Source organism: Diabrotica undecimpunctata, chromosome 8, assembly GCF_040954645.1.
Source record: "Diabrotica undecimpunctata isolate CICGRU chromosome 8, icDiaUnde3, whole genome shotgun sequence".
NCBI lineage: Eukaryota > Metazoa > Arthropoda > Insecta > Coleoptera > Chrysomelidae > Diabrotica > Diabrotica undecimpunctata.
Window position 1 is genome coordinate 71,519,254 of NC_092810.1, and position 450,406 is coordinate 71,969,659.

Genomic DNA, 450,406 nt, shown 5'->3' on the forward strand with positions numbered 1-450,406 from the left:
TGTTCTATTCTTTCTTTTATTACTGAGGAAAAGATTAGTGCAATTAAAGACATTACACTGATCTCGTTATAGTTATTTGGTGACCTTTTGTCACCTTTTTTGAAAATGAAGAATATATATGATAGATTCCACTCCTCTGGAATCTCTTTTCCTTCTTCGATTTTATTGAATTGTACTCGTATGAATGATACGATCCTTACTCCTTCATATTTCAGCAATTAAATTTTTATGTTCCCTGGTCCTGGTGCTTTGTTGTTATTGGCTTATGTTATATCTTCCTCTCTGATTTTGGCTTCCTCTGTTATTGTTGTCACAAGATCTTGTGAGATATACTCCGGTCTATTATCCTGCACTAATGCAGTGTATTACTTTGTTCACTCCTTTAATGTAATTATTTGTATATTTTACTTCGTTTATTACTTCTGATGTTTTTTGTTTTTTTTTTTTCATGTTTCCGTTAATCTGTTATACCCTATCGTAACTGTCCATGTCTCTGCACATTATCTACTAGTTCGTAGCTCTGCACGTTCTTCTCGAGTCTTACCTTTGCTTCACTTGTTGTCTGAGGGTTACATATTCTTCTCGTTTTCTTGGGGTTATGTCGTTTAGCCATTCATAAAACGTATTTTTTTCTTTAAATCATCTCTTTTAGATCGTTAATATATTTCTCCAAATATTTATTCTTGTGTTGTTCAATATCTATCACTTCGTTTGCCGCTTTGTTTATTATTTCCTTTAGGTGTTGTTGCATTTCTGTTGGGGTCCATTCTTCATTCATCTGTAGCATATTCTGTAGTTATAGTGTTTGAATACTAAATTGTTGTACAAGTTCTACTTTATGCCCCACATTTTCGATTTTTTGCATCTCCTCATCTCTCCGGATATTGTATTTTTGTCGTCTTCTCGTGTATATAAATTTCCCTAGTACTAATCGGTAGTAACCACTAAAAGCCATTCGAAACCACTAAAAAATCTTCCTGAGACTCTCCAGTAATAATAGTTGCTGCTGAAGTTATATGAAGTAAAAGAAAAATATCAATAAGCACAGTTTTGTATACACTTGGGTCGAAAATAGAAAAGAAAATTATGATTATTAATTCAACTGTTTTGCTCTCGGAACCTAAACGATATAATTTTTTAAACTATGTACTTTATTAATCTGGCGCTCTTATAGGGCATAAGGAATGCGAGACGAAGAAGAAATTGCTTTATTAATTTTTGTGTTCACACTTAATGTAGAAATTATAATAAAATGTTAAAATGAACCTAAACCTCAGAATAGTTGCCATTCTATATGGAGCGTCAAATGAAGTAGTTATGAACCTGACAATAGATTTTGTTTTTTTTTTATTTTTCAATCTTCCTTTTTTATCATATTTTCTCTTTATAAAGTTTGATGCATATTATATACCTGTCTAAAATTTTTATTTGTCTCCAACTATTATCTTCCTTTTGCACGTTATCTTAGTTATATATTTTTTTGTAATATATAATATCTCCTCTTCTCTTCTCCATGCTCTATATTACAATATAGTGGGTATAATAGTTTTAAGTGTAAAGTAAATACTTCTCTTCAATATTTTTCAGTTCCGACTATTAAAATATAAATACACTAAATTGATTTATTTTGAAAATATTAAACCAAAATAAATGAATATTTTTTAGTGCGATTTTGGATGCCTTTCTTTTACAAGAAGCTAAAACCACCAAGGTCTATCGAGTTGCATTCATATCGGAAGCCTCAAAAATAATATTTTCTTACAGTTTTTTATATAATTGCAATAAGTAAATAATTCTAATCTGTTACTGCTTTAACTGATTTTGATCTGTTTTTATAGATATATTAAATATTGAAGATTAACTGTTATTTTAACATTTTACATTACATTTTTGCCCTAAATTGTTTCTTAACTGTTAATAATTGATTTCGAGATAAAAATATGAGTTGCCTAATTTTTATAGAGTCAGTGATAATAAATTTTACATAGCTGGCTGGCTTAATTAAAAACTTTTTATATTCCTTCATCCAACTTATGGCATCTCATATATACAAATTTGGATCCAATATTCTAATCAAAAAGTAAAATTATAATTATTTTTTAATCAAATTTGAGACGTGGTAATCAACTTAATTATCATGATACAATTATACTAATGACCAACTTTCGAGAACAACAGATCTAATACACAAATTATTGCATGGGGAACATAACTAGGAAAACCCAAGCGATGAAAATCACAAAAAAGGTTGTATGATGAACTTAAAAAGACTGCGGGGCTAAATGGGATAGAAAAGCACAAGATAGAAACAAGAGGGTAGTCGTAAAGGAGGAGTACACTTTTTCAAAAGTAAGAATGGCTTTAAAAATCCGACAATTGGCACGCTCACTTGATACGCAGCAAAATTACCGGAAATATTTTAATGGGGCAAGTAAACGACCTTTAAACTAGGTATCAAAATCACGTATAGCAGCCGAGCACCGATGTGTCCCAACTCCTTCTCTCCGAGTACTTTCCCCGTCTACTTTCTGCGCCGTCGAGCAAAATTTCGAAAGTCATTCCTGGTCTTGACGAATTGTATGATTAATTCTGGATGCACGATAAAACATGGTTGGAAGATGTAATTCAATTGAATTCAATCGTAGCGACGACACAAGAACATGTGAACCAAAAATAGCAATAGCTCAGGAAAACTCGCAAGCTTAGAAATTTCAAACACCTCAATTTAAAAAATTATCAAGATGAATAATGGTGTATAAAAAAATTATTTTTTTGTTCAATCCGCATATGTTCACCAAAGAAAAGGAAGCAGCTAGGGTAAATTACTGTCTTACAACTTAGATTGCTTCACACAGATACTTAACATGTACAATTTTCTGATGATCAAGAAGGCACTGCGTGATGACAGTTTATAGTCTTCAGACGCTGCAATTGTTTTAAAAAGGTTCTGAAACTGTTTTCTTGTGAGATGTTTAAGTTAAGTATAATTTTATATGGTATTAAAATGACAATTGATTGTAATGAGAATCACATGTTACATGTGTTTTGACGTTTCGATTTTCAATGCGGAAATGTTTTTCAAAAAATTCTAAAATACAAATTATTTCCACAGGTTGGGATCATTCATAATTTTTATTTCAGAATTTTTTAAAATGATTGCTGTGAATTGCAGAATGATTAAAATATTTACTATATTATGGCAGCTCTACAGTGAGCAACATAAAGGTTGGAATAAAGTCGTTAAACGATTGATTTAGCCATTGGGCACAAACTCAAGACAAAAACTCAGCTAGGTCGACTTTATTTTTTAGTTGCGCATTTTTTGGTGAACTCCTATTTTTGTTGACGTCATTAATTTTCGAGTTATGACGTCATTATCGGTTTTTTAACAGTAACCTTATTTTAACATAATTATCGAAAAAAACGCATCTTTTTGTATGCGAATGTCATATTTTTTCTTATGTCAGTTATGTCGTATAACATTTCCACTAAACACGTATACTGGAATACATAAACACGTATTATCTAATTTTCGTTCCGCCGCTGCCTGTAAATAGTTTGTTAAAATTACTTTTTATCGGTTTAAATATTGTAGTAGATGAAAACATATCTCATTAAGACTAAATCGCACTAATTCGACTTCAAAATAATAGTTACCGCATTACGCACAACATGTACGTGAATACCTAAATATTATTTTTCCTAATAATATTAATTGGCAGACGAGGATTTTTAAAGTGGCCATATAGATCTCCTGATTTGTCCCCACTAATTTTTTTCTGATGGGGGTACCTGAAGTCTAAAGTTTACGTTAACAGACCATAGTATTGATAAACTTAAAGAGAGAATTAGGGCCGAAATTTATTTAATTAATGCTGATACCCGTAATAATGTTTTGCAAGAGTTTCAACATCGTCGTGAGTATTGTTTCTTTTCTCAAATATACGATTATGTGACAAAAGCGACATAAGAAATACTGTGTGTTTTACTGTGTAAAAGATGCGCTTTTTTGATAATAGTGTCCAAATAAGGTATTACCATTAAAAACATGATAATAACGTCATAACTTAAACTGTGATGACATCATCAAAAATATAAGTTGAGCAAAAAATGCGCAACTGAAAAGTAAAATCGACCTATCTGAGCTTTTTTTTACCCAATGGCTAAATCAAGCATTTAACTAATTCATTTCAACCTTTACATGCTCACTATATAATATGCAAATATAAAAGGTGCCATTTGTATGAGTTGATGAATATAAAAGACGAATAAAAGTAAAATTATATAATCTAAAAAACAATGAAACCGTCAGAACAAGATCTCGGTTACTTCGCATTGTACCAATTACACAAAATGATTAGATAACGTTTACTTAGTTAGCTTTGGATTAATATAGTAAAGCGGGTGTGTTTGTAAATATGAATCCGGTAAAATTTTTTACAATTATTATTAAACAATTATTATTTGATGATGAGAACAAAACAAACTTACATCAAATGGAACGAACATAGGTCGTTACACGGTAAAGGAACAAAAAGTATATTAATTTTTAAACAATAAAATCAATCATGTCTGACTATTAGTAGCTTTACCTTATAATGTCTATAATATCTCTTCTCAGTTATGTGCGTGGGTGTGTGTGTGTGTGTGTGTGTGTGTGTGTGTGTGTGTGTGTGTGTGTGTGTAGAGGAGAGGGATGGCCTTAGACATAGTCTATTAGCCACAGAATTCATTTTTATTCATACACATATAGGTACATGTTATAAGGTTAAATATCGATTTTAGCTTCTTTAACGTAATTTATTTTTGCATCTAAAACGAGTTTATTATGGCTTGATAACAGGGAACCGATGTTGAGAGGAAAAGGAGTGTTGTATTCTATTAGAGAATTATATAGTCTAGAGAAAGCCGTATCTTTTGGCTATGATTCAATTTTAAGCATGTTACTGTTGAAGTATATCTTTTTATATAATCAAAAGTTATGTCCGGTATTCTATTTGGAACATGTGGGTAAAGCTGGAAATAAATATTTTTCAATGTCTTGCTAAAATTATTGTAAGATTCTGACCATCGGACTTTAATAGCTTTTTTAGTTTAGTAGTTAAGTCGGTATAAGAAAAAATTTCTATTCTCAGTTATGCGAAAAATCATACTTTACAAATTACAGATTGTCTCACACTCTCCGGAACTGTGAGCGTACTGGTTTTTAAATGATGATCATCCAGTCTCAAATATCCACTGCTGAATATAAGTATCCTTCCACTTTTTGTGACCCCATCTGAGCTTTGTATGCCGCTCTCATTAAAGTATTAATTATTATCTTATAAGTCGTGGGTTAATCGTATTAGTGGTTCTTTGATTTTTCGTTTATTTTTATCGTTCCTTTATTATTATCAAATGATAATCATCCAGTCTTAAACATCCACTGCTGAATATAAGTATCCTTCTCTTTTTTGTGACCCCATCTATGGCAAGCTTTGTTTGCCGCGCTTATTAAAGTATTAAATATTATCTTATAAGTCGTGGGTTCATCGTATTGGTGGTTCTTTGATTTTTCGTTTATTCTTATATACTATTCCCACTGCAGCCCCTTTGTCTACCAACTATTCATTAACTCATTATCGCTACGTGTCCTACCCACTTTTATTTTAGAATTGGCAATCCTTTTAATTGCTAATTTTATTAACTAATAGTTTTTATTCATTTTTAAACTTCTATTAGTTATTCCCAGCAAATATTTTTCCCCTGTCTCTTGCTTTAGTGGCTGAAGTTTTGTTAGGGTGAGTGTTTCTTATCCATCCGCCAGTGCTGATAGAATGTATTGATCATACACTTTTTTTCCTCGGATTACACTCGGAATATCCGAGTTTTCTTAACCTTAGACATGATTGAATTGAAATATTGTTAATTATTATTTTAATTAACTGATATTTACTGTACATTTATCTAGCGTAAATAACAACGTCTGTAGATAAATCCAAGAAATAAATAGAACTTGATGCGTTTATAATGGGTGATTGATTTAGAGGTGTCTTTTAAAAAGAAAAAACAATGAAAAAATGAATTTTATTTAAAAATCTTTTTTATCATAAAAAAGACTCTTCTTCTTCTTTTTATGTAGACCTGACCAAGACTTGTCGTTCCATCGTTTTCGTGGTCTTCCTACTGATCGTCTTCCTATTGGGGAAGTCTCTTGGCGTCTTTACTACTCTATTTGTTGTCATTCGGTTTATTTAATCATGTTTTTGCCACGTATGTCATTATTGGTCTGATGACTGCTTTGTACAATCTGCTTTTCATTTCTTTCCCGATATTTTTATTTCTCCATATTGTTTTATTCAGGCTGTTTCCTCTATTCACTTGATCTTTCACTTCCGTTTCGAGCTTTCCGTAGCTAGATAATGTAATGCCTAGATATTTAAACTCCATCACTTGTTCTATTATCTGGCCTTCCAGCTCCAATTTACATCTTAGTAAATTTGCTGTTGTAATTGTGCATTTTGTCTTTGTTGGGGAAATTAAGATGTTAAATTTTCTGGCTGTTATATTAAATCGGTATTGAATAAGCAATGGAAATACAATATCTAGGAATTACACTGTCTAGCTATGGAGACTTGGACAAAGAGGTGAGAGATCAAGTACAAAAAGCAAATAGACTGGCAGGATGCCTTAATAACACTACATGGCGAAACAGAGACATTAACACTGAGATAAAGTCAAGAATTTATAAAGCCAGTGTAAGACCAATAATGACATATGCCTCAGAAACAAGATCCGACACAGCCACAATGCAAAGGCTACTAGAAACGGCAGAGATGAGAGTACTGAGAAGAATTACAGGAAATACGCGGGGATATCGAAAGAGAAGAGAAAAAATTAGAAGAAAATGTAACGTACAGTGTATAAATAAATGAATAAAAAATAGAAAAAATGAGTGGAATAACCACATAAGCAAAATGGAGGAGACCTATGTCGTCAAAATACCAACAGATAAGTCACCAATCGGCAGAAGAAGTATCGGACGACCGCAAAAAAGATGGAGTGACAACTCTCCATAGAGGTATTAATCCGCCAATGAACAAGCAGAATTGATTTTAAAGATAAAGAAGATGAAATAGTTCGTTATCATGGCGCGATAACGGTCCCTATTCACAGTAACATTCTGGCCGGCCTGTTTTAAAGAAATTAGGACCGACGATTCCACCGGCCCATAAACCATACCAAACAGATTTTTGCTCTTGCTATCTCCTCAAATGTGGGCATTTTGTTTATTCACGTACACGTTACGTTAAAAATGGGCCTTATCAGAAAACAATTTTTTTTCAAAAACAGTGGATTTTCTGAAACCTTATCAACAGCTCATCGACTGAAGCAGTGACGACTCGGAAGGTCGGTCGGCTTTAGATCTTGCACTTATTGAACTTTGTATACTTTTACACCAAGATCTCAACATCAAACTTGCCAAGCTGTTGAGAACTGCGACAAATCAATTCTTCATTATTTTCGCGTACATTCTTAGCTACTGCCGCTATATTTTCTTAGGTACATGCTAAATGTAGTCTATTTGGTCGCGTTTATCCAATAATGGAAATTGGATTTCAAACTTAGTGATGGTATAGCGAATTGAAAATGTTCGGTAGGTCGATTATGTGGACAATAAGTTGCTCCAAGCGCACGAAACACATTCTTCGTAGAAGCACGAAACACATTCATCGAGTTGAAATTTTAGAATTGATGAAAACTTAAAGAGGATCATCATCGCATCAACTGAAATTAATAGTAAAATATTGAGTGATAGTATATTTTACTATTATGGTATACGAACTATAATCGTACATTGCGAACAGTAAAATTATCGTATAAAACGAGAATTATCGTACACCTGGCAACGCAGGACGTTATTTTAAACAATCAAATTCTATCGGAAATATTCGGGTTTCAATCGAGAGACTATAAATAGAGATAAAAAGAGAAAATATAATTTTGATCTCTCTCTTTTAAGCAAAAATATAATATTTTTTTTCTCTTTGAAATAAAGTAAAAAATTCAGTTCTACCCTGAAGTGCAGTAGTTTACCAAAGCAAAGAAGCAAAGCAGCGAAGCAAAGAAATGCCTTATTTTGAATAAAATGTAAATAAACAGCTTAATTATGAACAAAATAATCAACAAAGTTATATAATTGTCTTTAAGTGAACTCTATCTTAAGTAAGCCATTATATGTTTAATTTAATTGTACCACGATTACATAATCTATGAGCCAAATATCAATATTTATTTTCCAGTAGATACTGGTTTGTGGTCCACTCTGACCAAACTATACATAAATCATCTTCAAAAAATCACCTTTACATATCAGGTTTTATGGCAATATGTATAAAATATAAGGTCTTTCACATCTTTGTTTATCATAAGAACCTAATTTTCATTACTTTTGAGGCAAGCGGTATTACATATAAAACCATGTACAGTGTAAATATCAAAATAAATAAATAAAACTTGCATAATTAAATTTACAAATTGAGTGATAGTATTAGGAATATAAAACAATAATAAATGATAAAGTAGATTAGTTTTATAAAAAAAAATGAGTGCAACTCGAGAAACTGGTCCAGTACGTAGATTAACATACAGAGTGAACTTCAGATATTTTGATATTTAAATATAACATGTCACGAAAATGAAAAAGTAAAAAAAAGTCTTAGTTTTTATACGAGAAATCTATCTGATATAAATTTTTCTTAGTAAGAACTAGTTTTAGAAAATTAAAATGCGCCTACATTTTTTTGCGTCATAATCATAAGAAATAAAAGCTCCCACACACAAGCACGCTCAAACGATATAAACATGTAGATAAAATAGAACAATCCAGACCATTCTTCACATATGATTGTATAACAACAAAACGATTAATAAAAAAATAGTGTATTCCGGTTCTAGGTTTACTGAACGTTTTTTATGTATTTGGGTTTATTATAATACCTTTATATTGCTATTCTTACATGCACTATTCTATTTTTACTATTGGCTTTGGCATACCTTGCCAATTATTTAAAATTGTATTACACACTGTGGGGTTAAATATACTTATAGGGTTGAAACCCAGACAACCTTCATGCCAAAGAAGAATCCTAAGACCATTAACTACTGAGGCTCTTGAATTACGATATAGTTTGTGTCTCTATGTCTACCAGCATTCTGCTGTGTACTTTCTAATTTAACTAATTTATTGTCTTTTATTTTGCATTTCTGTATGCGTATTTCTGGAAGCCCAATGTATTTTCACTTTTTGCAAAAATAGTTTTTCTGTTTGTAGTAGATTGCATTGTATTGTAATATATTGCATTGTTTTAAAATAGGTGTTGAGTTTTAAGCATGAGCGATTTAAAAATCATTATAGTTGAAAATCACCAATACTTAAGGATTTTCGTTCTTAAAACGAAACATAAAATACGTTTTGCAAACTTGTTCTAAATTTCTTTTTACAGTTGTTTAAAATTATCTTGAACTATAGAATTTATTTTTTCGGGTTAAATAAAAAGATAAAATATAAAGATAACAAAATGATCAGTATATTACTAAGGAAAAATATATCAAGTAATTTCTAAATATTAGGGTCCTCCTTTTTTCAAATTTCGTGACACAAAAACAAATAGATACAAAAAAATTAGATATAACGAAAATAGTTCGTTCACCTTATGTTGGTACTGGGACCTGATACATTACTACGTAAAACATTAATACTGAATCAAATAGAAAACTGCTTGAAATTATTTTGCAACCGATGTTCCATTCCACACAAAAAACTGTCCAATACTTGAAGCGGATGATCACAAACGACAAAAGTAAGTAAAATAATTAATAGCAATAAATTTCAATTATGGTCAGTCTTATAAGCTGACACAAAAATCTGAAAATAAAATGAAAAACAAACACCATAATTATTTTGTATCTCATAGTTATTATTGATTAAACTGTTCTATTAGCCTTTTTAGACTATTTTTATACCCAACATTGGATAGAAGGCACTAAATAGTGTAAAGATTTGCAACTAATACATGTATTCGTTGTGTAAACTAAACCTACGTTTCTTTTCAGGTCTGCTTCAAGTACTGGACAGTTCAATCTTCCTGGAAACTATAAGACTGCCAGTGAAGAATATATCAATATATCAGAATAAGAACACAACACAAAACAACTTAAAGACGCTTTATGTAATAAGTGTGTTGGTATGAGCTTAACATTATCAGATTTACATAGTGCCTCGCCTTACAAGTAAAAAGTGCATTCGGTAAAGAAAAACTTTACGATTAAAAAAATGATCTTAGTTCTAGTCTGATGCTACTAGTTTTTTATCTTTTGTTCTACAATACTCGCATGGCGTAACTTTTGTACCCCTTGTATAGCATTTAGTTAAAAAATGTGATCGGTGTGGCGAAAAACTGTTAAACATTTTAAAAACTATTAAATTTTAATTTAAGTTTAGGTAATTACTCTTACACTTGCTTTAAAAGCTATTCTTTTTAAAATAGCAAATATTTTAACCTATGAATACGATAAATGCTAAAATGGAGAATAATCTTATGGACTTCAAACTCTAAATTTCAGTTTAAATAAGATATGATTGAAATTATTCTTTATTTTTTATAGGAATACTACATAAAAACATAATCAATTATAGAATTAGCATTGAGAGCATTGTTATCAGACTATTTTCTTACATATTGTATTTATAACTTTATTATTGGAAATTAATCGCAATTTTAAAATTGTAAGTTTTAACGGCTTCATATCTGGAGTTCAAAGCATCAAAACGAAAATATAGACAAATTTTAAATTCGGGTTAGATTTCAATCAAGTGCATAACAGGCCTTGTAGGCCTAAGGCAAACAGTTGCATTTAAAATATTTCGTTCTTTTTTTGACGATACTTCTCCATGTATTTTTGTCTTCTGCTTCTCTTCTCCAGTACCAGTCATCTACATCCTGTAAGTCACTCTTAACCTTTTCTGTCCATCTTGCTTTCTGTCTTCCTCTCCCTGTGGGCCTCATATGTAAGACCATATTTGGCATTCTTTTCACTGGAATTTTTTGTGGCGACCCTATTCTTTGTTCTCTCTATCCTTTCTCTATCCTTCCTCACTCCTTATCCGCTCCTTTTGGATTGCTACTTTTGGTTTTACTACTGCTCAATATATTCTTTTCTGGATAAAAACTAAGGCTTTAATAGACTTTTCAGACATCTATATTGCCTGTTACCTCTTGCCAGAATTGCGGTTATCTCGTTCTTATTGATATACTATATCATCTGTTTTTATCTTCAACTTCTCTCCTCCTCCTCCTCCTCCAAATTGGCTCCTTTCCATAATAATGTATTTTAATTTTTTCATATTAATTTTTTACCCCATACTTCCTTGCTTTCTCTATAGTTCTCGCAAAGCATCAGATCTCCTTTTTTATGAATTGGAAAATTACGTGCATCAGACCATTCCATTAGCATCTTCCCTTTTTCCCAAATACATCCAATTAATTTAGCATGTTTTCCATTCATTAGCAGTATTCCTTCGATTTATCTCGTATATGTACTCCTGCTCTCATAACTTTTTTTCTTTCCTGTTTCGTAGTTTTTCTTCGATATCTTCATTTTTGTTTTTTTTCATTGCCTTTTTAACGTTCTGAATCTTTTTTTAAACCTCCTTCATTTTTCTTTCTAGTTCTGTTCATTGGGTTTATTAGCAACTAGTCTTTTTGCAACTCCTGTTGCTCATATTTTCTTCTGTTGTCATATCTTGGAACGCTTTTTCTTGATGTCTAAGCTGGTTTTTTTTTCCCTCTGCTGCAATCTTAATTCTTAGCAAAATGTGATCAGAGCCACAGTCTGTCCCTCTTGTGCTCTTTACTTTTGTAATGATCTGTTAATGGTTTTATTCGATCAGGACATGGTCTATCTGGTTCGTAGTTTTACCATCGGGAGTCAAACATATTTCTTTGTAGATCTTCTTTCTCTGTAACTACGTGCTTTTAATTACTAAGCTATTTTTTAATTCAAACCCTATCAACCTTTACCAATTTCCAATATTTTATTCATACACACGGTTTGTTCCAGCAACTGTGTTTATACATAGGTTCTTTATTATTTTTGCATCACAATCCTCCAGAAATATCGTTATGTCATCTTTTGATATTTTCTCTTCTATTACTAATTCATAAAATATGTATTTGTCTTCATCATCCTTCTCTTCGGTCGCATGTATATTTAAAAGGCTTCTGTTTCTCTTTCTTCCTCTAATTCTTAAAAGGCATATTCTGTTATTTTATAGATTTAAAATTTATAATCTTCTCCCTTAGCTGCTGTACAACGGAGATTCCAGTTCCCAATTTCCTATTTTTTCCTCCACTTTCAAAAAACGTTTATTCGTACATGGTTTATTTCATATATCCCATTTGCTGCTTGTTAAGTATCTTGCAGAGTCATTAATTCAATATTGTACTTTTCATCTGTATTCTCACTCTGTCACAGTTACTTAATCGTTTTTCTGTATTTATTTCCATTGACTTTGCAACGGTCATTTTCATTTTCTCTCAGTTTATTTTATTCAATAGTTTTTTTTACTTTTCTGATAGTACAGTAGACTCCCTCTATAACGAGAACTAAAATGGCAGACTAATTACCTCGTTACAAGCCGATCTCATTATATCAAACAACAATAATACTGTGCATCATATGAATATGTAGTTTTCTAAAACATTAACTTCCTATAGTAAAGCCATTCGGAGCAATATAAGATGCTAAATATTGTTTAAATGGTGTTTTAAAAAAAAAGTTGTTTACTTTTATTGTCAATGAAATATATTAAAACAAAAAATCTGTATTCTGTAAATTTGTATAAAGCGAATTTCCAAGGATAACAATATAACATAAACTATTGCTTCTGCAATTGGAAGAAGTCTGTCATTTTTGGCTGCTTTAAATTGTCCAGTATTCTATCTATCATATTTTCTAAAGATGTGAAACAGTTGTATGCTTCGTCATTTTCGTTTTGTCTTTGGATAAAGTTTATTACAACGTTTACAACACTTTCCACATCTTGTCTATTAGGACCTTATTATTAGGTGCGAATGGTCAACCCCCCTACAATGACACTTGTGAATTATAAATTGTAAAATTTCCGAAGAAGTTTATTGCGGACGGCAGTTAAAAAAGGTATTTATTTATAGCCACGGCCGGGCCAAAAACGTAAAAAAACACGTTTTTTGATCTTATTTTCTCTCGTTATAACCAAAAAACCTTGTAATAACCGTGTTCGTTATAGAGGGAGTATACTGTATTATATCTTTGTTTCAAATCCATGTCTCCTCTAAATCTATATTTTGCCGAAACCAATTTTAACTAATTTCTCATTTCTGCTTTCTTCGTATGCTCTCTGTCCTATTGCCTTTATGTATTTATTTCTGTCAATGTCATTCTTACTTAGCTAATGGTTAATAAAAATGTTTTCGTTTCTGATTTCCTTTAATTTTTCCATTACTCTTTGCTTATTCTCATCGTTTTTTAATTCATCACGCATTAGTTGCAACAATTTTTATCCCTGTTTACTACTATATTATTCTCTCTGTTTGGTTTATCAAGCACCATTTGGCTTTTGCCTAATTTCTTTGTTCTTCTTCAGTGTTTTTTTGTAATACTCCTTCTTTACATTGTTTTTACTCACTTCTTAAGTCTTGTAATTCCCTTTCTACTTCTTTAATATCACCTTTTGCATCTTCGGGCTTTAAACGTAACATATCTTTTAATTTATCTGCGCACTCAATTTTAATGATGTTCTAGACTTTTTTACTTCTAGGAAAAAATTCCACTTCAACTTCAACTAGTATTAATTGAAGTTATGTCAATTCTGTTATTTTGTACTCTTTTCCTTTGGCTTCCTTAACAACTTTTTGGAGATGGGGCAAGGTCGTGGTTTTTAGTTCTTTTTTCACCATACCACTGAGGTTCTATGATAATATCACTTTCATGATATTTTTAGAAATACATTTTTTACAATTTTCACGTATTTACGGGTTACGAATAAGTTATAATCAATCGATATTTCCTTACTTTGCGCCACGTTGCCCGTTTTGAATTTCTAATAATAAAGTTATAAACAGAGCATAGACAGGAAATGTAAAACAATGTAACAAAACTACGAAAAAATACTCACAGCGATTGAAGTACACAAAGACGATAAAAATAATTTTTTTAACAATTTTTTAAAAAGCATAGATTTTACAGAAATTATGAGAAAACCAGATGAATCAACCTGATACTAAGGCGTTTGTCTAGTACAGATGATATGTACATGTACAATTAATACACAAATAATATTTCACAATCATGATCATCATCATTCTCTTTGCATTTATCCCTATGCCGGGTCGGCTTCCCTAATTACATTTCTTCTAAGTTTCTATCTTATGGAAGTATATTATATTCTATGATAGAAAAATAAGACCAATATTCTTTATAAAATTTGGTCAATAAATTCCAGACTAAATTTAATTTAGAAAATATGAGAATCGAAGATTCCAAAAAGGTATTGTTTTAAATTATTATATACCTATCTTATTTATTTTGTTTGTCTTTTTTTTATAAAAAAAATGGATATAAGCCGTAGCAAAATTAAAAGGTGGGTGAACATTAGCCTAAAGGCGATAGCAATAAAATATCAAATAAGAAGGAAATATTCTGTCTCCTCACCGGAAACTGAATATTAATGGATTCCCGAAGTAAAAATTGTCATTCATCAAATTTGTCGATGTAGGGCATGTTTTCAGCATCAAGGAATGTAGATCTTTTAGTTAAAAAAAGGTTTGTTATATTTGCGAGTGTAAGATGGTAACACTTCTTTATGAAAAATTTTTGCATTGGGATTTCTTCTCGTATCTTATCTTATTTATAGTATATTATTGTTGGTACCGTGTCCACAATAAAGAATAATAGATAAGTCAGTCCTCAGCTACTTTCTTGCTGTTTACCCTCGAAAATAGTGGTTGATGTAACGACCAAATCAATTGCAGTGACTATTGACCTTTTATCAAGTACTTTAAAAGTATTTCAAAAACTATAATTTAGTTAATCCATTTTATAATGCAAATGATTACGTTCTGCAATGCTTGAGAAATTTCAGAAAATATACAACTTCAAAAGTCTGTATGTGTCGGTACCAACTCACTGTAATTTTTGAATATTGGCCTTCTACTAATCGCGAAATATATTTCTAGGATAATAATTAAAAACGATAATCTATATCTCATTCCATTAAATCTACCGACCTTTTTGACTTTGGTGATATACTTACACAGAATTTTAAATTTCTGGACGAAGTGTCAACAAATCTAATAAAAGGGAAGGATGTTCACCAGTATTACCAAAAACTATTTAAAGTATTTAAAATTAATTAGCTTCAGTGGTGAGTAATAATACTCAAGTTTTATCACTGGGCTAATAGCAAACCATGAAATGAAGTTTTTTATCGTACGACTCAATGTGAAAAAACCACGAACCATCTTATCTTCTATAGTTCTTTAGAATAGCAACCCAATTTGCTTTAAAGATGTTATTTTAAAATAAATAAAATAAAATAAAGATATCATGGCAAATATTTTTAAATGAAACTAAATAAAACTCCTTCTTCTTCTTCTTAGCCTTCTGTCGTCCATGTTTGGACATAGGCCTCTCCCAACTCCTTCCATAGGTCTCTATCCTGAGCAACAAACATTGTTCCGGCTATTCTTTTAATGTCATCAACCCATCTCATCTGTGGACTTCCTCTTGGTCGTTTACTTTCGTAAGGTCTCCAATGTTGTATTGTAGTATTCCAACGTTGGTCTTTTTGGCTAGTCTTTATGTCCTCGATTTTTGTTTTGGATCTTACCCAGTCGTTCCTCTTTTTATCTGACAGTCGTATAGGGTTAGGGTATATTGGTTAGGGTCCAGGTTTGACATCCATATGTCATGATGGGAAGGATGCATTGGTTGAACACTTTGCTCCTCAAGTATTGGGGTATTTTGCGGTTCTTAAGTATCCAACTAAGTTTTTCAAATCCTGCTCATGCTAGTCTTGCTCTTCTAGTAATTTCCGAACTTTGGTTCTCGTTGTCAAGTTTCAGGATTTGGCCTAGGTAGATATATTCCTGGATTTGTCCTATCTCACTGTCATTTATAATTATACGTCTGAGGTCATCTGTGTTTGTCATTATTTTTGTTTTTTTCATATTCATTTTTAGGCCAAAGTATTGGGAGCTGGCTGCTAGTTTCCCCATCATAATTTGCAGTTCCTCGAATGTGCTCGCTATAATCACTATATCGTCAGCGAATCTGAGGTGGTTTAACTTGTTGCCATTAATGTTAATGCCATAGGTTGACCAATTTGTAGTTTTGAAGACGTCTTCTATAGTTAGGTTGAAAAGCTGTGGCGAGATTACGTCTCCTTGTCTCACGCCTCTCTTAATGGGCATGGGATTTGTATTTTCGTCTAGTTGTACTATCAGTGTTGCATTTTCATATATATTATGTATTAGTTGCCTATATCTCGAATCTATTCTACAATTATTAATAGCTTGTTCTATGGTCCACATCTCGATACTATCAAACGCCTTTTCATAGTCGACGAAGGCAAGAAATACGGATAGTTGGTATTAATTTGCCTTCTCTATCAATGTTCTCATTGTTAGCAGATGGTCTGATGTACTATATCCTTTGCGGAAGCCAGCCTGTTCAACCAATTGGTAATTGTCCCTTTTGTAGGTTAACCGGTTGTTAATAATTCTCATAAATAGTTTGTATAATTGACTGAGCAACGATATAGGTCTATAATTCTGTAGATCACATTTGTCCTCTTGTTTGTGTAAGAATATTACTAGACTCTCCTTCCAGTCTTAAGGGATCTTGCTACTATGGAGACATCTATTAAATAGCTCTGTCAGTACAGATATTGTTAATGTCTTGCTTGTTTTCAAGAGCTCGGCAATTATACCGTCGTGTCCTGGAGCTTTATTATTTTTTAGCTGTTTTAAAGCTCCTTCTATTTTGAATCCCTTTATATTTGGTGGTACTTCTGATTCCTCGTTTTTTATTTTTCTTTTGACGTTCTCCTTTGTTGTTTCATTAGGCTGGCCTTGCCTACAAGGATATGTAGAAGTCTTCGACAATATTTGTTATTTTATATTTGTCCTTCTCTTCCTTATTGTTGGCGTCTTTAATTTTGATGATTTTTTAAACTCCCAGTGTGGGTCTTAGAGATTTTAAGCCTCTGTTGTTTTCAATGACTCGCTCTAAGTTCTCGTTCCATTTTTGTATGTCGCGTTTTAGTTCTTTCCTAATTGTTTTATTAAGTTCTCTGTATTCTTGAGTATAGCGTTTGTTTTGCGATAGTAGTTGTCTTCTTTCCGTCATTAGCTGTTTAGTTTCATTGCTTATTTTGTCTTCTTTAGTCCTTGTTTTCTTTGCGACCTGTAGTCCTGCTGCGAGAAGGTTTTTATTTATGTTTTTACTAATCTCGTCAATTTGATCTTGATTATGTGAAGAATCAGATTCGAACTTATCCGCTAAGACCTCTCGGAATTGTTCTTCATTTGTTCTTAGTTTAAAGGCATCTATCCTCTCTATCCTCGTTGTTTTTTTTTTAATTCTTTTTCTCTCTTCTTTCATGTTAATATTTATTTTTGCTCTAACTATACGATGGTCACTACCCGTTGTAACGTTGTTTATTGTTGTGACGTCTTCAAATATTCCTTTGTTGTTTGAGAGAAAATAGTCTATTTCATTTTTGGTAGTTCCGTTAGGTGCGACCCATGTCCATTTTCTGTTAGGTTTCTTTTTGTAGAAGGTATTCATAACATACATGTTTTCTTGTTTTAGGAATTCCATGAGTTTTTCGTCTCTTGTGTTTCTTGTGCCGAATCCAAAATTTCCAATCTTGCTTTCAGAGTCTTCAATCTTACTTCCAATTTTGGCGTTAAAGTCTCCCATTATTATTATTTTGGATTCTTTGTTGTTGTCTATAGCTTTTTTAAGGACTTCGTGAAAAGAATTTATTTCCTCATCGGTTGCTTTTTCAGTTGGAGCATAAACTTGCACGATCTTTTATTTTAGTTTTTGGACTTAGTTTTAAGACCATGTATGTAACCCTGTCTGATATGCTGTCAATTATTTGAATTTGAGATTTTCTCTTCTTGTTGATTAAGAAACCTACTCCACCGTATGTGTAGTCTTCCCTGCCTTTATAATAGAGTATGTTGCCTGAATGTAAGTCCACATATCCTTCACCTCTTCTTTTAACTTCTGACAGTCCATTATGTCCCAATTCAAGTTCCCCAATTCCTCTTCTAGTTCGTAGAGTTTTTCATCTTTTGCCATGGAGCGGATGTTGTATGTTGCTATATGGAGTTGTTTGTTCTTCTTTTTCAATGTCGACTTGCCCCCCCAGAATCCGGAGGGCAGACTGTTGTTACGGTGTGGGACTGTGGAATAGAATTCCTACCCACCTGGGGTACCTTCCATGTTTCTGTTGACATCGACATGTTTGGTTTTGGAGGTTTTGGCCATAACCCACCACGCTGGTCAGTCGGGTTGGTGGGGTAGAAGAATGTGTCGTGTCCACCATTGTAACCGAGGTTAGCAGCCTACTTAGTTCAGCCAACACCCCTCGGAAAAGATGGGTCGGCACCACTCATTCTTAATGGAATTACATTTCCTTAATTCCGGGTGTTACAGTTATACCGCTGATACTCGGTCGTCAGAGCCTCGTTTGTGATAACAGGGTTCATCAACGTGTAGGTGAGGTTGACATTTGAGTAGGAGAGGCTATTTGAGACGCATCACTACCCCAATAAATAAAACTTAAATTCTGAAATTGTATGAGCATATTTTATAAATAAATGTCTCCATTTTATCTTCTTGGATGTTGTACAGAAGATTATTAATATTTTGAAATAAAACCGTTATCTATATAACAGTAATAATAGTTTTAAAATGTTTCGAGTTTTTGGCAATATACCCTTAGTGCTAATATTTAAAAAATGATATATAAGACCCAAAATGATAACTGTCAAGTTAAAATTCATAATATTTCAGTACGCTTTTCGTGCCTAGAATTTCCGAGAATATCGGAAATCTTGACTTATTCAAATACCTACATAAATCCTAAACTATTTGAGTTAAATATACATGTAATATTAAACGGTATGCAATCATTTGAATCCAAACGTGTAGCGCAAATGTATATATTATTTGATGGCACAAAATTTGAATAGACATACTTTAATAAACAAAGTGGACCAATAAATAATTTTCATTGAGAAAATTAACAATTGTTATAGTTAAATTTTGCATCCAAAACATTTAGTCTAATCTTTCTTGCATTGAAAATAATATATTTAAGTAGTGCAAAAGATTAAAAAATCAAGTTATTTTTACTAACAATGAACTAACACAAATATCCTCATGATTTATCACGGAGGGAGCGAAACTTATTTACAATTTGCTTCGCAAGTTTTAGGAAGCGCAGTGGTAAAAATTTGAATTCGGTTTCGCCAGGTAGAAATCGTTTGATTTCTCTTTTTGTTTTTAGATGGCGTAGTAACGTCCGTAAATAGTTATTTTGATAACTATTGTCTAGGACGGGAAAGATTTTTGTTTTGGTTCAGAGTAGTGGCTATACCGCTCTGAGGAGACCTAAAGAGGTCGAAATACGTATAAGCGGCTGTCGTTGCCCTGTATCAAAACAAAAATCTAATACCGTCAATATGTTTTATTACTTTACTTCGGTTGGAGTACCAGAAACTGAATTCACTACGAATTTTGACCATGATGAACGGCATGTGGAATGCAATTTTAGATTCCCTTGCCGAGTAATTCATCAAGCTGTTTGCTTCGCAAGTTTTAGGAAGCGCAGTGGTAAAAATTTGAATTCGGTTTCGCCAGGTAGAAATCGTTTGATTTCTCTTTTTATTTACAATTATTTATTTCAAAACTAAAAGTATGCAGTAGAAATCAGACAAATACTTCACTAAGGATATTGCTATTTAATATCATTATAGATGATGTATTAAAGGAATTGCGCAAAGGAAAAGATATAAAATGGGGATGCGATATATACTGTGTTACACAAGACGATCTTCAAGAGCCCTTAAATGGCTTAAAGAAGAAAGGTTAGCTAAATATGGTAATCCCAACTGAAAAATAAAATGTATGACCACTTCTAAAAATTTGATAGCATATAAATTGGAAGTTGTAAAAGTAATAGAACAAACAATAAATTTTAATTATCTGGGGAGAGATATATCAATCAAAAGCAACACAGAGAATGAAATAAGATGCCAAGTTACGAAGGCTATTAAACTTACATTGTACACCATTATGATTTGCTGGTATGCTGCACAATCAAGGCCTGACGTACGCAGAACAAAACAAGTAATGGAAACAACACAGATAAAAATACTAAGAAGAATAATCTGCAAAATTTTTTATGATCGGGAAAGAAGAGAAAACATTAGAAGCCAATGCAAAACAGATCAATATATTTGGTTAATGTACGATTATCATTAACCAATATTTTAAGTGCTCTATTTTCTCTATACATTGAGTATACACTAAAAGTATCAAGTACGAATAGAATTGAAGCACTGTCAATGTGGATTTATAGATGGATGCTGAAGATACCTTAAACAGCAAGAAAAACTAATGAGGAATTACTAGGGACGGTCAACAAGAGAATTGCTGAAGTATGTCTAATACCGGAAAATGTCTTATCTGAAGTAAGGGCAAATCGATATACAATACTACAACTGATCCTTAAAGGCAAAATAGAAGGCCGTAGAGGTGTAGGAAGAAGACAGGTTTCTTGGTTAAAAAACATTCGTGAATGGACTCGGATATCAAATGCAGGACGATTATTCCATGTGGCAGAAGATCGAGAAGTCTTATCTAGGGCATATAGTGAGGGGAAATTGATACAGAATACTACAACTGATCCTTAAAGGTAAAATATAAGACCGTAAAGTTGTAGGAAGAAAACAGGTTTCTTGGTTAGGATATCAAATATAGGACAGTTATTCCATGTGGCAGAAGATCGAGAAGCCTTCGCAATGGTGATCGCCAACGTCGGATAATTCTGATATGATAAAATTGCGCAAAACAGAATAGTAAGAACATCTCGATATAAATCGCCAATAACACGAAGAAGCATTGGGGGTTTAAAAAAACGCCAGTGTGACTGTGAAGTTACCCAAGAATGAACAAATATTTTACCCATTAAAAGAATGAAAAATATGAAGAACTCGAAGCTAAAGCTCGAAGAAATAGTTTTTACGTCAGGTAATAAGCGCCTCATTATTTACCTCCCAAATATTTGCGTTAATTTATGTTTTTTGTCTTCCAACATTAGTCTAACAGTCACGTAATGTGAAATTAACATCTTTGAAATTTTAGAATGTTATACTAAAAAGAGCAGTGTTATGTCACCAAAAATCTTGTCTCTCTATAAAAATTAATTATGATAAGAGCAACAGATAGTCGCTGTGTAAAATTGTATTTTTTGTTTTGTAAAAAACTTTCTATATTTTTTAAATATCCACTATGACATATTGTTTAAAACTATAAATGTTCTTTTTTTTAATATCTGTTGGACTTTACTCGTTATACTCATTTCTCTATTTGATTCATTCATTATTCAGAGTAGTTTACTTATGTCCTTGTGCCTGCATTTACTGTTTTATTTTTGTTTTCAACCCTTTATCATTTGTTACTGACTATATTTATGAGATGTTCTTCGATGTTACTTCCGTATCATTGGATTATTTTTCTAGTTCTTTTAATATCCCTTTCAAATTCGCGTACCATACGATTAAAGTTTATATGTTTTTGTATATTTTACCGTGATATTATTAAAGTAGCCCTCACAAATTAACTAATTAAATGGTGCTTTTTAACATTTACTTGATAATATATCAAAATTAATGCCCATATTACAGCAAATTTACTGTTTTTGATTATGTGTTGATTATTTTTTCCAAATAATACTTGTTAAGCTTAACCGGGTCTAGTTTGCTCCTTGCATTTTAAGTACGTTAAGTCCCATTCTTATCGTTTAAATGCTTACTCCATGACTGTTATAAATAGTTTTGACGACAAAGTATCTCCCCCTGCTACACCCCTCTCCAAATTTTTATCTTCTCTGTCATGCAATCATGCATTTTTTGAAATCAGTATCCAGCAACATAAAATGATGATTTTTAAACGCTGCGCGTTGATTTGTAATAAAATTAATTTTATGACGTTTTTGTTTCCTATATAAAGCTGCCAGTTGTAAACATACATGCATACATCCTCAAGAAAAGTATAAAAAACCTAAATTGTTTCCAAATATAATTTTCAGTATTGTGAGGTTGTGACTTCAACGTATATTTAAATTAAATAATCTACATGGAATCACTTGATGTGCATACCGTTGAATTTACTAGTAAATACAAAATTTAAAAAACATTTTTAGCAGTAATCTAACTGACCAAATGTGTCGAATTTTTAAGCTTCCCGAATTTTTTTTTTCGCGACCCACGCGACCCATTTATTGTATAATTGTTATTATGACAAAGGCTATTTCATGTTAACAAACGTGTACAAGATTGTATATATCTAAAATATTTAATAAAGTGTACTGTTAGTAAAATATGCTTTTATTTTTTTTCCCTTACATGACACATTACCCACGTGCGGTTATTAGCGTGTATGGAATGTGTTATAAACTTAGAACTTAACAACAGAATATTACTCCAGTCGTCAGAAACGAAAATTCCACTAACCTCTAAAAATCATGCGAACAAGCTGAATTTAGCTGAGTATATTAATTTTGGGACCCCAAAAAGATGCAAAAAAGTTTACCACTTTTACCCCCAGCTTCCCCCTAAAACCCCCCTCCTAGGGGGTACAAACGCAAAAAAATCGATTTACCAAAAATTTGTACGCCGTAAGCAAAAAATGTCTTAAATAAAAAATGTATCTGAGATAATTTTAAATAAAAATGTTCAGTATCACTTTTTGTGTAGAATGAACCGTTCTCTCAGAACCGTTCTCTGCGATATCTTTTGATCCAAGTGTCCTATCGACAAAAATCAAGATGCGTTTTAGAGGTAAAGAGTTTAGCTTTTGTAAATATGCAATTTTTGTGTTTTGTCTCAAGTAAACTTAGATTTTATAAAGGTGTTAAATAAATAAACGTGGTGCGATTTTTGTCATTGTTTATGATTTTCATGATATCAATACAACCCCTCTTTTTATTGACTGGCCGCTATAAAATTTCGATTACTAGAGTCTAACCTTCAAAACCTATAGCATGAAATTTTAGTTTTGAGTTTTGGCAACAAATTTGACGCATTTGAAATATGCTTAAAAAGCGCTGGATTTAAACTTTTACACAACAAACGATCTAAAACGTTTAAATTTTTTTTTTTTTTTTTTTCAATAAAACTAGTACCTTTTTCAAAAGAACCAAACTTCTGCTATTAACTACATCTAAAACCGTCTTCTTGGAGGCATTTCCCGTGACGTGCGATCGTTTGAAGTGTAAAACATTAAATTCTGCGTTTTTTATTCATGTTTCAAATGCCTTATATTTGTTGCCATAACTTACTAAAATTGAAATTTTATGTCATAGATTTTAAAAACTAATCTCTTAAAATGGAAATTTTACTACGACTGGTCAATGAAAGTAATCAATTTTATTTCTATATCAACTTTATAAAAATTGAGTTTATTAGCAGCAAAATAAAATAAAACTGCACTCTTTAACATTAAAACGCATCTTGATTTTTGTTCATAGGACACTTGGATCAAAAGATATCGAATTTAATTAGTAAATTTCTCCATTTCTGGACTTCATTTTTATTTCATCCCCTTCTTCCATCAAATAAAAGCAACCCTGGGATCAAGTCCAAAAGTGAAATAGAGGATAAGTGGAACCTAAATCCAAATTTTCAAGCAAATCCGTCGTGACGAGGAAAATTACACTGCAAAACGGTCATTTACTAGCGTATTACCCAAGTTTATCGGTAAAATACAATACATTCACACAACGCGTTTTTAACTTTTGCAAAAACAAAGAAAAGAATAATTAGAATTTAATGTGCTTACTCGTCAACCGCTCTGATAAGACTCTCTATGTTTTTATTGATAAATCATGATTGGTGCATTGTACCGGGTGACTAAAGAATAACCGAGTTGTATACCCACCGCTAGATGACGGAATTAAATAAAAATAAACAAAAAATTAAAAACAAAATTTTACAAGGTTTATCAAATCCTTCCTATTGGCCATAAATGATCGAACTATATTAGTCATCTCTCTTGGGCTAACATACACACACTTCATTTTTTATACTTACCATACCATACTTTAAAATAATTCCTGTAGGTATATTAAAACATTTATAATAAATAGCCTGAGATACGATATAAGATCGATCCGCACTGATATGTTTAATGGATAAAAATTATTTAATATATGTAATTTAGTATGTTAAAAGTTATAAAAAACAAGGTGTGTCCGATATAATTTTGTCCTGACTATAATTATTAATTATTAATTAAAAAATAACTTTTTTGTATAAATATACGAAGACGGTTGCGTTTCGATTTAATTATTCCCAGCATCGCTCTGAATGGCTTGATTAAGCTTGGGTATACAATTTACTTTAATTGCTATCGACACATTTAACTACACATTTAACTTTTTTGTATAAATTAAAAAAATCGGCCCGGGCAGATATTATTTTAGAGTTTGTGGATCATTCGAAACAAAATGGTCTTAAGTTGTATCGTTTTTAAGTTATAAACAATTTAAAACTGAAAATAGAAGAATGATGTCGATTTTCAAGGTTTAAAACATATTTAAAAAATATCATTTTTGAAATTACAAAGTACCTAAATTCAAGATAAAACCTTATTCAATCAGTTTTTGATAAATATTTGGACTTATTTCATTTTTAAACATTGTTTTTTAGTTGTTAATGCAGCCCGATCGCCCTTCCCGATAAGGATTAACAAATAAAAAAATATATTTTAGAACATAACATGGCAAAATTTTTTATCAGAACCTGATAGAAGAAGATTTAAACTTGAATTTATTTACTTGACGATTACAAAAATAATATTTTTTACTTGTCTTTTTGAGCCTTAAAAATCGTCAGTTGTCGTTTTTTTAGTATTAAATTGTTTACAACTCGAAAACAATCAACATAATAGAAAAATTACAAAAGGCGTTTTCCTGTTTCGAATGATCCAAAAAATCTAAAATAATATCTGCCCGGGTCCAATTTTTTTTTACAAATAAAACAAAGTCATTTTTTAATTATTAATTAATTATAGTCAACACACAAAATTATAACGGGCACCCCTTCTTTTTTATAATTTTTAATATACTAAATTACACATCAAATAATTTTATCAATATTCATTAAACAGATCGATGCAGGTCGACCTCATATTGGATCCTCTACTATAAGAGTAAATTTTGAAAATGCTCATTTTGTTTTATTTTAGTTGGAAAAAGTATAATAATTACATATATTAAAAATGTCTCATACGGAGTCTGCGGATGAAAATAAACAATGAAAATGGGCAACTGTTACAGTAAAAAATGGTTAATACATATAAATGTGAATTACAAGATAATCCTACTTTAGCGTTAACGGACATTCAACAAAAGGTTGCAGATAAAGTTGGAATTTGTTTGAAAAGTGTCTTCAATGTCATTAAAGAGTATAAAAGTACCCATACATTATTTGCACCTAAAACAAATCAAAATCGTTCAAAATCAATAGATGCTGTAGATGATTTTGATAAGTGAGCTATAAGAAGAAAGGTTCATCATTATTTCTTCCATAATGAAGTTCCTACAATTGACAAAGTCCTAAGAAATGTAAATAATGATAATAATTTACCAAATTTTAAGAGAACCATGTTTTACAAACTCTTACGAAAATTAAATTTTAAATTTCAAAAGCGTGAAAGAAACAGTTTGCTACTCGACTGAAATCAAATTGTGCTAAGGCGAAAAGATTATCTGCAAAAGATAAGACAATATAGAGCTGAAAATAGACAATTTATTACTTGGACGAAATATGGATAAATGCTATCTGTAAAAAAACAAAAGTTTGGGTGGATACGTCTGTGACTTCTGCAACACATGCATTTTAGGATAGGCTGACGACAGACTTAAAAATTTCCTCAGATAATTCAAATTAAAATAAACTTTGAATTTTTTTATTATTATCTTTAATATCACTTTTAGTAAAATATAAAAGATTGATAATCTGTCACATCGGAAGTGAGAATGGTTTTGTTCCGGATGCACTGTGGGCTTTTGAATCCAGCTGTTCAATCACAGATTAACCCCTTAATTTGTAATCTCACATTATTCTTAACTTCTTAATCTATTATAGTTTCACCGTGTATAAGTGACATTGTAAAACCATATCGTATAATATTTTAATAATTAGTTCATTTACCTACAACTAAATAAATTGCCGAATAATATATTTTCTAATTGAACTTCCTAAATGTCGCAATTAAGGCGTAGATTAAATTGTATTGTAAGCAAAGTTTGTTGGTATGGTATGATAGGAAGCAATAACCTCTGTGCTGAGGTATGAATTATTTGTGAGATTATAAATTAGGAATTTGAGCTCATGTGAGCGCAGTCTACTACAGTCAATCATTAGTAGTTACCTAACGAACATCATATTGTATAATTACCAGTAGCTGTCAATAAATCAACACTTCTACTCCACAACTTCAACCTTTTATTATACCTATCATCGTCGATCGACAAGAAGCGGACAAAGGGGCAATTACAAACCGATTCGAACCTCAAAACTACGTTCGAAACTTTCCACAGCAAAATTGGAGACTACCATGAAGAGATGGATGAGAAATTATTTGAAAGTTTGCTCCAAAATATTTTACCAACACTGGAAAAAATGCCTTAACTTTCACATTGAAGAAACGCTGGTAAGAGTGCAAACTTTTGAAATCGTTAAACAACATAAAGGCGAATATAATAAGTACATAGTAGATGAACTGGTAAGAAGCACAAATAGAACGGTGTTAAGGTTGCCACCGTACCACTGTGAGCCCGATCTAATAGAGCTTGTATGGGCACAAGTCAAGAATTATGTTGCTTTAATAACACAAAATTTAAATTTGCTGACATTAAAAATTTATTCCATGAAGCTATATCTGCTGTATCCATGAAAAAATGGAAAAACTGCGTCAGACATGTAAAAGAAAAAGTAAAGACAAAAATGTGGGAGTTGGACAATTAATTGAAGCCCAAATTGAGCCTCTCATTATTAACATTAATGATGACAGCAATACATCAGAATCTGAAACTTAATAACGTGAATACGGTAATTTTGTAAACTTTTTTTCCTGCATATATACTTTTTTAATAATCCACAAGGAAACAAAGTTCCTGTATTTGGCTGTATACCATATATTAAAAAATTTTGAATAAAATCCTTTATAAAAAGGTATATAAAAAACCCAGTTGGGCTATGTTGCATTGACAAAACGTTTTCGGAATAAATATTCCATCATCAGTGTCAAGTTAATACATGGATGTAGCCACTAAATATGTGGGTAAAAACCCTTTAAAAATTATTAAATAAGATTTGATTTACATTATGTCTAATTTACAGTTAAGATGTTAAAGTTACCGTTGGATTGGTAACATGGCGACATATGACTCTACATTAGTTGCGAGTCCTGAGACGGTATGTCTACGAGGACTTTGTCAAAGCAACAGTTGCTTTGACAAAGTCCTCGTAGACATACCGTCTCAGGACTCGCAACTAATGTAGAGTCATATGTCGCCATGTTACCAATCCAACGGTAACTTTAACATCTTAACTGTAAATTAGACATAATGTAAATCAAATCTTATTTAATAATTTTTAAAGGGTTTTTACCCACATATTTAGTGGCTACATCCATGTATTAACTTGACACTGATGATGGAATATTTATTCCGAAAACGTTTTGTCAATGCAACATAGCCCAACTGGGTTTTTTATATACCTTTTTATAAAGGATTTTATTCAAAATATACTTTTTTATTTTGTAGTTAATAGCTTTCGATCTTGTAAATCATTTTTATATTTAAAAAATTGGTGTACTATAATCTGTATCTATTAAAGTTTGTCTGTTTTATATTGTATCTTTAATTTACTACTCCGACCCTGAACAAACGCGTGTTTCCAGCGTGCATTTGTTTACATCGTCCGTAGCAAGTTGAATTTACTCTAGAGAGAAGTGACATGTTAGTGGCAAAATGAGCTGGAAAAGGAGGAACAGAAAGAAACGTGAAGATGAAGAGCTGCTTGGAAAGATCAATTTAATAAGGAAGACACCGAGTAAGAAAAGTGAGGGTAATGATAAAAAAGATGAAGTGAAATGTCGATAGCAACTAAAGTAAACTGTATACCCAGGCTTAATCAAGCCATTCAGAGCGTTACTGGGAATATTTATATTCCACTATGGATCAACAATTTACCCATATAAATTACTATCATTTTGTACTCATTTCGTAGAGTAAGGACGATAACAAAATAAATATATGTAGATGTATATATACAAGAAATACAGGATATTCGTGACTGTCGATATAAACAAAACCACCAGTTTATTAGGGCTGCAGTCAGAAGGTTGGCCGAGGTGTTATAGAAACACTCTTTTGACTTTTTGTCAAGCTTTCGGAATTGTTTTATTCCTTTTTCAGGACACTGTAATATAGATAAAAAAATGTGTAAATGTTTACAAAATATCACAATTTGTTAGTGCAACATACTAGTCGTTGAGATTATTTAAAATAAACTTTGACACTCAACATTAATAACACATATATAAAATATAATAATGGACAATGCCTTCTAAAAATTTTTGGTCAGGATAGTAAAACTTAGTGCATCTCATGACATCTTTTGATAGTTTGTTTTAACTCTAATACATAGAGAACAGAAAAAAACAATGTGATTAAAATGTAATTAGTTGTTCTTGATATTGTATTTATTTTCAAGAGACAAGAGGCCCATATTGGGTAGATTTTTATTTTTAATTATTAAACTATTAAACCTGTCTTAATGGTATGCAACCAGTTATGCATACAAGAATATGTATAGGTAGAATATTTATTTTATTTTTGATGTTTTTCAAGTATATAACAATAAATGTTGCTCAATTTATCTATATCAGATTTTTTTATTTATGCACGATGTACTAGATTTTATGTAACACATTTCCAAGAAAACACGTTTTGCATGGTTTTTTTCTTTTGCCAAAATACAGGAATCCTCGAAGTTGAACTGATGTTTCCGAGTTATTGCATGTTCTGCGAGTGCACATGAATTTATTTTGTTTGTTTTTATGTCACTACGATGTGAAATCACCCTATTGTGAAAATTACGAGATGATTCTCCAATGTATACGTTGTTGTAATTGGCGCACGGTATAGAATAAACATTCGATGACTCCTGTATTGTGAAAGGATCTTTTGTCTTTGTGTATGACTTCGATACCGTTTTCACATTCCTCGTTGTAATTTTTAAGCCATTAACATTTTTGAAAATATTCGTTAGCTTAGGTGTCAGAACTGGAATGTAGGGTAAGGAACCATAAGTTATTTTAGATGGTATTACTGGTGACATTGACAAACAACACAAGAGAAGAGATTTCTTCTATGGAAAGCAAAGTTTCTGCTAACATCTCTTTGGAAATCTCTAAAGTCACTTCTGAGATGTCTGCTCTCGACGATAGAATATCGTCGTTAAAAAACCAAGTTGCTGCCGATATGTTGGCCTTCGAAGAAAAGATATGGAAAGAGATGGAAAGGAAGATGAAGGAAACAGGGACAGCAGAGAGAGGAAACCGATTACAGTAGAGACAAAAGAAGACGAGACGAAACGTAAGTTGGAAATACGGCCGAAATTTGAAGGAAGTGGAGGTTCTGTTGATGAACATAAACTTGACCAGCTCGTTAATATGATGAAAAGTATTACATACAAGAAAACGAAGACCATAAGATGCTGGAATTGTGGCGAAATAGGACGGGTACGAAGTTCATGTAAGTACTCTACAAAGTTTATGTATGTAAGCAATACCTCTACGGAAGGAAGATTCTAATCCGAACCGACCATGCCGCCCTTAAATGGTTGATGCAGTTTAAGAATCCAGAGGGTCAGATAGCCAGATGGGTCGAACGACTCCAAGAATACGATTTTAAGATTGAGCACCGGGCCGGAGTTAGCTACAGAAACGCTGATTCTCTTTCCAGAAGGCCATGCCCAGCAGAGTGTTCCCACTACAACAAAACGGAATCCAAGGAAGCAGCAGTGATAAGAACAACGATGGTCAACGACGACTTGACACCTACCAATATAAGGGACGAACAAGAGAGAGATCCAGTTGTACAGAAAATTCGAAAATGGAAAGAGGAAAACCGTCGACCACCTTGGCAAGAAATATCAAACCTACTATGCTCAGTAGTAAAGATGTATTGGGCCCAGTGGGACTCCTGGAAGATGGCTTGTTTAAACGAGTACTGGAAAATGATGACGGTTCAGAGAAAAAGGGACAGTTGGTGATCCCAAAGAGCAGAATAGCCGCAGTACTTTGTCAGTTACACGACAGTCCATCAGGAGGGCATTTCGGTGTAAAGAAAACCATTCAGCGAACTCGGGAACGGTTTTATTGGATGAACAGCTCCGACGACGTAAAGGACTGGTGTAAGAAATGTACTATTTGTGCTATGAGTAACGGGCCTCACCGAAAAAGAAGAGCTCCTATGAGACAATATAATGTTGGAAGCGCATTTGAAAGAATAGCTTTGAACATCGCTGGGCCATTTCCAGAAAGTGAAAATGGAGGCAAGTTGAACATGTTGGTAGTAATGGATTACTTCACTAAGTGGGTCGAGATTTACGCACTTCCAGACCAGAAGGTCGCCACCGTTGCAGATAAGTTGATCCAAGAATATATCAGCCGATTTGGAGTGCCTTTGGAGATCCATAGTGACCAAAGCAGGAACTTCGAAAGCGATCTATTCCAAGGAATATGTGATAGACTAGGCATGAAGAAAACAAGAACTACCGCGTATCATGCGCAATCGGATGGTATGGTAAAACGAATGAATAGGACAGTTGGCAAGTATTTGACAAAGATGGTGTCCGATCATCAGCGAGACTGGGGCCAATATCTTCCGTTCTTCACAATGGCCTACAGATCTGCTGTTAACGAATCAACAGGCCAGACACCAGCCAGAGTCCTATTCAGACGCGAGATGCGACTACCTTGTGATTTAGAGTTTGGGTGTCGACCTGGAGAAGATGTAGCAGGTGAAGATTATGTGATTGAATTACGAAGAAGAATGGACGATATACACGAGTTGGTCCGTTCCCATCTTCAGATCGCTAGCAACCGAATGAAGAAATAGTATACGATACACAAGCCGAAAAGGGTTGCTTTAAGAAGAACGACAAAGTCTGGCTCTATAACCCCAAAAAGCGAAAAGGTTGTTCTCCCAAGTTGCAGCAGTTTTGGGAAAGTCCATACCTCATTATGGAGAAGATCAACGTTGTCATCTACCGAATAAGCAAGATTCCGAGGGGAAAGCCGATGATAGTACACTATAACCGGCTGGCGTCTTTCGAAGATGACCACGACGTAGATGAAGAAGTGGAAGTAAACCAAGTCCAAGATGTGTCTAACCTCACGTTTGAGGAATTCATGGGGGCCTATGGAGGTCCCGGTAAAGCAAGACATGGTGTTACCACTGAAGAAAAGCAAGATCTACTCGCGCTTCCCGATAACTACTCGCTGGCCCTTACCATCCCGGCCAGTATCAAAGGTTGGCACCCGTATTTCGAAGGAAGTTCGGTCGAGTGGCAGAACTTCAATACCAAGTGCCAGCTCCCGGGAAAGCCTTGAAACTCCAAGATGCATCACGTTACCTTTTCTACCTGGTAACAAAAGACACTGCCCGTGACCAACCTACCTACCGAGATGTATGGGAAGACTTACTTCAATTGAGAGAGCACGTACTAGAGTCCGACGTGCAAAAGTTAGCCATGCCAAAGTTAGAGTGCAGCCAATTAGATTGGAGGGATATCCGAAGTATGGTGGAGGAGATCTTTAAAGACACCGAAGTCCAGGTGTTAGTCTGTTGCATTCCGCATAGTTACTGGTGCGGAGAGAAAACCGTCCCTTGTCATTGTTATACAACTGGAAGTTGTAAAAGAGGTTCCAGTTGCCGATATCAGCATACCGTTCCAGTTCCAGTCCCGACAAGGTTCCAGGAGTCTTTTAAGAGGGAGGCAATGTTAGGATAAATATTATGACGCATAAAACTGTAAACATATTAACCCATTCGTCTTTTCTAGATCATAAATATACCTGCCGGCAGAAATTTCTAGATCCAGGGGTCCCCCTCCGATATAAACAAACCTGCTTTTGATGGAATTCCTTCAAAGGAAGGTCATTATATTATATATATATATATATATATATATATATATATATATATATATATATATATATATATATATATATATATATATATATATGGGACATTTTGTTTAAAGGGACAGTTAGTTTTTGAACATCGCGTCGAGTGTTTAAAATGTAACGCACATATTGTAATAAATGTAGATAAATTATATAATTATTAGTGTGAAATAAATTAGTTATATTGTACAAATAAAGACTTTAAATAAACTTGTAAGTGTTATAAGTGTAGAACCTTTGATAATAAATAAAGACAATAAATTAGATTAATAAAAATATAACAGTATCCTTATTTCATTATCTCTCAAGTCTTCGGTTGTGCATTCTTTCTCTTTAGAGCTATCTTTGCAGCTGTTATTCTGTGCAGTGTGTTTCCCACGATCTATTGTCAATTTTAACCACTGGTCTGCATTTTCTTTTTTGTGCTTTTACATATCCAAATACTATTGTCTTCTAAGCCCTTTAACAACCCCTTAATCTACAGCCTTTTTTTGTTTTTACATTGTAACATTGGTTAGCTATTATCTTTTTTTTTTTCTTCTTTGTATTCTTTTCGACAATGTTCTTTAAATATTATTTTATTGTATCATTATTTATATACACTTTGTGATGCTTTATTTTAGATGATTTTGTGATTTTCAAGCTTGTTCTGTAGTTTGACCAGTTTGACCATGTTTTTTCTGCCAGTTTAATTGCTTCTTCTATTTAAAGATTGATGTTCATTTCTTTCTCCATGAAGTTTCCTACAGCTTGTTTCAGTACTTTCTATCCTTTGTATCTATTGCCATTATATTATTACATTATTGGCTTGTCGTTTCTTTTCTAGTCTTTCCAAGCGTAATTTCGTATTGTTTATTATTATGTAAATAAAAATCGAAGACTTTGAGATGGGGATATGCTGGAGGATATTAAAGATATCTTATGTTGACTATGTCACCATTCACAAGTCCTACGGCCTATGAGAAAAGAAAAGAGTTGCTTAACTTAGTGAAATAACGTGAGCTTCAGTACTTCGGCCACTTTGAAGAAAACTTTAAACGAGTTCTATAACTCGTCATGCAAGACAAAGTTTTTGGGGAAATGGGATCGGGACGCCATCGTATTTCTGGCTGAAAAACCTTCGACAATGGTTTTTAATGATCTCCGCTAAACTATTTCGAAGAGTTGTTTAAAAAACCGTGACTGCCTTTATGGTAGCCATTATCAGGACTAGATAAAGCACTGGAAAAGAAGAAGAAGTGGAAAAATTTCTTATCTAGTTTTTTTCGGGTTGTTTAAGATACCATCACTTTTATTTCCCATATCGTGTACCATGTCGTGTAACATGAATATCCAGCAGTGTGTCCGTCTTCATGTTTACCAGTCTTCTGTGAGGAGATTTTGTTAACGATTTTTTTCCTGATAGCTCATTTGTGTACATTAAATACTCTAGTGAAGTTTTTCAAATGACCGGGAAGATTTTCTTTGCTTCTCGCAAAAGTGTAAACAAATTACAAATATTGTTCACCATTTGTTGCCGTTCTTGGTCGCCCACTTATAAAATGAGTTTTGTTGAACCTAATCCATTAAAACATAGTCTTATTAATGACAACAACTAATATTAGCGTAAAAGTATATTTAGACTTTTATACATTAAGAATAAAGTTAAGACAATCAGGTTCTGACAGTTGCAGTTTTTAACTTAATATATTATGAATAGTGGAAACAATATAGAGACTGGTGTATATATTGTATGGCACAAACAATAATTTGTTCCACTGTGTGAATGTATTAGGTAAAAGTAAGTAAGTTTAAGGATTTTTTTATGTTTTTAACAGTCAACGTTCTATATTAGGTATTGATAAATAATTAAATTTCGAATTATACTAGCAATATTGTGTTGGTAAATTATCGTCACACTTTATAAATTTTCAAGTGTGTGTTTTTGAAGATCATTTATAATTGTACATTATATTCTATCTTAATAACCCTATATGTACAGTAGGTACTTACCTGTATATTATCTGTGTCAAGGACAGCACTGCAATCCATATTGGAACCACCAATAATAATCTAAAAAAAGTATTTCCAAATGGGTATATGTAAATATAATAAAGTCTAAAAATCCAAAATTTTAATTCTAAAATAGCAAAAATAAATTACAAGGACAGATAATTTACTATTTTGTAGAGAATTATCAGATATATTGTTCAAAAAAAATATATTTTTATGTACTAACGGGTCGACGTTGGATGTTTTCTCCAATGATGGATGTACCTTTATCTTCTACTTGAGATTGTTCAAGTTTGGACAAAGCTACAGCAATATCAGCAGCAACTTTTGCATTATTTTTGATTAATGCAATATCTAGAAGTTATTAAAGAAAATATTTATATTATTAACCAACTTTTACAACAAAATAATAAAATTTATATGTATATTAGATTTATATGGATATTTATATATCTTCTTCTTGTTCTTCTTTTTTATATAGACATGACTCTGTCTGTTTTTCAATGTGCCCCCAATTAGTTGTCGTTCCATCGTTTAAGTGGTCTTCCTACTGATCGTCTTCCTATTGGGGAACCGTCTCTTGCCGTCTTTACTACTCTATTTGTTGTCATTCAGCTTAGGTATATGATCGTTCCATTCTACTTTTCTATTTCTTACCCAGTTCTTGATGTTCTTTAGCTTGCATCTACGTCATATATCTGTACTTCTAGCTCTGTCCCATAGTGTCTTATCATCAACTTTTCTAAGTATTTTTATCTCTGTTATTTCTAACATCCTTTTTGTCGGCTCTGTGTCAGGTTTTGTTTCTGCCGCGTATGTCACTGTCACTGTTTTGACTGTTGTGAATTCTGCCTTTCGTTTCTTTCTCGATATTTTTATTTCACCATATTGTTTTATTCAGGCAGCCTGCGGCTCTGTTTGCTCTATTTACTTAATCTTCCACTTCAGTTTCGAGCTTTCCGTAGCTATATAATGTGATGCCTAGATATTTAAATTCCACAACTTGTTCTATTATATGACCTTCCAGCTCCAATTTACATCTTCGTAAATTTGCTGTTTTTTTGGGGAAATTAACATGTTCAATTTTCTGACGGATATATTAAATTGGTGCAGCATACGTTGTAAATCATCTTCACTTTGAGAGAGTAGTATTGCATCGTCTGTATAACAGATTTTTTTAAGTTGTTTTTCTCCCATTTGGTATCATTTTAGTTCTTACTTTTTTTATTATTTCATCCATAATCAGGTTGAACAATAGACGACTCGGCGAATTTTCCTGTCTCATTCCATTACCAGTTTCAATAGAGTCGGTTAATTCTTCTTCTATTTTTATTTTATTGTATTGTTTTGGTAGGTTTTTTCGATCGTTTTGATTATTCCTAGAGGTATCTTTCTTGCGTACAGTAAGTGGATAACGTCTTTTATTTTAACCTGGTTAAATGGCTTCTTAAGGTCCACTAAACATAGGTATGCCGGTTTGTTGAATTCTAATGATTTCTCTTGCACTTGCATCATTATAAATACAGCGCCGGTGCATGATCTTCCCGACCTAAAACCTTGTTGTTCTTCTGCTAGTGTTATAATTTCATTCAGTTTATTTGTTATTACATTGGTGTTAATTTTAGTGTTGTGTTTAATAAATATGTATATATATATATATATATATATATATATATATATATATATATATATATATATATATATATATATATATATATATATATATATATATATATATATATATATATATATATATATATATGTTCGGAAAGATTTCCGCGGTTAGTACAATTAAACTTAGAGCTAAGATTAATATTATTATAATAATTAATATTAAACTCACCAGTCTTCCGGGTTGAACCGCGTCGATATCCATTTTGCCGAGCTTTCGACATCCTCTCTGATGTCTTCTTCAGGGCTTCCGAGGTCTCAGTCTCCCGAGCCCCCAGACACTACTACACTCACTAGTCACTTCTAGTTCACTCACTAGTTCACTACTACGACTGGGACCAGGGGACGGTTCATTTATACCGTCGATGGTGACGTGGCCTAGGTGGGGGTTAGGGTGGGGATTGGCGCGAGAGTTGGCGCGAACATTTCCGACAGTGGGATTTTGATTCGAAGATGGAGGGGGCGATATTTTGTTTATGAGAGGTCTCCATGTAGAAGGTAACCGTATGGCGTCATCTCTTTTATTAAGGGAATTTGGTCTTTTTTCTATTTCTATGGCTTCTCGGATAATTCTTGGTTTATAAAAGCGGATGGGGGCTATGGTTCTGGAGTTTTCGAAATCAATTTTGTGACCTGTATGAAGATGGTGTTGACCGAGAGCTGAAATTGAATCGGAATTGCGAACAGAAATGGAATGTTCATAAATCCTATTTTGAATTCTACGATTTGTTTGGCCTATATAGGATCGGGGACAGTCTGCACAAGGAATTTCATAAACTCCGTGCTGTTCGTTTGGAATATTGTCTTTGATTGATCGAACAAGAGATGAAAGTTTTTGTTGGGGGGTAAATATTGTTTTTATTCCTCTTGGTTTAAGAATTTTGTCGATTTTGTCAGTGACACCTTTGATGTAAGGAAGAAACGCTTTCGTATGATAAGGGTCTGGGTCTTTGGATTGAGATTGAGTGGGAGATTGATGTCTGTGGATGCTCCTATTGATGTGATTTTCGCGGTAGCCATTTTGGATGAGGGCTTGTTTTAAACAAGAAAGCTCAGCGGATCTACTTGCATCATCGGAAAGGCGTATTGATCTGGATACAAGAGTATTAATGACTGAATTAATTTGTGAAGGTGCGTGGTGAGAGTTGGCATGCAAGTAACGATTGGTATGTGTGGGTTTTCGATAGACAGAGTAATGAAAACCTTGGGATTGGTGTTTCTTTATGAAAACATCGAGAAACGGTAGGGATGAATCAGTTTCTACCTCCATCGTGAACTGGATACTAGGATGTATACCATTCAGATGGGTTTGGAAAGACACCAAAGCATCCCTGCCATGGGGCCAAATGACGAATGTATCGTCAACATATCGTAGCCAACATGTGGGTTTGAGCATTGATGTGGATAGTGCTCGGGTCTCGAAGTCTTCCATAAAGATATTGGCAATCACTGGAGATAGAGGGGAGCCCATTGGGGCACCATTTATTTGTCTGTAGAATTGATTTTGGAAGATGAAATAGGTGTTGGACATACAATGTTTAATGAGAGATAAGTGGTCTTGTTGGATACTGTACTTAGTTTTCAGAATGTTTAGAGTTTCATCTATAGGAATGTTTGTAAAAAGTGAGACAATATCGAAACTTACTAGAATGTCTGACGGTGATATAGGGTATTGTTTAAGAAGTTCGATGAAATGAAAAGAGTTTTTGACGAAGGATGAAGCATTTTCGGCGAAAGGTTGTAGAGTTTTGGCCAAATACTTGGCCAATGGTTGTGTAGGGCAGTTGTATGCACTGACAATGGGACGTAGAGGAATATCGGGTTTGTGAATTTTGGGGAGGCCATATATTCGAGGTGTTCTTGAAGACTTTTCACGAGGAATTAGAGATTTTTTGATGTCAACAGGAAGAGAGGTTTTATTGATAATGGCTTTTGTTGTTTTCTCCAGATAGGTTGTTGGATTATTAAGAATTGGTTTGTAGTCTGGAGTGTTAACGAGATTTGAAAGTTTATTGATGTAAGAAGAAGTGTTTAGGATGACGGTGGCGTTTCCTTTATCGGCGGGAAGAATGACTAGATCTGGATTTGACCGAAGTTCTTTCAGGGCTTTTTTCTCGGATTGGCTAATGTTCTGAGCAGGAGGCTTTGAGTTTCTAAGAACTCTAGAGATGTCTTGTCTGGTTATTTCAGCATCTTCGGAAGATAAACTGGAGATGGCTTCTTCAGTTTGACAGATGATTGTCTCAATTGGAATGTGACTTGGAGTAACAGAGTAATTGAAACCTTTTGCTAAAGCTTGAGTGGCAATGGCAGAAATAGGGGTATCAGAAAAGTTATGAACCACTGTGACTTTTGTGTAACTTTTCTATGTAACTTTTCTGATACCCCTATTTCTGCCATTGCCACTCAAGCTTTAGCAAAAGGTTTCAATTACTCTGTTACTCCAAGTCACATTCCAATTGAGACAATCATCTGTCAAACTGAAGAAGCCATCTCCAGTTTATCTTCCGAAGATGCTGAAATAACCAGACAAGACATCTCTAGAGTTCTTAGAAACTCAAAGCCTCCTGCTCAGAACATTAGCCAATCCGAGAAAAAAGCCCTGAAAGAACTTCGGTCAAATCCAGATCTAGTCATTCTTCCCGCCGATAAAGGAAACGCCACCGTCATCCTAAACACTTCTTCTTACATCAATAAACTTTCAAATCTCGTTAACACTCCAGACTACAAACCAATTCTTAATAATCCAACAACCTATCTGGAGAAAACAACAAAAGCCATTATCAATAAAACCTCTCTTCCTGTTGACATCAAAAAATCTCTAATTCCTCGTGAAAAGTCTTCAAGAACACCTCGAATATATGGCCTCCCCAAAATTCACAAACCCGATATTCCTCTACGTCCCATTGTCAGTGCATACAACTGCCCTACACAACCATTGGCCAAGTATTTGGCCAAAACTCTACAACCTTTCGCCGAAAATGCTTCATCCTTCGTCAAAAACTCTTTTCATTTCATCGAACTTCTTAAACAATACCCTATATCACCGTCAGACATTCTAGTAAGTTTCGATATTGTCTCACTTTTTACAAACATTCCTATAGATGAAACTCTAAACATTCTGAAAACTAAGTACAGTATCCAACAAGACCACTTATCTCTCATTAAACATTGTATGTCCAACACCTATTTCATCTTCCAAAATCAATTCTACAGACAAATAAATGGTGCCCCAATGGGCTCCCCTCTATCTCCAGTGATTGCCAATATCTTTATGGAAGACTTCGAGACCCGAGCACTATCCACATCAATGCTCAAACCCACATGTTGGCTACGATATGTTGACGATACATTCGTCATTTGGCCCCATGGCAGGGATGCTTTGGTGTCTTTCCAAACCCATCTGAATGGTATACATCCTAGTATCCAGTTCACGATGGAGGTAGAAACTGATTCATCCCTACCGTTTCTCGATGTTTTCATAAAGAAACACCAATCCCAAGGTTTTCATTACTCTGTCTATCGAAAACCCACACATACCAATCGTTACTTGCATGCCAACTCTCACCACGCACCTTCACAAATTAATTCAGTCATTAATACTCTTGTATCCAGATCAATACGCCTTTCCGATGATGCAAGTAGATCCGCTGAGCTTTCTTGTTTAAAACAAGCCCTCATCCAAAATGGCTACCGCGAAAATCACATCAATAGGAGCATCCACAGACATCAATCTCCCACTCAATCTCAATCCAAAGACCCAGACCCTTATCATACGAAAGCGTTTCTTCCTTACATCAAAGGTGTCACTGACAAAATCGACAAAATTCTTAAACCAAGAGGAATAAAAACAATATTTACCCCCCAACAAAAACTTTCATCTCTTGTTCGATCAATCAAAGACAATATTCCAAACGAACAGCACGGAGTTTATGAAATTCCTTGTGCAGACTGTCCCCGATCCTATATAGGCCAAACAAATCGTAGAATTCAAAATAGGATTTATGAACATTCCATTTCTGTTCGCAATTCCGATTCAATTTCAGCTCTCGGTCAACACCATCTTCATACAGGTCACAAAATTGATTTCGAAAACTCCAGAACCATAGCCCCCATCCGCTTTTATAAACCAAGAATTATCCGAGAAGCCATAGAAATAGAAAAAAGACCAAATTCCCTTAATAAAAGAGATGACGCCATACGGTTACCTTCTACATGGAGACCTCTCATAAACAAAATATCGCCCCCTCCATCTTCGAATCAAAATCCCACTGTCGGAAATGTTCGCGCCAACTCTCGCGCCAATCCCCACCCTAACCCCCACCTAGGCCACGTCACCATCGACGGTATAAATGAACCGTCCCCTGGTCCCAGTCGTAGTAGTGAACTAGTGAGTGAACTAGAAGTGACTAGTGAGTGTAGTAGTGTCTGGGGGCTCGGGAGACTGAGACCTCGGAAGCCCTGAAGAAGACATCAGAGAGGATGTCGAAAGCTCGGCAAAATGGATATCGACGCGGTTCAACCCGGAAGACTGGTGAGTTTAATATTAATTATTATAATAATATTAATCTTAGCTCTAAGTTTAATATATATATATATATATATATATATATATATATATATATATATATATATATTTGATATGATCCGAAAATGTATATAAAGAAAAATTAATAGAGAAAAAGAAGAAGACACAAAAATTTGTAAAATCATGTTATAGTTATGTCATATTTAGATATACGGTTTGATTTTATTGTGTTGTGAAGTTTTATTGATTTGTGAAGAAAATAGACTTTTTCAATTGTAGATTTACGGTAAATTTCGGACTTTTCAAATTAGAATAGGTATTTAAGATTAGTTTAAGTAAATAAAATGTTATACTAAAATATCAAATCTACCTGCATTTTTTCAAGGATTAATTTCGGTTATCACGAAACAAGTCATTAAGGGTATTAGTAGAAAGTAGAAAGTCTTTGTCCATATTTTTGTACACAATTATGGGAATTGGAAAGTGTTGGCGTTTGGAGAATTGAGTTGAGGATGGTGATTGGTTCAACAGAAAATTATGGAAGGGATTGAGAGACGAGAATGATTTTTTGAGCAGAAAATGTGAGCATCCGCTGTTGGACTGGAAATGAGGAAAGATCAAATCGACTCGACAGGTGTGTGTTTTGTTTTAAACTTTGAAAGAAAAGTATAGATTTTGTGAAAATAGTAGTGTCAGTAAGTTTTGAAAGCTGATTTGCCGGATGAAAAGGGTGCAGAATTTGTAAGTACAATAAAATTATTATTCCCGGAGAGATTCGTAGTTAAGCGGATAGGGGCAATCCAAAAAGGAGATAGAAACGTGAGTCTGGACTTTCTTTTGATCGATGACTGTTTTTATAAGCAGAACCAGGTAAGGAGTTTTTCGATAGAGAGTGAATTAAAGTGAATCATTTTCATGAAGTGCAGAGAAAAATTTACTAAGACGAGACAATAGATGGGACTAAGTTTCCTGTTGTAATTTTATATGTGAAAGCTATATGATTTGAGAACATTTATTTGTAAGAGATTTCAATAGTTGTATAAACAGGTTTAAAAAGGTTTATTTTACTATTATATATTAATTGTATTGCACAAATTTGAGTTTGTTTTTATTTGCTCCTTTTAGGGGAGCACGGAAGGAGCCTCCACGCAAGTGATATTATAAGAACAAAATGTCACTGGCGCTCCCCGGTAACGCCCCTCGGGCTGCCAATCCTTCCACCACTGGATCCGAACAAAGTAACGAGAATCAACGGCTCTTCTCAGAGCCTACACTGACAATGATGACCATAAACATTGGGGGTATTACTTGTAACAAACAGGAAATTTTGTCTGAACTGTGTAAAATCCACAAGTGTGATATATTATGTATACAAGAGACTCACCGTGACATATCAGCACATAGACCTAGCATTGAGGGAATGCAGCTTATCATTGAACATCCAAGTGCAAAACATGAAAGCGCCATCTTCGTAAGAAGAGATATTGATGTAACATCAGCTGAAAAAAGATGCTACAACGACATTGAAATTCTGACCGTAGAAATAGGAGCCTGCACAGTGACATCTGTGTATAAACCACCCCCGAGAGACTTTGTTTTCTCCCCTCCAAAAAATTTCGCTTCTCAAAAAACCAGATTCATTCTGGGTGATTTTAATAGTCATAATGTTCATTGGGGCTACGCTTCAACTGATAAAAATGGAGATCTTGTGGAATCGTGGGCTGAACAAAACAACCTGGCACTTCTACATGACCCAAAACTGCCCTATTCGTTCCAGAGCAAAATATGGAAGAAAGGTTACAACCCTGATCTCACCTTCATCAGCATATCTTTAGAGGACCGTTGCGTTAGGAAGGTATATAAGCCTATACCGAAGACGCAACATAGGCCCGTGGGAATAACCGTTTACAGCGCTATAAAAGCTTCCAAAATCTCGTTCAAACGAAGGTTTAATTTCAAAAAAGCGAACTGGGCAAAATTTGCTGATAAATTGGAAACACAAGTGAAAAATATAATCCCGATCCCCAAAAACTATGACGCGTTCATCAAACTTGTAAAACGAATCTCATGTAAACACATACCCAGAGGATGTCAACAACATTACATATCTGGTCTGAACGATGAAGCAAAAGACATTATGACAAAGTACACCGAAGAATATAGTAAAGACCCATTTAGCGAAGTTACGGCAGAGATAGGGGAGAGACTGCAGCAAGCACTAAGTGCCTCCAGACAACAACGGTGGAGCGAGACTTTAAGTAAAATGGATATGACGCACAGTAGTAAGCAGGCTTGGAATATGATCAAAAAACTTAATGGTGATCCCACAGAGATGAAAGAGCTATGTGCAATAACGCCAAATCAGATAGCCCACCAACTGCTTCTGAATGGCAAAACGTTGTAAAACGCCAAAGATTATAAGAACTCAAGACCAGTAAACAACTCTCTTGCGAAACGCATTTACCATCGAAAAGCTCAAAAATGGTATTGACTGTATGAACAATGGAAAATCACCTGGAGTGGACGAAATCCTAAGAGAGCAGATAAAACACCTCGGGCAAAAAGCGAGACAATGGGTGCTCGATCTATTTAACATCTGTCGCTCTACCTACCAGATTCCAAAACTGTGGCGTAAATCAAAAGTAGTAGCCCTTCTGAAACCTGGGAAAGACCCTGAACTATCGAGTAGCTACCGTCCGATATCCCTGCTATACCATTTGTATAAATTGTATGAACGCCTCATTTTAAACCGCATCCAGGAAAAATTAGATGCAAAACTAATCCCACAATAAGCAGGCTTCAGACCAGGTAAATCATGCACAGGCCAAGTGCTGAACCTAACAGAATACATAGAGGAGAGATTTGAGCAGAAAGAGATAGTGGAAGTAGCCTTGATAGACCTCACAGCGGCCTATGATACGATAAACCTCAGAACCCTGCTAACTAAGATCTATAACATTGTGCTTGACTACGACCTGGTAAATATCATTAGATCACTGTTGTGTAATAGACGTTTCTACGTTTTGCTAAATGGAAAGAAGAGCAGATGGAGAACCCAAAAAAGTGGCCTACCTCAAGGATGCGTTCTGGCGCCGTCCTTATTTAACATCTACACCAACGACCAACCAATGCACCCTCAGACTGAGAGTTTTGTCTACGCTGATGACCTTGGTATAGCCGTAAAGGGAAAAACACTCAGACAAGTAGAGTCGACAATGGAAGAGGCTTTAAACATAATGTCAACTTACTACAAACAAAACTCATTAAAGCCAAACCCTACTAAAACCCAAGTATGTGCATTCCATCTGTTGTGAATTTATTAATTGTTATGTCTTTAATTTATAATGTCTTTACTAATTTATTATCTTGTTCCTACTTTAATTTATTAAAAGGCACGATAATTTATATAAGTTTATTTATCACTACATATACAATAATTTATTAGTAGGCGAGCGTAACAATAATATCACGAGCGCGAATCTTCTTTATTAACTGTCCCTTCCAAATAAAGTTCCGTTATTATATACCAGTGCCGCTATCTCGAATAGTCTAAAACCTTCGATGGCGAAACGGTAAAGGCAAACTGGATTTCCCTCGCATCGCTTCTGGAAGGTCGCTCAGGTAAATCGAGGCCTCTCGTAAACTCTACAACATATTAGATTAAAAACATGTTTTAAAGGTTAAAACTATGACTCATATTTTTACGTAACATTGCCCCCCTCTCAAAAGATGGTTCCTCCTGGAACCTTGTTGGGACTAGAACTGGAACGGTATGCTGGTATCGGCAACTGGACCCTCTTTTACAACTTCCAGTTGTATAAAAATGACAAGGGACGGTTTTCTCTCCGCACCAGTAACTATGCGGATTGCAACAGACTAACACCTGGACTTCGGTTTCTTTAAAGATCTCCTCCACCATATTTCGGATAACCCTCCAATCTAATTGGCGGCACTCCAACTTTGGCATGGCTAACTTTTGCACGTCGGACTCTAGTACGTGCCCTCTCAATTGAAGTAAGGCTTCCCATACATCTCGGTAGGTAGGTTGGTCACGGGCAGTGTCTTTTGTTACCAGGTAGAAAAGGTAACGTGATGCATCTTGGAGTTTCAAGGTTTTACCGGGAGCTGGCACTTGGCATTGAAGTTCTGCAACTCGACCAAACTTCCTTCGAAAGACGGATGCCAACCCTGGTGCGTCTTTGATACTGGCCGGGATGGTAAGGGCCAGCGAGTAGTCATCGGGGAGCTCGAGTAGATCTTGCTTTTCTTCAGTGGTAACACCATGTCTCGCTTTACCGGTACCTCCATAGGCACCCATGAATTCCTCAAACGTGAGGTCAAACACATCTTGGACTTGGTTTACTTCCACTTCTTCATCTACGTCGTGGTCACCTTCGAAAGATGCCAACCGGTTATGGTGTACTATCATCGGCTTTCCCCTCGGAATCTTGCTTATTCGGTAGATGACATCGTTGATCTTCTACATGATGAGGTATGGACCTTCCCAAAACTGCTGCAATTTGGGAGAACAACCTTTTCGCTTCTTGGGATTATACAGCCATACTTTGTCGTTCTTCTTAAAGCAACCCTTTTCGGCTTGTGTATCGTACCGTTTCTTCATTCGGTCGCTAGCGATCTGAAGGTGGGAACGGACCAACTCATGTACATCGTCCATTCTTCTTCGTAATTCGATCACATAATCTTCACCTGCTACATCTTCTCCAGGTCGACACCCAAATTCTAGATCACAAGGTAGTCGCATTTCGCGTCCGAATAGGACTCTGGCTGGTGTCTGGCCCGTTGATTCGTTAACAGCAGATCTGTAGGCCATTGTAAAGAACGGAAGGTATTGGTCCCAGTCTCGCTGATGATCGGACACCATCTTTGTCAAATACTTGCCAACTGTCCTATTCATTCGTTCTACCATACCATCCGATTGCGGATGATACGCGGTAGTTCTTGTTTTCTTCATGCCTAGTCTATCACATATTCCTTGGAATAGATCACTTTCGAAGTTCCTGCCTTGGTCACTATGGATCTCCAAAGGCACTCCAAATCGGCTGATATATTCTTGGATCAACTTATCTGCAACGGTGGCGGCCTTCTGGTCTGGAAGTGCGTAAATCTCGACCCACTTAGTGAAGTAATCCATTACTACCAACATGTACTTGCCCCCATTTTCACTTTCTGGAAATGGCCCTGCAATGTCCAAAGCTATTCTTTCAAACGGGCTTCCAACATTATATTGTCTCATAGGAGCTCTCCTTTTCCGGTGAGGCCCGTTACTCGTAGCACAAATAGTACATTTCTTACACCAGTCTTTTACGTCGTCGGAACTGTTCATCCAATAAAACCGTTCCCGAATTCGCTGAAGGGTTTTCCTTACACCAAAATGCCCTCCCGATGGACTGTCGTGTAACTGACGAAGTACTTCGGCTATTCTGCTCTTTGGGATCACCAACTGTCTTCTCTTCTCTGAACCGTCATCATTTTCCAGGACTCGTTTAAGCAAGCCATCTTCGATGATAAATGAGTCCCACTGGGCCCAATACGTCTTAACTACTGAGCATAGGTTTGATATTTCCTGCCAAGGTGGTCGACGGTTTTCCCCTTTCCATTTTCGGATTTTCTGTATAACTGGATCTCTCTCTTGTTCTTCCCTTATCTTAGTAGGCGTCCAGTCGTCGTTGACAATCGTCGTTCTTAGCACTGCTGCTTCCTTGGATTCCGTTTTGTTGCAGTGGGGACACTCTGCTGGGCATGGCCGTCTGGAAAGAGAATCAGCGTTTCTGTGGCTAACTCCGGCTCGGTGCTCAATCTTAAAATCGTATTCTTGGAGTCGTTCGATCCACCTGGCTATCTGACCCTCTGGATTCTTAAACTGCATCAACCACTTAAGGGCGGCATGGTCGGTTCGGATTAAAAACTTCCTTCCATAGAGGTATTGATAGAAGTGCTCTACTGATTTCACTACTGCCAGAAGTTCTCTTCTCGTGACGCAATAATTCCGCTCAGGTTTTGAAAGAACTTTACTAAAATATCCGAGGACTCGTTCCTGTCCTCCTTGAATCTGAGACAGCACTCCTCCAATTCCCACATTACTTGCATCTGTATCTAAGATGAACTCTCCTTCTGGCAGTGGATACCCTAAAATTGGTGCTGTTATTAAATGCTTTTTCAACGTTTCAAAGGCATTTTGGCAGTCTATATCCCAGCGGTATTCTCTTGCTTCCTCTGTAAGTCGCGTTAATGGCTTAGCGATATCTGCAAACTTCTTAATAAACCTCCGGTAGTAAGTACATAGTCCAAGAAAACTTCTCACTTGATGTTTGTCAGTTGGTTTTGGCCATTCCTTAATGGAATCGATTTTTCCCTTATCCACGGCCACTCCTTCTTTACTGACTATATGACCCAGATAATTGACTTTACCTTGAAATAGCTGGCACTTCTTGGGGTTTAGCATCAATTGGGCAGCTTTAAGTCGATTAAAAACGTTTTCTAAATTCCTCAAATGATCTTCGAATGTCTCCCCCAAGACGATTATGTCATCTAAATAAACCAGGCATGTTTTCCAAGATAACCCTCTCAACACATTTTCCATAAGCCTCTCAAATGTCGCAGGAGCATTACAAAGACCAAATGGCATAACGTTGAATTGCCACAATCCAGATCCTGTGGTGAAGGCTGTCTTTTCTTTATCGACTGGGTCCATTTCTACCTGCCAGTATCCAGACTTCAAATCTAAAGTAGAAAACAATTTACTTCCAGCCAATGTGTCCAATGTGTCATCGATCCGAGGCAGAGGATAACTATCTTTCTTGGTAACGTTGTTCAGCAAACGGTAATCCACACAGAACCTCGTCGTTCCGTCTTTCTTCTTAACCAGGACCACCGGAGAGACCCATGGACTCGTAGAAGGTTCTATCACCCCGTCTTTCTTCATTTCCTGAACAATCGTTTCAGCTTCCTCTCTCTTCGCCTGTGGTAATCGTCGAGCTGTTTGACGAATTGGCTTAGCATTACCAGTATCAATTTTATGCTTAACAACGGTAGTTCTTCCCGTCTTTCCTCCTTTCGGTACGAAAATATCACGATACTGCCGAAGAAATTCCCTTAATTTCCTTTTCTCCATCTGATTTAGAGACTGTCCTGCAACTGCAACCATTTGGTCGAATTTGTCGTTGGAATTATCAGATGTTGTCGCCTGACGAATTATGGATGTCACAGGTACACAAGTTCCTACTTTTGTCTCTTTCTTTATGGTCACTGGGTAGTCGTTGACATTGATAAGTCTCACAGGAATTTCTTTAGCCGAAGTCACCAATTCCTTTCCAATTATGATTCCACGGCCAACCTCATCGTCGTGGTTCCAAGGCTCCATCATAACAGGTCTCCCTTCGTCTACAATTCCCTGTAGTCGCGCTACTATGATCGTTTCGCTTCTCGCAGGCACGACTGTATCTTCTGTAATGGCTGCTTGCACAGTGTTGTCATTATGTGGATGGAGAAATACCTCCTCGTTGCCAACTTTGATTACCTTATTCTTAAAATCCAATTGGAATCCATGCATATTCATTACGTCCATTCCTAATATAACATCCTCTTCGATGTCAGCAACTATAACAGTATGGACAAACTTTTCTGCCCCAATTCCCAATTGTACCTGGATTTCTCCATGAATGTTGGCATTTTCACCTGTAGCGGTCCGAAGTCGTAACCTCGTTGGTAACAGTTTCTTTCGGCTGTTTATAACTGTCGGGCGTATAATGGTTCTGGTCGCTCCGGTATCCACCAACAACGTATGCTTTTTACCATTTATGTCTCCATCTACATATACACTATCTTCACGACATTTCAAAGAAGCTATTAGTATAAGAGGGTCTTTGGAAGAGTTCCGGGTCGAAGCTGCCCCCCTAAGGTTGACTCGTTCTGGTTTTCCTGATGGTGAGTTTCTTGATTTTATGGTCTTCTTTTTCTTGCATGTCATGCTTTTCATCAAATTAAAGAGCTGGTCAAGTTTATCTTCGTCTCCTTCCTCTTTTACAGTCCTAACTTTACTGTACCCGCCAGAGGCCTGCGTAGCTGACTCGTATTCGAGGGCGGCGGATAGGACATCAACCAGCGTCTTGTGACGAGCTAATCGCAGTGTTCTCTGCATTTCATGATCACGAAGACCATCAATAAACGTTTGAACGGCCAATTTTTCCATCATGTCTTCGGGAGCTGTTGGATAAGCATATCGTACTAATCTGGCAATATCTACCTCATATTCTTGAAGAGCCTCATCTTTCTTCTGTCTACGATTTTTAAGCTGTGACTGATATACATGCTCCAAATGTTCGTGGCCATATCGCATATTTAACCTCTTCTTCAGTTGTTCGAAATCATCGGTCTCCTCTACGGCTATGGTCTGAAGCACATCTAAGGCATCTCCTCGAAGAGCGATAGTCAGGTTTACAGCCTTTTCTTTTTCAGACCATCCATTCGCTCTTGCGGCTGATTCGAACTGTTTCATGTAGTTGTTCCATGATGATTTTCCGTCGAAAGTTGGGACTTTAACATGAATAGAACCTCCACTTCCTTCAAATTTCGGCCGTGTCTCCAACTTACATTTCGTCTCGTCTTCTTTTATCTCCACTGTAATCGGATTGTTACCTCTCTCTGCTGTCCCTGTTTCCTCCATCTTCTTTTCCATCTCTTTCCATATCTTTTCTTCGAAGGCTAACATATCGGCAGCAACTTGGTTTTTTAATGAAGATATTCTATCGTCCAGGGCAGACATCTCAGAAGTGACTTTAGAGATTTCCGAAGAGATGTTAGCAGAGACTTTGCTTTCCAGCGAAGAAATCTCGTTAGAAACTTTGTCTTCCAACGAAGCGATGTCGCCGGAAACTTTGGCTACATCACCAGAAACCTTGGCTACATCAGAAGAAACTTTCGAAATATCGTCAGAAACTTTGTTCTCTAATGATGCGATGTCACCAGAAACTTTGGCTACATCAGAAGAAACTTTCGAAATCGACGAGAGGACAGCATCTTCAAATATATAAGTCTCTGGATCTAGTCCTTCTTCTAGCAAAGCGTTCTTTAGTCGTTGGACTAACTCAGCCTTTTTTCCGGTAGAAGCTAATTCTCTGTCTTCGAGATGTCTTCTTAAATTAGTCACTGTCAGCTCATAAATCGTAGCCATTTTCACAATTTATTTTATATTCACTTGTATTATTATTATAAGTCTAATTTATGTTCGATCTCACTCTGACACCATTTGTTGTGAATTTATTAATTGTTATGTCTTTAATTTATAATGTCTTTACTAATTTATTATCTTGTTCCTACTTTAATTTATTAAAAGGCACGATAATTTATATAAGTTTATTTATCACTACATATACAATAATTTATTAGTAGGCGAGCGTAACAATAATATCACGAGCGCGAATCTTCTTTATTAACTGTCCCTTCCAAATAAAGTTCCGTTATTATATACCAGTGCCGCTATCTCGAATAGTCTAAAACCTTCGATGGCGAAACGGTAAAGGCAAACTGGATTTCCCTCGCATCGCTTCTGGAAGGTCGCTCAGGTAAATCGAGGCCTCTCGTAAACTCTACAACATATTAGATTAAAAACATGTTTTAAAGGTTAAAACTATGACTCATATTTTTACGTAACACATCTCAACAACCAACTGGCGCATGTAAAGCTGAATGTTTCTTGGGAGGGACAACGCTTGAAACATACTGATAGGCCCAAATATCTTGGTGTAGTACTAGACCAGTCACTAACGTATAAATTCCACTGTCAGAGCACAAGACAAAAGGTTCTACGAGAAACAACCTTCTCCGGAAACTTGTAGGGAGCAAGTGGGGTGCAAACCCCCAGATCTTGAAGACAACAGCTGAGGCCTTATGTTTCTCAACAGGGGAATATGCTTGTCCCGTCTGGAGTAGATCTAGACACGCCCAACAAGTCACCACGGCGTTAAATGAAACATGCAGAATAATTACCGCTTGTATGAAGCCCCCCGCTTAAAAATAAATTATATTTATTTTTCAATAAATATAAAATGTTTTGTTAAAAAACAATTTCTATATACGATGTCAGGATACAATTAATTGAGTGCTTACAAACTGTTGTCACTGATCACTGAATTTAATCTTTTACTTTTTAAAAAAAATTCACTTTCTACTTTTCAACTTTTATGGATGCCAAAAAAAGCTTTTGTTTAACGTAGACTGGAACTTTTAATTTTTTTTTCTAAGTCACCAACTGCTCCTATCTGCTATCTCGAACACACTGGTGTTTTTCCATTTCCAAAATTTCTCCTCTGATGCAGCCCCCTTCTCGCAATAAACATTCCTTCCTTTTTATTGGTCAACACAAATATCCTTTAAAAGTCTTTAAATTTCCCGTCGTAATCACTTTACCTGTTCCTAGGAAATTCTACCCTCCGATTTCTAAATATTTATTTTGCCTCGATCTTAATCTCTGCTAACAATCTCCACAAAACGTCCATGCATTGACTACCCACTTTCACTCACAAATCGTTCTTAGAATAATAGAGATTTAAATTGTTTATACAATATATTTAATACTGGGCAATTCCAATCTGTACATAATTTTTTTCGATAAAACCGACAAATAGGTATTTTACATAATTGAATGCAACAAACAAATATTTGAAAAAATATTACTTCACCGTTTTACAAATTGACAAATTTTATGTACACAAATTATTATACAGTTAGATATTTAGATTTCCCTTCTTCTTCTTCTCTGCCTTTATTTATCTACAATAATATATATATATATATATATATATATATATATATATATATATATATATATATATATATATATATACATACAGGGTGAGTCACAACCAACGAGACGGGAGATTACAGCGAAACGGTAAAAGATTTTAAAAAAATTTTAAATGTATAGTATGTAGGTTGATAAAGGCTTCATTTTAAAATTATTCTAAAATATACAGAGTGTCACAATAAAGCGCGACGTTTCAAAATTATATTTTTCTTATGGAATACCTTGTATTTTATTGGACTTTCTAATTGTTTGCAAAAAATAAGGTATAGTTTCATTAGACTTTCCTATACCTATGTACAGGGTGTTCTAAAGTATGTTGAATTTTCTTGAAATGTAAAATTTAAACGAGGACTTATTCTTAATTTATTTAGGCAATTCTAATAAAATTACTCATACATCTAAATAGCTAGATATTGGTCGAATATATTTCATGATTAATTATTAAACATTTATTTACAGGGTGTTCAAAATTGGTAGTTTCATTATTGAATACTTCAATGTGTAATATAAGGCTAATTTTAAACAGAACACCCTGTATATTAATGAATAATTAAATTTAAAAAATTTTTGTCTTTCGAATGATATACGGATGTCCTATAACTAGGACTGATAGTTTTGCCGTAATTTAAAATTTTGTTAAACGGAAATCGATTTCAAATATGTATAATTGTTACTTTCGATTTTTAAACCCATCATATAAAATTTAAAAAAAAATTAATGCGTTTTTTACTGTAATTTTATTGTAGTTATGAAATGTATTTTTTAACACCTAACCCTATGCATATGACATTGTTTAACATCTTTATATGAGTTTACAATCATTAGAACTGAAGAAGTGCAGAAATACTGTTCGAAACGTTTTCTATTAAAAGATTGAAATAGTTTTTTCATAGTTTTTTTCTCCTTGACCGATATCCTCATTTACGGTGAGATTTAAATCTCGCCCACATTGTGTATATACATACATATATATATATATATATATATATATATATATATATATATATATATATATATATATATATATATATATATATATATATATATATATATATATATATATATATATATATGAAAATTACTAAGTTCTCGGGAAGAACCGCGTTGAGAATTTAAAACTCGACGTTTCGGCACCCATTTTGGAGCCATTATCAAGAGTGATACGGTTCGGTTCGAGTTCGGGGTCTGAATCTGCCTACTCCCCTCACTCGAGACGTACCAGTATCGTGTTCTATATTGCAAGAACTGTCTCTCGGCAGTGAGGTCTCAATCTGCCTACTCCTCAGTGTCGAGTGACAACCGGCTTACCCTGTGTGGCTGCTTTTATACTCGCTGTATGCGCGGGAACGGTATGCGCTGACGTGGTCTGAACTGACGTGGCCTGAGCGGTGTGGGCGGGAGGTCGCTGAAGCAGGGATCGCCATGTTACCGGCAATCGTTTCGCGTCATCGCGCGTGTTCAAGCTGTTAGGCCGTTTTTCGATTTCGATAGCTTCACGGATGATTCTCGCTTTTAATGAGCGGATGGGAGCGATGGTTTTTGCTTTTTCGAAATCTATTTTATGGCCTGTCTGAATATGATGTTGGGCTAGGGCTGAAGTGGTGTCGGAATGTTTGACTGATAGAGAATGTTCGTAAATACGGTTATGGATTCGTCGGTTTGTCTGTCCTACGTATGTACGTGGGCAACTGGAACAAGGTATCTCGTAGACACCATGGTCTTCATTGGGGATTTGGTCTTTTACGGATCTGACGAGATTGGACAATTTTAAGGTACACCTATTTTGGGATACGGAGAGTCCATATTTGATATTTGCAATGTTGCCAGATTTGCCGGTTCTCTTATATTATTAGTAACTTTGGTTTTTCAAATTCATCACCCTATATATTAAGTCATTATTGGAATCTCCTATTCAATAGGAGTTCAACCATATCTAACATTTATGATTTTATGTGGTCTGAAAGGTCTTAAATACACAAAACAGTGCAAAATATGTAGATTTTAATAAATTTAAATATTTAAATATAGAATGCTGTGATTTTGACATTTGTTCACCATTTACATTATTAACTAAAACTGACAGTAGTTGTGTTTCGAAAAATTCTGCAAGATAAATTGCTTCTCTAAAATGGCTCTTAACGAAAAATAACAAATTACTATTCTAATGATGAGAGGGTACGGTGACAGAAAAAGATCTTATTGTGAAGTAGCCAACTTGTTCAATAATACTTTTCCAAACCATTCTCCTATTTATAAGACGACGATACAAAAAACTGTAAAGCGATTTGAGGAATCTTTAGAAGTAAACGATAGATACCTATCAGGTAGACCGAAAAGAGTTGAATGACAACAAAACTTTAGATATAATGCAAAGTTTTGTTGAAGATCCACATACATCCTCGCGCAGGGTTGCACAAGTACATGATATAGGTCGTTCTTCAGTCTTACGTGTATTACGTAAGAATAAATTTAAACCATACAAAATTAACTTATTGCAAGGATTAAGTGAAGATGAATTCGATCGTAGATTGGAGTTTACTGAGTTAATGATGGATAAAATTGAAAATTTCGTTAACAGAATATGTTTTTCCGATGAAGCAATCTTTACACTGAGTGGAAGTGTAAATCGACACAATTTGAGGCACTCGAGTGACGTAAATTCACACTGGATGCGTGAAAACCATACTCAAAGAAACAAAAATTAAATCTATGGTCAGGTATAGTAAGTACTCAGTTAATTGGGTTTTATCGAAGGAAATTTAACGTCAGATAGTTACGAAATGTTACTTACAAATGAAATTGTACCTACACTGAGAAATTTGTTTGGGGCCAATTTTAATCAGATATGGTTTCAACAAGATGGAGCTCCAGCTCATTTCGATGTAAATGTTCGGCGTTATTTAGATGAGATATTTCCCGGACGATGGATTGGTAGACGAGGTGGAATTGAATTGCCTCCACGTTCACCTGATTTCAATCCTAAAGATTATTTTTATTGGGAATACTTGAAAAATTTAGTTTACAAAACTAAACCAGCAAGTATTACAGAGCTAAGGCAACAAATTATCGATGAACCTTGAATAATTTCTAGACAATAATGGAGAAATATGGTAGACGCATTCTACCATCGATTAGGATACTGTTAATTCACAAATGGAGCACATTTTGAACACTTGATAAAGTAACCATTATGTTAAAAAATGTTGTAATCTATCCATTGTTACGTTTTAATGTAGTTGAAAAGAGTTAGTATTAAAAAATGTATTGAAACAATTAGGCGTTGCCAGACTTTTGTTTTATGTATTTAAGACCTTCCAGACTACATAAAATCATAGGTGTTACATATGGTTAAACTCGTATTGAATAGGAGATTCCAATAATGACTGAATATACAGGGTGATGAATTTGAAAAACCAAAGTTACCAATAATATAAGAGAAACGGCTAATCTGGCAACATTGAAAATATCAAATATGGAATCTCTGTATTACAAAATAGGTGTACCTCAATTTTGTATAATTATAACTAGCACTTTACGAGATAATTGGCCGTTTCCAGACTTTTGGGCTACTCTGTATATATATATATATATATATATATATATATATATATATATATATATATATATATATACAGAGTGGCCTAATATGTATATATATATATATATATACTGAAAAGCGATAAACGCTTGTAATCAACGCTGATCAAATAGAATACAAAACTCAAATATTTGGGTGTCCAGCGGAAGATAGGTTAAAGATCTAACGTTCTATCGTTTTAAGTTGGCAGTAACGAATTCACAACCAATTCTTTTGTTTCTGATAAGAATATTTATAACCTAAATTTTATTTTGTGACTAAGTACATGTTCTGTAATTATTTTAACATAATTTTATTTAAATGTTTATGTATATGTGTTTTAAAGTGTTTTAAATATGTGTTTGTTAAAGAACGTTTTTTAAAAACAATTTTGGATAGTTTTCGCCATCATTTGTAGGGGTCAAATGAGTAGCTCATTTCATTTGATAACCATCACGACAACTAACCTCAATTAGTGTAAGTGCAAAATAATTATTTTTCTGTACTTTGTACTAATTTTGTTTATTTTAGCACCCTGATGATGCAAATAAAGATTTGCGAAAGCTTGGTAGACTAAAAAGAGTACTTCTTTGTCCTATCTTCCGCTGCACACCCAAATATTTGAGTTTTGTATATATATATATATATATATATATATATATATATATATATATATATATATATATATATATATATATATAATATATATATATATATTAGAGAGAGAGAGAGAGTGATAGCGGGTGGATAATTCTCTGCGAACCCGGCAGGAGATCGATCTACTTCAGGAATACCACACCTGCTCACGTAAGCTCATGGATTTCCTCATCGGGGAAAGGATCCCAGCCTCCTATCCCCGGAGAAACCATGTCTAAACCCAAAGCATTCTTATTTCCACCCTTTCCTCCCCCTACTTCCAAACCAACTCGCCAACACGCACTAACCAAGCGTGGCGTTTTAATAGCTTAAAACCCCAAAAGTTATTTTCCATGAAAGACGAAACTACTGAACGGTCCTCAGTCTCCGGCGGCTTTAACACCCTTAACCAAGGAAGCGGTTGGAACAGGTTTGGAGTAGAGGGTGTTAAAAATCACCGGAAAAAATCAGGCTACTACAAGGAGCGACAAATTCATATTACTTCATACAATGTCAGAACTCTTATATTAGATCAGAAGATAATGAAACTGAAGAAAGAGCTGAAAAACATAAAATGGAACATCATTGGCCTTAATGAAATAAGACGAAGTGGAGAAGCCCAAATTACTCTTGAATCTGGACACGTATTTCATTTTAGAGGTGAAGAAGAAAAGTAGGATTTATTATACATAGAAAGCACACACAAAATATAGTTGAAATTATCAGCATAAGCCACAGGATTGTATATCCCATCTTCAAACTAAATGCAAGATATAACCTTAAGGTAATCCAGATATAAGCTCCAACGACTACCCACTCGGATGAAGAAATTAAAAAATTTTATGAGGAGCTAGAAACAAAGTTACATGCCACACCAGCATATTACACAATAATAATGGGCGACTTTAATGCGAAAATGGGGTTTAAACAAGATTATGTAAAAGTAGCAATGGGTAAGTATGGCTATGGCGAAAGAAATTTACGAGAGTAAAGATTGCTGAACTTCTTACACCAGAAAAATTTATTCATGATGAACTCTTTTTTCGATAAAAAGTCTCAGCGTAAATGGACATAGATCAGCCCAGACGGCAATGTCAAAAATTAAATAGATTATATTAAAACAAACAGAAGAGAAATAATCAAAGACATCAAAATACTCAACAAATTTTCAATAGGAAGCTACTATTAATTGAGCTACATAAAACGGCACTTTTAGAAATGAAAAATAACAAATCCCCTGGCGATGACGGAGTAGTGATCGAAGCGATCAAACTAGATAGAAATAAAATTATCCAGGCTTTGGCCAAGCTTTTCATCGAATGCATCTACCAAGGAAAAACTCCTTCTCGATGGAACAATGCAGTCATTATTTTTTTTGCACAAGCAAGGAGACATAACAGATTTGAAAAAACTAATGTCGTATCAATTTGCTTTTACACATATATAAACTTTTCACAAAAATAATCAAAAAACGACTGGACGCTTAATAGACTTCTATCAGCCTAGAGAACAAGCTGGATTTAGATCGGGATACAGCACTTACAACCACTTACTAGGGATAAAGAACCTTATAGAGAAGTCTGCAGAACACAACAAACCATCGGCACTGATATTTGTCGACTACGAGAAAACATTCGATACCATAAGCCATCAGAAAATGTTAAACGCATTGACAGAATGTCGAATAGACCATCGCTACACTAACATAATCAAATATATCTACCAAAATGCCACATCTAGCGTAGGACTATCTGAACGAGAAACAAATAAATTCTGTATACAACGAGAAGTACGGCAACGAGTCTCTCCAAAGCTCTTCACGACGCTTTTAGAATAAAATTGTAAGAAGGCACATCTGAACGAGCATGGTATCAACATAAATGGAGACAAGCTCAGTCATTTGAGATTTGCAGATGACATCGTCCTTATAGCCGATCGTATGGATGATGCAATATTATGTTTAAAAAATTATATCACGCTTCCTAGGAGGTCAAACTAAAGATTAATAAGAACAAGACGCAAATAATGACTAATCTGGTGCTAAATCGAAATATTGCTGTTGATGGAAGGGATATTGTGCAGACTATATCGCAAAAGTACTTAGAACATGAAATTCGGTTGGACAGAGATAACCAGACATGTGAGCTCCCATGTCGTATAGGATTTTCCTGGGCAGTGTTTGGTAAATTAAACTGTGTATTTAAATCGGATCTACTCATATGCCTCAAAAGGAAAATCTTTGACCAATGTGTGTTACCTGTACTTACTTATGAATCAGAAACATTAACACTCACAAAAAAGGTATTTAATAAGATTAGCGTGACTCAGAGGGCTATGGAGCGCCAGATGTTGGGTGTTTCTCTGAGAGACCGAATCCCAAACGAAGAAATACGTTGTAGAATAAAAACAACAGAAGCCATCGAAAAAATCGCATCATTAAAATAGAATTGGACAGGACACGTCGCTAGATTATCGGACAACCGATGGACAAAACAGTGGAGACCAAGACAAAAAGCAGTACGGAGCAGAGGGCGCCCACCAACTAGATGGACCGACGACCTGAAGCGGGTTAGCAATAACTGGATGCAAGCTGCACAAGACAGAGATAGATGGAAAGAGCTGAGAGAGACCTATGTCCACTGCTGAACAGGACACGTCGTCAGATTATCGGACAACCGATGGACAAAACGTATTTTAGAATGGAGAACAAGAAAGTTTTTTTATACAAATCAATTTTAACCTGTAACTAAAAATTTTTTTATTAACTTAGCTTTGTGTTAAGACAAGTGTCATTATTATTTTAATTTATTTTTCTATTATTCTCTACGGATTATGTAAAAGCGAATGGTGACGAGATTTACATTTAACACAAGAAAATTTTGACGGACAATTGGAGACTTGATGCTTTGAAGAAAAACAATTTAAACATAAATTATTTTCCTTCGCTAATTTAAATCTTGATTCAAATGGTAGCCCTAAAAAATGTCAAATGGCATCCATACAATATTTAATTAAATGTGGGCGTTTATTATAAAACAAAACAATCTATGTAATACTTATTCTGTTCTTACAAATGAAACGATTAAGTCGGTTTTTGAAATGAAAAATTACTTTTAGAATTCTGGGATCTATCATTTTTAATAAGAGACTTACTACGTTGGCGTAAAAATTTTTTATTAAATCAAATGAATCTATGATCTCCTGTGATAACTTTAACATAGCTAAATAAATTAAAATATGATTGTCTAAATTAGGAAGATTTAATCGTTTTAATGAAGAGACAAATCTCAAATATCAAATACAAATATCAAATTTTTCCAAAACGAAACAAATATCAAATTTTTCCAAAACGATTTTAAACTGGATGCACTGTTAGATTGCAAATCGCGAAAATTAACAATTCAATCCATATAGAGGTTTAACAAGTATTTTTTATCGTTATAGCTTTCAACGAGCATATTCCAAATAATATCATAATTATCAGGAATGGGTTTTATTGAGCTACAACTTTTCAAGGCTTTCACGATGCAACTTATCTCATTTAGTCCAGTCATCAGAGAGTTGGCCCCTAAAAATTATACGAACAAGCTGAATGCCGAGAATATTAACATTGAGACCTTAAAAAAGATGCAAAAAAGTTTACCACCTTTACCCCCGGGCTTCCCCCTGTGGATAAAATCGCAAAAAAATCGATTTACCAAGAATCTGTACGCCGTATAAAAAATGTAGCTGAATGAACCGTTCTCTCAGAAACATCGCTTTAAGCGACCGTCGTTCATGTTCAATAAAATTTGTATCAGCTTGACAGTAAAAATTCGATATATTTTGATCCAATTGTCCTATCGACAAAAATGAACATGCGTTTTAAAGGTAGAGAGTGTAGCTTTTGTATTCAAGTTTTGTATTTTGCCACAAATAAACTGAGTTTTTATAAATGTGTTAAATATATAAACGCGGCACGATTTTTGTCATTTTTTAAGATTCTCGTGAGATCAATAAAGTTGATCACTTTCATTGACCAGTTGCAGTAAAATTTCCATTTTTAGAGATAAATCTTTAAAATCTATGATATGAAATTTTAATTTTGAGTTGTGCCAACACATATGAGGCAATTGAAATATGAATAAATAAACGCAGAATTTATTGTTTTACATTTAAAACGTCTCAAATGGCTCTAAGAAGACGGTTGTAGGTGTAGTTTATAACAGAAGTTTGGTTCTTTTAAAAAACGTACTAGCTTTATTGTAAAAAAAGTTTTAAACGTTTTAGATATTGTTTATTATATGAAAGTGTAAATCTAGCGTTTTTTAAGCATATTTCAAATGCGTCACATTTGTTGCCAAAACTCAAAACTAAAATTTTATGATATAGGTTTTGAAGGTTAGGGACTAGTAATTAAAACTTAATAGTGGACAGTCAATAAAAGGGATGTGTGTGTGCTGTTGGTTTCTTCTGACTGTGGACTTAATCCATTAGCCGAACTAAAAATAAAAGGGATAGATTGTACTGATCTCATGAGAATCATAAAAAATGGCAAAAATGGTTTACTTATTTACCACCTTTATAAAATTTAAGTGTACTTACGGTAAAATACAAAAATTGCAAACGTAAGCTAAACTCTCTAACTTTAAAACGCATTTTAATTTTTGTCGATAGGACACTTGGATCAAAAGATATTTAATTTTTACTGTCGAGCTGATACAAATTTTATTGAACATTAATTTCGCGCACGTAACTGACATTCAAAATCGACGGTGACTTCAAGTGTTTTTTTCTGAAAGAACGGTTCATTCTACACAAAAAGTGCTAATAAACATTTTTGTTTAAAATTATCTCAGTTACATTTTTATTAAAAACATTTCTTTCTACGGTGTACAGATTCTTGGTAAATCGATTTTTTTGCGTTTTTACCCCTCTACAAGGGGAGTTGTGTGGAGAAGCCCGGGGATAAAAGTAGTAAACTTTCTTACATCTTGTTTGGGGCACCAAAATTAATATTCTCGGCAAAATTCAGCTTGTTCGTATGATTTTTAGAGGTTGAGTGGCATTCTCGTCTCTGACGACTGGAGTAATTTGAGATATTTAAATTGTTTGAAATTTTCATAGGGGCCACAGGGATATATCTTCACCATTAAATTTAACTAATTCAAATTTAGTCATTTTAATCTTAGAATTATTATTATTGGGATTATTGTTTGAAACAACAGGTTTGTTTATTAATAAAGAAGCTATTATAAATATTCAATATTTGAATACATAATATCAAACGTATCTAACTGCATATTGTAAATAACCTCAGCATCTGGATCCATATCTTGTTTTTAAACAACAATATCTTGAACAACTTCCTCATATTCCGATAAAGTTTTTTCAAAGGTACTATACCTTACTGCAAAGTTACGAAGTTTTGCTGCATTTTCTGAATCCTTTTCTAAGGCCGACCCTGCATCATAACATAATTGAGCTCTGCGAAACATATTTTCCCTTCTAGTGCGCAATCTTTCTAATTTTAATTCATTTTGACTTTTAGGCATATTGTTTAACGATAAACGTTGAAATTCTTTCAAAAAATAATCAATGACGCATAAATAAAATGGAACAAAAACCAAAATATCCCAAGAATGGTAGTTAAGTATATATTTTTCTAAATAATCACTAAAATTATATTGAAATAAATACGAAATTTTAGGCGATGCGTACACAAAGCAAATGCAAAAACGAAATTCTAGCCATGTCGTTTAAAGAACCAGTTTTTTCCTATACGCGACAAAAAAGAGCACAACGATTTGATTAGATTTTAATATACCGATTACAATTATTACTTTAAATAAATTAATCAAATACGAATAATGATTGAACTTGAATCGGCAATATAACAACGAAATATATAATTCAAAACAATCGCGGCAACGAATGACCCAAAAATATGGTGTGGCAAATGCTCGTTTTATAAACAAATTTTCAAAAGGGGCTGTAATTATATGTAAAAATCTTACCTTGTTAACTGGTAGGCTTGAATTCCAAAAATCTTCAGTTATAAAGGTAAGGAAGGACGGAAAAATGGGTAATTTATTTTAAAATAACTGAACCGACGTTTTTATTGGTTTTGACTAATTTTACCTACACGAGGTGTATTACTTTCGACTGCATCGAAACAACTACCACTACACACTGTTATCAGCACTTTTAATTTTTGACTCTAATTGTGGCAAAAAATCTTGGGAATTTTGTCAAAGTAAATAATAATATAACGTGTGCTTAAAATAAAAATAATACAAGGAGGCCAAAACAATGAGTAATAGTGAAAGAGGTTAGTAGTAAATTTATATTTTTTCTTGATAATTTATTATTGTACATAAATTGGCGGTAAATAATGAAAAAGGTTATTAACATAATTTTACGTTTTTTTAAGATCAACGTCCGTTGTTAACTCGTAGGCGCGAATTCCAAAATTTCTTAAGTTATAAAGGTAAAAAAGAAAGGAAAAATGGGTACTTTATTTTAAAATAAGTGAACCGGCGTTTTTATTGATTTTGACTAATTTTACCTATACAAGGTGTATTACTTTCGACTATTTCGAAACAGCTATACTGTTATCAATAGTAACAGTATGTTAATATTGTGTATGAGTAATAGTGAAAGAGGTTAGTAGTAAATTTATATTTTTTCTTGATAATATTATTGTACATAAATTGACGGTAACTAATGAAAAAGGTTATTAACATAATTTTACATATTTTTTAAATATCAACGTCCACTGATCACTGAACTACTAAAATTGGTTGACGAATCCGATTCAGATCAAGAAGTGTTTATTGCATCTGATAATGAAAGCTATGGCCCACAATCAGAAGAATTTATTATATAACAGACAAACGAGTACGACTCAGAAGATAACATAAAGAATGAACCTCAGTCTTCAGGCAATATTTTGATATTCAGGGGTGGAACTGAATGAAGTAGTGATCCATTGTTAACAAACAAAACCTCGTAATACCTTACTACAAAAAGGTGGACCTGCAGTTACTAGCAATTTATTTACACCTAAACAAATATTGAGAGTGTGACAGTGGGACAGAATATTGAGAAGTGAAGACATTAGAAGAAAATGTCACGTACAGTGTATAAATGAATGGACACAAAATAGAAAAAAAGAATGGAATAACCATACAAGCAGAATTAAGGAGACCCGTGACGTCAAAATACCAAGGGATAAGTCACCAATCAGCAGAAGAAGTATCGGACGACCTCGCAAAAGGTGGAGTGACAACCTTCCATAGAGGTATTAATCCGCCAATGAACATGCAGAATTGCTTATAAAGAGGAAGAAGAAGAAGAAGAAGAAGAAACAAATATCCAAGTTAATTATGAGCCCAGAAATTTGTGACAAAATTTTGAGTGAAATAAAAAAAAAGTCAAAGTAGTATGTGAGGCTTTTAACAAAGAATGCGCAAAGATTACCAAAACAAAAAAAATTTTAGCCATTTACTGAATGTGAGCTTAGCGCATTTTTTGGTATCCTAATCGTTGCTAGTGTTCATAGAAACAACAACGAAAACTTGTGTAAGATGTGGAGTATGGATTCTCTTCTCTGAAAATACTCGCGAATAATGCATAAAAAAAAAGTAAGGCTGCACTCATACGAGATATCTGGACAATGCTAAATAAAATTTGTGACAAAGCTACAGCCATCCCAATGCATAACCATCGACAACAATTGTTTCCATTTAGAAACCGTACAAATTTTACCCAATACATATATACCTTCCAAATCCGATAAATATGGGATCAAGCTATTTTGGGTGAAGCAACAAACGCTTACCCCGTACAAGCTCAAATTCATATTAGAAAAACAGTAGATGGTTCCCGACAAGTTAACGTTGGTGAACGAACAGTTTTGAATCTGCTCACGTTTTATAAAGGTTCTGGGTGAACTGTTATCGCAGGCAACTTTTTAACAAGTTTTTGAACTCTCTAAAATCTTGAATTGATAGCATATGACGTTAGTGGGCAGTTAATAGTAGGTTAGAAAAAATAATCTATGAAGTTACACCTTGATATTTTTTCTTCGGCTCCTAAACTAAAGGGAATTATCTAATAAGCAGATGACCAGATTAACCACTTTTAAGATTCTCAATATTTTCAAAACTTTGTCATTAAGTGTTTTTATATTATTTCTGTAACTATTCTCGTTTTAAGTACGTAATACTCCAGTTGCTAATCATTTGTATACAAATTTTAAGAAAAAAATCAGCGCATATCCTAATAAACTAGACATGCATTGTTGTTTTTAAGTATATGTGTTACTCAGAAACCACATAGTGTGGCTTATTTGCTGTTTTGTTACGTTACCAAATTTAAAAAGTTTAATATCATGAATCGCTACTGTTAAAAACCCATTTAAAAAGGATACTGCTTTGAAGAGATTTTCCTTCCGTGATTTTGGCAATATGTGATAATAAAAACGGTGTTATAAGTTTGCCTTGTATATTGTTAAGTTTAGCTTCATGAAGAGCCTCCTCAATAACTTTATTGATTACATCTGAGTCAAAAGCAAATTCTTCAGGAATTGGAACTCCGAAGAGCATACCTGAAATAAAAAAAATATATAATATATTCTGGATTTGTATATATCGTGATGTAATAAAACTTGTATTATTAAAAATATACACAATAATCACAAGATAAATGTAGGGGATGAATATCAAGTAATGTTTTAGACAAGTATAAATATTTATCATTAAAATGCCACAATTTTTGATGCCAGGATCGAAAGCGATTAATAGATCAATTTGATTTTTTCAGTGCTGAAAAATTCCCTGTTGTCGGTATACGTCAATGAGCTGATATAATATATTGGTTTGATTAGTTATGAAAGCATCTATTAAAATGATACACTTTGAATTTTAATGAAAGAAATGATAGTAAATAGAACACCAATAAAAATATGGTTTTAAATAATAACTAAAATCAGAATTATAAGCGTTTTCCTTTCTTCCCTTTTTTGCATAATATATTTAGACGCTGAACCTCTCGTCATCATCCTGACAGAATCTGCAATTCGCGCTTTCTGTCCTGTCAGTCCGACTTTGTTCATGTGCCCCCAGAGGTGGCAGTGTCCTGTTCGGAATCCTACGATAAATCGCAGATCATTCCTATTCCTATCTAGTAGGTCCATCGTTTTTTATCTCCATAAAAACGATCACCATAAGTAGGGGTTATTTCTGTAAAAATTAAAAAAAATATTTACAGTCATTTTGATAGAAAAAAATATGTAAAACATATATACTCCAGTCGTCAGAGACGAAAATGCCACTGAACCTCTAAAAATCATACTAACAAGCTGAATTTGCCGAGCATGTTAATTTTGGAACCCCAAAAAAGATGCAAAAAAGTTTACCACTTTTATCCTCGGGCTTCCCCCTGCAGGGGGTAAAAACCCAAAAAAATCAATTTACCAAGAATCTGTACACCGTAGAAAAAAATGTTTTCAATAAAAAACGTAGCTGACATAATTTTGAACAAAAATGTTTATAAGCATTTTTGTGTCGTATAAACCGTTCTCCTAGAAACAACGTTTGAAGCGACCGTCAATTTTGCATGTCAGGTACGCGCGCGAAATCGATGTTCAATAAAATTTTTATCAGCTCGACGGTAAAAATTCGATATCTTTTGATTCAAGTGACCTATTAACAAAAATCAAGATGCGTTCTGAAGGTAAAGAATTCAGCTATCGTATGCAGTTTTTGTATTTTATCGTAAATAAACTCAGATTTTATAAAGGTGTTAAATAAATAAACGTGGCGCGATTTCTGCAATTTTTTAAGATTCTCACGAGATCAATACAATCTACCCCTTTCATTGACTGGTCACTATGAAATTTCGATAACTAAAGCCTAACCTTTAAAACCTATAGCATTAAATTGTAGTTTTGAGTTTTGGCAACATGTGAGGTATTTGAAATATGCTTAAAAAACACTGGATTTAAACTTTCACATAACAAACGATCTAAAACAGTTAAAACTTTTTTTCAATTATACTAGTACGTTTTTCAAAAGTACAAAACTTCTTAATGAACTACACCCGTCTTCTAAAACCGTCTTCTTATTCATATTCTGCGTTTTTTATTCATATTCCAAATGCCTCATATTTGTTACCTCAACTCAAAATTGAAATGTGATGTCATAGGTTTAAAAGATTGATCTCTAAAAATGTAAATTTTCCTACAACTGGTCAATGAAGGTGATCAATTTTATTAATCACACGAGAATCGTAAAAAATGGCAAAAATCGCGTCACGTCAATTTATTTAACACCTTTATAAAAACTGAGTTTGTTCTTGGCAAAATACAAAAACTGTATAAAAAAGCTGCACTCTTTGCCTTTAAAACGCATCTTGATTTTTGTTGATAGGACATTTGGATCAAAAGAATTTTTACCGTCGAGCTGATACAAATTTTATGATTATGATTGATTTCGCACAAGTAACTGGCATGCAGTATAAAATTATCTCAGCTACATTTTTTATTTGAAACATTTTTTTCTACGGTGTACAGATGCTTGATAAATCGATTTTTTTGTGTTTTCGCCCCTGCTGGGGGTTTTAGGGGTAAGCCAGGGGGTAAAAGTGTTAAACTTTTTTGCATCTTTTTTGGAGCCCCAAAATTAATATTCTCTACAAAATTCAGCTTGTTCGTATGATTTTTAGGGGTCAACTCCCTGACGACTGGACCATTAGTCCAGTTATTAACACGTGAAACGGTTTGAACCTAGAATTAGAATCAACTGCATTGAGTGGTTACTACAATTAAAGAACACTTACCAGATTTAGTATTTATATCTCTGTTGCTTTTAATGATTCTGGCAGCTTCGTCTGCATTCTGGACAGAGTAAGGAACTTTTATACCACTGTCCCTTGCATAAAAAGCTGGAAAATCATTGGGTGATCCAAAAGTTGCTACAAAAACTCCTTGGGTTTCCAAAACTTCTAATGTTTTTGGTATGTCTAAAATTGATTTAACTCCACTAGAAATAACAGCTACACTGGATCTGCCAAGTTCGATTAAATCTGCTGAAATATCAAATGTATTTTCTGCATCTCTATGAACGCCACCAATACCTAAAAGAGGAAAAAGAAGTTCAATTTTTTTTTCTTTTTTTTTTATTTTTTTTATTTCTTTTTTTTTTTAATTAAAAACTGAAAATATAATAACACTAATCAAATATAAAAATATAAGTTACATTCATTTAGGATACTTATAAGCATAATAAATAAAATTATTTATAACAAATTTAGTTTACGCGTAGCAGAAATTCAAAGTAAAAATGAAATATTAGTAGTGAGAATATTAACTTTAACTTTTAAAGTTCATGCCTTTTGGTCAATGCTAAAAGTCAATACATTAACGAAAGAAAAAATGAAAATATAGCGAGGTATCTGGAAAAAAATAGACGGGTTCAAAAAATGAGAAATAATTAAAATAGGATATCAAAAGTTAATTCGGAAGTGTATGGAGATGGAATAAAAATAAGGAAAAAGATTTTAAAAACTAGAAATTCATGAAAGGTAATCTTTTTCCGAATTAAACAAGGATGGAAAATGCAAAAGTAATGGAAATAATAACATTAATGAGAAAAAATATTAGTTTTAAGAACAACAGTGTTGTCATCACTAATGCTATCAATCAGAAACATTATAATAATTATTCAAAAAAGGAGATGAACAATAATAATGATTTGGAGATAGGAAAACATTTCTGAGATTGTATTACTGATGACAATACTAAATCAATGATGACAATACTGATCAAATATTGAAATAGATCCATTTTTATATTCGTCTATTTTTTAACTATACACTGCTTACGTCTTCGCACCGTTGGGTCATGTATTCTTGGATTTGCATACAAATAACTTTGTATTTTTATACAAGTACCTGTTTGAAATTGTTTTAAAATTTAAAGAAAATGAAAAATTGACGGATCTTCCGAATAGAAACTGGCATTAAATTTAGCTTGGAAAGATTTACATGCATTTGTGCTGCTTTCTATACTATTGCTGGGTTCAACCCATAAACAAGGCGGAAATACAGCATCTTCGGAAATATAATTATTATTCACTAAATAGTCAGCAAACAATTGCAGACGTTCGTTTTCGAGTTGTTCTTCCGAAAAATCGAAAACAATACAGTCAAAGAATGGTCCAAATATATAACGTAGCCATTTTTAAGTTTCACTGTTTTCGCTCCTGTAATCAGAAACGAGGCCAAATTTTAATTTTGCGGAACCATGCTTGCACCAAATGAAACCTGCAGCCTACTATTTTGAAATGTGAGAACACTGTTCTTATGACATTGTAAATAGCTATTTCAAAGTCGGTCACAATAATTTATCGGTTCAGATTTAATCCCAAACTTAATCATTTAATTTGCAAAAGTTTAAAAAGATTTTTGTAAGAACATTCTTTGTTATTTCGCAGTAAACAAAAAACAAGTGGAATATAACATCTATTTTCCACTATAATATGCAGTGTGAACATCTGCAAGAAATGATGTGGACAGTAATTGAATGTACCATCGATAAATAATTTGCTACTTTTGCAAAGAAGGGTAACCATTTTTTTTTTATTTCAAATTGCATGTCTCGGCTGCTGTGGCCATTGACACGAGGAACTGTATTACAGAAAACAATAAATTAAGTCACATTGATTCAATAAATTTCAATACAGATGATATCAAAAAAAGAAAATAAAAAACTAGCGGATGATTACAAAATTGTAATATAGATAGATGATACAATTACAACAGGAGATATAATTTACAGTTTTTAAGGAACTCTATCACATTATATATTGTTTTTAGATTTTAAGATATCACATAAACTTCCGTGGATACCATGTTTGATCCGTGCTGCTGCGTACTGGTTACATTCCACAAGTATATGGTGTACACTTAGACGGGAGTTGCAATATTGGCAGTTTGGAGGTTCTTCAGGAACCATCAGATATCCGTGGGTTAGCCGGGTGTGCCCAATTCTGAGCCTTCTAATGATGATCTTCGATTTTCTTTCCGTAGTAACAATTCTAGGTCCTAAAATGTTTGGTTGGATGGACTTTAGTTGGGTAGTGCACCTGTTCCATTGATTTTGCCACATTGAGGTAGATAACTTTTTAATTTCAATTATTATATCTTTAAACATTTGGACTTTTTCATCTGTAAGGTCAAAGCGACGTGCTTCATTTGCTGCGTGGTCAACATTTGCTCATTTCCTTTAATACCAACATGTGAAGGATTCCATATTATCGAAACCGAAGTGTTTGATTTAGCAAGTGCTGTACATCTTTCGTGGATCTATTAAATAAAGAATTTGATGTGTAGATTTTTCTAATCGAATTTATGGATGATAATGAATCTGTGCAGATTGCTAAGTTTTTGGTACCCTGCATTGGAACCTCTAGAGTTTTAAGTATAGCGTAGAGTTCTGCTGTGAATATACTGGTCATCTTGGGTAGTCTATACATTCATTATCATCACGTAGCGCTACAACCCTGGGTGGGTCTTGGCTGACTGTACAACTTTTTTCCAATTTGTTCGGTCTTCCATCAACCTAGGGTCAAATGAAATGTTCATTTTCCGGAGATCTGCTTGGATGTTATCTCTCCATCGCATTCTGGGACGTCCGAGTGGTCTTTTGCCTGTGGGAATCTCTTCCCATACCAGTTTTACCAGGCTATTGTTATGCAGTCTGTGCACGTGGCCTGCCCATCTTAGTCGCTGTGATTTAATTTCTTGGACAATATCGGCGTCATTGTAGAGTGCTTTTAATTCGATATTGGTTCTGATCTTATACTGGTTTGTGGTGATGTCATGGCGAGGTCTATACATTGCTAGTCTGTTATTTGTGGAAGTAACAGCACATCCGACACTTTCTTCGTCTTTAGATGCATCTGTGAATATTATGTTATCAAACTTGCCTCTATTAATTATGTCGTTAAAGGTTTGTTTCATGAGTATCGTGGAGGTTTCCATTTTCTTATATCTGCACAAATTTACGTAAAAGTCAGGTAATATTTTTAGCCAAGGTGGAGTATTGGGCTGAATAATGGGGGTGGTAAGATTTAGGTCAATATTTTCTAAGAGTGGCAATAGAAACTGTAGTGATGAATTGGCAGTAGCTCTACTGTGTGCTCCTGTTAATTGAAAATTTTTAATAAGTTGGAAAGATATATTATTTGGGTTTGCAGAAACCTTAGCAAAATGTGAGTTTAGTAGACGTTGTCTTCTAATATTTAGAGGGGGTTCACACGATTCGACATATATGCTTTCTGTAGGGCTAGATCTGAAGGCTCCAAGGCATATTCTTAATGAAGTGTTTTGAATTGTATCTAGTGATTTTAAATAAGTTTTAGGGGCAGACATATATAATATTGATCCGTAGTCTAACTTAGATCTTATTAGGGCTCTGTATAAACCTAATAGGACTTCTTCTTTGGCTCCCCATTGTCGATTGGCTAGTGATTTTAAGAGATTTATATTTTTTAAAGCACTGGCTTTAGTTTTTTCTATATGTCTCTTCCATGTTAATTTTTTGTCGAAAATTACCCCTAAAAATTTGTGATTTTCAACTACTTGTAGTGGATGCTCTTTTAATTTTATGAGCGGAAGAGTTTGTTTATATTTTTTGCTAAAGTTAATCACTTTAGACTTTGTAGGCGAGAAGCTGAAACCAATTTTGTTAGACCAGTGAGAGATGTTATCAATAGTATTTTGCAAAAGAGTGCTAGTGGAGCTTGTTATTTTACCCTAACAGTAAATAACTAGATCATCCGCATAGCTATTATGTTTGACAGGGGGTTATACTAAGGAACTAAGGTCGTTAAGAAGCAGTAAAAATAAGGTTGTGCTGAGGACTGATCCTTGAGTTACTCCTGTCTCCAGGATATATGAAGGAGACATTTTACCATTTGCAGAGACTTTGAAACTTCTGTTAGTTAAAAAATTCTCAACAAATAGATATACGTTTAGAGATAAATTAGACTCTTTAAGTTTTTCTAGAATTGCCGGTCTTGACGCTGTGTCAAAAGCACTTTCTATATCGAGTGAGACAGTTATAAGGTTGTTTCTATTAGAGAATGCTTCTATGATATCGGATTGAACAGTGATAAGATTATCCATCATGCAACGATTTGGACGAAATCCTGATTGAGCGGTATTGATAATATTATGTTTTTCAAGATACCAAAGTAAGCGTTTGTTGACAATTTTTTCCTGGAGTTTGCAAAGTGTGCACGGTAATGAGATGGGTCTAAATGACATAGTTGTATTGGCAGAAGTATCATTTTTCTTGAGTGGAATTGTTATAGCTTGTCGCCAAAGTGTTGGAAATTGGTTACCTAGCCATATTTTGTAGAATTCTAGTAACTTTATTAGGGTATCTTCATCTAGATGTTTCGGCTTCTAGAGTTGTTATTAAGTGGAATTCTTGGTAAAATATCTGTAGAAATAAATATAGAGCTCCCGCCACTAGCTCGTGCGTGTGATGTTCGTATAAAGTGGTAGCCAACGTAATTTTTAAGGTATGGATTATGGTTTTTAGAGAAATTTGTTTCTTGCAAACAAATGAAATCGGGTAAAGTATCAGCAACAAGCAGTTGGAGATTTTCTAGATGGGGGTAAAACCTATCACAATTTCACTGGATTAAATTAAATGAAAAGAATATTAAAAGGGGGGATTTTTCAGTGCTGCGACCTTTGGGATCGATCGGAAAGGCACTCATCATCAGTTAGTTCGCTTGATGAGATTGAGTCTGATAAACTTGTGGCTTCAGAGGATTCTAGTTGTAGTTGTTTTTTGATCTTTTTAGTTAAACGGGTAAATCGGTTTTTTAAGGATCTATCTGAAAGATTTGGATATATAGTATGCAGGTTTAAAAGTAGACTTTTTACATCATCCGTGAGCTTTTTCGCTTCCGAATAAGGATCAGAATGTCCAAAACTATTTTCAAGGAAGAAAAAGAAATTGTCTATGGGTATTTTAAAGGTTTGTGGATTCTGTTTGTATGCTTCTTGGATTGTTCTCTTGGTGGTTTCGGTTGATACTAATTATGTTGGAGTATCAGGTTTGTGCTTTTTTTTAGCTTTGGGATCTTTTTTTTGGGGGGAAGCTGATATATGGGGAGGCATATCTAACAATGTTTGAGCTTCTTTCTCAGGAATTTCAGGGATTGTTAGTTCACTAGGAGTTTCTATTTCAGAGTGTCCTCGTTTTTGAGATATTTGTGTTATGGTAATTTGGTCTGATTGTATAGTTTCAGTGTTGGAGTCTTTATTTTCGATTTGTGGGTCTTTGGCATTTTGTGTAGAGGGAGATGAAACTTTTACGGATGAGTTGGGGCTTGTTGGTATATATTCGATTGGGATTGTATTGACTGTGATCAAATTTTCGGCACCCGCAGTATAAATTTAAGCTTTACAGGAGCGAATCGCAGATTTCTAACGCACTTCACCACTTTTTAACTCTACGTCTTATAAATTTCTGAGATTCTACTATTAATACAGGTTTTCCACGTTCACTAAAACTTTTAGAGCATTGCATAATGTTTTGCTTGCAAGTAGTTATTATTAAATGAAAGGGAAAAAAATTTAGACTTTCTTAAACTCGAGTTGGTTTTCCCAGAAATTACAAACCCCCGCTCGGGGACCAGTTGAGTGGTGTCAATAAAGTAACATAATTAGCATCGGCAGAAATTAAGGGTAGGATTATCTTATAATTATAAAGAAAAGGATTAAAAGAAACAAACAAACTAAAAACTAGAATGGACCAAATAGTACCAATACAGCCGAAAGGACTGTGAACATAAAACCCTGAATAATGGATACCAAAACGAGAGAGAAATTAGAATCACACCAAGTAACGAATATGGTGCAGAAATAAATACAAAGGAATTGAAAGCAGCTTTAGTTAATATTAAAATTATAAAAGCAGGTTGTGCGGATAATATATGTACCCAGAAATGGTGAAATGCATAGGAAAAAAGAACAAGCATGGATGCTAAACAATACCTAAAGCATGGGAACAAAACCTTATAATTTCAATACATAAATAGGGAGAAAAAAAACCGTAAAAGATACAACCGAATAGACCACCTTATTATCTATAAGAATACACAAACTAGTACTGCTTGTCACAAAAAATGTAATTTTTGCTGCAATAAATGTAATATAGCGCTAGATCCAAAACACAATGTTTTTATAAATATCAAGTAAAATAGATATATAAGATTTTTTACGTTAATTGTTATAATAACTGGAAATCAAAATCTTTAACTTTTTGTGCACTTTTAATTTTTGTTAATCATAGCCATTGATTATGATACCGAACTTTTAAAAGGACACTCTTTTTTGAAAAAAAGTACCCAACCCTATCTGGGTTAAGATATACCCACCAACCACCAAATTTATACTAGCACATAATATAGAAGAAAATATGTCTTACCTCCAGTAGCAAATATGGGAATATTTACTTTATTGGCAACGATCAAAGTTCCTGAAACTGTGGTACCACCGTTTTTCTTATTACTCATGACATAAGCCAAATCTCTTCTCGAAGTTTTTATGGGTTGACTTGATTTTGTATCACCTAGTTTATTTATATCTTTTTCCGATAGTCCAACTTTTATCTTTCCATTTACTATTGCTATTGTTGCAGGTACGGCACCCTAAACAATTGAAAATTATTTAGTTTATTATACAGTGATGAGTGCCTTAAGAACCGGCAAAATAACGCAAAAGATAGAAAACATAATACGTTGTGAAATAAAAAGAGATGAAAGTAGTAGAGGTGGGAAATTATCGATAAAAACCTCTAATTTACATTACATTACATTAGGACTATCGATAGTTTCCCACCTTTAGACGTTAGCTTATGAGCTAGTTGACTTCAGTCATAATATTACAAGTATGACGTCGAACATTAACATTTTTTAAATTTCGCATAAAGTAAAAACTGATTGAAGGCAATAAAGCAAATGTAAGTAAACAGTTTAATTAGTAGTAATTTGATAAATACAGAATAACAAGCTATGATAATTCTGTATTGAGAAGATTGTATGCGACGTCTCAAATCACAGTTTATTATTGATCAATACTTTAATTTTGGATAAAAACATACTCGTACTTCTGTTTTTACTTACATTACGTGATACGTATTACTATGACTGAAGTCAACCAGCTCATAAGCTAACGTCTAAAGGTGGGAAATTTTCGATAGATCTAATGTAATGTAAAGTAAATTATAGGTTTATATCGATAATTTCTCACCTCTACTACTTGCATCTCTTTTTATTTCACAACGTATTATGTTTTCTATCTTTTGCGTTATTTTGCCGGTTCTTAAGGCACTCATCCCTGTATATACTAAGATTTTTCAAGAAATTAATTATACAGGAAAAAAAAATTCTGTATTTAGATGGCATATGCAAAAAGATATAGGTTATATAGGTATAATATTACAAACATACAAAAGTGTAGTCCAAAAGACTGCGTATTGGATTATTATATACATGGTATTGGTGTTCTTCATATATATTTTCCAGGCTCTGTTACTACGTTTAGAGAAAAGTCACATTTCGATTTATAAGATTTATTGTACCCCTCCTTCCTTGTCATGTATGATGATTCTTCATCTTCGTCTAGCCTGTGCGTTCTATTTAAAAGATCCTTACATTCTATAAACAACAACGTTACAAGAAGTCATAAATTAATTTTCACCAAAATGAAGGGCCGAAAAGATTTATAAACAATCTGTGAAAAAAATAAATAATATAATGTAGACTAGGATTTGTACGTCCTCCCCGATCTTCCCATTTTTTAACAACTAGTCTTTTGTCTTCCTTAGACGGGTCTTGATAATTGCTTTATCATCCTCGTTCTCGGAGAAACGGGTGAGGACCTTGGGGCGCTTGGACATATTCTGTATCTGTAGAGTAGGGAGGGCGAGTTAAGTTTCACAGCACTTAGGCCACAATTGACCCATTGTGCATCCTCCCAGGGAGCTGTCACCCTTAGCTCATTGTCCATCCTGCCAATTCTAGGAAGGTGGACAAGTCACCAGGAGACATCTCTCTTATGTGGGCAGGTGTTGGCCAGGACTCGCCGAACGCGTACTCTCGTATTAACGATAACTCTGGGCATTCACATAGGACATGCTCTACAGTTTCGTCTTCTCGTTCACACTTCCTACATAGAGGTGTGTCTGCTAGCCCCAGTGTATGGAGGTGTTTGCTTAGTTGACAATGACCAGTTAAAAAACCAACTGCCAAACGTAGGTTTTTCCTGGTCATTCCCAAGTACTTCTTAGATGTTGACTCTTCAAGGTTACTTAGTGTTACCCTGGCAAGTTTACATCCTTTCCCTTCTTCCCATCTTTTTACGGTTTGAGTATGGGAGTGACATTTGACAATTTCCGCGATTGTTGTAGTTGACCAACCAAAAAGATCCCCAGGTCCTAAGAGTCTTAGGCCTGCCGCCTTCCTAGCTAATTGGTCAGCAATGCGGTTGCCTTTATTCCTATTGTGTCCTTTAACCCACCTCAGGATGATGGTATTACCATCCGAAGCTTGGGTTAGTGACTTGTGACACTCCATTACTAAACCTGATGTGACACGTGGTCTATTCAAGGTTAGTAGCGCTTGTCTGCTATCTGTGCAGATGATTATAGTTTTACCTGCTATACCTTTTTGGGTTATCTCTTTTGCGGCTATGGAGATACCAGTCAGTTCTGTCTGAACTACGCTGGCATTTTTGCCCATACCCCACTTTATTCTTAGGTTCAGTGATCTGGAGTATATCCCGCATCCTGAGCCTTCTTTCATTTTGGAGCCATCGGTGTATATGCAATAGGCATTTGCCACGTTTGTCTCCATGTACTGTCCTGTTTCAATTTTGTAGGGTTTGTTGAAGACAAACTTTGGTTCAATTGAGTCGCAGCCTGCCTGTAGAAGTGGTAACGCATCCAACTCTTCTCGCCAGAAACGAGTTCTCAATTGTCCCATTCCTACATCAAGGTTTGCACCAGCTGAGCGCAGTCGCATCATTGTCACTAGCGCCACCTCTTTGACATATATATCTAGAGGCGTGATGCCAATGATCAACTCCATTGCAGCAGTTGGTGTTGTTTTGGACATATTATTGGAATCGACTACATTTAAGTCTACTTCCTCCCACTAATCCTCCATAGTCCTTATCATCACAATAGTCCTTTTTTTTATATTTTCGTTAGCAAACGTTACGAACACGATCCCTGCGTTAACCCATATTTTATGGAACTGTAGTAGTTGATTTTTACTTCCGATAGGAGCCGCATCTACTGATTGTTCCAGTTTGTTAATGATTAGGTCTTCTTGAGCCTGATCTAGTTAATTATCAGAATGATGTCTGTGTGCCATCGCCATCCTGAATACTTTTGTAATATTGTTATATGATCTAGTATGCTCGTTAGAGCTTCTTTTTTTCAGAGACTCTTAGTTGCGGGGGGTAATGGTATTCTCACGAGATCTCTTTTTACCAGCGGGTTTTGCCGATGCCCTCGCTTTAGTTTTATGTGGATTTGTATGGCATATGGCATGCTTGGGCATATTATTGGGATCGACTACATTTAAGTCTACTTCCTCCCACTAGTGCTTTATAGACCTTACCATCTCGTTAGCACAGTTTTTAAACAGGGTCCCTGCTCTAAACTATGTTTTATGTAACTATAGTAGTTGATTTTTACCTCCGATGGGAGCCGCATCTACTGCTTGTTTCAGTTTGTTAATGATCCGACCTGCTTGAGCCTGATCTAATTAAGTATCAGAATGGTTTCTGTGTGCCACCGCCATCCTGAATACTTTTGTGATATTGCTATATGACCTAGTCTGCCCGTTAAAGTTCCTTGGTTTTTTAGTGACTCTTTGTTGCAGGGGGTAATGGTATTCTCCCGAGATCCTTTTTTACCCTCGGGTTTTGCCGGTATACAGCTTTGGCTTTATGTGGATTTGCTGTGCTCCATATCGCAGCAGTCATTTTTGCCTCTCCCATCATCCTCTTTTTTTGGGCTCCAGAGAGGTGTATTGTGATACCTGGCTCAGAATCTATTCCCTCGGAACATCTTCTAGCTAATCAAGTGGCACTGAGACAGAATACGCGACGGTGGTCCCTTCTCTGATCATTCTTGATGTGTTTGTATTCTAAGCTCGGAAGAGTTACCTATTTCAGGACACATCTCGTTTTTCTTTTAGCATTTGCTTTTAAACGTTTGTTCCCACGTATTGAAACGAAATATTATCGGGTACGGCAGTGTGCCCTTACCGTGCTAAGGCCTTTATCACCCAGAGTTGCTAGCTCTCTGGGGTATCGTTTAAGGCAACATTTTCTCCCTATATCATGAATCTCTTGGGCACGATAGTGTTACACATCGGGACTAAAGAGCGCTGTAGTTGCAGTATAGACCGTAGGCAGTATGCACGTGTTTTTTTGTGTATGTGTATTCGTGTGTTTATGTATCTGTGTCATGTTTAATTAAAGTAATGACATAGCTGCCGTTACTATACCATATTCTCAGTTCATCCACGGGCTTATTTGGTTATACCTTATTTACACCTGTCCTATTTATACATAGGTCGTTCCCTATAAACCATTGGGACGCGCCGTGTTGTGTTGAGAACATCTCCATGTTCCCCAAGAACACATCGTCGTTGTAAAATCAAACCAGCGTAAGTGCAAAGAATGGGTTTTTGAGATATTGGCATCAAAAAATTGTCTATTTTCCTGTCAAACCGCCATAAAATTTGATTAAAAAAGTCCGTCAAATGGCATTGGGCCAGTTTAAATAATGTTGGAGTCACCACTTTGCTTAGGCAGATCTATGATAAACTTTAAAATGAAACGTTACGCGTCATTTAAGTAAAACTGAATTCTTTTACATTCTAGAACTGAATTATTGGCAGATAATCCGCTTTGTACTTAATATTTATTAATATTACTGCGGTGTCATTTAAAACAAACTGGCATATAAGTAAAAAAGGGCTTTTCTATTAAATTGTCTACCAGAAAATAATTTGACTGTCAACTAAAACAGAATTAGGTATCGATAATTATTCAGTTTGAATGATTTTAAAACAGCATTTTAATCGATGTTTTAGAAGATATGCCGGTTTATTTTACACTAGTGTAGTAGTATAGATGGCCTTTTGGAATGTCATCCTGGTGCATAAGTCGTGGACTAATACGCACCCTAATGCCCATCGCCCCGCCTTAAAACTTCTTTCAATTTTACTATTGGCCGAGAGATCTGAAAATGCCATACAGAAACATATAAATATGCGACATTTTCAATTTACAATAGTGACTTTCCCAATCCACAATACACTAACACAACCACTTTGCTCTACGCAGATGATACAGCTCTCGTAACAACATCACGAGACGTGGACTCAGTACTTAGGTTAGCTCAAAATCACCGTAACCTGGTCGACAGGTGGTGTGGGAGATGGAGAGTAACACCTAACCCAAATAAAATGATTCCTTTAGACACCCTAGTCTCAGCCAATTCATCACACCCATCATATCCGAAAGACACAACCATAGACTTTGGGGGGGGGGCTACAATCCGCGACCGGATCGAGTACCTCGGTGTGCTGTTTACACAAACACTAAACTGGAGGACCGATCTGGACATAGCCTGTAACAAAGCTAGGAGAAGGCTCGGTCTACTCAATGCTCTTTGTGGTAAATTCGGAAGAACACATCCACGATCACTCATACATACATATTAAACATTTATTAGGCCGGTCATCGAGTATAGATTCAACATCTATATGACGATGCGCGGCCATCTCACACAAAAACTGCTGGCACTGGAAAAGAGAATCCGGCGTAGAGTGAACAACAAACGCCGCGACTACCCTTCCGCCCATATCCAGCCCATCGATGAGAGGCTCTCCTCTCTGAGCAGGAGTTACACAATCAAAACCATCTGAGGCCAAAACTTCAGAGCCCACAACTTACTAAAAACTACCTGCTCATCCATCGGCAATGTATTCAGAAGAAAACCTAAACCTAAAACCCCTTTCCGTACCACAAAACTACTGGCCCTTGCCAGTAATGAGCTCCCTGCTGAATACTATCGTCGCAATAACTATTAAATGCTCACTTCGAGCTTGCTTAGACAGGGGGGGATCGGTTTTCTGTGGTTTCCCGATCCCATTGCACAATGATACCTGTCTGTAGCAGAGGATACAGCCACAGCTGCCCTCGCGCGAATCGCTATTCAACACATTTACTATTTATCAAATAGTATTCATATAAATTCACATATTCACAAATATTTTAGCACAATAACTTCTGAAAAGGACCGTTAACCAGAACCCCTTTCGCCGCTGATTATCCAGTACGCTCCTCCAACGACAAATCCAAGAAGCAAACCACCAGTAGAACCCACAAAGCCAGCGAAAGAAAAAACACCACCCAAACAAAACAACCACGTCCTGAAGAGGTGAAAAACCTATAACAGGACACCAAAACGCCAGACAACGAAATCCCAGAAAACGAACAACGATACAATGAGTCGCTCTCGGACTCCTGGTCTCGGATCCCAAATAGGGTCACCTGTACCCTGGGAGTCTGATGTCGGGGCTCTGCTCCGGTTCTACGAACGTTAGACTCTGTGGCTGGACCTTGTCCACATGCTACTCCTGTGTTTTATTTATTTCCTGTGTGAGAAATATTACCTATCAACTAAAGATGGAAGATACGCAGAGGGTTCTTCGAATAGACTGGTCGAAGACCCGTCCCTTACATCCCATATGGTAATAGAAAAATACGCCAATTAATTTTATTTTTATTCTAATACATACGCATAGATAAACATAAACAACATGATTGTATTGATAAATTGTTTATTTTGCATAGGGTAAAGTTTTAAACCCGATTTTATTACTGCAGTAAAGATTTTGTTCGCAAGCATTCAATAACATTATGTATCAAAGTAGAGTAAACCATAAACAACAAAATTTAAAGGAATGGGGAAAATTTTTGTCTCCAATTTTTTTAAACACCTTTGACCTCTTTTCTTTTTTTTTTCATAATTTTATCCATACAAATATGAAAGTGTAAAATAAACGGTAGTAAGCGATAAAAAATAATATTGGAAAATCTTTGGAACGCTCTGGTGAAAAATGTCTCTTTTGCATTTATGCCCGTTTTATTTCACAGCGAAAACATGGATATAGCACGTCTGCAAGTATTTGGATAATAATTTACAAATTATGATTTGTATATGTAGTGATATTTGCCCGTTAGAAATTTGCTAAATAAGTAACCACCTACTGTATTGGTCTGAATATCTGTAGTTTATAGTATTAATCAGATTTAGAATAATCGTTGAAAAATAATGGCAAACACCTTAAAAATTTACAAAAAAATTAAAAATGAAAAAACGTCTCGGAAATAAATCCGAATTGAACCGAATATGTCCTGTAGCAACCTGAATTTTCTACAATAAGTCTTTCTCAGTTTCGACGACGGTTTCATGTACTAAAGATTTCATGTAGCTATCCAGATAAAACGTCATAAAAAATGTCTAGTTCCTGCAGATGCCTTATTACCTAGCATTTAATAGAACCATATCCAGAAATTTAATTCATTAAGTAATCTTCAACCATCACATACGCAGTTACTCCGAACGTAACTCTTATTTTTATTTGATTAAACAATATAATTGTGGAAAATTTATATTTTCACGATACGTTTGTAAGTACCAGATTGAAAATTACATACATACTGCAAGATCTCTGAGTCCTATTACTTAAAAACTGACTAATTTGTAAGGATATCCTATTGGGTAATATAGCCTACTTCTAATGAGCAGATCTCATAGTTCAGAAGTCTCAAAGATATCTCATAGTCTCATAGTCTCAAGAAAGACCTTTCAGAAATTTTATTAAATACTGTTTCTTTCAGATGCACTCTCTTTATTGTCCATTGCTTTCAGCAGTTTTTCTTATAGCTAATAAATTTCTGCTTTCCACGATACAATTTACATACCAGTATAAAAATTACATATCAAAAGATCTCTGGATCCAATTACTTGAAAACTGACAAATCGGTAAGGATTACCTATTAGCCTTCTAATAGGTAGAATAGCCTTCTTCTAATGTATATGGCTCACAGTTCTAGTATTTAAAGATGGTCTTTGAGAAATGTTATTAAATACTGTCTCTTTCAGATGCACACCCTTTATGGTCCGTTGCTTTCCATCATTTTTGTTATAGTTAAAGCCATGAAATAAAGGTTTAATTAATTCGACGAATGTTACAGACTTGGACCACTATTACTGAGCATTATGGCTGTGAGTTTTTCTGCTGTATGGTGTATGGATGGTTAGTTAATTGTTAATATGAGATAGAGAACTAGCGAGTATAAATAAATTAAGTGAATTAATTTGGTAATATCAAGTAATTTAGTTAATAATAGTAATTTAGTAATAATCAAGTAATAAAAATATACACAAAGAAATAAAAATACACAAAGAAAAAAGTTTTTTTCTTTTTTTCGGATACTTCCTAGGCGGATTATACGCTTATATCCACGCTTATATTTACTGAATAAATAATTAAGGAAATTTATAGAATACGTTTAGCTATACTTAATTCGGATTTAGGTGTGGCTTGGGTACGAGGGAAGCCTTGTTCAGTATCTAAGTTCTGATCCAGAGATGCAGAGTTGAAGTCTTTTATAGGTCTTGTGCTACCTTGGTCGAAAAGGGTGGGCCAAAGTTTAGGCGCAGCATAAAAACTCCGTTATGGAGTTACAGGGCTAAGAGATTGCTTGGCTACTACTATGTTAAACCAATATCAAACTTCAGTTTTAACGTGATTTCGAGTTGAAAATGTCTTTTCATAATCTATGAATATGATAACCAATGGTATATATTTATCTAAAATTTATTTATTTATTTAAGTAGTTATTATATTACAAATATAAGCTCTCTTGATTCATATTTTCATTTAAAGCTTGTATATATGTGGCAAAATATTAATAGGTCTAAATCAGTCAATATAGTAATAACGAATATAGACGCATATAGAAGCACACTTTAGTCGGTCACAAACTATTATTCTAAAATATGAAAGAGTGGCGCAATAAATGCCGCTTTAGATATTTTCTAATGTAAATGTCGCGTAGTTGTGTGCACAGAATGTTTAGCCTAAAACTTTTATATATTATATATATATTTATTTTTATATTTTATAAAATTATAAAATAACATAATAAAGTTTATGCAGTCACCATCTACAGGAGTATTTTCGTTGTAAATTCGTTGATGATAGTAGAGTCGTTTTTGTGCAGTATACAATCACAAAAGTACAAATAGTACAAAAAATTATAATAGTATATATTGTAAATAAAAAGGATGTAAACAACGAAAAGCTAAAAAATAATCATTTGTTATAATTTTAGAAACGCCCCGGTACGGTATAAAATATTGACCAGTCCTCGTACAAATTTAAAATTTTACCTGTTTGCGTATAACCTCCTCCACTTGCAACGCGCACTCAACATTTTGAGGATAAGGCATTCCATGTGTTATAATCGTCGATTCTAGAGCTACCACAGGAAGCCTATTAGTAAAAGCATTTTTCAATTCTTCACTTAACTGAATACAGCTCTGTGAAACTGTACGATTCGCGAAAACCCCGCACGTCCGGTTGATAAAAAAACTTGATCGACGTAAAAACATTTTGGATGTAGGTAGGTAAATTAACACACGCGACGAAAAAGTTATTCTATAATTTTGACAATTTATCAAATAATGAGAGTGATGAAATCTTGTTTGGATTGATAAGGGAAAAAAAATTAAATCAAAGCGGCGTGCTTCGAAACTTTACGAAGGGAAGCGAGAAACCATTGACAGATGTCTTAACTTTATCGGGCAAATAACTTTGTATAAAATATTTCATCTATGCTTTTTACAGGGACGGAATCAACCTAGATTCACAATAAAATATCTAGATGACATTAATAATTTTAAATATTATTTATCATAAAAAAGACCTTTAACAACAAAAGTAGTCTTGTTCAGCAAAAAAACTTAGAAACTCGGATTTGGGAAGAAATAACTTATATTTTAAAAACAGATAATATAATTTAAAAAATTACTGTTTTGTTCACCGAAATTGTTTTTTTAGGTTGCTTCTGTAGTTGCATAACCTTTACTAAAACATGTAGTTAGGGACACCCAAATTCCGAGCTCATAAAAATGATAGCTTGCGTTGTTCATACTATTAAATATTGGTTTATTTTGTGTGAATTAATGAAAAGAACTTGTAATGAAAAGATATTTGTGGTTACCTATTATTAAAATTTTGTATCTTCAGACGATCGTAAGAGCCACACAGAAGATATTGAAAATGTATGGAGCGTAAAAGTGTACTAAAAAGAAACCTATATTTATTTATTTAAATACATAATTGTATTATCTCGAATGTAGAAACAAACTTATCTTAATACCGTAATTTTAAATGTTTTGAAAATATTTCTAACAAATTACTATCAAAGTATACTAAAAAGCGTGTGCAACTCTTAGAATTAATATATTTTTAAATATATTTCCATTAGATTGCTGTTAAGATACTGATACATACTCCACCAACTTAGGTTAAGTAAAAGATAAGTAATGTTGAAAAAATTTTTTATTTTATTTTTTGGTTTATATAAAAATACATTGCAAAATATGTTGTACATATGTTCTATATGTTCTTATTTTATAAGAATTAGTATTACATTTTTGGTTTGTGTGTTTTTTTTTTCAATTATGTGTGTTGTAGAATTTTAATTTTGTTTGTGTGTAGTATATTTTTCGATATTGTAGGAAGTTCTAGAAAACACAGATGCATTTAATGTTGACATCCTTTCACTGTTTTTTCTCAGCTTTTGATATAAAGGTACAGGTAATAAGAAATAAATTAGATGAAGAGCCATGGATGAATTTATAAATCGCTGGAACATTAATTAGACTGGTGAACATTACAATTCTTTAAGTCTGAAAAGTAAAAAATGTAGGGTGAACGCTTATAAACTTTTGAAACACATGTCGGAATATCTTAGGGAGAATCATATCTTCTTTTTAAGATGTTTTTAAGATAGTCTTGGAGAAAGCGGTACAAGATGACAATTTTCATAACTGGAGAACCATTTTTAATAAATGTTCGCAAAGTATGGCCTACGCAGACGATTTGAACTTAATTTTCACTCTACAACATACAAGTTATAAGATTCTAGCTTTATAGTAGCTAATACATTCACGTATTTAAGATCTCTAAACAATGGGACCTCTATCATAAAAGAAATCAATCCAAAAAAAGAAATATATATCCGTAAACTAATTTTTCGAAACCAAATTCAGATTTATGCTTTAATCTGTGCCTTCTAAGAATTGCAAGGCAAAACAGACGTTGATAAAGATGTTATTAGAGGCATGGGGAATCTAAAATTGCATTCCACAACATAATATCTCCTCAACTAAGCAAAAATTCTTAGCGAATTGGTTTCTAGTACTCATAAAGAGTATACCGGAATAAAAGGAAAAAGACAGTTAAGATTTTATTTCACGTATAGTGCGTCTGTATATCCGCTTATACGTATTTCACCCTAATAGGGATCATCAGAGACGGATATCCCCAGACGCTCTGAACGTGAAAATAAATCTTATTAGTTAGTTATCACTGAAGGTTTTTTCTAGAATACCATTTACCAGCCGTGTGTGAGTAGATAACTGATATTCCAGTTAAACATGGCAATTGTAGCTTTGGAAACTGCTGCACGAAAGATTTCTGTGGGTGAGCGGTCAAACCATCTCCTCAGGTGTCTTTCAACCACGAGTTATCATGTCTTCCAACTGATCTTTTGTCCTGCACTTTACCTTCCAATATGATTTGGAGTAATTTGCATTCCACATGCCGTTTATCACGGTAAAAATTCTTAGTGAATTGAATTTAATGTCCAGTTATACCGTCTTTCTGTATAATAATATTTGTTGGCATCTGTAAAAATGGTATCTGGAAAACTAGGTATGAAATTTCTAGAACCCAGAACAAAGAGAATTAATCTTGATCCAGATTTTTCTTGCAATATTTTAACTACAACCTAAAAATCTTTCTTTCTCGAGGCCAAGAAACTGGAAAGAAATTATTGTGTCGTTACACTTCGTATTTTATTTACCTACACATTACCTATCTCTAAGTAGATACAAAATCAAACGAAAACCATTAGTTAGATTTATTTCTCTCTAGTGACAAATAGTTTAAAAACAGGAGATTGAATATTTAAATCTACTTTGGTATTATATTTAACAAATCACACCAAATAATACCTATTTATTAGTTTATTTTGGATAGTTTTGGATAGATAATTTTCAAAAGTGTTATAAAACAAAATTACTTCACGCATAAGTATGCCTATAGTTTACTTTCATATAGTTTCTAAATTTCCAAAACAGTGACAAACGTTTTTAATCTGTATTCAAAATTTAATAGTTTTTATGAAGTCCGACAGGTCTACGAAATCCGTTTTCTATTATTTCAACTGGTTGGGAATGTAAAGAAATCATTTGTATTTATATAATTCCTTCAGTTCAGAGAGGGTCATAAACAATATAAAATTTATTTTATTTTTCTTTTTGCAGTAAAATTCAGTCGTATATAAAATCAGAAGACACCAATAAAGAAATGAATAGAAGATTCTGAAGAATTAACAGCTATCTTAGTAGGAAATAACGGAATTAACTAAATAAGTTAATTAGTTAAAATAAGACAATATGAAGATACATAATAATTAAAAATTATCGCGTCGTAAATACCGGCATTATTGTGCCCACGTGCCCTTTAGCTGCCAGCCACAAAATGTAAAGAAAGAATCTGCCACGATTTAAATATCTGTTCTGTGAACACAACACATTACAGATGGCTGACAGCGCGGGAAAAAGTGTATTTTCTTAACCTCTGAAAATAAATATTTTTTTATATTAAACATAATAATGGAAGATTTAAGCGAAGATTTAATAGTGGATGATATCGAAAGCGCTTCCAATACATCTGATGATCAAGTACAAATTACACCAGCAGAAGTAATAGAATTAATGGAAGAAGCTTGGGTCAATGAAAAATTTGCACCAGAAATTCTTCCCCATAGATCCGAAATTGTAGATATTATTTTAGATCAGATTACAACTATGGAAGAGAATATACAAAAACTTAGTAGCACGGATTTTACCAAAAGTGTTTATCAATTGGAAGTAGATAGGCTTAGATTTTTAATTTCTAGTTATTTGCGAACCAGACTGGAAAAAATTGAAGCCTATGTAATTCACATTCTAAATGAAGAATCTAAAAGGGTTGATAAGGGGGACGAATTGTATTTAAGTGAACAAGAGCTTAAATTTGCCAAAGATTACTCTCATAGTAAGTTTTTGTAATTTTATTTTGTATACTTTGTTTTAAATCTGAGTTGTATAATATTTCATCCTGCTCACCCCCATTAGTGGTTGAACTTAGGAGGCTGTGTTTATTTGTATGTATTGTTTATCTATTTTGTTGTTGGATGTATGTAAGTACTATTAACTAATAAATTGTATTTTTTCCATGTATTCAATTTCATATTTTAAAGTAATCTAGTGTATTTATAAAATCAAAATATTTAAGCAATCAGAAGGGCTGTAGATCTACCTAGCAATTATCTTTTTTACAGATATACTGTTTAGTAAAAAATAATATAAATAAATAATATTAAAACATGTAACTTGACAAAATATCAGTACCTAAACTGTTGATATAAATATTTAAGCTGTGTTGAAATATGTTAAACAAATGGAAGAATTTTCTTTATATTACTTGACTGCCAAATTTGAGAGTTAAATTTGTTTTATATTCTATTTATTGACATTCTTCCATGTGCAAAGGCAGTGAGATAAAAGGGAACAAAAAGAGTGCAGTGTACTATTTAGTGTGCAGCATTTGATGTAGAGTAGTTTTTAATTTGCACAAATTTTTACATGTAATTGAGCAAATAATGTCATATATAGAATAAATACATAAAATAAAAAAAAAACAAATAGGTAAAATCTGTTTTCACGTCTAAATAAGATTAAAAAACAGAGTAGGTATAGTATTTATAAAGTCAGTTGAAACATTTCACTCCGACGAGATTTATAAGGGCAGTTCAATATTACATTTACCAGTAATCAAGTTAAAGTATAAATAACATGCGTCAATATTTCAAACGTATTTGAACAATCCCCGTACTTCGTAGGAAAGAGATAGAAGACAGAAAGAATGAAAGATACATCCCATCAAATAAATATTGGACATTGATATGTTATTCAAAATCACCAATATTTAACAAACTACTTGGAGGTTCACTTTCAGCCGACGGCGATGGTGTATAGATAAGAAACGCTGTTGATTCATGCCAGTGCTGTACAGCTAAAATATTTATTATTTTACGAAGTAACTGTTTAAAATCATTATACTGTCAATATGGCCTATTGCTTATATATAAATTATTTTTGTTGCTAAATATGACATGTTAAAAACTTTTTTATACACTTATGTACTTTACGACAGTTTTAAATAAATTAAAATTGTCCTTATTCTGTTCTTCATTAATCTAAATTTGAATATAAAAATAAATGATGCGCCCATGTCTGGTAATATGATATTATTCTTTTAATGTTTGTCCGCAACCAGTTTTTTGGGTGTTTCAACTGACTTTATTTTAGTTATTAACAATCAAACAATAATAAATCTAAAATATTGTAACAAGACCAGAGGGCACTATTGAATTTAAATTTAAACAGAAATGGAGATAGATCATTACTATTCTAATAAATAAAAATAAGATTATGAAAACCTGTTTTTGTAACTTTGTTATTAACTAAACATTTATTCACTATTGTTAATGCACTATCCAATAAAACACCCAAAGCTCTAATTCCTATAAATTATTTGTACAAAATGAAATGTATGCCAAAGAAATATATGAACATTTATTTGGATTTAAGCTCAAGCTATTTTGTTTTGCCATAAGCAAACATTTAAATCATGTTGCAAGAGCTGGGACTATCTAAATTATTATATTTACAATGAAAAATCTTAAGGTCATCTTCTTAAAGGGTCATCTCCCTATGGAAGCTGGCAATCATAATGGCTGTTTTCATTTTTGAACTTGCTGCTCTAAAAAATTGATCTGAATTGATACCAATCACATAGATTCTTCAACTCTGAGTCTGCCTTTGACCAACAGATCTTCTTCCTTAAAATCATCAGCAAACAGTAAATGTGTTATTTTTTATTCCATTACCAATATCATTTATAAACAGATAAAAAGCAGAAGACTTCAATAAGAGCTCTTTAGAACACCTGAACAACAGTGGATTTCTTTGAAAATACAATTATTAATATGACCTTGCAGTGGTTGACCTAACAAAAAACTTTCGAACTTTTTAAGAATTTAAACATGTAAACCTAATGCGTGAGGTTTGTAAACCAAGAGACCATGGGGAATATTGTTAATATCTTCGAGAAATCTGTGCAAACACTATCTACCTGTACCTTTTTCTTGAAAGCAATTAACAGAAATGGATTGTACAGGAGATTAGGCACTGTTGATTTTACACTGGAAAAACCATGCTGTTCATCCATATAATAATATTTTTACATATTTAGATAATTTTTACTGAGACGAATGTATCAATAAGTTTAGTTTTATTAACACAGTTCTTAATAAGTGCCTCCAGTATTCCATCAGATCCTGAAGAATATTTAGTTGTTTAAATTCATTATCTCCTCAAATACTATGTACCTGAAAAATATGTGCCAAAAAGCTAAACCACTACCTTGCAGTCCTGTGCTACTGAATCCTCCTGAGACATTACACAGGATAAGTACCTGATCTTTGTGTACCATTATTATACCTCCAACAAGAGTTAGGATCAATTGTAAGGTTAGCTTGAATATTATTTGAATAATTTCTATAGCATATTACCTGTAATGATTTACATATTTCCCTTAAATCTCGGAATTCCTCATATGAGTTGCCAAACATACTACTATTTATGTGTAATTTTTTTCTAAACTATAAGTTCAATGAGTCGACATGAAAACCAAACAGAAAAATTTAATGTTTTAAATTGCTGGCAATAAACATGTCAATGTTTGTTGTTAGTACACATTACATTTAAAAAAAAAACATACATTATAAAATTGATTTTTTTTAAATCATATAAGACATCATACTGAAGAAACAATTTCAATTACCTACTGGTAATACTATACTGTATGATGAGCCGAAGTATTCAATAGAATATCAGTTAAAATTGACACAACTGGATCAAAATGCAAACAGAAAAGTAAATCCATGTATTTATTATTAAAAAAAAATGCCAAAAAATTTTGTTTTCCTTGAAGTTATATGACTGGGCCCTTTAAGGCTCATTTGCCAATACACTGATTTTACTCATTTATTTTACAATTTCATTTTATCAATTTCCTATACTTAATATTCCTTATCCTATTTATCCTACTTTTTTTTATTATTATTATTATCTAGATTAAGCCGTAAGGCTCACACTCCCTTTAAGGGAAAAATTCACTCATCCCAGATACCTATCAAAAAGATTGCGCTCTGGTGGGCTCTTTACATTTTGTCAAGCCCTAGGTGACTTGGTATGCTGGAGTATCTCACAAAAATTTTAGTACACATCTGGATGTCAAGAGGAGTTTAGCTTTCTGCATGGCCTTGTAGAGATGTTCATTTAGACCCAGTTGATTTATGTTCTCTAAGAGGTTTTTGGGAATAATACCAGTAGTAGATAGAATAATAGGTACTGTCTAGATACTGTCCATTATCCATTGTCTCCTAATTTGTATTTGCAGATCTCTGTACTTGGCGATCTTTTCGTTGTATTTAACACTCAAATTATTGTTGTTAGGTATCGCCACATCAATAAGTGTTGTTTGCCTAGTAAGTTTATTAACTAGTATGAGATCGGGTCTATTATGTGCCACTGGTTGGTCTGTGAGCACAGTGCGGTCCTAGTATAGTCCCAGCTGTCATTTTCAAGCATTCTATCAGGGATGTATTGGTAATAAGGAAGATGGTCAATTTGGAGAAGTCCCAGTTTGTCAGCTAGTTTTTGGTGGATAATTTTCCTACTGAGTCATGACATTCTTTATAGTTAGTTCCTACAAACATCTGGCAGCCCCTGGTAAGATGTTGGATGGTTTCTTGGGCTTGGCATCCATATCAGCATTTGTCATGTTGGAATTGAGGATCTTTAACAATATATTTCAGGTAATTTTAGTTGGAGTAACCTGATCCTGAATGACAAGTAGAAAGCTCTCAGTCTCTGGAAATATCTTTCCTGATGCAGAGGTCAACCATTACCAATGCAGAGGTTTAGTCCTCCAGGTGTGCATTTTTTCTTTCTTAGTCAGGTGGTTTATGCACATTTCTTGTTCAGTCAGTTTAAGTAGAGTTGTATCATCTATTAGTTCCTTAATTTCTTTTGGGTAGCTCATGCCCTTCAGTCTCACTTAATAACAGGTATACTATTCAATGCAGCATTCTGGATAGCACTGGCATTTGGTTCTTCATCCAATTATTTCGTTTTTTTTTTAGAGCTACTTATGGATTGATTTCATCCTCCAGTAGTTGATTAAAATAATTCTAATCTGTGTGTTTATTAATTAGAATTGGGTTTTGATCTTTCATAATAATTTTGTCACTAATTGTCAGATAGATTGGATAATAGTCTGAATTATATATAAAATTTTATTTTGATTCACTTGCATAATTTTTTAATTTATAGAGTTGTGTACATGTTTATTAATTTTTTTTATTTATTTTAAGCAATGAAACAGTACTTCGAAAAATTGATAAAGTGTTACCCAGGTAATCAATCTGATGCATGGTCAGATAAAATTATTGAACCAAACTTAAATAGTTTTGTGTTTTTAAAATCGAAAAACAGAGTGGAAGGAATTTCAATTGAAGAAAATAATCCAGAGAGTGATCTAGTTGACTTTAATAGTGGATCTCAAATGATCATTTCATACAGTAGTATATCTGAATTAGTGAAAAAAGGCGAAGTTCATTTAATATGATAAAATTTTTATATTAGGTATGTTTAAAACAGTTATGTTTGTATTTTAAGCTTATTTTGTATAATATATGTATATAATTTAATACTTAATTAGTGCTTGAATTAATTGTATACTTTAAGATAGAAAATTACAAATCTGAGGAAATATGAGATGATTGGTCACTTGATGTTAAAAATATGGTATTATTAATAAATTTTAATATTGTTCTGAATTATTTTCTTGTGGCATTTTAAAGTAATTACTATTTGAATGGAAATAAGCCACAATTAAAGGTTAAAGTAAGTTTATTGACATTTGAATTTCTAATTCTTTAAGCCACAATTAAAGGTTTAATTGTGGCTTATTCCCATTTAAATAGTAATTAATAAATAATTTATCATAAGATATGGTAGATTTGATAGAAACAACAAGAAAGCCTATCAACCATGTTTTTTATTCGCTCTGAAAATGATCTATACTAGACTGGTAGAAGCCAGTCTATTAGTTTATTATTCATCTTACAATAATCATGTATCCTTGGAGGTCAATAAATCTGCTATATATATATATATATATATATATATATATATATATATATATATATATATATATATATATATATATATATAAGCTTTCTGCTAATATCTGATAGATCTTTTATTTGGCTGTGGTATACCAACTGCTTTTGTATCGATGTCACTTAGAGCCCTCTCATAGCAACATTAAGTTGTGTCTATAGGCTGTTGTACCTGTCTCATGCTGTGATGTACTGATTAAGGTTATCTTTATATTTTTATTTGTAAAATCTTAAGAGTCACTCATTTCTGACTCCTCTTCTGTTTCATCTCTTTTTGCTTCACGTTCCTTTTTGTCCAACAATTGCACCTCAAGATTGGGGAGTGACGTAGTTATAGTGCAAACTTACATATAATGCGCCAATTATAGTATTGCTATCTGGTAACTTGCTTATTGAATATGATATAATGATAGTTGAGCCGCTAGCTGGTCTTAGTTGATGTATAAGATTCATTTAGCTTATTAGTTCAAATTATAAAGTTCAAACAAATCACTCGTGTTTTTATTTCTCTCTGCAAGCACTTAAACATAACATTCGGAAAAAATGCTATTTTCGTTCTCGAGGGTGCTTTAAAGTCCATCAACGAGAGGAATCCAGCATAGAGTTGTCCAGGCCGATGAGGTTGGGTCTGGCACTATTTCATTAATCTAATATTATAATAATCCATTCACATAATTTAATTCCATTTCTAGCTATCTTCTATTTAGTTCTATTTCCATTTATTTATTTCAATTTCAAGTTGCATGTTTATTATTATTATTATCTTCTTTCCAAGTTGTATTCGAGGTAAAATGTAAGTAAACATTCTCACAATAAGAATGCCGGCATTAAGCCATCGTCTACTACTTCTTCTTAGGTAAAGGAAGGGTAGATGGTAATAAAACACAGTATTTATCACAGACACGAATACGTCCAGCAAAAGCAGCCTATTCTCGTGCTACAAGCCATAACGAGAAAGAAATGAAAGCAAAGTTACGTGAAGTATCACTTGCTACAACAGCAGGAAGGAGCTCTATAGGGCATAAAGCTTTATGGTGGAGAGTGCCTGGCCAGGCAGCGGGTTGGCTGAGTACTGGAGCTGAAGAGAGCGATTGTCTGCAGGTGTCGTATATTTATCTATTTTGAAAACGATATATCGACACTTTCAATACAACCGCCAATAGCAAATTTAAATATTAACGAGAGGTGGGACAATGCGCATTAGATCCAATCTAATGACATATGGCGAGAAAACACGCAAGATCCAATAAATACGCCGGTTAATACGTATCGCTTGAACGAGGTGTATCGCTAAAACTACTGAGGATTTCTGGAACTATCGTTCACTGAAACAATGGAGATAAAGATAGTCCAACCAAAATCACATGAAGTATTAGGTAGATATCTTCCCGCAGTGTATGTTGTGCGATTCTTGAGATATTTCTTACAAAATGACAGTACCGTGTGATGATTCCTTATTTAACATTTATTTTGTTCGTGTTATTGAGAGCCGCCCGTTTATTTGACATAATTTGCATGAATATAGCAAAAATAATAAAACCGAGAAGGCGTAGATGGAGATCGCTAAAGAAGTAAACGATATAGGTAAGAAAAAATCGTACCTTATAATATTTTTAAAAAGCAGAAAAAAATCAATCATATTTCCATCCATTTATCCATAAAATCCATTATAAGTATTACTTACATAAAATTTATGCATATTTCCATTGAATTGGTATTAATCCTTGTGGCAGTAAAAAGTAGGTAGCTAGAGATTTTCTCGTAGTTTCATTGCCAATGTCGTTATGCGTTATCCACCTTGTAGTTCATTAACTTGTAAATTGAGATTGTAATATTCGAACTCCATTGGAGTGGATAATTTATTATATCTATATCTGGAATAAGTATTGTATAAAATTTATGCATATTTCCATTGAATAGGTATGGATTCTTGTGGCAGTAAAAAGTAGGTAGCTAGAGATTTTCTCGTAGTTTCGTTGTCGATGTCGTTTTGCGATATCCATCTCGATGTTCATTAATTTGTAAATTGAAATTGTAATATTCGAATTGCATTGAAGTGGATAATTTTCCTTCTCGTGATCGTATAAAATTATCTGAAATACAAGCAGCCTTCACAATTTTCTTAACAGTTTCTTCATTACAACAAATTGGCCTTTCGAATATACGAAATTTTGACAGTAAGATTTCAAACGCACATTCAATACTCTTTCTTCTCCGTGAAAGTCTACAGTTGAAAATGCGTCTTGTAGAGTTCAAAATTCTTTGAGGATATGGCCTCATAAGATATGGTAATAAAGAAAATGCTTCTTATCCACGTATATACAAAGAAAAAGCCTCCAGTAAAATTTGCTGGTAAATGCGAGGGTTCAGAAATTTCGATTTTTTGTTTTTGTAACATTTTTCCAATATCAGATGATTTAAATTCTGCTTCATCACTATTTTTTCCTAAATCACTTACATGACGCCCAAACACGCTATTTGCATCAGCAGTTGCCATTAACACCAGCGACAAAAATCCTTTGTAATTTAAATTACTAGAGCCACTATTAGAAAAGTTTTTCACACGATTGCTGCGATGCAATTTGGAAAATTCCACAATTCGTTGTATCAATGAGCGTTGCGTTTCCATAACTCTCTAGTTGGAATTTGCATAAATAGAGGTTGCAAACTACTCCATATTGCATAGGTTGTTTCTTTCACTATTCATCAAATAGTAGTCTCTCCTGGATAGATTTTAAATCCAAGACTTTTAGAACTATCATCTGTTACCAAATATCTGAAAAAGAAGAATTGTATTAACTTTCTAATTTTGTATAAAAGTTTAATGATAGATTAATTATATGTCTTTTGCAACCATGCATTTTACCGCAGTTTTTATAAATCTTTTTTTATTTTTCAATACCCAATTGCCGCGATCGCTGGAGGAACATCCGAACAGCGTTTCTGCGGTCACCTAGCAGCTCTGGGAAAAACTTAAAAAATATATATTCAGTGCTTGGAGTTCCTTCCCCCTTACACTAAAAGTAAAATTAAATGGACAATCTGGAAACACTAATTGATTATAGTCAGTCTTTGGATGATGTAAATAGTCAAATCGCAGAACTTTCTGAAGGTAATGAAATGAAACGGACACATCGAATAATCTTTTTTCTTCGTCTTTTATGAGGTTGGTGGTCCAAATGTTCGAAACATTCCTCGGTCCTAGAAGGTGGGCACAACCACCTTCCAGTCTCGGTTATGCAGGATTCGTCCAGCGTAGACACGATGATATCCGCGACCCCACGCAGCTGTTGTTCGGACACCATCGCCATCAATGCCAAAGATCTGTTACAAAAAAATCCCCTCAGCGGTAAATTATCGGCCCTGATTGGGACGCAACATCGGCACGGCATTGACCCGATCTCTCATTCACGCACAATTCTCACGCATTCTCGCAATTTCTCACTACGACTGAATTCTTCTCTCCTGCTCCTGGTCACCCTGCCTCCTTTCGGGCCGCCCTTCTTGTTCCTTTCTCTCCAATGTTCTCCTCACATATCTCTGAACTGCTCTCCACCGATCTGACGACCTTGTCGACCACTAGTTCCGTGACCCTACTTCCTAGCTCTATCTCTCAAGCACTCTCCTCTCATAAATCCATCTATCGCATACCAATAGAGTGCGTGAGACAGTGTTCGGTATTTAACAGTACAGGCATTTGTCATTTTCTATATATATACAAGGATTTTCACAGTTTTCACTGTATTCTTTCAAGTTGTTGTTGTTGTTGTTTGTTTTTTGACATACAGGGCCTAATATAATTGAGTTATAAGTCAATTTTTACATCTGTCTATACTACAATAGTTTTATTTCATTCATTGAATAACATTCTCACATATCAAACATATTAATTCCTATACTTTTCAAGAACCCAACTGTCCACCTGTGTCTAGTTTCCATTTTCCAGGTACCAGATGTTATTAAAACATAAAGGGCCTTATATTAGAATCTTTTCATCACACCACTTGACACTGTATAGTTGGTTGCCTAACTTTAATCACATAATTTTCTCACCATAACTCTATCTTACATACATAATTTACAACAATAACATTGATGGTTGATACTGTTATAATTTTATTGTATTTCAATTTTTCACAATTTTTAAATAACGTTGGCTTTTGTCTTAAATAGACATATATAGTTACACTGACTGCTCTGTCACAACTTCCGTCATAACCTGCCAAGATTGTCATTTTAATCAGTTGCTTTATTGAAGTCCTCGTAGACATACCGTCTCAGGACTTGCAACTTATTGCAGAGTCATATGTCACCATGTTACCAATCCAACGGTAACTTTACCATCTAAATTGTAAAACAGACATAATGTAAACTAAATTTCAATTAGCAATTTTTAAAGGGTTTTTAACCCCATATTTAGTGGCTACATCCATGTATTAATTTGTAAGTATTAACCACATTTTACACTAACCTTAGTCAAAACTTTAATTATTTCAATTCTTTTTAATTAAGTGGTTAAATACTTTTAGGGTACTGATGATGGAATACTTATTCCGAAAACGTTTTGCCAATTTAACATAGCCCAACTGGGTTTTTTATATACCTTTTTATAAAGGATTTTATTCAAAATTTTTAATATATGGTATGCAGTCAAACACAGGAACTTAGTTTCCTTGTGGATTGTATTCTTTCACTCAACCGTTTTCTCCAATTTTTCCTGTTTAGCCAGTCCCCTTCCTGTAGGTTTCTTCTACTCATTGCTTCGTCCACTTCATCTCTGAAAGATCTTCGGGGTCTGCCTCTCTTTCTTCTTCCTATCGGGCTCCACTCTGTTATTCTATTTATCCACCGATTTTGGTCTGCTCTTCTGACATGTCCGTACCAGGTTAACCTCTTCTGTTCGATGTAGTCTATTATGTCGGAGTTCATTCCCATTCTCCTCTTAATCTCCATGTTATTTATTCTATCTCTTCTTGTTACTCTGCAGCTTCTCCTTAGGAATTCCATCTCTGTTGCTCTTATTTTGTTTTTGGTTTTCTTATTTATTGTCCAATTTTCACACCCATAAGTGAGGATACTTCTTGTCATGGTATTATATATTTTTTTCTTTGTTTTCATGCTGATGTTCTTATCCCATAGTACCGGGTTCAATTTTCGTATGCAGTCTCTTGTTTGTCCTAGTCTATTTTTTATATCTTCCTCCGTTGTTCCTTTGTTTGATATTATGAAACCTAAATACTTATACTTGTCTGTTCCTTTGATTTGTTTACCTTCGTCTATTTCCAGCTGTTTTATTTCTGTATTCTCCGTTGTTAGGTATTAAGTTTTCTTTAGGTTTATTTCCATCCCATTCTTTGTATATTCCTGCTCCAGTTTTCTCATCATAAAACTGAGGTCATCCTCGTCTTGTGCGATCACTATTTGGTCGTCGGCAAAACTTAGCGTATATAGATATTCGTTCCTTACTTGTATACCCATTCCTTCGCACTTTCTTTTCCATGGTTTCAGGATTTGTCATTTTTGAACAAAAAAATGTCTTGTCATTTTTTGATGAAAAAAAAATGAAAAAATGAAAATTTGTCATTTTCTGCCTTTCCAAATCTGTAAAGGTATACCTGAAGCAATCATGTACTGTGAGCATCTGCGTCAGGAAGTAATCCAAACGCCGATGCACAGTCCATCCATCTTCTCAGATGAGGAGTCAGTGACTTCATCCTATGCGCCATCCTTCTCATCTCGTTCCATTCCTCTTGCCACACCATTATGGACCTCTCCCTTTCTTCTTTTTTTAAACGTTCTGTTGCTATGTCTTAATTTCTTTTCTTGTATATTCATCCTCTTTGCTTCACTAGCACGTGCATCGGAATACATCCGGTGATAACTCCTATTTCCTCGCCAGAGACTGTTCTGCATGCACATGCCACCCTCAATAGACTCTTCCATCTGTTCCGGTGAGCTGCTTTCTGTAAAACTGCCTTTGTTAAAACTGCACTACTCCAGACAGTAGAGGACGATCGATTGCACAACAGAATGAAGAGCCTTCCTCCTCTCAGTCTTGGATTCTCCGATGTTGGGCGTGATCTCAACCAACGCGGCGGATCTCACCGCAACTCTTTAAGTCACCGCTTTTACGTGTTCCTTCCACCTTCCGTTTTGACTCAGAGTCACACCTAAATACTTCACGCATTTCTTTGGTTCCACTCTTTTCCTGTACATTCGAATGTTACCCTGGGTGATAGCCCACCCCGACTCTTCAATCATTATCTATTTGCCTTCTTAGAAGCCTCTCGTATAATTTGCCTAAGCACGACAGAAGGTAAACAGATCGATACTTGTCTTCTTCCTTTGGAAGTAGCACGAGCTTCGAGATCTTCCAATTAACCCGAAATCGCTGAGTTTCAAGCAGTGCATTCATGTGTTCCGAAAACCACGTTGGCTCCATACTGCCAATGCGTTTCACCGCTTCTGGTGATATTCCAACGCTTCGTTGATTTCGTCTACGGTAAAAGAAACAGATCGCTCAGCTTCGGCGTCCCACTGCATTCCATGTCAATGGCCGGGTGGAAGCAGCTCTCGGGCAATCTCAAGCTGGCCTAAACCTTCCTGGCCAGTGGCATCTCATACAGACAGTGCAGCTTGAACTGGTTCATTATGATTTTGCACCCTGGCCCCAAACGTCCTCATCCAACTTGTCACACATTTCTCTCCACTGCCTCTCCTCGGCTCTGATCTTCCTGTTCAGTTCCCTCTTTCGCGCATTTTATACTATATCCATTCTGCTAGCTTCGGTTACTTCTCCTCTGCCTCTTGCCCTCATTGCCTATCTTCTGATGGCAATGCATTCCTTCACTCTTATTGGCGATCTCTTCGCACTTCTGTCTCCACCTCTGCTTCTCTAATTTTTCTCGCCACATTCTGTGTGGCACAGGTGACATCGATATATGAACGCGAATTTCCCCTCGCGAACGTTGGTTTCCGAACATCATTTAAGTCCAGAGTTCCTATCCATTCCATAAGCATTTGTCCACGAACGTCCGTTCTGGGAGAACCCCACTCCGCCGCTTTGGTGCTGAAGTCCCCCAGCACTACACACTCTTCCCAATAATCTTACCTCATTCATAATTCCATCAGACTGATTTACATTTCCCTAGTAAGATCTGTTCTTGAGTATTGCTCAGTCGTTTGGTCACCCACTTATGAAGTCCATATAGCCAAGCTTGAAAAAGTCCAAAATAAATTCATTAGGTACTTAACTTTTAAATTACACAAACCTTTAAGCGACCATTCCTACTCAGAAATTAGAAATACATTAAACCTTCCTAGGCTATCTTCCAGACGGATGTATGCTGATGTTTTGTTTCTTCATAAACTACTGAATTCAAAAATTAATTGCAATGATCTACTGTCTCTAATCGACTTTAATGTTCCCTCTAGAGTTACTAGAACATCTCATAATTTTGCAATTAAATTTCATCGCTCTAACTTTGGTAGGCATTCTCCACTGAGTAGAATCATTCTAAATGGAAATAGAATAGACTTTGATTTGTTGCTGTGCGCTTCGGAAAATGTCTGTAGAATGTGTTTAAAAAAAAAAATTTTGTAATTTTATGTGATTTGTATTTGCTATGTGCTTTATATAGTTTTAGTATTTGTTTTTTTTTTCTATATGGCTGCATCGCCAATTCTTTTCATACATATTTGCTATATCTTTGTAATTATTGTATCACTAGATAATACTTGTAATACGTTGTGTATATATTGAATTGGGTGGTATCCCGTTAATAAATAAATAAATAAATAAATAAATAATCTCATCCAGTCTACTTTCATAATTCTCTGCTGTACAATTCGGTGAAATGTAGGAGCATACCACATTTACTCCCTCCACGCGTACCGTCAAAAATCCCTATCAATACCATATACCTTCAGCCTTCTAGTAAGAATCTGCACTCCTACCACGCCCGACGTATCCACGAACCATTCTCTACTGCACACTAACTTGTGTTTTGGCTCCGCCGCTGTCAGGATATTAATTTCTTTTTCGGTTGCGGAGACCATAGCGAGGTCGTGAGCTATCCTAGTCGTCCTCACATTTGTTTGCAGCACTCTTAAAACACGTTCTCTTTCACGCTTATTCACCATTTTGTCGCTGTAACCTCCTACCTTTCTTCCACCTTCACCTCTCGCTCTTCTGATAATTTCCATGAATTTGAGACACCAAGTGGACGTAGATATATGGCCTTCCTCGTCACAATTGAAGCACTTTGCAGTGTTATTTGGCTCTCCATCTCGCACTTCCAGCACCCCCTTTTGCTTCACTCTCGCACTCTCTTGCTATGTGACCATGTGCTTGGCATCTATAGCATAGTGTCACCTTCACCGTGACTTGTTTGTACCTCTGGTCCTTGTAGATGAAATAGGTATTGTTTAAGTAATGCCTCGTCAAGTTTGGTGTATCCTGTGGTATTGGATATTTTCTACGTATAATTTCTAATGATTCTTCTACTGAACACTTATTAGTGAGCTTTGATGTAATCTCAGTATTCACCAGTGTCCCAAAGTCGAAGGAGGACCGATGGGTTCACCACTGTCACCCGTAATAGCCAACCTTTTTATGCAAGATATGAAATCGAAATCAATAGAAACAGCAGAGCATAAACCCAAACTATGGCTTAGGTATGTTGACGACACATTTATTATCTGGACGCATGGAGAAGAGAAACTTAATGAATTCCTAAAGCACATTAATAATATCCATCCAAAAATACAGTTTATCGTGGAACGGGAGAATAATAAAAAAACTTCCATTCCTAGATGTGCTAATTATTACAAAAAAAAAGACGGAAGCATAGGACATACAGTATACCGAAAACCAACCCATACTGACAGGTATTTACACGCAGACTCACACCATCATCCTGCACAATTAAATTCGGTAATAAAAACCTTAATAACAAGATCGGAGAAACTGGCAGATGAGGACCATAAGAACGAAGAAATGTACAAAGTCAAAACAGCTCTAAGAAAAAATGGCTTCTCCATGACTATATATATATATATATATATATATATATATATATATATATATATATATATATATATATATATATATATATATATATATATATATATATATGTTATATGAGAAAATATTAACCTTGAACTAGCTTAAGTTCGCCGACTTCAGATTTCATCATCCCATTCCCATAGAAACCGCTGAGCACGCATTAGAACTTTGTACGAACCGTTGGCCAATATTCATGGGAACAGCAATTCAGCACTTCATACCAAACATATAAATTACCATTCTCAGATGCCGGAACCACTCTTAGCTGCAACTTCGACCAGTCCAGTTATTGTAGTCATTTTAAATTAATTTAATTTTGTACTATTATTTAATATTTAATTTGTAACAAATAAAGTTCTTTTTTTAAAAAGTCAAATACGTGATTAGTGATCTAACAATTGGCGCAAAGTCAGTAGGATCCGGTTAACGTTGCTAGAACACGTGTATACTCACTGGCAGCGGCGGATTCTCATCCCTTAACGGAACAAAGAATCTACGGAAGTCCTCACTCCTGTGACCTACGGAAGGAACACCTAGTGAAGCCCCTGGTAGCCGAGCAGAGAGAACAAGACAACCCTTAAAGAAGGAAGCATCTCCGAACAACCTCACTCCTGTAATCTACGGAAGGAACACCTAGTGAAGCCCCTGGTAGCTGAGCAGAGAGAACAAGGCGTCCCGATGTTCTTCTTTATGTAAGTGGATTTTGAATCATCTCGTTAATAATTTTGTTATAATAATTTACGAAATTGACTATACTGCAAGTCAATTAATCAAGATACATAAAAGAAAATACAAGTTGATTATCTAATATTTGAAATTATTGATATTTCTTTACATACTATTTTATACTGATATTTTATTGACATATTTTTTTTACTTGCTATATTTTGGTATATTTTTCTTGATATATTTTTATTTGGTACATTTTTGTTGATATATTATTTGATATTTTTATATTGATACATTTTGCCCTTTATATACCACCACATTTTTTTTCTCCCTAATATACTGATATATTTTATATTTCTCCATACTTCTATTTTTCATTTTCGTTTAAAAATATCTCGAAAAATGCCTGAGACACGTTCCCAGACTCAACAAGAAATCGAACCATACAAGCTTTCGGAAATATTTTCTATTATCCCAGAATTTGAAGGCGATCCGATTTCTCTTTCTACATTTTTAGATGCGTGCGACTGTGCTTTTAAAATGGCCACAGGCGATCAGCGCGTTCTATTAACGATTCACGTAAAAAATAAACTCAAAGGTAAAGCTGCACAGCTTATTAATTCTAGAAAACCAATTTCTTATACAGAAATAAAACAATTACTAAATCTACATTTCGGAGACAGTAGAGACCTGACCTCCTTAATACAAGACTTACAAAGACTAAGACAACTATCTAACGAATCTCCTCTAACTTTCTTTAACCGTTTACAAGTTCTGAATGCAAAAATGCACGCCTCGATCCAAGTAGCAAATTTATCCCCAGATCAAAAAACTGCCCAATGTGACTTAATCGATACCATGGCCCTAAACACACTTTTAACCGGTTTAGAACCTCGTCTAGGACAAATTATTAGGGCTAGTAATCCAAAAGATCTCATTGAAGCAAGCAATCGTATTAGACGCGAACTTCAATTGTCATATTTTGAAGAACAAAAATCTAATTCTAGATCAACTATTCCTAAACCCTCTCAACCAATGAGAAGACCCTCATCTCAGTTTACAAAATGTACAAATTGTGGCCGCATTGGTCATCTAAATAGTGAATGCCGCTCTTCACGTTTCGTACAGCCAAACCAAACTTTTTCTAGGCCACACGGTTACCAAAACCAATATAATAATGGACCTAACAACTATCAAAACAATCAGAACCCTAATAGGAATCAATATTCGTCCAATAATCCAAATTTCAACCAACAGAGACCTTCCTTTTCATCTCAAAATCAAAATCGTCCATCTGTTATTCAAAGAAACCCAAACTTCCAAAGAGCACATGTTTTAAACGAATACCCTGATGAAATGACGACTAACTATTATACAGACGAATACTATACAGATAATTATTATAATACCGATAATTATGAAAACTATGAAACAGATTATTATACAGAAAATAATCCACAAACTGATAACTTTTACGAAACCAATAACACACAAAATTATCAGGATTTTCTTTCACTTCAGAATCAAAATCATCCTCCCAATCATACGAACCCCTCAACGGATATTACGAATATCCAAGAACAAATCCAAGCACTCAACTTGGACAACTTTCATCCGAATCTCAATTTTCCCGAACAGACATTCATGTAACCCCATTTCATACAATGAGTTCCAAAAATTTATATTACATTAACGATGCTACCAACACTTTTAAACTTTTAATCGACACAGGTGCTGGAATCACTGTTTTCAAAGAAAACACAGCACGCAATTATCATAATAGATTTCCTGAAAACGTTACTATTCAAGGTATAACCGATCAAAAATTGTTAATAACAGAATCTGTCCTGATTCCTTTCACTGACAATAATCCTCACAAAGTCTTTATTTTCAATTTAGACATTGATTTCGATGGCATAATAGGCCTAGACTTTCTAGATCATTATGAATGCGTAATAGATCTTAAATCCCGACAGTTGCATACAAATTTTAAAACTGTCACCCTTCACAAAGTAGGACACGAGACAAACACACCTCCTAAAGACAAAACACCGACACACCCCACAGAAATAAGACAAAACGAACCTAAAATACAAATTAAATCAGATTCTAAACAGGAATCAAATTTAAAATATCAAAACCCTATAAATGAAAAATATACTATCGTAAACAATCGAGATCAAGACAAAAATCTTGAAAGACCAGAGAGAAAACGAATAAAAGGAAAAAACAGAATTACCATTGACAGCCGGACCGAACAAATATGCAGACTAAAATGCAACTTATCAAATACAGATGCCATATTATCAGCTCAAGAAATAGAAAAAGTTAGATTACCTCATGCATTAGTCCATGTAGATGAAAATGGAGAATTCTTAACTTCCGTACTAAATGCTAATGCTATGCCGAAGACAATCGAATTTTCAGACATTTCAATCGAACCTTTCAAAAATTCGGAGACAATCCTATCCTACAACGGAAATGATTTTGAAGAACCCGTAGTAGATAGAACACGAATAATTAAAGAACAACTAAGAATTGATCATCTAAATTGCGAAGAACAAGAACTAATTCTAGATATATGTACTGAATACGCAGATATATTTTATGTCGAAGGCGACAAACTGACCTTCACAAACGAAATCAAGCACAAAATCGAAACAAACAACGCTAAACCTATCTTCACTAAATCCTATAGATATCCTCAAATACATAAGGAAGAGGTAAAGACGCAAATTAATAAAATGTTAGAAGAAGGAATAATCCAGAAAAGTGTCTCGCCCTGGTCGAGTCCAGTCTGGGTCGTACCGAAGAAATTAGATGCGTCAGGAAAACAAAAATGGCGAGTTGTTATTGATTATCGAAAACTCAACGAACTCACAGTACAAGACCGTTATCCTCTACCACAAATATCAGAACTATTGGACCAACTAGGAAGATGCCAATACTTCACAACACTAGATTTAGCGTCTGGATTTCACCAGATTGAAATCGAGCCACAAGACATCCAGAAAACGGCCTTTTCCGTCGAAAATGGACATTACGAATTTGTTCGCATGCCATTCGGACTAATGAATGCTCCATCTACTTTCCAAAGAGTAATGGACAACATCCTCTTAGGAATACAAAACGAAAGATGCTTAGTGTATATGGATGACATAATTATCTACTCACCCACTATTCATGATCACATGTCACGACTAACAGAAGTTTTTAAAAGGTTACGAAAAGCAAATTTAAAAATACAGCCAGACAAGTGCGAATTTTTAAGAAAAGAAGTAGCATATTTAGGCCACCTTGTAACAGAAAATGGTGTAAAAACAAATCCAGTTAAAATATCTTGCATCAAAAACTTCCCGGAACCAAAGAACACCAAAGAAATAAAATCATTCTTAGGCTTAGCCGGTTACTATAGAAGATTTATTCCAAATTTTGCCAAAATTTCTAAACCACTTACGAAACTACTTCAGAAAGACGTACCTTTTATTTTTAATTCTGATTGCAAAGAAGCCTTTAACGAACTCAAAAATATTTTAACTTCAGATCCAATACTTATATATCCCAATTTTGAGGAACCATTTTTACTAACAACTGACGCTAGTGCATTCGCGATTGGAGCTGTTCTATCGCAAGGCCCTATTGGAAAAGATTTACCCATAGCTTATGCCTCCAGAACATTATGCGGTGCCGAAACAAAATATTCGACTATAGAGAGAGAACTATTAGCTATCGTATGGGCAGTCAAACATTTTAGACCATATCTTTTTGGCCGAAAATTCACCCTGATTACCGATCATCGACCCCTTACATGGCTTTTCTCGATAAAAGATCCCGGAAGCCGATTAGCGCGTTGGCGCCTAAAACTCGAAGAATACAATTATAAAATAGAACATCGCGCAGGAAAAATAAACAGAAATGCAGATGCCCTCTCAAGGATAAAGATTAACCATTTCAAGGATTGTGCAAACTTTCAATCAAAAATCTCATTACATGCATCGAATGAAGACGACACGGAAACTCAAGAAAACGAAGACGACGATGAAGAAAATATAGAAAAAATGTCCGAAGAACTTGACAAGTTTATCGAACTGTATAGAACAAAGTCAATAATCGATTATTCTAAAATTGAAACATCGAATACGGACTTATTAGACAAATCCAACAAAAATATTGTTACATTTTTTTGGCAAAATAAACTTGAAGAACTCCACGAGAACATAATAAATGACATATTCGAAGAAAACATGGAATATAGTAACCGAAGAATTAATATTGTACACAGCAAAACTGTAAAAGATCGAAAATATTTTATTATACCATTACCGTTTGATCCCGAACGAGTAATATCACATTTGTTTCTTGTACTTTTTGCAAATAAAGAACAATTCGATGAATCAAAAATATATTGTGTCGAAAATAATCTCGAACTACCTATCCTAGAAATATTTTCTTATATTTTTGCTGACAAAGAATTAAAATTAAGAATCTGTCAAAATATAATTAAAACAGCCAGCGAAGACGAAATCCCTCAAATTTTAGATCATTACCATTGTGGTAAAAACAACTTACATCAAGGAATAAACGAAACTGTCAGAAGAATAAAGCAGAAATACAATTGGAAGAATTTAACAAAAGATGTAGAGAAATTTGTAAAATCATGTGAAATTTGCCAAAAAGTTAAGATTTGCAGGAAAAACTTAAGTGGACCACTAGTCATAACAGAAACTCCAAAAGCACCATTCGAAAGAATAAATATGGACATATTCGAATACCCTACTAGGAACTACGCTTTAACTATTCGTGACGAATTGACAAAATTCACGCAAGCCTATCCTTTGGAAGACAAAAAGGCAGTAACAGTAGTCAAGACACTCCTACTCTTTTTTCAACACTATGGAACACCACTAAGAATTCATTGTGACTGCGGTCGAGAATTCGAGAATGCTATAATCAAAGATCTATGCGAATTATACGACATTAAACTAACATTTTCTAGCGTTAACCATCCACAATCTAATGGATCTATAGAAAGGTTTTATGCCACACTCTCAGAAATGATTAGAGCAAATCAAGCCGAGAACCCAAACGATCATCCCTTTACTATACTTCCTTATGCAATAATATGCTATAACAACACAAAGAATAAGACCCACGGTTTCACACCATATGAACTTATATTTGGGCACACTGCAGGCCGACCACCAGAAACTCTATACAATCAAAAAACACTAATGAGTAAATATATTCGAGACTTGAATAACCGCATGGAATATTTTTACAAAGTAGCCAGAGCAAAAACAGAAAGACAGAAAGAAAAGGCGAAAGTAAGATTTGACGAGAATATTTCAGAACGAAGACCTGATTTTAAAATTGGTGACAAAGTTTACGTAAAAGAATCACAAATTAAATCAAAATCGGATAATCTTTTTAATGGACCTTTCGAAATTCAAGAAGTTTTTACAAATTCCGCAATTATCCTTAACCCCAAAACTAACCAAACCTCTAAAGTAAATTTTGACAGACTCAAACCTTATTTTGAATAATTTTCCTTACAGATTCTATGGACTCCTTCCTATCGTCCAATCCCAAATTCTCCTCACTCCAATTAATAACACAATTGGAATATTTTTTCATGAAAAAGGAACTATACGAATATCTAATGACAAATGGACTTTACTTGTTTACAAAGAATTATTACCTATCAAAACTACAATATCCAATAATGACAGAATTTTGGAAAACCTGTTAGAAAAATTTATTAACGTGGATACACCGAGAAAACTTGCCTTTCAAGCCGAAGTACAGACACATGTTAGTCTGCTAAAACAAATCTCAAACTCCGTTAATTTAAAATATAAAGAAATAACCTCTGACACAGTACCTTATAATAAACGCCTAAAACGCGGTTTAGTAAATGGTATTGGAACAATCTGGAAATCTATTACTGGAAATTTAGACGCCTCTGATGGCGAATACTTTAATAAATGTATAAATAAGATAAATTCCGATGAAACTCAAATTGAAAATCTCCTAAAAAATCAAATATCTGTTACCACTTCAGTTATAAGAACTTTCAACACTACAATTCAAAAATTGCAAATAGACGAAGAAACTTTTAACAAAGACTTAAAAACTATCGAGACTACACTTCTGGACATTAATAATGACATATCCTTTTACCAAGCACAATTACAAATACTAGATTTATGTGAGTCCTTAATGGAAAGCTACGTATTTTTAGAAAATTATTTAAATGATATACTAAATTCTATAACATTCTCTCGCCTGCAAATTCTACATAGTTCTATTATTTCACCCATAGACTTAATGGACGCATTAAAAGAAATCTCACAGTCATTACAAAATAACGTATTGCCTCTACCCACTTATATGTCAAATATAGCTCAGTATATTGACATAATAAAACTGCAAGCTTATCAGCTTGATTCAAAAATTGTTTTCGTTCTCGAAATTCCGTTAGTTGATCCCGAAATATTCACCTTGTATCAATTATATTCAATACCAATATTAGATAATCAAACTGGTTTTCATCATATACTTTCAACTGTTCATAAATACATAGCGCGAGATGATGATTCAATTTCATATGTCTTACCCATGGACACCGAAAAATGCAAACAAATCAGTCAAAACCAAAGAATGTGTACAGACATTCTTCCGTATCCCATAGACACAGATGCTATATGTGAAGCCCAGCTTTTGAAACCTCTCAGCAACTTACCAAAAACTTGCCAGATGTCCATGCTCTTGGCACAAGGTTACAATGTACAAGAAATTGACCGAAATTTATGGTTACTAACCATTTCCGATCCATTACCAGTAACAATCAAATGTGCAAGAAAAGACGTCACTACACAAATAATCAAAACAAATTCAATCTTAAGATTAATTCCCGAATGTATTGCATTCATCGGCAGTACCAGAATTCATGCTAGAGACCAAATTGAGAAATATACAAATATCACGTATAGAAGTCACCCAGTTAACGTACCCTACAGATGCTGTGACCATTTTGAGACAAAGAGTCACCTATCAAAATTGAAACCACTTAAACTCAGTAAGATCAACGTAGATGACTTAAATATTGCACAACACAAATTGGACCAATATTCAGAAGAACTGGACCATATTATGAGCCAATCATTCATTGAGGAACATCTACCCTTATTCACTATATCAACCTTATTCCTGATTATTATCCTAGTTATCTTATACCTTTTCTGCAAATACCGAACCAAAATATTCCCAAAAATTGCAATCTCCTTGTCCCAGGATCAGCGTCCAACTTCAATACCACGCAGAAATTCCATTAGACAGAAACTTCAGGGCTTAGCCTCCTTCAGAAGAAGACCCAATGTCCAACAAGAAAGCGAAGCAGAAACACCAATTACTCTGTAAAAGTCAAAGCAATGGCATTGACTTTTCACTAATAAGGGGAGCTGTTATATGAGAAAATATTAACCTTGAACTAGCTTAAGTTCGCCGACTTCAGATTTCATCATCCCATTCCCATAGAAACCGCTGAGCACGCATTAGAACTTTGTACGAACCGTTGGCCAATATTCATGGGAACAGCAATTCAGCACTTCATACCAAACATATAAATTACCATTCTCAGATGCCGGAACCACTCTTAGCTGCAACTTCGACCAGTCCAGTTATTGTAGTCATTTTAAATTAATTTAATTTTGTACTATTATTTAATATTTAATTTGTAACAAATAAAGTTCTTTTTTTAAAAAGTCAAATACGTGATTAGTGATCTAACATATATATATATATATATATATATATATATATATATATATATATATATATATATATATATATATATATATGTGACCTAACCACCGGACTCTCTGTGCTTTGACAATTAGGGGTTTTCCATACATCTCCAATACCTCTTTATTTGTTCTTATTCGCCAGTTTCCCTACGCCGTCCTAATACTACCAAAAATCTTACGCAACACCTTCTTTTCCCATATCACGATTTTCATTTCATCTTTCTTATTCGTAGACCAGGTCTCACAGGCATACACTGCCACTGGTCAAATGACTGTTTTATATATTCGAATTTTTGCTGCCCTACATACATTTTTTGCTTTTAGAATATTGTTGAGTCCATTGCTCTACTTCCTTTTAATAGTCTCTTTTCTATTTGTTTATCTTTACCAATCTTTTTCTTCTAGTCCCGTCTCCACCAATGAAGGTTGGCTATAACCATTGCAAATTCTTCTCTATCTTCTGCTTTTCTTAAGAGCGTCTGTGTGGTTAACCCGGTCCAGTCGCAAATGTTTTTCAGCCAGCAACAATCTGCTGCAACAAATCGTACTTATCATTTCTAAGTATGTACCCCAAATATGCTGTCATTCGCCTTTTAATGGTGGTCAAAAGTTCTCTGTCTCTTCCCATTCTATGCAACACCATTTCGTTCGTAATATGATCGGTCCATGGTATCTTCAAAATTCTCCTAAAAAAACACATCTCCAAAGCTTCCAGTTTTCTCATTAAGTCAACATTAACAGTCCAGGCTTCGACACCAAAAAGAAGAATAGAGTGGATATAACATTTTATCATCCGATATCGGATTTGCAGATTGAGCCTTTGGTTACTCAAAAATTTCCTCATCTTCAAAAAGGCTGCTATTGATTCCTCTATTCTTGAGCGAATTTCTGATTTCGGATTCAGATCTTCCGTGGTCCAGACTCCATCAGAAGTAGGTATTTCATTTTGTCCACTTGCTCAATATCTTCATTTTTTATCTGGATGCTTGTAATGACTTTGGCCCTCTTACTGATAACCATGGTTTTTGTTTTCTTTATGTTTATTGTTAAACCAAACTGTTCCCTAGTATCACAAATTGTGTTTAGTAACGTCTGCAGGTATGTCTCACTTTCAGCGATAATGACTGTGTCGTCAGCATAACGGATGTTATTTATATTTTCATCATTTATCTTGATTCCTTTTGTACAGTTTTCAAGTGCTTGCGTAAATAACTCTTCGGAATATATATTAAATAGTAATGGTGATGGACGATGTAATAGATTATGTATTAGTTAGACAATGATACAGGAACGCAATTATATCCGCAAAAACCTATCCAAGTGCCGACATAGGATAAGATCACAACCCAGTAGTGACCAAAATTAGGCTCAAAATGAAAATAATAAAACGAAGAACAACAAGGCAACGCCTGGCAGATGAAATCAACAACGGATTAATGAATGTTAAAGAACAAATTCTACCAAATACTGAGTCGGATAAAAAATGGTTATTAATAAAGACAGAAATAGATAAAAGTCAAAAAGAAATTCTAATACCAACCAGATATAAAAAGAAGCAATGGATGACGAAAGAAATTTTAGATTTAATGTAAGAAAGACGTCAATATAAAAACAAAGATAATCAGATGTACAAAAAAGTGAATAAACAAATAAAATACAGAATTAAGAAAGCGAAAGAACAATGGTTAAAAGAACAATGCGCAGAAATAGAAGAATACCAGAAAAGACATGATAGTTTTAACACCCATAAAAAATTAAAGAATTATAACTCACAACAATAGAACAAGAAAACCGGGAATACTGAAAGATGCAAATGGGAAACTTGTGTTGAATACTAACGACAAATTAAAGAGATGGACAGAATACATCAATGAACTGTTCAAAGACAATAGAACAGAACAGATGGAGATAGTAGTAGAAGACCATATGGTTTTAAAGATATTAAAAGAGGAAATTAAAATGGCATTAAAAAACAGTAAAAATGGTAAATCAGTAGGTCCAGATCAAATCCCTATAGAAACCTTAAAATGCATAAATGATGAAACCTTAGACATTATAGTAGACTTATTTAACTCAGTATACAAAACAGGACACATACCGAAACAATGGTTACTCTCCACCTTTTGTGCTATCCCTAAAAATACAAACGCTAAATATTGCAGTGAATACAGAACAATATCACTAATAAGTCACATTCTCAAATTATTTGTGAAAATAATACAGGGTCGTATAAATAAATAAAATAATAAATAAAAAACTGGAAGAAGGAATAGATGATATTCAGTTTGGGTTCAGAAACGCACTAGGAACGAGAGAAGCGTTATTTGCTTTTAATGTGTTAGCTCAAAGATGCATGAATATGAATGTTGATGTGCATGTTTGTTACGTTGATTTTGAAAAAGCATTTGACAAAGTAAGACATGAAAAATTAGCCCAAATACTAAAGACAAAAAACATAGACTTACGAATAATAACAAACCTCTACTGGAATCAAAGAGCACAAATCGTAATAGATAACAAACCCAGTCCAGAAATTGAAATCAGGAGAGGAGTTAGGCAGGGATGTATTATGTCACCATTACTATTTAATGTTTATAGTGAAGCCATTTTTGAAGAAGCGTTACTATCTCAAAGTGAAGGAATAATAATTAACGGAAGATCTATTAACAACATAAGATATGCAGATGACACCGTGATTATGGCAAGCTCTGCTGAACAACTCCAATTACTGCTAAACAAAACAAACAGTTTCTGTGAAAACTATGGACTAAAAATGAATATAAAAAAGACAAAATACATGATTAGAACAAAGAAAACAAGTATACCAACAAACATACATTTGGGAAATGTACCGATAGAAAGGGTTGATAAATACAAATACCTAGGAACCTGGATTTCAGACAATAATGATCAAACAACCGAAATAAGAGCCAGGAGAGAAATAGCAAGAAATGCGTTTGTAAAAATGAAAACAATTCTCTGCAACAAAGACCTTAGATTAGAACTGAGAGTAAGAGCACTGAGATGCTACGTGTTTTCGATACTGCAATATGGACTTGAAAGCTGGACATTAAAGCAAGAACACATAAATAAGTTACAGTCCTTTGAAATGTGGTGTTACAGGAGGATGCTTAGAATAGCATGGACACAGAAGAAAACTAACACGGAAGTATTGCGAGAAATGGGCAAAGAATGCGAAATAATAAACACAATAAAAATAAGAAAATTACAATATCTGGGACACGTAATGAGGGGACAGCGATATAAACTGCTAAGGCTGATAATACAGGGAAAGATAAGAGGAGGAAGGAGTATAGGAAGAAGGAGAGTGTCATGGTTGAAGAATTTAAGGGACTGGTTTAAATGCAGTTCTATAGAACTCTTCAGAGCAGCAGTAGATAGAGTACAGATAGTGATGATGATATCCAACCTCCGATCAGGAGTCGGTACTTAAAGAAGAAGAAGTAATGGTGAAAGTACACAGCCCTGTTTCACTCGTCTACTTATCTGTTGCGCATCCGTGCTATTTACATCTAATGTTACCACAGCCTGTTGGTTCCAATAGAGATTTCTCACTATGTTAATATCATTTTTGTCGAGTCCTTTTCTCTTTAGACATTCCATGAGAATGTTATGTCTAACTTTGTCTAAAGCTTTCTCATAGTCTATAAACACAACGAAAAGATCTTTTTGTTGGTATCGACATTTTTGGGCAAAAGTTATGAAACTATACAGAGCTTCCACTGTTCCGAAGCCGTTACGAAAGCCAAACTGTCTATTACTCATACCCGCTTCACACTTTCTAAATATTCTTGCATGTATAATCTTTAAAAATGTTTTTAATAAGTGTGACATTAAGCTGATTAATTTATAGTCATTTCTTTACCAATACTGCAGTTATTTACGGATATAATGGTTACAACCATTTACATGACAATGGTGTATCCAACTACCGGATAACGGTTATGGATAAGAAATGATGGTGGCCCTTACTTAAAAATGTTTTGGATAATATGATCATCAATTCGTGGAAAATATATATAATATAGCAAATGATGATAAAATGTCGCAAGTCGACTTTAGATCTTATCTAGCTTTGCGACTTTTGAAATTCGAAAATACCAGAGAATCTCAAGCGTCTCCAGTGAATGTACCAAATGCACAGATCATCTAGATCACGTTATGTCTAAGCGAGAAGGGCGTAGACATTGCAGAGTATGTCGCAATAATATATACGTGCCAAACATGTAAAGTTTATTTGCACGCGAATTTTTTTTCGCAATACCATTGTCAACAGATTTAGTCAGTTTAGTTTATTCCGAGTATACGCTACAAAAATACCCTTGGAGCTTGAGAAGGCCGCACCCAGACTAATCACGGATGTTCTTGTTGTATCTCTGTAAAATGGGAAAAGTGGATATTGGCTAAGCTATATCTCAGCTGCCTTATAATGAAATTTGCACTTGTTAGTCAGCCTTGCATAAACACAAACTGATTTTTGTATTATAACGATGATGATAAACTGGAATCTCTATAACTTTCCATTTGATCCCCATTTCTTAGATATTGATAATAATATTTTCTCTTTCCAGTCTCTTGACATAATATGTTGTTCATACGAATGTACAGGTATGTCCTTTCTGATTTAAAAACTTACCTATCAATATTAATATTAAGGTATACCCAAATCGAAGGCAATTAAAACGTAAGATAGTAAAAAAAAGATTTTATAATTGATTTTAAGAAACAGGTCAGTTCGACCGAAACAACATACAGGACATACCAATTACCACTGCACAGCAGGATGATCAAACTGATCCAAGTTATAGAAAATTATGACGTAAGCACTTGGAAATCTTTAAGTGCTGGAATTAGTCAATGATCGGTTATCAGAATTTTGCACAAAGACAATGTTTACACATTTGAAAATTTTGTTTCAAAGAGATTAACTTTCAGCAGACGCTTAGTTTATAAGTAGCGAAATAGGAAACACATATCTTATGATTTTAAAAGAAATGATTACCTTCATACTTACGTGGTGATTGAAATATATATTGAAATGTTTTAATTCACGATTTTAATCGATATTTTTTGGAATATTTTTCATTCGAACTGGAAAGAAAAACATGGTTAATGGAATATGGTGCTTCTCCGTTTTTCGACTATACAGAACTATCTATATGAAATTTTCATTCGTTGTTGGATTTTTTGTTCTAATAAAATAAAGTGGCCACGACAAAGCCCCGAGATTAATCCCCTTTTTGCAATTTACTATTTTTGATGGGAATAAGCCACAATTTAAGTTTAAAATAAGTTTTTTTTGACGTTTTGATTTCTACTTCGGAAATCGTCCTCAAAATAAAAAACATTAATAAATTATTCAAATTTTGTTTTTTGTTACTTAGTGAAAAATTGTTCTAATAATTTAATTTTATTTGACTCATTCATATTGACAATTCAGACACATATTATATAAATTTTAAACTAGATGACTTTAAAATAATATGGACAATATTGTTACGTTGCGTTCTTGGGACGACTTTATTGGAAGATAGTTTATTCGATTAGAATCAAAGAACCGAGGAGGTTTCTTTCAGGGCTATATTTGAATCTTTCCATTGAACCCTATGTTCATTTTCCCATGCGTGTTTAGATATTTGAGATCTATCAAATTCTTTTTTATTTTACCTAAATAAATAAAAATTTTCGCATTCACAAGGTTTGTTATAAATACAATTTTTTGTTCTTCCTTGTTTATTGTTAGGTTTGTGTTTTGTTTAGTTTTAGATAAAATAGATCTCAATGTATTTGTTGTTTTAAATGTTGAATTTATTGTATGGTATTGTTATTTTCTCGTATTATTTCTTGTGAATTTTGTAGAATCCCGTTCTAATTAGTTCTGTTCCATTCGGTCTATTCTTGGAAATTCCTTATTTATAAACGACAAAGGATAATCATTTTTTAGTAAAACAGATGTTAACAAATGTTTCTCCCCCAATAACGAATTTTCGTTAGAACAAGTAATTTTGGCTCTATAGTACATTTAGTGATTCCCTTTTTAATATTAATGTAATTTGATTTGTAATTTAGGTATCGATTGGTGTGTGCTGGTTTTCTATACACCTGAGTCTCATATCCAGTATCCTTCTTCGACATCCAGGAGATACAGAAAAGGTCCTTTTCCATGGCAAATGTTATTGTCTCTTCTTTATCGTTTATATTATTCATTCAATAAGAATAATAATCCACTTTTGGTGTACATAAAATGTATGGTGTATTGTACATATTATCTATAAATGCACAAGACGAATTCTGGTATAGAATTTACAATGCAGTTAATTCAATTATCACAAGAAATAGCAATGGAGAAATGATTACGGAAAAGAATAAAATAAAATTAACAAGATATGAACAAAGAAGAATACCTACAAATTTTACCCTTAGAAGTAAAGCATACCATACACAATTCCAGTTGAATTGTTAAAAGTCTTAGATGATTGTAATATAGAGATTCACCGGAATTCTTAACCACATATATGAAGAAGGCAACATCCCGGAGGAATGGTTTAAATCAATAGTTATACCTCTACCAAAAATTAACAATCTCAGAGCATGTAATGCCTATAGATAAATAAGTCTTATGTGCCACCTTTTAAAAAATCTACTAAAAATTGTTCTAAGAGACATTATTTGCAATAAGCAGTCTTTTTGCAGAAGTGTCGGGAGTATAACAAGAGTGCTTATGTATGCTTCATGGACTTTCGAATGGCCTTTGACTGAGTACAGCATATAAAATTAATAGACGAACTAAAAAACATCAATTTAGACAAAAGACACTGAAATCATAAAGGCTATATATTGAAACCAGAAAATAATAGTGAATGTTTACAGAGATAGAATCAAATAATATACCGATTGCGAGAGGGATCAGGTAAGGATGTGCTTGTCTTAACGTATGGCTGAAAGTATGGAAGAGCTACAAACTCTACTAGATGCAGCAAATAGCGAATGCATCGAAATGGAACTTGACATTAACATTGATAAGATCAAGTATATGATAAAATCGAAGGGTCCTACAAATAATTAACAACTAAATCTGGGGAGAGCAAAATTTCATTTTCCGTGTAAAAAAATTTCAACTTAAATATTTATTCTCCAAGGACCCAGTGATATTTTTATGATGATTTTTTAATTTCGTCAGAGATTTCGTCAAATTAACCTTTAAAAACCGTGTTACCTTTATTCATATCATGTTTTAGATATCACAATAATAATGAAAAATATAGTGAAGTAATGGATTGGTAAGCTGAATCACATAGAAAAAAAAATCACTTTAATTTAAGTACGTACATTTATTATATTTATAAAAATATTCAACATCTTTCTTTTATAAATACATATAGCCATCAGAAATGCTATTTAATAAAAATACAAATTAAAAATGAAGTACAAAAATATTGATTTTTAAAATCGGAATGGGCACTGGCAATCAACTTAAATCACCTAACATGTTTTATTATTATTCTAATCTACGGAAATTTAGATACTAATTATTATTAGAAAATTATTTTTGTTAAAATTTTAATATCAAGTAAATACTTTTTTATAACGTAGTGGACGGTAATTAAACTTATTAGTTGCAAGCTCTATATATAGTGAGAACATAGCAGCACATGTATAAGGCACAACTATAAGGACGTACATGAATATTCAACGCTATTAATAGTTACATCTCATTGAACCCTGAAATATCTTGCAGAAAGCAGATGGCTGTAATAATATATTCAAACATTATCTATGCTACCTACAAATCTCTTTACGCTTAAGATGATAGCGAATGCCCGTATTATAGTAAAAGAATCTAAGTACGTCATAGAAAATAATATACGATAATTGTCGTCGATAAAGTAAAAAGTCACAAATTGTAAAATATTAATTTAAAGCAAAAACATCCAGAAACATTGTTGTCTTCTAGCATTATATATATATATATATATATATATATATATATATATATATATATATATATATATATATATATATATATATATATATATATATATATATACATCCTACTATCATTTTCGCATCGATACATTATGCTTTTACCATCAATTTAGCATCGTCTTGCAAAGTAGCATCTGTATATCGACGCTACTTTACAAGACCTTAATAACTTTTTTCCTGTACCTGTTACAAGAATTTTAACCATCTCATTGATTAGAGTTTTGATACCGTGTTGGTATTTTAAAATATCTGCTTTCTCTCTTTATCCCTTACTGAGTTATATAAGTTTATTCCAGAAAATGTTTGAGTCTAAAATGATGGTACAGTGAAAATATTATATATATTTAGTTCAGGGTTTTACCGTTTACTCGCTGCCATTATATACATGAAAATGTATATCCCACTTTCATTATCAATCATTTTAGCATCAGAAATTTGGCATCGCTGTTGAATATAATATTACCCACAACGAAATAGTAAATTTAAGAATATATATATATTTTTTTTTCACCCACAAATCATTCTGGCATCATGTTTAGTTAAAAGTAACGGGTTATTATATATTGCAACTACCTATTGTATCTTCGCTCCAATTGGTCCAGTCGCGACGTACAGCCCCTCAAATGATAGGATTTAACCAATAAAATACAATAAGACAGAAAAATCAAATATAGCAGCATGTCAAAAAGGCTTTAATTATATATCTTCGTTTCTATAAGTCCAATCGTGACGTACAGTATCTCAAATGACAGGATTTAACCAACTGAAAACAATGAAATAAAAAAATTAAATACAGCAACATGTCAAAAGGGCCGTAGTCACGTATCTTCGGTTCTATTAGTCCAATCGTGACGTATAGTACCTCTAATGATAGGATTTAACATAAAGAATACAATGGGATAGAAATATCAAATGCAGAGCAATGTCAAAAGGGCCTTAGTTGTGTATCTTTAGTTCTATTAGTCCAATCATGACGTGCAGTACCTCAAATGAAAGGATTTAACAAATAAAATACAATGAGGTATAGGAATTAAATGGAGTAGCATGTCAAAATGGCCGTAGTTATGTATCTTCGGTCCTACTAGTCCAATCGTGACGTACGATACCTCAAATGATACCACTTAACCAATAGAATACAATGACATAGAAATCAAATACAGCATCACGTCAAAAGGGCCTTAGTTACGTATCTTCGTTTTTAGTGGCCCAATCATAACGTACAGTACCGCAAATGACAAGATTTAACCAATCGAATACAATAAGATAGAAATGTAAAATACATCAGCTTGTCAAAAGGGCCTTAGTTATGTATCTGCGGTCTTATTAGTAAAATCGTGACGTTTCGTACCTCAAATAATAGAATTTAACTAATAGAATACTATGAGATATAAAACTTAAATAGAGTAGCCTGGCAAAAGGCTTTTGACAAAATCTGACATAACAAAATGCTAGAAATATTGGAAACAGCGGGATTGATCGATAAAGATCTACGAATAATTACAAATCTATACTGGCATCAAGTGGCAATAATAAAGGTTGAACAAGAACTGTCGGATGAAATAAATATAAAAAGAATAGTGAGACAAGGCTGTATATTGTCGCCTTTACTTTTTAACTTATATTCGGAGGAAATATTTAAGGAAGCCTTAATGGAGACAACCGAAGACAAACATAATTATATACAGGATGACGGAATAAAAGTTGGAGATGCCACACTGGACAGAGTAGAGAAACTCGTGTATCTCGGCAGTAATATCAATGAGAGCTAGGATCCAACCGCAGAAATTAAAAGCCGACTAGACAAGCCCGAGCTGCCTTTGTAAAAATAAGAAACGTACTTTGCAGTCACGATCTTAGTATTGACCTTAGAGTTCGAGTGACATTTGCTACATCTTTCCTGTCCTGCTGTATGGAGTGGAAGCGTGGACTCTAACTGAGGCTATACAGTTATATTATATTATAGGGCTGTGGGTATACAGACGACTACTGAAAATAAGCTGGGTCGACAGAGTTAGAAATGAGGAGGTCCTTAGACGGCTGAACCAAACTACACAACTGGTTAATATAATAAAGAAACGCAAGCTGGAATACTTAGGTCATATTATGAGACACCCTGAAAAATATAATCTTTTACATCTGATCATTCAGGGAAAGATCCAAGGTAATCGTGGTCCTGGTAGAAGAAGAACATCATGGCTGAAAAATCTAAGGCATTGGATGAAAAATCAACTACATCGTTATTTAGAGCTGCTGTCAATAAAGTCACGATGGCAAATATGGTAGCCAACATGATATCCAACGATCGATAACGGTCATGGAACTAGAAGACGAAGAAGTCTGGCAAAAGGGCTTTAGTTATGTATCTTCGATCCTATTTGTCCAATTGTGACGTACAGTACCTCAAATGGTACCATTTAACCAATAGAGTACTACGACGTAGAAATCAAATACATCAACACGTCAAAACGACCTTAGGTATATATCTTTGCTCCTATATATGTTATGTCAAAAGAAGCCTTAGTTGCGTATATCCGGTCCTATAGGTCTAATCATGACATGAAGCCTAAAATGATAGGATTTAACCGAGATAATACGATGGTAGAGAGAAATTAAACATGGCGGCATCTAATAACACCTTAAACTGGCAGCAATAAAACGAATTAACGCACAGAGATGTGTGGAATATATTACGTGACAGGATTTAGCGAATACCATACAATTACGTCATACATCTCTTTGCATACGTCCACTTTTAGTTAACTACTTAGTATCTATTCAGTACTTTGCTTTACGGTGTTGAGGCATGGACTCTTAAACAGAAGAATGTTAAAAATCTTGAAAGCTTTGAGATGTGGTGCTACCGCCGTATACTAAAAATAAGTTGGGTGGATATAATTACAAATGAAGAGGTATTAGAAGTTATTCACCGGTCACCGCCTTTTCTGTAAATGAAGTGAATATTGTTTTCCATTTAATATTTTTTCCTGCTGGTATTTGGTCTAAGCTTACTTCTTTTCCCCATTCAAGCTGTTTCATAGCTAATTCTACTTCCTCTTTATAGTGCCCTGTTCACCTGTTTTGGTAATTTCGGACTATTTCATCTCTTATAACATAAAACAGTTGTTTCAGATATCTTTATCGCGTTTCCTTTTTTTATGGATGAATATTCTGCCGTTTTCATCTTCTACTATTTCATATGGAGCTACACGATTAACAATTCCAAATCAAGAAAACATAAATAACACTTCGAATTATATTATACAACTAATAGTCCAAAAATGAAGAGCAAGAGGTAGATGGCCAAGAAGCCGAAATCTTAATGACGAACACAAATATAATCGACTAATCAGACAATTAAGATCAGCGCTACATGATGAAGGCATTGCCACATTTGAACACTACATTAGTACATTGTCTAAAGAAGATCATTAAGTATGAATAGTAACAAAAACACTTAAAGAGACCTGAACAACACAACTCACCATTTAAGAAAGATGACGTTAGTTGAGGAAGATCAGACCAGGAAAAAATGTCAACATTTTCAGAATACCACATAATAATAGTCAAGCAATAGAACACTGAAAACTTTTATTTTTAACTGTACGCCCATGAATGACTTACCATTTTTTAAATAACAATATTGCACTTGTTTATTGTATATTTTTCATCTTTCAAGATAATTCTTATAGGGATATATGTATTTATAACATACGGTCTTATGGTCTTATTACGGCTTTAAGATTATTCGACCCAAATGTATCTTGTACCGCACTGCTAATTGAGAATTATGTTTGTAATGCGATAAGAGTTCCGGATATACGAGACACCAGTGACTCATGCCGCACTGATAAAAATCCGACAGGAATCTGTATTTCTATAAAAAAAAATATGTAGATTAATTTGTTTTGTGTATCAATTTAGTTTAGTTTGAACAAGACTTGCAGTAAAAGATTTTTCTAAATATAGAATGTAAACCATATTCCCAATGCTTTGTGAAAGAGAACCAGTTTATAATATACCGGACGACGAAGGACTTCAACATCTAATTAATAGGATTACCACAATGTGTGATGAATATGGCCTTAAGCTAAACACCGCAGAGACAAAGGTGATGGTCGTCAGTAAAACGCCAACACAACCGGAAGTGGTAACAGCTTATGGTGAACAACTGGAGAGAACTAACAGTATCACTTACCTTGGTTGTAATCTAAATGAGAACTGGGACATGAGCATACGGATAGAGAAGGCCAGAGCTGCATTCTTTAAGATGAAGAATCTGTTATGTGGAAACAATATTACTTTAAGTCTGAAAATTTGATTAGTGAGATGTTATGTGTTCCCTACTCTTTTGTATGGTGTCGAAGGTTGGACTTTGACGGATACGCTTCTCAAGAAACTGGAAGCCTTTGAAATCTGGGAACCGTACGAATAAGTTGGGTGGATAGAGTTCGTAACGAAGTTGTTTTGCATCGGATGGGAAAAGTTACGGAAGTCGTCAAAACAGTTAAAAATCGCAAACTTGAATATTTTGGCCATGTTATGCGCCACCCTTCTTCTTAAAGTTCCATCTCCTATCGGAGGTTGGATATCATAACGGCTATGGTTACTTTGTTAGCTGCTGCTCTGAAAAGTTGTAGTAAACTACAGTTAAACCATTCTCTAAGGTTCTTCAGCCAGGAGATGCGTCTTCTTCCTATGCTTCTTCTCCCTTGGATCCTTCCTTGCATAATAATTCTCATCAGCTCATATTTTTCTCCTCTGGTTATGTGACCCAAATATTCTAGTTTTCTTCTTTTTATGCTGTTCATAATTTCTAACTCCTTATTTAGACGTCGTAGTACCTCAGCATTGGTAATCCTTTGAACCCACTGAATTTTTAATATTCTTCTGTAACACCACATTTCGAACGCTTCTATTTTCCTTATGTGTTGTTTCTTCAATGTCCAAGCTTCCATTCCGTATAGTAAGACAGAAAATATGTAACATCTTAGTGCCCTCAATCTGAGATGCAACTGAAGGTCTCTGTTGGTAAGCATTGTCTTCATTTTCACAAATGCTTGCCTTGCATTTTCAATTCGGACTTTGATTTCTCTGCTTTGGTCATTTTTGTCATCAACCCAGGTTTCCCAGAGAGATATAATATACTCCATTTAATAATACAAGGCAAGGTAGACGGAAGAAGAGGGCCAGGTCGAAGAAGAACGTCATGGCTTAGAAACCTGAGAGATTGGCTTAACAGATCCTCTGCATCTCTTTTCCGAGCTGCCGTCAACAAAATTACTATAGCCAATTTGATAGCCAACGCTCGATAATCGAGCTCGGCACATGTAGAAGAAAAAAAGGACGACGTAATAACACCTTATTTTAGAATATTGGTCGATGAATTGAAATCATTGTTCAAGAAACGAATTATTCATGTGCAGATGTTTTACTATAAAAACATGTAGAACCAAAATCTCGATTAAAAAAGTTGCAACCAGTTACTCAGGATGGAACTTAACCCCATTATTGATTTTACAAGTGATAACATGGGTCGACAAGAAACCAGTTTTATTCCTTACATCATTTAAACATAATAGTTGTATCTTGGTTTAATCAAATGAAAAGAAAAATTATACACAAGTACTAAAACCACAAACTATTCTCGATTATAACTTGGTGAAAAAGAGTGTTGATTTTAGTGATCAAGTGGCTTCTTATCAAAGCCCAATACGCAAAATTCTGAAGTGGTACCGAAAAGTGGCAGTGAAATTAATATTTAATACCTGATTTAATACCACAGTAGTCAATGCTTAGTTGCTAAATAACAGAAAACGTAAAAAAGTGACAACCTATCCTTGAGTTCAGACTGGAGTTCGCGAAGGCATTTGCAAATAAAGAAATGTTGTAACCTTTACGACAAGTTACATCCAAAAATACCATCTCAGGCAAAGCGATGTAGATAATACAAAGAGAAGAAAGTGTACAAGATGTTACAAATTTTTAAGAAGAAGCATGATTAGTAGAAAGGCCGATAGAAAAGTTAAAAAAGTTAAAACATACTCTGAAGAATGTGATGGCAAAACTGCAATATGTCTAGTGTGCTTTATTGAATCACATTAAAAAACAATTTTACTTATACAGGAACTATTATTAAGTAAAAACGTATTGTGCCTCAAGTGGCCTTATAATATTGGATAAGTTGATAGTTTCTAGTAGAACGTTTTTATTGTTAATTACCTCCGTAAAAGTGAGTTATAGTATTTATAAAAAAATGGATGTAAATAATATACCTTCGACATCTAAAAAAGCTAGATTTGAACATAAACGTAGATTGACCACTGCTGAATTACAATCATTGTTAGAAGCATCAGGCGAGGACGATGTAGATTAAACGAATGGTGGAAGTGACCCTGATTGACTCTGATGAAATATTTGCACAAAGTCGTTCAGAAAAATCGAGGATTGCGTTTTGGAAAGAGACAACACAAACAGAATTTAAGACTTTTCTCGGGCTTATGTTTCATATGGGTACAATTAAGATGAACCGTCTGAATGACTACTGAAAAAGTATGGGTAACTTCTATAATAGTGTTGACTTGACTAGACAATTGATCATAGCCCATATTAAGAAATAACCGAATAGACAATCCTCACTTGTCAAAGAAACTAAAAAAACGTGAAGTGGTCTAAAAACTAAAAAGTCCCCTATTTAAACTGGTTTTTAATAAAAAATTTAATAATATGTTAAAGTTTTTTTAATATACCCTAAAACTGAAAGCGCAAAGAATCGATTGCAAGTTACAAAATACTTGTAATCATACTGTTTGGACAAGTACAGTTGTTTAAATAATCGGTTTCTGTGATAAACAAATTGAATAAATTGTAAAATATTTTTTGATCTGCTTGATATTTAGCACACTTTAATAACTCATCAATTGCAATAATTTCAAGTAGCTATATTACCTGTCGTTAGGCAAAAAACAAAGTTATTAACATTTATAATTTACTACAAACATAATATCTTACAGTTTACGGTTTTTTCGTTTTTTCTTATCTCAATTATTTATGTATTTAAATTTGGTATTTGTCTACATAAAAAACTTTTTATGGTTTACAACATTTATTTGAATTGTTTTTCTTTAGAATGTATACAAAACGTTTTATAAGCAAACAATTATTTTCTTTTTGCCTTTTAAGATTGTTTAAAAAAACAAAGCAAAATCAACTTTAGTCAACTCAGTCTTCACGAATTTTTCGTCGGCTACCCCTCATACTATTTAGAATTTATATTTCTGTATAAGATTTTTTTAAACTATTCGTGAACTACTTTCTTATGGCATGGTCAAAGTCAAATATTATTTTTCTATGTGATTAAGCCACAATTATTGGTCGATATTGAGATGAAAATTACATTTTTAATTAACTAATATTTAACGATATGTTTTCCAATATTTAACCTTGTTTATTGTACAAATTATGTAAGAATGTGTATACACATTTTGTACAAAAAACGTTTTTTGAGAACGATTTCCTGAATGGAAATCAAAATGTCAAACATTAAATAATTAAAAATGTAATTCTCATCACAATCACAACCAATATTTTTGACTTAATCCCATAAAAACCTAATATTTATCTTAAACTATTCACTGATAGCTTCGATAAAACAGGTTGGAAATTTAAATATGTAAAATATTCCCACAACTCTCTGGGAAAAAATATCTAAATAAATATAACAACTGAACATTGATATAAAAAAACCTGTTAGTTGACCCCAGCCGGCTGAAATCAGCCGGCTGGCAGGTAGATTCACAATGTCTTTATTATTTGAACTTGACCGACCGACCAAACCGATCGATATTTTTATGTTTTCAAATATAATTTTAAGTATTAATACTGGCAACATCTATTGGCTTTAAAATGATACCAAATACAATAATTTTACTTCCCGAGGTTACAATGATGGTTTGATGTAAAAAATTTAATATATAAAAAAATCGGATTATTGAAAACCCGACAACGGTGCCAAGCCTACAAAGGTGCTCTAAACGAACATACACGACTTATAAATAGGAAATAATAGCATTTCTTGGTGATGCTAAACTACTGCAACGTGAAAAGAGCTCTAAATGATAGCGGGATGTATATATATATATATATATATATATATATATATATATATATATATATATATATATATATATATATATATATATATATATATTACGGTTGCCTTCCATCGACATATCTATTTTTTTTGTGTTTTCCTATTTTGCGAGACATGCAATTATATTTTACTTTTATTTTTCCACTCGCATTAACCTTATAATGTATATATATATATATATATATATATATATATATATATATATATATATATATATATATATATATACAGGGTCTTCCAAATTTTGACAGTTGGTAGCAGCCATATTGTTGAATCTACTTTGTCAAATTGGCTGTTATTTACTCAGTCTCTCTGTCTGTTTTGCCAAATTACCATGGATGGATATAGCGTACAATAATACGTGCAAATGCTAAAATTGGTTTTCTGAAATCGGTCAAGAGTATCCAATTCTCAGCCCAATTTCTGATCGCAAAATACGCAATTCCTTAAATCTAGTATAACCAATACCTAAACGTCGACGAAACGCAAGATCTGCCGAAAATATCTCTGCTATCAATTCTAAATCACGATTCCTTTATAGATCTCCTAGATGATTACCAACCTGTTTTGCCCCGAATTTGACATTGATTAAGATAACTTATTTTCAAATTAAAAAAGATTATTGTCAGTGTATATGTAACAATTTAGCAGCTAAATTAAAAAAAAAACACGTATTTATTATCATAATTTAATCACATTAAATTTTTTTGTGTTAACGTTATTTTACATTTTTATTAATTTACAAGAAATGCGAAGAAAATGTCGGTGAAATGCAATTTGGATTCCGCAATTCCATGGGGATACTTGAAGCACTTTTCACCTTACAAGTCCTACTTGCAGAGATGCCGCGATGTCAGTTGTGATGTCTATATTTGTTTTATTGACTAAGCCAAGGCATTTGATCGTTGTGGGCACCAGATGGTCGCCGCCCATCAATGAGTAGGATTGGATGAGAAGGACATTCGGATCATCATGAATTTATACTGGAACCAGCGTGCTCAAGTCAAGGTCGAAGACCAGCTGACTGACCAAGTGAAGATCATGCGAGGTGTAAGGCAAGGCTGTGTGCTCTCGTCGACTCTTTTCAATATATACTCTGAGGAAATTCTTACTGAAGCCCTCACAAACCTAGAGATGGCAATCCGAGTGAACGGTGAATAAATCAATAATATCCGCTACGCCGATGACACTATATTACTAGCAACCAGCCTAAATAATTTACAAGCCTTATTAGACCGAGTGAGAATTGTGCAACCAAAAAGTCTTAATAATAAGTACAAAACTGATATATTAAAATTCAACCAGCCTAAATAATTTACAAGCCTTATTAGACCGAGTGAGAAATGTGAGCGTAACATACGGACTAGACCTTAATATTAAGAAAACTAAATTCATGGTTGTCAGCTGTGCAAATTTAGATCCCGGGACACGAATGGTAGCTAGCGAAGAGGTCCAGAGAGTCGACAGATTCAGTTACCTCAGAACTTCCTCAACTCACAATGGGACTACGCTCAAGAGATTAGATCCAGAATTGAAATAACACGGTCTACATTTATCAAGTTGAGATCATTGCTGTGCTGCAGTGATCTCAGTTTGGGAACCAAGATGCGGATAGTAAGATGCTACATTCTTCCAGTGTTACTATATGGAGTTGGAGCCTGGACACTGACGCAAGCCACTGAAAAGCGGATTGAAGCCTTCGAGACGTGAATCTACAGGAGGCTACTAAAAATATCGTATGTGGACCATGTCACCAACGTTGAGATCCTACAGCGCATGACAAAAGAAAAAGAAGTGCTTAATTTAGTGAAACAACGTAAGCTTTAGTACCTCGGCCACGTGATGCGGAACGAACAAAAATATCGAATTATTCCACTTGTTATGCCTGGTAAAGTATTTGGCAGGAGAGGACCGGGACGCCGTCGTATCTCGTGGTTGAAAAACCTCCGACAATGGTTTGGGATGACTCAATGAGTTTGGGAAAATGATAATTTAACTTATGGAAAATATATTACACAATGAGGATATTTGTGGACATGGCCCGTTAGAGCTTTTTCCATAAAAGCTAAAAAGCATCCGAATTATTAAGGGTAGTCGCAGAATCGTTCAAAAATTTAGGTGCACAAAAAACATACTGAGTGTCACAACTGGTTATAATAAAAATTACATTTCATATTTGTAACATTTCCACTTCTACTCCGGAAATAGTTTTCAAAAAAATTTTAAAACCCATGCTGCTACATGGATTCTCCTTGCAGCAAACTATCGAATCATAGAAAGACTATATAGACATATAAACTAGACATAATACAACCTTTAGTCCACAGTATAACAATATTTATAAAAAATTCACAACACTTCTGGCAAAAAGTAGTAGAAGTAGATTACAATCCCAACAACAGGGTAGTCAGTTAAGATATCACCAGCCTTTTCACCAATGTGCCATGAGATCGCCTACTCTGGCCAAAACCAAACCAAACAACACACAAAAGAGAACGAGAGATTAAAGAACAGCATCTATAAAATACCCTGTGAATGCAACAATTTTTACGTGGGACAAACTGCAAGACTTGTTTTTCTAACTAAGTGTTAGAACAACAATCACGAAATATACATAAAAACAGAGTATGCAAACATGCTTGGCATAATGAGCACAGAGTACAATGGAAAGAAAAACAGAAAAATCAAAGAAGCATCTCTCATCTTACTTAATGAAGAAAAATATGTAGCAAACCCATCAGAAGAATGCAGCAGGATCTGGTTGCCAATACTAAAAGAAGGAGTCAGCAACAAGAATATACCAACATTAATGGATTAAAAGGTCAGAGCCACATCATCTATACATGAACAAAACAATACATAAACACAATACACAACAAATCGGAATTTAATATCGTCCCCAAGGTAAAACAGCTTAAACTATGGCAACAATACACAACAAACAGGTGTATAACATCCTCTTTTTTTAATTTTTTTTACAACGACTTCCGGAGTGGAAGTCCAAACGTCAAAAACAAATATAAAATGTAATTTTCTTTATGATCAGTTATGGCTTCATCCCATAAAAAAATAACCTTTTACTTAAAAAGACATACCACATAAGATATACCACAAGAAAAAAATTTCAGAACTGCATAGTTGTCTTATTACAATTTCCCAAAAAAATATATCTATTAATTTAAATTGCATGGTTCAGAAAATAGTTGATGTCGGCTTTGGACGATCACTGTATATTTGTATCATCTCAAATTAACAAATAAGATTTACAGTCAAGTTACACAGGTTTTTGTACATAAAAACGTAAAAACCTGCCCAAGAGTGTTTAAATAAAAAATTAAAATGTTTCACTTTCTACGAGGCACTTAATCTGTTACTTATGCGGCTGTATCATTAAATTAAGTACTTAGTATAGTTCGTTTCATAATCTCTTTAGAAATTCTGCCGCGTTTGACACTAACCACGGTATTATATTTCTAAATACCTTAGATTTAATCTAAATCTCTTTAAATCCACAATGATAGGTATACTTGTACCTTGGCATGTTTTAAAACTATAAGCACATTAAATAAAGAGAATTTATAATTATTTTAACTATAATCAACAAGACATTAACAACAAGATACACATAAAGCTTTGTGCAACCAAAAAGTCTTAATAATAAGTACAAAACTGATATATTAAAATTCAACAATTTTGCCCGCCCACGGGTATAATCAATAAAATACATTCATATTCCGGAATTTCTTATTTAAAGTAAACTAAGTAACTCTTTAATTCACAAGCAATTCATTTTAGGCAAATTATTCACTTTTATAATTTTTATCGAATTAAAGTAGTAAAGTATATATATATATATATATATATATATATATATATATATATATATATATATATATATATATATATATATATATATATATATATATATATATGGGTGGTAATTCTCCGCTAAATGGAATATCTCTGTCCCAAGCTAATTTTATTTAATAAATGTTAATATGTTTAAGTTTTTTGTAACCTCACAGTATATTTAGTAATTTAATAATGGGATAATTAAATACATGAACCTCAAACATCTCAAAACATAGTCCCCCGGTACCTCCATTTTCCAGAATTACAAATCTTGTTAAGTATTTATTTTTTTTTGTCGTTATTAAAAGAATAAAAAATATCTAAATACATAAAAAAACTGGTAAGCATCTTTAGACATCACCATTATATTGTTAAAATAAAATAATCAAAATATCTATGTGCAAATGCAATCCTCAAATGATTCAAACAATCCCCTGTTAAAATTTGAAAACAGTGCGGGGTCAAATTTTGTTTTGGTGTGAGACATTTAGATCGTGAAACGAACGCAATCGGTGAGAAGTGTGTTCTATCGTGGAACTAAGCGAGCAACTGTTATTTTGTTTAGTGCTACTAGTGGCGTCTGCTGGTGAACCCTACGTCTCAGCCATTAGTGAAAACAGTCCCCTGGTAAGCTTTTTTTTCACTATTTTAAGAGTTTTAATAACGACAATTTGTTAAAAATAATTGATTATCTAGTATGTAGCCACAGCTGTTTCTTTAATCTGATATTTTAAAATAATTTTGTTTTATTAAGCATTCATGTGAAAGTAACGGTCCCCTGGCCAATAATGCCTTACCTTTTTATAGCACAGGTGACTGGACTTATTTTTACATGAATACTTCTTTTTCTTCTTTTGGTGCCTATTCGTTTTGAATATTGGCGATCATTCTGGCTGTAATTATTTTATTAGCTGATGCTTTAAATAGATTAGTTGTTGTGGAGAACTATTTCTTTTTTAACTTTGATATTCTTCTTTTCTCAATTCTTTGCTTTCCGAATACTTTGCCTTGAAGGATTATTTTCCGTAATCTGTATTAAGTGACGTTTCTGATTATGTGTCCGAGATATTCTATCTAAAACTTTCTCCTTTTAATCTTCATCTAAAATTATTTAAACATATCAGATTAAACAAACAACTGGTGCTATATACTATACTTCATTTCACAAAGGAATGTGCAATTTCCGTTTGAAAACCAGTATTTAATAGGCTTCATAGTAATAAGGGTTTTAAAGAGTCTCCTAGATAATAGTTGAGCTTCTAATGGTTTTTGCACAGCAACTGTAAAAGTTACATATGAAGAAGTATAACTTTTTTTGATTTTTAGCAAATTATATATATATATATATATATATATATATATATATATAATTTTTTATATACATAATATATATACATAATATGACAAAATGAGTTTTTTAAGCGAAAAAAAAAATATTTTATCGACAGTTTCGCAACAATCAGTTTACTTTTTCAATCTTAAAAACTTTGTCAGTGTGTAATAATTTTGAAAATTTTTTTTAAAAGTAATGGAAATAATATATCTTGCTATATTTTCAAATTACTGAATAGCTAAAAGATTAATTATATATTCTTCATCCGTGGAGGTGCCTTCAGCAGTCACGTTAATAATTAATGGTTCCACGAAGATGTCTAATGTGTTGTCCAAGTCTCACATTTTTTGTTCTTCTTTTATCACATGTTGAATGCATTTGTTCCAGTTTAAGGCAGTGACATTGTGTTAAGCGTGTTTAAAAAATTCTTTAACGTCTGCAAGTTAGTAAGTGGTGTTATTTCTTGCCACGTCTCCTTTTTCTTGGACCCAAATCAACTCTATAAAATTTAATTCACAGTGATAAGGCGGCAATCTGAGTACTGCAATTTTAAGTTTTTTGGCCATTTCGTCTACGACATGCATTCTTGATACGTTTGAAGGTATGTGTTGCCTAGCGATTTGTAAAAGTTCCTATTTTAGGAGCTATATATCATATACAAGTGATATATTTTTATTATATAAACACTGTCTAATATTCTCTTTCTTCTACGCTGTTGTAAGAAAATGTTCGGTTTGCCGTGAATGATATTTGGCATTGTCCATAACGATAATTGAACCTTCTGGTATAAATGTCAGCATTTGTTCAAAATATTTTTCAAACACATCGGTGTTCATATCATCGTGGTAGTCGCCCGTTTTTTTCGATTCAAATAGACCCTTCTTTAAGAAAATAATCAGAACTCTCAATGTGGGTAATTATAAGCCTTCTCCCTTTGCTGTTGCTAGGCAACACATACCTTCACATGCATCAAGAATGCATGTCGTAGACGAAATGGCCAAAAAACTTTACATTACAGTACTCAGATCGCTGCCTTATCACTGTGAATGAAATCCTATAGAGTTGATTTGGACCCAAATAAAAGAGGACGTGGCAAGAAATAACACCACTTACAAACTTACAGACGTTAAAGAACTTTAAACACGCTTTATACAATGTCACTGCCTTAAACTGGAACAAATGCATTCAACATTTGATAAAAGAAGAAAAAATGTGGGACTTGGACAACACATTAGACATCTTGATGGAACCATTCATTATTAACGTGATTGCTGAAGACACCTCCACGGATGAAGAATAAGTCAACGAAGATTATGCATAACGTAATACTTCTTATATAATTAATCTTTTAACTATTTAGTATTATTTGAAATTATTATTATAGCAATATGTATTATTTCCATTACTTTTAATAAAAATTTTCAAAATTATTACAATTATGTACAAAATAAAATTATTACACATTGACAAAGTTTTTAATCTTGAAAAAGTAAACCGATTGTTGCAAAACTGTCGATAAAATAATTATTTTTTTTTGCTTAAAAAACTAACATTTGTATTACTCAAATAGTAAATTACATTTTTCAATTAATTATATACAAATATATAAAATTTGCTAAAAATCAAAAAAAGTGATACTTCTTCATATGTAACTTTTACAAATACTGTGAAACCCATTTGCCCGCCCATGTACGTTTTACACTTAAACCATTGTAAGCTCAATAATATTGTCTAGGTGACTCTTTAAAACCCTTATTACTATGAAGCCTATTAAATACTGGTTTTCAAACGGAAATTGCACAATCCTTTACTGCACGGATATCTGAAATGAAGAATAGATAATCAATTATTTTAAACAAATTTTCGTTATTAAAACTTTGAAAAAAGTTTAAAAAAAACTTTATCAGTGGACTGTTTACACTAACGGCTGAGAAGCGGGGTTCACTAGCAGACACTAAACAAAATAGCGGTTGCCTACATAGCTCCACAACAAATTTCTGATCTCAGTTTTGACTAAATATTGCAAAAGTTATCACGTAGCACTATGGATATTAAGAAGATTTATCTTTAAAAGGGAGAAAATTATATTATTATTTTCCCACAGCTTTACCGGTTTTTGAGAAAAAAGTTAATTTTAAGCTATTTCCTGAAGTACAATATTAAAACTGATTTTTTTGTAAGGCATCGTATAATTAATATTAATTACTTTAATTACTTGAATATTGAATAGTACCAATTTTTCAAAATATTATGTCAACATAAAATATCGGTTGTGATAATTAATTAGCGGAAATAATGTTTTTGTTTTTTATATTTTATTATGATTGACTTAAGTGTGATAAAATTAAAGTCTAAAAATACTGTCAAATTAAACTTAACAAAAATGATTGTTTTTGTCCATAAAAATTTTCGCCTGGATTGCTACAACAGTCCCCTCTCACAGGTTTGCATAAAATTGTCCATATCTCAAAATCCAAAAAGGAAAATGTGTGGGCCCGTTAAAGATATACAGGGTGAGTCACCACTAACGAGACGGAAGATTACAGAGAAACGGTAAAAGATTTTAAAATTTATAGTTTGAAGGTTGATAAAGGCTACATTTTAAAATTATATTGAAATATATGGTCCAAATAAAGTACGGCGTATCAAAGTTATATTTTTTCTTATGGGACACCCTATATTTGATTGAATTTTCTAATTATCGGCAAAAAATAAGGTATAGTTTCATAAAACTTCCCTATACCTATGTACAGAGTGTTCTTAGTTATCTGGAATATTCTTAAAATGTAAAGCTTTAAACGAAGACTCATTCCTAACTTATTTAAGAAATTCTAACAAAATTGGTTATACCTCTAAATAGTTGTACATTGGTTGAATGTATTTCATGATTAATTATTAAACATTTATTTACAGGGTGTTCAAAATTTGCAGTTTTATTATTGGATTATTCAATGTGTAATATAAGGCTTATTTTAAATGGAACACCCTGTATATTAATGAATTATTATATTAAAACAATTTTCCACTTTCGAATGGTATATGGATGTCCTATAACTAGAAGTAATAGATTTTGCGTAATTTAAAATTTTCTTTTCGATTTCAAAATATTTATAGTTGTTGTAGTTTATTGTAGTTGTAGTTTATGTATTTATAAATGTAGTTGTAAATAAATGTGTATATTTTATACTTTTACTTGCTGATACACAACGAATCAGAAAGAGTTTTAATAAAACAAATAATACAAAATGAACATAAACAATACAAAATAAACCACAACTTACTACATTATAAGCAAAAAAATGTTTTTTAAAGAAGACTCATTCTCGGCTTATTTAAGCAATTATAACAAATTTTCTCTTACAACGAAATAGTTGGGTAATGTTTAAATTTATTCCATTATTGATTATTAAACATTTATTTACAGGGTGTTAAAAACTTAGTTTCAATTTTGGATTATTCAATATCTAATATGAGGCTTATTTAAATGGATTTAAATTACGCTATCCATGAAAGAGTCGACATGGTACTTTGCATTGGAGAATGTTTGGAAAATTGTCTCTTAGCTTCTAAAGTTTCTGGTCAAAAGTATCCTCATAGAAGACACCCCCAGAAGAAAGTTTTTGAGAGATTGCTTAATAGATTCCGTGCTACTGGTAATGTTCCAATGTTCCATACAAAAAGGTAAATAAAAATAAATCAGTTATTGGTGACAATGTTAACGAACTTAATGTCCTGCTTTCTGTTACGAAAAACCCAAATATTAGTACAAGAAAAATATCGGGTGAATTAGAAATTAGTCAAACTAGTATATGTAGAATAGTTAAGACCAACCACTTTCATCCGTATCACATTCAACTTCACCAGCATTTGACAGAACAAGATTATGGTAACCGTTTAAATTTTTTTATGGACTTTAGATAAAGTTGGAGAAGATCCTGATTTTTTTAAAAATGTATTATTTACAGACGAATCGACTTTTCATAATAATGGTCTAGTAAATAGACATAATTTTCATTATTATGACACAGAAAATAAGCATGTATTTCGTACTGTTGATCGCCAACACCGATGGAGTGTTAACGTTTGGGGCAGCATTATGAGCGAGTACGTTATCGGCCTGTATTTTTTTGACGGACATCTCAATGGGACAAATTTCTTAAATTTTTTAAACTAAGATTTTTGTACACTGTTTGAGAACCTTCCACTTAGCCTACGAACAAAAATGTGGCTCCAGTTGGACAGAGCTCCTGCTCATTTCTCACGTGATACAGAACTACCTTAACAGAAAATTTACAAACAGATGGATAGGTAGAGGTGGTTCATATAATTGGCCGCCTAGGTCACCAGGACTAACCAAGATGGATTTTTTTAAATGGGGTTATATTAAAAATATTGTATATGTTACACCTCCTACTACTAGAGATGACATGAAATTAAGAATTACAAACGCGTTTGCTTCAATAACTCCTGTTGTATTGCACAAGATAGCAAGCGATTTGAACATCTGTTACATACCTGAACATTTTTTACTTATGGTAAGTTTTGGATTATTTTGTATTATTTATGTTCATTATTCATTTTGTATTATTTTATATTATTTGTTTTATTAAAATTCTTTCTGTTTCGTTATGTATTTAATTGTTTTCAAAAAAAGAGTATATGCTCGTAAGCACGTAAGAAGTTATAGGTACATCTATTATTATGACTTAAAAGAAATAAATATATTTTAAAGTTTTATTTTTATTTAAATATTAAACATATTTTAATACTTAAAACAATACAAAAAATTAAAGATAACGTTAATATCTACGTCATTTTTGAAAACTGTAACCTCTGTGCAGTTGCCTTTCACTTGATGAATCGTAGAAAATCTAAAAAACATCAGATTTTCAACAATTTTTTTTTATTTTTTTTTTTTTCATCATATTTTAATACTTAATTATCCAATTCCCAACGAATATAAATTCAGACATAAAAATTTTAATTTATTTACAAAAAATATATGTATTTACACCTACACTGGTTTCGTTTATAACAATATGTCAATATGATGGGTTTAAAAATTGAAAGTAACAATTATAAATATTTGAAATCGATTTCCGTTTAACAAAATTTTAAATTACGGCAAAACTATCAGTCCTAGTTATAGGACATCCGTATATCATTCGAAAGAGAAAATTTTTTTAATTTAATAATTCATTAATATACAGGGTGCTCCATTTAAAATAAGCCTTATATTACACATTGAATAATCCAATAATGAATCATGAAATACATTCGACCAATATCCAGCTATTTAGATGTATGAGTAATTTTATTCGACATATCCCAGAACACTCTGTACATAGGTATAGGGAAGTCTTATGGAACTATACCTTACTTTTGCAGACAATTAGAAAATCCAATAAAATACAGGGTGTTCCATAAGAAAAAATATAACTTTGAAACGCCGCGCTTTATTGTGACACCGTTTACCGTTTCGCTGTAATCTTCCGTCTCGTTAGTGGTGACTCACCCTGTGTATTTAATTTACTATTGCCCTTCATTTTATTAATAAACATTCTAAACATTTAATAAAATTGGCTGAGGGTCAGTTTTGTATAGAACATTTCCAAATAGACAAACACCCTTGTATTCAAGCGGGAACCTTGGCTGGTATTTTTAGATTTTTGTAGGTTACTTGGATATCCATGGTTTAATTGAATATGCTTTTAATTTCAAGTTACATCTCTGCAAACTCTTTCGTACTTTGGGTATAGAAAATTTTGTATAATTCGTCAGTAATAAAGGTTTAATTGAAGTATTATAATAATAACGACATATCATATATTAACTCAACATTTTTTTTCATTAATTTAATACAACTGCACTATTATAAAATAAATAAGTTAGGTAAATAAAATAGTAATTTGGTTTACGTTGACATTCTTGTCTCACGTTTAAAATAAAAACATTTTAAGTACCTATTAGTTTTAAATCAATAAACAAAAACAGTATGTACATAGTAATAAATTGACAACATTTAAAAATAATCAGTACAAGGTTTAAGTTTAAGACCATAAAATTCATTTTACATTATTTACGGGAATTTGTTCTGGAATAATCATCCGAATGTGATGTACATTAAATGAGTAATAAGTTATGCTATTAACTTAACTAAACGTAACAATGGTTTAAATTTTTGTAATACTTCCAATCTTTACGGAAAGAACAACTTTACAAAACACTGTTCAACTTCTATTGTCATTTTTCAATGATAACTAGAACACAAAATTTTAATTATTTATTCATCTTTTTTTTCTTCAACTAATTTTATTTCTAATTTTCCGCCGTGCTTCTTATTATAGTCTCCTTCTGCCACTGCCTTCAACATCTCTTCCATAGCTGGTCCTGTCTCTTTAAGCATTCTACTGAAATAACCGTTGGGGTTTTGGAGAAGTGTGTAAGGATGATCAAACTCTACTGCTTCTCCCGCATCCATTACCAACACGCGGTCTGAATCCATAACAGTATTAAGTCGATGTGCGATGGTAAGTACCGTACAGTCTTTAAACCTCTCGCGGATTGTTTTCTGAATTAGGGCATCAGTGCTGCAACATAAATAATTATTAAAAGCTAATCCTTTAAGAAATATGTTATAAAGTGAACTTATAATAATATATTGACAGGGGACATACACATGTTCAAGATACAGCAGAATTAATTTCTTTCCTTAGGTTACAAAACATGATAACCATATAAGAGGGAAATCATTATAGCATATTATTAAGCAAAGAATCCAAGAACAAGGGAAAACTGTATTAACAGTGGCAAGAAACTAGAAAGGAAGAGAAAGAAGAAGAGGCATATACAAAGCTATATGATCAATTAACATTCAACACGAAAATAATAAAATACTAACTCACGAAAAGGAACACCAAAAAGCGATGGAAAAGTACTTTAGACAGTTTATTAAATGAAGATTTTATCAGAAAATTTCAAAACATAAAGAAGGGCAAAGCAGCTGGACCAGATAATATTTCTGGGGATTTGTGGACAGCTTTAGGAGAGACAGGTACAAGTCGGCTAACAGATTTGTTTAATAGAATTATGGAAGTGGAAGAAATGTCAGCCGAATCAGTATAATTAGTGACCGTTTACAAAACCAAGGAAAATATTCAACAATGCACAAACTACAGAGCCATAAAGTTATTTATTCACTCCATGAAAATATGGGAGAGTATAATTGGTGAAGGATACGCGAAAATACCGAAATAACCGATAATCAGTTTGGTTTTACGCAAGACAGATCAATAACAGATACAACTTTCATTATAATTCAGCTGGATATGGACACACACAGGAATAAAAAACTCATGGTATTCATTGATCCTGAGAAAGCATATGATAAGAGTTCCTCGGGAGATTATGTGGTATGCGCTCAATAAAAAAGGAGCATAATTTTGCATTTGGATTAACGTATTTTTATTTTTTGGAAAAATGCCTGTTTATCTTTTTACCACTGCACCTTCCATAATTAGGTCATTACTCCACCTCTTTCAAGTACTGCCTACGCTTCGTTGTCTTACTGGTGAGTTATCCCGAATGATTGTCATCACTGTTCCATATATTTATTCCATTTTTTTTTTCATTTTTTCTTTTAATTTCCCATCTTCAACCTTGCATATATGTTTTTTTTTTTGTTTAGGAGTGTCTCTCCAGCTATTCTACTAACCATTAACATTTCTGTTGTTTCCAGTAGTCTGTTGGTTTTTTATGTTTCTGGTCTAGTTTCTGCATTATATGTCATGATAGAACCTAGGGAAGGGCTTGGATTGCCGTATACCATAGTTTAAAAAACTTACAAGGAAGTAAAAACTTCCTTAGTAAAATGGTATAAAATTTTTATTAAAACTTTAAAATTATCCAAAATTATCGATACACCCGCCTAGTGTCTTTAATACTTTCAATGTTAGTTACTCAAATTATGTAATTTAAGGATCATTTGACCTCATTATGTGGTTAGTTCCAATTACTTTATAGACGTAGGTATTAACCACATTTTCAATTAGACAGTCAAAATGTTACCCTTTGTTTTCAACAACCAAGTGATTATACTTATTTGTAGGTTTTTTACTGATGATCACCTGATAGGATCGAAAACTTTCTGAAATTTTATAAGTCCATTTTGGATAATTTTAAAATTTTAATAAAAATTTTATACCATTTTACAAAGGAAGTTTTTACTTCATTGTAAGCTTATTTTTTGCTATATTTTTGCTACCTCTTTACACTATTTTTACACATCTTAAATAATAATTAGCTTAAGGTCGCCTAAATAAAAACAATGTAATTGGTAATAGAAAACCTTGGTAAGTCAGAGTCATTATTCTTTCATTGCTTTGTGTTGATCCCATTTGTGTTGGGAGAAATATATAACTTCCTAGATTGATATATGAATATTAATTTAATCAGCTCTATATTGTTATTCTTTTGATAAATCGTAGCACATGATAAATGAAATTCTAAATGAGATAAAAACTAGAAAGATGGAATACTTGGGGCACATTGTGAGAGGTGAAAAGTACGAACTTTTAAGAAATATCATGCAGGGCAAAATTAAGGGCAAAAGAAGTGTGGGAAGAAGAAAAATATCGTGGCTTCGTAATCTACGTGAATGGTTCGGGTGTAGTTCGATTGAACTTTTTAGGCGTGCTGCTAACAAAGTCGCAGTGGCCATGATGATTTCCAATCTCCGCTAGGAGTGGCACGAGAAGAAGAAGAAGAAGCACATGTACTTCCTGGCCTGTAATTGTATTTAAAAAAGAAGAAGTGTGAATTATAATGTTTCTCTGGAAATTGATATCTGTTTAATGACATTTATCATTTTCATTATTATCACTGTTTTTCTGTCCATTCCAATACTGTCTGCCAGATTAGGATTTTTAAGTTGATTTATGATTCTTATCTGAAATAGCAGTTTATACTCCTTTCTATGATATTGTTGACAGGAAAGTACTCCTGATATTTTCACGTGAAGCGGCTTGTTTTATGATCGTTTTAGCCATGAATTATGAAAATATCCATCGGCAGATTAATAAAATATATTAATCAAAACATACCTACATACCAGTTTTTAAAGTTTTTTGAAATATGTTTACAGTAAAATAAAAAGCCGGTATGTACACACACATACTCACTACGATAAAAGAAAAATTTCACATCTGTACTCCTAGATGTCAAAAAGTTTGATAAAGTAGATATATTCGTCTCTTCTATTGCTGAAATAATGTATAGTAATCAAACAGTGGTGTGTTATGCTTGACCCAATAAAATATATTACATAAATTTCATACCAAAAGCCTTGGTGGTTGCGGGCAGGATCTCGTAAGAGATTTTGATCTGAAATCCATCTGATGGAAATTTTAAAATTTGCTCTCTATATATATTATATAGTGAAAGATAACAGAAGATCACGTCTACGTCAACCAAACCCCAGTAAAAAGAGTGATGCACTACAACTACCTCGGCACCATAATAAATTAATAATGGACCTACAAGCAGGAGATAAAAGCGCGAATCGGAAAAGCTAGATCCACCTTCAACCAGATGGAGCCACAACTTTCTTCAAGAGCCACAACCTCTCTCGCGGTAGAAAAGTAAGAATGATGTAGTGCTACGTATTTTTATGGTCTTGAAACGTGGACTTTGAATGAAGGTATGTGCAGAAGATTGGAAACATTTGAATTGTGGCTATATCGGAGAATACTTAAGATCCCGTGGACAGAGGTCCAGGAAGAAAATCACTGTTAAAGAACCTCAGAGCCTGGTTCAACACAGCATCTGTGCAGCTTTGCCGCGATGCTGTAGATAAGATAAAGATTGCCACGATGATCGCCAACGTTCGTTACGGATAGGCAGATCAAAGAAGAATATTGTATAGTGCATAAGTAAGTGCATAAGTACATTAGAATTAACTACAAATGTATAATTCAATCTATTTTGCTCCTAAGGAGTCGCTCAGTTAAAAACACTTATAATGTTAGCCAATGCTTTCTGATATAAAAGTAATAAATCTCTGCACCACAACTAAAGTACATATTTTTGCAGATATCAAAATTTGTAGAATTGCTTGCTAATATACCATTCAAACGACAAAAACAGACAGCTAATAATTGTATCTGATGAATTTTTCACATGGCTGACATAAGTATATATTAACCAATTAACTTTTTTGAAATGGTCTACATATATAGGTGTGGAAAAGGAAATTTATGAATTGATAGTTTCTCTTATATGGTTGAAACACCTGAAATTATTCATTTGTCAATTTTGTATGAAGCACACTGTAAATTTACAGAAAAAAATATAGATATTCTAACCAAGTATCTTATTTAATGGACGTGCAGCTTTCTGAGTAATAAGTTAATGCTTTTCTAGTTCATTTAGGGTATCCGTGAAATTTTCGCATTGTAGTTTAAATAATAAATAACAATTTAGTGTGGAGTCATAGCGGAAAATCATAATTCGAGTTGCTGTGAAAGTAAATGTTGGTATTACGTTGGAACTTTTTCCACATAAAAATTTAATAAGAATAAAATAGTTTCCAATGGGATATTAGCCATTTGAAATTGGAACTTAACGTTTGAGTAGAATTTTTCAAAACTTCTATTAAGAAAATTAATTAAAAAAGGGTATTCGGCACAGAGAAAAAGCAAAATATCGAATCTCATTTCCATAAACGTGCAAAAGTGAAACCGAGCTACAGTATTCAATTCCAGAATAAATATAAGCCGAATGACAATAAATAGAGTAGTGAAGACAGCATGAAAGGGTTCCCCAATAGGAAGACGGTCAGTAGGAAGACCACAAAAACGATGGAACGACAACTTAATGGAGGCACATTGAAAAACAGACAGGGTCATGTCTACATAAAAAAAAGAAGAATTCCAGAATACATAGCCAATTTGAAAAACATCTTAATTAATAATATATATTGTTATCTGGTTTATGTTGTGTATTCTGAAATTATTCATTCCTGACGTTTCGTCTTCAATTGCGGTCAGTTATAGAGGTGATCTCGTGGTTCTTCTGAACCAGTGAAAAGGGGCTGAGGGAAAGGATATGATATGATAAACGTATACAAAAATGCATTGTTGGAGTGTGAATTTTTGTTCATACTCATATGTGAGATATTGTCAACAAATTGTAAGTTATATAAAACTTGATTAAGACTTAAATACTAAATTTATTTGTTTACTATTTACTACAAGTATTTCGAGGTTACAAACTTTTTTATAATTAAAATATCAAGTAAGAAATGCCATTATGTAGATACCTACTCAGCTAAAACATTTAATTTTCACAGCCTACTTTCAATAGGATTTTTTTCCATATTCCGGTGTAAAAATTGGGATACTAACTCATCTTCGGCTTTTAAAGTGATAGAAGAGAGTTAAATATAAAATAAACATTTACTGAAATTTTATGATTACCGTATGATTTAATTCAAAGACATAATTATTGTAATGTCGATATTGTTATAAACAAGGAAATTTGTTGCAATTTAATAACGAATATAAAAATTTAAAACTAAAGCAACTCACCCTGGGTCTACATTGGCAGTAGCTTCATCCATAACAAGAACCTTATTGTTTCGAACTATAGCTCTTGCAAGACAAAGGAGTTGTCTCTGACCTGCACTGAAGTTTGACCCTCCTTCGCTGACAGTTTGATTTAAATCAGTAATGACATGTTTTAGTTCAACCTAAAGAACACACAAAGTTGGATGATTTTTTTTATTAAATTTTCGGCAAATTAAAATAAAACATGGATATTTAATTTTACTTATATTATTTTTTACCTATATGACCAGAATACAAATTCAAAAGTCTGAGTAACATCTATATTAGTTGGTATTATAATTTGCACGATATTTATATCATCCGAATAGATAAATAGCGATGAGTGAGTGACTCTCAAATATGATATACAAAGTTTTAATCTACTTCTTTTGCCTGTTTTTATTTACAGGATCGAAAGTTTGACACAATATTCACATAAACTACGAAAACAGTTTCTCAACAGAAAGATAAAGAACAATACAACATTAAATTTTACCGCTAGAGGCGGAATATCAGATAACTATTAAAGAAACTCAAACGTATAAGGCAGCAATATCCACAACAATGTTAAACAATTAAGCAAACATTTATATTCATTAATAATAAGAGAGAAATAAAAACAAGTTGGAGAGGCGACAATATTTTCATCATCATGATCACTTACATGATAACTCGTTATGATCCAAAGTCTTCTTCAGAACAATCCTCCATTCGCCCTGTCTCTGGCGATAATAGATTTTAAATCACTTTTTAAAACTCTTCCTCTGGTTGGTTGTCCCATCGGCCTCTTCGGTCAATTTTTTTTCTGGCTGTCGCACCTTTCTCTCGCCTGATTACATGCCCTATCCATCTAAGGCGTGCTACCTTTATGACTTTTACAACGTCGGTCTAAATTGTCAATTATTATTCTTTTAACTGCTTGACCTAGTACAACACATATTTGGTCCTTTGGTCTATTTAGTCCCATTTTCAATGCAGACTCCTTTAACCACCGAAATAAGTCATATACGGCTTTGAAATCCACGAATATGTGGTAGGTGTTGACGCTGACCTCTAGAGTTTTTCAAGAATCTGTCTCACTAAGATTTGTACCGTTATGGTTTTATTGGTTCGGAAGCCGTACTCATATCCCCCCACTATTCGTTCGGCGTAGGGAAGCTTTTATACAATACGTTGGACAGTACTTTACATACTATATTGAGTAAACTGATGCCTCTATAATTATCAGGTACCATCATGTCTGCCTTTCTGTGAAGTGGATACAGTAGGTATACCCATTTTCCAGAATATTAAGTATTAGTACAATTTTTTTATCTAAATAATGAGCTCAAAATGTTCACTCGGAAGTCGTAAATTTTTTTCACCGGAAAATATGGTTAAGCAATAGGACTAATTTTTCATGTTAATGAAGATTTCTTTTTAAAATGTTCAATAAAAGCTAGCTTCAAAACGTGTCTTCATTGAACAACAGGGATCACATAAAAATCGAAATTTTGTATTTTTTTATGTCGATCCTCTTATATTCTCTTGCAAACTTAACCTAACCCTAACAGCATAAATATGCGCGTTGACGCTAAACGACTGCCGGCAACATGGCGACCGTTGCTTCATCGACCCCCGCCCAGACACATCCCGCTCAGACCGTTTCGGCACATACCGTTCCCGCGCGTACTGAGAGTATAAAACCAGCTACAGAGGATAAGACCCGTCGTCACTCGACACTGAGGAGTAGGCAGATTGAGACCTCGTTGCCGTTTGACGGTTCTTCTATTTCTACAGAACAAGATACTGGTACGTCCCGAGTGAAGGGAGTAGGCAGATTGAGACCCCGAACTCGAACAAAACAATATCCCTCTTGATATTGGCTCCAAAATGGAAACGTAGAGTTTTAAATTCTCAACGCGGTTCTTCCCGAGAACTTAGTAATTTTCATACAATTGAGACGATAAAGCCACATTTCGAAAGCCTCAATTTTCTTGCAGGTAGCGTCTGTGAAAGTCCACGGCTCAACTCTCTACAACGTATAGGAAAGATATAACATCGTAGTAACCTGATTTTTATGGGTACTGATAAATCATGACATTTGAATAGCTTAGCCATTTTTTGAAATGCAGATCTTGCTTTCTCTATCCTACATTTGATTTTTAGGGAATGGTCCCAATTTTCATTGACGTTCGTACCAAGGTAGGTAGATGTTTTTACTTTTTCTATTGGTTGACCATTCACACTGATTCTTCCAATTTGCTGTTCCTTCTTTAATCATCATACACTCTGTTTTCTTAATGTTTAGTGAAAGTCCACATCTTTGACTTATTTCTGTGATTCTACTCATTAACTCCTGGAGGGCTTCATAACTGTCAGCGAATACCTCAGTGTCATTCGCTTATCTGATGTTATTGATACATTCTCCATTGATAGTATACATCCCTGTCGGATAGCAGGGGTGATAGTATACATCCCTGTCGTATACCTCGCTTGATTTTGATATCATCGGATTCTCCTGTCTCTTTACGGATAGACGATGTTTGATTCCAGTAAAGATTGCTAATAATTCTTAGATCACAGGTGTTTATTCCAATATTTGTTAATATTTCCATCAGCTTGTCGTGCTTTACTGTATCGAACGCTTTATGGTAATCAATGAAGCATGTATAAATATCGCAATTCACATCTCTACATCGTTGAAATAGCACTTGTGTGCTAAAGAGAGTCTCTCTCGTACCCATTGCGTTCCGAAAACCAAACTGTGTACGGCTGATTTTTTCTTCGCATAGTCTATATAGTTGATGGATTCGACCGTTACTTGATGGAAATTCATTTTATGTAACAATAAAACACTGTAAACTTTGTTTTCAAAACTTCCACAAAATTTATTTTAAATTCTTATCACTACAGCGGTTTCGGCTGATTGCCTTTCTCAAGTGATCTGTTTTTGGCATGGGTTTACACTTTATAGTCTCTAATGAAATAGGTTGAGGAGGGGAGACCTGTTTGTCTCAAGCTGGTCATTCAGAATTATATCTGTGTTTTTTAATTTGTTGATTTCCATAGATTCTAACAAAGATAGCTTAAGGAATATATTTTGAATGTGGAGAATATTAATGACGAATTTAAAATTCTCCACATTCAAAATAAAGGCCTTAAGCTATCTTTGTTAGAATCTATGGAAATCAACAAATTAAAAAACACAGATATAATTCTAAATGACCAGCTTGAGACAAACAGTTCTCCCCTCCTCAACCTATTTCATTAGAGACTATAAAGTGTAAACCCATGCCAAAAACAGATCACTTGAGAAAGGCAATCAGCCGAAACCGCTGTAGTGATAAGAATTTAAAATAAATTTTGTGGAAGTTTTGAAAACAAAGTTTTCAGTGTTTTATTGTTACATAGTCTATATAGGTATCCCTTGATGTATGATTTTTAAAAATAACTTTAAAATGTGCTCATTAAGTTGATGGTCCAGAAATCATTGCAAGATACGGATTTTGTTTTATTTGGTAGCGCAATAAACGATGACTTGCAAACGAAAAATGAGGCGCCGACTCTTCTACATTAGTACATATCTATAACGCCCTGGTACGTTGAAAACTTGACTACGGCTCAATCGTTTACAACTCTTCCAAAAAAAGTACTTAAAAAATACATGTAATTCAAAATACAGGCCTTCGAATTTCCTTAGGAGCACACCACAGAAGTCTAATACAAATCCTAAACTGAGAGACTGGAGAGGTCCCACTCACATTTAGAAGACAATATCTAAGTCTTTCTAATGCCACGGCAGTATAATTTAATTAAGATAATCAAGTTATACACAATGTATTCGCTAACCGCATTAGAAGTTGTTTTCAAATTTTAAATCGAACTGATCTACCTTTTTATTACCACATACAAACCTACTTGTTAAAAATAGGTATCCATTTTTCAGATACCTACGATATTTCCTCAATCCAAACCCCTCCTCCTTGGACAATTCGCCTTTCCTCTACTGACACCAGCTTATTGCGCCGAAACAAATCAGAAACGCCAGCAAGTCAAATTAATTAATAATTTCTTAAACACTGATGCCTCCAAAAACTAAAACGAAACTGGGGCAGCAATCTACTCATCAGATTACACAGTAGCTTACAAATTACTTTCATATACAACAACGTTCAACTGTTTACCATACTAAAAGCGCTAGTTCTGATAGTTGACAAAAATAAAAAGAGAAATATCATTATTACAGATTCTTTCAGCTCAATAATGGCATTAAACAACTCTACTGTGATCATCCACTACTACTTCTCATTAAAAAGGAACTAAACATGCAGAAAATATGAATATTGAAGTTTATTTATTTTATTGAATAATTTTATCTGGGTACCGTCACATACTGGAATCGAAGGTAACGAGGTTGTAGACACAATATCAAAAAATGCGCCTACTAACCAAATGTAGAAGAGAATATGAAATCCCTACACATCGACCTAAAAGCATATTTTAAAGAAAAGACAACTATAATATGGAAGAAAACATGGAAGAACTCACCAACCAAGCTGTACAAAGTTGATATCAACCATCATAAAATTCCAAAATTAAAAAATAGAAGAGAACAAGTAACCTTCACTCGCCTGATTATTCATACTCGATTAACATATGACTACCTACTAAAACGTGCTGTGACATGTGTAAAAGTATCTTAACGGTAAAACATTGTTTATTGCAGTGTCCCACATACGAAGTGCAACTAAAATGTGTAACATACCACCAACATTAAATAGTGCTCTCGAAAAAAACAGTAATACAAAAAATATTTTCGATTTTTTCACAAACACTGCTAGCATTTATCAAAAATATAGTATTCTACTCTGTATAGATTTAGGGCATTTTCTAATTATATATTATTATTGTTAATATTCTATTATTAAGGATAGGTTCAAACGAACATATTTCTACTCCAATAAATGTGGATGTAGCTAGAGATCAATAAATTAATCTGAAAAGACGAATGATCTCAAGACAACGCAATGTGCGAAGAACGGAAAGAATGGTAGGCTTGGGTGAGCAAAGAAAGTGATAAAATGTGGGGATCAAAACTTGTCCCAATTGAAAGAATCGGTGTAGAACAGAAACCATAATTCAAAATTATAGGAAAATCATATTCAATCAAGAAAAATAAAATAGTTTGTTCAATTTTTCAAAACTTATCTTTCGAAAACGGCAACCGATATATTGTCTGAAACGTGAAACTACAGTAGTTCCAATTTAACAATTTAATTTCTGAATTGAAATTAATTACAAAATTAATAATTAATGAATTTCCATTATACATTAATTATAAAAGTAAAATCCAACAAAAAATAGCTAATAAATTTGATTTCTTATATAATCAAATGAAATATTCCTCAAATAAATTCAGTTATTTGAGGATGATAAGAATGATGAAAAGGATTACTTTGTTTTATTTGAAATATAACAAAACAAGCCACCATTATTAATTTAAGGAATTGTATTTAGAAAAAGCTGAAATCTTGGAAAATAATTAATTTAATAATTTGTTGTTAAATCCTAAAGAGTTTTCCAAAAAACGAGATGAACTATGATAATAGTTTCAGAACAACGGCTTTTATTGCTCTTCATTTTCTAGAGAAGTTTTCCATTTACTCAATCTTGAGCTAGATGCTCGTAGTAGATGCAAAGAACATTAGTTTAAGTACAAAAAATATTACGCGTTAGTACTGTTGTTTTTTGGCTAAAAAGATAAATAAAATTTTAAACTATGGGTTTTATTATTCATTTATTTTTATAACTTACGTTTTCTATTGCTTTCCAAAGTATTTCATCGCTATATTTTTCAAATGGATCCAAATTGTATCTAACTGATTCCGAAAATAAAATAGGTTCTTGAGGAATTATAGATACATTCAGCCTTAAATCTTTTAGGCCTATATCTGCCGTGTTTAGATTATCTATGGAAATCGTTCCCTCGATTGGGGCTAACCTGAACAACGATGCGATCAATGTTGATTTTCCTGCTCCTGTTCTCCCCACTATACCAACCTAAACATGTTTTAAAAACATTTTTATTAGTTGCAGAATACTACAAAAGGAGATAATTAATTTTTAATATTTCAGACGATTTACAGTTGTGACAGATAAGGAACATAAAAAATAATTTGACAAATAATTCCTAGAATTTTCTTTAAAAACGAAAGATCAACAATAAATACGACAGGGACTAAAATAATGTTTTCAGTGTATCAACATTAGCAAAATGAGTAAATGTATTTAAAATAAAATTAAAAATGAGAAAGGCAAAATTTTTGACTTTAATATCGAGTTTTGGTACGATACGTGAATATAGATAAAATTTAAAATGCTATTTCACGTAAATTTTGACACGTACTAAGTATTGTTAAATTAAAATTTTATTTAAATAAAATATGTAATTTTGTGTATCATCAGCAGCGAAACATTTAGTTTAAAAATATATAGTAGATGATTTTTACCTTTTCTCCAGAATTTACTTCAATATTCAAATTCTTTAAAGCAGGAGGTACATCAAGGGAATATCTAAGGAAAGTATTTTTAAAAACAATTTTTCCTTTCTCTGGCCAATCTCTAGGTGGTTTGGTTAAAGATTCGAACGGTCCTTCCTTTTCTAACTTTGTATATTGCAGTACTCTTTCTACGCTTATCATATTGCTAATAGCCTCCGCAGTTTGTCGCACTCCGTATTGTAACATTCCGGTTAAAATTAAGCTTTGGGATAAAACCAAACCTACATTTCCTCCCGCAGTACTATCTAAAATAGATCGTAAGCTCTCAGATGATTGTTTATAAAATAAAAAGCGAACTACATGTATAACGATAAGACAAATGGCAATCAAATCAGATTGCTACTGAGTTAAAAATAAATATTTTTCATCAACACTTGTTTACACAATTGTCTCTTTAATTTTTCGTAAACAAACTCTACTATGATAAATGGGAGATTTTTATTTATTTACGTCATCCCTCCAATACAACAAAATAAGAACGATAAATTAAGGTAAAGGGTTAGGTACTACAATAAGATAAATATATAAAAATAAATTAGGATCACACAAGGTTCTACAAAAAAGTGTAAAGAGGTTCTGAAACTGTTTTCTTGTGAGAAAATTAAAAGTTTTATTTTATATGGGTGTTAAACCACAATTGCTCGTAATAAGAATTACATTTTACATTTGTTTTAAAGTTTTCAAAAAAAATTTAAAATAAAATGATTAATGACATAACATGTAAATTTTAAAAATTGGCGCCGGGTGGAAATACCATACACATAATACAAATAGTCGTGAGTGCTACAATACAGTCACGTTCCCCAGTGCGACAGAGTAAACTGACGCAAAGCAGTCCCTGCATCTCTTTCGAATTTGTCAGGTTTATCGACCACGTGAACTAAATGATCAATGAGAAGGTCACGTGGTCGATAAACCCGGCCCATTAGAAAGAGATGCTTTGCGTCAGTTTTCTCTGTCGCACTGGGGGACCCAAGAAAGAAAATTAGTCATTAATGTTTAGTCTCATTACAATCAATTGTGGTTTAATTTCATATAAAATAATATTTAAATGATGAAAGTGTATAAAAAACAAAACACATCAAATATATTAAGACAAAAATCAATATAGTCTCACAATAAAACTTTTAAAAAAATAATGCAGTAAACTAGTCGAATTAGTTCTCAAGTTACTAAAAGGAATTCCAATAATATCACAATCTAAACTGTTTGTCAGTCTGGAAAGTCGCGATAGAGGGCAGTTGTATTTATGTATAATTATTTGGGTGAAAGAGATATTGAAGAGTATCAGTGTTACGTGCTATTATATAAGGTACTTTAAATTCTATATGTTTCCTTATTAATGATGGATGTATGTCACCAGAAATAAGATTGATTAATGTAAAAAGTTCACACTGAGGTGTGAATATTAAGATAACTGGGCAATCTAAGGTAAGTCCATTATTCTTTAGAAAATATTGGTTTGTAACCAGTGTATCTTAAAAACTCATTTGTAACGCTTCAAGATTTCGAATATGTATTTGATAGGATGGTAACTATATAAGAGAAGCATACCTAATTAAGGACTGATTTGACTAAACTGGTAAATATCAATCGACCAGTGGAGACAGAAGTCCCTAGAATTACGTAAATAAAACCCAATCTACATATTGCTCTAGGTACCAGTGTGGTTATGTGAGGATTAAAAGACATTTTAACATCAAAAAGTAATTCAGTCACCTCATTAACTCTAGACGGAGTAACAAGTAGATAAATATAACAGTGATAAAATGTTTTCTCCTTAAAGTTATACATTGGGATTTATTAATATTTAACGACATATTAGGTCGTGACCAATCTTACAAAGTTTTTTTTTGAGATCAGTACAATACTATTGATTTCACGATAACTCTTTAAATAAACTGCAAAAAAAATGCTTTGCGGAATTTAAATTGATCAGAAAGAGGAAATATATAAGAGTCTATAAGAGGAAAACCTGCAAATCCTTTCCCATATAAATGAGAATGTCTTGTTCGTAGACCAATAAATTGCTTGTTGTAAATTGTTGAACTATAAAGCCTTCTTGGTTAGTTGGAGAAATACTTTTAGACTGCCATATCAAATATCGAATTAATAATTTTGGATAAACTTATAATGGAAGGGAAAGTGGAAGGAAGCAGAGGTCCAGGAAGAAGAAAATGCTCCTGGTTGAAGAATGTAAGAGACTGGACAGGCATGGACACACACTCGATACTAAGAACAGCTCAAGATAGAGAGCAATTTGCTGTAGTTATAGCCAACCTTCAGTAATGGAGAAGGCACCTTAAGAAGAAGACAAAATACTAATTGATCTTAATATTAGAACGCTCACTATTTTTTTAAATACGTAGGCACAACAAAGCTGGACAACCGTCGTCCTCTATGTGTGTCGTGCTTGTTTTCAAGCGTTTGGCTATCGTCGTATTATCAAGCCGATGAAGTGTTTCTCGGTCGGCAGCTGGATGAAATAATTCTTCGACCGTTCGACCTGTCCATTGTCTAACGTTACGCAGCCAGGACAGTTGTTTTCTTCCGATTCTTCGATTTTACCCTGAATGATCAACCGTAGTTAGCGATATTTAGGTCTCTCATTATATGGCCGAAGTCTTGGACCTCTCTGATTTTTATGATTTTTTTTTATTTTACATCAATGTTTCCATTATTACAATCTAGTCTATACGACCAATAAGCCAATATTTTAATTCTAGCCTAACTTAACTAACAGAATCTATTAATACCAAGTTACACTCTTTAGCGTTCTTAGTTTTACTATCTTAGTTTAGTACACCACTTGTACACTTTACACCGCACTTTTTCGCACTTTAGTCATCCACTCTGTCAAATCAAATGGATTTGTTCGTTTAAGTTGTCTAATCACTTTAGTATTGTCTAAGAGTTAACAAACCTCTGAATTTAGTTGCCGATGAAGCATTTTTTCATGATACTTAGCTTGTTTTTTTATTACCTCACTGACGGTATCTACATTTAAGTCTATGGAGGTTATCGTTACGAACATGCCAGAGGGCATCGACTAGAACTCGAAGTACCTCGGAACCTTTTTAGGACAATTACATTGCTTGCACTGGTACATAATCCCCATAACTGGATACACATACATACACTCCACACACACACACACACACGCGCGCGCGCACACCGATTTGAGAACTTGTTGATAGATCGGGAGCTTATTATATACTAATATATAATTATATACTAAAGGTCGAATATCGACCCAATAACCAATATATTTTTTTGTATTTCAACTTGATATATATATATATACAGGAAATACTGGATATTATTGACTGTCGATATAAACAAACAACACAGTTTATTAGAGCTGCAGTCAGAAAGTTTGGCCGGGATGTTACAGAAACACTCTTTTGACTTTTGGTCTAGCTTTCGGAATTGTTTTATTCCTTCTTCAAGACACTGTAATTAGAAGAATGTGTAAATATTTACAATATATCACAAATTGTCAGTGCAACTTACTAGTCACAGTAGTTACAGAGATTATTTATATAAAGCTATGACACTCAACATTAATAACACACATATAAAATATAACCTATAAAATAATGAACAAAATACATTTTAAAATTTAGTTAATGATAGTAAAACTTCGTTTGTGACATCTTTTAATGGTGCGTTTTAACTGATCCATAGAGAACAGAAAGAAAAAACAAAAATAGTATGATTAAAATGTAATTAAATGTTCTTCATGTTTTATTAATGGAAGTAGCATATTAAACCTGTCTTGATGGTATGCAACATGTTTTGCATGCAGGTGTATTATGGTGTGTATGTGTAAAAGTAAATCTTTATTTTATTTTTGATGTTTTGTCAGTAAATAACAATAAATGTTGCTCAGTTTATCTATGTCAGACTTTTTATTTATACAAGACGTATTGGATTTTATGAAACACATTTCCAAGAAAACACGTTTTGAATAGTTTTTTTCCTTTGCCAAAATAGAGGAATCCTCGAAATTAAATTCATGTTTTAACGTTAATGCATGTTCTGTCAGCGCACATGCATTTTTTTTTTGTTTTTATGTCGCTGCGATGTGAGATCACTCTACTGTGAACATTACGAGATGATTCTCCGATAGACACGTTTTTACAATTGGCACACAGTATAGAATAAACAACATTCGATGACTCCTGTATTGTGAAAGGATCCTTTGTCTTTGTGTACAACTTCGATACCGTTTTCACATTCTTAGTTTCAATTTTAAAGCCACTAACATTTTTGAAAATGTTCATTAGCTTGGGTGTCAGAACTGGAATATAGGGTAGCCAACCATACGTTATTTTAGATTGTGGTAGCTCTGATGTGTCGTGTGTTAATGTCAGTGTCAGTTGTCGGAACTCATTATTATGAAAATTTTGGTTGTCAGAAAATTACAAAGGAGAAGGAGAACCAAAAATGAGTTTATTCAAAAGCCCTGTGGGATAGGAGTTCTCTTGTAGTATAGATCTCAACTTTTTTAGTCCCTTGTCCCTGAGGTCGATGTGTGATAAGTTGATAACCCTAGTTTTAAGGGCCACAACCAAATTTGTTTTCATCTTAGATGGATGTTGAGAATAAAAGTTTATGAAACGGTTACTAAAACAAGGTTTACGATACCACTCCGTCCTTAGCATGCCATCACTGCCACGATGTATAAGCATGTCTAAAAAAGGAATCATATTATCAGCCTCTCTCTCAACAGTAAACTTTAAGTGTTCACACTGGGCGTTAAAGGTGTTTAAAACATCAGTTACTTTGTTTTTAGGGACCGATAAGGTCAAATCATCTACATATCGTTTGATAAAAGGTATGTGAAAAGGTATCTTTTCTTTACACGTTCTTATAAATTCATCCAAAACAAAGTTACATAGTATGGGGGATATTTTGCTGTCCATTGGAGTGCCAAAGATTTGTTTAAAAAAATTACCATTGAACAAAAAGATGTTAGAGTCAAAAATTAATGTTAAAATTCTTATGAAATCATCTAAACTGATCTTGGTATGCGGAGAGATGCTGTTCTAGTGATTGTTGATGCTGTTGAGAATAGCATCTAGTGGTAGGTTTGTAAATAGTGACACAACATCTAAACTAATCAATATATAATTATTCGGAACTTTAACATTATTACTGAAGTTACTAAACGTGAAAGAATCTCTAATATAGAATTCATTGGATTCGTTGTAGGAAATTGTGAGGATATCTGTAAGGTGTTTAGCGAGTTTACTATTAGGAGCATCAATGGAAGAGACAATAGGCCTCATTGAAAGAGTGGGAGAAAATCTTTTTTTCTTCAAGTGATCTTTCGATCACGTCCGTGATCCGGTGGACTTGATCGATTGTAGAGAGCTGATTTCGGAATCCGAATTGGTGATCGGGGTTGTCTTTCTTCGATAATGGTTTCAGCCTCTTGAGCAAGAGCTTTTTGAACAGTTTTGACATAATCGGTAGCAACGATATTGGCCGATACGACGTCATTTCATATGGCGGTTTGTTCGGTTTTGGGATTATGATTATCTCAACTACCTTCCATAGTTGTGGAACATAATTAAAACGAGACGATGTGTTAATTAGATTGTTAAGTTTAACCAGGACCTTTCTAGGTGTGGTTAAAGAAATAACCACATCATCTTGTCAAACAACTTTAGGGGGAGATTCATCTATGTCTACTATATATGGTTGGAAAACACTTTCGAGAGTTTGCAAAAACTAATGCTTTTTGTTCGTTGTTTTTCGCCCAACCTCCTTGTTTATTTCTTATAGGATGCGTTTGCATAATTGGTCTCTTTAAATTCTTGATGATTTTCCATAGCTAGTATTCAGTACTAGAATCATTGGTCAAATATATCAGGTCAAATTCGCTAATGGATTCATTCTTAAGTTACCTAATGTCTCCCTTTAGTTGTGAGGAAAGTTGATTTACTTTTGTTCTGTCTTGTGGTGCTCTGGTTAGGTACCAATTTTTTTGTTGATCTTCTTTTTCAAATATTGTTCTGAACCTATTTTATTGTGGCATTTTAAATTAATTACTATTTAAATGGGAATAAGCCACAATTAAAGGTTAAAATACGTTTATTGACGTTTCAATTTCCACTTCGGAAATCGTTCTCAAAATACAAACCTTAGTAAATTAAACAAATTATGTTTTTTTCTACTATATCTATATCTACTATAAACAAAGTTTTGGACTAGCAGTGGGCTCTAGTTTATCTCCATTATTAGCGCCGATATATTTATGGAAGATTTTGAAACAAATATTATTTCTAAACAAAATTTAGAACCCTCAGTATGGTGGAGATATGTAGATGATGTATTCTCAATATGGCCTCATGGATCAGAGTTGTTGGACACATTCCTAAATGATATAAACGATAAAGAAGAGACAATAACCATGGAAAAGGAATATAATAACACATTACCTTTTCTGGATGTTTTAATCTCTAAGAACGATACTGGATACGAAACTCAGGTGTATAGAAAACCAACACACACCAACAGATATTTAAATTTCAAATCAAATCACAATATTAATATTAAAAAGGGAATTATTAAATCATTATCCGATAGAGCCAAAATTACTTGTTCTAACGAAAATTCGTTCTTGGAGGAAAAACATTTGTTAACATCTGTTTTATTAAAAAATGATTATCCTTTATCGTTTATAAATAAGGAATTTTCAACAATCGATCGAATAGAACAAAACAACATAGAACGAGATCCTACAGCATATGCAAGGAATAATACGAGGAAAATAACAATATAATAATAATAGTCTCCCGTTTTATACCGCTGTCGCGGCTTTGGGAGTATAGCAGGGTAGTCTGCTATATCTAGGGCCTACGGTATACAAGGAAGGTAACATGGCCAGTGCTACGCTTCAACCGTCTATTATTACCCCTGGTTTTACCCAAGGTACTCATTTTTATTCAGGCTGAGTCGACCTGGGGCCTATAGACATTTTTTAAAATGTCTAGATGTTCTTGCCGGCGGTGGGATTCGAACCCCGGACCACCGGCTTGCGAGTCAAGCATCCTACCGCTTGCGCTACGCAGGCCCTGCGTAGTTCGAAAATAACAATACCATACATAAAAGGATTATCGGAAAAGCTTAAAGGGATAGGAAATAAATTCAACATTTCAACAACATTCAAAACAACAAACACGTTGAGATCTATTTTGTCCAAAACCAAACATAACAATGAACAAGAAAGGACAAAGAATTGCATTTATTAAATACCTTGTGAATGCGATCAGTTTTATTTAGGTGAAACATCAAGACCATTAAATGTTAGAATAAGTGAACATCAATCCTATATTAAAAATAGAGAATTTGATAGATCTCAAATATGTAAACATAGATCAGTATCCCATGTAGAATCATGGGATAATGAACATAGGGTTCAATGGAATGATTCAAATATAGTCCTAAAAGAAACGGATGGTAAAAAGAGAAAAATCAAAGAAGCGGCTCTAATTATGCTAAATGAGACCAATTGTGTCGCGAATTCCTCGGCAGAATGTAGTAGGATCTGATTACCCATATTGAAAGAGGAAGTTATTAAAAGGAAAATACCAGTATTGATAAGTCAGTAACATATAGAGAATACATCATTTATGTTTTTTAAATAACAAAATGAAGAATGTCATAGAATGTCATAGAATGTCATGGCTGCGCAACCTGAGAGATTGGTACGGGTGTACATCAAATGAACTTTTCAGAGCAGCCGTCTCAAAAGTCCGAATAGCTATGATGATTGCCGACCTCCGCCGCGGAGATGGCACTTGAAGAAGAAGAAATAACAAACACATAAAATCGGAATTTGGTGTTTATTGAAGGTAAACTAAATGCACGATCAAATACTTACCATGTCGGGATAGTATTAAGAGGTTTTTTCCTGGTTTTTCCCTCATAATTTACTATGGAATCACTAACAGGAGAATTTTACTGTCATCATGGCATGTATTTGTCTTTTTAAAGACGAATTACATGTTATGATCTTTTCTGACGGATATTCTCAAGTTAAAGTTGATTTCATGTAATCGAATGAACTATCTTATAAGTAAAGTCGTCCCAGGAACGCAACTCAACAATATTGGCAATATCATTTAAAAGTCGTCTACTTTAAAATGTATAATATATGTCTGAATTGTCAATATAAATGAGTCAGATAAAATTAAATTATTAGAAGAATTTTTCACTAAGTAACAAAACATAATTTGTTTAATTTACTAATGTTTGCATTTTGAGAACGATTTCCGAAGTGGAAATTGAAACGTCAATATCTTTTAACCTTTAATTGTGGCTTATTCCCATTTAAATAGTAATTCTTTTTCAAAGACTAATTCCAAGATTTCCCTAGGGTAGTTTTTGCCTTTTAATCTTCTTAGTAGTTTAGGGGTATTTTCCCAGGCCGCTTGTTGAATGCCACTGCCAAATCAATTCTTTCTTCGAGTGTAACTTATAGCTACTATACGTATGATCCGAGTTGACTTCTAAGTTCTCTTCTATTTGTATATAGTTGCTCGATACGTTTTTAATGATGTAAAAGTATATTAAATCAGGAATTTTCATAGGGTCTATGGTCCAATACGTAGGTTTTTCTGTTGAGATTGCTTCACACTTATTCTCATTTATCGCTTTGGTAATTCTTGACCCTTTGTTGTTATGAGTCTTGAACCCCATTGTGTGTGTTTCGCGTTACAATCTTCTCCCATGATAAACCGATCACCCGCGAATTCAAAAAGTGTAGTATATCTTACAGCTTTGATATTGTGTTTTGAGGACTATATAGACCAATAACTGCCAGGTCATAGTTCTTGGTCCTAAAGTTGACCACCGTTGCCTGAATATCTTCAGCTTCAAATTTGACTTTTTCGTTATGTTGAAGATTTTCTCTGCTTATAACCGCACTACCTCCACTTGCACTATTTTTAGGATGTATGCTGTGGTAAAGTTTGTATCCCTTAAATAAATAAATAAATATATAATAATAATAATAATAAATATCCCCAATAAATGATTGTTTAGTGAGGTGTGTTGCAGATATTTATCACCGTCATTTTTGTTTAAATTCATGATTAGTTTCAATTCTTGTTGTCCTTGCAATAATCCATTGATATTCCAACGCATTATTTTAAGACCGCTGGCCATTTATATTTTCATTTTTGAGATGGCTCCTTTATTGCTATATTCTAGAGCAGTCAATTCTTTTAAATTTAGATTCTGAGCATGCGACGGTAACAACACCACAACTGGGCAACCACGGACAGAGAATTTTTTCGCAATAGTAAAAAGTAAGTATAATGATTTTAAGAGAGTAAAAAATACAGCTTTTAAAAAATAAAGTGAGATTATATCTGGTCAAGAAGTGAGTTTATCCGGAAGTGTCCTAATACCTTCAAAAACTCGACGAAATTAAACTTTATGGCACTAATGCGTATTGAATGGACATGTATTAAGTTCAGTGAAATCAGCGAAAATCAGAATCAGCAGTTAGGAGGAGCACACTAAAACTTTTGCACAGACCCATCTGGCGAGCCAAGTTACTCGATCATAATCGTAAATATCAGTTTTCTAAATTTTGGCGTTACTTATGGTAAACAACATTGGCATATTGAAAATACATTGCGTAGTTTAGCATTAACAAATAATTTTCAAAACAATTTCGTGACATAAAAATGAAAATCACTCGTGAACATTTTCGTGCGATAATTTTAAACGATTTTTAAGTTGGTCTAACTAAACAACAATGCGTTGATCGACTTCATCTTGGTTTTCTTTGAATGCCGTGAAGGCCGTCCGGCCACAGATGTTGTCCCAAAAATTTTGACACTGCGCGCGTCAAGATTGAGCATAGGTATGAGTCAATTACAAACATTTTTGTGTGACCATTTAGCAGTGAGAAAGATGTACAGTCGTTGGATTCCCCATAATCTGACTGCTGTCTATAATGATGCACGTGTCGATTAGTGCCGTGCAACAATTAATTCTATTCAACGGGGCAACTCAAATTTGATATCGTAACATCGTGACTGGTGATGAGACGTGAATATACAGCTATCAGCCCGAAACTAAAAACATTAAATTAAATATATGGTATTTGGAATTAATAACATTTGGTGTTTGGAAGTGTTCAGACTTTATTTACAACACGGCGACTTCCTTGGGGTAGTTACTATAATTTGTGTTTTATCAGTTTTTCGTATATCTTAACTCTAATGGATGCTAAGAATGAATTGAGTACTGCATTTTAGAATATTTACTGTATTCGAACTCACTTTCAATATTCAACTGAAAACATTTATTTATAACCGGGAAAAAATATTATTAAACAGTTAAAATTTAACTTACCGCTACTGAAAATTAAGAATTGATAGGTAAGTAGTGCCAAAAACATCGTACTGATAATATCCAAATAAAGTCCAAATGCTGTACTACTAACAAGAAAACAGACATATGTACCAGTGTGCTGATCTTGCAAAACGTCAAACTCTTTTATGACCATTTGTTCAGAATTTGAAGCTCTTATAGTTGATATTCCTTGTAAAGTAGCAGAAACATGTGAAAAAACTGGAGCTTTGGCTAAAATCATAAATATGTATAACTAATCGATTACTTATTATTTAAATCTGTTTATCGAACATGCTGGTGTGCATTTAGCGAGAACTAATTCTAATACAAATACTATTCAGACTATAATTATTTTAAAAAATAAAAAAAAAACTATATTGTGGGTGGTATCTACTAATAAAACAAAACTGAAAATATAGTTTAAGGCCAATCGAAAAAAAAAAGTAAGACAAAAGTTGCATAACTAAACCTTATGATAAATGTTTTGATAAGTTGTCTAGTTTGTGGAACATCCTTGTATGTTGGAGATTGCTTGATTGGCCTCTTCGACTATTTCTGGTGAGTTGTTATTAAGCATTACATTACTAATGTTAATTTTACAGCCTTCTATTCTGTTCCTACAAGACATAGCCACCTTATTGGAGTAATTTAAATAACCATCAGTACAATATATTATTATATTGCTATACTTTAAGTATTCGCTTAAAAAATCAATGGCTTACAGATGTACAAACCCAATGGGCAAGTTTTTAGTTCTTAAAGCTAGAAATGCCTCAGAGTGTTTATCAATACGGGGATGAATTGGTCCACTACCATCAAATTTACGATCTCAACTTAAAATACGGCAGTTAGAAATGGAGCTCAAATTATTAATAGTAAGAACAATGTTCTACCATCAACAAGAAGGATACAACAATCTAGTTGTACTATACATGAAATCAGTTACCCGATCGTCTGTTTCCATCTTGACGTGGTAATGTGATTGAAGTTAGGCAGCTTGCTAAAACCCAATAGGTTAAGGCGTACTTTATCGCACCCAATCCTGTATGGCAGTTTAGTGTCTAAAAACACATAACTGTCAATGTCTGCCTGTGTGTCTTAATTTCGTTACCTTTTATTATCTGGAATTCATCTGTTGTACACCGATCGTACTGTAGCCCATTATAGATATTCCATTAACCTACAAGTACTCGAGACTTCGGACGACCTTCTATATATAAGCTCTCCACTAACAAGAGATACTTTTTATTCGGCCCTGTGTATCCAATGTCCTTGTATCAGGATAAGCTGAACCTTCTTATGGTAAGTAAGTTTGTCGAAGCTGAAGGATTACCTGTAGGACACTAATTGTGGTTGTAACTGTACCATCGTAACATGTATCACTTCTCTGCTAGTTCCCTTTATATTTTTATTTGTAGACTCAGCACTGAATGAAGTCCTCTTTTCTTTGATCTTTCTCGTCTGGACTATTTGTTTCTATTTTGGTATCCATGGTGTTTCCACAAGTTAGGACGAAATGCTTTTAAGCACGACAGTGCACCCATACTCGTGGCACTAGAATGGACTAAACGAATAAGAATAAAAAACTGAAGACTCTAAGAAGATCCCACAACTAATGAAACCCCTTCAAAAATAATGCACATCAGACTAAAAGCTGCTAGTCTCATCGACATCGGGACAGAAACCAAAATTAGAGAAAGATTTGAGAATCAAAGAAAAGAACTCAAAGAAAACAAGGTGTTTTTTAGGTGAGGTTAGGTTTGTAAGGTATTTTTTACGAAGTTTACTTGAGGTAGTAAAAATTACAAAACTGCTCCAATGAGAATCAACACAACGTTAATCCCCAAGAGCTATTTGGACAAAATGGTGTCCGATAGAGAAATAAAAATGGCGTCCGTTCATAAAAAAACTTTTATTTAAAAAATCTTTTATAAAAGGTATATATACTATAAAAATGCCCTTTCGGGTTACATCACCAAAACATTTTCTGACTAATAAGTCCATCATCAGCGCAATTACCTAAAATTTGTAGTTTTAAATAGATTTACATCATGGCAACGCAAGACTGCCAGGGGGTTTCCAACCCACGAGAAGGTATCTCTATGGGTCCTCAGTTACAACTGATTAAATTGACTGCGTTATTCACACAATCCTTCTTAAAAATGTCATTTTAATCATTATAATAATAGTTAATATTGAGGACCCAACTTCTCTTGAGTTGGCAGCCCCCTGGAGGTCTTGCGTTGCCATGATGTAAATCTGTTTAAAACTACATAATTTAAATTTAACAATAAATATGTATTAATTAACAAAGTTAACATCATTTAAAGAGTTTCTACCCTCATATCTAATGGTTTTCCTCATGTATACCTGGTAAGTGTCAACCACGTGTTCTTTAACCTTGATCAAAATTTCATATTTATGTTTGCTTTATTTAAAGTGTTGTCACTTATTTTAGGTAACTGACAGACTTATTAGTCCGAACACGTTCTGTGATGTAACCCTAAAGGACAATTTTATATTATGCATATCTTTTATTAAGGATTTTTTATTCCATAAAAAATGCTACAATAAAACTTATCGGCGAAGTTTCATGTGCTCCTCGATATCAAGAATGTCCATTGAACGATTCCACTCTAATATCCGCTGAGGAAGAATCGTTTAAAACGGATTTTCTAGACGAAAAAACGGAGTGGAAACCTGTTAAACGCTTCTTAGTAAATAAAATAAAAGGTTCTGGATGAAAATAGAAGTGGAGCGCTGGCAATTATGGGCTCCAAGCCATCCGCTGATGGGGGACTATGCGTGAGTTTTGAACAAATTGTGCTGGAAGCTATATTACCAGCTCTATCATGCTAGTTTTATGTAGTTGGATGTAGACAAATATATACAAGCTGGGACACTAATGAACCAAAGCCTATGGTTAAAACTTCCACACAGAAAATAGGTTATATGCTTACTACTGTTAACAGAACGGTAGACGTTTGATGTATGATATTTAACCGAACCGAACACAGTAGAGAGAAAAGGTATCAAGTTCTAATTTTACATTTTATACCATATTTTATATTAACGAATATTATTTTAAAAAATTAAGAACCATAAATTATTATAACTAAAAATACTTTATTTTTGACGTTATTTTTGACAATGACGCTTCAAATGAGTAAGAATAATTATCATGAACATAATATTGTTAAGATAAAATTTTGTCTAATCTTTAACTATATTACTCTAATAGTCGATTGGCAGATGTGGTGACCACTTAGATGTCACCTCTTTGAATCTCACTTTTTTTGAGTTGTCTTACGAAGACTAACCTCTACATGTTTTAAAATAATATACTATGTTTATCTTACAATAAATATTATCGCCACTCAAGGCGATGTTCCAAATAAAAGTCCTCATTACTGTACGTATCCTCCAGTTTTACTAATAAGTGGCTTCCCAGTATCCTGTGCGTATTATCAGTTCAAAATTTAGCTATTTGCATACTTTACTTAAACTAATTATGCTATACTTATAGAATACTAATATACTATATTGCTATACTAATGCTTATACAAATACAAAGTGAAATAACACAGTGCATAACTAGTAGACACATTACAAATTCAACTATGAACGCCTGAGTTGCGAAAAGTAGCAGTTAATGTATCCTTTTCTTCTAAGTAACAGCTGACGTTTAATTTTCCTAGAAGTTTTTGATTCCAAAGCAGCACATAAAAACGATTACACAAGAGAATTTTTGAGAGATTATGATAATCATATATTATAATTACATTGAAACAGTTTTAGAGTTTTTATTATAGACTGCCTATATATAATAAGTTAAAAAAACACGTACCTACTCCTTCCCATCTTTTAATGGATTGGGCACTAGCTAAATAAACATTACGGCAATAATAGAACAAAATCCCAATCAGTATAGTAGGAATAATCATCAAAGGGGTTACTATAAAAACCAAAACTAAAACGCCTACTAAAACTGTGAATATTTGAATTGTGTCAATACCAGTCTTTGGTAACATTTCATCTATTGCTCCCATATCTTTTGAAAATCTGTTCAATATACGACCTAAAATATAAACAAATTGACGATTATAAAAAATATGTACCAAAATATTTAATTTATAATGAATGGTAGAATTCAATTCAATGATGTGAATTGTATGTTATATTTATAGGTAAAATAAACATAATCTTCAACAGTTTCTATTCTAAAAAAGTTATTTAATAATGTTTCAACAAGAATTACTAGGGCTCGATATCTCGAAAAGAGTCCCACCAGAGCGCAATCCTTTTGATACAGTAGGTCTGGGCCGAGTGAATTTTCCCCTTAGATGGAGGGTGAGCCATACGACCATTGATTATAAACCACCCACTAGATAGCTCACCTCATGGTAACCGAAAGACGTATCAACAACTAGATGGCGCTATTCGAAAACCGTATCGAGATAAAATACGTTTCGTAAATAATAAAATAATTTTCTCATTCTCCCTCTGACTTGCGAGGAGGTAGGAGTAGTGTCAAGGCCGAACTTACCCTATAGGTGTATTATCTGTGATAAGTGTTGTGAGAAGTTATAGCGGAATTTTATAAAAAAAAAAGGACTCACATTTTAGATCGAATGGCCTTTGTAACGCATAAGTGTGTTTACGCGGGATGTTTTGAAAGAAACGATGAAACAAATAATAATATATCTTTCTTTAAATTTCCCCTGAAAGACGTAGAGCGCACAAAAATTTGGCAAAAAAACTGCGGGAATATTGATATTATATCGATGGATATCAGTGAACTGAAACAGAAGGTAATTTGCCAGCATCATTTTGAAGTGGAACATATTTACCAAAGTGGCCAAAGAAAGTTATTAAGGAAAAATGCTGTTCCTCTAAAATTTACACAGACAGCAACTAATTTAGGTGAGTACTCAACTTTAGAAATATTTTTATGTTTGCCTAATGCCCTTTGTCAATGAGAATAATACTATTAAAATATATTTTATATAAAATCAGTTGATATTGAGTGATTTATATATTTTTTATGCAATTAAATCAAAAGAGATTTTTTTAAATATGAATGCATTGTTAGTATCACTCCAGAAATAATGGAGATGATTGTTTTGCTTTAATTAAAATTACACATACATTTCAATGATTACCTATTTTAGATGATACCCGACCAGTATGCTCTACATACGTTTATTGCAGTACGAAACGTAAAAGATCTACAAGTGGCGATTGTATGGTTAGGACAACTTCATCGCCTAAGAGATCAAGTAGTAGTCTCAGTGCTATTTTCAGTTTTGATTAATTTGCTCACAAAACTTGAAACTGAGTTGACGGAGAAGGTAAAAAAATTGGAGTATTAAGTAAATGCTTTAAAGAAGAAGTGCCGTCAGAAGAATAGTCAGCGTTGTAGAAGAACAACAAAAAACAGAAAATCGGCAACCAAATTCATGTTACAGATACTGTTAGAAAATAAAAGCAAATACGTGCACACTTTTGTTAATATGCAGTTTTTACACAAAACTCGTTCACAATGGAGTCATAATGAAACGGATTTAGCTCTGACCATTTATTATAAGTCTCCTAGTTGTTACAAATTTTTAATTAGATCTCTTAACTTTGAACTACCTTCAGTAAAAACAATTCAAACTTGGTTGCGTGTCATAAAATTAAGAAGTGGTTTAAACACTTCCTTGATTGACAAGTTGAAGAAAAAAGCAGAGACAATGGATGAGTGGGAAAAAATTTGTGTGTTAATGTTTGATGAAATTTCTTTGAAAAAACAATTGGAGTACAATAAATTAGATGACATTATAGAAGGGTTTCAAGATATAGGTGCTTTAGGAAGAACAAACAAACTTGCCAACACAGGTCTGGTTTTCATGATGCGCGGCTTGCTACATAACTGGAAGTTGATTTGTTATTTTGTTACAGGTGGTCCAATACATAGCGACAACTTAAAAAACATTGTAGTTGAAGTTGTTTCAAAATTACAAAATATTTGGTATATACCAAAAGTGTTAGTGTGTGATCAAGCATCTAATAATAGAGCTTTATTTAAGCTGTTAGGCGCATGTAAGGATCAGCCCGCAATAGAAATAGGAAATCAGAGGATTTTCACTATGTTTGATACACCCCACTTATTAAAAAGTATAAGAAATAATTTTCTTAACAAAAAGTTGACGTTTTTTGCCGATTCTAAACAAATATCGTGGCAAGATATTGAATACACATACAACATCGATAGAACCAATGTGAGAGCACGATGCATGGTGAAAATAACAGACGTTCATATAAACCCTAATAATTTTCAAAAAATGCGTGTAAAATTAGCACCACAAATTTTTTCCAACTCAGTTGCCTCAGCAATATCAACAGCTATAGCTGTAGGGCAGTTACACACCAAAACGACTCCTCATACTGCCGAATTTTTGAAAATTATAAATAATATTTTTGATGGTCTTAACAGCAAATATTGTAGTGATAGTAATCCAAACAGAAAGCCAATGTCAACTTTAAGCAAGTCAACTGAAAACTTAAAAGCAGGTTTAGAATATTTTAAAAAATTAAAGTTTTTGAAAATCAGAAAGAGAGAAATAATATTCACTGTCTACACGGCTTTCAGTGGACAATTTAGTCAGTTTTATGTTTGTGGGAGGAACTTCAAAAATATAATGTGTCATATCTTTTTTAACATCCTTTCTGAACCAAGATCCTCTAGAAATTTTTTTCTCTATTGTGCTCAATAGGGGTGGTTACAATCCAACACCTAGTGTTAGTCAGTTAAGAACTGCCATTAAGCATAACACAAATATTAAACTAAAAATTGTTTTAGACAATGGAAATTGTGAAATAGCACAAACTGATAATTTAGATTTAACCCACGAAAACCCAAACAGTTCATGTAGAAAAATCTTTGGACAAGCAAAAGGAAAATAATGACAACCAAATTTTAAGCACGACAAATTCCAGCAAATCTAGCGTAACAAATTAAGAAACGGGTGCTGTTACCTATGTCGCTGGTTATATTTACTAGAAGATTATAAAAATTTGAATTGTATTAAATGCCAGAAAGATTTGCTAAAAGACAATAAAATTCTATTACAGAAACACGAATTAATGTTACTTTTCAGAGATTATAGCACAAACGAAGAAATAAAGTTTCTTCAGAAACCATCAGATTTGTTTGTTACTATTACTACAATATTGTTAGAAAAGTTTCACAAGGCTTTTAATTTATTTAAAGTAGATAATGCAGTTTTTGAAAAAATTGAAATCTATGTGACTAGCATATTTTATTAACTAATTGGCTTGAAAGCTGTGAAGACCATAAAAGAAAAATTATAAAATTCTTGGTAAAAATCAAACTTTTAAAAACTTATCAATGGTATAACGTTAATGAAAGCAAACAAAAAACTAAAAGAGAAAAGATTCACAGAAAATTACTTATTTTCGATAAAAGTAAAGGTAAACAAACTTCAAAATGCAAAACTTCGACAAATAAACAGCAAAAAATTCAACAGACTGACAGCCACAAAAGTAAACAAACCAGAAACATCACAAATTGTACTTAAGGCTGTTTTATCGGTGCACCAAAACCTAGGGACAATGTTTTCTCTGTTATTTACCGACAAAATGTCTCGAAATTTGGACACGTTATTCGAAATTATGTTGCCTTTAAACTGATGGTTTTACTTTTTTTATTTTTTTGAAACTTCTGTTGAAAAATTGGAATATACTGTTTAACGTTCTATTATAACCAAACTTTTTACGCCCATCACTCGAAAGAGTTTTTTTTCTGTAATCGTTGATTTTTGTTTCACCTTTCTGTGTCCAGTAATAGTCGAGAAAAGCGTGTTCCAATTTTACAGAAAATTGCTAAAAAATACTGAAATCTAATAGTGAAACGTGTTACTCATCATTGGGCTTAGTTTCATCGTTATCGCCTTCGTGACGTCAAATCTCATGAACGTACGGTCAGTTAGTTCGTGTTAAAACTAATTTGAATGGAGAATAATGTATTTGTTGTCATTAAAATACCCGTCGCCCGGCGGCACTGAGTAAAGATGGTCTCGCGTAAGCAGTGTAGAAAAGTAAGTGATACGCCCATTTCAAATCGCAGTGTACTTGAACTGCTAAAACAGCCTTAAAATAAATATGAAAACGTCTTTTTTCTACCTATATCTTTGATACGATAATGCGATACGATGATACGATATGATTTGATAGGTATAGAAAATAATTAACGAAACTTAGACCAGTTAAAGTTTTTTCTAATGTTAATGTCATATAGAATGATTCATTTTAGAAAGCTAAAGTGCGCGTTTTGAATCACCTTGTATATTGAAATATTTTATCCACAACATTTTGAAGTTTCATCAAAAAAGACTATACTAAAATATGTACTAAACAAAATGTTTGCAATTTTAGTATTTATAAAGATACATTTTGCCAAATCGGTCACTGTTTCGTAATAAAATTGATCGTATCGCGTAAAATACTCGGTGTAAGGAAGCATATACTCGGTTCGCTATTCCCAGTCCGAACAATATTAATAGTAAACAAACTAAATAGTAAATAAAATAGAATTGATGGGTTTAGTATACACTTCCACTATTTAGAATAATTCTTCTTTTTTTAAAGAAACAAGTCTACAATAGTAGGATACTTGAGATATTAATACTGAGAAGTAGGAATTGTTGTGTTGTAGGTTTCCGACAATGAATCTGTCAAAATATGCCCGAGCTAAGCGAATGAAGTATACCATATTGTAAGTATTCTCAAGAGCTGTTCGTTCAGGCTCTTTTATTTAAAACAAGTTAATTTTAGTCAACTTTCGGTATAACCGAAACTGGTAGGAGACTATAAATATTTAAGAAGTTATTTAATAGCGGCCGGTTTATTGTAGGGGTATATACATTGTTACCGGGGTTTAAAAGATTTGTTTCATAATTGTCTATTTCCGGAGAATATTATAAACAATAAATATAAACAATAAAAATAAACAACCTCTACCTAATCAGGGCTTATTTACACCGATAACAATTTACCTTACTTTAAAATTGTATTTTCACATTCGCGTTAAAAACATTAAATTTAAAAACTATAAAGCATAGTATAAACTAAGAAATACTGTTACCTGAAGGATTTGTATCAAAGAATCTCATAGGAGCTTGAAGAATATTACTGAACATTTTATTATGTAAAGCTCTTGAAGATGACATACATACTATAAAGTACAAGAAAGACCTCAGGGTTAATAAAATCATACTGGAAAACATCAAAATGGTATAAATGATTATATATGTTTTCTGATCAAAAGTTTCTTCAGCTTCTATTCTAACTGTAGTAGTGTCGATCGCAGAAGATATGGTTGGTAGAGATTCCATGACAGAAATATTTGTGGGTAAGGTCGGTAGTGTTGATAACACCGGAGCTGCAGAAGTCAATAAGGGTAACAGGGTATTTACTGCGTTTGTCAAATTATTTGAATTTACTTCACTAATATTTTCAACATTTTTGGCCAACATATCAGCGTAGTGTTTTCCCTCGATATTGGTCCTACAAAAAAATCGTTATTAGTGATACATTTAAGTAAAGAGCATTATTGCATACACAGTGATTTTTTAAAATGAAAAGCTCAGTTAAACCCTTCCTGTAATATTTCATATCACAGATCATCTAATTCAACACATAAAAAGTATTACCAGTGCGTCAGCCACAAGTCAGTTATATTGGTAAAAGCTTGGGCAAAAATGAATGCTGTCGCTGTTACTGTCAGAAAGAAAACACCTGCACCAGATCGGAAATATTCAACAAATGTTGACAATGGGACAGTGCCTTGTTCAACTTCCTCTTCTCTCTCGTTGGATTTATCTTCAGGCTCCTCGGAAACCTAAAACATTTATAATAAATATAGTCAACAAGATTAAGTTAAGAACACCTAGGGCATTCGATTTGAAGAATAGGATGGTCAGAAAGATATAATATATTTTGAGAAAATATTTTATACACTTGCAAAAAGGTAAAAAATGTACAAAACCAAACAAGATGACTCAATTCACTAGCGAATTTCTAATTCAAAGATGCAGATAACTTTGGATTTTACACTACTGCAGTAGTACTAACTATTAACTTAGTATCCACTAGACTTACTCAACAAAGTGAATACGCCAGCCTGATGAGCTATCGAGACGAGAAAAACAGTAAAATATAAAATATTTAAACACAAGAAATTAAAAAAAAAAACAAGATAAAGATATTTTTTTATTTAATAGAGTTTGGTATAATAATTTTTTAAATGGTATGTTTACAACCAGCCATTTCATCATTTTTTGTTGTCTTTATCACATCTGTGCAATTTCAGTAATGCATGTTGCGTGATATTATTTTTTCTTTTTTTATGATTTATTTATCAAAGCTAAAAAAGGCAATATTTTTAACAAAATCCAAAAAGGAATAAAACATAAAATATAAAGTTTGGTACTTTATATTTCAGGAACTTCGTCGCGTTCACACTCTGTACAAATGGTGATTGTATGTTCTTTACAAATTGCTCTGAAACACTTGGCGCATTTTGACGCTGTTTTTCGATTTTTTTTTTCTTGGGGCAATAGGAGCATTTTGGCCTTGCACCTGCTTGATTTTCCTCAGGAATATCTCGTTTCTGTGTCAAAGGAAGATTCAGATATTTTTTAATTTGCAAAGTTAGGAGAAATGGCAAGTTTTGGGCCGCTCTTTTTTGCATATGTGGGGTAATGAGTTGTCTGGCTAAAATTTTCAGATACTCACGTCTTGGTTGGCAGGAATCTAATACATTTGTCCTAAATATAATGTTTCCATTAATTCCAGCGATGTTTAGCATAGTAAAAAAAACAGTCAATGGCAACCTACATGTGATTCTTGCCACTGAATAAAGACTTCAGTTGGTCCACTGAATCTACTCCCGATTTTGATTGTAAAAAGTAACTACTGCTGGTTTGCAAGCTTCACCACTTTCCTCGTCAATTTCGTCATATTCATGGAGGGTTGACAAAAGCAGGATATTCTTATTTTTTTTTTGGCGTACGAAACTAATAAACATTCACGACCAAAAGCAAATAACCTGCTACGAATTGGCCTTTTTTTAGTTGCAACAAATATTTCAGGAATTTCACGTTTGTTTTTTCTAATTGTCCCAATTAAAGTTATTTTTTTCTTTTTTAATTCTTCGGCCAAAGGAACTGACGTGAACCAGTTATCACAGGTTAAATTTCGTCCTGAATTCATAATGGGTTCACACAATCGTTTCACCACACTGGCTGGACTGTTGTCAATACAAAATGGACCATCAGGCTGCTTTCCTGCGTAAATCTCCATTTTCACAGTATAAAATACACGACTCTCAGCCAAGGCAAATATTTTTATCCCGTATTTGTTCGGTTTACTCGGGATATATTACCTGACGCTGCACCTTCCACGGAAACCCTCCAGCATTTCGTCAATAGTACAGTTCTCACCAGGCGTGTAGCAGGCTTGGCATCTTTCTATAAATTTCTCAAATATATTTCTTATTGGAGCTAGCTTATCAATTAATTTGCGTTCAGCTCTTGTGTGAATATTATCAAAACGTAGTGCTCAAAGCAACAAATAGAAACGTTTCAGGGGCATTACCATTTTGAATAACTCTGGTGTTGTAGAATCGTTGCTCCATAGGTCATTTAGGTTGGTGTGTCGGGATTTCAAAACTCCTGCCATGTACAACAATCCAAACACTGCATTTATTTCGTCACAGTCAGTATCTAAAACATCTCGTTCGCGTATATAGTTGCCTCTAATTTTCTCTAGGTACAAATTTGTGCACGTCACAATTTCTTCAATGATATCATCTGTTATGAGCAGGTTCCAACTTTCATATGGAGTTTTTAGCAATAATATTGTGCTGTCGAATACGGCTAGTTTTTCGCTCACGGTGAACTTTCCAAATGGTTTTTTTGTCTCTGCCGATATATTTGGGACCATCTTCAGACCAAAACGTTGAAATAGAATTTGTCGTATCATCGGCCGAAAACTCTGAGTCTGTCTCATGATTAGAACTGACTTCTACTGAATCTATGTCGCTTTCTTCATCGTCCAAATTTTGCTCTTGCGTCTGTTCAAGTAACAAATCCTCTTGCTCCAATTCTTCATATATTTTTAAAAGTCTGGCCTCTTCTTTAGGATCCATTACACAATAATATTCTAAAGTTATATGATTTAAAACACAAAGTCAATAAAAAAACCCAACAAAAATTGCTCTGTAGATTTCCAAAATCGTCACGTCGTTAGTCGCGGGTGAGCTAATCGCTCATTTCTCGACATCTGCGTTTAATCAATACTTGGAACAGACTGACGGTTGCTCGATCACTATTCTGCGTAAAACATTCTATACACAATAGTAGTAGGAAGGATTACATGAGCGCAGTTGCCACTGTGAGTAAAATTGTGAAAAATGTTAAGAAAAAAGTAAAATGGTGAGCGTTGCGCTCACCATGCGACCAACGCACTCTCTTTTTACTGCATGCATCTCCCTAGATCTTACCGATTACCCTGAACTATCGATCCTAGATATCTAAAACTATTTTTTTACACCAATTCATCAGATATATTTTCACAAGCTTATGATTTAAATTTTGCTAATTTTTCTAACTTCGCTCCTTTTTTGGTAAATAACTTTGCTTATACTTTTGAACATCTTTGTCAAACTTGCATTCTTGCTACTTCACTATCATTTTATTTTTTCTTAAACTTTCTTTAATAAAATGTTTCTTGTAAAATTAAATAACCGATTTGTCTAAAGAAGCTAACTAAGTTGGAAATTTTCATGAAATGGAAATTTAATATTGGTTAGTTCTTGAAATAGAATTAGGATAAACTGCATATTTAGATCTACATAAAGGATAGATAGTAAGGTAACTGGAAAGCGACCATGGTTGAGTTTTAGATGAGTCCATGTGATATCTGTGCTCTATTGTAATTATAAGTGAGATGTGAAATATATTTTGGAAGTGTATAATAAATATCAAAATAGTGATTTATATTAGATTTTTTAACACCGTTAAGTAATTATTTATGTTAAAAATTAGGGCCTTCCGGAAATAATTTAGTGGGAGGTCTCTAACAGCTTTTAGTACTTACTTATTCTGAATCTGAAATTATTGCTATATTCGTGCATACGTTCGATACCCACAATTTTGATGACTTTTCTATTGCAAAGAAGTGGACAATAAAAATGGAACAATAATTTGGGAGTCTGTATATTTCTATATAATTTATGTTTGAAACAAAAAAGTGGAACCCGTACTTCGATCCGCCTTTAACCCATCTGTATAGATTTTAGTTAAGTTAATTCTAAGGTTATTAAGTATGGATTCAATGCTGTCATTTAAACAATTAGATTCCAAATATTGAGAGAATACGATGGTTGGTTTATTAATTAAAACTTCCAAATTATGTGTGAGTAGTGGTATTTCATTTTGTGGACCAAAGTCGGCTTGATATAAATTTGTATCAATAATAGCATCTGTCAAAAAGGGTAATTTTTCTTTTCCACTAGGAATTGGTCAAATTTTATATGAAAAGTTAATTTTTGACATGACGTCCCTATTGAAAAATCTACATTTTAATTAATTTTTATTTCGGTTGTTTCTAAGAACTTGCTTCTAAAACTATGTGTTCTTGACGATCGTGAGACAATCGGTTTATATTGTTTGTAGAACCATATAGAGTACACTGACAATCCAAAATATATAATCTTTATTTAACATATTTAATGTGAATAGCCAAAAGGAATTTTTTATCTATAATTATACCTAAATATTTGTATTCGTCGACTATAGGAATAGTATATTTACCTAAAAGAGAATGGGAGTGCAATCAGACATAATCGACTATATAGAGGAGAAGAGACTATCCTGGTACGGCCACGTCAGAAGAGCGGACAGAGGACGCTGGATAAACAAAATCACAGAATGGAGCCCGATTGGAAGAAGAAAGAGAGGAAGACCCCGAAGGTCATTCAGAGATGAAATCGACGAGGCTATGGAGAAAAGAACCCTGCGAGATGGAGACTGGAATGACAGGGAAAATTGGAGAAAACGGTTGAGTGAAGGAAGACAGTGAAAACTGTGGAAATCCTTAGTAGTAGTAGTAGTAGTATATTTACCTAAAAGGCACACCACAGCTGTTTTATCTCGTAAAATACTAAAACCCAAGTTTTGTAAGTTGTCAAAAGAACGTCTCAACTCAATCAGGCATCGTTCATAGGTATCATGGGTAATAAATGCATACATTGAATGCGCGTATTGAATAATTTACTCGTTATTGTTCATCAAATCATGAAAATCTGCAGTGTTTAAATTGAAAAGTTGTAACGTTCCTACACATGTTAAAAACCTTATTTTTATTCTTTCTCTCATACATAACGAAAACGGAAAATAATCCGGTATATTTTTGGCTATCTTCCACCTTTCACACACACTCATTGAAAAATCCCATAAGAAGTCACACGAGGATCTGGAAGATATAATCATTTGTTGGAGTTTGGTTTTCTGTCACTAGCATTTGGTTTACTTATTTATCCAAAAATTGATTTGGTTGAGAATTCCTCCAGTGCCGCCCATACCAAAGGCCCTTAAAGTTGATTTAAGTAATCGAATGAACTATCTTCCAAAGTCGTCCTTGGAACGCAACTCAAAAGTATTGACAATATCGTTTTAAAGTCATCTACTTTAAAATGTATAATATAATATGAATCAGATAAAATTAAATTATTAGAAGAATTTTTACTTACCAAGTAACAAAAACAAAATGTGTTTAATTTATTAATATTTTTTAAGAACGATTTCCGCAGTTGAAATCGAAACGTCAAATAAACTTATTTTAAAGCAAAATTGTGGCATATTCCCAATCAAAAGAGTAAATTAAGGTGAAACTATTTTATTCTGTAGAAGGTATTACAATACAGAAACAAAAAAAAAGAAAGATAGACTAAGACTATTACAGATTGGAAGCTATTGACATATAAATAAAAACGCGGGAGACTACAGATGAGGTGGGTGGATAACCTGAAACACCACGCTGTTTCGAGGTGAATGTGCATGGCTCGAGATAAGGGAAGATAAGAGAGGGAAGGGGACGCCTATGTCCAATATTGGACATAACTTGATTACTGGAACATCTCAACAACGTAGTTTACCTTTACGTTAAAAAGTATTATGTTTCTACTGGAAAGTTAACATATTTAGATTTATAATAGAGAGAATTTTATTATCGTGAAAATTATTTACGACTATCTATTAACCAATTTTTCTAGTTTCGATTCAGAATTTATTATCTTCCTTTTCATTCTTTTGACCTCCGCCACTGGAATTATAGTGTTAATTACTTGTTTTGGACAGCCCTGTGTAAAAAAGGCGTTCTAATTCATGTTAAATCAAATCAACACAATAAATATCGATAGTATCATTTGGAACTGTTGTAAATAGAAACCAATTCAAATAAGAAAGATCAACATGTTCGAAGTACATACACTTATATTCGCTCCGTGCGTGACCATGGTAGGGGCACTTTGAAACGATGCCAGCGTGCGTAGCGGCGAAATATGACAAAATTGGACCTTTACGCATAAATTTTATCAAAAATGTGTGCAAATACATATTGCGTATTTAATTGTGCTAATAGTAGCAAAAATAGTAAGTGTAGTTTTTATAGGTTCCCAAAGATTACATATAAATTAGAGAAAAGTAAATATCACATAACTTCATTTTTATGCAATTGAAATAGGAAAAATTTAAATAATTTACCTTAAATGATATTTTATTAGGCTTCAAGCTAACTGCAGAGTGCCTGATGACTTTAGCTTTTATATCATAACTTTTACTATTACTGTTTTTAAATATATGCTCTTTCACGTGAAAAACTTGATTCACCAGTACTAGATTTTTCCCTTTCTTTTCCGTTTATGGTTGAAAAGATATATTATGATGAATTTTGAGAAACCCAGTTTTTAATATTACATTTATTTTGTACATAAACTGAAAAAATATAATTAAAAAGTTAATTATTAATAATTGTCAATTTCGCATGTATTTAACAATGTCAAACATATGTCATATGTTTAACCTGAAAATTGGTAGGTCCACAACTGTCAGATGAAGGCGGTAGGTGTCGCGTCAGTCACGCACGGAGCGAATAGTGAGAACCACAATCAATTGATCGATATTTATTTTCAATGACAGAGATCTGTTTTCTTTAATTTCCGTTGAATCCCCTCCCCCTTTGCTTCATTATTTTTATTACCTGTATGTAAATTAGAATATTAATAAAGGATGCAGTGTAATAGGACCACCCGCGGCATCTGCAATGCATATTATACAATGCAAATTATACAATAACTTATCTCCAATAAGAAAACTATGAACTATTAGCATTAAATTTAAACAAATTACTCTTCAAAAAACAAAACAACTCGGTAAGTACTTCTGTGAAAGAAATAAGTAGAAAACGATACTATGCCCCACCGACTTATCGACAAAACTGCTTTCCCACATATTTACAATTTTTCAAATTTCTTTTTTATTGGCCTATAGACTCACTAAATATTTGCTTGCAATCTGTACACTAATTTATATATTCTTCGTTTGTCTTAAAGTAATCTATTTGGGACTGACCTTGTCCACTTTTATATATAATAAGTTTTTCGCTCTTTTGCGAAATGTGTTAATATGCCCATATTTCTAGTTCCAAAATGCTCATGTATGGCCTTATATTCTCTTTTTTATTGACCGACATATGCACTAAAATCACCTACCATTATTCATCTTTCCGCTGTCGGAGTATCTCTAAATTGATAAAAAGCTTTTCTTTATTTTTTCCCGTCTGATTTAAGGAGCAAACACAGACTACGAGACTACACTCAAAATTTCTTTATGAAAGTACAAATCTCATTGAAATTAACGTAGTATTATAGTACGTACAGATAGTTTAAGTGATATTGAATAAGTAACGTGTACTGAATCACTTTTGTTTTCTACATAATTTATTTTGGCCAGAAATTAGTCCTCTTGTCTTAAAATAAATGTGTATAATTATTCTCAAAACAGAAATATGTATTTTGTTTTTAATAGTTTTAAGTTAATATCATGTTTTATACTCTTAAGACAATTATTATGCATTGTAACTCTTTTGGTGACCTAAATTACAAAGCCCTTAGCTCAAAATAAAATATCTTATATAAATCAAAAATAAATAATGCGCTTATATTCTCCATCAGATACATAATACTAACAGAATATTAGAGATTATTCCCTTAGTGGAATCTGTATTCCAGGCAGAAATAGAATAAAATAGAAATGTTAACGATTCGACCAGTACTGTATATTTCTACACGCGACCCTTCTGCTCTTTTAGACTCGTCTGTGTATCAGCTTGTCTGTTTACTTCGCCCCATCCCTCTCGTGGACAGATATCCACCTGGCCTCGGAAAGTTAGTTTAAGCCTGTATTTGGGTACCATATGGTCATGTCATTATCCATACGGATACCATACGGATTATCCATTCTCACCTCCCCTCTCACAACGATGTGCGGAGGAGGAAGATTTACTAGAGCCTACCTAGCTGCTATTGGTGTGTCCCTGGGAGCCCCTATAACTCCATGATAAATAAGTCTTTGCACTTTGCATAATTTTAGAATGGCAGTTTTTTGCTATACCTTTGGTTATCACACCACTTATGTATAAGTTATTGTAATGTGAGAAGTACGTTTACATAAAAATAACTCAGTAAGAACTAAACATCTAAAAAGTCCCATTTACAAATTACTTGTAGAGATTGATTACCTTTTGCCCCCATCGACGAAAAGTTAAGATTATTGAAAATGTGTATGTTGAAAGTTCGTAAAATGTTGCATATGGCTTAGGCCATCAAAACATTTACAAAATTATACAAACAATTGAGTTTATTTTAAAATATCAAGCTCACATTTTAAGAGTCCTTTTTTATTGTAACACAATTATGTCATTTTTTTTTAAATCCTTTAGTATTACGAGAAATAGTTTTATAATGCTTGTAATGAAGAAATATCATTTGCAACTTACCGTTAATGATGTATTAGATTGATAATGGTCTAAACGAAGTGATTTCTCACTTACGGCGCTTTCTGATCTTTCTAGTTTTGATCGCTCTTTTTTAACTTCTTTTTCATTTTCTTCTGGTTCAGGTTCTTGTTGTAAAACATTAAGTTCATCCTGAGACAGCGCACTGAAATTTGCAGCTTTTTCGATTCTGCCCTAAAAGTAAATAAGAAAATATTAAGTCCGAAAAATCAGAAAACGAATAACACAAGCCAGAAAAACAATAGGCTGATTAAAACAAATATGGTGGAGCTCTGATATTGGAAACAACGAAAATGTATCATCTATGAAACCTTTTTTATCAAAAAGAATATAAGTTATGAAACAGAAGCGTGTAGAATTACGGAAATAACAGAAGAAACCTCAGACGACAGAGCTGGATGAGTTTATACGATCTTTGAGAATCCCAAAAGGACCGAATTATGGGATTGGGAGGCCCAATAATAATAGTGGGTACCATCAAACTGTAGGATACAAAGAAGATCTAAGAAATACACAAAATCATGGAATCTTTTCTATACTTTCTTTTTTTTATTGCCAAATCGAGTGTTTTATTGTGCATTCTGTAGTGTTCTCATTATCTGTTTGTGCTTTGTACAGCATGTATAGCAGTATAGCATGCTTTTTACAGTGTCGTAACAGTACAACCCATTGCTTAGAAACTCGGTAACAATGATTTTAAAACTATTTTAATTACAAGTTTGAATTATATACATCCTATTTCATAATTTACGGAGTGAAAATTACAGTTGGGAACTGTTTATTTAAAAGTTTTGTAAAATGTAAACAAATCTAAAACGTACACATTGTAAAAAAATTGTGTGTTCATTAATTCCACATTTTGAAAAAGAGCGTATAATGAAGAACACTAAGGCCAGCAACTGCTATGACGTAAGTGAGTTAAACAAGAATGCAGTTATGTTTAGAAATATAAAATATTGTGTTACAGAGTATTGCAGCAGCCCTAACCTTAAATATTTCTACTATTAGCACAATTTCTTGAGTTGACAAGAATACAGAACTTAAAGACAACAAAAAAATGTTTACGGCAAAAGAAAGAACTATGGTATATTATATGTAAATCGATATAAATACTACAAAATTTGTTGTAATTTCTAGATCTATAAACGAAAAATCTTAAATCATAATTAGTTGTAATAAAAATTACATTTTATTTTGTTTTTGCGTTTGAATTTGCTTAGTACCGCGGGACTTGGGATCGCCAACAGCCTCTACACAGAAGAAATGGAGATAAGGAAAGACGTAAGGACAAGGTTGTATTCTCTTCCCACTACTGTTCAACATGTATGTATACTCCGACAAGAATTTGAAGACGATGACACATACATTTGTAGCTGCTGATAATGGTTAAATTTGAGAAGTGTCAGTAGCGTACTGTCGTGCACAGTGAACGTGAGTGAATTTTGATACATTACAGCGGAAAGTTTTCACTGCAAACTCGTAGATTATTATTGACTATTATTATTGTTAGAATATTATTATTGTTAACAACTACCTATATTTCGTTATTTCGAGGTGAGTAAATTAAACAGCTGTGAAATTTAAATCTATTGATTTGCCGTATTTGTCTTAAATGAAATCATGAAATGACAAGTAAACACATTAAACGCATTGTAAGATTTAAAACAAAACGATTAAGACTTGGATTTGTAATAAAAAAATCAAGAATTAATTATTATATTGTAATGAAGTAAAACCATTAATACTTAGATTTTTAATCGAAAAAGTCAATAATTATTGTATTATCAATAATTAATTTCAATAATTAATTTTAAAATCAAGAAAATTTCGAGAAGTGTATGGAACATGGTTCAGCCAATAATGTTATAAGGGGCCCGGATACTGTTAAAAACTTTTATCACTTGATTTAAGTTAAGATAAGAAATATTGTTCATTATGGCTTTTCAATTTTTGTTTCCTGGGTAATAAAGCAACACTATAATAAAAATACTATAATTGACATTTCATTTACATTGTTAAACACAGAAGTTAAAACATAATAAATAAAACTTTGCAATATTAATCAAAGTATATTTTCGTCTTTATAGAATAAAAATGGATGCAGCTGTTGGCGCAGGTACCACAAAATCTCATCGACACAAACCTCTCTCAAAAGCTGAGAAACAAATCGTGTGGAAAGTGTATGATGGACTTAAAAAAATACATTCTACAACGGATGCTGTAGATCGCTGTTCCTTTTTAACAGGGGTGTCAGCCTCGACAGTGGAACGGATTGTGCGTGAAGTTAAAGTTACAGCAACTTTAAGTGCGCCAAAAACTCGCCAGCGTGGACGAAAACCTCTAGATCTAGATGAAACACAACTGAATTTAATCAGGAGGACTGTACATACATTCTTTTTAGAAAATAAGCCCCCAACGATCAAAACAGTTAGGACCAAGTTACTGGAAAACAATATGATTCCTCAAATGAGCGCCGAAACGCTAAGAAAAGTTCTACACAAGTTAAATTTTCGTTACATGAAACGATCTCGAAAATCAATTTTAATAGATAAAGAGGAAATAGTAGCATGGCGACGAAGATATTTGCGCTCTATCAGAGATTATCGTCTTTCCAAAAGAAAAATTTATTATCTTGATGAAACTTGGATTAATGCCGGTCATACAGTTTCCAAAATTTGGCATGATACGACTGTAACAACTCCTCGTCAAGCATTTATAGAAGGCTTATCAACAGGATTACGAGCACCATCAGGCAAAGGTCAGCGTCTTATTGTAGCTCATATCGGTAGTGATACAGGTTTTCTGCAAAATAGTGCTCTCATTTTTGTATCAAAGAAAACAGGCGACTATCATGAGGACATGGACGCCACATGCTTTGAAAAATGGTTCGAAAACGTTCTTCAGCGTATTGAACCTAATTCAGTGGTAGTATTAGACAATGCATCCTATCATAGCCGACTTGTTGAACGAATTCCTAATATGAGTGACAGAAAAGTAGTTTTACAAAATTGGTTAAAAGAAAAATCCATTCCATACAGCGAGGATATGGTTAAAATGGAGCTAATGAATATTATTAGACAACATCGTAGTACATATCGTCAGTATGCTGTGGATACAATGGCTAGACTTCATGGCATTACCGTCTTAAGACTACCACCTTATCATTGTGAACTAAACCCAATAGAATTAATTTGGGCACAAATGAAAGGATATGTAGCTCGAGAAAATGTCACTTTTAAAATTATTGATGTCCAGCGCCTCTTGCAAGCCAGTTTGGACAATATACATTCAACTGATTGGAACAATGCGATAAGCCATGTTATTAAAGTAGAAGACGATATGTGGAGATTGGACGGCATGGTGGATACTGTTATTGAGCCTGTGACAATACAATTAGGATCAAATGATTCAGACAGTTCAACAGACAGTTCTGCAGAATCAATGGAGTAAAATAATTTGGAAAATTATGAGGTAGATATTTTCTTCTTCTTTTTGTGTAAATATGACTATCTGTTTTTTCAATGTGCCTCCAGTAAGTTGTCATTCCATTGTTCTCGTGATCTTTACACTGATCTACATTCAACTGATTGGAACAATGCGATAAGCCATGTTATTAAAGTAGAAGACGATATGTGGAGATTGGACGGCATGGTGGATACTGTTATTGAGCCTGTGACAATACAATTAGGATCAAATGATTCAGACAGTTCAACAGACAGTTCTGCAGAATCAATGGAGTAAAATAATTTGGAAAATTATGAGGTAGATATTTTCTTCTTCTTTTTGTGTAAATATGACTATCTGTTTTTTCAATGTGCCTCCAGTAAGTTGTCATTCCATTGTTCTCGTGATCTTTACACTGATCCTCTTCAAATTGGAGGACCGCCTCTCGCCGTGCTTACTACTCTATTTGTTGTCATTCGGCTTATGTAGCCATTCCATTATACCTGTTTTTTACGCAGTTATTAATGCCGCCCACCTTGTCTTGTCATCGTTTTTTCAAAGGGTTGTCATCTCTGCTATTTCTAACATTTTTTTGTCCTTTTTGTATCAGGTCGTGTTTCTGCCGCGGATTTATTGGTCTGATGACTGTTTTGTAAATTCTACGTTTCCTTTCTTTTCCGATATTTTTATTTCTCCATATTGTTTCATTTAGGCAACCTGCGGCTCTGTTTGCTTTATTCACTTGATCCTCCACTTCCGTTTCGAGCTTTCCATAGCTAGATAGGTGAGGTACATATGTGCTTTTAAAATTAATTGAAACAGTCACATTTACCAGTGTTGTGAAAAAATTGATTACTCTTATAATAAAACAATCTCATTTAAATTCATCTCAGTCAGAAACAGACTCTGAATGAATATTGCATTGTGGATTAGGCCTATTGGGGACACCACGTACAAATAAAACGCACCGAAAACTTTACCCCATGGGTGGTGTGGAAACAAGTTAATTGGAGCGGTTATAACTCCACCTCTTAAGATTATTAAAAATTTGGTTCAGTTGTGATTAGTTTATTGTATATTAGCTTATTTATATCATCATAAATTGAATAGTTTATAGAAACACTAAAGATTTTATTGCATAAATTCATGAAACAAAATAAAATACCTGAAAGTTAAAACCTATTTATTTTAAGATTTTATTTCAGTTAATTGATACGCAACAAATCAATTACTTAAAATTAACACGCATTCTGTAATTGACACTACAATTGGCTAACTTACTTTTTAATGTCACTCGTTAATAAGCAGAGCCCTTAGAACATTCTCAAGCGATTAAAATCGGTTTTTAAGTCTGGTAAACCACATATATAAACTGTACCTAGTACACTAGTTTGACCAAAATAGTTTTTCCAATTCAAAACAATTTTATTTAGAACAATATTATTTAAGATTTACAAATTCTAAAATCTTAATACCTCAGTACAGAGCCTTTACGATTAAAAATCATAACATAAATACGTATAAATACAAACGTTTTTATTAACAATTGTTATATTTGTTATTTGGCAATAAATTATCTAAACATTTTATTAAAAAAAACGTAACTGTTTTTATTTTATTCAATAAATTCTCAAATAAATTCAAATTTTAATACAAGACTTTAAGCACGCTTTCATGAAACGCCACTGATAAGGAGTGAATAATTACGAATTCGGATTATTTGTGGTGACCAAATATTATTTGCTAAAACGTATCGTGAATGCATTTGTTGTTACAGCTGGCTCACTGTAAAAGACCGCATATCATCGAGTAAAATGTACGGAGATCAATAAAAATGTTGTGAACTGATATTGTGTTGATTTTCTTATTAGTAAACGGCGTATTTGATTTAGACCTCGTACAATTCGGCTGTCATATTAAATGTATTAGTCACCTTTTTGAATATCTTGTAGGACTATATCTTATAGAAAAGATATTTCAGTTTGCAACTTCAGATACATGATCATCAGCAGAGATCCCCATATGGAATTTCAATTAAATATAAATAATAGATCTATTAAACGGGTTGAATGATTTCAATACCTTGGTGCAAAAACGCCTACGTTAAAATTGACAAATACCTCCATCGCCGTGAAGTTACTTTAACTCTTAGCATCCAGATCTTGAAATGCTACATATGGCCTATGCTGATGTACGGACGTAAGACCTGTTCACTTAAAGTCAGATCTCTGAATCGTGTGGATGCTTTCGAAATGTGGTGTCTCACAAGGCTGCTTAGAATTCCATGGGTGGACCATGTAAGAAATAATGAGGTCCTAAGAAGAGCTAATGTCTAAAGATAATTGTTAGATCTCATTAAGCAACGAAAGATTTCACACTTGTGCCATATTCTACGAAATAACAAATATAATCCCTAAATGTCATCTTAATGGGTATAATTGAAGGTCGAAAGGGCTCTGGGCGAAAGTAACATTCATGGTTCATAAGAAAATCGTTCGGTCTACCTGATGTCAGTGCGATAAGAAGATAAGAAGAGCGGAAGAAATATCTCTGTACACTAGACAACCAGGATGAACGTTTACACGCTACATAGCGTACGGCACCCAAAGAAAAAAGATTGGATTTCCATTTCGGAAATGGTTTTCAAAACATTCTGAAAATGATTTTTAAACTATAAATGTATCTGATTGGCGGGAGTTGTTTAATTATATAATGATTTTTACAAACAAGACTTCGAATCAGTCATTGTCTCTTAAGTATCTTCATTATTTGCAAATTCATGGCAGAATTTGAAACAGATGTATACACATAGGACCAGTAACCCATAATAAGGTGGAGATACGAGTATATAGATCATGTGTTTTTCATATAATCTCATGTTCTCGAAATATTAAACATAATTTAATAAACATCAATTATAAAGAAGAATTGATCAAATTTACCATGAAAAAGGAAAACAAAAAATCATTTCTGGATGTGTTCATCACAAAGCATGATATTTAAATTATCATTTAAATCACAACATAAACATTAAAAAGGGAGTCATCAAATCATTGGTAGAACCCCAAGCCCTTAATTCAACGAACATGTCCTTTTGAATGAGAAAAGATACTAACATCGATTTTAATAAAAAATGATTATTCTTTGTCATTTATAAATAATAAATAGTTCAAGATCGAAGTAAGAAAACAATAAAACATCCGAAAAGATCCTGAAACACTCACAAGAAGGGAATGGAAGAGAAGAGTAATACCATATTGTTCTGAAGCTATTTTCTTTTGGCATTTTAATATTTACAATTTTTAATGAGATTTATCAACAATTTTAGTTTAAAATACGTTAATTTTGACATTTCGACCTCCGCTTCGAAAATTGTTCTCAAAATACAAACGAATTAAATAAGTTTAACTTTCGAAGTGGAAATCGAAACGTCAAAATAAAATTATAATCCGACGTCAAAATGGGATGACATGCAACGGTTTTATAAGAAATAACTTCTATATTACCGCATTTAAAATTATCTCACAAAATGGTGTACGTCTGTAATATTACGTTAATTGAAACACGGTCAGTTACGCATAAATTTATTACTTTAGAAAGTTTTATGGTTCAGAAAATATGTAGGATGTGGAAGAATTTAAAAGCTTAAACATAATTATACACTGTATAAAATAAAGCCATAAATGTTTACTTACATTGTTTAATATAACAATAATATCAGCTTTCTTCATATACTGAAGCTGATGAGTCACTAAAATTCTCGTCTTATTTTTTAAATATTTCACTATACATTCATCAAATAGATGTCTTCCTACTTTTGTATCCACTGCAGAGAGTGGATCGTCAAATAAATAAATATCAGCTTCTGAATATACGGCTCTTGCCAAGTTAACTCTAGCTTTCTGACCTCCACTTAATGCTGCACCGCGTTCGCCTACTAAAGTTTTATCACCATGTGGTAGCTCCTTCAGGTCTCTTTCAAGTGAACAAACACGAATAACATCTTGATATCTAAAATACATTATCTAAATTTAGTAAAAGTAAAAAATATATTTAAGAAGATTAAGGATGCAACTTTATTTATACGAGTAGTTAATCCTGTCGAATCCGGTTTTCATGAAAATAACTAATAAAATATCGAAAAAATACAGAAAATAATACGCAAAACATTAAACAAAAGCAGCTGTCGAAAACACGTATGAACAAAGAAACAGATGCAATTTTCATTATAAGTCAGCTGATGGAAAACTACGGGAATAAAGAAACAAACGCTCAAATGGTATTCATTGTTCTTGAGAAAACATGTGATAGAGTTCCTCCAGAGGTTCTGTGGTGGGTGCTCAATAAGATTAGAGTTCCCGGTGAGTATGTGAACATTGTGAGAGACATGTATGAGGGAGTAACCACTAGTGTTACAGGTGTGGTTGACACTGAATAATTTTATGTAAACGTAGGATTGCTCCAGAAGTCAGCATAGGAATAAGGTTTAAAACTTGGTACAACCAAAACAAAGTATTTTTTGAATGGACATACATATGCAGATGAAGTTACCATTACAGATAAAATGATAATTTTGGATGGTGAAACGATTCTGAAATTTTAAGTATCTAGGATGGGTATTACAGAGTAATGGGGAAATGTATATAGAAGCCTGCGGTAAAGTTAGGTCGGCATCGATGAATTGGAAGGAAGTGAATGGTGTGTTATGCGACAGAAAGATTCCAATGATGGAAAGGAAAATTCTATAAGACTGTCATTAAACCAGCTATTAATAAGCTATGATGTACGGAAAGAGTTTTGGGTAGTTAAGGTTGCACCCATTGATTCCAAATTAAGAAAACATAGATTAAGATGGTTCGAGCACATTCAATCTGCGAGATCTGCAATCGACCTGCTGGTTCCTGGAAGGAATAGGAAAGGAAGACCCAATAAATCTGGGGAAGGAGCTTAGACAGCACATGTCGGAAAAGAGGACTGATATTGGTATGACCCAACATATGGATAAAGTTAAAGAGAATGATGAGGATAGATGTCATTATCTGGTATTAAGAAAAAATTTTAGAAAATTAAAAAACCGGTATATCTACGCTTTATAGACTTAAATATTACGTTGGACCTCTCACCATAGACGATGGATAACATTTGATATGAAAGAGAAAGATACCAATTGTTAATACTATACCAACCAACAGTAATATTTACTACAATCTAAATAAGTACAAGCAGAGATAAATTTAAAAACTTATTACTGATTTAAGTTAATATGGAAATATACAAAATGAACGATATAAGGTTATAAATATTAAGGAATGTAGGAGAATAGCACTAATTGATACTAAAAGATTAGATCATAAGCGGGAGTAAGTTAAACGTAAAGACTAGAAATACTTAAAGAACTGCTAATATTCGAGTTCTGGAAAAAGTAGAAGATGAATAAAATACTTGCAAAGGAGGTTCAAGTTAATTTAACCATAAATAGAAAGATGATAAGAAAACGAAAATATCATTATAATGATGGGTAACACTTGTATGCAAAATGATATAGTAAAATGTAAAATATTTACTAAACTGTATAAAGTATACCTCTTTTTATCGTAAGGTCTACCGAACAAAATATTCTCCCGTACATTAGAAACAAATAACCATGGTTCTTGACTAGCATATGCAACATTTCCGAAAACATTCACCTTTCCGTTCGTAGGCGATAATTCTTTGAGCAAAAGGTGTAATGTACTACTTTTTCCAGCTCCTACATTTCCAACAACGCAACAAAGGGTACCTGGTGTTAAGTGTAAGTTTAGATCTACTAATGTAGGTACTATTGGATTCTCTGACCAGCTTGCTGTGGCATTGAACAACTCTATTTCGCCTGGTTTCCCTGCTAGTGTACCTTTTTCTCCAAGTTTTTTCTTCGGTGCAGTCTCTTCCAGAAGAAGGAATTCTTCTATTCTAAAAATAAAAATTAGTTATAATAATAAAATTATCACTTATTATCCCTGTCCATAATCGCTTTTTACGAAAGAAAATTACAAATTCTAGAACTCATTTTGTAGCATTTTTAAATTCTTTGGTATATATTGAAATCCCCTCGGACGTATTAAAACACCAAATTATTTTCAATTCCTCTTTGCGTCACCGAGTTGATATAAACCATTTTAGAGTTTTTTTTATATTTTACAGATGTGTATTTCCTCGGTATTTTTTCATCAAAGCCGCTTTTAGGATATTCTGCGTTTCAAATAAACATCCATTTAGATCGCTGAGAAGGTTTTGCCGGAAAGATAATTGCGACACTCTCGCTGAGGCGTTGTCAAGAGTGGTTGACTTCAGCGTTAGTCCAAATTTTACGTCAAATTTGGAATGTTTCTTGTTTTTCGCCCCTTTTCATGGAAAATATGTGGTGTATTGTGGCAGTTAATGGTTCAGTAACAGTTTTAAGTGAGGTTTTGAAAGATATCCACATGTTCCAGTTTCCTGTTTTTTAAAACGCCCAGTTTAAAGTTTGTATCTAGTGGCCTAATTTCAACCTCAAATGTGTATGTCCCTAAGAAGCCGTTTCAAAATACTTTTCATAGTATGGAGATGAATTTGTTCGTGTGGCAGAAAGTGTAAGCCCAGTTCTACCCCCAGAAATTCCAGTGAAGTTTAGTTCCACCTCCAGAAATTTTAGTGAAATCAAGGTAATTTTTAAGTGTTTAAATTTTAAAGGAAAAATAAGAATAAACATTTTTCTATTAATAATTGCTTTCATAAGAGTTTGTAAAGATAATTTTTTATTTGTAATAATTTATTTCTGCTACAAATTATAGCCCAGTAACAACAGTAAGTTTTGTAGAATCTTCAACTCCTAGAGTTTGTAAACGGATATGACATAGTAAGTGTTTCTCTTTGTTATTTTTGTATTTACTTTTGTGACTATTAATATAGTATTTTTGTATTGTTTATTTTTGTAACTGTTTGTGATGAGACAACAATAAATGTTTAATTTTTTTTCCTAAACCATTTTGTTTATTTCTCTTAACTAACTCTCTAACCTCTTTTTTGAGTTTCATTTAAAAAGATTTCAATTTATTTCAATAGTTACAACTAGTTGTAATCGTTATAATTTGGCACCTCGAAGCGGCGTCCTTATTTAAATAGCTAGAGGTCTTTCTTATTGTTTTGTTTGTCCATTTGTCCAGAAAAATTCATGTAAGTACCCCTTTGTTTCATTTTTGTAGTTGCCCCAATCCAACCCCCTTGCCATTCACTTATCCACGACCCAGCTACTCCAAATAAACCCTGAGAGCCGTTCGTATAAGTTTCGTTTATTTTGCTTGCCCTATCTCTAACCCCAATAATTTCTGTTCCCAATTTTGACCCCCTATTATAATACCCTATGTGGTATGCAAAATATTTCGTTACAATTTTATGTCGATTTGCCGAAAAACACCTCATTGAAAAATGTTTGTTAAGGGAGCTAGATCTTTAAAGAGGACGCCCTAACATCGGTTTAATTTATATATCTTCCAAATGGTTGTCTTTTAAGTCATTCTGTATATTTATTCACTAGAATTTACCCAATCATTTGGCATAAATACGTTATTAAATTGCAGTCATAAGCAAAACAAAATAAAAAAAAAAGAAATGTATACATAACCCAATTCGATTAGCAACAAAGAAAGAGCAAGAAATATACGAGGAAACAATGGAAAGAGAACTAAAAAAGATACAAATAGAAGAGCAAACTGAGAACAAATGGGAAAACATAAAGCAAATAATGAACAAAGCAGCAAAAGAATGTAACAAACAAGAGAATAAAAATAGGAAAGACTGGTTCGACATAGAGTGCCAAAAAGAAATAGAAATAAGAAAATCATTAAGGTTGGAAATGATCACGAAAGAAACAACAGAGACAAAGAATAGATATAGGGAGCAAAGACAAAAAGTAAAGAGAGTGCTGAGAGAAAAGAAGAGAAAACACATAGAAAATAAGCTAAAAGAAATAGAAGAGAATTACAGAAATAAAAAAATAAAAAACCTATATCAAGATGCTAGAAATGAAAAAAAAGGTTTCCAACAAAAACCCATATTCGTCAAAAACAAGGCAGGAGATAATATAAGCGGGGAAACAGAAATTGCCGAAAGATGGAAAGAGTATTTTGATGAATTACTAAATGGCAATAATAAGTCAAACCAAAGAGAATGCGTGGAAACAGAAGCAAGAATCGAACACTTAGAAGACATAGAAGATAATTCACCCAGCAAAGAACAAATCGAGGAAATCATAAAAAATCTGAAAAACAACAAATCCCCTGGAAGCGATAACATAACAGCAGAGATGATGAAATATGGTGGAAAACTGCTAAATAATTGGATATACAAGATCATAAAGGAGATATGGATAAAAGAACGAATACCCGAAGATTGGAAGGAAGCCATTATTTGCCCATTACACAAAAAAGGAGACAAAACAGAATGCAGTAATTACAGAGGAGTAGCGTTACTAAATACCGTATATAAAATCCTATCAAAATCCATAAAAGATAAGCTAGAAAAAGAAGTTGAAAATATAATAGGCGAATACCAGTGCGGATTTAGACGAGGGAGAAGCACAACGGACCAAGTATTCATAATCAGAGAATTACAAGCAGAAAGCTATGAACACAACTTACCAACGATAGCGCTATTCATCGACTTCCAGCAAGCATACGATAGAATAAAAAGGAAGGAATTAAAAGAGACCCTTGAGGAACTGGGAGTTAGCAGAAAGTTGCGTAACATGATACATCTTACTTTAGAGAATACAGAAAACAGAGTCAAAGTAAACAATCATGTATCGGACAAATTTATAGTAAACGAAGGATTAAGGCAGGGCGATCCTTTGTCATCATTACTCTTCAATTTATGCCTAGAAAAAATAATGCGAGAAGCGAAAATCAATAGAGATGGACTCCTATATCATAAAAGACACCAAGTTTTGGCATTTGCGGATGATATAGTGTTGCTGGCAAGAGGAAAAAAAGAGCTACAGGAGATAGTACAGAGAATAGTAAAAGCAGCAAAGAAAATGGGACTTTACATAAATGAAACTAAAACAAAATGTATGCAGTGGACAGATGATCAGTTCAAGGATGGACAAAAGTTTAAAGTAGAAGTAGAAGAAAGATTATCATACGAATTCGAAATGGTAGAAAGATTTACATACCTAGGTACAATAATATCACGCAAACCTAACATTAAAGAAGAAATACAAGCTAGAATAATGGCAGGCAATAGAAGTGTACATGCTCTTAGTGGAATGTTGAAAAGCAAGTTTTTATCAAGAAAGGCAAAAATACAGTTATACAAAACAACTATACAACCAATAGTAACGTACTGCAGTGAGACATGGACAATGACAAAAAATGAACAAAATTTACTGGAGATATGGGAAAGGAAAATCCTGAGGAAGATATATGGAGGAATAATAAGGGACGGTTTATGGATAAGAAGATCAAATGATGAGTTAAAGAAATTATATAATCAACCTAACATAATAGGAGTCATAAAGGCACAGAGACTAAGATGGCGAGGTCACCTAGAAAGGATGCCGAACACGAGGACTTCAAAAAGGGTAATGAACTACACTATAACTTTAAAAAAGAGAAAAGGAAGACCAAAAAATAGATGGAATCAGGAGGTAGAAAAAGATATGGAAGAAATTGGACTACAAGGCCAGAAAAGAAAAATGAATAACAAGAAGGAATGGAGAAAAATCACATATCGAGCCAGAGAAGATCTCAGTACATAAAGAAAAGCGAAAATGAAGAAAGAACAAACTTTTTAAGCCATGGGCCTCTAAGGCCTTTAGTGCTATTGTATATATATATATATATATATATATATATATATATATATATATATATATATATATATATATATATATATATATATATATATATATATTTTTGTAACTGTTTGTGATGAGACAACAATAAATGTTTAATTTTTTTTCCTAAACCATTTTGTTTATTTCTCTTAACTAACTCTCTAACCTCTTTTTTGAGTTTCATTTAAAAAGATTTCAATTTATTTCAATAGTTACAACTAGTTGTAATCGTTATAATTTGGCACCTCGAAGCGGCGTCCTTATTTAAATAGCTAGAGGTCTTTCTTATTGTTTTGTTTGTCCATTTGTCCAGAAAAATTCATGTAAGTACCCCTTTGTTTCATTTTTGTAGTTGCCCCAATCCAACCCCCTTGCCATTCACTTATCCACGACCCAGCTACTCCAAATAAACCCTGAGAGCCGTTCGTATAAGTTTCGTTTATTTTGCTTGCCCTATCTCTAACCCCAATAATTTCTGTTCCCAATTTTGACCCCCTATTATAATACCCTATGTGGTATGCAAAATATTTCGTTACAACTTTATGTCGATTTGCCGAAAAACACCTCATTGAAAAATGTTTGTTAAGGGAGCTAGATCTTTAAAGAGGACGCCCTAACATCGGTTTAATTTATATATCTTCCAAATGGTTGTCTTTTAAGTCATTCTGTATATTTATTCACTAGAATTTACCCAATCGTTTGGCATAAATACGTTATTAAATTGCAGTCATAAGCGGGTAGCTTAGGGGGGATATTGCGATATTGGCATTTTTATTCACAACTTTTTGTCGTAAAAATTTTAACATTTGACATTTTTATATGAGGTGATTTACTTACGACATAAAATGAGTTCCAGAATTAGTTTTATTTTGTGAAGAGACTTTGTACCCGACATCCGGTATATTATCAATTAACTTGAATTTGTTAATTGACCAAAATACATATCTACTATGTAAAGTACTCAACTAATATAAATCCAATTTATTTGTTACTTAATATCACTCGCAGTTTTGTCTGTTAATACAATTAAATTTTGTGTAATTAATTATAAAAATTTTCCCACAATAGTCAGCTCAATTAATATCTCGCACTTTACAACCATGTTTTACCTGATATCGTACTAGAAGCAGATGCCATATTAACGAGAAAGTCAATTGTCTTTAAAGAAACATCAGTTTTAAATAACGTTTTAAAATTCTGTAATTCTGAATATATTTGGTATTGTTTGTTTCTATTTAAAGTATATTACACTAGTTAGTGAATGACAAAAAGGTTTTGTATTAACCACTCTTATACGGAGGGAAATATTTATCATTCCGTCTCACCTAGCAGTCTATCGGACGAGCTAAAAATACCGAAACAAGTGTCATAGAATGGCTGGTTTGACGTGATCTGAATATTCCTTCTCGTATAATTATTATTTACACATAATTTTATACTTTATTTAAAGTAGAAAGTTGCGAATTATTTCTATATGACGGTGTTCTTAAATATTTTATGAAAAATATCAGGCGCCATCTAGTGTTCTCTGGATTAGAAAAACAGAAAATGTCAATGTAATAGGTTTGCTTCTATTTAAACTAGAATATTTGATATTCCTTTAAATATCGTAGATTTTTCTTAATGTCGTGCTAATCATATTTCTACTTTTACAATAAAGTTTAATAGACAACGAAATAATTCCACAGAATACAATCTATAATTTTTGATAAATTTTTTGTGCAAAATTTTCACGGAATTTTTTAATATCTATCCAATATGGATAAACTAAGGTTAAAAGATAATTAACACAAGCACGTTCCCCCATTGCTACAAAGAAAACTGACGCAAAGCAGTCCCTGCGTATCTTTCTAATGGACCGGGTTTATCGACCACGTGACTTTTTCATTGGTCATTTAGGTCACCATGTGGTCGATAAAACCGGTAAGTTAGAAAGAGAGTAGAAAGTGCAGTCCAAAATGCGCACTGGAGATGGACCACAGCAAAAGATATAAAACGCCATAAATCATCAGAGGGAACCGAGTTCGAACCGGAGAACTGATCTGGTAAGAACTACAACCCCAGTTTGAGTATTGAACAAAGGCCAAGCGTCCTGGAAGTTTAAGACGGAGTACTGAACTAGAAAGAACTCCTAACCCAGGTGTTTAAGTATCGATCAAAGGCCACCAACCGTCCTTCCCGCCTGTATTAGTATTAATTACTCTTAAATAAATCTTATAAAATAATCTTCAATTGGTCACCGACACTGACCGAGGTATATAAATAAACATACGCTGGCATTGAGAAGTCACAGGTATTTAGATATATAGGTGTATATATTTAATTAAAGATTAGTGTGTATTAAGCGTTGAATCACGCTAATAGCAAATAGTTTTGTTATTGTTTACATATTGTCAGGTTAATACTCGAAAGTATAAACACTTAATATAGGGAATTTAAAAATTTATTCATTTAACTAAGGACCAAAAGGCACGTCGATTGCAACAGCCGTCATCTAAATAAAATTTTACATACCTTTTAATCGATACTTTGGCTTCAGCATATGTAGATAAGGCTCTTGGGAAGAACATAGCAAAAATCAATTGAACAGTGTTTACAAGTTGAGCCATTGAAAATACAATATCCCCTGATATTCTTCCTTCCATTAGTACAAATGTTATTACCACAATAAATAACGCAAAACGTTCTGTAAAAACAGACATTGACGATAGCATACCATGAATGTAAGATGATTTTGTGATACTATCGATTTCCAACCTAAAATAAAAATGGTATGAGAATATCAATTCAAACTTACACTTACACTTAGAAATCAATCGTTCTTATTTTGACAAGAATTTATTATCTGAAAAATGATATATGTGCAAAATTTTACCTCTCTTTTTTGGACATTATTGATTCAAGTGAAGTGTCAGAGATAAAAAGTTTTCAAGATCTCAAGAAACCATTAAGTTTCTAAAACGATTTCAATAGTCGTGACTTCAAATCGACTAGATAAAATATTCTAGATCAATCATTTCACATGCCTCATCACTTCTTGTTCCGTCTAGTGTCCAAGTAGGTCCATTATCTCATTTCTATTATAAATGGCCTTTGTTATACGTATCATGGATTGAAAATAATGTCTATATTGATCTTATCGACAAAATATTTTTTATAAACTGACTGTACCGCCCTAATAGTCCAGTGGCAAAGCGTTTACCATAAAAACGAACATCATGAGTTCGAACATCAACAGACACAACTTTTTTATATTAAAAGAAATTATCGTCTTCGATGGATCAGTACACGCTCAATTCTGCGGAGTTGTTCGGTTATATAATCTACTCTTTGTAAAGATAATAATATAAAAAAACCCAAATTTGAATAGTAATTAAGGCAAAATTACAAAAACTTAACACACTATCCCTCTTTGTACCAAAAATAAAGCGACATTAATTCACTAAAATAACATGAATCATTCACGTGATTTTTACAAGCAACAATATACCTACTACTGTTTATAGAAACATTTAACTTTGATTTGGTAAACTTTCTTGAAAAATACGATCAGGAATGATATCGATTGCACAATAGTGTCAAAAGATGATAAAAAATTAAGAAACTACGTAAAAATACATAAACCTGTCCTTAATCTATTGTTTAGGGTATGAAGATACTATAAAAACAATATTATATAATAATATACAGATTTAATATAAACTATTATTACACATACCTCCTAGCTAGTTCTACAACTTTCTCAAAAGGTTTTTCCCAAGCATACATTTTAATTACTTGAATTCCTGACGTTATTTCACTCATAAGTTTAATTCTTGTGTCTGTCCTAACAGCAATTTTTCCTCGTAATTGTCCTTGCAGTCTTGACAGGTAACCTATAAAACATGATAGTTAGCAATCGTATATAACAATAACTTTGTATTTCCAAAGAATTCAAAGCTATTATCCTAATTAATCAGTCAGGGTTAGGTTTTATATAAATTTCATAACGTTTAATTTCACCATTAAAGCATTGGCATTTTACCATTAAAGCATATATTTCAAATAATCATCATCTATATTCCCTTTGCCTTGATCGCTATGATAGGTTGACTTTCCTAAGTACATTAACTATTAACTAAGTTACTTGGGCCATGCCAATATTAATCCCGTTCACAAATATATTATGCCCAGGCGTCTCCATTCTTCATTCAAGTCTTTTTTCTATTCTACTGCTTCCACGAACTTGTAACTCAGCAATTATTCGTATTAGATAGGTAAGTAACAGAAAACATAACCTAATTTTAATGTTGTGCATTTTATTAAAATAAGGTGGTTCTTCAGTTCTTTTAAGAAAACTATTAGTAAAAAGTATGTCGCGTGCAAAGCTGTTAGTTGATATGGTTATTAGCCAACATGAAAATTCGGCGATTTTAGTAAATATACAACAAACAGTATTACACACTAAAGTGAGGATTTTAAAAAATCAGTGGGAAGTGATATAAGAGGATTGAAAAGGTGTTTAGTTGATGCCAAATTAAAGAAATAAATTCAAGTTCAGTTCAAATAAGTTCTGGAACAACTGGTCATTCTGAAGAATTAGTGTCATATTTGGGTAGTGATAATTCGGATGTAGATGAAAATTATATTCCTTCGGACACTTTATCTGACACAAGTGACAATGAGAGGCCAGGTAAATATCAAGCAATTAAATCTAAAAAGTGTAAAATAACAGCTACTACCAGTAATAATATGTGTGACAAAGTAAGTAATGATAATTTTACAAATAAAAGTGATGACGGCAAAGGCCAAATAAATAATAAGTCTAATGTTCAACCTAAAAAACCAAAATATAACAAAGTAAAAATGAAAGAAAAGAAGATGTTAGGAGAAGAACATATTACAAGAAAAGGTATAAAAAAAACCTGTAAACGTATTTCAAGCGCTTACTACATGCTGTCGCAATAAATGTCACGAGAAATTCTCCCTAGTTGAACAAAAAGAAATTTTTTATAATTTTCTTAAAAAAAGTGCAAGACAAAGACCAAGTAATTTCTGAAAGAATGAAGATATAGTCAAAGAAGACAGAAAGAAAATATAAAGGAGAACGCGGAAATAATAAAAACAGACAAATTGTGGTTTCATAGTATAATACATATAACAACAAAACATTAAAACTTTGCAGAGAAATGTCCCAGAACCTACATAGGTAGTATCACAACAAGAAAAATTGATATTTTGATAAAAAAGAAATAACTACAGTAAAACCTCCCTTGACCGAAACCTTTTTAACCGAACCATCGTTTAACCGAAACGGCTAACATTTTCAATAATTTCGTCAATAATAAGTAAATTTTTATCGTAAAACGTAACAATTCCATTAATTTCCCTCACCGATTGCTGCCTATGTGTGTTAAGAAATCAAAAAAACCAAGAGCTCTAAAAGATATTTCCGAAAAAGCACTTCCAGTTTTTTATAGAAGCCAAAAAAGCTCATGGATGTCGACCACTTTATTTTCAGAATGGTTCGAAAACGAATTCGTCCCAAGTGTAAAATCCTTTTTTAAATCAAAAAACCTTCCCGTTAACGAATTGATGCTTGTTGACAATGCGCCAACTCACCCCCAAAATATACAAAATAGTGACATTTGTCAGATTTTTGCCACCGAATGTCACGAGCTTAATTCAGCCGTTAGACCAGGGAGTAATAGAGACATTCAAGAGACATTATAGTATTTTTTAATACCAATACTTTGACCAAGAATTCTGAAAAACACAATGTTATTTTTAACCGAAATTCTTGTTATCCGAAACGGCCTCCGCCCCAATTATTTCAGTTAACAGAGGTTTTACTGTATCACCCACAAGTTTTATAGAACCTAATGGATCTGGAAAGCGCCAACCACATAACGCTCCACCAGGTGAAAAACTCGAAGTTATAAAACATACAGAATCTTTCCCAAAATATGAGAGCCTCTCGAAGAGTCACAAGTCGACTATATCTAGCTCTCAACCTAAATATTAAACTCATGTATGATCTTTATGCATTAAACAGAACAATGTCTGTATCATATTATTTTTATGCTGAGATTTTTAAAGAACTTGGATATAAGTTTTAAAATATCTTGACAGCTTAGTCGATATATAGATAAGTTGTTCTGTATTCAGATTCTTGCCCCGGGTAAAATAAAAATAACATTGCTGCAGAAGTACTATCTTTATTTGTTTATAGATCAACAACCACAAATGAAATATATGTATTCGGATTCTTGCCCCGGGTAAATAAAAATACCATTTTTGCAGGTGCACTATCTTTATTTGTTTATAGATCAACAACCACAAATGAAATAAAACACAAGTTTCTGAAAGCGGGTCATACCAGAATGGAATGTGATGCCAACCATGCCAGAATTGAGCGTGCCAAAAAATCATCACAAATTGAAATAAGGATACCTCATGACTGGTACCAAGTTGTTAGAACTGTCCCTGGTACGAAGAAATTTCAAGTTATCGAAATGCATAGGAAAGATTTTCTAGCGCATTCAAAAATTTTCCAAAATATCTATGTAAAGCGTGATAAAGGTGTTAATAATGAAAATGTGAAATGACATGATATAAAAGTTCTACGTTTTGGTAAAGAGTTGGGGTTATAGACATTAAATATTTACATAAGGGTCTTGACGTTTCTAAGCTTAATATTAAACGCAGAGGACATCAGATGGATCCTACATTAGAACCTGTTTCTAGTGGACCTAAACCCATAAAACACCAAAAAAAGGAAGACTTGCTTTTCCTGCTGCAATATCTTGATTCAGTGTACCATCCATTTTACCACGAACTTAAGACTGGTGAGAATGTAAATGATGGAATTTAATACACTGCTTTTTCATGTAGATTGATAACAGTGAATGAGAAACAGTGCGCAGGATACCAAATCGGTTTTTATGCAGTAAAAACATGCATATGTAAAAACCAGTCTGGTGCACATGGGGCTAAAGTATTCAATGACGCCAGAGCCTTCAAATGCTGTATCAAAATGTCATATAGTGTCTTATTTATTATCTTTTATGGGAACAACTTCAGTTCAGATATTGTCAATACTTTTGAGGTGTGTTCCTGGAACGACTTTATTGGAGGATAGTTCATCGATTAAATGAAATCACGAGGAAAAACCAGGAAAATAACTCATGATCCCTGTAGTGAATGAAGGGATGGCTCATCACTAGGATCATAATGCTCTCACTAGGTATGCTTCTAAATAATCGTCGTACGATTCTTAGACCATTATTATGAATTGTATAGAGGTATTTTAAAATAGACTGGCAGAGGACTAAGCGATGCACCCATAATCCTGGTCAACGATTTGTAAACTAAAAATATTATATCTTGGTCAGAACCTTATTTCTTGTTTGACAATATTTTTTAAAATATTTAATCTCTTATGGCAAGTTAAATGTTAATTGCTTTATATGTTCTTTCCATATTAGTTCACTGTTGGTCATATGGTACCCAGACCAGCCTAAAGTACTTTTCCAAGGGGACATCTGCCCACGAGTGGAAAGGAACAGAGCAAACACTTGACCCAGACAAAAATTTTACCTGGTACACAGACGTGTCTAAAACTGTAGAAGAATCGGTTGCAGGAATATTCAGTAATGGTTGGAATTTAACCATTTCTATTTTTTCAAAGATTTTTACAATATTGCAGTGTGCAAGAGAAATTAATATAAGGACTTTCGAAATGAAGTGAATCAATATATGCACAGCTAGCTAAACACTTATGGGGGCTCTTATAACTAAGGTGGAGTCTAGACTAGTGTGTTAATACCGAGAGGAACTCGACAGATTGGTAGAACATAACAGTGTTACACGACAATGAAAGAGCTAATGAACTTGCCAGAAGAGCACCAGTCACAAAATCGACGGAATAAAAGCGCAACCGGAAAAAGCCTGGATCCTGGCAAACATATCTCTCACTGGGGAAACAGACTCCGTTAAACACATGGCAAAATTAATATTGGGCGTCATGGGAGTGTTTAACGGAGACTTAAACTGCAGACTCTGTAGCAGAGGACCAGAATCAGTCAACCATATTCTGCATGACTGCATATTATTAGATCGTATGCGGCAAACTCTTTTCGAAGACTATCAAGTAACTACAAAAACATATATTATCCATCCTCTAGTCCTGTACGAGCTAGTACAGGATTCCAGAATCCTGGAATTGGTCTCATAAGAGACTGGAAGATGTACAATAAGCCATCTGTTACGATATATAAGACTTGTAAGCATATGAAAGCTTTTAGATATTAAGTGTTTGCCGCTTAAATGTGAAGCTGGTGTTCTGTGTCTCTCTTTAATTTTGACCCCCTGGAGGGAGTGTAGTGGTCGTCGTGAATCGTGATTGTCCGTCTCCAAAGATTTCTGTTTCTGGTAATTTCTTTTAACTCATATGCATTGGTCTTTTGCATATGTCAAGTTGATCGATCCACCTTATTGGAGATCTTCCTCTCGTGATCTTCGGTCTTTTAGGATAATAAGTTTTTCCATGTTTTGGTGCCTGTTCTCCTAACATGTCCAAAGTATTTTAATCGTTGGAGATGGACTTTACTGGATAGCTGTTTGCTGACTTTTAGCTCATTTAAAATTGAAATATTTGTCTTGTGGTCGGTCTACGAATTCCGTGGAACGACCACAGGTGTTCTGTGTACGATATTGAAAACAGTCGTTTATATAATATTTAAAAAATATTTTAAATGTAAATTTTATCAATACTTACTTTGAAGAGGAAGTGCTTCCAGTATAACCGCACCCATTCCTGTAAGCGCAGCTACAAGATTGCACGTTCTGTACATAATGTAAAAAGATATCGCACTATTAATGGGCATTACCCAAATGTAATGTAGGAACACCGCAGCGTAATCAAACCTCTGTAAGTCGTTGGATAAAAGATTGACTAGTTGTCCCGCTGCTGTTTTACCAAGTGATGTGTGATTTAATTTTAACAGCTAAAAAATATTCACTGATCAATATCGCTACAATTTATACTGTGTCGAATTGAAAATGCATTTTCCAATAAACATCAAATTTTTTTTAAATATTATATATATATATATATATATATATATATATATATATATATATATATATATGTATATATATATATAATATATATATATATATAATATATATATCTATATAATATATATATATATATATATATATATAATATATATAATATATATATATATATATATATATATATATATATATATATATATATATATATATATATATATATATATATATATATATATATATATATATATATATATATATATATATAGATAGAAAAGAAATTTAATCTTTGCAGATAAGTTAAATAGTAAACTCTTAAATATTGGGGAAATCTGCAAGAAAGACTCTAATGAGTATCAATTGTTTCGCCGAACGTTTTCGCCAAAGAGAAATAATTTGGCTTCTTCAGGGCTGAAAGAGAATAAATTATAATTAGCTACCATATATTATCTATTAAAAACATTATTGATCTTCCCGTAACTTAGAATTGTAGAGTTAGAATGTTAAAAAACTTAGCTAGTAACAACATAGTGGTGTTTTTTATTACTATGTGCAAAAAAAAGTTTTTTTTAACGTTGGAAATGTATGGTAGCTTTGAACTTAAAACGCAAAGGTTTTCCCAAGGTTAATCGAAAAACCCAGTATAACTACATTTAAAAGGAGGTAATTCTTTGAATTGTCGGCAATATTCGCGTGGCGTAATTCTTTCTCGCAATTCCCCAAGTGACGCAGGTTGAGTTTAGTAAACAACTGACTTGAGGTAACCCCATAGAAAAAAGTCAAGTGGCGGTAAATCTGGTGACCTCGGTGGCCACTCAATAGGACCTCTCCTTCCAATCCATTTGTTCAGATAATTAGTATCCAACAGCTGTTCGTAAATAACACTGGTTCTGGGAGGCAAATATGAAAATGATCTCCACGCATTCAGGTATACTGTAAAACATCGTGACAACTACAGCTGAATGACAGTACCGATCGTACAAATGATGAAAACTACTGACATTTAAAATTCTCAAATAAACCCAAAAAACAATTATTTTCAACTTGTTTTGCAAAAACGGCAAATTAAGTTTTTATCTAACAAAAAAAAAATTCCGACAGGCACTTATCATGAAAAATAATAGTCCGGGAGATAGCATTACAAATACAATACAAATCCAAAGGTCATAGTAAGTCGGATGATATTGACACCCTGTATAATTATTAAACAATTATTATACAGGGTCATCAACAAAATCAACAAAAACCTCATTAAATTTTTCATTTAAACCAAAGTTTCACAATTATTGCTTCACCCTGTATAATTATTATTTATACCATTGGGTTAGCATTTTTTATAGTCTTTTCAATGATGTATTACAAGTAGGGGTTTGCAATTTAAATAAACTTTTGTGGTTGTGGTGGGTGGGGCCTAGGGGGTTGATGTGGGTGAATTTTCTTTCATGTCATTTGAGTTTCTCCTTACTATCCTAAAAACAGTTTCAAGCATTTTTTGATTTCAGCTTTTGTTCGTGAGATATAGCCCATTGTAAGTTTTAAAATTGACACACTGTATATATATATATATATATATATATATATATATATATATATATATATATATATATACATATATAAAAAAAATGTGCACTCGTAAGTGAATGGGATGTTATCGGTCTGGAGATAAAAAAGACAAGAGTTGTGCTACTTTATCTATTTATTGAAGACGTTTCGCCTATTGTTCAATAAGCATCATCAGTTCATCTAAAAGAGTGTTATTAGCGATACATCTAATATGAAAAAACAATTAAGTAAATGATCTTACCTTTAAAAGATCTGTAGCATTACAATGTTGTTATTGCAAAGAAACATCATTAATATAATAAATATAACAGCAAAAAATATAGAAACACAGAACGCTGGAAGATTCCCAATTTAACTAATTTGTTTTAAATTTCACTTTTGAAAACAATGATTGATTAAATCTATCAAAAAATATAATTGTCAATTTTGAATTGTTATATAAACAACGGCACGGCTAGGGTTCTTGATATATATATATATATATATATATATATATATATATATATATATATATATATATATATATATATATATGTATATATATATATATATATACATATATATATATATATATATATATATATATATATACATATATATATATATATATATATATACATATATATATATATATATATACATATATATATATATATACATATATATATATATATATATATATACATATATATATATATATATATATATATATATATATATATATATATATATATATATATATATATTGTTATGATATTTAAATCGAGAAAAATATTGGTTTGTTTAAAAATATTTCAAAGTTCAAAAACATTAAAATAATTCAGATAAGTAGGATAATATCCAACAAACATTTCGAAGAAGGAAAGTTATTAAATTCTTGGATTATCTGTACTAAACAAAATGTAAGCTATACATAAATTATTTCTTTGTTATACTTGAGTGACCCGCATGAGTTTAAGTGAAAGCCAAAGACAATTGAACGGGATTTTTCAAAATACATTAATGCAGTGATTAAAGACAATAGAAGGGATTATAGAAAGAGGTTTTTGTTAGTTTTTAAGAATTATAGAAAAATATTATTTGTAAATAAGTTTTAGGGAATTTATAATTATAGGTAAAAATTTGTTTGTTATCGAAATGAAAAAATGGGGGAATTGTGACGAGTTTTGTTTGCCGGAGATTGAAAAAGGTGGGATAAGTATGTAGGAAAAAGTTTAGCGAGATTGAGGAGAGAGAAGAGAGGATGAGTTGGTTTTCCAAGTCTGTAAGACGAACAGTGATTGTTCTCTGGTGGTTCCCAAGAAGTAGCAAGCAGTAGTGTTGAATGTTAGTGAGTTTTTGTGGAGTTAGTGTATCTGACAGCAGCTGAAGCAGCAAAATATTGTAAGTCATATTTTCCTACTTATATTCCAAGAGTCACTGTTCAGGCCAACGAGAGATTCAGTTTATCGTAAAGAGAAGATATTCCAAGAGTCATTTTTCACTCGGGCCAACGAGAGATTCAGTTTATCGAGAGGAGAAAGGCTATCATAATTTGAATGATTGTTGCTTTTGAAGGAGATCATTAAGGACGATATACTTGCAACAATCTGTTGTAAGATTGCTGATTATATAGGGAGCGGTTGGGAGGAGATAATACAGTCTACAAGGAACAAGGATTTGGACCACTCATCATCATAGAGAGATATTTTTGTTTTCTGCAGTTTTTTCTTTTATTGATAACACAATTTTTTACACGTAATTTAGAAAGGATATAAATATTTTGATTAGGAGAGTTAGAATAGTTTGGGATTTTGAGATTTCAATTAATATTGTTTGTACCATTAATTTTGATTGTTCAAGTACGGAGAACAAAATTTTGAGAATCCTTATATGAGATTTGTTTATTGAAAACTTTTGAGTGTGAATTATTTCATTATTTTTATTTCAATATATAGTGTTAGATCATATGTGTTTTTTATTATTCCGGTATTCTCTGGACCTTACCTTTCACATGTAATAGCATAGATATTGAAGCACGAATTTAACCCTGAGATAAAAGAATTAAAAATTGTGATAGAGTCATAATCATATCATTTAAATAATTTTAATTAATCAAAAAAATTAATTAGCTAATTATTGCTTGGCGCACCAAGACTTTAAATATCACAATAACTGGCTTCCAAAACGTGGGGCTTGAAAATATCGCAGCTTTACATTTGAAGGAAGGGAAAGAGATCTGGAATAAGTACAGGTGATCCAGAGATAAAAACATATAACATTGAGGGAATTTGAATTTGAAAGTATTTTGACAATTTTTCCAGGGAATATAAATTTGATTTATTGATTGATCGTAGTTAGTGGATATTTACTGCTATTGAATTATTTGATTTTATTTTCTTTACCAATCGTACATTTGATATTTATTTTGAATTATTTGAATTTTACTGTTTGCATATTTGATATTTGTCGTGAAAATTTAATACATTTGGGGAGAAATATTGTCGTGTTCTGAAACATATAGAGTGTTGTAAAATTTCACATTTGGCGGGGACAAAAACAGTAACGAAAAGAAACAACATGTCGACCACAAGGAGTCAAAGCAAAATGCAAGAAAGGAAGGAGAATAACAGAGAAGAGGAAACAATTGTTGAAGAAGGATCGGATAATGAAGGAAATGTTACAATAGTTGAGGAGAAAAAAGAATTATCAGGAATAGATAAAATATTACAAATAATGCAACTCCAGTCACAAAAAATGGATAGAAATCAACAAGAAACAAAACAAACAATTAAAGGATGTGTTGAGGGGATAAAGAAAGAACTGATACAACAGATAGAAGAAATAACCATAAAGAATGCAAAACAAGAGACAGAGATAAAAGATATCCAAAATACGATGAAGGAAATAAAGATTGTCCAGAAAAAGGAATTAGGACAGTTAGAAGAAAAATTTGAAATGGCGCTACAAGAAGACAGGAAGGAAGTAGAAAGAAGATTAAAGCAAAATGAAAAACAAATGGCAGAAATTGAACTAAGAGGGGTAGAGAGAAAAGAAGTTATCATCCATGGAACAAGCGAGGCGAAAATACAATTTGGCGGGGATATTCGGAAAACACACCCAGTACCGTTTGTTAAAAATTTGAAAACCAAATTACAACATATTAGATATTTTGACGATTGCAAAGAAACAATTAGAGACCATTTGAAAGAAGGAGCAGCGTTATGGTATGAAAGCAAGGAAGATGAGTTTGAAAATTGGACAGATTTTGAAAAAAAATTTCTCAACTATTTCTGGGGGAAAAATAAACAGAGAGAAATCAACCAAGAGCTACAGAATGGAAAATATCACGAAAAAATGGGAATATCTGAAGAAAGATATGCTTTGCAGATATATAACAATTCAAAATATCTAGAATACAAATATTCTACCGAACAGCTGGTAGAAATGATCAGCAGACATTTTGAGGAAACGTTGGAAGATCACGTGATTTTGAGAAACTATCAAGATATTGATAGTTTGTGCCAATTCCTTCAATTAAAAGAAGCGAAAAGAAAAGAAATGAGAAATAGAAGACAACATGACCAATATAATGGACCGAAAAGAAGGTATTCATCAAATTATGATCAGAGAAACCGACATCCCAGATCAACAAACGAATATAGGCCGAGAAATTACAATAATTACAATAGACAACAAAATTACGATAACCGGAATGATACACAAAATAGAACAAATGAAAATCACAACAGGAATAGAGATGCACAAAATCCTCCGAATAGGAATACGAACGAACAAAGGGACGATAGAAATAATCAGAGATTCCAACGACAAAACAGAAGAGAGATGAATCATGTGGCAATAGAAAAGGAGGAAGAAGAAGTATTCAATGAATCCAGACAGGATTTTCAATAAGGCATCCACTAAACAAAAGTAAAAAACTCTCCGGTATATTTTGTCACCCGAGAGAGTTTATACAGTTGGCGGGAAACGAAAAACAAAATTCTAATTCCAGTCTAATTTTTTTAGATACATTTATAAAACATAAAGCGATTAAAATTCTGATTGATTCTGGATCGGAAATTTCGTTAATCAATAAAAAACTAGTAAAAGAATTAAATATGGACAGATTTGTGTATAAGATTCCGAGGGTTGCTTTAGTGGGTGCAAATAATAAAAAATTGACGACAGTAAACGAAGGTTTAGGAGTACGGATCAGAGTGGGAGACCAATTCTATATTATGCAATGTGTGGTGATCGAAGATCTAAATCATGATATGATAGCGGGAATTGATGAATTGAGTGAAAAACATATCACCATCAATTTTTCGGAAAATCAACTGGAAATCAGAGCAGAACCAGACAACATAGAAGAAGAAAAGGAAACAGATAGGAGAAAATTTTCTGAAAGGATAAATGGACAAGAAAAACATAAAGAAATCAATATGACGGTAGAGGATAAATCGAAAGCTCAAGAAAAAAATCAATCCGAAGAGGAAAAGAGAATAAAAAAAAGAAGAAGAGTTCGAAAAGAAAGCAGGAAAAAAAGGAAGTTATAAGCAGAAAAATGGAAGGAGCCGAAACATGGTGCTCGGAATACCAGATAGAAATTAAAGATAAAGAAAAAATAGAAGAAGAAATAACGGAAGAGGACAGAGAAGAAATGGCAATTATGGACGAGAATCCAGAATTTTGTGAAGAAGTAATACGGACAGTGAACACATGTGAACAAACTGAGGATGAAAGAAAAATAATATGTGGAGAAAACATGGAGAAGGAAATAGAGAAGATTTTAGAAAATTATGGAGATCTTATTAATGAAGAAAGCCGAGTGGCTAAAAATTATGAACATTCTTTTAAAGTTAAAAACTTAGAAAATTTTAAATCGAAAACATATCCAATCCCGTATAAATACAGGCAAAGCGTCGGACAGGAAATTGAAAATATTCAAAAAAAATCAAAGACAAGGTGATCGAAAGATGTGACTCTCCATATATCAACCCGATAGTATGCGTAAAAAAATCAAATGGTGATTTGCGATTATGTTTAGATGCAAGAAACATTAATTCGCACACAATCGCGCAATACGAAGCGCCTTTGAACATAGAAGCCATTTTTGGACGAATCACAGGATCACACATTTTCTCCAAAATCGATTTGAAACACAGTTTTTGGTTAATACCTTTGGCAGAAAAGTGTCGAAATTATACCGCTTTTTCTCTCGACGGAGTGGTGTACCGATTTAGGGTAGTACCATTTGGACTACAAAGTGCATGCGCTGCTTTGGTTCGCGCATTACACACAATTTTAAATAGGCATGGAGAATTTGTTGTACATTACATAGATGATTTATTAATTTTCTCACCGGATATAACAAGCCATCTACGACATATTCATACTGTTCTCGAAGAACTTGATCAAGCCGGATTAAAATTAAATATTCAAAAGTGTCAGTTTTTCCAAAAAGAGGTATTGTATTTAGGATTCAAATTAGACACAAAAGGGATTAGTCTTGCAGAAGATAGAATTGAAGTCATAAACAACTACCCTAGGCCAACCAATTTAAAAACTTTGCGGGGATTTTTAGGAATGGTAAACTATTTCAAAAAGCTGATACCAGACCTCAGTACAAAAGAAATACCGCTAATAGCATTACTTAAGAAAAATGTCAGATGGAAATGGGGAACGGAACAAGAAATCGCTTTCAAAAATTTAAAAGGAGCGTTTTCCACAGCTGTAAGAGTGCACTACCCAAGATATGAGCAACCTTTCATTCTCAGGACCGATGCTTCCATAAAAAAATTTGCAGGGGTGTTATCACAGATACAAGACGATATAGAGGTGCCAATATGTTTTGTTTCCCGTGTAACCAAAACGTACGAGAGAAAATACAGCGTTACTGAATTAGAGTTTGCCAGTGTGTTATTTTGTGTAAACAAATTACGTTTTTACCTACTTGGGGCAAGATTCACCATTGAAACGGACCACGCAGCGTTGATACACATAATGAAAAATAGGTTGGTAAATAATAGAATTCATAGGGGCATTCTTTTACTCCAAGAATATGATTTTGAATTTAAATATATCAAAGGAACGGACAATATTTTGGCTGATGCGTTGACGAGAGATGAACAATTCCGCAAAGAGGATCACAAAACTCTCCACGTAGGCATGAACATAATGAGAGAAGAAGCAGGCTTATTTTCGTTGGCCAAAATCAGGGAAAATCAGGAAGAATTGAATGAAAGAGAAAAGCAAAGGGCTGAACAAGAAAATAACCTATATTTTAAGAGGGTCGATGGTAAAGAACTCTATGTAATCACGGAGCAAATGGCAAAAGAAGTTTTTTTAAAGTTACACTGTGACAACGGACATATTGGAAGTAGAAAGGTGTGGCTTATGTTCAGGGAGAACTACATTTGTCGACAGGACTATACAATAGCCAAAGAGGTGACTCGAAATTGTGTGACATGCCAAAAGTGTAAAAGTAGGAACTTTAAAAATGAAAACGTCACAAAAAACGTCGTAGCTCGGAAGAAACTGGATATTGTTGCTATTGATATGTTGAGCGATTTGATACCAACAACTCAAAGGAATAAACACATATTAGTTATGGTGGATCTTTTCTCAAAATATGTTAAATTATACGCATGCAGAACCACAAAAGGAATTGAAATACTTAGGAAGATAGACAATTTTATAGAAACGGTGGGAAGACCAGACAATATTTTATTGGACAATGCGACATATTTTAGGAACGAACGTTTTAAAAGGGAATTAAGAGAGAGGGGCATCGATACAAAATTTATAAGCATCCGTCATCCACAGAGCAACCCATCGGAGCGTTTTATACAAGAAGTCACAAAATTTCTACGAATTGCCGCGGAAGAACATCATCGACATTGGGACAGAAAAGTGTTTGAGATCGAGACCTATTTGAATTGTGCTCCAAATACGGTTACCAAAGAGACCCCTTTATATATAATGAAAGGAACAATGCCTACAAGACCGTGGGAAGACACCGCCCCCAGATAATACGAAGAAGTGATCGAGTTGGTTCAAAGAAGATTGAGACGAAGTGGAGAGAAATATCTCCAAAGACAAGAGAGAACCCGAAGAAGAAGGCCGATCAAATTCCAGAAAGGAGATAAAGTCTTAGTGAAGGCACTGAGGGTGTCGAATTTACAAAATGGTATTTGTGCTAAATTGATGCCGATATTTGAAGGTCCATATAGGGTCAATACGGAAAATGGGGTAAATAGTTATGAATTAGCGCACATAGAGACAGGAAATATACGGGGTATTTTTAACATTCACGACATCTATCAATATCATGAATAGATTTTAATAACATAGTGAAATAATTTGATCCTAGAAAACTTTTGGCATTTTTAAAATTTAACAAAGAGTTTTCGGCAGATCAAATGGCGGGGATTTGTTATGATATGTAAAATCGAGAAAAATATTGGTTTGTTTAAAAATATTTCAAAGTTCAAAAACATTAAAATAATTCAGATAAGTAGGATAATATCCAACAAACATTTCGAAGAAGGAAAGTTATTAAATTCTTGGATTATCTGTACTAAACAAAATGTAAGCTATACATAAATTATTTCTTTGTTATACTTGAGTGACCCGCATAAGTTTAAGTGAAAGCCAAAGACAATTGAACGGGGTTTTTCAAAATACATTAATGCAGTGATTAAAGACAATAGAAGGGATTATAGAAAGAGGTTTTTGTTAGTTTTTAAGAATTATAGAAAAATATTATTTGTAAATAAGTTTTAGGAAATTTATAATTATAGGTAAAAATTTGTTTGTTATCGAAATGAAAAAATGGGGGAATTGTGACGAGTTTTGATTGGCGGAGATTGAAAAAGGTGGGATAAGTATGTAGGATAAAGTTTAGCGAGATTGAGGAGAGAGAAGAGAGGATGAGTTGGTTTTCCAAGTCTGTAAGACGAACAGTGATTGTTCTCTGGTGGTTCCCAAGAAGTAGCAAGCAGTAGTGTTGAATGTTAGTGAGTTTTTGTGGAGTTAGTGTATCTGACAGCAGCTGAAGCAGCAAAATATTGTAAGTCATATTTTCCTACTTATATTCCAAGAGTCACTGTTCAGGCCAACGAGAGATTCAGTTTATCGTAAAGAGAAGATATTCCAAGAGTCATTTTTCACTCGGGCCAACGAGAGATTCAGTTTATCGAGAGGAGAAAGGCTATCATAATTTGAATGATTGTTGCTTTTGAAGGAGATCATTAAGGACGATATACTTGCAACAATCTGTTGTAAGATTGCTGATTATATAGGGAGCGGTTGGGAGGAGATAATACAGTCTACAAGGAACAAGGATTTGGACCACTCATCATCATAGAGAGATATTTTTGTTTTCTGCAGTTTTTTCTTTTATTGATAACACAATTTTTTACACGTAATTTAGAAAGGATATAAATATTTTGATTAGGAGAGTTAGAATAGTTTGGGATTTTGAGATTTCAATTAATATTGTTTGTACCATTAATTTTGATTGTTCACGTACGGAGAACAAAATTTTGAGAATCCTTATATGAGATTTGTTTATTGAAAACTTTTGAGTGTGAATTATTTCATTATTTTTATTTCAATATATAGTGTTAGATCATATGTGTTTTTTATTATTCCGGTATTCTCTGGACCTTACCTTTCACATGTAATAGCATAGATATTGAAGCACGAATTTAACCCTGAGATAAAAGAATTAAAAATTGTGATAGAGTCATAATCATATCATTTAAATAATTTTAATTAATCAAAAAAATTAATTAGCTAATTATTGCTTGGCGCACCAAGACTTTAAATATCACAATAATATATATATATATATATATATATATATATATATATATATATATATATATATATATATATATATATATATATATATATATATATAGTGACGACTTTAGCGACGCCATTTTTTTCCATAGCGTCTGTTGTTTTTGTTCTACGACGTATTTCTTCGTTTGGGATTTGGTCTTTCAGAGAGACATCCAACATCTGGCGCTCCATGGCCATCTGAGTCACGCAAATATTATTCACTACCATTTTTTTATGAGTATTAATGTTTCTTGTTCATATTAATCTTTTTTCCAAGGAAGCGTGATAAAATTTCTCCAACATTATTATTGCATCATCCATACGATCGGCTATAAGGACGATGTCATCTGCGAATCTCAAATGACTGAGCTTCTTTCCATTTATGTTGATACCAAGTTTGTTCAGATCTGCCTTATAAGTATGTTTAAAAGCGTCGTGAATAGCCTTGGAGAGACGGTGTATCTGTGGCGTTTTCGTAGATATATTTGATTAGGATAGTGTAATAATATAAGTTAACACTTTCTGCTGGCTTATGGTATCGAATTTATGATAGTATCAAGGAGTCCAATAAATAAGGAACAACTAACTCTTGGTGGACAGCAAATAGAGAGAGGTCGTCCAACTGATGGACAAAACGTATTGTCGAGTGGAGCCCAAGACAAGAAGCATTACAGAGCAGAGGACGTCCACCAACCAGATGCACTGACGACCTGAAGCGTGTTAGCGGTAACTGGATGCAAGCCGAACAAGACAGAGACAGATGGAAAGAGCTGAGGGAGACCTACGTCCAGCAGCGGACGCATACAAGTTAATGATGATATAATATGTATATATTATTAACACTATCAATCGACGAATACACAAGGACTCACACAACTGACACTCGGCATGTCAAACCAGTAGCGTTGCCCGCTAGCAGTTTTATCTTATCTTTGATACCTCGCGTTTTTGCTGGCAACGCTAATTTGGGACCATTTTTTCTCAGGCATACTTATAACATCATACAAAAAAAGAGCGTTAACTTAATAAAAACATGCATATACATCATGAGCGGCGTATTTTATTTAAAAATTAAATGAACAAAACTTTTGTTCAAAAATTAATTACCATTAATTTAATTAAAACTATTTGCAGCCACTTTTTGACTGGCAAACTGTTATCAATGTATTCTCCTATTCTTAAATGTATGTACAAACGTGAATTTGATTAATTATATTATGAACGTAGTGACTTTGCAGTGGGATCTTTTAATTTCTTCAATTTTTGGAAATATGAAAGAAGTTGTATTAATTCAATATGTTAAAAATATTACTGGAGATTAAGTGCAGAAAATGATTATGCCCATTTTGAAAATTTTAATTAAACATAAATTTAAACTAATGTGTATAGTAACAGATAACATAATTCTTAATCAAAATATGTTTTCAAAATTAACAGCAAATTCAACCCAAAAATATTATTTTAATTGAAGTATGGATTACCCCACATTTTTAAGTTTCGATACTGTGTACTTACTAAAAAATATCAGAAATAATTGGATAAATTTGAAGAAACCTATGAAAACTTTTATATTGCCTGATTTTCATTTTCACAATAAAATTACAAAAGCAATTTTTTTGGACATCACAAATTTTTAAAAACTTGAAGCTAATTTATGAATTAAAGCAGCTCCCAATTTAAATTAAGAAACAGTTTATCCGTCAAAAATTGAAATACAATGTAATTATAAAATCGGTGGTCAATTATAAATATAAAAATTCCGCTATTAGATAAATTTAAAGAAAATGATTTTTTAAACCATTTGATGGTTTAAATCTTTTGGAGATTTCAAAATTCTTCTTTTTCTGTTAATACTCCTAATGATTTCTACCATTCTACTACAGTAACTATTATGTTAATTAAATATTGCTTAACAAAGATTTCGTGCAAATACTTAAAGGAAAGTTTTAAACTGTCAATATGTTATAATCTCGTTTTGGTAATTATACGCAGTTATCAGGTGGCAATTATTATGTTAGTTTAAGACAAATTTATGAATCAGAAAAAATAATTAGGGTAAATGGCCTTTTCAATTTACATTCAGCACAGTATGGTCAAATTAAATTAAATATTTTTCATTTGGAGCATTTAAAAATGTATAAAAAGAGAGTAGTGATGAAATATATTAAATTATTTATGAAAATAAAATGTAGCTATAGGAATCTGCAAAAACCTATGCATGAGTTAAAAAAATGACCATTCTCTACGGGGGTCAGGACTGAGAGAGATGTAGCTAGATTTGTCAGTTTTTCAGTATGTGGCAGAAGAAGAACGCTATTTTGAAATTTTAAGTAGGGGTAGTTAAACTGTTCCATCAATGTTATCAGAATAAAGATAAAATATATTTTAGAGATATTTAGAGAATATTTTTATTAATAATTATACTAAATAAATTCAAAATAAAATACAATATGACAAAAGCCAAACCAAAGACAAAAAAAAAAAAATAAAAAGTGCACAAAAAAAAGAAAAATATCTAAATTTCAAAGTGCCCAAGATATTTCTTTCATAACATATGAGTTTAATCTTGATTGCCTATCTTTTGGCTGTATCCATTATCTAATAAAAATAAATTATGTTGTGTTAATTTAATTAAATATAACTCTTTAAAATTGTATTCTTTCTTTCTTTCTTGATGTGTTGCCACATCTCATATTACGGCCTGATGAATTAAAGACGGCCATGGTCAGGCTTCTCTAAGTTAATACAATCCTCAACTGTGCGAGGTTTGCTTCGAATAAGGTGGTCATTGAGAAATTGATTCCCAAGCAACTAAAACTTTATGTCCGAGATGAAGCAAATGCATTATTAAGTTACTAAATCTATATATTATGTTTTATATTTGTTCAATGTTACAAAAGAGCCAGGTAGTGACTGCTGATATGATACTGTTGAAAAACTGTGTTTTATAACGCAGTGATGACGCAAATTCTGCTGACATGATACTGTTAAAACGTTCTGTGATGTACCCGAAAGGGTTCTTTTATATTATTAAACCTTTTATAAAGGATTTTTTAAATAAAACTTTTGTGATTTATGGTATTTAGCCAAACACAGGAAATTCATTTTCCTTATGAATATAATTACTTCTCCCTACCCTTTTGTTACTGTATAGTAATCGCCTGATATCTTTCCTAATATCGCTTTCGTCTTATTTCTTTTCTTTTCTCGTATTTACTAGGCTTTCCTATTCCTTACAAAATAGGGTGGTGACCAAAATTTTCTTCTCTTTGTGCTCTCTTGTTGATCTAACTCGCGAATCTCTTGTAGTAAGCTCTATAGATCCCCGACCAAGATACCTCTACCAGACTAAAGCCTGGATATTAATATCGTTATTTGTGTAATCGTGTTGCCAAGGATCAGAGCATTTACCATCTTTCATTAAGCACACTTCCCCACAGCCCAACCGTGGTAGCTATTTCCATGTTACACAATTAAGTAGCGTTTATACACTACAAAGTGAAGTGCAACGATGCGATTAATCCATACAGGGGCATAAAGACGGTTCAAACTCGGAAGACGATTACTTCACTCTTATTTAGACATGAAAGTTCTGTGGATTTCATTATAAAAGTTACTTGAACTTTAACTTCTGTTATAGTATGAAATAAAGAAGAATAATATTATCCACCAGTTCAATACAAAACTGAGATTTTGATAATGAAATAATCAACTTATATTATGTGACTATTTTAAATGATTGATTATTTATTCTTCTGAGAAGTAATTCTGTAGATTCTTTTAAATTAATGTAATATTCTCTAAATAAATGTGCAAGTATAAACTTTATAACTTAATAATGCTAGAATCAGTTCGTCTATAGTTCAAACACATATAAATATAAACGATAGGATATGTGATAACGTTATTTTTTTTTTAAACATAAATGATTGCAAACTCTAAACAATCACATTGATCAGCTAGTAAACCACCATCAAAGTTTTACAGAATAGGACAAAGAAAAAATTTATAAGATGGAGAAAAACTAGTATCACAGAATAATTTGAGATATTTACCGAATATGTTCCATTGAATTGGACGAATTTCAAGAACATAAGTAATGTGTTGAGATTGAAATAACAGAATAAAGGATAATAATTTTCTGAGAAATTACATCAAATGGTAATTGATATATGTTAATTGTACTATACGATTTATTAATCCTACAGTAATTATCGTAATAAGACATTTTTCTGTTTCAATAATGGAAAATATAATACACATATAGAAGCCTGCTGCCTGCTTTAGAACGACAATAAAAATCTAAGAGGTGTATCAGTATAAGTCGACGTTTCAAAATTTGGGTAGTTTATATTTGTGATTCTCCAATCAACTGTTTACTTGAAAGTACTGGTCTCTATATTTTTGGTAATAATAATAATCACTCATTATGGATAATGTTAATTAATTTTGTTCATGGTAGAGTTAGGTTAATGGTACAATTTTTAAAAACCTCTTAACGAGTGTAACAGCTAATTAGTACTTATAGTAAACATATATACCTTAATTTATAAATAAGTCGTTTAAATCATTCATGTTGCCAACTGGATTAAAACAAAAAAAAATGTCAATTTTGCAAGTCATTTTAGTGCTAAAATAAACTGGAAAAATAATATAATACAGTTATATAGACATTCGCTATCGTGCAAGTCATGTCTTGATATATTTCTAATTAAATAAAACTAGTACATCGCGTGTATTTGTATTAGATAATATACTCAACTATCTGGAAATAAAATATTAATTAAATGGAACAGGTGCCACTTATCACTATCTTATTTTAAAATAGCACTTTGTTTATTTTTGTCACGTGTTTTAACCTTTACTTACAGTAGTGGATTTTATATATATGTACATATATACATATATACTTATTTCAAATTATTTTCGACCGTACGGTTTTAAATATTAATTTATAGTGTAGCGTTTTAAATTTGTTAATATTTAATATCTATATAATAATATAAATTCCGCCCCTATTTTGTTTATCTCGTTAGTACGCATTAAAAATTACCAGGAAATCTGCGTTTGTCTTTTAAAAGGGAATGTAAAAACGATCGATAATATAACAAGTTTTGTATCCAGTTTTCAAGTTTTTTTTTGTCTTTATTCACATTCAAATCCCCCAAATCTCTGAATACATTGTGAGGTAGAAAAATCAATATAATACGTGTTATTTCTTCATTTGGAAGTAGTTTGTTTAAGGGTCGCTTTGTAACATAGTTGAGGCCTGTTTTAAAAACAAGAAATTTATGTTATGGACGTAAGAAGGGTCGCCCACACCAGTATTAGATTTAGGTCAAGAGGAGAATTTATTTTGGTTGAATTTGTAAAATCTAACGCATAAGAGGGTTTTCAGACGAGGATACTGTATGCAAGATGTAGAATTTGCGATGGCTGCTGTATCGGATTCACGGGACGGGCATGCTCGTCAGTATGAAAATAGTAGCAGTGCAGTGCGGTTATATTTTTGGATTATGGATGTAGAAGAGTGTGTTATGCTGTGGTACATATTAAATAAAAAGAAAAAGAAACTGAAAAGACGACGTAATTTGTGGGTTCATCCTATTGTAGAATTAAGAGAAACCAAGGGAACGTATAATTTGCTGTATCAAGATTTATTGCAAGATCCATCGAAGTTTTTTAATTATTTTCGAATGTCTGTGAAGTCGTGTAAAGAACTTCATAAAATTTTGGAAATTCAATTGAGTAAAAAAGACACAACTATGCGTAAAAGTATTTCATCAAAAGAACGGCTTTCTATGACTTTAAGTTAAAGTTAAAGTCTATGACTTAAATTTAAAATAAATCTGTGTACTTATCTCCAATTTGTAAATTGTTTACCTCGCGCTAAATAAAAAATGACCGTATTCCTTTCACAATAATGTTGTTTTATATTCGTTAAATAATCAAAATTCCAATTAGCAAACTTTTAAAACTAAACTGTATACGTATGAAACAAAATACCTATTTATTTATAATAAAAACATGTTTATTTCTTACCATATTCATTTTGCTGTACTGCAGTCATGGCCTCAAAATTGTCGCACATTTGCTTAGAAATTTCGACCCAGAACTGCTGCTTTTTATTTCTATTGCAGTAATCTGGCGATGCTGTATCCCATAGACAGGGATTTGATTGTACCAAACAAATAAATTTGTCATTATCAAATACAGCACGCTCCATTATTTAACTATATTCAGAAAACACCTTCTTTCTTTCGTTGCTCATTCACAATTATTCGACAGAAAATCGCGCGTCTATGGAATGTGGTGCAAAAGTATTCGTGTCTGAAAGCGTTCATTTAACGCAATGTTTCTTCTGTATCTGGCATACGCATTCAGTCGTGGGCGACAGGAATGTCCAAGATACTGAATTCGGTATCTCGCATACTGTATCCCTCGCGCGTCCCGTGTGAAAAGCTCCATTTGAGTCTATGTAATATCTGCGTCTCGGATACGCGTATCTCGGATACAGTATCCTCGTCTGAAAGGGGGCTAAGAGTCAAGCAGGAAATTTCAGAGTAGATAGATGTTTGGGCAATTTTGAATCACGAGTCGATTCAATTTCTTTGTGTAATGTCTTAAGACCGGTTAAGGTGATAATACTCTTTGCATAATGGCAGTTTAGAACAGAGTAATCATCATAAGATTTGTGCAGTACACCGGAACTGAAGAAACTTTTGAAAATTATTGTATAGGATGTCCCACCAGATTTGTTGTCGTTTGCCTGCTTGATCCAGCCCCATCTGCGTCAGATCTTCGTCCCTGCGTATGGAAATGGTTTCCTTTTGTTCAAGTTGAGAGTTTTGTCCTTGCAGCTCCAATTCCAGAGATAGCAAGTTTTCCAAAGTTAAGTGTCAAAGTTAGTGAATCAAGGTAACAATTGACATATTAATTTTTCTAAATTGAATAGACATTATTTTTGATAAACAATAATTGCTTTCATTAAAATTTAAAAGGATTTGTAATAATTAATAAATTGTAAATTTTATGGTCTAACTTAGCTGTCATTTTAATTGTTTTTTTTTTTTAATTTAATGTTAACATATGACAACTAGCTTTATTCTTTTCGATATTTATTTGTTTTGTTTGTTTAAAAAAAAGGTTAATCTCTGTGCGGTAACATTTATAAGTTTTGTAGTATCTCCAACCTCTGGAGTTTGTAAACGGACACATGTAAGTTTTTTTATTCTGTATTTGGCAACTATTTATATAGTATATTTTTTGTGCCATTTATATGTTTGATAACTGTTTGTATGAGACAAAAATAAACGTTTTGATTTGTTTCTCTGATCAATTTTTTGTTTTTATTTAGAGAATCTCCTAACCCTTTATGTGTTTTTTTATTTTAGGGATATTTTTCCTAAATCCAGCAAGTTTAGGATTCTTCGAAGCGGCGTCCTTACCTTAAAATAGCTAGAAGCCCTTTCTTGTTGTCTTAATCCAGTTGTCCAGGAGATTTACGTAAGTAACCCCTTTGTTTCATTTTTTTGTGTAGATACCCCAATCTGACACCCTTTTCGTTCACTTATCCATGACCCCAGCTCTCCAACAACCCCCTGAGTGCCATTCGCATACGTAACGATTGTTTTGCTTGCCCTATTTTCGGCCCCATAGTTTCTGTCCCCAATTTTTCTACGCCTATGTTCTTATCCCGAGGTAAGCAAATATAATTCGTTACAAATTGTCGCCCAGCGTGTGGGGCCTTTGAATATTCCTAATTTTTTAGATTCTGATTCCTTTTCCCTAGTTTTCTGCCACTTATATGAAACTCCCTCTTTCTAATAGTGTCCCAGTGTCTCACAAACAGTAATTGTTTAGTAATGTACCTATATCAACATATATATTTGTTGTACCTATATTAACATATGTATTATTGCTTTTGTATGTAAGGTACTGTAGAAAATTTATATATTGAAAAAGTTGTATTTTATTAATTTTATTTTTATTTATAATAAATGTTGTAATTTTTAAAATATGTGGTTCGTTGTTTAATTTAATATATACCTCAGCTAGCTCAATTATGTGTTCTAAGCAATCTGTCACTGTGTAACGTCGACTCTGTAGTCTCCTGGTAGAGTTCAAAAAGAAATTAAACCAAAATTTACTTTAGACTTTTGATAAATTAACCCAAATGAAGCACGTTATTTATTAATATTGAACAAATTTAATATAAACAATAAAATTCGTCTGCAACTTGGGTTGCCTTTAAAAATTTACAAAAATAGGAATCGTATAAATCTTAATGTGGTTTAGTGTCGTGACAATAAAAATTTATTACAAAATGTGGAGACTCTCTACAAGTACCTAAAAACTAAATAAATATTGCAACTTTATAAAGTGTTTAAATGAACTATAAAGAAAAAGAAAATGAACACTTTATTCCGCTGACTTTTAACTTGCATTCAAATATAATCAAAATTTCAAATGATCCCCAAAATTATTATCCAACCTCACTTTAAAACAGTTCTGATTTATTTAAAGAAAACTAACTACTCGCAAATTAATCGGTGAAACTGGAATATCAATCCTCTCTTCGGAAGTTAAGGTACGTACTATTCTATTTTTAATTGATTGATCATTAATATTTTCCATTTTTTAAGGCCTATCGCAATTATGTTAATTCATGAATTTTAATTTTCTCAATTTAAATGACATTTCTGTACTCCAATAATAATTTATAAGTCAAATTGTTTTTCTTACTCTCTGGAACAAATTCTGGATATCTCTGCTGTGGAAACTGTGGAAAAACTAAAATTCTAATTAGACGAGTTAAAAAACACTCCCGACCTATTCCACAGTTTCAGGGCTCCCCTTCGTCGAAAAATCCTCGTCGGCCTCCCCAAAAAACCTATTATCCGTTGCTAACAGCAACCAACGTTCTTTTTCTTTTCGTCTTCTATTTTTCTTTAAACCATAAAACTGTCCTGTTCTGACACATTTGTCAATCCACATTAATTTCTCATAATCACTTTAATCACATCTAATTTGGGAATTTATAAAAAAAAATGTTCAGATATAAAACTTATTCTATTACAATGCTAATACAATTTATTCTTTTCATCTCCACATCATTGTAATTTCTTATTTAACAAAACCCCTATTAATTTAGCTCCCACAGACTTGCTTGACAGTTTATTTTCTGACGTTTTTTTAAAATTTCTATGTTTAAATATTTTTTAAGAATTCTTCTTTTTTTGTTCTTTTAAAGGTTCAGACGATTCACCTATACACTAGGCAACTATACTATTCAGAAATTATTAACACTATACCAGGTAAGTCAAAATTAATTTATTTAACAATTTACTAATCTTTTTCTTTCTTTTATTTCAGAGTCGAACCCACATTGTGATGGCTTCATGAAATTCATGAACAACAAACTCATATAAAAATCCATTTAAGTTGTATCCTTTTTAACATATTGAAATCATTTCAATATGTATTTTATGTGTATTTGGTAAATGAAAGCAAATATTAGAGTTGACTAGTTAAATATGAATTTTAAATAATGTTTTAATAGAAAAGAATTTTAAAAAGATATTGACAGTAACAAATATTAGTTATTGGTTGCATTTATTCTTAATTGATTTGACAGATTTTACAGAAAAATCGGTTTTTGTAATTTTGTTTGTTCGGTAATTTTGAGTAAATGTCTGTATTGTTGTGAGTGACCTTTTTTTTGTTTGAGCTGTGTAGTTGTGAAGTAGTGTTATGCATTTTGTCTTCTAATTAACCATCTTTGACGGCGTATTAGATGCCACAGGTTAGTTGAAGCTTGTGTACCAGAAGTGGTCATTGTGAGTCGTAGAGAAGATTCGACCAAGTTTAGTCTCAGTGGTAGACTGTTTGTTTGATGTGTATCCTTTCTTGTATCTGAATGATCACAAGTGTAATATTTGTGATCAAGTTATTTGTTATTTAGTGTAGCTCAATCAAAGGTCAAAGTTTTCAATATTATTAGTGTTTTGTCTTCCCTTGTATGTAAAGTTTATGTTGCTTGTTAGTGTCCATGTTGTCCCATATTGTTTAAAACCATTTTTTAGTCCTTGTTAGTGGAAGTGTGAACTTTTAAGAGACAGGTTAGAGACCTCATTTTTGTTTACCGACTGATTACTAAGTCAAGAGCAGAAGTTGCAGCGAATTGGATGAGTTTTGGATTCCAGTAAGCGGGTGTGCAAGTGAGACTTACTATCAGGTGATAAATGGAAACGATTGTTTCTTAGAATTGTCATATTTTCTACTAGTTGTTGAGTTTGATTTTAGTTATTTTGTGTGTTTGCTTTCATCCAATTTTTGAAAAATGAAGTCTACTCAGGTTAATCATTTGAAATCATGAGAGTTATCTTATGAGCTTTTCGTAAGAGGTAGAGATGTCCCAAATAAGAGTTGATGATAAGAGAAAGATTTTAAGGGCTTTGTTGGCCAAGGAGGCCACTTCGTCTTCAAGTTTAGTTGATTTGGTTAACAATGTAGTAGATCCTGAGAAGGAGTTGTGTGAGATTAGATTAATTATGGACGATTTATATAGTAGTGCTCAATCAATGAATGCACAATCAACTAAGGCTGATTTTGCTAGATTTGAGACAAGGTCTACACATTTAGATACCAGATTAGAGAATTTCCCTATGAATGATGTTGAGGAAAATGTAAAAAGGTTTGTTAATGAGTGTAAAGATGATTTGTTGATATTGAAAGGTGATGTGTTGGAAAAAGAGGAAATATCTGATGAAATATCCAAACCATCCACTAGTAGCCCAGTTTCAGTCCCTGCAGTTCCCAGTTGTACAGTCCCAGCCCCAATAATACAGGTTTCAACTCCTGTCATTATTTCTGATTTGCATATTAAGTTTAATGGTGAAAGTAAAGCCCTTCCCACATTTTTAGAGAAAGTTAGAGATTCTGCTAGGTCTAGGAATATTTCCGAAGACATCCTGTTTCGTTCAGCCATTGAACTATTTGAAGGTGATGCTGCTATTTGGTATAGGAGTGTTACAGATAAAATTAATAGTTGGGATGAGTTAGTAGCCCTACTCAAATCTGCTTTTTTACACCCAGATTATAATGATAATCTCTTCGATGAAATTAAAAGTAGAAAGCAAAAAAGAAATGAATCCATAACCATTTATTCAGCAGTGATGGAAAACCTTTTTAAACGTTTGGAGACATACCCTAGTGAAGCCCAAAAAGTGAAAATTATGAGGAAAAATATTTTAGTGGACTACATTCCACTGATAGACCTACAAGATTTTGCTACAGTAGGAATGTTAGTAGCAACTATAAAACGTTTGGAGCAGAATGTTCTGCCCTTGTTGCAGAGTACGAAAGGTCTTGCAGGTATTTCAATTGATGATTCAGAAAATCCCAAAGAACAAGTTCATGTGGTGAATAATCAAAACAAGCAAGATAAAAGTGGAGTAGGTAACAGACAGGACAGAGAAAATAATTCTTCTAGGAGACCCAATCCCAAATATATGTATGAAGATGATAGACCCAGTCCACCAGAAAATACTGAAGTAAGAAATCAGTCCTTTTCATCCCCACCCCCAATGATGCAATCTTTTTCATCCCCACCTCCATTAATGCAGTCTTCCCCTTATCAAGCTCCCAGAAATCCGAAAAAGATTATTTGTTTCAATTGTAATAGACCAGGTCATATTTCCCGTGACTGTAGAAGCAAGTCAGTATCTTGTTCTCGTTGTGGTTATAAAGGTGTGACTATATCTTCTTGTCCTAAGTGTTGTATTTCAAATAGATCTTAGACCAATATACCTTACAGGCCATTGTTGAACCCAATTTTTGAAAAGAAAGGTTTTGATAGTCGTCCTCATGTTAGTATTTCCATTTTCTCTAGAAATTTTGTAGTTCTTTTAGACAGTGGTTGCTCTACATCCGTTGTAGGTGCCGCTGGAGTTGAATTTCTAAATTCCCAAGAAATTAAATATAATCCACATCTACTAAGCATGTCCGCTTAGCAGATGGTTCCAATAAATCAGTTGTTGGTACCATTGATCTTCCAGTAGAAGCTGATGGTGTATGTCATATGGTAAAATTTTTTCTTGTACCTTCTGTCCCTTACAGTTTCATTTTGGGAAATGATTTTATGCGTCAATTCTCACTGTTATTAAACTTTGAGGATACGACATTTCCCGAAGGAAAAATAAAATAGAAACTACCCAAGAGATAAATTATTTGGAGGTTGATGTAGATAGAATAGACCCTTGGTTTGATAATTTGAGATCAAAGATTCTCCGATCCCCCCTTGATTTTCCACAGTGGAAGGTGGAGAATGATTTTGTTTATAAGTGTGTCCCTACCAAAAATTCTTTTAAAACTAATGATGTAGAGTGGAAAATTCTTGTGTCCAAACCACAACGGTTTGAAGTTATGAAGTATTGTCATGAGCCACCTACGTGTGCTCACTTTGGATTTTCCAAAACTTTGTCCCGTATTCAAGAAAGATATTATTGGCCCCAGATGCGTGTTGATGTGCTTAAGTTTGTCAGGTCATGTAAGGTTTGTGGTGCTCAGAAGACACCAAATTATGCTCCATTAGGTAAAATGGGTAAGCAGAGAGAGGCCAAGTTTCCTTGGCAAATACTTGCTATAGATCTGATACATCCCTTTGTTCGTTCAAAGAAAGGTTATACGTGCTTATTAGTAGTTACTGATTGGTTTAGTAAATATACGTTAGTCCAACCTTTAAGAAAGGCCACGGCTAAGAATATTGTTGAGTTTTTGGAAAATGATGTTTTCCTAATGTTTGGTGTTCCTCAATATGTGATTTGTGATAATGCCTCAAACCTGAACAATCCTCTCTTAATTGAGCTCTGTAATAGGTATAACGTTCAGAAAGTATGGTTTAGCCCAGTATATGCACCTCAGTGTAATTTTGTTGAGAGGAACAATAGAACCATTGGTACAGCAATACGTACATATGTGAAAGACCACGTAGATTGGGACAAGAATTTAGCAAAGATCAGACAAGCTATTAACACTGCAAAACATGAAGTGACTGGATATACTCCAGCTTTCCTTAATTATGGCCGTCATGTTCCTTTAAGTGGAAACTATTATGGTGTTGATCACAAGGATCAACAGGACCAAGATATTGAGATAATTCCAGGTGACCGTAACATGTATGCTTCAGAAGTTAAAGGTCTAGATAAAGTTTTTGAAAAGGTTAAGGCTAATCTTCGAAAAAGATAAATATGAACGTAACGCTAGAAGTTACAACTTACGTAGAAGAGAAGTCCAATTTCAAGTGGGTGATAGAGTTTGGAAAAGAAATAAGGTTTTGTCTTGTGCTGTCAACAAGTTTATGTCCAAACTAGCACCGAAGTATATTGAAGCAACCATCAAGGAAAAATTGTCACCAGTAGTTTATCGTTTGTCAGATTTAAATGGTTCTGGTCTTGGTAAGTGGCATGTTAAAGATTTAAAGCCTTTTGTGTCAGATGAGGACAATATGTCATCCTTAAGTAATTAGTTCATCTTTTCCCCTGTCTTTGTTTTCGAGTTTGTATGTTGATTTGATTTCATCCCTTTGGAATATTGCTTCACTTTTGATAATTTTAGTACGGGTAACCTGTTTTAATTGGAGAGACATGTAAGAATCACATTTTGTCATATGTAGGTATATAGATTTAGGATCTATATCCTAATTTTTTTGTGGAACCGTTGACGAATTCCTTGTCTCGCTAGGCGTATAGTGGAGATAGTAGACACCTACCTATTAAGTGTAGAGCAATTGTTTTGATTTGTGTATCACATTTGGTTTAGGCAACGAGGTGTCATGGCTATGCCTGTCCGACCAATCACTTGTGTTACTGCTGTGAATGTCAGCGAGGTTCACTGCAGGGCATAAGGTTAGCTTCCCCCAAGGCATAGAAACTCATGTCACCTGCAGTTCAAGTAGTCATAAATTTCAGTCTACTCTACTTTAAAGAGTCTGGCGATCGATGGCACGCTAGCCCATTCTTTATAACTAATGTTGTTTTTGTTGTTTAATCCCATGCTAGCCATCATCTAAAAGATATTATTAAGAAGTCTCGACTCACTTAAGAGGTCATCGGATAAGATTATCCGAGTTTTTTCTTTTAAGAAGGGACATTGTAGCGTTTTAAATTTGTTAATATTTAATATCTATATAATAATATAAATTCTATATAAAGTTTTGTAGTCGGCCCCTATTTTGTTTATCTCGTTAGTACGCATTAAAAATTATCAGGAAATCTGCGTTTGTCTTTTAAAAGGGAATGTAAAAACGATCGATAATATAACAAGTTTTGTATCCAGTTTTCAAGTTTTTTTTTGTCTTTATTCACATTCAAATCCCCCAAATCTCTGAATACATTGTGAGGTAGAAAAATCAATATAATACGTGTTATTTCTTCATATTTGGAGTATGGACTATATATATATATATATATATATATATATATATATATATATATATATATATATATATATATATATAGTATATAAAAATGGACCCAGACAGTAGAAAACCTAGACTTTCAGAAGTCAAGTCGACAAGCTTGGTCCCTACTGCGGAAACTGCGGAAACTCGGAAGTAGCAACCCACCCGTTCGCCAAACCAACCTAGTAACTGCAGACCAAATAGCTACGCACATAGTGTCAACCTCTAGGGCACCTCAAAATCGTTTACATACAATTAAAGTTAAAAAAGACCTCAAAACCATAAAATCTAGTCTTGCACACTCAACAGAATATTCCAACCCATTTACGCATAAAGAAATATCACAAGCCCTAAATGAAATGAAAACAGGAAAAGCGCCGGGTTCAGCGCCGTTCAAAAATACAAAAATCGTCGCCATTTTAAAACCAGGGAAAAGTAATAATTCACCGAAAAACTACCGCCCCATCGCACTCTTAAGTATGGTGTACAAATTGTTCGAAAGACTGTTGTATAATAGAATCAGCAAAACCATATTCCAACACTTACCAGTGGAACAGGCAGGATTTCGGCCAAACCGCAGCTGCACAGACCAGGTACTCGCCCTGACCAATTATGTAGAATCAAACTTTCAAAAGCAATTAAAAACAACCGCTGTCTTCATCGATCTATCTGCTGCTTACGACACTGTGTGGCGACAAGGGGCAATATATAAATTAATGCGAATAATCCCATGCAGAAAGACCACTGAGGTTATTAACGCCATGCTATCCAACAGATATTTTAAAGTTATATTGGGAGACAAGACTAGTACTAAAAGAAAACTGAATAATGGACTTCCACAAGGATCCGTGCTGGCTCCCATGCTTTTCAGCCTCTACATAGCAATGCCAGAAACCACATCAAAAAAGTTTGGATACGCAGACGACTGGACGCTTGCCGCAAGTCATAAAGAATTCGAGGTCACTGAACGCATTCTAACAAACGATTTAAATGCCCTAGGGAATTATTTCCGCAAATGGAGATTGCAACCCAATCCAACTAAGACAGAAGTGTCCTGCTTCCATTTGAACAACAAGATGGCCAACTATCAACCTCAAATCCATTTTGAGGATAGACTCCTTAACTATATTAAACACACAAAATACTTAGGTGTTACACTTGACAGAACGCTAAACTTTAAAGAGCATCTTAGTAAGACTGCTGCAAAACTCCGAACTCGTAACAACATCCTGCAAAAGCTCTGTGGCACTACATGGGGCTCCTCAGCACCCACACTTAGATCGACAGCATTAGGACTGGTATACCCCGTAGCGGAATACTCTGCACCAGTATGGATAAACAGTCCACATACTCACCGTGTTGATGTCCAACTCAACCAAGCCATGCGAACTATATCGGGCACAATCAAGACCACGCCCACTTACTGGTTACCAGCTTTGAGTCATATAGCTCCACCACCCATCCACCGGGAACATGCCCTTGTCAGAGAATTTACAAAAATCAATACTGCTCCTGAGCTCCGCTCCCATGTCGGAACTTCCGCCAGAGACATAAATAGGATCCGTTCAAGACACCCGCCTCTAAAAACAACAAAAAGGCTAGTAGATCAAAACTTTAATGTAACTGAACGGTGTAGAGAACAATGGGAGAATAACGCTGCACCAGCTAACTGGAACATGCCATGTATTACAAGCAAACCTGAGGGCTTCAACCAACCGAGACGAATTTGGGCCACACTCAATAGAATAAGGACGAACTGTGGCAGATGCTCCGACTCACTTTTTAGATGGGGAAAAATACAATCACCAAATTGCGACTGCGGCGCCGAAAGGCAAACAGTAATACACATGGTAGAGGAATGCCCGATTAGATCCTATAACGGCAACCCTTCGGATTTCCTGGCTGCTACAAAAGAGTCAATCGAATATATTTATAATCTAGATGTTTGTTTGTAAAATAATATTTTTGTATTTACTGTTGTTTGTAATTTATATAATTTATATATATATATATATATATATATATATATATATATATATATATATATATATATATATATATATATATATATATATATATATATATATATAGTAAACTCTTAAATATTGGGGAAATCTGCAAGAAAGACTCTAATGTGTATCAATTGTTTCGCCGAACGTTTTCGCCAAAGAGAATTAATTTGGCTTCTTCAGGGCTGAAAGAGAATAAATTATAATTAGCTACCATATATTATCTATTAAAACATTATTGATCTTACCGTAACTTAGAATTGTAGAGTTAGAATATTAAAAAACTTTGCTAGTAACATAGTGGTGTTTTTTGTTACTATGTGCAAAAAAAAGTTTTTTATAAGGTTTGAAATGTATGGTAGCTTTGAACTTGACACGTAAAGGCTTACCCAAGGTTAATCGAAAAAACCCAATGTAACTACATTTAAAAGGAGGTAATTCTTTGAATTGTCGGCAATAACTAAATTTTTGATTTTCAGACAGTTAAAAGTGAGGTTCTGTTTGAGCCAGAACGCAAGCGCTGACAACTTCATTAGTTCGTATGAATCTTTATGTCGTTAAGGTTCATTGGTAAGAAACGAATGAATTTAAATCCCAGTAAAGGGAAATATTATTTTGATTTTCTTTATTTAATTATCTTATATTGTTCATGTACTATTGAATCTTATTGAGATGTATCTAAGAAAAGCAAGGGAATGTTATATATTTTTTGTTAATGAAAATTAATTATAAAGGTATGTTAGTTGTTAATGGATATATCAGTCAAGTTAGTTATCTGTGATATAGTATTGTTCTTGGTATCTGATTTAAGTAACAGGTGGTATATATCGCTTAGATTCTTGATGTCACTCTTAACATTAATGGAGAAATCGTTAAGGAAAATATAAGACATTTCAATGAACTCTCTTTTAGATTTATTGTTCTCACGGTGGAGAATTGTGGTGTTGGTATAGTCCATGAGATGACCAGTGGAATGGACATGTTTGGCTAATGCACAACGGTCAGGGTGAAGTCGAGAATCACTTTTGTGTAGTGTAATACGTGATTTCAATAATTGAGATGTTTGACCGATGTAGGAATTGTTGCAAGAGAGACATGGAATGTTGTAGACAATATTACTAAGCCTATCTATGGGAGTCTTATCTTTTATCTTAGAATAAAGATTATTAATTGTTAGGGCTGATCTACAAGCCACATTAAGTTTAATGTTGTTATTATTATTGCCAAAGCTATTTTCAACACTTTTCAGAATCCTTGTTAACCCCGGAGTGATATCTCTGAAATATGGTAATGAAAAATATTTGTTTATAGGAGTATCCGAGACTGGGTTCCCACTTAAGACATCAGGATCAGCATTGTTAGTCGCGAAGGAAGGTGAAATATCTTCGTCATGGATAGTATTAAACAAAATCTTATTAACTAATGGTGTGGGATAAGCGTTTGAAATAAAAAGTTTCTGTAGGATTTGTAGGTTTTTTGTATGAAATGAAGGATCTGATAGTTTTGTTACTCTATTTTTCATCTGTTTGATTAAGTTGACTTTGGTAGAATTATTATGGTATGAACAGATGAAAAATAGAGTAACAAAACTATCAGATCCTTCATTTCATACAAAAAACCTACAAATCCTACAGAAACTTTTTATTTCAAACGCTTATCCAACACCATTAGTTAATAAGATTTTGTTTAATACTATCCATGACGAAGATATTTCACCTTCCTTCGCGACTAACAATGCTGATCCTGATGTCTTAAGTGGGAACCCAGTCTCGGATACTCCTATAAACAAATATTTTTCATTACCATATTTCAGAGATATCACTCCGGGGTTAACAAGGATTCTGAAAAGTGTTGAAAATAGCTTTGGCAATAATAATAACAACATTAAACTTAATGTGGCTTGTAGATCAGCCCTTTATTCTTTATTCTAAGATAAAAGATAAGACTCCCATAGATAGGCTTAGTAATATTGTCTACAACATTCCATGTCTCTCTTGCAACAATTCCTACATCGGTCAAACATCTCAATTATTGAAATCACGTATTACACTACACAAAAGTGATTCTCGACTTCACCCTGACCGTTGTGCATTAGCCAAACATGTCCATTCCACTGGTCATCTCATGGACTATACCAACACCACAATTCTCCACCGTGAGAATAATAAATCTAAAAGAGAGTTCATTGAAATGTCTTATATTTTCCTTAACGATTTCTCCATTAATGTTAAGAGTGACATCAAGAATCTAAGCGATATATACCACCTGTTACTTAAATCAGATACCAAGAACAATACTATATCACAGATAACTAACTTGACTGAAATATCCATTAACAACTAACATACCTTTATAATTAATTTTCATTAACAAAAAATATATAACATTCCCTTGCTTTTCTTAGATACATCTCAATAAGATTCAATAGTACATGAACAATATAAGATAATTAAATAAAGAAAATCAAAATAATATTTCCCTTTACTGGGATTTAAATTCATTCGTTTCTTACCAATGAACCTTAACGACATAAAGATTCATACGAACTAATGAAGTTGTCAGCGCTTGCGTTCTGGCTCAAACAGAACCTCACTTTTAACTGTCTGAAAATCAAAAATTTAGTTATTGCCGACAATTCAAAGAATTACCTCCTTTTAAATGTAGTTACATTGGGTTTTTTCGATTAACCTTGGGTAAGCCTTTACGTGTCAAGTTCAAAGCTACCATACATTTCAAACCTTATAAAAAACTTTTTTTTGCACATAGTAACAAAAAACACCACTATGTTACTAGCAAAGTTTTTTAATATTCTAACTCTACAATTCTAAGTTACGGTAAGATCAATAATGTTTTAATAGATAATATATGGTAGCTAATTATAATTTATTCTCTTTCAGCCCTGAAGAAGCCAAATTAATTCTCTTTGGCGAAAACGTTCGGCGAAACAATTGATACACATTAGAGTCTTTCTTGCAGATTTCCCCAATATTTAAGAGTTTACTATTTAACCAATCTGCAAAGATTAAATTTCTTTTCTATATATATATATATATATATATATATATATATATATATATATATATATATATATATATATATATATATGTATATATATATGAGACTGTGATGTAGCCATACGCTAAATAAATAAATAATTCATATTTGGAAGTAGTTTGTTTGAGGGTCGCTTTGTAACATAGTTGACGCCTGTTTTAAAAACAAGAAATTTATGTTATGGACGTAAGAAGGGTTGCCCACACCAGTATTAGATTTAGGTCAAGAGGGGAATTTATTTTGGTTGAATTTGTAAAATCTAACGCATAAGAGTCAAGCAGGAAATTTCAGAGTAGATAGATGTTTGGGCAATTTTGAATCGCGAGTCGATTCAATTTCTTTGTGTAATGTCTTAAGACCGGTTAAGGTGATAATACTCTTTGCATAATGGCAGTTTAGAACAGAGTAATCATCATAAGATTTGTGCAGTACACCGGAACTGAAAAAACTTTTGAAAATTATTGTATAGGATGTCTCACCAGATTTGTTGTCGTTTGCCTGCTTGATCCAGCCCCATCTGCGTCAGATCTTCGTCCCTGTGTATGGAAATGGTTTCCTTTTGTTCAAGTTGAGAGTTTTGTCCTTGCAGCTAAAATCCCAGAGATAGCAAGTTTTCCAAAGTTAAGTGTCAAAGTTAGTGAATCAAGGTAACAATTGACATATTAATTTTTCCAAATTGAATAGACATTATTTTTGATAAACAATAATTGCTTTCATTAAAATTTAAAAAGATTTGTAATAATTAATAAATTGTAAATTTTATGGTTTAACTTAGCTGTCATTTTAATTGTTTTTTTTTTAATTTAATGTTAACATATGACAACTGGCTTTATTCTTTTCGATATTTATTTGTTTTGTTTGTTTAAAAAAAAAAGGTTAATCTCTGTGCGGTAACATTTGTAAGTTTTGTAGTATCTCCAACCTCTGGAGTTTGTAAACGGACACATGTAAGTTTTTTATTCTGTATTTGGCAACTATTTATATAGTATATTTTTTTGTGCCATTTATATGTTTGATAACTGTTTGTATGAGACAAAAATAAACGTTTTGATTTGTTTCTCTGATCAATTTTTTGTTTTTATTTAGAAAATCTCCTAACCCTTTATGTGTTTTTTTATTTTAGGGATATTTTTCCTAAATCCAGCAAGTTTAGGTTTCTTCGAAGCGGCGTCCTTCCCTTAAAATAGCTAGAAGCTCTTTCTTGTTGTCTTAATCCAATTGTCCAGGAGATTTACGTAAGTAACCCCTTTGTTTAATTTTTTTTGTGTAGATACCCCAATCTGACACCCTTTTAGTTCACTTATCCATGACCCCAGCTCTCCAACAACCCCCTGAGTGCCATTCGCATACGTAAAGATTGGTTTGCTTGCCCTATCTTCGCCCCCATAGTTACTGTCCCCAATTTTTCTACCCCTATGTTCTTATCCCGAGGTAAGCAAATATAATTCGTTACAATAGTATCAGCAATCGGTCTGTAGGAAATAAAACTCATATTTGTTCTATGTCTAAATATTTCCTCACGATTTTGTGACTTCTTCAGGAGAAAACTGTAAATTTATTAGAATAAATATTATATGTAAACAAAACGAATATTTCAATACTTACAACTATAAGAGTAAAAACTTTAAATTATTTTAACATATCTATATAAATGACATTTTTGTTTGATGTTAATTTATTTAGGAGTTATGGTAACCGCAATATTTTATGGACTGAATTCTCATTGCACAATTTTTAGTGAATAAGTTAAAATAATTCCATCTTTCCACTTTATAATACTGTCATAATAAATATTGGAACGGTATTACAAAACTTGCTTTTTAAATCACCCCATATGAAGAAGTCCAGTAGAGTTAAATCGGTGATCTTGCTGTATTCAATGAATCACCGATTTAACTCTCCTGAACTTCTTCATATGAGGTTATTTAAAAAGCAAGTTTTATAATACCGTTCCAGTTTCATTGGAAGAACTAAGACAGACAACGAATAGTGCTACTACTGTACTAATGAATGTAGTCTAGTAACCAATAAAATGCTCCATATGTTCTTAGTAATTTCGAACGATATTATAAATGTATAGACATTGGTGGATATCATTTTGAATTAAATAGTCGTAGCTGATGAGTAAACTGTTCTGAATTATGAATGTATTACTTTAAAATTTAGGTTATTTTATTTACGTTACATTTTATAAAATTTCCTATTAATGTTGCAAATTTAGTTTTGGACATGACCGGAAATTGACACTAGCAAAACATAGGTGTTACGTTTAGTTTTTAGGAGGTGTAAAACTTTCAATAAACTGATACTTTTTCACAAGCATAGAGTTAATCGGAAAAAAATATGGATGTCCGAAATCTCCGGCGAAATAGCTGTCCAACAATGTGCCACATATGCTATATTCCCTATTTAAAATTAAAGGGTTGGCAATTAACAGAGATCTATGTTGTTAAAGTGTGACCTCTTTAGAATAAAAATCGCACTGTTTTAGTATTTTCACAAAATCCAATGAATATTGCCAAATATCGGGATGTACTTTTTGAGTGGCCAACCCTCTTTAAATATCATGTAAGAAAATGTCTACTTTGGGACACAATTTAAAATATTTTATTCAAATTTTTATTGAAGATGTTTATACTAAAAAAAAATTCTACATTTCCTGCTTTGAAGTTATCACAGTTTAAAAGTTTTAAACTCCCTAAGTTACGAGTCAAAAAAAGAACACCCTGAGTCAATTATCTGTAATAGAAACATAATTTTAGTTTAAACCCTAGTTTAAGTAGTTGGCCTTATCAATCCACCACCTAATTGGATACATTCTTCGTAGTCCCTACAAAGATTATTGCATTTATTTCGGCGTTCGATCGAGATATACCGCTGACCTGATATCGAGAGACTTCCAAGGGGTTTTGGAACGACTAAATCGGCTATATCTGTGGCTTGGTACAAGAAGTGCCTAAGTCACTTTTTGCACTTTTGAAATTTTTGGTCTAAGAGTCTTAAAAAACCACAACGGTTTCAGTGCAAGACATGCCTAAGTCTATCTAACCTTAAAAATCACATTTTCCTAAAATCACGAAATACCTATCTCTCAAAGTCTCGTTTAAAATTAGTACTAGAAATACCTATGTAGACATAGGTTTTCTGGTTAAACTGAAAATTTGTACAAGAAATGCATAAGTCGACTTGGCATTATTGAGATTTAAATTTTTAATGTCAGAACTGCCTATGTCGTAATAGTCACTTCTTGTTTAAATGTATGATTTTTGCACCGGCAACATCGCAACGTTTGCTTAAGGGTTATTTAATATTTGAGATTTGTGTAGTCTCAAATTTGAAGATAATAAAGTGCTCCATGTGATTTTAGTTTTTGCCATTGATTTGAAGTTATTTTTGTGACTAAATTAAGTTAGATATAAAACATTTAAATAGACAAGAAGTGTATAAAATGTATTAACGAGGAAAAACTTTAGAGCAAATGTGTATAAGGAATTCTGATAATGGTAAGTTGATATCATCTGCTTACCATTCATCTACCTCAACTGAATTATATTGACCATCATTAGATACTAAAACAGACGAAGATTATGAGGACGCTGACGTGCACAATAATTTGTATTTGTCTGATAGTTCAGATGTTTATGAACCATCCCATGAGTCGTCATCTGGTGATGAGTTAGTTCAGAATCCTTACAATACTTGCATAAAAAAAGGCAAAGGAAGAAATGCATTGACAAAAGAAGAGAAAACAAGGAAGAGAAAAAGAAATCCAAGTGGTTGGCAGCGTAATAAGCGCCGGGATGCAAGAAACAAGGGAAACTCTTATTTTTCAACGTCAAATAAGTTTGTTCCTGGAAAATTTTTAAAACCTGCTTGCTCATGTAAACAGACATTTTATGCACTAGACGTAAATTCTTAAAATCAGTTTATTGCTCAGAATTTTAATGAAGTTGAAAAAAAAAGTTGAAAGCCTTCGCCAAGCAAAAGACACAGTTGACAATTTTTTATATTCTAAATAATGAGGGACAAAAAGTTAAAGTTTGCCGTACTATGTTTTTAAATACTCTCTATATAAAACCAGGAAAAATAAAAGTATTAGCTAAAAAGAAAAGAGACTGTACAAAAGGTATCTGCCCTGAAGACCAAAAAGGAAGGCATGGTCGCCTACAGAAAGTCACTGACGAAGCAGTTACGACAATAGAAGATCATATTAAAAGTTTTCCTTCGTATGTAAGCCATTATTCAGGATCGCATACTGAAAAAAAAATATTTGTCTCAAGATTTACCTATTTCAAAAATGTATCGGGTATACAAAGATCATTGTAGTTCTCACACATGTAACACCTGAACTAGAGTCATTTTATAGAAAAATATTCCGAAAAATTTAACCTGTCATTTCACCCTCCTTCTAATGATACTTGTGCAAAGTGCGATCGGTATAATTCATTAATTGATACAACTTCTGATTTGCAAGAACAACCAGTTCATAAAGAGAATTATAGCCAGCATCTTGCCATGGCAGATCGAGCATACAAGGAGCAAAAAAAAATGATACATTCCGAAGCTGTAATTCTGAAAGTGTTGCATTTTTGTCATTTGATTTAGAAAAATGGTTAGCTAGACCCATGCTTCAAAACAATATTTATTTTTATAAAAGATCATTATGGACTTTAAACCTCACTACCTACATGTTGCATAAATAAAAATAAACATGTCGTTTGTTACGTTTGGGACGAATCAATAGGCGCTAGATGAGGACAAGAAATAGCATCCTGTTTGAGACAATATATATTTTTCTTAACGGCAAATATTAATTAAATTAACATGTACAGTGACCGCTGTTCAGGACAAACAAGAAATATTTATGTTGCTGTTATGGTGTCTCTTTCGATAGAAGATTTTAACAGAAATGGAAGAAAAAGTCAAGAAATATACAACTGTCAAAATAGAAGTACCCAGAGACTAAGCGAACTTAATTAGAATGGTTTCGAGAAATCCTTCTATTGAAGTTATAGAAATGGAACAAAAATATTTCCTGAATTTCTCATAACTTCTAAAAAGTCACTACGTGCGTAATGAAAATATTTCCTAACATCACAAAGATGGTTACAGTATCGCACAGATACACTTTCAAAAGTTTCTTATAAAACTTCTTTTGATTCAGACTATTTTAAGGTAATGGATTTATCAAGAAAGAAAGCAACATGTGCTACACGTTCAGCTCAACTGTCTGGGCTTGCATCAAACAGTAGTCCATGCGAAGTTGCGCTAACCCCATTAACCAATCAGAGAATTCCACTCTCAGATAAAAAAATTAAAGACCTCAAGGACTTAATGCCTTACATTTCTGTATCAAACAGGTACTTTTGTTATGTAGTTTTGCTAGACCAGCACCAGCCCAAGCTGTAGATGATGAATATTTACCTGACAAGCGTATATATGAAGATATATGTAAACACCAGGAATTAACTTGCCCATCTTTATTTTTAAGTAGAATATGTATCGCAGATAATTTGTATTAAATTGCCTATGTCAATACACAATTAATAATTTACCTAAAATTTTTATTTCAAGAAATGACTATGTTACTCAAAAATATCAAAAAGGAAGAATTTTTGTTTTTAACTTTTAATTTTTAACTCAAACTTATAAACTAATTTATTATCTCAACAAAATCACATGATCGGTGTCAAAAATATATTAAATAAACTATTTGTACAACAACACAATTTTAAGGGAGACATTGTCCTTATTGAAAAACATCAAATTTTGACTTAAGCACTTCTTGTACCAAGCCACACATATATAAAGATAAATTGAATTTTAGAGATCAGTCAAAAATATAAATTTGTACGGTCCAATAAATAAATGTATTTTATATAAACATTCATTAAATATATTACTGTATATTAAATAAACATTACAATATTTTAACAGAGGACTGTAGTGCATATGATTTCTTTTTATTTCTCCTGATATTATTTCCATTATTCCATTATTGTGAACTCCTCCACAGTTTCGAAATTTTTGGTCATTACTAAGATTTGCATGATGATTTCAAGCTCTTATTTGTGTTAGTCGGCATTAACTTGCAATTACTTTGGTTTACGAATAGTTCCACTCGTTCTACTGCTGCTGTTATAATTTTTGTGGTTATTGTCTTGATTCTTGTTGTGATGCCCGTCTTCACAGTAAACTAAAGTGTGAACAGATTAAACATAGTTCCTCTGCTGTTTAAATTAGCGTCTCGAATTATTTATTCTAAGGGTATGTCGATGAGCTGGTATGCCATGAATTTTTACTGCCAGTACATTGGCCAGCTTCAATTTTTTTGATATCACTATGAGTTTTTTTGATATTTTTTGCTATTTTATGTATAATTTGGCGTAAAGATCAGGTTAATGATCAAATGCCCTGACGGTTATTCAATCTCCGAAAGATGTTTGCTAATATCTTGTAGGCTATATTCAGAAGGATTATTGCGCGATGTTTATTGCGTTAGGGTTGATTTCTCTTTGTATAATGGGCATATAATGTTTATGTTGTCTACAGCAGCGCGGAAAAGCTGCACAAATTTTGTGTTGAACCTAGTTCTGAGTTTCTTTAACCAAGATGTCCTTCTTCTGGACCTCGCTTTCCACATATTTTCCTTGCAGGATGGGAGTAATTTCTTATAATGTGTCCGAAGTACTGTAGTTTTCGAGATTTAATGGTAGAGTACCTCTCGATTCTTTTTCATACTTCTGAGGACCCCCTCAGTAGTTACTCGTCAGTCCACGGGATCTTAAGTATTCTAAGATATAGCCACATCTCAAATGCTTCTAATTTTCTGCACATATCTTCGTTCAACGTACATGATTTAACGCCATAAAAAAGGACTGAGAAGACGCAGCATCGCAGCATTCTGACTCTTATACCAAGTTGTGGCTCTTGAAAAAGGTCGTCATCTGGTTGAAGGCGCATCTAGGCTTTTCCTGTTTGTTGATCCATTCTTCATTTATTATGGTGCCGAGGTATTTGTATTGCGTCACTGTTTCTAATGGGGTTTGGTTGACGTGGAGATGACCCTCTGTTATGTTTTTCTTGTTAATTATCATGAGCTTTGTCTTCTTTACGTTTATATTGAGTCTATATACGTCTATATTCTCTACTCCCTATCTTGTTGACTGTAATACGTGATTTTATTTTATACCGACTTATAGGTCTTCTAGGTTGTCCGTAAATACTATGGCGTCATCTGCCTATCTGATGTTGTTTAACTAGTACTCGTTTAGTAGAATTCCTTTGTGAAACTGGAGAAAAGCTTCGCAAAATATTTTTTCAGAATAGAGATTTTAGACTAGAGGAGCCAAATGCAGCCTTGTCTCATTCCACATATGATTTTCACGTATTTAAGGTCTGCTTGCAGTAAAAGTTTCTAATTATTTTCAGATCTTCGTTATTAATTCCTGCTTATTTTAATATTTGGATCATCTTGGCATGTTGTACTCGATCAAACTCTTTCTCATACTTAAACAGCGTATAAACTTCTTGCGTACATGTCGCAATTGACGTCTCTGCATCTCTGGATTAAGACGTACTGAAAACAAAGCCTCTATCGTATCAAAAGCATTTATGAACCCGAACTGTGTATGAGTGAAATTTGACTTCAAGCTTGTCTTATGGATTATCTTTAAGAACAGTTTTAGGATATTTATCTAAATTCACATTTCTTCTTGGCTTGTATGATTTTCGAGTCTTTTAACATGTCATTTTGTGATTCTCGTTTCTTTATTGCGTCCTTGAAAAGTGTAGCTGTAATACTTTTTAAAATGACATTGTTTTTAAATTACTCATCTTTTTTTAATTTGAATATTAATACATACCCTACGATATCGAGAATAACGGAAATACATATCACTGTATGATAAGTTTTGTTGTTTTGTGGTAACTCATAGATTTATATTATTAAATTGTTTTTATTTACTATTAATCTAAATCGGTCTAAATGTTCTACAGCTAACGCTGATGTACTTTCTTTAACCATGCTCTTTCATTTATTTTCTATTATCTTACAACTAACATAGTATTGTTACGATAAATATCCTGGCCTAAAAATAACTGTAAAATATATGATGACTGATTCTAATATGTTTTAGATTATACGAGACCTTTCGACCATAAACCCCAAGTAATAAAAAACTGGTTCCATTCGAATCTTCCGGAATTAGGCCTGTCCATTCGAGGCGAAACCAGGTCAATTGAGGTCAACATCCATTCAGTTCTAGAGCAGCTGTTTTCGTATAAATATGAGGGAACTTTTATTTTGAAGGCAGTTAATAAAGATTCGCGCTCGTGATATTATTGTTACGCTCGCCTACTAATAAATTATTGTATGTGTAGTGATAAATAAACTTATATAAATTATCGTGCCTTTTTAATAAATTAAAGTAGGAACAATATAATAAATTAGTAAAGACATTATAAATTAAAGACATAACAATTAATAAATTCACAACAGTATTTTATTATATTTTTTCCTCATAGGGATAAAGGCAATTATATATATATATATATATATATATATATATATATATATATATATATATATATATATATATATATATATATATGAGGGTAAATCATGAGGCAATGTACATACTCTCTCGTATGGAGGCTCCTATGGGGAATAATAAATGACCATTAAAAATTGTCTACTCTCTATTGTTTAATGTATTCCATGTATTTTTTTTAGAAGTTTGTCAAACTTCTAGACGTCTCAAAGACCGCATCACTACTCATAAAAGTGACTGTAGGCTTTATCACGATAGATGTTTCTTAGCTAATCACGTTTACACCCAGAATCACCGAATGAATTTTGCAGATGTCAAAATCCTTTAAAAAGAAACATCCTATAATAGAAGACTTTTTTCAGAAATGACTCACATTGCAACAAATGATAATGTGATTAACACAACATCAGATATACAACATCTAAGTGATATTTATTCCTTTCTGCTAATGCTAGAAACAAAAAATAATCAAGTTAGTATATTAGACTCTTCTTAATAATACCATCTTGTCTTATTGCATTTTTCTAAACCCTAAATAATTAAAAAAAAATATTATTAAAAAAGTATTTTAATAACTGTTTGTCCATAAATGTTTTTTAATTAAATAGATAATTTTGAAATGCCACATTCGATATATACACTTAATTGTCTGGGTGGTGTATAATTTTGAAAAAAGTTCTACATAGGATTTTTGTCCATTTTTTTCTTTTCACTACAATGAACACCTCGAGACTTTTTTTCACAACTTTTTGCTGCAACCTCACACAAGTAAGTGTTTTATCTGTTTTATTTTGGAAATTATACAATTTCACCATTTTGTAACACTATTGTACCTTTCGTCTAAAGATGTTAGATAAATCTAACGAAATATAACAACATCGTTGATAAGAGATACACTTTGGCTTTTAATATTCAGCTGCTAACCCAATGAACCACTTTTAAGAATGTAAAATTTATCAATTTCAGCTCGAAGTCAACTATCGATTGAACAATCAAATCGATTATCTAACTGATCATCGAATCAAATCGATCATCGAATCGGAATCGAATCAAGTCAAATATCGAATCGAATCGTTTATCGATCCTGATCGGATCGATTATCGAATCAAATCGATTATCGAATCAAATCGGTAATCGAATAGAATTGTGTTACCCGTTACCCGTGTTACGCCGTTCATCTGAAAAAAATATTTCCACATATCCCTTCCACGTGTCTAGTCTTTCATTTACACCTAACAGTGGCTTGCCTTGGTTATTAGTAAAACGCCCGAATCCTCTAAGCTTGTATAAGCCTGAAACTTCTTTAACTCTTTTGTGCATGATGAACGAATCGTATTTATGTTGTAATAGTGGTATTTCTGTGCATTGACCTTTTACTCATTGGCCCTTATTTATTATGATCTTTATTTCTGATTATTTTGATCTTTGTCTATTTTACTGTATGATGTTATGTTCTGATCTTTGATCTTTCGCCATTCCTCCATCATATCGAAAATTTGGTTTGTCATCTATGAATTTTTACATTTTTGGTAGTTTGAGAAATTTCTCTTGTACCTGTTGTGAGATTCTATGTAATTTTTCAAGTTCTTGTTCTGTGTCATTCACTTGAATAAAAGTATGCAAATTCTTCTGTAAATGATGTTTTACACTGTGTTTTGTCACTAGTTTTATTTATCAGTGATTTTCAGGTGTATAATCTTCTGCGAGGCAGTTAAAAATATATATTAATAATAACAAACTCTTGTTTGTTGCAAAGTCAGCCAGTTAGTCTTCTCACTTTTTTCGTTCCCCAAAATCAAATCGTACTTTCTCCAAACTTTGAGTATCGCTTCATTAGGCCGAGTCTGACACAGTCTGATTTTTCCTAAACATGTCGATTTTACGACATTTTATAGATACTGCTATTTTTTAATGTAATAGTTGAAAAATTATAAGAAAAAGACGAAAATAAAATTATTCAACGCGTGTGATTCTACGGAAAAACGACTGTGACAAAATTTATAGATAACCAGCTAATTTTTTCAGGATACTTTCATTAACAGTAGCAAAAACAACTTTTAATTTTATAACTTTTTATGTTATGTTTTTAATAGAATTGTAAGATAATTGATTCATATACAATTAGTAAGTATAAAATTAAAATTAGAATAACAAATCAAGTTTTAAACGGACGTAACTTTCAGGCAACTTTATACCATCACACCATGGAACTACCTCAACTTAGTGTAAATATATTTTACGCAAATAGGGATAGTATAAATGAAAATATTATTATAAGATCAATCCAGATGATTCTGACGAAAGTGAGTTAGATGAAGGTGATGCTATTAATGATCCCTCTTATACTCGAATACAGTCTGAAAATAGAGATGTATTTGTAAGTATATTTTTTAGACTCTTCCCGCAACTTACATTTCATTATATATCATTATTTGGTTTTTTGGACGAGAATGTTCAAGATGAGGAGGATGATATTCTTTCTGGTGAGTCATCTGAAGATGAAGTGGAAGATTCATCTAATTCTAGAAGTAAAAAACTAAAAGGATATTACAAATGAAAAGTCTGTGAAACAAAAATTTCATTAGCTATAGAATAGAAAGGTAATGAAAGGTAAATGAGGTAAAACAGCCAATAGAATACTTAACTCATTTTTTTGACGATGAGTTGATTGTACTTTTGATTAAGCAGTCTAATTTATATTGTATCCAAGAAAATCCAAGTAAATCACTTGCAGTAACAAAAACTGAAATGGAACAATTTAGTGGCATGTCACGCTATGTGCCAATATATAAATTACTGAGACAATGAATGTTCTGGAATCCAAACACGAGGATAACCCAAGTATCTGACGTAATGAGTCTAAACCGACACCCAAAGCGACACTTGTAAACAACCATGTAGAGTCTCCAGATTATGATAAATTATACAAGATAAGACTGTTGATCACTAAAGAGAATAAAATAATATGTTCTACAATTCCAATTAAAGATTTTTTATTGATCGATAAGCAAATTGTTCCTTTCAAAGGAAGAAGCAGTCTCAAGTTTTTTGTTTTATCTGATACCTCTGGTTTGATGTATCAATTTGAAATTTATACTGTAAAAGAACTTTATCATTTAATATATATATATATATATATATATATATTGGTTCAGCTGGTAATGTGGTCCTCAGGTTATCAGAGATTATTCCGAAACAGCAGAATTATAAATTGTACTTTGACAATTGGTTTAACAGCATCAACTTTCAGCTAGAATTAGCAAAGAATGGTATACAGTGTTTAAGGACTCTAAGCAAAATAGACTGTGACTCTGTGAACTGATATCAGCCAAAAACAAGGGAGAGGTTTAGGAACAAAAAACGATGATCGATGGTGTTTCCCTGACTGTGGTGAAATGGTATGATGACAAAGGGATCCATGTGACCAAAAGAAGGGATAGAACCACATATCTAAGTAATATATTGATATTGATTGTCCATTATCCATTCTTTTATACAACAAGAGTATGGAGGGCGTTATTTGCTAAATTTGTTTATTGCCTTTTCTAGAATAACGATTAGGTCCAAGGAGTGGTACCACAAATACTTTTTTCACTGTGTTGACATTGTGGTTGTTCAAGCATGGCTTTTATATAGAACAAATTGCAATTCGTTAAAAACGCCAAAAAAAAACGAAAGACGAAAACTATTAACAACCTATTAATATATGATGGTGTATATGACGGTGATGAATAGATGGTGGAATACTTTAACCAGGCACTTAATATAGAGGAAGAAGAAGAAAACCCGGAAGACGAAAGAGATTAGGTAAGGGGAACAGACGAGAGGGAAAAGGAACCACCAACGATTCTTAAGTTAAAGATGCAGTTAAAAACTAGCCAGAAACAAATCACCCTGAATAGATAATCTCCCAGCTGAACTATATAAAGAAGGTGGCCATGATACCATAATGGTATTACAGCAGCTTATAAAACAAATATGGACACAGAAATCCCTCCCCAATGATTGGAATATTTTGCACCATACACAAAAAAGGAGATATCTTTTTTGTGTATGGTGTAAATGCAGCGTGTATTTGTGTAAATGCAGCGTATAAAATATTTTTCACAGTACTATGTCATCGTATGGCACCAAACGCAGAACGGATAGTAGGAAAATACCAGGCTGGTTTCAGAGGTGGTAAATCGACAATTCATCAGATTGCAACCCTGAAACAAATTTTGGAAAAAACACTGGAATATGGCATTGCTACTCATCACATATTTATAGACTACAAAGCAGCCTACGACTCTGTAAATAGAAGAGAAATGTTCAAAGCAATGAAAGAGCTAGGAGTACCAAATCAGTTGGAAAATGTAACAAAATTTCAAAATAGTTGAATGTAGAGTACGAATTCAGGGGGAACTGTCTGAACCTTTTAAAACAAAAAACGGGCTGCGCCAGGGAGACCCTCTCTCCTGTATACTGTTCAATCTGGCTCTGGCTACAAAAATGGGTTTATTAATAAACACCAACAAAACGAAGTATATGAAAATAAAGACGCAACCACAAATACTACGACCATTTGTTATAGAAACCGACGTCATCGAAGCAATGAACGAATTTGTATACCTGGGAGCGCTCCTTAACACTGAAAATAATACTACCGCAGAATTTGCACGGCCAACAGATGCTATTTTGGGCCCAATCTCTTTAAATTCACAATTATATCGAGAAATACAAAAATAAAACTCTACAAAACAATAATACGCCCAGTTCAAAGTCCTGGACTGTAACTAAAAATAATGATTACATGTTAGGATGCTTCGAAAGAAAAATCGAATTTATGGAACAGTGAATGACAATGGAGTGTGGAGAAGACGATACAACTTCGAACTTTATAGAATATACCAGGAACCTGATATCGTAAAACATATTAAGATAGGACGTCTGAGGTGGATAGGGCATGTAATGCAGATGGAACAAAATAATCCAGCTAGAAAAACGCTGATTGATAGACCCATTGGTCAGAGAAGAAGAGGAAGACCTAGAACAAGGTTCCTTGATAACATCGATGAAGACATGAGAAATATGGGAATACGTGCTTGGCGGAGAAAGGCGATGGATAGGGACGACTGGAGAGAAATTATTGAGGAGGCTAGGACCCACGTAGGGTTGTAAAATTCAATGCCAAAAATGTACAATATTTCTTTGTTTCTCTATAACTTTTCATTGTTTTAAGAATTTTCATACAGAAGAAACCTTTTACATGTTGAATTTTTAATATATTGTATAAAAAAAATTAGTCTAGAGGACTTTTTAAATTTATCACTAAAGCTATGTCAAAACAAGCAATAATTTTTAGTGTCCATAATTTTAGCAAAATTTATGAAAAAAGGAGTACATAAATAAAAATAAACTGAATCAAAATCTTTATCTCATGGTTTGTTAGCTTTAACAAATATTCTTAATTCATGAGAAAAAATGCAAAAAAATAAATGTATGATAAATAACTTACTTTTCGATACAGTAAGGAACCCACTGCAATTCTCACTCTCATGCCCACTCGTTGAGTATTTAAAAATGTATTATGAAGAAGGATAACATTTAAAAACGCCATAATAACAACTCCAGATGCCAAGAGCCACCCTACTTCATTAGGCTTTATTCCATGTTTTTTGTCGAAAAAATTAATATATTCTGCGAGTACTATGGGTTGTAACATCCTGTAAATAAAATAATAATATGTGAATGATTTAATGATTAAAAAAAAATAAATTTACATAAAAAATACATAAAAAATTACAAAAGCTAATCTTAAAAACTATGAGACTACAAGCCCATGGTACATTTTTAATGGGTCATTTGACCCAGAATGAATCACATATAAAACAATACTACAATATGTAATGTGAGTCACAGGTAAGAAAAACTTACCATTCACGGGGTTTTTTTTGGGAAAGGGAAAATTTTTTATTATCGGAACATTTTTTCTCCACTTTGGGTAATTTGACATAGTACGGCATTCATACACAAAGTTTCGAATCGGTATATACATAGATTAATTCTTTTGCAACGCCGTACATTTTGGTTGGGACAGGGGTGAGAAATCTAAGCGGCAACCCTTAATTGCTTTGTGTACTGATAAGAATTGGCGGTATCGTTTCTAAAGTTGTTATTACATACTGTAGTATTAATTTATATGTGATTCATGCTGGGTCAAATGACCCATTAAAAACGTCCAATGGGCTTGTAGTATATACAGAAGAATACCAGTAATAACGCCAGTATACAGATTATAGTCCAGTGCAGTACCAAACCTACGAAGTAGAAACATATACTGAGTGACAAAAAAGGTAAGCACCTATATATTATGTTTATTAGAATTAATTAATTTTTACATACCTATAGACTTATCTTGCTATGAAAGACAAGTGACAAAATTTGCAGGTATATCTGTTAAAATTGTTTGTGGTGGCTGCGTGAATTGTTTGGTGGTAAAGAAGAATGCAGTTATGGAGAATTTACGGTGTAAGTTAAATTTTAAAGTTTATGTAGCTGATTGAGAAGCTTTTTTTATTGCTCAAAATGCCTAGAGTGCGTAGAATTCGACAGGTATCATAACTAAGTGACTTTAAGCAGGGTCGAATGTTGAGTTGCATGAAGCCGGTCTGTCGATAAAAGAAGTTTCTAGGAGGAACAACAGATCCTTGGGTAGTATACTGCAGTGTAAATGACCGTGGACTCAGCAAGGCTAAGGACACCAAGCCACGGACTCTGGACATCACAGAGGGACAAAACAGCGACAAGATCGCCGATTAAGACTTCTGGTACTAAGAAACAGATTCATTCGTACTCCAACCATCGCAAATCAGTGGTTTGAAGGGCATGGAAGGATGGTTGATATGCGTACGGTATATCGCCGAATACAACAGATTCACCTTTTTTCTATCCACCACATTGAGTGCTACCTCTCCAAGCTAAACATCGACGTAGCCGTTACTCTGGTGTAAAGAAAAAAGTCCAAGGAACCTGAAATAGAATCAGGTGATCGTTAGTGACGAATCCCTCTTCTGTCTAGCGATGCACGATTGTTAAGCAAGAGTGAGAATGCAACGTGGTGAAAGACGTGATAGCATGTCATCACTAATTTTTATCAGAGACAATATGACAGCCTGATGTAATATTGAGGAAGTAGTTAAGCCTTATCTCAATAGATAAACACTATCCAAAACCCGATTTTCAGCAAGACAATACCATATCACATGTTGAATCACCAATGAACCAAAGAATCCTTAGCCTTCGTGGATCAACATCACGCCAACTTATTTACCTTGGTCACCACGATCGCCTGATCTATCTCAAATTGAACATGCCTGATGATGGAAAATTTGCCGTAATGTCCACTAACTGTTTGGGAACAGTTTATTTATTTATTTTCCTCAGAGGGTATATTACCAAATATTTTCAGACCATGGAACTATTAAAATATATTCCTTCCATATAACTTAGCAGGCCTCAAGGCGTTGATTTAATATGTGTTTGGATTTATTACGTTGTACTTAAGAGGAGAATAAACAGTAATCGATTGATATAGCGCATTTAATAACAAGAGAATATCTTACACAACTATAATAAAATAAAATGAGTTTGTTTTAACAAAATTGTTCAATTTTTACCCGGTTTTGAATATCGCGCGAAATATAACACTGTTCACTGCATTTTGGAGACAGAGCGTCACACACACTTGGCTTAGCGACTTGAGACCAACTGCCATATGCGAATAATTTTTTGACTTGACACAATTTACGCACGATTTTGTCTAAGGGTCCGACATGGCGGCGACAATCGACAATGTGTTTATGAAACAACATACTTATAAGGCACTTTGATGAATATTTTTGTACACAAGAGGTAGAGTCTGCCCCATAATATTTAAACCAATATTTATGAAAACGAAAAATAAACTAAAATGAATTTACATTTTTGTTTTTACATCTGGGACATAATAGGTTACAAGATCTTGAATTTGCAACACTCTTAACAGACTTTAGCAGCAGTGGCCTTCCCAATAGGATATCGACCACCTCATCAGAACCATGTCTAGGCGTGTCAATAAGTCTATAAGAAATCGTGAATTACGTTGAAAATTTAATAATTTTTCTAGGAAGGACACTGAACATGTATACCAAAAATTATTAAAATTGAATACATATATGTAGGTGTTTACCTTTTTTTATCACTCAATATACACGAAAAAACTAAGGCCAAGCAGAATTCAAAGTCCAATAATCCACCCTAAACATATTTTCACATTAAACAACACCGCATAATAAACGTACAGAAAAAGGGCGAACTCATGTTTTTGAGGGACCTAAACAAACATTATTAACAATGTGTCAATGTTACAAGTTTAGAAAGAACTGGAACATATGAGAATAAATCCAGTGTTTAGGAAAACATTTGCAAAAAGAGGAAGTCGTTCAAAATAACAAAAGGCTTATTTATAGTAGTTCACTGAGTTTGGTAAAATTCGTCAAATATAAATTTTACGTATTGTAGTTAACATGTATACTATATTATGCAATTTATTTTAATATAGTTATATAGTTTTACTGTTGTTATTTGTTATCTGTTTAATAATAATTTCCTCAGCTGAATGACTGTACTGTGAGCGTAAGTTACTGTTTCGCACTTATTTTATAAATGTAGATTTACCTAAACCGATCTCTAGAGAAATTTATGAGAAAATGTAGAAGTATGAGAATACGACAGTGATCATTTCGAGAAAAGAAAAAATTCATCAGTTCTCCAACCAAAAAAGAGGAAGGAAAAAGAGGTACCTATAAAGAAATGAAGGATATGATTGCACTTCTTAGTCAGGGTAAAGATGAGGCAAATGATTCCTTCAAACCAAAGACCCAAAAGTAATCTAAAGAATTCTAAAGTAATCTAAAAAAGTAAAAAAGGAGGAAATCAAAATAAATTTATGAAATAAAATAAAGAGAAAGAGGACTAGCACCTCAGACCAACGGAAGATATAGAAGACAGATAAATGCGATTAAATAATCCAATACTGAATACCGCCTAATCTGTGGTACCAATAACAAACAAGACATAATAATTGAATCGATAAGAATAGCTGTAAGGTAATAGAAGAGCTAAATAAGGTTAGAATGAATCAAATGAATATTAATAATATTTACAGCAAAAAGTTATATGATCAAAAAAAGAAGTAAAAAAAAATTGCAGACAAAAAAATGATCAACAAGTGAAGGGTGTTAAGGAAAATTTTGTAAATAAACATAGTGGAAACTTCTAGTATAGTATATAGTTCTAGGTTAAAAATGAAATATGTTGAATTCTAAAGAAAAATTATACAGCTGGTTAAATGCAAATTAAAAGAGACAGAAGTGTAACGTAATGATAGAGGGGCATATGTCTAATAGTTTTGCTATCGGTAGAGATTTGAGATGGAGACTAATTATCCATAATATTATTCAATCACATCTTGGAAGAAAATTTAAGAGAAAATAAAATTCACAAAGAGGGCTCAATCTACCATCAAAAACAACATCAATTTATTGGATATACTTAGAGAACCGTCACTGGACGGTACCTAACTCACGTTAATTTACTTACAGACTATTTACTTATTACTCTGTATAGAGTAGATTGTAAACATGCAATGTAAGAATAAAAAAAATATATTGGATACGTGAATGATTTGGCTCTAATAACCTAAAGAAAGGCAGAACTTCAAAACATATTTATAAGAATAGTGAAGTACCAAAGAATATGGACTAGAGATAAATAATGGAAAAACAAAATTTATGGAAATAAAAGGTAAGGAACAGCATATTGACGTTTATGATAAGTACTCAAAGGAGTACATATTTGATACTGATGATCATTTTAACTAGCTCGGACTAACGTTATTAGATAAAATGAAGAAAGCCTAGAAAAATAAAGGAAGCCAAAGTGCAGGAAGCCTAGCCAGATTATAAAGTCAAAATAATATTATGAGAAATCTAAAAATACGAATATATGTATACCATAGTAATTCGACCGACGCGACGGTTCTCTATACATGTGAATATATAGATTCGTAATAAAGATGCCAGATGAGATTGGAGAGAAGAAAACGTAAAATAATTTTTGGACAAAAAGGAGAGAATAACTGGTGAACTCAAGTGGAACTGGGCGCGCCATGTGGCCAGAACGAATGACGGGCGGTGGACCCAAAAAATTACAGTGGAGACCATAAGCTGACAGAAGCAGAGGTAGACCACTTACACGATGGAAAGATGACGTCAAAATAATCGCTGGACATTGGTTGCAAGAAGCTCAATACCGGCAGAGCTGTAAGAAATTAGGGGAGGTCTATGTTCAACTTTAGACGCATAAGATTGAATGATGATGATGATGATAGTATAATTTTTATTCCCGTTGTTTTTGCTGTTGTTAATTCTATAAGTTTTGTTCTGAATAAGTTGTCTGTGACAAGGAATCAATCATCAGCAAACTTTAAATCTTGCTTATTGAATACATTTTACTGTCTATTTCTCCTTCTTGCTTGAGTACGTTTCATTATCCAGTCTACAACTACTATAAACAGTGTTGGTGAAAACACAATCTGGTCACGTCTTTTGCTTTCTACTAATCTTAAAATAATTGTGCCATTCTTTTGAATTTAGCGGTCAACATTCATCTACATATGCATGTTTTATTGCTACCCAATATAATTTATCATACAAAAAGATTTATAAGATCCTTAGTATAAAAAATTCTGAATTAGTTTTTATAAACTACAAAAAGATGATTGCTATCTTCTTCTTCTTCCTATGCCGTCCCCATTAACGGAGGTTGGCGACCACATTTTTAAAAGCTTCTCTGTCTTTTGCAACGTGGAAAAATTCGTCTACAGTCATGTTTGTCCAGTCTCGAATATTTCGCAGCCATGACCTCCTCTTTCTACCTATTCCCTTTTTGCCATCGACTCTACCCTACATGATGACCTGCAGAAGGCTATATTTATTATTAAATAATTGATGGATTCGACCGTTACTTGATGGAAATTTATTTTATGTATCAATAAAACACTGAAAACTTTGTTTTCAAACTTCCACAAAATTTATTTTAGATTCTTATCACTACAGCTGTTTCGGCTGATTGCCTTTCTCAAGTGATCTGTTTTTGGTATGGGTTTACACTTTATAGTCTCTAATGAAATAGGTTGAGGAGGGGAGAACTGTTTGTCTCAAGCTGGTCATTCAGAATTATATCTGTGTTTTTTAATTTGTTGATTTTCATAGATTCTAACAAAGATAGCTTAAGGCCTTTATTTTGAATGTGGAGAATTTTAAATTCGTCATTAAAAGAATGATTATGATCTAGAAGGTGAAGTGCGTATGTAGACTCTGTTTTTCTATTATTGAATTCAATAATTCTGAATGACCAGCTTGAGACAAACAGTTCTCCCCTCCTCAACCTATTTCATTAGAGACTATAAAGTGTAAACCCATACCAAAAACAGATCACTTGAGAAAGGCAATCAGCCGAAACAGCTGTAGTGATAAGAATCTAAAATAAATTTTGTGGTTTGAAAACAAAGTTTTCAGTGTTTTATTGATACATATTTATTATTTCTTAGTATGTGTCCAAGGTATGCAGTCTTGCGTACTTTTATCTATGATTGCTATAATCTACAAAATATTTTGACAATCTTTCTTGAATATTTATTTTAGCCATTCTTTTTTAATTACTCAATATCGGATTGTGTCTTCTTCCGGGCCAAATTTTTGTATATGATTATTTTGTATCGTTCTTTTACTTCTGTTATTGTTATTTATTTATATACCTCCCAATGTACAATATTTTCCTTGAGTTTTAAAAATAATTGTTAAATGTTTCAAAACCAAAGAACAAGATAAAATTTTAAACCATAAAGTTAGGGTAAAAATATAAATAAAAAGTTCATCTGGTTTACATATCAAAATTTTTCATACTTTTATGTTTATTAATATACATTATCACTAATAAGACAAATCTTATCTATAACTCAAAATGATTTCATTTTTTCTCTAAAACACTTTTTAAATCTTTTCCACGGTGCAAACCTAACTTGGGACTTAAACCTTATACGCCTTCTATTATGCATTAATGATTTAATTATATTGAAATTAAGTTCATCACTTTTTCCGTTAAACACAGTGTATACTGTATTGACAAAATGTTCACTGACTTCAGCTCCAGTAAAAATTTTCACAGCTCTACGGAATTCGTCTTTACTGATGTTTTGATTGATTTGTTTAACTAAATTGACAACCACAGCAAAGTCGTCGATGTTATTTAAAAATCGGCAAAAAATGCAAAATTCCTCAAAAGTAATACCCTCTTTTATCTTTGTCGTACCTTTTACTCTGTCTAAGAATAGCTTAAATTTATCTGAGTTTATATTATAGGAATATCTAAGTAAAAGTTTAGCAAAATCTATTTCAGAGATTGTAGTATTCCCTTTCGAAAACTCATGAAATTCTGCTTCAAGAACTTCTGTTTGCAGATTAAACAAGAAGTTTTTAAAATCTGTAAAATAAAGTTGTCTATCACCTCTGGCCCCAAATAAACAAATCTTAAGTGTAGTATTAATATTAGTATTCCGCAATCTTTTATCCAAAAACATATTTTTAGATTGCTTCTGTTTCCAAGATTTCTCAAAAATTCTTTCAATTACCAAAAATTCATCATTAGTTATTGTACGACTACCATCTATATCAAACATACTAAATGCAACATCAACTTCAGATTGACGTTTTAAAAGAATTGATAAAAGAAAAAGGTATTCAGTATATGTAATAATTCCTCTTTCCTTTAAATTTCGGAACAAATTTTTTGAACTATCACATACCTTCGGAGTGGCAAATTGGATTTCTTCCAGATCTTTTTGGTCAATTTTTTTGATGCTAACCCTCTCATATGGCTCCGCTACCAATAAAGACTCAAGAAAATCTTTCGGAGTCATTAACATCCTTCCATCATATTCTACTGAAGCGAATTTTAAAAATCTTTTTTCTCTATAAGTCAGCTTTATATTTTTCTTTGATTTCGAAAAATTAATCATAAATGATGTTGGCAAAGTAATGATAAATGATAATAAGAGTTTCTTGTTATAGACATTTTTTAAATTGAGCATATTATTCATTATACGTTATGATGACACTATATTTAAAAAATGTCAAATTTTTATTCTGTATTCTGTCAACTATCTGACACTACTAGAACAGACAAGCATTGCAGTGCCATTAAAAAACAAAGGAACAACTAACAAAATAAGTCAACGCGCATGTTCTTGCATCTCTCTCGCACACCTGTGACGTAAGCCCGAGACAACTTTAATGATGCCAAGTTAAATGCTCTATCTGTTGCTATCCTGTGTGTTTCAAAACGTAGTGAATGATATTTTTATTTATTCATTGATGTAGTAAAGACTTTGTATATTATATTGTTATATAAATTTTGCGGTGAAAACATTCAGTTTACTGTGTTAATGTCACCTAATTTATTTATCGTGCGCAACTTCCTCTCGACTACCTGTAGCTACTTTATAAAGAAGACTAATTATTTGGTTGCCATATTGTATTGTGCAGTGATGGATTGTTTAAACAATTATAATAAAAAAGTAAAACTTTTTCGAAGTGTCGTTTTTTGTGTTTCCTAGAGACAAACAAATGCGTAAAGTATGGAACTTCAAGTGTTGTCAGCGAGACAAATTTATTGTAGAAACCGCGAGAATATGATCAAAACATTTTACAGAAGCTGACTATTATTGTTTAAAAGAAAAACTATTGAAATTGCCTGACAAACAATGGAATATTACTACTAATAGTTTAATTAATTATGAAATTGTCACTGAAGAGATCTTTTCCTCGCTAAACCTTCCTAGTGGTGATACAGAAATTAACCCTGAAGATTTAATTGACAGTAATCAAGATTTTATTAATTCGAATATAAAAGACCTTTAATGGGATGGATTGGAAAATTTAGCCGGTTTCATTGCATTTAAGTTACAAAAAAAAAAGAAATACTTGGATATATTCCGGACGCTAACGATAAATCGTTTACTTGGGTAAACCACGTTACTGAGGGTGGTTTACTCAAACCAACACTGGAATTTGTAACTAAATGTAATGAACTGGAACATATTTTTCGTAGTTATAATGGCGACACATTAAAACTAACAAAAAATTATTTAAAAAACTTAATAGAAGCTGCAAAATATGTACATGATAGCGAAGATGTAAAATTACTTGTTTTATATGTAAAATGTATTTTAAAATATGAATTCTAAATAAAAATATTAGACAATTACAATATCCGCAAGAGAAAAATCACAAAGATTGTAAAATAAATATCTAAATGATATTCATAAAGTCTCAAGTATGACCCGCTTTTCCTTTATGGTTCAAATTCTTTACATTTTACCGGCCTTTTATATTTAATTTATGTATTGTAGCAATATTTATTTTGTTTGTAATACACACAATGAAATCGTAGATTCATATATTTCTTTAATTAATTTTACAAATTACTTATTAATTTTCAAACCATGATTTCACAGAAAGTAACTAGTTATGACTTCTTAGTGCAAGATATAGCATCGAGGTATACTTACCGTTAACAGTTTAAGTTTCGAAGTTGTCCATTACAGTAATGGAACAACGTTGCCATATTATGATGCATCGTTAAAATAAGATACACACAAGTCCCCTGGCTTTGTCCCGCTATGACGTCATGCGCAAAGTCGATTAAAATTAGAACGGCAAGTGAGCATATTGTTACGATAATTATCCTGGCCTAAAATAACCGTAAATATTATGACTAATGCTGTTCTGTTTTAGAGTTTACGAGAGTATTCGATTAGCCGGCAGAAATTTACCTGAAGGGACCTTCCAGAAACGGTCGAGCCGATGTAAAAATACCCGTTTGCCTTACCGTTATAATTTCGCCGCTAATCGAGAAGGCTGTTCGATGATTCTAGCGTAAAGGCAATGGCATATATAAAGGACATTTTATTTGGAAGGAACAGTTAATTCTGAACCCGCGCTCGCGAATTTGTTACGTACGGATATATATAAATTATTGTCAGATAAGTTAATATAAATAAAGAAATAAATTAAATCCGTAAGTGTTATAAATATTGAACCTTTTAATAAATTCACAACAATACCTTGTTTGATATAGTATCATGAATATTAGTTATTTCTTCCCGGTATCTTTCCTTTCTCTTTCCAATTTAGTTCATTGAAAAGTTACATTCGGGTTGCATTTTCGAGAGGACGCAATTCTATTTTTTTGATGGCTTAGGGAAGTAAGAAAAAGCTTAAGTTCAAGTTCAATCCTGGAAAAAGGAGTGCAAAGGGTTTTCACGTTGTGAAACTAGCATTCTTACAGAAAATTTAATCATGACATTATTTATAGAAACTTAAATTGTCTACAACTTTATTTTTATTACTTGTAATCGTAAAATATAAAAAAGTTATAAACAAAAATAACTAAAAATTTTTGAACAAATTTTTTTTAAGCATTATAACTTTTTTTCTGGTAATTTGACAATAAAAGACATCAGAGCAATATTATAGAGGGTTTTTCAAAGAACAACTATCACTAAAAATTTCATTAATTTCTCTGGGTTTTACAGCCCTCCAAAGTTGATCGGATTCTTGACTATTCTAAGAATACGATAAAAACGAACCGTTAGGCTTAGTTTTCTATTATATATTTCTTTACTCAAATAATTTAGCATTTTGTTAACATTCCTATATTATTATTAGTTTATTATCGACCTTTTTCCCGACCACCCATGAGGTAGAGTCTTTAGGGAGCACTTTAGTGATATCCCCATTAGGCCTAATTTACGGAAAATTTCCGGGCGAATATAATATTGACCATTATTATATATTTAAAAAGTTATTTTCCAACTATTTTTTTTTTCATTTACTTTAATGGTCCACGCTGCGGTTCTAATTCAGTATCAAAGGTGAATATTTGTGGAAGAACGGGAGATAGATTGCTGTAACTGCAGGTCTGACCAGGACAATAATTGACCACACTGCAGAGCATTTGAAGCCTGCTTTTCGGTAACCACACATACTTCAAAAGTTTCCCTTGCATCTGTAGAAACTTAATTTCAGAAGTTCGGAGGGTGCTGGAGTTTTGAAAGTTATGATTCGTATCCAAATGTTTCTATGCTTTTTCCAGCCTCATTCTTCAGGATCGCACTGTTTCTTTTTCTTCTTCTCGTAGCACTACAACCCGAGGTGGGTTTTGGCTGACTACGCAACGGTCGTCCATAATAGTTGGGTCAGTGGGTAGACCCATTGTTCTTAGATCTGACCATATATTGTCTCTCCATCGCATTCGTGGACGTCCTAAGGGCCTTCTTCCTGTGGGGGCTTCCTCCCATATTAACTTGGCAAGACGGTTATTAGGGAGTCTATGGACATGGCCAGCCTCTTAGACGTTGGGATTTAATCTCTTGCACTATATCGCTCGCTCTATACATCTGCTTGACCTCAGCATTTGTTGTCATTCGGTATTGGTTGCTGTTAATGTCGTGATAAGGCCCAAAGATTCTTCTGAGGATTTTGCTCTCAAAACAAAACAAGTTTTCTTTCAGTTTCTTTGGTCAAGGTTCTGTACATACATCTGTGTGCTGCCTGAATTCTTCCTTTAATCTCTTTTGCGATATCGTTATCTGCAGTAATTGTTGCTCCGAGATATTTAAAACTGTCCGCTCTTTCAAAGTTATATGGGTCTTGTTTCAGGCCACTGCTTATTTCGAAAGATTCTGAGAGTTTGTTACCTATCCGTACTCTGGATCTACAGGTCTTCACACATAACTTAACAAGCTGGATAAGTTTTTTTGGAACTGAAAGTTCTGCCATTGCATTCCACATCGGATCCCTTTTAATGCTGTCGTACGCTTGCCGGAAATCTATGAAGAGATTATGGATAGTTCTATTGAATTCCCATCCTTTTTCAAGCAGCTGTCTTAGAGTAAAGATCTGATCTATGGTTGATCTATATTTTCTGAAGCCGGATTAGTATCCCTTTTTATGGATGGGGATTATTACATTTTCGTGCCATTTTGTTGGTATTTTCTCTTCGTTACATGTAAGTGTTATTAGTTTGTGTATTTGTCCATGTAAAGTTTCTCCTCCGTACTTAAGGAATTCAGCCAGTATATTGTCAGAACCTGGAGCTTTTCCGTTCTTCAATTTGTTAATTGCTTGCAATGTTTCATCTATTTTGGGGTCCTCTACCGATAGGTCCACCCCAAAATATATATTTTCTCCATGTTCTTCCTCTTGATGTATTTTTAGTAAAGACTTGAAATATTTTTGCCATGTTTGGAGCAGTTTTTTTTTCATTTATTATTAATTCATCATTATTCCTTTCCATTTCTTCATATTTCTGTTGTTGGTACCTCCATTTTTTCTTTCTAATTAATTTTCTTGTTTCTCGGCATGAAGTTGCATAGTTTTCTTTTTTTCGCACTGTTTCCTGGTGATAAACTCTAAGTCTGTGGAAACAAGCTGCACCTTGTGTTGGCGGAAACGATGATAAATTTAATGTATTTTTGGTCACTGTCTTGGCGAATCGTTATCTCTCATGCTGTCCGAGGATCAGTCTTTATGTGCACCATATAAAGAGACGAAAAAACGTTCACTAACGACAGTGAGCAAAATAGTCTTTCACCTCAGACTAATATCGATCAACAAAACCTATATGTCGCTTCCTAAACGCTCATATATATCACAATACAGAAAACTACAGAGTATACACATCTGTGCTTAAAGCGCATCTCAAAAGAGAAAAGAAAACAAAAACGAAACCGCAATAAATGTTCTGATACCGCAAAACATAAAACATCACACAATAAAACATCTGCTACAATATCTGACCACACAAAGATTAAAAGGCAGGAAAATCATTAAAACAGTACAATCCTTCAAAGTCAACAAAATTGGTAACAACAGACAAAAATGATATTATTAAACGACAACATATCTCGCACCCATAAACAAAATACGACGATATAAACTAAATTATTGCATCTAAGATAAGCTATAGTTGATAATTTTCTGAAGGAATACTAAAAAAGAAGACAAAATATAAATCACAAAAAATGTAAAGTACTTCACAAAAGAAAAGTAAAGCACAACAAATCGAACAATTTCTTCTTGATTTCATACAACAATTTCATACTTCAATTATTTAATTCAATTCCAATAACGTAATAATTATTAACACAATAGATCTTACAAAAAAAGCTCAACTAAAATTGGTCTCAATCGGTTTCTTAATTCAAGAGAAAAGATCTAAACAAGATATTAAACAAAATTCAGAAAAGGTTTCATAGAATTCACAAAATACATAAAAAAGAAAGTGTAACGAATTATACTTAACATTTAAAGACAAGACAAAAAGTCAAAAGGAAGAAAACTTTCATAATACACGAAAAAATATGCTAACTACTAAATGTCAAACTATTATTATTATCTTTACAACGTTACATATAAAAATAAACAACTAAACATAAAAAAAACAGCAAAAAAAAGCTATAAACAAATAAATACATCAATAAACTTAAAATAAACAGTTAACAGTGTAGAAATGAATGATGATTTTCATGTTATAACATTCAATCAACGCTATAACGGGAAGTCGAACACAGATAAAGGAGTGTAAACGTACCAGAATAAGAAGATTATGTATTAGACGAAAATAAAAAGATCAATTTTGTGTAATTTACAAAAATATGATCACTCTATGTGCACAAATGAAAAGATCACCAAATTTTAGAGAAACTACAAAAATTATGACCAACTTCACGACTTGGGGAGCCATTGTAATGTCATATACAAACATACGACACAATGGACGAAAATAAGATCATGGAATGTACGAAAAATAATAAGATTATCATGCCCCACGTTTGGCGCCATTTATGTGTGGCGAAAAAACTGACAAAAGTAGATAATAAAAAGTTTCTCGTTCACAATACTTAACGACCACTTTGCTCAGTTTGGGAGCTTCATTGGGGGTGGGTAAGGATATAAATAGAAAAATATAGATCAAAAACAGATAGGTAAATAATAGGTAACACAATATAACAGTTTGAAAAAGGAAATAAGAAACATGAATACAGCTAAACTGCAAAACAAAATGGGCGAAAATGAGTTTTGACCTGAAACCCATTAAAGAATTCTAGATTAAATATACTAAACAAACATTTCTCCCAAAAACATCAGAAAAACACATCAGATAACATATCAGCAAATAATCAACAAAACTAATGTGTATCGACATATTTATCCATAAGCTGTAAAAAAAAGGTACATATTCAATGATATAAAACTAGATTTATATCACCTCTACAAAAATTAAATAATACGTCACAATAAAAAAAATTATGTTTATTAAACTTTCAAATTTAAACAAACACGAATTGTGAAAAAAATAAACATTGTTTATTAATACTCAAAAATTTTATTAACAAATATACATTAATAAAAAAAAAGACGAATACTGTCATAATTATTCTTATACTTAAAACAGATTGCAGTCTTCAAATAATTTAAATAAACTCAATGCGCAAATTACGTTATTTAAAACTTTAATCTCTCAACATAAAAAAATGACAATCAAATGGATATTTGACTGCAACCTGAACGAATCCCATTGGCCATTCTCTCGTTTCACTTAAATGACGTTACTAAATTATATGTTACATCTATAATCTATTTCTAATGAGTGTAGAGTAATAAAATCTCATGAAGTATTCAAAAGCGCTACAGGGTAATCCGTCAATAATCCGTCAATAAATTCCGTCCGCATTGCAAAATTCTGTCGTTTCATAAAGAGCAGGTAGGTATCACCCTGTTTTAAGGGATTAGTCCATTGTTATCGACAGATAAACACTGAGCCAGAGGCGCGCTAGTGGGTTAATTGACAAAAGAATATGCATTCTTAAAAATCATATTAAAGAAAATAAAAATGTAATACAGCAGAACAGTGTTATTAAAAAAATATAAAATGTAACAATAAAATATATACGAACCGAAATCGGGAAATACTCACAAACACACACAAATGAACTTTACATATTGAAACACTTGTGGGGAGTTTAAATCAATTTATTCACAAAAACTACAAAAACTTTACTGGATACGTTATTACAATTCTACATCACTATAGTCTTCATCCGAAGAACTGTCATCATCCCCTGGTGTTATAATTATAGGGTCAACCACCTGATCGACCAAGTTGTCCAGTTCCCACATTTTATCTTCCTCTTTTAAAACATGCTGGATTGCTTTTTGCCAGTTTTCTGATGTGATTTCCATAATGGCTTGATCAAACAATACCTTGACATCTTTCATTTTAAATGTGGTATTGTGCCTTGCAACATATCCTTTAACTTGTGCCCATATAAGTTCTATGGGATTTAATTCGCAATGATATGGCGGTAGGCGTAGCACAGTTACTTTATACTTTTCTGCTACATCTTCTACGGCATATTTTATGAAGCGAGATTTATGTTGTTTTACTACGGCTAGTAGTTCCTTCTTTATTGAATTCGTCTCAAACTGAATACCTTTATTTGACAGCCAGTTAATAATTTCTTGCTTTCTCCAAGCTGAAGTTGGTACCTTCTCTATGCGCCTTGAATGGTAGCTTGCATTATCCATAACCACGACCGAATCAGCTGGAAGAAATTTTAACATTTCCCCGAAGTAGTCTTCGAAGACATCCGAATTCATGTCCTCATGATAATCTCCCGTCCGACACGACTCAAAGCTTAACAAACCTTCTTTTAAAAATCCTTCTTCGCTTCCAATGTGAGCAATTATAAGCCTCTTCCCTTTTCCCGAAGGCACTTTAATACCCGTCGAAAGGCCTTCTATGAAAGCTTGGCGAGCACTTGTTACATTTTTATCTTGCCACATTTTTTGGACTATATAACCTTCGTTTATCCACGTCTCATCAAGATAAAAAATTTTCTTGTGCTCTCTGCGGTACTGTTTTATAGTTCTCAAATATTTTCGTCTCCAGCAAATGATTTCATCACTTTCCAGTAATAGTGCCTTTCGATTGTGCTTTTCCCAGGAAAAATTCATACTTTTTAAAGTTTTCCATAAAAGTTTTCTGGATATCAAAGGAATATCGTTATCTTGGCTTATCTCCATTAGTATTTTGTCAAGGGTGGGTATTTCCTTTTTAAAATAAAACGAATGAACTTTTCTTCGAATGTCACGTTTGGTGTCTTCACCTAAGATTTTTATTGGTCTTCCTGATTTTCTCTTGCATGGACTTAACTGGCCTGATATCTTTCTTTCTCGCAATAATTTAAAAATCGTGGACTGTCCAATTCCAGTCATTCGGGCACATCGCTCAACACTTTCTTGCACAGACAAACTAGGGTGATCGTGTTTTATGCAATCATATACATTTAAAATTATAACTTTTTCACTAACAGATAGCGGAGAATTTTTTACACCTCTTTTCTTTGGAGTAAATGTCGCCATTTTATAACTTTTTCACTATTTCTATATCACAATATTACTGTACGTTTAATTGGTGTAGTAACAATTACTAACTCGAATGTCGAATGTCGAATGATAATAATAAAATAAAAGAAGGATTATAATGAAAGTGTAAGTAAAACCTCATTACGCGTTATTAGTCTTCATGTTGATTTATTTTAGTTCTTAGTAATATTAGGAGGTGCGTCATACCCTTATCAGTTTCTTCTAATGCTTTTATTCGTTCAGTAAGGAAGTGAATTTGTTTTTATAAATAAAAATGTAATTAGCTTTAATGACCATATAATGGAATACGAGTTTGAAGAATAAGTTAATCGAAAAATTAAATAAAATTGGTTATCACAAAATATCCAAATATGATATTTTGAGGTACATCACTTTTTGACGACGAAGTTGACATCCGTCCATTTGCCTACGCCCATGACGACACCGAAATTCAGGCAAATTTTATGACACTTCATGATTTATTACTCTACACTCATTTGAAACCAATTATAGTAACATATTCAAAAACTAAAAATAAACTCGAAATAAAAACGTTGCTTATTGTCAATAAAATAAGCAAATTTAATACTAAAATCTAATGTCTCTAACAGCAAACAAACATTATTATTATGAAATATTGCAGTTAACCCCTTCGACAGAAATCAAATAATAAAACAAGTATATAAATGCGTAGCGGCAAAAAGTGAATTGCCAGTCGGACTCTATAAATATATGAAAAAAAAAGGATCTCTTATTAAAAGGCAATTAATTAAAATCGAAGAGTGAACACTTACCACATTTTTGTGAGTTTCTCGATCATAACTTAACTACAAATATACACGTCTGAATACATATTGATATACAAATATCAACGGGCAACTGAGAACTAAAATTGGATTTTGGTTTTTTTATAAGTTCACCCTGAGCTAATTAATTTTTGGGGACGGGGAAGTGTAGTTTTGTTCAAATTATTTGTTCCCTTAAGAAAATAATTACACTTTAACTAAATTGTGAGCCAAAACCAATAAAATTTTGAGAGATTATGTGAAATTAATACTTGACTGTGGTTCACAATGTATGTTCTAACCCCAAACATAATTTTATGAGGAAGGAGACTTAAGTATCAACACTTATACGTATTCAAAGTAATAAAAACTATTAATCTCTAGACATATTACTGAAAATACAGACTCGTAGTAAGTTTTAAATTCAAGAAATTCGACATGCTACACCGCTAGATAACTCAGGATGTAAAATTTTGATTTGCCAATCACGTTGCCATATAAAAAAATGTGAAGGACAGTATAGTTGATGCGACTTACACCCATTTGAAGGTTCAAGAAATTGGACATTTTAGACACACAACATTGGATTGCTTCCTTCCTAATGCCGTGAGCAAGACAAGAATGTCAATGTCCTCTGCTAAGAACGTCACAAAATCATAGGATTGGAATGCAGCCAACGCAGAACGGATTATGACTGTATCTGCATTAGATTCAGCCTGGTCGACACTCAAACCCACTTCTGATAGAGAAGGTCTCTTTAGAGAAGGATTCTTTAAGAAGGTCTATTGGGTTTGTTTTGTTCTTTACATCACCAAGAAATTTATTTTGGGATAATGTTGGTACGGTGCTCTTATTAAACTTTCTCTGTCGATTGTTGCTTTTTCGTACGACGCAAGCGCGCACGGTGGGGTAAGTGTTGTGGTGGCGGAAATGGTCGATAATAAATTAATAGTAACATAGAAATGTTAAGAAAATGATAAATTGATTTAAAATGATATAAATAAACAAATATATAACAGAAAACTAATACTAATGGTTAGTTTTTATCGTATTCTTACGAGTGATAAGTTGACCCGGTTAACTTCTAAACGCTGTAAAACCCAGAAAAATTTATGAAATTATACACATTGTAGTGACAATTATTATTTGAAAAACCCTCTATAATATTGTCCTGATGTCATTTTATTGTAAAATTATTAGAAAAAAGCTATAAGGCCCAAAAGAAAATTTGTTCAAAAAGTTTTAGATATGTTTTTGTTAATAACTTTTTTATTTTCCATTTTACGATAAAAAGTAGTTGTAGGCAATTTAATTTGCTACAAATAATATCTGATATAATTATTTTCTGTAGGGTTGCTAGTTTACGAGATACAGCACGAAAACCCTTTTCACCCGTTTTTCCAAAATGACTGCCGGAGGACAAGGGTGACGACGCCACAAACTTGAATTTAAGCTTATACTTACAATGGACTAATTATATTCAGGATAACCTGTTTTCGTTATCCTTCGTGTCCAGATTCTAGATATACTCCAGTCACTGTGGAGGAAAAGAGGTCAATACCTCTAAATTTTTTATAACTGAATAGATTTTGTTAAAAATTTGGAATTAGGCTTATCTTACCTCCCTCTTCAAAAGTTATATATGCGCTAGGTGAGCTTTTTATTTTTAAGGAGTGAAATCACCACTTATTGAAAATAATAAAAAAAATTTATATTAAAGCATTTTATGGATTTAAATCGTATTAAATTAAGTAATTGAAATATTGTCAATTATAATAATGAATATTGTGTACATTCTCAACACTTAAATAATCTTAAAAAGCACCCCTTTTAATAAAAATAATTGTAAAAAATCGTTTAACAGGTTCAAAAAATATATTTTTTGATAGATTTAATCAATCAATGTTTTCAAAAGTGAAATTTAAAACAAATTAGTTAAATTGGAAATCTTCCAGCGTTCTGTGTTTCTATATTTTTTGCTGTTATATTTATTATATTAATTTTTTGATGTTTCTTTGCAATAACAACATTGTATGCTACAGATCTTTTAAAGGTAAGATCATTTACTTAATTGTTTTTTCATATTAGATGTATCGCTAATAACACTCTTTTAGATGAACTGATGATGCTTATTGAACAATAGGCGAAACGTCTTCAATAAAGATAAAGTAGCACAACTCTTGTCTTTTTTATCTCCAAATTGACCGAAAACATCCCATTCACTTACGAGTGCACATTTTTATATATATATATATATATATATATATATATATATATATATATATATATATATATATATATATATATATATATAATATACTTGAATAAAGCATTTATATATACAGAAAATAAGTTGATGCTCCAAAATATAAATAACATGCTCCAATTTTTTTAGAATAACTCCGTTAATTTTTAAGCTACAGTGTCCATTAAAAAAATATTTTGAAGGTAATTTCAAAAGCTACAAGACTAAGTAGATTAAAATATGTTAAAATTCTTTCTTTCAAAAATAAAAAAAATAAAATTTTTGTTAAGAAATAACCTACATTTTGGTATAGAACCATTTTTCACGTATCTCTTATAGTTTTAGATTTATTTTGAAAAAATGTAAATTTTTAAATAATTAAAAAAAAAAGATTTTAATTTAAACATGATTTTTTCAAAAATACTCATTTTAAACAGGCCAAACTTTTATAACTTATAAATAACACTAAAAAAAAATGAATTGTAGAAGATATACGTTTAATTTCTATTCTGATCGAAATAGTGTTACTTATACTGCTCGTTTTTTTTTTAAACGCTAGAGTAATTCAAATTCTTTCCTTCGTATTTCGCTTTGTTTTAATCGAAATGGCTTTTAACATAGCTCATTTTAAAGGTATTTTCTAGCTCTTTAAAAAGTGTTGTATGAGTTTTTATCAAAAAAGATGTCCATTTTCCGATATTTGATGTTAAATGCATTGAGTATAGTATCCCAAAAATAAAAAGTCATCTTCAAACAATTATAAATCGCTTAGTATTGTACTTATAAAACTTAGTAAAAAAACAAAATCTTTGTTTTTTTATAAGCTTTATTTTTGTTCATTATAGATTTTTTAATAAAACGCTTTGTTTTTGAGTTATTCGTACAAAATCATTGGAAAACATGTTTTATTTTTGCGAAAAGTTTACTTTGTCAAGTGAGTATAACTCAAAAAGTATTGATTTAGCGAAAAAAATTTATACGACATTTTTTGTTTAAAATTTAATTCTCTATCAATTCCGGGAGTTATTTTAAGTGTAAAAAGTTCAACCCCCTAGATGGGGTGCCAACCACCCAGGGGTAGAAGCACACATCGGCACCATATAACTTATATTTTTTGAGTAATTTACTACCCACTGTAAAAATTTCAGATAAATCGGTGCAGTTATAAAAAATTTAAAGGGTAAATGCCACAGTAACTGGACTAATACCAATTACCAAATACTTCAATATACATATGTAGTCAAATTGCACTATCTGTTGTATCAGTCTATTTTTAATCAAATGTTTACGTCTCATATCAAAATTAAAATTCGTCGGCAGAATATAGTAGGATATGGTTACCAATATTGAAATAGGTAATAATAGAAAAAAAATACCACTATAAGTCAATAACATATCGAGAGTGCACCATTTATGTTTTAAAAAAACATACATATAAAATTACACTTTATAAAGACAAATCACATGACATGATTTTTCTAACGAGTATTCTTAAGTTAAAGCTGATTTCGTGTAATCGCATGAACTATCCCACTAATAAAGTCGTCTCAAGAACGCAACTCAAAAATATTGAGAATATTTTTCTATCATTTATTTATTTCTATTATCATTTTTGTACCAAATAAATAAAACAAAATTTGTTTGTTTGATTAATGTTTTGTATTTTGAGAACGATTTCCGACGTTGAAATCGAAACACCAAATAAACTTATTATAAAGTAAAATTGTGGCTTATTCCCAGTCAAAATAGTAAATTGTATTAAGATGCTCCAAAAACATATCTTCAGAACAATATGAAGATTTAAATAAAATTAAGTAATATTTACTCTTTTGATAAATAATTGTGTAATCTGAAAAACAATAAAATGTTACTCAAGATTTATACCATGTAATAGTTTTTGGGGTTAAAGTTATACATATTTATTTATTTAATACGCTCTTCAACATTAGGTACTAATTTACTGATAATAAAAGCATTAAGCAATTTAAACTTTTTTTTATTTGATCTAGTTGTCTGCTATCTGTCTGATTGGAGCGATTACCATTTCATAGATAAAATATTACATAACTTGAGGTTGCTTCTATATCTCTTATAATATATTTTTGATTTTATCTCTTATTCCAAAACGGGCACAGATAAAATGTTTGTTAGACTTTATATTGTTTTTATTATTTACACTAGTAGTTGTATACAGGGTTGGTCACTCAAAAGGTTTTGTGAAAATGCACAAATGTGAAAAACAGGTCGATTTTTATTCATTTAATGCATCACAAGATCCAATCGAACCAATAACAACGGGGATATGATGTAATTCCAGCGCTGGGGTTTTCTTTAGAACAGACAGACATACAGAATAAGCAAATTATATATATATATATATATATATATATATATATATATATATATATATATATTAAGGATCACTCGAAGAAGAGTGGTGGGTTTTTCGGTCAAAAGGTGGAGAAAAAGACAAAGAAGGTGGCTACTCCATCTATTTATTTGAAGACATGACATGTAGCAGTCAATGGTATAATATGTAAAGAAGCTTAAGATATTAGACATTAATAGTTAAGTTGTATAAACAATTAATTGAAACTACATACAGTTTACAATTAAACTCAAACTTAGAACAGCAAAAGACCATGTGGTTATTATACACGTAATAAAAAAATATATGTTAAAAAAATTTATGTAAAAAATAAGTATTTGCCGAGAACTAACAAGATCATAAGATTACACTTCCAACAGTGTAATATTAATTTATTTAATTTTAACTTTAGGTAACATTATTGAAGTGATTATAAAAGTTTGCTATAGTAATCTTATAAAGGGTGTAATGAAGTTACCACGAAATGCTTACAGGCTTTCCAGAGACACTCGGCAAATGAGAACCCATTTTGAAGCCACTGAACTATCACGAGAAGGAACAGTGTATAATATATATATATATATATATATATATATATATATATATATATATATATATATATATATATATATATATATATATATATATATATCACTGTCTCTTCTCGTGATAGTTCAGTGGCTTCAAAATATATATATATATATATATATATATATATATATATATATATATATCTATATATATATATATATATATATATATATATATGTATATATATATATATATATATATATATTTTGTCATACTTTTTCTTTCCCAACCAAAGAAAAATAAATAAAAATGTCCATATATATATATATATATATATATATATATATATATATATATATATATATATATATATATATATATATATATATATATTATACACTGTCTCTTCTCGTGATAGTTCAGTGGCTTCAAATATATATATATATATATATATATATATATATATATATATATATATATATATCTATATATATATATATATATATATGTATATATATATATATATATATATATATATATATATATATTTTGTCATACTTTTTCTTTCCCAACCAAAGAAAAATAAATAAAAATGTCCATCGGAATAAAATTTTAAGAAATCATTATAAACAAAAATGTATATATTAATTTAAGATAAGATTTAGTGTAGATAAGAATAGAAATTTGTTTGGCAAGCGACCTTTTCCGTTGCAAACAAAATTATCAAAAAACCTTTGTTTAGAATTAGAAGACATTTTACCTGTAAGTTAATCTTTTCATTGTTTGTAGAGTCGAGTATTAAATGACCATATTCTAATCTTTTGAAATATGTATAAATGATGTATTGAAAAAAACCAATTTTAAAGTAAGCTATTTAGTTTTCTCTGAAACCGAAATTAGGCTTTTCCAAAATCATAGTAAACACAATTTAAGCTTTTTGATTGGACGGTCGTTTTTAAATGGGAATTTGGGAGTCGATGATGAGAGAGGAGAAGTCAGTCATATTTTGGTCATCGAAAGGAAACAGTCGTTTTTCTCAAGATAGGGTGTGGTTCGTGAGTTTGGATACCGGCGTAACGAAAAGAAGTGAATAGTTTGAAGACGGAGATAACAAGTGGATTAAAAGAGGTCTTTGTATCTACCGTGGGCATTTTATAAAGTATATGTGAAAGTATTCTTACGGCATCAAGTTGACAAAAGGAGGTCCTGGTGTCAAAAATAAGTAGCGGAGTTTGGAGAAGTGAATCAGGCGTTTTTTGTGTAGTCTGAAGGAGCCGAGGTGCCAAAGAGGGGAGATCACATCTTTGAGGAGACTGGACTTTTCTGGGTATGTTCCAACATACAACTCAAGAAGAAGATAAACTGTAAGTGTTTGTACAATTGAATTTTATATCTGTGAAGGATCGTTTCGACATCATGGTCATTATCATTAAAATTTAAGAACTGAGGTTTTGTTAGGCTAATCAAAAGTTTAAAGTTTTGTGGTTTCTTTTTTCAAGTAAAGAAAATTTTAAGTAAAATTGGTTTTTCACGTAATATAAATGTATGTAGTTTTATAATCTTATTATCATAATAATTTGATTTATTGATAAGATAACGACAGAATTTAATAATTGTTTTATTTGTTCATATAAAATAAAGAAACGTAAATCTTTGTAATATAATATATTTGTATTCTTATCCTTTTCTTCTCTCCCGATAAAAGACAACTAGAAAATCTTTTGAATCCATCGAACACAGGCAATATAAGGATTATTTTACTTTTGATAACAAATAAGTTATAATTCTTTTTTATTGGCTCAATAAACTAAGTTTGAACTCAAAATAAACAATCATAATAAAATATATATATATATATATATATATATATATATATATATATATATATATATATATATATATATATATATATATATATATATAGAAAAAAGGAGTACGACCGTCAATCCAAAATAAATTAAGGTACACTCGAAGAGTCGTGGGTTTTTCGGTCAAAGTGGATATATGTGAATATATATATATATATATATATATATATATATATATATATATATATATATATATATATATATATATATATATATGATATATATGAATATACCGCCTTATATATAGAAGTTGGTAGGTTGCCTTGCTGTTTATGTCACTCTGACCTCAAGGCCACCTATTTTCACGTGTTTTCGTGGGTGTTAAACTTGTAAATTCATTTATCGGCGAGTCTCAGTAAGCTAAAGACTGGTAACTTCATTTTATCTTATTACTATTATTCTAAATAACTTATAATGTTACCTAAAGTTAAAATTAAAAGCTAATTTATTAAATAAATTTGTTGGAAGTGCATTCGTATGATCTTTTTAGTTCTTTACACTTTAAAATTAACCTTAATGTTTTTTACTTAAGTTTTTATAATAACTTTTTAATACATGTATTTTTATCACATGTTCTTTTGCTGTGCTAATTTTGTTAAATTGCAAACTATACCTAGTTTCAATTAATTATTTTATACAACGTTAACTCTGAATGTCCAGTTTCGTAAGTTTTTTCATATTTTTAACATCATTGACTGCTACATGTCTTTGTAAGGTAACACACTTTTGTTGTAATTTCTCCTTGGATGTTTTGGTTTCATATTGTTCTTTTTAGATGAACTGATGATGCTTTCTGAGCAGAAAGCGAAACGTCTTCAATAAATAGATGAAGTAGCCACCTTCTTTGTCTTTTATTTCTCTACTTTGACCGAAAAACCCACCACTCTTCGAGTGTACCTTAGTTTATATATATATATATATATATATATATATATATATATATAGCTCGTGTTTTCAACTCCTGATATTTGATTAATATATGCATAAAACTCTAAGATCATGGATATATATATATATATATATATATATATATATATATATATATATATATATATATATATATATATATATATATATATATATATATATATGAAAGTAAAAGATTGCATTTCATTTCAATAGGATCTCCACCATTGCTCTACACGTGTTTCGAGTTATTCAGAGGCTTTGAATTTGCGGTTCACGAAATTTACTATCAGAGAGAGGTCTCTGGACTTCTTGTTACTTCGTATAGATGTCGCTGCTAGCGTACCTGGCTGTTATTTTGGTTATAATAACCAAATACTAGACTGCATTTGATTTCAGTTGAACTTCCACAAGTGCTCCTGATGATGAGTTGAATAACTCGAAACACGTGTAGAGCAATGGTGGAGTTCCGATTGAAATGAAATGCAATCTTTTACTTTCATTTAAACGGCTTTCTCTACGTAAAGAGCGAAAAAGATAGTAATTTTTAAAGGTGAATCGTAGATGCATGTTGAAGTAAAAGGATACTTCTAGCGTCGTTAAAAGTCTCTAGTAAGACGCTTTGAATTTGCGGTTCACCTAATTTACTATCAGAGAGAGGTCTCTGGACTTCTTGCTACTTCGTATATATATATATATATATATATATATATATATATATATATATATATATATATATATATATATATATATATATATATATATATAAGGAAAAAGAAGTCTTTGCTGACAACGTTAGAAAACAGAGCTTTTAGGTTTTTTTTATAAGCAGCGGTGAAATAAGTACTCTTTTAACTAAGTTTCAAGCTTTCGAAAATGATTATTTTCATCATCAGGAAAAAACTGAGATAAAGTGCGACTGTTAGTACAGCATCCTCGAAACATATACTAAAAGGTGTAAAGATTTTAGAACTTACGTTATTGAGATTACAGTTGTTACATGGAATCTGGTAGACAGCGTTGGAACAATCCTTAATGTCATTCTTATCTTTAACCTTAGAAAATATAGATCTTGAAGTTAATGAGGTTTTAAAGGATATTTTTAAGTTGGTGATATCTTTGAACAATCCAGTCTGAGCCAGTCTGAGTATTATGCCTTTAAGGTATTTTAAAGAAGTATATAAGCAATTGGCATTCGGTTCTCCATTCGGCTTGTGACAGTAATTTGCAACTCATCATTTTGGCGTACTATGTTCGGGGTCAAACTGAATAATATCTTGGTGACTAGGTGTTTCGGGTAAGAATTGTCGATTAAAAGGTTAGAAAGGATTCTCAGGTTCTTCTGATGAAAAGAAGGATCACTGATAGCTGGAATTCTAGCCTTCATTTGCTTCAGCAAATTGATTTTTATTGAATGACGATGATATGACCAATAGTTACGAAAACGTCCAGAACTGTGAGGTTATCTATGCCAGTCGGTTATCAGGGAGTTGTTATGGGTTCTAATGAACCGGGTATCAAGAAAGGGGACTGAGCATAGATCATCCTCATGTTCGATTGTGAACTGTAGTAGAGGGTCATAACTATTAAATACCTGTAGAATTTCTGTGGAACCATTACTAGAAATAGCAAGGATTAACTCATCCACATACTTTTTTACAAAAGGAATATAGAAGGACAAATCTCAAATCACCATATCCAGTAAATGATCCATCACATAACAGGCCAAAATGGGAGAGATAGTACCTCCCATAGGAGTTCCTTGTGTGAACAATGAGACTACATCTAGACTGATAATAACACAGCCTTCGGGTAACTGATAGTTATTGAAGTTGTTAAAAACATCGAATGAATTTTTAATGTAGTATTCATTAGAGACATATGCATTCGTCAAGATTTCAGTCAAAAAAGATGCTAATAAATTAGTAGGAGCACCAATACATGCAACAATGGGACGCACTCACAGCTGTGGTTTATGAATCTTAGGTAAAGCGTAAAATTTGGGTATAACTCCCTTATAACCGGTTAATGTTTTCTTTGTAACATCATCTCTTTGTCATGAACTGCATAATTCCTTGATGAGGTTGTTACATTTGGGTGGAATAGTATTAGTTGGATCTCTGTTTAATCTCTCATATACATTATCAGAATTAAGCAATTCGAGACATAGTTCTAAATATCTTTGCTTTTCCAGAACGACAGTTACATTACATTTGTCTGAAGGCATGACAATAATGTTAGTGTTTTCACTAAGAAACTTACGAGTTTTATGAAACATAGTTCTGAAAAAATTGAAGCTATTTTTTTTTTGAGGTTTTTATGTAAATAGTCAGTTATGATGTACGTAGATTTAGCTATGAGTAGCTGTGGGACGTACTCGTAGCTAAATCTACGTACATCATAACTGACTATTTCGATAAAAACAACAAAAAAAATAGCTTTACCCTTTGAAAGATTGAAACCATGGACGTATAAACACAGATGGACCCAGCAATAAGATACCTTAAACACACACTGTTTTGAAGCTTGGATATTCCTGGACAAGAGGGTAAAGGGGAGTAAAACGGGTATCGATAAACTGTGATACTTCCTCAATGAGCATAAGCGTGCTTGAATTTTTACTCGCGGGGATAATTATTCAGACGTTAATAATTGGAAGTAGTAATAATGTATAAAAACACGTTTTTATAGAAAAAATAAAATACAATTTTATTTGCTTTAAAATGAATACAATAAAATATAGTTGAGCTCAAGTTAATTTTTTAATAGGTATCAAATAATCCTACGATAAAAAAAAAACAATTAAAAAATATACATTTGTCAAATTTAAGTACATACCTATATTTATTGATAATGTGTTAAAACATATTTTTTCAAATTGTGACAAATTTGTTTTAATACAATATCAATAGATTCCACGTAGTAAGGGTTTCTGCTACAAAATTATTTATTGATCATTCCAAAGCTCTTGCTAGCATTTGACATAAAATTATTTGCAAATATACCTACTTATTAAAAAGTAGGCGTGAAAATGTATAAATTATTGGAAAGCTATTCACCGAACAGAAATATTAAAGTAAAAAATGGTAAATAGACATAATAGAAGACGTTGGTATAGAAATAAATTTTTATTGATTGCGAAATAAAACAGTCTTAGTAAGAACGCTTCTTATGCGCACGGTGTTAGCATCTAAAGTAGTCCTCGTTTCATGATGAATTCCAATTTTAAAATATTTCTCAAGAACCAATTTTAAAAGTTGCATAGAGTGACCATCGATTGGATTGCATCTTCATCATACATATGGTTACCAAAATGCTCATAGATTGATTTTGGGACATTTTGTATGGTTTTATTAATCAAAATATTCATAAGGTTTTTAACTAGTCTGTTGTAGATATTTATAGTTTTATTAAAAAATCTGAAATATTTTTCAGCTTCCTTACAAGTTTAAATAACCAAAAAGGATGCTTTTGAAAGTTTTTTTTTATACTGTTTTCTCTGTTGAAGTTTAGAGTAAGTTTTATCATTAATCAATATTATTTGGAAACCTACATAGAAAAATAAATGAGTTATTCATTTCACTAATTTATTGTTAATTCATGAAAAATATTAAATTAAAAAGCTACTAAACAGATCTTTTTAATCAGATGATGTCTACTTACAATTTAAAAATGTCTATACTAATTTCATGAACTAATATCTTGTTCAATACATTAATTAATATGAATAAACCCAATGGTACGCCTATGAAAGACATATTTTAAAATGTAAACACACAGGCTTCCTCAGTTCCTCATCTTAAATAATGTAAACAAACAGTACTTACAAATTAAATGAGACATTGGGATGTAAATATTTCGTTTTTTTGCAAATGCAAAACTGTAGCACCATTATTATAATTTGTTTATTTCACTATTTACAAATATCACTTAAAATACAGCCAAAATATCGAAAAACAACTTTTCCTCATCTTGGGTAAAAAGTAAACAAACATGGACATGACATGGAACAGCATTTGAAGTTTGACGTAGAGCCATAAGACAGAGAAATGTAAACACCGTTGCCATTAATAAATAGGTTTCAGTGCTTCTACATATAAAATAATTGGTTGATATCTGTTATACGCTATTATTAAATGATATGAACATTTGATGTTTTAATTACAATTAAATATATATTATTAATATAAGTAATAAATTATTATTTTGGTTTGATAGCACATGTAGAGTATAAAATAAATATAGTAATATTTTCAGCGATACGTGAATAAGATATTTTAATAAAAAAATGTGACAACATTTGAAGGTGCTGAGAATGTGACCTAGTCAAATAATTTTGGCTTCACATTTTTATGTAAATAACTGAGTCCATCTGTGTTTATACGTCCATGATTGAAACTTAGTTAAAAGAGTACACTTATTTCACCGCTGCTTATCCCAATAAACCTCATATATCTCATATATATATATATATATATATATATATATATATATATATATATATATATATATATATATATATATATATATATATATATATATATATATATATTCCCGTATCAGTTGCGTACAATTATCTAATATATTTAATTAAAATTATTATTTTGTGGAATATTAGACTTAAAGAGTTATTTCATAAAATTTATATTATTAATAATAACAAATGTTTTTGGTTATTTAATCAATATGTATATGTAATTTTAAAGTTCATGTTGACGCCTATGAAAGATCGAGCAGTTCCGTATGGTTTTCGTATTATTAGCTGTGTTAGGAAAATTTGAACTCTAAGGTTGAAGTGACGTCACTTTATATAAATTGTGACGTGCACGCATTTTTATATGAAAGATACTATATATATATATATATATATATATATATATATATATATATATATATATATATATATATATATATATATATATATATTATTGTGATATTTAAAGTCTTGGTGCGCCAAGCAATAATTAGCTAATTAATTTTTTTTGATTAATTAAAATTATTTAAATGATATGATTATGACTCTATCACAATTTTTAATTCTTTTATCTCAGGGTTAAATTCGTGCTTCAATATCTATGCTATTACATGTGAAAGGTAAGGTCCAAAGAATACCGGAATAATAAAAAACACATATGATCTAACACTATATATTGAAATAAAAATAATGAAATAATTCACACTCAAAAGTTTTCAATAAACAAATCTCATATAATGATTCTCAAAATTGTGTTCTACGTACGTGAACAATCAAAATTAATGGTACAAACAATATTAATTGAAATCTCAAAATCCCAAACTATTCTAACTCTCCTAATCAAAATATTTATATCCTTTCTAAATTAAGTGTAAAAATTGTGTTATCAATAAAAGAAAAAACTGCAGAAAACAAAAATATCTCTCTCTGATGATGAGTGGTCCAAATCCTTGTTCCTTGTAGACTATATTATCTCCTCTCAAACGCTCCCTATGTAATCAGCAATCTTACAACAGATTGTTGCAAGTATATCGTCCTTAATGATCTCCTTCAAAAGCACAAATCATTCAAATTATGATAGCCTTTCTCCTCTCGATAAACTGAATCTCTCGTTGGCCCAGTGAAAAATGACTCTTGGAATATCTTCTCTTTACGATAAACTGAATCTCTCGTTGGCCTGAACAGTGACTCTTGGAATATAAGTAGAAAAATATGACTTACAATATTTTGTTGCTTCAGCTTCTGTCAGATACACTAACTCCACAAAAACTCACTAACATTCAACACTACTGCTTGCTACTTCTCGGGAACCGCCAGAGAACAATCACTGTTCGTCTTACAGACTTGGAAAACCAACTGATTATCTTTTCTCCTCCTAAATCTAGCTAAACTTTCATTCCTACATACCTATCCCACCTTTTTCAATCTCCGCCAATCAAAACTCGTCACAATTCCCCCATTTTTTTATTTCGATAACAAACAAATTTTTACCTATAATTATAAAATTTCCTAAAACTTATTTACAAATAATATTTTTCTATAATTCTTAAAAACTAACAAAAACCTCTTTCTAAAATCTCTTCTATTTGTCTCTAATCACTGCATTAATGTATTTGGAAAACCCGGTTCAATTGTCTTTGGATTTCACTTAAAATTATGCGGGTCACTCAAGTATAACAAAGAAATAATTTATGCATAGCTTACATTTTGTTTAGTACAGGTAATCCAAGAATTTAATAACTTTCCTTCTTCGAAATGTTTGTTGGTTATTATCCTACTTATCTGAATTATTTTAATGTTTTTGAACTTTGAAATATTTTAATCAACCCAATATTTTTCTCGATTTTACATATCATAACAAATCCCCGCCATTTGATCTGCCGAAAACACTTTGTTAAATTTTAAAAATGACAAAAGTTTTCCAGGATCAAATTATTTCACTATGTTATTAAAATCTATTCATGATATTGATAGATGTCGTGAATGTTAAAAATACCCCGTATATTTCCTGTCTCTATGTGCGCTAATTCATAACTATTTACCCCATTTTCCGTATTGACCCTATATGGACCTTCAAATATCGGCATCAATTTAGCACAAATACCATTTTGTAAATTCGACACCCTCAGTGCCTTCACTAATACTTTATCTCCTTTCTGGAATTTGATCGGCCTTCTTCTTCGGGTTCTTTCTTGTCTTTGGAGATATTTCTCTCCACTTCGTCTCAATCTTCTTTGAACCAACTCGATCACTTCTTCGTATTGTCTGGGGGCGGTGTCTTCCCACGGTCTTGTAGGCATTGTTCCTTTCCTTATATATAAAGGCGTCTCTTTGGTAACCGTATTTGGAGCACAATTCAAATAGGTCTCGATCTCAAACACTTTTCTGTCCCAATGTCGATGATGTTCTTCCGCGGCAATTCGTAGAAATTTTGTGACTTCTTGTATAAAACGCTCCGATGGGTTGCTCTGTGGATGACGGATGCTTATAAATTTTGTATCGATGCCTCTCTCTCTTAATTCCCTTTTAAAACGTTCGTTCCTAAAATATGTCGCATTGTCCAATAAAATATTGTCTGGTCTTCCCACCGTTTCTATAAAATTGTCTATCTTCCTAAGTATATCAATTCCTTTTGTGGTTCTGCATGCGTACAATTTAACATATTTTGAGAAAAGATCCACCATAACTAATATGTGTTTATTCCTTTGAGTTGTTGGTATCAAATCGCTCAACATATCAATAGCAACAATATCCAGTTTCTTCCGAGCTACGACGTTTTTTGTGACGTTTTCATTTTTAAAGTTCCTACTTTTACACTTTTGGCATGTCCCACAATTTCGAGTCACCTCTTTGGCTATTGTATAGTCCTGTCGACAAATGTAGTTCTCCCTGAACATAAGCCACACCTTTCTACTTCCAATATGTCCGTTGTCACAGTGTAACTTTAAAAAAACTTCTTTTGCCATTTGCTCCGTGATTACATAGTTCTTTACCATCGACCCTCTTAAAATATAGGTTATTTTCTTGTTCAGCCCTTTGCTTTTCTCTTTCATTCAATTCTTCCTGATTTTCCCTGATTTTGGCCAAAGAAAATAAGCCTGCTTCTTCTCTCATTATGTTCATGCCTACGTGGAGAGTTTTGTGATCCTCTTTGCGGAATTGTTCATCTCTCGTCAACGCATCAGCCAAAATATTGTCCGTTCCTTTGATATATTTAAATTCAAAATCATATTCTTTGAGTAAAACAATGCCCCTATGAATTCTATTATTTACCAACCTATTTTTTATTATGTGTACCAACGCTGCATGGTCCGTTTCAATGGTGAATCTTGCCCCAAGTAGGTAAAAACGTAATTTGTTTACACAAAATAACACACTGGCAAACTCTAATTCAGTAACGCTGTATTTTCTCTCATACGTTTTGGTTACACGGGAAACAAAACATATTGGCACCTCTATATCGTCTTGTATCTGTGATAACACCCCTGCAAATTTTTTTATGGAAGCATCGGTCCTGAGAATGAAAGGTTGCTCATATCTTGGGTGGTGCACTCTTACAGCTGTGGAAAACGCTCCTTTTAAATTTTTGAAAGCGATTTCTTGTTCAGTTCCCCATTTCCATCTGACATTTTTCTTAAGTAATGCTATTAGCGGTATTTCTTTTGTACTGAGGTCTGGTATCAGCTTTTTGAAATAGTTTACCATTCCTAAAAATCCCCGCAAAGTTTTTAAATTGGTTGGCCTAGGGTAGTTGTTTATGACTTCGATTCTATCTTCTGCAAGACTAATCCCTTTTGTGTCTAATTTGAATCCTAAATACAATACCTCTTTTTGGAAAAACTGACACTTTTGAATATTTAATTTTAATCCGGCTTGATCAAGTTCTTCGAGAACAGTATGAATATGTCGTAGATGGCTTGTTATATCCGGTGAGAAAATTAATAAATCATCTATGTAATGTACAACAAATTCTCCATGCCTATTTAAAATTGTGTGTAATGCGCGAACCAAAGCAGCGCATGCACTTTGTAGTCCAAATGGTACTACCCTAAATCGGTACACCACTCCGTCGATAGAAAAAGCGGTATAATTTCGACACTTTTCTGCCAAAGGTATTAACCAAAAACTGTGTTTCAAATCGATTTTGGAGAAAATGTGTGATCCTGTGATTCGTCCAAAAATGGCTTCTATGTTCAAAGGCGCTTCGTATTGCGCGATTGTGTGCGAATTAATGTTTCTTGCATCTAAACATAATCGCAAATCACCATTTGATTTTTTTACGCATACTATCGGGTTGATATATGGAGAGTCACATCTTTCGATCACCTTGTCTTTGATCATATTTTCAATTTCCTGTCCGACGCTTTGCCTGTATTTATACGGGATTGGATATGTTTTCGATTTAAAATTTTCTAAGTTTTTAACTTTAAAAGAATGTTCATAATTTTTAGCCACTCGGCTTTCTTCATTAATAAGATCTCCATAATTTTCTAAAATCTTCTCTATTTCCTTCTCCATGTTTTCTCCACATATTATTTTTCTTTCATCCTCAGTTTGTTCACATGTGTTCACTGTCCGTATTACTTCTTCACAAAATTCTGGATTCTCGTCCATAATTGCCATTTCTTCTCTGTCCTCTTCCGTTATTTCTTCTTCTATTTTTTCTTTATCTTTAATTTCTATCTGGTATTCCGAGCACCATGTTTCGGCTCCTTCCATTTTTCTGCTTATAACTTCCTTTTTTTCCTGCTTTCTTTTCGAACTCTTCTTTTTTTTTTATTCTCTTTTCCTCTTCGGATTAATTTTTTTCTTGAGCTTTCGATTTATCCTCTACCGTCATATTGATTTCTTTATGTTTTTCTTGTCCATTTATCCTTTCTTGCGTTTTACTTTGACTCCTTGTGGTCGACATGTTGTTTCTTTTCGTTACTGTTTTTGTCCCCGCCAAATGTGAAATCTTACAACACTCTATATGTTTCAGAACACGACAATGTTTCTCCCCAAATGTATTAAATTTTCACGACAAATATCAAATATGCAATCAGTAAAATTCAAATAATTCAAAATAAATATCAAATGTACGATTGGTAAAGAAAATAAAATCAAATAATTCAATAGCAGTAAATATCCACTAACTACGATCAATCAATAAATCAAATTTATATTCCCTGGAAAAATTGTCAAAATACTTTCAAATTCAAATTCCCTCAATGTTATATGTTTTTATCTCTGGATCCCCTGTACTTATTTCAGATCTCTTTCCCTTCCTTCAAATGTAAAGCTGCGATATTTTCAAGCCCCACGTTTTGGAAGCCAGTTATTGTGATATTTAAAGTCTTGGTGCGCCAAGCAATAATTAGCTAATTAATTTTTTTTGATTAATTAAAATTATTTAAATGATATGATTATGACTCTATGACAATTTTTAATTCTTTTATCTCAGGGTTAAATTCGTGCTTCAATATCTATGCTATTACATGTGAAAGGTAAGGTCCAAAGAATACCGGAATAATAAAAAACACATATGATCTAACACTATATATTGAAATAAAAATAATGAAATAATTCACACTCAAAAGTTTTCAATAAACCAATCTCATATAATGATTCTCAAAATTGTGTTCTACGTACGTGAACAATCAAAATTAATGGTACAAACAATATTAATTGAAATCTCAAAATCCCAAACTATTCTAACTCTCCTAATCAAAATATTTATATCCTTTCTAAATTAAGTGTAAAAATTGTGTTATCAATAAAAGAAAAAACTGCAGAAAACAAAAATATCTCTCTCTGATGATGAGTGGTCCAAATCCTTGTTCCTTGTAGACTATATTATCTCCTCTCAAACGCTCCCTATGTAATCAGCAATCTTACAACAGATTGTTGCAAGTATATCGTCCTTAATGATCTCCTTCAAAAGCACAAATCATTCAAATTATGATAGCCTTTCTCCTCTCGATAAACTGAATCTCTCGTTGGCCCGAGTGAAAAATGACTCTTGGAATATCTTCTCTTTACGATAAACTGAATCTCTCGTTGGCCTGAACAGTGACTCTTGGAATATAAGTAGAGAAATATGACTTACAATATTTTGCTGCTTCAGCTTCTGTCAGATACACTAACTCCACAAAAACTCACTAACATTCAACACTACTGCTTGCTTCATTTCAGGAACCGACCAGAGAACAATCACTGTTCCTCTTACAGACTTGAAAACCCACTGACTATATCTTTTCTCTCTCCTCAATCTCGCTAAACTTTTTCCTACATACTTATCCCGCCTTTTTCAATCTCCGCCAATCACAACTCGTCACAATTCCCCCATTTTTTCATTTCGATAACAAACAAATTTTTACCTATACTTATAAATTTCCTAAAACTTATTTACAAATAATATTTTTCTATAATTCTTAAAAACTAACAAAAACCACTTTCTATAATCCCTTCTATTGTCTTTAATCACTGCATTAATGTATTTTGAAAAACCCCGTTCAATTGTCTGTGGCTTTCACTTAAACTTATGCGGGTCACTCAAGTATAACAAAGAAATAAATGCAAAGCTTACACTTTGTTTAGTACAGGAAATCCAAGGATTTAATAACTTTCCTTCTCCGAAATGTTTGTTGGATATTATCCTACTTATCTGAATTATTTTAATGTTATTGAATTTTGAAATATTTTTAAACAAACCAATATTTTTCTCGATTTTACATATCATAACAAATCCCCGCCATTTGATCTGCCGAAAACTCTTTGTTAAATTTTAAAAATGACAAAAGTTTTCTAGGATCAAATTATTTCACTATGTTATTAAAATCTATTCATGATATTGATAGATGTCGTGAATGTTAAAATACCCCGTATATTGCCTGTCTTTATACGGGATTGGATATATTTTCGTTTTAAATTTTTCCAAGTATTTTCCCTTAAAAGAAAGTTCATAATTTTTAACCACTTGATTTACTTTATTAACAAAATCTCCATGGTTTCCTAAAATCTTCTCTATTTCCTTCTCCATGTTTTTTTCACAATTTATTTTTCTTTCATCCACCTTTTGTTCACATGTGTTCACTGTCCATAATACTTCTTCACACAATTCTGGATTCTCGTCCATCAATGCCATTTTTTCTTAACATTAATGTTAAGAGTGACATCAAGAATCTAAGCGATATATACCACCTGTTACTTAAATCAGATACCAAGAACAATACTATATCACAGATTACTAACTTGACTGATATATCCATTAACAACTAACATACCTTTATAATTAATTTTCATTAACAAAAAATATATAACATTCCCTTGCTTTTCTTAGATACGTCTCAATAAGATTCAATAATACATGAACAATATAATATAATTAAATAAAGAAAATCAAAATAATATTTCCCTTTACTGGGATTTAAATTCATTCGTTTTTTACCAATGAACCTTAACGACATAAAGATTCATACCAATTATAATGAAGTTGTCAGCGCTTGCGTTCTGGCTTAAACAGAACCTCACTTTTAACTATTTAAAATCAAAAATTTAGTTATTGCCGACATTTCAAAGAATTACCTCCTTTTAAATGTAGTTGCATTGGGTTTTTCGATTAACCTTGGGTAAGCCTTTACGTGTCAAGTTCGAAGCTACCATACATTTCAATTCTTATAAAAAAACTTTTTTTGCACATAGTAACAAAAAACACCACTATGTTACTAGCAAAGTTTTTTAATATTCTAACTCTACAATTCTAAGTTACGGTAAGATCAATAATGTTTTAATAGATAATATATGGTAGCTAATTATAATTTATTCTCTTTCAGCCCTGAAGAAGCCAAATTAATTCTCTTTGGCGAAAACGTTCGGCGAAACAATTGATACACATTAGAGTATTTCTTGCAGATTTCCCCAATATTTAAGAGTTTACTATTTAACTAATCTGCAAAGATTAAATTTCTTTTCTCTCTCTATATATATATATATATATATATATATATATATATATATATATATATATATATATATATATATATGTGTGTGTGTGTGTGTGTGTGTGTGTTTTCATTTTTCTGTTGCTACTAGGTCTGCAAAAAAATAAAGACACAATTATTATTTTAAGATATAAAATTATCTTATTTGCACTAGCAGTTGTGTAATGGATAAATATTTATTTGCATGGTTTCAACTTTAAATCGTCCTTACACGTTTTATTTTTACTGTTGATAAATAAGGGAAGAACCCTTTTTCTTCTCAAAAAAACGTATGTTAAGCTATGGTACGTATTATAAGTCTTCTTCGACATATGTACTATATATAAGCTCTACACCAATACACGATAGACTTTTTATTTGGCCCTGGTATATCTAGGTCTCTCGTACTATACCTAAATCGAAGCTTCTACTCGTAATAGCATCAGTGAGTTTTGTCGAAGTTGCCTTATTGTGCTGATGGTTCTGTCGTACAGTCTCAAACATACGGAGGAAAAAACATGACCTTTAATCAATTGCATATCTAAGATTAATTTATCTTTAATATCTGCTACCAGAAATATTTGGCAAAGATCCACATTTTGCATACTATTCACACATGTGCAGTGACCTATTTTTTGAAAATGTGTAAGCAAATGTTATCCCCAAATTCGGGATCTTTAAACTGTTTGAATAGGTTCCATCGAATGCCTGTTCGATTGCCAGTTACCTCATTATCCAATCTATCCTAATAAAGAATAGCGTAGGGGATAATACACAATCGTGTTCGACTCCACTTTCTATGACTATTTCTTCTGTTACTTTACCTAAGTATTTCAGTTTGGCTTTGTATCTTTCGTACAAAAGTTTAATTAAGTTATAATTATATATACTTATAGTTATATTACAGTAATATCTAAGTTATAATTATATATACTTATAGTTATATTACAGTAATATCTGTACCCTATTTGCAAATGTGGTAAATGGTTGACCGTTTAGCACGGAACCTGACTTGGTTACTTCTCAGTTTTTTGTCTAGTTCTGGATTCAAATTGTCCAATATGATTTTGGTCAACACTTTAATGCGGCGCTAATAGTGTTATTGCACGCCAATTATTGCATCGACTTTGGTCTCCTTTTTTAGGTATTTTTTATTATCAATCCCTCTTTCCACTCCTTTGGTAATTCTTCGTCAGTCCATAATTTGTTCAAAATTGTGTATGTAACATTTCTATTGATTGCTCAAGTATCTGTTTTTATTAGGTCTATGGGTATGTTGTCGATTACTGCAGCTTTTCCATTCTTTATAAGTTTTAATGTATTTCCATTTCTTCTCTTGTCATTTCTCCAATATTTATTTCTAGCTCTGGTGATTCTTCTTCATCTTCTATACTTTATGTTATTTCATGCTTAGCATATATTTCCTTAAAGTATTCCTTCCATCTTTGTATTATTTCTTTTTAATTTTTTATTGTTTTCTTGTTTATCCTGAACTTCTCGTATATTTCTTTGTGCTTTTCCTGTTAGGTTAGGTATATTTAAAGAAAATCATCATATAAATTGATGCCTTTGTTAATCTTTTAGTTTTTCTCTTATTATTTTAGACTTTGTCGACATTTTCCTTCGTCGTTTTTATCGTATCTTGCATTTATTTATTGTCTTGGGGGCGTTTTGTTGAACTTTATTATTGTAGTAACAGCTATTTTATTTTACAAATATCGCATATGGTTGATCTTTTGTCTCGCTTGGTAACTCTCAGAATTATATCTTAAAAATCTTCCTTTCAGAATATAATATTCCGATTTCCACTTGGGAAATCGTTCTCAAAATACAATTTTAAATATAGCGACGACCACAGCAGTTATTTTGGTCAATGATTTCTACATCTGCTTCGTTGTGATGTGTCACTTAAACAGCTAATGTGCAGTTTCTGGACCTTAGGGCGTATAAGGAAGATAGCGTGCTTCCGTTCAGCCACCTATTACTTATTACTCCTGATTTAATTCATGGTACTTATTTCATTCTGACCGATTGAATCCGTACCATTTATCTGATGGTAAAACATAATACCGTATTCAATTACAGCTACAGCTATTAAAATATTTGTATTCCTCACAGCTTTTATATTTTACCATAAATCTGTACGAATCGCTTTCTTTCTAACTTAGAGGTCATTGGTTCAAATATAAATAAATCTCACTTATCATATTCTTTCGTCGTTTTCCTTATCATGTAGTATGTACATACCACTTAAGTGCACTTAAAAACTAAACAAAAAAATAACCACTGGAAAGTTTTGTAATAACCATTTGATTAAAATGACATTGATAAATTAAAACAAGCCAGTAATTTTACACAAGTAAGGCACATTTTTCATCGCATTCTACATTATTAAAAGTGTTTGAAGGAAACTATCAATAATCCAAATCCATAAAATGAATTTAGAACCTATATTTCAGGTCTATATTTCTTGTAAAGATGTATCTTTTTTATACCGGTGAAAATTCTCAATACACAACAGGAAATAAAAAGACCATTACAAATACAAAAACAGATGTCAAAGGAATTAACAACTATAAGGGAGATTACAGAGGTAATAAATAATAAAATACATACACTTGCCCAAACATCATTTACAAATAAGTTTTAAAGAAAACTGGAAAGATATTAAAGCTTCCTTAAAAAATAAAATAATTGAACTTAAAAGAAACTTAAGACCAAAAGATAGTAATGAATGAATGACTATGAAAAAAAGTATAAGAACAATGATCATGGCAGGTACACAATACTAACCTGGATAATTCGTAGAAAGGTAAAACAAGTAAAGGAAATCTGGCTGAAGAAATTCTACAAGGAAGTCGAACATCTGCGGACTATATACGATGATTTCAATTTGCACAAAAAGCTTAAAGAACATTCAAGTATATGCAGGAACACAAAAGCGCCTGCTTTGTGCAATAACAACGGAGAAATACTATTAACATGTCGCATCTTGATTATATCTGTAGTCGTAAACAAAACATAAGAAAGAAATAAATCTCGAATACAGCTTATAAGCAGAAAAATGTCAAGGCTTTAAGTTATTTAAAAGACCCAATAAGTATATACTGGTTCCAAAAATTAAATGAACACACTCAGAATAATGAAGGTACCCTGAAAAACTTATTAAAGTACATGTTCTCGTACCCAAAACGAAAGTGATATCACCGGACATTTGGCAGCACACTGGACTGGATACGATAACTTTTGGTTCTAACGAAAACTAGCGTGTGTCAAAAGAAATAGTAAATAAGAACAAAATTAAATGGGCAATAAACTCATTTATGCCATATAAATCACGTGGTCTGGACGAGATTTATACAATACTTTTATAGAAAGTGAAACGATCTTGTGTACAAAAAAATGTGTGATACTACAGTCTAGCTAAGACTGGGGTATATACCAAAAACATGAAGGCTTCATTCTCACACCTGACAAAACCGGACAGGAAAAAGCTACGTCACTGTCACTAAGGTCGATCTGTCTGATATTATTTTTACTGAAGACTGCTTGGTAGGTACATTAGGTATGGAGTATTGGTTGAAAGTCCTATATATCAAGGACAATAAGCGTATACAGCAGAATTCTCTACGGAAACGGCACTGTAATATTTGGTACAGAGGATAAAGTACATTCTGGACAGCCTAGACTGATGCTGGATGCATTTCTTTCCATTTCTTGATCTAGAATATGCATCGACAACATTTCCTAAGAAGCAATCACACGGCGATTTGTCCAAAAGGAATACACCAAACCAGCTGAAGATAAATATACTGCTGAGGAGCCGTGTGATACACGAAATGTTACTAGGAGATATAGTGTCAGCACAGCTGGCCATTGGCTATCCGCAGGGGCAGTCTTATCTCATCTAAAGGACATTATGTCGTGGGCTATGTGAATGATCTGGTCATCTTAGTCCACGGCAAATTTAATTGCACAGTCAGCGATATCATTCTACAGGCTCCGACTGTACTTACAGAATGGACTTCATTTCTAGGGCTTAGCATAAATCCCCATAAGTATTTTTTTTGAACCTATTCTCTATCCTTCCATTGTTGGATGTAGGTCTCCCCCAGTTCTCTCCATCTTTCCCTCTTTCCCTTTCTTTCCATCCCATAAGTATAAAATCATGAATTTGTCTAGATAAGGGAATTGAGAGGATTAGGTCCTCTAAATCGGATTGGAGTACTATAAATCTGATGGGTGAAGTAAAGAACGTGTGTCAAAAGAAATAGTAAATAAGAACAAAATTAAATGGGCAATAACATCATTTATGCCATATAAATGATGTGGTCTGGACGAGATTTATACAATACTTTTATAGAAAGTGAAACGATCTTATGTACAAAAAAATGTGTGATACTACAGGCTAGCTTAAGACTGGGGTATATACCAAAAACTTGAAGGCTTCATTCTCACACCTGACAAAACCGGACAGGAAAAAGCTACGTCACTGTCACTAAGGTCGATCTGTCTGATATTATTTTTACTGAAGACTGCTTGGTAGGTACATTAGGTATGGAGTATTGGTTGAAAGTCCTATATATCAAGGACAATAAGCGTATACAGCAGAATTCTCTACGGAAACGGCACTGTAATATTTGGTACAGAGGATAAAGTACATTCTGGACAACCTAGAGTGATGCTGGATGCATTTCATTCCATTTCTTGATCTAGAATATGCATCCACAACATTTCCTAAGAAGCAATCACACGGCGATTTGTCCAAAAGGAATACACGAAACAAGCTGAAGATAAATATACTGCTGAGGAGCAGTGTGATACACGAAATGTTACTAGGAGATATAGGCCATTGGCTATCCGCAGGGGCAGTCTTATCTCATCTCCAGGACATTATGTCGTGGGCTATGGGAATGATCTGGTCATATTAGCCTGGTCATCGTAGTCCACTGCAAATTAAAATTGCACAGTCAGCGATATCATTCTACAGGCTCTGACTGTACTTATAGAATGGACTTCAATTCTAGGGTCTAGCATAAATCCCCATAAGTATAAAATCATGAATTGGTCTAGATAGGGGAATTGAGAGGATTAGGTCCTTTAAATCGGATTGGAGTACTCTAAATCTGATGGGTGAAGTAAAGAACCTTGACTATAGTTTATTAGAGACTTACTTAAATTCAGCAGATAGAACTAATAATCAAGAGAGCGGTGACTACGTTAATGGTAGCCAGACGTACTTAAAAAAGTTTAAAACAAGACATTTTATATTGGATTTATAATATGGTAGTAATACCAACCATTACCTATGCATCAGTGATATGGGGGTCAAGCAGCTATGGAAGTCTTACTGGGCCTTCTTTCTTTGCAGGTCGTTATAATGCAAAGGCGAGAATGAGATATTATAAACTGCGAGAACACGAAAGCAAAGTAATGGTTAGATCATGGCATAGTAATATCATAAATAATCATAATAAATCAGGGATACCGTATGCATGATGACTTCTAACCATATGGTTATGAAAAAAATGTTAAAATTATTTTTTAAATAAATGTACCAAAGTACATTTGAAAGCGTATATCTACCGTCGAGACGGATGAGGTAGAGGAAATATACAAACCAGGCTGGAGGGTATACCTGATAGACAGACGGGTCTAAAACTGCATAAAGGTCTTGTGTATACCCAGTAGTGGTGGAAATGTAAACATTTCTATTCCTCTGGAGAATATACCCCTTTATTCAAGGTAGAGACTTACGCAATATTGTATTAGGCAAGAGAAATTACTATAAATGATTTCGAATTTAAGCGAATCAATACATTCACAAATAGTCAAGCCGCTATTGCGGCTCTTGAAGCCCTAAAGTCCATCCTAGGCTAGTGTGGGAATGTCGAGAACTAGACAGACTAGCGAAAAATAACAGCGTTAAACTGGTATGGGTGTTGGCTCATTTTCCAATTCACGTCAATGAGAGCACCAGCCACAAAATACTTCGGTCTAGAGCCTGCTGTAGGAGTATCAAAAAGGTTTCGACAGGAAAAGGGCCTGGACTCGAACCCAACATAACTCTCACTGGGAAAGTAGACCAAGTCAGAAACATGACAAAATATATATTGGACGGATAAAAGGGCTGAAGTACCGCGGAAAACAAGCAGTAATCTGCTCATAGTTATAACACGCTTCCGTACTGGTCATGAACCAATCAAGGGACACCTGCATACAACGGGGCTGTTTCATGGAACTTTCAAGCTATAGACTTTATAGTAAAGAACCTGAAATATTTAACCATCTTGACTTAAAGCACTCATGACCATGAGGCATTATATCTTATACAACACTTTTGGAGACTATTAAATGATTTTAAACTACTATAAACATATTGTACTAATCCACTAGACCTGTACAAGCGGGTATAGACTTCCAGAATTCTGAAATGAGTATCATGGAGGAATGGAAGATGTACAATAAGCCAATTGGCCGGTTTATCACATACGGCTTCAGAAAAAAACGTATTAGCCATGAAAACAGGAAATCACTTCAACATTGGGTCACGAAAGCTTACATTCCTTGATAAAAAATATAACTTTTTTGTATGAAAATCTTTTTAATACAACAACTTAAACTGTAGTTACAAGTAACAATACAGAATATGAAAATCAGAAAATTAAAAATGGTTTATTTTCTAAGAGGACTTGAAGGGAGAGACGGACGAAGACATTGCCGAGAATCGTAAGCCAAGAATCGAAAAGAAAATCGTGGAGCCAATGAGAAGAATAAATAGAACCTATTCGGAACGGAAATAGATGTTTGGAGACCTTTTGAATAGAATTGAAATGAATAGAAAGAAAATGCCACGATTAGTAGATAAGTCAAAAATATATTGAGGATACATCATTTATATTTTAGTATTATTTATACAGGGTGGTTCATTAACAGTTATCCATATAGTAACTGATAGTTAGTAACTGAGATACCTTAGCACAAAATACGAAGATTTAACCTAAAACACTAATCACATGCTATGATTTTTGTGACTGATATTTTTAAGTTAAAGTTGATTTCATATAATTGAATGAACTATCTTTCAATAAAATCCTTGCAACTCATAAATATTGGCAATATCATTTTGATGTCTTCTACTTTAAAATGTTTAATATGTCTGATTTGCCGATATGAATGAGTCAGATTAAATTTAATTATTAGAAGAATTTTTTTACTAACAACAAATATTTTGTATTTCGATAATGACCTCCGAAGTGAAAGTCGTAGAATTCGTAGAATAGCTTACTGACTAATGGGCGTTTGTAGAAATGGTTTAACCGTGTAGAAATTTCGGTATCATATCTATAGTAGTTTTGCAGTTTGTAGAAACGGTTTAACTGTTTTGTGTGTGCATTCGAGAAGGTACGTTACCTTGTCAAAAAATAAGTGCAATTTATTTTTAAATTTTTTTATGTACTGTGTCAAAAACGTGGAGCATTTAGAGGTGAAAAGTTTCAAACAAGGACAGATCTTAGATTTATATGCGCGACAAATTATTTTGAATATGTTGATATATACAACAAAAACAAATTCCGATCTGACTCCAACACAAATTGTTTCTACAACAAGTACAGCGCTGGGTGTTAGCGATAGGACAGTCTGGAAAATTCGTCAGGAAGGATTGGATCATAATGGAGACTTACCTCCAAAATTCTGAAAAACCCATGTAAACGGACCAAGAAGGAAACCAATCGGGAGTTTACCTACGATGAGAATATCAGGAGCCAATTGAGAAGACTTGTTCACATGGAATTTTTCTTAAAGAACATACCTCCACAATCAAAGCTATCCTGGATGCCGTTAATTTACACGAACATTTGCCTAAATTTTCCAAAAGTACTCTATATCGACTATTGCGAGAGATCGGATTTGTTTATGAAAAAAGAGGAAAGAAAGCAGTAATGATGGAACGTCCTGACATAATAAATTGGAGGCATAAATTTCTTAGAAAAATACAGAATTATCGAAATCAAGGATACAATATTTTCTATTTGGATGAAAGTTGGGTAAATATCGGACATACAGTAAATAATGTATGGATGGATTCAACCATAACCAGTTATAAGGATGCATTTTTAAAAGGCTTGACTACTGGTCTAAATGATCCAAAACAAAGAGGTCCGAGATTTGTCTTGTTACATGTTGGATCTGATAGAGGTTTTCTACCAAATTTAGAATGTGTATTTTTAGCAAAAAAAGATTCAGGCCACTACCATGACGAAATGAACGGCGAGTCTTTCGAAGACTGGTTTGAAAATAAACTAATCACAAACCTCCCAAAAGGAGAAAAAAATGTGGTAGTAATGGATAATGCTCCATATTATTCATGCAAACAAAATTTCCCAAGAAGCTCCTGGAACAAACAACAAATTCAAGAATGGTTACGAGAGAAGGATATATTTTATGAAGATTATTTAAAGTCAGAACTATTGGATGTAGCAAACAGTTATGCAGATATATACGACAAGTATAACATCGAAACTTTGGTCGAGAAATACGGCGTAGAAGTATTACGAACGGAACTACGAATTTTTTTTGTAGCAGTTTCCCTAGTAGACTACGTTCTGTTGTTACACCCTGTATAATTTAGTAAAAAAGAGTTAATGTTATCGTACAGGAGGGCCAACGCAGTCCTGTATCACACCTGCAGACTATGAACGTGCCTAGAGGCCTAAGCGGCAACGTCGCTTCTCACAAGCACTGTCCTGAGATCCTCTCGTGAATTTGTCTAATCGGTGATATTTCTCTCCATTCAATAAGCCACCGATTTAACTCTCCTTGGCTTCTTCATATGGAGTACAGCAATGTACTGTAGTAATGCTCCAAAATGTTCTTCGTAATATTTGAACAGCATCTTTATAATTGTATGGACGTTGGATGATATCATATTGAACATTTAAGTAAATAGTTATAGTTAAACTGTTTGCCATTTATGAATTTAAAATTTAATTCAGTTTATGCAAGTTACATTTAATAAAGTTTCCTATTATGTTGCAAATTTCGTTTCAACGTAGTTTTGACATGACCGGAAATTGATGTCAGCAGAATATAGGTGTTACGTTTAGTTTTTAAGAGGTGTAACACTTTCGATAAACTAATACTTTTTCACAAGAATTTAGTTAATATCTAAAATATAAGGATGTCTGCAATCTCCAGCAAAATATGTCTAGCAATGTGTCACACATGGTATATTTCCTATTTAAAATTTAAGGGTTGGGTACTGGAAGGGAGCGGGTTGATAATTGACAGATATCTATATCGTTAAAAGATATCCTCTTTAGAATAAAAATTGAGCTGTTTTAGCATTTTCACAAAATCCTATGAATGTTACCAAATATCAGGGTGGACTCTGTGGAGTGACCAACCTTGTATATTAAAGATGAATAAAACGACTTTACTTAGTAATAAGGCATTTACTCAGCACTCAGACAGATATCAGATAATTTCAAATAAAAAATTAGGTTTTACGATTCATTACCAACTGTTATATGTATCTTGTAATAAAGAGGTACAGATTGTTAGTATAACTTAAGAGTGTTTGCTTGCCAAAGTGTATATATTAAAAGCTTAAAATGTATATAATAAAAAGTAAATAAACTACAATTAAAATTTATTTTACATTATAAGTCAAAACTCTACTAGATTTTATGGCGTGTCCAGCCATATAATCAGTAGGTATTACAAAAGTTCAAATAAAAACAAAATCATACGTTACAACTGTTCTGCAGACCAAATTTAAATAAAGAAGTTTGTTCGACATTAAAAGAATTAAATATAAGACATTCGAGGTTAAAGTTTAGTCAAGAAAAGTTACAAGGAAAATGCCAAGCTTTGAAGGACTAAAGAAACTATTACTATGGTTTTATATGGCTACCATAGAAATAATAAATAAATATAGAATCATCCATAATAATCCTAAAAACAATAACAGACAAATCTTGGCAAAGACTTATACTTACTATATGTACTATACTATACTATATGTACTTACCTAATAACTATGAACTGCAAAAATATCATCACTCCCGATGCCGTGTACATTGTTAAATAGGTTTTCACAATTGCTGACTTTAAACTGGGTTTATTTTTATTTTGGCTTTGATCACATTTCTTGATTTGTTCTTCCCAATTCCTGAAATCAAGATAAGGCTTTTAATAATATTTAAAACAAATTATTGTTCAAGAGCTTTCTAAAGAGGGAATTGAATGCAGAGAATGTACCACTAAGAAATTTAGAACAAAAGGGAGAACCAGCTAGAAAGAGCAGTTTCAACGTTGCACTAGAAAGTGTAATTAATCAACTCAACTAACAGAAAGCCAAAGGTGCGATTTTCATTTATGACTAAGACAGTTAATTGAAAAATATTTGGTAATATGCCAATTTCAATAAGCACTTCTATTGCAATTCTATTACATGTTGAAATAACCCCCATGTAACGGTTGCATGTCGAAATTAAATTATCTGTTTCCAGACTGTTCACGATCTATGGACCCGCGAAAAGATCAGAGGCGGTAATTCAAGCGAAATAGACGAGGACTATTCCAGATTATTCTAGTTTATAATAATTTGTATATATGTTACTAGCAAAGCCCGAAATTCGACAATCCTAGCATTGTACGGAAATTATAGTCCACTTCTTACATTGTACCCCCAAACTGTACAATGTCCGAAATTATCAAAGTTAAAAATGATTATCGAAATTCTCATCAATTCGAATTGATTATTATTGACAAGCTACACACCAAATCAAAAATCGAAAATTTATTGTTAATTATTTTATTCTATATTTTCTATTTATAATATATAGAGTTGTTCTTTTTCGAAACGAAAAAGTAATAAAATGTTGCGTCAATCTAAAATGTAAATAATAAGAAGAAATTGTTCTACAATAGAGTGATAATGTTAGTGAAACATTTCAAAGCCTCAACAGATAGATGCATCACTATAATACAGGGAAGATGTTTGTGAAACATTTCAGATTTTCAAGAGATGTGTATGATAATTTAACCCTCTATTGCCCGACTTTTTGTAAACTTAAGAGAAAATGTTTTAATTTGTATATATGCTCAAATATGCATTTATAACAAGTATTAATTTTTTAGATTTTTTAAATATTGTTTGGGGAGAGTTTTGGGAGTGTTGCCCTCAGGCAACTGTGGGCAGCAAAAACTAACGAAATAAGTTATATACTTATTTATTATGCCAATCAAAAAAAAACAATTATTTGTAGTTGTAAAACATAAAGCAACTTTACATTTATCGCACATTACTTTAGGAGTATTACAGCATTTATATTTACATATTTCTTTTTACCATATCTTCAATGGATGTCGGATCACTCTGGCATACAGCAATTTGTTTACGCCGACTCTAAATAGTTCTATTTGTATTTTACCAGAAAAGAGAATTGTTAAAAACTGTTAAACCTAGTAAAACATCTTATTTGTGTCATATTTAGAGGAAATAATCGAAATGGTGTAGGGAGGTAACAAGCTTTGTGGTCGAAAAACATTCAAGATTAAATTGAAATTAGAAATCCATCATAACTATTTCATGCGGTAGAGTTAAGGGAAAAAATAGTAGGAGAGGGAAGCATAATTATCGAATTATCTCGTTTATTATTAACTTTACAGCATGAATGTCCATAAGTAAAAATGAAGAAAATTACATTTTATACAATTTTGATCTCTTTCATTTTTGGCTAAAATCGATATTTATTAATATTCATAAAATTTGGGGCAGCTCGCCATGCAAGGTTAGATCTTTTTCTCGTCTAACCCGACTGGACTATTAGGATTGTTTACAATATCTAAATCGTGAATGCAATAACGAAACAATATGACATGAAAGTTTGTCAACTGAACAGGCATTAATAAATATGTATGCCCCGACCGACTTGTAAATCTTCGAGCCAAAGTTCATCTTGTTCTTATGGTCGTCGCCTATGAGGTAAAAATCACTTAATACCATCGGTATAAATAAAAAGAACTATGATACGTAAATAAAAATAACTAGAATATTACTCACTTTTGGAGCTGATCTCCCAAAGATTCAGACATGTCAGGTTTTGTTGCATTGTATATGTCTTTAAGTTGAACATCGTTTTTATATCCATATTTAAAGAACGGAAGAAACCACCTGAAAAAAGATAGAAAAAATATTGTTTAATTCAGTCACTCGTCTGTAACATTTGAAATAACAAATCAGTTGAAAAAATAAATTTGTATTATTGCTTGAATTTTGAACCCAATATTATTAACAAGCAATTGAACTTGCAAGTCGTAGGGGTAGGTTTTCACCCAACGTGACCTGAAGTAGCACTGGAGTTGATATCTTAATTTAGAGTCATTTGGATTTATTTTTGATAGCCTTTTGGTAAAAACTATTTAATCGGAAGTGATTAAAGACCGTAAGTATATATTTGTTCTCGTCTTGCTAAGGTGCGTCGAATAATATATTGCTTGTATAAAAATTTCTCACCTTTAATACCACCTTTGTATTATAAGTTCTCATTGGACATCTCATTTGTCACTCTATCTATTCTAATAACGGAGGAGTTGAGTTCACGGACAGACGTATGGAGAGACATATATGGATAATTTAACATGTTCACAATTGTTTTAATGCTGTAAAATGGGTGAAAACAAAACCACGCGATAGTATTTAGGGCACACGACCTGGAATTATCAATTGTATGGGACAACACGTCTAGTGTAATAAAAAAATTTATACATGTTGCATACATTATTTTTTCTGCGTCTATATAAAAACAAAAAAATATTTAAGTGGCACTAATTTTGTCAAAATAAAAAGCACCCTAACAAAATATTTAATAACGAATTAGCACTATAGATTAACGCCAAGAACATACTACTTCTTAGTGCATTATAGTTGGTATCTTTATATTGTCATTTTCTTCGAGGTGAAATACAGTGATGAGTGCCTTAAGAACCGGCAAAATAACGCAAAAGATAGAAAACATAATACGTTGTGAAATAAAAAGAGATGAAAGTAGTAGAGGTGGGAAATTATCGATAGAAACCTCTAATTTACATTAAATTACATTAGGACTATCGATAGTTTCCCACCTTTAGACGTTAGCTTATGAGCTAGTTGACTTCAGTCATAATATTACAAGTATGACGTCGAATATTTACATTTTTTAAATTTCGCATAAAGTAAAAACTGATTGAAGGCAATAAAGCAAATGTAAGTAAACAGTTTAATTAGTAGTAATTTGATAATTAATTGTGTGTTGACGAATACAGAATAACAAGCTTTGAATATTCTGTATTGAGAAGAGTGTATGCGACGTCTCAAATCATAGTTTATTATTGATCAATACTTTAATTTTGGATAAAAAAATACTCCTACTTAAACTGTTTTTACTTACATTACGTGATACGTATTACTATGACTGAAGTCAACCAGCTCATAAGCTAATGTCTAAAGGTGGGAAATTTTCGATAATTCTAATGTAATGTACAGTAAATTATAGGTTAATATCGATAATTTCTCACCTCTACTACTTTCATCTCTTTTTATTTCACAACGTATTATGTTTTCTATCTTTTGCGTTATTTTGCCGGTTCTTAAGGCACTCATCCATGTATTTATTTTATAACACTGAGGTTGTTAGTGATTATTCTACGTGTCTCTACACTTCTGTCGATGATTTTTTATTTGCTGCGTTTGAGTTGTAGTATATTTGTTCCACTCCTCTGCAGGAAATGTTTTGGAGTATCTACCCTGTGTATAACTGAGAATTCTAAAAATAAAGAAATTACTAGATATGTATACGATAATATGCGTAGGGTCTTAGGAGTTTGGTGGTGCTTAAAAATGTGGAGACGTGGAGTCACTTGCTGGATAGTGATATTAAGAAATGGATGAAATATACTGAATAAAGAAGAAAAATAAAAAAAAATGAGAAGAATTACACAGTCTGACAAGCTTTACAAATAACAGATTAATAATGTGTAAGATTAATAAATTAAAAAACATCAAATTATTTTTGTATATGAGATAACTGATTATAATCAAATAGTATATTGCACCAAAAGAGATATTACATAGTTCAATAAGAGATATTATCTTAAAAATACTTAAACTTGTAAACTGTAAATAAATATTAATAAAATTATAAAGGCAATAATATAATAAAACAATTATAATTTCTGTGAAGTATAAAAATATTAGTTGCAATTTAGAAGTATAAAGAGGGAGTTTATTACCAGTTATAAGCATTATGGCAAGATATGAATGAAATCGGAATCTCGATAGTATTTATAAGTTAACTATTATGTTTATATGGCATTAAGCTACAATTGATTGTAATGAAAATTACATTTTCAACTACTATTATGTCCTGCACATACGATGATCTCAATATAACAATTGGGGTCATCATAGAGGGGAGAGAATATATTATGTTCAATCTAGAACTCGCTAGTTTCCCCCTTTCGCATTCGGTATGTATATTCCTATAGAAAAATAATAAACGAGTAGACTATATAAACTCTATTTAGAATCAAATAAAAGTCAAAGTCAAATATACATACGTTCAAATATAATGAAAATATAAAGAGCTACAAATTAATTGCGACGAGACAAATATGTTAAAACAAATATTTATTTGTAACCGAGAATAAATTTACAAAAATAAAAGTGTACAGGCGATAAGTAAATCAACCGTCAGTTTAGAAAAATATAACCCGCTTAACAACTTATTGGTTATACTTTTCGCACAATTTTTAAAATAATCTTATTTGAAAACGATTCCCGGAGTAAATCTAAACGTCAAACAGTAGTTAGATATGTAATTTTTATTACAATCAATCGTGGCTTAATCCTATATAAATATAATATTTAACTTAGACATTCCACAAGAAAACACTTTCAGGAGATTTAAAAGATTTAAATATTTAAGAAATTTTCGGAATTGTGGGAATGTCCCGCTCGGAATTGTGGGAAAAAACTTTGGTTGTGAATAAATATTTGAAGAAAAATTTGGATCCTAATCAAATCCTGACCCAATATAATTCTTATATTTTCAAAATATGATAATTATATCTCATATCTTACACAAGCCAACTCTCTTAACCCTACGTTAGGCGCGTGGCCTAGGTACATACGTAGCCCAGCGCATTTAAAATTGTTGCCTCTGGCGCCAATATTTGGTTGCATTGTCGCTGCTCTGTATAGCTTTTATAGCTGCTTGTTAGATAAATAACATTACAAAAAAAACAGAAAAAGTAGTAATTGTGATTTTAAAATCTTCAAGGAGTATGGTATCATATTGCAAAAAAAAACAAATCTGTAATCTTAATTTCAAGCATGCACCATCACGATGCAATCGATAATGAAACAGGAGACGCTAAAAAACCTGAAATAATTACAATGTATAGTCGGAAAAAAATTGCTGTTGACAGATTAAACGTATTGTGTGAAAAATATAATGTGTGAAGAAACACTCGTCGATATCCAATAGTAACTTTTTATGAACTCTTGAATATAACAGCAATAAATTCTTTATACATTTATAAATCTAACCATTTTAACAAAAAGGTTGCAAGGTCGGATTTTATAGAAAAACTGGCATGGGAATGAATTAGGCCCCTAATTGAAATTGGATCTAAGATTTTCCAAGTCCCTTCGGAATTTCGTCGGCGCTTCCATGTTCTGTTAGGAATTACAGATGTGGCAATACCGCCCCCTCAGACAATTCGAAATACAGTAAGACGATGTATATTTTGTGATCGAAAACGCGATAGATTAACTCGAAAACAATGTGAGAAGTATAAAAGTTCATGCAGCAAATTTAGACTATTTTCCACTAAAAATTTTTAATACTCCAGTCGTCAGAGACGAAAATGCCACTGAACCTCTAAAAATCATACGAACAAGCTGAATTTTGCTGAGCATATTAATTTTGGGACCCCAACAAATACGCAAAAAAGTTTACCACTTTTACCCCCAGGCTTCCCCCTAAAACCTCCATCGCAGGGGGGTTAAAACGCAAAAAAAATCGATTTACCAAGAATCTGTAAACTGTATAAAAAAATGTTTTAAATAAAAAATGTAGCTTAATTTTAAATAAAAATGTTTATAAGCTATAAATAAATTTATATCAGCTCGATGGTAAAAATTCGATATCTTTTGAATCAAGTGATCTATCGACAAAAATCAAAATGCGTTTTAAAGGTAAAGAGTTCAGCTTTCGTATGCAGTTTTTGTGTTTTGCCGTAAATAAACTCAGATTTTATACAAGTGTTAAATAAAAAACGTGGCACGAATTTTGCCATTTTTTGTGATTCTCACGAAATCAATACAATCTATCCCTTTCATTGACTAGCCACTACGAAGTTCAGATTACTAGAGCGTAACCTTAAAAACCTAAAGCATAAAATTTTAGTTTTAACTTTTAGCAACAAAAACGCTGGATTTAAACTTGCACACAACAAACGACCTAAAACATTAAGAACTTTTTTTCAATTACACTAGTATGTTTTTCAAAAGAACAAAACTTCTGCAATAAACTAGACCCAAAACCGTCTTCTTAAATGCATTTCTGACGTGTGATCGTTTGTAATGTAAAACATTAAATTTTGCGTTTTTTACACATATTTCAAATGCATCATATTTGTTACCACAACTCAAAATTGAAATTTCATGTAATAGGTTTTAAATATTGATCTCTAAAAGTGGAAATTTTACTACAACTGGCCAATGAAAGTGATCAATTTTATTGATTTCACGAGAATTATAAAAAATGGCAAAAACTGCGCCACGTTTATTTATTTAACACGTGAATGAAATCTGAGTTTATTTGCGTCAAAATACAAAAACTGCATACGAAAGCTGAACTCTTTACCTTTAAAACGTATCCTGATTTTTGTCGATAGGTCACTTGAATCAAAAGTTATCCAGTGTTTACCGTGGATCTGATGACAAATTTTATTGAACATTGAAATTGTTCTGACGCTATTTTCTTGTGGCATTTTAAAGTAATTAATATTTAAATGGAAATAAGCCACAATTAAAGGTTAAAGTACGTTTATTGACGTTTCAATTTACACTTCGGAAATCGTTCTCAAAATACAAACATTAATAAATTAAACAAATTTTGTTTTTTTGTTTCTTAATGAAAAATTCTTCTAATAATTTAATTTTATCTGACTCATTTATATTGACAATTCAGACATACATCATACATTTTAAAGTAGACGACTTTAAAATGATATTGCCAATATTGTTGAGTTGCAGTAAACACGATGTATCAAATGACAACGGTCAAAGAATTATAGGTTTTGCAACAGAAAGACAAATGGTATTAAAAAGCACACACCAACGCAGAAAAGATATACATAAAGGAACGTGGATTTCCCCGGATAAAAGGACAATAAATCAATTAGACTACATATTAAAAGAGAAGAAGCACGCCCATAATATAATAAATATAAAAAGCATGAGAGGAGCGGCATGTGACTCAGATCACTTTTTGGTAAGAGCAGGTTATAAAATGAATGCTAATATAAAGACAATCAAAGGGACAAAGAAATAAAAAAAAACAATTCAACACAGCAATACTAAAAGATAATACGATACAGAAGAAGTACGAACAACGAATAACCAACAGACTAAACGAAGAACCAGAAACACTAGACCCGGAAGAAAAGTGAAAAGAAATAAAAAAGGAAAATATAACGAAGGAAAACTCAAAATGATAGAGGAAAAATTCCAAAAAAGGAAATAATGAGAAATTGGCAAACTTACTTTACATAACTTCTAAACAAAAACGAAGAAGAAAGGGGAACAATCCAGGAAATTGAAGATGATCGTAAAGTAATAGAAACACCTACGAGGGAAGAAATAGAAAATGAAATAAGAGGACTAAAAAACAATAAAAGCCCAGGAATAACAGAAATATCGGCGGAAATGATAAAGGCAGGAGGAAAAAGACTACGCAAGGAGATACATGCCTGATAAAAAGTATATCGGAAACAGAAAGAATGCCAGAAGAATGGGCCAGGGCAAGGATATGCCCTATACATAAAAAAAGTGATAAAATGAGATGTGGAAATTATAGAGGTATCATGTTGTTAGAAGTCGTGTACAAAATATTGACTAACATCATAAGAAAAAAGCTGAATCAATAGACGGAAAAGATATTGGGCGAATATCAGGCAGGATTCAGAAGTAATAGGTCGATGACAAACCAAATATTTGCGTTAAAAGAAATGCAGACTACCTGCTACGAACATAAAATAGCAATATACGTCCTGTTAGTCGACTTTAAACAGGCCTACGATACGGTAAAGCGGCAACACATGTACGCACTAATGAAAGAAATGGGCCTACCAAGTAAAATCGTTAGTATGGTAAAGATGACTATGGATAACTCCACAAACGAAATAGCATGGAAAGGACATAAATCAAATAATTTTGAAACCAAGTAAGGATTAAGACAAGAAGACCCACTATCAAAGACTCTTTTTAATATAATACTGGAAGGAATAATTAGAAAAAGTAAAATAAATACACAGGAAACGATTTTTAAAAATGACCATCAATGTATAGCATTCGCAGATGATCTAACACTATTAACAACTAAAGTAAAGTATAGTAAGAAAGAGCTAAAAAAATTAATGAGCAATATAATAAAAGAAGCAAAAATTTTTGGTCTTTTCATAAATGAGGAAAAGACAAAATACATTAATGGGAGAAACAGATAAAGAAAAAGAAGTCAATTCCACATTGGAGGTAGGAGAAAATTCGTGCGCGTTTAAAAGAGTTTCAGAATTTATTTACCTGGGTGTAAAAGTAGATGAAAAGGGACATGGGGAAGGGGAGAAAAAGCAAGAATAGCAAAAGCAAAGAAAAAGTATGCAAAAACAAAAATAAGAATCTACAAAACAGTTATCAGACCTACAGCTACATATGCATGTGAAACATGGGTGCTTAAAAAATCAGAAATAGACCTTTTAGAAGGATGGGAGAGGAAAATACAACGTGCAATATATGAAGGCGTGAAAATATATGGAAATGGAGAAGAAGAAATAATAAGGAACTTGAAGAACTATATAATGAACCAAAAATAAAGACGGCAATCAAAGCACAGAGAATCCGATACTTAGGATACATCGAAAGAATGGAAAAGGCGAGAATGCCAAAAATGGTTCTATTACGTAAACCAATACAAAAAAGAAGAATAGGAAGACCAAGAAGGAGATGGAAGGACAGCGTATATGAAGTGTTCAATCACAAATTAATCCCTTAATTTGTAATCTCACATTATTCTTAACTTCTTAGTTAAGAATAGTTAAGTAGTTAAGACTTAAAAAAAAGTAATATTGTAAACTGAAAAGAAAAAGCTTTGGACAGAAAACAATGGAAGGAAGTAGTGAAGAAATGTATGGAAAGACTATAAGGAATATTAAATGTAGTATTAAGTGTTTTATATAAACAAATGTAATATTATATATATATATATATATATATATATATATATATATATATATATATATATATATATATATATATATATATATATATATATATATATTATAGTAGTATAGAAGATATAGCATTATATATAATATATAATAGTAATTGTAAGGAAAAATTAAATCTTTCAGCGCTAGGCCTTTAAGGCCTGTTGAGCTTAATAAATAAATAAAATATTTAAATTTTTGGAAGTTTTCAGTGTTTATCTTATATTATTTTCATATTATCGTCTAATTCCAATATAAAACTATATCCAGTGACATTAGAAGTGTTACACCCAGAAGGAATTATTTGACAGTTTTTTTGAAGTTAATCTACCATGATGTTAAAAAATTAACTTTTGAAGTTAATTTTTTGACATCATGGTAGTTTTACATCGAGAATGAAACGATAACGTTGCCAAGAATTTTTATTAACAGGTAATCAAATAAAAATTTATAATGTGTCTGGCGACCCCGTAGCTGAATACACTCCTGTATACGTCTAGGCATTGACAAAACGAGACGATCGATATCTGCTTGTGGGACCTCGTTCCAAGCAACTTGAACTTCATGTATTAACTGTGCCAAAGTCCAGGGAGGATGGTGCAAAGTGAACAGTTCCCTTCCCATCATATCCCATACATGTGTATCCCAGCTTCTTGGAGAAAGTCCATAGTTTCTTCTTCTGCTTCTTCCTGCTTTATAAATAGGCTTAATGCCTATTTTACTTAGGTTTTTAGCCTCAATTGACGTTGTCTGACCATCTTTTCCTCGGTCGTCCCAATGATCTTCTTCCATTTGGCGATTTCTCTCTTGCTATTCGTACTATTTTATTTTCTGTCATTCTTTCGATGTGTTGATTCCATTCCACTTTTCTTCTTTTGGTCCACGCGTTTATTTCCTCTACACCACATCTCGCTCGTATTTCCTCACTTCTTACTCTGTCTCTTAGAGTTTGGTTTGTTATTTTTCGTAAGACTTTCATTTCTGTTGTTTCCAGTAGTCTTTGTGTTTTCGCCGTATCTGCTCTTGTTTCCGCTGTGTACGTCATTATCGGTCTTATTGTTGATTTATATATCCTGGTTTTCGTTTCCGTTGTGAGGTATTTGTGTCTCCAGATTGTGTTGTTGAGACATCCTGCTGCTAAGTTTGCCATGTTCACTTGTTTTTGTACTTCTTCTTAAACTTTTCCGTAGCTTGACAGTTTTATTCCCAAGTATTCAGTTTCCATCACTTGTTCTATTATTTTGTTATTTACGACTAGTTTACATCGTCTCGGTTCCGCTGATATCACTATCGTTTTAGTTTTCTCTGTTGAGATCTCCATGTTGTATATGAGCGCCGTATCTTCGAATTCTTTAATTAATCTTTGTAGGTCATCTTCATTTTCGGCTGTTATTATGGCGTCGTCGGCGTAGCATATTATCGCTATTTCCTTTTTGTCTCATTCTATATCCTGTTCTTTTTTTAACTTTCTTTATGATTTCACCATTATCAGATTAAATATTAATGGGCTCAGCGAATCTCCTTGTCTAATGCCAGTTTCATATTTCATAGGTTGCGATAGCTTTCCTTTACATCTTACCATAGCTATGTTATCTTTATATATATTCTCAATGGTTTTTACTAAATCCAGTGATATTCCCTTTTCATATAATAAAAGTATCGCGTCCCGAATTCTCACTATTTTGTATTTTGAGAATATCTACTAATGTTTGTATTTTGAGAACGATTTCCGAAGTGGAAATTGAAACGTCAATAAACGTATTTTAACCTTTAATTGTGGCTTATTCCCAGTTAAATAGTAATTAATTTAAAATGCCACAAGAAAATAGCTTCAGAACAATATTCTCACTATATCAAACGCTATCTTCAAATCTATCAGACACATATATGCTGGTTGTTGTATTCCAGCGACTTTTCTTTTATTTGTCTTATTACAAAAACTGCATCCGTGCATAATCTTCCTGTCCGAAATCCTTGCTGTTCCTCTTGCAGAGATATTCTTTCGTTTATTTTTGTCGCTATTATTCTTGTTGTCAATTTGAGTGTTGTATTTAATAGATTTATTGCTCGATAATTATTGGGGTCTTTCTTATCTCCTTTTTTGAAGAACATCACCATGATCTTCTTCTTCTACGGCACTACAGCCCAAAATGAGCCTTGGCCTCCTTTATTTTTTGCCTCCACCCTTGTCTGTCTGTGGCTGCTCTTCTCCATACACGGACTCCTAAAAGTGCTTGTGCGTCGCTGCTTACTGTGTCTTCCCAGCGCTTTCTTGGCTTTCCAACTGGTCTCTTTCCCTGCATTCTGGCGTTCAGTGCTCGTTTTGGTAGCCTATCCTCTCCCATTCGTATCACATGTCCGGCCCATTGCAATCTTTGTATTCTAATGAAGTCTGACAGGGGTGTTTCCTTATACAGTTGATAGAGCTCGTTGTTATATCGAATTCTGAAGATTCCGTTTTCCCTCACAGGTCCTAGTATTCTCCTCAGTACTTTTCATTCGAATTTGTCGAGTTTGTTTTTGGATGTTTCTTTCAGGACCCATGCTTCGCTGCCATAACATGCTATTGGCCGAATTAAAGTTTTATAGATTCTCATCTTTGTATTTCGGTGGACACTTTTAGACCGAAATATATGGGAGAGGGCAAAATAAGCTTTGTTTGCCTGCGTTATCCTTTTTCGTATTTCTCCATCCTCTGCTCCATCGGCATATATTTCTACTCCCAGGTATGTAAACTTTCCAACCGTTTCAATGTCATCTTCATGCATAATGTTTTGTGGGATTCATCACCATGATCGCTCTCCTCCATTCATCTGGTATTCTGTTCGTGGTGATTATTTTATTAATAAGAAGTTGCAGTTGTTGTATAAGGTGATCACCTCCATATTTTAAGAGTTCATTTGGTATTTGATCTTCTCCTGGTGACTTTCTGTTTTTTACTTTGTTTATTCCTTCTTTCACATCGTTTTGGGAGATTTCGGTCTTTTCCTCAGTTATTATATTTGGCGTTTCTGGTAAAGGTTCTTCGTTTTGTTTTTTAAACATTTCTGCCAGGAAGGCCACCCATGTATCCTCTTGTATCTGTTCTATTTCAACTAGTTCTTTCATTTCGCTTCTTTGTTGTCTTATGAAGCGCCATACTTGTTTCTGTTGTCCATAGAAATCCATCTCTAGTCTTTTTGTGAATCTTTCCCAGTAATCTGTTTTTGTTTTTCTTACCAATTGATGAGTTTCAGTTCTTATTCTTTTATATTCTTCATATGATTCATTCGTTTTTTCTGACTTATATTTTAGGAAAGCTTTCTTTTTTTGGTGATATTTTTGTTTAACCTCTAGTGGAAACCATGGTGTTTTCGTTGACCACTTATTGTTAATTATTTTCGTTCCAAGGGCTTCTCGGGCAGCATCCAGAATATTTTTCTTAAGTTTTCTCCAGCTAGTCTCTACATTGCTTTCATTTTCGATATTCTCCATTTGTATTTTCTGTTCTAGCCTTTTTTGATATAATGATTTTATGGAGTCATCTCTAAAATTTTCTATTTTTATTATTTCCTCTGCATTGGTTTGTTTAAGTTTCTCTTTTCATCTTTCATTGAATCTAATTTTACCAAGTACCAAATAGTGATCGCTTCCCACATTGGATGACGCCAAACTTCTCACATCCACTATCTGTTTATGGTGAATATTTCTGTTTGTGACCCCATAATCTATCATTGATCTATGTCCTCTTGTATTTTCAAACGTGTATTTGTGTTGAATTTTATGATCAAGAAATGTGTTGGTTATCCTTAGTTCGTTTGATGTGCAGAATTCCACCATTCTTTTTCCGTTTTCATTGATAACTCTTTCATTAAACCTTTGTTTTCTTCCTGGTATTACTTCGTCTCCTATTCTGGCATTGAAATCTCCCAATAATATAAGTAATTCATTTTGCTTCACTTCTCTTTCCACTAATGTTTGTAGCTCATCATAGAATTCTTCTTTATCGCTGTCAGGTTTGTCGTCTTCTGGTGCATATATCTCTATTATGTTAATAATTTTGCTGTTAGCCCTAATTTTTACTAAAAGTATTCTCTGAGATATGTACTGGCACTCTTTATTTTGATCTTTATATTTTGTTTTGATCATTATTGCTACACCTTCCTTTGCTCTTTCTTGTTTCGGAACCCCACTATATATTAGTAAATATTCTCCAAGCCGCGTCTGTCCTTTACCTTTTCTCTTCGTTTCCTGTAGGGCGCAGATATCTATTTGATATTCTCTCAACTCTTTTTCTATTTCCTGATCTCGGTTATTTAGGCTTTTTATGTTCCACGTCGCCACTCTCATTATATTTTTCGTTTTCCAGTTCGTCGTCCTTTTTCTCGCCTTTGTCGTTACCATATTTTCTGTCCTAGTCCGAGGCTCGTCACCGGTTCTTTGAGCTTTTTTTATTTTTATATATGGCAGGCTGCTAACCTAACCCTACAACCCTCCTCCTTTATCCGGGATTGGGACCGGCAACATCACCCACCAAGCTACTCGATCCACCTAGTGGGCAATGCAGGCGGGGTTTAAAGTCCATAGTTTGACGAGCAATATGGGGTCGCGCGCTGTCTTGCTAAAAAAGGACGTCTCGACGGCTGTCAAGATAAGGCGGTAAAGTAGTTTATAAGAATTCATCAACATGACAGCGCAGCTCGAAATAAACACAAGTGGTGATCGGCTACTATAGGCAATAGTCCCCCAAACCATTACTACAACTGTCCTGTATACATGACTCTCAACAGCAAACCCTATATCTCGTCGTTCTCCGTCTTATTATCCTACGACCATCATGCATTCCTAAACAGAATAGTGATTCATCGCTGAATGGTACATTACGCCGTTCTGCCACCTAATGGCAGGCTCGAACGCGACGGTATAGTGTACACATACTAACAGATCTACCTGCTACTCCAAACCATTGGTCAGCAATTTGACGCGAAGTAGCAAAGCGGTCTCGCAGTCAGTAATCTAAAGCGCTTATCTTGACGCTTTGTGGTACGCCTCGGTTGACCAGTTGGTCTTCTTCGTGTTCTTCTACCTTCGTTTGTCCACACACGACAGAGACGTACAACCGTCATTGCCGTACAATTAACGCCAATTTCGCGATTATACCCATATAACTATACGACAACCCATATATCTATACGCAATAATTCTACCCCTTGCGAAATTGCCAACATGGGAGTAATTTTGGTGTCTTCGATCTCGAGGCATTTCCTTACACTGAATACAATTAGACTGAGGAATAATAACTAAAAATTTCTATAGGAACCGGTTTTCACAAATCGGTATCTTCACAAAAAACTTTAAAGATAAAACTTAATTTTTACAAAACCTAAAAAAGATAAAACATTGGTATTATTATCATAGCATGTTTTAAATATAGTCACTCTGTTGCCAAAAAATTAAGTTCAAGAAATTATTCCTTCTGGGTGTAACACTTCTAATGTCACTGAGTGTATTAATTTTTAAAATTTTTTATTCAAGTTGAGTTGCGCTACGATTGTACGCGCCTAACCGAGTCAGTAATATCCACGCGCCTAGGGTTAATCTTTTGGTAGACTATACTGAGTACTATTGGCTTCATCAAGACCGGTATCCGTATTTTGACGCGTTCATATCCTCCCGTGAAGTACTTCTTGTTTCTTATGTAAAGTACTAGAACGCAGTACATTTACTTTAACAGTCGCATAAATCGTAATATCTTGTTTTAAACGTTTCTCAGGTACATACCTCATAGGTCAACCACCTATATAGAACAGGTAAGATTTAGTTATGATTTCCACATTCAAATTTTTCGAATTATGTTGTTTGGTACCAACAGCAATCGGTTGATTTTAAAACGAAAACGGAAAACTAGCGAGTACTGTAAAAACCGGAATAATTACACTGCAAATTTTTTTTAGGAAATCTGCAAGTTTAAATACGGTAACAGATTCTCTCCCGGTACTGTAATTTTACCTCGACGATGGTGGGAGAGCGAGTAACCGGTCGTGGTCCCTGAGAATGTGAGGGGAGCATGACCAGTGAAACCAAGAATAGCACCAAGCGTCCAGCGCCTGTGCACCGGGTGAGCGCCGGACACCGCCGCTGGACGCTAAAAGGCGCCGCAATAGACCCAATGCGACGCCTTCCATCGCTTACATCTGGCTGTGCCGCATCCCGACGAACTTGAAGCACTTAGCACTTTCACTGCTACCCCCTTTAGTTTGTGGCACCATCCCAGTCAAAACATGGTCTACGACCACATCTTCGACGGCCGTTTTTTCTTCCACATAAATACTCCGAGTACAGCCAGTATGATCTCCTCCTTCCCCGACCAACATCCTTAGGAGAAAACCTAGGCCAAAATCCGAAGGAGTAAACCAGCGGGAAAAAATCCGTAATCCAAGGTGTTAGAAACCGTGCTGAAGGATGAATGACCACACGACACGGGGCCACAAACGGTTCCCTCGGGGCGTTTGGCGAAACCCCGTTGTAAGCAGCCTTACCACCACATGCGGGGCTCTGTGATGGAGGACCTTTTTTCCCCTAGCTACTCGTGGGATTTAAATGCTTAATAAATTCTCTAAAGAAACCGCGGGCGACCTGGGCGGCAATCCAGGAAGAAAACTAGACACAGCCAGGAGGAGAACAAATTCTCTTCCTGACGACCATAATCTAAAGAGAAAAGCCTCGTACTTAGGTCGATCTCCGAAGTATATAAAAAGAGACCGTGCAGTCAAGCAATAGAGATGCTTGACTACATAGATAATATGACATAACAAATAGAGCGACTTACTTCCTTAATACAGGAGTACCCAAATACGGCAAGACCTTTAAAGGAACTTCATACGCAGCTCCACAAGCGGCTTGCACCCCATCGTATGTAGCACATCCGCGAATGGTTGCATAGTCATGCTATTGAGCCTATCGAAAAAATAACTGTGGACTCAGACGTCCAATGTGACCTTCCGTGTGCTGAAGGCTCTATTGTGCCGAGACCCACCATGACGGATTGCGGCACGCACACCGATGCTTGCCACGGACCTCCCGCGAGGACCAAGGTGAGCCTAGAAGGTGTCAGCACTTTTGCAGACTTCCAGAGGTACGCTCGCTTTGAGTGGCCTGAGAGGTTATATCAAAAAACGACTATGGAGGTCTCAAACCCGTTGGACTCTAAGTGCCGCGTGAAGGTGGTAGCTCTGGAGCCCAACGACAGAAATATGAACTTTAGTATTCAAAGACTTTATAGAGACCGATACCCCGATCTATCGTCACTTAAAGGGGACTTCGAGGTAATGGAAAATTCAATCACCATCCGGGAAGGTGACGGAAAAAAAAACAAAATCCCACAAAGTGATTAAGGTCACAGCCGGTACACCGGAAGAACTCTGGCACGCACTCGAGCGCGTCAGGGAGGAAACGCAAGAAAATGACACTGTGGCCCTGCACCATGTGAGCTACATGCCGGTGGCTGATATGAGGAAGATGGCGGAAGTTATCTTCCGGAAAACTACCCGTGTCTCCGTCTCGATATTCACTACAGCCACCAAACGGGAAAGGCCGACGTATGGATTTATTGTGCCTAAGAAGGACACGACCTACTCCCAGCTGCTGACTGGAGTAGATGAAGCCGTAGCAAACTGCGAGGCAAAGGAGACTGTTCTTAGCCTTAGAAGCACCCGTGATGGTAACCTACTCATTACAATCGACAAGGATCAGGACGCAGCCTCGATGATCAAAAAGGCTATTATCAAGGATAGCGGTGTATCGTCCAAATTGATAGGCCAGGAGAGGCAGGCAGTCATCCACGTTAGAGGGATGACCTCAAACACGAATAAAGAACACCTCAAAGTGGCTCTTACAAGGGAGCAGGGTAAATGGGAACCTAGCTACTCCATCAAACAGCTGCGTCCCATGCGGAATAACATCTTGGCAGCGACGGTCGTCCTTTCCGCGGAAGCGGCAAGGCGAATCATCGATAGGGGAAACCTGAAGGTCGGCCTCGTGAGATGCGAGGTAGAAAGGAGGTACAGCATCAGGAGGTGCCAGAAATGCTGGTCATATACACATGATGTGAGCAAGTGCGACGGTCCTGACCGTACGGGATCCTGCCCGAAGTGTGGAAAGAAGGGTCACACCTTCGAATCTTGCAATGAGGCAGATTGGTGCGTAATCTGCGAAGACCCGCACCGTATTGGCAGTGGCAAATGTAAGGAGTTCCGGTCGGCTCTCCAGAGAGCTCGATTGGCGGACCAAACAACGTCGCTGGAGACTCCCCCCCCACAGGCATACCAGCCACCTACTCCTACAATGATACCCCTTCCGCTACCCCCACCCCGACTGAAATGGACATGGGCTCAGAGAAAACTGACGAGTTAAAGGTTGAGGTCCCAGGGCCGTCATATGAAGAGGTCGAGAAAGCCGACGACGAGGTCTTTCATGAGCGATCCACTCCACCCTTATGGAGCAGTTTAGCTCCATGTGCGACAGCGTGGCGGCCAAACACTTGCAGCAGGCCGAACGGCTCAGTCGTTCATCTTCCCCTCCCCCGAATGAGGAATCTGATGTAACCACTACACCCTCCTTCGCGTGGGATGTAGAGAAAAACACCCTAGATAGTAGTCTAGAAAAGCTAAAGTCTCTCACCACCGACTAAGCTGGCTTCGACCGCGACCGGTGCGAAGACTCTCAAAATATTACAAGTTACCATCGAAAGAGCCAAGGTGGGACACGATCTAATTCACGCCAAAGCCCTGGAAATAAAAGCAGATCTCATTATAGTTCCTGAACCTAATAAAAACATTTCTAAAAAGTTTGGTTGGGTCGCCGACAAGCGGGCTGACGTCTCCATCCTCTTGGTGAACAAGAACCTATCCATAAGCAAAATCACCAAGAAAGAAAGCTTCATTAAGATAAACCTCAATGATGTAGCTATTATAGCGTGCTATATATCACCAAACATCAACATGACACAATATGAAGAGAAGGTCGAAAACAAATAGAGGCGGCACTAACAGAGAAGCATTATAATTGCTAGCGACATAAACGCCAAATCCATATGGTGGGGGTCCCCAAGAAATGACGTCAAAGGGAATATATGGAACGAATGGATCACGTCTACTGATATGGTAGTGATGAATAATGGGAAACACACGTTCGAAAGAGGTGAATCGCGGAGCCACATAGATGTTACCCTGGCATCCAAAAACTATGCCAACAGGATAACGAATTGGGACGTTCTAGATGATAACATCTTTACGTTCCATAAGTACATCGTCTTCGAGATTGGCACAAAGGTAACAAAAAAGAATGGCAGAAAGGTACTTGACTTCAACAAAGCAAGATTTGTGGAGTCGATTAGCAATCTACAGGAACAAACTACTGACTTTTCCACCTTCAGGAATTCCATTACTAGGGCATACAAATTAAGCAGCAGGAGCAAAACCGCCTCATACACTGTACCCTACTGGTGGAATGACGAAATTCAGTCAAAACGGACAGAATGCCTTAGATCCAGGCGAATCGCACAGAGAAACAGGACTCAGCAGACGAAAGAAGAATATAAACGCGCCAAGAGCGAATTAAACAAACTTATAAAGAGGGCAAAGCGCACATGTTGGCAGGACTTGTGCGAGGCGCTGGAAAATGACGTGTGGGGCGAAGCCTATCGAATAGCCACCAAAACGCTGAGGTTCGAGACCCCATACAACCTGTGCGATGATAGAAGAAGAGACATAGCGAACACCCTCTTTCCCAACAAGCCCAGCATTGAACATACGTACAATACACATATCTGTTCGGAGGAGATAAGTAATGCAGAACTCATCAAAGCTGCAGAGTCCATTAAAGTAGGTAAGTCCCCTGGACCCGATCGTGTCCCACCAGAGGCGATAAAACTGATAGTTAAAAAACACAACAAGAAGCTATTAGAGCAATATTGAATCAGCTGCTGACAAGACAAGAGTTTCCTAACCAGCTCAAGCTCGCGAGACTAACTCTAATACTCAAATCCGGTAAAGACCCGGAAGAAGCCACAGCCTATAGACCGATATGCCTCCTCGACTGCCTGGGAAAACTATATGAGAATATTGTTAAGAACAGCCTTGAAGAAGAGCTGAGAGAAAATGACATCATCTCAAGCAGACAATACGGGTTCAGGAAAGCAAAATCTGCTATAAATGCGGTCAAGCATATTACAGACACTGTGAAGAACAGCAGAAAAAGATGGGCCGCTCTAGTAATGTTTGATGTAAAGAACGCTTTTAACTCTGCCAACTGGAACCATATTATTACTAAATTAGAAACCGCTAAAGTCTCGGGATATTTGATCAATATTATAAAACGATATTTATGCGAGAGATATGTTTTAGTGGCCAGAAATGTTGAGATGAAACTAAAAGCCGGCGTACCGCAAGGTTCCGTACTAGGCCCAACGTTGTGGAATGTCTTGTACAATGGGGTCTTAAACATCGACTATGGGAGAGACACCATGGCAGTAGCCTATGCAGATGACCTTGCCATATTGGTCACTAACGACAGGCGCTGGGACCTTGTGGAAATTGTAAACGAATGCTGCGAGAAAGTGAACAGGTGGATGGAAAGTAATGACCTCGAACTCGCAGGCCACAAGACAGAAGTGGTCATCCTTAAAGCTCCAAGGAATGGGCCGGACCTGACCTTCCAAATAGGCAATAGCCAATTAGAGCCGACGAACTGCGCGAGGTATTTAGGCATCGACCTGGACAGAGGCCTGAGGTATACGAAACACCTGTTAGGAGTGGTTAAGAAGGCGGATAAACGGACGGCAGCTATCCAAAGAATAATACCCAACATAGGAGGGCCCAGCAGCAACAAGAGAAAATTGTACCTTCAAGTAGTGCAATCGACCCTTCTATATGGAACTCCCGTTTGGATTAACGTACTAAAATACCAGAAGTACAAAGATATTGTTGTGAATTTATTAAAAGGTTCAATATTTATAACACTTACGGATTTAATTTATTTCTTTATTTATATTAACTTATCTGACAATAATTTATTATATCCGTACGTAACAAATTCGCGAGCGCGGGTGTTGAGAATTAACTGTCCTTCCATATAAAAATGTTTTATTTTTATACATAAATCGCCGTTATCTCGAAAAGTCCAAATCATTCTTGAGTAGACGGCGAAACGGTAAAGGCAAACTGGATTTCCCTCGCATCGGTTCGACCTTTTTCTGAAAGGTCGTTCAGGTAAATAGATGCCTCTCGTAAACTCTACAACATATTAGAATAAAAACATGTTACAGGTTAAAACTATGACTCATATTTTTACGTAACATTGCCCCCCTCTCAAAAGATGGTTCCTCCTGGAACCTTGTCGGGGCTAGAACTGGAACGGTATGCTGGTATCGGCAACTGGACCCTCTTTTACAACTTCCAGTTGTATAAAAATGACAAGGGACGGTTTTCTCTCCGCACCAGTAACTATGCGGATTGCAACAGACTAACACCTGGACTTCGGTGTCTTTAAAGATCTCCTCCACCATATTTCGGATAACCCTCCAATCTAATTGGCGGCACTCCAACTTTGACATGGCTAACTTTTGCACGTCGGACTCTAGTACGTGCTCTCTCAATTGAAGTAAGGCTTCCCATACATCTCGGTAGGTAGGTTGGTCACGGGCAGTGTCTTTTGTTACCAGGTAGAAAAGGTAACGTGATGCATCTTGGAGTTTCAAGGTTTTACCGGGAGCTGGCACTTGGCATTGAAGTTCTGCAACTCGACCAAACTTCCTTCGAAAGACGGATGCCAACCCTGGTGCGTCTTTGATACTGGCCGGGATGGTAAGGGCCAGCGAGTAGTCATCGGGGAGCGCGAGTAGATCTTGCTTTTCTTCAGTGGTAACACCATGTCTCGCTTTACCGGTACCTCCATAGGCACCCATGAATTCCTCAAACGTGAGGTCAGACACATCGTGGATTTGGTTTACTTCCACTTCTTCATCTACGTTGTGGTCACCTTCGAAAGACGCCAACCGGTTATGGTGTACTATCATCGGCTTTCCCCTCGGAATCTTGCTTATTCGGTAGATGACATCGTTGATCTTCTCCATAATGAGGTATGGACCTTCCCAAAACTGCTGCAATTTGGGAGAACAACCTTTTCGCTTCTTGGGATTATACAGCCATACTTTGTCGTTCTTCTTAAAGCAACCCTTTTCGGCTTGTGTATCGTACCGTTTCTTCATTCTGTCGCTAGCGATCTGAAGGTGGGAACGGACCAACTCATGTACATCGTCCATTCTTCTTCGTAATTCGATCACATAATCTTCACCTGCTACATCTTCTCCAGGTTTACATCCAAACTCGAGATCACAAGGTAGTCGCATTTCGCGTCCGAATAGGACTTTGGCTGGTGTCTGGCCTGTTGATTCGTTAACAGCAGATCTGTAGGCCATTGTGAAGAACGGAAGGTATTGGTCCCAGTCTCGCTGATGATCGGACACCATCTTTGTCAAATACTTGCCAACTGTCCTATTCATTCGTTCTACCATACCATCCGATTGCGGATGATACGCGGTAGTTCTTGTTTTCTTCATGCCTAGTCTATCACATATTCCTTGGAATAGATCGCTTTCGAAGTTCCTGCCTTGGTCACTATGGATCTCCAAAGGCACTCCAAATCGGCTGATATATTCTTGGATCAACTTATCTGCAACGGTGGCGGCCTTCTGGTCTGGAAGTGCGTAAATCTCGACCCACTTAGTGAAGTAATCCATTACTACCAGCATGTACTTGCCTCCATTTTCACTTTCTGGAAATGGCCCAGCGATGTCCAAAGCTATTCTTTCAAACGGGCTTCCAACATTATATTGTCTCATAGGAGCTCTCCTTTTTCGGTGAGGCCCGTTACTCGTAGCACAAATAGTACATTTCTTACACCAGTCTTTTACGTCGTCGGAACTGTTCATCCAATAAAACCGTTCCCGAATTCGCTGAAGGGTTTTCCTTACACCAAAATGCCCTCCCGATGGACTGTCGTGTAACTGACGAAGTACTTCGGCTATTCTGCTCTTTGGGATCACCAACTATCTTCTCTTCTCTGAACCGTCATCATTTTCCAGGACTCGTTTAAGCAAGCCATCTTCGATGATAAATGAGTCCCACTGGGCCCAATACGTCTTAACTACTGAGCATAGGTTTGATATTTCCTGCCAAGGTGGTCGACGGTTTTCCTCTTTCCATTTTCGGATTTTTTGTATAACTGGATCTCTCTCTTGTTCTTCCCTGATCTTAGTAGGCGTCCAGTCGTTGTTGACAATCGTCGTTCTTAGCACTGCTGCTTCCTTGGATTCCGTTTTGTTGCAGTGGGAACACTCTGCTGAGCATGGCCTTCTGGAAAGAGAATCAGCGTTTCTGTGGCTAACTCCGGCCCGGTGCTCAATCTTAAAATCGTATTCTTGGAGTCGTTCGATCCACCTGGCTATCTGACCCTCTGGATTCTTAAACTGCATCAACCACTTAAGGGCGGCATGGTCGGTTCGGATTAGAAACTTTCTGCCATAGAGGTATTGATAGAAGTGCTCTACTGATTTCACTACTGCCAGAAGTTCTCTTCTCGTGACGCAATAATTCCGTTCAGGTTTTGAAAGAACTTTACTAAAATATCCGAGAACTCGTTCCTGTCCTCCTTGAATCTGAGACAGCACTCCTCCAATTCCCACATTACTTGCGTCCGTATCTAAGATGAACTCTCCTTCTGGCAGTGGATACCCTAAAATTGGTGCTGTTATTAAATGCTTTTTCAACGTTTCAAAGGCATTTTGGCAGTCTATATCCCAGCGGTATTCTCTTGCTTCCTCTGTAAGTCGCGTTAATGGCTTAGAGATATCTGCAAACTTCTTAATAAACCTCCGGTAGTAAGTACATAGTCCAAGAAAACTTCTCACTTGATGTTTGTCAGTTGGTTTTGGCCATTCCTTAATGGAATCGATTTTTCCCTTATCCACGGCCACTCCTTCTTTACTGACTATATGACCCAGATAATTGACTTTACCTTGAAATAGCTGGCACTTCTTGGGGTTTAGCATCAATTGGGCAGCTTTAAGTCGATTAAAAACGTTTTCTAAATTCCTCAAATGATCTTCGAATGTCTCCCCCAAGACGATTATGTCATCTAAATAAACCAGGCATGTTTTCCAAGATAACCCTCTCAACACATTTTCCATAAGCCTCTCAAATGTCGCAGGAGCATTACAAAGTCCAAATGGCATAACGTTGAATTGCCACAATCCAGATCCTGTGGTGAAGGCTGTCTTTTCTTTATCTACTGGGTCCATTTCTACCTGCCAGTATCCAGACTTCAAATCCAAAGTAGAAAACAATTTACTTCCAGCCAATGTGTCCAATGTGTCATCGATCCGAGGCAGAGGATAACTATCCTTCTTGGTAACGTTGTTCAGCAAACGGTAATCCACACAGAACCTCGTCGTTCCGTCTTTCTTCTTAACCAGGACCACCGGAGAGACCCATGGGCTCGTAGAAGGTTCTATCACCCCGTCTTTCTTCATTTCCTGAACAATCGTTTCAGCTTCCTCTCTTTTTGCCTGTGGTAATCGTCGAGCTGTTTGACGAATTGGCTTAGCATTACCAGTATCAATTTTATGCTTAACAACGGTAGTTCTTCCCGTTTTTCCTCCTTTCGGTACGAAAATATCACGATACTGCCGAAGAAATTCCCTTAATTTCCTTTTCTCCATCTGGTTTAGAGACTGTCCTGCAACTGCAACCATTTGGTCGAATTTGTCGTTGGAATTATCAGATGTTGTCGCCTGACGAATTATGGATGTCACAGGTACACAAGTTCCTACTTTTGTCTCTTTCTTTATGGTCACTGGGTAGTCGTTGACATTGATAAGTCTCACAGGAATTTCTTTAGCCGAAGTCACCAATTCCTTTCCAATTATGATTCCACGGCCAACCTCATCGTCGTGGTTCCAGGGCTCCATCATAACAGGTCTCCCTTCGTCTACAATTCCCTGTAGTCGCGCTACTATGATCGTTTCGCTTCTCGCAGGCACGACTGTATCTTCTGTAATGGCTGCTTGCACAGTGTTGTCATTATGTGGATGGAGAAATACCTCCTCGTTGCCAACTTTGATTACCTTATTCTTAAAATCCAATTGGAATCCATGCATATTCATTACGTCCATTCCTAATATAACATCCTCTTCGATGTCAGCAACTATAACAGTATGGACAAACTTTTCTGCCCCAATTCCCAATTGTACCTGGATTTCTCCATGAATGTTGGCATTTTCACCTGTAGCGGTCCGAAGTCGTAACCTCGTTGGTAACAGTTTCTTTCGGCTGTTTATAACTGTCGGGCGTATAATGGTTCTGGTCGCTCCGGTATCCACCAACAACGTATGTTTTTTACCATTTATTTCTCCATCTACATATACACTATCTTCACGACATTTCAAAGAAGCTATTAGTATAAGAGGGTCTTTGGAAAAGTTCCGGGTCGAAGCTGCTCCCCTAAAGCCGACTCGTTCTGGTTTTCCTGATGGTGAGTTTCTTGATTTTATGGTCTTCGTTTTCTTGCATGTAATACTTTTCATCATATTAACGAGCTGGTCAAGTTTATCTTCATCTCCTTCCTCTTTTACAGTCCTAACTTTACTGTACCCGCCAGAGGCCTGCGTAGCTGACTCGTATTCGAGAGCGGCGGATAAGACATCAACCAGCGTCTTGTGACGAGCTAATCGTAGTGTTCTCTGCATTTCATGATCACGAAGACCATCAATAAACGTTTGAACGGCCAATTTTTCCATCATGTCTTCGGGAGCTGTTGGATAAGCATATCGTACTAATCTGGCAATATCTACCTCATATTCTTGAAGAGCCTCATCTTTCTTCTGTCTACGATTTTTAAGCTGCGACTGATATACATGCTCCAAATGTTCGTGGCCATATCGCATATTTAACCTCTTCTTCAGTTGTTCGAAATCATCGGTCTCCTCTACTGCTATGGTCTGAAGCACATCTAAGGCATCTCCTCGAAGAGCGATAGTCAGGTTTATAGCCTTTTCTTTTTCAGACCATCCATTCGCTCTTGCAGCTGATTCGAACTGTTTCATGTAGTTGTTCCATGACGATTTTCCGTCGAAAGTTGGGACTTTGACATGCACAGAACTTCCACTTCCTTCAAATTTCGGCCGTGTTTCCAACTTACATTTCGTCTCGTCTTCTTTTATCTCTACTCTAATTGGATTGTTTCCTCTCTCTGCTGTCCCTGTTTCCTCCATCTTCCTTTCCATCTCTTTCCATATCTTTTCTTCGAAGGCCAACATATCGGCAGCAACTTGGTTTTTTAACGAAGACACTCTATCGTCAAGAGCAGACATCTCAGAAGTGACTTTAGAGATGTTAGCAGAAACTTTGCTTTCCAGAGAAGAAATCTCGTTAGAAACTTTGCTTTCTAAAGAAGCGATGTCGCCGGAAACTTTCGAAATATCGCCAGAAACTTTGTTCTCTAATGATGCGATATCACCGGAAACTTTGTTCTCTAATGATGCGATGTCACCGGAAACTTTGTTCTCTAATGATGCGATGTCACCAGAAACTTTGGAAATCGACGAGAGGACAGCATCTTCAAATATATAAGTCTCTGGATCTAGTCCTTCTTCTAGCAAAGCGTTCTTTAGTCGTTGGACTAACTCAGCCTTTTTTCCGGTAGAAGCTAATTCTCTGTCTTCAAGATGTCTTCTTAAATTAGTCACTGTCAGCTCATAAATCGTAGCCATTTTCACAATTTATTTTATATCACACTTGTATTATTATTATAAGTCTAATTTATGTTCGATCTCACTCTGACACCATTTGTTGTGAATTTATTAAAAGGTTCAATATTTATAACACTTACGGATTTAATTTATTTCTTTATTTATATTAACTTATCTGACAATAATTTATTATATCCGTACGTAACAAATTCGCGAGCGCGGGTGTTGAGAATTAACTGTCCTTCCATATAAAAATGTTTTATTTTTATACATAAATCGCCGTTATCTCGAAAAGTCCAAATCATTCTTGAGTAGACGGCGAAACGGTAAAGGCAAACTGGATTTCCCTCGCATCGGTTCGACCTTTTTCTGAAAGGTCGTTCAGGTAAATAGATGCCTCTCGTAAACTCTACAACATATTAGAATAAAAACATGTTACAGGTTAAAACTATGACTCATATTTTTACGTAACAATATTATAACAAGAACCCAAAGGAAGCCCCTTTTAAAAGTGGTGAGCGCGTACCGAACCACTTCTACGCTGGCCTTACAGGTGATTGCGGGAACGCTCCCCATCCACCTGCTTGTCAAAGAAAGACAAATGCTGTATGAAGCCCATGACGGTCACCTACCTCAGGTAAGAAGGACCATACGAGTGAACATGCTTATAGAATGGCAAAGAGAATGGGAGGTACAGACCACGAAGGCTCGTTGGACCAAAACGCTTATCCCCGATGTTGTAGCATGGTACAACTGTAAATTTAAAAGAGTAAATTACTATTTTACTCAGTTCCTGACCGGTCATGGATCTTTCAGATCCTACACATATGGCATCAAAAAAACCAACGATGACATATGCACCGCGTGTGATGAGAGGGACGATGCGGAACATTGCATCTGCCGGTGCAATGTTTTCGCCTACGAACAACAAAGGCTGCAGAATAGATTCGGCGCGATCGCGCCCAACAACATCATGCAGATTGCAATGACCAGCAAAGAGAATTTTGAATATACAGTAGACTCCCTCTATAACGAGAACTGAAATGACAGACTAATTACCTCGTTATAAGCCGATCTCGTTATATCAGACAATAATAATACTGTGCATACATATGAATCTGTAGTTTTCTAAACCATTAACTTCCTATAGTGAATTCGGAGCAATATAAGATGCTAATAAATATTGTTTGAATGGCGTTTTTGAAAAAAAGTTATTTACTTTTATTGTCAATGAAATATATTAAAACATAAAAGAGTTCTTTACTTTTATTATCAATGATATACCTACGTTAAAACAAAAAATCTGTACTTAATTTTTTTTCCAACTACATAATGTATAAAGCGTATTTTCAAGGATAACATAAACTATTGCTTCTGCAATTTTAAGAACTCTGTCATTTTTAACTGCTTTAAATGATCCAGTATCATTCTATCATATATTTTCTAAAGATGTGAAACAGTTGTATTTATTCATTGTAAAGAAGTTTATTGCGGGCTGTTTGAAAACGTATTTATTTATAGCCACGACCGAACCAAAAACGTAGAAAACACGTTTTTGGATCCTATTTTCTCTCGTTATAACCAAATTTACCTCGCTATAGACGGTTATAGTTCAATAGAAATTTCACGGGACATCTAATGTATCTCGTTATAAGCGAAACCGTAATAACCGTGTTCGTTATAAAGGGAGTATACTGTATAATCAACCATATAACAGGTATCATGAAAAGGAAGACTATAATAGAAAGAGCCGAACAAGCTGGGTGAGGGATCAAATACAAAAATAAATAATAAAAAAAACATAAACATTCTTTTTTTATTTCTTTTTTTCTTTTCTGTACAAAAATGTACCAAATGTTAGCCTTTACGGTAACCCCCCCTTTTTAAGCTCTCAAGTTTCTCCGCTTAGGAACTAGGTCTCCTTCCTACACGCTTACTGCTTTTAGGTAAGTGCTGTAACTAAAATAAATAGCCCTAAGGGCACCTTTAACCCAGTCTGCGCGTGGTATCCCCATGTTTCGTTCGCTAATGAACTCGTCCAGGGATACCACAGGTCGAAGAGGGGGTGGTTTTAGTTGGTAGGCGACCTGGCAGGGATGTCTGAAGGGGGCCCTCTGTCACACAGTTTGACATCGTACCGTCGGCGTATGTCTCTGGTCCTTTTGGTTGAATCCTACAGTACTAGGGACACCTTCCCTAGTCGATTTTACGAATTTTTCCACCTCAGTCAAAAAAAAAACGGTAACAGATTGTAACCCTCATTAAACGAGGTAAAGTTACTATAAGAAAAGTGCAAGTGTACTATTTAAATGTAATATTACTTTTAAGATCAGTAAATTTAACCTAATGAAATTGTATGCATTTAATCATTGCTATTTTTCCCATAACTTTGATAAAAGTCAGTAAATTTACCAGTTGGTAACTGCAAAATAGCCTTCCAGTTTGTAAAATCCCGATAGTAAAATGATTTTTACTACAAATCCAAATTACAGTAGTACCCGTAAAATTGCCCGTGCCAATGTACTTGTACAAACTTAATAGTAAATTTATGGTTAATTTTGTACATTTACCGTTTCTGGTTACCATTTTAATATGTACATTTACTATTATGGTAAGCAAAATTCATGATGTCAATATTATTATTTACTTTTTACCATTAAATTTCAGTCCTAACAATATTTTTGCTTTTAACTCAGTAGAATTACCGTATACATAAAGATAATTTATGTACTGGAAAGGGGTAAAACTGCTAAAAAACTTTACAGCATATCTACTTTTGACGACAAAAATATTCCCCAATGGATGATACCTTATTCTGGAGAATATTAAAGAACCCCGGCACGTCTCTTATGTATAAGTGGTTTCAGTTTAATTGGCTAAAACTTTGCAGAGTTTGGGCCATGCTGATCAAAAAGTCTCATTGCCCGACGACTCAAAAATCAATTAGAGGTTTCTGAGTTAGAGGTTCAAAGTATCTGGTTTTTAGTCCATGTGAATAATACATATTTGTATAATATGCAGGTGTTAGTAAATAAGTGCAACAAACTCCAGAGAGTAATTCTGCATACAAAAATAATGACAGTTTGCTAAATAAACGTATGTCCGCAAATGATTCGTTTTTCGAGATACGAGGTCTTGAAATTTTTCTTTAAACTGACGATTTATTTATTGGTCTGAAACTGGTTGAGATATGTAAATGAAATTTGGAGGGTTTTAAGAGTTGTTTATTGGTCGTTTTTTGCCATACAATTAAGAATTTTATATTCATCAGTGGCGCGCATACGGGTTATAGCCCCAATGTATTTAAAGAAAAAATGGCACATTGAGATATTTCAAATTAAAAATCATTTTTGAATTCTTCTTTTAATTTTTGACTGTTTTTGAATGTTTTTTTTTCATATGAGGTGCCGTTTTTATGCAAAAAACATCTTAACGCGTATTTTTCATTTTGTAATAAATTCTTAAGAACTATCTAAAACATAATGACATTAAACCAGAACAGAGAGATACAGATGAAAAAAAAAGTTTGAGCATTGATTATTAAGGGGTGTATTCTGTAACATTTCCGTTAAATTTAAGAGGCCTCTAAAATTTAACTTTTAACGGTCCTCTTAAAGTTTTAGGTAACATTCACATTCTATAAAGAAATTTTATAGAGGACCGCTAAAATATATTTTTTTAGAGGAATTATCTAAAGGTTTGCAATTAGATACGGCAACATCGCACGTTGATCATGTTTAAACTACTTGTAATGTAGAAATTGACCAAAAACTAAGTGTCGGAGGCCAAAAACTTAAGAAAGAAGAAGAAATTAACAGTCTGCTTGACTGATTATTTTATTATTAAAAATATATTTCAGTTTATTTGTGTTCGCTAAGTTGCTAAAATCTTCAGTTCTTTAGCAATTGCAGATATTCTTTGCCCTTCTTGCATATATATGGACTAATCTTATCAATGACGATCCTTACAACATCTTTATTAAATCTAAAAAGTTTTCTAAATGTTGAAGTGGGTAGCTGGAAAGGATTGCTCATATCTAGTATTATCCTTTGATGTAATCTAAATTCAGCTCTACAAAAAGAATAACAAATTTAAATTCTGTTATAGGTGTAACAAATGGATTATAAGGTAAACTGAGACTTACCTTTACCTTACCTTTACCTTCGCCAAATATATCGCAATAAGCCATTTGTCTTTTTTAATTGTTTATCTGCACTATAATATATAAATAACAAACTAATAATCATATTAACCTAACCAAACAAAAATAATCAAATGATATTTAAAGGACTGCTAAAAATAAGACGACAAGTTTTGACATTCTCCAAAATATTCTGTTTTAGCGGGAGTTTTAACGGTTTAGGTTATGATTTTAACGGATGCATAAGTTACAGAACACAAAAATATTTTTAGCGGACGCTAAACTTTAGCCTCTAAAATTTAACGGAAATGTTACAGAATACACCCCTAAAGCATTAAGGTTTAGAAGCACTGTTACTATACCATTTCTAGATTTATTTTTTCGAGAAACGCGGTTGGATCGAGAATCCAGCTGGGATTCTGGTTGTTTTGGAATTAGGATCCAGCAGAGGCGTCTTCATCTTAGTGTTCTTTTTCTATCTTGTTGTCTATATGTAGTTATAATGTTATTTTTATATTTTTTGTTATAATCCTTTATTGTTTGTTGTTTTCTTAATATCTTAAGAAGAAAAAAATATATTTCTATTTGATGTTTTTATTGTATAAAGATTCGCTAATTCACACAGTAAGCAAAATGCCCGCCAGCGAGAAATCACGTTAGGTACTAGATAGCAGAAACTGCCGTGATAATTACTATTACATAGACATATTATAAAAGAAAATTCATGTGTAACCAAACATTAGCAGACCGCATAGACATAGGAATGAATATTTTACTCTACATTCCTACATTGTTTCATTATCTTTATACGATATTGGCTTTGTGATAAGCCAAACTTATTGACAAATGAACAAAAAATCTAAAAACGACAAGACATGGAAACTACATTTGTTTAAAAAAAAAATGAACTAAATTATACTTAATAGAATTGTTTGTAACCTTCATCTATTATGTTCATTTTATTTTCTTTAGTAATTGCTATTTGTCCTTACAATACAATTTATTGAATGAACTTGTAGGTAGGTTAACTATATAATGTGAAATACACTCCTATATGACGTCTGCTATGTAGTGAAAAAAATTGTGGAAACTTAAAAATTTTAGTTTCGTTAGTAGCATTCCTCTTTTTCACACGAGTTCTGTTGCTTACAAGATATAATTTTATTGCATCTTTTTATGTTTCTACTTAATATTATAAAGTCTATTTTGAGAGGATAAACACTCTAAAAATATTTAAAAATAAATCAAATAATAGCCCTAGCTATTAGTAGAAGTACCTATTTAAAGAAAATGGCAGTGGTTATTCGTTTTATAAAGAAAATTAATATTTGGTGGGATAACCTTTGTTTTTTAGCACAGATTCGATTCTGCGAGGCATAGAGTTAACGAGACGAGCCAAATCTTTTTCATATCTGGTTTGATAACTCTAAACTAGTTTTGGATAATCATTTCTATGAGTTCTGTCTTATTAGTTGGTTTCAGCGTGATACTATAATTTTTAGAATTGAACATAGATTTTCTATTGGATTTAGATAGGGACTATTTTCAGACCAATGCAGAATAGTAACGTAATGGATTTTCAACCAGTCCATGGAAGTCTTGGCCGTATGACAAGGTATGTTTAGCTTATGCTTGTTGAGCATACCCTTCAAACAAATCTCTGATAGTCGGCAGCAGTTTGGTTTGCAATACTTCTTACTGATTTTTTGCATAAATGTTGCTCCCTATTAATGCCAAACATCTAATTCCTTTAGTAGTCATACAAACCTATACTATGACACTTACAAGTTGCTTCATAGTGACCACAGTACACTGGGCCAAAAAGTCTTTCCCGATCGCCGGGAAAGTCTGTCCACTTTCTGTGTGTCAAAGCCCAATCAATGCATTTTGAATCTGTTTTTGTTTAGGAATGACTTCATTCTAGGGGTTCTTACTTGCATTTTACCCGATATTTGTAAGCCAGTTGATTTGACAATAGCATTAATATTTTTTGCGGATCTGCGACAATCTTCTTAAGACGGGCGGCCTATTCTGCACTCATCATATTGACTGACTTTCGATATTCTGCCAGTTTTTTTGCTGATTTTGTCGTTCCAGTGTTATGATAACGTTTACAAACTTTCATTACACCTGATTTTGTGACGCCACCACCCAATTTGTTTGTTATTTCTTGGTATGTGTAACCTTTTTCAAGAAAGGTGCTTTGGCTCCCTTTCCTGGCAACCATTCAACACGTTTTGGGTTTCTGAGAGCAATTTTAGTTGAATCGACACTGATGTGTTTCTCTCCGTCAATTATAAAATTTCATCTTAGTAACAAATACGCGAATTCATTAATAAACACTGGAAGTCGCATGTAACTGTACTAAACGCTTCTAATTGGACGACTAAATCACGCCACTCGTCGTTGACTAGTTCGACTCGAGCAGCCGAACAGTACGGACGTGAGAGAGAAGCGTGCTTAGGTGGGGGCGACTGACCTATTGTCAACGGAGCTTTTCAGCTCCCGGTGGGTAAGACACCGAGTGTGGCATAGGCACTTGTCCTACATATTAGCGAAAAGCGGATGCGAGGTTGTTACTAGTTAAACCGTCGAGGAGCTGTTTTTATAGGCTCCTCGCGGAGGCTATAATAGCTTCGCGTTTGCCGAGAATTCGGGATCACCTCAGTGTGTCGTCAGGGATGACACTGTAAGGCCTTGACATTTGACAAGGTCGGACAGAAACGGCCCCTGCTCCTGAGGTGTGAGAAACAGGAAGAGGATCCCTCACTGTGAATACAGGGAGTGAACTACCGCGAGGTACCTGGGACGGCACCCAGTAAGCCGTACTGACAGCGGTCAGTCGGTGGAAAAAAAACAGAGTCGTCTAAGTAGAATTTTCTTATATCTTATGAACTATTTGTTCACTGCCTTACGGCAATATGAGTGATATTCCCCCCCCCCCAGAAAGTGTTGTCACGCAGGTGACAACACAAGAAGAAGAAGAGAATGATTTAGCCGAATCATCAAACCCCTCTGTTGACAGCTCGATCGAGCTATATAATAAATTTATTAAATCGACTAATCCCGCGATCGACGACATAGAAATCGTAATATCTGACGATGACTCCTATCTGCCCGAGTCGGAGGAAGAAAAAAGCGAAATCGACACCGATGACGATATCAATACGATGGACGCCATCGACGAAGAGCCGAGCCCAGCTGCAGAATCGCGCGAAGCCCCACCCCCAACTGTAGTAGAGACACAACCCGCCGTGGACAACGTCTCCAAAAATGAAGCCGAGCCCGAAATCGGCAAGAAAATGAAAAGGCTAAGGCCCAAAGAAGACTCTTCGGAAGACGAAGAAGTAAAGAAAAAGGCCAGAGAAATGGCGGAAAGGGAAAAGGCCAATGAGCTTTTAAGGTCGGTCAATGTACTGACGGAACAGATCAAATCCCTTAAAGAAGAAAGCCGTATCCGCGAGGAAAAGGCAAATAAACAAATCCAAGACCTTCTCGCTCAGATGACTGAGCTGAGAAACGAAAACAAAGAAAAGGACAAGGAGATACAAAAACTTGTACAACATATAATGGCATTAACAGCAGCCAAGGAGAAAGAAGAGTCAATAATGGAAATCGACCCGTGGAAAGCCTCCCTCGATAATGACGTTGTAAAGCTAGTGGAACTAGGAATCGGTTCACCTCCCCCCGTAAAGAAATCCGGTAGCAAAGGCAAGCCTAAAGAGCCGGAAAGAATCATAACAACCAAAGAACCTGCAGGTTGGACACAAGTCCAAAACAAAAAAGGAAAAAAGACAGGCACCACTACTGAGAAATCAGACAGTAGTGTGAAAACAAAAATAAGCGTCGCCGAAAAGCAGACGCAGATAATAAATCAGCGGAAAGAAATCGAATTTAACAAGGCTGCGAAAGAGGCTCATGAAAGAAGCCAGAAAAAGAAAACTGCCCAAAATAACTCGAGCAAAAATAGCCAAGTTGAAAAAGAAAACGACGTACCAAAAGACTCACCGCAAACAAGCGAGGAGCCTATAGTAAAAGAGCCGAAACCACCGGCGATAATCCTAAAAACTGTAGGAGAACACCAAAAAATCCTGCAGAGAGCAGCCAACCAAGGCATAATATCAGTCAATAAGTTTGCACGATCAGGCAGATCGATTGTTATTAACACAAAAACCAGAAAAGATTACCTAGGAATGGTACACATCCTAGAAGAACACAGTCCAAAAGTAGAATTCATCGCATATCCCATAGATAGCGATAAACTAAAAAGAGTCATTATAAAAGGGCTATCTGCTACTACTAGCACAGTAGCAATTAAAGACGAACTATACAATAAAGGAATAGAAGCAACAAGGGTGATCAATATGATCTCCAAAAAAGCTGATAAAAAAGTACTGCCACATTTCATCGTCACCCTCAAAGAGGAAGACGTTGCAAAAATTAAAAAAATATCTGATATATGCTACATGCGCATCTATGTGGAGGATGAATTCAAAATCACAAAAGACACCCTACAGTGTTATAACTGTCAAGGGTTCTATCACAGCTCAAAGGCTTGCCATTGCGGATCCAGATGTGTAAAATGCGGAGAAAACCACATCAGTAACGACTGTGAGAAAAGCCGGGAAACCGACCCCAAATGTGCAAACTGTGGTGAAGCGCACACAGCAAATTATAGAGGATGCTCTAAGGCCCCCAAAAAGAAAACACCTGCCCCAACAAGACCGGTAGGAAGACCCATAAACAGCGCTCCAATCAACAAAGGAGTCAGCTACGCACAGGCAGCGAAAAACTCCGCTGAAACCACCTCAGAATCTCCAGCACAGCCACAAGAAGTGTCGGTACAGGACGCAGCTACCCTCATCGCAAACTTCCATACAGAGTATAATAACAAAATGATGGAAATGATGTCCATGATGGACAAAGCAACAAAAATGATGACTGCATTTGGAGAAGCCGTCCGAAAATGTTAGCAAACCAAAACGAAGATCTACGCATTGGGTCATGGAATTCCGGCGGAATATTCAAAAAGATCAACCTTCTGGATGAAATAATAAACAGATTAGAGCTCGATATCGTAGCCCTTCAAGAAACCAAACTAGTGGAAAGGAAAAAAACAAAATTTCCAGGCTACGATATCTATAGAACGGATCATAGAGCATTATCAGGAGGAACAGCTATATTAGTCAAAAGGGGACTCGAACACGAGCACATCCCAACACCAGACGGACTGGTGACAATGGAAGCCACAATTATTCGACTTAAGGCCAACAACGAAACACTAAAAATAGTGTCAGCTTACGTTAGACCACATGATCCGATTTTCAACGAAGATTTGAGCCTAATACTGAACTCAGAAGAGCCAACTATAATTATTGGAGACCTAAATGCTAGATCTCCCAATTGGTTTGACAGGACGACCAACCGAAACGGAAGATATCTCTGCAACCATCTCGAGAACAGACCGAACACATATGTCATCGGACCAACAGAACCGACATGTTTCCACGGAGAACTCCCTACGTATCTCGACATTGCAATCCTACACAACGTGGGTCAACAATACGAGATACACTCTCTAAATGAAGGCGATTCGACACATAACCTAATCGTCCTGACCCTGGGCGCAACAGAATTGAACTATTTGCAGCCCCACAACAGAAAGAAAACAAGTTGGCCAAACTTTAGAAGAATTGTGAGCGAGAACATCGGTAACATCCCAACAATTAATAATATTACAGAACTAGAAGACAGTGTAATAAAACTAGAACAAGCAATAAACAATGCTATCGATGCCAGCTCCAAAACCGAAACAATCACAAGACAAAAAGGAAGATTCAGGGATATAAGTATAGAACTTCAAAACCTAATCAAAGAGAAAAACCGGAAAAGAAGAAGAGCCTACCGCACAAGAATGGTAGAAGACAAAAGGATTGCAAATGAGCTAGACAGGGAAGTGAAAAAACAACTTCAAAATCATAGAAATGAAAGCTGGGACTCCTATATCGATGAGCTAAATCCTAACAAATCCGCCTTCTGGAAGTTATCTAAAATCCTTCGAAAGGACAAGAAGCCCATACCTCCCCTACACGGAGTAAACGGGATTGTTCATACGGAAATCGACAAAGCCGAAGTCATGAAGGACGAACTAGAAAGGGCGTGTAGAAACAACGAAGACCCCGACGATGACATAGACTTTGAAGAAGAGGTAGAAACAACAGCGAGAAGACTTAGAAGGAAAAAAGGCAGAATAGGTATTACACATACATCTCCCGAAGAAATAAAGGAACTTATAAAAATGACAAATGCCAAAAAAGCCCCAGGACCCGACAACATCACAAATAGGGCGCTGAAAAATCTACCAACAAAAGCTATTGTTTATATCACTAACATAATAAACAACATGCTAAAACTACGATATTTCCCAGATAGGTGGAAAGAGGCACACGTAATAATGATTGCAAAACCTGGTAAAAACGGCACATTTCCGCAAAATTACAGACCTATTAGCTTATTATCATCTATAAGCAAGATAGCGGAAAGAGTTATACTAAAAAGACTCGAATGAAGAATCACAAATGCTAGGAACCATACCAGAGGCTCAATTCGGGTTCAGAAGCGAACACTCCTGTGAATTACAGGTACTACGACTTACAGAATTCATCACCAAAGGATTTAATGAAAAAATGTACACAGCTACAGCTTTTCTGGACGTCAGCAAAGCCTTCGACAGAGTCTGGCACCATGGACTCATCTATAAAATGAATGAATTTGGTTACAGTGAGGCGATGACATGCCTCCTTGCGTCATATCTTGCCAACAGAAGGTTCAGAGTTCGAATAGGGGCAACCCTATCCGAAGTCGGGACCCTGGAGGCGGGTGTGCCTCAGGGAGCGGTGCTGTCGCCGTACCTGTACACCATCTATACGGCCGACACGCCAAAAGAGCCAGGCTCTCTGTTGAGTCTTTACGCTGACGACACAGCAATAGCTGTTAGCTGGAGAAACCGGGATCATGCAGCTAATCATCTGCAAAGAGCACTAAACAGATTCCAAAGATGGTGCATAAAATGGAAAATAGCCCTAAATCCAGATAAAACACAGGCTGTAATGTTTAGTCACAGAAGAAGTGTACCAAATCGCGAAATTACAATCGAAAACACCCCAGTAGACTGGACCAACCAGGCTAAATACCTAGGGGTACATCTAGATAAGAAGCTAACGTTCACTGAGCACATCAATCAGCAAATACGCAAAGCCAAAGCGTTGAAAAGTCAGCTCTCAACACTTATTGGAAGGAAAAGTAAACTACGATTTAAAACCAAAATCAGGGTTGCGAATAGTATTATCCTGCCAGTCCTAACATATGCATCCGCTGCGTGGGGACACACCTGTAAAACAAACAGGAAAAAGATACAGACTACTCAAAATCAAATAGTCAGAGATGCCCTTAAGATACCAAGGTACGTACCCTTGAGATATGTATATAGAGACTCAGGACAAACAAGAATCCTACGCACGCTAGACGAGAGAGCATATGAAATTTTTAACGGACTAAGAAACCACCCCAGCAGAATGTTAAGAGAGCTGACTAACTACAACGAAAACACAAGGACGGTACACAGAAGACCAAAACAACAGATAGCTCGATATAGGGAGAACCCGAACGAATAAATAAAGAATGAGATGGTTGCAAGAAGAACGAACAAAGAAATGCAGTCAATCAGAAAACACACCAAAAAAAAAACTCTGGCGAGAGGGTACGCTTTTCTTTTTTAGGTTTTTAGGTTTTTAGGTAATTATAAGTCCAATATACACGGGGGTGTGTGAGAGCATTATACACTTGGGAATGCACACCCCAATACACGCACACAAATAGGATTAAGGAAAAAAGGAAAGAATTGTTGCCCAAGCATTTTATAGTCCCGACGCCACAAGGAAGTCCACAAGTGTTTTCTGATTAAATAACGTAAATTCATATTGATACATTCATACTTTTCATTAAACCGTTTAACGTAAATTTACCTTATATAGCAAATATAGAAGGGGCCCGCCAGGCCTTCCATATACCGCTCCGCGGACTAGGCCCTTAAGGCAGATCGAAATGAAAGATCTACTCGCGAAATCCGAGCACTAAGGTCATGTGCGGCATGCATGGGCTTGGTGGCCGGACCCCTCTCGGGTGCTCAGCCGGCGAGGAGAACAAAATTTATTTTGCCAAATCGGCGGCTGAGTGACCGAGCACACACTCTTTTCCGGACATAGAGTCATCAGCTCAGGCTGATGGCTCTATGGTCGGAACACACGCTCTTTTTTCTTTTTTAGGGACTCAAGTCCCGACGTAAAGCTAGAGTAAAATCAATTGAGTCAGTAAAGGAAATAGGGAGAAAAGCCTAGATGTGGCTACCCCTACAGTTAGGTGGCATAACCACATTCACTAAAAACCGAGGATGTCCTATTACCCAGGGCATCTTAAGTAAATTTCAGATCATAAGCCTCCTCACGTAAGTCACACGATGAGGAGGGGTGGTGGAAAAGCCTGGGGGTCAGATAGGTACCACTTCGACTAGCGAGGTGTGACCGGTTTGATCTTCGGACATGTGGATCCCATTCTTACATTGGTATACACATGTTCCTAGGGGCAGGGTTGATCACTGCGTGTGTGTGTGTGTGTCGTCGTTGACAGACTAATGCGATACAATATTGCCAGTGTTGCCAATCACAAATCTCGAATTTTCAGCGTTTCACATGAATCCGTTCAACTCAAAAAAGTTGCAAAAAAAAAGAGAACATCGATTTACCAAGAATCTATACGCCGTGGAAAAAAATGGTTTAAACAAGAAATGTAGCTGAGATCATTTTGAACAAAAATGTTTATTAGCACTTTTTCTGTAGAATGAACCGTTTTTTCAGAAACAAAGCGACCGGCGATTTTACTTGTCAGTTACGCGCGAAATCAATTTTCTAAGTAAAATTTGTATCCACAAAAATCAAAATGCGTTTTAAAGGTGAAGAGTGCACCTTCCGTATGCATTTTGCCAGTTTCTACAAAGCTGTTAAATAAATAAACGTAGCGCGATTTAGCCATTTTTTACGATTCCCATGAGATGAATCTAATTTATCACTTCTATTGACCAGTCGCTGTGGAATTTACATTGTTAGAGAAGCAGTTTTAAACGTGTTAGATGTGAATGTTTAAATTCTGCGTTTTTTAGGTATATTTCAAATACCTAATATAAAGTTTTGAAGATTAGGCTCTAGCAATGTAAATTCCACAGCGATCTGTTAATGGAAGTGATAAATTTCATTGATCTCACGGAATCGTAAAAAATGGCAAAAAACGGTATATATATATATATATATATATATATATATATATATATATCGAGAAAAGAAGTACGACCGTCAATCCAATACAAATTAAGGATCACTCAGAAGAGTGGTGGGTTTTTTCGGCCAAAAGGTGGAGAAAAAAGACAGAGTTGATGGCTACTTCATCTATTTATTGAAGACGTTTCGCTGTCTTAATCAGAAAGCATCATCAGTTCATCTAAAAAGAACAATATGAAAAAACCACACAAGCATGGAAAAGTTGTTACATGTGTTACCTTAAACAGATATGTAGCAGTCAGTGATATTAAAGTTGTAAAGACACTTAAGTAAATGGACATTATACGATTACGATGTATAAACAATAAATTGAACTAAATAAGTTAACAATTTGTTCAAACTAAGCACAGCAAAAAAAACATGTGTTTTTTTTTATATAAAAATGTATAAGTAAAAAAACATTGAAAAAGAGAATGAAGAACTAAGAAAATCATAGATGCACTTCCAACAATACAGCAATAGTTATGATTTTTTATGCTACCTAAAGTTCTGAGTGATCCTTAATTTATTATATATATATATATAAATATATATATATATATATATATATATATATATATATATATATATATATATAAGAATAAAAAAAAACTTGTGACTCGTTTGGAACAAATATATAACTGTTTTGGATGGGTTGGAGTCAATAAAAGGACTATTGGTTAACTATTTTTTTAATCTCGAGCTTTCAATTGTGTTTACAATTATTATCAAGAGCTAAAAAAGACAAAATATCTTACAAGGTTGAACTAAAAAGAAAAAACAATTTTTGTTAACTTACCAAATAAAAATTAGTTTATTAAGTAAAAATTACTGCTAATACATCTTCAAAATATTTAATATAAAAATGTTTTAATCTAATAAATGTTTCTCCGAAAATTTTTATAATTTTGAAAACATTTTTTTAATACAAAAAAAATTGAATTTATAAATAAGTTAAAATAGCAACCAGTTACAAATAGCCTCAATGTCATAAATGCCAACATAAAATTTTTATTTTTGACAATTACACTCTGAGCCAAAATTAACCGGCCACCTTAAAAATGGGTAATTTTTGATTTCTTATATCTCCTAAACCTGTTGTCTGATTAAAGTGATTTTTTTAATATGTTATAGTCTTATTCCTTGATAATATCTATATAATAATATTGTTGCTAAACAGGTAAATTTTCATTGTATACCAGGTGTACGAATCAAACCGTGTTTTTTGCTTTAAGTTTGCATCACCCTGTGGAATAATCTAGCATTTGTAGAATACTGAAATTAAATCGTAACTATAGCCTCATGCTTCGCTGATTCGCTTATGTTGGATAATACAAAAGTTAGGTGCTTTAACAACTAGACATGTTTTTTATCAATTTTTATCTCCGCGGAAGAGAAAAAATAATCTTTTTGAAAAAAAGTCATTTGTTACAGTAAAAATCCAATGAATAAAATCTACGAAGAAAATTCAAATTAACAATATTTTGGAAATCAAAGTCTAATTGAAAAAAAAAATTGGTATCAATAATGCGCGTTGCCGCCTCTAGCCCTTAGACTTCTTGGAGCCGGTTTGGCAATCCATTCATGGTATTATGGATATCAGATTGGGGGATATTGTGCCACTCCTTTACCGCAGCTGTCTTCGGCTCTTCAAAGGATGCAGGGGCTGGTACTCTTGCTCTTACCCATCTTTTAAGGTTGTCCCAGATATGCTCAATTGGGTTAAGATCACGACTGTGTTCTGGCCATGGGAGAACTTGAATCCCGACCTCATTAAGGTACTTACGGGTAGATCTTGCTGTATGGCAACGTGCATTGACATGCATTAGTCTAAAGTTATCACCAATGATTGTACTCGTATTGATATGTACCAGGGATTTAAAACTAGAACTAAGAGTTAGGTTGGCGATGTGCTATGTTTTTTCGACCTTATTTTATGGAATGGAATCTTGGACCTTGAATGCTACATCAATGAAAAAACTGGAATCATTTGAGCTGTGGGTGTACAGAAGAATTCTGAAAATATCATGGACAGAACACGTCACAAACAAAGAGGTTCTGAGAAGGATGAACAAAGAAATGGAAATTTTAAATTCAATAAAAACAAAAAAATTGGAATATCTCGGACATATTACACGTGGAGAGAAATACACCTTGCTCCAACTGATCATGCAGGGAAAGATCCAAGGAAAGAGAAGCATAGGGAGACGTAGAATGTCATGGCTGCGCAACCTGAGAGAGTGGTACGGATGTACATCAAATGAACTTTTCAGAGCAGCCGTCTCAAAAGTTCGAATAGCTATGATGATTGCCGACCTCCGCCGCGGAGATGGCACTTGAAGAAGAAGAAGATCACCAATGAAGGGTGCAAAAGGCATGATAGGCAACTTCTTGCACGTATACTTGAGCATTCACACTGCCTCTACCGAACACAACAAGATCAGTACGCGCTTCGTAAGAAATACCTCCCCAAATCATTATTGACCCTCCTCGGTAAGCCACTGTTTCGGTTATAGCGCATGCAGCAAACCTTTCATTTTGACGCCTATAGACACGTTGGCGTCCATCTGGACCTTTTAGGGCTATTCTGCTCTCATCTCAGAACAGTATATTCTTCCATTCCGCCATAGTCCAGTTAGAATATTCTCGCTCAAAATGAAGTTTAGCAATACGGTGTTGTGGGAGCAGTTGTGGTGCGCAAGCTGGACGAAAAGTTTATTTCTGACAGTCTTCTAATCGTTTGTCTACTCACACTAAGGTTTCTCACCTCAAGAAGAAACCTACGAGCTTCAGAAGCGGTGCATAAGCGATCAACTTAAGTTTAAATGAAGTGGTCATCTCGAACTGAAGTGCATCGTTTTCGGCCTGGACCTGGCCTGCGGTTGTACGATCCTGTCACCCGAAATCGTCTGATGGCATCTTGTACCGTAGTTCTGGGTACATCGAGTATCCCAGCGATATGACGTTGACTGTAACCAGCATCAACTAAAGCCACTGCCCTAGCAGCATCAGTTGGAACGAGTGGCATTTTTAAAATCACAAACAATAAATAAGCACTAAAATTTCAACTTAAACAATATTCGCTCACAATGATATAAAATTACAATTTTAATTGTTAATTTTTATTTTAATTACAAATTGTTCAAGAATTGTTATTAACACGGAAACAGATTTGTAACAATGTACAACGACTATATGTCAAAAATCCTTCTATGACACAAATTTAAGAAACAAACTGTCACAGGTAAGTAAACAAAACAATAATAAAGGTGGTGTGGTTAATTTTGCAGGTTAGTTAAATCGTCTGTATTGATCAAAAACATGGCTAGTTGTTAAACTACCTCACTTTTGTATTATCCAACATAAGCGAATGAATCAAAAAACAAAATGTTGAGAAAATATGAGGCTGTAGTTAGGTTTTAATTTAAATATTTTATAAATGCTAGAATATTTCACAGGGTAATGCAAACTTTAAGAAACAAACACAGTTTAATTCGTACACCCGGTATACAATGAAAATTTACCTGTTTAGCAACCATATTATTACAACGATATTGTCATGGAATAAGGCTATACATACTAAAAAAATCAATTAAATCGGACGACAGGTTTAGGAGATATAAGACATCAAAAATTACACATTTTTAAGGTGGCCGGTTAATTTTGGCCCAGAGTGTATATTGCCAAAAGTAAAATTTCGTTTAAACATTCTTTTTTCTTTAGTAACAAAAACAAGAAGATTTATTCACCGTTGACAGATGTCTGAAAAACAGATATATGGAGAATTAAATATGACATTTTACAAGTTTTATATATAAATCATAAAGAAAGAATATAATTATAAATTTTGCTTAGATTTTGAATTTCTGATCTTTTGTTTAAATTATTATCACTTTTGCTAATACAAACCATTTCCAAAAAAGTCCTTTTAAATTTATTACTTTCACTACATAAAATTTTTTAAATAATAATAATTGTAAACACAATTGAAAGCTCGAGATTAAAAAAATAGTTAACCAATAGCCCTTTTATTGACTCCAACCCATCCAAAACAGTTATATATTTATATATGTATATATATGTATATATATATATATATATATATATATATATATACATATATACGTATACAGCTATATAAGTTATTTTATAGCCTATCTGTACAATAGGAGAGGCTTTCACATCAGTGACCATCGCAATCGACGTCAAAGTGTAGAATCAATCCCGTGCGTTTTTGTGAAAGGAAAATTTATGTTGGAAGAAACCAGATAAAATAAAAATCAAGAACCCAGTATATTAATGGGTATAGAAACAATTTTTATGAGTAAAGGAGAAGCAATAAAAATGTGTGGGTCTATGACAAATTATTTTATAACTTATTAAGGAAATTAGTGGAAGTTTACAAGTCATGTTTAAAAATATTACGGTTATAATTGTGGAAGATAAGGAAATCATTTTAATGAGATATTTTAAAGGTAAACTTTATACAATATATTATGTAACAATTTTATTTATTTTGCTAATACCACATAAAATTAAATATTTATCACAATTCTCAGATCCAAGTAATTATAAGGTATGGCTTAAAATTTACAATTTTCACAACTTCGCATTCATTGATCATTACTATCATTTTTATATATTCATTGGAAAGAGAACATGAAGCCTCTCGCACACTTAAAAAGTATGCTAACAACTAAAAAATTAAGAAGTGAATATGGTGGTGACTATTCATGAAATGCTTTTAAAGATTTTTATAATTAGAAGGTAAAAAGAATACAATATACAGTACAAAACAAAATAAAATTGCCGAAAGATTGAATCGTACATTGTTGGAAAAAGCAAGGTGTCAAATCAGTCTGAGATCATCCATTTATTTAATATACCGAACTGTTTATGTATCAAAACGTTTTTGTCCCGCAAATATACGGTATAACAAAATACCAAACTTGGAGAAGATTAAACTCTTTGGATGTGATGCATATAATTTACGCTGTACTAAAACTGCCGTCAAACGATCTTGCACTATAATACCGTACAGTATGACGTCATTTGTATGATGCGTTTGACGGCATTTTCTTCGGCTGCCGTTCGGTTTCACTTGCAGTTTAGCATATATACACGTGGTGAGTTAATGCACGAGTTGACAATTCTCTTATCTTATTTTATTATAGTGCCCGTCTCAGTACATAGTTTAAATTTGGAAAACTTGAATGACTTAGGAAAGTGTCCTTATTGGGCGTCCGTTCGTTTTCTAAATATTGGTACTTTTAGTTAGGTTAAGTATTGGTATATCAATGATGGTAAAAGTTGGCGATACATTTTCCTCATTTGCCGATGCAAAAAAGACTATCTTGGAACTTGGAGAAAGTACATTTACCACGTTTTGGAAACGAGATGCACGTACTATTGCAAGCAGTAAAATTAAGAGGCCGATAGAAAGCTCTTTAATCTATTATCAACTTGTTTATGGATGCAATCATGGTGGAAGGAAGTTCAAGAGCGGTGGGAAAAAATTCGGCAGTCTTGGACATTTAAAGGAGATTGCCCAGTACATGTACGATTCAAGGCATCATCGTCAGATGGAAATGCGTTAGAAATAACGTCAATTTAAACTCAGCACAATCATCATACCTCAAAAGTAAGCATACAATGATTATCAATAAACTACAACGTCGGCACTTTTAACCAAATTTGAGTTTATTTGGGTTTCTACATTTGAATAAATTTAATTTATTAATTTCAACAATATAGGACAACAAATTATTAATAAACAATAAACTTTCAAATAATACTAAATCGTTTTATCATGACTTTGGATTATTTTTCACTTTTCATTTTAATTTTTGAAATTGGTACAAATTTTTATATGTTCATTTCATAACTAATTTTAAGGTTTTACATGCACATACCCCCAGCCAAAGAAAACTTTCCAGCAACATGAAGGGAAGTGTAAAGGAGTTTTTAAATATGAAAGCAAACAGAAAGATGTTACAACAAAAATTGCAAGAAGAAACTGGAAAAATTATTACTTTGCAAGATTTAACCAATTTGGGAAGAAATAATCCAACAAGAACAGAATGTCTGGATAACTATTTAAATGTGCTCAAAGCAAAATATGGTAACCTGAACTATTCTATTATCGTCAAATTGATAAAAATTAATTAGCTACTATTATTTTCAGCTGTTTTGCAGGATGAAGAAAATAATTTTAAAGACCTTTTTATTCAAACTCCAAGCATGAAAAATACAATGAATGCATTTCCAGAATTTCTTGCAGTGGATGCTACATATAAATTACTAAAAACAGTATTACCTCTTTTTCTTATTATCGTAGAAGACGTGTAATATTATTATCAATCTAATTTATTGTCTTTATTCATTATTAAAGGTTCTATTTATAACACTTACAAATTTATTAAAGTTTTTATTTGTACAATATAACTAATTTATTTCACACTAATAATTATATAATTTATCTACATTTCTTATAATACGTGCGTTACATTTTAAAAACTCGACGCGATGTTCGAAAACTAACATACAACAAAATTCCTCTTTAAATATAAAATGCCGTTAGTTCCGGAATTGCCGCGATCCCCCATCAAAGAGAATTTTCCTTCTTCTGGAAATTTCAAGTCGTGGGTGACTCATCAAAATTCAGGTAAACAGGTCTTTCAACTGAGCGCCGAAATAACTAGAATAGACAAGAATTAGTCATAATATATTTACAGTTTTATACGCCATAATATGTATCGTAACAGACGGTAATTGTCAAACTGAAATAGTGTGGGTTTGCATGCTAGCATCAGAAGATAAGGAAAGTTTCACCTGGTTTTTAGAAACATTTAAACGCGAAAATCCATCATGGATCAATGTGAAATGTGTAATGACAGACAAGGATTTACATGAAAGAGAAGTACTTAGAAATTGATTTCCTATTACAAACCTTATTATACGTGTCTTTCACACATTAAAAATCGTTTATCGAGAAATTTCATGCAACAAAATGGGGATCACCAAAAGTGAGCGTACACTTAGTTTAGAACTAATTCAAAAATTAGTCTATGACATACTATGATTACAAAAAAATATTCGAAAGGACTAGGAGATAGTGTACCTCGAACAGTGTATGAGTATTTCATGAAAAACTGGCACGATACCAAGGATGAGTGGAATTTAGGAAACATTTTTTTTTAAACAATTTTTTAAATAACACTAATAACCGTCTGGAATCTATTAACGCTAAATTAAAATCAGTTATAACCAAAAATAGTCATTTGGAATAGTTTATAAACAGCTTGTTTACAATTATTTCAAATTTAGAAACAGAGAGGGATTATAAGGCAGTTTATGGTATTTTAAAGAAACCCGTCGATATGTTTCCGGAAGATTCTGATGAAAAAAATATTTTGCATTGCTCACACGTGAAGCCTCAAAGCATGTTTTAAGAGAAATTTGTATTTCTAAACAAATCAGAGATATTACAATTTTTGCAGACAGTGATTACATCATTACCAATAGTGAGGGTTCCACAAATACGTCTGTTTCTTCGTGCAACTGTATAATCTATGATTAAATGACTTACCTTGCAAGCATATTTTTGCATTGAGACGGCATTTGCAATTAGAGCTTTTTGATAAACTGATCGTAAATCATAGATGGACAATGAACTATTATAAAAATAACCAACGAACATTAACGTCTTTGATTGAAGAAAACGAATCGACAGAATCTGAGTTACCAAGTAGATCTAATGATAATTTGTTATGTCTTTTGTTATGCAATGAACTAGCAGATTTAGCTGTATAACGTACGGGCATGATATTTGAGCGAAGGTTTAATCAATCTCAAAACACTGTGGGCCAATAATACTGCTGTTTTACTTACACCACTAGATGTTACAGACGAAAATGACATGCAAGTTATTATTGACAGTAATGATGAAGTTGTATTTGAAAATGACACGCAAGTTATTATTGAAAGAAATGATTGAAGTTGTATTTGAAAATACAACTATCTTGCTGTTCGAATATATTACCCTCCTTACCTCTTCACTTCTTTTGTTTGAATTATTTTTTGCTTCTGTTCTGGTACAATTTTCTCGTCTTTATGTGCTTACTTAGATCTTGTAGTTCTTAAAGTTCTTTGTTCATATTTTCCCTCTTCTTTCTGCCGTGGATTTTCTTTTCTTCCTTACGTAGTTATTTATATTTCTCCTCTGCCTATCGGGTTCTGTGTCTCTGTTCCATCAGTTATTCGTTCTTGTTCTTCTTTGTTTACCTTCCATGTCTAGTAATTCTTTAGCTTCTTCTTTCATGAGGCACCCTTCCCACTCTACATATCTTCATGTTTTAGTCTGTTTTACTTTTGTTTGTATTTTTGAGTCCTTCTACATTATATCGTTCATGTTTAGAACCTACTTCCTTTTTTAAATGTTTAAATTTCTGGCCCTTACCCTATTTTCGACCCAGTAGTGATCAGAATCCGCATTTGGTTCTCTTCTGGTGCGGACGTTATTATGATATAATATTCGATTGGTGTCTTGAGTCTACAATAGCATGATCTATCTGATAGATTCTATCATATTCATATCATATCATATAAGAGACCTAAAGAGGTCGAAATACGTATAAGCGGCTAGAAATCGTTTGATTTCTCTTTTTCTATCATATTTATTGTCTACAAGTAATTTCCAGGTGCCTTTCTGTATATATTTTAGAGCGAAGGTAAAATTATACAATCGATTAAAAAAACTACTATGAAAAAAGAAGTCATTTTTAACATCAGAGCATCAAAAATATTTAAAATTCGTTATTTCTCAAGTGCCAAAATTTTTTATTTTGTTGGGTTGTGTTATCATTCCTGTTTTATATGCAAGTTAAACGTTTATTTTTTATTCGAGTTCATCCTTTAAGGAATTTTTAGTTTTTCATTGACGTTTATAAAATGAAAGTGTTTGCTTCGTTGTGTAGTTGCAGAAATCTGCTGATTCAACTATTGTGTCTTTATTTTCCTGTGTAAATACATTTCGACATAATGTCAGGACATTTATTAATTCCGTTTTTAAATAGAGTTCTCGGTTATTTGACACTCAAGAGAACTAAATTTTTCTCAGAAATAAACTTCGAATTTTGATAATTGCGTTCCGTTCTGTTTACTGCTGTAAACTTAATACGTAGAATCAATTGCGAGGTGTATTGCATTGTAAAAATATGATTCATATAATGCATGAATCGATGTATAACTTATTCCAAATAAAAACGTTTTGGCATGTTTTTAGGATAATTTATGTACATGCAGACCAAACAAGCATCTGCGGTTGCTAGTACTCTTTCTATTGACAAACTGATTAATGGAATATCCTTTTGAAATGAAAATAATATACTAATTTGAGTACTTCACATCTTTAGGGATATAGTCGACTTCCACTAATCCTCTCAGTCGACACATTATTAATGCTAATGCAAACTTATTTTATAAACTGGATCTAATGTATTATTTTTAGTGTTATAAGCAGAAATATAATATTATATTGTTACAATAAGGAAACATATTTCCTTACGCGCCGCCAATGATGGAATTCAAAATTTCCTAGAATTCATGATGGGCACGTGATTTCGGCTACATTTCACTACTTACGGCGCGTGATTTCGGATGACTAATTTTATTTAATATTTGCCAGACTATAAACGCTATAATATTTAACGCTCTGATCTAAGATATTCGAATAGTTAATAGACCAGGGAACTAACAATTTTCCCATGAAACTCGTTGATACTGATTTTGATAAATTTGGTGATAAAAATATATAATAAACAAAATATGCAAAAGATTAAACGTAATTTTTTTACTTATAAACAATATATAAACAATGTAAGTTCGCTATTTGAATTTAAATAATAAAGGTGAAGACCGGTAAATTATAGGAAAAGTGACACACTTTTAATAAACAAGCATAGAAAATTCTTTAAAATGAGAGTTTGTAAACTTATTTCTGTTAATTTGTTGCTTAATTATTAAATAAATAGTTTCAAAAGCCAATTTTTTAAAAATGATTATTAAATTTTCTAAAAATGCACAAAAAACTTTGATTTCGCGTGGGAATAAAAAAATATCACAAATATTCAGCTTTAAAAATTTCAAGAAGTTTCACTAAATAGTTATTGCAAAATTGAAATTGTTTATCCCAAAAAGCTTTGATCTACAACGTAAACTATTAGATATACATGAATTATGAAAGCACCAAATTAAAGAAATGGCTTGTTTATCAAAAAATCGTTTAATTAAAATAACTCAGATGCAATAATATGTAGGAAGTAAATTTTTTTTATTCGCAATATTGGCAAAAAACTAATGTCCTCCGACCCTTAAAACCCAAGTTAGCCCTTACTCTTCAAAAATTCACCGGGACTTGTTTATAAACAATAAGCAATTTAAAAGGAACCATTTGAAAGATTAAGAGTTTAAGTTTAGACAAATAAATTTTTAAAACGATTCCTTTCAAAAATGAGCCGTCTACAATGCGCCAAAAATAAAGGGTTGAAAAGCGAAGCGACTTAACTGTTTTAAAAAGTAAATTCCTAAATTCAAATTTATAAAAATTGATGTTTTTTTTTATTTGACCTTAATTTAATTTGGTAAATAAATCTATATTTTGTTTGTATATGTTTTATAAGCAACATAAATATTAATGCACTATAGTTGTAAATAATATCTTTTAACAATAAATTTTACAAGAATTTGTTATAACAAATTTCGTGGAAATCATTTGCAAAATAGGTATTCGAGTTAAGCTGAGAATAGGTAAGTTGAGTTATACTTGAAAAATCCCCATCCAATGCCTATTTTGTAATTGTTTTTCGCAAAATTTTTTATATAACTCCGGTTGTAACAATTGGATCAAAGTTTACCAAACGCCATTTTTTTCATTTTTTCAGAAGGAACAATTTTCATTTTGGTAAAATTCAATATCTCTAATAGTTTACGAGATATAATTATTGAAACAATTAAATTGTTAATATCAAATTATCTGACAGGTTTTCACCCTGGTAACCTTGAAAAATTAAATCTACGCACCAAAAAACATAAAAAAAACGTCAGAGTATCGGGGAACATAAAAGTGCATACTCAAACCCCCTGGCACCTAGACTATAATAACATATGCTCTATACGTCAAAAAACACACAAACAATGGAGATAAAAACTAAAACGTACATATTAAAACACGACTGGAAACGTTGAAACAAAGTAAGATATAAAACAAAACTAAAAAAATTATTGAAGGTCACCTAATAACCGTGTTTACTAGTGAACTACTTGTTTACATAATTTATAGAAGATGCAGATAAATGGTGTGTTCATTATTTTTAATATATTATAGTTTTAATATAGCTCAAATAAAAAAATAATTGATAATGTTAATTGATAGAGGATAAGATTTATCTCTGAGAAGCGTTGCATTTAATAAGCATTTTTGTTTATGTATACTCCAAACATATAATACCACTATTTATAATATATATATATATATATATATATATATATATATATATATATATATATATATATATATATATATATATATATATATATATATAATACCGTAATCAAATTCGATACAGTTGACGCGACGGTTGCTTCATAATTATCATATTTTGTTATTTTTTACTAGTGGTGAATTAGTTTTATAGTTTTAAGAGCCCGGATGATAAACTAAAGTTTTTGTATCTCATTTCGAAAGTATTAATGCGATATAAATAGGTCTTATGTTTATACGGGATTAAGCCAAAGTTATTGGTGAAAATTACATTTTGAACTACTAATGTTTGATGTTTCGTCTTCCACTCCGAAAATCGTTTTCAAAATGTCCTTTTAAAATTGACATACTTGGCCTCGATCTTGTAGGCACCAGCATGTATATTATGGCTGAAAAAATCTGAGGGTGGTGTTTTTAAACTAGGAATATAAAATTCTGACTGTTTTCTGTGTTTTTTGTGTTATATGTTTGAGTAATCTGTATCATAATTATTGTGATTATGTAACGTAAGTTATGCAACAAAGATTTGTGTCCGTTTATTGTGTATTGCATAGGTATTGTATATAAGATTGTTGATGATGTTTTTTCGATTTTCTATTACTCCGCTATTATTAGTATATTCTTATTATTGACCTCTTCTTTTAGTATTGGCAACCAAAGTCTGGTACATTCTGCTGAAGGTTTTGCTTCACATTTTTTTTATTGTGATCCGTGCTCGTTGTTCCAGGCATGTTTGCGTATCTAGGATTTCTCGAAGTCACTGTTTTTAATGTATTTTTCATGCTCGTTTATCCTGACAGTAGTCATACGGTTTTTCCCACGTAGAAATTGCTGTATTCACAGGGTATTTTATAGATGCAGTTTTTTTATCTTTCTTGTACGTTGTTGAGTTTGGTTTTGGACATGATAGATCTCAGTGTGTTGGTAGTTTTTAATGTTGTTGTGACGTTTAACTTGTTTCTTATCCTTTTCAGTTTTTCTGATTATTGTTGTCATCTTTGATTCCGTTTTTGTGTTTTTGAATTGCTTGTGGTGTTTTGTTGTTTTGTGCGGGGATAAGAACTGTGAACAATAGTTTGATTGCAGCTCCATTTAACAATTTCGTGCACCTGTATACATTCAAATAGCTGAAGTAACTATATTCAAATATAGTAAAGCAGCAGAATAGTTAGAGATTACTTTAAGGCCTATTGACCCTCTCACAACTATCGTACTGAGCCAAAATATCTTTCGCCACAGCGAAAGATATTTTGGTAATCTTTCGGTCTTCATTCTCACTACATGACCAACCATCGAAGTCTCTCAAGTTTAACGAATTCTGAGATCGATGCCTCTTTGAACAGTTGGTAGAGTTCATGGTTGCACCTGGATCTCCATACTCCGTTTTCGTTAATAGGTAAAATATCTTCCTTAGGACTTTTCTTTAAAAGACATTCAGCTGTCGTTTTGTGTCTTCTGTTATCACCCATGTCTCACATCTATAACATACTATTGGTCTGATAATAGTTTTGTAGACCCTGATTTTCGTTCTCCAGTGTGTGCGGCAAAAGTTAGAGCGGAACACATAGGCAAATGAAAAGTAAGTTTTGTTTCCCTTTACTTTTTACCCTTTACTATTGTTGTTTGAATTTCTGGTTCTTATCTTGATTTTATTCAATTATTTTTTTAAATTGTTCAATTGTTCAGTTTAAATCAATTATCAACTTTTGTTTCTATTGATGCTCTTTGCTTTATTTCGTCATTACTTCTCCTATTCATTCTTGTTACTCTGCAGCATCTTCACAGGCATTCCATCTCTGTTGCTACTTTCTTAAAGCAAAGAACATCAATAGAAACAGACATACTAACATACATAGAACAAAAAAGACTAAAGTGGTATGGACATGTAAGAAGAACTAGTGACAGCAGATGGATAATGAGAATAACCGAATGGAGCCCCATAGGAAGGAGGAAAAGAGGACGACCCCGAAAATCCTGGAGGAACGAAGTAGACGACGCCATGAGTAAGAGAGGCCTAAACGATGGAGAATGGAACAACAGAGAGAGATGGAAACGGTTGAGCGAGGGAAGGTAGTGAATACTGTAGAATCCCTGAATATATATATATATATATATATATATATATATATATATATCAACTTTTGTAAAATGCCCCGAAGAAAATCAAACCTCAACAATGCATGTAGTCAAGCTGTAAGAGGTAAACGAATTGCAAGGGTTAATAGATCGGGCAAACAAACTACTCAAATTAATAACGATCAGAGAATGAGGTCAGAAGAGAACCGTGCACAGAAGAACCTGCACGTGAGCAGTATATAGCTACATCCAGAACACAAGAACGAGAAAGACAGCAAATCAACCGCGCATTTACAGGTATATCATTTGTTCGTCTTGCATTTGAATATGTCCTAGACATTAATTATTCTACACATTTTAAAACGACTATTGGTGCAATGGACACAGTATGCCAGTATTGTCACTATTGTCAGGCATTAAAGTTTCAAAATAAGGCACTTGACATCTGTTGCACATCAGGAAAAGTTGTGCTACCATCTCTTACCACTTTACCAGAACCTTTAAAATTACTTATTACTGATGATTCATTAAAAAAAGAAGTGGAATGGTTGCAGTGATGCCAACGAGTTCAGTTATTATCTGGGATGAATATACTATGGCTCGTAAACATTCACTCGAAGCATACACAGAAGTATGCAAGATTAAAATGGCAACGACAAACTATTCCGTGGTGATGTCTTACTACTGTCTGGTGACTTCCGACAGACAGTATCGGCTATTCCTCTTTTTACATATGCGGATGAGATTAATACATGTTTAAAACAATCTTTTTTTTTTGTTGCAGAAACTCTAAACAATTTATTAAATCATGATACATATTGGAAAGATCTTAATGGTATCATATTTTAATAAATAAAGTTGTTTTTAAATGCACCATGTCAGATATATATATATATATATATATATATATATATATATATATATATATATATATCCTCCTCCTCAGTCCTAATCTCTTTTGGGATGTGATAATACTATCAGGCCTTTACAGTTTTTTCACGATTTCCTTCCATCCTTCCCTGTCCTGGGCTAGTTGTTCGGCTTCATGTAACTCTTGGTTAATCAATATTTTTGTTTGATCTACCCAACGGCTTGGAGATCTTCCCCTAGGTCTCTTTCCTTCAACTCTACCCTCGACTACCAGTTTTTCCATCGTACCTGTTCTTCTAGCAATGTGTCCAACATACTGCAAATATCTCTATTGTATTTGTTTAAGCAATCTATTATTTACTTTAAGTTGTTCTAATATCGATACGTTAGTACGATGATCAATCCACGATATTCTTAACATGCGGCGGTATACCCACATTTCAAAAGCGTCTAGTTTATTTTTATCCGCTTTCTTTAAGGTCCACGTTTCGGATGCATATGTGGCTATGGGAAAATGAGTGCCCTTACCAGCCTTAGTTTTGTGTGTATTGTTATGCTAGAATTTTTCCAAATTGTTACCAGTTTCATCATAGCTGTTCTAGCAATAGTCAACCTTCTACGTATCTCTCTGTCATACCCTCCGCCATGTGTTATTAGGGACCCCAGGTATATGAAACTATTTACTACTTCAAAGCCCACAATTTCTTTAATGTGTTGAAGATTATTTCGAGCTGTGTCTACTATCATGATCTTTGTCTTACTCCTATTTAGATTTAGTCCATGTGTTTTGCTTTTCATATAGACTTCTAATTAGTTGAAATAAGTGGTGGGGTGTTCCCATTTCCGCTAGTATGGACCATAGCTGCTGCCATTTGACTTTATCGAAGGCCTTTGTGTACTCCACAAAGCACATAAGCATAGGAGTATTGAATTCACGAGTTTATTCGATTAGCTGTCTGACATTAAGGATGTGCTCTTGTGCCTTTTCCTGGGACAAATCCCGCTTGTTCTGATATCTGAGGCAATAGAAAAGCTTTTAGTCTTTTATGTATTACATGAAGTAGAACCTTGCTTGCACGGGATATTAGGGTTACCGTTCTGTAGTTGTTGCAATCTAGCGGAGTTCCTTTTTTGAATATAGGGATGAAAGTGGATGTTGTCCAGTCGTTGGGCCACTCTCCGGTTTCCCAAATATTTTTGCAGATCCTATGCATAACATTTACTCATCTCCAGTCTCTTTTAAAACTTCTGCGGTGATCTGGTCTACGCCAGGAGATTTCAAATTTTTTAACTTTTTGATTGCTTTTTCTACTTCTGACTTTAGAATGTTTGGTTCTCTCTCTTCAGTGAACTCATCGTGATTTGCATTCTGGGGATCTCATCTGCATATAGACTTTGACAATATTTTCTCAATATGTATATAAATATGTATATAAATATGTATATATATATATATATATATATATATATATATATATATATATATATTCACGACTTATTTTTAATTTCATGTAAATTTATCCATAAAAAGTTTTAATAACCTGTTTGTAAGGTAATAACCTACTCCAATAACTAATAAAGTAATAAGTTCTCCATAAGATCGGAGTCGACTACAGAGACATTCGAACAATAGCGAGTCTCTATTGGGGTCAAACAGCTAAAGTGAAAGTAGGATCTACATTGACCAATAAAATTGAGATCAAAAAAGGGGTAAAACAGGGCTGTATCTTGTCTCCTATTCTCTTTAATATATACTCAGAAGAAGTATTTAAGACAGCGCTGGAGGAAAGCACAGAAGGCATAAAGATAAATGGAGAAATAATTAATAACATAAGGTATGCTGATGACACTGTGATTCTAGCAAGTAGCATGGAGGAACTGAGTTGTCTAATAAGTAAGATACAAAAAACAAGTGCACAATACGGACTCAGACTAAATATCACAAAATCCAAATGGATGTTAGTAAGCAAAACCCAACAACCACCACAGCAACTGATATTAGACAATGAAAGAATTGAACACGTGGATTCGTACATCTACTTGGGAACAACAGTTAACTCAAATTGGGATCAAGCGAAGGAAATACGTATAAGAGTAGAAAAGGCAAGAGCATCGTTCACTAGCATGAAGCAAATTTTCACCTCTAAAAGCCTCACCCTACCTCTCAAAATTCGACTTCTGAAATGTTATGTATTCCCGGTTTTGTTATATGGAATGGAGGCGTGGACAATAACCGCAACATTGATGAAAAAAGTAGAGACCTTCGAAATGTGGGCTTACCGACGTATATTACGTATATCCTGGACTGAGCACGTGACCAACGAAGAGGTACTACGCCGGATAGGTAAAGAGAGAGGTAGGAATAAGTATAAAGAAAAGAAAGTTGGAATACTTGGGTCACGTTATGAGATATAATAAATATAGAGTACTACAGCTGATCGTTCAACGGAAAATAGACAGCAGAAGGGGTCCAGGGAGGAGAAGACACTCGGGGCTCCAAAACTTGCGGCAATGGTTCGGATTGTCATCTGCTGAACTATTCAGATCTGCCGTAAACAAAGTCAGAGTCGCCATGTTGATTGCCAACGTTCGGAACGGACAAGGCACATGAAGAATAACCTACTCAAAATATCTACCATTGGATCAGTAGGATTTTTTATGAAACTATGTATAGTTTATTTACTTACAAAAATGGTTAAATTTAAAATACATGTATTGGCTACAAAACAAATTAAAGTGTTAGCCTTAAAAATATTCTTATCGACAATGATAAAATAAAAGCTGAATCATTTCTGGTGTTTGGTAAATATTACAGAAATATTATGAGTGATTCATATGGTATTGTGGTAGAAACAATTTTGATAATGACACTATTTTAACAGGCAAGATTCCAAGAATACAATTGAATATATCACTTGCACATACATTAAAATTAGAAAAAAAATTTAAACTTGGTACACCCTGTAAAATCTTTTAATTTCCCATATTTTAGTAAATAAAATACACAAGCTTTAAAATCTTTAAAATTACACAAGATTAATAAGTAGCTCATTATTTATTCATAATTCAAAAAATTTTACGTTTGGTACATATTTCAAGTCATCAAAGGTAACACACAGTGTGAACGTTGATGTTGACAACCTCAATATATCTTCGGTACCATTTAATCAAGAAACGCGGTCAATTTTTAAATTTGATTTTGCTTTTATTTTGGATAACCGCAACTATGATTACGTCACCATGGCGGAGTAATGACGTCGTAGTCAATATTAATTGTAACTTAAAAACAAAAAATATAAAAACTTTAAATGTTTATTTTTTAAATTTTATAATCCCATTATTCATGACTATTCATCTTTTTTCAATGAATAGCGGCTGCACAGTAAGTTTATTTGGGCTATTAATAGTGAGAGGTAGGTATAGTAGATAGTATATTGTATATATTTGGTAGCGGGAAAATACCTGGAGGAATCTTGTCCTGACCTTTCTCCTACTGGTCCTTCAGCACGAATGAATAATTATTATTACCAGCAGTTATAAAGAAAACAACATCTTTATTCTTCAAGATACGACGCCATATTTGCCGGCTAACAACCCCATGACGCTGCATTTTACCTAAAAATTGGTTGGGTACACTAAAACTGGATAAAAACAAGGTCAGTCCATTCCTTTTTCCATGACATTTACGGTCTCTATTTGATTTATTTTACATGGTTTTCAAACCAAATTAATACATTTTATTATTTCGAATAGTGACATAATTTACATTAAATACCTATCTTACCTACTCTCGTATTCATTGTGAATGTGCTAAACTGATTTTATTATACCAAATTTTAACTAATACAATCGTTAATACATACCTACATAATATTTTTAATAACTAAAACATTTATCGCTCTTGTCTTTACTTGAATTAAACATATTTTTATTTATTTTTACAATCATAGTTCACCACCATTTTATAAAAGCTTACCTAGATATTTATTTCTTAAACAACAAACACATTTTCGTAATTTAAACCTGTATAATATAGTATAATTACATTACAGACATTACACTTCATTCCTTATAGTAACAAACATACATATTTATTTTATTTTACATCTTCACATATTTATCATGTCTGATCAAAACAAAACTAAGAGAATAGCCGCTAAAGGTGCTCTTACTCGCTTTACAACAAACTTTAGAAACATAGAACATAATGAAACTATCGACCTCGTAGACTTGGAAAATCGGTTATCCAAAGCCGAAGAGCTTTTAGAGGTTTTTAATGAGGCCCAACTGCTTATTGAAACTAATGACCCTGACTGTGAGATAAACTATGATACAATACATGCTATTGAAAGACAGTCTTTTGAAGACAACTATTTTAAAATAAAATCTGACACTAAAAAACTTATCTCATCTAGACAACCTACTGAATCGTCTGATTCACGCAGTGTCATTGGTTCAATAACAGCTAGTCCTACGAATACAAGCAACATTAAATTACCTTCATTAAATTTACCTACATTTTATGGAATGTTTGATCAATGGCTTTTCTTTCGCGGCAGTTTTAATTCCATTATTAATGATAACACTTCACTTTCAAATGTTCAAAAGTTTCATGACTTACGTCTTTCTTTACGCGGCATAGCTGCCGACACTATTAAATCTTTACAAGTCTGTGATGCTAATTGAAAGATTCGAAAACACACAATTACTTGTAAATAATCATATTAAAGCCATCTTTAATTTACCGGTTATTACAAAAGAATCAAATCAAGGTCTCAGACAACTTCTAGACATTACTCAAAAACATTTACGCGCACTAGTTTTGCAGCGCCCTACACAACACTGGGATGATTTGATTATTTACTTATTGACAACAAAATTTAATAACGCAACAAGACGGTGTTGGCAACTTCATGGGTTTTCAGATGCTTCGGAGGCAGCTTACGGTGCATGCATTTACATATGCTGCACGGATACATTTGGAAATTACACTTCAAATCTTTATTGTGTTAAAACTCGAGTGTCTCCTATGAAATTATTAACTATCCCAAGACTCGAACTCTGTGGGGCATCACTACTTTCTGAACTTGTTGAAAAGGTCACTTCATCTTCAAGCGTTTGCTTTAAAAATATCACGTACTGGACTGATTCTAAAATTGTTATATCATGGATAAACACCTCTCCCCATTTACTTAAAACTTTCATTGTGAATTGAGTAGCACAAATACAGAAGATGACTAATTTCGAACTTTGGAAGTATGTTAAAACTTATGACAATCCAGCAGATCTCTTGTAAACGAAGTATAAAACCTTCATTACTCATTAATTCCAACTTATGGATTCATGGCCCTTCTTGGCTCACTTTACCCCAAGAAGAATGGCCTCAATATACAAAACATCAAGAAGTTTGTATAACTTCTAAACTACCTGAACTACGTAATAAAACTATTGTGTTTCATCACATCGACAATGAATTTACCTTTTATAACAAATATTTTTCATTAAATAAGCTAACACGCGTTTTGGCTTATGTATTGAGATTTAAAGACAATCTGTCGAATCCTAGACATCTACGAATTACAGTCCACACTAGAACTCAATACTTCTCTTTTAACATTAATTAAGTTTGTACAACGTCAATCATTTCCATATGATTATGATGCACTTTCTAATTCCAATCAAATTGACAGAAGAAATAAACTTCTTGACCTTAACCCATTCTTTGATACTACAACAAAACTAATACGTGTTGGGGGTCGTTTACACCATTCATCATTTGATTTTAACAAAAAACATCCCATAGTGCTACCTTCAAAACATCATCTCACGATACTCATTGCTCGCTACGAGCACTTGAAACTTTTACATATTGGTCCGCAAGCACTTCTTGCTTCCTTACGAGAGAATTACTAGCCAATCTCAGGGCGCAATTTGGTTCGAAAAATTGTTCGTGATTGTGTACGATGTTTTAGATTTAACAATAAACCCGAACAGTATCTTATGGGGATATCTCCGGACAATCTTCCGGAGTCAAGAATCACACCCTCACAGCCTTTCACGGTTTCTGGAGTCGATTATGCTGGTCCCGTTCTCTTACGAGATAGAAAGGGTCGTAATTACAAAACTTCTAAAGCTTACATTGCTCTCTTCATCTGCTTCGCCAGTAAGGCTGTACATTTAGAAGTTGTCAGTGACCTCAGGACAGAGTGCTTCTTGGCGGCACTACGCCGATTCACGGCCAGACGCGGTAAATGCTCAGAAATATTTTCAGATAACGGCAGCACTTTCGTGGGAGCAAATAACGAACTTGGACAATTTTTTGACAAAAACTCTCATGCCATTACGACAGACCTGTCAATCGACGGTATTCAATGGCACTTTATTACTCCACGCGCTCCCGACTTTAGTGTGGGTTATGGGAGTCAAATATTAAATCATTTAAGCACCACATGAAACGTGTAGTAGTTAAAGCAATCTTAACATATGAAGAATTTTCTACGGTTTTATATCAAATAGAGGCTTGCCTCAACACCAGACCACTCTATCCTCTTTTTAATGACCCAAATGACCCTAATCCTCTTACTCCTGCACACTTGTTAATCGGATCTTCATTGACGAGTATACCACAAGAAAACTTAATCGACATGAATGAAAATAAAATTAATGGGAAAATCCCAGTAGTTGGCTGTATACCATCGTTTAAAAAAAACATACAGAAGTTAAAACATTTCACCATTGTATTTAGGTATATAAAATAAACATGTAGTTAAAACTTTTTAAAACTTTTACAAGTGTCGTCAAAATTTATACAGTAGCAGCATAACGTTTTCGATCTAATCAGATCATCTTCAGTGCCTTATGTACTTGAAGCTAACAATGAAATTAGATTTCTATGACATCCATATATGGGTTACATCTTTCCAAACTTAAATTATGTGTTGACTCTAGGTCGATGACAATGGATAAATTATTACTTGAGGAACTACATGTCTCTCTGCTCGGTTTCTAACACGTGGTTCTTGTCAGTTAAGACGACACAGACCAACACAGACGACACAGAGTTATAGAGAACTTATGCCGGTAGTGACAATATTGTGCGGTCGGTTATGATAAAAACAAACACTGGTGACATTAAACGAACGGTTGTGAAAATTTGTGTTCTACCAAACCAAAAGCAATAAATTCTCTATGACTATATGTAAGTACTATGATCTTAGACACTTTCTTTAAAAAACACTTTTTTATTTAATATTGAAACCCAGTCTTTGGGGTTTCAAGGTGGGGGAGTATATGTTAAGTACGGACCTGCTCGCGCACATCGTAGTTTAAACCCTACTAAGTGTGCGCCTGCGTCACGATCCACCCCGATCGAACCGATCACGCTCCATAGGATAGGGTTGCTTACGCCGAGATTAACAGAGAGAATGACTACACCCCAGCTTCAATGAAGACATATTTAAATTTTATTTAAGTTATTATATTATATAGTTAGTTTGTTGTTTATAGTGTTTGTTTAATAAATTTTTACGTGAAATTCTCAAAATCTTTTACACACGCTCTTCCACCTACCTCAAAACATACTTAATGTAATCTGCATTCTTACTCACACTTCAAGCCATCTAGCCAGCGTGAAGGATTAATGTTAATAAACCCCCAAATGGAGAATTTCATAACAGAAGGAATAGTACCCCAGGTAGGTAAAAGTCACCACGATTTTGAATCCCACACCATTAAGGTCTGCCTCAAGGATTCTTGGGGAGGCAAAAATTCGCGACGATCCACTATCTTTATATAGCTACATTCAACATAAGAACTATTAACCAAAGACCCCACTGCAGGATCACTACATTCATAACGTACTTAATCAAACTCACATTTTTACATACATTTAAAATTGGTTGCCTGTCAAAAAGTGGCCGCAAATATTTTTAATTCAATTAAAATTAATTAATTTTTGACAAAAATTTCATTTCGTTCATATATTTTTTGAAATAAAATACGCTGCTCATGACGTATATGCAAGTTTTGTATATACAATTAAATGTAATTTTTTTCTTAATGTGATGATATAAGTTTGCCTGAGAAAAAATGGTCAAAAATTAGTGATACCAGCTGTTAAAAAGCTAGGTATCAAAGATAAAATAAAAAAAAAACGCTACTGGTGTGAAGGTTGCGCCCTGACTCGATTTTACTTTATCTTTTATAACTCGCATTTTAAACAGCTAGCAACCCTAATTTTCGAGTATTTTTTCTCAGAAAACCAAATATCATCATATTAAGAAAATAATTAGCTTAAATTTAATATAAAAAAGACTCATATACGTCAAGAGCAGCGTATTTTATTTAAAAAATAAATGAACGAAATAAAATATTTGTCGAAATCTAATTACTATTAATTGAATTAAAAATATTTGCAGCCACTTTTTGACTGGCAACCTCTTATCAATGTATTCTCCTAATTTTAAATATATGTAATTATGTGAGTTTGATGAACTACGTTATGAACGTAGTGATCCTGCAGTGGGATCTTGTACTATATGTAATCTAACGAACACCTAGAGGAACTAGAAAAATAATTATCACATATAAAATGGGATGTTGTGGATCTGAGTAAAACCAGACTCCCAGAACAACAAACAATCATCACTATAAAGTCAAGTCATGTCTCATATCAGAACAACCGAGGCACATACTCGCACATAGACAGAGAAGCAATATTAGTGAAGAGAAGAATCAAAAAGCGAATTATAAAAGTGAATTCAATTTAAGATAGCCCTTCAAATATGGCAAAGATACAGACTACAGGTAATACAAGTATATGTCAAAACAAGCGCTGTAGATGAAGGAGTAGTACAATTGTATGAAGATATACCAACGGCAGGAAAAGTAGAAAACTCGTACTAATGCATCATTATCTGTAATTTTAATGCCAAAAGAGTCAGATTCAGAATCCAAAATAGGATTTATGAACATTCCAATTTTGTTCACAATTCCGATTCAATTTCGGCTCTAGGTCAACACCATCTTCATACAGGTCATAAAATTGATTTTGAAAACTTCAGAACCTAGCGCCCATCGGCTTCTATAAATCAAGAATTATCCGAGAAGTCATAGAGAATGAAAAAATAAAATACCGTCCGCTCCACCTTCCAATCAAAATCCGGCCGACATAAAATATTCGCGCCAACCCCCACTCAAATCACGTCATCATCCACAGTATAAATCATCCGTCCGCTGTCCCCAGTAGTAGTAGTGCAGTGACTAGTGAACAGTGTAGTAGCGTCTGGAGCCTCGAGACAACGAGACACCGGAAGCCCCGAAGAAAACACCAGAGAGTTTAATACTAATTTTTATAATAATATTAATCTTAGTTTTAGGTTTAACGGAACATCAACGATCGAAAAAGTGCATCATTTTTAATCCGAAAACGTTCTGGGTCCGAAATGGTCTGTTTAATTATATACCTTTTATAAAGGATTTTTTAATAAAACTTTTGTGATTCATGGTATAGGTATCGGAGGGGTTGGTCTTTTGCTGGTAAGAGCAGACTATTAAAATCTCCGGTAAATGCCTAACTGATACTGACGAATGGGTCGCAGCTGATCTAAAAAGTTAGCCAGCTAACATAACATTAAAATCATAGGGCTCATTCTCCATAGGCCCAAATGGTCCTGAAATAGGTACCTTTCGTGATCAAGCCAGGAGTGAAGAGGGTGCTAAGAATCTGCGAAGTCTAAATCGCTACCCACATAAAACAACAACGATTTATATAGCGACATATAACTGCCGCTAGCTATCATATCAATCCAGACTTGTAGAACTAGAAAAAGAAACAGAAAAAGTAAGACGGAAAGATAAAAAGCTATTGGAATTAGCGCCAAAAAACACATTCTACTACCGAGGCTCATCAACGGGCAGAACTTAATTGGATTCCTAATCAGCAAGAAATGGAAACGAAGAGTAGTAGAAATATCTAGTATCTCGGATGGAGTAGCTAGCTTAACCTTACAACTATTAAAGAGATACAATATAGAAATTATGCAAATATACGCCCCAACGATTACTCACAGTGGCAAAGAAATAGAGGAACTCTACAGTAACATAAATGAAGCATTAAATAACAATAAAAGTCACTTCAAGTATTTAATTAGTGACTTTAATGCCAAAGTGGGAAAGAGAAACGACAATGAACAAGTCGTGGGAAAGTATGGAGCCGGTGAGAGAAATGAAAAGGGAGAAACACTGGTTCAGTTTGCACACTACCAAAACATGCCAATTGCAAATACATTATTTAAGAAAAAATCGAACAGAAAATAGACTTGGGTAGCACCAAATTGAATCACTAAGAACGAAATTGACTTCATTCTAACCAACAAGATGGTTACAATAAAAGATGCCGGTGTAATAACTCAATTTCAAACAGGCAACGACTATAGACTAATCTGACCAAAAATTGTTCAAGATCCAAAACTAGAAAGAATAAGATTAATCACAAAACCAAGAGTAACCGGTATAAATATTAACAATCTAAAAGAAAACTCAGATCACTACCAAAGGGCAAATGATGAAAGATTACATGGCCAAATCGACAGCTCTCAATTAATGGAAATCATCCTTGATAGTGCCAAAGAAATCGGAGGTCCGCAACAACAAAATGAACATAGTAAACTGTCTGATAAAACCAAAATAACGCTAAAATAAGGAAAGGAAATGAAAGTAAGTAGCAACATACAGAGAATACAATACACAGAACTTTTGATTCAAGATGGCTCCTCATAGAAACGGTCGTATTTACGACTTGGTATTAAGTGCTGTAAAAAGTGCCTAAAAGTTGCACAAAGTGGTCTGTTATGTGCAAAATCTGGAACGTTATCACATAGTGGCTGCCTGAAGCAATTAAAATGTATTAAATATATCGACGATGAAACAGTTATATGCTGTGAAGAAAGTGTTAGGTTAAGTAATACATCAAACAAAATCTTGGATAAAGGGGCTAACGATGAGGATCCGATGATAACTGAAATCAGGTGCTTAAAGAAAATTATTAATCAGAATGATATTATAATATCAAATCAACAAATAACAATAAATTTACTGAAAGAACAACTAGATTTAAAATATATGCAATTAACCGACTAGTCGCCATCTACTCAACAAAATATGAATTTAATAAACCATTCTAACAAAAACCTCAATTTTGAACAACCGATACAGTCTAGCAGTAAAGAATACCCAAAAAACAAAAAAACTACACCCGCAAAAAATATTGCTGTTAATGAAAGTCTAGCTGTTGATAAAGAAAGGAGTTCCCCAACAAAAACTGTGTTTAAAAATGTTACCAATAAAAATAAACAAGTTGTTTCCTTAATCGAAAATAATAAACAATTATCAGCTGATATTTTAAGAATACAAACGGAAGCGAAATGTTCAGATATTATTAATTTAACAAACGATGAAAATTTGATAAATATTGAGAATACAAATTCGGTTACAAATAATAGTGGACAATAATGGAAAATGGTTAGACACAAAAAAAAGAATGGACGTTTTGTTATAGGTAATAATGAGAACTCAGAAATCAGTGGTGTCCCAAAATTTAGCCATTTACATGTTACTAGAGTAGATCAACATACAACGGCAGAAAATCTTAAGAAGACGTTAGAACACTTTCCAGAAGTAATATGTACGTCGTTAATGGCTAAGCATCCCAACATATATTCATCTTTTAAAGTTTCAATTTTTGAACAAAATTTCGGTAAAGCGATGGACCCAAAACTATGGCCAGTAGGCTCCTATGTAAGTAGGTTTGTTATGAAGCGCCTTTTTCTTTTAGTAGATCCCAATATAAATGTGGCGTTTATCGAGTAAATTTTACTCGATAGATTGTACAGATATGGTGTTAGGGGAGTTGTCCATAGTTGGTTTGGTTCCTATCTGAAAGACCGGCACCAAATAGTTAGAGTGAAAAATAACTTCAAGATTTCAATGTCTGATCCCATTGTTAATAACAATGGAGTACCACAAGGCTCCATATTGGGCCCGATATTATTTATTTTGTATATTAATGAACTACCATATATAATGTCGGATGCACTTGTATCAGTTTATGAGGATGACAGCAATGCTACATCGCGATAAAGACATAAATTTTTTACAGATACAAGATAAAATAAACTCACTGAAGACCTTCTCTGATTGGTTCAGTATTGCTCCTGTTCAATGTTCACAAAACTAAATTTTTATCATTTACATCCCGTTCAAATTCTACTAAATCTTATTTAAGTATTTCCATCAATGGTGAGGGGATTTTGAGTTGTAGTGATGTGAAGTTTTTAGGAGTGACTTTCGACTCTCATTTATCTTTTAAGGCTCATTGTTGGAATGTATGTAAAAAACTCAATTCTAAATGTTATCAATTGAGAAATTTGGGTAGCATACTTAGTCTGCAACACCTTCGTCTTTTTTTATTTTGCTGAGGTACAATCGACAATGAGTTATAGTGTAACTGTGACAGTATAACTGTCTGGGTGGCTCTCCTAGTAGAAAGGACGTTTTGAAGGCCCAAAAGCGTATTGTCAGCTATATTGCAGGTGTTCCGTATGGTTGGTCTTGTAAAAACCTATTTAGAGATTTAAATATATTAACAGTGTATGGAATTTACATTTTGGAATTATTGATATTAATTCATAAAAATAAAAAAACTTTTTATGTAACAGTGATATTCACTCACACAACACAAGAAATAAGAGACAGTTTGTAGTACCCTATCGACATTTAGAAATAAGTAGGAAGTCATCTACTGTCTGTGGTTTACTACTGTATAATCAACTTCCTCAAAAATTTAAAAACATTAATTCAACTACAGCTTTTAAAAATCAAGTCAAAGAGTACCTAGTGACCATGTGTCCTTATAAATTTAACATTATTTTAATTATATGTCTATTCGCTCCGTGCGTGACCATGGTAGGGGTACTTTGAAACGATGCCAGCGTGCGTAGCGGCGAAATATGACACAATTGGACCTACCTTTTTAAGCATAAATTTTATCAAAAATGTGTGCAAATACATATTGCGTATTTAATAGTGCTAATAATAGCAAAAATAGTAAGTGTAGTTTTTATAGGTTCCCAAAGATTACATATAAATTAGAGAAAAGAAAAAGATGGATCCGTGCTATTAATATGAAAAAGTAAATATCACATTACTTCATTTTTATGCAATTGAAACAGGAAAAATTTAAATAATTTACCTTAAATGATATTTTATAAGGCTTCAAGCTAACTGCAGAGTGCCTGATGACTTTAGCTTTTATATCATAACTTTTACTGTTACTGTTTTTAAATATATGCTCTTTCACGTGAAAAACTTGATTTGCCAGTACTAGATTTTTCCATTTTTTTGCCGTTTGTGGTTAAAAAGATATATTATGATGAATTTTGAGAAACCCAGTTTTTAATACTACATTTATTTTGTACATAAACTGAAAAAATATAATTAAAAAGTTAATTATTAATAACTGTCAATTTCGCATGTATTTAACAATGTCAAACATATGTCATATGTTTAACCTGAAAATCGGTAGGTCCAAAACTGTCAGATGAAGGCGGTAGGTATCGCGTCAGTCACGCACGGAGCGAATACTGTATGTTTTTATGTATTTTAATGTTTTAAATATTGTTAATGTATTGTTTTCATTTTTTTGGTAATGTTTAATATTTATAATTTTAGTTTTGACTTGCTGTAAACCTTGTTATAACTTACAGTCAAATAAACTATCTATCTATATATCTTCGTAAAACAATAAGGAAAAGTATTAAGGAAGACATAGGAAAATACAATAAAAGACTGGTAGAAAATGCAATCGAAAACCGGAAAAACTATAAAAAAACAAGAAAAGCATTAATCATTGGGAAGAAGCAAATCGTTGCTCTAACAAACGAAAACACCAGAATTACAGACAGAAATAAAATAAAACAACTCGTGACTAAATTATACAGCGAACTATACAAAACCCCTGAAATACAAGCAATTAGTAACCAACAAGATGTACTAGCAGTCCTTCCGGAAGAAGTAGAATCGACAATTACAAAAAAGAAAACCGGTAAAGCAGCTGGAATAGATGGCATAACAGTGAAACTGATTAAATACGCTGGCAAAAAAACCTGGAAAATCTTAGCAGGCATATTTACCATAATTTTCATTCATAAGAAAGGTAGCAAAGAGGATATCAAAAAATACAGACCTATAATTTATTAGTAGAAAGCAAACCTAATGAAAGTTGCTTTCATCAGGTCCTCGTAGACACATCGTCTCAGGACCAGCAATTTCACGTGGAGTCATACGTCGCCATGTTACCAAATCCACTGGTAACTTTAACATCATAGAATGTATCACCATATAATGTAAACCAAATTTAAAAAACAATTTTTAACGGGTTTTTACCCACATATTTAGTGGCTCAATACATGTATACCCAATGTTGATGGAACTGATGATGGAATATGGATTCCGAAAACGTTTTGTGATATAGCCCGATTGGGTTTTTTAAATTATATACCTTTTATAAAGGATTTTTAATAAAAATTTTATCAATTTTCTTTTCCCCATGTTCATTTTCCTGTTCTCCTTCTTTTTCTTCTGTTAGTTTCATCGTATTACTTTTGAAATCTATGACTACATGTTTTTCTGCCAGTTCGTCCACTCCTACAATCATGTCATGCGACATATTTGGCATTATTACACATTGTAGTGCATACATTTTCTCATCCAATCGTACCCTCACTCGTATTCCTTCATTTATCGTTGCCAATGTCCGTTTATTTGCACCCACCAAATTTACCCTTGGTATTTTGTAAATTAAATTTGTCAAACTCACTTCTTCTATTAATTTTCTGTTTACCAATGTTATTTCTGAACCGGTGTCTATCAAAATTTTGATTGGTCTATTTTTTAAGAAACCATCTACAAATTTTAAATTAACTCCTCTTCTTTCCTCATTATTTCCTGCTAATTTAATGAATTCCTTCGGGTGACAATTCCTGCCTGGTTTTTTGGTTTTAGTGGGTGCTTTCGTGAAAAACCGTCTGTTGTTCTTCCGTATTTCTTCTTTCATCGCTGTGTCTTTCATTCTCATTTTCCTCTATTTGTGTATGATTTACCTCTCTTCTGTTTTCTTTTGGTGTGTCATATCCGTTCCGGTTTCCACGATATTCCTGTTCATTTCGTCTATTGTAATTTCTGTTTTCGGGATATGCGCGCGTGTTATTTCTGTTGTGGTTTTCTCGATATCTGTCCTCATTCCATAGCCGATTTCTAAAATCATCATTTCCTCTTCTGTTTTCCCTATTTTCGTTTTCCCTCCTGGGAATAAATTCTCGTCTAGTGTAATCCCTCCTAAAATTTTGTCGTCTCTCTCTGTATTCCTGAGTTTCTCGGTGTCTGTAATTTTCTTGTGACCTTCTTGCTCTTTTTTCCTGTATCCGTGATGCCCTTATTTGTAGGAATTGGCATAAACTATCGATGTCTTTGTAGTTTTGTAGATTGATTTGATCTTCAATTGTGTCATCAAAGTGTCTTGCAATCAACTCTACTAATTGCTCGGATGAATAATTGTATTGCAGATGTTTTGCGTTATTGTACATTTGCAATGCATATGTTTTTTCTGATATACCCATCCTCTCATGGTATTTCCCATTTTGCAATTCCTTGTTTATCTGTAATTGCTCTGTCTTTCCCCAGAAAAAATTCAGAAATTTATTTTCAAATTCTTGCCAATTTTCAAATTCCTCCACTTTGCTGTCGAACCATAGACACGCCTCATCTTTGAGATGATTTCTGATCATTTCCTTAGCTGTCTCAAAGTTTCCCATGTATTGTATCTTCTTCTTTAGATTATTCATGAACGGTACGGGGTGAAGTTTTCTTACATCCCCGCCAAACTGTAATTTTACCTCGCTTGTTCCATGGACGATAACTTCTTTTCTCTCTGCTCCTCTTAGTTCAATTTCTGCCATTTGTTTTTCATTTTGCTTAAGTTTCCTTTCCATTTCTTTCCTGTCTTCTTGTAACGCCATTTCAAATTTTGTTTCTAACTGTTCTAATTCCTTTTTCTGTACAGTCTTAATATCTTTCATTTTAGTTTCTATTTCTTCTCTCTGCATCTCTAGTTTCCTCTCTGTTTCTTCTCTGACTTTTTCTAAACAGACTTTTACATCATTTTCATATTTATCCAAACGCTTTTTCATTTTCTTATCATTTTCTTCTAATTTTTGTTCGTAGTTTTCAAGACGCTGCTCTATATTCCTGTTATTTAGTTCTATTGCTTGCCTTGTTTCCCGTTGGTTTCTATCCATTTTTTGTGACTGGAGTTGCATTAGTTGTAATATTTTATCTATTCCTGATGGTTCTTTTCTTTCCTCCATTATTGTAGCATTTCCTTCATTATCCGATCCTTCATCAATAATTGTTTCCTCTTCTATCTTATCCTCTTTCCTTTCTTGCGTTTTGCTTTGACTCCTTGTGGTCGACATGTTCGTTAGATTATTTATCCCCGCCAAATATAAAATTCGAGTAATGTTGCAAATACGAAAACTTTTCCTCTTATCCCAAATGCAATAAATTCAAATAAATGCAATAAAATTTTAAAATTTTGTCAGTTGTAAAAATCAATCAAATATCATAAATTATATCATGTAAAAATTTGTACCTAGAGAAATTTGAAATGTAATGTCATAAAGGCAAATATTATAAACTTTAACCATCGGCAAATAAATTTTCAATCAATCTGCTTTCTTTCTCTATCCGTTTAAATTTTAACTAGAAATACTTTCTACGCCTTACACGTTGGGGGCCATTTGTTATGATTGTTTATTTTGAGTTCAAACTTAGTTTATTGAGCCAATAAAAAAGAATTATAACTTATTTGTTATCAAAAGTAAAATAATCCTTATATTACCTGTGTTCGATGGATTCAAAAGATTTTCTAGTTATCTTTTATCGGGAGAGAGAAGAAAGGATAAGAATACAAATATATTATATTACAAAGATTTACGTTTCTTTATTTTATATGAACGAATAAAACAATTATTAAATTCTGTCGTTATCTTATCAATCAGCATACAAGAAAATAAATCAAATTATTATGATAATAAGATTATAAAGCTACATACATTTATATTACGTGAAAAACCAATTTTACTTAAAATTTTCTTTACTTGAAAAAAGAAACCACAAAACTTTAAACTTTTGATTAGCCTAACAAAACCTCAGTTCTTAAATTTTAATGATAATGACCATGATGTCGAAACGATCCTTCACAGATATAAAATTCAATTGTACAAACACTTACAGTTTATTTTCTTCTTGAGTTGTATGTTGGAACATACCCAGAAAAGTCCAGTCTCCTCAAAGATGTGATCTCCCCTCTTTGGCACCTCGGCTCCTTCTTAACGTCTCTGCAAACCTCCTGCAGACTACACAAAAAACACTTGATTCACTTCTCCAAACTCCGCTACTTATTTATGACACCAGGACCTCCTTTTGTCAACTTGATGCCGTAAGAATACTTTCACATATACTTTATAAAATGCCCACGGTAGATACAAGGACCTCTTTTAATCTACTTGTTATCTCCTTCTTCAAACTATTCACTTCTTTTCGTTACGCCGATATCCAAACTCACGAACCACACCCTATCTTGGAACAAACGACTGTTTCCTTTCGATGACCAAAATATGACTAACTTCTCCTGTCTCATGATCGACTCCCAAATTCCCATTTAAAAACGACCGTCCAATCAAAAAGCTTAAATTGTGTTTACCATGATTTTGGAAAAGCCTAATTTCGGTTTCAGAGAAAACTAAATAGCTTACTTTAAAATTGGTTTTTTTCAATACATCATTTATACATATTTCAAAAGATTAGAATATGGTCATTTAATACTCGACTATACAAACAATGAAAAGATTAACTTACAGGTAAAATGTCTTCTAATTCTAAACAAAGGTTTTTTGATAATTTTGTTTGAAACGGAAAAGGTCGTTTGCCAAACAATTCTATTCTTATCTACACTAAATCTTATCTTAAATTAATATATACATTTTTGTTTATAATGATTTCTTAAAATTTTATTCCGATGGATATTTTTATTTATTTTTCTTTGGTTGGGAAAGAAAAAGTATGACAATATATATATATATATATATATATATATATATATATATATATATATATATATATATATATATATATATATAATATATATATATATTGTTGTATATATAATATATACAACGTTAACTCTGAATGTCCAGTTTCGTAAGTTTTTTCATATTTTTAACATCATTGACTGCTACATGTCTTTGTAAGGTAACACACTTTTGTTGTAATTTCTCCTTGGATGTTTTTTGGTTTCATATTGTTCTTTTTAGATGAACTGATGATGCTTTCTGAGCAGAAAGCGAAACGTCTTCAATAAATAGATGAAGTAGCCACCTTCTTTGTCTTTTATTTCTCCACTTTGACCGAAAAACCCACCACTCTTCGAGTGTACCTTAGTTTATATATATATATATATATATATATATATATATATATATATATATATATATATATATATATATATATATATATATACAGTATACTCCCTTTATAACGAACACGGTTATTACGAGGTTTCGCTTATAACGAGGTACATTAGATGTCCCGTGAAATTTCTATTGAACTATAACCCTTTATAGCGAGGTAAATTTGCTTATAATGAGAGAAAATAAGATTACGTGTTTTTTACGTTTTGGTCCGGCCGTAGCTATAAATAAATACCCTTTTTAACTGCGGGCCGCCCGCAATAAACTTCTTACAATTTATGATTCTTAGTCGGAAATGTAAAATTTATGATTCATAGGTGTCATTGTATTGGGTTGACCATTCACACCTAATATTATGGGTCCTAATAGACAAGATGTGGAAAGTGTTTTAAAGGTTGTCAGAAACTTTATCCAAGGACAAAACGCAAATGAAGAAGCATAAAACTGTTTCACATCTTTAGAAAATATGATAGATAGAATACTGGACAATTTAAAGCAGTCAAAAATGACAAAATAACTTTATACGCTTTATACATATTTACAGAATACAGATTTTTTGTTTTAACATATATCATTGACAGTAAAAGTAAACAACTCTTTTTTGTTTTAATGCATTTCATTGACAATAAAAGTAAACAACTTTGTTTTAAAAACGCCATTCAAACAATATTTATTAGCATCTTATATTGCTCCGAATGGCTTCACTATACAAAGTTAATGTTTTAGAAAACTACATATTCATATGTATGCACAATAATATTGTTGTTGGATATAACGAGATCCGCTTATAACGAGGTAATTAGTCTGCCATTTCAGTTCTCGTTATAGAGGGAGTCTACTGTATATACAAACACTAAATAATTTTAATGCTTAATACTACAAATATGGAACAAAATAGCACATATTTAAATTTAACACATTTGACATTGTCATTAATTTTTTGCATTTAATACAGAATTATTTTAAATCACTTTGTACTTACTATAATAAACATAGCGGATGAATCACTTACCTGAAATAGAAAAAATATTTGTTATATTTTTACAAATTTTTTCAAATTATTACTTGAATAAAACATATGAAAAGAAAAGCTGATGGTACAGACAGAAAAAATTGAAGACTAGATATGATTGAGTCATAACCAGGAGGGATCTACAAACACTTCTATGAATAATCAAACAAAGACTTTTTCTCTTGTAGTTAAATCTTCATTAAATACTTGGCTTTAAAATAATATAGCTTTAATGGTATACATTGTGTACAAAAAGTAACGTAATTTGTTAATTTTTCGATTCCTGAGAAGTTTAAAAAAAGTTTTGAATATTTTTTTAATAATAGTAATTTACGTAACAAGTTCCGAAAGTGATATTTTATGAGACGAGTAGGAAGTTTCCACGGCGAGCAGTAGGTGAGTCCTGGAATCCTGCAAGTCTCGTAAAATTACTTTTGGATCGAGTTACGTACAATATTTTTTGTGCAGCCGTTTTGTATGTTAAAAAGAATATATGGATAAACTTTACTTATGAACTTTTATTAAACACTTTAAAGTTAATCTCGTGAATTCAACATTAGAAAAATCTACTTATGAATATTAGTAACACAATTATAACAATTATTTACATTGATATTCTTAGGAATATTAACAGAAGTGGCAGTATTGAAATTAGTGTTAGACGTGTCAGTACTTTTACTATTTTTTGAGATATTAACTTAGTTGCGGCCATTTTCAATCTGTGAAACTATGTGAATTTTATTTCTTAAAGAATTTTCTACGTATCCCTCTGCTACATTAGTTGATTGCCATCCCCCGTGTCTTTTTAAGTTGGTTACAGTACCACCATTATCAGCCAGTAAAGTGGCTGAGCTCCTTCGTAGACAAAGCCCGGTGTATTCTTTGGGATGCGATAATTTAAGAAATTCTAGTGCAAGCGATTTTTCCAAAAGTGTGAATACCAATAGGTTATATAGTACACCTTCCATTTTTGTAATATACAAATAATCTACGATGCGGTGCGTTTGCTTGACGTAATGACAAATATTTTCTGTATAAAGAAATGTTATTTTCTCCAATAACCACAAAGGCTCTTTCCATGTTCGTTTTAGAATTAGGAATTTTAGTCACTAACATGGTTATCTTATCTTCTATATCATCTAAACTCATTTTGCAAAGCTCCTCACGACGAGAAGCGCCAGCCAAACCAATTATTAATGCAATCTAAAATTTACAAAAAAAAAAATAATAAAAAGAGAAATTAGATTTAATTATATAACCTTTGTCATTAAGGAGATCTTATCTTCAGCTTCTGATAAAAATTTATCTATTTCTTCTTTATTTAATACTTTCGATTTTTTGGTTTGTAGCCGATGGATTTTCTTTTAAGAAAAGCAATAACTTTTGTATAGCGGCATATCTATATTATTTTTAATATTAAGTGTGGACTTAGCATCAAGTAATTGCTTCAAAGGCTTGTTGATTCGATTTTTCCATTAGATATGCAAGAATGACTTCTTCATTTATAGTATGTACATTTTTATCATTGCTTCATTTTTGAAATAAATCGTAGACCAATTCATACCTCTTTCTTGACTTTACCGGCAATAATTCATAAATAGCGGCTTTAACAGTTACCCTAATCTTATGTGGAATTATTTCGGCTTCACTTTCACTGCTGATTTTCATTTCTTGGAATTAAAAAACGAAAAACTGAGCGGACACACACGAATCTTAAAGGACAAGTGTTGTCATAATAAAATACAAAGTTGCGGTTATTGTCAAAGCCGTTACCTAGCTACCCAAAATCGCCACGAAGGTGAAAAAATTAGTCCCGAAAGTAGCTAACTTTCGCTACGAGTTGTGTAAAATGGTACTTTCGATTTAATAAATCATACCGAAAGTTTTATTTTCGGGATGGCTGCAGAAAACTGAAGTTTACAATAGTAAGTTAAACATATACAGTGTACGTCGGGTACACCAAAATAGCTTTAAGATATATTTTTTAAAGAGTACACCCTGTATTTTTCTATAATAATTTAAACTAAAAATAAAACTGTTAATTGTAGTAAAACCAGATACTTCTAACTTTATTGGTTTCTAAGTTAAGTGACTTTAAAATAAAATTATAAAAAAATATTTGTGGTTATAGTACCAGTATTGCAGGATTCTTTAGAAAAATATATTACATTCTTATAAATTAATGCTTGTTCAAAAATTATCTGATAAAGATTTTGATCGAAAAAAGAAATTTTGTCAAATCATAATGCAAAAGGTAGATATGGGACATCTTTTTTACAAATAAGATAATTTTTCCCAATGTTCATGTTCAATGATAATAGTCCAGGCGGTAACTGTTTTTATATCGAGTTGGGTTTAAAGCATTTAATCGTAGTTTTTTTGTGTAAATCTCCCCAAAATATCACTACAAATGATAGTTTCACTATGCGTGAGTTGTAAAATGTGGGCTTCACTTTTTATTAAACAAAATGTGAAAAAAATTCCAAAAATCCATATTTTTCCCATATATCTCAAAAACTATTAGCTTTAGCATAATTTTGCACCGGACATAAAAGTTTAATTTTACATAAGACAATGCTAGTTTTAAATCTTAAAATTTAATATTATTGAAAAAATACTAACAAACTCAAAAAAAAAACCGTTAAAAAAAGTTTATTTTGTGAGTTTAATTTATAGACTAAAATAAAACTTTGGACCTTCATATTATGAGAAAGAAAACTCTTTAATATGTTTAATCATCATACAAAATTTAATTAAAATCAATTTAATAGTTTTTGCAATCTATTTTTTTTAAATAAATAATTTTCAAAATTATGCAGGTAACAAAAATTTACACATAGAAGAGCATTCAACATTTTAAACCGATTTAAAAAAAAAACTAAATCTGTCGATCAGAAGAGCCTGGGGAATTTTTTTAAAAAATGTTTAAATTTTAGGCTCATAAACAATTTGAATAACTTCGTCAATTGTTGATCGATTTTAATTTTCAAAACTGATATTAAAAGTGCTTCAAAATACGCTTCAAAAGAAAGAAAAAAATAAGATGATCGTTTCATTTAGATAGATTTAGATATACCCTATTCATTCTACAAATTCCCAATCGTCAATAGAACCACGTGTAAGCCAAACAGGGTCGTACTGATGTACGACCTATGTATCATATGATTTTTTAAAATATTTACTTTTGAAACTGTTAGTGTAAGAATTTTTTGAAATTTAATCATTATATCACAATTAAACTAAACTCTAAAAAATAACACGACCAGTAAATAACTTAACAATAACTATAACATAAATATAACACAATATACAAATTAACTTAAAAAGCAAGACGATACAATTAGAATTTAAAATGATCACAAGTTGGGATCTGTAACATGAGAATCTGTCTCGCTTACGGTAATAAATTATATTTTATAGCCTCTTGACGAATGAGAATTAGGACAATGCGAATATCAACACGTGCTCATGTTTACTGATGGGAATTTGGTAAACGAATAAACAGGCGCAAAATTTCGGGCCAATGCTTTTTAAATGCATTCATTTTTTTCGAATCCTGAGAATACTAATAAATATTTTTGACAAATTTATACGCAGAATGAAAGACTACATTATTACCGAGGGCCAAAAGTCCCTTAGAATAAACAAAAAGTTTTTTTTAATGAGATATTTAAAATTAAAAATCACACTCAATTTTCTCTTTGTTTTCACCCCTGTAACTTACTAAAATAAACATTAAAGTTTTTAGTGACTTTTGGCCATCGGTAATAATGTAATCTTTCATTCTGAGTTTAAAATTTTCAAAAATACTTATAAGTTTTCTCAGGATTCGAAAAAAATGAATGCATTTAAAAAGCATTGGCCTGAAATTTTGCGCCTATACTCTTAACTGCGATTTACAATACGAGTATAATGTCCTAAAATATGTTTTTAAATAAAAAACTTTACTATACAAAGCAGTAATTGGGTACACAAATTTATATTAGCAACAAACCACTACAAGTTGGTTAAAATGTCAATGAAAAATAGTCCATCCGTCAAATAATTGTACCATCCCCAGAAGAAAATCACATATTTCCATATGCTAGATTAAATGCTTGATCTTTGAGCTATTTTTTAACCACTGTCAAAATTTCAAGCAAACAATGCGAATTTTTACCGTCATATTGAGAAAAGAAGAATGTTTCCAAAAACTAGAAAGAATCGAAATCTAATTTACGCGTTCAAAAGCGCATCGCGCTTAAAAATTTCAATAATATTATCTCCGTTTCTATTCGACCAATTTTGATGTTTTTTTTATTGAGATCTCAAAAACGTGCACATTTGCAAATAGGTGTTAATAAAATTTATAGGTCCTTTAAACAACCAAAAATTATTTATCGTAAAACTAGCTTTATTTATCTCATATATTTATTCATTATAAGGATGGTTTGTATATAAAATTATTTATTGTAGTTATCATTATTTTAAAATAAAAATATTGTTTAAACTTTAAGTATATATAGATATATATATATATATATATATATATATATATATATATATATATATATATATATATATATATATATATATATATATATATATATATATACTTAAAGTTTAAACAATATTTTTATTTTAAAATAATGATAACTACAATAAATAATTTTATAAGTAATACTACAATAAATAAGTAAAATACATAAGCACACCCAACTTCGTAAGAGATAAAAATGGAGAAATGCTGGCTGCCGAAAATAAAATAATAGAAAGATGGGCTGAATATTTTGAAGAGCTCCTGAATATCCAAAATTTCACTGATGAAAACAATGAAAGTGGTGGAAACAACGGAGAACATGAGTATCAAACGGTCGAATTAGAAATACCCCCACCAAGCATGGAAGAAATTACGCATGCCATAAGAACGCTTAAAAACGATAAATCCCCTGATCTGGACAATATTGATGCCGAGCTAATTAAAACAGTCACGAATTAATAGAAATGGCCTGGCAACAAGAAATAATGCCGAAAGAATGGTGTGGTAGTATTATTGTACCAATACACAAGAAAGGAAAAAAGGAATCATGCATAAATTACAGAAGAATCTCACTAATCAACACTACATATAAAATATTGGCTTTGATATTATTAAAAAGATTAGTACCATACGCCGAAGAAATAGTTGGTGACTACCAGTGTGGTTTCAGGCCTGGCAGATCGACTATTGATTATAGTAGGGGAGCCCAAGCGGGGATTTCGGGATTTACTAAAGCGCGGCAGATTATTATACAGAGAGAATCCTTGTACCCAGTTAAGTACTTCCACCAAATATGAACCCCATATATATGGCCGCCCGTCAAGGATAAAGGATCAGATTAGTAAAAAAAATTGATCATCTGAAATTCTCGAGCGCGTCAGATTAAGGTAGGGTGCGTTAGTTACATGCTAAAGAGTGTATATTCCACTAATCTGACAATTTGAGAGTGACGCAAAGAAGGGGGAGGGCGACAAAGTTGTAAAAAAAAACGTCATCTCGACATTCTCGAGCGTGGCTAAATTTTTTTTTATTTTGAAGGGAATAATTGAAGAATTACAAAAAATATATAATCTGACGATTTCCACAAGCCGAAGTAATAAAAATTAATCGATAAAGTTTAATACGTGCAGCTACGTGATGCCTATATTCCCCTCTCCGCGTTTCTATTCCTCTCTCACTCTTTCTCTATCTCTCATACCGTCCCCACTCTGGTTTCTGTTGCCATGACGCCATGACAGCTGATCACACAAACGCGTTTGTGGCATGATATTGTTTACAACGTATTTCCAACGTTTTTGCTCATTTTGTGATTTTAACATAAGTAAGGTGAATTTAAGTTTATAAATATTTACTATGAGTGATAATAATATAAAGTGTGTATTTTGTGGTGAAGCTACTTTGCAAAAAACAATTAAATTTACATTAGACACATTACAAAAATGTATAAATATTTTAGAATATCGTCGAAGCAAACCGGTTTTCAGAAAATCCCGAACAAGATACGATAATCTTGAACTTTCGAAAGAATCTTCATTACATGAAGTCTATCACGCACAGTGCTACAAATTATTTACTACAATAAAAATACCACCAGACTTTCAGTATTTACAACAGCAACAACAGCAAAGTGTAGTGGAATATGATAATGCATCAGAAGTTCAGAGGAATAGCTCAGAATCACATGCTCCTGTTTCTGGAGAGTGCTCCAAGTCACATGTTTCTGTTCCTGGAGAGTGTTCTGAGTCACAAGTTCCTGTTTCTGGAGAGTGCTCCAAATCATATGCTACTGTTGATTCCACATCTACTGAGGCTGTTGGTACATCAACAGATGAGTGAGTTTTAGTATGACTTTATGTAGTAAATATTTAAAAAAAAAGTTATTGAATTTTTTTTTAGTTAAATTTATAGACCAAAAAAATCATTATTCAAAAAAAAAACCTAGGGGACATCAATTAATTATGTGAGCTCGAAATGGGGTCCAATAGAATCTCATTGAGTCTCACTTACACCGAGGGGAGGATAATTGAAAATCTGACGTCATCTTAAAAAAATATAAATTATTACAAATATTAAAGAAAAAATTATTTTAAATAACAGATGATATATGTCCAATTATATCAATCGAAAAAGTACATGAGTCTCCATGGATTGAGTGAAAAATTGAGAAATGTACTATTTTTACCTGTTTTTGCTTTAAATTTCATTTAATTTGAATAAATTATCTATAGTATACCGAAACGGTTATTTTCCCGAATAATAAAAAAAATTAGTTTAAATAATTTATAGCGTAAATCTCATTAAATGTCACCTAAGGGGGGAGGGGTCTAAAATGATCGAAAAATAGCTGACGTAATTAATGGGTGTTCCTTCATTATTTCTTGCGTCAACATAACTATTAATACCATTATAAAACATGAACTAATCTATTTCTTTTATCAATCTTTTAATTTCATAATATAATCTTCAGCTTTATTATGTTATTGTTAAAAAATTTGCAGAGCGGGAGAATACAGCAACATTCAAGTAGACTTGGAGGATTTCAATGATTCATTCAACACAGATAAGCCTGTCGCTCATAACGATTCAGCATCGCAAACTTGCTTCATTTGCGAAAAACAACGTAAACGGCATCATGGTCGTGAAGTTCGCTTAGCTATCAGTAGATTAAAAACTATAGAGAATGTCAAAAATGCGGCCACGGAACAAAATGATATATCGATGTTGGAAAAACTTAGTTCTTTCTCCGATGATTCCAAAATGCCTTACCATAAATGTTGCAAAGATCAATATTTACGAGAAATTTATAAGGATGAAAATAGCGAATTTCTAAGAAAAAAAAAGATTTACAATACTGCGTATACTATTATTTGTGATATGCTAGAAGAAAGAGTGGTCAAGAATAATGAATGCTTATTTTTTGACTACATAAAAAAAGAATATCAAAAATTGTTAGAACAGCAAAGCAGTTTATTGTCTGATTCTATTACTATTTCTTCGTTCTCAGACCGTCACTTAGAAAGAAAATTAATGGAAACATTTGACAAAAAGATTAAGATTATTTACGCTGAGAAGAAAAAGTTTATTGCTCCATTTTTTGCCACTATTTTGTCTTACAAGGATTTATTTAAAACGATGGCAGTAAAAGAAACAATTCGTTCAGTTGCAACACAACTTCGCGAAGAAGTCCTTAACTCAGCCAGAAGAGAATTGCCTGAAAATTGTACAGCTGAAGATTTGATGATGGGAGAGTGCGATAACGTGCCAGAGCTTCTTACTTATTTTTTGGAATCCTTCATTTGGGGCGATGTTTCTCATATATCCAACAAAGCACGTGAAAATAGAAAAAAAAAGAACGAGCTTTCTATTTTTTCCATTGGACAAGATCTGATTTACGCAGCTTCTGCCCACAAAATTAAAACATCTAAGCACATTACCCTTGGTCTGGCAGTGAAAAGCCTATGTAACAGTAAGAAAGTTGTTAACATACTGTCAAAATATGGACATTGTTGCTCGTACACAACTCTAGAAGAGCTAGAGACTGAGCTGACATTTTCAACGGTAAATAGTGCTCACGTATGCCCTGAAGATATCCTACGTCGCCCGGATTTGAATACTGGTGTCGCATTCGACAATTTCGACCGCTTCGTAGAAACCCTAAATGGTAAAGATACTCTGCATGATACGGTGGGGATAATTTTTCAGGATATCGTGCAAAATCCGGATCCGGTGTCTGTGGAATCTTCTAGCCCTAGTGTACCTGAAAATTCAACAATCGAAGAGATTGAGCATGGTAGTTTTTCGGAATTATCCGTTACTACCACAAAAACAAAAAACCGAAAACGCAGGACTTTTGAAGAAGTTACTTTCGAAATGCATCCATTCACCAAGAAATTAAAAATTACCTCCTGGAGTCAGCTAGATATCTCAGAGCTTAATAAAGCTCCAGACAACTTGACTATGTCGAAACAGCTGGACATTACGTGGATGTTATTACATAAGTATAAAATATCGGACGCCCCAATGTGGGTTGGATTTCACAGCAAGATTTTGGTAGACGATTCACGAATTCAAAAAGTTTCATATCTAACTCCCATAAATGAATCTCCCACCAACAATTCAACTGTCTTGAAAACTCTAGAATTGAGTCAGGATATTGCAAATGAATGTCAAGCTCCCTATATCCAGATCACCTATGATCTAGCTATTGCTCGCACTAGTTATTGTATTCAAGCTCAAGAATCTCCACGATTTGACAACATTTTTATTCATTTAGGAGCCTTTCATATTGAAATGGCTTTTTTCAAGGCACTTGGCACTTTTATTGAAGATTGTGGACTGAGCAATATCATGACTGAGTGTGAATTGATCGCTAATGGTTCAGTTTCAGGTTTTATTAGCGGAAAAAATTACAATAGATGTAAACGGTTACATTCTCTCGTGGCATTGGCATTGTAGCAATTACATTTCGAAGCGTTTTTGGAAAACGAACAATTGACAGTTGGGGAATCAGTGTTAGAATATCTCACCTCATTTTTGGCTCATACAGACGTGTCTTCACAAGTTCAGCATACCGAAACACAACAACTCATTCAATCTTATGAGAAATATACAGAAGACACATTAGACGGCAAGCACGGAAAAACAGCGCAATTTTACGCAATGTACATCGATTTTGTAAATCTTTACCACTTATTCGTTAAAAGTATTAGAGTTGGAGATTTAGATTTGTACGTATATACCATTGCGAAAATCGACAGCTTATTCTTCTATTACAATCAACCCAACTACAGTCGATGGCTAGTGTACTACCTTAATTTACTACAACACATAGATAACACACATCCAGGCCTCCGAACTGAAATGGCTAAAGGATCGTTTGGAATCAGAAGAACCATCAAGCCTTTTTCACGAATTCCTGTGGATTTAACGTTAGAGCAGACGATAAATGGTGATGCTGCTCGTCGTCTTACTGGAATCGTTAACATCACAAATTCAATTGCTGCTAGACAACGCTGGGCTAAAAATCATGGGGCGCGAACAAGAATCATATCTCATGTACTTACTCGTGCAGGACTTGACAGAAACTACCATGATATTGCTGCTGATCTACACCCAGATAGAATGAAAAAACAACACATCCAAATTGAAGCTTTTTCAAACAGTGTCCTGCAGACCATTAATCCATTCTCTTTTTCGATTGATAAGGATCAGTTGTTTAACATTTCAACAGGGCAAGCTGCCCCTCCAGAAATTACAAACTGTTTGCTAAAGACAGTGTCTGGAGGAACTTTTCTGCGAGATCAATTCATAATGGAATGCAATTTAAATTCAGACAGATTTCACCAACCATTAAAAAAAAAATACGGTGCTGACTTTTGCAAATCTCAAGAAGAAAAGAAAAATAAAAATTGGTGGAAAAGTGCACGAAGTTAAATTACAGCGGGACTTATTTGGTCGGTTATTAGCTTTATCTCTTGACACGTCTATAGACCTGGAAAAAGTACTTTGTTTTCCTATAACTCCTATCCCGTTATCGCTGTGCCATATAGATGGTTCTTTAAACAAGACTAATAAGTCAGTACTAATTCATGAGTTAGAGAAACAAGTTGAAGATGTGGAGCAACCGCCATCCCAAATTGACCTTCTAATTGTAGATGGCTTCTTTTTTTTAAATACCTACTTTTAAAGAAATGCCCCGTAGTTTTGGAGGTGTATCAAAGAAGATATTGCAATGCCTTATCAATAACACTGCAAGTAGAGTTGCTATTGTATTTGATCGCTACTTTACACCTTCAATCAAAGACTATGAGCATTCTCTTCGTGGCAGTGTAGATGACAAGGAATTCCACATCTCAGGTCCTCAACAAACAAGAACACCAGATTTTACAAAAGATTTGAAAAATATAAAGTTTAAAGAAGCTATTGTCAAGTTTTTCATCGATCATTGGGCTGATCAGGAGATGGCAGCGATTATCGGTAGTAAGGTAATTTACATAATACATGATTTGTGTTATGAATATTCTGTTACTGATAATAAAGTAACACGCATCATTAATTATGAGTTGTCATGCCCTGATCACGAAGAAGCGGATACGAAGATAGCATTTCTTGCTTGCCAACAAAAAGAAGATTCTACTATTACTATCAGAACATCTGATACTGATATCGTAGTCATTATGTTGGCGAATATGGAACACCTGCAAGCAACAGTAGAAGTTTGGATGGATATTGGAGTTGGCAATGCACGCCGATATATCGACGTATCTGCTCTCTACAATAAATTAGGCCCAAAAATTTCGAAGGCGCTTCCAGCTTTGCATGCGTTCACTGGTTGCGATTTTAACCCAGCATTTTACCGACGAGGGAAAAAGAAACCTTTACAAATTCTGATGAGTTCAGAAACTTTCCAACAAGCATTTCTGGATTTAGGATCAAAGGAGTATAATCTGCAGGATTCTTTAAACGTCATACAGTCTTTTACTTGCCACTTGTATGGGCTAAAAAAGTTAGACGATGTCAATCAAGCCAGGATTGTCATCTTCAATAAGACGTACAAGGTAAAGGACACATCACAACCCTTCTCCTTGAATATCCGGAATTACGATGCGTGCAACTTGCCACCCTGTCAATCGGAGTTACTCCAACAAGTGTTACGCACAAGATTCATTGCATGTATGTGGAGTAATGCCCATAATGCAAAAATTATTGATCTTTTACCAACGGACTATGGATGGAAAATAGTCGACGGAAAGTTCGAAATGATCTGGTTTGCAGGTGATCAATTGCCGAAAGCGTATGAAGATGTAGTCATAACACCTGATACTCTTGAGGATACTCCAGAATTAGGTATATTTTTTCCCCAATAATTATACAGGTTATTCATAAAAAAAAATATTTGTAAGTATTTCAATGATTTCTTGTTACAGATACGCAATCTGAGGATGAAATCGAGCCAGAAGAAGATGATTCTACCGATGAAGATGAAAATTAAAAAAAATACTCAAAAAAATTTCATTGTTTATAATTATTTTCTTGTAAATACAAGTATTGTACTTAAAAAAAAACATACGATTTTTTATTTGCATGCTATTTCCTGAGCTTTTCAATTAATTAAGTTCAATGATCTAAAAAAATTAAAAAAAAAACTTTAAATTATCAGATTAGGCGAACCCCCCCAGATAATCGTCAGATTATGAGACAGCAACATCTAGGGCTTATAGATGAACCATATATATCTTAATCTGACGCGCTTGAGTATTTCAAAATGGCGAATTTTTTTTGCACATTCTAATAACGGCCGCGAGTTCGCGTCACATCCAAATCGTCAGATTATTATATAAGAGCTTTTTATCAGGTTCACTTAACATCCCCTCAGAAAATCTGACGCGCTCAATTAATTTAATTTTTTTTTGATTTTCAACCCTTACGTACGACCACCCCCATCATGGAAACAATCAGATTAACATACATACATTCTTAAAAATACGTAGGACATGGATGATATCAATATCTGACGCGCTCGAGTATGTCCATGCAACAGTTTTTTTTTACATTTTTGAAAATCTATAGCGGCTGCCCCCACCGATGAAAAGGTATATATTATATAAGATTTTTTTCTTTTTATCATCTAAGCTTCGCAATCCAATAGGTCTCTATGACGCTCGAGTAAATCCCGATTTAGCATCGTGGGCTCCCCTACTATTAAATATTTACAATAAGACAAATGCTTGAAAAGTATTGGGAATATAATCACGACGTGCATCAGATTTTTATAGACTTGAAACAGGCTTATGATTCGATTAATCGTGCAACATTATGTAAGGCAATGATCGAGCTCGACGTACCCAAGAAACTAGCTGCGGTAACACAAATATGTGTAAGTAACTCTTTTGCACAAGTTAGAATAGGGGGAAAAATATCAAATGCTTTCTGCGTAAATTATGGACTGAGACAGGGACATCCGTTGTCCCCATTGTTGTTTAACCTGGCCTTAGAATATGTCATGCGAAAAATATATCCAAAAATCAAACCAGACATAACTGCGCAGGGAGCAAAAATCATACTCGCCTTTGCCGATGACGTAGACGCAGTAGCACAATCAACATTAGAAATTAAGGATATTTTCTCGAGCTTTGAAGAAGCTGCATTAAACATCGGTCTAAAAATAAATGAAGACAAAACAAAATACATGGTCGTCTCAAAACAAGAACGACGGCGAATAAGGCAAAACATTACTATAAATGATCACAACTTCGAAGTGGTTAAAGAATTTAAATATCTAGGAGCAACAATCACAAATGACAACAAATTAGAGCGAGAAGTTAAAACGAGAATAATGGCAGGAAACAGATCTTTCTTTGCAATGCAACATATAATGAAGTGAAAACTTCTTTCACGAGATGATACAAAAATCCGGATATATAAGACCATAATACCACCAGCAGTCGCGTATGGAAGCGAAACATGGACGCTAACAAAAAGAGAAATAAATAAATTGCTGGTGTGGGAACGTAAAATTCATCGAATGATATATGGCCCTTGCAGAGACAGCGTGGCAAACCAATGGAGGGGCAGATACAATAACGAGCTAGAGTCTCTATTCGGAAAAGAAAATCTAGTCAGATATACAAAGGCCAATAGACTCAGATGGGTAGGGCATGTGATACGCAGTAACGACAATCGCCTTATAAACAATGTGTTCTGGGAAAGGCCAGAGGGAAGAAGGTCTGTAGGGCGGCCTAGAAAAAGGTGAAAAGATGCAGTCAAAGAAGATCTAGAGAAAATGGGAGTGCGACAATGGGAATTACAGGCACAGGACTGAAAAACATGGAAGGAAATAGTAAACGCGGCAAAGACTCACGAAGAGTTGTAGCGCCATTGATGATGATGAATCAGTAAAATACAATTAAAAATGTAATTTCAAATTATAAAATGTATTTTACTGATAGCTATAAAATAATAAAAGCAATAAAATCGGTTTATAACTCAATTAAAAAATAAATACATTTAAGAATATAAAAAAAATTAGTGTTTGTATTATAATTAAATTGTATTCCATTATACATAATATTTAATATTTTAGAACTTTTATCCATATACAACAAAGCTATTATTTTAAAACACACATAGAAGCGACATAGCGGTCCAAAAGCATGTACCATTTTTGTATACGCATGCCCGATTCTGGTTGTATTACTGTCAAAAACACGTGCTTATTCTTTAATTCTGGTTGTTTTCGATAGTCCGTAGGCATCTATGGTAAATACTCGACACAACAAGTGCATTTGACCATTTATATAATTTATTTATAGTTAAAAGGTTATAGTTATAGTTTATAGTTAAATATATAAGTTTATAGTTATAGTTTATAGTTAAAAGTTTAATTTATATTTAAAATGGCTGGATATATTTGTGCGATTCGCGGATGTTCATCTGTGACAGGAAAAGGAATAAGTTTATTTAGATTTCCTAAGAATAATAACAGGTAATTACTATTGCTTTGTAATTATTATTAGTTATTACTAATTACATAATAGTATTGGTTTGACTTTCGAACAGTAAGCCGACGCCGACGTGTCTGTCCGAGCTATAAAAAAATAAACTTTGGTCTGCCAAGGGATACCTAGTTCAAACTGAAAACATTAAATTTGGTGACAGTGCTATTTCTTTTATTGAAAGACGCAAGTCTCCGAAGGCTCAGGTCATAAAATCAACAGATGGTGGCCAAATGTCGGCGCGCTCGAAGACAACAATACGAATATAGTATTTTTAAGAAATAAAAATATATAGAGGGTTTTATACACGGGAATATTTGATTTAAGAGCGTAGGCGCAAAATTTGGGGCAAATGTTTTTTAAATGTATTCATTTTTTTCGAATCCTGAAAAAACTAATAAGTATTTTTGAAAAATTTAAACGCAGAATGAAAGACCACATTATTACTGAGGGCCAAAAGTCCCCGAAAACTTTTATAATGTTTATTTTAATAAGTTACAGGGGTGAAAAAAAAAGAGAAAATTTAGTGTGATTTTTAATTTCAAATATCTCATTCAAAAAAACTTTTTGTATATTCTAAGGGACTTTCGGCCCTCGGTAATAATGTAATCTTTCATTCTGTGTTTAAATTTTACAAAAATATTTGTTAGTTTTCTCAGGATTCCAAAAAAATGTTAAAAAGCATTGGCCTGAAATTTTGCGTCTACGCTCTTAAACGAAACAAAGAAATTACTAAAATGCTCAAACTAAAAATTGTTGGAAACATAATTAGACCGATAATTGGGAAAATCTTAAAATTCCAACAGAGCAAGACTTCAAAATTGCAAAAACATGGTTGCAAATAAACAAACTTACATTAAATTATGAAAAAACTAAATAGGTACTCATCTACTTTTTGCTATATACAAAAGTTGTCTGCCAATTTTTAATTCGTTAAATATAAATAAAAAAGATCAAATATATGGATCGAAATACATAAAATATTTAGGAGTTTTAAATGGGAATTACAAATAAAAAATATTAAAACTTTATTTGTTGTATATCTCAATATTTAGTGACACTTTTGTGACTTCATCAGGAGAAAACTGAAAATTTATTAAGATTAGATATTGACAAAAGTTAAATATTTCATTACTTACAATATACTTAGAAGATACTAATACCATAGAATAACAGTGCTAATACTCTTATAATTGTAAGTAATAAAGTATTATTTATAAATACAGAAAAAGTTCTTTGTTTAAAATTTGTTCTGTTAAAAATTTGTAGTGCCAAAGTGTGGATAGAAGCTTGCAAACGAGAAGATTTGTTATTCAAAATGGATTCACTTTATAATAATTATAGGATTTGTGAACTGCATTTTGAAGATAATGTTATTGTAAAAGGAAATAGAAGAAAAACATTGGCGCATGACGCAGTACCTTCAATATTTTCATATAATACGACAAACACAATTGACCACGGTGAAGATATCGAAGAACCACCAAAGAAGATTATCGTTTTAGGTTTGTGTACATTTAAGTTAAAAAATCATATTTTTCGAAAGCAATACTTTATGCTGATATATTTTCACGCTGAGGTTTTTTTAGAGAATGTTATTGTTTCGGGATCGACCCCACAATTAAAAGAAACAGACAAATTAATTTCAAATTCTGAATGTTTACCTGCTGTTGTTCAAGGTAGGTATATAATTTGACCTAATTGGAGTGGAAGTTAGATTGAGTTCAACTTAGTTACAAGAGGTTGTAATACCAGACAATAATTTATTGTTTAATCTTGATAGTAAAAATCATTACAATATTTTACAATTACTTTTTGGTAATAACCTCTCAACTGTAATGGATTTAATAATGCGTATATTTCACAAACGATAAAAAATAAACGGTCGTTAAATTAATGTATGTTTTAGGACCAAGTACGAGTAACTACTTATTGTCACCTACAGCTGCCACACAGACAGAGAGTAATTTAAGCAACAGATCACCGAGAAAACAAAAACTAAGATTAAAAATAAGACGTTTGCGAAGAAATTGTAAGAAGCTGTTTGTGAAACAAAAGCAAAATACTCCTCTTCGAGATTTTATTAAAATGTGTGACAAATTTTTGGATAAACCTTTAGCAGAAATTGTAAAATCACATGTAGCTCAAAAAGGAAAAAAACCAACGTCTCGGAGATTCAGTCAAGATATGAAGCAGTTTGCCTTGACATTGTATTTTTTAAGTCCAAGGGCCTACAAGTATATTAGCAGTTTATTAACCTTCCAACAAAAAGAAGTCTACAGAGAATTACGCAAAAAATCTCTTGTAAGCCAGGTTTAGACAATGATGAAATATTTAAAGCCCTTCAACTTAAAACCAAAATAATGCTAGAAGAGGATAAGCATTGCCTACTCTGCCTCGATGAAATGGCCATAAAATCAAATCTTTATTTTGACCTGGGTCGTGATGAAATAGTCGGATATGAAGACAATGGGGATGCAAAAGGGTATTCTTTATGTAAAAATGTTTTGATCATGATCAAAGGTCTTTATTCATCCTGGAAACAACCTGTTGCGTTTTTTTTTGTTGGAATGCAGTTAAAAGCAAATAGTATAGTACCTATTATTGAAAAATGTTTATCAAAATTGAGTGATGTAGGTTTGTATGTTGACGGCATAGCAAGTGACATGGATTCAAACTTTGTACAATTAACAAACATATTAGGAGTTACTCCTGAGAATCCAGAATTTGAATTGAATGGAAAACAGCTTTTTTACATTTTTGGCCCATGTCACTTGATTAAAGCAACTAGAAATAATTTTCTTAGACACTCTTTTAATTTTAAAGGTAAAAACACATCTTGGATGTTCATTAGCAGCTTTTATCACCAAGATAAAAAACAATTCTATAGGTGTGCACCTAAACTTACAGATTCACATATCAATCCCACAAGTTTCCAAAAAATGAAGGTGTCTTTAGCTACACAAATTTTTAGTCAAACAGTAGCTTGTGGAATGAATACATACATGTCACTGAATGGACTTCCAGCAGACGCTATAGGGACGATAGAGGCGATAGAATTCTTTGATAAACTTTTTGATTTGTTAAATTCTTTTTCTCTGAGGCACCCAAATAAATTTAAGAATGTGTTTGATGGATCTCAATTTCAAATAGATTTTTTGGAGGAAGCGCTTACATTGTTAAATGATATTAAAGTATTTAGAAAAGACGGTAAAGAGGTAACAAATCATTTTCTTGAAGTGGTAATCATTTTTTTGAAAAATTTAAATACAGAATGAAAGATTACATTATTACCGAGGGCCGAAAGTCCCTTAGAATAAACAAAAAGTTTTTTTGAATGAGATATTTCAAATTAAAAATCACACTAAATTTTCTCTTTTTTTTTTCACCCCTGTAACTTATTAAAATAAACATTATAGAAGTTTTCAGGGACTTTCGGCCCTCAGTAATAATGTAGTCTTTCACTCTGCGTTTAAATTTTTCAAAAATACTTATTAGTTTTTTCAGGATTCGGAAAAAATGAATGCATTTAAAAAACATTGGCCCGAAATTTTGCGCCTACGCTCGAAGAATTTATATTGTGCGATATGCCCACTGACTATTAATTTTCTGGTTGTTAGCTGTCATTGGCGGCTTGGCCACGTAACTTCAAAGAACTGTCGCTTCTCTGTGTTGGGTTGTTCTCTGATACTGCTTGCTGCTTTACCGGCCGAAGACAACTCTATTGCTGTATTGACGATAGGTCCATCAGCATATTCAAAGTGCTGTTTTGTTCTAAAACATGCACTCTCAAGCATCGTGCGGAGTTCTAGAATACCTAATTGTTTTTTTTTTTTTTTATTATTGATGATAGTAGATGATGATGATGATGTAGATGAAAAATAATGCCGAGAAACATAACTAATGTATTCGGTAAATATGTTTTCAAAAGTTCTTATTTGAGGCCAAATAACTTTATGCAATAAAAATCCGCCGTCTATTACATGAGTACAATTTACATAAATATTTGAAGAGATTTCTTTCAATGCTACAAAATTTATATAGTTTGAAGATTTTTCCAGTTTTCGGATATGGCCGTCTTTAATAATAATAGGATACTCAGCCAGACTTTAAAAGTTTAAAGTCGAATAATAAATGTATAATGGAATACAATTTAATTTATAATAAAAACTTTTATTTTTTTATTATAAGTATTTATTTATATTTATAGTATTTATTTTTTAAATTGAATTAAAAACCGATTTTATTGCTTTTATTATTTTAAAGCTATCAGTAAAATGAACTTTTTTAATTAAAATTACATTTTTAAATAAATTTCACTAATTGTATTTCGGAAATTTTTCATATATATATATATATATATATATATATATATATATATATATATATATATATATATATATACACTTAATTATTATTATAATATACCCTACCTTCATATGAGAGTAGACGAAGGCAGCCTCAACAAATAGGACCATCGTGTCCACGCTAGTTTAAGTACCGTCGAGAGGACGGTAGGAAATGGTTGCCCACAGGGCGGGTATTATCTCCATTGCTGAGAGCTACACTAGTACACGACAACGAAGCTGACGTTGAATCCACACATAAAAAATGGTATAAGAAGCTACAATGTGCCTTGGCAGATGTAGACGATTGTGGGAAGAAATGGGGGCTACGTTCAAAAATAAATCTTTGATTACACATAAGGGTTGTAAGTCCCATGATAACTTACGACTCAGTAGCATTGTCGACCAAGAAGCAAAAGGTGGGAGCGATTCTGCTGCATAGTGACATACAAAGACTTGCTTGATTGAGCGTCACGGGAGCCATAACAACCGCACCTACAGACGCGTTAGAGGCGTTGCTGAACTTACCACCCTTTTACATATTTATATAGAGAGAGACCAGGCCAATAATACACACGTTAATACATGGTCAAGCTCCTATAAGCATAACGCAAGAAGTCAATCAAATAAGGCTGTATCAGGAGATAAAAGCGGGCCCCGTTCTGGGCATTCCTGTGGACCAACTAGTCCAAAGGTATAGGTTTAATATCATAGTACCAACGAGAGAAGACTGAGAAATGGATCCGTCAGTAATGGCAACCTCAGTATATATATATATATATATATATATATATATATATATATATATATATATATATATATATATATATATATATATATATATATATATATATATATATATATATATATATATATATATATATATATATATATCTCTATCTATCTATATATATATATATATATATATATATATATATATATATATATATATATATATATATATATATATATAGTTTATTAGGGCTGCAGTCAGAAGGTTGGCCGAGATGTTAGAGATACACTCTTTTGACTTTTTGTCAAGCTTTCGGAATTATTTTATTCCTTTTTCTTGAAAGTTCATTAAAGGACATTCGGCCAAATTCACAGGCGACTTACTGACCGATAATCTAAAGACTATCAGGTAATAGTGAGACTTTTGACCGGATACTGCAGGCTAAATAAGCATTTGAGTCTAATGGACTTGACGGAAGACGATACTTGCCGGTTCTTTCTAGAAGAGGAAACCGTTTTGCACGTCTTATGTCAGTGTGAAAGCCTCACAAAGTTGCGGTATCTAGAACTCGGAGAGAAAACATCAAGAGCATCAGTCTCTGGACTGATATAAAGGAAAGGAGCGCTCTCAAGGTTGTGGAACATTAATATGAGAATAGAGTGAATTCCGCTCTATTCTGTTAGGGGGATGAGCAGCTTCAGTGATAAAAGGCAGCACAATAGATCTGTAAAGGTCATACTATGTCAAGCGGAGAGCCGCCCTAGTTGTAATCTGTAGCTTCGATCTTGTAGGTTTTAGCCATATTTTGAGTGAATTCTGAACCTACCTTCTGAACGTACCTTCGGATTTATTTCAAATTCTGATCTCTCTGTACTGATGTAGTTAATTACAGATGATGTGCCTATGTCCTATTATTAACTCGTTAATATTGGTATATTGCTATTGCTAACTTCTTTTATTATTGGTAACCAAAGTCTATGAAATTCTATTGATGTGTTTGCTACAGATGTTTATTCACTTAGTAAGATAAGAGCTGCTTCTTTGGTTTTCCTCTTTTTGCTCCCAGTTTCTTTCATGAATAATAATACATGTTTCCATTGCACTCTGTGCTATTTTTCTAGGAATGTTTGCATATCTGGGATCTAAAAGTCTTTGTTTTTTTTTGTTTTTAATGTATGTTTCATGCTCATTTATCTTAACAATAGTGGTCTTGAAGTTTCTCCCAGATGAAAATTGTTGCAATGGCAATGTATTTTATAAATGCAGTTCTTTGATTTCTCATGTGTGTTGTTGGGTTTGGTTTTAAAAAAATAGATCACGAGTGTGTGGTTGTTTTGAATGTTGTCATGTTTGTTTCCTATCCAGCCTTTTACATATGGTACTGTTGTTATCTTTATATCCCTGCTTCTGGACATTTCTTGACGATTTTGGTGTTTTGTTGTTTCCTGTCTTCAGTCTGGCGGAATTCCTTGTTTATAAATGACAATGGATAATAATGTGCCGTTAAAATCTTTATTAGCAGGTTTTTTCTTCCTGAAAGGTTTTCTTTCGTGGAGCAAGTATTCTAAGCTCTATTATATAGTGATTTGATGTTTCCCTTTTTGATATTGATCTTGTGGCTTGAGTTTTAATTTAAACATCTGTTAGTGTGGGTTGGTTTTCTGTAGACTTTGGTTACATATTTATGTTTGGTGATTAACATCCACAACTGGTAGTGAGTTGCACGTTTCCTTTTCCATGGTGAATTTGATTGACTCTTCTTTACAGTTAAATATTTGATTAATACATTCATTTGGGTCGAAGTAGTATCGTTGGACGCTTTACAGTGTGTTGCCTTGGGTGGTTTGTACTATTTATAGTCTAGCCTAGGAGCCATTTATATTCAGCTCAGCGGGGTGCTATTGTTCCTAGCTGTGAAATTCCATAAACAAGGGAAACAAGATGTTTTATGAAATGATCCGTTGTTTATGTAATTTCACACCTCTAACAATAGCACATAGCAATATTAATGGTCCACAAAATATCCATTCCTGTTTTAACTTTAACATCATAGTATATAAAATCAAATAATGTAACATAAATTTAATTTAACAACATTTAAAGCGTTTTTGCCCAAGTATTTAGTGGCTCAAAACATGTACATTCAGATAACAATAATGATAGAATGTAATTCCGAAAACGTTCTGTGATGTAGCCCGATAGGGTGTTTTAATACACTTATACCTTTTATAAAGGAATTTTTAAATACATTTTTTGAATATTAATGGGTCTCTTAGATAGCTTGTTAGACTATAATCGCATAATTAACATTTTCTTTTTATTTAATGTACTAAACATTTTGGAGTTCAAGATCATTTTCCGCGATGGGTATACCATTAAACGACGAAACAACCCTATAAACGCTTTATTCCGCGGACGATCAAGTAGTCATCGCACAGGACCAGAAAGATCTGCAATTCATGGCAAAGCGATTAATCCAGGATTAATCCAGGAATATTTATTTGGTGCCAAAGATGTAAAGAGATGGACGCACTGAAACAGAAATCGAAGGACGAATCATAAAAGGGAAAAAATAATAGGCGCACTAAAGTCACTACTCTGGTCCAAAACTGCAAACCATTGTGACATGCAAATCATACTGATAAATCTTACTTAGACCAGACAGCCCACAGAACACAAGAAACTCACAATCCAGGGTAGCGTGGAAAATAAACGAGCCAGAAGCAGGTCCCCTACAAGATACACTGACTTCGTCTCAACCATAGGCGTTCCACTATCAGAATATGCAAGATTGACGGAATATCGAGAAAAATGAAGCAGCATCGGCAGACCAACTGATGACTCATCAGAACACGATACCTTATCAGGTTAATAAATAAGAAGACAAATATACAATGAAGATAAGTATATCTGAGTAACATTGAATATAGATTATTTTCAACTCAAGCGTGATTCAATCCAAATTTAGAGCAAAACTTACTATAAAAGAGCAACTGTAAAAAAGTGTACAAAAACCATAATAGATAAGGATAATAAACACATAATCATCTACACTGAACATTATCTTCTTATAAGGTACCTACATTTCCCACGTTTAAATTTTACAAATAAGTAGCTATTATTTTTTAAGTCTTGTATATATTGGAAATTATTAAACGTTTGCAGAATGAATCATGAGGCACGTGGCGGATTTTTCGAACAAAAGTTATCTTTCTAATAGACAAGTAAGTACTGAGTTGGTGATTAATGTATTTTGTTTAGACATAAGACTATCTCATAACGTTGTTTAAAATATTAATCAGTCAAATAAGGAAGCAAAATAATACTTGATGTTGACAAAACAAATCAATGTAAAAAATATAAAATATCAAAATATTTCTATTAAAACATTTATAATATTTCTTTCAGGTGGCCGTCTTATATGTAATATACATATATATTTATCATGAATTTGGCCTTTGCTTTTGCTAACGTATAATAATCCTGGATTTGGGTGAAGCCTAGTACGTCTTTATTATAGAAGTAGTTGTTTTTACTTAATTTTTATAAAGATAGTACATATATGTTAAATATGACACTATTATAGACAGCAATTTGTCAATTAGTCTTTAGACAGTAAATTACAGTAAAGGTCTCGTGGAAGTTTCAAACAATAGAATGAACTGAGTTCAGAACAGGGATAAAGTGTTTTAATTTAAAATGCTTAATACCATCGTAACTCAAAGCAGAACGGAATTCAAAAGTATTGGAATCTGCTTTTTCGGTAACAGCTTAGGGACTAAATCAAACAGAAACAGTCCATTTAGTAAAGAAGAAAATAATTTTCGATACAAATTGAATACATAATCAATTCCTAATTTGAAAAATTTGGTTTTTGTGAAAAAAATTATGTTTTGTATTAATATAAATACACTGCTCCAAGAAATTAAGGCACCACTTTAAAATTTACCCTATAACACGAAAATATTAACTGAAATGAAACGCATTTTATTTAGTATTACTTTACTTTGTAAAAAAAAAACAGATTTGGTGATGTGGTCGCTAACCATCTTCAATATTCATAACTTAACACGATCTTAAAGCAATGAACAACAGAATCGCTACTTCTAAAATAGAAATTGTTTAATTCTTTTCACAAATTTGGACAAAACGTTGTTCCAGTTCCTGCAGAGCATTTGAATAATTAGGAGAATTCCGCAGACGTCTACCAGGTAAGTCCCAAACATTCTCTATAGGATTGAGATCGGCACTATTCGCTAGCCATCCCATAACGTCGATTACAACTTCCTCTAGAAAATTTTGCACTGTATTTGCAACATGCGGTTGTGCATTGTCGTGCATTAGAACAAAATGTTCGGCAATATAAGGAGCAAATGGCACAACATGGTCTTGAAGAACGTCAACGATACATCTGTGAGTGTTGATGGTACCGTTATTCAACACCACCAAGTCTGTACAGCACCTTTGTTTTGTGTTCCTTGAAAATCTTTTGAATCAAGTGACATCAAAAAAAATCAAGATGCCTTTTAAAGGTAAAGAGTTAGCTTTCGTATACAGTTTTTGTATTTTTCTGCAAATAAACTTTGATTTTATACAGGTGTTAAATAAAAAACGTGGCGCGATTTTTGTCATTTTTTATGATTCTCACGAGATCAATACAATCTATCCCTTTTATTGTCTAGTCCTAGTCACTATGAAGATTGGATTACTAAAGCCTAACCTTAAAACATATAGCATAAAATTTTCGTTTTGACTTTTGGCAACAAATGTGAGGCATTTGAAATATGCTTAAAAAATGCTGGATTTAAACTTGCACACAACAAACGATCTAAAACATTTAAAACTTTTTTTTTCAATTACGCTATAACGTATTATAGTACGTGTTTCAAAAGAACAAAACTTCTGCAATAAACTACATCTAAAACCGTCTTCTTAAATGCATTTCCCGTGACGTGTGATCGTTTGTAATGTAAAACATTAAGTTTTGCGTTTTTTATTCATATTTCAAATGTCTCATATTTGTTACCACAACTCAAAATTGAAATTTCATGTCATTGGTTTTAAAGATTGATCTCTAAAAATTGAAATTTTACTGTAACTGGTCAATGAAAGTAATCAATTTTATTGATCTCACGAGAATCATAAAAAATGGCAAAAAAACGCGCCACGTTTATTTATTTAACACCTGTATAAAATCTGAGTTTATTTGCAGCAAAATACAAAAACTGCATACGAAAGCTAAACCCTTTGCCTTTAAAACGCATCTTGATTTTTGTCGGTAGGTCACTTGAATCCAAAAGTTATCGAATTTTTACCGTCGTGCTGATACACATTTTATTGAACATTGATTTCGCGCACGTAACTGGCATGCAAAATCGACGGTAGCTTCAAGCGTTGTTTCTAAGAGAACGGTTCATTCTACATAAAAAATGCTTATAAAAATTTTTGTTTCAAATTATCTCAGCTACATTTTTTATTTGAAACATTTTTTTCTACGGTGTACATATTCTTGGTAAATCAATTCTTTGCGTTTTTACCGCCCTATTCTTGGTAAATCAATTCTTTTCGTTTTTACCGCCCCCCCCTTTGCGTTTTTACCGGAAAGCCCGGGGTAAAAGTGGTAAACTTTTTTGCATTTTTTTGGGGTCTCAAAATTAATATTCTCTGCAAAATTCAGCTTGTTCGTATGATTTTTATAGGTCAACTCTCTGACGACTGGACTATCAGCCAAATTGTGCTTAGGAGCTCAGAGTTAGAGTCATGAAGCAGATGTTGAGAAGTTGATACAAATACCTTTACACTTTTACCAAGTGATCACATTAATAAAACCAAATTACAGATAAATAGTTCAAGATTATATGCAAAGAAAACCCAGGACGCCAGCACCTATTTAAACCGAAGAAAAAACGTAATCGTAAACTAGCTGGAATATGTGGTGCTAATTTTATATTTTCTATATCTCTAATTACATTTGTTTCTTAAGAAGTCACCTTAAAGATTATATAAATAAAATGGTAATATGATAAGTAGCTGCTAATATTACAAAATTTCTTAGGATATTTTTTTAAGAATACAGATTCGTTAATTATTTTTTTTTACATTTCACACATCAATATTAATGTTATTGTAACATTCTCTAAATACTTATTGTGTAATACAGTAATATAACCATATATTGACAACTATAGATAAATACGTATTTTCATTATATGTATGTAGGAAGGCAGAAAACTAATAAATTGAAAATTACAGGAAAACAGGCTATCTAAATTTAATATAATTTTTACAAAACATTTTTTGAATAAAATCCTTTGTAAAAAGGTATATAAAAAACCCAGTTGGGCTATGTTGAATTGACAAAACGTTTTCGGAATAAGTATTCCATCATCAGTGTCCTAAAATAGTATTTAACCACTTAATTAAAAAGAACATGAAATAATTTAAGTTTTGACTAAGGTTAATGTAAAATGTGGTTAATACTTACTAGTTAATACATGGATGTAGCCACTAAATATGTGGGTAAAAACCCTTTAAAAATTATTAAATGAAATTTAGTTTACATTATGTCTAATTTACAGTTAAGATGTTAAAGTTACCGTTGGATTGGTAACATGGCAACATATGACTCTACATTAAGTTGCAAGTCCTGAGACGGTATGTCTACGAGGACTTTGTCAAAGCAACTGATTGAAATGACAATCTTGGCAGGTTATGACGGAAGTTATGACAGAGCAGTCAGTGTAACTGTATATGTCTATTTAAGACAGAAGCCAACGTTGTTTAAAATTGTGAAAGTTGAAATAAAATAAAATTATAACAGTATCAACCATCAATGTTATTGTTATAAATAATGTATGTGAAATGAAATTGTGGTGAGAAAATTATGTGATTATAGTTAGGCAACCAACTATACAGTGTCAAGTGGTGTGATGAAAAGATTCTAATATAAGGCCCTTTATGTTTTAATAACATTTGGTACCTGGAAAAAGGAAACTAGACACAGGTGGAAAGTTGGGTTCTTAAAAAAGTGTAGGAATTGATATATGTATTTAATATATGTGAGGATGTTATTCAATGAATGAAATAAAACTATTATGATATAAAGTTCATGTAAAAAATTGACTTATAACTCAATTATATTAGGCCCTGTATGTCAAAAAACAACATTTGGTACCTGGAAAATGTAAAACTTCTTGAGTTGCAAGTTCGTGAATATAAATATCTGATTGGATGTTGACAAACTGAGTGAAGCAGTTATATTTTGTGTGTTGACAAGTATATGAAATGGACAAAATTTGATGGTTGAAAGTGGTTTTGTAATATTTTGGTCGTAAAGTACACAACTTATAACTTGAGAAAAGGCCCTATCTGTTATAAAGCAACACTAGGTACATAGGAAAATAAAAGATTAAGTTATAAGTTGGTAAGTTGAATGAACTATTGGTCTATATTGACTATAATAGTAAAATGAAATTGTTGTAGGTGGCTCTGTTAAATTTAAGTAAAGAGAATGAAAATTAAGGTGTTTTTGAGAAAATTGTGATAAACGGATAGACTACGAAAGGCTGAGGTCCCCAGAGAACCGAACCCCACTCTTTTCTTTTCAACCCAAACTTCATGACTTAATCACTATAACCAATACTTTCCATGGTTCTATTTCGACACTTCCAAATTTAGATCAGATCATCCATCATCCACCACCCATTCCATATTATTAAATTCTTATTTTACTTCTCTACACAATTCCCTCAGGGTTTGGCTTCGACCATGAACAATTCCCCTTCGTTGGCTCAGTGAAGATGTTCGTTCAGTTGTAATGGAAACACCAAATAATAGTAGCAGAGTTTATTGTAGAGACGTACACTATGGGTGTAGACCCGGGATTACTTTGAGTAGAGACTGATGAAGTTGATCGTTGAAGACTATCAAGTTCGTTGAGTGAATATTGATTGAATGCCTCTCTAGGCAAGAGATCTTAGTTTTATATAAACTTTAATTGGGTCAATATTTTCGCGGACCTCGCGTGACATGTGTATTTAATTTATGTACATAGTTTAACTTTGTCAGCACTTTTGACTGATGTCCAAATTATATTATTGATAATTGACCAAATGTGTATGTAACCTAATTAACTACGTGTGTGTATTTAATAACAAATAGATTCATTCGGTCTACTGGGTGATAAAATTATACTGTCCAATTTCGGATATGAATTCTAAAGATTTGATATTGGACATACTGCGGAAACGGATACTGTTATAATTTTATTTTATTTCAACTTTCACAATTTTAAACAACGTTGGCTTCTGTCTTAAATAGACATATACAGTTACACTGACTGCTCTGTCATAACTTCCGTCATAACCTGCCAAGATTGTCATTTCAATCAGTTGCTTTGACAAAGTCCTCGTAGACATACCGTCTCAGGACTTGCAACTTAATGTAGAGTCATATGTTGCCGTGTTACCAATCCAACGGTAACTTTAACATCTTAACTGTAAATTAGACATAATGTAAACTAAATTTCATTTAATAATTTTTAAAGGGTTTTTACCCACATATTTAGTGGCTACATCCATGTATTAACTAGTAAGTATTAACCACATTTTACATTAACCTTAGTCAAAACTTAAATTATTTCATGTTCTTTTTAATTAAGTGGTTAAATACTATTTTAGGACACTGATGATGGAATACTTATTCCGAAAACGTTTTGTCAATTCAACATAGCCCAACTGGGTTTTTTATATACCTTTTTATAAAGGATTTTATTCAAAAATTTTTTTAATATATGGTATACAGCCAAATACAGGAACTTTGTTTCCTTGTAGATTATAATTTTTACACCTACGAACGGTTTTTTAATAATTCTTTAACGATAAAAACACAAAATCTAGACTTTTAACGCAATAATGAAAGATATATCAAGGACAAACATCCAGTTCGGTCTAAAAAAGTGATTGCGTTCATACCTAATAAGAAAGGCAGTTTATTCCTAAAATAATAACCGTCAACTTTTTTACGAATTGCGTCGAACTCAATCATGCATTTTTGTCTTTTTTGTCTGTTTCGTTTTTCCTATTTTCGGAAATTAATTTTCTACAGAAGAATTGTCAGGAAATAGATGTCATTGTAAGTCAGGAATCATTCCGCATCGGGTTCAGATATTTTTGAAGCGGCATGCATAATAATTATTTGAAACCCCGTATAGTAAAATTTAAAAATTATATTTAAAAGTTAACTCCCTCTTTTGGGAAGAGTAATAATTAGTGCTATTAGTAGGTCACTCGGATTTATTTCCAAATACCGATATATCATCATATCCATACTCTCATGAAAAAAAATTGTAACTGCAAAAACCCAAATGACTCAGGAACTTTTCTTATGCAAAAGTGGTTTCAGTTAAATTGGCTGAAACAGTGTCAGTTTTAGTCCATTTGAATAATACATATTTGTATAATATACAGGGTGTTAGTAAATAAGTACAACAAACTTCGGGGAGTGATTCTGAATGAAAAGAATAATGACAGTTTGCTATAAACGCATATCCGCAAATGCATCGACTTCCGAGATATGGGGTGTTGAAATTTTTCTTATTAACTGACGATTTATTTATTGCTCCGAAACCGGTTGAGATATGCAAAAAAAAATTTGGTGAATTTTAATAAGTAGTTATTGCGCATTTTTTTAAGAAAAATTTTTTTTATGCACAAAAAATAAAAGAGTGTATTTCTCATTTTTTTAATTAATACATTCACAAGAACTATTATCCGAGGAAATGAAGCCTAAAGCACTAAACCTATCAATTTTCCGCAGCAAGATGAATCACAGTGCAACTTTTTGTATTCGATTTGGGAAAGTGTCGGGAAAGTTTTTAAACAAAATTCATTGTGGTAAAATGGAAATTGCATTTCTAAAGTGCATAGAAAATGAAAAATTTGCAACTTAGACAATATTGACAGAAATGAGTTTAATTTTGTTACTCGGTGGTTTTCGAGGTCGCTGAATACGAATATGATAACGACGCTGGCGCAATCCCGTTTAAAAGACATCTTTAAATCGAGCAATGCCTATACGTAACAATATTTTGATTTGACTTGTTTTTTTTTGTGTATGATTAACTAGTAATACTAGTACTTACTATACTTATTAGTGTGGGAGGTGGTCCGGAAGGCTGCGAATAGTGCGGCTGCGCTGGGGAGGGTGATGCCCAACATTGGGGGACTCAAATCCGAAAGGAGGGTCTTACACAGTGTTGTACAGTCGATCGTCCTTTACGCGGCACCAGTCTGGAACGAGGCGGTAGAGATAACTGCCTATAGGAGGCTCATGACACAAGTGGACAGAACAAGTCTGTTGCGAGTGGCATGCGCCTACAGGACTGTGTCTGCGGCAGCCTTGTGGACCATCACTGGATGTGTTCCGTTGCATGTTTTGGCCGTGGAAAGAAAAAAACTCTATGAGAGAAGAGGCCGAAACCTTACTGTGGCCGAGAGAAAACAGGAAAGGGAAAGGTCAATGGAAAGATGGCAAGAAGAATGGAACACGGAGGATGTGGCACAGTGGACGAAAATGCTGATCCCGAACATAAGAGATTGGGTGGACTGTGGCCACAGGCAACTGGATTATTTCCTGACGCAGGTGCTCACAGGACACGGATGTTTTAGGGCCTACCTCTCTAGGTTCGGAAAGGCTGACACAGATGAATGCCTATACTGTGGATACTCGGACACTGTAACACATACGATGTTAGATTGCAGCAGATGGATAGTGGAAAGGAACAGAATGGAGAGAAAGACAGGTGTGAATTGTGTTACAGTGAGAGAAATGATTGAGAGAATGATTGAAAATAAATCAGGTTGGACTAACATACACATCTATATCCGTGCAGTGATCAAGAAAAAGGAAGAGGAAGAATGACAGCTGGACCAACGGCAAGGGTAAGAGTGAAAGATGCTGGAAGTTGAAGTTAGATAAGTGGGTCACACGGCGTTAAAAATGATGAAGAATGGTAAGGCAGTAGGACCTGATGGAATACCTGTAGAGATTTGGAAGGCTCTAGGAGGCGAAGGGGTTGATATTTTAAATGTTGATATAATAAAATTAGAAGGATTTCATGACGCGACGCCTAAATGAAAGAAGAAGACGAAACGCAAAATTAATTCTGAACAATGTTTAAAGTTAATTTTGATTCGTTGCAAAATGTAAGTATTTAAGTTATTTAAGCTAATAAATATTTAAATTAAACTTAAAACATTTCAATTTTTTATTCGAAAAGCTTGCGCGAATTTAAAAAAAGTTTCCCTTAAAACCCTGAGGAACGAGGTTACGTTTATTTTTTTAAATTCGACACAGCTATAAGCATTAAGGAACCAAAAATTCATTTAATAGTTTAACATTTTAAGTTTTACTACCTTAAATTGCAAAAGGATTCCTTTTAGAATAGTGAGGGAAGTGTACAACAACAAGTGAAATTTCAACTTCAACTTCAAATTTTAATAGGTTGTAAGTAATATTTAGAAAACTGATTAACTAAATGAATATTTTTTTAATATGTACAAATATGCAATTAACTTTTTATTTAAATTGCAAACTAAAAAAATTTTGACAAAGTTTAATACTAATAATTTCCTAATTTATATATATTTTGAAACGATTGGAAATCGAAACATCAAAACAAATGTAAATGCATTCTCATTATATTGTATGAATTTTTTCAAACAATCAATTATTGTTCTTTAATCTTATATAAAACAATATTTAACTTGAACCAGTAGCGCACCTAGAATTTGCCTCTGGGGAGGGGGTTTTGGTTGGTCACCGAATTTTTTTATGATGTTACCTCCATTTTGAGTCCTTAACATATGTGAGTAACAGTGTCAGAATAGGGTCGTGGGGGGGGAGTTTAACCCCCAAAACCCCACCCTGGGTGCGCCACTGACTTGAACATGCAACAAGAAAACAGGTTCAGAACTTCTTTAATTTATTTAAACATTTTAACAACTTTTTTAACAAATAAATTTTTTATATTTTTTTATTTGATAAATGGTATTATAAACATAAAATATATAAAAGATAAACAAGTTTATAAACAGTTATTGGGTCATTAAATAACCAATAATTGTTTGGATCTTAGAAGTTGGATACACTGTGACGACGTAGAAATTTATTAATATAGTGGTAATGGACTTGAATGTATAACCGTTTCGTATTACTTTAGTTGATATTCTCCCACACGAGAAATATAAAGAAATAGTAGGCTTGGATGGGCTGGACATTTGTCAAGAGCAAATGAAAATTACCCATCCAGACGAATCCTATTAGTGGTATTACCAGTAGAAAATAGGAGTATAGGAGCATTAGGAGTATAAGACTGAGATGGAGGGACGGTGTGGACGAGGATGCGCGCAAGATGGGCGCAGCAAACTGGCAACGGTTGGCGGTGAACAGAACTTGCGTCTTGCGTCTCCGGACTATGCTGTGCTCCGGATAGCCAGTGCGGATTCACGATTACAAGCGTTTATAGCCGATGCCAACCGAAGTTATCTACTTCTTTTAAGTGGTGTGGAAATGATAACAATAATAATTAATTTTAATTAATTAATAATTAATTATAGATTATAGAGTTACATTAACTCGTTCAGTCATAATCGTCTCAGAACTAATTTTACATGAAATGTTATTAACACTGACAACAGAAAGATCTTTTAAGTACATTCATGAATTAACAATATTCCATTCATTCACATTATTCAAAATTTAGACAAAAAAAAAATAAGTTTGAATAAGTCCGAACATACTGAATCTTATTTGGCTTGCCCAAAATTCTAAACATTGCTGAATTTTAAGCGTGTCCCAAATAGTTCAAAACGTTCAATTCTAAACTGCTCAATATCAATTAATTCATGAAATCATATAAGTTATTTAAATAGATGTCTGAACTTTTAGAACTATTTTGTACAAGCTTATTGGATTTGCCCAAATTTCTAAACATTTAAAACACCGAATGCGTATTCAAAACTTCGGTTGGCATCAGCTACAAACGCTTGTAGTCGTGAATCCGGATTGGCTGCCCCGAGACGTAAATATCAACAGAACAAAGTGACAAAATAGACTGGGGAAGGTCGAGGCTCAAACTATAGACCAAAGAAATAAGGATTTTTCCATGACCTTCATTGATACATGTATCTAACAACTGCTTTTGATAAATTTGGTGATAATAATCTGAATTAAAGAAAATATATGCAAAATATTGAACCTCATTTTGTACTTATAAACAATATATAAACAATGTAAGATCGTTATTTGATTTTAAATACTGGAGGTGAAGACCAGTAAATTTTATAGAAAAGTGAAACAATTTTACTCAAGAAAATTTAAATTTACCAAACTTTTATTAAAAAGTTTATGCTAAATATTGGGGGAAGGTAGGGGAATATCGACTACTAGGGAAAGTACTCTGATTTGAAGCTTATAAACAGTTAAAATAACTCAAAAGCAACAATATATAGGAAATTAATTTGTTTGTATTAGTTATGTTGGCATTTTTACACGAATCCAAAAAAGAATCTTAATGTCATACGCCCCTTAAAACCCGAGTTTTCTTTCTTTTTTCTTTTCAAAAATTCACCGGAGCTTTGTTTATAAACAATAAGCAATTTAAAAAGAACCATTTGAAAGATGATTCTTCAAGTCTAAACAGAAAAAAAATTAAAAACGAATCATTTAAAAATAAGCCATCATGAAGCGTTAACGATAAAGGGTTTAAGAGCGAAACGATTTTACTATTTCAAAATCTGAATTCATAAATTCAAATTTTTAAGTCGCAATAGGTCCGGTTTTAATCAACGAAAATTGATGTTTTTTTATTTTGGGGTACCTCGTGGCATACATCATAAAAATGCATTTATTAAATTTGGGTATGTGTTAATTTTCCCGAGTAATTTGTTTAAACAATTTAAAATAAATATTTATTTTGCAAAATTTTACTTTTCTCTTATTATTAGTAGACAAGGTCATGAACTAATCAGCAACTTGAATATTTATGTATTATAATTATAAATATGTTTTATCAATAAATTTTCTAAAAACTAATTTTTATTTGAAACTTAAATATATACTTGTTAATATTTCTTGAAATAAAATTATTATTTTAACAATAACTTTTTCTCGAAAACATTAAAAATATATTTTACACAAATTAATTGTTATAAACTTTGTATATACATAAAAATTATGGAATTATTCTGTATATACATATAATTAACATTTTTTTTATTTACATTTATACAAAATTTATAACAATTAATTTGTTTAAAATATACTTGTAATATTTTTCAGCCAAGGAAAGTAATTGTAAAAATGATAAGCATAATTAAAAAAAATAAACACGTATAGATTTGAGTTTCAAACAAAAATTAATTTTTATTAAAATTTATTTTTAAATGATATAACTATAATACATAAATGTTTAAGTTAGTCTTTTCATAACTTTTTCTAGTACTAAAGTAAAATTATATAAAATAAATGTTTATTTTAAACTGCTTAAGCAAATTAATCGGTTCAATAAACAATTCACAAATTAACTAATTGAATTTTTATAATTTTTGTAACGAGGTACACAAAAAAAAAACAAATTTTCGTTAAATTCGTTTCCAAATAAAAAAATTAGATTTCTATATGTTGATGCGTCTATGTTTATAAGCTTAAAATCACAGGACTTTCGTAAACCGATTTTATCATATTGACCATAAATTTTTCATCATTCACAATCATTAAATGATTTAATTTGATAAAATCAGCCTTTTTCTTCAATCTGGTGCTCTCATAATTTATGTAGACCTACTAGTTTACGCATAATGACGTTGTAGATAAAAGCTTTCTGGGATAAACAATTTCAATTTTGCAATAACTGTTAAGTGAAACTTCTTGAAATTTTTATAGCTGAATACTTTGGTATTATCCCTATTGTCACGCAAAATTAATGTTTTTTGTACATTTTCAGAAAAGTTATTATTAATTTTCAAAAAATCGAATTTTGAAGCTATTTTTTCAATAATAAACAAACTAACAAAAATAACTTAAGAAACACTCATTTTAAAGGATTTTCTATGCTTTTTCAGTAAAATTGTGTCACTTTTTCATCTAATTTGCCGGTTTTCATTTTTTGTATTTAAAAGGAAATAGCGATCTTACATTGTTTATAAGTAAAAAAATACATTTAATCTTTTGCATATTTTGTTTATAACATATTGTTACCATCAAATTTATCAAAACCAGTTGTTAGATACCTGTATCAAAGAGTGTCAAGAAAAAGGCTTTTTATTTGCTAATTCCTCTGGTCAACTAGGGCTGTAGCAACACATGATGATGATGATCATGGTGACATTCTCCCACATCGATTATATGTTTCTAGTAAATGTTTTATTTAAAATTTCTTTATTAATTACACAAAACTAATTAACTAATTCAGGTAACAAAGTAATTTCAACAGTTAAATGCTTTCGTAAAATAAAATAAAATGCATTATCAAAATTGAATTTTTATAATTTTTGTAACGAGGTACACAAAAAAAAACAAATTTTCGTTAAATTCGTTTCCAAATAAAAAAATTAGATTTCTATATGTTGATGCGTCTATGTTTATAAGCTTAAAATCACAGGACTTTCGTAAACCGATTTTATCATATTGACCATAAATTTTTCATCATTCACAATCATTAAATGATTTAATTTGATAAAATCAGCCTTTTTCTTCAATCTGGTGCTCTCATAATTTATGTAGACCTACTAGTTTACGCATAATGACGTTATAGATAAAAGCTTTCTGGGATAAACAATTTCAATTTTGCAATAACTGTTAAGTGAAACTTCTTGAAATTTTTATAGCTGAATACTTTGGTATTATCCCTATTGTCACGCAAAATTAATGTTTTTTGTACATTTTCAGAAAAGTTATTATTAATTTTCAAAAAATCGAATTTTGAAGCTATGTTTTCAATAATAAACAAACTAACAAAAATAACTTAAGAAACACTCATGTTAAAGGATTTTCTATGCTTTTTCAGTAAAATTGTGTCACTTTTTCATCTAATTTGCCGGTTTTCATTTTTTGTATTTAAAAGGAAATAGCGATCTTACATTGTTTATAAGTAAAAAAATACATTTAATCTTTTGCATATTTTGTTTATAACATATTGTTACCATCAAATTTATCAAAACCAGTTGTTAGATACCTGTATCAAAGAGTGTCAAGAAAAAGGCTTTTTATTTGCTAATTCCTCTGGTCAACTAAGGCTGTAGCAACACATGATGATGATGATCATGGTGACATTCTCCCACATCGATTATATGTTTCTAGTAAATGTTTTATTTAAAATTTCTTTAAAAATTACACAAAACTAATTAACTAATTCAGGTAACAAAGTAATTTCAACAGTTAAATGCTTTCGTAAAATAAAATAAAATGCATTATCAAAATTAATATGTGACGTTATCTACAAATTTCTCGCTGCAACAGCTCATTTAAAAATGATTGCCTTATTAATTAAACATAACTAGTATTAATAAAAGATTATTTAACACAATTAACAAAATGAATGATGTGACTAAACAATGACGGCATAAAAAATTAATTTAGCAGCGATAACAGAAGTTCTGCTACCATCAATAGTACTAAATATGTTTGAAGCATAAACTGCATAAAGGATATTTACGTAAACAATGCAGTTTTGTCAAAACTGAAACGAAACGATTACATTAATAATCAAATACAAAATATATTATTTCTATTTATCAATAGGTAAAATTCAATTTGTAGAATTCCTTTAACATTTTACAAATAATTAATAAAAATCAATTTAATAGTGGAATTATCAATTTTTTAAGTTTTGAAATTTACTTTGTAGATATTTTCAATATTTTTTTTTAACTTTCAAATTGATTGAATTTTTTTTTTCATTAGTTAATTATAATTTTACAAATTCTGATTGGACATTAATTTTGCATCATTATTATTTTAAAATATTAAAATAATAATGATGCGCGTTCCATTTAGATCAGTCATTCTAGACGCATGCGCTAAATGTAATAAGTATCAAGATGCTTTTATCCAACTTGGTGAAACTGACTTCGATTGTAATGAAGTTTTTGAAACCTTACAAACTTTCATATGTCACTTATATGGAACAGGATTGACGAGAACAATTCCAAAAAGAAAAGTAAACGATGTCAGATTTTCACTATTTAACCGGCAGTATAAGTTGCATGATGTGAACGAGCCTTTAAAAAAAAAACTAAAAAATTTCGATGCTTCAAGCTTACCACCATGTCAAGATGAATTACACCAACATCTACTGCGAGCTCATTATATTTCAAATATTTGGACAAATGCTCATAAAAAAGTACCAACATAATTGATTGTTGAAGAACATGGTTGGGAGCTTGAAGATGAAACATATAAATTCAAATGGTTTAGTGGACCTCAGATGCCAGAATCAGTTCGAGAAGTAGTGATTGAAAATGAAGCAGATGACATCAATGAGAGTGAGAAAAATGACGAAATTTTTAAAGTTTTTCTAAATTTTTTTTCTTATCGGAAAAATCGTTTGAAAATTTTTGGAAAAAAATCATAGTATAACTTACAGAAAATCGAAAGGATTCTACAAATTAGATTTTACCTCAAAAAATTACGAAAATTTTCATTTACGGAAATTTTTTTGGAAAATTTTGAGAAAAATCTACTTGACGATTTCAGAATAGTAACAGAAGTGAGCATACAAATTTTCAAATCAATCGGTATAAAAATATCATAATAAAATCAGTTTGAAAATTGATACCGAGACCTAAAATGCGCAGTCAAGTGGTACATTTGACCCCGTTTTATGGCTCTCTGTACCAACCCAGCTGTCCGCCCTTTTGGATTTAGAGTTTTTAGGGGCTAAATAATGAGCCATGAAAATGGCGGACATATTACTTATCGTTAATTTTTCCCCAAAAAATTGCAACTTCACCCCTGTCCGCCACCCCTTATGTATCCACTCTCGCGTCCGCCCTTTGGGATTTCGTCTAGTTATACCAAGATCTTACTCTGGGCAAATTTTCAGCCATATTATCGATCGTTAATTTTTCCGAAAAAAATTACAACTTCATCCCTATATAGCCACCCCCTGTACCACGAGGGACGTCCGCCTGTAAGGCAAAGTCTTAACCCAGTTACAATGAATATATTAATAGAGAAATGTCATATTACTGATCAGTTCAAAATTTCGGCTCTATCTCTTGGACTATAAGGAAGCCATTGGTGGTTAGACAGCATAATAACTGCTTGTTTAGTCTAGTTTTCACAGTGATTCTAGGCAACCTATTTGGGTGGAGTTTTGACTTGTTCTTGAATGAATTCAGAATCCAGCAGCCCGCTGAAGTATTGGATTTTTATAATATAATTATTTGACAACCTATTGTTGGCCAACCACCTAGAGCGGAGTTGAGCCGAAATACATTGATTTCGTATGTTCCGTTTTAAATTCGTTCAATCTGTATATATATATATATATATATATATATATATATATATATATATATATATATATATATATATATTAAATTAAATGGCCAAATTTATGGCCTAGGAGGACAAATTCGTTAAACTTCCCGTGCTCGAATCGGTATCAATAAAGTGTTATGATTATTTCGGCCTATCCCAACCTCATCAAGTGTCTGATGAGGCTGGGATAGGCCGAAATAATCATAACACTTTATTGATACCGATTCGAGCACGGGAAGTTTAACGAATTTGTCCTCCTAGGCCATATATTTGGCCATTTAATTTAATAAACCCATAGTGGCTTTCGCTAAAAGATTTTATCTTTTACATATATATATATATATAAAAAAGATTTTATCTTTTACATATATATATATATATATATATATATATATATATATATATATATATATATACGTTGGAATTATCGGGTAAAGTGGTCTCTAATAAAAATCTTTCATTTTTCTAAGATACTTAATATTTCGTTATTTATTTAATAGCTTCATATATATAGCGAAATATTGTATTTTTTGTATATTTTTTTGGGGTGCTCAGCAAATTTTTTCTCGTTTATATTTTTAGAGGTTTAGGGGAATTTTCGTCTCTCACGACTGGCATACAAATAATTTATTTATAACAAAACTAAAGCATTGTTCTGAAGCTATTTTCTTGTAGCATCTTATAGTAATTACTGTTATAATTAATGGGAATAAATTAATTTATTAATGTTTGTATTTTGAGAACGATTTCCGAAGTGAAAATTGAAACGTCAATAAACTTATTATAAAATTTAATTGTGGCTTATTCCCATTAAAACAGTAATTAAAATTAAAGCATCTTTCTAAATTCTGAATAGTATTCTTTTAGATCAGCTAAAAGAAAAAAATCGTAAAAAAAGACCCGGTTTGAAGAAGACAAAATCTTTTTTCATCAGGACAGTGCACCGTGTTATATGAGCATTTTGCCAATGGCTAAAATCCATTAATTACAGTTCGATTCGTTGGAACATCCACCATAGTCATCAGATTTGGCCTCTAGCGACTTTCATCTGTTTCAGTACTTGAAAAAATTCATCCGTGGAAAGTGGCGTTTTTCATCAAACGATTAGGTCATAACAGCTGTTAAAGCGTATTTTGCAGCCCTTTAGATTCTCAGTTCAGGGATTGAATGCATAAATTGGAATGTCCTTGTATGTCCAAATGTATTGATTTTCAAGGAGACTATACTAAATAATAAATTGTCCAGTGCATTTGTTTTCCAGTGCTATAAGTACCTGAAAGAGGTCTTTTAGAGCCTGGCAAGGTAATAAATATCTCCCCTAATCAGATAATAACCTTTCTTATAAACCTAGACCTGTTGGAATGAATATAGATGTAGAGTACAGAAAAGATCTTACAGATCGCAGTCTCGTAGTGTAGGAAGGTGTTAGATAATAAGCGACTCTTTTGAAATATACAATTTCCAACTTCTAAAAATCCATAATGATAAATAAGTCCCATAATTATCATACAAAGAAAGGAAAATTATTAAATAGTTATTTAATTATTATGTTTATATCTAAAGAAAATATTTATGATCCATTTTTAATTTAAAATTATAATAAAAAAGGTTTTAATAATCATAGATGACCCCAATATAATATTTAATAAATTCTCTTGTCAAACTTTAATCTGTCTGCTCTAGAAAACATTATAATTGAATGTAAAACAGTGATAAGAAAATTTATTAGTTTCATTACAAAATACTGATTATTTCACTTAAAACAGAAATAGTTTCGATAATTACTTGATATCAATCAACTATCGTTGTTTATAACTATTTGCAGATGAATGGCAAGTTCAACGATTTTGTCTATTTTATGAAACTTCATTAGAATGTACATTCAAGGATATTGTTGAGATATTTTGTGTTACATCATTTTACCAAAACTCTAGTAAGTAAAATGTTCCAAAATTCATGTTAGGTACCATAACTGACAAATGTTTAAAACGAGTTAAAGAGAATTTAGTAGGAGTGGGACATCATTGAAATAAGAAACGTGAGATACTACAAATAGAAACCATCTCTATTGGTTACAGTTACCTTGAAATATTTAAAAGTTTTTATAGTATAAAAGTTTTTTTAACAATCAACGGTGGAATAATGTTAATCAAACTAAATGAAAAACCATTTGATATCAACATAAGACATATACGAACCAATTTCAAAAAGTCAAAGGAAGACCTTGAGATTTTCTACTCTGGTATAGAGTAAATTAAAAAGTAGGTAAAACCGAACATCATTTATATTAATGGGAGATTAGAATGCCGAAGAACGAGGTACACGCTTTGTTGAATTCTGCCAAGATAGTAACCTGGTGGTTCTTAACATTTTATTTAAATTACCAAAAAACGCCTTTATACTTTGTAAGAAAAATATTGTAAGAAATCAAATATATTACATTTGAAATGTCAGTCCACACTATGAAAATAAAACTTAAAAAGCCGAAAAGCCTAAACCAATAGAGAAATGACAGGGTTCAATGCTGTCCAAAGACGTCTAATGCTAATCAATAGGCAGTTGGACATCCAGTTAGAATTCATCAAAAACCACTCATCAGTCAATCAGTCATTTTCTCAGTAAATATATGGCAAAAAATGGTTTATTGCTGAAAGAATTAACCCATTGTATTAAAATACGTTAAAGTTCGTTATAAAAGTTAAAACCAGTGGAATTGGCAGTTCTTTGCTTTTACTATAAATTAGTGGAATGGGGCGGCATTTGAAGACTCCTCTTTCGGATCTCATCAGTATTGTATAAATGCATCACATCTTGGGCATTTCTCTCATCAAGAACACAATGTACTTCAATCACTTTGCTACACGCAATATAAACGCACAATACACGCGCACTACGTAAATTTGTTTTTGTACATAGTAGAAAAAATAAGAAGTTATTATTAGTTAAATATGTTTGTAATAAGTATTTATTTTGTAACAGAGCAACAAAAAATACAGTGTTTTTAAATCCATTGAATATTTAGTATTACCACTTCGACTTAGAAATTGTCTCGATGAAAGATTATTAATCTAAGTCTTCATACTCAGTTACAACGTCTGGATCACTACTTATACTGTAGAAAAGAGTCAATTCACAACATAATTTGGTACGCCCTGACGGTACATCTCGTAACATAATTTGGAATGCCCTATTAGGACAACATACTTTAATTATTTATTGCCAATTTGACTTGGAAATTGTTTCAAATTTAATCCAAATCTTCATATTCAGCCAGTTCCAACATCTGGCTCTTTACTTATGTTGTAGAAAGGAGACAAATCACAACATAATTAGAGACAAGTATGCAGTTTTAGTAGCATTCCAAAGTTTTTGGGAGTATCAATACAAAATACATGACATTACATAAAGGGGCCATAATTGATGAACAATTTGGTTTTTAAAAGGTTATGTCAAATGAGTTGAATCTTGTGACATATGCCAATTTCTTGTCAATCATCTTGGATGAATCGAGGAAAATACCAGTGACTAATATGAATTTGATATAATTAATCATGTCTTGTGGAGAAGTCTTTAGGAATTACTGGTTCAGCAGCTATCAGCTATTTTGAACAGAAGTATTATAGAATTGTCAAGGTCAGCAGTTTTCAATCTCAGGAAATAAAATTCCCATATATGGTGCCTCAATGATACCACTTAAAACCTCTTCTATTTAGTATCTTTGTTAGTTATTGGTGATTGTTTCCATTACAGTAAGCTTCTGTGATTTGTAGATGATCTTAAACTGGTTCAAAAAAGGTACATATATGAACTTATAACACAAAAATCTGAAATCAATGAATTTATTGTATTGGATTTTAGTAATTAAGGATCTGGATATTTATGATACACCCCTAGCAAAGAAGTGTGACAAATATTTTTGGGGTACCTAGCTTTTAAATCAAACATTCCTCATATTGATGAATATAATTATGACTTCAACTCTCCCCTCTTAAAACTAGAAGAGATCATGGTGATCTAATTTTTTTTAAGATATTGCATTCAATTGTTAACTATCTATATCTTTTGAGTACTTTATCCATCTGTCTCTTGCACAAATGTAGGTCATAATTTGTATAACTCTAGCTACTTGTTTCGTGAATCGCTTACTTACCAGAATTTGATTTAATTACACTAGTATCATTTTATAAAGGCTATAAATTTGATTTAATTACCAGTTAGTATCATTTTATAAAGGCTAGGAGGTGCAATTATACTATTAACCAATATAAAATATACACATATAGCTATACATTATATAACCAATATAAAATATACACATATTTCTTTCCGGATAGGGGGGTGCAACTTACACCCTGCTCCAGTGCCCATAAAACGGTCTAAATATATTGGTAGGGTAATATATGTTTGTATTTTCTTCTTGAGTATATATGTTCTTTTTTTTAAGACATGCTACGTAATAGAGAAATATTTTTATTAATTTTGTAGAATAATTGGTAATGTCTATATATACTTATATATATATATATATATATATATATATATATATATATATATATATATATATATATATATATATATATATATATGTAATAAACATACAGACATTTGTGAACCATTGGAAATATCCTTGTTGTATTTATAATATTAAAGAGAAATCAGAAGTCACAGAAAAATAACAATCATATAAGCTGAGGTAAGAGCTAATTGTGATAAGGAGCTACTTTCAAATAACAGTGATGAGTTTGATAATGACATGTTAGAATAATTTTTTTAATTAAAAAAGGAATAAGCCAGAGCTTGATAATGAGATAATTGTACTAGTCATATTAATTGTACTATATACAGCTGTGTAAGTAGTAGTAGTACTGTGAAATATAAGAGATATGTTTTATCATTTAACCTTTGAAATTGAAACAACCCAAAATGTACCTAAATAGTATTTTTATAGTAGTAATTCTGTTTCTGACTATTATTTTCATACATCTCCAAAATAATCTAAAATTTATTCAAACACACTTGAATAAAACAATTATAAAGAAAGACAAATTAACTCACTTTATTTATACATATTTGATGTATTATTAACATAAGTAAAGAGCCCATGCGAGAAATTAATTGTAACATTAACATTAAAGAAATTTTGAAATTTAATTAAGTAGTATTTATAGTAATAATTTAATTTTTACAATTTAAATTAATAAAGAAAAAATATACTTCATACATGATATTGTGTACTAATGATAGCTAGATATCACGAATACCAAACTTTAATTTGTCATTGATAATTAATCAAAGTGTTGAAGCTATGGTTGAATGACACTTTAGTGAAACCACTTTTATTTTTAATAAATTTAAAATATCAACAACCAATTAACTGAAGACAGATTAATCATTCTAAAAACCCCTTGTTTATCTCAAACTAATAATATAGTACTGGAAATATTTTCAGTAAAATACTAGATCTAAATGTCTAAAATAGGAATATTTTTTAATTAAAATGCTTTATTACACTGTAGAAAAGACACAACATTTAAGAACTGTTTATCAATAATAGTCTTGTCATCTATACTTATAATATTAAAGAGAAATCAGAAGTCACAGAAAAATAACAATCATATAAGCTGAGGTAAGAGCTAATTATGATAAGGAGCTACTTTCAAATAACAGTGATGAGTTTGATAATGACATGTTAGAATAATTTTCTAATTAAAAAAGGAATAAGCCAGAGCTTGATAATGAGATAATTGTACTAGTCAGTATTAAGTAATAGTCAGTAAACTCTCAAGTGTAAAAATTTGTAATTTTGTATATTTTAGGTTTGGCTCTAATATTCTGGCCAAAAAATGTTCTGAGGGTATAATTCCTATTTACACAAGGTATTTTCCCATAATTTTATGTGTAACTAGTAGACAATGTAAGTTATAACACAATAAAAGAGAACAAATCATGTACATGGAGTCCATGAAAAGTATTGAAAATTGAATAAAAAAATATTACAAGCATCTCTTCAAATTAATAATAAGCAAAATTATTAACATTTTAAAAAAATATCCTTGATACATACTTAAAGAGAAATCCACATAAAAATACTTGTATTTTAAACATTTTTTCTTCTTGATGATCTTGTAGCAAGAAAGAGATCTATTAATTTGTTAAACTTATTTGTATTTTAAATGAGATTTCTCTAATGGTTCTTAAAATATAATTTCTGTCTTTCATCTGTTATATTTTAGCTATATTAACAGTTGAATAGGTTGCATGAGATTATAATATTTGGATTGCAATCATTGTTATGATTTAATGCTTGATTCCTTTACTAACAATGAATTGTTGTAAAGCTAACATACTGTAAATATTTAAAAACTTTTACATTGTTGTGTATTGAAATGAATGTTGTATATTTGAAATTCATACTTATTTATTTAAAAAAGGAAAATGTATCAAAATAATGATTAAAACCTATTTAAAAAAAAAACATTCCAAATTGGAAGAAAGAATAAATGGTGAAATGTGAAAATTAGTAAGGAAGAGAAATAGCTTACTTATAACATGATCAAAATTAACTCCAAAGTTATGAAGCTGTACATATTTGCTAAACAATGATAAGTACCTAATTTCCTAATTACATAGGTATTAAGTATATTATAGAGAAAGTTGCAAAGGGTTAGGGGTTTTGGAAAAGAAGTAGATAGATATGTAGCCGTGAACAAAAATATAAACAAATAATAAACTTATATTAATCAACTCATTTATAGGTAATATGTACAGTCACAAAATAATAATTAAATACTATTAAATAGAAAAAATAGGTAGTATGTACTTACCATAAAAATATTTTGGATAGAAAATTTGCTTTTTCTTCGGGAGAGTTTTTCACATACTTTTTGGTTGAATCCATACTTAAAAATTGTCTAATTAGTGAGATAAGTATATAAAACTGAGGTACCAGAGCCACTTGACTTGCCTTATTTTACTATGATGTTATAAACACATACTGAATACAATGTCTTTTTCTTAAACTGTTGATACCCAAAACTAAATCGTAGTTATCAGGGTAAACAAACACTAATATTATCAACTATTACATTGCAAAATTAAATATTACATTTAATGAGAAAGATAAATGAAATAGTACTAAGTTTTAAACAACGAGGTTATGTTGTCACGAATAGACAAGTAAAATAGTTCAGAACTGGGTTTAGCTCACCCACAACAACAAACGACGAATAACGAATAACTACTACCGTTCTACTACTAAAACATTAAATTGTGACTGAACCACTGAACTACTGAACACTACAAAACAAAATAAAATCCGTATAATAGATAACAGGAAGGACAGAGGCGTAGTGAGGTGTAGGCAAAATGTTGATAGTGAAGATGTCTCATTTCTAGGATACTATATACCTAATATATTATCCATCTACCAATAAGTTGAATTCTAAAATACTAGTAAAGGACCAGATACATCTTAATTATTAAGATAACAAATTTTATCAGTCAATTATTATCTTTTTTTTAGTTATGCAATATTATATTTTGAGTTAACTATTACGTAAACATGAACGAAATAGTATAAAATGCGATTTAGACAAGACGTATTTTCATAAAACGGTTCCATTTACACATTTTTTTGTGGTATAACCAGTATAACTATTGATGTTTAAAAAGAAAGATCTTTGCCTATGCCTATGTCATAACAAAAACAGAAGAGATAATAAATACTAAACGTAAAATACCTCCACCAGTGATAGTATAGGATTAAAACATCTGAGTGGATATCTAGAAGAAAATGAAATTAACTATATGGCAAAAATAATGAATAATGAAGTGATTCAGATTAAAATTAATTCTAATAAGTTGTCTAGTTAGAAGCAGTAGGTACTTATTACTATATGTATGAACATAATCAGGAAAGCGATATAAAAGTAGTAGTTCAAAAGCTACGTTGCACTTGTCAACCTCTAATCAAATCTAGACGGCGGACCTCAGAAAATGATATAAGCAATTGCAACAGTCCAGGCATTATGCAGATAACGTAGGGGAACGACGGGTAATAGCGAACAGCGGGTGATTGCGAACATCACAGAATACATGCGTACGTCATCTGTATCATTCCGTTGTAAACTTCATTTCGTGCTTCCTACTAGTCTGCACGTGGTGGCATAGATACACAGTTGCCCGGAATTTGTGGAATTTTTTACAGCGATTTATTTGTTTTTGGTGCTTGCACTACAATTTTAGCAATTCAGAAAATAAGGTATGTACCTAAACACTTGATGGTTTCATTTAAATTGTTAGAGTTAGTTAACTTACTATTATTTAACCTATAAAATTGTCCTATTACGGAGAAGTTAAATGCATTTATATTATGATTGTTTCGTTTCTTCATATTCATTTCCAAATCGGGTAATCACGAACAGATGTTCGCGATTACCCGCCAAGTGTTCGCGTTTACTCTTTTAATAATTTGGCTTAGATTCTTTACATTTTTGCTTTACTTTTGCTAATTTAACAATTTGTATCTTTTTCAGATGCCTTTTAAACGGAAACGAAGTACCAACAAATTTTCATGGACTGATGATCAAATGCAAGCTGCTCTAAAGGCAATTGAAGAAAGACGTTATGGCCTAACGGAAGCTGCACGCCAATTTAATATACTTGTTACAACATTACAAAACAGAGTCTCTAGAGGCTTTTACAAAGGCAGGCTGGGTGCAAACACACTCTTTTCAAATGAACAGGAAGAAGAAATGAGTCGTCATTTACTAACGTTATCTAAAATATTTTATGGATTAACCCCAATTCAGTTGCGAAAAGAGGCCTTCGCCTATGCAGAAAAATTAAACTTAAAACATAGTTTCAACAGAGAAAAACAAGAAGCCGGTAAAGACTGGTTATATGGATTCATGTCAAGGCATCCTGAGTTAGGTTTCCGTAAACCTGAAGCAACAAGTCTTAATCGCATTCAAGGTTTCAATAAGGATCAAGTCTCAAGGTTTTATGACAATTTGGGTAAGCTGTACGATGAATACAAGTTTCCACCTACTCGAATATTTAATGTCGATGAGACTGGCATTACAAACGTAAATAGGCCTAATCGGATCATTGGACCTAGAGGCCAAAAACAAGTTGGAGCCGTTACAAGAAAGGGGCAAGAACGTGACGGTATGCTGTTGTATGAGTGCCAGCGGATCTTTTACACCTCCAATGACTATTCATTTATCCAAGACTGAGAATAAATCCTGCTTTAGAAAAGGATGGGCCTCTAGGTTCTTTGTACTCCTGTTCAAAAAGCGGTTGGATGAACTAAGAAGTGTTCCTGTTTTGGATTCAACATTTTGCGAAAACCAATAAACCTACAAGAGATGATCCCATTTTACTGGTGCTGGACAATCACTCCAGTCATTGCTCTATTGCAATTTATAATTTTTGCAAAGAAAATGGTATCATTACGCTGTCAATACCTCCACATACCTCGCATCGTCTGCAACCACTAGACGTTAGCTTTTCTCATCATTGAAGCGAGCATATGCCGTTGAATGTGATTCGTTTTTAAAATCTCAACCCTATGAGAAAATTGAAATGTGCCATATAAGCACTTTATTCTCAAAGGCGTATACTAGAGTTGCAAGCATAGACAAAGCTGCAAACGATTTTGAGAAGACCGGAATTTTCCATTCAACCGAAACACATGAAGAAGACTTTTACAGTTCAAACGATAATCAAACTCAGCAAAATAATAGCCAAGAAGGTCTTTCACAAACTATTCAAGAAGATTTACTGGAACCCCAACCAGGCCATTCCAAAGAAAACCAGATATGTGAAAATACCGAAAATGTTTCATTCAGCGATATCTTGCCTTTACCGAAAGAAAAACAAAAGATATCTGTTCCGAAGAAGGGTGGAAGAAAAAAATAAAGATCCGAAATATTAACCTCAACGCCTTTAAAATTAGAACTCGAACAAAAGGAGCTTAGAAGGAAACAAAAAAGGGAAAAAGAAATTGAAAAACAAAAATTTTTACAAAAGAAAAATAAAACTGCAAAGACAAAAGTACTACAATCTTCAAGCGAAGAGGAAGATTCGACATCATATAAAGATGATGAATCTGATGACAATGACGATATTAATACCGACGATTGTAATGAAGGAGAATCTTGTTTAATTTGATGGATGGGTGCATAAATTATGCAGCGGCTCGGACACACCGGACAACTATAAATGTGATTTTTGTTAATAGGTAATACTGTTCGCCATTAACCTTCTCATGTTTATTATTACCCGACATTTCGGGTAACAGCGAACATTTCGTGAAAATTTTTAATTGAGTTTTTTTATTATTAAAATTTTTATTTTTGATTATCCAATAACAAAAATTAATAGCTGTATTACTGTTAGCCACTCTGTAGTGGTTTCCGAGTTTTCAACATTTTTATATTTCAAATAAATAATTATTTTCCTTAAGTGTTCGTAATTACCCGTCGTTCCCCTATTAAGCAGACACGAGTGCCTTCGAGTGTCTTCTGCTATCGAAGATCGGCAACAATTTCAGCAAATTTTCTGTTTTGGGTATTTAGTAGAATTTAGATGCTCAATTGTTAATTTTGTTGACAGAAAATTGCAGTTTCCTTGTTGCTTCTGCATGATCTTCACCTACAGCCAACAAGGTAGTTCTCATGAATTAATTTCTTTGATTTCTGAGTAAGCTTCTTCGTGTATAACCCTAAAAGCTCTATCGGAAATATGTGTTAAATATTATGTTTGTTTGGGATTACGCCAGAATTGGAAATTACATTTTTATCTGGTGTTTGACGTTTCGATTTCCACTTCGGAAATCGTTGTCAAAAAATATTATTTTAAAAATTGTGCGAAAATATAACCAAACAGTTATTGACAACATATGGCTTAATTCCATTTAAACATAACATTTAACTTAAAGATGCCACAAGAAAACACTTTCGGAAATATATGATTTCAATATTTCTGTGTAAGATGTTTCTTAATTTGTATTTAAGTCCCCCATGTTACACTTTGTCAAAAGCTTGAACCACGTCAAGAAAGACAGCGGCACATACTTTCTTCTCTTCCAATGCTCTCTATATTATATATGTTATTCTACTGACTTGACCTATAGGTAGTGAAGTGACTTTCTCTAAAACTAAATTGGTATGACAGTAATATATTTTTAGCCTCTATTAGAGGTTCCAATCTTTTCCACAGCAGCTTCACATATAATTTTGAAATTACAGAGTAAAGAAATCGGTTTGTACGATGATACTGTATTTGGTTTTTCCAGGTATTTGGTATTTCCAGTTTTGTGCATCATTATAACCTCAACCTCAGCTATTTTCCATATCATAGGAACATAGCTTAATCTTAACGATACGTTGATAAGATATGTTAGTTTAACTTTGGCCTTCCTAGTTAGTTGCTTTCGGATTTCTCCAATAATTAAATCAAACCCATAAGTTTTTCTTGGATTGATGTTGAATGACTACTTTGATTTTACCTTATTTCTGGATAATGTTTTACCACTCAAGTATATTTTCACCCTTATTTGGCTGGAATGTTTGTTCTAAATGTTCAGTTTTATTGGCTTTCTGTACGTCTTTTCTTCTATTTTGTTTTTGTATAGCTTCCATCTGAATTTCTTATTTGCTGGGTCTATTATTTCTTATAAAGCTGGGCCTTTTAATCTCCTAGTGGCTCTCCAAAAAGAATAATCAGTTTTGCTGTCATTTATTAGTTCTCTAAGGTAGTCACTAATTAATTAATTTTTAATTTTTTTTTATTTCTCTTTTAAGTTCATCTGTTGCATTGTTTAGTCTGTTAGTTAGTTAGTTTGCATATTCTTTGGAATTTCTTTATTTTAGAAATAAGTAGTCTAATTTTGTTAGGATACACGTTACCTTAAGTTTTAGGAATTAGTTGAGGCGAATTATTCCATACAGCTTGGATATTTTAACAAAAAGTTTCGTTTCTTCATCAAATTGGTCCTTTGTTCTGAATGGCATGGACAAATTGATTTTAACTTCCAGTTGAAGCTGAAAACTTTCCCAATCTGTTATTCTCTTAGTTAATTTAAGAAGTGACTGATTTTGAATAACTTTGTATGGGAGATTGGTCGGAGTTCATGTCCCATGCTTTCTAAAATTGCATATTGTTAGACTTCTTTAACACATTGGCTGCCCAAATAGAAAGAAAAAATATTCATTTCAGGTTCCAAACTTTTTTTTATTAATTCATATTAAAAATGCATTAGGTTATTAAATTTTTGAGTTCAGTTACAAAAAAAATATTTTTTCTTGATTTATAACCGTGAATTATATTTAACGCACGGAGCTCTAAGACCAAAATACCACTTCCAGGCCACGTGCATTGTAGGTGACTCACACAATATACTTTACCTACCGCTACAAGTCTCAGCTTGCAATTTAGTTTGAGTAAAGATTTCGTTAGAGTAACAGTGCTGTTCGAATTTGTTTCGTATTGGAACTACCTATTCTGTTTATTATGGCGAAAAAATTTGATACTTACGAGAAACAACAACAATATTTGCAGAGATGGCATAAGGATGAATACGTTGATATGAGTGATGAGGATATAAATGATCCTTTCGAAGGTGACAATTCTGAAGACGATTATATACCATCTATGTCCAGCTCAGATAGTGAACAAGAAGAACCGGCTACCAAAAAATGGAAACGAAAAAGTGCAGAACCATATACAAGTACTGTAGATTAAGTGATAAGTAGTGTAGTGTTGCGAGCTAGTCGTGAATCATTTAGTGATAGTCGTAAAACTGTGGAACAATCTTCAAGCCGTATCACGGAGACAACAGATCATCAATCTAGTGAATCATCTGAAGACACAGATCACGATGGCATTGAACTTCCTGTTACTCCTACCGAATTTCAAATTACATGGACTGCTGTAACGGGAAAAAATCTAAAGGTATTTAATTTTAATGCAGTAATTTCCTGGCATTTCACCTGAAGTTGCATCGCTATTAGCGCAAAAAGAACCCTATGATTTCTTTAAATTTTTTCTAACAGATGATATCATTGACTATATTGTAATTGCAACAAACAGATCTGCTGAGCAGATCAAACAAAATGAAAACATTTCGCAGTATTCAAGAGTCAAAAGATGGAAACCTCTAACAAATTCAGAATTTGAAATCTTCCTGGGTATAATTATGTGGATGGGTTTAAATAAAAAACCTCGACTATCCGATTATTGGTCCAAGAATATCCTGTACGTCAATGATATCAAAAAGTGTATGTCACGAAATCGTTTCGAACTAATATTACGTATGTGGCATTTTTTTAATAATACAGAATCTCCAAGAGGTGATCGACTTTTCAAAATTCAACCCTTAATTGATCGTTTACTGGCCAAATTTCAAACTGCCAGAATTCCGAACAAAAACGTATGCACTGAGGAGACTCTAGTACCGTTTCGTGGACGACTGGCTTTCAAATAATATATCAAAAATAAAAAACATAAATTTGGGATAAAACTCTAAAATTTATGCAAAGAAAATGGGTATATTTTCAATATGAAAGTTTATTGCGGAAGAGACGTTTTAGAGCCAGGGATTTCAGCGTCATCTTCAGTTGTTATGTCGCTGATGGACGGTTTGCTAGATTGTAGTAGAATATTGTACACAGATAATTTTTATACTATGTAGTATTCATTTGGCTCACCAACTATTAGATATATATCTCATAGGCATACTCAGATCGAACAGAAAATTAAACCCTCAAGAGGTTGTGAAAGCAAAGTTGAAAAGAAATGAAATTATTGCACTAGAAAGTAACACAGGAGTTGTTGTAATAAAATGGAAAGATAAAAGAGATGTATTAATGCTTAGTACAGTAAACACATACAGCAAAGTAGAGATTATGAGTAAAAACAACAAAATGGCAGAAAAACCACAATCAGTGATCGATTATAATAACTGTAAAGCGTTTATTGACCTTTCAGATTAAATGAAGTCATATTCGAATTCACTACGAAGAGGAGTAAAATGGTACCGCAAACTAACAGTCGAACTTCCCACTGGATCAGTTATTACAAATGCCTACATTATGTATAAAAGTATATCTAAAAATAAAATACAAATTACTGCCTTCACAGAAGAAATAACAAAAAAACTATTAGACGAACAAGTGCCGGAAGAACGAGTCGTACAACAAGAAATTTTACAAACTTGTCGACTGAAAAAAATGGAATCAGCAAGAAGAATGTGTACAGTTTGTTATGAGAATCTGAAAACAGAACATGGAAGATACTATGCTATGAAAAAATGTAAGCAGGCTCCATACAAATGTGACATTTGTGAGACATTTTTCTGTGTGAAGTGTTTTTTTGTGAAACATAAAACAATAAAAATTTGATTTATAAAGAACTAAATAGTTTGTCACTTTCACAAATATCTACTTAATTTGATTGTTTTTTGGTAATACATAATTTACAGTAAAATGTGCATCTTATTTTCTGCGGCTATTACAATAGTATTTTTCAAGCAAACCATTGGGCTAACTTCAGTAATCTGACCACCGGGCCATGTACAAATGCTTTGTATATGAATAACGTGTAAACTGTGAATGCTATTTGTCTCACAGAGCATAGAACCAAACCTGTTGTTGGAATTATATTTAACTTACAGAACGTCTGGTCAAAACGGAGCGTGAGTTAAACACAACTCACATGGCGGTTAATGTGTTAACATAACTTTATATAAACAAAAAATTGTTTACAATACTTAAACAGACAACTATAAACTACTATAAACTATCATAACTTCAAAATCTCAATTACAATTTACTGTTATTCCAACTGTCAACAACATATGTTTATATATATTTTCTGACGTTCCAGACTTCACTAGACATTTCAGCATTTTTAGATAAAATCTCGAAAATCCTAGAATTCTTTATTACTTCTTCTTTTTCATCAGGGGACTTTTCTATATGGAATAAATCTCTTGGAACTGTCGTAACACTGCTTCCTATTGAAGCCAACAGGGTGGATCAGTTCCTTGGTGCTGAGCTAATCTTTCGATATGAACTACCTTGGGTATAGTTCTAGCTGAAAACGATCTGGTAGATTAGATCGTTTATTTTCTGCAGAACGGTGTACGGGCCTTCCCAGTTTCGCTGACGTTTCAAACGAAGTCCTTTCTTGCATGTGGGATTGTATAACCATGCTGGGTAACCTCTTTCGAAAGTTGTACCAGTACCATGCATGTCGAGCCTGACCTTGTATTTATCACTTTGAAGTTTTATACTTTTACAAGTAAATTCGTAGACTTTTTCATTTTTCTCTTACATTTTCGATGTACGTCAGGGATGAACGTTTTTCTTCGCAGGGAGGCAATCTGCTAAAGATTAGATCTTGAGGAAGCTTCATTTCTCTTCCGGTGATCTTCACCGATGGAGAATAAACAGTTGTTTTATGTTCGAAGCTTCTATAGGCTAATATGAATAGGGAAATTAAAGTATCCCAATCTGTTTGATTATCAGCGATAAACATTAGGTATTGACAAATAGTTCTGTTTTATTTTTTGAATAGTTTTGTTGTTGTAAATCGTTTTGGTTTTGTGATATTTTTCTAAATCGGTTTTTAAATTGTTTTGTTGTTGTACTATTTGATTTTTTAAATCGTCTTTATAACATTTTGTTGTTCTACTAGTTTATTTTATAAATCATTCTGTTGTTCTTCTAATTTGTCTATTCTACTAGAAATTTGACTTACCTCTAACTTAAAATTTTTGTGCAGTTGAGATAAATTATTTATGATTTCTTCCTATGCTTTTCCATGGCTCCCCTCTTTCTTTTTCTCTTATTGCCTACGATTCTCTTTCTCTTCTTGACTATGTTATTTCTTTTCTTGCGTACGCTTCTAATTTTTCTCTTCCTCTTCTTGTCTACGCTTCTCATTTTCCTCTTCCATTTTTAAAAACCATGCAGGGGGTCTGGACGCATCCATTTCTTTATCAATTTCAGTAGATCTAGTCTTAACCATAAACAATTAATTATTTAATATCTTCTTAATCCCACCACTGTAACCGTTATATATTAAAGTGTCATATATGTCAATTTTAACTTCTTTAAAATAACTTTATTCAAACACCAACTTGTTTATAATACTTTAATAGACTGAGAAATATAAACTGCAAAATCTCAATTAAAACTGTTATTCCAACTGTCAACAACATCTTTTTCTATATATTTTCTAACGTTCCAGACTTCACTAGACATTTCAAGATTTTTCGATGACATCTCGAAAATTCTAGACTTGTTTATTACTTCTTCTTCTTCATTAAGACTTTTTCTATATGGAATAAATATTACGGAATAAATCAACTAGGATTGCAAGAGTTTCTTGCCCTTAGTTCTGATTAGCCTAGTCATTCAGTGGACATGCTTGACATTGAAATCACCATCAATTATAAATCTTTTTCTTTGACTAGTCAGAACTAGTCATTCAGTGGACATGCTTGACATTGAAATCACCATCAATTATAAATCTTTTTCTTTGACTAGTCAGAAATCTAGTTTAAATAAATATCCTTTTGGAAAGCATATTTTGGTGTGGAGTACACAGCAGTAACGATAAAATCAAAAGATTTGGTGTTAACATTAACAGAAGTAGCTTAAAACATTTCGGTTTATAGCCCATATCCACTAACTCCTCTAGCTGTATTTTTAGGATATAGTGTATGGTATGCTCTATATCCTTTGAATTTTGTAACGAGTCAAAAATATTTGATTGTTTTAAATTCTATTTGATTTAGAAAGCAGTAAATTTTATGCGATCCTGTATAAGATTATATATATATATATATATATATATATATATATATATATATATATATATATATATATATATATATATATATATATATATATATATATATATATATATATATATATATATATATATATATATATATATATATACCGGTATTTTAGGCGGTGCCGTACTGCTCCACCATAGGCCGATTAGACACCAGCATATTCTAGTCTAAGCCGCAGATTCATTTAGAATTTTAAATTGCTGCGTTAGCCTTTTTGTTTTCTGTACACCGAGCTAGGGATAGACTCACATCCACTGAACCACTCGCAGTGAAGCGAATGAGAACTGGCCGCCCAGCCCGCTTGGCTATCTGACCGACTGTATAAGGTTATACTTTACTTAATCAGTAGACCCATATGTACCTTTCGGTGTTGGGCCGTTTAAAATACAATTCATTACATTACAATATCTGACAGTCTTCTGAGGTGTCCTAGCTCTTAACAAACTTTCTCCATTCCTTCCTATTGGATGCCATCTGTGTTGCTTCCTGCCAAGTCTTACCCTTACTCTGTAGTATCTGCGAGATGTCACTGTTCCATTCTTTAATGGGTCTTCCTCTTCTGTTCTTCCCTATTGGTTTGGCGTCCCACACTCTTTTAACTTGTCTATTATTGTCCATCCGGGTTAGATGTCCGAACCATGCCAATTTTTTCTCTTTGATTGACTCGAGTATCGGTTTGATTTTGAGTCTTTCTCTTATTTCTTCATTTCTGATTCTATCAGTTCTTTTTACTCCTATCGTTCTTCTGAGGTATTTCATCTCTGCTGCCTGAATTCTGCTCTGATGTCTTTTGTTTAATATCCAATTTTCTGCTCCATATGTCACTGTAGGTCTATATATTGTTTTGTATATTGTCATCTTGGTCTTTGTTGATATTTCTTTGTTATTAAGGAATCCTCTATTAAGTGCTTGGAATAGTTTTCCTGTGTTTTCCATTCTGTTGTTAAGATCATCCTCGATGTCTCCTTTGTTGTTGATTACTGTTCCTAAGTATTTGTATGAATTTGTCTGTATTATTTTTTGTTGGTCTATCATTACTTCTATTTGATCTTCCGTCCCTTGTTTCCTTGATATTTTCATTATTTGAGTCTTCTCTTTGTTTACGTTTAAGTTGTATTTGCTTGCTTCTAGGTTCCATTTCTCTAAGTTGTATTTCAGTTTTTCTGCAGTTTCCGCAATTAATACTATGTCGTCTGCAAATATACACATCTCAGCATTTATCATTTGCATTCTGTTCCAACCGATGCAGTATTTCTTGAATGTTTTCTTACATTCTTTCACTATCTCATCTATTACATTTATGAATAGTACTGAGCTGAGATTTCCCCCTTGTCTAACTCCTTGGGTTGTTTCAAATGGTTCTGACTGTATATTTAACATTCTTACTGTATTTGTTGTTTTCATGTATATACTCTTTGTTGCTTCTATCAGTTCTTCACTTACTTGTTTCTTCTTTAGGCTTTCCCATATATCTTTTCTTTTGACTGAGTCGAATGCTTTTTCCATGTCTATAAAGCTCAGATGTATTTCTTTATTTTTCTTTAAGGCTTTTTCTATTACTTGTTGCATGGTGAATATATGGTCTTGTGTGTTATGTCCTTTCCTGAATCCACTTTGTACATCCTCTAATTTATGTTCTATTTCTTTTCTAATTTTCCTTTCTATTATGGTTTCGTATACTTTTGCTGCTACACATAGTAGTGATATACCTCTATAGTTCCTACAGTCTCCTGTGTTTCCTTTCTTGTATATAGGTATAATTACTGCATTTGTCCATTCTCTGGGTATTACTTTTCTCTTCCATATTAGGTTTTATATATGTATAACAATTTTTCTTTTGCTTTTACTCCTATATATTTCATCATTTCTGGTGCTACTTCATCGCTTCCTGCTGCTTTTCCAATCTTTATATTTCTTATTGCTTCTTCCAGTTCTTCTTTTTCTATAGTTTCTGGATTTTCCGTGTTTCTCATGGATACTCTCCTGTTGTGGCTTTCCTTCTCCATTGTATTCTCTTGATTTCCATTCAGTATCAGCTGAAAATGTTCCCTCCATCTTTCCATTATTGTCTTATCGTCGTTTATTATTGTTCCTTCCTTGTTCATTATTTGTTTCAGTTTCGTTTCTTTGTTGCTTCTTAGGTTTTTCAGTGTTCTGTAAAATAATTTTACGTTTTCTGTGCTGTTTTCTTCCATCTTTTCCCCGAATTTTTCCCAACTTTTCTTTTTTTCTTTCTTAACTATGTCTTTAACTTTTGTTCTTTGTCTCTTATAATTTTCATATTTTTGTTGTGTTTTGTCTTGGATGTATTCTTTCCATAATTTCTTCTTTTCTTTTATTTCTCTTTTCACTTCATCGTTCCACCAAGATGTTCGTTTCCCTCTGTTGTTATTTCTTGTGGTTCCACATATTGATTTAGCTGTTTTTATCATCGCATTTTTAAATTTTCCCCATTCTTCTTCTATTGTTTCTGTTATTTCATGTTCATTATCCATCTCTTTCTCTAGTCCTTCTGAGTATCTTATTCTCGTTGTTTCTTCCCTTAGTTTATAAATTTTTATTATTTCTTTGTGTTTTCTGTTTATGTTCTCATTTCTTTTTATTTCTTTTCTTTTGCTTTTGAATGTGGTTTCTAGTAGATAGTGGTCACTACCAATTTCATAACTCCTTTTTACCTTACGTCTCTTATCCAGTTCTTCTCTGTTTTTTGCACTATAGTATAGTCTATAATTGATTGTTCGTCTCTTGATTTGACTTCTCTTGTGATCTTGTGTATCCTTTTATGTTGGAAGTGTGTGTTCATAATCACCAGGTTATTGTCTAGACAGAATTCGAGTAGTAATTTTCCATTTTTGTTTAGTTTGTCCTCCCCATAAGGTCCGATGACATTGTTCCATTTTTCTGTTTCTTTCCCCACTCTACTGTTCATGTCTCCTGTGATCACAATTTTCTCTGTACAATCATTTATCACTTCTTGTAATTTGTCCCAGAATTCATTCTTTTCGTTTTTTGTTGCGTCTTCATCTGGTCCATAACATATGATTAGGTTTGTATTGGTTTCCTCTGTATCCATATCTATGTTTACTCTTAGTATACGTTCGTTGTAATATATCCAATTTTTTATTTTGTTGATACTCTCCTTCTTTATCATGCACGCTACTCCTGCCTGAGCTCTCTTCATTTCTTCCTCTCCACTGTATATTAGTAACATTCCGTTTTCTAATATTATTGATCCTTTTCCTTTTTTCTTTGTCTCTGTTATAGCTACTATTTCAATGTTCTTATCTCTAATTTCTTCCCCCAGTTCTATTTCCTTCCCATTTATACCTCTCACATTCCATGATGCCATTTTCCAAATTGTTTTGTTTTTTTCTGTGTTTAAGTTGTACTTCAATTTGTTTTTACTCCCGTTTGTGTTATTATCTTTAGATCTGCTCATGTCCCTGTTCTGTGCCTGTTTTGTTTCTCGGTCCGTTATTGTGTTTTCTTCAGCTAGTTTTTTGAACTAGTTGGTTCTGTATTGTATGTTATTTTTTCTATCTGGCTTGTTTTTTGATTCTATTTACACTTAATGCCTTCAATAACTATGAAACCATATCCAATTTTTGTCCTTTTCCCATTAGTCTTTTCATCTGCTGCTATCTTCCTAAGATTTCTTTGTATCTCTATCTCTTTTAATGTTAGATCACATTCTATATATACTCTATGTTGCTATAACGTTATAACCGTCTTATAAATTTGAACATTCAAAAGGGAAACATTTAAATTCATAACGAAAAGCCTACTCTAGGTGTTTATTTGTACAAGTCTTAATTCCCCTGAATAAAAGCAACCTCGTCCTCTTTAAATCGCTTTCTCTGTAGGAATTGCGTCTTAAGAGCGTAGAATGGAATAATATTTATATTTAAAAAAGCCGATGGGATTTGAGATCCAAGGTTATGTGAAAAAGAATCTCTGAGCTTAACCAATCGCTAAGTGGAAATCATGAGTTTGCGGACAGGGGGAATTTTTACCGGCGAAAAATCATCTATGCGTGAGAATTGAGATTATTACCAGTCGAGTTTTTAAACAAGCCAGTAGTCTGGCATTCTTTCGTGAGGTACTACGGGCTTTAAGCCCTAGTATCAACAATTTCCAGTTCAGTTTATTAAAAGTTATGTAAAAATTTATGTCTTCGATCACTCGCCAGAGATAAGAAAGGAAAAATAAGTGTTTTTGGTTTTTTTTATTGCTGTGAAACCTACCATGGTTTAGTTAATATTGGGAGGCAGGCTTTATTCAAACAAACAAAGAAATTCAAAGTAAGTTGTTACCTTTTTTATACTTCTTCATTAGATAATTATTAAGCTAAATATTTTACCACCGTTTGGTGATCAATATGAAAAAGGAAACATGTGTCAATATTTTTATTTTTCCTTCATGTGAAACATGTATCCAGTGCAGTGCAGTGTTAGTGTTTTTTTTGAAGCGGTAATTTTTGCATGTTTTGATCAATATTGTTTTTTGTATACAGGCTCTTAATTTTATATGTAAATTTTAAGAACCGAAAAAAAAACTACATAACATGATATAATGACCCAGGTGAATTTACAATTTTCATTGTTTTTAAGTAACATTTAATATTAAGATCATTTTTAAATATTTTATCCGGTCATCAAGAAAAATTTATATTGAACTTTCTATAAATATGTAAGAACGTATTAATTTGTAATAGATATTTCTGTTGTAGGATGTAAAATAATATCTCCAATTAAATCTACGTCTTGACTAATAATAAATATGGCTTGTAAGTAACAACTATATATTGTTTAATTTCTCTAACAATTACTTTTCTCTTAAACCACTTACAAATTATTGATTAAACGTTTATTGAGCGAATATTCAAGGTAGGTGTGATTGTTTACTGGTATTTTGCTATACATGTATGTTGGTTTTGAAGAGTTTCCGATTCTGAGCAACGTGCCTTGTTCATTTTGTGTGCCCGTTCATCGTATGTTGTGCTACAATCTAATAAATATTTCGTTTATAAAATTTGTCACGGAGCTGAGACCAATGTCAATTTTTTTTATGTCTAGGACAACTGTAATTTTTTTTTTGGTAATGCACTTATCTTATTTGTCATATCCAATCCTTACGTATGGCTTCTTTTGCGCTATATTCTAACCCAGTAATGCGCTCATCCATTTTGGTTAAGGTGTCCAATATTTGTTAGAGCTTCTTTCAATTAAAGAGTTCTGTTTTTGTTAATTATCTTAATTTCTGACTTACCCGTAAATGCTTGGCTGTGGATCATTGTATCCTAGTTTTTTCTGGAAATTAGGTCCGGCTGTTTTATCCTTTGTGGCTGCTTAGATAAGGTGATTTTCTTATTTTTGTCCTTTTTAACTTCAGTATTTCTTTTGCTCTTATGCATCCTCTATAGTTGGCTGGGTGGTCTTCTGCACAGTGAACATATTTTGTATATCTAACACACCGGGGATCCTTTGCGTAGTATCTTTGCGTCTCGGTTTTCTCAACGGCAATATCTGAACTCCAACTATTAATATGTCGGCAAATTTGAATATTTTTTCAACATTTTCGTCATGTCTAGATAAAAATATAAACATATTGTAACGTTTTTACTATCTTCTATTTTCACTATTTTATTTAGTCTTTATTATTGAATTTATATATAATCTTCTTACACTTATTTATTTATACTAACATTATTTTCATTGATTCACACATAATTAATTTTATACATATTTATTATAAGTTTATATTTCCCGACAATAGAGCGTGGTCATATCAGACTGAACGGTAAAATAAAAATTCTTTATTTAATTACTTCGGTTCTGCTTTTTGAGTTTAAGATTTTTCTTTCTTTCTTTCTTTTTTTTTAAGATTTCTAAGATCTCGTTTGTAATAAATATAACTGTTTCGGACAGATCGTGATGGTTCTAGAAGGGAAGGTTTGACGAATTGTGCTCCATTCCTCATATATTTGGCGTTTCAATTTATAAAAGCGGTATCAAAGCTTTTGCTGAAATCTGTAAAACTTTTACAAACTTCGTGTAGCTCAAATAACAGAAAACGATAGTAGTAAATCGTTTTTGTTTATGGCCATCAAAGTAGATGGCACTTTTAGTTGCTGCCACTTGAAGTGGGAAATAGCAGGACACAATCGCTCTAAGTTCCGTGTATGAGTTTGTATCAGCACGAGTTTATGAAAACGTAAGGTTACAGAAATAAAGTTATAAAACTCTATTGATTCCGATTCATAAAGGGAAGGTTTAACGAATTGTGCTCCATTTGTCATATATTTGGCGTTTCAATTTAAGAAAGCGATAGCGGAGCTTTTGCTCAAATCTGCAAATCTTTTAAAAATTTCGTACAGCTCAAAAAGCTAGAAAACGATAGTAATAAATCGTTACCGTTTATGACCATCAAAGTAGATGACACTTTTATTAGCTACCACTTAAAGTGGAAGATCGTAGGACACATTGGCTCTCCGTTCCATGTATGAGTTTGTATCAGCCCGAGTGTCTGAAAACGTAGGAATTAGGAATATAGAAATAACGTTATAACACTCTATTGATACCGATTCATATATGGAAGTTTTGACGAGTTGTGCTCCATTTCACCTATATTTGGTGTTTTCATTCATATATATATATATATATATATATATATATATATATATATATATATATATATATATATATATGGCATGATTTGCACACTACCAAAACATGCCAATTGTAAATACATTCTTTAAAAAAAATCAAACAGGAAATGGACTTGGGTAGCACCAAATGGAGTCACTAAGAATGAAATTGACTTCATTCTAACCAACAAGATTGCTACAATAAAAGATGTCAGTGTAATAAATAAATTTCAGGTAGCGACCATAGACTAATCACAGCAAAAATTGTTCTGGATCTGAAACTAGAAAGAATAAAATTAATCACAAAACCAAGAGTAACTGGTATACATATTAACAATCTAAAAGAAGCCCCAGATCACTACCAAAGGACAATTGATGAAAGAATACATGACCAAATCGACAGCTCTCAATTCATAGAAGTCATCCTTGATAGTGCCAAAGAAATCGGAGGCCCGCAACAAAATCAACATAGTAAACTGTCTGATAAAACTAAAATAATACTAAAACAAAGAAGGGAAAAGAAAGTAATACAGAGAATACAATGCACAGAACTTTGTAAGACAATAAGGAAGTATTAAAGAAGATATAAGAAAATAAAATATAATACTATAAAACTAAAACTATAAGAAAACAAGAAAAGCATTAATCATTGGGAAGAAGCAAATCGTTGCTCTACAAACGAAAACACCATAATTACAGACAGAAATGAAATAATACAACTCATAACTAAATCCTACAGCGAACTATACAAAGCCCCTGACACACTAACAGTGAAACTGCTTAAATACGCTGGCAATAAAACCTGGAAAACCTTAGCAGGCATATTAACGAACTGCCTAAGATCGAGATATGCATACCAGCACATTGGAATACAGCAAACATAATTCTCATTCATAAGAAAGGCAGCAAAGATAAAACAAAAACTACAGACTTATAAGTCCACTACCAATCGTTTACAAGATATTCACAAAGATTATCAACAACAGATTAACAAACGCATTAGATGCTGCACAGCCGAGAGAACAAGCTGGCTTCAGAAGTGGATTTAGTACCATAGATCATATCATCATATTCATACACTTCGAGAACTAATGAGTAGAGCTAAAGAATATGAAATACCGGTAGAATTAACCTTCATAGATTTCGAGAAGGCTTTCGATTCTATATATCCCAAGGCAGTAATAGAAGTAAATATATAAAGACAAGCAAAAGCTAAGGTAAAAATTTATGAAAACACTCCAGAATTCCCCACTACCAGAGGGATCCGACAAGGAGACGCAATATCACCAAAGCTCTTCACTGCAACTCTAGAAAATATATTCAGCAAAATAAACTAGCAGAAAAAAGCTATATCCATTGATGGAGAATACCTCAGCCATCTTATATTTGCAAACGACATCGTTCTTATTGCTTATTACTTATAAGCGACCTAAATGCAGCTAGCAATGAAGATGGGCTAAAAATGACCTTGACAAAAACAAAAACCATGTACAAACGAGCTAGTGGATGTCCAAGATGTAATAATAAACAATACTGCACTTAAAACAGTAGACGAGTATGTATAGCTGGGACAATTAATACATAAATCTGGCTCCTTACTTCCAGAAATCAACAGAAGAGTGAAACTAGCTTGGACATCTTTTGGTAGAAATATGCAGTTATATTCAAATCGAAGATGTCAATCCACCTGAAGAAAAAAACATTCGATCAGTGTATACTACCAATCGTGACATACGGCTACGAAACTTGGACAGTAAAGAAAGAGATAATATCGAAACTCAAAGTCACTCAAAGGTCAATGGAGCGATGCATGCTAGGTATAACAAAGAGAGATCGAAAAAGAATAGAATGGATCAGACAGAAAACCAAGGTTTTTGATGTAATCCATAGAATTAAATCTTAAAAATGGCAGTGGGTGGAACATTTAGCGAGAAGAACTGACAATAGGTGGTCCACTAGAATTACACTGTGGTATCCAAGAGGCGTCAAGAAACCAAGAAGATGTCCAAATTTAAGATAGAACCATGACATAAGGAAACAAGCCGGTACAACATGGCACAGAAAAGCTAATTTTAGACAATCGTGGGCAGATATTAAGAATGAATATGTAAGGGAGTATATAAGGGTAATAGGTAAATCCTACTGTCACAAATGTTGGCGCCAACCCCCGCGCCAATCCACACGCTGGCCCCAACGCCAACCTCCACCCAAGCCACGTCAAACAGTGTAGTAGTATCTGGGGGCTCGACGACTGAGATCTCCGAAGCCCTTAAGAAGACATCGAAGAGGGTATCGAAAGCTCGGCGCAATGATAATAGACGCGATACAACCCGGAAGACTGGTGAGTTTAATATTAAGTCCTATAAGAGTATTTATCTTAGCTCTAGGTTTAATTGTACTAACCGTGGAAACCTTTCGGAATAAGGGGGGTTTTAAAACGTTCTAAGTATGTGTAAGTTAAATATTATTTTATATGGGATTAAACCACAATTGATGATTCCGCTCTGCAGAATTATATTTTACATTTGTTTGAAGTTTCGATTTCCAATCCGGAAATCCCAGAGAGTGCTGGTTTGAGGGACGTGTACGAACTCGTCACTTCTACATAAAATTATTAGTCTCTCCGAGTCTATGTAGAACACATTTAAAATAGCTGGTTAAAAAATTAAAGATAATCATAAAAAATGCAATAGGTGGTTGTGAATAAAATTAGCAATTGATTGAAAATAAGAAAACTTCCTGGCGTTCCTCATCAAATGTTATCAATTCATGAAAGCTCACTTACTTTTTTGTGGGAATATATTGATTGGCAGGGTATAAACTTAGCGTCTCGACGCTCGGCGATGTAGGGAAATAAGATATGATAGCATAACCGGTGAGAATGAGACTTTGGCGCTAACCCGTGCTTACGCGCTGATAAACGTCACATTAGCTACTGTCGGTGATCACCTTAGGCACAGCATATTAGTGGTGAAGCGACACTAATACATAGATGGACGAGATATATTTTCGGACGGAATACGATAACAAATTAGAGTTTAACGCTGTAACTCAAGCCTTTGTGTACAATGTATTCATCCCATTATTGAGAAAGACTATTCGCTGTGTGCAAGTACTTGAGGAGGATACGAGAAACAATCGTGCGCGTGCAGCGGTGAAATTTTGCAACTTTGTTAGCATAGTTTATAAGTAGTTATTGAACAAAATGGGATTTATAAAATTTTATGTTATAAATTGTAAAAATACAACAAAAAATTGTAAATTCAAGTTCTATCGGTATCCAACTTCTAAGCACAAATTAATGCACCGAGGAAAGTGGATTTATATCATATTAATGCAGAAGTAAGTAACATAACCCAAATTCTGGATTCTTACGATCCCAGGATCAAGTATCCCAGTTTGTGTTTCTTTTAATCTCGAGTTTAATGTAATTAATTTTATTCATGTTTATTTTTTCAGATGCCAAAGTTCTCAACTAAAATAGGAGCAACGAAAAGAGTTCCACCTGATGCAGAAAATGTTAAAGCTGCTGTAAATACGGTAAAAAATGGAGGAAGCTACAAAGCATCCGCTAGGCAGTTCGGAATAAATGTCATGACATTGAAGAGGTTGTACAGAAAAATCATGATATCTCTCCTAGGCTACAAGGTGCGCCAGGTTTTTTCACTTGAAAAGGAAAAAGAACTTAGTATGTTTTAGAAACATATGCCCAAGATGTATTACGGTCTTACTGTGGTGCAATTGCGCAAATCGGCATACTCCAATGCTGCAGCAAATAGTATATCATATGCCGCGACTGTTACCGAGGTTTTCTTGATAGAAACCCTACGCCGTCATTAAGGACACCAGAAGTCACAAGCTTGGCACGAAGCTCAGCTTTCAATCGTCACACAGTTGATACATTCTTGAATCAATTAACAAATGTTTATACACGGTACCAGTTTCCTCCTGAACGTATATGGAATATTGACGAAACTGGCCTCACTACAGTACACAAACCTGCTAAAATAATTGCTGTGAAAGGGTCGAAGATGGTGGGCAAAATAACACCAGCAAAATAACATAGTTAGGGTGTGTGCTGGCATCAATTCTGCAGGGGGTCACATGCCTCCTTACATGATATTTTCCAGAAAAAACTGGCAGGACAGGTTTCTAAGCCATGCACCATTTGGCAGCAATACAACAACATATCCCAGTGAGTGGATGATTTGCTCTGGTTTTCTGAAGTTTTTGGAACACTTTGTTCGTTTCACTCAGCCAAACCTGGATCGAAAACATTTAATTGTTATGGACAACCATGAGAGCCACTGCTCATTGGAGGCTGTAAATCATTCGAGAGACAACGGCATCGTATTTCTTACAATTACGCCGCACACCTCTCATAAGTTGCAGCCATTGGACCGTGCGGTTTTGGTCCACTAAAGACTTACTACTCCGAAGCAGCTTCCAAATTTATGGTCAAATTTCCCGGAAGAACTATTATCATTTACGACATTGCAGAACTGCTTGGAGATGCGTTCCCCCGCGTCATGGCTCCTTCAAATATCATAAGTGGGTTCAAAGTGTCTGGAATATGGCCGATAAATCCAAACATATTTACTGATGACGAATTTATGACCACTGTCACGGACCGTCCAGACCCAACTTTGATTCAGGAATCAGTTCTGGATCCAATACAGCCAACGCCTAGTGCTAGTACATCAATTTCTATAGAACCAACTTTGTCTCGAGCCCTACAACCTTGCACTTCAACATCGGATATAATGTCTGTGAAACATTTTTCTCCACAAGAGATCATACCATATCCCAAGGCAGCACCTCGTGCCCAATCTTCTTGTAGTAGAAAACGGGGGCACTCTTGCATTCTAACTGATATCTCTGAAACAGCGGAAATTGAAGAACTTACTCTTAAGAAAGCCGCAGTCAATAAGAAAAGAGCAGAAAAGCTTCCAACACTTAGAAACACTGAACTTTTCGATTCGACTGATGAAGAGGAGGATGATATTCCCAGCCTTCCAGATAGAAGCGGTGGCTCTGATTTCCTTTTAGATGATGAGCTTATTGATATCATGGATCCTGAGGCAGACGACTACGTTTTAGTCAAGTTTTGTACTAAAAAAACAATAAAGTTTTATGTTGGAAAAGTTTTGTGCCTGAAAGAAAATACATTGGAAGTTAAATTCTTAAGGCGGAATGGACTATAAGGAAGCTGTTTCACTTTTCCACCAGTAGAGGACGTCAGCGAAGTGGACCGGACAAACGTACAAAAGCTGCCGCAGCCGTTCGTCAGCAGAACGGCCAGGACTGCTGACATTATAAAATTTAACCATAGATTTGATGCTAACGTTTTCTAAATAATTATTCTTTTATGGCTCAATTTATTTTTGTATTTTATGTTTTTATTTAATATAGTAGGTAGTTTAATTTGTTTCATTGTCTAATTTAATTACCTTTCATAATTGGCAATAATGGGTGGGATACTTTATCCCAGAGATCAAGTAGCCCCCTCACGGGGATCAAGTATTCCTCATAGACAGGGGTTCTTGAACCGCACTAGTGTTTTACAAGAACTGATCCACCTTATTTTTTCTACAAGAAAACAATTCTAGGTGAACACCCAGTGGAAGGAGATAACCACATTATGAACCTGTTTAATGAAATTAAGAAAATAACTATTATGGCCAGAAATAATCTTCAAATACTAAAAGAGGGATCAACCATCTCTCCCTATATATTACAATAATTATTTTATTAAATAAAGAAGTGTAAGTCACTTTATTTGCAGCTAATATAAGACTAAAATATTAATAGTGCTCACACCTTCGCTGATTTATTGCACTAGGTGTCGCTCTTTAGAACTTGCACATAGCGAATAAATTAGATAAGACCTCAAAAAGTTGGTTGTTTGGAAATGTTTAATTTTAAGTGTTCCGGTTTAAGTGTTAGTGTTCCTTACGAAAAACAATATGAGTTAGCGAGTTTTACCGTCGGAATTTGAATAAGATACTTTAGTAAAATAATCGAATAGAATCGTTATATAATATAAGAAAATATGATAATTAGCCTAAGTTCTTTTTGCAATGGATTAACTGTTGAGAATAAAACAAACATGCAAAAAGAATAAAATATTTACTATTCAGTCAATCAATTTCAATTTAAACATGTTTAATATAGAAACGGCCCATAAATATTAATTAACACTAAATATTCAATAATGAATAATGAGATATGCACTATTATTTATAACAAAAACATTTCAAATGTTAAATTGTATTACTAAACTCTTGCATTATTATATGAACTTTCTTAACTAGGAAGATTCCTAATTAGGATAAAAATGAATTTTTAATCAAAATATAGCCTGGGACTAATTGGGATAAATTTGAACCCTAATTAGATGATAAAATACAAAGTCAAATGGTCGAAAAGACAAAGAAACAAAAGATAAAAATATAAAGAATGCAAAGGTACAAAAAATATCTTATTCATTGACAGGGGTCTCGAATCCCACATAGAACTTCTCTTGAATCTTGAGGTACAGCGGAAAACAAAATAAAATTAAAAGGTATGTATTTTTTCGGCATTTTTTCGGTAACTTCTTTAAACGAATTTTATTGAATAAACAGGTGGATATAGCTATTTCGATAAAAGCTTTGAAAAGATTATTTCTGTATTTGCAAACAAAAGTTAACGGCAAGTTAGTCAAAACAGATGAGTATAAAGGCAATTTTATTAGCCAAAATTTAATTCTTGACAATTTTTTATAAAAATTTAAACTCATTGAACAACAAATAACAATAAGCTTTTGAATCAGTTACAAGGGTAGGAAATAATTACATCACAACATTTAAAACAACCTATTCTTTCTAAAATAAAGCATAACAAAACTCAGAAGAGGTCAAAAGAAATGCACTGATCCCACGGACCAATAGATAATTCACTAAATGATTATCAGTATGGGGTGTAGGGTTGTGTTATAGAGGTAGTACCTTTTATTGGAACGACCACATCGAACGTCATAGACGGGAGATGGTTCTTGATAACTGGTCCTCATAAGACACCTAACTCTCACTTATGGCTCCACGTGCCACACCCCGGGTAACTGCATTGGTCTGCAGGCTACACTAAGTGAGGGTAGCCAGAGATGGCGAAAATTTTACCGAGTGATTACTGAGTGTCGGATGAGTCCATTCGCCCGAAGCCTGAACGGCTTCGGGCGGATGCGTTGGTAAGTGGTAAGACACTCTTTTGTCCTGGAGTTGAAAAATCGGCTTCGAAGGCGGAGGAACTATTAAGTAGTCAACGGCATAAGGATGTGGAAAGCCACAAGATGACTACCACATTATATATCCCTAGTAAAACCATCATGACGAGTAAAAGATTTAAAAATGATATGCCATGCGACCCGATTAGCAACCGGTGTCGTCGAGTTCCCGGGCTGGAGGATGTGAAATCAGAGACCGGTCACGCAACGGTGGGTACCAGGCCTTGCGTGGGAAATATGCGACTGGAGAAAACAAATAAAATATCAGAAAAAATACTGTTAAGATAGCTACATGGAACGTAAGAACTGTTTATCACACTGGAAAACTAAACAACGCGATTAATGAAATGAAGAGGCTCAAAATTGATATTCTGGGGTTGAGTGAAATAAGATGGCCAGGTAATGGTAAGTGAGAGAAGGAGGATGCAACAATATTTTTTTCAGGCAGCAGAGAAGAAGATGGCAACCATGGGCATGGAGTAGCGGTTCTAGTAAATAATAAAATCCAAAAACATAAAAAATTTTATTCCATATTCAGAACGCTGCATGTTGATTCAGATAAGTGCGCACCCTCTAGACATAAATATAATTCAGGTTTATGCTCCCACATCTGAGAGTACTGATAAAGAAGTTGAAGAGTTTTACGAACAATTAGACGAAATCATAAAAAATCTAAAGAAACAAGACATAACCATGGTAATGGGTGATTTTAACTCCAAAGTAGAAAAAGGCGAAGTCAGTGAAGTAGTTGGCAAGTATGGGTTGGGATCAAGAAATGAGTGAGGTGATCGACTAATACAGTTTTGCCAAGAGAAAAACTGAATTATCACTAATTAAGTTACCATTAAGAAGATTGTACTTTTGGAGGCCACCACAATACGGGACTGGGTACATCGTTAGAAATGAGATAGACTTTATAACAATTAACAAACGATTTCGTAACGCAATAATATCAGCCAAAACATATCCTGGAGCTGATATAAACTCTGATCATAATCCTCTTGTAGCCCAATTACGAGTCAGACTAAAAACCTTAATCCAGAAACAGAACAACAAAAGATTAGATATGGATCAACTTAGAAATCCCGAGATAAAAGTCAAGCTTACAAATAGCATTAATAGTAATGTTGCTTTAACAACCAATACTGATGATATTGAAAGAGACTGGATCAACTTAAGGGACGCTATATGCAACGGTGCGAAAGAAGTCATTAGTGACTACGAGCGGAAGAAGAAGAACGAATGGAAGGCAGATGAAATATTACACCTTATGGACAGAAGGAGGGAAAATAAGAATAATCCCGAACAATATAAAGAACTGGATAGAACTGTCAGCAGAAAGATAAAAGAATCCAAAGAGAAATGATTACAAGAAAAATGTCAAGAGATAAAAGAGCTAGAACGAAGACACGAAAGTTTTAATATGCAAAAAAAATCAAGGAGTTTACTTATACTTACAAGAAAAAACAATTTGGTAGGTTAATAGACGAGAACAACAAACTTATTGTAGATAAAGAAGAACAGTTGCAGACTTGGGCAAATTACATAAAAGATTTGTTTACGGATTATTGTCATATTTCTACAAACACTCTTAATCTAAATGGACCAAAAATATTGAAAAATGAGGTGATAAAAGCTATAGATCAAACGAAAGATGGGAAAGCAACAGGATGCGATGAAATACCAATCGAATTTTTAAAAGTTTTTAACGAGGATAACCTGAATGTAGTATTGGAACTGTTTAATAAGACATACGATACTGGTCAAATTCCATCGGACTGGTTGAAATCTACATGTGCGCCTCTTCCCAAGAAATCGAATTCTAAGACGTGTAATGAATATCGCCTTATAAGTTTAATGAGTCACACCTTTAACACCTTGATGACGGCACCTCAAAACGCTGTCATTAGTCAGAGCCGAGAGCAACTTTTCATTTATTTTAAGTGTAACTGGATTTAAATTACAAAAAAAAATTGTATTAACTTTTAACATGTTGTTTTTTTACATTTGAATGACATTTGAAACGTGTACCACCGGTGGTACATGACGGCTATAATGAATAATTATTTACTGGAGCCGATATGTACCACCGGTGGTACACGGAAGAATGTGTCTATAAAATAGCTTTTTGTTCCAGATTAGCCAGTAGAAATGTCGTCTAGAGGGAAAAAAATAATTGCGTTGGTCTCCGCCGACACATAAAATAACAAAGAAAAACATGAAAATCCTCAAGCCGTTACTTCTACGTCACTACAAAATGTTGAATCTTCAGCAACATTATCCCAGAACATAGAGCCACTAGTGTATCCTTCAACATCAGCTGTTTCTGTTACCTCTTCGGAAGAATCTGATCCCTTCGCAGATTCAGAACAATCTTATGTTCCCAGTGATAGTGGCCAAGAGGAATCAGACGTCGAGCCATCTAGCCGAAACTCTGATGAAGAAGTAGATGCAGTGACTGCTCAGTCAGATAATGAAATATTTATGCAGAATCGTGGTAGAGAAAGTGACACATGGAGTGCATGTGAACACATTCCAGTGAGTTTTCAGTTCTCTGGACAGAGTGGTGTAATTGTAGACACTATAAACTTGGCGAAACCATGTGACATTTTAGACAGTTTGTAACAGATGAAGTATTTGATGTGATTTTTGCGGAGCAATATTTGAGATCCCATGTACTGCGCCCCCGTTCAATGTACCGGAAATGGAAAGAAACAAATCGTAATGAAATAAAAAAACTCATCGGCATAATTATAATTATGGGCATAAATCATTTACCCAAAATGCGCTTATACTGGAGTAGCAGTGAAATGTTTGGTAACAAACTTATTCAACAAACTATGACACGTGACCGATTCGATACACTGTCGAAATTTTTACATTTTGCGAATAATGAAAATCCTGCTGTCAGTAGTGATCGATTGGGCAAAGTAAAAAATATTGTTTATCTCATCTGTAATCAATTTAAAAAGACAGTTTCTCCTGGCGAACAAATTGTAATAGATGAGTCGATGGTGCCTTGGAGAGGCCGACTAGCCTTTCGACAGTATTTGCCTGCTAAATCCCACAAATACGGAATAAAACTTTACAAAATTTGCACAACAGAGGGCTACACTTATGACCTTAGAATATATGCAGGGAAAAATAATCAGAATCTACCCATTACATCTTATGGACACACTTATGACATCTGTATGGACTTACTGCAAGGATTACTGAATGAGGGCCGAACGTTATATATAGATAACTTCTATACTAGCGTTCAGCTTTGTAGGTCTCTTCTAGAAGCTAAAACGTACGTGTACGGTACGTTAAGATCAAATAAACGAGGAGTTCCAAAATCAGTTACTCAAAAAAAAATTACGAAAAGGAGAGATTTACGGCGAACAAAATCATAACGGCGTACGTGTCGTAAAGTGGGTAGACAAACGTGCCGTTTTAATGATAAGCACTGTTCCAAGCCACATCTGTGATCTACAGGCTACTGGAAAGCAAAATCGAAGAGGAGAGGACATTCTCAAACCTCCTGCTGTGATTGCTTACAACAAAGCTAAAAGGGGGGTAGATATATCAGATCAAATGTCTGCGTATTATACCTGTTTGAGAAAAAGCCTAAAATGGTATAAAAAAGTATTTGTGGAAGTTGTTTTGGGCACAGCTATGGTGAACGCATGGATCATTTTCAATGACTCAAACCCAAACAAAAAACTTCACATGTTGGAATTTAGAGAACTAGTTGTACGAGAGTTATTGTCGGACATTTCTGAAACTATGGAAGCAGTAGAACCCACACGAACAAAGTCTCGTAGCAGTATGACTATTCATAAGCTGGCAAAATACGAAGGAAAAGTGCGTGACAACCGCAAAAGATGTGTCTCTTGTTACGACAAATTGCAGGAAGCTGCTGGTAGTGCTCATGCCAGAAAAAAAAACTAAACGTGTAAATACTTTCTGTCAGGATTGTCCAAACAACCCTGTATTATGTTTAGAATGCTTTAATGAAAAACATAAAACGTAATTCATGTTAATTTTTTTTCGCTTTTGTTTTAATTTTCATATAATTAGTTTTAAGAAATATAAGAATAATAAGTTTTTTGATTTTCAATATTTGTTGTCATATTAGTTAGTAAGCTAAAGTTTTTATTTTTGTTCAGAATTATTTTAATTTTAATATTTTTAAATTGGAAAATAAAAATAATTATTATTTTTGGTGTCCGCTCTTTATTGTCATGTTCTAATGATAATAATAACCGAGTGCGCCACCGGTGGTACACTGATGTAGTTATACCTTTTATATAGCCGAGGACTGAATATTGAAAGCTTCACTTAAATCTGGTTGATTTTATATCACGTTAACTCAATATATTACCATGTACCACCGGTGGTACACGACGGCTACAAATAATATACAGCATGTACCACCGGTGGTACATGTCGTCGCCAAGGTGTTAAAGTATTATTGCGTATTATCCATTCCAGAATACGAGCAAAATTAGAACACAGCATAAGTAAAACATAGTTCAGTTTTAGATGCGGTTTTGGAACTCGAGAGCCGCTCTTTGCAATACAAGTCTTGATTCAAAAATGTCTGGATCAACAGAAACATGTTTATGCCTATTTTATCGACTATGAGAAAGCATTCGATACTATCAAACATGACAAACTCATAGTACTATTACATCTTACAGGACTTGACACTAAGGACATCCAGATTATAAAAAAATCTATATTGGAATACAGCCGACATGAAGAATGTACATATGGTGAGTGAAAACGTAACCATTTAGAGAGAGGTTAGACAGTGCTGTATTCTTTCGCCACTGCTTTTCAACCTGTACACGGAACAAACTTTTCTAGATTCACTGGAAGAGTACAACGATGGCATCAAGATTAATGGCGTACCAATAAGTAATTTTTGATATGCAGATGATACTGTTATACTGGCCGATAACATCGAAGATTTACAGATGATGCTAAATAGAGTAAATACAACTGGCAACCAATTTGGACTAAAGATCAATAGAAAGAAAACTAAATTTATGGTGATCAGTAAAAAGAACATTCAACATATCGACCTGAATATTGAAGCCGAAAGTATTGAAAGAGTACACCGATTTAAATATCTGGGATATACAGTAAATGATAAGTGGGACCTAGACGTAGAGATTAAGATCCGAATTGAAATAGCAAGATCCAAATTCATCAAAATGAGAAATCTCTTAAGCAACCGCCACCTAAGCGTTAACCTCCGATGGCGCGCCACGAAATGCTACGTACTCTCTACGCTACTTTACGGAGTTCAAGGGTGGACGTTAACAGCAGCAACTATAAAGAAGTTAGCGGCTCTAGAAATGTGGCTGTATCGACGCATACTGAGAATACCTTGGACAGACAGAGTGACCAACACAGAGGTATTAAGACGAATGGGTAAAGAGGTGGAATTGTTAACAACTGTTAAAAGGAGGAAAGCGTCATACCTGGGTCGTGTGTTCCGTAATGATAAGTACAGTCTGCTACAGCTTATCGTGGAAGGCAAGATTAAAGGTAGAAGAGGTTTGGGCAAAAAGAAGAAATCCTGGCTGAGAAACTTGAGAGAATGGTTTCAAATACCAGAAGCTGCGAACATAATACATGCGGCCCAAAACAGAGAAACCTATCGTTTGATGGTCGCCAACCTTCGGTAGAAGACAGCACATAAAAAAGAAGATTACCAGTATAAGCAATCACCCAATTACTGACCAATGGCTCCGGCTGGATGAGTTAGTTGGTAACTCGTTTGTCTTGCTTGAAAAATTGACCTCGAAGGCGAATAAAGCAAAAATTTGCTTAACGACATAAGGATATACAAGGCAAGGGGAAATCACTTCATTAAATACCCTACACGGATATGCCTAAAAAATTCATCATGGCTGTACAAGAAAGTAACTCTACATCACAGAGAGACAACATGGGCCTCTTAAGGCATTCGCATACGAAATTCCTGTGAAATACACGGTATTCATATATCAGCCAATAACAAAACCGATATCAGACAAAATGACATGAAGATGGGCACGTGGCATGATAAGTCAATATACGAAGAAGGAAAAATTCAAAATAGTATACAGGAGATGGAAAGACATAACATAAATATATTAGGATTAAATAAAACCAGATGGCCCAATTAAGGTGAGATATTAGTAGTCCAAACAGAGATATACTACTCTGGTAATGACAATGACCAAAATTACCGGAATGGTGTAGCGATATTATTTGATAAAACAACCCGAAAGTTATTTTATCTATTGAATTGTATTGAACTGACATCCTATCCATCTAAGATTGAATTATGATGGTAACATTTAAAATAATTCAGTCTAAAGTTAATATACTTCAAGTATATGCTGCCACCGCAGATAAAGCAAGCATTAGAAGTAACCAAATTTAGAAACGTTAGAATAGTAATGGGAGATCTAAATGCAAAAATTGGTAGAGAAAGTGAAGCAGATTTTATTGAAAACTTTGGACTAGGTGCTCGTAACCGAGAGAAAAGAAAGATTTGCTTAACTGCCCGGTAGGCGACTCTACAGATGTAAATTTCCAACAGATAATTAACATAACGTCATTAGAAATCAAATTGACTACATTTTATCTGCAAAAGATACCGAAATTTCATAAAATCAGTTAAAATATATCGTAGTGCTGATATAAGATCAGTCGACATGTCCACAACCCATTCACAACACACAGTAGGAATATTTAGAACTTAACTTAAGAAGCAGAAACTATATAAGTCAGAATACAAGTATCCAACAACAAAAGATCATGTCACACAGAAAAAGAACTCACCAAAAATAGAAATGATCACTAATAAGGATGAGAACAGGAATTGACAGATGTTGAAAAATGGTTCTTATACACACATGTGAGACAACACTAACACCTAAGCAACTAGTAAAAATCAATCGATAACAGAGGAGATTTTGGATCTCATGAAAGAAAGAAATTTTATAAAACCCGGACAGAAAGATGTATAAAACTATACACACAGAAATACGAAGGAAAATCAAAGAGGCCAAAGAAATATGGTATAGTGACAGATGAGCAGAGCTTAAGAAGCTATTAGAGAAACATGATAACTTAAACCTTTATAAAACAAATTAACAAAGCAATAACAGGTACGACTAATTAGAAAAAATCAAACATACTGCCTTCGATAAAGTCAGACATAATCGCTTTGTTTTATTCAAACTTGTTCATTGAAAAAAAAAAAACAAAGAAATGGCGTTTAATAAACTTTAGTCCAATGATTAGAACACGAGATATTGTAAAATTAGTGCAAAATGTTTGCAAACTAAGTATTTTTCGAAGTTTTTCGGTTGCAACTCTTCTTCTGCGCATGCAAAATGAGCTTTACAGTTTCATTTTAAAGCTTAATTTATAAAATTCCAAACAAAATTTGTTAAATTACTTTATCTTTATGTTAAATTTAATTTGTTTCTAAGGGTTTTAAGCAAATTTGAGCAATAAAAATTTATATTTAAATTAATAGCAATGATAGAAGAACTCAAAAGGAACATTTTGAACTTGGTAAAATGTTCGTAGGTTTATTTTTACCCAAGATATCGCAGGTTAGCCTGCGAGGTTAGGTTAGCCTGCGTTAGTTTAGCCTGTTCGCAGCAAAATATACTCGCGCGAACCGGCGGATACAAATTATAGTTAATGTTATACCTTATTTTCATTTTTAAACATAGTATAATTTCCTAATATAATTATTATAATTAAATTATCATAAAGTAGATCCCTTTCATTCTGTTTACTTTTTACTTCAATTTTTAGTAATAAATGAGAAAAAAATGAAAAACTAAGATTCATTTAATCCATAAAATGCAAGTATCACTTTATTTTATAAATGTTATAAATATTTAAAAATTTTAATACAGTTTGTAATGTATAAAGGTAAGTAACAATACCTATATAATATAATAAAAAAAATTATATTTCCCAAACTTTTAGTTTGGTACAAATTTGGTATTTATAAAAAACAATTTAATAATGTTTATAAATAACATATATTTAACATAATTGTATTTTAAACAAATAAATAAAAAACTATCAATAAAAAGGCGACTTAAGAAAAGATTTGTACATTCCGTAGTCATTAGTCGATTTGTTTTGGATAATTTTGCAGTGAAAATACGATAAATGTTATTATTTTAACTTTCTACCCCAGTGTTAAGAAATATCAAATTTTGTGTAGTAGATCTCGTGATATGTCAGTTTTTCCGAGCGAACTATTTTGAAACTGTGTTAGATTTTTGACGAGCGCTGCTGGTCCTTCAGTGCCTACCTCCACTCCTTTTACTCTAGTCGAAACGAAAAGTACACTTTGTTTGCAACACTCCTGTTTAAACAATTTTCAATAATTTTGTTTGCTAAAAGTTTTGTTAAAAACTTTGACTTTTCTTACAAAATATAGGTTAATTTTAGTCCTTAATGTTATTAATTAACATAACAGTGATCTTTGTGAAGATACTATTTACGACCTCCTCTTGTATTAACTTCTCTTATACGGTTAGACATAGATCTTATCAAGTTCGCTATGGTTTCTTGTAGGGTTTTAAGCCACTCTTCTTCTACTGCAACAATAAGCTCTTGGATCGGAAGTCTAGATCGAATTCTTTGTTTTAGCTCATCCTATAAACAGATCTGGACTGCATGCTGCCCAGCTCATGACCCGAAAACCGACTTCGGTAAATTCATCTCCAATGCAGTCAACGTAAGGTACCGGATGCATAGCTAAAATCTCCTCGATGTGTCTAGCACCCGTTAAACATCCTCGCTCGTAGAGACGGTTACATCTACGGATGAAAATAAGGTCGGTTCATACCGCCATAAAAATTGCACCTCAAATCATACTGGAACCATCTTCATAAGGACTATACTCTTCAATGCGGCATTCTGCAAATCACTCTCCTCGTCTTCGGTACACTTTCATTCTTCGGTCGCTATCATAGAGGCATATTCTGGTCTTATCTGAGAGCAGACCAGATCCCCATTGTTCAAACCTTCCGTTCAGATGATCCCGTGTTTGACAATGTGCTGCACTAAGTTTTTGACCAATCGCAACTACTCGAGGGGTCAGATTATTTTCCTCCAGTCTTCGTCTTACTGTCCAATAACTACTTCTCTTACTTTACTTGAACGGCATTAAGTTGACGATTTATTAATATTGTTGACACAATCAAGCGATCATCACGAGCAGTTGTAAATCGTTTTCTACCTGTTCCAAGTCGTCTACGAAAGAATCCAGTCCCCTCATAACGTTGGAACAGTCTTAGTAGTATCCATTAAACTTACACCCACTTCAACACTAATTAATTATGAAAAACGAACAAAATGACATTTTTAGTAACAAAGGCAATAATAACAAATTTTGACAAATTTCTTATTATCGTTATAATCATCACATAAACACTTTTCTATATTTATCGGTTGCTACGCATATAATTAATAAGTAGTCCATGATAAATTTTTACTCATATTAAACCGTATTAAATTATCTTTTAAACTGTATATACCTTTTTTTTTGATCAGATTAATTAGTTTCTGGAAAAAAATAAGTTTAAGTCAAAAGTTTAAAGTGAGCCGATTTCTATGCACGCTAGTTTAGTTGCACTAACAAATTGATGAATTCATAGATGAGAGTCTTTTTATAATATCTAATACTACACATTTCAAGTGGCAAACTCATCTATACAGTTGTGCCGATAAAAACCTAATTTAATTGGCCTATATTAGGATCCTGAAAAATAAAGATAACGTATATAATATATTTAACTATATTTCGGAATAAAAGGAATAAAAGTAAATGGTCAATCAATTAATAACATACGGTTAGCAGACGATATTTTATTATCTTAAAACGGAATTTCTTCAGGATTTACAACAAATGGTTGACAGGGTAATAGAAGTCAATGAAGAATATGGATTGTTCCTAAATACAAAAAATACAGAATTTAGAGTGATTAAAAAGCTCAACAACGCCAAGAAATCTTAACAATACATGGGAAATAATTTAAAAAAGTTCAAAAATATAAATATTCGAGAAGAAAAATTAATGAAAATAAATTCTGTAGCAGAGCCACTATCAATTTCTTTATTTATAAGACATCTACGATTATATTATGGGTTGGAGGTTTGGACATTAAAGAAAGACGTTTCAGAAATATTGGAATCTTTCGAATTATGGGCCTAAAGAAGAATATTACGAATAAGTTGGGTGGATGGAGTCACGAATATCGAGGTATTGAGAAGAATGATAAAAGGAATGAAGGTTTTAAATACCATTGAAAATTGCAATATCTCGGACATATCATAAGGAGCGAGCATTATAACTTGCTGCAATGAATAATACAAGAAAGAATACAGGGTAGAAGGATTTGTGGAAGAAGACGCATTTTATAGTTAATAATTTGAGAGCTTAGTTTCACTACACTTCTGCTGACCTCCTTAGAGCAGCGGCATTGAAAGTGCTAATTGTGATGATTGCCCACTTTCTTAGAGGAAACCTTAGAGGCATATGAAGAGAAAAAAGAGTTAAACATTTTTTTGTCTTTATTTGTTTTCGGGTTAGCTAGGTGGACGGAATAAGAAATGCCGTAGTTTTACATCGAATTAAAGAGAACATAGATCACAGAATAACTGAGCCAATAAAGATTCTCAAACTGAAACACTTCGGGAATGTAATGAGATATCTAAATAATAATAACCTTTTACATTTCATCATATACGACAAAGTCACCGACAAAATAGTCCCAGGGCTTAGAAGGACATCCTAGATCCGAGTTGACACTATAAGATATCCTTTGATATATTTGGAGTTGTCACAAACAAAATTATTATAGTCAATATGCTTTCCAATGTTCGATAATTGGACACATATATTCCAATATTGTTCACTCGATATATTCTCGAATAAGAGTTTTACCGATCACACATATACCACATATTACCTATATCAGCTTATAGGGTACTTCGTTATATTTTACTTCCCTATCTATACATTCAATATTCAAATAAATAAGTAATGTTTGTTTAGATATATTAGTATTTTTAAATTAATTTATAGCTGATAACATTATTGAATTCAACTCCTAAAATAGCTGGGCGCCTACAATATCGTTTATTTCTGTCTAGAGAATATTAGCAAAAAATGTCAAATTTAAATATTACTTAACTTAGTTATCTTTGTATATAGTTATTTGCACATTGCAGTGGTATTTTTAAGATAGATAATATTAATCTCTTTTCTTCATTTGCTAGATTGAGTTGTTATCTAGACAAATATTAATTTAATATTACGACATGTTTATTTTTCAAAAAACTACAAGCATTAAATTGTGAGATAAGGAACTGATTTCTTAAAACACGTTATTATAGTAAGTAAAAATAAATGTTTGTTCAACACCAGGTGCATCAAGATACCCGAAACAATAGTTAAAATTTAACGTATCCTCTTTTATCATCATCATTAACCTGTGTGTGTCCACTGCTGGACATAGGTCTCCCCCAGCTCTTTCAACCTGTCTCTGTCTTATGCGTCTTTCCATCCAGTTACTGCTTACACGCTTCGGGTCGTCAGTCCATCTGGTTGGTGGGCGTCCTCTGCTCCGTAGTGCTTCTTGTCTTGGTTTCCACTTGACAATATGTTTTGTCCAACGGTTTTCCGATAATCTGGCGACGTGTCCTGCCTAATTCCATTTTAGCGATGGGATTTTTTCGATGGTGTCTGTTGTTTTCATTCTACGACGTATTTCTTCGTTTTTCGCTTAAACGAATTTCATGTTCTAAGTGCTTATATGATGCAGTTTGCACAATATTCCTTCCATCAACAGCAATACTTCGATTTAGCACCAGATTAGTCATTATTTGCATCTTGTTCATATTAATCTTTAATCCGACCTCCAAGGAACCGTCATATAATTTTTCAAACATAATTATTGTATCATCCATACGATCGGGGATAAGGACAATGTCATCTGCAAATCTCAAATGACCGAGCTTCTCTCCATTTATGTTCATACCATGCTCGTTCAGATCTGCCTTCTTACAAGTATGTTCTAAAAGTGTCGTGAATAACTTTGCTGGTGTCTCTTGCAAGTGGTGACTCTTTTCAAGGTATCTCCTTGCCGTACTCCTCGCTGTATACAGAATTTATTGGTTTCTTGTTCAGATAGTCTTACGCTAGCTGTGGCATTTTGGTAGATATATTTGGTTATGTTAGTGTAGCGATGATCTTTTCGGCATTCTGTCAATGCTTTTAACATTTGCTGATGGCTTGTGGTATCGAATGGTTTCTCGTAGTCCACAAATATCAGTGCCAATGGTTTGTTATATTTTGCAGACTTCTCTATCAGGTTCTTTAGTTTTAGTTTAGACTAGTAAGTGGTCGTTAGTGCTGTATCCGGATCTAAATCTAGCTTTTTCTCTAGGCTGATAGAAGTCTATCTTAGCGTCCAGTCTTTTTTCAACAATCTTTGTGAAAAGTTTTTATAGGTGTGAGAGCAAACTGATAGGATATAATATAGTTTTTTAGATCTGTTATGTCCCCTTTGTTTGTGTAATAAAACAATGACTGCATTTTTGCATTATTCTTCCTAGTTTGCAGGAGTTGTTCTTGCCTTTCGTCGCGGCTCTCATACATTTCGCGATAAAATGATTCGACAACCTCAGGGACTTTAGTTCTATCCGTAGTAATGTTTTCCATCCATTGTTTCTTATTTTGACAATATTTTGTTGCCTGTGTTGTTCGTATTTTTCCTCAAAACGTTTAAACTTTTGTTTTCTTGAATTATTGTAGGTATTTGTATTGTTTTCTTTTACGTCTTTTCGGAATAACCGGTGGATATTTTTATTTAGTTTCTTCATTGTTGTGTAGTTAGAGCCATATTTTTTCGCCAGCTGTCTTCTTTTACCTATTTGCTCTTTAGTATTTTGGCTTAGTTTTTCTTTATGTGTCAGAACTCGTCGGGCAAGAGTTCCTTTTCTTTTCTTTTAGTGCCTTCGTTATGCCATCATTTGCTTAATCTACATCTTCTATTTCTTCTTGCAATTCTTGTATATGTCTAGTTAGTGTATCTTTATACAGGCCGTTGTTTTCTGGGGGAATCCATTTCTTTTTTCGTGTTTTTAGGATCATCTTTGTTCTTTCCAATTTAATATTTAATAGTATCTTAGCTCGGACTAATCTATGGTCGCTTCATATTGAAAATTTATTGAGTACTTCGATGTTTTGATTTCTTTTCTGGTTGTTCTGATATATTCTATTTCATTTTTGACAGCTATCTGAGCTGATCCATGTATATTTACGCTGAGGCTTTTTATCGAAAAAAGCCTCAACGGGGCAACATGGATAAATTTTCCTGTTGTAAGAAGTTCAGCAATCTTTGCCGTCGCGTCGTTCTCGTTCATTTTTTTCACCATATCCATACTTACCCATTGCTACTTCTGCGTCATCTTGTTTAAACCCCATTTTCGCATTAAAGTCGCCCATAATTATTGTGTAATATGCTGATGTGGCATGTAACGCTGTTTCTAGGTCCTCATAAAATTCTTCAGTTTCTTGAACCTTATTACCTTATTGGTTATATCTTGCATTTAGTTTGAAGATGAGCTATACAATCATCGGGCCTTATGCTAATAATTTCAACTATATTTTGTGTGTGCTTTCTATGTATAATGAATCCCTCTGCCCTCTCCAGCATTTAAAGTGTCTTTTATTCGTTTTAAAATATAATATTAGGGCCGTTCAATAGTTTCGTCTTTTATGGAAAATTTAAAGATAGTTTAATAATTTGTAAAAAACCCCCAAATATTTATATAATTCCCGTAATTGGATTTGGGTGATCCTACGTCACGTTTACGTTCTATGCAAAGTTAGTCAGGCTACTCCCCTCAATTTGGCTTAACATTTTTTTCAAGAAAACATTTTTTCCTCTATTTTATCACTTTTTCTTGCATAGCGGGCTTTAAAAATATTGCTACAAAAATATTCAAAAATTAATTTTCGATGTAAAATTTTTCGCTGAACTTGATCCATGTATTAAAATTAGCCTAACCATCAAGGAAAATTTGGAAAATTTAAAAAACTATAAACTGTTGTTTTTGTTTTACGACGTATTTCCTCGTTTGGGATTTGGTCTTTCAGAGAGACACCTAACATCTGGCGCTCATAGCCATCTGAGTCACGCGAATCTTATTAACTATCTTTTTTGTGAGTGTTAATGGTTCCGCACCATAAGTGAGTACAGGTAACACACATTGGTCAAAGGTTTTCGTTTTAGGGCATATGGATAGATGCAAATTAAATACATAGTTTAATTTACCAAACTCTGTCCAGGCTAATCCTATGCGACGTGGGAGCTCACATGTCTGGTTATCTCTGAACAACCGTCTTTCATGTCCTAGATACTTATACGATGTTGTCTGCAGAAAATCCATTCCATCCACAGCAATATTTCGATTTAGCACCAGATTAGTCATTATTTGCGTCTTGTTCATATTAATCTTTAGTCCGACAAATGACTGAGCTTTCCTCCATTTATATTGATATCATGCTGGTGCAGATGTGTCTTCTTAAAAGTAAATTACTTTTAAGAAGACACATTATGTTCTAAAAGCGTCGTGAATAGCTTTAGTTCTATACCTTATATATAAGACAACACAATAAATCTTTCAGGGCCAGGTAGTCTCATTACTCAAGGCGAGATAATCCTGTCAAAGTGTTTTTACCTGAGGAGCTAAGTGTAAAAAAGTGCACAAAATGTTTTTGCAGAAAATCAAAATTAACGTGTCATAGGGTAGGTCCGGGAGAGATGGCTCACATTTTTTTGACTGTCTGTATCTTAGCACAAAAAAGTCTACGCTCTGAAATATTTATATATTTATATTAAAATACCATTAGAAGAAAGTGTACAGAGTTGGTTAAGGCAAATATTTACATACAAAAACGGTAAACTTCAAAATACAAAAAATTGTAAAAGGCCAACTCACCAGATGTGTCAGGGTGAGAAGACTCGGACACTAAGGGTGATATGGCTCGATCATAAACTTTATTTGGCACGTTTTTTTGCCAATACGTTTCCACATATATCACATAAATTAACATATTTTGAGCAGTTTTTATCAAACCAAGAATTGCAATGCACGCACTGTATCCAGTCTTCTTGTTTCGATGCGGTTAAATATATTTCCTCACAGCCGGCACATTCACAATTTGTTTCATCTTGTAGATCATCACTAGAGTCTTTAGTAATTTCCATATGATTGTTAGAGTCTTCAGAAGAAGATGACTCACAAAATAATTTTCTTTTGGTTCTTGAGTTTCTTGACTTTTTTCCAGAGGCCCTTTATTCTTTCTAGCATCCTGTTCTTTCTTTTTAACATCTAAATCTTTGCGTATCGCCAAATTCACTGGACTAGTAAGTACTGCAGCCAATTGTATACCGCGTTTCCTTGTGAAATACCTGATGTAGAGGGTACTGGAGAGATATTATCAAAAATTTTACCGGGAGTGATTTTTTCTTTACAGGTCGGCTTAGGTATAGATGGTAGTTCTAATGGTGATGTGTGAGATGGTGACGTGTGAGACGGCGTCGAACCGCTTGTAGATGGTAGGTTTAGACGTTGGAGATCATCTATTTCAGTAATTTGAATTGTTAAACTATCATAAAAGGCGTACTCTGAAATTGCATTCCGGTCGACGGGATAAATACCACATGCGCGAAAACCAGATACGGCATTTTGTACTGGGGCAGCTTTTGTCCAAGCCTCATTTAATAATTTGCCGAACTGCAAGCGATTTATCTTCTTTGTAGGATTAATTTTAACAAATGAATTGCAAGCATTGTAATAATGTGACTTCAGCGACTTAAAAAATGAACGGTCTAATGGTTGCAAAAACTGTGTAGTGTGACTCGGTAAACACAGTAGAATGATCTCATTTTCGCCTGCATACTCCAACATTTGGACGGAGTTTCAATGACATGCATGTCCATCCAAAACCAGTAGGACTTTTCCTGCTGGTTTTCTAGGAACAAAGTGATGTGTTAACCAATCAATAAATATATCTGTATTTATATAAGCGGACATTTCATTCATTTAAACCTTTGATCCTGGGGCCATGTCGTCTTCGAATTCTTGCTTTTTATTTTTGCCTTTGAATATGCAGGTCGGGGAAGGAAGTTACCCTCAGCATTGCAACAGGTGATACATGTAATTGTTTCCCCCTTCTCGAAAGAAGTTACTGATGCTACATTTTTAGATCTCTTTTGGGCTACAACAAATGCAGGTTTATTATTCAGTTGGATTCCTGTTTCGTCCATGTTAAATAAACTCCCGGGCTTCTCCATCAACTCATTTTCTAGAATAACTTGCTTTAACAGATCAAAGTAATCGCTTACATTCTTTTTGTTCATGCCTCGACTTCTTCTGAATGCCATTTCTCTAACTCCAGCTCTTTTAGGCGCAAAACCAGCTTTCTGCAACTTTAGGATATGTTTCTTTATTTTATTTTAATTTTCTTCACCGAAAACATTTACTTGCTCCTAATGCACTTTTTTTTTAAATTGTTACTTTTCATTCTTCTTCTTAATGTAGGTGCTGGCACTTCAAAATTCCTGGCGGCAGCATTGACCCCCATTTGTCCACTTCTTAAGGCATGTATGGCTAATTCGAGTTGATTTTCAGTCTATAAACCACGTTGGTAATTTCCTTTTCTGTTATACTTCGTTGGCATTGCTGAAAATAAATTTATCTATTAAAAATATCCTTATATAAGTAACTAAAGAGCTAGGCCATATCTCCCTAACATTTGCGAGCCAAATAACCCGAATTGTCAGGGTGAGATGGTCCACTTAATTTCCGTGTGTTGGTAACGTTTGAAAGAACTAGCAACTATGCCTACATAACATCAACGATACAAACAATATGCCATCAAAACGTGACTTCGATAAAATACAGACAAAAATAAGTGCACAATAGTTTTGACGATTACCGAAAAAAGTTTTAAGAATATGTAAATAAGAATTTCTAAATATCTTACCTTTCAACCTCGAGAAAACAACGGAAACAACAGAGTATTGCTAATAATATAAGACTCCAAATAGGATACAACTGTGATATATTCGACCGAGTCTTAGTCATCTCAACCGACGAGCCATCTCTCCCGGACTTACCCTATCATGTTTATTATAATGTTTTTACGAACGTCTTCAACATTTTCTTTGGTGTGCCAAGAACAGATATTTGTTCACGTTGTGATGAACTGTTTTAAAAATAGAAACCAGTATTGATGAGATTATTAAAAATCAGTTGGTATTGGAAAAAGAGTTACACTTAAGAAGAGCCAGTAAATTTACGGAATTATATTGGAAGCAAGAGCAGGTAGATGTATGGCAATAT

General features: G+C 33.2%; 5 protein-coding genes and 1 pseudogene across 5 annotated transcripts; 3 read left to right on the plus strand and 3 right to left on the minus strand.

The window, feature by feature from the left end:
• Window positions 1–34,506: 34,506 nt before the first annotated feature.
• On the minus strand, window positions 34,507–82,770 carry LOC140448452 (pseudouridine-5'-phosphate glycosidase-like). The gene is made up of 6 exons (XM_072541530.1): window positions 82,364–82,770; window positions 73,304–73,526; window positions 66,634–66,930; window positions 64,226–64,402; window positions 34,805–34,932; window positions 34,507–34,638 (listed from the first exon to the last, which is right to left on the minus strand). The coding sequence occupies exons 1-6, from the start codon at window positions 82,583–82,585 to the stop codon at window positions 34,522–34,524; spliced, it is 1,164 nt and encodes a 387-aa protein (XP_072397631.1). The 5' UTR covers window positions 82,586–82,770; the 3' UTR covers window positions 34,507–34,521.
• Window positions 82,771–85,798: 3,028 nt separating this feature from the next.
• Sld5 (DNA replication complex GINS protein Sld5) lies at window positions 85,799–91,215 on the plus strand. The gene is made up of 2 exons (XM_072540479.1): window positions 85,799–86,303; window positions 90,751–91,215. Exons 1-2 carry the CDS (start codon window positions 85,880–85,882, stop codon window positions 91,002–91,004), a joined length of 678 nt encoding a protein of 225 aa, XP_072396580.1. The 5' UTR covers window positions 85,799–85,879; the 3' UTR covers window positions 91,005–91,215.
• Window positions 91,216–136,251: 45,036 nt separating this feature from the next.
• LOC140447684 (ATP-binding cassette subfamily C member 4-like) lies at window positions 136,252–409,604 on the minus strand. Its single transcript, XM_072540480.1, has 18 exons — window positions 409,009–409,604; window positions 292,711–292,821; window positions 290,674–290,814; window positions 243,428–243,635; window positions 199,161–199,389; window positions 194,121–194,277; window positions 192,917–193,159; window positions 186,136–186,501; window positions 184,248–184,563; window positions 177,091–177,282; window positions 168,684–168,871; window positions 168,116–168,537; window positions 162,815–163,045; window positions 158,968–159,198; window positions 148,537–148,832; window positions 147,842–148,087; window positions 142,028–142,188; window positions 136,252–137,032 (listed from the first exon to the last, which is right to left on the minus strand). Exons 1-18 carry the CDS (start codon window positions 409,080–409,082, stop codon window positions 136,726–136,728), a joined length of 4,119 nt encoding a protein of 1,372 aa, XP_072396581.1. The 5' UTR covers window positions 409,083–409,604; the 3' UTR covers window positions 136,252–136,725.
• Window positions 249,896–251,120, minus strand: LOC140447685 (calcium uptake protein 3, mitochondrial pseudogene; annotated as a pseudogene).
• Window positions 409,605–410,718: 1,114 nt separating the features above from the next.
• On the plus strand, window positions 410,719–411,420 carry LOC140448895 (uncharacterized). Its single transcript, XM_072542020.1, has one exon. The coding sequence runs from the start codon at window positions 410,719–410,721 to the stop codon at window positions 411,418–411,420; it is 702 nt and encodes a 233-aa protein (XP_072398121.1).
• A 24,985-nt stretch (window positions 411,421–436,405) lies between these two features.
• Window positions 436,406–436,900, plus strand: LOC140448896 (uncharacterized). The gene has a single exon (XM_072542021.1). The coding sequence runs from the start codon at window positions 436,406–436,408 to the stop codon at window positions 436,898–436,900; it is 495 nt and encodes a 164-aa protein (XP_072398122.1).
• Window positions 436,901–450,406: the final 13,506 nt, after the last annotated feature.

Excerpts from the sequence above, each read along its gene's own strand:
- LOC140448452 (XM_072541530.1), bottom strand. The coding sequence starts at position 82,585 with ATGTTTTTACGTCGATCAAGTTTTTTTATCAACCGGACGTGCGGGGTT. Across the intron at positions 64,403-66,633 it reads AGATATAAATACTAAATCTG|GTATGCTCTTCGGAGTTCCA; the intron begins GTAAGTGTTCTT and ends TTTTTATTTCAG. Across the intron at positions 34,933-64,225 it reads AGGAAAATCTCTTCAAAGCA|ATATTGCATTAATCAAAAAT; the intron begins GTATCCTTTTTA and ends AATAACTTCTAG.
- Sld5 (XM_072540479.1), top strand. The coding sequence starts at position 85,880 with ATGGAAGATTTAAGCGAAGATTTAATAGTGGATGATATCGAAAGCGCT. Across the intron at positions 86,304-90,750 it reads TGCCAAAGATTACTCTCATA|CAATGAAACAGTACTTCGAA; the intron begins GTAAGTTTTTGT and ends ATTTATTTTAAG.
- LOC140447684 (XM_072540480.1), bottom strand. The coding sequence starts at position 409,082 with ATGGATTCAACCAAAAAGTATGTGAAAAACTCTCCCGAAGAAAAAGCA. Across the intron at positions 199,390-243,427 it reads GTTCCTTACTGTATCGAAAA|CTGTTAAAATTAAATCACAC; the intron begins GTAAGTTATTTA and ends AATATTTTTTAG. Across the intron at positions 177,283-184,247 it reads TTATTGTTATATTAAACAAT|GGCAGAATCGAAAAAGCTGC; the intron begins GTAAGTAAACAT and ends ATTTACTTTTAG.
- LOC140448895 (XM_072542020.1), top strand. The coding sequence starts at position 410,719 with ATGCCTTTTAAACGGAAACGAAGTACCAACAAATTTTCATGGACTGAT.
- LOC140448896 (XM_072542021.1), top strand. The coding sequence starts at position 436,406 with ATGATAAGCACTGTTCCAAGCCACATCTGTGATCTACAGGCTACTGGA.